The sequence below is a fragment of the Scyliorhinus torazame genome, chromosome 27, assembly GCF_047496885.1.
Source record: "Scyliorhinus torazame isolate Kashiwa2021f chromosome 27, sScyTor2.1, whole genome shotgun sequence".
Classification (NCBI taxonomy): domain Eukaryota; kingdom Metazoa; phylum Chordata; class Chondrichthyes; order Carcharhiniformes; family Scyliorhinidae; genus Scyliorhinus; species Scyliorhinus torazame.
In genome coordinates this window covers 10,705,976-11,261,829 of record NC_092733.1, presented here as the reverse complement: position 1 = coordinate 11,261,829, position 555,854 = coordinate 10,705,976, and the positions used below count along the sequence as shown (strand labels likewise).

Genomic DNA, 555,854 nt, shown 5'->3' with positions numbered 1-555,854 from the left:
AATGAGTACAGAGCTTTCTGGCTTCACCAGCCTTTCAGGCAGTGAGTTCCAGCCCCCCTCGAACCGTCTGGGTGAAAAGCGTTTTCCTCACCCCCCCCCCTCTCTAATCCTTCCACCAATCATAATGCTCGCGAGCCAGAGAATGTAACTATTCAATCTACTCTGTCAAATAAAATAACCCCAAGCAAAGATTAAACCTGAATATAAATTGCTGAAGAATCTGAAATGATCAACCAACACCCAAAAATAATCACTTACTTTCAACCACAAATGTATCAACTGCTTACTAACTAATTTCTTGGTCGGTAAGAGAGGTGTAACTAAATAATATACAGACGCAGCATAATTCACTTTAATATTCCCAAGGAGCACAGTTTCCTCCAGTGTCTCACTCTGCCCTGGCTCCGTCACCTTCCCAAATGCTTCCCGCAGCCAACCTGCCCCCGCAGTATTTACTCTCTTCTCCTGCACCTTCCCGTTTCGCTCCAATCAAGCATTGGTTTTGTTTATGCTTCACTGTTGTGTCAATGTCCTGGACCTCGCTTTCCAACGGCACTGTGGGTGAGGCTATGGTTCAAGCGGGCAGGAAGAGGGAGGTTGGAAGAGGCGACTGAGACTCGCTGGAGCCGCCTCCCTAACAGCACTGAGGGTGTACCTACAGCACAGGGACTGCAGCGGGTCGAGAAGGCGGCTCACCACCACCTTCCTAACTCCTCGGGATGGGCAATAAATGCTGGCCTAGCCAGCACCGCCAACACCCGGTAAATGAAGAAATGACACCGGCTTTAGACTGCTGACTCACAAAGGCTAAGTGCCTGACTCCTTTTTTCCAATTGTTTTGGCGTCAACGAATCTGTGTTTGCCCACACGCACTGTGGGGTTGCAATCTCTAACCCTCCTAACTATTCCGTTTCAGCTCTCTTTCTCCCGTGTCACAGACACAATGGGTGGTATTTCACGGCCACGCCCGCCGCTGGGATCGTCCAGCCAAAAGTTGGTGGACGTTTGTCCGGCCCTCCCCATCCCCCACAGCGCCGCCCACGACAGTGCGGCGGGAAAACCCAGCCAATGGCACTGATTTGTTCGCGCTCCTGTATTGGCTCAGTGAGGCAGAGATTCAGAATGTCGGAAAGTACTTTCTGGCCAGTGAGGCAATTTCCTGACGTGTTGTCCCTTCCAGTTTGCACACAGCAAGGTCCCACAAACATCAATCAGATGATCGCGCTAGACTGCCAGTTTCGATCACGTGCTCAGATCTCGGAAGTGGCATTCGGACCCACAATCGGAACCAACAGGGCGGCCGGCGGAGGGCTTGATGGGTAACCGGCCCCTCGGTCAGACGGTCAAGGTTCACGCCCAGGGAGCTGAACATACAATCCAGGCTGGTAGCGCTGAGGGAGTTCCACACTGCTGGTGGTATCATCATTCCAACATCATGTGAAACTAAAGCGTGTCCATTCCCTCAGCTGGAGGTACAAACTTCCATGGCACTTTGTGAAGAAAAGCTGTTGAGATCTCCCCTGGTACCCCGCACCCCTACCCCCTCCAGACAATATTTCTCCCTCAACCAACATCACCCAAACAGATTATTTGATTGTTATCACGTGTTTGTGTGTGGGGTCTTGCTGTGCACAAATTGGCTGCTGTGTTTCTTACAGTACAACGGTGACTGCACTCCAAAAGGCACCTCCCTGACTGTGAAGCATTCCGGGATATCCTGAGGCATTGGAAGGCGCCACAGAAATGCAAACCTCTCCCTCCAGTGGGCCTGGAATCTTAGAGCGGTTTCACCAAAGGAGGCCATTCGATCCATCGCGTCCCTGCCGGCTCTCTGTAAGAACTGCTCAGCTCGTCCCCTTTCCTTTACACACCGTCTGCAACACCCCCCCCCCACAGCCCCCCCCCCCCCTCCCCCAGCTCTCCCCCGCCCCCCCCCAGCCCTGTAAACACGTTCGCTTCAGACGATGATGAATTCCGCTTTGGAAAGCCATGGGAAAACATGGCGGAAGAGGTTGGGAGAACTGGCACCAACATTCAGGAACTCTGTGGCAATGGGGCTGGATGCGCCTGTGATCTTGGAACCACAAAATTACCCAACACACCTCAGAGTCCTGACAATTGTTCCGCCGAATGAGAACCGATCTTTAAATTAAAGGCAGCTGCTTCAACTTGCAAATCTTAATTACCAGCGCAATGCTCTTTAATTGAACTGATCGCTGAATAAGATCCTGTGTCACACTGGCTCTCACGTTATGATATCCCTCCTCAATAAAGTTGATGAATTCATACCTGTGCATTGATTTTTCTCATTTTAATTAGTATTTGAATACCGAGAGGCTTAAGGTGACCTTCCACTTCCCAGCTACTAGATGATAACGCGCAGTTCCGGCAAATGTCCTGATGCAGGCTGTGAGCTCTGTGCTCTGAGCTGGCTGCTACTAGAATGAGCGGGAACTCTCCTGTCCCCTGTCTTTATAGTGCGTGTGCTCTCACTGGTGATTGGCTGCGGTGTTGTGTATGCTGATTGGTCCCACTGCATGTCCATCAGTGTGTGTCTGTACCATGATATACTGGTGTATATTATGACCCCCCCCCCACCCCCAAACCAACGCCCCACCTACAAAAAGCACAGATTAACCTCTCCTTTGTCCATTATGGGATCTTGCCGTTCAAAAATGAACCTCATTTTACAAAAATTATATTTGCTCAGAAAATAGTGCTGACTACATTCTAGCGCTCTCCCTCTCCTTCTCTCACTCTCCCTCTCTCTCTCTTGAAGCCTATATTCAACTGGTCACGTGGTTTATCATGGGCAGTATCCATTTTTAACAGAGGAATTAGGGGCGTCATTCTCCGACCCCCCGCCGGGTCGGAGAATGGCCGTTAGCCGCCGTGAATCCCGCCCCCGCCGAAGTCTCCGGTACCGGAGATTGGGCGGGGGCGGGAATCGGGCCGCGCCGGTTGGCGGGACCCCCCGCTGGATTCTCCGGCCCGGATGGGCCGAAGTCCCGCCCAGAAATTGCCTGTCCCGCCGGCGTAAATCAAACCTGGTATTTACCGGCGGGACCAGGCGGCGTGGGCGGGCTCCGGGGTCCTGTGGGGGGCGCGGGGCGATCTGACCCTGGGGGGTGCCCCCACGGTGGCCTGGCCCGCGATCGGGGCCCACCGATCCGCGGGCGGGCCTGTGCCGTGGGGGCACTCTTTCCCTTCCGCCTCCGCCACGGCCTCCACCATGGCGGAGGCGGAAGAGACTCTCCCCACTGCGCATGCGCGGGAAACTGACAGCGGCCGCTGACGCTCCCGCGCATGCGCCGCATTTCCGCGCCAGCTGGCGGGGCACCAAACGCCATTTCCGCCAGCTGGCGGGGCGGAAATCCCTCCGGCGTCGGCCTAGCCCCTCAATGTTGGGGCTCGGCCCCCAAAGATGCGGAGACTTCCGCACCTTTGGGCCGGCGCGATGCCCGTCTGATTGGCGCCGTTTTTGGCACCAGTCGGCAGACATCGCGCCGTTGGGGGAGAATTTCACCCCTGGTAGTTTTGCAGAACCACATCAAGGAGCGACAGTGATGCTCACCAGTCAAACACATCTCAATAATAATAATCTTTATTATTGTCACAAGTAGGCTTACATTAACACTGCAATGAAGTTACTGTGAAAAGCCCCTAGTCGCCACACACCGGCGCCTGTTCGGGTACACAGAGGGAGAATTCAAAATGTCTAATTCACCTAAAAAGCACGTCTTTCGGGACTTGTGGGAGGAAACCGGAGCACCCGGAGGAGACCCACACAGACACGGGGAGAACGTGCAGACTCCGCACAGACAGTGACCCAGCAGGGAATCGAACCTGGGACCCTGGAGCTGTGAAGCAACAATGCTAACATGGACAGAAATATGCTACCAGGCAAGGCTGACAGATGACCATAGAATTCCTGCAGTGCAGAAGGAGGCCATTTGGCCCATCGAGTCTGCACCGACCCTCTGAAAGAGCGCCCTACCTAGGCCCACTCCCACAATCTGTAACCGCACCCTGACCAATCACGGCCAATCCACGTAACGAGCGCATCTTCGGACTGCGGGAGGAAACCGGAGCACCCGGAGGAGACCCACGCAGACACGGGGAGAACGTGCAGACGCCACACAGACAGTCACCCGAGGCCGGAATCGAACCCGGGTCCCTGGCACCGTGGAGCAGCGGTGCTAACCACCGTGCTGCCTTGCCGCCCCGTGTCGAGGTCTTCAGAATTACAACGGAGAGGGACAAGCTGTTTCCAATTGTGGGTGAGACTGGATCCGGGGATAGTCACTAATTAATCCAATAAAGCTCATTAAAAAGGGAATTCAGGAGAAACCCCTTTACCCGGGAGTGGTGAGAGCGTTTCCTGAAAGCATTTCCCAAAATATAATGTCGGAGTGAACCCTTGTGGGGAAGCAGCTTTTTTATTTGCCTTCTTGGAAAAATGTGTTGATTTCTTTAAAAAAAATGAAGCCTCAAAATAAAGCTTTAGGCTATTCATCCTGTTCACAGTCTCGACAACAGTACAGTTTAGTAATGCAATGTCGCCACCAACAGGGGGCCTCGGCTACTGCAGCTTTTGCAAAGCTGCGTCCACTTGTATCCACAGCATTATTGAGCTGTTTGGGCAATACCTCTGGCTCAATTGATGACCCATTTGGCAGCCTCTTTGGTCAGGGCTGTGCAAAGAGGCTTCTTGTTAATGAGGATCGGGTGCTTCAGGGTGAGAAAAGAACATCGGTTTTGAATCTGGCGAGAAATAGGATTACAAAACTCTCGTCGCCTGTTCTCATCGCTCCATTTCACTCACGGAGGCAAATCGAGGGTCTAATACCTGTCGGAGAATCTAAAACTAGCGGCCACGGATAGGAGCAGTTTATTGATAAACCCAGTGAAATATTCAGGCAAAACATTATTAGACAGAGAGTGATGAGAATGTGGAACTTGCTTACTGCAAAGACGGGCGAATAGTGTAGACACAGCAGCAGAATTAGGTGCAGGGATTATGTTCGAGGTACATGAGCCTGGGCAATGTGTTAGACCATAAGACACAGGAGCCACTCGGCCCATCGAGTCTGCTCCGCCATTCGATCATGGCTGATGTTTCTCATCCCCATTCTCCTGCCTTCTCCCCATAACTCCTGATCCCCTTATTAATCCAGAACCTATCTATCTCTGTCTTAAAGACACTCAGTGATTTGGCCTCCACAGCCTTCTGCGGCAAAGAGTTCCACAGATTCACCACACTCTGGCTGAAGAAATTCCTCCTCATCTCTGTTTTAAAGGATCGTCCCTTCAGCCTGAGATGGTGTCCTCTGGTTCTAGTTTTTCCAACAAGTGGAAACATCCTCTCCACGTCCACTCTATTCAGGCCTCGCAGTATCCTGTAAGTTTCAATAAGATTCCCCCCTCATCCTTCTAAACTCCAATGAGTACAGACCCAGGGCGGGATTCTCCCAGCCTGAGGCCGGGCCGGGGAATCCCCGCAACCGGGCCACGCCGCCCCGACGCCGGTACACGATTCCCCGCGTCTGGCGCACTGTCGATTCGCCGGCCCGGAGGAGCCGAGCGGCCACTCTAAAAAGGCAGATTCCCGCCGGCTCCGTCCATGCCTGGCCGCAGCCAGCGGGAACTCTGCGCGCAGGGTCGGGGGGGGGGGCGGCCTGTGGGAGGGGAGGGGGCCTCCGACCCCAGGGGGGGGCCTCTGATGGGGTGGGGCCCACCGATCGGCGGGCCGGCCTCTCGCTCCCCGAGCCTGTTTTCTTCCGCTCCGGCCCCTCAACGCCTGCGCGTGTTGCGTCGGGGCCGGCGCGTTGAGGGAGGCGTGGACACTCTGCCGCCGAACGGGATAATCCCGCCCCCAGAGCTCTTAACTGTTCCTCATACGACAAGCTCTCCATGCCAGGGATCATTCTTCTAAACCTCCTCTGGGCCCCTTCCAAGGCCAGAACATCCTTCCTTAGGTGCAGGGCCCAAAACTGCTCATAAACACCAAATGGAGTTAGTACCTGTTCATTAGCATTATATGCAGTATTGCTAACCAATAATCAGCAATGTTTCACAGATCTAGATGTAGGGCTGACTCCTCTCGGTGCCATCCTAACTGGATATCTGCACGTCATGGGCACTGCCAACTTGCATCATCTTAAACACACTGTGAAGTTTAACTAAAAACTCCATCCAAAAGTGCAGTCAATGATGAAAAAATAGCATTAGAATATATTCAACAAATGTTACGGGAACTTTGGTGACTGGTTTCATCTTTAAGATTGCGCTGACCATTTTTCTGCATGTCGCTGCTCTGTGTAATTAATCAACCCCCAATAAATCTACCTGTCACTTTTAACCTGAGGGTCTGGCATTCCCCCGCCTAATTTGAAGAGCAGAAATGTTGGAACAGGAGGATATAACTCAGTCCTTCAAGTCTGTTCTGCCATTCATATAGATCATGACTGAACTGTATCATAAATCCATTGACACTACTCTGTTCTGTAACCCCTGCCCAACAAAATTATACTATTATAGTTACGATCTGGGTTACTCTGCCTGAATGGACGATAAGGCAAATTCAACAGTACCTTACAGAAACAAAATTCGCAGGGTAAGAGAAGGGAGAGTGGATCTAATTGGATAGCTCAATCAAGTAGCCAGCATGCGATGTGATGAATGGCCTTCTTCTGTGTTGTACGATTCATAGAATCGTAGAATTTACAGTGCAGAAGGAGGCCATTCGGCCCATTGAGTCTGCACCGGCCCTTTCAAAGAGCACCCTACTCAAGCCCACGTCTCTACCCGATCCCCGTAACTCAGTAACCCCCAGTTAACATTTTTTGGACACTAAGGGCAATTTATCATGGCCAGTCCACCTAACCTGCACATCTTTGGACTGTGGGAGTAAACCGGAGTACCCGGAGGAAACCCATGCAGACACGGGGGAGAACGTGCAGGCTCCGCACAGACAGTGACCCAGCAGGGAATGGAACCTGGGACCCTGGAGCTGTGAAGCAATTGTGCTAACCACTGTGCTACCATGCTGCCCAGAAATTCTGTGCATCTGATGGTTTATGCACTTGAGTAAAATTTAGTTTACGATTGAGAACGACACACTTAAATCACTTGGGTTTCCCCTCCAGGAGAACCCTCATTCACCTCATGGCAGAATAAGCTTTTGCATTGGGGATTGTTGACAGTTTCTGATCGAGTTTTTTGTGCCTCGAGTTGAGGTCCCCACCTGTGTCAAAGTGCGGTGTTTCCAAAGCTGGCCACCAGGTGGGGATGTTGCACCAATTAGTGAGAAAGTTCCAATTAACCCCCTTCACCCCTGGAAAACATTCAGATGGATTTGCTTTTAACTGAGAAATGGTTTTATCCCCGATCTACAATTCAGCTTCCTTTAAAAAGGATATTTCAATCATGCCTCATCTCGGACTAAAAAAGGGAGGCGTCTGCAGAATCTGACACCTGGCCGAAACTGGAAGATGAGCAGACGATCTGCGCGTAAACGCTACATATTCTGTGGTGGGCGGGTTCTAGTCATTCACGGGAGGTGGGCATTGCTGGCTGGGCCAGCATTTATTGCCCATCCCTAACTGCCCTGCTACTGAGTGGCAGCAACCCACACATGCAAATCCGCTGCAAAATCTCGGCAGTCACTCGCAGTACCGGACTGATGGAGCTGGTGAAGGTGACATCTTTCAGGCGAGGGATGTTAAACTGAGTCACAGTCTGACCTCTTAGCTGATCGATCCTGTGGCAACGCTTTGAAGCACAGCATTGGAGGTATCCCCGGTGGCCTGGCCAATATTTATCTCCCAATCAACGCGGCAGAAACAAATGATCCAGGGGGTCATTATCGCATCACTATTTGTGGGATCCTGCTGTGCACAAATGGGCAGCACGGTAGCATAGTGGTTAGCACAGTTGCTTCACAGCTCCAGTGTCCCAGGTTGGATTCCCGGCTTGGGTCACTGTCTGTGCGGAGTCTACACATTCTCCCCGTGTCTGCGTGGGTTTCCTCCGGGTGCTCCGGTTTCCTCCCACAGTCTAAAGATGTGCAGGTTAGGTGGATTGGCCACGATAAATTGCCCCTTAGTGTCCAAAAAGATTAAGTGGGGTTACTGGGTTGCGGGATAGGGTGGAGGTATGGGCTTGAGTAGGGTGCTCTTTCCAAAGGCCGGTGCAGACTCGATGGGCCGAATGGCCTCCTTCTGCACTGTAAATTCTATGATTCTATGAAATTGGCTGCTGTGTGTTTCCTGCACTGAAACCGTGACCGCACTTCAGAAAGTGCTAAATTCATTGTGGAGCTCTTTGAGATGTCTCTGTGTCACGAAATGCGTAAATATATATTACCCCACCCCCACCCCCAACCCTGCCACCCACAGAGTGATGGTTGAAAACCTCAGTAAAATACTTGGTTAAAATCAAAGAGGTTCTGTTTGGTTTGTTAAATTTGTTAAAAAGATGATTCTAAGATTGAGACAGGGCGACGACAGTGAGAAGAAGAAAAGGGCCGAGTAAAAACTGGCCTCGATTTCGGGATGTTCTCTGTGATTTAACATTCCGTCTGTCACAAACTTTCCGAGGAAGCCCGAGGCAAACCCATTTTTAAACAGTCATTGGAATGAACGGAGTCTGCGGTATTCCACACAAACCTTGCTGCATTCCATTTGTACACCAGTAGGGGACGCTCCTCCCCAAATCCAGGCAGGCTGCAGGAAGCGAGGGAGCTCAAACCAGCCCCCATCCAGGAGTGGTCAGGGAGCTCCGAACAAATAACTTAAAGGTCCCTTACCAACAGCAAAGTCACTCCGACGCTGGACAATTATTCCATCAGCTGGAAACCTGACTAGAAAATAGACCTACACTGGGCCCATATCGTAGAATTTACAGTGCAGAAGGAGGCCATTCAGCCCATCGAGTCTGCACCGGCTCTTGGAAAGAGCACCCTACCCAATGTCAACACCTCCACCCTATTCCCATAACCCAGTAACCCCACCCAACACTAAGGGCAATTTTGGACACTAAGGGCAATTTTATCATGGCCAATCCACCCAACCTGCACATCTTTGGAATGTGGGAGGAAACCGGAGCACCCGGAGGAAACCCACGCACACACGGGGAGGATGTGCAGACTCTGCACAGACAGTGACCCAAGCCGGAATTGAACCTGGGACCCTGGAGCTGTGAAGCAATTGTGCTATCCACAATGCTACCGTGCTGCCCCTATGGCCAGGTCAACGTTAGCAGCCACTTGGGCTTGGGTAGGGAACAGCGTTACTTATATTACCGGACCTGTAATCCAACTGATAACCTGGAGATCTGGGTCAAAATCGCACCCTGGCAACTGGGGGAATGAAAACCAGTTAATTGAATAAATCTGGAACAATAAATGGTCATGTTGGAAATAGTGGCTGTGAGATTACCGGATTTTTGCAAAAACCCAACCGGTTCAATAATGCCCCATTAGGGAGGGACATCCACTGTCCTTACCTGGTCTGGCCTACATGTGACTGCAGGCCCACACCAACGTCTTTAACCTTTAATTGCCCTCTGCAATGGCCAGTAGGCCAGATCTATCGAAATTAGGGCAAAAAATGCCAGAATAACCACTGATGCCCACAATCCCACGAATGGAATTTGTTAAAAATGTATTTGCCAATCCGATCTCCTGCTCAGTCGGGGGCAACTGCAGGCATCAAAGGGGCGGTGGTGTAAGGTTTGTATTGGGTATTTGTATTGGGTATTTGTATTTTGTATTGGGTATTTTTATTGAGTATTTGTATTGGGTATTTGTATTGAGTATTTGTATTGAGTATTTGTATTGGGTATTTTTATTGAGTATTTGTATTGAGTATTTGTATTGGGTATTTGTATTTTGTATTGGGTACTTTATTGAGTATTTGTATTGAGTATTTGTATTGGGTATTTGTATTGAGTATTTGTATTGGGTATTTGTATTGGGCATTTGTATTGGGTATTTGTATTGGGTATTTGTATTGGGTGTTTGTATTGAGTATTTGTATTGAGTATTTGTATTGGGTATTTTTATTGAGTATTTGTATTGGGTATTTGTATTGGGTATTTGTATTGGGTATTTGTATTGGGTATTTGTATTGGGTATTTGTATTGAGTATTTGTATTGGGTATTTGTATTGGGTGTTTGTATTGGGTATTTGTATTGAGTATTTGTATTGGGTATTTGTATTGGGTGTTTGTATTGAGTATTTGTATTGGGTATTTGTATTGGGTATTTGTATTGGGTATTTGTATTGGGTATTTGTATTGAGTATTTGTATTGGGTATTTGTATTGGGTATTTGTATTGAGTATTTGTATTGGGTATTGGTATTGGGTATTTGTATTGGGTATTTGTATTGGGTGTTTGTATTGAGTATTTGTATTGAGTATTTGTATTGGGTATTTTTATTGAGTATTTGTATTGAGTATTTGTATTGGGTATTTGTATTGGGTATTTGTATTGGGTATTTGTATTGGGTATTTGTATTGAGTATTTGTATTGCGTATTTGTATTGCGTATTTGTGTTGGTATTTGTATTGGGTATTTGTATTGAGTATTTGTATTGGGTATTTGTATTGAGTATTTGTATTGCGTATTTGTATTGGTATTTGTATTGGGTATTTGTATTGAGTATTTGTATTGAGTATTTGTATTGAGTATTTGTATTGAGTATTTGTATTGGGTATTTTTATTGAGTATTTGTATTGAGTATTTGTATTGGGTATTTGTATTGGGTATTTGTATTGGGTATTTGTATTGAGTATTTGTATTGCGTATTTGTATTGGGTATTTGTATTGCGTATTTGTATTGCGTATTTGTATTGGTATTTGTATTGGGTATTTGTATTGAGTATTTGTATTGGTTATTTGTATTGGGTCTTTGTATTGGGTATTTGTATTGAGTATTTGTATTGGGTATTTGTATTGGGTATTTGTATTGGGTATTTGTATTGGGTATTGGTATTGGGTATTTGTATTGGGTATTTGTATTGGGTATTTGTATTGAGCATTTGTATTGGGTATTGGTATTGGGTATTTGTATTGGGTATTTGTATTGGGTGTTTGTATTGAGTATTTGTATTGAGTATTTGTATTGGGTATTTTTATTGAGTATTTGTATTGAGTATTTGTATTGGGTATTTGTATTGGGTATTTGTATTGGGTATTTGTATTGGGTATTTGTATTGAGTATTTGTATTGCGTATTTGTATTGCGTATTTGTGTTGGTATTTGTATTGGATATTTGTATTGAGTATTTGTATTGGGTATTTGTATTGAGTATTTGTATTGAGTATTTGTATTGAGTATTTGTATTGGGTATTTGTATTGGGTATTTGTATTGGGTATTTGTATTGGGTATTTGTATTGAGTATTTGTATTGCGTATATGTATTGGGTATTTGTATTGCGTATTTGTATTGCGTATATGTATTGGGTATTTGTATTGCGTATTTGTATTGCGTATTTGTATTGGTATTTGTATTGGGTATTTGTATTGAGTATTTGTATTGGGTATTTGTATTGGGTATTTGTATTGGGTATTTGTATTGAGTATTTGTATTGGGTATTTGTATTGGGTATTTGTATTGGGTATTTGTATTGGGTATTTGTATTGGGTATTTGTATTGAGTATTTGTATTGCGTATTTGTATTGGTATTTGTATTGGGTATTTGTATTGAGTATTTTTATTGAGTATTTGTATTGAGTATTTGTATTGAGTATTTGTATTGGGTATTTGTATTGAGTATTTGTATTGGGTATTTGTATTGGGTATTTGTATTGGGTATTTGTATTGAGTATTTGTATTGGGTATTTGTATTGGGTATTTGTATTGGGTATTTGTATTGGGTATTCGTATTGGGTATTTGTATTGGGTGTTTGTATTGAGTATTTGTATTGGGTATTTGGGTATTTGTATTGAGTATTTGTATTGGGTATTTGTATTGAGTATTTGTATTGGGTATTTGTATTGGGTATTTGTATTGGGTATTTGTATTGAGTATTTGTATTGGGTATTTGGGTATTTGTATTGAGTATTTGTATTGGGTATTTGTATTGAGTATTTGTATTGGGTATTTGTATTGGGTATTTATATTGGGTATTTGTATTGAGTATTTGTATTGAGTATTTGTATTGAGTATTTGTCTTGGATATTTGTATTGAGTATTTGTATTAGTTATTTGTATTGGGTATTTGTATTGAGTATTTGTATTGGGTATTTGTATTGGGTATTTATATTGGGTATTTGTATTGAGTATTTGTATTGGGTATTTGTATTGGGTATTTATATTGGGTATTTGTATTGAGTATTTGTATTGGGTATTTGTATTGAGTATTTGTATTGGGTATTTGTATTGGGTATTTGTATTGGGTATTTGTATTGGGTATTTGTATTGGGTATTTGTATTGGGTATTTGTATTGGGTATTTGTATTGGGTATTTGTATTGAGTATTTGTATTGCGTATTTGTATTGCGTATTTGTATTGGTATTTGTATTGGGTATTTGTATTGAGTATTTGTATTGGGTATTTGTATTGAGTATTTGTATTGCGTATTTGTATTGGTATTTGTATTGGGTATTTGTATTGAGTATTTTTATTGAGTATTTGTATTGAGTATTTGTATTGAGTATTTGTATTGGGTATTTGTATTGAGTATTTGTATTGGGTATTTGTATTGGGTATTTGTATTGAGTATTTGAATTGGGTATTTGTATTGGGTATTTGTATTGGGTATTTGTATTGGGTATTTGTATTGGGTATTTGTATTGGGTGTTTGTATTGAGTATTTGTATTGGGTATTTGGGTATTTGTATTGAGTATTTGTATTGGGTATTTGTATTGAGTATTTGTATTGGGTATTTGTATTGGGTATTTGTATTGGGTATTTGTATTGAGTATTTGTATTGGGTATTTGGGTATTTGTATTGAGTATTTGTATTGGGTATTTGTATTGAGTATTTGTATTCGGTATTTGTATTGGGTATTTATATTGGGTATTTGTATTGAGTATTTGTATTGAGTATTTGTATTGAGTATTTGTCTTGGGTATTTGTATTGAGTATTTGTATTGGGTATTTGTATTGGGTCTTTGTATTGGGTATTTGTATTGGGTATTTGTATTGGGTGTTTGTATTGAGTATTTGTATTGGGTATTTGGGTATTTGTATTGAGTATTTGTATTGGGTATTTGTATTGAGTATTTGTATTGGGTATTTGTATTGGGTATTTGTATTGGGTATTTGTATTGAGTATTTGTATTGGGTATTTGGGTATTTGTATTGAGTATTTGTATTGGGTATTTGTATTGAGTATTTGTATTGGGTATTTGTATTGGGTATTTATATTGGGTATTTGTATTGAGTATTTGTATTGAGTATTTGTATTGGGTATTTGTATTGGGTATTTGTATTGGGTATTTGTATTGGGTATTTGTATTGGGTATTTGTATTGGGTATTTGTATTGGGTATTTGTATAGAGTATTTGTATTGCGTATTTGTATTGCGTATTTGTATTGGTATTTGTATTGGGTATTTGTATTGAGTATTTGTATTGGGTATTTGTATTGAGTATTTGTATTGCGTATTTGTATTGGTATTTGTATTGGGTATTTGTATTGAGTATTTTTATTGAGTATTTGTATTGAGTATTTGTATTGAGTATTTGTATTGGGTATTTGTATTGAGTATTTGTATTGGGTATTTGTATTGGGTATTTGTATTGGGTATTTGTATTGAGTATTTGTATTGGGTATTTGTATTGGGTATTTGTATTGGGTATTTGTATTGGGTATTTGTATTGGGTGTTTGTATTGAGTATTTGTATTGGGTATTTGGGTATTTGTATTGAGTATTTGTATTGGGTATTTGTATTGAGTATTTGTATTGGGTATTTGTATTGGGTATTTGTATTGGGTATTTGTATTGAGTATTTGTATTGGGTATTTGGGTATTTGTATTGAGTATTTGTATTGGGTATTTGTATTGAGTATTTGTATTGGGTATTTGTATTGGGTATTTATATTGGGTATTTGTATTGAGTATTTGTATTGAGTATTTGTATTGAGTATTTGTCTTGGGTATTTGTATTGAGTATTTGTATTGGGTATTTGTATTGGGTATTTGTATTGGGTATTTGTATTGGGTATTTGTATTGGGTGTTTGTATTGAGTATTTGTATTGGGTATTTGGGTATTTGTATTGAGTATTTGTATTGGGTATTTGTATTGAGTATTTGTATTGGGTATTTGTATTGGGTATTTGTATTGGGTATTTGTATTGAGTATTTGTATTGGGTATTTGGGTATTTGTATTGAGTATTTGTATTGGGTATTTGTATTGAGTATTTGTATTGGGTATTTGTATTGGCTATTTATATTGGGTATTTGTATTGAGTATTTGTATTGAGTATTTGTATTGAGTATTTGTCTTGGGTATTTGTATTGAGTATTTGTATTGTGTATTTGTATTGAGTATTTGTATTGGGTATTTGTATTGGGTATTTGTATTGGGTATTTGTATTGGGTATTTGTATTGGGTGTTTGTATTGAGTATTTGTATTGAGTATTTGTATTGAGTATTTGTATTGAGTATTTGTGTTGAGTATTTGTATTGGGTATTTGAATTGTGTATTTGTATTGGGTATTTGTATTGGGTATTTGTATTGAGTATTTGTATTGGGTATTTGTATTGGGTGTTTGTATTGAGTATTTGTATTGGGTATTTGTATTGGGTATTTGTATTGGGTATTTGTATTGGGTATTTGTATTGGGTATTTGTATTGAGTATTTGTATTGAGTATTTGTATTGAGAATTTGTGTTGAGTATTTGTATTGGGTATTTGTATTGGGTGTTTGTATTGAGTATTTGTATTGGGTATTTGTATTGGGTATTTGTATTGGGTATTTGTATTGGGTATTTGTATTGGGTATTTGTATTGACTATTTGTATTGAGTATTTGTATTGGGTATTTGTATTGAGTATTTGTATTGGGTATTTGTATTGGGTATTTATATTGAGTATTTGTATTGGGAATTTGTATTGAGTATTTGTATTGGGTATTTGTATTGAGTATTTGTATTGGGTATTTGTATTAGGTATTTGTATTGAGTATTTGTATTGGGTATTTGTATTGGGTATTTGTATTGAGTATTTGTATTGGGTATTTGTATTGAGTATTTGTATTGGGTATTTGTATTGAGTATTTGTATTGGGTATTTGTATTGGGTATTTGTATTGAGTATTTGTATTGAGTATTTGTATTGAGTATTTGTATTGGGTATTTGTATTGAGTATTTGTATTGAGTATTTGTATTGGGTATTTGTATTGGGTATTTGTATTGAGTATTTGTATTGGGTATTTGTATTGAGTATTTGTATTGGGTATTTGTATTGGGTATTTGTATTGAGTATTTGTATTGGGTATTTGAATTGAGTATTTGTATTGAGTATTTGTATTGAGTATTTGTATTGGGTGTTTGTATTGAGTATTTGTATTGGGTATTTGTATTGGGTATTTGTATTGGCTATTTGTATTGAGTATTTGTATTGAGTATTTGTATTGGGTATTTGTATTGAGTATTTGTATTGGGTATTTGTATTGGGTATTTGTATTGAGTATTTGTGTTGGATATTTGTATTGAGTATTTGTATTGAGTATTTATATTGGGTATTTGTATTGAGTATTTGTATTGGGTATTTGTATTGGGTACTTTGTATTGGGTATTTGTATTGGGTATTTGTATTGGGTATTTGTATTGGGTATTTGTATTGAGTATTTGTATCGAGTATTTGTATTGGGTACTTGTATTGAGTATTTATATTGGGTATTTGTATTGGGTATTTGTATTGAGTATTTGTATTGGGTATTTGTATTGAGTATTTGTATTGGGTATTTGTATTGGGTATTTGTATTGCGTATTTGTATTGGGGATTTGTATTGGGTATTTGTATTGGGTATTTGTATTGGGTATTTGTATTGGGTATTTGTATTGAGTATTTGTAATGGGTATTTGTATTGGATATTGGTATTGGGTATTTGTATTGAGTATTTGTATTGGGTATTTGTATTGAGTATTTGTAATGGGTATTTGTATTGGGTATTTGTATTGAGTATTTGTATTGGGTATTTGTATTGAGTATTTGTATTGGGTATTTGTATTGGGTGTTTGTATTGAGTATTTGTATTGGGCAGTTGTATTGAGTATTCGTATTGAGTATTTGTATTGGGTATTTGGGTATTTGTATTGAGTATTTGTATTGGGTATTTGAATTGAGTATTTGTATTGGGTATTTGTATTGGGTATTTGTATTGGGTATTTGTATTGAGTATTTGTATTGAGTATTTGTATTGAGTATTTGTATTGGGTATTTGTATAGAGTATTTGTATTGGGTATTTGTATTGGGTATTTGTATTGGGTATTTGGGTATTTGTATTGGGTATTTGTATTGGGTATTTGTCTTGGGTATTTGTATTGGATATTTGTATTGAGTATTTGTATTGGGTATTTGGGTATTTGTATTGAGTATTTGTATTGGGTATTTGTATTGAGTATTTGTATTGGGTATTTGTATTGGGTATTTGTATTGAGTATTTGTATTGAGTATTTGTATTGGGTATTTGTATTGAGTTTTTGTATTGGGTATTTGTATTGGGTATTTGTATTGGGTATTTGTATTGGGTATTTGTATTGGGTATTTGGGTATTTGTATTGGGTATTTGTATTGGGTATTTGTATTGGGTATTTGTATTGGATATTTGTATTGAGTATTTGTATTGGGTATTTGGGTATTTGTATTGAGTATTTGTATTGGGTATTTGTATTGAGTATTTGTATTGGGTATTTGTATTGGGTATTTGTATTGGGTATTTGTATTGAGTATTTGTATTGAGTATTTGTATTGAGTATTTGTCTTGGGTATTTGTATTGAGTATTTGTATTGGGTATTTGTATTGAGTATTTGTATTGGGTATTTGTATTGGGTATTTGTATTGAGTATTTGTATTGGGTATTTGTATTGGGTATTTGTATTGAGTATTTGTATTGGGTATTTGTATTGGGTATTTGTATTGAGTATTTGTATTGGGTATTTGTATTGGGTATTTGTATTGAGTATTTGTATTGCGTATTTGTATTGGGTATTTGTATTGGGTATTTGTATTGGGTATTTGTATTGGGTATTTGTATTGGGTATTTGTATTGAGTATTTGTATTGAGTATTCGTATTGAGTATTTGTCTTGGGTATTTGTATTGAGTATTTGTATTGGGTATTTGTATTGAGTATTTGTATTGGGTATTTGTATTGGGTATTTGTATTGAGTATTTGTATTGGGTATTTGTATTGGGTATTTGTATTGAGTATTTGTATTGGGTATTTGTATTGGGTATTTGTATTGAGTATTTGTATTGGGTATTTGTATTGGGTATTTGTATTGAGTATTTGTATTGCGTATTTGTATTGGGTATTTGTATTGGGTATTTGTATTGGGTATTTGTATTGAGTATTTGTATTGGGTATTTTTATTGAGTATTTGTATTGAGTATTTGTATTGGGTATTTGTATTGGGTATTTGTATTGAGTATTTGTATTGGGTATTTGTATTGGGTATTTGTATTGGGTATTTGTATTGAGTATTTGTATTGGGTATTTGTATTGGGTATTTGTATTGGGTATTTGTATTGGGTATTTGTATTGGGTATTTGTATTGGGTATTTGTATTGGGTATTTGTATTGGGTATTTGTATTGGTATTTGTATTGGGTATTTGTATTGAGTATTTGTATTGGGTATTTGTATTGAGTATTTGTATTGCGTATTTGTATTGGTATTTGTATTGGGTATTTGTATTGAGTATTTTTATTGAGTATTTGTATTGAGTATTTGTATTGAGTATTTGTATTGGGTATTTGTATTGGGGATTTGTATTGGGTATTTGTATTGGGTATTTGTATTGAGTATTTGTATTGGGTATTTGTATTGGGTATTTGTATTGAGTATTTGTATTGCGTATTTGTATTGGGTATTTGTATTGGGTATTTGTATTGGGTATTTGTATTGGGTATTTGTATTGGGTATTTGTATTGAGTATTTGTATTGAGTATTCGTATTGAGTATTTGTCTTGGGTATTTGTATTGAGTATTTGTATTGGGTATTTGTATTGAGTATTTGTATTGGGTATTTGTATTGGGTATTTGTATTGAGTATTTGTATTGGGTATTTGTATTGGGTATTTGTATTGAGTATTTGTATTGGGTATTTGTATTGGGTATTTGTATTGAGTATTTGTATTGGGTATTTGTATTGGGTATTTGTATTGAGTATTTGTATTGCGTATTTGTATTGGGTATTTGTATTGGGTATTTGTATTGGGTATTTGTATTGAGTATTTGTATTGGGTATTTTTATTGAGTATTTGTATTGAGTATTTGTATTGGGTATTTGTATTGGGTATTTGTATTGAGTATTTGTATTGGGTATTTGTATTGGGTATTTGTATTGGGTATTTGTATTGAGTATTTGTATTGGGTATTTGTATTGGGTATTTGTATTGGGTATTTGTATTGGGTATTTGTATTGGGTATTTGTATTGGGTATTTGTATTGGGTATTTGTATTGGGTATTTGTATTGGTATTTGTATTGGGTATTTGTATTGAGTATTTGTATTGGGTATTTGTATTGAGTATTTGTATTGCGTATTTGTATTGGTATTTGTATTGGGTATTTGTATTGAGTATTTTTATTGAGTATTTGTATTGAGTATTTGTATTGAGTATTTGTATTGGGTATTTGTATTGAGTATTTGTATTGGGTATTTGTATTGGGTATTTGTATTGAGTATTTGAATTGGGTATTTGTATTGGGTATTTGTATTGGGTATTTGTATTGGGTATTTGTATTGGGTATTTGTATTGGGTGTTTGTATTGAGTATTTGTATTGGGTATTTGGGTATTTGTATTGAGTATTTGTATTGGGTATTTGTATTGAGTATTTGTATTGGGTATTTGTATTGGGTATTTGTGTTGGGTATTTGTATTGAGTATTTGTATTGGGTATTTGGGTATTTGTATTGAGTATTTGTATTGGGTATTTGTATTGAGTATTTGTATTGAGTATTTGTATTGAGTATTTGTCTTGGGTATTTGTATTGAGTATTTGTATTGGGTATTTGTATTGGGTCTTTGTATTGGGTATTTGTATTGGGTATTTGTATTGGGTGTTTGTATTGAGTATTTGTATTGGGTATTTGGGTATTTGTATTGAGTATTTGTATTGGGTATTTGTATTGAGTATTTGTATTGGGTATTTGTATTGGGTATTTGTATTGGGTATTTGTATTGAGTATTTGTATTGGGTATTTGGGTATTTGTATTGAGTATTTGTATTGGGTATTTGTATTGAGTATTTGTATTGGGTATTTGTATTGGGTATTTATATTGGGTATTTGTATTGAGTATTTGTATTGAGTATTTGTATTGGGTATTTGTATTGGGTATTTGTATTGGGTATTTGTATTGGGTATTTGTATTGGGTATTTGTATTGGGTATTTGTATAGAGTATTTGTATTGCGTATTTGTATTGCGTATTTGTATTGGTATTTGTATTGGGTATTTGTATTGAGTATTTGTATTGGGTATTTGTATTGAGTATTTGTATTGCGTATTTGTATTGGTATTTGTATTGGGTATTTGTATTGAGTATTTTTATTGAGTATTTGTATTGAGTATTTGTATTGAGTATTTGTATTGGGTTTTTGTATTGGGTATTTGTATTGGGTATTTGTATTGGGTATTTGGGTATTTGTATTGAGTATTTGTATTGGGTATTTGTATTGAGTATTTGTATTGGGTATTTGTATTGGGTATTTATATTGGGTATTTGTATTGAGTATTTGTATTGAGTATTTGTATTGGGTATTTGTATTGGGTATTTGTATTGGGTATTTGTATTGGGTATTTGTATTGGGTATTTGTATTGGGTATTTGTATTGGGTATTTGTATAGAGTATTTGTATTGCGTATTTGTATTGCGTATTTGTATTGGGTATTTGTATTGAGTATTTGTATTGGGTATTTGTATTGAGTATTTGTATTGCGTATTTGTATTGGTATTTGTATTGGGTATTTGTATTGAGTATTTTTATTGAGTATTTGTATTGAGTATTTGTATTGAGTATTTGTATTGGGTATTTGTATTGAGTATTTGTATTGGGTATTTGTATTGGGTATTTGTATTGGGTATTTGTATTGAGTATTTGTATTGGGTATTTGTATTGGGTATTTGTATTGGGTATTTGTATTGGGTATTTGTATTGGGTGTTTGTATTGAGTATTTGTATTGGGTATTTGGGTATTTGTATTGAGTATTTGTATTGGGTATTTGTATTGAGTATTTGTATTGGGTATTTGTATTGGGTATTTGTATTGGGTATTTGTATTGAGTATTTGTATTGGGTATTTGGGTATTTGTATTGAGTATTTGTATTGGGTATTTGTATTGAGTATTTGTATTGGGTATTTGTATTGGGTATTTATATTGGGTATTTGTATTGAGTATTTGTATTGAGTATTTGTATTGAGTATTTGTCTTGGGTATTTGTATTGAGTATTTGTATTGGGTATTTGTATTGGGTATTTGTATTGGGTATTTGTATTGGGTATTTGTATTGGGTGTTTGTATTGAGTATTTGTATTGGGTATTTGGGTATTTGTATTGAGTATTTGTATTGGGTATTTGTATTGAGTATTTGTATTGGGTATTTGTATTGGGTATTTGTATTGGGTATTTGTATTGAGTATTTGTATTGGGTATTTGGGTATTTGTATTGAGTATTTGTATTGGGTATTTGTATTGAGTATTTGTATTGGGTATTTGTATTGGGTATTTATATTGGGTATTTGTATTGAGTATTTGTATTGAGTATTTGTATTGAGTATTTGTCTTGGGTATTTGTATTGAGTATTTGTATTGTGTATTTGTATTGAGTATTTGTATTGGGTATTTGTATTGGGTATTTGTATTGGGTATTTGTATTGGGTATTTGTATTGGGTGTTTGTATTGAGTATTTGTATTGAGTATTTGTATTGAGTATTTGTATTGAGTATTTGTGTTGAGTATTTGTATTGGGTATCTGAATTGGGTATTTGTATTGGGTATTTGTATTGGGTATTTGTATTGAGTATTTGTATTGGGTATTTGTATTGGGTGTTTGTATTGAGTATTTGTATTGGGTATTTGTATTGGGTATTTGTATTGGGTATTTGTATTGGGTATTTGTATTGGGTATTTGTATTGGGTATTTGTATTGAGTATTTGTATTGAGTATTTGTATTGAGAATTTGTGTTGAGTATTTGTATTGGGTATTTGTATTGGGTGTTTGTATTGAGTATTTGTATTGGGTATTTGTATTGGGTATTTGTATTGGGTATTTGTATTGGGTATTTGTATTGGGTATTTGTATTGACTATTTGTATTGAGTATTTGTATTGGGTATTTGTATTGAGTATTTGTATTGGGTATTTGTATTGGGTATTTATATTGAGTATTTGTATTGGGAATTTGTATTGAGTATTTGTATTGGGTATTTGTATTGAGTATTTGTATTGGGTATTTGTATTAGGTATTTGTATTGAGTATTTGTATTGGGTATTTGTATTGGGTATTTGTATTGAGTATTTGTATTGGGTATTTGTATTGAGTATTTGTATTGGGTATTTGTATTGAGTATTTGTATTGGGTATTTGTATTGGGTATTTGTATTGAGTATTTGTATTGAGTATTTGTATTGAGTATTTGTATTGGGTATTTGTATTGAGTATTTGTATTGAGTATTTGTATTGGGTATTTGTATTGGGTATTTGTATTGAGTATTTGTATTGGGTATTTGTATTGAGTATTTGTATTGGGTATTTGTATTGGGTATTTGTATTGAGTATTTGTATTGGGTATTTGAATTGAGTATTTGTATTGAGTATTTGTATTGAGTATTTGTATTGGGTGTTTGTATTGAGTATTTGTATTGGGTATTTGTATTGGGTATTTGTATTGGCTATTTGTATTGAGTATTTGTATTGAGTATTTGTATTGGGTATTTGTATTGAGTATTTGTATTGGGTATTTGTATTGGGTATTTGTATTGAGTATTTGTGTTGGATATTTGTATTGAGTATTTGTATTGAGTATTTATATTGGGTATTTGTATTGAGTATTTGTATTGGGTATTTGTATTGGGTACTTTGTATTGGGTATTTGTATTGGGTATTTGTATTGGGTATTTGTATTGGGTATTTGTATTGAGTATTTGTATCGAGTATTTGTATTGGGTATTTGTATTGAGTATTTATATTGGGTATTTGTATTGGGTATTTGTATTGAGTATTTGTATTGGGTATTTGTATTGAGTATTTGTATTGGGTATTTGTATTGGGTATTTGTATTGCGTATTTGTATTGGGGATTTGTATTGGGTATTTGTATTGGGTATTTGTATTGGGTATTTGTATTGGGTATTTGTATTGAGTATTTGTAATGGGTATTTGTATTGGATATTGGTATTGGGTATTTGTATTGAGTATTTGTATTGGGTATTTGTATTGAGTATTTGTAATGGGTATTTGTATTGGGTATTTGTATTGAGTATTTGTATTGGGTATTTGTATTGAGTATTTGTATTGGGTATTTGTATTGGGTGTTTGTATTGAGTATTTGTATTGGGTAATTGTATTGAGTATTCGTATTGAGTATTTGTATTGGGTATTTGGGTATTTGTATTGAGTATTTGTATTGGGTATTTGAATTGAGTATTTGTATTGGGTATTTGTATTGGGTATTTGTATTGGGTATTTGTATTGAGTATTTGTATTGAGTATTTGTATTGAGTATTTGTATTGGGTATTTGTATAGAGTATTTGTATTGGGTATTTGTATTGGGTATTTGTATTGGGTATTTGGGTATTTGTATTGGGTATTTGTATTGGGTATTTGTCTTGGGTATTTGTATTGGATATTTGTATTGAGTATTTGTATTGGGTATTTGGGTATTTGTATTGAGTATTTGTATTGGGTATTTGTATTGAGTATTTGTATTGGGTATTTGTATTGGGTATTTGTATTGAGTATTTGTATTGAGTATTTGTATTGGGTATTTGTATTGAGTTTTTGTATTGGGTATTTGTATTGGGTATTTGTATTGGGTATTTGTATTGGGTATTTGTATTGGGTATTTGGGTATTTGTATTGGGTATTTGTATTGGGTATTTGTATTGGGTATTTGTATTGGATATTTGTATTGAGTATTTGTATTGGGTATTTGGGTATTTGTATTGAGTATTTGTATTGGGTATTTGTATTGAGTATTTGTATTGGGTATTTGTATTGGGTATTTGTATTGGGTATTTGTATTGAGTATTTGTATTGAGTATTTGTATTGAGTATTTGTCTTGGGTATTTGTATTGAGTATTTGTATTGGGTATTTGTATTGAGTATTTGTATTGGGTATTTGTATTGGGTATTTGTATTGAGTATTTGTATTGGGTATTTGTATTGGGTATTTGTATTGAGTATTTGTATTGGGTATTTGTATTGGGTATTTGTATTGAGTATTTGTATTGGGTATTTGTATTGGGTATTTGTATTGAGTATTTGTATTGCGTATTTGTATTGGGTATTTGTATTGGGTATTTGTATTGGGTATTTGTATTGAGTATTTGTATTGGGTATTTTTATTGAGTATTTGTATTGAGTATTTGTATTGGGTATTTGTATTGGGTATTTGTATTGGGTATTTGTATTGGGTATTTGTATTGAGTATTTGTATTGCGTATTTGTATTGCGTATTTGTGTTGGTATTTGTATTGGGTATTTGTATTGAGTATTTGTATTGGGTATTTGTATTGGGTATTTGTATTGGGTATTTGTATTGAGTATTTGTATTGAGTATTTGTATTGAGTATTTGTCTTGGGTATTTGTATTGAGTATTTGTATTGGGTATTTGTATTGAGTATTTGTATTGGGTATTTGTATTGGGTATTTGTATTGAGTATTTGTATTGGGTATTTGTATTGGGTATTTGTATTGAGTATTTGTATTGGGTATTTGTATTGGGTATTTGTATTGAGTATTTGTATTGGGTATTTGTATTGGGTATTTGTATTGAGTATTTGTATTGCGTATTTGTATTGGGTATTTGTATTGGGTATTTGTATTGGGTATTTGTATTGAGTATTTGTATTGGGTATTTTTATTGAGTATTTGTATTGAGTATTTGTATTGGGTATTTGTATTGGGTATTTGTATTGGGTATTTGTATTGGGTATTTGTATTGAGTATTTGTATTGCGTATTTGTATTGCGTATTTGTGTTGGTATTTGTATTGGGTATTTGTATTGAGTATTTGTATTGGGTATTTGTATTGAGTATTTGTATTGAGTATTTGTATTGAGTATTTGTATTGGGTATTTGTATTGGGTATTTGTATTGGGTATTTGTATTGGGTATTTGTATTGAGTATTTGTATTGCGTATATGTATTGGGTATTTGTATTGCGTATTTGTATTGCGTATATGTATTGGGTATTTGTATTGCGTATTTGTATTGCGTATTTGTATTGGTATTTGTATTGGGTATTTGTATTGAGTATTTGTATTGGGTATTTGTATTGGGTATTTGTATTGGGTATTTGTATTGAGTATTTGTATTGGGTATTTGTATTGGGTATTTGTATTGGGTATTTGTATTGGGTATTTGTATTGGGTATTTGTATTGGGTATTTGTATTGGGTATTTGTATTGGGTATTTGTATTGGGTATTTGTATTGAGTATTTGTATCGAGTATTTGTATTGGGTATTTGTATTGAGTATTTATATTGGGTATTTGTATTGGGTATTTGTATTGAGTATTTGTATTGGGTATTTGTATTGAGTATTTGTATTGGGTATTTGTATTGGGTATTTGTATTGCGTATTTGTATTGGGGATTTGTATTGGGTATTTGTATTGGGTATTTGTATTGGGTATTTGTATTGGGTATTTGTATTGAGTATTTGTAATGGGTATTTGTATTGGATATTGGTATTGGGTATTTGTATTGAGTATTTGTATTGGGTATTTGTATTGAGTATTTGTAATGGGTATTTGTATTGGGTATTTGTATTGAGTATTTGTATTGGGTATTTGTATTGAGTATTTGTATTGGGTATTTGTATTGGGTGTTTGTATTGAGTATTTGTATTGGGTAGTTGTATTGAGTATTCGTATTGAGTATTTGTATTGGGTATTTGGGTATTTGTATTGAATATTTGTATTGGGTATTTGAATTGAGTATTTGTATTGGGTATTTGTATTGGGTATTTGTATTGGGTATTTGTATTGAGTATTTGTATTGAGTATTTGTATTGAGTATTTGTATTGGGTATTTGTATAGAGTATTTGTATTGGGTATTTGTATTGGGTATTTGTATTGGGTATTTGGGTATTTGTATTGGGTATTTGTATTGGGTATTTGTCTTGGGTATTTGTATTGGATATTTGTATTGAGTATTTGTATTGGGTATTTGGGTATTTGTATTGAGTATTTGTATTGGGTATTTGTATTGAGTATTTGTATTGGGTATTTGTATTGGGTATTTGTATTGAGTATTTGTATTGAGTATTTGTATTGGGTATTTGTATTGAGTTTTTGTATTGGGTATTTGTATTGGGTATTTGTATTGGGTATTTGTATTGGGTATTTGTATTGGGTATTTGGGTATTTGTATTGGGTATTTGTATTGGGTATTTGTATTGGGTATTTGTATTGGATATTTGTATTGAGTATTTGTATTGGGTATTTGGGTATTTGTATTGAGTATTTGTATTGGGTATTTGTATTGAGTATTTGTATTGGGTATTTGTATTGGGTATTTGTATTGGGTATTTGTATTGAGTATTTGTATTGAGTATTTGTATTGAGTATTTGTCTTGGGTATTTGTATTGAGTATTTGTATTGGGTATTTGTATTGAGTATTTGTATTGGGTATTTGTATTGGGTATTTGTATTGAGTATTTGTATTGGGTATTTGTATTGGGTATTTGTATTGAGTATTTGTATTGGGTATTTGTATTGGGTATTTGTATTGAGTATTTGTATTGGGTATTTGTATTGGGTATTTGTATTGAGTATTTGTATTGCGTATTTGTATTGGGTATTTGTATTGGGTATTTGTATTGGGTATTTGTATTGAGTATTTGTATTGGGTATTTTTATTGAGTATTTGTATTGAGTATTTGTATTGGGTATTTGTATTGGGTATTTGTATTGGGTATTTGTATTGGGTATTTGTATTGAGTATTTGTATTGCGTATTTGTATTGCGTATTTGTGTTGGTATTTGTATTGGGTATTTGTATTGAGTATTTGTATTGGGTATTTGTATTGGGTATTTGTATTGGGTATTTGTATTGAGTATTTGTATTGAGTATTTGTATTGAGTATTTGTCTTGGGTATTTGTATTGAGTATTTGTATTGGGTATTTGTATTGAGTATTTGTATTGGGTATTTGTATTGGGTATTTGTATTGAGTATTTGTATTGGGTATTTGTATTGGGTATTTGTATTGAGTATTTGTATTGGGTATTTGTATTGGGTATTTGTATTGAGTATTTGTATTGGGTATTTGTATTGGGTATTTGTATTGAGTATTTGTATTGCGTATTTGTATTGGGTATTTGTATTGGGTATTTGTATTGGGTATTTGTATTGAGTATTTGTATTGGGTATTTTTATTGAGTATTTGTATTGAGTATTTGTATTGGGTATTTGTATTGGGTATTTGTATTGGGTATTTGTATTGGGTATTTGTATTGAGTATTTGTATTGCGTATTTGTATTGCGTATTTGTGTTGGTATTTGTATTGGGTATTTGTATTGAGTATTTGTATTGGGTATTTGTATTGAGTATTTGTATTGAGTATTTGTATTGAGTATTTGTATTGGGTATTTGTATTGGGTATTTGTATTGGGTATTTGTATTGGGTATTTGTATTGAGTATTTGTATTGCGTATATGTATTGGGTATTTGTATTGCGTATTTGTATTGCGTATATGTATTGGGTATTTGTATTGCGTATTTGTATTGCGTATTTGTATTGGTATTTGTATTGGGTATTTGTATTGAGTATTTGTATTGGGTATTTGTATTGGGTATTTGTATTGGGTATTTGTATTGAGTATTTGTATTGGGTATTTGTATTGGGTATTTGTATTGGGTATTTGTATTGGGTATTTGTATTGGGTATTTGTATTGAGTATTTGTATTGCGTATTTGTATTGGTATTTGTATTGGGTATTTGTATTGAGTATTTTTATTGAGTATTTGTATTGAGTATTTGTATTGAGTATTTGTATTGGGTATTTGTATTGAGTATTTGTATTGGGTATTTGTATTGGGTATTTGTATTGGGTATTTGTATTGAGTATTTGTATTGGGTATTTGTATTGGGTATTTGTATTGGGTATTTGTATTGGGTATTTGTATTGGGTGTTTGTATTGAGTATTTGTATTGGGTATTTGGGTATTTGTATTGAGTATTTGTATTGGGTATTTGTATTGAGTATTTGTATTGGGTATTTGTATTGGGTATTTGTATTGGGTATTTGTATTGAGTATTTGTATTGGGTATTTGGGTATTTGTATTGAGTATTTGTATTGGGTATTTGTATTGAGTATTTGTATTGGGTATTTGTATTGGGTATTTATATTGGGTATTTGTATTGAGTATTTGTATTGAGTATTTGTATTGAGTATTTGTCTTGGATATTTGTATTGAGTATTTGTATTGGGTATTTGTATTGGGTATTTGTATTGAGTATTTGTATTGGGTATTTGTATTGGGTATTTATATTGGGTATTTGTATTGAGTATTTGTATTGGGTATTTGTATTGGGTATTTATATTGGGTATTTGTATTGAGTATTTGTATTGGGTATTTGTATTGAGTATTTGTATTGGGTATTTGTATTGGGTATTTGTATTGGGTATTTGTATTGCGTATTTGTATTGGTATTTGTATTGGGTATTTGTATTGAGTATTTGTATTGGGTATTTGTATTGGGTATTTGTATTGGGTATTTGTATTGAGTATTTGTATTGGGTATTTGTATTGGGTATTTGTATTGGGTATTTGTATTGGGTATTTGTATTGGGTATTTGTATTGGGTATTTGTATTGGGTATTTGTATTGGGTATTTGTATTGAGTATTTGTATTGCGTATTTGTATTGCGTATTTGTATTGGTATTTGTATTGGGTATTTGTATTGAGTATTTGTATTGGGTATTTGTATTGAGTATTTGTATTGCGTATTTGTATTGGTATTTGTATTGGTTATTTGTATTGAGTATTTTTATTGAGTATTTGTATTGAGTATTTGTATTGAGTATTTGTATTGGGTATTTGTATTGAGTATTTGTATTGGGTATTTGTATTGGGTATTTGTATTGAGTATTTGAATTGGGTATTTGTATTGGGTATTTGTATTGGGTATTTGTATTGGGTATTTGTATTGGGTATTTGTATTGGGTGTTTGTATTGAGTATTTGTATTGGGTATTTGGGTATTTGTATTGAGTATTTGTATTGGGTATTTGTATTGAGTATTTGTATTGGGTATTTGTATTGGGTATTTGTATTGGGTATTTGTATTGAGTATTTGTATTGGGTATTTGGGTATTTGTATTGAGTATTTGTATTGGGTATTTGTATTGAGTATTTGTATTCGGTATTTGTATTGGGTATTTATATTGGGTATTTGTATTGAGTATTTGTATTGAGTATTTGTATTGAGTATTTGTCTTGGGTATTTGTATTGAGTATTTGTATTGGGTATTTGTATTGGGTATTTGTATTGGGTATTTGTATTGGGTATTTGTATTGGGTGTTTGTATTGAGTATTTGTATTGGGTATTTGGGTATTTGTATTGAGTATTTGTATTGGGTATTTGTATTGAGTATTTGTATTGGGTATTTGTATTGGGTATTTGTATTGGGTATTTGTATTGAGTATTTGTATTGGGTATTTGGGTATTTGTATTGAGTATTTGTATTGGGTATTTGTATTGAGTGTTTGTATTGGGTATTTGTATTGGGTATTTATATTGGGTATTTGTATTGAGTATTTGTATTGAGTATTTGTATTGGGTATTTGTATTGGGTATTTGTATTGGGTATTTGTATTGGGTATTTGTATTGGGTATTTGTATTGAGTATTTGTATTGGGTATTTGTATTGAGTATTTGTATTGGGTATTTGTATTGGGTATTTGTATTGGGTATTTGTATTGCGTATTTGTATTGGTATTTGTATTGGGTATTTGTATTGAGTATTTGTATTGGGTATTTGTATTGGGTATTTGTATTGGGTATTTGTATTGAGTATTTGTATTGGGTATTTGTATTGGGTATTTGTATTGGGTATTTGTATTGGGTATTTGTATTGGGTATTTGTATTGGGTATTTGTATTGGGTATTTGTATTGAGTATTTGTATTGCGTATTTGTATTGCGTATTTGTATTGGTATTTGTATTGGGTATTTGTATTGAGTATTTGTATTGGGTATTTGTATTGAGTATTTCTATTGCGTATTTGTATTGGTATTTGTATTGGGTATTTGTATTGAGTATTTTTATTGAGTATTTGTATTGAGTATTTGTATTGAGTATTTGTATTGGGTATTTGTATTGGGTATTTGTATTGAGTATTTGTATTGGGTATTTGTATTGAGTATTTGAATTGGGTATTTGTATTGGGTATTTGTATTGGGTATTTGTATTGGGTATTTGTATTGGGTATTTGTATTGGGTGTTTGTATTGAGTATTTGTATTGGGTATTTGGGTATTTGTATTGAGTATTTGTATTGGGTATTTGTATTGAGTATTTGTATTGGGTATTTGTATTGGGTATTTGTATTGGGTATTTGTATTGAGTATTTGTATTGGGTATTTGGGTATTTGTATTGAGTATTTGTATTGGGTATTTGTATTGAGTATTTGTATTCGGTATTTGTATTGGGTATTTATATTGGGTATTTGTATTGAGTATTTGTATTGAGTATTTGTATTGAGTATTTGTCTTGGGTATTTGTATTGAGTATTTGTATTGGGTATTTGTATTGGGTATTTGTATTGGGTATTTGTATTGGGTATTTGTATTGGGTGTTTGTATTGAGTATTTGTATTGGGTATTTGGGTATTTGTATTGAGTATTTGTATTGGGTATTTGTATTGAGTATTTGTATTGGGTATTTGTATTGGGTATTTGTATTGGGTATTTGTATTGAGTATTTATATTGGGTATTTGGGTATTTGTATTGAGTATTTGTATTGGGTATTTGTATTGAGTATTTGTATTGGGTATTTGTATTGGGTATTTATATTGGGTATTTGTATTGAGTATTTGTATTGAGTATTTGTATTGGGTATTTGTATTGGGTATTTGTATTGGGTATTTGTATTGGGTATTTGTATTGGGTATTTGTATTGGGTATTTGTATTGGGTATTTGTATTGAGTATTTGTATTGCGTATTTGTATTGCGTATTTGTATTGGTATTTGTATTGGGTATTTGTATTAAGTATTTGTATTGGGTATTTGTATTGAGTATTTGTATTGCGTATTTGTATTGGTATTTGTATTGGGTATTTGTATTGAGTATTTTTATTGAGTATTTGTATTGAGTATTTGTATTGAGTATTTGTATTGGGTATTTGTATTGAGTATTTGTATTGGGTATTTGTATTGGGTATTTGTATTGGGTATTTGTATTGAGTATTTGTATTGGGTATTTGTATTGGGTATTTGTATTGGGTATTTGTATTGGGTATTTGTATTGGCTATTTGTATTGGGTGTTTGTATTGAGTATTTGTATTGGGTATTTGGGTATTTGTATTGCGTATTTGTATTGGGTATTTGTATTGAGTATTTGTATTGGGTATTTGTATTGGGTATTTGTATTGGGTATTTGTATTGAGTATTTGTATTGGGTATTTGGGTATTTGTATTGAGTATTTGTATTGGGTATTTGTATTGAGTATTTGTATTGGGTATTTGTATTGGGTATTTATATTGGGTATTTGTATTGAGTATTTGTATTGAGTATTTGTATTGAGTATTTGTCTTGGGTATTTGTATTGGGTATTTGTATTGGGTATTTGTATTGAGTATTTGTATTGGGTATTTGGGTATTTGTATTGAGTATTTGTATTGGGTATTTGTATTGAGTATTTGTATTGGGTATTTGTATTGAGTATTTGTATTGGGTATTTGTATTGGGTATTTATATTGGGTATTTGTATTGAGTATTTGTATTGAGTATTTGTATTGGGTATTTGTATTGGGTATTTGTATTGGGTATTTGTATTGGGTATTTGTATTGGGTATTTGTATTGGGTATTTGTATTGGGTATTTGTATTGAGTATTTGTATTGCGTATTTGTATTGCGTATTTGTGTTGGTATTTGTATTGGGTATTTGTATTGAGTATTTGTATTGGGTATTTGTATTGAGTATTTGTATTGAGTATTTGTATTGAGTATTTGTATTGGATATTTGTATTGGGTATTTGTATTGGGTATTTGTATTGGGTATTTGTATTGAGTATTTGTATTGCGTATATGTATTGGGTATTTGTATTGCGTATTTGTATTGCGTATATGTATTGGGTATTTGTATTGCGTATTTGTATTGCGTATTTGTATTGGTATTTGTATTGGGTATTTGTATTGAGTATTTGTATTGGGTATTTGTATTGGGTATTTGTATTGGGTATTTGTATTGAGTATTTGTATTGGGTATTTGTATTGGGTATTTGTATTGGGTATTTGTATTGGGTATTTGTATTGGGTATTTGTATTGGGTATTTGTATTGGGTATTCGTATTGGGTATTTGTATTGGGTATTTGTATTGAGTATTTGTATCGAGTATTTGTATTGGGTATTTGTATTGAGTATTTATATTGGGTATTTGTATTGGGTATTTGTATTGAGTATTTGTATTGGGTATTTGTATTGAGTATTTGTATTGGGTATTTGTATTGGGTATTTGTATTGCGTATTTGTATTGGGGATTTGTATTGGGTATTTGTATTGGGTATTTGTATTGGGTATTTGTATTGGGTATTTGTATTGAGTATTTGTAATGGGTATTTGTATTGGATATTGGTATTGGGTATTTGTATTGAGTATTTGTATTGGGTATTTGTATTGAGTATTTGTAATGGGTATTTGTATTGGGTATTTGTATTGAGTATTTGTATTGGGTATTTGTATTGAGTATTTGTATTGGGTATTTGTATTGGGTGTTTGTATTGAGTATTTGTATTGGGTAGTTGTATTGAGTATTCGTATTGAGTATTTGTATTGGGTATTTGGGTATTTGTATTGAATATTTGTATTGGGTATTTGAATTGAGTATTTGTATTGGGTATTTGTATTGGGTATTTGTATTGGGTATTTGTATTGAGTATTTGTATTGAGTATTTGTATTGAGTATTTGTATTGGGTATTTGTATAGAGTATTTGTATTGGGTATTTGTATTGGGTATTTGTATTGGGTATTTGGGTATTTGTATTGGGTATTTGTATTGGGTATTTGTCTTGGGTATTTGTATTGGATATTTGTATTGAGTATTTGTATTGGGTATTTGGGTATTTGTATTGAGTATTTGTATTGGGTATTTGTATTGAGTATTTGTATTGGGTATTTGTATTGGGTATTTGTATTGAGTATTTGTATTGAGTATTTGTATTGGGTATTTGTATTGAGTTTTTGTATTGGGTATTTGTATTGGGTATTTGTATTGGGTATTTGTATTGGGTATTTGTATTGGGTATTTGGGTATTTGTATTGGGTATTTGTATTGGGTATTTGTATTGGGTATTTGTATTGGATATTTGTATTGAGTATTTGTATTGGGTATTTGGGTATTTGTATTGAGTATTTGTATTGGGTATTTGTATTGAGTATTTGTATTGGGTATTTGTATTGGGTATTTGTATTGGGTATTTGTATTGAGTATTTGTATTGAGTATTTGTATTGAGTATTTGTCTTGGGTATTTGTATTGAGTATTTGTATTGGGTATTTGTATTGAGTATTTGTATTGGGTATTTGTATTGGGTATTTGTATTGAGTATTTGTATTGGGTATTTGTATTGGGTATTTGTATTGAGTATTTGTATTGGGTATTTGTATTGGGTATTTGTATTGAGTATTTGTATTGGGTATTTGTATTGGGTATTTGTATTGAGTATTTGTATTGCGTATTTGTATTGGGTATTTGTATTGGGTATTTGTATTGGGTATTTGTATTGAGTATTTGTATTGGGTATTTTTATTGAGTATTTGTATTGAGTATTTGTATTGGGTATTTGTATTGGGTATTTGTATTGGGTATTTGTATTGGGTATTTGTATTGAGTATTTGTATTGCGTATTTGTATTGCGTATTTGTGTTGGTATTTGTATTGGGTATTTGTATTGAGTATTTGTATTGGGTATTTGTATTGGGTATTTGTATTGGGTATTTGTATTGAGTATTTGTATTGAGTATTTGTATTGAGTATTTGTCTTGGGTATTTGTATTGAGTATTTGTATTGGGTATTTGTATTGAGTATTTGTATTGGGTATTTGTATTGGGTATTTGTATTGAGTATTTGTATTGGGTATTTGTATTGGGTATTTGTATTGAGTATTTGTATTGGGTATTTGTATTGGGTATTTGTATTGAGTATTTGTATTGGGTATTTGTATTGGGTATTTGTATTGAGTATTTGTATTGCGTATTTGTATTGGGTATTTGTATTGGGTATTTGTATTGGGTATTTGTATTGAGTATTTGTATTGGGTATTTTTATTGAGTATTTGTATTGAGTATTTGTATTGGGTATTTGTATTGGGTATTTGTATTGGGTATTTGTATTGGGTATTTGTATTGAGTATTTGTATTGCGTATTTGTATTGCGTATTTGTGTTGGTATTTGTATTGGGTATTTGTATTGAGTATTTGTATTGGGTATTTGTATTGAGTATTTGTATTGAGTATTTGTATTGAGTATTTGTATTGGGTATTTGTATTGGGTATTTGTATTGGGTATTTGTATTGGGTATTTGTATTGAGTATTTGTATTGCGTATATGTATTGGGTATTTGTATTGCGTATTTGTATTGCGTATATGTATTGGGTATTTGTATTGCGTATTTGTATTGCGTATTTGTATTGGTATTTGTATTGGGTATTTGTATTGAGTATTTGTATTGGGTATTTGTATTGGGTATTTGTATTGGGTATTTGTATTGAGTATTTGTATTGGGTATTTGTATTGGGTATTTGTATTGGGTATTTGTATTGGGTATTTGTATTGGGTATTTGTATTGAGTATTTGTATTGCGTATTTGTATTGGTATTTGTATTGGGTATTTGTATTGAGTATTTTTATTGAGTATTTGTATTGAGTATTTGTATTGAGTATTTGTATTGGGTATTTGTATTGAGTATTTGTATTGGGTATTTGTATTGGGTATTTGTATTGGGTATTTGTATTGAGTATTTGTATTGGGTATTTGTATTGGGTATTTGTATTGGGTATTTGTATTGGGTATTTGTATTGGGTGTTTGTATTGAGTATTTGTATTGGGTATTTGGGTATTTGTATTGAGTATTTGTATTGGGTATTTGTATTGAGTATTTGTATTGGGTATTTGTATTGGGTATTTGTATTGGGTATTTGTATTGAGTATTTGTATTGGGTATTTGGGTATTTGTATTGAGTATTTGTATTGGGTATTTGTATTGAGTATTTGTATTGGGTATTTGTATTGGGTATTTATATTGGGTATTTGTATTGAGTATTTGTATTGAGTATTTGTATTGAGTATTTGTCTTGGATATTTGTATTGAGTATTTGTATTGGGTATTTGTATTGGGTATTTGTATTGAGTATTTGTATTGGGTATTTGTATTGGGTATTTATATTGGGTATTTGTATTGAGTATTTGTATTGGGTATTTGTATTGGTTATTTATATTGGGTATTTGTATTGAGTATTTGTATTGGGTATTTGTATTGAGTATTTGTATTGGGTATTTGTATTGGGTATTTGTATTGGGTATTTGTATTGCGTATTTGTATTGGTATTTGTATTGGGTATTTGTATTGAGTATTTGTATTGGGTATTTGTATTGGGTATTTGTATTGGGTATTTGTATTGAGTATTTGTATTGGGTATTTGTATTGGGTATTTGTATTGGGTATTTGTATTGGGTATTTGTATTGGGTATTTGTATTGGGTATTTGTATTGGGTATTTGTATTGGGTATTTGTATTGAGTATTTGTATTGCGTATTTGTATTGCGTATTTGTATTGGTATTTGTATTGGGTATTTGTATTGAGTATTTGTATTGGGTATTTGTATTGAGTATTTGTATTGCGTATTTGTATTGGTATTTGTATTGGGTATTTGTATTGAGTATTTTTATTGAGTATTTGTATTGAGTATTTGTATTGAGTATTTGTATTGGGTATTTGTATTGAGTATTAGTATTGGGTATTTGTATTGGGTATTTGTATTGAGTATTTGAATTGGGTATTTGTATTGGGTATTTGTATTGGGTATTTGTATTGGGTATTTGTATTGGGTATTTGTATTGGGTGTTTGTATTGAGTATTTGTATTGGGTATTTGGGTATTTGTATTGAGTATTTGTATTGGGTATTTGTATTGAGTATTTGTATTGGGTATTTGTATTGGGTATTTGTATTGGGTATTTGTATTGAGTATTTGTATTGGGTATTTGGGTATTTGTATTGAGTATTTGTATTGGGTATTTGTATTGAGTATTTGTATTCGGTATTTGTATTGGGTATTTATATTGGGTATTTGTATTGAGTATTTGTATTGAGTATTTGTATTGAGTATTTGTCTTGGGTATTTGTATTGAGTATTTGTATTGGGTATTTGTATTGGGTATTTGTATTGGGTATTTGTATTGGGTATTTGTATTGGGTGTTTGTATTGAGTATTTGTATTGGGTATTTGGGTATTTGTATTGAGTATTTGTATTGGGTATTTGTATTGAGTATTTGTATTGGGTATTTGTATTGGGTATTTGTATTGGGTATTTGTATTGAGTATTTGTATTGGGTATTTGGGTATTTGTATTGAGTATTTGTATTGGGTATTTGTATTGAGTATTTGTATTGGGTATTTGTATTGGGTATTTATATTGGGTATTTGTATTGAGTATTTGTATTGAGTATTTGTATTGGGTATTTGTATTGGGTATTTGTATTGGGTATTTGTATTGGGTATTTGTATTGGGTATTTGTATTGAGTATTTGTATTGGGTATTTGTATTGAGTATTTGTATTGGGTATTTGTATTGGGTATTTGTATTGGGTATTTGTATTGCGTATTTGTATTGGTATTTGTATTGGGTATTTGTATTGAGTATTTGTATTGGGTATTTGTATTGGGTATTTGTATTGGGTATTTGTATTGAGTATTTGTATTGGGTATTTGTATTGGGTATTTGCATTGGGTATTTGTATTGGGTATTTGTATTGGGTATTTGTATTGGGTATTTGTATTGGGTATTTGTATTGAGTATTTGTATTGCGTATTTGTATTGCGTATTTGTATTGGTATTTGTATTGGGTATTTGTATTGAGTATTTGTATTGGGTATTTGTATTGAGTATTTCTATTGCGTATTTGTATTGGTATTTGTATTGGGTATTTGTATTGAGTATTTTTATTGAGTATTTGTATTGAGTATTTGTATTGAGTATTTGTATTGGGTATTTGTATTGGGTATTTGTATTGAGTATTTGTATTGGGTATTTGTATTGAGTATTTGAATTGGGTATTTGTATTGGGTATTTGTATTGGGTATTTGTATTGGGTATTTGTATTGGGTATTTGTATTGGGTGTTTGTATTGAGTATTTGTATTGGGTATTTGGGTATTTGTATTGAGTATTTGTATTGGGTATTTGTATTGAGTATTTGTATTGGGTATTTGTATTGGGTATTTGTATTGGGTATTTGTATTGAGTATTTGTATTGGGTATTTGGGTATTTGTATTGAGTATTTGTATTGGGTATTTGTATTGAGTATTTGTATTCGGTATTTGTATTGGGTATTTATATTGGGTATTTGTATTGAGTATTTGTATTGAGTATTTGTATTGAGTATTTGTCTTGGGTATTTGTATTGAGTATTTGTATTGGGTATTTGTATTGGGCATTTGTATTGGGTATTTGTATTGGGTATTTGTATTGGGTGTTTGTATTGAGTATTTGTATTGGGTATTTGGGTATTTGTATTGAGTATTTGTATTGGGTATTTGTATTGAGTATTTGTATTGGGTATTTGTATTGGGTATTTGTATTGGGTATTTGTATTGAGTATTTATATTGGGTATTTGGGTATTTGTATTGAGTATTTGTATTGGGTATTTGTATTGAGTATTTGTATTGGGTATTTGTATTGGGTATTTATATTGGGTATTTGTATTGAGTATTTGTATTGAGTATTTGTATTGGGTATTTGTATTGGGTATTTGTATTGGGTATTTGTATTGGGTATTTGTATTGGGTATTTGTATTGGGTATTTGTATTGGGTATTTGTATTGAGTATTTGTATTGCGTATTTGTATTGCGTATTTGTATTGGTATTTGTATTGGGTATTTGTATTAAGTATTTGTATTGGGTATTTGTATTGAGTATTTGTATTGCGTATTTGTATTGGTATTTGTATTGGGTATTTGTATTGAGTATTTTTATTGAGTATTTGTATTGAGTATTTGTATTGAGTATTTGTATTGGGTATTTGTATTGAGTATTTGTATTGGGTATTTGTATTGGGTATTTGTATTGGGTATTTGTATTGAGTATTTGTATTGGGTATTTGTATTGGGTATTTGTATTGGGTATTTGTATTGGCTATTTGTATTGGCTATTTGTATTGGGTGTTTGTATTGAGTATTTGTATTGGGTATTTGGGTATTTGTATTGAGTATTTGTATTGGGTATTTGTATTGAGTATTTGTATTGGGTATTTGTATTGGGTATTTGTATTGGGTATTTGTATTGAGTATTTGTATTGGGTATTTGGGTATTTGTATTGAGTATTTGTATTGGGTATTTGTATTGAGTATTTGTATTGGGTATTTGTATTGGGTATTTATATTGGGTATTTGTATTGAGTATTTGTATTGAGTATTTGTATTGAGTATTTGTCTTGGGTATTTGTATTGGGTATTTGTATTGGGTATTTGTATTGAGTATTTGTATTGGGTATTTGGGTATTTGTATTGAGTATTTGTATTGGGTATTTGTATTGAGTATTTGTATTGGGTATTTGTATTGGGTATTTATATTGGGTATTTGTATTGAGTATTTGTATTGAGTATTTGTATTGAGTATTTGTCTTGGGTATTTGTATTGAGTATTTGTATTGTGTATTTGTATTGAGTATTTGTATTGGGTATTTGTATTGGGTATTTGTATTGGGTATTTGTATTGGGTATTTGTATTGGGTGTTTGTATTGAGTATTTGTATTGAGTATTTGTATTGAGTATTTGTATTGAGTATTTGTGTTGAGTATTTGTATTGGGTATTTGAATTGGGTATTTGTATTGGGTATTTGTATTGAGTATTTGTATTGAGTATTTGTCTTGGGTATTTGTATTGAGTATTTGTATTGGGTATTTGTATTGGCTATTTGTATTGGGTATTTGTATTGGGTATTTGTATTGGGTGTTTGTATTGAGTATTTGTATTGGGTATTTGGGTATTTGTATTGAGTATTTGTATTGGGTATTTGAATTGAGTATTTGTATTGGGTATTTGTATTGGGTATTTGTATTGGGTATTTGTATTGAGTATTTGTATTGGGTATTTGGGTATTTGTATTGAGTATTTGTATTGGGTATTTGTATTGAGTATTTGTATTGGGTATTTGTATTGGGTATTTATATTGGGTATTTGTATTGAGTATTTGTATTGAGTATTTGTATTGAGTATTTGTCTTGGGTATTTGTATTGAGTATTTGTATTGTGTATTTGTATTGAGTATTTGTATTGGGTATTTGTATTGGGTATTTGTATTGGGTATTTGTATTGGGTATTTGTATTGGGTGTTTGTATTGAGTATTTGTATTGAGTATTTGTATTGAGTATTTGTATTGAGTATTTGTGTTGAGTATTTGTATTGGGTATTTGAATTGGGTATTTGTATTGGGTATTTGTATTGGGTATTTGTATTGAGTATTTGTATTGCGTATTTGTATTGCGTATTTGTATTGGTATTTGTATTGGGTATTTGTATTGAGTATTTGTATTGGGTATTTGTATTGAGTATTTGTATTGCGTATTTGTATTGGTATTTGTATTGGGTATTTGTATTGAGTATTTTTATTGAGTATTTGTATTGAGTATTTGTATTGAGTATTTGTATTGGGTATTTGTATTGAGTATTTGTATTGGGTATTTGTATTGGGTATTTGTATTGGGTATTTGTATTGAGTATTTGTATTGGGTATTTGTATTGGGTATTTGTATTGGGTATTTGTATTGGGTATTTGTATTGGCTATTTGTATTGGGTGTTTGTATTGAGTATTTGTATTGGGTATTTGGGTATTTGTATTGAGTATTTGTATTGGGTATTTGTATTGAGTATTTGTATTGGGTATTTGTATTGGGTATTTGTATTGGGTATTTGTATTGAGTATTTGTATTGGGTATTTGGGTATTTGTATTGAGTATTTGTATTGGGTATTTGTATTGAGTATTTGTATTGGGTATTTGTATTGGGTATTTATATTGGGTATTTGTATTGAGTATTTGTATTGAGTATTTGTATTGAGTATTTGTCTTGGGTATTTGTATTGAGTATTTGTATTGGGTATTTGTATTGGCAATTTGTATTGGGTATTTGTATTGGGTATTTGTATTGGGTGTTTGTATTGAGTATTTGTATTGGGTATTTGGGTATTTGTATTGAGTATTTGTATTGGGTATTTGTATTGAGTATTTGTATTGGGTATTTGTATTGGGTATTTGTATTGGGTATTTGTATTGAGTATTTGTATTGGGTATTTGGGTACTTGTATTGAGTATTTGTATTGGGTATTTGTATTGAGTATTTGTATTGGGTATTTGTATTGGGTATTTATATTGGGTATTTGTATTGAGTATTTGTATTGAGTATTTGTATTGAGTATTTGTCTTGGGTATTTGTATTGAGTATTTGTATTGTGTATTTGTATTGAGTATTTGTATTGGGTATTTGTATTGGGTATTTGTATTGGGTATTTGTATTGGGTATTTGTATTGGGTGTTTGTATTGAGTATTTGTATTGAGTATTTGTATTGAGTATTTGTATTGAGTATTTGTGTTGAGTATTTGTATTGGGTATTTGAATTGGGTATTTGTATTGGGTATTTGTATTGGGTATTTGTATTGAGTATTTGTATTGGGTATTTGTATTGGGTGTTTGTATTGAGTATTTGTATTGGGTATTTGTATTGGGTATTTGTATTGGGTATTTGTATTGGGTATTTGTATTGGGTATTTGTATTGGGTATTTGTATTGAGTATTTGTATTGAGTATTTGTATTGAGAATTTGTGTTGAGTATTTGTATTGGGTATTTGTATTGGGTGTTTGTATTGAGTATTTGTATTGGGTATTTGTATTGGGTATTTGTATTGGGTATTTGTATTGGGTATTTGTATTGGGTATTTGTATTGACTATTTGTATTGAGTATTTGTATTGGGTATTTGTATTGAGTATTTGTATTGGGTATTTGTATTGGGTATTTATATTGAGTATTTGTATTGGGAATTTGTATTGAGTATTTGTATTGGGTATTTGTATTGAGTATTGGTATTGGGTATTTGTATTAGGTATTTGTATTGAGTATTTGTATTGGGTATTTGTATTGGGTATTTGTATTGAGTATTTGTATTGGGTATTTGTATTGAGTATTTGTATTGGGTATTTGTATTGAGTATTTGTATTGGGTATTTGTATTGGGTATTTGTATTGAGTATTTGTATTGAGTATTTGTATTGAGTATTTGTATTGGGTATTTGTATTGAGTATTTGTATTGAGTATTTGTATTGGGTATTTGTATTGGGTATTTGTATTGAGTATTTGTATTGGGTATTTGTATTGAGTATTTGTATTGGGTATTTGTATTGAGTATTTGTATTGAGTATTTGTATTGGGTATTTGTATTGGGTATTTGTATTGAGTATTTGTATTGGGTATTTGTATTGAGTATTTGAATTGGGTATTTGTATTGGGTATTTGTATTGGGTATTTGTATTGGGTATTTGTATTGGGTATTTGTATTGGGTGTTTGTATTGAGTATTTGTATTGGGTATTTGGGTATTTGTATTGAGTATTTGTATTGGGTATTTGTATTGGGTATTTGTATTGGGTATTTGTATTGGGTATTTGTATTGAGTATTTGTATTGGGTATTTGGGTATTTGTATTGAGTATTTGTATTGGGTATTTGTATTGAGTATTTGTATTCGGTATTTGTATTGGGTATTTATATTGGGTATTTGTATTGAGTATTTGTATTGAGTATTTGTATTGAGTATTTGTATTGGGTATTTGTATTGGGTATTTGTATTGGGTATTTGTATTGGGTATTTGTATTGGGTGTTTGTATTGAGTATTTGTATTGGGTATTTGGGTATTTGTATTGAGTATTTGTATTGGGTATTTGTATTGAGTATTTGTATTGGGTATTTGTATTGGGTATTTGTATTGGGTATTTGTATTGAGTATTTGTATTGGGTATTTGGGTATTTGTATTGAGTATTTCTATTGGGTATTTGTATTGAGTATTTGTATTGGGTATTTGTATTGGGTATTTATATTGGGTATTTGTATTGAGTATTTGTATTGAGTATTTGTATTGGGTATTTGTATTGGGTATTTGTATTGGGTATTTGTATTGGGTATTTGTATTGGGTATTTGTATTGGGTATTTGTATTGAGTATTTGTATTGCGTATTTGTATTGCGTATTTGTATTGGTATTTGTATTGGGTATTTGTATTGAGTATTTGTATTGGGTATTTGTATTGAGTATTTGTATTGCGTATCTGTATTGGTATTTGTATTGGGTATTTGTATTGAGTATTTTTATTGAGTATTTGTATTGAGTATTTGTATTGAGTATTTGTATTGGGTATTTGTATTGAGTATTTGTATTGGGTATTTGTATTGGGTATTTGTATTGGGTATTTGTATTGAGTATTTGTATTGGGTATTTGTATTGGGTATTTGTATTGGGTATTTGTATTGGGTATTTGTATTGGCTATTTGTATTGGGTGTTTGTATTGAGTATTTGTATTGGGTATTTGGGTATTTGTATTGAGTATTTGTATTGGGTATTTGTATTGAGTATTTGTATTGGGTATTTGTATTGGGTATTTGTATTGGGTATTTGTATTGAGTATTTGTATTGGGTATTTGGGTATTTGTATTGAGTATTTGTATTGGGTATTTGTATTGAGTATTTGTATTGGGTATTTGTATTGGGTATTTATATTGGGTATTTGTATTGAGTATTTGTATTGAGTATTTGTATTGAGTATTTGTCTTGGGTATTTGTATTGGGTATTTGTATTGGGTATTTGTATTGAGTATTTGTATTGGGTATTTGGGTATTTGTATTGAGTATTTGTATTGGGTATTTGTATTGAGTATTTGTATTGGGTATTTGTATTGGGTATTTATATTGGGTATTTGTATTGAGTATTTGTATTGAGTATTTGTATTGAGTATTTGTCTTGGGTATTTGTATTGAGTATTTGTATTGTGTATTTGTATTGAGTATTTGTATTGGGTATTTGTATTGGGTATTTGTATTGGGTATTTGTATTGGGTATTTGTATTGGGTGTTTGTATTGAGTATTTGTATTGAGTATTTGTATTGAGTATTTGTATTGAGTATTTGTGTTGAGTATTTGTATTGGGTATTTGAATTGGGTATTTGTATTGGGTATTTGTATTGAGTATTTGTATTGAGTATTTGTCTTGGGTATTTGTATTGAGTATTTGTATTGGGTATTTGTATTGGCTATTTGTATTGGGTATTTGTATTGGGTATTTGTATTGGGTGTTTGTATTGAGTATTTGTATTGGGTATTTGGGTATTTGTATTGAGTATTTGTATTGGGTATTTGTATTGAGTATTTGTATTGGGTATTTGTATTGGGTATTTGTATTGGGTATTTGTATTGAGTATTTGTATTGGGTATTTGGGTATTTGTATTGAGTATTTGTATTGGGTATTTGTATTGAGTATTTGTATTGGGTATTTGTATTGGGTATTTATATTGGGTATTTGTATTGAGTATTTGTATTGAGTATTTGTATTGAGTATTTGTCTTGGGTATTTGTATTGAGTATTTGTATTGTGTATTTGTATTGAGTATTTGTATTGGGTATTTGTATTGGGTATTTGTATTGGGTATTTGTATTGGGTATTTGTATTGGGTGTTTGTATTGAGTATTTGTATTGAGTATTTGTATTGAGTATTTGTATTGAGTATTTGTGTTGAGTATTTGTATTGGGTATTTGAATTGGGTATTTGTATTGGGTATTTGTATTGGGTATTTGTATTGAGTATTTGTATTGCGTATTTGTATTGCATATTTGTATTGGTATTTGTATTGGGTATTTGTATTGAGTATTTGTATTGGGTATTTGTATTGAGTATTTGTATTGCGTATTTGTATTGGTATTTGTATTGGGTATTTGTATTGAGTATTTTTATTGAGTATTTGTATTGAGTATTTGTATTGAGTATTTGTATTGGGTATTTGTATTGAGTATTTGTATTGGGTATTTGTATTGGGTATTTGTATTGGGTATTTGTATTGAGTATTTGTATTGGGTATTTGTATTGGGTATTTGTATTGGGTATTTGTATTGGGTATTTGTATTGGCTATTTGTATTGGGTGTTTGTATTGAGTATTTGTATTGGGTATTTGGGTATTTGTATTGAGTATTTGTATTGGGTATTTGTATTGAGTATTTGTATTGGGTATTTGTATTGGGTATTTGTATTGGGTATTTGTATTGAGTATTTGTATTGGGTATTTGGGTATTTGTATTGAGTATTTGTATTGGGTATTTGTATTGAGTATTTGTATTGGGTATTTGTATTGGGTATTTATATTGGGTATTTGTATTGAGTATTTGTATTGAGTATTTGTATTGAGTATTTGTCTTGGGTATTTGTATTGAGTATTTGTCTTGGGTATTTGTATTGGCTATTTGTATTGGGTATTTGTATTGGGTATTTGTATTGGGTGTTTGTATTGAGTATTTGTATTGGGTATTTGGGTATTTGTATTGAGTATTTGTATTGGGTATTTGTATTGAGTATTTGTATTGGGTATTTGTATTGGGTATTTGTATTGGGTATTTGTATTGAGTATTTGTATTGGGTATTTGGGTATTTGTATTGAGTATTTGTATTGGGTATTTGTATTGAGTATTTGTATTGGGTATTTGTATTGGGTATTTATATTGGGTATTTGTATTGAGTATTTGTATTGAGTATTTGTATTGAGTATTTGTCTTGGGTATTTGTATTGAGTATTTGTATTGTGTATTTGTATTGAGTATTTGTATTGGGTATTTGTATTGGGTATTTGTATTGGGTATTTGAATTGGGTATTTGTATTGGGTGTTTGTATTGAGTATTTGTATTGAGTATTTGTATTGAGTATTTGTATTGAGTATTTGTGTTGAGTATTTGTATTGGGTATTTGAATTGGGTATTTGTATTGGGTATTTGTATTGGGTATTTGTATTGAGTATTTGTATTGGGTATTTGTATTGGGTGTTTGTATTGAGTATTTGTATTGGGTATTTGTATTGGGTATTTGTATTGGGTATTTGTATTGGGTATTTGTATTGGGTATTTGTATTGAGTATTTGTATTGAGTATTTGTATTGAGAATTTGTGTTGAGTATTTGTATTGGGTATTTGTATTGGGTGTTTGTATTGAGTATTTGTATTGGGTATTTGTATTGGGTATTTGTATTGGGTATTTGTATTGGGTATTTGTATTGGGTATTTGTATTGACTATTTGTATTGAGTATTTGTATTGGGTATTTGTATTGAGTATTTGTATTGGGTATTTGTATTGGGTATTTATATTGAGTATTTGTATTGGGAATTTGTATTGAGTATTTGTATTGGGTATTTGTATTGAGTATTGGTATTGGGTATTTGTATTAGGTATTTGTATTGAGTATTTGTATTGGGTATTTGTATTGGGTATTTGTATTGAGTATTTGTATTGGGTATTTGTATTGAGTATTTGTATTGGGTATTTGTATTGAGTATTTGTATTGGGTATTTGTATTGGGTATTTGTATTGAGTATTTGTATTGAGTATTTGTATTGAGTATTTGTATTGGGTATTTGTATTGAGTATTTGTATTGAGTATTTGTATTGGGTATTTGTATTGGGTATTTGTATTGAGTATTTGTATTGGGTATTTGTATTGAGTATTTGTATTGGGTATTTGTATTGGGTATTTGTATTGAGTATTTGTATTGGGTATTTGAATTGAGTATTTGTATTGAGTATTTGTATTGAGTATTTGTATTGGGTATTTGTATTGAGTATTTGTATTGGGTATTTGTATTGGGTATTTGTACTGGGTATTTGTATTGGGTATTTGTATTGAGTATTTGTTTTGAGTATTTGTATTGGGTATTTGTATTGAGTATTTGTATTGGGTATTTGTATTGGGTATTTGTATTGAGTATTTGTGTTGGATATTTGTATTGAGTATTTGTATTGAGTATTTATATTGGGTATTTGTATTGAGTATTTGTATTGGGTATTTGTATTGGGTACTTTGTATTGGGTATTTGTATTGGGTATGTGTATTGGGTATTTGTATTGGGTATTTGTATTGAGTATTTGTATTGAGTATTTGTATTGGGTATTTGTATTGAGTATTTGTATTGGGTATTTGTATTGGGTATTTGTATTGCGTATTTGTATTGGGGATTTGTATTGGGTATTTGTATTGGGTATTTGTATTGGGTATTTGTATTGGGTATTTGTAATGGGTATTTGTATTGGATATTGGTATTGGGTATTTGTATTGAGTATTTGTATTGCGTATTTGTATTGGGGATTTGTATTGGGTATTTGTATTGGGTATTTGTATTGGGTATTTGTATTGGGTATTTGTATTGAGTATTTGTAATGGGTATTTGTATTGGATATTGGTATTGGGTATTTGTATTGAGTATTTGTATTGGGTATTTGTATTCGGTATTTGTATTGGGTATTTGTATTGGGTATTTGTATTGGGTATTTGTATTGGGTATTTGTATTGAGTATTTGTATTGAGTATTTGTATTGAGAATTTGTGTTGAGTATTTGTATTGGGTATTTGTATTGGGTGTTTGTATTGAGTATTTGTATTGGGTATTTGTATTGGGTATTTGTATTGGGTATTTGTATTGGGTATTTGTATTGGGTATTTGTATTGACTATTTGTATTGAGTATTTGTATTGGGTATTTGTATTGAGTATTTGTATTGGGTATTTGTATTGGGTATTTATATTGAGTATTTGTATTGGGAATTTGTATTGAGTATTTGTATTGGGTATTTGTATTGAGTATTGGTATTGGGTATTTGTATTAGGTATTTGTATTGAGTATTTGTATTGGGTATTTTATTGGGTATTTGTATTGAGTATTTGTATTGGGTATTTGTATTGAGTATTTGTATTGGGTATTTGTATTGAGTATTTGTATTGGGTATTTGTATTGGGTATTTGTATTGAGTATTTGTATTGAGTATTTGTATTGAGTATTTGTATTGGGTATTTGTATTGAGTATTTGTATTGAGTATTTGTATTGGGTATTTGTATTGGGTATTTGTATTGAGTATTTGTATTGGGTATTTGTATTGAGTATTTGTATTGGGTATTTGTATTGGGTATTTGTATTGAGTATTTGTATTGGGTATTTGAATTGAGTATTTGTATTGAGTATTTGTATTGAGTATTTGTATTGGGTATTTGTATTGAGTATTTGTATTGGGTATTTGTATTGGGTATTTGTATTGGGTATTTGTATTGGGTATTTGTATTGAGTATTTGTATTGAGTATTTGTATTGGGTATTTGTATTGAGTATTTGTATTGGGTATTTGTATTGGGTATTTGTATTGAGTATTTGTGTTGGATATTTGTATTGAGTATTTGTATTGAGTATTTATATTGGGTATTTGTATTGAGTATTTGTATTGGGTATTTGTATTGGGTACTTTGTATTGGGTATTTGTATTGGGTATGTGTATTGGGTATTTGTATTGGGTATTTGTATTGAGTATTTGTATTGAGTATTTGTATTGGGTATTTGTATTGAGTATTTGTATTGGGTATTTGTATTGGGTATTTGTATTGCGTATTTGTATTGGGGATTTGTATTGGGTATTTGTATTGGGTATTTGTATTGGGTATTTGTATTGGGTATTTGTATTGAGTATTTGTAATGGGTATTTGTATTGGATATTGGTATTGGGTATTTGTATTGAGTATTTGTATTGGGTATTTGTATTGAGTATTTGTATTGGGTATTTGTATTGGGTATTTGTATTGAGTATTTGTATTGGGTATTTGTATTGAGTATTTGTATTGGGTATTTGTATTGGGTGTTTGTATTGAGTATTTGTATTGGGTAGTTGTATTGAGTATTCGTATTGAGTATTTGTATTGGGTATTTGGGTATTTGTATTGAGTATTTGTATTGGGTATTTGAATTGAGTATTTGTATTGGGTATTTGTATTGGGTATTTGTATTGGGTATTTGTATTGAGTATTTGTATTGAGTATTTGTATTGAGTATTTGTATTGGGTATTTGTATAGAGTATTTGTATTGGGTATGTGTATTGGGTATTTGTATTGGGTATTTGGGTATTTGTATTGGGTATATGTATTGGGTATTTGTCTTGGGTATTTGTATTGGATATTTGTATTGAGTATTTGTATTGGGTATTTGGGTATTTGTATTGAGTATTTGTATTGGGTATTTGTATTGAGTATTTGTATTGGGTATTTGTATTGGGTATTTGTATTGAGTATTTGTATTGAGTATTTGTATTGGGTATTTGTATTGAGTTTTTGTATTGGGTATTTGTATTGGGTATTTGTATTGGGTATTTGTATTGGGTATTTGTATTGGGTATTTGTATTGGGTATTTGGGTATTTGTATTGGTTATTTGTATTGGGTATTTGTATTGGGTATTTGTATTGGATATTTGTATTGAGTATTTGTATTGGGTATTTGGGTATTTGTATTGAGTATTTGTATTGGGTATTTGTATTGAGTATTTGTATTGGGTATTTGTATTGGGTATTTGTATTGGGTATTTGTATTGAGTATTTGTATTGAGTATTTGTATTGAGTATTTGTCTTGGGTATTTGTATTGAGTATTTGTATTGGGTATTTGTATTGAGTATTTGTATTGGGTATTTGTATTGGGTATTTGTATTGAGTATTTGTAATGGGTATTTGTATTGGGTATTTGTATTGGGTATTTGTATTGAGTATTTGTATTGGGTATTTGTATTGAGTATTTGTATTGGGTATTTGTATTGGGTATTTGTATTGAGTATTTTTATTGGGTATTTGTATTGGGTATTTGTATTGGGTATTTGTATTGGGTGTTTGTATTGAGTATTTGTATTGGGTAGTTGTATTGAGTATTCGTATTGAGTATTTGTATTGGGTATTTGGGTATTTGTATTGAGTATTTGTATTGGGTAATTGTATTGAGTATTTGTATTGAGTATTTGTATTGAGTATTTGTATTGGGTATTTGTATTGAGTATTTGTATTGGGTATTTGTATTGGGTATTTGTATTGGGTATTTGTATTGGGTATTTGTATTGAGTATTTGTATTGAGTATTTGTATTGGGTATTTGTATTGAGTATTTGTATTGGGTATTTGTATTGGGTATTTGTATTGAGTATTTGTGTTGGATATTTGTATTGAGTATTTGTATTGAGTATTTATATTGGGTATTTGTATTGAGTATTTGTATTGGGAATTTGTATTGGGTATTTGGGTATTTGTATTGGGTATTTGTATTGGGTATTTGTATTGGGTATTTGTATTGGATATTTGTATTGAGTATTTGTATTGGGTATTTGGGTATTTGTATTGAGTATTTGTATTGGGTATTTGTATTGAGTATTTGTATTGGGTATTTGTATTGGGTATTTGTATTGGGTATTTGTATTGAGTATTTGTATTGAGTATTTGTATTGAGTATTTGACTTGATATTTGTATTGAGTATTTGTATTGGGTCTTTGTATTGAGTATTTGTATTGGGTATTTGTATTGGGTATTTGTATTGGGTATTTGTATTGGGTATTTGTATTGGGTGTTTGTATTGAGTATTTGTATTGAGTATTTGTATTGAGTATTTGTATTGAGTATTTGTGTTGAGTATTTGTATTGGGTATTTGAATTGGGTATTTGTATTGGGTATTTGTATTGGGTATTTGTATTGAGTATTTGTATTGGGTATTTGTATTTGGTGTTTGTATTGAGTATTTGTATTGGGTATTTGTATTGGGTATTTGTATTGGGTATTTGTATTGGGTATTTGTATTGGGTATTTGTATTGGGTATTTGTATTGAGTATTTGTATTGAGTATTTGTATTGAGTATTTGTGTTGAGTATTTGTATTGGGTATTTGTATTGGGTGTTTGCATTGAGTATTTGTATTGGGTATTTGTATTGGGTATTTGCATTGGGTATTTGTATTGAGTATTTGTATTGGGTATTTGTATTGGGTATTTGTATTGAGTATTTGTATTGGGTATTTGTATTGAGTATTTGTATTGAGTATTTGTATTGAGTATTTGTATTGGGTATTTGTATTGAGTATTTGTATTGGGTATTTGTATTGGGTATTTGTATTGGGTATTTGTATTGGTTTTTGTATTGAGTATTTGTATTGAGTATTTGTATTGGGTATTTGTATTGCGTATTTGTATTGAGTTTTTGTATTGGGTATTTGTATTGAGTATTTGTATTGAGTATTTGTATTGGGTATTTGTATTGAGTATTTGTATTGGGTATTTGTATTGGGTACTTTGTATTGGGTATTTGTATTGGGTATTTGTATTGGGTATTTGTATTGTGTATTTGTATTGAGTATTTGTATTGAGTATTTGTATTGAGTATTTGTATTGGGTATTTGTATTGGGTATTTGTAATGAGTATTTCTAGTGGGTGTTTGTATTGGGTATTTGTATTGGGTATTTGTATTGGGTATTTGTATTGAATATTTGCATTGGGTATTTGTATTGGGCATTTGTATTGGGTGTTTGTATTGGGTGTTTGTATTGGGTATTTAAATTGCGTATTTGTATTAGGTATTTGTATTGGGTATTTGTATTGAGTATTTGTCTTCGGTATTTGTATTGCGTATTTGTATTGGGTATTTGTATTGGGTATTTGTATTGCGTATTTGTATTGGGTATTTGTATTGGGTATTTGTATTGGGTATTTGTATTGAGTATTTGTATTCGGTATTTGTATTGCGTATTTGTATTGAGTATTTGTATTGGGTGTTTGTATTGAGTATTTGTATTGGGAATTTGTATTGGGTATTTGTATTGAGTATTTGTATTGGGTATTTGTATTGAGTATTTGTATTCGGTATTTGTATTGGGTGTTTGTATTGAGTATTTGTATTGGGTATGTGTATTGGGTATTTGTATTGGGTATTTGTATTGAGTATTTGTATTGAGTATTTGTATTGGGTATTTGTATTGAGTATTTGTATTGGGTATTTGTATTGGGTATTTGTATTGCGTATTTGTATTGGGGATTTGTATTGGGTATTTGTATTGGGTATTTGTATTGGGTATTTGTATTGGGTATTTGTATTGAGTATTTGTAATGGGTATTTGTATTGGATATTGGTATTGGGTATTTGTATTGAGTATTTGTATTGGGTATTTGTATTGAGTATTTGTATTGGGTATTTGTATTGGGTATTTGTATTGAGTATTTGTATTGGGTATTTGTATTGAGTATTTGTATTGGGTATTTGTATTGGGTGTTTGTATTGAGTATTTGTATTGGGTAGTTGTATTGAGTATTCGTATGGAGTATTTGTATTGGGTATTTGGGTATTTGTATTGAGTATTTGTATTGGGTATTTGAATTGAGTATTTGTATTGGGTATTTGTATTGGGTATTTGTATTGGGTATTTGTATTGAGTATTTGTATTGAGTATTTGTATTGAGTATTTGTATTGGGTATTTGTATAGAGTATTTGTATTGGGTATGTGTATTGGGTATTTGTATTGGGTATTTGGGTATTTGTATTGGGTATTTGTATTGGGTATTTGTCTTGGGTATTTGTATTGGATATTTGTATTGAGTATTTGTATTGGGTATTTGGGTATTTGTATTGAGTATTTGTATTGGGTATTTGTATTGAGTATTTGTATTGGGTATTTGTATTGGGTATTTGTATTGAGTATTTGTATTGAGTATTTGTATTGGGTATTTGTATTGAGTTTTTGTATTGGGTATTTGTATTGGGTATTTGTATTGGGTATTTGTATTGGGTATTTGTATTGGGTATTTGGGTATTTGTATTGGTTATTTGTATTGGGTATTTGTATTGGGTATTTGTATTGGTTATTTGTATTGAGTATTTGTATTGGGTATTTGGGTATTTGTATTGAGTATTTGTATTGGGTATTTGTATTGAGTATTTGTATTGGGTATTTGTATTGGGTATTTGTATTGGGTATTTGTATTGAGTATTTGTATTGAGTATTTGTATTGAGTATTTGTCTTGGGTATTTGTATTGAGTATTTGTATTGGGTATTTGTATTGAGTATTTGTATTGGGTATTTGTATTGGGTATTTGTATTGAGTATTTGTAATGGGTATTTGTATTGGGTATTTGTATTGGGTATTTGTATTGAGTGTTTGTATTGGGTATTTGTATTGAGTATTTGTATTGGGTATTTGTATTGGGTATTTGTATTGAGTATTTTTATTGGGTATTTGTATTGGGTATTTGTATTGGGTATTTGTATTGGGTGTTTGTATTGAGTATTTGTATTGGGTAGTTGTATTGAGTATTCGTATTGAGTATTTGTATTGGGTATTTGGGTATTTGTATTGAGTATTTGTATTGGGTAATTGTATTGAGTATTTGTATTGAGTATTTGTATTGAGTATTTGTATTGGGTATTTGTATTGAGTATTTGTATTGGGTATTTGTATTGGGTATTTGTATTGGGTATTTGTATTGGGTATTTGTATTGAGTATTTGTATTGAGTATTTGTATTGGGTATTTGTATTGAGTATTTGTATTGGGTATTTGTATTGGGTATTTGTATTGAGTATTTGTGTTGGATATTTGTATTGAGTATTTGTATTGAGTATTTATATTGGGTATTTGTATTGAGTATTTGTATTGGGTATTTGTATTGGGTATTTGGGTATTTGTATTGGGTATTTGTATTGGGTATTTGTATTGGGTATTTGTATTGGATATTTGTATTGAGTATTTGTATTGGGTATTTGGGTATTTGTATTGAGTATTTGTATTGGGTATTTGTATTGAGTATTTGTATTGGGTATTTGTATTGGGTATTTGTATTGGGTATTTGTATTGAGTATTTGTATTGAGTATTTGTATTGAGTATTTGTCTTGGGTATTTGTATTGAGTATTTGTATTGGGTATTTGTATTGAGTATTTGTATTGGGTATTTGTATTGGGTATTTGTATTGGGTATTTGTATTGGGTATTTTTATTGGGTATTTGTATTGGGTATTTGTGTTGGGTGTTTGTATTGAGTATTTGTATTGGGTATTTGGGTATTTGTATTGAGTATTTGTATTGGGTATTTGTATTGAGTATTTGTATTGGGTATTTGTATTGGGTATTTGTATTGGGTATTTGTATTGAGTATTTGTATTGGGTATTTGGGTATTTGTATTGAGTATTTGTACTGGGTATTTGTATTGAGTATTTGAATTGGGTGTTTGTATTGGGTATTTATATTGGGTATTTGTATTGAGTATTTGTATTGAGTATTTGTATTGAGTATTTGACTTGAGTATTTGTATTGAGTATTTGTATTGGGTATTTGTATTGAGTATTTGTATTGGGTATTTGTATTGGGTATTTGTATTGGGTATTTGTATTGGGTATTTGTATTGGGTGTTTGTATTGAGTATTTGTATTGAGTATTTGTATTGAGTATTTGTATTGAGTATTTGTGTTGAGTATTTGTATTGGGTATTTGAATTGGGTATTTGTATTGGGTATTTGTATTGGGTATTTGTATTGAGTATTTGTATTGGGTATTTGTATTTGGTGTTTGTATTGAGTATTTGTATTGGGTATTTGTATTGGGTATTTGTATTGGGTATTTGTATTGGGTATTTGTATTGGGTATTTGTATTGGGTATTTGTATTGAGTATTTGTATTGAGTATTTGTATTGAGTATTTGTGTTGAGTATTTGTATTGGGTATTTGTATTGGGTGTTTGTATTGAGTATTTGTATTGGGTATTTGTATTGGGTATTTGCATTGGGTATTTGTATTGAGTATTTGTATTGGGTATTTGTATTGGGTATTTGTATTGAGTATTTGTATTGGGTATTTGTATTGAGTATTTGTATTGAGTATTTGTATTGAGTATTTGTATTGGGTATTTGTATTGAGTATTTGTATTGGGTATTTGTATTGGGTATTTGTATTGGGTATTTGTATTGGTTTTTGTATTGAGTATTTGTATTGAGTATTTGTATTGGGTATTTGTATTGCGTATTTGTATTGAGTTTTTGTATTGGGTATTTGTATTGAGTATTTGTATTGAGTATTTGTATTGGGTATTTGTATTGAGTATTTGTATTGGGTATTTGTATTGGGTACTTTGTATTGGGTATTTGTATTGGGTATTTGTATTGGGTATTTGTATTGTGTATTTGTATTGAGTATTTGTATTGAGTATTTGTATTGAGTATTTGTATTGGGTATTTGTATTGGGTATTTGTAATGAGTATTTCTAGTGGGTGTTTGTATTGGGTATTTGTATTGGGTATTTGTATTGGGTATTTGTATTGAATATTTGCATTGGGTATTTCTATTGGGCATTTGTATTGGGTGTTTGTATTGGGTGTTTGTATTGGGTATTTAAATTGCGTATTTGTATTGGGTATTTGTATTGGGTATTTGTATTGAGTATTTGTCTTCGGTATTTGTATTGCGTATTTGTATTGGGTATTTGTATTGGGTATTTGTATTGCGTATTTGTATTGGGTATTTGTATTGGGTATTTGTATTGGGTATTTGTATTGAGTATTTGTATTCGGTATTTGTATTGCGTATTTGTATTGAGTATTTGTATTGGGTGTTTGTATTGAGTATTTGTATTGGGAATTCGTATTGGGTATTTGTATTGAGTATTTGTATTGGGTATTTGTATTGAGTATTTGTATTCGGTATTTGTATTGGGTGTTTGTATTGAGTATTTGTATTGGGTATTTGTATTGAGTATTTGTATTCGGTATTTGTATTGCGTATTTATATTGGGTATTTGTATTGGGTATTTGTATTGCGTATTTGTATTGGGTATTTGTATTGGGTATTTGTATTGGGCATTTGTATTGAGTATTTGTATTGGGTATTTGTATTGCATATTTGTATTGAGTATTTGTATTGGGAATTTGTATTGAGTATTTGTATTGGGTATTTGTATTGGGTATTTGTATTGGGCATTTGTATTGCGTATTTGTATTGAGTATTTGTATTTGGTATTTGTATTGAGTATTTGTATTGAGTATTTGCATTTGGTATTTGTATTGGGTATTTGTATTGCGTATTTGTATTGGGTATTTGTATTGGGTATTTGTATTGGGTATTTGTATTGGCTTTTTGTATTGAATATTTGTATTGGGTATTTGTATTGAGTATTTGTATTGAGTATTTGTATTGGGTATTTGTATTGGGTATTTGTATTGAGTATTTGTGTTGAGTATTTGTATTGAGTATGTGCATTGGGTATTTGTATTGGGTATTTGTATTGGGTATTTGTATTGGGTATTTGTATTGGGTATTTGTATTGAGTATTTGTATTGAGTATTTGTATTGGTATTTGTATTGGGTATTTGTATTGGGTATTTGTTTTGAGTATTTGTATTGGGTATTTGTGTTGAGTATTTGTATTGAGTATTTGTATTGGCTTTTTGTATTGAGTATTTGTATTGGTATTTGTATTGGGTATTTGTATTGGGTATTTGTATTGAGTATTTGTATTGGGTATTTGTATTGGGTATTTGTATTGAGTATTTGTATTGGGTATTTGTATTGAGTATTTGTATTGAGTATTTGTATTGGGTATTTGTATTGGGCATTTGTATCGAGTATTTGTATTGGGTATTTGTATTGAGTATTTGTATTGAGTATTTGTATTGGGTATTTGTATTGAGTATTTGTATTGGGTATTTGTATTGGGTATTTGTATTGAGTATTTGCATTGGGTATTTGTATTGGGTATTTGTATTGGGTATTTGTATTGGGTATTTGTATTAGCTTTTTGTATTGAGTATTTGTATTGGGTATTTGTATTGGGTATTTGTATTGGGTATTTGTATTGAGTATTTGTATTGGGTATTTGTATTGGGTATTTGTATTGAGTATTTGTATTGGGTATTTGTATTGAGTATTTGTATTGAGTATTTGTATTGGGTATTTGTATTGGGCATTTGTATTGAGTATTTGTATTGGGTATTTGTATTGAGTATTTGTATTGGGTATTTGTATTGAGTATTTGTATTGGGTATTTGTATTGGGTATTTGTATTGAGTATTTGTATTGAGTATTTGTATTGGGTATTTGTATTGAGTTTTTGTATTGGGTATTTGTATTGGGTATTTGTATTGGGTATTTGTATTGGGTATTTGTATTGGGTATTTGGGTATTTGTATTGGGTATTTGTATTGGGTATTTGTATTGGGTATTTGTATTGGATATTTGTATTGAGTATTTGTATTGGGTATTTGGGTATTTGTATTGAGTATTTGTATTGGGTATTTGTATTGAGTATTTGTATTGGGTATTTGGGTATTTGTATTGGGTATTTGTATTGAGTATTTGTATTGAATATTTGTATTGACTATTTGTCTTGGGTATTTGTATTGAGTATTTGTATTGGGTATTTGTATTGAGTATTTGTATTGGGTATTTGTATTGGGTATTTGTATTGGGTATTTGTATTGGGTATTTTTATTGGGTATTTGTATTGGGTATTTGTGTTGGGTGTTTGTATTGAGTATTTGTATTGGGTATTTGGGTTTTTGTATTGAGTATTTTTATTGGGTATTTGTATTGAGTATTTGTATTGGGTATTTGTATTGGGTATTTGTATTGGGTATTTGTATTGAGTATTTGTATTGGGTATTTGGGTATTTGTATTGAGTTTTTGTACTGGGTATTTGTATTGAGTATTTGTATTGGGTATTTGTATTGGGTATTTATATTGGGTATTTGTATTGAGTATTTGTATTGAGTATTTGTATTGAGTATTTGACTTGAGTATTTGTATTGAGTATTTGTATTGGGTATTTGTATTGAGTATTTGTATTGGGTATTTGTATTGGGTATTTGTATTGGGTATTTGTATTGGGTATTTGTATTGCGTATTTGTATTGGATATTTGTATTGGGTATTTGTATTGGGTATTTGTATTGGCTTTTTGTATTGAATATTTGTATTGGGTATTTGTATTGAGTATTTGTATTGAGTATTTGTATTGGGTATTTGTATTGGGTATTTGTATTGAGTATTTGTGTTGAGTATTTGTATTGAGTATGTGCATTGGGTATTTGTATTGGGTATTTGTATTGGGTATTTGTATTGGGTATTTGTATTGGGTATTTGTATTGAGTATTTGTATTGAGTATTTGTATTGGTATTTGTATTGGGTATTTGTATTGGGTATTTGTTTTGAGTATTTGTATTGGGTATTTGTGTTGAGTATTTGTATTGAGTATTTGTATTGGCTTTTTGTATTGAGTATTTGTATTGGTATTTGTATTGGGTATTTGTATTGGGTATTTGTATTGAGTATTTGTATTGGGTATTTGTATTGGGTATTTGTATTGAGTATTTGTATTGGGTATTTGTATTGAGTATTTGTATTGAGTATTTGTATTGGGTATTTGTATTGGGCATTTGTATCGAGTATTTGTATTGGGTATTTGTATTGAGTATTTGTATTGAGTATTTGTATTGGGTATTTGTATTGAGTATTTGTATTGGGTATTTGTATTGGGTATTTGTATTGAGTATTTGCATTGGGTATTTGTATTGGGTATTTGTATTGGGTATTTGTATTGGGTATTTGTATTGGCTTTTTGTATTGAGTATTTGTATTGGGTATTTGTATTGGGTATTTGTATTGGGTATTTGTATTGAGTATTTGTATTGGGTATTTGTATTGGGTATTTGTATTGAGTATTTGTATTGGGTATTTGTATTGAGTATTTGTATTGAGTATTTGTATTGGGTATTTGTATTGGGCATTTGTATTGAGTATTTGTATTGGGTATTTGTATTGAGTATTTGTATTGGGTATTTGTATTGAGTATTTGTATTGGGTATTTGTATTGGGTATTTGTATTGAGTATTTGTATTGAGTATTTGTATTGGGTATTTGTATTGAGTTTTTGTATTGGGTATTTGTATTGGGTATTTGTATTGGGTATTTGTATTGGGTATTTGTATTGGGTATTTGGGTATTTGTATTGGGTATTTGTATTGGGTATTTGTATTGGGTATTTGTATTGGATATTTGTATTGAGTATTTGTATTGGGTATTTGGGTATTTGTATTGAGTATTTGTATTGGGTATTTGTATTGAGTATTTGTATTGGGTATTTGGGTATTTGTATTGGGTATTTGTATTGAGTATTTGTATTGAGTATATGTATTGAGTATTTGTCTTGGGTATTTGTATTGAGTATTTGTATTGGGTATTTGTATTGAGTATTTGTATTGGGTATTTGTATTGGGTATTTGTATTGGGTATTTTTATTGTGTATTTGTATTGGGTATTTGTGTTGGGTGTTTGTATTGAGTATTTGTATTGGGTATTTGGGTATTTGTATTGAGTATTTTTATTGGGTATTTGTATTGAGTATTTGTATTGGGTATTTGTATTGGGTATTTGTATTGGGTATTTGTATTGAGTATTTGTATTGGGTATTTGGGTATTTGTATTGAGTATTTGTACTGGGTATTTGTATTGAGTATTTGTATTGGGTATTTGTATTGGGTATTTATATTGGGTATTTGTATTGAGTATTTGTATTGAGTATTTGTATTGAGTATTTGACTTGAGTATTTGTATTGAGTATTTGTATTGGGTATTTGTATTGAGTATTTGTATTGGGTATTTGTATTGGGTATTTGTATTGGGTATTTGTATTGGGTGTTTGTATTGAGTATTTGTATTGAGTATTTGTATTGAGTATTTGTATTGAGTATTTGTGTTGAGTATTTGTATTGGGTATTTGAATTGGGTATTTGTATTGGGTATTTGTATTGGGTATTTGTATTGAGTATTTGTATTGGGTATTTGTATTTGGTGTTTGTATTGAGTATTTGTATTGGGTATTTGTATTGGGTATTTGTATTGGGTATTTGTATTGGGTATTTGTATTGGGTATTTGTATTGGGTATTTGTATTGGGTATTTGTATTGAGTATTTGTATTGAGTATTTGTGTTGAGTATTTGTATTGGGTATTTGTATTGGGTGTTTGTATTGAGTATTTGTATTGGGTATTTGTATTGGGTATTTGTATTGGGTATTTGTATTGGGTATTTGTATTGGGTATTTGTACTGACTATTTGTATTGAGTATTTGTATTGGGTATTTGTATTGAGTATTTGTATTGGGTATTTGTATTGGGTATTTGTATTGAGTATTTGTATTGGAATTTGTATTGAGTATTTATATTGGGTATTTGTATTGAGTATTTGTAATGGGTATTTGTATTGGGTATTTGTATTGGGTATTTGTATTGAGTATTTGTATTGAGTATTTGTATTGGGTATTTGTATTGGGCATTTGTATTGAGTATTTGTATTGGGTATTTGTATTGAGTATTTGTATTGGGTATTTGTATTGAGTATTTGTATTGGGTATTTGTATTGGGTATTTGTATTGAGTATTTGTATTGAGTATTTGTATTGGGTATTTGTATTGAGTTTTTGTATTGGGTATTTGTATTGGGTATTTGTATTGGGTATTTGTATTGGGTATTTGTATTGGGTATTTGGGTATTTGTATTGGGTATTTGTATTGGGTATTTGTATTGGGTATTTGTATTGGATATTTGTATTGAGTATTTGTATTGGGTATTTGGGTATTTGTATTGAGTATTTGTATTGGGTATTTGTATTGAGTATTTGTATTGGTTATTTGGGTATTTGTATTGGGTATTTGTATTGAGTATTTGTATTGAGTATATGTATTGAGTATTTGTCTTGGGTATTTGTATTGAGTATTTGTATTGGGTATTTGTATTGAGTATTTGTATTGGGTATTTGTATTGGGTATTTGTATTGGGTATTTTTATTGTGTATTTGTATTGGGTATTTGTGTTGGGTGTTTGTATTGAGTATTTGTATTGGGTATTTGGGTATTTGTATTGAGTATTTTTATTGGGTATTTGTATTGAGTATTTGTATTGGGTATTTGTATTGGGTATTTGTATTGGGTATTTGTATTGAGTATTTGTATTGGGTATTTGGGTATTTGTATTGAGTATTTGTACTGGGTATTTGTATTGAGTATTTGTATTGGGTATTTGTATTGGGTATTTATATTGGGTATTTGTATTGAGTATTTGTATTGAGTATTTGTATTGAGTATTTGACTTGAGTATTTGTATTGAGTATTTGTATTGGGTATTTGTATTGAGTATTTGTATTGGGTATTTGTATTGGGTATTTGTATTGGGTATTTGTATTGGGTGTTTGTATTGAGTATTTGTATTGAGTATTTGTATTGAGTATTTGTATTGAGTATTTGTGTTGAGTATTTGTATTGGGTATTTGAATTGGGTATTTGTATTGGGTATTTGTATTGGGTATTTGTATTGAGTATTTGTATTGGGTATTTGTATTTGGTGTTTGTATTGAGTATTTGTATTGGGTATTTGTATTGGGTATTTGTATTGGGTATTTGTATTGGGTATTTGTATTGGGTATTTGTATTGGGTATTTGTATTGGGTATTTGTATTGAGTATTTGTATTGAGTATTTGTGTTGAGTATTTGTATTGGGTATTTGTATTGGGTGTTTGTATTGAGTATTTGTATTGGGTATTTGTATTGGGTATTTGTATTGGGTATTTGTATTGGGTATTTGTATTGGGTATTTGTACTGACTATTTGTATTGAGTATTTGTATTGGGTATTTGTATTGAGTATTTGTATTGGGTATTTGTATTGGGTATTTGTATTGAGTATTTGTATTGGGAATTTGTATTGAGTATTTATATTGGGTATTTGTATTGAGTATTTGTATTGGGTATTTGTATTGGGTATTTGTATTGAGTATTTGTATTGGGTATTTGTATTGGGTATTTGTATTGAGTATTTGTATTGGGTATTTGTATTGCGTATTTGTATTGGGTATTTGTATTGGGTATTTGTATTGCGTATTTGTATTGGGTATTTGTATTGGGTATTTGTATTGGGTATTTGTATTGAGTATTTGTATTCGGTATTTGTATTGCGTATTTGTATTGAGTATTTGTATTGGGTGTTTGTATTGAGTATTTGTATTGGGTATTTGTATTGAGTATTTGTATTCGGTATTTGTATTGTGTATTTATATTGGGTATTTGTATTGTGTATTTGTATTGCGTATTTGTATTGGGTATTTGTATTGGGTATTTGTAATGAGTATTTCTAGTGGGTGTTTGTATTGGGTATTTGTATTGGGTATTTGTATTGGGTATTTGTATTGGGTATTTGTATTGGGTGTTTGTATTGAGTATTTGTATTGAGTATTTGTATTGAGTATTTGTATTGAGTATTTGTGTTGAGTATTTGTATTGGGTATTTGAATTGGGTATTTGTATTGGGTATTTGTATTGGGTATTTGTATTGAGTATTTGTATTGGGTATTTGTATTTGGTGTTTGTATTGAGTATTTGTATTGGGTATTTGTATTGGGTATTTGTATTGGGTATTTGTATTGGGTATTTGTATTGGGTATTTGTATTGGGTATTTGTATTGGGTATTTGTATTGAGTATTTGTATTGGGAATTTGTATTGAGTATTTATATTGGGTATTTGTATTGAGTATTTGTATTGGGTATTTGTATTGGGTATTTGTATTGAGTATTTGTATTCGGTATTTGTATTGTGTATTTATATTGGGTATTTGTATTGGGTATTTGTATTGCGTATTTGTATTGGGTATTTGTATTGGGTATTTGTAATGAGTATTTCTAGTGGGTGTTTGTATTGGGTATTTGTATTGGGTATTTGTATTGGGTATTTGTATTGGGTATTTGTATTGGGTGTTTGTATTGAGTATTTGTATTGAGTATTTGTATTGAGTATTTGTATTGAGTATTTGTGTTGAGTATTTGTATTGGGTATTTGAATTGGGTATTTGTATTGGGTATTTGTATTGGGTATTTGTATTGAGTATTTGTATTGGGTATTTGTATTTGGTGTTTGTATTGAGTATTTGTATTGGGTATTTGTATTGGGTATTTGTATTGGGTATTTGTATTGGGTATTTGTATTGGGTATTTGTATTGGGTTTTTGTATTGGGTATTTGTATTGAGTATTTGTATTGAGTATTTGTATTGAGTATTTGTGTTGAGTATTTGTATTGGGTATTTGTATTGGGTGTTTGTATTGAGTATTTGTATTGGGTATTTGTATTGGGTATTTGTATTGGGTATTTGTATTGGGTATTTGTATTGGGTATTTGTACTGACTATTTGTATTGAGTATTTGTATTGGGTATTTGTATTGAGTATTTGTATTGGGTATTTGTATTGGGTATTTGTATTGAGTATTTGTATTGGGAATTTGTATTGAGTATTTATATTGGGTATTTGTATTGAGTATTTGTATTGGGTATTTGTATGGGTATTTGTATTGAGTATTTGTATTGGGTATTTGTATTGGGTATTTGTATTGAGTATTTGTATTGGGTATTTGTATTGAGTATTTGTATTGGGTATTTGTATTGAGTATTTGTATTGAGTATTTGTATTGGGTATTTGTATTGAGTATTTGTATTGAGTATTTGTATTGAGTATTTGTATTGGGTATTTGTATTGAGTATTTGTATTGAGTATTTGTATTGGGTATTTGTATTGGGTATTTGTATTGAGTATTTGTATTGGGTATTTGTATTGGGTATTTGTATTGAGTATTTGTATTGGGTATTTGTATTGAGTATTTGTATTGAGTATTTGTATTGAGTATTTGTATTGGGTATTTGTATTGAGTATTTGTATTGGGTATTTGTATTGGGTATTTGTATTGGGTATTTGTATTGAGTATTTGTATTGAGTATTTGTATTGGGTATTTGTATTGGTTTTTGTATTGAGTATTTGTATTGAGTATTTGTATTGGGTATTTGTATTGAGTATTTGTATTGGGTATTTGTATTGGGTATTTGTATTGAGTTTTTGTATTGGGTATTTGTATTGAGTATTTGTATTGAGTATTTGTATTGGGTATTTGTATTGAGTATTTGTATTGGGTATTTGTATTGGGTACTTTGTATTGGGTATTTGTATTGGGAATTTGTATTGGGTATTTGTATTGGGTATTTGTATTGAGTATTTGTATTGAGTATTTGTATTGAGTATTTGTATTGGGTATTTGTATTGGGTATTTGTAATGAGTATTTCTAGTGGGTGTTTGTATTGGGTATTTGTATTGGGTATTTGTATTGAATATTTGCATTGGGTATTTGTATTGGGCATTTGTATTGGGTGTTTGTATTGGGTGTTTGTATTGGGTATTTAAATTGCGTATTTGTATTGGGTATTTGTATTGGGTATTTGTATTGAGTATTTTTATTCGGTATTTGTATTGCGTATTTGTATTGGGTATTTGTATTGGGTATTTGTATTGCGTATTTGTATTGGGTATTTGTATTGGGTATTTGTATTGGGTATTTGTATTGAGTATTTGTATTCGGTATTTGTATTGCGTATTTGTATTGAGTATTTGTATTGGGTGTTTGTATTGAGTATTTGTATTGGGTATTTGTATTGAGTATTTGTATTCGGTATTTGTATTGTGTATTTATATTGGGTATTTGTATTGTGTATTTGTATTGCGTATTTGTATTGGGTATTTGTATTGGGTATTTGTAATGAGTATTTCTAGTGGGTGTTTGTATTGGGTATTTGTATTGGGTATTTGTATTGGGTATTTGTATTGGGTATTTGTATTGGGTGTTTGTATTGAGTATTTGTATTGAGTATTTGTATTGAGTATTTGTATTGAGTATTTGTGTTGAGTATTTGTATTGGGTATTTGAATTGTGTATTTGTATTGGGTATTTGTATTGGGTATTTGTATTGAGTATTTGTATTGGGTATTTGTATTTGGTGTTTGTATTGAGTATTTGTATTGGGTATTTGTATTGGGTATTTGTATTGGGTATTTGTATTGGGTATTTGTATTGGGTATTTGTATTGGGTATTTGTATTGGGTATTTGTATTGAGTATTTGTATTGGGAATTTGTATTGAGTATTTATATTGGGTATTTGTATTGAGTATTTGTATTGGGTATTTGTATTGGGTATTTGTATTGAGTATTTGTATTCGGTATTTGTATTGTGTATTTATATTGGGTATTTGTATTGGGTATTTGTATTGCGTATTTGTGTTGGGTATTTGTAATGAGTATTTCTAGTGGGTGTTTGTATTGGGTATTTGTATTGGGTATTTGTATTGGGTATTTGTATTGGGTATTTGTATTGGGTGTTTGTATTGAGTATTTGTATTGAGTATTTGTATTGAGTATTTGTATTGAGTATTTGTGTTGAGTATTTGTATTGGGTATTTGAATTGGGTATTTGTATTGGGTATTTGTATTGGGTATTTGTATTGAGTATTTGTATTGGGTATTTGTATTTGGTGTTTGTATTGAGTATTTGTATTGGGTATTTGTATTGGGTATTTGTATTGGGTATTTGTATTGGGTATTTGTATTGGGTATTTGTATTGGGTTTTTGTATTGGGTATTTGTATTGAGTATTTGTATTGAGTATTTGTATTGAGTATTTGTGTTGAGTATTTGTATTGGGTATTTGTATTGGGTGTTTGTATTGAGTATTTGTATTGGGTATTTGTATTGGGTATTTGTATTGGGTATTTGTATTGGGTATTTGTATTGGGTATTTGTACTGACTATTTGTATTGAGTATTTGTATTGGGTATTTGTATTGAGTATTTGTATTGGGTATTTGTATTGGGTATTTGTATTGAGTATTTGTATTGGGAATTTGTATTGAGTATTTATATTGGGTATTTGTATTGAGTATTTGTATTGGGTATTTGTATGGGTATTTGTATTGAGTATTTGTATTGGGTATTTGTATTGGGTATTTGTATTGAGTATTTGTATTGGGTATTTGTATTGAGTATTTGTATTGGGTATTTGTATTGAGTATTTGTATTGGGTATTTGTATTGGGTATTTGTATTGAGTATTTGTATTGAGTATTTGTATTGAGTATTTGTATTGGGTATTTGTATTGAGTATTTGTATTGAGTATTTGTATTGGGTATTTGTATTGGGTATTTGTATTGAGTATTTGTATTGGGTATTTGTATTGGGTATTTGTATTGAGTATTTGTATTGGGTATTTGTATTGAGTATTTGTATTGAGTATTTGTATTGAGTATTTGTATTGGGTATTTGTATTGAGTATTTGTATTGGGTATTTGTATTGGGTATTTGTATTGGGTATTTGTATTGAGTATTTGTATTGAGTATTTGTATTGGGTATTTGTATTGAGTATTTGTATTGGGTATTTGTATTGAGTATTTGTATTGGGTATTTGTATTGAGTATTTGTATTGAGTATTTGTATTGAGTATTTGTATTGGGTATTTGTATTGAGTATTTGTATTGGGTATTTGTATTGGGTATTTGTATTGGGTATTTGTATTGAGTATTTGTATTGAGTATTTGTATTGGGTATTTGTATTGGTTTTTGTATTGAGTATTTGTATTGAGTATTTGTATTGGGTATTTGTATTGAGTATTTGTATTGGGTATTTGTATTGGGTATTTGTATTGAGTTTTTGTATTGGGTATTTGTATTGAGTATTTGTATTGAGTATTTGTATTGGGTATTTGTATTGAGTATTTGTATTGGGTATTTGTATTGGGTACTTTGTATTGGGTATTTGTATTGGGAATTTGTATTGGGTATTTGTATTGGGTATTTGTATTGAGTATTTGTATTGAGTATTTGTATTGAGTATTTGTATTGGGTATTTGTATTGGGTATTTGTAATGAGTATTTCTAGTGGGTGTTTGTATTGGGTATTTGTATTGGGTATTTGTATTGGGTATTTGTATTGAATATTTGCATTGGGTATTTGTATTGGGCATTTGTATTGGGTGTTTGTATTGGGTGTTTGTATTGGGTATTTAAATTGCGTATTTGTATTGGGTATTTGTATTGGGTATTTGTATTGAGTATTTATATTCGGTATTTGTATTGCGTATTTGTATTGGGTATTTGTATTGGGTATTTGTATTGCGTATTTGTATTGGGTATTTGTATTGGGTATTTGTATTGGGTATTTGTATTGAGTATTTGTATTCGGTATTTGTATTGCGTATTTGTATTGAGTATTTGTATTGGGTGTTTGTATTGAGTATTTGTATTGGGAATTTGTATTGGGTATTTGTATTGAGTATTTGTATTGGGTATTTGTATTGAGTATTTGTATTCGGTATTTGTATTGGGTGTTTGTATTGAATATTTGTATTGGGTATTTGTATTGAGTATTTGTATTCGGTATTTGTATTGTGTATTTATATTGGGTATTTGTATTGGGTATTTGTATTGCGTATTTGTATTGGGTATTTGTATTGGGTATTTGTATTGGGCATTTGTATTGAGTATTTGTATTGGGTATTTGTATTGCATATTTGTATTGAGTATTTGTATTGGGAATTTGTATTGAGTATTTGTATTGGGTATTTGTATTGGGTATTTGTATTGGGCATTTGTATTGCGTATTTGTATTGAGTATTTGTATTTGGTATTTGTATTGAGTATTTGTATTGAGTATTTGCATTTGGTATTTGTATTGGGTATTTGTATTGCGTATTTGTATTGGGTATTTGTATTGGGTATTTGTATTGGGTATTTGTATTGGCTTTTTGTATTGAGTATTTGTATTGGGTATTTGTATTGAATATTTGTATTGAGTATTTGTATTGGGTATTTGTATTGGGTATTTGTATTGAGTATTTGTGTTGAGTATTTGTATTGAGTATGTGCATTGGGTATTTGTATTGGGTATTTGTATTGGGTATTTGTATTGGGTATTTGTATTGGGTATTTGTATTGGGTATTTGTATTGAGTATTTGTATTGAGTATTTGTATTGGTATTTGTATTGGGTATTTGTATTGGGTATTTGTATTGAGTATTTGTATTGGGTATTTGTGTTGAGTATTTGTATTGAGTATTTGTATTGGCTTTTTGTATTGAGTATTTGTATTGGTATTTGTATTGGGTATTTGTATTGGGTATTTGTATTGAGTATTTGTATTGGGTATTTGTATTGGGTATTTGTATTGAGTATTTGTATTGGGTATTTGTATTGAGTATTTGTATTGAGTATTTGTATTGGGTATTTGTATTGGGCATTTGTATCGAGTATTTGTATTGGATATTTGTATTGAGTATTTGTATTGAGTATTTGTATTGGGTATTTGTATTGAGTATTTGTATTGGGTATTTGTATTGGGTATTTGTATTGAGTATTTGCATTGGGTATTTGTATTGGGTATTTGTATTGGGTATTTGTATTGGGTATTTGTATTGGCTTTTTGTATTGAGTATTTGTATTGGGTATTTGTATTGGGTATTTGTATTGGGTATTTGTATTGAGTATTTGTATTGGGTATTTGTATTGGGTATTTGTATTGAGTATTTGTATTGGGTATTTGTATTGAGTATTTGTATTGAGTATTTGTATTGGGTATTTGTATTGGGCATTTGTATTGAGTATTTGTATTGGGTATTTGTATTGAGTATTTGTATTGGGTATTTGTATTGAGTATTTGTATTGGGTATTTGTATTGCGTATTTGTATTGGGTATTTTTATTTTGTATTGTGTATTTGTATTGGGTATTTGTATTGAGTATTTGTATTGGGTATTTGTATTTTGTATTGGGTATTTTTATTGGGTATTTGTATTGGGTATTTGTATTGGGCGTACAATCACAATTTCCTCACATCCTCTTTAAATACAGGAGGGCATAATTGAGGGGAGTTGGGTGGAAGGATGTCAGCTCCTACCTACTAATTTTCATTCTCCTTGCTTTCTAGAAGGGTTACGCTGTGCCCTGCTGCAGTGAGTCATCAACCGGCATCGGACAGGTGGAGAAGTAGGCCATTCGCCACATCGAGTCTGTTCTGGCCCACTGAAAGAGCACCCCACCTCACCCTTGGAAACTAAGGGCAATTTAGCGTGGCCAATCCACCTAACCTGCACATCTTCGGACTGTGGGAGGAATCCGGAGCACCCAGAGGAAACCCACGCAGACATGGGGGGAACGTGCAGACTCCACACAGACAGTCACCTGAGGCCGGAATCGAACCTGGGACTCTGGAGCTGTAAGGCAGCAGTGCTAACCACTGTGCTACCCTTAAAATTCTTTTAACACCCACCGAATGTTTTAGGATTATGGGGATCCACTGTAATAGGAGATGTAAGGTAGGACCTGCACTACAGGTTCGCCGGTAGCTCCTGCCGGCTGGCTCCGCCCAGGGAGAACTGTATAAATATGCATGACGTCCAGTGCCCTGCCATTTCGCCAGCTGCAGCAGGAGGCCTCGCATCTGACTGTAATAAAGCCACATTTGTACCCAACTTTAGTCTTTGTGAAACCGATCGTGCATCAATTTATTACAGTCAGATTTTCCACAGAATGGATATCCGAATTAAGCCCGATCGCCAGCAGCTGGATCCTCACTCGCCCGACGCCAGGAAAGACTTTACTCACTGGCTGGCATGTTTCGAGGTTTACATCAACGCGGCGGAACCCGCGCCAACGGAGGCTCAGAAGGTAAACATCCTGTACTCCAGACTGAGCTCCAGCGTGTTCCCATTGATCCAAGACGCCACGACTTCCACAAAAGCGACGGAACTCCTCAAAGAACATTACGCGCAGAAGACGAACACGCTCTTCACCAGGCATGTACTCGCCACCCGCTCGCAACTACCTGGTGAGTCCATCGAAGACTTCTGGCGGGCCCTAATTCCACTCCTCCGGGACTGTGACTGTCAGGCCGTCACGGCCGCTGAACACGCGAATCTCCTCAAGCGCGATGCCTTCGTGACGGGGATTGTGTCGGACCGCATCCGAGAACGATTGCTGGAAGGGGCCACGCTCGAACTGGCGGAGATGAAAACCTTGGTGCTCTCCATGACGGTCGCATCCCGTAACGTACAATCGTACCTCTCCCGCCGCGCTGCCCACCCTTCTACCCTTTCCTACCCCTCCCGGACCCCGGCGACGACATCCTCAGCTGGGGCCCTGCCTTCGCAATACGCCTGCGCTGCACGCCAATCCGCGCACCCCGGGGGTCCCCGCTGCTACTTCTGCGGTCAGCAGAAGCACCCCCGCCAACACTGCCCGGCCCACACTGCAGTTTGTAAAGCCTGCAATAAAAAGGGCCACTTCGCGGCTGTGTGCCAGGCCCGCGCAGTCGCTGCGATCGCGCCCGCTATCGCCCTCTCCCCCACACCGGACGCACGATGGGAGCCGCCATCTCCTCCTCCAGGGTCCATGTGCGACCAATGGGCGCCGCCATCTTGTCCTGACCCCGCAATGTGCGCACCATGGGCACCGCCATCTTGTTCCGACCCCGCAATGTGCGCACCATGGGCGCCGCCATCTTGTCCCCCACAGGGTCTCCGGACATCCCGACATCGGAACCGCACACACTCGCCACCCGAAGCAGACGATGGCTACCCGCAGCTCGCTTCGATGACGCTGGGCCAATCTCGCCCGCACAGCCGGGCCACCGCGTCGATGACGGTTAAAATCAACGGCCACGCGACCTCGTGCCTGCTGGACTCCCGGAGCACCGAAAGCTTCGTTCACCCAGATACGGTAAGGCGCTGCTCCCTCGCGGTCCACCCAGCCAATCAAAGGATGTCCCTAGCCTCCGGATCCCACTCCGTCCGATCCGAGGCTTTTGTACAGTCACCCTCACAGTCCAGGGCATAGAATTGAGTAACTTCCGCCTCTATGTCCTTCCTAATCTCTGCGCTGCACTCCTGTTGGGCCTGGACTTCCAATGCAACCTCCAGAGCCTCACCCTCAAATTCAGCGGGCCCCTACCCCCCTTTACCGTTTGCAGCCTCGAGACCCTCAAGGTCGATCCCCCCTCCCTTTTTGCCAATCTAACTGCGGATTGCAAGCCCATTGCCACGAGGGGCAGACGGTACAGCACCCAGGACAAGACCTTCATCAGGTCCGAAGTCCAGCGGCTGCTTAAGGAGGGTATTATCGAGGCCAGCAACAGCCCCTGGAGAGCCCAAGTGGTAGTGGTTAAAACTGGGGAGCAACACAGGATGGTCGTGGACTACAGCCAGACCATCAATCAGTACACGCAGCTCGACGCGTACCCCCTCCCACGCATATCTGATATGGTCAATCAGATTGCACAGTACCGGGTCTTCTCAACAATTGACCTGAAATCCGCCTACCACCAGCTCCCCATCCGAAAGTGGGACCGGCCATAGAGGCGGACGGTTGCCTCTACCACTTCCTTAGGGTCCCTTTCGGTGTCACAAATGGTGTCTCGGTCTTCCAAAGAGAGATGGACCGAATGGTCGACCAGTACGGTTTGCGGGCCACCTTTCCGTACTTAGATAATGTCACCATCTGCGGCCATGACCAGCAGGACCACGATGCCAACCTCGATAAATTCCTCCGCACTGCCACTCTTCTCAACCTGACCTACAACAAAGAGAAGTGTGTGTTTAGCACGACCCGGTTAGCCATTCTCGGCTATATAGTCCAAAAGGGACTTCTCGGGCCCGACCCCGACCGCATGCGCCTCCTCATGGAACTTCCCCTCCCCCACTTCCCCAAGGCCCTCAAACGCTGCCTGAGGTTCTTTTCCTACTGCGCTCAGTGGGTCCCAAACTATGCGGACAAGGCCTGCCCACTCATTCAGTCCACCCAATTCCCCCTTGCGGCCGAGGCACAACATGTTTTCGCCCGCATCAGAGCAGACATCGCCAAGGCCGGGATGCGCGCAGTGGATGAATCACTGCCTTTCCAAGTAGAAAGTGACGCTTCTGACGTCGCCCTTGCCGCCACTCTAAACCAGGCAGGCAGACCCGTGGCATTCTTTTCCCGCACCCTTCATGCCTCTGAAATTCGACACTCATCCGTCGAGAAAGAGGCCCAAGCTATCGTTGAAACTGTGCGGCATTGGAGGCATTACCTGGTCGGTAAGAAATTCACTCCCCTTATGGACCAACGGTCGGTAGCCTTCATGTTCAATAACACACAGCGGGGCAAGATCAAAAATGATAAAATCTTGCGGTGGAGAATCGAGCTCTCCACCTATAATTACGAGATCTTGTATCGCCCCGGTAAACTCAACGAGCCCCCAGACGCCCTCTCCTGAGGTACATGTGCCAGCGCACAAGTGGACCAACTCCGGGCCCTACACGACAGCCTTTGTCACCCGGGGGTCACTCGATTGTACCATCTCCGTCGAGGAAGTAAGGACAGTCACCAGGGACTGCCAGGTCTGTGCGGGGTGCAAGCCGCACTTCTACCGGCCGGACCGTACGTGCCTGGTGAAGGCTTCCCACCCCTTTGAACGCCTCTGCGTGGATTTCAAAGGGCCCCTCCCCTCCACCGACCGTAACACGTACATTCTCAGTGTGGTCGATGAGTACTCCAGATTCTCCTTCGCCATCCCATGCCCCGATATGACATCTGCCACCATCATCAAGGCCCTCAGCACCATCTTCGCTCTGTTCGGTTTCCCCGCCTACATCCACAGTGACAGGGGATCCTCATTCATGAGCGATGAGCTGCGTCAGTTCCTGCTCAGCAGGGGTATAGCCTCCAGCAGGACGACCAGCTACAACCCCCGGGGAAACGGGCAAGTAGAACGGGAGAATGGGACGGTTTGGAGGGCCAGGAACCTCCCAGTCTCTCGCTGGCAGGAGGTCCTCCCTGACGCTCTGCGCCCCATCCGGTCACTGTTGTGCACCGCCACTAATAACACACCCCATGAACGTGTTTTTACCTTCCCCAGGATGTCCACATCCGGCGTGTCGCTCCCGACTTGGCTCGCTGCTCCTGGACCGGTCCTTCTCCGTAGGCACGTCCGACTCCACAAGGCGGACCCCTTGGTGGACAGGGTTCACCTGCTCCGCGCCAACCCTCAATATGCCTACGTTGAGTTCCCCGACGGCCGCCGAAATACTGTCTCACTCAGGGACCTGGCACCGTCAGGTTCCACCCCAACACACACCCCCACCAATGCGCCCCTCCCCCCCACCTCCCATTGCGCCGCCAATATTGACCCCACCAGACCACCCCCTCCCTCTCCCCTTTTTCGCACAAGATGACGAAGAGGACTTCTGCACGCTCCCGGTGTTCCCCGATGACTGGCCAGCATCAGCACCGCAACCACCGCCATCGGGGCCACCTCCACCACCGCCAGCACTGACTTCGCCGCCACCGTTACGCCGATCCCAACAAAGCACCAAAGCACCGGACCGGCTGAACCTTTGATGGACTCCGGACCGTCAACATGGACTTTTCTTTCCCTACCACTGTACATAATTGCACTAATTGTATATCGTTTTCACGTCACCCCCGCCGGACTCATTTTTAACGGGGTGAATGTGGTGAACCACTGTAATAGGAGATGTAAGGTAGGACCTGCACTACAGGTTCACCGGTAGCTCCTGCCGGCTGGCTCCGCCCAGGGAGAACTGTATAAATATGCATGACCTCCAGTGCCCTGCCATTTCGCCAGCTGCAGCAGGAGGCCTCGCATCTGACTGTAATAAAGTCACAGTTGTACCCAACTTTAGTCTTTGTACAATTGATCGTGCATCAAGGATCTGTCAGCAATGCTAGAAAAAAAGCTTTAATTGATACAGCATCGTTAGCACAGTAAAACTTTCCAATCTTCTCCAGAGGAGCATTATTGACGTTTAGGTTGGTACATCAGGACTGCCACTCCCAAATTGTGAGGAATTATTCCAAGTGCATAAAAAACAGTTCATACCAGGCGTAGGGGGCGATCCGGAGGAATCTGTGCCTGTTGTCTGTAACACTGTGAATAAACCTGGACTAAGGAAGAGACTGGATCGAGGTTAATCCTTTCCTCAGGTGCCTTCCATGGTGCCTTTAACACTCATTCAATATTTCAGGATCTGTCAGCTGCAATAAAACCTTGCATTTATAGAGCACCTTCAATGTAACAAAACTGTCCAGTGTTCTCCGGAGGAGCATCATCATGCATAATTGGACACCTAGTCACACGAGCAGATGTTGTGATAGGTGACCACAAACGTGGCTTCAGAGACACATTGCAAAGAGCATCCTCATGGAGAGCAGAGAGGTGGAGAGATCAAGGGTAGTTGAGCGATAACAAGTCAGAGCTTGGGGACCAGGCAACAGAAGGCACAGCCGACAATAGTGGAGCGATCAAAATTGGGGATGGGCAATTGGAGGAGCGCGGAGATCTCAGAGGGTTACTGGGGCTAGAGAAGGTCGCAGAGAGGGGGAAGGGACAAACAGCACAGCATCACTAGGTCCTTGAGACAGAGGCAATGTTGAAATAATCAGCGTGTTGGTTGCCAGCAAAGCTCTCAAATTCTCCACAGGATAATTAAACAGGGCAGTTGTCAGAGACAAAGGCAGGCTTTACAGGCACAGTAAATGTCAGGCTGGAGGACATTTATAAAGTGAGCAAAATCTCTTTCAGTGATTAACTTGTGCGGAGGCCCCGCGATTACGCACTGGACAAGGATCAAGCTGACACCATGGAAACAGAGAGTGTTTGTAGAAAGGTTACAGAGCAAACAGAATTATTTTCCATCTGGTTCACACCAGTGTGAGAAGGCTTGTTCTACTGTCTGATTGTCTTCAGACCGTAAGACATAGGAGCTGAGTTAAGCCACTCGGCCCATCGAGTTTGCTCCGCTATTCAATCATGGCTGATATTTTTCTCAATCCCATTCTCCTGCCTTCTCTCCATAACCCCCGATCCCCTTATTAATCAAGAACCTATCTATCTCTGTCTTCAAGACGCTCAGTGATTTGGCCTCCACAGCCTTCTGCGGCGAAGAGTTCCACAGATTCACCACCCTCTGGCTGAAGAAATTCCTCCTCATCTCTGTTTTAAAGGATAGTCCCTTCAGTCTGAGGCTGTGCCCTCGGGTTCTAGTTTCTCCTGCTAGTGGAAAAATCCTCTCCAGGTCCACTCTATCTAAGCCCCTTGGATAATTCGAGGTCCACTGAGTCCTTGAAGGTTTTATTTCCTCCTGTCACTATGGCTAACAGAAACACAAATGGCAAAAGCTTTGGTTAATAACTTTCCTTCCCCCTCAATTCTCTTCCCTATACCCACACTTGTTGTTTTATTAGAATGATGTAAACCTTTATTACTTATTTACAGTTCAAGGCACCAATCGCTCAGAAGGTAAACATGTTGTGGGTTCATTTATTAAGACTAGGCACATGAGGCCAGTTATACACGGGTATAAAGCTTAAAAACATCAGAGCTGTGCATACGTGCTCTGCTCAAAGCAAAAGTGAAACTAAGACTCGGCATCCAGGACAAAGCAGCCCCACTTGATTGACACCCCACCCACAAACATTCACTCCCTCCACCACCGACACACAATGACAGCCGTGTGTACCATCGAGAGGAATGAATGAAATGAAATTCGCTTACCGTCACAAGTAGGCTTCAAATGAAGTTACTGTGAAAAGTCCCTAGTCGCCACATTCCGGCACCTGTTTGGGGAGGCTGGTACAGAAATTGAACAGTGCTGCTGGCCTGCCTTGGTCTGCTTTAAAAGCCAGCGATTTAACCCAGTGTGCTAAATGCACTGCAGGAACTCGCCAAGGCTCCACATAACCATAGAAAGAGGGTATTCAGTGCCTGCACTGGCAGCACCTTCCAAACTCACAACCAGTACCATCTCGAAGGACACGGGACGCAGATGCATTGGAACTCCACCACCTGGAGGTTCCCCTCCAAGTCATTCACCACCCTGACTTGGAAATATATCGACTGTTTCTTCACTGTCACTGGGTCAAAATCCTGGAACCCTCCCTAATAGCACAGTTGGTGGACCTACACCACATGGACTGCAGCGGATCAAAAAGGCAGCTCACCACCACCTTCTCAAGGGCTAATTAGGGATGGGCGATAAATGTCGGTCTAACCAGCGATGCTCACAAAAGAAAACGCATGACAGATTTCCCTGCTAGTGATGTTATGCTTATATCACAGTGATCTGTGGGATTGTCATTCCTGGATGTTGTTCCTGGTTGCATTTGGGATCTACTCCTTGATGCAATAGGTGGTTGAAGAGCTGGAATGAATCTGATTTGTCCTCGGTTAGGACATGTATAGTAACTTCAAAGGGCCATGGTTCGGAATAAATCTTTGTCACCTCAGCAAGTTGCCACGTACCCTGTGGGATCCTGGATGCAAACCCGTTGTCCTAACTGTAAATTTGGCAATTCTGTATCTGCATTTGTAAAGTGCATGTTGACCACCTTCTCTCACAGTTTTAGAAGTTGCTCTCTAGTTTCTGAGAGAGTAGAATGGATGACAGCAGTTAATCTGGGTCACACTGCCTGCCAAACATGAACTCTTCCAGTGATAGAATGGTAGCGCTTCACAGTATTGCTCTCAGATGTAACATTGCAATTTGGAGATCTTGCTTGGCCTGTCTACATTTGAAAATCAGGAATTTCCCCGTGTGAATCATTCATTCAGAGCACCCGGAGGAAACCCACGCAGACACGGGGAGAACGTGCAGACTCCGCACAGACAGTGACCCAAGCCGGGAATCGAACCCGGGTCCCTGGCGCTGTGAAGCAACAGTGCTAACCACTGTGCTGCTGACGTCCTGCCCAACCTCCGTAACCCTTTAACCCATTACCAATTAAAAATATGTCTAACTACTCCTTAAATTTCCTCACTGTCCCAGTATCCACTGCACTCTGGGGTAGCAAGTTCCACAGATTCACAAAAAAGGACCTCTATTTGCCAGTGGAATCACTCCTGAAGTGAAGCAGCCCTTCTTGTCCACCTTCACTTGTCCACCTTCAGTTCCCCAGCTCACCGAGAGTCCCGAGCAGAGTAATTTCCTGGTACATTATAATTTCTAGCGAGTTGGTTACGGAGGTCAAAGGTTGACACAATAACGTTCCCTGTAACCTAAGACCGAGAGGCATGAAGTTGCAAATCGTGGGGTCGAGGCACCTAAATATTTACTTTGCGAATGGCGTCTGTTGCTAATTCATCCTTTAAGAGGGTGAAGTTGACATACACCTCACACCTGTTGCCGTGGAGAGGTGGAAGTACAGGGCCAGCCTTGCCGCCGTTTAAGACCCATCGCAGCAGTCAAAGGATCATGTTTGCACAGGTCGTCCATTCGCTGGGAAGATTGTATAAATGCTCCAGGTTATAAATCAGACTCAAGGCCAAAGGTCAGGTCAGAAAGTTTGCTTCTGGACTCCAGCCACACAAAGGCGGCGTTACAAAAGCAAATCCCTGGGTAACCATCAGATGGAGGGCCGTTTAATTGGAATTGCTGCACCGGGCAGCTATCGCTCTTGTGCATTGATGCACTGCAATGCATTGACAGCTAGAAAGTGCCCTGCTCCCCATTGCAACCCTTCCTTGGTGGGGAGGTATCGAGTAGAGGCAAAGAGTGAGGAGGAAAACCAAATTATCAATGGCCTAAAGTCTCCATAGTCCCAGATGACCATAGGCTGCTTTCCCCTTTGAGGGGGGGAGCTGACTGGTGGAGGTGTAATCTGAGATCACCACACCTCAGGTGGGGGGCAAGGTTGAGTAGGTGTGGCCTTCATGAATAACCTCAGCCGGTACGGGGATTGAACCCACGCTGCGGGTCTGCGCTCCGCATCACGAACCAGCTGTCAGGCCAGCTGAGCTAAACTGGCCCCCAATCAATGGCATATGAGTCGGGTAAATAACCATCTGGTATATTGCAGAAAACCAAGGGAGAGAAAATATGGAAGATATGGGTGAAAGAAAGGTGCCTCCGCAGACCCAAATTTTACTCAAAACCCATTCACTTAGAACTGAAATCAAGCTCCAGCTAGGCCTCGTCCAACTCACTGTGATCCTCTATCACCGCCAATGCCTCATCCCCTTGCTGTGCAACCACAGGGCTTACACCGCCCTCCTCACTGTCCAAGACTCGAGTTCCCCTTTCAGGTGAAGCCGTGATTTACTGGCACTTCTTCCAACTTCACCGAGGCCATTCGCTATTGCCAGTGCCATGCCCTGAGCATCGGGGAGACCACAGTCAGGCTGGCTGACCGCTTTGCCGGAAACACTTCGGCCAAGCTGCAAGCCCAACCCGGATCTTCCTGGCATTTGCCAGTTGGATTCACCGCTATGCTCTGGGCTGTTGCAGTGTTGCAGTCGGACTCCAGGCAACCTTGAGGAACATCACCCTGCCTCCCGATGAGGCACTTTACAGCCTTCAGGACACAACATCCAATTGAATAACGTCAGACCGTGAATCTCGCCCTCCACTTTGATTTGTTGATTTTGTTTCCCCGAGTGCCGGTCAGCTTCTTGTTTTGAAGGTTTTTTAAAATTTTGGATGGAGCTGTTCATTAATCTCACTCTTGACAAACGCTTTATTTCTTCACTACAACTATTGTCACTCCCTTCACCTCGTTCCACGACATCTCCCTCCCTCTACCCTATCCCATTTTGTTCTTCCTCCCCCTTTCAACGGCATCTATCCAAATCACATTCCTTCCTCAAAACATTGGCTGGGAGTTCCGGGCCGCCCCGTGGTGGCTTTTCTGACGGAAGAGGCGTGCCGGCATTGACCGGCATTGACCAGCATTGACCGGCATTGACCAGCATTGACCAGCATTGACCAGCATTGACCAGCATTGACCGGCATTGACCGGCATTGACCGGCATTGACCGGCATTGATCAGCTTGACCGGCATTGACCAGCATTGACCGGCATTGACCAGCATTGACCGGCATTGACCGGCATTGACCAGCTTGACCGGCATTGACCAGCATTGACCAGCTTGACCGGCATTGACCGGCATTGACCAGCATTGACCAACATTGACCGGCATTGACCAGCTTGACCGGCATTGACCGGCATTGACCGGCATTAACCAGCATTGACCGGCATTGACTAGCATTGACCGGCATTGACCGGCATTGACCGGCATTGACTAGCATTGACCGGCATTGACCAACATTGAACGGCATTGACCGGCATTGACAAGCATTGACCGGCATTAACCAGCTTGACCGGCATTGACCAACATTGACCAACATTGACCGGCATTGACCGGCATTGACCAGCATTGACCAGCATTGACCGGCATTGACCAACATTGACCGGCATTGACCAGCATTGACCAGCATTGACCGGCATTGACCAGCTTGACCGGCATTGACCAACATTGACCAACATTGACCGGCATTGACCAGCATTGACCGGCATTAACCGGCATTGACCAGCATTGACCGGCATTGACCGGCATTGACCAGCATTGACCGGCATTGACCGGCATTAACCGGCATTGACCGGCATTGACCGGCATTGACCAGCTTGACCGGCATTGACCGGCATTAACCGGCATTGACCAGCTTGACCAGCATTGACCGGCATTGACCAGCATTGACCGACATTGACCAGCATTGACCAACATTGACCGGCATTGACCAGCATTGACCAGCATTGACCAGCTTGACCGGCATTGACCGGCATTAACCGGCAGCCAGATATTCCGGTCCATGCTCGCCAGCTGCCGGGAACCTGTTGCCCGGGCTTGGAGACGGTAAATCGCGGTCGGTAACTCCCGCTTCTCTCTCCACAGATGCTGCCAGATGTGACAAGCTTACTGTTTCAGTCTTCCACGGGGCGACGCTGAGGACAGATTATTTTGGGTGGGTTTGTTGTAACTGCAAAACCTCGGGTACTCTCGCCCAGTTTACCCTGGTGCCCTTATTTGCGAGATGAACAAAGGGCAAAACAGGTTCACGGTTTAACACTCAATAAAGTGTGACTCAGACTAAAGCTGAGCTCTTGGTATTACCCGCACTTAGTGAAGGAGGCTGGCAGGCTACACTCACTCGATGTTGATGTCGTCTCTGAGTTCGAAACCCAGGGTCCTTTCTTCTTGCGATGGTTGTGCCTGGGAGACTCTCAGGTTATCGCTCAAGATCTGTTTGAAGTTCTTTTCTTTATACTGATCAGCTAGCACCGGGTCGCAGGTATACACCCACCACTGGCCATTGCCCCATCCAGACCCCAACTCAGTAATGGGAAAGACAGAATCCTCCTGTTTATCCAGGGTGATTCGATGAAGACCCATTGTCATCGGGCAGCACGGTACCATTGTGGATAGCACAATTGCTTCACAGCTCCAGGGTCCCAGGTTCGATTCCGGCTTGGGTCACTGTCTGTGCGGAGTCTGCACATCCTCCCCGTGTGTGCGTGGGTTTCCTCCGGGTGCTCCGGTTTCCTCCCACAGTCCAAAGATGTGCAGGTTAAGTGGATTGGCCATGATAAATCGCCCTCCGTGTCCAAAATTACCCTTAGAGTTGGGTGGGGTTACTGGGTTATGGGGATAGGGTGGATATGTGAGCTTGGGTAGGGTGCTCTTTCAAAGAGCCGGTGCAGACTCGATGGGCCGAATGGCCTCCTTCTGCACTGTAAATTCTATGATTCTATGATCTGAAGCACTGACCAGCCATCAGCTCATTCTGGAGTCTTTTGTCTGTTCTTCGTCCTGTTGCAAAGTTGATCACCTGTGTCTGGAAGGTTGTTACACATCACAGCCTTGTTCCTTGTGTCAACGGGAGCGGGTAATCACCAAGTCCATATCACAATCACAAGTTAATGCGTTGACTTGAGTGCAGTTGGCCAGTATTGATTCCAGCCAGGGCGTCATGTGGCAGTTTGTGTTCCTGGCCTATGTGCTTTGTCAGCCTGACCACATTGGCTGATAACAGATTAGTTTGGGTGGGGCTAAATTCGGTACCGGTCCAACACCAAACTTTCCCTAAATCAAAAATCAGTGGCGTGATTCAGGGGGCTCATCGAATGAAAATGAAAAGCATCAGCGCGGACATTTTAACTAAAGTTAGTGAGCCAACAAAAGTGGACCTCAAAATAGCACATTTTAAAACTGCGCTCCTTCGATTTTAATTAGCCTTTAATTAGCTGCGAGCCTTGAAGGGAATATAGAAGATTTTATGAGCACGTGGGAAGGCAGAGCTGAAATAAACATTTTTTTAAAATTTCAGGACCTAATGGGAAATAGCGTAGAATTAAGACAAATTATGGGGGTCTTGTGGTAGAGTGGGAGGTGCCCCGGTCTCTGAACCACAAGCTCAGGGTTTGAGGCTCACCCCAGGACTTAATACCCGAGGAACGTGCGTCAGTAACACAGCCAAACAGGTCGAGTGGGTCAACCTGTAAATGTTTCCAATGGCTAGCGGCAAGAGTGGGAGAAACTCTTAGTCATCCAGGCTCAATGTGGGGTGGTGCCCCCCCCCCCCCCCCCAGCTATAAGCCCCTAACGACAGACTAGCGACCTGTTCTGGGAATTACTAGCTATGGGAACAGATGAAAGTCTGCCTTTAGTGCATCACTGCATGTGGACCGAGAATTGGAATATCAAATCTGAAACCAGCATCAAGAGTTTGGTCAGGATTCTTTCGGCCATTGCGATTCTCTGTTGCCGCCGGCAGCGCAGCCCTGTCCAAGGGTTTTCCGGCAGAGTGGGGTCTCTCCCCACTTTAGCACAGGGCTAAATCGCTGGCTTTGAAAGCAGACCAAGGCAGGCCAGCAGCACGGTTCAATTCCCGTAACAGCCTCCCCGAGCAGGCGCCGGAATGTGGCGACTAGGGGCTTTTCACAGTAACTTCATTGAAGCCTACTTGTGACAATAAGCGATTTTCATTTCATTTCATTTCCAATGGGAAATCCCATTGACAAGCAGCGGGAAGGGTGATTCCCACCACCAGCGAGCGGCGGCCCCTGAGAAAGACACGGCTGGGGGAACGCATATCCCCCACTTTTTTATTTGAATCTCGGGAAGTGATTAAAGATAATAGTAAAAATAACCTTTGGTAAATTATTTAACGGAGAGCAAGGGGTGGTAGGCTCACACCAGGGACGCGAGCACAAAATTCAGGTTGCAGTACCAAGGGAGTGCCGCACTGTTGGAGGAGTAATCTTTCAGGTGACTGTCAAGTGTATGTTAAAGAAAAACAGATCCCACTGCACTATGCTGAAAAAGGGGCAGGGAGGTTCTCCCCTGTGTCCTGGCCGATAATTATCCCTCCATCAACATTCGTAAACAGGTTATCTGGCCATTAAACCCATTGATGTTTATGGGACCTTGCAGTGCACATCAATGTTTCCTACATTACAACAGTGGGCTACAGATCAACTACCTCTTTGTCTGTCCAGCACATTGGGGTGCACCGAGCTCGCAAATGCAAGTCTTTCTTCTTAATTGCTCAAGTCGGTGTCGAAGGGAAATAAACCAATCGACTATAAACCAGCCTCTTGTTGACCTGCACACTGGTCTCATGGAGAGGGAGATGCTCGAGGCGTGAGCAATGATCAGCTGCTGTTCTGGCACTGAGACGATTTGATCTCACATTTCTTGAGACTCGAGTCCAAAGCATTTGACTCGGGAGATAAGTACACTGCCAACTGCGTTACATCTGGCATCTAGACATCGATACAACAAAGCTCCCTTGCAATCCTGTTTTACCACAGCTGAATTAGCGATACAATCGAGAATAGCTTGTATCCTTTACGTCCTTTGTTAGTTTACTGCTGTTTCCCTCAGTGTAACCTCAAGTTTCTTTCCACCATTGAGCCGATGATGCGTATAAATCCAGGAAGAGTTTATCTAAGTGTCTAAACCACCTGTCGCCAACAAAGCCCAGAAGAAAATTATAAAAAGTGTCAGCCTGGCCTCTGTTGACTTGTCAGGAACACCATAAAAAACGCAATGTCACTCAGACGGTCCTTTGTCATCGAAGGAAAAGGGCAGCAGCGAGGAAATCCAACGACAAAACCTCCCTCACCACGTGGAATGAGCTTGCCTCGGGCATTCAATATTCTCCCCCTTGGTTTAGAGTTGGGGAGCGAGGACCCCCTCCCGGGCATGATTGCATTATTTGGCCAACAGTTCCGGACAATACTCAAGGAATGCCATGCCGCTGGGCTCCCTGGGGAATTGGAAGACCAATTCAGCAGTAATTCAACTTATTGTTTTACCCGACGCGTTTGTGACACAAAACAGCTGCTCATGTTTCTCAAATTAATCCTCATTGTGCTTCAAGGAATAACCAAATATTGTGTAGCTCTTTAAAGAATGCAATAATGCTGCAAGTTTTTCTCCTCCACTCTCGTGCGAGGGGCTGCTCCCTCCCTGTCACTGCTCTATCGAGTACCCCAGTCCAATGTATTCAGGAGCAGATCTGCAATGTTCCTCAGAGCATAGGAATATAGGAATTAGGGCAGAAGTCGGCCATTCAGCCCTTCGAGCCTGCTCCACCATTTCAAACCGATCACGGCTGATCTCTTCCTGGTCTTAAATCCACCTCCCCACCTGTTCCCCATATCCCTCTAACCCGTGTTTTAAAATCAGAAATATATCGATCTCTTTTTTGAAACCATTTAATGACTCAGATTCCACAGCCCTATGGGGCAGCGAGTTCCACAAATTCACCACCCTCTACGAGAAGTAGTTCCTCCTCATCTCAGGTCTAAATCTCCCGCCTCTCAACCTATATTTGTGACATCTCGGGCGGGATTCTCTCAGCCCGGGGCCGGGCCGGAGAATCCCCGCGACTGGCGGGTATCGTGCCACGCCCCCCCGACGCCGGCACGCGATTCTGGTGTGGTTGGCGCGGCTCTGGGCGGGGGCCGCTCTCTGCGGTCGGCCTGCCGATTCCCAGCCCGGGATGGGCCGAGCAGCCGTCGTAAAAGCGCTGAGCCCCGCCGGTGCCGTCCACACCTGCTCTCAGCCGGTGGGTCGATCGGGGCCCACCAATCGGCGGGCCGGCATCTCTGGCTGGGGGCCTTGTTTCTTCCGCGCCGGCCCATTATTGGATAGGCACATGGAGCACACCAGAATGACAGGGAGTGGGATAGCTTCATCTTGGTTTCGGACAATGCTCGGCACAACATCGAGGGCCGAAGGGCCTGTTATGTGCTGTACTGTTCTATGTTCTATGTAGTCCTGCGCCATGTTGCGTCGGGGCCGACGCGTTGAAGGAAGTCACTGCGCACGCGCGGACCCCGCGGCGCCCAGTCGCGCTGGGATCAGCAGCTGGAGCAGCGTAAACCGCTCCAGTTCCGTGCTGGCCCCTTTTGCGAGCCAGAATTAATCGCCGGGTCGGCCCGTTTACGCCATCGTAAAACGCGACGGCGTTTACGACGGCGTGGACACTCTGTTGCGGAGAGAATCCCGCCCACCGTTCTAGATTTCTCCACAAGGGGGAGCATTTGGTCTACGTTTACTTTATCAATCCCATTTATTATTTTGTACACCTCGATTAGATTCCCTCTCATCCTTATAAACTCCAGCGAGAATAAGCCCAAGTTGTCTGACCTCTCCCCATACGTTAACTACTGGCTTGTTGGATTTTCCGATGAACCTCCTCCCCCCCCCGACCCACCCCGATATCAATTCACAAGGGCTTCCTGTGAATCACTGGGTTCAATTTGGTCAAACATTTACTCCTGGCGAATGACTGCTGTGCCGCCCCCTGCAGGCTGACTGATGCAGGTGGAGGCAGAAGAGGAGGCCGTGCAGAGGGTCCAAAAAGAGACGATTGACAAGGGCCACACCTGAGCTGGGAGAGGCCACCAGAGCTTGGCCGCTTGTCTCTTGACAAGAGTTGAGTGAAAGGTGTTCGAGTTCTATAAAACTATGAACGCGTTTGATCGGGTAGGCACAGAGAACTAATAGCAGGGAAACTCTCGATAAACTCAGCAAGTCTGGCGGCACCTGTGAAGGAGAAACAGGGATAACGTGCTGAGTCTGTATGATTCTTCTTCAGTGTTCGAGAGAGAGAGAAACGTGATGGTGTCGCAAGAGGGGGTGGAGCAGGTGGATCCAGACAGGTCAGAAATAGGTGGGAGCTACGGAGAGACTTGACAAAGGTGTCATGGGACACAAGACAAAGGGAGTGTTAATGGTCGTGTTAAAGACTAAAGAAGGTACTGATAGCAGCATAAAGATAAGATAACTGAATGTGTTAATAGCAGAACAAGGGTCAGCATTCTTGAAAGCAAAACTTAAGAAAAATTGACAGATGGTCCTATGGGAGGGGGCAGGGAGAAGATAGTCATTGGGGCAAAAAAGTTGAATTTAAAAATGGGGTCAAGGGGGAGGAGAGGGTTCATGATCTGAAGCTGTTGTACTCAAGGGGCTGGTTTAGCACAGGGCTAAATAGCTGGCTTTTAAAACAGACCAGGGCAGGCCGGCAGCATGGTTCAATTCCCACACCAGCCTCCCCGAACAGGCGCCGGAATGTGGCGACTAGGGGCTTTTCACAGTAACTTCATTTGACAATAAGCAATTTTCATTTCATTTCATTTTTCAATGTTAAGTCAAGAAGGTCGTAATGTGCCTGATCGGAAGAGCTTCACTAGAGCCTTGCCACAGGCCAAGGACGGATATATGGGCAAGATCATAGATTATCATAGATTATCATAGAATTTACAGTGCAGAAGGAGGCCATTCGGCCCATCGAGTCTGCACCGGCTCTCGGAAAGAGCACCCTACCCAAGGTCAACACCTCCACCCTATCCCCACAACCCAGTAACCCCACCCAACACTAAGGGACAATTGATCATGGCCAATCCACCTAACCTGCACATCTTTGGACTGTGGGAGGAAACCGGATGGCGGTGGGGGGGAGACCAAAACTAGCGGGGTCAGAAATATATTCTCTGATAAATCCAATCACAAGTTCAGTGGGAACGCGGCGCAGGGGGTGTGGTGAGAATGTGGAACTCGCTGCCCCAGGCAATGGCTGAGGTGGACGGCACAGATAGATTGAAGTGAAAACGAGAGAGAGAGACACACGAAGAAGAAAAGGAAGGGCATTTTGATGGGATGAAAAAAGAGGGGTGGAGGTGGGGGTTGGGAAGAGGTTGCTGTTGACCATAAATACCAACACTCACCAGATGAAGGAGCTGCGCTCCGAAAGCTAGTGATTCAAAACAAACCTGTTGGACTTTAACCTGGTGTTGGAAGACTTCGTACCATAAATACCAACGCAGAACAGTTGGGCCGAATGGCCTGGGCTTGGTGCTGTAAATTCTATGTAACAATAGCCCAGTTTGTACCGTGCTAGAGCAATCTAAATATTTGCATAAACACTTTACAAATATGGTTCTGTGATTCCGCCACAGGTTGAACACTGACTTATCTCCAGACAGAGCTGATGGATGACCTTGACATCAAACAATGTAGACGAGAGATTCAGGAGCCATAATAGACCTAACATCCAGCACGCCCGTGGCAGAGAAGTAATTGAATGGTGAATTAGAACCGAGAGACTTCCAGTTGTTAATTCACCCAGTACAGGTCCTCATCTGCATGTCATTAAAAGGAAAATCTGTGCCTGGCAATTCAGGAGAGAAGTTTGGAAATATCTCTTCACCCATAGGCTGGTCAAAGTGTGGAATTTCCTCCCACAAAATGCAGCAGGTGAGGGCGGAGCTCGATTAACAATGTTAGGTTTGAGCTAGACAGGTTTGGGTATTAAGGGGTGTAGATGGAGTCAAGGCAAATTAATGGAGTTAAGATACAGATCAGCCATGATCTCACTGAATGACGGAACAGGTTCAAGGGGCTGAATGGCCTACTCCTGATCCTATGCTCCTACGTGGCTGATCTCTATCATGTCAAAGTTCAGCGGCAAGTACAAAGGCAAGATGTGCGATAGAGAGCATCCTGTCCGGCTGCATCACAGGTTGGTATGGCAACTGCTCGGTCCAAAATCGCAGGAAACTGCAGGGTGGTGAATTCAGCCGAACTCATCACACAAGCTTGCCACCCCCACATTGATTCTGTATACACCTCCCGCTGCCTCAGGAAGGCGGACAGCATTATCAGAAACCCATCCCACCCAAGCATTGTCTTCTTCCAGACCCTTCCATCAGGCAGAAGGTGGAGAAGTCTGAAGACCCGCACATCCAGACAGAGGAACAGCTTTTTCCCCACAGCTACAAGACTCCTCAACGTCTCCCCTTCGGACTGATCTGTTCCCTGTAAGAACACTATTCACTACGCCCTATGTTGCTCTTGCTCATGTATCTGCTTTGTTTGGCCCCTTGTTCCGCACTGTAACCAATCATCGTTTGTCGATGTACCATTTGTCAATGTTCTCTGTTGATTATTCTTGTGTCTACTGTGTACGTAATGTGTACGTTCCCTCGGCCGCAGAAAAATATTTTTCACTGCACTTCGGTACATGTGACAATAAATCAAATCAAACCAAATCAAGAAAAACTCAATAAGCAGGAGAGGAGGCAAGTACAAAGGAACCATGCAGATATAAATTTCAACGTGTGAACAAATAGTTAATCTGAAGCATCATTTCAAGAAAAGCCATGAAAGGGAGAGAGACTAGCCTTTAGCGAGCCTCAAAGCTTGCACAAGGTGGCAACTGAGGTATTTGAGGACAATGGGCATCAGAACAGCTACAGCTAAGCGTGACTTGACACCTTCTGGCTGGGGAAGGGCAGAAAGAGACTGCCAAAGAATCCTGACCTTGTAGTCATCGCGTAACGCAGCATAACTGAGATTCCACTGGATGCTACCCGGGGGGGAGCTGGGAACAGGTGTGCAAGTTAATAAAACTAATCTGCTCATCAGAGATGATGAATGAGAGTCTCCACAGATGGACGGAGGAGCAGATTTCCCCCTCGAACCACACTGGCAGGTTCGTTCGCAAACAGCACAGGCCCAAACATGTCACGTCAGCAGAAGCAGTGAGGCAGTCAATCTTTATTCCGAGAGGGGGAATGATTGAAAAGCAGCCTGCATGGGAAAGCAGATAAAGGACACGTTTAATTCTGTGTTCATCAAGGTTGTTAAGACACTGAGGAGTGGAACTGTTGGCCTTGTGACTTAGCACCGAGTGCTTGAACTGACAGCTGACAGCACTGTCTGCGTTTCCAGCCCCCACTTCAGAAACAGCCCCCCCCCCACCACTTTCACACCGCCCCTTCTCCCCTACCCACCCTCGCTACCTCCAATGGCATTGCTCCTTCAAGATTCCAAGGGGCTCGACAGGATGGGCACTGAAAGGTTGCTTTCCCCCGGGCGGGGGAATGTAGAGCACGGGGTCAGAGGGTGCTCATTTAGGACAGAGATGAGGAGATGTTTCTGCCCTCAGAATTGTCTTCCCAGAGGGCTGTGGGCACTCTGTCATTGAGGACATCTGAGGCTGAGATGGGCAGAGTTTTGTTCTCTCAGGGGAAGGGGATGGGGAATGGGTGGGAAAATGGAGGTGAACCGAATGATCAACGATCATCATATTGAATGGTGACCCAACCCATATATCTCCACTGACCATCCAACCACCCCACTGACCTCCACATGCCCCTCCCACTGACCACCTGGCCCTCCTCCACTGACCATCCGACCTCCCCACCCCCCACCCCCACTGACCACCTGGCCCTCCTCCACTGACCATCCGACCTCCCCACCCTTCCACTGACCACCTGGCCCTCCTCCACTGACCATCCGACCTCCCCACCCTCCCACTGACCACCTGGCCCTCCTCCACTGACCATCCGACCTCCCCACCCTCCCACTGATCACCTGGCCCTCCTCCACTGACCATCCGACCTCCCCACCCTCCCACTGACCACCTGGCCCTCCTCCACTGACCTTCCGACCTCCCCACCCTCCCACTGACCACCTGGCCCTCCTCCACTGACCATCCGACCTCCCCACCCCCTAATGACCACCTGGCCCTCCTCCACTGACCATCTGACCTCCCCACCCTCCCAGTGACCACCTGGCCGTCCTCCACTGACCATCTGACCTCCCCACCCTCCCAGTGACCACCTGGCCCTCCTCCACTGACCATCCGACCTCCCCACCCTCCCAGTGACCACCTGGCCCTCCTCCACTGACCATCTGACCTCCGCATGTCCCGCCACGGACCTCCTGGCCCTCTCGCACTGACCATCCGACCTCCCCACCCCCTAATGACCACCTGGCCCTCCTCCACTGACCATCCCACCTCCCCACCTCCCCACTGACCATCTGGCCCTCCTCCACTGACCATCTGACCTCCCTACCCTCCCAGTGACCACCTGGCCCTCCTCCACTGTCCATTGGCCCTGCCCCCACACTGACCACTTGACCTACTCGCCCCCCCCCCCCACTGACCACCTGCCCTTCTCCATTGGCCATCCGACCCCCATTCCCACACTTACCACCTGACCCTCCCCCACAATCAACCCCTACCCCCACCAATCAACCCCAGCCGAACACCCCTGACACCCTCCCCCGCCGCGTTCTTCACCCCCCCCACCTCCTATCCCCCCCCACCCTAATCCTAATGACTTAATTTACAAACCTGGCTTGTCAAAGTGGTTTGACGTTTAAACATACCTGTTGTATTGCAGCTCGTGTTGCTAAAGCAAGAGGGAGGTGGCTTCCTGATCCCTGACTCTCCAGTCTGTCCTCCCCCCCCCCCCCCCCCCCCCCCCCCCCCACCGCCCCCCCACAAGGCCTCGGTAACCCGCTGCACGATACCGTTCTCACCCAGACTGAGGCCCAAGCTCGGGGGAGACAGGAGCAGCTTCCTCATCAGGTGAGGAACTAGAAGTGGAGCGATAGGCCAAAGAAACGCACCGTCGTAACTCTCTAATACGCGGCTTAACATTGAACAAAACTGTGTTTCTTTGATTGTATCGCCTCCAATAAGCCGTGTGGCTCCCTGGACCAGGCGCAGATCAATAACCAGTACTTCACCCTGGTGTGTGATTTAAATCCTTTCAGGCACAAATGAAGCCTGGCATGAGCCAACCCATCGTTATCCTGCGGAGAATATTGGCGTGGTTTATTGAATGCTCACACAATCACCATCACACATCACTGAGACCCTCATAACTACACGGCCAATCAGCACTTTGTGGAAAAAAACATTTGATTTGAATATTTGTATCGTTCATCCCTCTGTTTTTTTTAATGGGATGCGGAGCTGGTCATAACCATCAAGCTGTGGCTGAATGCTACAATCCCTTCCTTAACTCGTAGGCAGTGTGTTCAGCACTCCCCGCGCGCAGTCCTTTATTTCCCTCTCTCTCTCTGATTAAACTAACTTAGCATCTTATTCCAAAACTGCATCTGGACATGATTGCCGTAGAGTGCATGAACAGATGGATGGCAGTCTATTCGCTGTCAAAACAGTGACACCCTGCATATCAATAGCACCTTTAACAAACTAAAACCTCCCGGGCTACTCCACACAAGCATTATTGGACGGAATAGGACGTAAGAAAAGATCAGGGGCAGGATTTTCCAGGACCCCCATGATGCACCATCAATTACACACGAGGCAAGTTGTAGAAAACAAAGTCATGGTTTTACTACTCTAAGATGGAGCCTGTCTGCTGCTGAACCCAGACTGGAGACAGGGCTATAGATCAGTCAGCTATATACAACCCCCAGTGGGCGGAGCCACGGAAGAACAACAATATAACACAGTGAGTAACAAAGGAACAAACAGTAACAGAGAATATATACCGCACTGTAAGTAACAGTGGAACTACAATAACAGTGGTTCACCACACTCCACCCCCTCCCCGCCACCCACCCCCGCCCTGTGGCGTATAATTGTGCGGCCACGGATGGAATCCTGCTGTTGGCCGATTACGGGATTTACCGGTCACGCCGAAGGCCGAGGGGTTTCACATTTCGCTCCCATCCTCCGCCGCCTCGGAATGCATCCGATGGTGTTTGCCATTGGCGGGAATGAAAATTCCCGAGGACAAAGAGGCCACGGATGAGCAAGTGAAAGAAGCGAATGGGTAACAGTCACAGCTGAGAAGCTATAGCTGGCGAGTGAGATATTTATCTGCTCTTCTGGGATACCCCAAAAATGGAATAAGAAAATTCTGTTTTCACCACTTTTTGTAGTATTAAGCGTCTCATAATATTTTAAGCTGGCAATGTTCTCCTAGGGAAGGGAATTGGGGGATATTTGATAAAGGTGTACAAGATTATGACAGCTTTGGATAGGATAGAGAAAGAAAAGCTGTTGACATATCTGATGGTGCGAGGACAGAGGGGATGTGGGGAGCAGCCTTGTTACGCAACGAGTGGTAATGATCTGCAACTTGCTGCCGATGAGGGAGCTGGAAGCGAAGATAACGAATAACTCAACAGTAATGGATGGGCACTCGAGGGAAATAGGGCTACAGGGGGATAGGCAAGGGAATGAGATTGACTGGATTGCTCCGCGGAGATCCAGCATGGATTTGATGGGCGAAATGGTCTCCTTGTGTGCTGCAACAACTCTAAGTCAAATTTACTGAGCTGCCATTGTAATGTGTAGAACATTGGTGGATTGGTCATGCTAAATTGCTCCTCAGTGTCCATGTGCAGGTTAGATTATGCGGGGCTAGGGAGGGATGGATGGGGGAATGGACATGGGAAGAGTGGTGTCTCGAAGGGTCGGTACAGACTCGATGGACTGAATTGCTCCTCCTGAAATGCAAGGACTCTATGATTCAATGGAAAGGGAACATTATCTTGGATATATCGCCTGACTGGCAACCAATCACTTTCAAGAATGGCTGTCAATTCGCTAACCAAACTGCAGAAGCCTGCTTTTCCATGTTTTTGTCCATCTTTGAAGTGTTTTATGATATTGTTTATTGTCTGGTATTTAGAATTTGCAGTGAAACATTAAAACAAGAGCCAGTTTGACATTTCCCAGAGCTACATAACCACCAACATCAATTAAATGAAGTTCAACATTACTAACAAAGGAGAGAAACAGCTGGTCCTGACTATAAAAATATGCAGATGAGAAAGTAAACATGCACCATAAATGAGACGCTGGCTATGGCTTCAAATTTAATACAGAAATAACAATTGTTCCCAAACCCGCCAGCTCTTATTGCCGAGAAGGTGAAGGGCAGCAGCGACATGAGAGCACCATCCCTCCAAGTTCCGCCACCGTCCTGACTTGGAAACATATCTTCGTTCCTCCCCTGCCGCCTGGTCAAAATCCTGGAATTCCCACCCTAACAGCACTGTGGGTGCACCTACACCCCTCGGACTGCAGCGGTTCAAGAAGTCAGCCCACCGACACCTACTCAAGGGCAATTAGCGATGGGTAACAAATGCTGCCTTAGCCAGCGACACCCACATCCCATGACCAAGAGTAAGCCATATCTAGGGCAGGCGTTATGAAGGTACTGTTATGACCCCCTGGGCTTGTGGGGGGGGGGGGGGGTGCAATTCCATCCCCACTTGACCAGGAGCTGCAACACCGGCAAAATTAGATTTATTTAAATACCCGAGGTCTTTGGTTGAGCCAAATAATAATAATCTTTATTATTGTCACAAGTAAGCTTACATTAACACTGCAATGAAGCTACTGTGAAAAACCCCTCGTCGCCACATTCCGGCGCCTATCCGGGTACACCGAGGGAGAATTCAGAATGTCCAATTCATCGAACAAGCACGTCTTTCGGGACTTGTGGGAGGAAACTGGAGCACCCGGAGGAAACCCACGCAGACACGGGGAGACAGTGACCAAGCCGGGAATCGAACCCGGAACCCTGGTGCTGTGAAGCAACAGTGCTAACCACTGTGCTACCACGCTGAACTAAACTACAGTCACCAGGTTTGTAACACTACGACACGATTAACCTTTTATCATGAAAGCACCTCTAATTAAATAGTCAAAAAATGTAGCTGGCTATCTACTCCTCCGCCGTGGATTCATCAATGGCGGCTCAGGCGACATTGACTTTGACTTTGGTGGGATCTGAGGGTCTCGCTGGCGCCCGATGGCGAGCAACCCCCTCTGCAAGAAAACCTGCCACGGGGGGAGAGTCGGTGCGGGGGGCAGACTGTGGAACTCCCCCGTAATAAAATACCCCACGATGCTTCACAGGAGCATTATCAAAAAACTTCTGAGTCCCAGCCACGTGAAGAGTTATTGGGATAGGTGAACAAAAGGCTGATCAAAGAAATAGGTTTCGGGGGTGACGTGATGTGAGCCCGGGATCGGCGGCGTTCCCGGGAACTCCGGGCTCTGCCTGTCCTTTAACCCGTTTTTTTATCCGGTTGCACATTTCTTTTATGTTGTTTGGGGGGTACATAGTTTTTACTATGTCCCGATATTTGTTGGTCAATATTTCAGCACTATACAGTCAAGCCAAAATGCTTAAATGACTTGAGCGGCTGTCCGGAGGTGGAGTGGGGCCTTCCCATTAGTGGCACCGCTTTTTTTAGGAGGGTTCCCGCTCTGACGGTGTGTTCCGACGGATGACGGTCGTTAGCGATGATGTTGATCCGTCCGAATGCCTCAGTCCTGCCAAGCAGGTCGTCAGCACCCAACTTCAAGAGATCCGAGGCATTTTTACGGAGGCGTTGGAGACGCACGAGGAGGTTCCTGTAACAGAGGGAGCACTGTCCCTGGTGGGCCGAGGGAGCATGTTTAATCCTGTGTCCGAGGCCTGGGGTCGGGTTGGCCTTCCGACCCCTGGTCCTGTGTTGTCCTGTTCTTGAGCTGGAGAGGGGTTAGGGATGGGTGAGTCAGGTGGGGCCCTCCTCCCCTGCTGGAGCCTGGGTTGTCAGTTCGCCTGGGTTCAGGTCAGACAATGAGGTTGCGTACTTCAATCGGTGGGATCCTTGGAAGACCCCGACGAATGCTCGCTGTCTTTGATCCTGCTATATCCTTAATGCCTACTTTCTTCATGCACCAGTGGTGAAGCCTTTAGCTTGATATCTGCCTCATATCTCAGTTGTTATCCTGGACCTCCCCCCTGATCAGTATGTTGTTGTCTGTTAATGTCGCCAACTTATTTACATAGTTGAATAACATATTACAAGTGAATAATTTGGGTGTGACGTCCTGCACCACTGGTCATCCTGATGAAATACCATTATATCATGTTAAGCTGAATGTTGAATTCATGATTTGTGAATGGAGGGGGGATGGAGACGGGCAGAGTTGTAGAGGGTGGAGGGATGGAGAGTTTGGTTGGTAAGATTAGTTCTGTCCTCGCATTGTTCGAGGAAGATTCCCCCCCCCCCAAGTGACAGTTAATGTTTTCTTTGTTGAGCGCCCTTTCCGTTTCCACGCCCGGGTGGCCTGTGTGTTATCCTGTCGAGGACTGGGATTGTTTGGCTAGAATTGGTGTTAGAGTCGCTCCCGGTCCTGTCCTTGTCATTCTGTGGTTACATTACGGTGTGGTGACCCTCGGGTTAAACCACCACCAGTCAGCTCCCCCCCAATAAAAGGGGAAAGCAGCCTCTGGTCACCTGGGACTGTGACGACTTTACGACTACCTGTCCTAGGCCTGCAGGAGAGTTTAATTTGTGACTTGGGTGTCAGTCGATTTCCCTTCGCTCAAAAGCTCGATGCCTGCAAGTCAGCAGTTCTCACGCTTCCCACACTGGCACCTTCCTTTAAAACAATGGATTTGAAGATAATAGTCGGAATTTAAACTGTATATAACTCACAGCTGGAAGTACTATCAGTTACTTACATTGAAAATTTCAATGCAGGTTTGTAGACGCGGCTGGCCAAATACATTTTAAACCAAGTGTTGGTTTTTTGATTACTCGAGGGAGCCTGAAGACATCTCCAGTGGGCTGCTTGCCAAATTCAGCAACAGGCAATACCCGAGAGCAAGCAACACGACCTCTCTCCAACTCCTAGTGTTCGATAATGTGTGCGATCGTAGACTGCAGCATCAAACAAGTCTGCAATCCTTCACGTTTATCTGACAAGGTGGACGTAACACTCGCAGAGTAGCAGTGAGATAGTCCCGGGAGGGAGAGAGAGATGAGGATAGTCACCGGAGCTCTGGGCCACCACACCCAACGTCCCCGTGGCTGTATTTAGATGTCGTGACAATCTGAACTAGACTCTCGCACTAACATTGACTACCTTCAGGTAAGGTAATAGAGAGGACTTTGGTTGCTAAAAGTTATTACCGCTTATGAAAGGGCTAAACTGTGAGGACAGATTGAGTAGACTAGGTTTGTAACTATTCTCTTGAGCGTAGCAGATTAAAGGGCAATTTCTTTCCTCTCTTTATTCTTTAATAGGATTAGCAGGTCCGGCATTTGTTGCTCATCCCTAGTTGGCCTTGAGCTGAGTGACTCGCTCGGCCATTTCCGAGGGGCAGCTAAGAGTCAACCACATTGCTGTGGGTCTGGAGTCACATGTAGGCCAGACCGGGTAAAGACGGCAGATTTCCTTCCCAAAAGGACATTAGTGAACCAGATTGTTTTTTACAACAATCGATGGTGGACGGCATTGTTACTAGTTTTATATTTCAGATTTTATTAATTGAATTTTGTCGGGGCTCTTCTTATTTATTCCCTTAGTCCTATTTCTTTTATTTTGCCTTTATCGTTTTTGGTCCATGAATCGTCAATGGAGATCACCTTTAAGTCGAGCAGAAGAAATAAGGGAGTCAAAGTGTCAAAATGTGTTTGGGGGCAGAAGAATCCAGACTTCATGGCACCCAAGTGATTGAAAGGGTTCATTTCGATTGGTTTGCAGGTGGCCAATGGATTGGCCTGGGACAGTATTCTGCCCGGCAATCCACAATGATTGTCTGCTGTCAGGTGGGGGTTTTCGGACAGAACCCAGGAGAAGCGACTGGACTCTCAAGGTGGAAGTAGCTGTCTCTCTCTCTCTCTCTCTCTCTCTCTCTGCTCGTCTGCCAACTGCCTGGAGGCAGAAGTTTCTGGGCCCTGAAAGAAGAAACTGTCTCACTCTCTGTAGAATGCTGCCTTCTGTTTCAGAGAAAACTGTTACAAGATGACATCCACCTGAAAACTCAGATTGAAGAAGAAACTAACTAGATGACGACCATCTGAAGCAAAGGTTCATCTTTTTGCTTTCATTATTATTTTTACACTCCTCTTTCCCCTTTCTGTGTTTGTTTGTCTGGGTGTATTTGTACAAGTTAAAAGGGAAGAAGAGGTTAGAAATAAGATAGTAATTAACCAGTTGTATTTGTTGGATATTCAATTATATTAATGTAAGGCCCTTCCTGTCAATTCCTTTATTTCCCCTTCATTCTTGCTGTTATTATTTTCATCCATGGATGCTTTAACATAGAACATACAGTGCAGAAGGAGGCCATTCGGCCCATCGAGTCTGCACCGACCCACTTAAGCCCTCACTTCCACCCCATCCCTGTAACCTAATAACCCCTCTGAAACATTTTGGTTCTGAGGGCAATTTAGCGCGGCCAATCCACCTAACCCGCACATGGAGTGGAGTGTGGGAGGAAACCGGAGCACCCGGAGGAAACCCACGCATACACGGGGAGAATGTGCAGACTCCGCACAGACCCAGCGGGGAATCGAACTTGGGACCCTGGTGCTGTGACGCCACAGTGCTAGCCACTGTGCTATCGTGCTGCCCAGTGGGCACAATGCTTAATGGGCACATATTCATTAAGTTGAGCAGGGAAAGTGAGGGATTCAAAGGTTATAAGAGAGCTAGCTTTGAACTGCACAACTCAGACTTTCTGGCACCCGAGGGATTGGTGGGACTCTGTTCGATTGGTTGACTGATAGTTAATGAATTGCCCAACAGGCTGTACTCTTCCCGGTAACAGGTGATGATTGGGTCCCACCTGAGTGGGATGATTTACAGAGAACCAGGGGAAGATCAGCTGTAGACTTGGACTCTTGAATAAAAGGACCTGCTCTCTGTCCCCCTCATATCCTTTTCCAGAAAGGCTGCTGTATGTTTTAAACTGCGGGAACCTGAGTGAAAACCATTACAGACTGGAAGCCGGAATCTCGAACTGACAGCCTTGAAGGAAGGTATGCTGGAAACAGCCATCTGAAATAACGACTCAGCTTTTTACTTTACTTATTATTTTACACCCCTCTTCTCCCCTTTGTGTTTGTCTGCCTGGTGTATGTGTGTGCAGAGGGTGGGGTGAGTTTAAGTTGGGGGGAGGGGGTGGTTAGGAATTAAATAGTTAACCTGTTGTAGTTAGCACAGCTGCTTCACGGCGCCGAGGTCCCATGTTCGATCCCGGCCCCGGGTCACTGTCCATGTGGAGTTTGCACATTCTCCCCGTGTCTGCATGGGTCTTACCCCCATGACCCAAAGATGTGCAGGTTAGGTGAATTGGCCGCGCTAAATTGCTCCTTAATTGGAAAAAATGAATTGGGTACTCTAAAAAAAAAATGTTTAAGTTAATTTTAAAAAGCTACATATATGATTATAGTTATTGTTATTAATAAGCTTAATTGTGTTTAAATTTACAAACCTGGTGACTGTAGCTATAATAATAATCTTTATGTCACAAGTAGGCAATGAGGTTACCGTGAAAATCCCCTATTCGCTACATTCCGGCACCTGTTCGGGTACACTGAGAGAGAATTCAGAATGTTCATATTACCTAACAGGGGCTGGGTTCTCCGTTTGGAAGTTCCCACGCCGGCGTGAAAACGGTGGTGTTTTACGCCAAGAAAACTGGGGCAAAACGACCACCGATTCCCTGCTCCGGGGGGGGGGGGGGGCTAGCAGCAAGGCAGTGTAGAACAGACAGCTCGAGCTGCCGATACGGCCCGGAGCATTACCACCACGCTGAGTTCCCGACGGGTGAGACCACTCGTGTCCCACGCCGTCGGGAACCCGGCCGATCGGGGAAGAAGCATCGCGGGCAGGCCTGAGGCAATGGCCTGAGGCCGTGGATACAGCGTGCGGCATACTCCGAGAGTACGCTGTTTTTCAGTGGGCGGAACATCACAAAAGCGGCACCGCCCCGAATCTGTCGTCATCTGGGATTCTCCGCCCGAACGCAGTTTCGGTGTCGAGAATTGGACAATCCAGCCCCACGTATTTTGGGACTTTCTAAGGGTCAAAGACTTTGGGTGTTTTACTAAGAAATATTTATTAATTTATTAATTTAAATTTTGTTGCATTCTGGGCTGGAATTGACCGCACACTAGCCCAGGGGGTCGTAACAACATAAATTCCACCAGCTGCCGTGGTGGGATTCGAACACATGCCCCCCCCCCCCCCCAGATATTTAGCCTAGGCCTCTGAATTACCCATTCCAGTGACATTATTCTTGTTTTGAATAAGTCAAGTAACCAATTGAACTAAATCAAAATAAATTGAGGGCCAAATTAAAGGGACAACCCCTTAAAGGGACACTGACTAACAAAAAAAACAATTCGCCAATGAAACCTCAAACAACAAACCAAAATGTGAAGTGTTTAAGATGATTGAAGGATTCAATAATTTAGAACAAGTGGATATCATTTTAAAATTGGAGTGAGGTGACGTCGGGAAGCTCACATCAAGGGGAATGAAAATTTATGCTGAGGCCGAGGAACGATTGGAAATTCCAAGGCTGGGATTGACGGAATCCTGATCGACGGGGTGTATTGGCTATGGGACCAAGGTAGGTGGTGGAGTTCAGTCACAACCTAATTGTTTGGAGGAACAGGCTTGGTGGGCTGAATGGTCGCCTCCTGTTGGGATATACTGTTCTTTGCTTGTCTTGGCAACTGCCTCATCACTGAAACCCCTAGACAGGGAGCAGGAGTAGGCCATTTGAGCCTACTCCACCATTCAGTAAGGTCATGGCCGATCACATCTTCCTGTTCTAGGAACCTCTCGATTACCTTAGCATCCAAATAGCTCTGACTTGAATGTACTGGTCAACTAAGCGTCCACTGGGGTCGAGATTTCTGAACGTTTTCAACGCTTTGAGTGAAGAATTTTCTCCTCATCTTAATCCTAAATGGTCGACCTGTTATTCTGACACTATGACCACCCCACTCCCCCACCATGTTCGACATTTCTCAGCACCTATCCTTGTCAAATCATTTGGGAAATATGCTTCAATGAGATTACCTCTCATTCTTCCAATTCCGGGATTTATGGGCCGAGTTTACTCTTCTTCTGAACAGTCCATGGGTAGCACAGTGGTTAGCTCTGTTGCTTCATAGCCCCAGGGTCCCGGGTTCGATTCCCGGCTTGGGCCACTGTCTGTGCGGAGTCTGCACGTTCTCCCCGTGTTTGCGTGGGTTTCCTCCGGGTGCTCCGGTTTCCTCCCACAAGCACCGAAAGACGTGCTTGTTAGGTGAATTGGACATTCTGAATTCTCCCTCCGTGTACACGAACAGGCGCCGGAGTGTGGCGACTAGGGGCTTTTCACAGTAACCTCATTGTGGCGTTAATGTAAGCCTACTTGTGACAATAAAGATGATTAAATTATTATGAGGGAAGCCTTTCAAAGGAAGTAGTCTTCATGGAACCACAGAAAATGCAGTGTAGAAGAAGCCATGGGCCCATCGAATCTGCACTGACACATGAAAAACACTTGGCCTACCTCGCTAATCCCATTTGTTGGGAGTGGTCTTGACGCTGTAGTAGTCCCATGAACGAATAATAAAAAAATTAGCAGCACAATTAGGGTTAGGATCAGTCTTGCCCCTGATGAGGCGATTATTATAAGTGTTGGTGGTGCTCCCGATAATCCATTTCGAGTTGTAATAGTGTGAAACCAACTTTTTAAACTTGAAAGCCACGTTGTGCTCAGTAACATTCGAGCTTGAAAATCATTCTAACTTGTTAATTATTTGAAATGAAACGAGAACGCATAAAGATAACCATATGCGCTGAGACAGTAGCAGACTGATATTAGGAAACATCTATAGCCTCTCACACTTGAACTGACCCTGGAGAATCCTCTTTAACAGGGCTCCATATGGTGACAGCCCTTCTTCAAAGAGGCATCTGTACCATCGGGACCAATCTTAAATTGTCCTAAACAGTCTGGAGCACCTTTAATTTACTTTCCATTTGTTTCAGGCTCATCGCTGCTCACCTTTTAAAAAATGATATTTATGTGAACCATCGGAAATGATGAAAAATCAAGGGGGGCAAACAAGAGGTTTATTGCCCGACAGCACCAGATGCATCAATAGATTTAGGCAATTTAGGATTTTGCAGCCCTGCCCCCACCCCTCCAGATTTTCCACTCCTGCTGAAAGTCAGTGGATGGTTTGCCGGCCCGTGCCCTCTTCCATGGTGTGTACAGTCACAGGAAGTCTGGAAAATCCTGGCCTCTGTGTTAGCCCAGCAGCTTCCAGATCCGGGGAAATGTTCTGAATTTCCCACTTTCCTCTCCTCCTTTTCTGCACATTGCATCTCTCCAATTTCCACCGCTCCACCAATGGTGGCCATGCATTCAGGTGTGAGGCCACACCTGGAGTATTGTGTTCAGTTTTTGTCTCCTTACCTGAGAAAGGACGTACTGGCGCTGGAGGGTGTGCAGAGGAAATTCACTAGGTTAATCCCAGAGCTGAAGGGGTTGGATTACGAGGAGAGGTTAAGTAGACTGGGACTGTACTCGTTGGAATTGAGAAGGATGCGGGAGGGATCTTATAGAAACATATAAAATTATGAAGGGAATAGATAGGATAGATACAGGCAGGTTGTTTCCACTGGCGGGTGAAGGCATAGCCTCAAAATAAGGGGAAGTAGATTTAGGACTGAGTTTAGCAGGAACCTCTTCACCCAAAGGGTTGTGACTCTATGGAATTCCCTGCCCAGTGAAGCAGTTGAGGATCCCTCATTAAATGTTTTCAAGGTAAAGATAGATAGTTTTTTGAAGAATAAAGGAATAAAGGGTTATGGTGTTCGGGCCGGAAAGTGGAGCTGAGACCACAAAAGATCAGCCATGATCTCATTGAATGGCGGAGCAGGCTCGAGGGGCCAGATGGCCCACTCCTGCTCCTAGTTCTTAAGTTCTTATGTTCAGCCGCCTGGGTGCTCAGCTCGGGAATTCCCTCGCTAAATCTCGTCCTCTCTCCGCCATTTGAAATATTCCTCAAAACGTACTTTCCTTCAGCAAGCTTTTGGTCACCTGTGCTAATGTTACCTTCTTTGGGTCATGGCGGTTTTTGTTGCCTCACTTCGCTCCTGTGAGATGCGTTGAGTGGTTTTACTATGTTGAAAGTGCAACACTCACCCGATGAAGGAGCAGCGCTCCGAAAGCTAGTGACTCCAAACAAACCTGTTGGACTTTAACCTGGTGTGGTAAGACTTCTTACTGTACCCGCCCCAGTCCAACGCCGGCATCTCCACATCAGGAGCCATGCCCAGTGATTGGCGTGGCCCAGCTGCATCCTCGGCCTGCTGTTCTCACCAATAATCCAGGGACACAGCCCCGGCAACAGCTATAATCGGCTCGCCTAGGGGGGGGGGGGGGGGGGGGGGGGGGGGGGCGTCCGCAAGTTACCCAAAGTCTGATAAAAAAACTCTGCATGAAGAAATCTTTGGCACTATTTTGGCTTTTCAGGAAGCATCAGTTTAAAGGAATTTATTCAAGTGTTCACAAAATGGAGGAATTCCAGTTGGCAAGGCCCGACTTGGTAGCAATGTGACCTCGTGAAATTTGCACCTGGCTCCGATCCATCTTGGAATCGCCTCCCTCCAGCCTTTCCACTCCTGCCTGATGTGAAGTACTTTGTGAAGTATCCCGAGCACTGATTGCTGGACAACCCAAGTCTCATTGACATTCCGTCTAACCTCTCGAAAGCTGTCGGCTGGGGGGGGGGGGGGGGGTCCACGCCGGGAAGGCGACGAAACGATTCGGCCCTCCGCTAACGTCATGGCAACGGAGCATCCCTTCCCCAGGAACCCAAAACTGCAAACGAGAAAAAGGGGCAGTCAAAATTGGCGTTGATTGGTGGACAATCTGTGGAGATTTACAGCGTGGTTTAAATCGCTGCTTTGTGTTTCCCAGCTTGCTGAAGGGTATTTAAAAAGGCAACAAAAGGCTTCTTGATTTGAGAAAGTGCGCTGTGTGAGAAGGCGGGGGGAGGGGAGGGAAGATGAGAAGGTGGGGGAGGTGCCTGGAAGATTATGATTTGGCAACAGCTGAAGTATTAAGGGCCAAGGATTCAGCTTTAACATTAATGTGGTGTGCTGGTTACCCATTAGTGACCACATCCAAATAGGAGAAGAGAACACTCTGGAGCCACAGATATAGGCCCCTTTTCCAAGCAGAGAAATCATGAGGCAATTGAAATCTCTCCGGGCTCCATATTCATTCTTTTTTTTTTGTCCGGTGAACGGCCCTTTCGAGAGTATTATTTGGCCTCGCACGGAGCAACCCTTCTCTACTCGGCGACAAGCCCCACTCGGCCAACAGCTGCTTTGCGCGATCATGCAATAACCTCTCCTTCTCCTGAGAGGATGCCAAGGAGCAGTTTGACTGTGTAAGGCATCATCGCCAAATGCCGCTTTATCTTCAAGCAGCAGTTGGGAACCCTGGCTGACTGTCTCTCTCCCTAGACAGAGGGTAGCACAAGTGGATAGCACTGTGGCTTCACAGCGCCAGGGTCCCAGGTTTGATTCCCCGCTGGGTCACTGTCTGTGCGGAGTCTGCACGTTCTCCCCGTGTCTGCGTGGGTTTCCTCCGGGTGCTCCGGTTTCCTCCCACAGTCCAAAGACGTGCAAGCTAGATGGATTGGCCGTGCTAAATTGCCCCAAATGACCAAAAAGGTGAGGAGGGGTTATTGGGTTATGGGGATTGGGTGGAAGTGAGGGCTTAAGTGGGTCGGTGCAGACTCGATGGGCCGAATGGCCTCCTTGTGCACTGTACGTTCTATGTTCTAGACACGAGGTCAATCTGAAATGCCCATCCACCTTTGACCTACCTTGGGTTTCTTGTTCCAGTATCTTCTTATCTGGCCCAGCATCTCATTCCGTCTGCTAACACCTCTATGATAGGGGCCTTCTTGTATTTAAAACCCCCCCTCCCCCATTTCCCTTTTCTCCCTGAAGCACAATTATGCCCAATCGCCATGGAATGTTAATGTCCGCTCTCTGCCCTGACACTCTGCTCCCAGACCTCACCGACAGGAGGCAGTCGAGAGTTACTGAGTAGATCTATCCTGAAATTTCACCCTCCTACCCCGCCTTTCAGAGGCTGAGAGGCTTAACCGCAGCACTCCCCACCACGTGGAAATTGCAACCACGGGTCGTTGTTCTCGAAGAACTCCGCCAGTGACCCTCCTTGACACCTCCTCCCTACAGCATGCGAGACAGGAAGCAAACCTTCCTGCCACCTGAGCTCCCGACCAAATTTAGTCCGCGCAACTCAGAGGTGCAAAGGGTTACAGATTCCGTGTTGCCCGTATCTATAGCAACGGGTTTCCTCAGGAATGTCATCTTCCTCCCAACCTCCCCCACCCCACCCAACCCCTCACCCCCGATAAGGAAAGGATGTAGCTGACAGTGAAGGATTAGCTCTCTGCTTTACCTGAATGGATTTTTTTTTTTAAAGAGTAATTTAGATTCCAGTCAGGGGGGAATCTCCACAATAAACAAAGCAAACCTGAAATCTCATCGAGAAATCTGTGCAGGTTTGGAATTGGAAGGAATACATTTGGTCACCACGCATGTCATGCATTTTGAACAACATGCCTTTGGGAGAGGGATTCAGCAACTTGACAACTGGGGTTTAGGTATTACACGTGTTGGATGTTTAATGCGCAGTCTGCTCTCTTTTAACGCTTGTTAATCAGGAATAGTGGAGTTGGATTTACTGGAAACATGTTGAGTAGAACACGGATGGGCGGCACGGTAGCACAGTGGCTAGCACTGTTGCTTCGCAGCGCCAGGCTCTCGGGTTCGATTCCCGGCTTGGGTCACGTGGCTAGTCGCCACATTCCGGCGCCTGTCCGGGTACACAGAGGGAGAATTCAGAATGTCCAATTCACCTCACAAGCACGTCTTTCGGGACTTGTGGGAGGAAACCGGAGCACCCGGAGGAAACCCACGTAGGCGCGGGGAGAACGTGCAGACTCCACACAGTGACCCAAGCCGGGAATCGAACCTGAGACCCTGGAGCTGTGAAGCAACAGTGCCAACCATTGTGCTACCGTGCCGCCAATGGGAGCTGCTTTTATTTCCGGACCCTCCGCAACATTCCTGTCGAAGGAAAAAACGCAACGCAAGAGGGACCTTGGGATGTAATTGCTACAAGGTGGTGCTGACTCCCACAACGGGGCTGAGCGTCTTGCCTTTACACCATACATAATCATTGTGCTCACTCCAACCGGAGCAGGGGTCACGTAAGCCGAAACAGAAGTCTAGACTCGATCGATCTCCTCCTCCCCTCAGGTACCAACAGATTAATACCGCACATTAGCCTCTGATCCCCAAACCATAAATGGCAGAACCATCCACACAGTCTTCAAGCGAGCCTCTGCTATTTGTGAGCCTGTCTTTATAGAAAATAAAGAAGGGAAAGTTATAAAAAATATTTTTGCTGCAGGATTGAATTCAGCAGCAGAAGCAAGTGCTGAATTTGGCCAAACATTTTACATCCGAGTTGAGCTCAGTGATTTTTTGATAGGGGTATTGATTGTGGAGGCTTCAGGTTTTCCGCCAATCCCCAGTTGCCTTGCTGCTACCGATACCCCGTTTTGCTGGGGGTTAGCAGGACTGCAACGTAGAGCACCCAACTCCAGCTGCCGATACACCCCGAAGAATTGTCGGGTCTGTGGCCGCGCATGCACATGGCGCCGGCCAGCAGCGGCCGCGCCGTGCTTTATGACGGGGGCCACTCGCGAACGAGAAATAGTCGCCCCCCCTTCGGCTGGCTTGCGCGCCCCGGACCACTCTCCCCACAGTGCCCCCAGCCCTGAATAATGTCACCCCTGCCTGCGGATTGGCCCTCCCCCGAGGGACTGAGTCCGCAGCCGCCACACCGAGTTCCCGGCGGGTGAGAGACACACGCCGTCGGGAACTCGGCCAGTCGGGGGCGGGGCTTCGGGGGGGCCCGAGCCTCAGGCAATGCTCTGTAATGTACTCGGAGGGTGCGCTGCTTTGGAGGGGCGGAGCATCGCAAAAGCGGTGCCGTCCCAATTTGGTCGTAAACCTGGATTCTCCGGCCGATCGCTGAACATGATTTCGCCGTCTGCAACAGGAGAGTCCAGCCCCGTATCGAGATGCTTTCATCTAATTATACGTGATCAGCTTGTAACAAGGGTGTTGGCCACTTGAACGCTCCAAGCCCTGACAAGGTAGCTCTCAAAACCTTGGCAACCTGGTCCTTTTCAAAAATGCACTGTTTCATCCTCTTTGAATCCTATAGGTCCTCCATTGGATCATAAAGCCCCAACAGTAACTTTCTACGGTCTGCAGTCTGACGTTCTCAAGAAGGAGCATCTGCAGGAGGCTGCCATACAGAGGTTGCAGCCTCTCGAACCTTCACTCCCTGGATGCTTCTTGCCCTCGATAAAATGTCTCCCTATAATCACCGGATCGTGTCCTCATGGTACTCATCAACATGGTCGGCAATCGAAGGCTTGGTCGGCCACAGCAAGGCTGTGCTGGAACGGAAAGCATCCAGCAGTCTGTTACACAACACTGATAAAAGTGGGTCTCCTTGCACAAATCAAACAGGCAGCCACAACCACCCACAATTCCTCAATCAAACGGTTAGCTTTATGATGACCAAGAGGCATCAGTTATCCATTGAGGACTCCACATTATCCTTATTTTCTTTTCATATTTATTCAACATTTTAGCTTCAGGCCTAGCAGCTTTGGGTTTTGTTTTCACACAAAGGGAACCCGATTAACTGCGCCATTTATGTGGTGCGATCTTCTGTCAGAGTCTCTGTGTGACATTATTAATGACGACGGCAGCAGCCCCTTGACATAAATAATCCAGCAAGCTGAATGTCAGTTTGGCTTTCAATGCGTGCCAAGCTGAGGGATAAGTGCTCTTGTAAGTTTTATAAAGTTCATTCACGGGATATGGGCGATGCCGTCTCGTCCCCGTTGGCCCATCCCTAATTGGCCCCGACACGCTGTCATTGAGCCGCTTTCCTGGCTGCAGCTGAGGGGTTTACTGGACAGTTTCGGGGGGCAGATAAGTGACGCCCACGTTGCTGTGGGTCTGGAGTCACATGTAGGCCAGACCGGGTAACGACAGCAGGGGCGGGATTCTCCGGTCCCGAGCAGAGTGCTTCACGGCGGCGCCCCATTCGTTGATGGGGGGGGTTCTGTCTTCCACCACTAGCCAAACCCACATCGGTGGGAGACCCAGAAAGGTGGGGGAGGGGCGGTGTGCTGCTGGCGAGAAAAATGAATCCTAACGACCAGAGACTTCCGGCAAGATTTCCTTCCCTAAACGTGAGAGAACTAGTCGGGTTTTTTTCAACAACAATCCAATAATTTCATCCTTAATTGTCACGTTTCAATTCCAGCTTTATTAAATGTAAATGCTCCCCAAATCTGCCATGGTGGGATTTTAACACATCCCCCTGGACCACTGGTCCAGGCCATAGGGTTATAACCACTAGGCTACTGCATGCCATATTGTCACGGGATCTTTTGTGTCAAACTGAACTCTTGAAACAGGCAAAACCGGCCTCGATTTAATACCCCCTCTGATTTTGGCACTCTGGTACTCAAAGGGTCTGTCGCAGGTTTTTTTAGTGTGTGCAGTAACCACCAAGCCCCCGCAGTGACTAAATGCAGCTCTCTGAGCCCTCCGCTGAATTCTGTCAGGGGGCAGCCTTCACTGACGTGAGGCACTGATTGGGGGGAACGCTAGCTGATGGTACGAGCATAGCAATTAGGAGCAGGTATCGGCCATTATGTTGTTGAAGTGTAACTCGTGCAGCACCTTCAGGAGAGGGGCACATGTGTGGTCAAACTCAGAGATCCAGAGGTTGTTGTCAGAGTAGCATCTGGCTGTCTTTGCCGCACTGTTGAAATGTGCTAATTGGTGTAAAGTCATTGTGTTTAAACTAAACTCACCACCGGGAGTATTGTCTTGTCCATTCCAGTCTAAATGTCATTTCACAGCATAATAAGTGTTCATTATTGTGTGCCATCCTCGAATCAGAATCCGCACCGGGCTGATCGCGAATCACGTGACTCACTCCGCCCGGCGCAATCTAGATCTCGTCCTTGCTGGGCGAGATTCAGAGCTGCATATTTAAATAAGCCGAAAAGGCTCAGGTGGCACCCTCGCTCTCCCCCTGGCATGTGGACACCGTAACACTGCCAGAGTGGCTGGGTGGCATTGCCATGGTGTCTGGGGCACTGCAAGGGTGCCTGGGTGGCACTGCCAGGGTGCCTGGGTGCCAGCTTGGTACTGTCAGGGGCTAGCTCCGGGAGGGGCATTGCCAAGTAGAGGTGGGGTTCGCGGAGGCCACCCCATGGTTGGGGGGATAAGGAGGGGTCAAAAAAGTAGGAGGGGCCTGAAAGGGAGGGGGGGGGGGAAGATCGGGACTGTCAGACAGAAAACTGCCCCAATCTGCAAGGAGCCTTTCCTGCTGGTGAGCTGAATCCGTTTAAGTGCGGCCTCGGAGGGGAGAATCTCCCCTCGGCCCAAAATAACGGAAAAGTGCCTTTGAATAGCGGGGTGCTTCTTGGCACTGCAACTGCCAAGCAACTTTACCTTCAGTCCACTGAATCGCGGCAAATGCCTATCAACCTCACTGGCTCTAAAAATTAATTACTTTCAAAGTGTGGAGTCTCACTCCTTCAGACTTCATTGTTATTGATTTGACAAGTATAAAGTTTGTCTCTTTTTTTCTCTCAACCCATTTCCTTTCCCTCTCTTTATTTCTCTTTCTCTGCTGGTTTGGCACTGAATTTGTCCATTCTGTTTACTTCCCATTCAGTCTTCATACCGTTAATTTCACCATCCTTCAATCTCTTTGGTTAAGGAGTTACCCGGATGTTCGCCCTTTTCACTCGTGTTCCAGAAACCCCGGTCCTCTCGCCGTGAGATGACCCTTGACAGCAAATTGTGCCCTATTTAGTCCTTTACCTGAACTTGTACTGTTGGCGGCGTATGAAGCTTACTTTAGTCCGCATCTAGCCCACAGTATTTTAACCTGGCAGCACACCATCATTACACTGGGACAGAAAGGTCCAAGTAGGTCCAATTTCCTCAATGTGTGATGCCAATCATTGATGGATTAGAAATTGGACAGAAATAACGACATTCAAGCCATTGTACACATAGTTGTGAGATGTCCTTCGCCCATTTCCTCGAGCACGTCTCAGCGGGGCTGAACTCTCTGAACTGAGCGATCACATGGCTCCAGGTAAAATTAGTAACGCCATACTTAGCTGGCTGAATATTAAAGGGAACGTGCTCCTTAATTAGATGCCAGGTCATCAAGATCCACCAAAATAAATTCACCAACGATTACTAAAATAATCAAATAGTGTTGTGATACGTTGCTCCACCGATGTAAAAATGTAAGAAGTGGAAAATACTTTGACTACACCCATCTCTAACCCCATTCCTTTGACACGCAGTGGGTTGGCCACATTTAGCAAGGTTAAAAGGAGAAAAGACTACATTGTGGCCACTGATCACAGGGAGAAAGATTGCTCACATCTTGGTCCTGGTTGTAAAATATTCCACTTCCATCAATACTGAAAGTAGAATTTCAAATACATGTTTAAAACAGTCTTTCCTAATGATAAGCAGATTCCTCGTGGCAAAATGACTCTCAGATGACTAAAATGGACTGGCTTCATGGGAATTGAAAAAACTGAAAGGAATTACCAGGGATGGATTGGACACTCACATGAAGCAGGAGATGTGGAAGACTGCACGGACCATTGACCGGAAATTGAACTGGTCAATGTGGCTACAAGAGCAGGTTAGAGGTTGGGGATTTTGAGCTGAGTAATTATCTCCTGATTCCCCAAATCCAGGACAAAGCAGTCTGCTTGATTGGCGTAAACATTTGCTTGCTCCACCGCCGACGCACAGTGGCAGCCGTGTGCAACATCCACGATGCGCTGCAGCAACTTGCCAAGGCTCCTTCGACAGCACCTCCCAAACCCGCAACCTCTGCCACCTCCAAGGACATGGAATCGGCACACCACCTGGAGGTTCTCTCCCAAGTCACCCACCATCCTGACTTGGAAACATATCGTCGTTCCTTCACTATCGCTGGGTCAAAATTGTGGAACTCCCCCCTAACAGCACTGTGGCAGCAGGGGTTCGAGAAGGCAGCTCGGTAGCACAGTGGTTAGCACAGTTGCTTCACAGCTCCAGGGTCCAGGTTCGATTCCCGGCTGGATCACTGTCTGTGCGGAGTCTGCACATCCTCCCCGTGTGTGCGTGGGTTTCCTCCGGGTGCTCCGGTTTCCTCCCACATTTCAAAGGTGTACGGGTTAGGTGGATTAGCCATGTTAAGTTGCCCTTAGTGTCCGAAAAATGTTACGTGGGGGTTACTGGGTTACGGGGATAGGGTAGATACATGGGCTTCAGTAGGGTGCTCTTTGTAAGGGCCGGTGCAGACTCGATGGGCCGAATGGCCTCCTTCTGCACTGTAAATTCTATGATTCTAAGGCAGCTCACCACCAGCTTCTCAAATGGGCAACTAGAGATGGGCAGCAAACGCTGGTCTCGACAGCGACGCGCACAATCGGATGACAGAATGTGATTGAGGGGGAACAGTGGACAGTTGTAAATACAGACTGGGCAGGTGACAGAAATTAGATCGCCGTGCGCAGCCCAAACAAGCTGAGCACCCATCATCAACAGCCAAGGTTGAGTAAGCGATGGTATTCATTGCTGAGCTCACAAATTCTGGGGAATTTTGTAATATCGCCGTTCCCCTCTGAACGCTCCGTACAAAGTATCTCCAGTCCAGGTTGTGACAGAGGATTTAACCAGGATTAGCCAACTTTGATGGCCCGCAACCTCTGTATTTACAGAAAGGCTCCTCCAGTCACAGTAGTGAAGAATCCTGAAAGAATTCATATCAGTGGGAGCAGGCCAATCAACCTTTCCATTCAGTTATATCATCTGTATCTGAACTCAATTTACGCTCCTTGACTCCATATCCCTTCATAACCTTACCCAGCACAAAACAAAAATCAATAAATCTCAGTTTCGAAATTTTCCATTGACCTAGATTTTCTGGGCAAAGCGGTTTCAAGATTCAATCTGCCAGGTTCTTACTTAAAACTTGTTTTTTTTTCCAAAGAAGTAAGAGTTTCATTGGAATCCAAAGTTGGATGAAAGAGTTATAACATGTTTATGGTTTAAAATGCCTGGATATCTGGATGAATATCAGCTGACTTTCTGGACAAACGTGCACTCCACACCAAACCGATGCCAATCCTGTTTTGCCTGGTGCTGCGTTAGGGACCGTCCCTAAATTAGGAGAAATGTTTCTTGAAGCAAAGGAACATCAATAACTCCTTGCATTTTCACACGGTCCAGGTACATATTTAAGGACCCTTATGGGGGGAATAACACATTTCCTATTTTAAGAAAACACTTGGTTGAAAAAAAGTTAGAAGGAATGTAAGATGGAGACAGAATAAAAATGCCACCCATCGGCCAGGATTATTGGGTCCCCCTCCCCCTGTGGTGGGCTTTCCGGAAGCGGAGGTGGCTTGCCAGCCACGCCGCCAAAGAACCCGTTGCAGGAGCGAACTGGAAGATCCTGCTGACAGGAAGGACCAGAATGTCCCGGCCATGGTTGGGCAAGTGAAACGTTAACCTGATTTGTATCTACAGGCGGCATTCTCTCATGACCCCGCAGTTTGATGGCAGGTTTTACGCCAGCATGAATTTCCCTCCGGATCTTCCACTGCTGCCCTCCATGGCAAATCGGGAAACCCGCTGGAGACCAGTGTGAAATTGATCTGCTTCCCATTATTGGAATGCAAATGAAGGCCTGAACACCCAATTCTCCGCGACAACAGTGGGGAAAACAAGCGGGTGCGAAACACACCTGGGACAGCGTAGAGTGCAGATGTCAGGCCACCCCTGAACAATGCCTCCTGAATTCAGGATGGGGGCCGCAGGTAACCCTGGACCTTGCAACACCACAGCAGGGGGTGGGAGGGGAGCTTCTGTAAGGTGGATCTTCCAGATTCAGTGTCCTTCCAGGGGTTCGACCTTCCAGCTTTAGAATGTTCCTGGATATCCATCTCCTTTCTCAGTAGTTCCATCTTATGGTCTCAGAGTGCTCTCGGAGATCCAGCTTCAATTTCAGGGGTCATATAATTCCTACAGTGCAGTAAGAGGCCATTTGGCCCATCAAGTCTGCACCGACCCTATGAAAGAGCACCCTTCTTAGGCCCACACCATCCCTATCTCCACAACCCCATCTAACTTTCATATTCCTGGAGATTGAGGGGCAATTTATCATGGCCAATCCACCTAACCTGCACATTTTTGGACTGTGGGTGGAAGCCGGAGCACCCGGAGGAAACCCACGCAGACACGGGGAGGATGTGCAGACTCCACACAGACAGTGACCCAAGGCCAGGTCTTTGGCGTTGTGAGACAGCCGTGATAACCATGGTGCCACCGCACCACTCGAAGAAAATGGAGGTCCAGCCTCTTTCTTTAATAGTGGGTGATTGAATTTGGGCGCACTTTCTTTATTTTTTAATATAAATTTAGAGGGCCTAATTCATTTCTCCCAATTAAGGGGCAATTTAGCGTGGCCAATCCACCTACCCTGCACATCTTTGGGTTGTGGGGGCGAAACCCACGCAAACACGGGGAGAATGTGCAAACTCCGCACGGACAGTGACCCAGAGCCGGGATCGAACCTGGGACCTCGGCGCCGTGAGGCAGCAGGGCTAACCCACTGCGCCACCGTGCTGCCCCCAGGGCGCATTTTCAATATGATGCCCTGATAGGACGTCAGACTATGCACCACCATGCGTGAACGTCACAGAACACGGCGCAAAACCCCCGGTTGCATATTTAATAAGGTCGGGGCGGTAAGATTTGGCGTGTTATCCCGGGGGCCCCCGCAGTGAAAAGCACTTCACGCTCCTGCTCGCGGATGAGGGAGTTCCGCTCAATGTCTTCCTCACAGGATGTTCATTGTAAAATGGAGTCAAAGCTCTGTTTAAGACAAAGGCTGCCTTTGAGAGAGAATAATGAAAATCCCCAATCTAGAGTCGGGTCAGGGCAGGTTTGTCTGCCCCGATCAGGGAAAACAGAAAAAAAGAGCCAGATTTTTGCAGTAGGAAGGGTCTGCCTTATGATAACCCTAACCCCAGAAATAAAACTACACATCGGCACACCGATGTCTCGGACAATCCAGGATTGAATAAGGAGGAAAAGGGAGTCCAAAGGGACAAATTCAACTGTGGACCTGGAGGAATGTGGGAAGCGTGAGAGGGAATTCAGAAAGCGATTAGAAGAGCAAAATTGGGCATGAGAAAATATTTGCGAATCAGATTAGGGAGAACCCTAAGTTATGCCATCAATACATTAAAGGGAAGAGGTTAACCCAGGAAAGTGTAGGCCCATTCGAGACCACGGGGGCAATGTGTGTGTGAAGCTGCAGAACTTTGGGTGGGTGTAAAATAAATACTTCTCATCGGTCTTCACTCAGGAGAAGGAGGACGTCGGTACATAATTCAGGAAATGGGACCGTGAGGACCTTGAGCCATTTGACATAGGAAGTGAGGAGGTATTGGAGGCTTTGACAGGCTTAAAAAGAGACAAATCCCTAGGCCCGGATGAATTGTATCCCAGGTGGCTGTGGGAGACTGGGCAGGAAATTGCAGGGCCTCTGACGCAGGTTTTTAATTCCTCTCTGACCACAGGGAAAATGCCAGAGGACTGGGAACAGCTTATGTTGATCCATTTTTGAAGAAGGGTGGTGGAGATAAACCAGAGAATTACAGACCGGTGAGTCTCGCGTCTGTGGTAGGGAAACCTTGGGCGAAAAGGAGAGAATTAATATCCACTTGGAAAGACTGGGTTGATTAGGGACATTCAACGTGGCTTTGTCAGAGGGAGGTTATGGCTAACAAATTTGATAGAATTTTTAGATAAAGTAGCCAAGTGTGTGGATGAAGGAAGTGCAGTTGATGTAGTTTATATGGATTTTAGCAAAGCCTCTGGCAAGGTTCCGCATGGGAGACTGATTGAGAAGTACACGGAATTCAAGGAAACTTGTCAAGATGGATTCGAAACTGGTTTAGTTATAGGACACAATAGAAGGCTGTTTGAGTAACTGGTGGCCCGTGTCCAGCCGCGTACCACAGGGATCAGTGCTGGCTCTCTTACTGTTCGTTAGATATATAAATAATATAGACAAGAATGTGGGGGAATGAAAGTAAGTTTCCAGACGACACCAAGATTGGTAGGAGGTTAACAGTGAAGAAGAGCGTCATAGGTAACAGCATGAAATAAACAGGTTGATCAGATGGGCAGAACAGTGGCAGATGTCGTTTAACCCTGATAAGTGCGGGGTGATGCACTTTGGAAGAAGAAACAGGACAAGGGAGTATGTAATGAATGGCAGGACACTAGCAAGCTCAGAGGAACAGATGGATCTTGGGTGAACTTGTTCACAGGTCCCTGAAGGCGACAGAGCAGGTGAATAGGGTTGTTAAGAAGGCATATGGGACATTTGCCTTTACCAGTTGTGGCATTGAATATAAGAGCAAGGAGGTTATGTTGGAGCTATAGAGAACGTTGGTTAAGCCACAGCTGGAGTACTCTGGTCACCTCACTGTTGGAAGGAGGTAATTGCACTGGAGGGGATACAGAGGAGATTGACCATGATGTTGCCTGGGAGCGAGTATCTGAGCTATAAGAAGAGACTGGATAGGCGGGATTGTTTTCTATAGAGCAGAGAAGGCTGAGGGGGGATGTGATTGTGGTGTAAGATTATGAGGGGCATGGACAGGGTAAATAGGAAGCAGCTGTTCCCCTTGGTTGAGGGGTCAATCACAAGGGGGCTTTGTTAGGGTGAGGGGCAGGAGATTCCGAGGGAGGGATTTGAGAAAAGTAAATTTCACTCAGAGGGTGGTGAGAATCAGGAAGGCACGGTCTGGGACTGTAGTGGAGGCCGGAAACCTCACAACCTTTAAAAAGGTTGCAAACTACCCAGCCTTCAGAACAGCGACCACGACACCACACAACCCTGCCATGGCAATCTCTGCAAGACGTGCCAGATCATCGACATGGATACCACCATTACACGTGAGAACACCGCCCACCAGGTACGCGGTACATACTCGTGCGACTCGGCCAACGTTGTCTACCTCATACGTTGCAGGAAAGGATGTCCCAAAGCGTGGTACATTGGCGAGACCATGCAGACGCTGCGACAACGAATGAACAGACATCGCGCGACAATCACCAGGCAGGAATGTTCCCTTCCAGTCGGGGAACACTTCAGCAGTCAAGGGCATTCAGCCTCTGATCTCTGGGTAAGCGTTCTCCAAGGCGGCCTTCAGGACACGCAACAACGCAGAATTGCCGAGCAGAAGCTTATAGCCAAGTTCCGCACACATGAGTGCGGCCTCAACCGGGACCTGGGATTCATGTCGCATTACATTCATCCCCCACCATCTGGCCTGCAAAATCCTACCAACTGTCCTGGCTTGACACAATTCACACCTCTTTAACCTGGGGTTACCCCATCTCTGGATCTGTAAAGAGTTAATCACCTGCTAATGCTCGCATTCCAAGCATTGTCTGGCATCTTTGAATTTGTCTATATATATGTGTTTCTGGAACATACCTCTTCATTCACCTGAGGAAGGAGCAGCGCTCCGAAAGCTAGTGACATCGAAACAAACCTGTTTGACTTTAACCTGGTGTTGTAAGACTTCTTACTGTACTAACCATTAAAAAGTCCTTGGATGAGCATTTGCAACACCATCACATCCAAGTATATGGGACAAGAGCTGGTAAGTGGGATTAGTGTAAGATTAGGGGGTAGTTATTGTTGGTGCAGACTCGATGGGCAGAAAGGCCCTTTCTGCGCTGTACAACTCTATGACTCTATTTAACATACAAACTAGGAATAGTGGGTTATTTGACCCCCTCGATCCTGTTCCAACATTCAACAAGATCATGGCAGATCAGTTTGTGTTTCAAGTTCCACATTCCCATCAACCGCCGAAAGTCTTTGACCCCCTTAACTGACAAGAATCTATCCACCTCTGCCTTAAGAATATTCAGTGACGAACCCCCCCTCACCATCCCACCACCATCCCACCACGCCTCCACCATCCCACCACGCCTCCACCATCTCACCACGCCTCCACTATCCCACCACGCCTCCACCATCCCACCATGCCTCCACCGCCTTCTGAGACCGAGAGTTCCAGTCGCACAACCCTCCGACGGATAAGATTTCTCCCCCTTTCTGTCCGAAAAGGACGCATCCTAATTTTAAAACACTGCCCCCTGGTTCTGGACTCGCTCACAAGAGGAAACATCCTTCCCATGTCCACCTTGTCGAGACCGTCCAGGATCTTCTAGACTTCAATCACGTCACCCTCTCACGCTTCTAAACTCCAGTGGAAACAATCCCAGTCTCTCCAACCTTTCCTCATAAGACAACCCGTCAATTCCAGGTATCAATCTCGTAAACGTCCTCTGAACCACCTCCAACTGTGCGCGTGTTGGGATGTGGGAAGATGAACAGCGTGGGGTCCTCCACAGTGTATAAACCGCTTCTCTAATATTAATTGCAAGAGGAACTGCCATTTTCGCCCGAACTTTAAGATGGTAAAATATTCAGACATTGGGCAGGAAAAAGCTAGCTGCTCCAACAATCCCAATGGACACAATATCGTGACTGAACATTTCTTCTCCATGACACTCAGTGTCTAAAAATGCACAGTGAGGAGGCGAGCTAAACAATCTTGCCCACTGTCAGAGGTCACCGATAATTGAGGCTGTTTGAGTCATAATGTGATACAGCACAGAGCCTTATTGTGTCGGCTGTTTGAAGGGGCTCTCCCCAATTAAATCCCACCCATCCCTCCCTTTCTCTTTCCCCTCAAACCCTGCGAATGTTTTCCCTTTGAGTATTACCCCAAACCCATTTCAAAGGTTACTAAAGAATCGGCTCTGACTGCCCTTTAGGGCAGTGCGTTTCCACACCACAACTCCCTGCGTTAAACGATTATCTTCTGCCTCACTTGTCACCAGGATTGTCCCGTCTTGCCCGAAAGTCAATGGACATTTGGATTGGCTACAACGGGGCAGAAAGTCCTGCCCAATGTCTCCTTGTTCCTCTCTTGTTGGGAGCCGGGGAGAGTGGGGTGGGTGAATGGTGTAGATGTTCTCCCCCTTTCTAAAGTTACAATTGCGCCTCTCTCAATACATAACATAACCTTTCTTAAAATCGTTGGAATGTCTTTAAAAAAAGTCCACGGGGAGATCAATTTTCCTGAATCCCAGCCATGGGCAGAATCTTGACCTTTCGGATTGAGGGGTGCGTGGTCTGGGTTGTGGGTGGGAATATGCTGCAAACAAATTAAACCTTGAGGAAAAAAAGAGGAGATCCCGAACGCATATGGAAAAATTCCCAGTTTTTTTCGCGGCTCAGCCAATCCTGCCCAGATTGTGCTAAAATAGCTAACCTGAGCAACCCCAAAAGATTGGAATTACCTTCGACCCAACGATGGTGTGAGGGCCCAGTGGGATTTTCAGTGCTCTAAATGGTGATCTTTTCTCAAATCATGTTGATTTGATGCCGAGACGTTCTGATCCTTAAGGAACTAAAATCCTTGTTAAATCCGGGACTTAATTCCCTCTCTGGATGGAGTCACTGTCGCAGAGCATTGTGGGATATCCCTCACCCTGGCTCTTGATGTGTGAACATAAGACGAAAAGCTGAGAAAATAAACCGTGACCTGCCTATGGCTCCCGCAGCGTTTGAGGTTTCTCCGAGGTCTAGTGTACTGTCCAAACACGACCAAGTCTGGAAATGCCATTCGAGACAACCACCAAGTGTTGTATACATGTTCTGTGGTTTCGCATTCTGACTTGCCTTTGAGAACCCTAATTCCCACGGCAAGCTTTCAATATCTGGATTCAATCCCACTGGAAATTAGTTCTGGTGACGGGGCAAACAAACCTCTGCTGATTCATCCCTGATTTCAGTCTTTTCACTCCCACCGGTTTCAACAAGGCTTCAGATGTGGGGCCTGGTTGAAGGTTGGAAATGCCGAAGTGCCAATGAATCCCCAGAATTCACCTTAAAGACAAACTGGATGTAAGGCCCCTGTTGTGTCCCTTGTTAATCGCCCGTCATTACAATTCAAGCAAAATCAATGGTTGTCTCTGACGTCCAATTTTTCGTTGAATCCCTACAGCGCAGTAGGAGGCCATTCGGCCCATCGGGTCTGCACCAGCCCTTGGAAGGAGCACCCTACTTTAAGCCCACGCCTCCACCCCATCTCCGAAACCCAGTAACCCCACCTAACCTTTGGAAACTGAGGGCCAATCCACCTAACCTGCACATCTTTGGACTGTGGGAGGAAACCGGAGCACCCGGAGGAAACCCACGCAGACATGGCGGGGGGGGGGGGGGGGGGGAGGGTGGAGAACGTGCAAATTCCACACAGGCAGTCAACCAAGGTCGGAATTGAACCCGGGTTCCTGCCACTGTGAGGCAGCAGTGCTAACCACCGCGCCACCATTTGTTTGTCAGTAAATGATAATAATGCTTCATCCGTGGTAAAATAGAATTTGGGGAAGGGGTTGGGGGAGTCAGGGATTGTCGACTCAGAGGAAAAGATCAATCAGCTGGGGGCCTGCCCCAAACCACTTCCTGCGTCTGGTTGGGAGGCAAGATTCGCGTTTCCTCAAATTCCCCAGGGAATGGAAACAATGCAAATGGGGATTGATCGATTTATGGACACGTGGGGATAGTTCAGGAAGATGGGAGTTGAGGAAGAAGTTCATTAATGATTTTAATGAGTTGTAGAATGGACTCAAAGGGCTCCATGAGCGCTTAAACAGGCCAAGCTGTGTACACACTTTGACTCCAGCCAATCGCTGACCCATGAGGGTTTAACACCAATGATGTCATGTGAATGGTTGCTGTCCGCAGTTGATGTGGTTCCCATGGTTGCAAGCAAATAAATGTTGGCGATCGATCTGTTTTCAGGTCAGTTCCTTCACTCGATTACTTTCAAATATCAAATGATGAATTAAACACCACTTATGGACGTTGAGTTTGACAAGCGAGTGCAAGTTAGCAATGCTGCGCACAGAATTCTGTCAACGTTTTCAGGCAGCGAATGGCCTCCTCCTGCTCTTATTTTCTTCTTCGTTCCAAACTACTGCCAGGCAACCTCTCTCTCCAGCAGACAGAGGAATGGGAACGCCATCACGGGAACGTTCCGCTTCAAACCACATACCATCCTGACTTGGAACAATGGCCGGGATTTACCGATTGATTGCGTTGCATCGGAAAAGCAGCGCGGCGCGTCCACCACAACCGGTAGATGCCGGGAGATTCCAATTCCTGGGATCCACCCGGCTCGCCGCGTATCGTGAGATCTAACGCAATCTCGCAAGACGTCACAATGTGAATCCTGCCCATTGTGGGCGGGATCATATTCTGCAAATCTGCATATTATAGTGAGACAGCTAGTCCGACTCAAATATGCATTCTCGAGATCTAACCAAGGTGTGGGATCTAACTCCATCGCCATGGAGACCTTGGACCAGTGCAGTTGAGTTCTGGTCGCCACAAAGCGGCAACCAGGTGGACGGCACTCGTCGGGGTCTCCCAGGGAACGGAGGCCCCAGGTGCATGCCCTCTGGGCAGGGTGGTACCCGGGCATCTCCAGCCTGGCAGTGACCCTGGTGGCTCAGTGCAGAACACGGTGCTAAGTGTGGCCTCGTCGGGGAGTTCCCTGACGAGGCCCCCAATCTACCCGGATGGGCGTTAGATAGCGGGGTGTTTCTTAATGCTCCGGGTGCCGGAAACACCTAGTTAATCTTGCGTGCTACGGGGCTCTCTCCCCATTTGGGTAGCTTGCGCCCGATAGCTCTGTTCCTGTTCGCTGTCGCTGGTTCAAAAACCAGGAACTCCCTCCTTAACAGCGCTATGGGAGTACCTACACCACATGGATCAACACCATTCGGAATGGGCAACAAATGTTAGCCTTGATTTCTTTTGAAAAAGATGACAATGAGATGTAATTGTTACTGTTCCTTTCTGGTCTCTGCAGGTGAACTATTTGAACAGTACAACGTGACGCACTGCAATGTCTTTCAAATCATTTGCTTAGATGTGTAAGGCAGTCTGAAGTTAGGATAGTCGGTCCTGCTTGAGTCTATTACACTCACAGACCAAACTGTGCGGAAGATGTTGCAGCAGAGAGTTAACCTGACACGTAATTTCCTTCTTAATCTCCCCAAAATTATCCAGCCTGTAGACTTCCAGCCGACCACAGAATCAGTTCCTCACAATTTTTACATTCCATCTTGATGGCTTGTCTATTCTTCCCATCTAAATGTTGATGCCTGAGTCCTTTCGGTGTGGCCAATCATCCCTGAAGTCATTTGTAATAAATGATTCAAGTTTTCTATTGTTTTTTGGCCTTGATCCATATCGTCCTAACTCAATTTCAGTTTGGAGCTTCTTATCTTACCCATTGGAGCAGGTAACTGCAATGTTTCATACTCAGGGAGACACCATTCGCATTCAACTCGTATCTGATTGATTCACACCACTGGCTGTTCCAGCAAGGGTCAAACAAGGGAGTTAATAGTTTGTAAAATTTGTAAAATTGCTCCGTTTGAGCATTTGCGTGTGAATGACAACAGGGAATCCATTGGTCAATGGACAACTACTTCAGGTGGAAATCAAACCATCATCAATGATGATTTGTCTCTGGCTGAGGAGTGAGAGATGAGGAAGTTGAGGAAGTTGAATTTTCAGCGTGGAGGTACATTTAACCTGTTACCCCTGTTGTAACTTGTCTTGAAGGGATAGTGGCATTACATCACTAGATGGGAAGTGTGTCAAGTGATCCAGTCTTAATTTCACTTTTCCTCTGAGCAGAGCACACACGCACAGCTCTGGTCTTTTCAAGTTTTATACCTGTGCATAATTAGGCATCATTGCCGAGGTGACTGTGTGGAGTTTGCACGTGTCTGCGTGGGTTTCCTCCGGGTGCTCCGGTTTCCTCCCACAGTCCAAAGAGGCACAGGTTAGGTGGATTGGCCATGATAAATTGTCCAAAGGTTAGGTGGGTTTTTTATGACAATCAGTAATGTTTCATGGTCCCGAGTGCTGTGAGCGGTGCTGAGCACTATTCACACTCACCACTGCCATTTTCACATTGATATATTATGTATAATTCGGGCATCCCCAAGTTCACGATGGTGTGACCAATATTGTGTTGATCGCGACAAGAAAATCCACCCCAAGAATCAAAATCATCAAACCGGTTAGAAAAAATACAAATAATACTTAGTAACGCCAAAAGAGGACAAGTCTAATTACCTTCAGGCAGACTTTGCAGCTCACAGATGACTTCAGTTCATCACTCTCCAAAGTGTTGCCCTTTGACAAGAACAACATTGCGAGTGGCTGATGTTTTAATCCCTTGCCAATTATTTTCTCCTGATGCATGTCTGAGGACCGGGAGCAGCTGTAGGCTCCTGGCACATGTTTGCACACTCCAAGCCGTATCCAAAATCCCCCCTTCAAATCATACAGCGCGCTGACTTGGAAATGTAACATTGCCCCTTCAGCATCACTGGCCCGAATTCCTGGGACTCCCTCCCGAACAGCACTGCAGGTGTACCTACAGCATGCGGACTGCAGCGGTTCAAGAAGGCGGCTCGCCCCCATCCTCGCGAGGGCAATGAGGCTCGGGCAATAAATATTGGCCCAGCCAGCGGCACTCCCATCCCAAGAATGAATAAAGCAAACTCTGACACATTTGTGGGGCACGGTAGCACGAGTGGCTAGCACTGTGGCTTCACAGCGGCAGGATCCCAGGTTCAATTCCCCGCTGGGTCACTGTCTGTGTGGACTCTGCACGTTCTCCCCATGTCTGTGTGGGTTTCCTCCGGGTGCTCCGGTTTCCTCCCACAGTCCAAAGACGTGGATTGGCCATGCTAAATTGCCCTTAGTGTCCAAAAAGGTTAGGAGGGGTTATTGGGTTACGGGGATAGGGTGGAGGTGAGGGCTTAAGTGAGTTGGTGCAGACTCGATGGGCCGAATGGCCTCCTTCTGCACTGTATGTTCGATGTTCATTTCCGGAGGGTGCCTTTGCTGCCTTGTTTATGAGGTTTGTACGGAATCAAAGTCCTCACTCTATTTGGGAGGGGATATCCATTTTTTCTTTCAATACTAAACCCCAACAGGTTATTTGTTTTTGAAAATGTTTTGAAGGCATTCTACACCTGGCAAGGCTGGAGACAGGAAATTGCGGTTCTTAACTGAAGTGGAGAAGGGTGATGAGAAACATCAAGGCTTGTCGCAGACAATTCCCATTCGGCAGTGAGGCATAAATTAATGATCAGGCAAAGAATGAGAGAGAATTTATCTTTATCTTTACACTGAGGATGATTGGAATGTACAAGTCTATGAAGAATTGTAGCAACAGAATAGGATAAATTCAGAGGCTGCTTACCCCTGTGAGGGGGGAGAGCTGACTGCTGGTGATTTAACCTGAGGGTCCCCACACCTCAGGCGAGGGGCGAGGTTGAGAAGGCGGGGCCCTCATGGATAACCTCAGCCGGTACGGGGATTGAACCCACGCAGCGAGTCTCGCTCCGCATCACGGGCCAGCTGTCCATATGTTTGCACCCCATTCTCAGAAGTTATGGGGCGGGTTTCTCCGTTCCCCCCCCCCCCCCCCCGCGCCGGATTCCTGGTGCGGCACGCTGTCGGGGATTCTCCGTTTCGCCGGCTGCTCGATGGGGTTTCCCATTGTGGGGCAGCCCCACGCCGTCGGGGAACCCCCCGGGCTGCCGGCAAAACGGAGCATCCCACCGGCGGAGAATCCAGCCCCGCGGGATCTGCCTTCCCATTCCCACAACAAGATCTGGCTCGTGTACCGGAGCAAAGTTGCCACATTGTAACATGTTAGACACAGTTGTAAGGCACGGGGACTGGGAAATGTGTCCAGGCTTAAGTCCCACTGCAGCCAGAGACTGAAACTACCTTCATCCCTACTGTCACACTGGAAATGTGGAATCAATTTACACATAGTAAGCTCCCACAAACAGCCATGAGATCGAACAAAGAACAAAGAACAAAGAAAAGTACAGCACAGGAACAGGCCCTTCGGCCCGCCAAGCCTGCGCCGACCATGCTGCCCGTCTAACCTAAAACATTCTACACTTCCGGGGTCCGAATCCCTCCATTCCCATCCTATTCATGTATTTGTCAAGACAGCCCTTAAACGTCACTCTCGTCCCTGCTTCCACCACCTCCCCCGGCAGCGAGTTCCAGGCACCCGCCACCCTCTGGGTAAAAACCTTCCCTCGCACCTTAAACTGATGTCCCCCAGTACTTGACTCTTCCACCCTGGGAAAAAGCTTCTGACTATCCACTCTGTCTATGCCCCTCATAATTTTGTAGACTTCTAACAGGTCGCCCCTCAACCTCCGTCGTTCTAGTGAGAACAAACCAAATCTATCCAAATGCCCTCCATTCCAGGCAACATCCTGGTAAACCTCTTCTGCACCCTATCTAAAGCCTCCACATCCTTCTGGTAGTGTGGCGTCCAGAATTGAACACTATATTCCAGGTGTGGCCTAACTAAGGTTCTGTACAGCTGCAACATGACTTGCCAAATTTTTATACTCAATGCCCCGGCCGATGAAGGCAAGCATGCGTTATGCCTTCTCGACCACCTTCTTCACCTGCGTTGCCACTTTCAGTGACCTGTGGACCTGTACGACCAGATCCCTCTGCCTGTCAATAATGACTAGATCATCAGTTTTTTTGTGAGTTTAACTGAGGAATAAATACTGCTTAGACGCCAGGAATAACTCTATTTTGCTGTTCAACTTTGAAATGGTGCTTTGGGATTTTTCAGGTCTATCTGAGAGAGCAGACAGGGTCTTGATTTAATCGCTCCTCTAAAAGGCAGTATGTGCAGCAGCACTGCAGTCCCTCAGTGCTCCAACTTAGCTTGGACGTTACCCCTCCTTGAAATCCTGCAAGTGACACCAATTCAACCGACCCCCCCACCCCCTTACATTGCTGACTGGATCTTCTGGTCAGGAGACGGTTACAAACGGTTGACAGCTGAACAGCGAAGCTGGGTTGAACCCTTGCTAACTTCAAAATATGTTCTGGGAGTCTTGGAAAAATCCCTAAAAGAGCTCTAAAGCACCAATATCAAGCCCATGACTGTGGACTGCATTATAAGTCCATTAGCCGGATGAACTGGGATTATATTGGAGTTCATTGAAACAAATGAAATCTGGGCTGGGTGACCAGGAGGATTCCAAAGCCAGGAAAATGTGTTGTTGGCCCAGGACATCTGCAGTATTTTCCATGACTTCAGAAGCACGCTGGAAGAAGAAGACATTATCGCAGGAGCTCTCTCTCCCTCCCTCTCCACACAAACGCTTCTTTAAGTGGCCAGATCTATGGTGATTTTAATGAACTCGGCATTGAGCAAAGACACTGAGGAGAGGGAGTGAGTGATCAGATTGTTCCTACTCACACCCACTATCCACTCTGGAAGCTCCGAGGAGATTTCTATTAGAACCACAGTGGGAAAGAAGTAGGAGGCCGATTGGAAATATTTAGATTCTTTTCCCCCCACCCCCGTTTGTCATGTTTCCCATGACTCTCAGAAGAGCCCAATTCCTCCTACATCTTGAAATAAATAACTGATCATTAGCTGGTGAGTCAGGAAGCTCAGCTCTATAACACGGAGAGCAATGATGAAGCAGACTTACAGAATGAGTACATTGTGGGATATCTGTGGTGATTGTCCCTTTAAGGCAGGCGTTTTCAAACTCAGGGTCGTGACCCGGGGGTGGGTTGTGGGCGGGTCCAGGGAGGGTCGTGGGGCTATCAGCCGCGGCGTCCCTGATCGGGGGGGGGGGGGGGGGGGGGAGTGCCCAATGATGCGACCGGTGTTTAATGCGCAGGCCACGGCGGGTGTTCAGAATGCCAGCCGCCCCACGCATGTGTGCCCCCCTCAGCAGTGCGCAGGCCTCCCGGAGCCCAGCGAGGCAGAACACCTCCTCCTGATCTCTAGTTGACCCAAGAGCAGATTCTGAAAAAAAAAAATCGATGGACGCTTCCAGTGAGCAGGACACTGACATTACGTGTTCTGGGCACGAGAGAGCGTCCTCCATTTTGCAGCTATCGGCAATGCTGGTATGAGCTCCAGGCCTCTGGTGAACAACCCATGAAGAAGAAGCTGAAAACAGGAACAAAGCAGAACAAAATACATTTCTTGAGGTGTGGGTCTATTAAATGTGTCACTGCAAATCAGGATGCAAATGTGTATTCTCTGCAAGGGAATTCTGGCAAATTAAAGATTAAAACCCTCAAGACTTCAAAGACGTTTGAAGACTAACCTCTTGAATTTTTCAACGGATGCAGTGAGATCTTAAATCATCAGCTGAAGTCATTCGCAAAAACGTAACATTAAATGACAAAGCAGGTGAGGTCGTGAGGGCCGAGCAGGCTCACCTGTCACATTAAAGGTAAGCGAAAATGGTGCGCTGTGATGTTCGGGTGGAGTGGGTGGTGAAGGTCGGCTGGCGTGGGTTGCGAATGTCGGCCGGCGTGAGTCCCGGAGGATAGCCAGTTGGTAAATATGGGACCCGGCAAAAAAGTTTGAAAAACACTGGTTTCAGGGCAACACAGCAGAGTAAGGGTCACCTGACCTGATGAAGCATCTCATCATCCAAGCCCCTATCCCAGCCCCCAAAATGGCCCCTAAATCTGCCTTCAGTCAGCTCTGCGAGTTGCTCTTCTATTTGGCGCCCGCAGGTCACTCCAGTGGCAGTTGTCGAAATTACATTTGCAGAAATGTTTCAAGTGTTATTCTGAGAACGTTTACATTAACACCTTGTCAAAATGCCAGCTACAGCTTCCCTTCTATGAATATCTATTATATTATTTTACCTTGTCAAGAGCAAGCTTGCCAGTGGAGTGGACGTCGTCTACAGGGCAGATGGACGGGCGGACGGGGTCCCCTATTAGGGGGTCCTGAGGGATGGGGGGGGCGGTGCGCTGTCGGCGGAGTGGAGGATCGCAGCGATGGAGAATCCCGCTAACTATTTATAATGATGGTTTATACAATTTACTGTGGCCGGCATTGCTCCCCATGGTTTATCCAGAAACACCGCAGCAACTCAGCCGAGGGGAAAAGACAATTAACTGTAGACATCAAAACAAGGTTGCTGTCTGGTGTGAACCCTCCTCAAAAGCAGGTTGCTGCCTGGTTCACAACGGATATGAATGGCATGGACCTGTCATTCTCCTGTAGTGGATACACCTCGCCACAGAAAGTTATGCCGTGTCACTACAAGTCGAAGAGCCCTTTTGACAGTTTATTTTTATTCCCTAGTTGCCCTGGAGAACTCGAGCAGCGGAAAACCGGGAGCATTGTGACGAGGGTGCGAGGGTGTCACTTTGTATTATCGCAAAAAAATACTTCATTTGTAAGATGTCTGAAAGAACGTGACAGACGTTTCAAAATGCCCATCACACAAAGTGCAATAATATTTAGGTTCTCTACATACATCATGTCGAATCTTGAGATGCTTCAATTGGCAGCGCTGACTGACTCTGCCAGCACTTTCCAGGCAGTGTTCAGGAGGGCAGGCTCGAGCCTGCGGCCCACGCTGGGGAAGAGGGCATCCTTCCGCTGCTCACTGCGGTGGAGCTGTGGGTCCACCTCGGACTCCCCAACTCGGGGGGGGGGGGGGGGCAGGTCTTCCCTGAGCCGCCTTGGTTGACTTGGGGCAGCACGGTAGCATTGTGGTTCGCACAATTGCTTCACAGCTCCAGGGTCCCAGGTTCGATTCCCCGCTGGGTCACTGTCTGTGCGGAGTCTGCACGTTCTCCCCGTGTGTGCGTGGGTTTCCTCCGGGCGCTCCGGTTTCCTCCCACAGTCCAAAGATGTGCAGGTTAGGTGGATTGGCCATGCTAAATTGCCCTTAGTGTCCAAAATTGCCCTTAGTGTTGGGTGGGGTTACTGGGTTATGGGGATAGGGTGGAAGTGTGGACCTTAGGTAGGGTGCTCTTTCCAAGAGCCGGTGCAGACTCGATGGGCCGAATGGCCTCCGTTTGCACTGTAAATGATTCTATGACTGCAGTAAGTGTGCGGTACGTGGCGCGCTTAAAACAGCTCCAGCTGCCAAGGCTCTTTGGTACTAACTCTGGCTCCAGCGTTTCGAAAGTCCACTGGGTTGCGATTTGCTTGGAATTCGCGCCAGCAAAGTGCTGGCCCTTTAGCATGTCCTGAACTGCTCTAGAAATAGCGCCAGCAATGGGAACGCAAACCACACGCATTTCAGTCACGGTGGCGCAGTGGTTAGTACTGCTGCCTCACAGCGCCAGGGATCCGGGTTAAATTCCGGCCTTGGATCACAGTCTGTATGGGGTTTGCATGTTCCCGCCCGTGACTGCGTGGGTTTCCTCCGGGTGCTCCGGTTTCCTCCCACAGTCCAAAGATGTGCAGCTTGGGTGGATCGGCCATGATAAATTGCTCCTTAGCATCCAAAAATGTGCGGGTTAGGTGGGGTTATGGGGATAGGGTGGGGAGTGGGCCTACATAGGGTGCTCTTTCAGAGGGTGGGTGCAGACTCGATGGGCTGAATGGCCTCCTTCTGCACTGCAGGAATTCTATGGCTCTATGGTTCCAATACAGTCAAAGAAACATTGTAGACATTTCAAAATGGTCATCATAAATGGTGCAATGGCATTTAAATTGTCTTCACAGATTAACTTACTCAAGGTGCTTCAATGATACATGTAATATTCACCGTATATGTTCAATGTGAGTCATGTAGCCCACGAGGGTTCTATATAATTCCTCTCCCCTTGGCTCTCTATGGTTGAAATGTCTGAGACAGCGACCTTCCCCCATCATGCCTCTGCAGTGGCTGCCCCAAGCTTTAGTGCGTCCCTCAGCACGTAGTCCTGGACTTTGGAAGGTTCCAATCTGCAACATTCAGCTGGGAACAGCTCCTGGCTCTGGGAGACCAACCGATTTCGGGCAGATCAAAGAGCATCTTTCACCGAGTTGATGATCCTCCAGCAGCAACTGATGTTCGTCTCGGTGTGCTTCCCTGGGAACAGCCTTTAGAGCATAAAGTCCTGCGTCACAGAGCTGCTCGGGATGAACTGCGACAAAAACATCTCCAAAGGCAGGTTTCTTTGCAAAGGCACATTCCACAAGGAGGTAAACAACGGACTTTTCCCCACCACAGTCACCTCGAGAGCAACTTGGGGATGGGCGTGTAGAAAGGATCTGAGGGAGAGGGCCTCTCTCACCACCATCCAAGCTAGGCCTTGGTGCTTGTTTGAAAGTTCTGATGATGAGCCGTTCTGCCAAATGACCTTGACAGTCTGCACAGTGAACCAGCTGACAGGACCCACCATCTCCTTTTTCCTGAAAGGCTTCTGGACGTATGTGCAGACCACTGTCTGATGGACTTGTGGTATAAAGTGTTTCTCTGCGTAGATGTGTCTATGAGGGACATGTGGTACAGCACGGTCCAACTACTTTGAATGTTCTGTGGCAGCGTTGCCAGACCCATCCTTCTCAACGCTGGGGGCAGGTAGAACCCCAGCACATAGTGACACTGGGTGTTTGCGCAATGAGGATCTAAGCACAGCTTGCTGCAGCCATGCACAAAGGTGGCCATCAGGATCAGGGCGAAGTTGGGCATGTTTTTATTCCCCCTCTGTCTGGACGTTTGTACATCATGTCCCTTCGAACGCGGACCGTTTTTGACCCCCAGATGAAGTGGAAAATGGCTCTGGAAACCGCCACAGCTCAGGCGTGAGGAATGGGACAGATCTGCAGCAACGCTGAGCGTGTCTTGCACCTGATGACTAGGTTCGTACCGACAATGGAGAGGGAGCATCACTCTCATGTGCCCAGTTTTTGGTTCGTTACACCTACTTGCTCCTTCCAGTTTCGAGAGCAGCCCTGGTCCCTCTGAACCATATTCCTAGCACCTTCAGGCCATCTGACCTGATGGTAAAGGCGACAAAGGTTCGGTCAGCCCAGTTCTCAAAGAACATGGCCTTGCTCTTGCCATGACTTACCTTCGCGCCAGAGGTCGGTTCAAACTGGCCGCTGTTGTTAATAAGTCTGTGCTCCGACTGCGGATCCGAGCAGAAAACGTGCCGTTGTCCGTGTACATGGAGGCTTTGACTGAGTGCCGCCAATGCCTGGGATTGTCACTCCTCTCATGTCCACATCCTTCCTGATGAACTCAGCAAAGGATTCTATACAACACACGAACAGGACGGGAGTGACAGAGCCCTTCCTGACTCCAGGTTTGATTTTAGGCTGTCAGATTCCCACCCGTTGAGTGAAACGGCTCAGCTGATGTTTATGTGATGATGTGGAGATGCCGGCGTTGGAATGGGGTGAGCACAGTAAGAAGTCTGACAACACCAGGTTAAAGTCCAACAGGTATGTTTCAAATCACTAGCTGTCGGAGCGCAGCTCCTTCATCAGCTGAGGAAGGAGCTGCACTCCGAAAGCTAGTGATTTGAAACAAACCTGTTGGACTTTAACCGGGTGTTGTAAGGCTTCTTACGATGTTGATGTGGAGCAATTGGATCCAATTGTGGATTCCCTCCCCCAAACCCCGTTTTGGAGAGCACATCCATCATGGAGGTGTGCAATATTCTGTCAAACTGGAAGGGTTTAAATCCACTGGTGAGGCGGGTTCAGCGAAAGCCAGTCTTATTCAAGTGAGAATTCAGGGTGCTGGGCATTAAAAAGGGGGTTTTGGTTCATGGGATTTTGTTTTAGAATTGGAACAGTTAAGGGGGAATTCATTAAGGGTTATACACAGATTACTGTAGCTGTGGGGTCTTTATGTTTGTAATTGATAAACATTCTTGCTGTGTGTGTTTATATAAATGTCAACTAAGTTCTTAGAATAAACTTTATTTTGATGAAGTCGCCTCGGAAGTTTGATGAATCACACCTCAAGTGAAGGCTCTTGTGCCCATCCTCGCCAAATTCAACATATAGGTTGTAGGTCAGGTGGACTTCAAAATATACTTTGGAGTTTCTAAACCCTGGCCCATAACAAATGTAACACTCGATCCATGGCTGCACGATGGTATAGTGGGTGGCACATATCGCCAGAGACCCGAGTTCGATTCCCGGCTTGGATCACTGGCTCTGTGGAGTCTGCACGTTCTCCCCATATCTTCGTGGGTTTCCTCCGAGTGCTCCAGTTTCCTCCCATAGTCCAAATATGTGCAGGCTAGGCGGGTTGGCCATGATAAATTGCCCCTAGGTGGGATTACGGGGATAGGGTGAGGGATTGGGCCTAGCTAAAATGTTCTTTCGGAGGGTCACCGCAGACTCGATGGGCTGAATGGCCTCCTTCTGCAGTGCAGGATTTCTATGATTTCTATTTGATCTGATTGCCTGGACTGCTTGAAGGGGTCAGAGAGGAAATCGCCGAAGCGTACTGTCCCTTATTGGCCCTGTGGTTTCTCAGCCTTGCTTTCCTGCCTCTCCCAGGAAATAGGGATGAGTAGGAGGTTGAGAGGGAGTCTTCATCCATGATGCTCCGACCATCATGAGAGTGGATCCTTTCCTGTTAATTTTGCTTAAATGTAGGCTCCAAAGACAGCCAAGACAATCAACAAGCATCAATAATCAGGGTACTTTTCCAAAGTATAACTCGCTTTCCTCTGACCGGTCGCAAGCGGGAATCAAACTCTGAAATCTTGAGGCTTCTTTCTCCTGCGATGTTGTTCCTGGAGGTTCTGCTGATGAAACCTCTTTGTCTCTCCTTCTTATACGGATCTCGCTGACACTGATCTCGTGCTTCCAGTCACGTGCTCACAGGACAGCACTAATCAAGCAATGTCTTATCTGGTCGCAAAGAGTCGCAACTCACTCGGGGGCTGCATTTATTCTCAGCGGCTCGGCATACAGGGGTCTGTCTTCAATCACTAACCATCCAAGGCATGGCAAGAGCCATTGTCCAATCATCTCCTGTGCTCACTCCCTGACCGCACATCCTGTCCTTCACTGCAGAGCCCGGCTGTTTATGCCATTTATGCTGATACAGAGATAGCCTTTTTAACCATCAGGCTTTGCTAGTGATTTCACTTTGTCGGTGCCTTTACGAATACTCATCAGTCTAGAATGTTCCTTTTAACTTGGCCATATTCCCCAGCAGGCTCAGGGCCAGGACTACAGAACAGGTAACCGAGAAATGCAACATTCTTCAATAATTGTAAACTCAACACGCTAACTGAAGCCTTCAACAATGAGTCTAACTGACTAAAAAAATAATAGCTCTAAGTCCAAAAAAAGTGAAAAGGATCCTTTTACTTAATCCCTGCTATCATTCATTCTCGAGTGCTCTGCTGCCTGAAGGCAGTTCCTTGACAGTTGGCAACTCCTTGGCAGTTCCTGCAGATGCTGGTCTGTTTCCTTGACAGCATTGGTAATGGTAGATTGCCATTAGCTTAATCTCTCAGGGATAGTGCGAGGAGACAGGTGCCAAGTCTATATCAACCGGAATAGGAATCAAACCCATGCTGTTGGCATCATTCTGAAATGCATGCTTGCCAGCCGAGCTAACCGGCTCCCACGTTCCCTGGAAAGCAATTAATTTTCTGCAGGGGATTTAGACCGCTGCACATTGAATAGGAACAACTCGTAGAGGAAGACAACCAATTAATCACTTTTGATGAAGTCATCACTCATTAAGTCCTTAGACTTCCCCTGTTAACTCCTTTACCTTACCCTAAGTACAGAAGCGAAATCTACTATTCCCAGTAAAATAAATGTTCGACTAGTCTGCGGAGACAAATTGCTTTTCTTCGATGAAACCACTCTGACCGTCAAATGATTTATTGCTCAGTCACTGGAAACATTAAAAGTTGTTTCCTTCCTCTCCCATGGCCATTGCCTCATTTCTGTTTGTGGGGTCTTACTGTGCACAAGAATTGGATGCTATGTTTCCGAAATCGCAACAGCGACTGCCCTTCGAAAGTACTTGATTGGCTGTTAGGCACTTTCGAAAGTCTGGAGGTCCTGAGAAGCACTATGGAAAATGTAAGTTCTATGCCGGGATACAGTGTGGAAAAACCTTTGTGGTAATTGTCACTTTTTCATAGAATTATAGAATCCCTGCATACAGAGGGAGGCTATCCGACCCATCACATCTGCACCCTGTGGTGTTGGGCTTTCTGACACACAGATGAGCCAACACAGTTGTATATGGTACAACGCTATTTTATTTAAACTTTCTATGTACAGTTTTGTCTTGATACTCTGCACGTGGGGATTCCCTGTTTGTGATGTTAAAACCGGTCGTGTCCGTGTCCTTGTCCCCAGACCTACTGTCCACTAGGTGTCGTGTTCGTGCTTTTATATGGTTCCTGTCTTTGTGTGTGATTGGTTGTGGTGTTGTGTGCTCTGATTTGTCTGTTGGTGTGTCCATCATGATGTGTGTGTTTGAATATCATGACATCCCCCTTTTTACAAAGTCATCGAAGTCATCCTCGGAAGACTGTTGAGGATCTGGCGTGAGTGTACTGTGTGGCTGCGAGCGTGGAAGTCGGCGAAGGGCGCGCCGATTGCGGCGACGCACTGAACCATCCGGCATGCGAACCAGGAACGAGCGGGGAGCCACACGTCGGAGGACTTCGGCCGGTGCTGACCAGCCACCATACGGTTGATGGACGCGTACTTTGTCTCCGGAGGACAGGGGGGGCAGGTCCGTCGCTCGTGTGTCGTACTGACTTTTCTGGCGATCACGCTGCATTTGCATGTTACAAAGAACCGTCTCATGGTCCGTTGTTGGTGCCAGGATGGATGGTACCGTCGTCCTGAGGGAGCGACCCATTAGGAGCTGCGCTGGTGAGAGACCCGTGGAAAGCGGGGCCGATCGATAGGCCAGCAAGGCGAGGTTAAAGTGCGATCCGGCAGCAGCCACTTTGCACAGGAGCCGCTTGGCAATGTGGACGCCCTTTTCAGCCTTCCCGTTCGACTGTGGATGTAGAGGGCTGGATGTCACATGAGTGAAACCATATGCTGCGGCAAAGGACGACCATTCACGGCTGGCGAAGCAGGGTCCATTGTCTGACATGACAGTCCTTGGAATGCCATGGCGAGCAAATGTTTCCTTGCAGGCCCCAATGACTGCGGACGACGTCAGATCATGTAGAGGCATGACTTCCGGGTAGTTTGAGAAGTAATCTATAATAATGATGTAATCTCTGCCGAGCGCGTGAAATAGGTCAACACCCACCTTCGCCCAGGGGGACGTCACCAACTCGTGTGGTAGAAGCATCTCCGGAGGTTGCGCCGGCTGAAACCTCTGACAGGTTGTGCAATTGAGCACCATGTTGGCTATGTCTTCATTAATACCCGGCCAATATACCGCCTCTCGGGCCCTTCGACTGCATTTTTTGATGCCCAAGTGGCCTTCATGTAGTTGATTAAGAATCATCTGGCGCATGCTGTGCGGAATAACAATCCTGTGTGATTTCATAAGGACTCCGTCTATGTTGGTAAGGTCATCTCGCACATTATAAAACTGGGGCACTGCCCTTTGAGCCATCCTTCCGTCATGTGGCGCATCACTCGCTGTAGAAGGGGGTCAGTCGCCGTCTCTGCACGTATGTGGGCCAGACTTGGGTCGTCAGCTGGCAGATTTGCTGCTGTCAGAGTCACGTGTGCCTCAATTTGACGCACGAACCCCTCCGCATCTGGTGGTGTGCTCACTGCTCGGGAGAGCGTGTCCGCCACGATGAGATCCTTCCCCGGAGTGTAGATCAGTTCAAAATCATACCTCCTGAGTTTAAGTACGATGCGCTGAAGGCGAGGGGTCATGTCGTTCAGGTCTTTGTTAATGATGTTGACCAGGGGGCGGTGGTCAGTTTCAACCGTAAATCGTGGCAGGCCATACACATAGTCGTGGAACTTGTCCAGTCCAGTTAACAAGCCCAGGCATTCTTTTTCTATTTGCGCGTAGAGCTGTTCGGTAGGGGTCATGGCTCGTGAGGCATATGCAACCGGGGCCCGTGACAACGTGCTGTCTTTTTGCAGGAGTACCGCTCCAATACCAGATTGGCTGGCATCCGTTGAGATCTTTGTAGGGCGAGCCGTGTCAAAGAACGCCAACACTGGTGCCGTGACCAGTTTGTGCTTGAGCTCCTCCCATTCCAGCTGATGCGATTGCTGCCAGTGGAATTCTGTTGATTTTTTTCACGAGATGGCGCATATTCGTTGTATGAGAAGCCAGGTTGGGAATGAACTTCCCAAGGAAGTTGACCATGCCCAAGAATCTTAGGACAGCCTTCTTGTCAGCCGGCCGTGGCATGGCTGTGATGGCGGTAACTTTGTCTGCATCGGGACGGACCCCGGATCGTGAGATGTGGTCCCCGAGGAATTTCAGCTCCATCTGGCCGAAGGCACACTTCGCATGGTTGAGACGCAGGCCATTTTGTCGTATGCGGGTGAAGACACGTCGTAGACGATGCATGTGTTCCTGCGGAGTGGTGGACCAAATGATGATATCGTCCACATATACACGTACCCCTATGATGCCTTCCATCATCTGCTCCATAAAGCGGTGGAAAACTTCAGATGCTGAAATGATGCCGAATGGCATCCGGTTGTAGCAGAATCTGCCAAAAGGGGTGTTGAACATGCATAGCCTTCGGCTGGCCGGGTCCAATTGGATCTGCCAAAATCCTTTGGACGCATTCAATTTGGTAAATATTTTGGCTTGCGCCATCTCGCTGGTGAGTTCCTCTCGTTTCGGGATGGGCTAGTGTTCCCGCATGATGTTGTTATTCAGATCTTTAGGATCTATACATATGCGGAGCTCGCCAGAGGGCTTCTTTACACAGACCATGGAGCTGGCCCATGGCGTGGGCTCCGTGACCCTGGATAGGACCCCTTGGTCCTGAAGAGCCTGCAGCTGCAACTTGAGGCGGTCTTTGAGTGGCGCAGGAACCCTGCGAGGTGCGTGAACGACAGGGATGGCGTCCGGTTTGAGTCGAATTTTGTATGCGTATGGCAATGTCCCCATGCCTTCAAAAACCTCCTGGTTGTGAGCAAGGAGGGAATGGAGATTTGCGTGGAACTCAGCATCCGGGAAGTCGGATATCTCATCTGGAGAGAGAGACATAATGCGCTGTACCAGGTGAAGGACCTTACACGCCTGTGCGCCCTGTAACGAGTCTTTTGATGAGCCGACAACTTCGAAGGGGAGTGTGGCCGTGTGCGTCTTGTGAGTTATCTGTAGCTGGCAAGATCATATGGACGGGATGACGTTCCCGTTATAATCAACCATCTTGAGCCGGGATGGCGTGATGGGTGGTTTGACCTTCATGGCCTGGAATTCAGAATATGCAATCAGGTTGGCGGATGCGCTGGTGTCCAGATGGAAGGTGACGCGCGATCGGTTGACCGTCAGGGTGGCACACCACTCATCGGCTGGATTGATGGCATTGACCTTGTTGACATCGATGACGGAAACGCGGAAGGCATCCTGGTCACCTGCATCACTTAACTGGAAGTCTTGATGCGTGGGCTGGACGGTCCTGACTTGTCTGCGAGATTGTCGGGGATGTGCCGGATCCATGGGTTGAGCAGCACGACAGTGGGCAGCATAGTGGCCCATCTTGCCACATCTGAGGCACTGTCGGTTTTTTGCAGGACATTGCCCTTTTAAGTGTACAGCTCCACAATTGTCACACGTCATGACGTCACGGCGTTCGTTGCGCCACTGCGCCTGCGCAGTGCGTCCCTCGATGTGGCCGTTATTTTTGGCGCGCACCAGCGCGGGAGACCGTGAAAAGCGCGGGAAGCGGCCGCTGTCGTCGGGGCCGCGGGTCGGGAAGTAATCGACGGCCTGGATGCGTTCGGCGTCGTGGGCGGCCTGGCTTGCCGATTCGACGGCTGGGGACCCCCTCCGTGCCAACTCGGACGTCTGAAATCGGGCAAAACGGCAGGTTGCATTCTCGTGGAGGACACAAGCTTCCACAGCAGACGCTAAGGTGAGGCTTTTTATTTTAAGAAGCTGCTGGCGTAGGCCACTAGAGGCAACGCCAAAAACAATCTGGTCTCTGATCATGGACTCTGTGGTGCTGCCGTAACCGCAGGACTGCGCTAGAATTCGGAGGTGCGTCAAAAAGGGTTGAAAAAGCTCCTCCTTACCTTGCAGGCGTTGCTGAAAGAGGTATCTTTCAAAACTTTCATTCACTTCAACCTTAAAGTGCTGGTCCAGTTTGAGGATGACCGTGTCATACTTGGATTGGTTTTCCCCTTCTTCGAACACCAGTGAGTTGAAGACGTCGAGGGCGTGCTGCCCTGCGGAGAAGAGGAGCAGTGCAATCTTCGTTTCATCCGAGGTACTCTGTTTCTCGTTGGCTCGGATGTACAGGTCAAATCGCTGCCTGAAGAGCTTCCAATTGGTACCAAGGTTCCCCGCGACTTGCAACAGCTGCGGTTTGTCGGTGCGGTCCATGTCCAGAATGGCAGGTTAGTTGGCAGGTATCGATCCACTCCTGTACCATGTGATGTTGGGCGTTCTGACACACAGATGAGCCAACACGGTTGTATATGGTACAACGCTATTTTATTTAAACTTTCTATGTACAGTTTTGTCTTGATACTCTGCACGTGGGGATTCCCTGTTTGTGATGTTAAAACCGGTCGTGTCCGTGTCCTTGTCCCCAGACCTACTGTCCACTTGGTGTTGTGTTCGTGCTTTTATATGGTTCCTGTCTTTGTGTGTGATTGGTTGTGGTGTTGTGTGTTCTGATTTGTCTGTTGGTGTGTCCATCATGATGTGTGTGTTTGAATATCATGACACACCCTACCTAGGCCCTCTCCTCCACCCGTCCCCCCCTATCCTCGTAACCTAACCTGCACATCCCTGGACACTAAGGGGCAAATTAGTATGGCCAATCCACCTAACCTGTCACATCTAAACCTTGGAATCAAACGTAATAAAAATGGTGTTTTCAGCCAGTACAATGGGCTCAATTCTGAGTGATAAAAATGGCAGGCTGCCATCCCATAATACTGGTCAACGGCTTGGAACGTTATGAAATTAAGACAGGATATGTATCGCATATGTATGCTTATTAACTGCTACTGATCCCCACTGCTGGATAGCAATTAAACTCACTGAATCACAGAATCCCCACAATGTACAAGGAGGCCATTCGTCCCATCGAGTCTGCACCAACCCTCTGAAAGAGTACCCTACCCAGGCTTAGCATGGCCAATCCACCTAACCTGCACATCTTTGGACTGTGGGAGGAAACCGGAGCACCCGGAGGAAATCCACGCAGACACGGGGACTCCACACAGGCAGTCGCCCGAGGTCCCTGGGGCTTACTTAACAACAACTTACATTTATATAGTAACCTTTAGCATAGCGCATCCCGAGATGCTTCAACATCAATTATATTTTGTTGTACTAGATTTATGTGCATTTATGTTGCAGCAACAGCGTAACTCATGCTTTGCAAAGTCTGTCTTTCCCATTCTCATAAATCAGCACACTCCCTGAGACACTCTGTGATTAGCCCTGGAAGATAGCCGGTCCAGGGCAGCACGGTGGCGCAGTGGGTTAGCCCTGCTGTCTGATGGTGCCGAGGTCCCAGGTTCGATCCCGGCTCTGGGTCACTGTCCGGGTGGAGTTTGCACATTCTCCCCGTGTTTTTGTGGGTTTCACCCCCATAATACAAAATATGTGCAGGGTAGGTGGATTGGCCACGCTAAATTGCCCCTTAATTGGAAAAGAAATAAATTGGGTACTCTAAATTTATTTTAAATAAAAACAATAGTCGGTCCCGTATGAACAGAAAAAAAACTCCTTGCATTTATGTGGCACCTTTTCATGACTTTGCGAAATCCACAAATTGCTTTACAGCCAATGAAATACATTTGAATCATATGCTGCAATTGTGATGTTCTCTGTTGTGTCTATCAGGATGTCTTGAGTACGTGGTGTTGAACAAAGAACATCAAGCTCAGTAAATGAACAAAGCTGATTTATTTACATTACTTAAATAAGATTTGAACAAGTTCCAAGGTAAAAGTTATTAAATTAAACTGTACAATATCTCTAACTACAGATCTCTCAACTATGCAACTAATTTCTCTCACACCTAAACACCTTCTCCCAGAATCCCAGGTGTCATATGATATTTATATGATTGCTCCTTACCTCCATCTGGTGGCGAGAAGCATTAACATCAAATTGTTAACCCTTTGTCTTCTTTACAAGATACATATTGTTACAGCAATGCGTGGCAGCCAGTTCACGCAAAGCAAGTTCCAGGAATTAGCAACTTCCGACAATGCAGCACGCCCCTCAGTACTGCCTCGGACCATCGGCCTCGTTGGGGCCCTGAGGTATCTATAGAGGGAGCTTTACCACCACCTTCTGACTCAGGGCGAGAGGCCCAGTGAGTGACTAATCCGCCTGCACCAACGTCATGTTAGAGGTCCGAAAGAATTTTTAAACCGGCTGACATCCCGGGGACATAAAGTTCAGACGTTACACACCCCAAGCATGGAAAAATAGAGAAAGGCAACCATTTCACACTGGTTGTTTCTCATTTTGGAGGCCGACGTTTACAAGCATCCGTCAACTCGCCTTGTTCGCAGCAATTAATCTCTAATTGACCTCTTTTGACTGCAATTAAACTACCTGGCACTGAAGCCAGAAAAAACCCAGGACAAATCACACCAAACAACCTGACGTTTTCTTGTTCCGTTATTGATAGCGATGCGAGCTTTGATAAATGATGAGCACTTTCAAACTGTTAAACAGTTCGACTTGAAAGCATGTTTTTAATTTTCAGATGAAATTAAAATGTTATCAGTCTGACACTTCATAATCAAACGGATATGATCTTTAGACCTTTGCAAATGTTTCCAATTAGAGATTTTATAACACGTTTATGAGAGAATACCAGGCGTAAAAATTCCACTTAACAATGTTGGCTGCACCTTGCTGGGATTAAGCCATCAGATTTGGTTTGAAGAGAATTAAATTTGACTGGCAAACAGCTTCCATTGTAACTCCTCGCTCTCTCTCCGGTTACTGCTAGTTGTTTTTTCCCAGTGCCGTTTCTTAATTCCCCAGCCAGACCACTTTATATATGCTTTGGTATAATCTTCATTGACTCTTACATTTTTCTTTATATTTGCTTTTGGTTAGTTTTTCTTTAACCTTCATGGGATCTGTCAATTCGTCAACATTTATCCTTCATTTCCCTTGAGAAGGTGGTGGGTGAGCTGCCTTCTTGAGCCGCTGCAGTCCCTGAGGTGTAGGTACGCCCACAGTGCTGTTAGGGAGGGAGCTCCAGGATTTTGACCCAGCGACAGTGAAGGAACGGCCGATATATTTCCAAGTTAGTCCATCACACAAATCCGCCTCCCATCCATTGACTCTATCTACACCTCCCGCTGCCTGGGGAAAGCGGGCAGCATAATCAAAGACCCCTTCCACCCGGCTTACTCACTCTCCCAACCTCTTCCATTGGGCAGGAGATACAGAAGTCTGAGAACACGCACGAACAGACTCAAAAACAGCTTCTTCCCCGCTGTTACCAGACTCCTAAACAACCCTCTTATGGACTGATGGACTTACGGATTGGTCTGATCTCTTCACACATCTTCTCCACTGAACAGTACTATTGTATGCTTCACGCGATGCCTGTGTCTATGTATTTACATTGTGTATTTTATGTTTGCCCTATTATGGTTTTTTTTTCATGTACGGAATGATCTGTCTAAGCTGCACGCAGAACAATACTTTTCCCTGGACCTCGGTACACGTGACAATAAACCCAATCCAAACCAAGTTCTGTGAGGGCCACGAAGAATCCAGCACGGGTTTGTAGAGTCACACAGAAAGTAACTTTATTTGCAACAATATGTACACAGGGCCAGTAGTTCACTACTGATTCCCTCTAGCTGTTACCACATTGGCATGCTCCATTTATACAGCTGCACTGCTAATGATTGCCCCCCCCCCCTGCCCACACCATCATTGGAAGAGCTCATATTCCTCAAGGATCATGGACCAATTGTCCCCAGCCAATGGGATCTGGGCAGGTTATAACACCAGGACGGTGAGTGGCTTGGAGGGGAACCTCCAGGTGGTGGTGTTTCCAGGTATCTGCTGCCCTTGTCTTCCCAGGTGGTAGAGGTTATGGGTTTGGAAGGTGCTGCCTCAGGAGCCTTGGTGAGTTGCTGCAGTGCATCTTGTAGATGGTGCACACGGCTGCCGCTGTGCGTCGGTGGTGGAGGGAGTGAACGTTTAAGGTGGTTAGGGTGAGTATGGGATGTCACTCAAGTGGGCTGCATTGTCCTGATTGGCTTGATTGACAGCCCAGCCATCACCTTAAACATACTGCTCCACCCCCCCCTCCCCCCATAATAACAGTACAAATCTGACCCGATTTCCAGTTCTCTCCAACTTTGACAATGAGCCATCCAGACTAGAAACGTCCGCTCTCTTCTCTCTCCGCAGATACTGTCAGATCTGCTGAGATTGTCCAGTATTTTCTGTTTTTGTTAAACAATCACTGCTGCTTTGTCCTGATATATCTTCTTGAGATGTCATTAGCTTGGTGCGACCAAAATGGCTCGCTAAGCTACATGGAGAATGTCAGCCATGTTGGTGTGAGATTGGAGTCACTTATAGGCCAGTCTGGGCAAGGACTGCAAGGTTTCTTCCCTGACGGATAATGGGGAATATATGGTGGGAGGGGGGGATGATGATGGGGCCGCAGAGCTAGACCGACGCCTAATTCAACGAGTAACAGATTCCCCATCCCTAATGGGACCTGGCCTAACCCTGAGTTGCAGATTTGAGGTTGATGATCACCGGCCTCCAGATGTGTGTCGTTGAGCTGGAAGAAAGGTTGTATTTCTTTGTGAAAAGGTTCTTGTTCGGCATTCTCTCGAGGGGGGGGGGGGGGGGTCAAAGGGGATGTGATGGGGCCATGGCTTTGCAGTTGTCCTTGGCATTGTCCCCACCCAGTGTTGGGCAGGCACTTTGATACTTGCCACAACGGGGGCAGGTGGGGATTGGAGATACACCTAACGAGGTGCTTGAGGCCCCTCGCTCCTGAAGAGGCTGAATTGTGCTGCTATGGATGGCCAGAGCATGCAGGGGCAGAGACGCAAAAGGTTGACTGAAATGGCTGAAGTTCTGTGACAGAAATCCTCCAACTTGAATGTTTTTAACCAACGCCCCACGATATAATATTCACACTATGGGTCAAAGGTTAATGACAGCCTGCGAGCAAATAGCTCTTCGTTTTAGTAGCGCTGCCTGTCCCATTGCTTCTATTTACTCAACAGAAGCAGGTCATCAGGCTGTGACAGCCAGGGGCCCGTGCGTCCTGTAATCATGTTAAGAAGATGTCATGGGGTCAAGGAGAGGGCGGCATAGTGGATTTCAAGCTGTCAATGGCGTCCTGTAATCATGATAAGAAGTTGTCAGTTTCTATCTGGAGTTGTACCAGGGAGCTTCGGATCCCCTTGTCCATCTCAAGCAACCCTGCCTTGTCCCCGTTTCTCCCCCCACCACCCCCCCCCCCCCCCGCCCCGCTCCTCCGCGGCACATCCCGAGCCAGGTACGCTCCTGCCCAATCACAACCCAAAGCTGTGAAAGATGCAATAACGTTTTTGATATTGCACCTTTAAAGCAGCTTCAGCCACAGCGTTTCATAGAATCATAGAATTTACAGTGCGGAAGGAGGCCATTCGGCCCATCGAGTCTGCACCGGCCCTCGAAAAGAGCGCCCCACTTAAGCCCACACCTGCACCCTATCCCGTAACCCAGTAACCTTCGATTCTCAAATGAAATTCGTCACAAATTACTCAAGGGGATAGGCCCGGTGGCCAAAAGCTTCACCACTGGGGTAGGCCTTAAAGAGCTGGAAAGAAAGAGAGTGAGGTGGTTTGGGGGGGGGGGGGGGGGGGTATTTCAGAGCATCTATACGAGCCAGAGCTGATGTAACAAGATGGATTTTCCACCTGTTAGACATTGCGCTCCCTTCCTCTGTACAGTCGTTCCTGAATCCTGGGATGGCAAAAACTAAATGCACACAGCAAACAGAGTTTGTCTCAACCTTAGGTTCTTTCATTTATTGAACCCACAAAAACTTCACCGCAAGTCCATTTTCAATTTCACTGAAATATACAAACCCCTTCGTGATTTGCCCTAAACTTACAACCACCCACCTAGCTGATCATTACCACTTTGATTGTAGGATTTGATCTGGCGATTATTGTGGTGAACGTATTATGGTAACCATTCACCACTGTACTACATTGTATCACGCTGTTGCCATGTGGACTCCACCTATGGACCATTGTACTGTACTACACTGATTGTATCATGTTGGAGCCCTTGTGGGCTCCGCCCCCTTGAGGGGAGGTATAAGACCAGCTGCCCTGTAGACGGCTCTCAGGGCAGAGCAGTCGCAGGCAGGCACTGTTCTAGTTGATTACAGCCAGTGTTCACTTCAACTCTCTTGTCTTGTGTGAATTGATGGTCGCATCAATTATTGAAGCCCCATCCTCTCTCTCCTGACTGTAATGTCCACTCTTCTACGATGTCCCTTTTTTAGTGTGTTTCAGTCACGCTATCACACACCCTGGGCCTCAGGCGGGAATCCCATTAACATTCCATTGGATAGGCCAGCTTTTCACATCTATTCATCCCGGTCCTTTCTGGGTCCTGAACTCTGCCGAACAGCAAGGCCAGAAGGATCATCCGGTTTCCCTCTCGCGGTGACGGTCGCTGAGCTCAAAGCTTATTCATGTGCAAATGATCCGTTCATTCCCAAACGTGCTAGGCTCCTCCATCATTGAGGACGGTGATACTTATGGAGCCTCCTCCCCCAGTGAGTTGTTTAATTGTCCACCCCCATTCCCAACTGCAGATCTAATCCATTGGGTGAGGGATCGCTTAGCTCTGCCTATTACTTGCTGCTTATGCTGTGTGACACACAAGTAGTCCTGTGTTATAGCTTCACCAGGTTGACACCTCCATTTTTCGGTATGCCTGGTCCTGCTCCTGACATGCTCTCCTGCACTCTTCATTGAACCAGGATTGATCCCCTGGCTTGGTGGGGATGATAGAGTGGGGGAATATGAGGTTGCAGATTGTGGCTGAGTACAATTCTGCTGCTGCTGATGGCCCCCAGCGCCTCATGGATGCCCAATTTTAAGCTGCTGGATCTATTTGAAATCTATTCCCTGTAGCATCACGCAACACAATGGAGTCTAACCTCAATATGCAGACATCTATCTACACAAGGACTATATGGTTGTCACTCCGACCAATACAGATGCACCAGCTTTAGGTAGGTCAATGAGGACAATGTCAGACAGGTTTGTTTCCTCTTGTTGGTTCCCTCACCACCTATAGCAGGCCCAGTCTATCCTTTAGGACCCAGCCAGCTCGGTCTGCGGTGGTGCTACTGAGCCACTCTTGGTGATGGACGATGATGTCCCACACCCAGAGTACATTCTGCACCCTCGCCACCTCGGTGCTTTCTCCAAGTGGTATTCAGTGTGGAGGGGCTGGGGGACAGTATGTGGTAATCAGCAGGAGCTTTCCTTTCCCATGGTTAACCTTATACCATGGAACCTCATGGGGTCTGGAGTGGACGTAGTGGACTCCCAGGGCAACTCCCTCCTGGCTGTATTCCCTTTTGCTGCCACCTCTTGTGGATCTGTCCTGACGGTGGGTCAGGACATCCCCAGGGAGGGTGATGGTGACATCTGGCACATGGCCAGGAATTCTCCGCCCGTTGGGGTTCAATGGCCCGGCCGGCAGCACATCCCCGTCCGCGGGTTTCCCAGCTCCGTGGGGTGACTTCAATGAGTCGATATTCCCGTTGCCAGCGAACAGCGCACCGCCAAGAACACGCGGCTGGCGGTCCGGAGAATCCATCCCATTGTCCGTAGGTTGGGATTCAGTGAGGTTGGACAATATCAGGCTGTTGCTTGACTAAGTTCGGGGCTGTCGATTCCGGATCCGAGGTTGATGGCGGGTGTCTGTATGGTTCCACTCCTTTTTGACTTTGTAGAAGGCTTAGCAGTGTCTCGCTCGGATATTTCGGAGGGCATTTAAGACGCAGCCACATTGCTGTGGGTCTGGATTCACATGCAGGCCAGACCGGGTAAGGACGGCAGATTTCCTTCCCTGAAGGATGTTAGTGAACCAGGTGGGTTTTTACAACAATCGATGGTAGTTTCATGAACAGCATTACTGAGACTAGATTGTAAGTCCAGCTTTATTGATTAATCTTTTCCATTTATTTTGAACACTTCCGACTATTAGTTACAAAAATATGGTCGGCACGGTAGCACAGTGGTCAGCACTGTTGCTTCACAGCTCCAGGGTCCCAGGTTCGATTCCCGGCTTGGGTCACTGTCTGTGCGGAGTCTGCACGTTCTCCCCGTGTGTGCGTGGGTTTCCTCCGGGCGCTCCGGTTTCCTCCCACAGTCTAAAGATGTGCAGGTTAGGTGGATTGGCCGTGATAAATTGTCCCTTCGTGTCCAGAAAAGGTTAGGTGGGGATACGGGATTACAGGGATAGGTTGGAGGTGTGGGCTTCAGTAAGGTGCTCTTTCCAAGGGCCGGTGCAGATTCGATGGGCCGAATGGCCTCCTTCTGCACTGGAAATTCTATGATCTATGATTGCAGTGATCTATACAGAAGGGGAAAGGTAGCCGTTTGATTGGCTGTCAAATCGGGGGGAAAAGGAATCATCCAATCAGATGAGGAGGAGGCTGTTCCCTTTTCCAATTGGCTGTAGGAAGGTGGAACATCAGAACGATGGACCAGTGACCACCTTCCTCCAGAGTTGCCAACCAAAGTGGAGTAAGCCTCACATGCACATTAGTCCGAACCTTGGAACCCTGTCATGCATCAAGTAGTGTCAAAAACACTGATGCAATATTCGAGGAGTGGAAAGTTCAGTAAAATAAAGCATCTTTCTACTCTTCAGTCAATGTTTACCCTGACAACGGCTAACGTTTGCAAAGATCTCCAGGCTCTCAGCAAAGGCGGGTACATCGCGCCGGAAGCAACTCTATCTAAAGATCGGTCCGGGGAGTTGGGTTCGTGATGGACATTTGAAGAGGTCGCAAGGCTTTGGATGCGAGTGTCAGAGGGCGGGCCTCAGGAGCTGGACGAACTGTGGGTGGGGGGTGGGGTGGGGGGGAGGGGGGCCGGGGACGGTGGGGGGGGGCGGGGGGGTTGGGGGGGGGCGCGTTGGGGAAGGGAGGAATCCAGATTCGAGTGGAAGCCTCGGCTAGGACAGAATGTACTACTGCGAGAGGCTGGGCGGGGAGAATCCAAACTGTACTGTATCCCACACAGAGTACAGATTGCATCCAGAACTGCACCACTGCGTCTTGCTTAGTTTACACTAACTCATTTAGGAATGTCTGATAGTTCCCATGGAGACACATCTGGAAAGCCATGCAAGCAAGCAAAGCATTTTCATAGTGGCTCACAATGAGGAAAGTGAATCCCTGAGCAAACAGCGTAATTCGTGAAACCTGAGAGACAATGCACTCTTGATTGAAACCTGATGTGCAAGAGTTTGAGACACTCAAACGAATAGTAAAATATCTATTCTTCCCTGACAAATATGGGAAATATAACAGCCAGTCATGCATAGGTCATGATTCCTCACAGCGGAAATAATGGGTGAGACTTTAACTCACGCAACACCCCCAGTTGTTCACAGTTAAAATCGGGCCCCAATGTCTTCCTCAGGCCCGCTTGTCTTTAGTTATAGGCTCGTCACACTGACTGTGCTCTTTCTGAAATCCCCGCCTGGCCTCCCCTCCCCCCCCCCCCCACCACCCAGGCCCCCCAGGCCCCCCCCCCCTCCTCCCGCCGCTCTAACGCTGACGTATTGCAATGGTAATGGATTCACTTCTCCCTCTCTGCTCTCTGCTGCTTGTTCTCCTGATGGACGCACACCTCTCAGTCCTATCCCAGGCGCGCATTTCCATAGGGCGGCATGGTAGCACAGGGGTTAGCACTGTTGCTTCACAGCACCAGGGACCCGGGTTCAATTCCCGGCTTGGGTCACAAGGGGTGGTCGGAGTGAATCGTACAGGTGCAGTTAAGGGGAAAAACAGACAAGGGTATGAGGGTGAGGGGAAACTGAGGATTAGAAGGTAGATCGAGATGAGGAAAAGTGGTAGGAGGTTCGGGTGGAGTGGCGTTTGAGTGGTTAGCACTGTTGCCTCACATGGCCAGGATCCCAGGTTCGATTCCCCGCTGGGTCACTGTCTGTGTTGAGTTTGCACGTTCTCCCCGTGTCTGTGTGGGTTTCCTCCGGGTGCTCCGGTTTCCCCCACAGTCCAGACATGTGCAGGTTAGGTGGATTGACCGCGCTAAATTGCCCCTTCGTGTCCAGGGACATGCAGGTTAACATAGAACATAGAAAATACAGCACAGAACAGGCCCTTCAGCCCAAGATGTTGTGCCGAACCTTTGTCCTAGATTAATCATAGATTATCATTGAATTTACAGTGCAGAAGGAGGCCATTTGGCCCTTTGAGTCTGCACCGGCTCCTGGAAAGAGCACCCCACCCAAACTCAACACCTCCACCCAACACCAAGGGCAATTTTGGACATTAAGGGTAATTTATCATTGGCCAATTCACCTAACCTGCACATCTTTGGACTGTGGGAGGAAACCGGAGCACCCGGAGGAAACCCACGCAGACACGGGGAGGACGTGCAGACTCCGCACAGACAGTGACCCAAGCCGGAATCGAACCTGGGACCCTGGAGCTGTGAAGCAATTGTGCTATCCACAATGCTACCGTGCTGCCCTTAAGAACAAATATGCGATTACAGGGATAGGGCGGAGTGGACATGGGTGGAGCACTCATTCAACGAGTCGATGGGCCGAATGGCCTCCTTCTGCACTACAGGGATTCTATGATTCTATAACCACCAACATGGAATGGATGGGCCGAGTGGCCTGTTTCTGTGCTGTATAGTCCCGTGTAATCTTTTCTCAACGGAATATACAAACGTGTTTAAAATGCAGACAGCGTGATCCTGCCCCAGACTCACAATGTCTGCAGCATCAACAACAGACACCTCCTGGCCCTACCCTGCACTCCACCTCCCCCCACACCCCCGCTCCCTCCACCCCCAACCACCACCACTCCCTCTCCCAATACAGCCACGTGGCCTCTGCGAGAGGTATTGGTCAGGGAGAGAAAGCTTCAGGGCTTTCAAAGAATGTTTATCTTTAGATAATTCCTCGCCGAGCCTCCCAGCTGCTCAAAACACTTTCAAGTGATCACATTGTCCTTGAGAAACGGGCTTTAAACACCACCCTCCCTCCACCCCGGTCAGTTCCCTCTTGGGAGATATGGCCCAAAAATTAAACAGTCCTGCTGAATCTCTCAACTGATGAATTTCAGGAACATTCTCCATTTCTGTGTGTGTGTGTGTGTGTGCTGGTTTGAAATCATTTAAAAGGAGTTAAGAGAAGCACAATAAAGGTATATAATTACATTATAATCCATTGAGGGCTGAGATGTGGTGAGTGATATGTTAAATAAAAGATGGCGTCCAGTGTCACATGGACCGGCACAGTGGTCACCTGTTTGCCAATGGGCCAATGGCCGGAGCGAGGTAATAGTACTCAGTCAAAGCTTCCTGTGAAGATGCCGGTCATACTTAGAAATTTTCCCAGTCCGCCCCACGAAAAGGCGCGCTTGTCAGATGATCCAGGACCTTTGGAAACGGCAATGTCCTGCTTGTGTCGGCTGTCTCTTGGTCACCCGGCAGTCATTGTGATCGCTCAGGAAGCTCCCACTCTTCTCGAAGGGCGCAGGCAGACACCTCTGCTCTGCAAACCAGTGTGATGAGCCAGTCAACATTTACTGGAGCGAGTAGGTGCGACTTCATTTAACGTCTGATCCAAAGGCCTGCATCTTCTCAGTATTACAGGGAGTGTCAGGGTAGGGTAAGTACTTGCGTTCGTGGGTGCGATCTTGAACCAATGACTTTTGGACCCAGGAGTGGGGGTAGTACCCACTAAGATTTCCAATGGATGGGAAGTTGAGAGAAACCGTGATTGGCTTTGACCTTTTACGATGATGAATGGGTTGGACGGGTTCTTTTTTCCTCTTTATTCTTTCATGAGAAATGGGCGTCACTTGGAGGGCCAGCATTCGCTGCCCCTCCCTAATTACTCTTCAATTGATTGGCTTGCCAGGCCATTTCAGAGGGGCAGTTAAGGGTCAAACACATTGCTATGGACCTGGAGTCACGTGTAGGCCAGACCGGGTAAGGACGGCAGATTTCCTTCCCTGAAGGACATGAGTGAACCAGATGGGTTTTTACAACAATCGATGATAGTTTCATGCTCACAATTACTGAGACCAGCGTTATATTCCAGGGGCGCAATTCAGCGGGGGAATCGGACACGAGCCCCTAATCCGGCTCCTGGCTGGGCGCGAAACCTCACGCGAGTCACCCGACTCACCCCGCCCAGCGAGATCTCGTCCTCACTGGGCGAGATTCAGATCTGAATATTTAAATAAGCCTGATTCACCCAGACACTGTGACTCAATGGCCGCGCCAGAACGACCTCGCCGAGGGGTTGTTTAGTATTGGTCTACACAAATGTGGACCAGTTGTAATGGCATCTTGGGGGGGGGTGGTGGGGGGTCCCAGGCTTTGGGAGACCCCAGGGTGGTCAGGGGCAGGGTGGCAAATGAGCGGGGGTTTCGATCAGGTCTGGTTACCTGTGTTTTAGATACGCATAGGCTGTGTATCTGTCTGAGTCCTGGGTTGGCCATAATTCCCATGATCCTTTGCAGGTGACCATCTTAGATGGCTACAATGGTTAGAATTTGGAAAACGCCACCACGGGAAGGCTGAGGCGGGTCACTGAAGCGGATTCCAAAAGGAGACCAGATGAGCACAAGCGAGGAAAGGGGATAGATAGGTATTCTCGAAAGGCTGAGGTGAGGTAGATGAATGGACGGAGGCGTGTGTGGACCATAAACAGCAGCATGGCCGAGTTGTGATGAATGGAACCTTCCTGCACTGTGCATCTCCCATGGTTCTCAGGGATATATATTTTTTTTAAATATTTTTTATTCTCCTCCTTTTTCACATTTTCTCCCAAATTTACACCCACCAACAATAAACAATAATCAGTTACAAATATGTCAATCCCCATATCAATAACAACGATCCCATCCTCCCACCAAACCCCAAACATTAGCCCGCATGTTCACATAAACAAATGACAAAAAGGAATCAGGAATCACCCATAGCCACCATTAACACCCATCACCCCCCTCCCCCAACCCTCCCACCCACCCACCCCCAACTAATGTTCGCTGTTATCCAGTTCTTGAAAGTGCACAATGAATAATGCCCATGACTTGTAGAACCCCTCCATCCTTCCCCTCAGCTCAGAGTTAACCTTCTCAAGAGTCAGAAATTCCAACAGGTCCCCCCGCCACGCCAGGGCACAGGGTGGAGAGGCTGCTCTCCAATCTATCAGGATCCGCCTTCGGGCGATCAACGAGGCGAAGGCTACAACATCTGCCTCCACACCCGTTTCCAACCCTGGCTGGTCCGACACCCCGAATATGGTCTCCCGGGGGCCCGGGTCCAGTTTCACGTGTACCACTTTAGAAATTACCCTAAAAACCTTCTTCCAGTAATCCTCTAGCTTTGGACAGGACCAAAACATATGAACGTGATTAGCAACCCCGGTGCAGACTCGATGGGCCGAATGGCCTCCTTCTGCACTGTAAATTCTAAACATTTCCCCCTGCTCCAGCCCATGCTTCGCTTCCAGCTCCTTCAATCCTGCAAACCGACCCCTAAGAAACAAATCATTTTGTGTCTTAATCCCCTCTCCTCCCCTTTCCGAAAATTTCCATCCCACTTCCCTGGCTCAAATCTGTGGTTCCCCCGAATCGGCGTTTCCCTTGACCCTGCCCCCAACCCGAACTGTTGGCGAAACTGCCTCCAAATTCTCAATGAAACTATTATTACCGGACTCCCTGAGTATTTCCCCGGAGCTATCGGGAGCGGCGCTGTTGCTAGTGCTTTCAATTCCGACCCCCTGCACAAACTCTTCTCCATTCTGGCCCACTGGGAATCAACCCCTCTTACCCAGCTCCGCACCTTCTCCACATTCGCCGCCCAGTAATAATACATCAGGTTCGGAAGACCCAGACCCCCTGCCTGCCTTCCCCTCTGTAGCAGCACCTTTCTAACTCTGGCCACCTTCCCTCCCCATATGAACGAGGTAATCCTTCCCTCAAACCCTCTGAAAAAAGCCTTTGGCAGGAAAATCGGCAGGCATTGGGAAATAAACAGAAATCGCGGCAACACGTTCATTTTAACCGCCTGTACCCGACCCGCCAGTGACAGAGGAAGGCCATCCCACCTTGCCAGGTCGGCTTTCACTCTCCCCACCAAACTAGTGATGTTGTACCTGCGAAGCCTCCCCCACTCCCGGGCAACCTGCACCCCCAAATACCTAAAGTGAGTCCCTGCCCTATGGAATGGCAGCCCCCCCACACCTGCCCCCACCCCCGGCCGAGGCAACACAAAATACTCACTCTTGTCCAGGTTCAGCTTTCACTTTCCCCACCAAACTTGAAATGTTGTACCTTCGGAGAACACTCTCGGGTGGCTGCACCGCTTTCATAAGAGTATCCTGCGGTTCTTCAAAGTGAGATTTAACGGCCTCACGGCAGAGACAGTTTCCTCAGCCAGGACGGCATCTTCAATGGTGGGCAGCATCATCGATGGCGGGCAGCATCTTCGATGGCGGGCAGCATCTTCGATGGCGGGCAGCATCTTCGATAGCGAGCAGCATCTTCGATAGTGGGCAGCATCTTCGATAGCGGGCAGCATCTTCAATGGCGGGCAGCATCTTCAATGGCGGGCAGCATCTTCAATGGCGGGCAGCATCTTCAATGGCGGGCAGCATCTTCAATGGTGGGCAGCATCTTCAATGGCGGGCAGCATCTTCGATAGTGGGCAGCATCTTCAATGGCGGGCAGCATCTTCAATGGTGGGCAGCATCTTCAATGGCGGACAGCATCTTCGATGGCGGGCAGCATCTTCGATGGTGGGCAGCATCTTCAATGGCGGGCAGCATCTTCAATGGCGGGCAGCATCTTCGATAGTGGGCAGCATCGTCAATGGCGGCAGCATCTTCAATGGCGGGCAGCATCTTCGATGGTGGGCAGCATCTTCAATGGTGGGCAGCATCTTCGATGGCGGGCAGCATCTTCAATGGCGGGCAGCATCTTCGATAGTGGGCAGCATCGTCAATGGCGGCAGCATCTTCGATGGCGGGCAGCATCTTCGATGGCGGGCAGCATCTTCAATGGTGGGCAGCATCTTCAATGGTGGGCAGCATCTTCAATGGCGGGCAGCATCTTCAATGGCGGGCAGCATCTTCAATGGCGGGCAGCATCTTCGATGGCGGGCAGCATCTTCAATGGCGGGCAGCATCTTCAATGGTGGGCAGCATCTTCAATGGCGGCAGCATCGTCAATGGCGGCAGCATCTTCGATGGCGGGCAGCATCTTCGATGGCGGGCAGCATCTTCGATGGCGGGCAGCATCTTCAATGGCGAGCAGCATCTTCAATGGCGGGCAGCATCTTCGATGGCGGGCAGCATCTTCGATGGCGGGCAGCATCTTCAATGGCGAGCAGCATCTTCAATGGCGGCAGCATCTTCGATAGCGGGCAGCATCTTCGATGGTGGGCAGCATCTTCGATGGCGGCAGCATCTTCGATAGCGGGCAGCATCTTCAATGGCGGGCAGCATCGTCAATGGCGGGCAGCATCTTCAATGGTGGGCAGCATCTTCAATGGTGGGCAGCATCTTCAATGGCGGGCAGCATCTTCAATGGCGGGCAGCATCGTCAATGGCGGGCAGCATCTTCAATGGCGGGCAGCATCGTCAATGGCGGGCAGCATCTTCGATGGCGGGCAGCATCTTCGATGGCGGCAGCATCTTCAATGGCGGGCAGCATCTTCAATGGCGGCAGCATCTTCGATAGCGGGCAGCATCTTCAATGGCGGGCAGCATCGTCAATGGCGGGCAGCATCTTCAATGGTGGGCAGCATCTTCAATGGTGGGCAGCATCTTCAATGGCGGGCAGCATCTTCGATAGCGGGCAGCATCTTCGATGGTGGGCAGCATCTTCAATGGCGGGCAGCATCGTCAATGGCGGGCAGCATCTTCGATGGCGGGCAGCATCTTCGATGGCGGCAGCATCTTCAATGGCGGGCAGCATCTTCAATGGCGGCAGCATCGTCAATGGCGGGCAGCATCTTCGATAGTGGGCAGCATCGTCAATGGCGGCAGCATCTTCGATGGCGGGCAGCATCTTCGATGGTGGGCAGCATCTTCGATGGCGGGCAGCATCTTCGATGGCGGGCAGCATCTTCGATGGCGGGCAGCATCTTCGATAGCGGGCAGCATCTTCAATGGTGGCAGCATCGTCAATGGCGGCAGCATCTTCGATGGCGGGCAGCATCTTCGATGGCGGGCAGCATCTTCAATGGCGGGCAGCATCTTCAATGGCGGGCAGCATCTTCGATGGCGGGCAGCATCTTCAATGGCGGGCAGCATCTTCGATAGTGGGCAGCATCTTCAATGGCGGGCAGCATCTTCAATGGCGGGCAGCATCTTCGATAGTGGGCAGCATCTTCAATGGCGGGCAGCATCTTCGATAGTGGGCAGCATCTTCAATGGCGGGCAGCATCTTCGATAGTGGGCAGCATCTTCAATGGCGGGCAGCATCTTCGATAGTGGGCAGCATCTTCAATGGCGGGCAGCATCTTCGATAGTGGGCAGCATCTTCAATGGCGGGCAGCATCTTCGATAGTGGGCAGCATCTTCAATGGCGGGCAGCATCTTCGATAGTGGGCAGCATCTTCAATGGCGGGCAGCATCTTCAATGGCGGGCAGCATCTTCGATAGTGGGCAGCATCGTCAATGGCGGGCAGCATCTTCGATAGTGGGCAGCATCTTCAATGGCGGGCAGCATCTTCAATGGCGGGCAGCATCTTCGATGGCGGGCAGCATTGTCAATGGCGGCAGCATCTTCGATGGCGGGCAGCATCGTCAATGGCGGCAGCATCTTCGATGGCGGGCAGCATCTTCGATGGCGGGCAGCATCTTCAATGGTGGGCAGCATCTTCAATGGCGGGCAGCATCTTCGATGGTGGGCAGCATCTTCAATGGCGGGCAGCATCTTCGATGGTGGGCAGCATCGTCAATGGCGGCAGCATCTTCAATGGCGGGCAGCATCTTCGATAGTGGGCAGCATCTTCGATGGTGGGCAGCATCTTCAATGGCGGGCAGCATCTTCGATGGTGGGCAGCATCTTCGATGGCGGGCAGCATCATCGATGGCGGGCAGCATCTTCGATGGCGGGCAGCATCGTCAATGGCGGGCTGCATCTTCAATGGTGGGCAGCATCGTCAATGGCGGGCAGCATCGTCAATGGCGGGCAGCATCTTCGATGGCGGGCAGCATCTTCGATGGCGGGCAGCATCTTCGATGGCGGGCAGCATCTTCGATGGCGGGCAGCATCTTCGATGGCGGGCAGCATCTTCGATGGTCGGCAGCATCCAGATGCAGGCAGCACCGCCTTGGCGAGAACCCGCTCAGCGGTAACTGCGCCACAGCAAGATAAGCCTCACTCCCGTCCACTCCGACCGCCACGGACACATATGGATTTTACATTTGATCTCAGCTCTTCCTCACTGAAACACCAGGCAGGAACTTCCAGAGACATAGCACATGACACGTAACCCAGAAAAAGAGAAAAGTTAAGTGTGCGGCAGGATAGACTGACGGATTGTAGGATGAGACGAGCCAGAGCTCGCGGAAACACGCCTGCTCCCGCGCTCACATCACGTGACCCCCCCCTCCCCCCCCCTGAGTTATTCCATGGTTGAAGAGGATGTACTGGAAAACAAGAGAAATAGATCAAATGAGGCCTCTCTGAGGTGGGTGTAAAATATCGCATGGCACAATATTGAAGAAAGCTAATCCCTTGCACCCTGGCCAATATTTATCTCTCAACGTATATCACAAAAACAGATTATTAGCTGGCAATTATTGATGTTTTGTGGGAGCTTGCTGTGCTCAAAATTGGTTGCTGCATTTCCTCAAAATTACAACCGTGACTATACTCCAAAGAATGATTCTGTAAAGTGTGTTTGACCCATTCTAAAGTTATGAAAGGTGCCATATAGATACAAGCCTGTCCTTCCTAAATCTGACCATGTTCACTGAGCGACAAGTTGGTTTATAAACCTTATGCTGACAGAGTGTTTAACAATACTGAAGTATGATGGCACGGCGGTTAGCGAGGCTCCCTCACAGCGCCAGGGACCCCGGTTCGATTCCCGACTTGGGTCACTATCTGTGCGGAGTTTGCACGTTCTCCCCGTTGATGTGTTGGGTGCTCTGCTACACAGACGAACCAACGCGGTTGCGAATGGTACAACCCAGTTTTATTACTCACATTTATTTACACTGGTAAACTGGTCACTGAGGTTCGATCACAACCCTAGAATCTGTGGACCTATTCTTAATACTATCTTGGAGTGACACTCAGCACATGGTGGATGTCTGAGTGGCTTGCTGTGAGCTCTGTGCCCTGAGCTGTCTCCTGCAAAGGAATACCCAGGAAGTGTCGCGTTCCCTGTTTTGTAGTGTGTATGCTCTTGCCTGTGATTGGCTGTGGTGTTGTGTGTGCGTTGATTGGTCCGTTGATCTGTCCATCAGTATGTATGTATGTTTGTACCATGATGTTTACCTGAATATCATGACACCCGTGTCTGCGTGGGTTTCCTCCGGGTGCTCCGGGTTCCTCCCACAGCCTGTAGATGTGCAGGTTTGGTGAATTGGCCACACTAAATTGCCCTTTAGTGTGTCCAAAATGGTTAGGTTACGTAGGGTTGCAGGGATGGGGCGGGGGAGTGGGCCTCTGCGGGCTGTACTTTCAGAGGGCGAGTGCAGACCCGACGGGCCGAATGGCCTCCTGCTGCATTGTAGGGATTCTCTGATTCTTATGATATGTGCATCCCATCTGCATCCCATCCCATCTGGGGGTCTGCTCATGTATCCCTGTGGAAACTGACAGGATTGTGCGCATTGTTGATTTAACAGCACCCTGTCCATGTTTACTCCACAGTCAGGAGATGGTAAAATTGGGCATAAGAGTGTGCTCCCTCCCCCCCATCCCATAATATCACCGCCCGGTGAGTTCAGCTGAGTTGGTTTGTCATTTAGGCTGGGATTCATCAAGAAACACTAGAATGCAGCAACTCCCGTACCCTCCCTCTTCAACATCAGCCTTGCGAGGATGCGGCGGGGTGAATTGCTTACATTGCAAACAGACGCTGCAAAATGTCTCCTGCTGGTCCCAGAACCTGCCAACCCACTTGCATTTGATCAGCCGGGCCTCTTGGTGAAGGATCACTCGCAGCAGGCCCTTGCTGGGTTAAGAGTGACCAATTAAGGCCTGCAGAAGGATCTGTCAGAGCCCCGGGGAGATTCTAATGAGGCAAAGCTGCAAGGCTGTACCAGTCAGAGGCAGACATTGCTCCGAGTGCACACTGGCTATTGTTGGAGCAGTGGAATAAGACCGGCAGCAGCTAGCGCCAGTCAAACCCTGCCAGTAAACACTCTAAATATTGTGGAAGGGCAACAAACAGATACTGTTCTCTTAATTGGCAATCGGTAAACTCCACAGACAGATTCTATTTGCTTCTTGTTTCTGTATTAATGTCTGGACAGGACTTCAAGGTAAAGTGTCATTGAACTATTTTCTGCTGTCAAGTGGGTCCCTCAGCATAGTTTCTATTGTCCGGCACTGTTCACCCGGCTGAAACCAGCCAGTCAGCCTGTGTTTACCACTGTTGTCTATCCTCCTCTTTCTCGCGCTTGCGAGTTTTTGCAAATGATGGGTGTTTGTGTTGGGGCAAACAGCCCCCCCCCCCCCACAAAAAACCATTGCGGGTATTAAACACTCTCAAGTGAGTAACCACAAACGCTAAAGAGGCCCCATTGATTAGCCCTGCCCCCTGCAGCCTTCGAATCATTTACCCCACGTCCTCTCTCTCCAAGTTGGCGACCACAATTTAATGTCAATTAATTCCAGTCCAGTGCTGGGCCTGTGAGGATTGGGCTATCGCTGCCCTCGCTTCTTTTCTCCACCCCCCCCTTCCCCCACCCCCCCCCCTTCCCCCACCCCCACCCCCCCCCCCCCCACCCCCACCCCGGCCACCACTCACAAAGTGCCTCACGGGCAACTGATGCTGATTACTTGCAAGCTCGCCCCGGGTTCAGGAGGTTGACAGTTTAAGCCCCACTCCAGAGAATATGAGCCTGGAATCTAGGCCCAATGTTCAGGTGCAGGAGGGGAATTGTCGGAAGCGCATGGCTGAAAAGTTAAATCGAGGCCTCGCCTGCTCTTTCCGATGGATGTGAAAGACCCCAAGGCATTGTTTGGAAGAAAATGGGGGGGGGGGTTGTCCCTACTGGAGATTTTGGCCTGAATCAAGAGCACAGACAGATTTTCGTGCTATTTGTGGGATTCTTGATGCACTATCAATTACGACGAGACGAGAGTAGAGAGTAATCGAGGCTTTATTAAGCAGAGCTGCTGCCGAAAATGGCCGCAGCTCGGTGAGCACACACATTTGTACTCCACCTACTGGGTGGAGCCAGCAGGCAGGGATCTACCCCCGTATCTGTAGTACAGGAGCCTGACCATATTACATCTCGTATGTGATATATACAACAGTGGTGACTACGTGGACAGCACGGTGGCACAGTGGGTTAGCCCTGCAGCCTCACGGCGCCGAGGTCCCAGGTTCGATCCCGGCTCTGGGTCACTGTCCGTGTGGGGTTTGCACATTCTCCCCGTGTTTGCGGGGGTTTTGTCCCCACAAACCAAAGATGTGCAGGCTGGGTGGATTGGCCACGCTAAATTGCCCCTTAATTGGAAAAAATTAATTGGGTACTCTAAATTTATTTTTTTAAAAACAGTGGTGACTACCACAATTCTGCCATGCACAAAATGGCTGCTACTTTACCTAGTGACTATAATTGCCTGTGAAGCATTGTGGGATATCGTCTGGTTGCGCAAGCTGCTGTGCAAATGCAAAACTTTTAGTTTCTATCCCATTTGGACTTGACGTGAATCCAAGGCTGGAGCGTTGAACACCCTCGACGGTGTCACCTCCATAGGTTTAGTGGGTGTCTCCCTGCTGGGCCGCACTGCTGTAAGCTTGCTTCACTAACGCAGCTGTAAGTGACACAGCTGTCAAACACATCTCACAGACAATGGCCTGAAAATCAATCTCCACTGAGCGTGCAGACGCGATTGAGGGAGCGATCGGATCAGGCACCTTTTAGTTTGGTGGGCTTGTTTTGATAAGAGCCCAGAAACAGGAAGGCCCAGAAGGCTCTCTTTAATTAACCCCACCCTCGACTGCCCACTCTCTCTCTCTCTCTCTCTCTCTCTCTCCGTGGCACCTCCACTCTAACGGGCTCTTGCACACAGTTCGAGTTTGCTCCCAGGGCCAGATCATTTATTTTTAACTTCTTGTCATTGTAATAACTTGGCTAAGGCCAGCCTTCTGACAGTAACTCCCTTTGTTAAAGTAAGAAAAAGCGCCGTCACCATGGACTGCAACGCTTGTGTCCCAGTTTGGGGCCCTACAGAGACGTTGTTACAGGCTGGAACTGCGGGGTTTAAGCTCCTGCCATACCCTTCTAATTGAAAGAGCCTCCCAGAGGGAACTGATATTGCTCGAAGCCCGTAGGGAGATCTAGTGACGATTCCCCGGGTCCTTCATGGTCATCCTAATAGTTATCTAGAGCTTGAACTACCCCCCCACCCCTCCCCCACCACCACCAACACCCCCACCCCACCTTTGAATAATCTTTAGCCCAAATTCAAGTTATCTTGAAAGTTTCCCATTTTAGCTTTCTCCATGAACACTGTCAAGGGTTATACTACTGACCGTCGAACCATAGAATTCCTACAGTGCCGAAGGAGGCCATTCGGCCCATCGAGTCTGCACCGACCCTCTGAAAGAGCACACCCTAACTCGGCCCAATCCCCAGCCCTATCAATGTAGCCCCACCTGACCTGCATCTTTGGACTGTGGGAGGAAACCTGAGCACCCGGGGGAAACCCACGCAGACACGAGGAGAACGTGCAAACTCCACACAGACAGTCACCCGAGGTCGGAATTGAACCCGGTTCCCTGACGCTGCGAGGCAGCTGTGCTAACCAAATGTGCCGCCGTACCGTATCCTACAGCATTGTTGTGAGGATCTGGCCAATGTCTCTTCCAGCAATAATATAACCTCAAAGGGAATGTGCTTCAGAAATAACAAATGATCAGCAGTGGCTGTGAATCGATATAAACAGAGATAACGCTCAGTAACAGCCTCAGGCTGGTCTGCACCTCAATTCTATCCAACTGTCTCTGGCCCACATCCCTCAGTACTACAAAAACCTATTAATCCCAATCTTGAAAGTTCCAATTATCACAGCATGCACAGTCTTCACTAACAATATAACCTTTTTTAACAACTTTAGAGCTAGGAACAGGATTAGGCAATTTAACTTCTCGAGCCCACGCTGGCACTCAATACAATCATGGCTGACCTTATCTCGGCTTCAAACCCATTTCCTGCCCGTTCTCCACAACCCTTCAACCCATTACTGATTAAAAATCTGTCCATCCCCTCCTTAAATTTACCCACTGTCCCAGCATCCACCTCACGCTGCAGTAGCGAATTCCACAGACTCGCCATCCTTTGAGGGAAGTAATTGCCCCTCATCTCTGTTCGAAATCTGTTACCCCTTATCCTAAAACTATGACCTCTCGCCTCTCGTTCTGGATTGCCCGACAAGAGGAAACAACTGCTCCACGTCTACTTTATCAATACCTTTTATCATCTTATATACCTCAATTAGATCTCCGGTCACTCTTCCGAACTCCAGCGAGTATAGGCCTAAACTAATCAATCTCTCTTCTTAAGACATTTGAACATATTCTGTTTCTCCATCACTGACATTAGGCAGTAATTTGTTTACTTAGAAGCATCTGTGAGCAACTGTTACGATGGGAGCTCATCGACCCAGAGTCCCAATTGAAACGTTTCATTGTTATGGCAACCAGACATAACAATCGCTGGTTTGCAAGATAATTAAGGATGAGGGAGGCTGCTTGACTCATTTTTCCAAGATAGAGTAGACAGGAATAAACCTTTCCCCTTGGTGGGGGGGGGGGGGGTCAATGACCAGGGGGCATAGATTTAAGGTAAGGGGCAGGAGGCTTAGACGGGATGCGAGGAAACCTTTTTCACCCAGAGGGTGGTGGGAGTCTGGAACTCGCTGCCTGAAAGGGTGGTGGAGGCAGAGACGCTGTTGCTAACTTTTGCCTTAGTTTAATTGCTCTGTTTTATCACCTTTGTTCTTGAGTCGCCAGGTATCTTTCTGATACCGCTACGTGGTTCAAGTCCGAGTAATGATCAATAATCCAACACACCGCTTAGTAAGAGTTAAATCAAAGCACATTTATTATACACAGTAATCACTACTCATGCATAAATTCTACGTCTAAGCTACTTCTACGACTAACAGGCCAATACTTAACTTGGAACTGGCCCACCTGGTCAGGGAAACGAATGGCCTTTCTTTCGGGTTCTGAGCCTGCGGGATTCGAAGTTGGTACAGATTGGTAGCTAGAAGCACCTATCTCGTAGCGAGCGTTGAAGTAAGACTTACTCGATTTCAGCGATGGCTGGACCGGTCACTGTCAAGGGTTGGTTCGCGTTGTAAGGTTTTCGGGCAATTCGGCCCTTTTTGGACTGCCCAAGAATAAAACCCAGAGACTGTAAACTGACTTTTCAGCCAAGAGAACGTAACCAGATTTCCCAGCAGGCTTGGTCCGCTGAGCTGAGTAAGGGCATAGGTATTTACAAACCCCCCCCTAGGAGCTACAAGGAAGAAGGAGCCAGACAACGAGATAAGATTAAAACACAGACAAAGGGGCACGGGAATACACAGGGGGCCTGCCTGCAAGCAGGACAATGGGATGGTCATAGCCCCATGCAGATGTAAATGACTTTGCCTCCACCAGAGCAGAATCCAATCAACACCCCATCAACATAGCAGCTATCTCCGGAGCGGATGGAAGACTTTGAAAATCTTCACAAGGGAGCTCAACCTCGTTATCTCGAAAAGCAGACTGGAGGCGGACCTAGGGGAGGTACTCCCATCTTGACAGGTCTGACCGGCTCAAAGGGGGCAGGACCAGCGGGAACTTTAAACCTTATGGATTCAATGCAAAAGGGGCTGGCCGAACACAGGAAAAAGCCAGGTAAAACAATATAAAAGGGGCTGTGTTTCGATTGAGGGTCTCTTGGCTCGACCTCTCCACCTTTGACTTGACCTCTGCAGCCTGTGACTGTAAGTACCCTGCAGCAGCTTGCGAAACTCCCTTGACCTTGATAGTGGTTGAGGCTTTGGGGAAGGGGACTTGATTTGTGTTCTGTGTCATTGCTAAAACTGTGTAACAAAAGATTTTTCGTTGTGTCCGTTATAGTACTTTCTGAATAGACTTAGTTTGTGTTAGAGTTTAAGATTTTATTATAATTTCTTCTGTTTGATGATTTTGACCTGGGTTTTGCAATAAACCTTGATTTGCTGATAATTGGAGTCGTTTAAATTCTTCAATCTCTCACCAGCGATCTCTGACCAAGTCATTGTTAAAATATTCCTCACCTTAATTCCGGGTTCAAGAATCTAGGGTCATCTTGAGCGATTCACTCAGGACAGGCTGTTGGTTAGGTAATAAACAGCAGTGTCCTATTCTCTCTCTTGGGAAAGCTACTCCAGCGAAGTAGGAACCGGGTGGGTGTTGCACCACCGGCAAGAGAGAGAATCACCTGGGCATTGGTAGGGGTCTGGAGATCTGTGTGATATAAGCCTCAGGCTTCCGGTTAGGGATAAACGGCAGGCTTGATTCAGTGCTCTCTTCCGTGGAGGTGTCCCAGTGCGGCATCCCCTGGCCTCTGAAGTTTCAGTGCCAGCTGGAGAGAGACACACACAGATACTCAAACCCCAGATATCGGCCCAGTAGTGGAGTAGCAGAGATGGCACCCTCTAGTGACCCGGTCAAGAAGAACGATTTGAACTTGGACTCTATTCTTATAGTCCCCAGGGGCTTCCCGCCTTTCGGGGCGGACCCTGTACCTGGTTCCAAGTGATTGGACTTTGTCCCAATCACTTGGTTCAATTTTCTCCAATGCTGGAGCGATTCCTTGATTGATGGGCGATCTTGAGGTGGTCGTTCACCTCCCATTGTGTAGGCTTCTGCTGGCGCCGACGAGTCTGGGTTGGCTTTATGTATCTAAATGTTACTCATTGTTCCCGGGGATTGCTCATTAATATGCAGATGGCTGGTGTTTTGGTGTTATGCTGATGGTTGCCGGTATCGATCTTGTCTGGCCTTTCCAGAGGTAAATACACACTCAACCCGCAGCTGCTGGTTTGTGTCCTGTTGGTTGACTTTCCCTTCAGCCATTGCCGTTCACCATTTTAAATCGGGACTTAGCCATTCTAAATCGGGAGCTAGCCATTTTAACTGGCTACAACGCTCATAACATTTAAGAAGTATTTAGATGTGCACTTGAAATATCATAGCAGACAAGACTACAGACCAAGAGCTGGAAAATGGGATTAGAATAGTTAGGTGGTTGATTTTGACCAGCGCAGACGGGATGGCCGACGGGCCTTTTCTGTGCTGTAGATCTCTACGACTCTGTGATACTCCCAATACTCCCTTTCCAGTTTATATCAAATCATTTCTCAAATGATCCCAGAATTCTTGTCCGCACTATTCCGTCATATTTCAGATGGCGGGTCATTGACGGCGGACGTTAGGGTCGCTGGTAGTGGGGTAATGGAGGGTGACGGTGGCTTTATGGTAATGTCTCTGTGGTAACGTGGCCCCTTTAAGGGGCAAGTCCTAGTGGTCCATGTGACCAGCTCGGAGGTCTACCGCAGGAGAGCACGCGAACCCTGACCAATGGGGAAAAAGCGTGGGGCCCTGGGAGGGGGTCCTGGCCAGAATGAAGACCTGTTTACTGACCCTGTGCCTGTGTATAGTTTTCCTTTTATTTTTTACCAATAAACCCTTTTTCCGTTATACTGGAAGCCTCCCTAATATTGCCTTGAGCCTCCACAACTAGTAATCCAGAGACTCTGGGTGATTCCCTGGTGACACGGGTTCAAATATCGCCCTGGCAGCTGCTGCAAGCTCAATTCAATTCATAAATCTGGAATTACAAAGCTCGTCTCAGTAACAGTGACCACGGCAACCATTGTTAATTATCGTTAAAAAACCATCTGGTTCACTAATGCCCCTTGAGGGAATGAAATCTGCCGGCCTTACCCGGTCTGGCCTACACGTGACTCCAGACCCCATGGCAACGTGGTTGACTCTGAGCTGCCCCTCTGAAATGGCCGAGCGAGACACTCCGTTCAAGGGACAATTAGGGATGGGCAAAGAATGTTGGGCCCAGCCCAGCGACACCCACATCGAATGAAGGGATTGGAAAAAACACACACACCAGAGATCAGAATTAAAGTAACCAAAATTGGGAAGGGTAGAGTTAGGGAGGGGTGACCATGAAGGAACTTAAACATGAGGAAAATAATGTTCAGTTTGAGGCTTTGGGATGCCGAGGTGTTAATGTGTGGCAGCAGTGATGGGGGTGGTAGTTCATTAGCATGAGTAGGCCATTCATCCATACCCAGCATGGTTGTAGGTATTCCTGCCCCCCTCCCCGAAATGGATTCAATGGCATTAACATACAGAACACTGGCTAGTTGTGCTTGTTAAGGTTTGTTGAAGGCCAATCATGAGAAACAGATGCAGAATTACGTTGGGGACGGAGCTAATGGAAAACAGAGCAACTCAAGGTCAAACCTTACGTTAATGAGCTGAATGGAGGACTAGCATTTGGAATATCGGTGACTAGTTAATGGATTAAACAAAAGCATTTTCTGCCCAAACATTTACAATTTGTTTTGCGTTACCAGCTTCAAGCAAGGCAGAAGAGGGGAGCTCAGAAGTACAATGATTACGTTAAGTATACAACTCGTAGGATGGAATGCTCCTGGGCCACACCAACCATGATGTTGAGCTTCAACTGGTTTGTCATGAATGAGGTCTTTCACCTGGTCTACAAAGACTTGAAAAAACATATCTCACCGAGGGCCGAAGGGCCTGTACTGCGCTGTAATGTTCTTGTGTACTTCAATGCAAATCACCAGTGCTCCCTGTAAGGTGGCATCTGCTGCCCAGTGTGGCGCACTCTCTGAGTCAGTGGCTTCAAACCCACTGAAGAGAATGGAGTGCAAATCTTTTCTCTAGTGCTGGGGTATTGAGGGAGTGCTGCGCTGTCAGAGGCACCACCTTCCGGATGAGTTGTTAAGCTGAGGTCTCCATCTGCCTTCTCAGGTGGCGCTAATTCCATTTTTCATCTACATACCTACTCCTCCGTGACACCAACTGAAAACGCAGCATCAGTTTCCACCCGCATGCTGATGGGATCCAACTTTACCTCTCTTGACTCCTTCATCAGATTGCATGTCTGACATCCAATACTGCAGGATGTTGCAATGTCTGTACAGGCCGACAACATTTCATAAAGATAAATTGGCCCAATGGAAAGAACTGAAGGAAAATATTTCATTTTTTTAAGACTTTTACTGTAGCAAACAAAAATCAATCAGGTCAAACTTTAATTAACAGGCAACTAAAACATCAAGACCTTTTTTCTTTATTCAGTCCCGGCATTTGGACATCGTTGGCTGGGCCAGTATTTATTGCCCATCCCTGAGGGCATTGACGAGTCAACTGCACTGCTGTGGGTCTGGAGTCACATAGAACATAGAACATACAGTGCAGAAGGAGGCCATTTGCCCCATCGAGTCTGCACCGACCCACTTAAGCCCTCACTTCCACACTATCCCCGTAACCCAATAACCCCTCATAACATTTATGGTCAATAAAGGGCAATTTATCATGGCCAATCCACCTAACCTGCACGTCTTTGGACTGTGGGAGGAAACCGGAGCACCCGGAGGAAACCCACCCACACACGGGGAGAACGTGCAGACTCCGCACAGACAGTGACCCAAGCCGGGAATCGAACCCGGGACCCTGGAGCTGTGAAACCACAGTGCTATCCACTTATGCTACCGTGCTGCCCACATGTAGGCCAGACCAGGGAAGGACGGCAGATTTCCTTCCCTAAAAAGACATTAGTGAACCAGATGGGTTTTTATGACAATCGACAGTGATTTCATGGTCATCATTAGACCTTTCATTCCAGATTTCTTTTATTTAAATCAGATTTTGCCACCTGCCCTGGTGGGACCCCGGGTCCCCAGATCATTATCCTGGGTCTCTGGATCATTAGTCCATTGACAATACCACTACGCCTCAACTTGTACAAGGTAAAGAAAAGGTACTTTCCATTAACTAATGAATGGATTCAATGCCATTAAAATGCTGAACACTGGCTAGTTGTGCTTGTTAAGGTTTGTTGAAGGCCAATCATGAGAAACAGATGCTGAATTACATTTGGAATGGTGCTAATGGAAAGGTCATGAAATATGTGTAGCAATACCATTTTATTTTATGCCACAGTTCTGGCAGATATGTAGCATCAAAGGAACAGCCCGAAGGTCTCCCAGTTCTCCAGCATCACCAGGCAAAACCTCCATTGTCCTCCGTCAATCGTCCCACTCACCCAGGTTTCTCCAGGTATGACTATCACTAGCAAGGTGCACTTTGATGATTCACTGTTTGTACATCTTCAAGGATCCTGTGTCTACTGTTCCTTCCTTTTGAACAGAAACCCAATTCTAAAAAGTATCCCACTAGCTCATTAACATAAACCACTTCTCCCTGCTTTGTCACACAGTTTCTTCCTGCGTCTCTGCCGCAGCTCACCTTCTTATGTGAGGTCTTGTGAAAGATTTAAAAACCACACCAGTGCATTTCAATTTGAACTTCTCTCTTCATGGCTACCAGATCACATTGTCATTTCTCTGAACTGAGGTGTTTATCAAGAACTCTTTCTCCGCCACCCGCTTTGCCAAATGTTCCGTCTTACTTTATGTTAAAGGGGGACGTTTGTAAAGTTCAGCATTCACGACAATATGCTGAAATTTCCTCAAACTGAATGACCAAAGCCATTGCCTTCTGTCCACACTGCAAGCTCTATTCCCCAGCCACCCACTCAGTCCTTTCTTTGGAAACAGTCTGAGGCTGCGTCAGACTCTTCTCCACTTCAGTGTCATAGTTGACTGGGGGATTAATGTTCATGGGGGGACATGATGGAAGTGTCCCAAGCGATCAAAAGGGGAGCTAGAAACAGCGGAGAGTTCCTCAGGCCATCAAGTTCCAGCTCTGTAACATCGCCTGAGTCTGCCCCTGTCTCAGAGCGTCCACTGCTCAAATTCCTCTCCTGCCTTTATTACTTTTAAACAGCCATTTCGGTGCAGTCTCGTGTGTCCTCCCATGGACAAGCCAAAAAGAACTGATGCCTCTTCCCCCACCGCCACTGACTGATCACAAAGCAGGGACCTAGCTGAGTCAGGGCACTGAATAGACATTGAGCGACTGTGTATATAACTGTTGAAGTACCTTTTGTAAGGGCCACGAAGAATCCAGCACGAGTTTAAGGATATAAAGAAATAACATTTATTTACAATAACATATATATATATATAACAGCAGCAGCAACTTCCCTTGCTGCATAATTCTTCCTGCTGGTTCCAAACTGGCCAGCTTTATTTCTACATGGAGTTTACTAATGGTTTCTCCGCCCCCCCCCCCCCCTCATTGGGGAAGCTGATACTCCCACAGGATTGTGGGATTGTCATTAGTCCCCAGCCAATGGTAAGCAGGCAGGTTATAACAGTACCAAAGAGGTTACATTTGGCCATGTCAGTCCATCGGGTGCTAACATTCTGTGCGAGCAAAATAATACTAATTACATTTACCTGCCCTTTAATCTAAGTCCTCGCACAGTCCTCTTTAAATTAATATTGACACCAGAATTTGAGAGATTGTACCCATCGGACAAATTGAACAAGCGAGTACTCCATTCTCCAGAGAAAGGAGTTGCTAAGGGGTCTTGTGATTCATGAAAGAAATTGGTAGGATTTTCTACTTGGGGAAGAGGCAAAATCTCTGGATGATTAATTTAAGACAGTCATAAATACATCCAATAGGGAACTCAGGGGGAACCTCTTCACCCAGAGAATGGTTAGAAGGTCGAACTCACATCCACAACGAGTAGTTGAGTCAAATAGCTTCAATACATAGACACCACGAGAGGGAAAGGAACAGAAGGAGCATAAATGCTAGCATGGGCTAGTTGGGCCAAATGGCCTGCTTCTTTGCTGTGTGTTCTACGTTGGCACAGGGAATCATTTTCAACATTTTTAAACATAAATTTAGAGTAGCCAATTCATTTGTTCCAATGAAGGGGCAATTTAGCGTGGCCAATCCACCTACCCTGCACATCTTTGCGTTGTGGGGGTGAAACCCACGCAAACACGGGGAGAATGTGCAAACTCCACACGGACAGTGACCCAGAGCCAGGATCGAACCTGGGACCTCGGCGCCGTGAGGCCACAGTGCTAACCACTGTGCCACCGTGCTGCCCTCTCATTTTCAACATTGCCAGGAGTGGAAAATACTTTGCAACGGACCAGCTGCCTGCTAAACTTTGAGCCCAATGGTTAGCTGATCATACCCACCATCACAGTTTACGGTGGTTAAATCATCTTACCCACCATCAGAGTTTATAGTGGTGAAGTGATCTTACCCACCATCAGACTTTATAGTGGTGAAGTGATCTTACCCACCATCAGAGTTTATAGTGGTGAAGTGATCTTACCCACCATCAGAGTTTATAGTGGTGAAGTGATCTTACCCACCATCAGAGTTTATAGTGGTGAAGTGATCTTACCCACCATCAGAGTTTATAGTGGTGAAGTGATCTTACCCACCATCAGAGTTTATAGTAGTTAAGTGATCTTACCTACCATCAGACTTTATAGTGGTGAAGTGATCTTACCCACCATCAGAGTTTATAGTGGTGAAGTGATCTTACACACCATCAGACTTTATAGTGGTGAAGTGATCTTACCCACCATCAGAGTTTATAGTGGTGAAGTGATCTTACCCACCATCAGAGTTTATAGTGGTGAAGTGATCTTACCCACCATCAGAGTTTATAATAGTTAAGTGATCTTACCCACCATCAGAGTTTATAGTGGTGAAGTGATCTTACCCACCATCAGAGTTTATAGTGGTGAAGTGATCTTACCCACCATCAGAGTTTATAGTGGTGAAGTGATCTTACCCACCATCAGAGTTTATAGTGGTGAAGTGATCTTACCCACCATCAGAGTTTATAGTGGTGAAGTGATCTTACCCACCATCAGAGTTTATAGTGGTGAAGTGATCTTACCCACCATCAGAGTTTATAGTAGTTAAGTGATCTTACCTATCATCAGACTTTATAGTGGTGAAGTGATCTTACCCACCATCAGGGTTTATAGTAGTTAAGTGATCTTACCTACCATCAGACTTTATAGTGGTGAAGTGATCTTACCCACCATCAGAGTTTATAGTGGTGAAGTGATCTTACCCACCATCAGAGTTTATAGTGGTGAAGTGATCTTACCCACCATCAGAGTTTATAGTAGTTAAGTGATCTTACCTATCATCAGACTTTATAGTAGTTAAGTGATCTTACCCACCATCAGAGTTTATAGTAGTTAAGTGATCTTACCTATCATCAGAGTTTATAGTAGTTAAGTGATCTTACCCACCATCAGGGTTTATAGTAGTTAAGTGATCTTACCCACCATCAGAGTTTATAGTAGTTAAGTGATCTTACCTATCATCAGACTTTATAGTGGTGAAGTGATCTTACCCACCATCAGAGTTTATAGTGGTGAAGTGATCTTACCCACCATCAGACTTTATAGTGGTGAAGTGATCTTACCCACCATCAGAGTTTATAGTGGTGAAGTGATCTTACCCACCATCAGAGTTTATAGTGGTGAAGTGATCTTACCCACCATCAGAGTTTATAGTGGTGAAGTGATCTTACCCACCATCAGAGTTTATAGTGGTGAAGTGATCTTACCCACCATCAGAGTTTATAGTGGTGAAGTGATCTTACCCACCATCAGAGTTTATAGTAGTTAAGTGATCTTACCTATCATCAGACTTTATAGTGGTGAAGTGATCTTACCCACCATCAGACTTTATAGTGGTGAAGTGATCTTACCCACCATCAGAGTTTATAGTGGTGAAGTGATCTTACCCACCATCAGAGTTTATAGTGGTGAAGTGATCTTACCCACCATCAGAGTTTATAGTGGTGAAGTGATCTTACCCACCATCAGAGTTTATAGTAGTTAAGTGATCTTACCCACCATCAGAGTTTATAGTAGTTAAGTGATCTTACCCACCATCAGGGTTTATAGTAGTTAAGTGATCTTACACACCATCAGAGTTTATGGTGGTGAAGTGATCTTACCCACCATCAGAGTTTATAGTAGTTAAGTGATCTTACCTATCATCAGACTTTATAGTGGTGAAGTGATCTTACCCACCATCAGGGTTTATAGTAGTTAAGTGATCTTACACACCATCAGACTTTATAGTGGTGAAGTGATCTTACCCACCATCAGAGTTTATAGTGGTGAAGTGATCTTACCTACCATCAGAGTTTATAGTGGTGAAGTGATCTTACCTACCATCAGAGTTTATAGTGGTGAAGTGATCTTACCCACCATCAGACTTTATAGTGGTGAAGTGATCTTACCCACCATCAGAGTTTATAGTGGTGAAGTGATCTTACCCACCATCAGGGTTTATAGTGGTGAAGTGATCTTACCCACCATCAGAGTTTATAGTGGTGAAGTGATCTTACCCACCATCAGACTTTGTAGTGGTGAAGTGATCTTACCCACCATCAGAGTTTATAGTAGTTAAGTGATCTTACCCACCATCAGAGTTTATAGTGGTGAAGTGATCTTACCCACCATCAGAGTTTATAGTAGTTAAGTGATCTTACCCACCATCAGAGTTTATAGTAGTTAAGTCATCTTACCCACCATCAGAGTTTATAGTGGTGAAGTGATCTTACCCACCATCAGAGTTTATAGTGGTGAAGTGATCTTACCCACCATCAGACTTTATAGTAGTTAAGTGATCTTACCCACCATCAGACTTTGTAGTGGTGAAGTGATCTTACCCACCATCAGAGTTTATAGTAGTTAAGTGATCTTACCCACCATCAGAGTTTATAGTGGTGAAGTGATCTTACCCACCATCAGAGTTTATAGTAGTTAAGTGATCTTACCCACCATCAGAGTTTATAGTAGTTAAGTCATCTTACCCACCTTCAGAGTTTATAGTGGTGAAGTGATCTTACCCACCATCAGAGTTTATAGTAGTTAAGTGATCTTACCCACCATCAGAGTTTATAGTAGTTAAGTCATCTTACCCACCTTCAGAGTTTATAGTGGTGAAGTGATCTTACCCACCATCAGAGTTTATAGTAGTTAAGTGATCTTACCCACCATCAGACTTTATAGTAGTTAAGTGATCTTACCCACCATCAGACTTTGTAGTGGTAAAGTGATCTTACCCACCATCAGAGTTTATAGTGGTGAAGTGATCTTACCCACCATCAGAGTTTATAGTGGTGAAGTGATCTTACCCACCATCAGAGTTTATAGTAGTTAAGTGATCTTACCCACCATCAGAGTTTATAGTGGTGAAGTGATCTTACCCACCATCAGAGTTTATAGTAGTTAAGTGATCTTACCCACCATCAGAGTTTATAGTGGTGAAGTGATCTTACCCACCATCAGACTTTATAGTGGTGAAGTGATCTTACCCACCATCAGAGTTTATAGTGGTGAAGTGATCTTACCCACCATCAGAGTTTATAGTAGTTAAGTGATCTTACCCACCATCAGACTTTATAGTAGTTAAGTGATCTTACCCACCATCAGACTTTGTAGTGGTGAAGTGATCTTACCCACCATCAGAGTTTATAGTGGTGAAGTGATCTTACCCACCATCAGAGTTTATAGTGGTGAAGTGATCTTACCCACCATCAGAGTTTATAGTGGTGAAGTGATCTTACCCACCATCAGAGTTTATAGTGGTGAAGTGATCTTACCCACCATCAGAGTTTATAGTGGTGAAGTGATCGTACCCACCATCAGAGTTTATAGTGGTGAAGTGATCTTACCCACCATCAGAGTTTATAGTGGTGAAGTGATCTTACCTACCATCAGAGTTTATAGTGGTGAAGTGATCTTACCCACCATCAGACTTTATAGTGGTGAAGTGATCTTACCTACCATCAGAGTTTATAGTGGTGAAGTGATCTTACCCACCATCAGAGTTTATAGTGGTGAAGTGATCTTACCCACCATCAGAGTTTATAGTAGCGGTTTTCACCGCTGCCACAGTTTAAAATTACCCCCACAGTTTCTTCCTCGACCATTGACCCTGGGAGTAACTCTTCAGAACTCTGGATTTCTAAATAAATTCCCCTCCCTGTCATATCTCTTGCATTTCATCTGTATCTAAGTGTCCCTTAGTTCTGGACTCGCTCAATGTTTGGAAAACAGTCAGCTGTTTATAGATACCTGCCTTTCGATAGCTCGAGACACTTCCATCATGGATCCTCAACAACGTTCTATCACAGATATGCCCCAGTAACAGTCTGGGACATGAGTTGGGATTTTCACCCGCAACATTTTGAGTTAGAGGTGATTAGATCGGGCTTACACTGGACTTGGAGACTCTGTCCTATTTTAGATCCTTCTCTTGATCCATTGCAATTCACACATACTATTTTTCTCTTGGGGAAATGCATGTTTCCGCTTGCTGCTTCTCCAGATATTCTAAGTACTTCCCCTGACTTGGCAGTTGATCTTTCTGGATCAGGAAGCTTCCTCTGTAACGTATTGAGGTTGGCAGGCGATGCTTCGTATACTCAAGTAGACGGCTGCCAACTGAGGGATGGACGGGGCTCCTTCCTGAATCAGCTCCATGGTGGATGAGGCACTCCTTGGCTGCTTTTTGACATGCGATTTGACAAGGTAATCGAACACTGGAGTAACTTGTCTGGGAATCTTGCCCTGTGACTCACTTGCTCCAAGGAATTGCTTCGTTCTGCTGAATTGTGAACATTCCCTCAACCCCCCCACTCCCTCCCCCACACTGATTCTCAAGGCTACTTCGGTCACTTCATGAGAATTCTAATCACTCACATTAAATGAGTATGAGGCATTCGATGTGTTCGCCCTGGTTTCATAACCACAGATATCATGTTCAAGTTATTTGTGGTCACTACATTAACCCCTGGTCTGGCAATGCCTCAGTTTTAAACCCATCATCTGTTTCCAAACCCTCCCCGTCTCAGTAATCTCCTCTAGCCCCTCAACCCTCCCGGATCTCTGCACTCCACTTTTACTGCCCTCTTACGCATCCCCAATCTTATTCGTTCTACTGAAGCCTTGGCCCTAAACTCTGACATTTGCTCCCTGAACCGATCCACCTCTCTCCCCTCTAATAAGACCCTCCTTAAAACCTATCTCTTTGACTACTTGCTCACCTGCCCGGCCATTGCCTCATGTGAATGCACAAAAAAGGAACAGGAGCTGTCATACCATTTAGCAAGATCATGGCTGATCTGATAGTAACCTTGGGCGGGATTCTCCAACCACTCCGCCGGCTCGGAGAATCGCCGGGGGGCGGCGTGAATCCCGCCCCGCCGGCTGCCGAATTCTCAGGCACCGGATATTCAGCGGGGGCGGGAATCGCGCCGTGTCGGTCGGCGCCCCCCACCCCCCTCGGCGATTCTCCGGCCCGCGATGGGCCGAAGTCCCGCTGCTTCTCTGCCAGTCCCGCCGGCGGATATTGAACCAGGTCCCTTACCGGCGGGCGGGCTCCAGGGTCCTGGGGGGGCGCGGGGCAATCTGGCCCTGGGGGGTGCCCCCATGGTGGCCTGGCCCGCGATCGGGGCCCACCGATCCGCGGGCAGGCCTGTGCCATGGTGGCACTCTTTTCCTACGCATCGACCATCAGCCTTCGCCATGGGCGACGCGGAGGTGACCCCCCCCCCATGCATGCACGGGGATGACATCAGCAGCCGCTGACGCTCCCGCGCATGCGCAGACTCGCGCCGGCCAGCGGAGTCCCTTCGGCCCCGGCTGGCGTGGCGCCAAAGGCCTTCCACGCCAGCCAGCGGGGCGCCAACCACTCCGGGGCGGGCCTAGCTCCTCAAGGTGCGGGCCTAGCCCCTAAAGGTGTGGAGGAAACCGCACTTTTGGGGCGGCCTGACGCCGGAGTACTTCACGCCACTCCGTCCCGCCTGGACCCCCCGCCCCGCCGGGTAGCGGAGAATCCCGCCCAAGATGTCTGAAACCTGCCAACCCTCCGATAACCTATCACCCCCCCCCCCCCTCCCCTCCTCACCTTGCTTACCAGGAATCTATCCAGCTCTGCCTTAAAAATATTCAAAGGTTCTGCTTCCACTGCCTTTTGAGGAAGAGAGGGTGGGATTCTCCCAGCCCTGGGCCAGGCCGGAGAATCCCCGAAAATGGGCCTCGCCGCCCCGGCGCCGGCACGCAATTCTCCGAGAGCGGAGAATCGGCGCCATTGGGGCTGGCGTGGTCGGCCCGGCGCCGATCGCGGGCAGCCCGACGCGGCCGTCCGGCCGATTCTCCGGCCCGAATGGGCCGAGCGGCCGTAAGAAAAGAGCCGAGTCCTGCCGGCGCCGTTCTAACTTGCTCTGGGCCGGCGGGACGTCAGCGTGGAAGGGTCGGGTGGCGGCCTGTGGGGGGGAGGGGGGTTCCGACCCCGGACGGGGGCCTCCGATGCGGCCTGGCCCGCGGTCGGGGCCCACCGACCTGCTTTCTGTAGAGAATTCAAACCTGCTGTCTTTGTTAAAAAGGGTATTTGACTTATGGATGTAGCTAGGAAAGTTATTAAGGGTTACCTATAGAGTATCGTATCTGTGTGCATTATCAGTGTTGGTAATTGATAAGATGTTTACGGTGTGTTTATAAAATGTTAACTAGATTCATAGAATAAACATTGTTTTTGTTTAAAAATACTTTAGATCTCTGTTGCATCACACCTGTAAAGTGGGCCCATGTGCTCCCCATAACCACAATCTATTAAAAGTTGTGGGTCAGGTGAACTCCATGATATACTTTGGTGTTCTCTGAACCAAGGCTCATAATACTGTGCTGTAGGTGCCAAGAGATTCTCTGTAAAGCAAACACAACCGTATCCCTCCCTAGCCTCTCCACACATGTACTTTACAGTAAGGGCCAGCAGCTAGCAATCAGGAGCCAGAACCTGGGGCTGTTTTCACTTAAAATAGGGCAGATTAGAAGGACACCTCATGGAGCTATTCATATAATGTGAGGAGGTTAGATCAATGCCGTGAAAAACTATCTCCAGTGGGCAGTGAGTCAGTAATTACGAGAAATATGTCAAATCATCAGCAAAACAATTCGCGATTTGGGAGTTATTTTCTGTGGAAGGGGCTGTTTGAATAATTGTGAAACAGTGACGGAACAGTTCTTTGTTCAAAAAAGCAATTGGATAAATAATTGAAAGATTTATTTTAAAGGTTAAGGAGAAGGGGTGAGGGAAATTCAGCAGGCGGACACAGGCTTGATGGCCAAGTGGCCTTTGTCCATGCTATTAAACTGTGGGAGGAAACTGGAGCACCCGGTGAAACCCCACGCAGACACGGGGAGAACGTGCAGACTCCGCACAGCAACCCAAGCCGGAATCGAACCCGTGTCCCTGGTGCTGTGAGACTGTGGTGCTAACCACTGTGCCACTGGGCTGGTCATGGAAGCAAATTAAGTGCAGCTTTCCGGAGGTATTTGGATTTGTCCTTCTCAAGGGAAATAAGTGGTGAGCCTAACCAGAGGTGCCAACACCTTGCGTAAGAATAATAAAAAATAAATTCTGGGCTCAGAACACTGATATCAGATAACAGAGACAGTAGTGCATTGCAGTGGGGGTCTGAATCCATTGGGGGAAGTTAAAATTCCCTCAATTCCTGCGCCTTCAGAAATAACTGTGTGATCTTATTGACCTGGACGTCGGGGCCTCTCATTGTGAGAATTGGACCAGGATGTCGGGTCTGGGCCTGACCAGGTTTGGGTTGAATGGAGGATCTGCCCATGTGCTGCGTGGAGAGCAGTCACCCAGCAGTGTTTTAGCTGAATTGGTCAATCAGTGGCCAGAGGAGGCACTTGCTTATCGGAGGAGCGGCATCACCTATCGTTGCAGGTAAAGAGAGAGAGAGAGAGAGCGAGGAAATGCTCGTTTTGAGGCACATTCTTAGCAACTTAAAAGAAATTGTAGTAAAGAAAATGGCCATCTTAATAGAGAGGGAAATCTCTGCACAGGACAGCTCAGGGACTGTCGATGGGGCTAATTAGGCCGGGTGGGAGTCAGCCTTAATTAGCCCTTTACTTACCTCAATTGGCTACCCACCACTTACGGATGGCTAGCCCTTGTACGCCTGATTTCCCCCCACCACCCCGCTCCACTTTATGACCAGTTATCCACCTACAGCCTCCATTCCTGCCCCTATATTGGGGGGGAAATTCAGCCCTTGCCGTCTCACCTCACCCCGGAGACGTGCTGAGCACCCACTCGTGAGTCGGAAGAGGACCCAGGAGGGAAGGGACAAAAATAGGGGTTGTGTATTTTGTAACGAAGCACGCAAAACAAAGAAGACGAACAATTTGGAGACAGCGGCGCGACGGGAGAAAAACGAGCGAGGACTGGAATTTATTCTGTTATATTCTCAGCTGCACTCAATTCCAGCACAGATCACTTAACCAAGCCCTACAATCTCCTGCGAGGAGATTGATTTAAAAGCTCAGCATTTTATGTGATAAAAGTATGTGAAATACTCGCTGCCTCCTCCTCAGTGCACTTAGCTCTTCTCAGGTTCTGATTTCGAGAGTTAGCAGCAGAAAAACTTACACCAGCGCTCGGAGAGAAAGGTGAGCAACCAGAGGCGGGGGCGGGGGGAAGGGGAGGGCAGGGGGGAGCGGGGGGGGGGAGGGGGCCTCGCTCAATGATATTTCTTCCACATCAGCCATGTTATGGCTGATAAGATGCAGACTGGTTGCTGGTCTGAGATCGTTGATGTTTCTCTTCAGAGGGCAGTAGGGTCATTGACGGACCTCAATATGGACTCCTATCAGCCAGCTGTCTAATGTAGACCTGCACCTTTGCTAGGAGCGGTAATGGTTTATGTCAACCAGACGTGAGCAGGGTTTATAGCAGGGTTTATAGCAGGTCCAACTTTTCAGATAATTCAGTCCTTAAATAATCGTTCCAATGTCTGCTCCATTGTCTTGTTACTGTACTGAGAGACAGTTGTCTTGTTACCGTACTGAGAGACAGTTGTCTTGTTACCGTACTAAGAGACAGTTGTAGAAAGCTTTAGTTTGCGTGACCACTGAGAGTTAAGAGCGTCGAGGGGAAGAGGAGATAAATCATGAAGCTGTGATTAGTTTCTCAGGATTTTGGCAACATCAGTAAGTCCACTGTATCAAGAGGTGGGAATAGACATATGAACATAGGAATTAGGAGCAGAAGTCGGCAATTTAGCCCTTCGAGCCTGCTCCGCCATCCAATCAGACCATAGCTGATCTCTTCCTGGTCTCAAATCCACCTCCCACCGTTCCCCATAAACCTTTAATCCCTTTTCGAATCAGAAATCTATCTATCTCCTTCTTGAAACCATTTAATGGCTCCACTGTCCTATGGGGCAGCGAGTCCCACAAATTCGCCACCCTCTGCAAGAAGTAGTTCCTCCTCATCTCAGTTCTAAATCTACCGCCTCTCAACCTATATCCGTGACCTCTCGTTCTAGACCCTTGGGAGCAAGACTCAAGGTAGAGCTGAGTGATTCCTCATCCTGAATGACATGAATGCGCCCGTTGGGATTTTAGAGCAACCCTGTCACATACTCATTTCTACCAGCTGATTACTGGGTGGATTGGGATAACTTTTCCTTGTTGGATTTGGACTCATAACCTCGGAATTGCTGGTCCGGTTTAGACCAGAGGTTGTGGGTTGACAGAAGGCCATATTCCCTAAATGTGGAACACTCCTGCTGCTCCCAACTCCCTCCATATTCTGGGATACAAATTGTTAGTAACTAGGCTTGGCTTGACTGAGTGCAGTCAGTTCTGGCTATGGATCCGGTGTCAGATATAGATGTTTAGTGTCCTTTCGTCACCAAAGTAGTGGTGGCTGCAATCTGATCAGGAATGTGCACATTATACCCTGTCCGCCATATTGGGAGCTCATTAGGCCTGTTGGTGCCCACATAATGGGCAGCGCATGGCCGAATTTATAGACTCAAAGAATCCCGACAGTGCCGAAGGAGGCCATTCAGTCCATTGAGTCTGTACTGACCCTCTGAAAGAGTACCATTAGCCAGGCTCCTGCCCTATCCCGGTAACATCACTTAACCCGCACATCCCTGGACACTTAGGAGCAATTTAGCGTGGCCAGTCCATCTAACCTGCGCATCTTTGGACTGTGGGAGGAAACCGGAACTCCCAGGGAAACCCACGCAGTCACGGGGAGAACGTGAAGACTCCGCAAAGACAGTCACCCGAAGCCGGAATCGTACCCGGGTCCCTGGCTCTGTGAGGCAGCAGTGCTAACCACCGTGCCGCCCGTGAGACACCACGCAGAAGTAGTGCTGGTGTCAATGGGAACTGGGATGTCAGACCCCATGGCGGGGGGGGGGGGGGGTGGTATCTGAATTCCTCAAGCCCCTGTGCCCGGGGACATTGAAGCGTTTTGTTTACAAGGAGCATCGCTCTGAATCTCACTTCAAAAAATTGTTTCTTGAATTGTGTAGGTGAGATTGAAATGTTTTCACCCTTCCATCTGAAAAAAGCGGAACCTGACCCATTAGCTGGGGAAGGTTGAAATGAATATAACTGCATTCTGGCAAAGAATTACCCCAATGCATGATGGATAATTGAACAATATCATACCCCTCTGATATTGGATATTGAAATGAGTTGCACAGTAATCTCTTGCTTGCAACCCTCAAATTATCTACAACTTCCTAACGTGATCTATATGAACTTGAGGTCACCCTCAACACTGCTCCCTGCATCTGAGCTCTCTCACAATTCCATTTCCCTATCACCCTGGTGTTTGCTGAACTGCCTTGGATCATCGTTGGGCAACACCACTATTTTAAAATTCTCTCCGTGGTCTTGCCCCATCGCTACTGCTATCACTGACTCCAGCCCTCCACTCCATTCTCCAGAATGAGAGCTCCCCACTCCCATTCTGGCCTCTTGCGTGGCGCCAATCACTCTCCCCCCCCCCCACCCCAATTAGATTTTCCGCCAAACCGAGAATGTTGGAAAACTGCAGCGGGTCCGGGAGCACCTGTAGGGAGAGAGAACGGAGTTAAGGTTTTGAATCCCTTTCGCTCTTTATGAGGACGAAAGGGGGGAAAAGTCTGTTAGACGAAAGGACATTAGTGAATCACATGGGTCTTTACGACAATTCATTCATAATCAACATTAGATATTTAATTCCAGATTTTTAGTTTTCATTGAATTCAAATTTCACCATCTGCTGTGGTGGGATTTGAACCCTCATCTCTGGATTACTAGTCCAACGACAATACCACTACATCCTCTCTTCACCTCTATGTTGAGTGCTGAGGGTTCAGGAATCATAGAATCATAGAATTTACAGTGCAGAAGGAGGCCATTCAGCCCAGCGAGTCTGCACCAGCCCTTGGAAAGAGCACCCCACCTAAACCCACACCTCCACCCTCTCCCCGTAATCCAGTAACCCAACCTAATCTTTTTGGACACTGAGGGCAATTTAGCACGGTCAATCCACCTAACTTGCACAGCTTTGGACTGTGGGAGGCACCCGGAGGAACCCCACGCAGACACGGGGAGGACGTGCAGACTCCCGCACAGACAGTGAGCCGAGGTTGGAATTGAAACCGGGTCCCTGGATCTGTGGGGCAGTAGTGCTAACCACCGCGCCCCCGTGCAGCCAGAACTGTAACATGAAGAATCGGAAGATGAGATGCGGCTGCTCCAGTTTCTCGTCAGCTGTGCTAATATCTCCCTGTGCGGCTCCAAGTCTGACTACCCAACTGTGAAACACTTGAGATGTTTTACAACATTGACGCGTTGTGTAAGCGTTCATCCTTCCAAATTCTTAAAATAAAGCAGACATCTAATCATTAATGCTACTTTAAAAAATAAGAATTACGTTTACACATGCTAATATATCATTTTGTCTAGTCTGGGTTTTTTTTTTAAGGAATATTTCACTTTATCAGTGAGGCTGATTTCAAGGGGTTTTTCATTCCAGTAGAATGAAGGACTTGATTTAAAGGACACAGTTAAAATACATACTTCGATTAATCATCTGTACCTTTGCTGATATTAATTCAGCTGCTTTCTCCGGCCCGAATTGAGCGGCCCGCTCGGCCATTTCAGAGGCGCAGTTAAGATTCAACCGCATTGCTGTGGTTCTGGAGTCACATGTAGGCCAGACCGGGTAAGGACGGCAGATTTCCTTCCCTGAAGGACTTGAGTGGACCAGACGGGTTTTTACAACAATTGACGATAGTTTCCTGGTCACCATCACTGAAGCTAGTTTCCAGTTCCAGATTGTATTCACTGAATTTTAATTCCACCAGTTGCCGTGGTGGGGTTTGAACCCATGTCCCCGGGGCATAAGAACATAAGAACTAGGAGCAGGAGTAGGCCATCCAGCCCCTCGAGCCTGCTCCACCATTCAATGAGATCATGGCTGATCTTTTGTGGACTCAGCTCCACTTTCCGGCCCGAACACCATAACCCTTAATCCCTTTATTCTTCAAAAAACTATCTATCTTTATCTCAAAAACATTTAATGAAGGAGTCTCTACTGCTTCACTGGGCAAGGAATTCCATAGATTCACAACCCTTTGGGTGAAGAAGTTCCTCCTAAACTCAGTCCTAAATCTACTTCCTCTTATTTTGAGGCTATGCCCCCTAGTTCTTTCTGCTTTCACCCGCCAGTGGAAACAACCTGCCCGCATCTATCCTATCTATTCCCTTCATAATCTTATATGTTTCTATAAGATCCCCCCTCAGCCTTCTAAATTCCAACGAGTACAGTCCCAGTCTACTCAACCTCTCCTCATAATCCAACCCCTTCAGCTCTGGGATTAACCTAGTGAATCTCCTCTGCACACCCTCCAGTGCCAGTACGTCCTTTCTCAAGTAAGGAGGCCAAAACTGAACACAATACTCCAGGTGTGGCCTCACTAACACCTTATACAATTGCAGCAGAACCTCCCTAGTCTTAAACTCCATCCCTCTAGCAATGAAGGACAAAATTCCATTTGCCTTCTTAATCACCTGTTGCACCTGTAAACCAACTCTTTGCGACTCATGCACTAGCACACCCAGGTCTCTCTGCACAGCAGTATGTTTTAATATTTTATCATTTAAATAATAATCCCTTTTGCTGTTATTCCTACCAAAATGGATAACCTCACATTTATCAACGTTGTATTCCATCTGCCAGACCCTAGCCCATTCACTTAGCCTATCCAAATCCCTCTGCAGACTTCCAGTATCCTCTGCACTTTTTGCTTTACCACTTATCTTAGTGTCGTCTGCAAACTTGGACACATTGCACTTGGTCCCCAACTCCAAATCATCTATGTAAATTGTGAACAATTGTGGGCCCAACACTGATCCCTGAGGGACACCACTAGCTACTGATTGCCAACCTGAGAAACACCCATTAATCCCCACTCTGCTTTCTATTAATTAACCAATCCTCTATCCATGCTACTACTTTCCCCTTAATGCCATGCATTTTTATCTTATGCAACAACCTTTTGTGTGGCACCTTGTCAAAGGCTTTCTGGAAATCCAGATATACCACATCCATTGGCTCCCCGTTATCTACCGCACTGTTAATGTCCTCAAAAAATGCCACTAAATTAGTTAGGCACGACCTGCCCTTTATGAACCCATGCTGCGTCTGCCCAATGAGACAATTTCCATCCAGATGCCTCGCTATTTCTTCCTTCCGGCATTAGCCGGGGCCTCTGGATTATCCGTCCAGTGACATAACTACTGCACCACCATTTCCACAAGATCGCAAGGTTTCCAAGAACAATTATGTGCCATCACTGACAGTTTTGCGTTTTAAGAGTCTTTCGTCACTAAGATACTGTTCCGTATTCTGAGAACAACTCGTACTCTATTCATACTTTGAAACATACATAGAAAATAGAAGCAGGAGGAGGCCATTCGGCCCTTCGAGCCTTCTCCACCATTCATTATGGTCATGGCTGATCATCAATACCCTGATCCCGCCTTCCCCCATATCCCTTGATCCCTTTAGCCCCAAGAGCTGTATCTAATTCCTTCTTGAAATTACACAAAGTTTTGGCCTCAACTATTTTCTGTGGGAGCGAATTCCACAGATTCACCGCTCTCTGGGTGAAGAGATTTCTCCTCACCTCAGTCCTAAAGGTTTACCCCTTATCCTCAAACTGTGACCCCTAGTCCTGGACTCCCCCACAATCGGGGTTTTCTGAATCCACCCTGTCTAATCCTGTTAGTATTTTGTAAGTTTCTATGAGATCCCCTCACTCTTCTAAACGCCAATGAATATAATCCTAACTGACTTAGTCTCTCCTTATATGACAGTCCCGCGATCCCAGGAATCAGCCTGGTAAACCTTCGCTGCCCTCCCTCCACAGCAAGAACATCCTTCCTCAGATAAGGACACCAAAACTACACACAATACTCCAGATGTGGCCTCTCCAACGCCCTGTACAATTGCAGTACGTGTCGGCTGAGTTTGTCTGTGTTGCAAAGGTTCATTGTCATCTATTACATTATTTGTCCATGAGAATAAATAGAATAATCACCATTAAAATAGGCAACAAGAACATTAAGTATAAGAGGATAATACTGCAAAGGGTATTTTCTATTTTCGTATCTAAGCATCGGATGGATTTGAACTGCTGGCCTTTTCAGCGTGTTCATTATAATTCATCTCTTCTATGGGTTGGGTGTTCAATAGGTCTGACGAGCTTTCATTTCTGAGGATGCACAGCACTGATTTAATGTACATTTGAGCCTCGGAGCTGTACATTAGAGGTCTGGTATTTCCAAACTTTGCCTGTGTCTGACCCCCATTATTCTTCCAGACTGCAAGCCAGCAGATTGGGTGTGGCTGGCCTGTCAGATTAATGCTTGGTTAAGCAGTTAAACGTACAGTAAATGTGAAGCCTTTCAGACATGTACCAATGGAATGTCATGGAAGATGTGCAGCCAACCAGGCCCCGTGACTCAGCTAGCCTGAGTTAGGCTCAGACAAGCATTCGGAAAGGTGAAAGTCATGGGGGTGAAGAATGATTTCTCTGCTGAGGGGTGCTGGAGAACGTCCCAACAATTGACTCTAAACCCACGCACACGCACACACGTGACATTCACTCTGTCTGGGTCCTCCCTCGAGTTGATATCACTCACTGGACATTGTAAATACTACAATTTTCTCCATCAGTACATGGCTACTAAACCTCCAATTCACTGCCCCCAGATTCTCTGAAACAGGGGGCGGGATTCTCCTTTTGACGGCAGAGTGTTGACGCCGTCGTAAAAACTGGAGAGTTTAATGATGGCGTCATCAGACCACGAAGTGTAGTGATCCTCTGCCCTACAGGGGGCCGGCACGGCATTGGAGTGACCCACGCCGCTCCAGCTGCCGAGACTGGCATCAAATGGGTGCCGCGGGTCTGCGCGGTAGCCTCCTTCACCACGCCGGCCCCGATGCAACATGGTGTAGGGCTACAGCGGCCGGCACGGAGCAAAAGAGGCCCCCACCAGGAGAGGCCGGCCCGCCGATCAGTAGGTCCCGATCGCGGGCCAGGCCACGATGGAGGCCCCCGCCCCCCTGAATCGGACTCCCCCCTCCACATCCCCCCCTCACCAGGCTGCCCCCGACAGGATGGACACCGAGGTCCCGCCGGGTAAGACCAGATGTGAACGGCGCCGGCGAGACTCGGGCTTTTTTGGCGGCCACTCGGCCCACCCCAGGCAGAGAATCGCCGGGAGGGGGGTGGCGCGTAGAGCGGCCCCCGACCGGCGCCGCGCAAACTGTACCGGCGACAATTTGCCGGTCGCCGGAGAATCAGCGTACCGGCGTCGGGGCGGCATCGCGCGAACCGCGCCCGGCCTGGCAATTCTCCAAATCGGCGTGGGCTGAGAGAATCCCGCCCAGGATTCCTTCCCTTGCACCTTTGGCAGGGAAGAAAGTGCAATTCAATTACAAGTCAGAACGTTGTGGGTTCAAATCCCACTCAAGAGACGAGAGCCCAAAATCGAGGCGACATTCCAGCGCAGAACCGAGGGGGTGCCGCATTGTCAGAGGTGCCAGCTTTAAGGTGAGACATTAACTTGATGCCCTGCTGTCCCCCCAGATTGGCGTAGCAGCTCCCACTGAAAGTATTCCAAAGAACAGGGGAGGTCATCCCTGTATCCTGACCAACATTCATCCCTCAACCTACATCACGAGAAACAGATTCTGTTCATGGGCCAGGGCTTAGAAACTCCAAAGCGTATTATGAAGTTCACCTGATGAGCACAAAAGCCTTTGCTTCAGGTGTGATTCATCAGACTTCCCAGACACGACAAATCAAAGCAAGGTTTATTCTGAGAATGTAGTTAACATATCTATATATAAACACAGCAAGAATCTTTATCAATTACAAACATAAAGACAACACAATAGCTACAGTAATCTCTGTATGTAACACTTAATGAATTTCTCCTTAGCTGTTCCAATTCAATAACAAAATCCAACAAACCAAAACCCCTTTCAAGGGCGTGGCCCAGCACACTGTATTCTCACTTGAATGGGACTGGTCCTTTCCCTGAGATTCTAATCCATTTCTAACCAGCAGTTTCAAACTCGTTCCGGGAAGCAACTCTATCTTTAAAATTCCCAAGGCAGTTTGCCACGCCCAATGTGCTTTTCACTGGAACAGCTTTTGAAATGGAAACAAGAGAAAAACAGAGAAAGCACTTCTTTTTCCTTCTGCAGTCCAAAGCAACAAAACGGAAACTGAAACCCACAAAAAAAGCCCTCTTATCTGACAGCCACAGCCCAGCTCCACCCACAAAATGACATCACTGAAGCTGTGCTCCAAGTCACATGGTAAGAGACCAAACTTTCTGAAAGGGACACTCACATGGCAATTCATTGGTCATTGTCTCATGTGGTTTCTGTGGGAACTTTATGCAAGTTGGCTACCGGATTTCCAGCATTATCACAGTGACCACAACCCAAAAAGAGCTTGATTAGCTGGAAAGTGCTTTTTGATGTCCTGGGGTCATGAAGGCACAATTTCAATGCAAATTCTTTCTCAAAATTGGAAGAGGAAGGCAGGAATGGGTGTGAGCTCATGTGCAGGGGAGATTTACCAGGATGTTGCCTAGACTGGAGCATTTCTGCTCTGAGGAGAGGCTGGTTAGGCTGGGGTTGTTCTCCTTTGAACAAAGAAGGCTGAGAAGAAAATCCTTCCTCAGATAAGGAGACCAAAACTGCACACAATATCTCAGGTGGCACGGTAGCACAGTGGTTAGCACTGCTGCTTCACAGCTCCAGAGTTCCAGGTTCGATTCCCGGCTTGGTTCACTGTCTGTGTGGAGTTTGCACGTTCTCCCCGTGTCTGCGTCCGAAAGACGTGCTTGTTAGGTAATTTGGACATTCTGAATTCTCCCTCCGTGTATCCGAACAGGCGCCGGCGTGTGGCGACTAGGGGATTTTCACAGTAACTTCATTGCAGTGTTAATGTAAGCCTACTTGTGACAATTAAGATTATTGTTATAGGTGATAAAAATTGCAAGAAAAACATTTAACCCACAACAAAAATGGGGAATAGAAGAACATGAAAATTTCCCAAATGAAACATTCTCTTTTATCGAATAAACGAGACTGATCCCCTATTCTCCATTGCAGGAGGGTTGTGTCTTTGTTGTGTTCTGCTTCTTCATGTAGCATAAGCTGCTTCCTAGATGTATTCTCTGACAAAGGAAGGTTCAGACTTGGAGATCGGTTTAACACGTTTATTAACAATTCTCCTACTTGAGTTCGACTCTCCTGCTAATCTTACTATAGTAACTCAATCTAACTAACCAGTCTGCTCTAAGCCATGCGGTGGGTGTGATGCTTCTGATCTGCCCCTGTGTCGCCCGTGGAAAGAGAAAGAGCATGTGTGCCCTGTCCTTTTATATGGGTAGCCCCCTTGTGGTAGTGTCACCTCTGGGTGTGTTTTGACTGCCCATTGGTCGTGTCCTATCTTACTGACCTATTGGTTGAATGTCTGTGTGTCATGGTGTCTCTGGTGCTCCCTCTAGTGTTTATTTAGTTGTAGTGTAAGTACATTAACCCCTTGTGAATTTACAGTGATGCATATCACCACAGTCTTGGGTTGTTTTTATTTACACCATACCTGGGTGTCACTCATTTTATTTTCCCCTCTAAACTCTCAATCCGACACTTGCACCCAAACTCCTTGCCTTCTCTACCACTTCTCAATCCTTTCTTTCCAGAAGCTTTCTCCACCTGTCTGTCTGGGAGTCTGGCCGTTCCCTCAGTACCGTATTTTGTGTGTTTCACTTTCTGCGCCCCCCCCCGCAATCATTCATGCTTCCTCCCTGTGATGGAGGGAACGTGTTTACACAGCTAGGCGCCGTTAGAATTATCATTGGCAAACGTGAGACTGAATAAAATCTTTGAACTGCAAAAAGCCCCCTTCCTTCTCCTCAGTACGAAGTGCGCTGCACAAAAATACAAATAACTTTTACAAGGTTGGGCTCGTGGAATGATACAACGCAGAAGTAGACCATTCAGGCCATCGGCTATTCAGCCCATTGTACTTTTGTTGGCTCTTTGAAAGAAGTATCCTATCAGTCGTCGTCCCCTGCCCTTCCCCCACCCAATGCCCTGCATTTCCGTTCTTCCTTTCCCAGTGATTCCTCAATTTCCCTTTGAAAAGTTGCTACTGAATCTTCTCCCAGCAGAATTGGACACCAATGGATTTGGAGGGAGCACAGATATCTCCGAGGGTATTCTGGAGAGGGCAGGGGGCGTGTAATGAGATTGCAGAGGTAGAAAGGGGCATTGAAGGATTTGAAAGCAAGGCTTAGAATTTTAGATGCTGCTGGACCAGGAGCCAATGTGGGCCAGAGAGCACCGTGGGGGGGGGGTGGAGGAGAGCGGGGTGATTAGAACTGAGAGTAAGACAGGGGACACGCAGCAGAGTTTTGAAGAAACTCAATTTTATGTAGGAGGCGTGGCTCGGGCCACTGGAGGACTCAAACCCCGAGTAACAGAACCATGTGTCCTGCTTGAAGAGACGGATACTGTCTTTCAGATTTCAGATGCAGAGGGTTCCTGGGGGTGTGTTCATTTTGCTGGACTGCTGACATGCTGCTTGTTCCATCCTCAATGTTGGAAGAATGACATTTCGAAGTGAAAGACAAAGTGGCCGAGAGCTGTGGGAGCTGAATTCAAACAGGGGATGGTGAGATTCAATTCTCCGTTTACAGTAAGGACCCAAGAGTGAAATAAGTCGCAGCAGTCTTAACGGGTCAAAAGAGAACTCTCCCTGGGTTGGTGCAAACCCACTATCTTCAGACAAATAGCGCAAAAGGACATGTACAGATTTCATCGACCCGCTTTATTGGCACCCCATCCATAAACACTCACTCCCTCCACCACCAACGCACAGTGGCAGCCATGTGTACCATCTACAAGATGCATTGCAGTAACTCACCAAGGTTCCTTAGACAGCACCGTCCAAACCCACGGACACTACCATCTAGAAGGACAAGAGCATAGCATACCTGGGAACCCCACCACCAGGAGGTTACCCTCCAAACCACTCACCGTCCTGACTTGGAAACATATCAGCCGTTCCTTCACTGTCGCTGGGTCAAAATCCTGGAACTCCCTCCCTAACAGCACAGTGGGTGTACCTACACCACAGGGACTGCAGAGGCTCAAGAAGGCAGCTCACCACCACCTTCTGAAGGGGCAATCGAGGATGGGCAATAAATGCTGGCCTGAAGCCAGTAACGCCCACATCCCGTAAAATAAATTAAAGAAACTGCCGAAAGGTATTTTGAGAAACAGGAACGTCAGGTTGATCGATGGGATGGGGGTGCAGGGGGGGGTGCAGGGGGGGGGGTAATCTGAGGGTGCATCAGTGGGGCAATACAGAGGAGCCTTCAAACAATATCCCTCAACTGATTTGAGAGTCTAATCCTGCATTCTCCCCGTCACTAAGCTTAATCGGGTTGATATGGAAACGAGAACTAGTCCTTCTGGTGCTCAAGGAAGATCATTGAGGGCAAGGTACAACATTCAACCAGCGTTGGGGAAAAGCTGCCCTGTGGTCCCTGCGCTCACTGACCTGCACTGGCTCCTGCTCAGGCAACATCTTGATTTAAGAATTCTCATCCATGCTTTCAAACCCCTCCATGGCCTTGCCCCCTTCCTATTTCTGTCATTTGCAACTCCACGTCCATCCGCAATATCTGTGCTCCTCTATCCATGAAGGGATGCCGGGTAGGTTGGGGCTCTTTTCCCGAGAGCAGAGAAGGCTGAGGGGTACATAATTACGTGGGGCATAGATAAGGTGGATAGGGGTCAATAACAAGGGGGCATAGATTTAAGGTCAGGGCAGAGGGGATTTGAGGTAAAACCTTTCACCCGGAGGGAGATGAGAGCCTGGAACTCGCTGCCTGAAAGGCTGGTGGAGGGGGGAACCCTCACAACATTTGCGAAACATTCAGATGAGCTCTTGATACGCCACAGCATACAAGGCTACGGACCGAGTGCTGTAAAGTAGGATAAGATTAGATAGATGCCTGATAGCCAGCACAGACTGGATGGGCAGAAGGACCTCTATCTGTGCTGTAAAGCTCTAGGACTCTAGCATCTTGCGCACTCCCAATTTTAGTCCACCATTTCTGGCTTCATCTTCAGTTGCCTCAGGCACAAGCTCTAGAAAACCTCCCCTTCATCTCTCCCCCTCACGTTCCTCCTTGCAGCCACTTCTCCAAATCTATCCCTTTGGCTAATCCTTGAGTCCTCTGAGCTAATAACTCCTTCTGGGGCTGGGTGTGTCATAAAGCCCCTGTGCAGGGTCTTGGGTTGATTCGCTACTTTAAAGGTGCTGTATAAATAGAGCAGAAAGACAAAATGGATTCCCGAGGGACGTGCGCAGAGTGGAATGTGTAAATGGCTGAGGTGTGACAGATGCCTCACATCATTGTCCAATCGTTCTCTTTCAGATGCCGATTGGAACCATCTGGTAATGTTTCCAAGTTAATTTTGGCACAGTTCTCATCTGAGTGGGACATTGAATGATCGTTCAGAGGTTAGGCCTCCGACCAGAGAGAGCGGCCATAAAAATCAAAGACGGTTCCAACTTCTTCAATCAGATCCCAACTGCTGTCGCCCATTGCTCACTGCTTCCCATACACACAGATCGAAACCTGATGCTCCTCAAGCGTTAAGCCCCAGCAATTAGCAAACAGGAAACTCCCACTTAATTAAAACCTATTCCAAAAAAGGTCTTCCAATCTGGAAGTTTGACTTTTATAGTATTTGAAGTACCCTGGCCAATGGCAGCAGGAAGCCCAAATGGTTCTGTGGGTAGCACTCCTCTTAATCAGGAGGTCATGAGATTAAGCTTGGGGTTTTAACTCCATAACCGAGGCTGACACACCCGATACTGGATGGATATGTGCTGCTGTGCTGTGAGGACAGTCTTTCAGATGAATCCTGACTGCTCTCTCAGCTGGGCGCACGTCGCAAGGCTTCAGAATCGTAGGGTAGTTACAGAAGCCACAGCAAGTGACTGTTCAGTCTATCGATTCTCGGACAGCCCTCTGCACTTGCTTCAATTCCCCCCCCCCCCCCCCCCGCCCCCCGCAACCCCCACCCCCTAGCCCTGACTTTTCTTTTTTTGCCCCCTCTTTAGATAATTTCCCCCCCCCCCCCACCAGTGTCCTGGTCAATATTTATCCCTCAAATCAGCAGCTCAAAGCCAGGCGGTCTGGCCGTTACCCACATTGCCGTGAGTGGGATCTTGCTGTGCTCATTTTGACTGCCGTGTCACAACCAGATTTGAGAAGAAGCTTCGTCGCTTGGGGTGGCCTGAGATTGTAAAAAAAAGTGCTTTGGAAATGCAAATTCTTTCTTTTGTCTTTCAGTTTTGACATTGGTGCTGGAGCTCCGGTTTTGGCAATGAGGGCATCCAACCGGCGATGGGCACCTGCCTCGGCTCTTGTAGCCTTTGTGCCCAGACGATCTCGGCACCAATTCCTTCTCAAGCCAGCTGAGATCCGTGTGGAATGTGCTCGATGATACAGCTTTCCCGTCGATGCTGAGAAAGATGGAGCTGTCACTGTGACGCTCGTCACGGTGATGTGTCATGGCGCAATGTGAAAGGCTCATCGCTACTTTCATCGGCTGGAGTAATGTCTCGGATTGGTTCTGAAGCGGAACAGAAACAGTTCGAACTTCAAAGACACGGGCGGGTTCAGCGACGGGAGTGGAAAACATCGCGAGATCTGCAAAGTCACGTTTTACGCTGACGTAAACGCGTCACGCACTTGTCCCTTCCTCTCACCACTGACGGGGTGCGTTTCCCAACATCCAACTTTGGAAACATCATTATAATAAATTAACGTGTGATTTTCAACCGCCTGGGCCCCAAGCTCTGGGATTCGCTCCCGACCCCTCTCCTGCCCCTACCCCTTTCTCCCCCTCTAAGATTTATTGAAAGTGATTTGCAAAAGGAGCAAATGTGAGGAAGGAGAAAACATTTTCACACGGAGTGGGTGGGGTCTGGGATGCGTTGCTGGGAAGTGTGGGGGAGGCGGGTTCAATCGATGGGGGCTTTCGAAGATTGTTTCTATTCAAAATATGTGCAGGGGGTGCTGGGAAGACAGGCAGAGGAACGGCAATAAGTCAAAACGTCGGTTTGGAGAGGCGGCGTTGTCGCGATGGGCCGAATGTCCTCCCTCTGCGCCGTGCCAAGTCTGCGGCTCGGCGACGCTCCTTCAATCCGACTAACCTGCGGGAAGAAGCGCTTTGGCCACGCGTTCTCACATCTCCCTCTGCGGGTCAGCGCCAGATTTGTTTGATAATTCCTCCTGTCAAGCCTTGACGTGCTTTTCGATCAGGGCCTTACGTAGGTACAAGTTGCTGCAGTGATTTGCTAGGGAGCGGACTCGTTGAAAAGCCAATTGATGCAGGAAGCAGGGGGAGACCTGATGGGAATGAATATGAGGGAACTCTCCAAGGCCCGTCAGTCCCAGTTTGGAAACTTGCGTGTTTAAAAGCCAGCTGTTTCTGGGTGAGCCTCCGACGGGCCACTCACTGAAAGAATCGACTGTACTTTATAAATTGCAGATTACGTAATCCTTCATAATTGATCGCAATGTGGCAGGAGCAATTGGTGTACGCAGGGTGTGGTGTGAGCAATTTTTGCGTCAATGGGTAATTGGGGAATACTCTACTCACAGAATTACACATGTGGCCCGATTTCAGACTGAGAAACACTTCATAATGCAATTCATTCAGAATGATTTGGGGGATTGGAATTTAATCCCTCATGGAGGACTGCATGCAAAGTGTGGAATGAGGAACTTTCATCAGCGTAGAAACTCGCGTCTGTCATGTCAACGTAACATTGGTCAGCAACAACAACTTGCATTTATTTAGCGCCTTTCAATGTGGTAAAATGTCCCAAAGTGTTTTTTTTGAAGGGGGGCAGCATTTTCAAGCAAAACGTGACCCGGGGCCACAACTGGAGTTCAAACGAGGCGGTGAGTAGGTGAGTAGGGAGCGGATTCTCAGCCTCCGGAAGCAGGGGTTCCGGATCCGGCAGAGAATCGAGCACCGGGCAAAAAACAGGATCGGTGCTCATTCCGATGCTCAGGTCCCCTGCCGTTGGCAGCAGCGAGCTACACACCGTACGCTGGCGGGAGCATCTAAATGGGTCATTTAAAACCATTTGCATATAATTAAGGGACTAGACTCCCGATTCTCCGCGCTCCCATGATGAACCAGGCATCTTGTCTTGGATTCAAGCGTGTGTGGATTGGTGCAAGTATTTTCAAGAGTGGCCCTGATGCAGTGGACCCCGTGGTGGGTCAAGGGGGGTAAACATTTAATATTGGTGCCCCAAAGTCCATCAGAGGGCCCCCCAAAATGCAAATCCTCTAGCTATGATTGACAGGTCCTCACCTCATCAAATAAAGTTAAGTGCTTTCTGCTGAGAAAAAGAAGAGGTGAAGCACTTATCTCCTCGATGTTTATAAACATTGCTGTTAGGTTCAAAGCAGGGTACTTGAGATGCATTCAAGTGTAAAGGGAATTGAAAATAAACAATCCAGGCACCTGGCTGCCAGGAAGCTATTACCCTCACAATTACAGCCTTCTAAAAGCTATTTCTCTTTGAAAACGAATAGAAGCCTCGCAGATCAAAGAATCTGGGTGAATTTAAAGTCTTGTGATGTGTTTTGGCTTTCGATGAAATAACAGCTGCTGCTTTCAACACTTCTGTCTGAGGCAGCAGGTGAAAAGGACTGGTGAATGAAAAAGCAGTGACTTTTCATTGTTTCTGTCGGGACTGCTCTTTAGCTCCCAGGGAAGGTATGACTGATGGGTGGAAAGGTGGGGAGGTTTTTTTTCTTCTGATATGGGATCTCTGATATGGGGGTCTCTGATATAGGGGGTCTCTGATATAGGGGGTCTCTGATATGGGGGACTCTGATATGTGGGTCTCTGATATGGGGGTTTTAATATGCGGGTCTCTGATATGGGGGTTTTAATATGCGGGTCTCTGATATGGGGGTCTCTGATGGGGGGGACATATAGGGGACTGATATGGGGGTCTCTGATATGGGGGTCTCTGATGGGGGTGTCCCTAATATGGGTGTCTCTGATAAGGGTCTATGATATGGGGGTCTCTGATGGGGGGTCTCTGATGGGTGGTCTCTGTTGGTGGGGTCTGATTGGGGGGTCTCTGATGGAGGTCTGTGGTGGGGGTATCTGATGGGGGGTCTGATGGGGTCTCTGATGGGGGTCTCTGTTGGGGGGGTCTCTGTTGGGGATAGTCTCTGTTGGGGGGTCTCTGTTGGGGGGTCTCTGTCGGTGGGTCTCTGTTGGGGGTCTCTGATGGGGGCGTCTGATGGGGTCTCTGATGGGGGTCTCTGTTGGGGGGGGTCTCTGTTGGGGATAGTCTCTGTTGGGGGGTCTCTGTTAGGGGGTCTCCGACCGGGGGTCTCTGTTGGGGGGTCTCCGATCGGGGGTCTCTGTTGGGGGGTCTCTGATGGGGGGTCTCCGTTGGGGGATCCCTGTTGGGGGTTCGCTGTTGTGGGTTCGCTGTTGGGGGTTCTCTGTTGGGGGGTCTCTGTTGGGGGGTCTCCATTGGGGGGTCCCTGTTGGGGGGTCCCTGTTGGGGGGTCCCTGTTGGGGGGTCTCTGACAGGGGTTATCTGTTGGGGGGTCTCTGTTGGGGGGGGTCTCTGTTGGGGGTCCCTGCTGGGGGGTCTCTGTTAGGGGGACTGATGGGGGGGTCTCTGTTGGGGGGTCTTTGATGGGGGGTCTCTGTTGGGGGGGTCTCTGTTGGGCGGTCTTTGTTTGGGGTCCCTGCTGGGGGGTCTCTGTTGGGGGGGTCTCTGTTGGGGGGGTCTCTGATGGGGGTCTCTGTTGGGGGGTCTCTGTTGGGGGGTCTCTGACGGGGGTTATCTGTTGGGGGGTCTCTGTTGGGGGGTCTCTGTTGGGGGTCCCTGCTGGGGGGTCTCTGTTGGGGGATCTCTGTTAGGGGGTCTCTGATGGGGGGGGGATCTCTGTTGGGGGGTCTCTGATGGGGGGTCTCTGTTTGGGGCATCTCTGATGGGAGGTTATCTGCTGGGGGGTCTCTGTTGGGGGGTCTCTGTTGGGGAGTCTCTGATGGGGGGTTCCCTGTTCGGGGGTCTCTGTTGGGGGGTCCCTGTTGGGGGTTCTCTGTTGGGGGTTATCTGTTGTGGGGTCTCTGTTGGGGGGTCTCTGATGGGGGTTCTCTGTTGGGAGGGGTCTCTGTTGGGGGGGTCTCTGTTGGGGTGTCTCTGTTGGGGTGTCTCTGTTGGGGGGTCTCTGATGGGGGTTCTCTGTTGGGGGGGTCTCTGTTGGGGGGGGTCTCTGTTGGGGGGGGGTCTCTGTTGGGGTGTCTCTGTTGGGGGGTTCTCTGTTGGGGTGTCTCTGTTGGGGGGGGTCTCTGTTGGGGGGGGTCTCTGTTGGGGTGTCTCTGTTGGGGGGTTCTCTGTTGGGGTGTCTCTGTTGGGGGGGGTCTCTGTTGGGGGGGGGTCTCTGTTGGGGTGTCTCTGTTGGGGGGTTCTCTGTTGGGGTGTCTCTGTTGGGGGGGGTCTCTGTTGGGGGGGGGTCTCTGTTGGGGTGTCTCTGTTGGGGGGTTCTCTGTTGGGGTGTCTCTGTTGGGGGGGGTCTCTGTTGGGGGGTCTCTGTTGTGGGGTCTCTGTTGGGGTGTCTCTGTTGGGGGTTCTCTGTTGGGAGGGGTCTCTGTTGGGGTGTCTCTGTTGGGGGGTCCCTGTTGGGGGTTCTCTGTTGGGGGTTATCTGTTGGGAGGGGTCTCTGTTGGGGGGGTCTCTGTTGGGGTGTCTCTGTTGGGGGGTTCTCTGTTGAGGGGTCTCTGATGGGGGTCTCTGTTGGGGGGTTCTCTGTTGGGGGATCTCTGTTGGGGGGGTCTCTGTTGGGGGGGTCTCTGTTGGGGGATCTCTGTTGGGGGATCTCTATTGGGGGGTCTCTGTTGGGGGGTCTCTGTTGGGGGGTCTCTGTTGGGAGGGTCTCTGTTGGGGGATCTCTGTTGAGGGGTCCCTGTTAGGGGGTCTCTGTTGTGGGGTTTCTGTTGGGGGGTCCATGTTGGGAGGTCTCTGTTGGGGGATCTCTGTTGGGGGGGGGTCTCTGATGGAGTTTTCTTATGGGTGGTCTCTGATGAGTTGGTCTCTGATGGGGGGTCGATAAGGTGGTCTCTGATTGGGGGGTCTGATGAGGTGGTCTGTGATGGGGGTTGGTGGGTGTGGTTCAGGTCACCCTCGTGTGTGCATACTTGGAATGGGGAGGTGACCTGTAATTACTATGGCGCAGTGGGTGGGGGGGGCAGGATTCGCGTTGTGGGGGGTTGGAGAGGAGCCAGCCACCGCCCTCACTATTGGGTCGCCAGCTCAAATGCCGACCCGACAGCTGAATTTCGCCCTGCGAGCTCCCAGCCATGAATAAATGTGCATAGTGTTATGGGCCAGGGTTTAGAGAACCCCAAAGTGTATCATGGAGTTCACCTGACCTACAACTTTTAATAGATTGTGGTATGGGGAGCACACGGCCCACTCTACAGGTGTGGGACAGCAGAAATGGAAAAGTATTTTTTAAAGCAAAACAATGTTTATTCTATTAACTCAAGTGAACCTTTTTAAAAAATAGTTAACATCTTAGCAACCATCAATTCAAATACAACCCCCAAAGAATACAACACTAAGTAATCCTTAAGCTATCCTTTTAACATCCATAAGACTTTAAAAAAAACTTTTAACAGAAACACATCAGGTTAAAGTCACTACTGAGAGCAATTATTAGTTTTAAATCACCACAGGATCGATTTACAGTCTTTAGATTACAGAGAGAGAGACTAATACACCTTGTGGCTGTGACTGCAGCTATCCAGCTCTGAAAACGAAACTATAAAACACACACTGCAGCAAACAGCCTAAAACGAAAGTAAAAAGCTGACAAACAGCCCAGCTCCACCCACAGTCTGACATCACTGATAAACACCCATTTCTTAAAGGTACATTTCTTAAACACCCATTTCTTAAAGGTACTCTCACATGACAATAGCAAGGGAGAGTGAATATTCCTAAGCACTATTGCTATCGCCAATGCAGACCAGAAACAATTCTACTCCCACAGGAGAACTTAGTCTCCCAAACGGAGAATCCAGCTCTAACTGTGTAGATGAGGGTAGTGCAGTTGATGGAATCTGCATGGATGTCATTAAGGCTTTTGACAAGGTCCCTCATGGGAGACTGATCAAGAAGGTAAGAGCCTGTGGGATTCTGGTCAAATTGGCAAATTGGATCCAAGATTGGCTCAGTGGCAGGAGACAGAGGGTGATGGTCAAAGGTTGTTTTTGGAACTGGAAGCCCGTGTCCAGTGGCGGACCACAGGGGTCGGTGCTGGGCCCCTGGCTGTTTGTCGTGTACATGAATGATCTGGATGTGAATGTGGGAGGTATGATCAGTAAGTTCACAGGTGACACAAAAATTGGTGGGGTGTGGCAAATAGCGAGGAGGAAAGCCTTAGGTTACAGGGCGATATCGACGGGCTGGTCAGATCAGAGGCAAATGGAATTTAACCCAGAAAAGTGTGAGGTGATGCATTTTGCGAGGACTGACAAGGCAAGTGAATACACAATGAACAATAGCACCCCAGGAGGACCAGAGGCCCCTTGTGGCGCATGTCCATATGGCACTGAAAGCTGCAGGACAGGGAGATAGCGTGGTTAAGAAAGCACATGGGATATGTGCCTTTATTAGGTGAGACATGGAATGTAAAATGTTCGTTAGACCACAGCTAGAGTAGTGTGTGTAGTACTGGTCACCACTCCACAGGAACAATGTCATGAGGAGGTGTGGCAGAGTGGTATTATCGCTGGATTAGTATTCCAGTGACCCAGGTTAATAATCCTCTGAGGACCAGCGCTCAAATCCCACAACGGCAGATGGTAAAATTCGAATTTGATTAAAAATCTGGAATTAAAAGTCTGATGACTATGAAACAATTGTCATAAAAGCCCACCTGGTTCAATACTGTCAGTGCTACTCTCATCCCATGAACAATTTTTTTATAAACTAGAAAAGGTGCAGAGAGTCGTGAACACCGCCCAGTCCATCACACGAACCTGCCTCCCATCCATTCACTCTGTCTACACCTCCCGCTGCCTGGGGAAAGCGGGCAGCATAATCAAAGACCCCTCCCACCCACGAACAGACTCAAAAACAGCTTCTTCCCCGCTGTTACCAGACTCCTAAATGACCCGCTTATGGACTGACCTGATTAATACTACACCCTGTATGCTTCACCCGATGCCGGTGTTTATGTATTTACATTGTGTACCTTGTGCTGCCCTATTATGTATTTTCTTTACTTTTCATGGACTATATTATCTGTTTGGGCTACTCGCAGAAAAATATTTTTCATTGTACCTTGGAACATGTGACAATAAACAAATCCAATCCAATCCAATCCTGGAGATTCACCAGGATGTTGCCTGAAAGGTTGGTGGAGGCGGGAACCCTGACCACATTTAAGAAGTATTTAGGTGAGCACTTGAAACGCTACAGCGCACAGGGCTACGGGCCAAGTGCTGGAAAATAGGATTAGGATAGGTACTTGATGGCCAGCACAGACAGGGTGGGCCGAAGGGCCTCTTTTTGCCCTGCAAAACTCTGTGATTCGGCCCATCGTGTGTGCGAGTCCAAGAACCCCCCAGTCTAATCCCGCTTCCCCGCTCTTGCTCCCTACCCTGCACTTCCAAGTGCACGTCGAACAATTGTTTAAATGAACACATTGTAACTCCAGAGCGAATACTCCGTGACTTCCAACACTTAGAGCAAAACGCACTTCAAAAAAAATCCGTTTTTAACATGTGCAGGTAAAGCAAAGGATCTTCCTCCAAATATGTTAAATGTGATTCGTTTTGCATTTGCGATAAACCAGGCGTTTCCGATGCTGTTTGAGGCAGGATTACAATTTGAAACTCCTGACGCATTGAGTTAAAATAGGCCCCTACAAGTGCAGGCACAATATATACATACACCCCCAAAAATATAAAACCGGCCTGTTGATTCTCATCTTTGACAAAGTGTCCCTCGTCCTAACACGCTACTTTTCCCGGGGTCGAGAGAAATTGACCAGGAGATGTGACCAATTGGAAGTTTCTGCTACAAACTTTGGACCAATTGGACGTTTTTGCTACAAACGTTGGACAAATTGGAAGTTTCTGCTACAAACTTAGGACCAATGGGAGAGCAGGCACTGCTGGCAGACTCAGAGTTAGGTTGTGAGCTGGAGCCAGCTATGATTCTGCTGAACCTTCCGTTTTTGCTTTCCTCAGTGTCAATTAATAAATGTCTCTCTCTCTTTCTCTCTCTCTCCTTCACTCACTCTCTCCCAGATTCCTTGGGGGGGGGGGGGGGATTATCAGCTGTAACTTTCTCAGACTTTTTTTCTAAACTACTCTCTCTCTCTCTCTCTCTCCCCCACCCCCCTCCTCCGCCACTTAAAAATGTGGAGAGAAACACTAATGTAATCAGTGACCAGAGAGAACGAGAGAGAGAGAGGAGGGGGGGAAGAGAGGGTTTAAGGATTAACTTTGCTTGCAAGAAGTTAATGGCTCCATCGGACCTGGCCAACTGATACATGCATTGACCAGGAGTTAAGAAACTTGACCTTCCAACCAAGCTGGCTTAAGGGGGGCGGGGGGGAACAAGTCCACATTTGGGCCATTTTCATGTCATTTGCACATGGGGCGGTGGAAGATGGGAAGGTGGCCGGTGGAAGCGATTATATTTGTTATAACCCTGCATCACTTGTCAAGTGTCAAAGCGGGTAAGTGACTTTTGTAGAATGCAGCTTCTGAGCCCCAGTATCCGCTCAGCCTGAATGTTACAGCACTGATCTTGAGGAAGACATTAATCCTGTGGCTGGGAGGAAGGAGCTCTGGAAATTTTTGCGGATTATCGAGGATGAAACCCGGACTGAGATCTCTCGCCCCGTTGTTTTAAATTGGGTTAACTTTTAAGGAGTCTCTGCTTTGCTAAGAGTATGTGTGTGCCAATTCTACCCAAACCTCTTGTTTACACTTGGCGTTCTGCATCTATTGATTGTCAAGTCCATTTGTCCTGTTTTGGATTTTACCTTGTTTTGGAGTCAGTTTATTTATGATGAAGCTGCCTCACTTTGATTGTTGCAATTATGATGTGATAGCACTGGATTAGCGTGTAACCTGGACTGTGTATCAATTTATCAGAATGGCATTAAAACTGCTTTGATAAGGGGGGGGGGTCCCCGGCATTGAACTTACATGAGCAACATAATAATAATCTTTATTAGTGTCATCATTTGTCAAACTCTGTTAATTATTTTAACAATTCTGCATCCCAGTTGCATGTGAATTGGACAGTGACATTTGAGACAGTGTGTTGTATTGTAAACCCTTGGACTAAAGTCTCTGTAGTTATTCATTCTTAAAAGGGCAATTTGTTCTTAAAGCGGAACGACGTGCTTGGCATAAAATAAACCCCTGGTTACGCCACGACTAGGGTAGCAATTTGCTAACATTGTGCCTGAATGGTTTTCTGTTTTGAAGGGTCCAACTCTGGTTTGGATTGCAACGCTTGAGTCCCATGCTGAGGCTGATAGTCAATTGTGGTGGACCCCACCCACTGGCATTATTCCTAACTGAAGCTGGGAAAGTGGGAAGTACTGCATGTACAGTTTGTACAGCGCACTGAGTTTGGCACCGTGTCAGTTGTCCCTCTGGGCATTACTCATTTCGCGGGATTTCCCATTCGAGTGCATGTTGTCTCGTTCAGGTGGCACGCCAAGCCGGGCAGCAGATGTTGCCACCTCCGACATTCATCTCAAGTGATGGGGTTGGGGAACGGGATTAGAATTGGAGCATTCCCCTGCGGCTCAATGTCCGATTGAATGTTGGAACAGGCTCGAGGGGCTGAATGGCCTCAAAAATCAAAGTGCAACCAGGTTGAGACGAGCGGGATACTACCCCCCCCCCCCCGCCCCCTCCCCACCCCCTAAGTCTGCAAGCTATGAGCTGTACGGTTCTACTGCTTAAACTAAATGCTTTTGTGTTGTATATCACACGTATGTAATCCATCAATGTTCCAGTCCACCACTACAAGTTTAACAGATATCCCCAGTTTAAGAATAATAAGATTTTGTGGAATGTTTGTTCATTTACATGGTCTGTTTCAGTACAGGCTTGCCCTGGCGGCTAACTTAGCTGCCTGGAGTTCGGAGATCGAACAAACTGCTACATGTAGCATGTCTGACATTGAAGAGTGTCTTTTTAAAAAAAAAATCCACTTCCTGGCTGCAGTTTCCCCATTGAGGTCCGGACAAGGGTTACACAGAAAGCACCTCCCACACAGTTTCCATTGGAATGTGGTGAGGTCACCATGTTCATCATGTCCATTGTACAGTACCTACTGATTTCCAGCTAGCCCTGCCAGTGTCGTGCAACTGTCTGCATTGTAAGGGAGTCAATTTACTAGTACAGGCTCGATGGGCTGAATGACCTCGCCCTGTTCCTATGAAGGCCGTACCTCCGTGAGGATTAAACCTTTCCGGGCAGATGGTACCGTTCCCGAGGATCCGTTCAAGCTCATAATAATAATCTTTATTAGTCTCACAAGTAGGCATACATTAACACTGCAATGAAGTTACTGTGAAAAGCCCCTAGTCGCCACATTCCGGCGCCTGTTCGGGTACACAGAGGGAGAATTCAGAAAGTAAAATTCACCTAACAAGCACGTCTTTTAGGACTTGTGAGAGGAAACCGGAGCACCCGGAGGAAACCCACGTAGACACGGGGAGGATGTGCAGACTCCGCACAGACAGTGGCCCAAGCCAGGAATCGAACCTGGGACCCTGGAGCTGTGAAGCAACAGTGCTAACCACAAGGCTCATTTTGGGGTGACTGCATTGATATGACATGATAAAGTATTCCAAAATGTTTCACAGAAAGATTATCAAATAGGGTTGCCAACTGTAATTAACCATAGCCCTGGAGGTTTTATCACATGACTTGCACTACACTCCAACCATTAGTCGGACAACGCATCGTCCCCGTCACATGCTTCCTTCCAACACCAATCAGAAAGCAGAAACACTCCTTACCCAATTGGATCATGTTTCACTGTCAGCCAATCAGCATCCCCACCCCCATTTTTAATGTTTTTATATCTGGTAAAGCGAAATGTTCAAAGAAAATGATCAAATACATTTTTTTTATGCACCGATGATTTTTCTTTAGGGTTGTACACACACAGCAGAGATCCGTCTTCAATTCCTGCAGACTCCAGACTGATCCTGGAGGCTTGGCAGTCCCATAAAACTCAATACCGGGTCAGTTTGGGAGCTATTAGGGAAGGCAGCCAAATTGATCAGAAGAGGTAGGAAATTGGGAGTTAAAGGAGAGTTTTGAAGGAGGCGAGGGAGGTGGGATGATTTGGGGAGGACCTTGCAAGGTCCATTTCGTCATGGCGTGACTTATCATCAATGTTTTGGTTGTTACAATTGACCAAATATTAACTTTCAATCAAAGCCAGAATAAAACCTGGTTTTGAGATGACCTGGGCCGGCGCACCCACCACCCTGCACCCAGCTTTCAGCCGTGGATTGTGTATAACATATATGTGATATGAATCAGAAGGTCCAGAGCCCCGAGTGCAAAATCTAGGCTTCTACTCCAAGGGTACTAATTCGTTCCCGGGCCAAAATTTATTCCCAATCGCTAATTGTCCTTGAGGAGGTCGTGGTTCTTGAACCGCTGCATTCCATGAGATGTAGCGACAGGATTTTGACCCAGCCACCGTGAAGGATCGGCCAAGATATTTCCAAGTCAGGACGGAGCGTGGCTTGGAGGGGAACCTCCAGGTGGTGTGGTTCCCATGTGTCTGCTGCCCTTGTCCTCCTAGGTGGTAGAGGTGACTGGTTTGGAAGGTGCTGGGTTACTGCAGTGCATCTTGTAGATGGGCCACACGGCTGTCACTGTGTGTCGGTGGTGGAGGGAGTGAGAGTCTGTGGATGGGGTCCCAATCAAGCGGGCCTGCTTTGTTCTGGATGGTGTCAAGCCCCTTTGAGTGTTATTGGAGCTGCACTCATCCAGGCAAGTGGAGAGTATTCCATCTCACTCCTGACTTGTGCCTTGTAGATGGTGGACATGCTTTGCGGGGGGGGGGGGGGGGGGGGGGGGGGTCAGGAGGGGAGTTACCCGCCGCAGGATTCCCAGCCTCTGACCTGCTCTTGTAGCCACAGTGTGTGCTGTGACTGTGTGAGGTGCAGCATGGGCAGGTCTGTCTTCTACCCACCTCTCTATGTAAACATGGGCAGCATTGCAGGGGCCAATTGCTCCCTCTGAACAAGATGACACCCCATCCGGGTGTTGGGGAATTCCCATGGAGTTGGAAGTAGTGCGTTGTGGAATCCCGATTGGGAAAATGTGCCAGGTTCACAGTACAGCTATAGGCAAAGCCCTTGACCGTATTGGAGGCCAGCATGGGCAAGGTTGGTGTTCATTCCTGTCTTATCGTTAAGCAGTGTACAACTATTGACACTTTGTACATTAACTGCTCTGCAAGGTGAAGGAATGCGGAAATCCTTCCCGGTGCCCTGGCCAATATTCATCCTGCAATCGCCATCCAATTAAAAAGCAGATCTTCCGCTCGTTTCCAGATTGCTGTTGTGGGGTCTTGCGAACCGGCTGCTGCGTCTCCTGCGTTACAACAGCGACTACACTGATTCATTGGCTGTTATGTGCTTTGCGGGGTCCTGTGGTCGCGAAAGGTGCAATAGAATTATAAGCTTTCTTCTATCTTTTGAATAAAGTGCAGAGTGCCCCCCCCCCCCCCCCCCGGCACAAAAAAACGAAGGGTCGGAAAAGCGTGACGCCCGTCTTAAAAACTTTAATCCTTTACCAGGGAATGCTATTGCTGGACAGCGTCATACTGCTTGAACTAGCATGGCAGCACAATGGCTCAGACACTTAACACAGGCCAGCAGGTCTTAATGACAAATCTCTCTGGTGTTTACACGTCCGCACATGTCAGGTTAGGTCTGCTAAATGAGGCTCCTGCCTTTCAGAGCTTGCCCTCATCGCCAATCATGTATTATTTATTACAGCCACTCGACCAGACAATGAAACCAGCTCACATTGTTCTGTGCCCGGCACAGCAGGGTGGGTGAGGGAGAAAGTCGTAACTGTGGAGTGAACAAAACCACGAGGGGATGAAGGCAACATATTCAGTTGCTGAGGAAGACACATGCTGACTGAGGAAGCAGTTGGTATCTTGGGGGGCTGTGGTTGGGGTAAAATGCGGAGTTGGGGGCCACCCACACTGGGCCACATGGGAATCATCTGCGTTTGTCAGAGTTGATCGGCTACCCTGATTGGTTCTGTTATCAGTGAAGCAATAATTTGAGAAGTTGGCCGTAATGCAAGTGAAATGTCTGACTTCTCCGTGTTGGCGGAGCAGTGGAGCCCCTGCCCTCGGACGTCCTCGAACTCCCCATAAGACAGAGGAGCAGAATTAGGCCACTCGGCCCATCAAGTCTGTTCCGCCATTCAATCGTGGCTGATATTTTCTCATCCCCATTCTCCTGCCTTCTCCCATAACCCCTGATCCCCTTATTAACCAAGAACCTATCTCTCTCTGTCTTAAAGACACTCAGTGACTTGGCCTCCACGGTCTTCTGCGGCAAAGAGTTCCACAGATTCACCACCCTCTGGCTGAAGAAGTTCCTCCTCATCCTTGTTGTCAGGCAATTAATAATGCAGCATAAGAGGTTAATGCCAAATGAACTCAGTTAAAATGAACGGGCTCCCTGTCTCCAATTCTGGAAGATACCTCGGAATTTCATTTGAAATTGCCTTTGCCTGGACTGTTCCTCTCTCCCCTCCTGCTTGTGCTGATTCATTCTGGGGCTTGGTGCCACTAGCTGTCCGGTTCCTCTGCCAAATGGCCATTCCTTGTGTGAAAGTGCGTGGGTAGTGAGTTTGTTGGACTGGAAGAAATCTGTTCTCCTGTCTCTGCTATTTCACCCCTCCCCTGCTGTTGCCCCAGAAACAAACTCTCTTCCTTGTCCTGGCACACAGCTCACGTACTTCTCTAGTTTCTCGACTGAATCTCTACAATCTCTCTCTTTTTGAGCTCATCGTGTCCTTGGTATCGTCATGTCGTGTGCTGCTCCTCAACGCTCCCATTCTAAAACTAAACTGATGACCACCCAACTTCCCTTTCCCTCCTGACAACCTCCTCTAGCTCTGTTCACCCTCGCCTCCTGTGTCCCCCTTCTCCCCCCAACACCCCAAACAATGCCACCTGTCCTTGTAAACAGCCGCCCCCACCGCCAACCTCTTCATCTTCACCTTAACCTCTCACTTCCACCCAAACCTGTGCCCATCTTTCCCACTCCGTATTGAATCTCTCCCAAATCTGCTCCCTGGCTTTCCACACAGCATTGAGGCAAATCACCACTGTGAGTGGCACGTTGTGCCTACTCGACCTCGTTTGGAGCCTTTGGCCGCGCCATCTTCCTCCTCCGACTCCACTTTGTTGACCGCTGTGGTTGGAGTGCTCTTGCTTGACTGAACTCTTGCTGGAGAAGCTCGTACGCAGGTTTGCCAAGAATCTATCATTGGCTTCCTCCTCTCTCTCATCTACAAGCTGCTGAAGACATGGCCTGAGCTGCTACACAGACGTTGAGAGCACCCAGCTGGACCCCTCTCTCAATCCCTTTGCTGTCTCTGGGCTGTCAGACTACCTGCGCCATACCCAGTGTCGGCTAAGTTGCAACTTGCCCCAGTTTAAACAGTGGGAAGGCCATAACCTCAGTCTTTGGTCTCTATTGCAGACTTTATACTCTTGCTATTGATTCCATTACATGTGTGTGCGCATGCATATGTGTGTGTGTACGTGTGTGCGCACGCACACGTTCTGACTTTCTTACTTCTGTCGTACAATTTTGTACAAATTTCATTGGAGGAGAGATTTTTTATTCACCTACGGGATGTGGACATCGCTGGTTAAGCCAGAATTTATTGCCCATCCCTAGTTGCCCTTCAGAAGGGGTGGTGAGCCACCTTCTTGAACCGCTGCAGCCCTTGAGATGTAGGTACTCCAGGTGTGCTGTTAGGGAGAGAGCTCCAGGATGTTGTCCCAGCAGGAGTGAAGGAACGGCGATGTATTTCCAAGGCAGGGTGGTGAGTGACTTGGAAGGGAACCTCCAGGTGGTGGGGATCCCAGGTATCTGCTGCTCTTGTCCTTCTAGGTGGTAGTGGTTGTGGGTTTGGAAGGTGCTGTCTAAGGAACCTTGGTGAGTTCCTGCAGTGCATCTTGTAGATGGTGCACATGGCTGCCACTGTTCATCGGGGGTGGAGGGAGTGAATGTTTGTGGAAGGGGGAGCAATCAAGCGGGGCTGCTTTGTCCTGGATGGTGCTGAGCTCCTTGAGTGTTGTTGGAGCTGCGCTCATCCAGGCAAGTGGGGAGTATTCCATCACACTCCTGACTTGTGCCTTATAGATGGTGGATAGGCTTTGGAGGGTCAGGAGGTGAGTTACTGCTAGCCTTTGAACTGCCCTGGTAGCCACAGTATTATTGTGACTAGTCCAGTTCAGTTTCTGATCAATGGTAACCCCAGGATGTTGATTGTGGGGGATTCAGCGATGCTAATGCCATTGAATGTCAAGGGACAATGGTTAGATCCTCTCTTGCAGGAGATGGTCATTGTTTGGCTCTTGTGTGGTGCGAATGTTACTTGCCCCTTGTCAGCCCAGGCCTGGATATTGTCCAGGTCTTGCTGCATTTGCACGTGGGCTGCTTCAGTTTCTGAGGAGTTGCGAATGGTGCTGAACATTGTGCAGTCATCCGCAAATATCCCCAATTCTGACCTTATGATGGAAGGGAGGACATTGATGAAGCAGCTGAAGATGGTTGGGTCTAGGACACTATCCTGAGGAACTCCTGCAGTGATGTCCTGGAGCTGAGATGATTGACTTCCAACCACCACAACCATCTTCCTTTGTGCCAGCTGACTCCAACCAGCGGAGTGTTTGCCCCTTGATTCCCATTTTTGATTTCCCAGTTTTGCTTGGGCTCCTTGATGCTATACTCGGTCAAATGATGCCTTGATGTCAAACAAAGTGAAGTCAGTATTTTGGAAATAGAGAAATGTTGCAGAATATCTGTGTTCTCGACTGACTTCAAGATGGTAGCCAGTAACTACTGGTGTTCTGAAGAGGTCAGTGTTGGGACCACAACTATTCACAATATACATTAATGATCTGGAAGGAGGAACTGAAGGAACTGTTGCTAAGTTTGCAAATGATACAAAGATCTGTATTGGGACAGGAAGTATTGAGGAAGCAGGGGGGCTGCAGAAGGACTTGGACAGGCTAGGAGAGTGGGCAAAGAAGTGGCAGATGGAATACAATGTGGAAAAGTGTGAGGTTTTGCACTTTGGTAGGAAGAATGGGGGCATGGGCTATTTTCTAAAAGGGAATATGCTTAGGAAATCAGAAGCAAAAAGGGACTTGGGAGTCCTTGTTCAAGATTCTCTTAAGGTTAACGTGCAGATTCAGTCGGCAGTTAGGAAGGCAAATGTAATGTTACCATTCAGGTCGAGAGGGCTAGAATACAAGACCAGGGAAGTACCGCTGAGGCTGTATAAGGCTCTGGTCAGGCCCCAATTGGAGTATTGTGAGCAGTTTTGGGCCCTGTATCGAAGGAAGGATGTGCTGGCCTTGGAAAGGGTCCAGAGGAGGTTCACAAGAATGATCCCTGGAATGAGGGAATTGTCATATGAGGAGAGCTGGTGGACTCTGGGTCTGTGCTTGTTGGAGTTGAGAAGGATGAGGGGGGATCTTATTGAAACTTATAGGATACTGCGAGGCCTGGATAGAGTGGACGTGGAGAGGATGTTTCCACTTGTAGGAAAATCTAGAACCAGAGGACACAATCTCAGACTGAAGGGACGATCCTTTAAAAAAGAGATGAGGAGGAATTTCTTCAGCCAGAGGGTGGGGAATCTGTGGAACTCTTTGCCGCAGAAGGCTGTGGAGGCCAAATCACTGAGTGTCTTTAAGACAGAAATAGATAGGTTCTTGATTAATAAGGGGATCAGGGGTTATGGGGAGAAGACAGGAGAATGGGGATGAGAAAATATCAGCCATGATTGAATGGTGGAGCAGACTCGATGGGCCGAGTGGCCTAATTCTGCTCCTACATCTTGTGGTCTTATGGACGTGAGAAAGAGTTTGATGAGATGCAAGATTTCCTTTTGAAATGTTAAGCAGTTCTAATGTTGCAACTTGACCAAACAGCACAAATTGACAACAGGAAATGCCCTCATTGACCCATTGTTTAAAATTCTTGTCTGTCCATGTGTAGTTACGTCTGAGCACAAGAGGATGCCAGAATTCTCCGGCCATTGGGATTCTCTGTTCCCGCCGGAAGCGCCCCCCCCCCCCCGCCAGCGTGGGAATGCTACAACGGGAAATCCCATCAACAAGCAGTGGGAGCAGAGCACTCGTCCGCCAGCGAACGGCTGGGGGAGTGGAGAATCCCAAACTCAAAACACACGCCTGTTATGGGATGGGGAAGTTGGGAAGAAAGAGTTCTGTGCAGTGTGGTGCAAAGTCGTAACGACCCCTGTTCTTTGTAAATAGGTAACCATTCGATTGATACTTAGGAACAGGAGTAGGCCATTCAGCCCCTCCAGCCTGTCTCCCCCGTCATTCAATGAGTTCATGGCTGATCTGTCGCCTAACTCCACACACCAGCCTTTGCCGCACATCCCTTAATCTCTTTGCTTAACAAAACTCGAATCATCTCAGGTATAAAATTAACAACTGTTCTAACTTCATCTGTTATTTGTGGGAGAGAGTTTCAAACCTCTGCCACCCTTTGAGTGAAGAAGTGCTTCGTAATGTCTCCTGAACGATCTGACCCTAATTTTTCGGCTGTGCCCCCTAGTTTTCGAATCCCCAACCAATGGAAATAGTTGACCTCTATCTCCCCTGTCTTTTCCTGGTAGCACAGAACGCGTTGAGAAAGTCCTGTACTCCAATCTGCACTGCACGACATCCTCGGTACTATCCAATCCTCCTGGTGGCCACCATGTCTCGCTCAGGGAGGGAATGCAACTTGTATCGATCATTGGAGAATTCTGTACTGTCTTTGTTTTAAATTAGCTAATCTCTGCAGGCTGTGGTTTCCTGAATGACAGTCGTTTGTAGGCATTCCAATCTCCGTTAATCCCTCGGGAGTTTCACTGACACCTTTTAATTCATCTGAATTATTCGAAATTAACTACCGCCAGGTAAATATCCGACACCAGATGGAGAGGCGCATTGCGATTCAGAGGACCTTAAATTAAACCGGTTATTACTTTTGCTCCTCCTGGGGGTTTGAGGTTTGTTTTGTGCAGGAGCCAAGTTTACATTAGGTGGGAGATGGCTTTTATTCTGTGCTGTAAATACTTTGTTGGATCAAAATATTTTCTTGTAAAATTACAGGCAAGGTCAAAAGCTTGTTCAATATTTAATTGCTGCACCTTTTTTGAAGTTTGCCTTTTTTTTTGTTTAAAGGAGAGTTCAGCTTCCCACCTTTTGATCATGAGGCACCTGTGCCTTGCTCGCTCTACACAAGTGTGACGCACGAGCGGGGGCGGGGAGGGATACTGAGGTAGCTCGATTGTCCTTTCGAGACCCTTCCCGGGTAACGTTCCTGTTGCAGCTACTCGTGACCTCCTCCCGTTCGCACAGGCGCTCTTGTGGGGCAGTGGGTTAGTGTTCTGGGTTAGTGTTCCAGCGTCTGAGCCGGAAGCTCTGGCTTCGAGTCCCACCCCTGGACCTGACGGCCGAGGAAGGTACGCTGATAACGCGGCCAAACAGGGTGGAGTAGGAACCTGTAAGTCCTTGCAGCATGCACCAATGGCAGGCGGGAGAGATTCCTGGACAGCGGTGTAATGGGCAGCACAATGGTTAGCACTGTTGTTTCAAAGCACCAGGGTCCCAGGTTGGAGTCCCGGCTTGGGTCACTGTCTGCGCGGAGTCTGCACGTTCTCCCCGTGTCTGCGTGGGTTTCCTCCGGGCGCTCCGGTTTCCTCCCACAAGTCCCGAAAGACGTGCTTGTTAGGTGAATTGGACATTCTGAATTCTCCCTCTGCGTACCCGAACAGGCGCCGGAATGTGGCGACGAGGGGATTTTCACAGTAATTTCATTGCCGTGTTAATGTAAGCCGACTTGTGACAACAATAAAGATTATTATTATTATCATTAATGGAAAGAGAAATCGGAGCTTGAAATGAAAAATGAAAATCGCTTATTGTCACAAGTCGGCTTCAAATGAAGTTACTGTCAAAAGCCCCTAGTCGCCACATTCCGGCGCCTGTTCGGGGAGGCTGGCACGGGAATTGAACCCGCGCTGCTGGCCTGTCTCTGCTTTAAAATCCAGCTATTTAGCCCACTGTGCTAAACCAGCCAATAAGATGGTGGAACCAGTTTCCACCATCACTATGGTGGCTACAACACCCGTGCAGAAGTGTATGTTGCCACAACATCTCTGGCTCCCTGGGTGATCTGTAACACCAATGCCACCCCACCTACAGCCCTGCGTGTTTCCCTCAACCTGCTACTTTCTTTTCGTTTTTATTTTTATTCGTTTTTTATATTTTAACATTTTAAAACACACAACATAGCAAAGGAAAACGACACAACCCCCCCCCCCCCAACCAGGAACCTCAACCAAACTCCTCACTTTGCCCCCCCCGCCCCTCCTGAACGCCTGATGGTAACCACCTCCTTCAAATGTAATACAAACAAACCCCATCTCTTGTGGAACCCCTCACTCGCCACCCCCCCTCTCCCCCAAAGCACATTTCACCTTTTCCAGATACAAATACTCCATTAGACCCCCCCCAGCCACATCGAGGCACAGGGTGGAGAGACTGACCTCCATCCCAACAGGACCCGCCTGCGAGCGATCAGCGAGGCGAAGTTTAAAACACCCCGCGCGGCCTCCTATTTATGGAGAGTTCCGCGGGCAGTCATTCAGTGCCAGTTACGCTCTTTTCCTTGATTCCTGCCACGGTGGTGCAGTGGATTAGCACTGCTGCCTCCCGTTCCAGGCATCCAGGTTCAATTCCGGCCTCGGGTGACTGACTGGCTGTGCGGAGTTTGCACGTTCTCCCCGTGGGTGCATGGGTTTCCTCCGGGTGCTCCCGTTTCCTCCCACAGTCCAAAGGTGTGCGGGTTTGGTAGGGTTACGGGGTTAGGGTGGGGGAACGGGCCGAGGCAGGGTGCAGACTCGATGGGCTGAATGGCCTCCTGCACTGTAGGGATAGGTTATTGGGGACCATGTTATCCCGGCTAAGGGACTGACTGAATGAGGAATCATTTCATGGATTTATTGACCGAAAATTATTGCAGAGACGTTTCTCTTGATCCAGTTGGAATTGTGAAAATTACACCTCTCCATTGCTCCCCAGTAGTGTCTGTCATGATATTCAGATAAACATCATGGTGCAAACATACATACACACTGATGGACAGATCAACGGACCAATCAATCTCCACACAACATCACAGCCAATCACAGGCAAGAGCATACACACTATAAAACGGGGAACACGTCACTTCCCGCTCATTCCAGCAGGAGACAGCTCAGGGCACAGAGCTCACAGCAAGCCACTCAGACATTCACCATGTGCTGAGTGCTTCTCCAAGATAGTGTTAGGGCTGGGTCCACAGGTTAGAGGGTAATGAACGAACCACAGTAACCAGTTTACAGATGTTGTTAGTGTTAGTAATAAAACTGAGTTGTACCATCCGCAACCGTGTTGGTTCGTCTGTGTAGCAGAGCACCCAACACGACATTGTACCAGGATTGGAACCCAGTAACTATGAGACCTACCTACACATCCTCAGGAACCCGCCATCCTGCGCCATGGACACCATCAGCCCGCCGCAGCCGCTCCAAATCGCTGGAAACCTCGGCGTCAACTGGAAGCTGTTTAAACAGCACTTCCAGTTCTTCCTGGAAGCCTCAGAAAGGGAGAATGCTTCGGACACCAGGAAAATCGCCCTCCTCCTCTCCACGGCAGGGCAACACGCCATCCACATCTACAACTCCCTGGTGTTCGCGGAAGGTGAGGACAAGACGAAGTACAAGACCGTCCTTCTCAAACTCGAGCAACACTTCAGCGTCGAGGTAAATGAGAGTTTCGAGAGGTACCTCTTCCAGCAGCGCCTGCAGAGTAAGGATGAGCCCTTTCAATCTTTCCTGACACACCTCCGTATCCTCGCGCAGTCCTGCGGCTATGAGGCCACCTCCGATTCCATGATTCGGGACCAGATTGTTTTTGGGGTCACCTCAGGCACCCTACGCCAGCAGCTCCTCAAAATTAAAAGCCTCACCCTAGCCACCGCCATCGAAGCCTGCGTCCTCCATGAAAACGCAACCAGCCGCTACTCCCAATTCCAGGCGGCCGAATCGGCGCGGCAGGGGTCCTACGCGGCCGAATTGGCACGGCAGGGGTCCTACGCGGCCGAATCGGCACGGCAGGGGTCCTACGCGGCCGAATCGGCACGGCAGGGGTCCTACGCGGCCGAATCGGCACGGCAGGGGTCCTACGCGGCCGAATCGGCACGGCAGGGGTCCTACGCGGCCGAATTGGCACGGCAGGGGTCCTACGCAGCCGAATCGGCACGGCAGGGGTCCTACGCGGCCGAATCGGCACGGCAGGGGTCCTACGCGGCCGAATTGGCACGGCAGGGGTCCTACGTGGCCGAATTGGCACGGCAGGGGTCCTACGCGGCCGAATCGGCACGGCAGGGGTCCTACGCGGCCGAATCGGCAAGGCAGGGGTCCTACGTGGCCGAATCGGCAAGGCAGGGGTCCTACGCGGCCGAATCGGCAGGACAGGGGGTCCTACGAGGCCGACCGGGTCCAGGCGATCGAGTTCCTCCCGGCCCGCGGCCCGGACGAGGGTGGCCATTTCGCGTGCTTTCCGCTGCCTCCCGCGCTTGTACGCGCCAAAAGAGATGTTGATGCAGAGGGACGTGACACGCAGGCGCGCTCTATGCAGGACCGAACTGCGCATGCGCGATGGCGCAACGGACGCCATGACGTCACGACGGGCGGCAACTGTGGATCCGCACATTTAAAGCGGCAATGTCCGGCAAAGAACCGACAATGCCTCCGCTGTGGCAAGATGGGCCACTACGCTGCCTGCTGTCGAGCAGCTCAACCTGCTAACGCTCCCCAATTCCGACAGCCTCGCAGGGACGTGCGGACCATTCAGCCTCCGTACTCCGAGTCATACCCGGACGATATACAGACCGGTGATACAGACGGCCGGGAAGCCTTCCGTGTTGCGGTCATTGACAGGAACCGGATGTCCCCAAGCAGGACCCACCAGCCGATGCCATTGAACAGCGTTAATCCGGGTGATGAATGGTGTGCCACCCTAACAGTCAACCGATCACCAATAACATTCCGCTTGGACACTGGTGCCTTCGCCAACCTAATAGCATGGTCAGCCTTCTACGCCTTGAAGGTCAGACCACCAATTCGGCCATGCCGTTGTAAGATGGTCGACTACAACGGAAACGTTATCCCGGCCATGGGATCCTGCCAGCTCGAGGTTACACACAATGCATACACAGCCACACTGTCCTTCGAAATAGTTGGATCATCGAAGGACTCCCTGCTAGGCGCACAGGCGTGCAAGGTTCTCCACCTCGTTCAGCGGGTACACGCTCTGTCTCCAGAAGGCACAGCAGATTTCCCGGATGCAGAATGTAAGGCACAGCTCAACTCGCTCCTCGCCCACAACCAGGAGGCATTCGAGGGCATGGGCACACTGCCCTATACCTACAGAATACGGCTCAAACCGGATGCCACCCCGGTCATTCATGCACCTCGCAGGGTCCCAGCACCACTCAAAGACGGCCTCAAGCAGCAGCTGCAGGATCTCCAGGACCAAGGAGTGCTTTCCCGGGTCACGGAGCCCATGCCATGGGTCAGCTCCATGGTGTGTGTTAAGAAGCCCTCTGGCGAAGTTCAGATCTGCATCGACCCGAAAGACCTGAACAACAACATCATGAGGGAACACTACCCCATACCCAAACGGGAAGAAATCACGAGCGAGATGGCCCGGGCCAAAATTATCACCAAGCTTGATGCCTCGAAGGGTTTTTGGCAGATCCAACTGGATCAGTCCAGCAGGAAGCTGTGCACCTTCAACACTTCTTTCGGCAGATACTGCTACAATAGGATGCCGTTTGGCATCATCTCGGCATCCGAGGTATTTCACAGAATCATGGAACAGATGATGGAGGGCATCGAAGGGGTGCGCATCTATGTTGACGATGTCATCATCTGGTCCACCACACCACCGGAGCACATCAGTCGTCTCCAGCGTGTCTTTGCGCGGATACGCGAACACGGCCTGCGCCTCAACCGAGCCAAGTGTTCTTTCGGCCAAACGGAGCTAAAGTTTCTGGGGGACCACATATCCTGGTCAGGAGTGCGTCCGGATGCAGACAAGGTGAGCGCCATCACAGCCATGCCGCAGCCGTCAGACAAGAAGGCAGTCCTACGCTTTCTAGGCATGGTCAACTTCCTGGGGAAGTTAATTCCCAACCTTGCCTCCCACACAACGGCTCTTCGCCACCTCGTGAAGAAGTCCACGGAGTTCCAGTGGCTGCCCGCACACCAGAAGGAATGGGAGGAGCTCAAAATTAAGCTCACCACAGCCCCGGTATTGGCGTTCTTCGACACCTCTTGTGATACGAAGATCTTGACTGATGCCAGCCAGTCCGGCATTGGTGCGGTACTCCTGCAACGGGACGACACTGCATCATGGGCCCCGGTCGCCTATGCCTCGTGGGCCATGACCCCCACAGAACAGCGCTATGCACAGATCGAGAAGGAGTGCCTGGGTCTGTTAACCGGCATAGACAAGTTCCACGACTACATGTATGGTCTCCCCCAGTTCACCGTGGAAACCGACCATCGCCCCCTGGTCAGCATCATACATAACGACCTGAACGAGATGACCCCTCGCCTCCAGCGCATCCTACTCAAGCTCCGGAGGTACGACTTCCAACTGGTCTACACCCCGGGAAAGGACCTCAACATAGCGGATGCCCTATCCAGAGCCGTGAGCACACCGCCTGACTCGGAGGGGTTCGTCTGTCAGGTCGAAGCGCAGGTGGCCTTCACAGCGGCAAATCTGGCAGCTGGTGATTCAAGTCTGGCCCATATTCGCCGGGAGACTGCGGCTGACCCCCTTCTACAACGTGTGATGTGCCACATGACGGGAGGGTGGCTCTAAGGACAGTGCCCACAATTCTCCAATATCCGGGACGACTTGGCCGTCATTGACGGTGTCCTCCTAAAGCTGGACCGGATTGTGATCCCACACAGCATGCACAAGCTGGTCCTCGACCAACTACACGAAGGCCACCTCGGGGTTGAGAAGTGCAGGCGGAGGGCCCGAGAAGCTGTGTACTGGCCGGGCATCAGCGATGACATTGCCAACATGGTGCTCAACTGCCTCACCTGCCAAAGGTTTCAGCCGGCGCAACCCCCTGAGACGCTTCAGCCCCATGAGTTGGTGACGTCCCCTGGGCGAAGGTGGGTGTGGACCTTTTTCACGCGCTTGGCAGGGACTACGTCATCATCATAGATTACTTTTCAAATTATCCAGAGGTCATACGCCTGCATGACTTGACATCGTCCTCTGTCATAAGGGCATGCAAGGAAACCTTCGCTCGCCATGGCATTCCGCTTACTGTCATGTCGGACAATGGGCCCTGTTTTGCAAGTCAAGAATGGTCGTCCTTTGCTGCTTCGTATGGCTTCACACACGTGATGTCCAGCCTTCTGCATCCCCAGCAAGGTGGAAAAGGGCGTTCATATCTCGCTACACCCAACTATGCTCCAGTACTGCAAAGGATGCAACAGCAGCGTGCTCAGCAGAAGGTGGCACATGACACTCGGGCAACTGATCTTCCTCCCCTGGCGCCTGGAGACAACGTCCGCATCCATCTACCAGAGGGTGGCTGGTCGGCAGCTGCCGAAGTTCTCCGCCGCGTGGCTCCCCGTTCGTTCCTGGTTCGCATGCCTGATGGCTCCATTCGCTGGCGCAATCGCCGGGCTTTTCGCCTACTTCCGCGCTCGCTACGTAATCATACACCGGTGCTACGCCCTCCTGTTGTTCCTGATGTCGACTTTGTGGAGTTTCCTGCCACCATGCCCATTCCTCTGTCGCCAAGCCCGTTCCTCAGCCGGTGAATCCTGACCCACCCTTGAGGCGGTCAACCCGAATTCGTCGCCCACCTACTAGGCTGGACTTATGAGCCTGTTTGAACATTGGACTCACTAAAGTGTTATGCCACAATGTTCATATGTTTCTCTTTTGTCGTTACAGGAGTTTGTTTTGATGCTTAATGTTTACACGTGTTTTGTTTATGGTTCAACCTCGTTGCTATGTTGCACCTGACACCTTCCTATGTATATAGTTTAGCCTCATGTACATATTGTAGATATTGCACATACACATTCAGCTGCACTCAGTACGCATCTATATTTATTACCACATAGGCACATATTCTTGTAAAAAAGGGGGGATGTCATGATATTCAGATAAACATCATGGTGCAAACATTCATACACACTGATGGACAGATCAACGGACCAATCAATATACACACAACATCACAGGCAAGAGCATACACACTAAAAACGGGGAACACAACACTTCCCGCTCATTCCAGCAGGAGACAGCTCAGGGCACAGAGCTCACAGCAAGCCACTCAGACATTCACCATGTGCTGGGTGCTTCTCCAAGATAGTGTATGGGCTAGGTGCACAGGTTAGAGGGTAATGAACGAACCACAGTAACCAGTTTACAGATGTTGTTAGTGTTAGTAATAAAACTGAGTTCTACCATCCGCAACCGTGTTGGTTCGTCTGTGTAGCAGAGCACCCAACACGACAGTGTCTGGACACTAACCCTCTGTGAACAATCCCTAAAAATATCAATAGCAGGACCCTGGGGTGTGATTTGCGTATCTGCCCTCTGGGTTTGGTTTGAGCAGTGACAATGTGGGGGACAGAGTGGACGTCGCTCTGCATTGATCACCGTGCCAAGAATTGAGAGAGTAAATTCTGTGCTGTCGGCCCTTCTGCGCCATTAGTGTGAAGCCTGGTACTGAGATGCCACAATGAACAGAGCTGCAGTTAGATCGATGTCTTCGGAGTGTCCTAACAAGGTTGCGGCCAATTAATTACTCCTGAACTGTGGTCAGCGTGGTTTCGTAGGTGAACGGAACAGCTAATGTGCGCACAGCACAATCTCACAATCGGTGGATTGGGTGAATAACCCTACTGCCAGTGGTCTTGGCTGGGTTGGGTACAACAGGGCCTTTGAATAGGGCTGCGGAGTGGCGAACATCCACCTGAGCAGGTAGACGTGACCTCGGGCTTAATATCTTGTCTCAAAGCTGGGACTTCCAACAGTGCGGCACTCTTGCGACGAGGCCTCATCAGGCACACTCTGGTGGATGTAAAAGATCTATTTGGCCCTATCGGAAGAAGAGCATCAAAGATCCCGACCAATATTTATCCCTCAATCTACATCACAAAATGTAGATTATGTGGTCAGTGCTTTTTTGTGGCATCTTTCTGTGCAGGTTTTGGCTGCTCCGTTACCTAAAAAATTACACTTCCGAAAGTGCTGCATTGACTTGTGGTGTCTGGTGTTTGTGACGAGTGTTACATAGATGCTGCCTTTCTATCTCTCAAGCTGCACTGAAATCTCGGCCGAGGTCACGTGATCAGTTCCTGGGTTGGGACTCAAATCCGTTTCCTTCTGATCAGGGGTGTTTATAAATGTGGGTGCCGCCTGTTATATTTTCTTGAACGCCGTAATAAAGCAGGCAGGGGTGAATGTGCTAAAACCGTGAAGGTAGGTGGTGCTATCGTGAGACCCAGGTTAATGCTCTGGGGGCAAGGGTTTGGGTCCCACTGTGGTTGATGGTGACGTGTGTTCGTCAGTAAAAATCTGGAATTAATAATCCAATGATGTAACCATTGTCGATTGTCAGAAAAAAACACAGGTTCACTAATGCCCTTTAGCGAAGGAAATCTGCCATTCTTACCTGGTCTGGCCTACATGTGACTCCAGACCCACAGCAATGCGGTTGACTCTTGAGTACCCTCTGAGGGCAATTAGGTTGACTAATAAATGCTGGCCCAGCCAGAGACTCATTCATCCCATTGTTAGATCCCAGATTAGAACCCAACTATTTGTAATTTATAAATTTATTTAAAAAACGCAGGAGTGAGTCTGACCAATAGGTATCTTATATGTTGAAACAAACTTAAATTTAAACACAGAATCCGCCACACTGGCAACAAGGAAATAGCTTAACAGTTAACAGTTACACCAGCTCTTAAGTAAAAGAAAAACCCTTAACTTACTTCCTAAACCTGCCACTATATTCCAATTAAGCAAACCAATATATATCAAATGCCACTCATAAATAAAGTTAACAACCACATTTCTACATGCTTTTCTCTGTGCAGAATCTTTGGAAAATGAACCTTTCAGGACCAAACTGAAATACCTCGCTTCAGATGAGAGTTCCAGGACCGACTGACTTTTCACACAGACCTGGCTCCTCTCATTAATGACATCATCTGTACCCAAAGCATTCGGCATTCTTTTGTCGCCTCTTACAAGATGTCCCTTGAATGGTTTAAGCCAGGACCAAACACAATGCCCCTCAAATAATCTATACCCCAGGGGTCCTTCAATCCTAAACCATATTCTATTAACTAGTTATTAGTAAACAAGTGAATGGCCCTGAAGGTCTATTAGCAGAACACTTCACCTGCAAATCAATGATTACCCCATTTTTACGATGCTTTAATCACCACTCCAGCAGTCACACTGTCTATGCATCTTGACCCAGATTTTAATGACATTACTGCAAAAAATATAAACTGTGACAAATTTTAACATTCATCACACTGTAAGGATTCTCATGTTTAACCCTTGCTTTCACTGTTTAAATATTCCTTCCCTTGTGCAATTTCTTTATTTTCTGTTCTGCTGGCTTCTATCGTATCCCAGCCTTTGAAACAAGAAAAAACTCCATTTTAAGGTGCTATTTGGACTGATCCAGGAACATTCTCCCTAAACAATGGGTTATTTGGTCTGGTCCAGTGATGATATTTTGATGGACTTGGCCAGCAGCCAATCGGCTCTATTGAAATTCCGGGACTTGGCAAATCCTCAATGCAAACTGGTCCGGAATGTTCTGGACGGCTCCTTGCTGTGTGGCTGTATTGTTTTCAATTTGATCTAAACTCAGGAGCTGAGCAGAACTATGTTGAATAGGTCTTCTAGAAAGGGTGGAACTCTCTCTCTGATATCTCGGCTAGAGGCCACTGCACGTAGGCAGGGCAGGGCAGCTGGTGTTTTCCCTCTATCCAGCGAGTGAGTATTTAAAGCCTGAAGGCGGGGTGGGGGGGGGGGGGGGGGGGAGGCTCTTTCCGGAACCCTCTCCCTGTAAGGTTACCAGATCTCTCGAAGGCCTTGTGGAAGCTGCTGTTCTAATATTGTCTTTAACTGAGGCAAGTTGTTGATCAGTCTGCTGAAGCTGACAAGAAATAAGCAACTGAACGAACCTGAAGTGCATCTTCCGTGGCAAGGTTGAGGTCAACCCAAGTTAAAGGGTCAACCTCGAGAGGGCCCCACAGCCTGCAAATCCTGCCTGAGGATTACAGCCAGAAGATCCAAACCAGCTGATGGTTTCGGCACACTGCACCCTGCGAAGATAGCCGACGACAAAGACTACAACCTCAGCAGCAAGTATAGTCATCTCACACCCTTTTGATCCTTCCCCTTCCCACTCTGTGCCTTTGTGCATGTGGGTCGAGGGTGAGATGGTGAAGGGGAATAGTTAGATTAGCAGACCATTGTTCTACTATCTCATCCCTTGTTGTAAATAAATAGTCTTTTTGTGTTTTACTCTGGTGCCTGTACGTCATTGACGCAGTCAAGGGACAAAGATCTCAAAAGCTTTCTGTGAATTATTGGTTAATTCACTCAGTTTGGGTCTGTGGGGCCTGTCGGGCTGGATTTGACTGTGCACTAAGCCGGGCTGTCATAACAACACCATGAATTTTTTAAAACAAGGTTGCTAACCGAGGGTAGCGCCAGCAGGAGCTGAGAAGGACAGATGCTAGGAAGAGGTCATCTGGATTTACAGTTTCAAGGAGGTTCTTGAGACAGAGATAGTCTTATCGGAGGCTTTGTTTGCCGCTTAAAAGAACTGGCTCGGAGTCTTATCATATTGCTCTGCAGAAACCTCCGAAGGCAAGCATGTGTTCACTTTGTAAACAACAGTGGCACAATTTGTGCATTCACTTTCAATGTGGAAGTGGTTTTTACTGTCCAACATTTATCCCGAAGTATGTCACTGAAGAGGACAGCAGCCAGAGCTTAGGTTTGTTAAAAATTCATTCATGTCTGTGAGCGTTGCTGGCGGGATCAGCGTTCTTGGCCCATCCAGAAGAATAAGTTGGTGGTGGAGAGCATAGGCTGCTTTCCCCTTTGAGGGAGGGAGAGCTGACTGGTGGTGATTTAACCTGAGGGTCACCTCAGGCGAGGGGGCGAGGTTGAGAAGGCGGGGCCAGCATGAATAACCTCGGCCGGGACGGGAATCGAACCCGGGCTGCTGGTCTCGCTCCGCATCACAAACCAGTTGTCCAGCCCACTGAGAGGCCTGCTGGCTCATTTCAGAGGGAAGTCAGGAGCCAATCTCCTATCGGCCAGATCAGGTAAAAAACCTGACAGATTTTTTTCCCCCCCGGGACATTAGTGAACAAGCAACAATCCGATAGGTCCATGGTCACTGAATGCTGATTGTCAATGTTTTTTCCTTCAATTACAATGTAAACCCTCCACCAGGTGGAACTCCATGTTGCGGTTGTAACCTCCCTCATTAACTCCATTCTCAGGATGGCCCGTGGTGGGGATCCCAGCCTTAGTACTGACCCTCTGACAGTGCAGCACTCTCTCAGTACTGACCCTCTGACAGTGCAGCACTCCCTCAGTACTGACCCTCTGACAGTGCAGCACTCCCTCAGTACTGACCCTCTGACAATGCAGCACTCCCTCAGTACTGACCCTCTGACAGTGCAGCACTCCCTCAGTACTGACCCTCTAACAGTGCAGCACTCCCTCAGCACTGACCCTCTGACAGTGCAGCACTCCCTCAGTACTGACCCTCTGACAGTGCGGCACTCCCTCAGTACTGACCCTCTGACAGTGCGGCACTCCCTCAGTACTGACCCTCTGACAGTGCAGCACTCCCTCAGTACTGACCCTCTGACAGTGCAGCACTCCCTCAGTACTGACCCTCTGACAGTGCAGCACTCCCTCAGTACTGACCCTCTGACAGTGCAGCACTCCCTCAGTACTGACCCTCTGTCAGTGCAGCACTCCCTCAGTACTGGCCCTCTGACAGTGCGGCACTCCCCCAGTACTGACCCTCTGACAGTGCAGCACTCCCTCAGTACTGACCCTCTGACAGTGCAGCACTCCCTCAGTACTGGCCCTCTGACAGTGCGGCACTCCCTCAGTACTGACCCTCTGACAGTGCAGCACTCCCTCAGTACTGACCCTCTGACAGTGCGACACTCCCTCAGTACTGACCCTCTGACAGTGCGGCGCTCCCTCAGTACTGACCCTCTGGCAGTGCAGCACTCCCTCAGTACTGACCCTCTGACAGTGCGGCACTCCCTAAGTACTGACCCTTTTACAGTGCAGCACTCCCTCAGTACTGACCCTTTGACAGTGCAGCACTCCCTCAGTACTGGCCCTCTGACAGTGCCGCACTCCCTCAGTACTGACCCTCTGACAGTGCAGCACTCCCTCAGTACTGACCCTCTGACAGTGCGACACTCCCTCAGTACTGACCCTCTGACAGTGCGGCGCTCCCTCAGTACTGACCCTCTGGCAGTGCAGCACTCCCTCAGTACTGACCCTCTGACAGTGCGGCACTCCCTAAGTACTGACCCTCTTACAGTGCAGCACTCCCTCAGTACTGACCCTCTGACAGTGCAGCACTCCCTCAGTACTGACCCTCTGACAGTGCAGCACTCCCTCAGTACTGACCCTCTGACAGTGCGACACTCCCTCAGTACTAACACACTGACAGTGCAGCACTCCCTCAGTACTGACCCTCTGACAGTGCAGCACTCCCTCAGTAGTGACCCTCTGACAGTGCGACACTCCCTCAGTACTGACCCTCTGACAGTGCGGCACTCCCTAAGTACTGACCCTCTTACAGTGCGGCACTTCCTCAGTACTGACCCTCTGACAGGGCATTCCCTCAGTACTGACCCTCTTACAGTGCGGCACTTCCTCAGTACTGACCCTCTGACAGTGCGGCATTTCCTCAGTACTGACCCTCTGACAGTGCAGCACTCCCTCAGTACTGACCCTCTGACAGTGCCACACTCCCTCAGCCCTGACCCTCTGACAGTGCGGCACTCCCTCAGCCCTGACCCTCTGACAGTACGGCACTCCCTCAGTACTGACCCTCTGGCAGTGCGGCACTCCCTCAGTACTGACCCTCTGACAGTGCGACACTCTCTCAGTACTGACCCTCTGACAGTGCGGCACTCCCTCAGTACTGACCCTCTGACAGTGCGGCACTCACTCAATACTGCCCCTCTGACAGTGCAGCACTCCCTCAGTACTGACCCTCTGACAGTGCAGCACTCCCTCAGTACTGACCCTCTGACAGTGCGGCACTCCCTTAGTACCGACTCTCTGACAGTGCAGCACTCCCTCAGTACTGACCCTCTGACAGTGCGGCACTCCCTTAGTACTGACCCCCTGACAGTGCAGCACTCCCTCAGTACTGACCCTCTGACAGTGCAGCACTCCCTCAGTACTGACCCCCTGACAGTGCAGCACTCCCTCAGCACTGACCCTCTGACAGTGCAGCACTCCCTCAGTACTGACCCTCTGACAGTGCAGCACTCCCTCAGTACTGACCCTCTGACAGTGCAGCACTCCCTCAGTACTGACCCTCTGAAAGTGCAGCACTCCCTCAGTACTGGCCCTCTGACTGTGCAGCACTCCCTCAGTACCGTCCCTCTGACAGTGCAGCACTCCCTCAGTGCTGACTTTCTGACAGTGCAGCACTCCCTCAGTACCGACCCTCTGACAGTGCAGCACTCCCTCAGTGCTGACCCTCTGACAGTGCAGCACTCCCTCAGTACTGACCCTCTGACAGTGCAGCATTCCCTCAGTACTGACCCTCTGACAGTGCGGCATTCCCTCAGTACTGACCCTCTGACAGTGCGACACTCCCTCAATACTGACCCTCTGACAGTGCGACACTCCCTCAGTACTGACCCTCTGACAATGCAGCACTCCCTCAGTACTGACCCTCTGACAGTGCGGCACTCCCTCAGGACTGATCCTCTGTCAGTGCAGCACTCCCTCAGTACTGACCCTCTGACAGTGCAGCACTCCCTCAGTACTAACACACTGACAGTGCAGCACTCCCTCAGTACTGACCCTCTGACAGTGCAGCACTCCCTCAGTACTGACCCTCTGACAGTGCAGCACTCCCTCAGTACTGGCCCTCTGACTGTGCAGCACTCCCTCAGTACCGTCCCTCTGACAGTGCAGCACTCCCTCAGTGCTGACCTTCTGACAGTGCAGCACTCCCTCAGTACCGACCCTCTGACAGTGCAGCACTCCCTCAGTACTGACCCTCTGACAGTGCAGCACTCCCTCAGTACTGACCCTCTGACAGTGCAGCACTCCCTCAGTACTGACTCTCTGACAGTGCGGCACTCCCTCAGTACTGACCCTCTGACAGTGCAGCACTCCCTCAGTACTGACCCTCTGACAGTGCAGCACTCCCTCAGTACTGACCCTCTGACAGTGCAGCACTCCCTCGGTACTGACCCTCTGACAGTGCAGCACTCCCTCAATACTGACCCTCTGACAGTGCAGCATTCCCTCAGTACTGACCCTCTGACAGTGCGACACTCCCTCAATACTGACCCTCTGACAGTGCGACACTCCCTCAGTACTGACCCTCTGACAATGCAGCACTCCCTCAGTACTGACCCTCTGACAGTGCGGCACTCCCTCAGTACTGACCCTCTGACAATGCAGCACTCCCTCAGTACTGACCCTCTGACAGTGCGGCACTCCCTCAGCACTGGCACTGAGTGACAATCTAAACCTGCTGCTCTAGCCCTGAAACCCAAGCCCTCCTGACTCTGAGATGATATTGCGACTCACGGCACCAAGGAAGAGCAATGGAGCATTGTGGGGCAATGGAGCATTGTGGGGCAATGGAGCATTGATTCAATCAGCACTTCAGCACCTGAATGGAAGTAGGAAATGTGCAGAAAATTAGGCGAGAAAAAAAGATCTGGGGTCATTGGAAACACAAGAGCAAACCAAAATAGTTCTGCCAAAACCCGATCTCTGTACATCCTCGGATGCTAAGTTCATGACCATGTTTTCTTTTGGTTGCGGGGGCGGGGGGCGTGGGGGGGCTGAGTGAGGTTTGGTGAAAATGTTTTTGGCCTGAGGAAAAGCACTGTTGAAGATAAGACAAGAGGGCAGCGAGGTCGGGCACTTGATCAGTCGATGGAATGTGGACTGTCTGATCACAGTCACTTCAGGCTGATTGGAGGCTTCTGTGAGTGGGGAATGTGGGCGCCTCTGGAAGCTGAGCCATTCCTAAACAAGATAATGATCGCTCCAGTGCATTAAGCATGTTCGCTGTGCAAAGGCCCAGCCCGCCTGCTGCCTTTGAAAGGGTTCCTTCCTCCCTCCCGACGTCGAGGTTCATTACAGGGCAGCCTGTTGTGAAAGACTAGTTTGTGTCTGGTCACGTTAGCACACGGGAGTTATCCCCGAGTATCTGGTGTCCAGGTCTGCCTTTTCGGGTTCTCTCCTATTGCACTCTGTGATAAGAGGGGTGGGGGAGAAGAGGGGAAGAGGGGGGAGGTGAACAGCTTCGGAAGGTTAAATGGTCCAGTTTGTTTTGTCCTTTTATATTACGAACAGTCTGTGTGGGAATTGCTGAAACAAAAGTTAGACAAAGCCTTGGCTGCATATCTTCTCCCCCCCGCCGCCCCCCGCCCCCCCCTTGACCTCGAGGCGTTGATTTTTGCTGGAAATCGGCATCTTCTGACCACACGCCCAGCTAATCAGCAAATGGCAATGGGCTATTTGACTGCAGGAGGCGTCACCATCAGCGCCCCCCCCCCCTTTCTGCTGCGACGGCGGCTGACCAGGGTCTCGAACCCCAAATCTTCAGCTCGACGCTCCCTTTTTCAGCCTGTTTTGCCTCCCCTTTTCCTGGGTCTGGGGTGGTCCAATTGGACTCCGAAGGGCTGAATGGCCATCTTGTGCTGTAAAAGTTCTTAGCATTTCTCCCCCTTGAGGCCAGCTAACTGAGCAAAGTCTGAAGCATCAACCCTTGGATTTCTGGTCCACCTACTCGCCATTCAACTGGGCTGCTGAAAGGCCTTGTTTTCCAATTTAGATTCCGCCTCACCCGATCTGGAGATATTGGTTTTTTAAAGGTTACTAAACTGTAGCAACTTCAAAAACCGAGGCCATGACTTGCTCTCCTCTTTACTCTGCTATAGTCCGATCTGAGTTTGAACTTAGCAAATTCTCGACAAAGTCTCTTACAGCAATCCTGTGAGCTCCTGCTTTAGAATCCAGATCTGGATTTCTTCAGAGACTTGCCCAGACTGCCTGGCTCCGATCACAGCGTTAAGACAGGCCCTTTCCAAAAGAACAAGATTGCAGAGTAGGAGTATAAGTGCAAATAGGGGCTGATTCCCCGGATTTGGATTCTGAGGAGTGTTACGATCACAGCATTAATCTGCCTGGATGAGTGCAGCTCCAACACTGGAGAAGCTCGTCACCATCCAGGACAAAGCACCCACTTGACTGGCACCCCAGCACTGTTGCTTCACCGCGCCAGGGACCCGGGTTCGATTCCCGGCTTGGGTCACTGTCTGTGTGGAGTCTGCACGTTCTCCCCGTGTCTGCGTGGGTTTCCTCCGGGTGCTCCGGTTTTCTCCCACAAGTCCCGAAAGACGTGCTGTTAGGTGAATTGGACATTCTGAATTCTCCCTCTGTGTACCCGAACAGGCGCCGGAGTGTGGCGACCAGGGGATTTTCACAGTATCTTCATTGCAGTGTTAATGTAAGCCTACTTGTGACACTGATAAAGATTATAAACATCCAGGAGATGGGTGCTTTCACCTCCACTGTTTCTCCGCCGAAAGCACTTAACTTTATTTGATGAGGTGATAACTGTCAATCATAGCTAGAGGATTTGCATTGTGTGTGTGGGGGGGGTCTCTGATTATTACCACCTCAAGCATTCGCTCCCTCCACTACCGACGCACAGTGGCAGCCGTGTGTACCATCTACAAGATACACGGCAGCAACTCACCAAGGTTCCTTCCATAGCACCTCCTAAACCCATGGCCTCTACCATCGAGAAGGACAAGAGCAGCAGATACCTGGGAACCCCACTACCTGGAGGTTCCCCTCCAACTCACTCACCATCGTGACTTGGAAATATATCGCCGTTCCTTCACTGTCGCTGGGTCAAAATCCCGGAACTCCCTCCCTAACAGCACTGTGGGTGTACCTACACCACACGGACTGCGGCGGGTTCAGGAAGGCAGCTCACCACCACCTTCTCAAGGGCAACTAGGGATGGGCAACAAATACCGGCCTAACCAGCGACACCCCCGTCGTATTGATGAATAAAGAAAAAAGCAGATTTGGCCATTAGCAGAAAATAATTCTCAACGTGTTTCAGGTGAAGTATTTTTTATTTAATGACCCAGGTGGTGTCTGAAGTGGAAACCTGGAAAATGTCACCAGGGAGAAACTGCTCCCGTTGGAGGAAGGATTGAGAACTAGGGGCTCCAGATTTAAAGTACGGAGGTTGGTTAACTCAGTTGGCTGGACGGCTGGCTTGCGATGCAGAGCAATGCCAACAGCGCGGGTTCAGATCCCGTACCGGCTGAGGCTCATAGAATCGTAGAACCCCCACAGTGCAGAAGGAGGCCACTCGGCCCATCGAGCCTGATTGCGACAGGCCTTCTGACATTCAGGTTTAACCTGGCGGTTAAAAATATCCACCTTCACCCTGAAAAAAAATTGCCTTTTTAATAAAACAAAATGTGCAGATAAAACTCCCCCATCTCTGTAAAGTTTGAGCCTAGATCCTGTGGGTACAGGAAGGCTGAAGCCTCCACAACACTTGAAGTAGTCAGCCCGTATGGGTAGCAAGCGAAAGAAAGCGTGTGGGGGTGGGGGGAGCATTAAGAAGCGGGTGCTTCTGGTTCGGAGGCAGGGGCTCTACCCGCTGCACCACGAGACCTCTGTGAAGCCTTGTGTGCCGGCATGTTAGGCCGCAGTGGCCGCCTGCCAGGCGGTTTTGAGAACAATTGCCGAAGGAAATGTTTTCTTTCTTGTTTCAAAAAAAAAGGACACCATCACCATTTGCCACTCTTTCTCCGCCCAGTCGGAAACTGTCCTGCTGCGCGATGGGTTGGCAAGCGAGCTTCACTCCCGCCGGTGCCCAGCATTCTGGCACGTGACCCTCACATGGCCCAGTCGGCCTGGCAGGATCTGGTGCCCGGACAACACCGTGCCATGTGAAAGCCGTATCATTGATCCCATAGTGATCTGTTAACCAATCGGTGAGCAGGATCTGACCTGATCACATAGAACATACAGTGCAGAAGGAGGCCATTTGGCCCATCGAGTCTGCACCGACCAACTTAAGCCCTCACTTCCACCCTATCCCCGTAACCCAATCACCCCTCCTAACCTTTTTGGTCACTAAGAGCAATTTAGCGTGGTCAATCCACCTAACCTGCACGTCTTTGGACTGTGGGAGGAAACTGGAGCACCCGGAGGAAACCCACGCAGACACGGGGAGAACGTGCAGACTCCGCACAGTCAGTGGCCCAGCGGGGAATCGAACCTGGGACCCTGGCGCTGTGAAGCCACAGTGCTAGCCACTTGTGCTACCGTGTGCCCATCACTGGCCTGACTACATAAAAAATAAGAATACTCCCATTTGAATGGCTCAGCTGCTCAATAGGATCAAGGCTGAACGAGCTGGAGCTTCTAAACTAACTGGCTGGAGAGGAATTTTCCAAGAATTGTTTTCCCAAATTTGGTGTTTTTGTCTAGGGAGCAGAGGCCATTCAGTCACTAGAGACTGTTCCACAATTCGACCAAATTTTTTCTGTTTTGCATCTGAACTCAGTCTAATTCTCTTGGTCGCTTTTATCCGTGAATAAACCTGCCTAACGTCACTCGCCCAATCTCACTTTCAACATTTTCAGTGGACCCCCCTCCCTCTTTTGGGGTGGTGGGCGCTCTCCTCTTGTTAGTGTTTTTGCTCATCAGCGGGCGAGGTGTGTGAATTCCACTGCAACGCCTCTCCATGTCGCCAATGGGATTTGGCTATTTCAGAATGTCCTATCAGTCCTTGGTCCCTGTTCAATCAGTGGCACTGACAGTAGCGGCGAGCGATGTACATTTGGGAGCGCATTGGCTGTTTGCATCTCAGCATGGTGTGACATTGCCAAGAGCTTTCAGGAGAGTGTCATGTTGTCTATGAGCTGCCAATTGGCATTGTCTCGCACTGGGACGCATTGACTCCAGTATTCATTCATCAATTCAATCCACACAGGAAGATGGATACTTTGCATTTTTACACAATATCGGCGTCTGCAAGATGCTTGTTGGGCTGAATAATGAAGCTTTAACTCCGTTCCTCTCTTCTTTCCACTCACAATCTTGTCCTGTTTGAAATAAGACTCCCATCTCGCGTGGCCAGTCATTGAACCCGTGTGGGCTTCACTGCGAGCGACAGTTTGATCTAAACTCCATCTCCATCTCCAGCCCTGTCTCTACAATCTCCTCCAGCCCCGACAACCCCCTACCCCCAGCCATGATGTTGGTGCTCCTTCTGATTCTAGCCTCAAGAACACCCTTGATTTTTCATTGCGCCATCATAGAACATAGAAAGATACAGCACAGAACAGGCCCTTCGGCCACGATGTTGTGCCAAACCTTTGTCCTAGATAGATTATCATAGGATTTACAGTGCAGAAGGAGGCCATTCGGCCCATCGAGTCTGCACCGGCTCTTGGAAAGAGCGCCCTACCCAAGGTCAACACCTCCACCCTATCCCCATAACCCAGTAACCCCACCCAACACTAAGGGCAATTGTGGACATTTATCATGGCCAATCCAGCTAACCTGGGAGTGGAGCCTCCAGCTGCCTCGGTCCGAAGCTCTGGCATTCCATCCATTAATCACTCTGCATCTCTACCCCTCCCTCGTATTTGAAGGAACTTCTCAAAATCTATTTCTGGACCAGGTTTTTGTTTAGCTGTCCTGACACCTTCCCCCGTGGTAGAGTTTGTTCGATAACCCTGCTCTGAAACCCCCCCCCGGGAACATCTTACTAGGATAAGGGCGCTATAGGAATGCAGATTGATGCTGTAGTAGATATCACTTGCTCGTGATTGGAGGCAGGATTCTCACCTGATTCGCCATCTTCAGCCCATGGGTCCTGAGGCCAGTATTGGCTGGGCTGAGATCAACTAAGCTGCACCAACTGGGCATTGAATGGTGTCAACATCCGGTCTAAATGTCTGATTGTTTCTATTCTTTCAGACAACGTGGGCGTCGCTGGCTAGGCCAGAATTTGTTGCCCATCCCTAATTGCTCTCGAGCAGGTGGTGAGCTGCCTCCTTGGTCCGCTGCAGTCCCTGTGGGTGTAGGTACACCCACCGTGCTGTTAGGGAGGGAGTTCCAGGATTTTGACCCAGCGACAGTGAAGGAACGGCCAATATATGTCGAAGTCAGGGTGGTGAGTAGCTTGGAGGGGAACCTCCAGGGGAACTTTCCATATACCTGAAGTCTTGGTCCTCCTAGGTGGTGGAAGTCGCAGGTTTGGGAAATGCTGTTGAAGGAGCCTTGGCCAGTTGCTGCAGTGCCTCGTGTAGATGGGACACACGGCTGCCACTGTGCGTCGGTGGGGGAGGGAGTGAATGTTTGTGGAAGGGGTGCCAATCAAGTGGGGCTGCTTTGTCCTGGATGGTGTTGACCTTCTTGAGTGTTGCTGGAGCTGCACTCACCCAGGCAAGTGGGGAGCATTCCAATACACTCCTGACCTTGTGCCTTGTAGATGGCCACACTTGGGAGGCAGGAAGTGAGGTACTTGCCACAGAATTCCCTGCCTCTGACTTGTTCTGATATGAACCGATCCTCTAACCTATCCTCACCTTGTGCGCTGAGTTCACGCTTAACCGCTCAATGCCAACGGCCCCGGGAATCTCTCTGAATGCTGACTTCGGCCGTTCGGGTATCGCTGTCTGAAATCGTCTGTCATACTCAGTTCCAGATCGTTTCTCAAGGAGCTGGGGCTTTAGCGAGGTGCCTGTCACTGAACTATTCTTTGGAGTAATGGCTTTCTGCTCCGGCTGAACCTCTGCATCTTGGAAAAGAAAGAACTTGCTTCTTTTCATCCGGCAAAGCAAGCAGCTGCCATTGAATGATTTGGAAGTGTAGTTACTGTAGCTGTGCAGATCGCCGTGCGTACAGCGCAAGATCCCAAATGAAGGATGAACTCAATTGGTTGATGGATGAATGTTGGCCAGGACAAGGGGGAGAAATCTCCCTTTTCCTCGCCGAAGTGAAGCATTGGATTTTTTGGGGAGGTATCTATCTAGTTGACTCGGCAGACTGGTTCTGGGAGGTGTCACCTTGAAGAGACATCAGCTCCCTCAGTACGGCAGTGAATCCTTCATCTCATGTCCTGAATCTCAAACCTTCCAGCTCCGAGACAAGGCTGCCAGCCATTGAGGCAAGCTGACAGTTTATCGTAAAACAAACCCCTCGTTGTGTCAGCTGGACATTCTTCAAACTGGAAGGTGGAAATAAATCAGAACGGAATTAAATTGTCAGCTTTAGAAGGAGTAATGCCGGAGCACTTTCTCTGTCACCCCCTGCCCCTGTGCGATGCCCTGCTCTGGCACCTCACCAATGGGTGGTTTATGTCTAGGAGGAGCCATGAGATTGAATAAACTGGGATTGTTCTCCCTCGAGAGATGGAGGCTGAGGGGAAGCTGATAGAAGTTTATAAAATTTTTAGGGGTATCGATAGGGTGAACAGTTGGAGGCTTTTGCATAACATTTACAGTGCAGAAGGAGGCCATTCAGCCCATCAGGTCTGCACCGGCCTTTGGAAAGAGCACCCTACCCAAGCCCACACCTCCACCCTATCCCCGTAACCCAGTAACCCCACCCAACCTTTTGGGACACTAAGGGCAATTTAGCACAGCCAATTCACCTAACCCGCACATCTTTGAACCGTGGGAGGAAACCGGAGCGCCCGGAGGAAACCCACGCCCACACGGGGAGAACGTGCAGACTCCGCACAGACAGTGACCCAAGCCGGGAATCGAACCTGGGGCCCTGGAGCTGTGAAGCAACTGTGCTAACCACTGTGCCACTGTCTGCTCAGGGCGGGAAATGACAATTACAAGGGGGCACAATTTCAAGTGGGGGGGGAGGAAGGTTCAGTGGAGATGTGCGGGGGACGTTTGTTACACAGAGGGTGGTGGTGGCCTGGAATGTACTGCCAAGTGAGGTGGCTGAGGCAAATATGTTAGCGACCTTTAAGACTTATCTGGATAGGCACATGACCAGACGGGGTATCAAAGGATATCGGCGATTGGTCTAAATAGGACACGTGATCGGCGCAGCCTTGGAGGGCCGAAGGACCTGTTCCTGTGCTCTATTGTTCTTTGTTCTTTGTTTGTTTTTTAACTCAGACACGGGTTTTTGGAAAGGATATTTAACCGTTGTAGAAATGGCTGTGAAATCTGGTCTTTGCTCGAATCTGGCAACTTCCCTGTTTCCCCCACCCCGTATCCTCCACCGCTGATGAGAAGGTCCAGTGGGGTGTCCGTTGTAAACGTGCGTCCCAGAAGGTTGCCCCATCAGTCTAACAGAAGTCAGAGTGATGGTGACTGGGAATGATTAGCGGCTGATTTTACACAAAGGGCAACAGTGGCATTCTGAATTGCTGGGACCAATTGGGAGTCGGCTGGAGACGGAATGGACGGTGGAAAGATCGTCAATGCGAGTCTAATTCTCTTCCCCGCTCTGGCCAGGACTTTCCAATCGAATCACCGAGGCAGGCAGGGTGGGGAGGTGAGGGGAGTCTCAAATATTCTGCCTGGCAATTGTCTGTCCGCTTCAATTAGTTCCCTTGCGCCTGCTGCGTTCCTTAGTGAGAGCTTCAGGAATCACAGTCGCATATATATTGCATCTGAGGATCACCCTGTAACATTCAGATTTATTATAAATCCCCTATCTCGCTCCAGGGATGCAGGTGGTGGATCTGTCTAGTCCCAGCTCTGAATGCAAACATCACTTCAGTGCCCCTCTGCTCAGTAAATTCCCGTCACTCCAGAGCTCCGTGTGAACACTTTAATTTATTGCTCACATCCAATCCACACCAAGTGACTTTGGCGAATGCTCCGGTTTGTACTCCCCCCTGACTTGGGGACGTGTGTCACCCACCGCTCACTGGGTCAAGATCCTCAAACTCGCTTCATCATCAGCAGGCGGAACTGCAGAGGTTCAGGACAGAAGGAAGACCTGCATTGATATAGCGCCCTTCCATGCCCTGAGGCTGAACGAAAGCACTTTATAGCCAATGAAATGTCGTTTAGGAATCCCTGCAGCCAGTATCGACACATCAAGCTGCCAGAAATTAGATTGTGATAATCGCCAGCTGATGTTGATTGAGAAATCCATTGAATCCCATCAGTGCAGAAGGAGGCCATTCAGCCCATCGAGTCTGCACCCACCCTCTGAAAGAGCAACCTGCCCAGACCCACACCCCTGCCCTGTCCCCGTAAACCCCACCTAATCTTTGCACATATTTGGACTGTGGGAGGAAACCGCAGCACCCGGAGGAAACCCATGCACACACTGGGAGAACGTGCAAACACACACAGTGACCCGAGGCTGGACATGAACCCGGATCCCTGGTGCTGTGAAGCAGCAGTGCTAACCACTGTGCACCACAGCCCTATGGGCAGCTCAACAGGGGCATTACCCCTCTTTTTTCAAATAGTGCGATGGAATTCTTTTATATCCACTTGAGCAGGGCAGATGGGATCTCAATTTGACGTTATCATGCAAAGGACGAGATCTCCGATAGTGCAGCACTCCCTCAGACCTCCGACAGTGCAGCACTCCCTCAGACTCCCGACAGTGCTGCACTCCCTCAGACTCCCGACAGTGCTGCACTCCCTCGACCTCCGATAGTGCAGCACTCCCTCAGACCTCCGATAGTGCAGCACTCCCTCAGACCTCCGATAGTGCAGCACTCCCTCAGACTCCCGACAGTGCTGCACTCCCTCAGACTCCCGACAGTGCTGCACTCCCTCAGACCTCCGATAGTGCAGCACTCCCTCAGACATCCGACAGTGCTGCACTCCCTCAGACTCCCGACAGTGCTGCACTCCCTCAGACCTCCGATAGTGCAGCACTCCCTCAGACCTCCGACTGTGCAGCACTCCCTCAGACTGCCGACAGTGCTGCACTCCCTCAGACCTCCGATAGTGCAGCACTCCCTCAGACCTCCGACTGTGCAGCACTCCCTCAGACTCCCGACAGTGCTGCACTCCCTCAGACCTCCGATACTGCAGCACTCGCTCAGACCTCTAACAGTGCAGCACTCCCACAGACCTCCGATACTGCAGCACTGCCTCAGACCTCCGATAATGCAGCACTGCCTCAGACCTCCGACAGTGCAGCACTCCCTCGACCTCCGATAGTGCTGCACTACCTCAGACCTCCGACAGTGCAGCACTCCCTCGACCTCCGATAGTGCTGCACTACCTCAGACCTCCGACAGTGCAGCACTCCCTCGACCTCCAATAGTGCTGCACTACCTCAGACCTCCGACAGTGCAGCACTCCCTCAGAGCTCCGATAGTGCAGCACTCCCTCGACCTCCGACTGTGCACACTCCCTCAGACCTCCGATAGTGCAGCACTCCCTCAGACCTCCGACAGTGCACACTCCCTCAGACCTCCGATAGTGCAGCACTCCCTCAGACCCCCGACTGTGCAGCACTCCCTCAGACCTCCGATAGTGCACACTCCCTCAGACCTCCGATAGTGCAGCACTCCCTCAGACCCCCGACTGTGCAGCACTCCCTCAGACCTCCGATAGTGCAGCACTCCCTCAGAGCTCCGATAGTGCAGCACTACCTCAGACCTCCGATAGTGCAGCACTCCCTCGACCTCCCATAGTGCAGCACTCCCTCAGACCCCCGACTGTGCAGCACTACCTCAGAGCTCCGATAGTGCAGCACTACCTCAGACCTCCGATAGTGCAGCACTCCCTCAGACCTCCGATAGTGCAGCACTACCTCAGACCTCCGATAGTGCAGCACTCCCTCAGACCCCCGACTGTGCAGCACTCCCTCAGACCTACGATAGTGCAGCACTACCTCCGACCTCCAATAGTGCAGCACTCCCTCAGACCCCCGACTGTGCAGCACTCCCTCAGACCTCCGATAGTGCAGCACTACCTCAGACCTCCGATAGTGCAGCACTACCTCAGACCTCCAATAGTGCAGCACTCCCTCAGACCCCCGACAGTGCAGCACTCCCTCAGACCTCCGATAGTGCAGCACTCCCTCAGACCCCCGACAGTGCAGCACTCCCTCAGACCCCCGACAGTGCAGCACTACCTCAGACCTCTGACAGTGCAGCACTCCCTCAGACATCCGACAGTGCAGCACTCCCTCAGACCTCCGACTGTGCAGCACTACCTCAGACCTCTGATAGTGCAGCACTCCCTCAGACCACCGACAGTGCTGCACTACCTCAGACCTCCGACAGTGCTGCACTACCTCAGACCTCTGACAGTGCTGCACTCCCTCAGACATCCGACAGTGCACACTCCCTCAGAGCTCCGATAGTGCAGCACTCCGTCAGACCTCCGACTGTGCAGCAGTACCTCAGACCTCTGATAGTGCAGCACTCCCTCAGACCACCGACAGTGCAGCACTACCTCGACCTCCGATAGTGCAGCACTCCCTCAGACCTCCGATAGTGCAGCACTGCCTCAGACCTCCGATAGTGCAGCACTCCCTCAGACCTCCGATAGTGCAGCACTCCCTCGACCTCCGACAGTGCAGCACTCCCTCAGACAACCGATAGTGCAGCACTACCTCAGACCTCCGACTGTGCAGCACTCCCTCAGACCTCCGATAGTGCAGCACTCCCTCCGACCTCCGATAGTGCAGCACTGCCTCAGACCTCCGATAGTGCAGCACTGCCTCAGACCTCCGACTGTGCAGCACTCCCTCAGACCTCCGATAGTGCAGCACTCCCTCAGACCACCGACTGTGCAGCACTGCCTCAGACCTCCGACTGTGCGGCACTCCCTCAGAGCTCCGATAATGCAGCACTCCCTCAGAGCTCCGATAGTGCAGCACTCCCTCAGACCTCCGATAGTGCAGCACTACCTCGACCTCCGATAGTGCAGCACTCCCTCAGACCTCCGATAGTGCTGCACTCCCTCAGACCTCCGATAGTGCAGCACTCCCTCAGATCTCCGACTGTGCAGCACTCCCTCAGACCTCCGATAGTGCTGCACTCCCTCAGACCTCCGACAGTGCAGCACTCCCTCAGACCTCCGACAGTGCAGCACTCCCTCGACCTCCGGTAGTGCAGCACTCCCTCAGACCTCCGATAGTGCTGCACTCCCTCAGACCTCCGACAGTGCAGCAGTCCCTCAGACCTCCGACAGTGCAGCACTACCTCAGATCTCCGACTGTGCAGCACTCCCTCAGACCTCCGACTGTGCAGCACTCCCTCAGACCCCCGACTGTGCAGCACTCCCTCGACCTCCGATAGTGCAGCACTCCCTCGACCTCCGATAGTGCAGCACTCCCTCAGACCTCCGATAGTGGAGCACTCCCTCAGACCTCCGATAGTGCAGCACTCCCTCGACCTCCGACTGTGCAGCACTACCTCAGATCTCCGACTGTGCAGCACTCCCTCAGACCTCCGACAGTGCAGCACTCGCTCAGACCTCCGACAGTGCAGCACTCCCTCAGACCTCCGACTGTGCAGCACTCCCTCAGACCTCCGATAGTGCACACTCCCTCAGACCTCCGATAGTGCACACTCCCTCAGAGCTCCGACTGTGCAGCACTCCCTCAGACCTCCGATAGTGCACACTCCCTCAGACCTCCGATAGTGCTGCACTCCCTCAGACCTCCGACTGTGCAGCACTCCCTCAGACCTCCGACAGTGTTGCACTACCTCAGATCTCCGACTGTGCAGCACTCCCTCAGACCTCCGACTGTGCAGCACTCCCTCAGACCTCCGATAGTGCACACTCCCTCAGATCTCCGATAGTGCAGCCCTCCCTCAGACCTCCCGACAGTGCAGCACTCCCTCAGACCTCCGGTAGTGCACACTCCCTCAGACCTCCGACAGTGCAGCACTCCCTCAGACCTCCGATAGTGCAGCACTCCCTCAGAGCTCCGACAGTGCAGCACTCCCTCAGACCTCCGACAGTGCAGCACTCCCTCAGAGCTCCGACAGTGCAGCACTCCCTCGACCTCCGATAGTGCAGCACTCCCTCAGAGCTCCGATAGTGCAGCACTCCCTCAGACCTCCGATAGTGCAGCACTCCCTCGACCTCCGATAGGGCAGCACTCCCTCAGACCTCCGACAGTGCTGCACTACCTCAGACCTCCGATAGTGCAGCACTCCCTCAGAGCTCCGATAGTGCAGCACTCCCTCGACCTCCGATAGTGCAGCACTCCCTCGACCTCCGAGAGTGCAGCACTCCCTCAGACCTCCGACTGTGCAGCACTCCCTCAGACCTCCGATAGTGCAGCACTCCCTCAGACCTCCGAGAGTGCAGCACTCCCTCAGACCTCCGACTGTGCAGCACTCCCTCAGACCTCCGATAGTGCAGCACTACCTCAGACCTCCGATAGTGCTGCACTACCTCAGACCTCCGATAGTGCTGCACTACCTCAGACCTCCGACAGTGCAGCACTACCTCGACCTCCGTCTGTGCAGCACTCCCTCAGACCTCCGATAGTGCAGCACTCCCTCAGAGCTCCGACTGTGCAGCACTCCCTCAGACCTCCGATAGTGCTGCACTACCTCAGACCTCCGACAGTGCTGCACTACCTCAGACCTCCGATAGTGCTGCACTACCTCAGACCTCCGACAGTGCAGCACTCCCTCGACCTCCGACAGTGCAGCACTACCTCAGACCTCCGATAGTGCAGCACTCCCTCAGACCTCCGACAGTGCAGCACTCCCTCAGACCTCCGATAGTGCTGCACTACCTCAGACCTCCGACAGTGCAGCACTCCCTCAGACAACCGATAGTGCAGCACTACCTCGACCTCCGTCTGTGCAGCACTCCCTCAGACCTCCGATAGTGCTGCACTACCTCAGACCTCCGATAGTGCTGCACTCCCTCAGACCTCCGACAGTGCAGCACTCCCTCAGACCTCCGATAGTGCACACTCCCTCAGACCTCCGATAGTGCTGCACTCCCTCAGACCTCCGATAGTGCACACTCCCTCAGACCTCCGATAGTGCAGTACTCCCTCAGACCCCCGACTGTGCAGCACTCCCTCAGACCTCCGATAGTGCACACTCCCTCAGACCTCCGATAGTGCAGCACTCCCTCAGACCTCCGACAGTGCTGCACTACCTCAGACCTCCGACAGTGTTGCACTACCTCAGACCTCCGATAGTGCACACTCCCTCAGACCTCCGATAGTGCTGCACTACCTCAGACCCCCTACTGTGCAGCACTCCCTCAGACCTCCGATAGTGCACACTCCCTCAGACCTCCGATAGTGCTGCACTCCCTCAGACCTCCGATAGTGCACACTCCCTCAGACCTCCGATAGTGCAGTACTCCCTCAGACCCCCGACTGTGCAGCACTCCCTCAGACCTCCGATAGTGCACACTCCCTCAGACCTCCGATAGTGCAGCACTCCCTCAGACCTCCGACAGTGCTGCACTACCTCAGACCTCCGACAGTGTTGCACTACCTCAGACCTCCGATAGTGCACACTCCCTCAGACCTCCGATAGTGCTGCACTACCTCAGACCCCCTACTGTGCAGCCCTCCCTCGACCTCCGACTGTGCAGCACTCCCTCAGACCTCCGATAGTGCAGCACTCCCTCAGACCTCCGATAGTACACACTCCCTCAGACCTCCGATAGTGCAGCACTCCCTCAGACCTCCGATAGTGCTGCACTACCTCAGACCCCCTACTGTGCAGCACTCCCTCAGACCTCCGATAGTGCAGCACTCCCTCAGACCTCCGACAGTGCTGCACTACCTCAGACCTCCGACAGTGTTGCACTACCTCAGACCTCCGATAGTGCACACTCCCTCAGACCTCCGATAGTGCAGCACTCCCTCAGACCTCCGACAGTGCTGCACTACCTCCGACCCCCTACTGTGCAGCACTCCCTCAGACCTCCGATAGTGCAGCACTACCTCAGACCTCCGATAGTGCAGCACTCCCTCAGACCTCCGACAGTGCAGCACTACCTCAGACCTCCGACTGTGCAGCACTCCCTCAGACCTCCGACAGTGCAGCACTCCCTCGACCTCCGATAGTGCTGCACTCCCTCAGACCTCCGACAGTGCAGCACTCCCTCAGAGCTCCGACAGTGCAGCACTCCCTCAGACCTCCGACAGTGCAGCACTCCCTCAGAGCTCCGATAGTGCAGCACTCCCTCAGACCTTCGACAGTGCAGCACTCCCTCAGACCTCCGACAGTGCAGCACTCCCTCAGACCTCCGACTGTGCAGCACTCCCTCAGACCTCCGATAGTGCACACTCCCTCAGACCTCCGATAGTGCACACTCCCTCAGAGCTCCGACTGTGCAGCACTCCCTCAGACCTCGGATAGTGCACACTCCCTCAGACCTCCGATAGTGCTGCACTCCCTCAGACCTCCGACTGTGCAGCACTCCCTCAGACCTCCGACAGTGTTGCACTACCTCAGATCTCCGACTGTGCAGCACTCCCTCAGACCTCCGACTGTGCAGCACTCCCTCAGACCTCCGATAGTGCACACTCCCTCAGATCTCCGACTGTGCAGCACTCCCTCAGACCTCCGACAGTGCAGCACTCCCTCAGAGCTCCGATAGTGCAGCCCTCCCTCAGACCTCCGACAGTGCAACACTCCCTCAGACCTCCGGTAGTGCACACTCCCTCAGACCTCCGACAGTGCAGCACTCCCTCAGACCTCCGATAGTGCAGCACTCCCTCAGAGCTCCGACAGTGCAGCACTCCCTCGACCTCCGATAGTGCAGCACTCCCTCAGAGCTCCGATAGTGCAGCACTCCCTCAGACCTCCGATAGTGCAGCACTCCCTCGACCTCCGACAGTGCAGCACTCCCTCAGACCTCCGATAGTGCAGCACTCCCTCAGACCTCCGATAGGGCAGCACTCCCTCAGACCTCCGACAGTGCTGCACTACCTCAGACCTCCGATAGTGCAGCACTCCCTCAGAGCTCCGATAGTGCAGCACTCCCTCGACCTCCGATAGTGCAGCACTCCCTCGACCTCCGAGAGTGCAGCACTCCCTCAGACCTCCGACTGTGCAGCACTCCCTCAGACCTCCGATAGTGCAGCACTCCCTCAGACCTCCGAGAGTGCAGCACTCCCTCAGACCTCCGACTGTGCAGCACTCCCTCAGACCTCCGATAGTGCAGCACTACCTCAGACCTCCGATAGTGCTGCACTACCTCAGACCTCCGATAGTGCTGCACTACCTCAGACCTCCGACAGTGCAGCACTCCCTCGACCTCCGACAGTGCAGCACTCCCTCAGACCTCCGACAGTGCAGCACTCCCTCAGACCTCCGATAGTGCACACTCCCTCAGACCTCCGATAGTGCAGCACTCCCTCAGACTTCCGACTGTGCAGCACTCCCTCAGACCTCCGATAGTGCAGCACTCCCTCAGACCTCCGACTGTGCAGCAATCCCTCAGACCTCCGATAGTGCAGCACTCCCTCAGACCTCCGACAGTGCAGCACTCCCTCAGACCTCCGATAGTGCAGCACTCCCTCAGACCCCCGACTGTGCAGCACTCCCTCAGACCTCCGATAGTGCACACTCCCTCAGACCTCCGATAGTGCAGTACTCCCTCAGACCCCCGACTGTGCAGCACTCCCTCAGACCTCCGATAGTGCACACTCCCTCAGACCTCCGACAGTGCTGCACTACCTCAGACCTCCGACAGTGTTGCACTACCTCAGACCTCCGATAGTGCACACTCCCTCAGACCTCCGATAGTGCTGCACTACCTCAGACCCCCGACTGTGCAGCACTCCCTCAGACCTCCGATAGTGCAGCACTCCCTCAGACCTCCGACAGTGCTGCACTACCTCAGACCTCCGACAGTGTTGCACTACCTCAGACCTCCGATAGTGCACACTCCCTCAGACCTCCGATAGTGCTGCACTACCTCAGACCCCCTACTGTGCAGCACTCCCTCAGACCTCCGATAGTGCAGCACTCCCTCAGACCTCCGATAGTGCACACTCCCTCAGACCTCCGATAGTGCAGCACTCCCTCAGACCTCCGATAGTGCTGCACTACCTCAGACCCCCTACTGTGCAGCACTCCCTCAGACCTCCGATAGTGCAGCACTCCCTCAGACCTCCGACAGTGCTGCACTACCTCAGACCTCCGACAGTGTTGCACTACCTCAGACCTCCGACTGTGCAGCAATCCCTCAGACCTCCGATAGTGCACACTCCCTCAGACCTCCGATAGTGCAGCACTCCCTCAGACTTCCGACTGTGCAGCACTCCCTCAGACCTCCGATAGTGCAGCACTCCCTCAGACCTCCGACTGTGCAGCAATCCCTCAGACCTCCGATAGTGCAGCACTCCCTCAGACCTCCGACAGTGCAGCACTCCCTCAGACCTCCGATAGTGCAGCACTCCCTCAGACCTCCGACAGTGCAGCACTCCCTCGACCTCCCATAGTGCTGCACTCCCTCAGACCTCCGACAGTGCAGCACTCCCTCAGAGCTCCGACAGTTCAGCACTCCCTCAGACCTCCGACAGTGCAGCACTCCCTCAGAGCTCCGATAGTGCAGCACTCCCTCAGACCTTCGACAGTGCAGCACTCCCTCGACCTCCGATAGTGCTGCACTCCCTCAGACCTCCGACAGTGCAGCACTCCCTCAGACCTCCGACAGTGCAGCACTCCCTCAGACCTCCGACAGTGCAGCACTCCCTCAGACCTCCGATAGTGCAGCACTACCTCAGACCTCCGACAATGTTGCACTACCTCAGTCCCCCGACTGTGCAGCACTCCCTCAGACCTCCGATAGTGCAGCACTCCCTCAGACCTCCGACAGTGCTGCACTACCTCAGACCTCCGACAGTGTTGCACTACCTCAGACCTCCGATAGTGCACACTCCCTCAGACCTCCGATAGTGCTGCACTACCTCAGACCCCCTACTGTGCAGCACTCCCTCAGACCTCCGATAGTGCAGCACTCCCTCAGACCTCCGATAGTGCACACTCCCTCAGACCTCCGATAGTGCAGCACTCCCTCAGACCTCCGATAGTGCTGCACTACCTCAGACCCCCTACTGTGCAGCACTCCCTCAGACCTCCGATAGTGCAGCACTCCCTCAGACCTCCGACAGTGCTGCACTACCTCAGACCTCCGACAGTGTTGCACTACCTCAGACCTCCGACTGTGCAGCAATCCCTCAGACCTCCGATAGTGCACACTCCCTCAGACCTCCGATAGTGCAGCACTCCCTCAGACTTCCGACTGTGCAGCACTCCCTCAGACCTCCGATAGTGCAGCACTCCCTCAGACCTCCGACTGTGCAGCAATCCCTCAGACCTCCGATAGTGCAGCACTCCCTCAGACCTCCGACAGTGCAGCACTCCCTCAGACCTCCGATAGTGCAGCACTCCCTCAGACCTCCGACAGTGCAGCACTCCCTCGACCTCCCATAGTGCTGCACTCCCTCAGACCTCCGACAGTGCAGCACTCCCTCAGAGCTCCGACAGTTCAGCACTCCCTCAGACCTCCGACAGTGCAGCACTCCCTCAGAGCTCCGATAGTGCAGCACTCCCTCAGACCTTCGACAGTGCAGCACTCCCTCGACCTCCGATAGTGCTGCACTCCCTCAGACCTCCGACAGTGCAGCACTCCCTCAGACCTCCGACAGTGCAGCACTCCCTCAGACCTCCGACAGTGCAGCACTCCCTCAGACCTCCGATAGTGCAGCACTACCTCAGACCTCCGACAATGTTGCACTACCTCAGACCCCCGACTGTGCAGCACTCCCTCAGAGCTCCGATAGTGCAGCACTCCCTCGACCTCCGACAGTGCAGCACTCCCTCAGACCTCCGACTGTGCAGCACTACCTCAGACCTCCGATAGTGCAGCACTCCCTCAGACCTCCGACTGTGCAGCACTCCCTCAGACCTCCGACTGTGCAGAACTCCCTCAGACCTCCGACTATGCAGCACTACCTCAGACCTCCGATAGTGCTGCACTCCCTCGACCTCCGACAGTGCAGCACTCCCTCGACCTCCGATAGTGCAGCACTCCCTCAGACCTCCGACTGTGCAGAACTCCCTCAGACCTCCGACTGTGCAGCACTACCTCAGACCTCCGACAGTGCTGCACTACCTCAGACCTCCGATAGTGCAGCACTATCTCAGACCTCCGATAGTGCAGCACTCCCTCAGACCTCCGATAGTGCAGCACTCCCTCAGACCTCCGATAGTGCAGCACTCCCTCGACCTCCGACAGTGCAGCACTCCCTCAGACCTCCGATAGTGCAGCACTCCCTCAGACCTCCGATAGGGCAGCACTCCCTCAGACCTCCGACAGTGCTGCACTACCTCAGACCTCCGATAGTGCAGCACTCCCTCAGAGCTCCGATAGTGCAGCACTCCCTCGACCTCCGATAGTGCAGCACTCCCTCGACCTCCGAGAGTGCAGCACTCCCTCAGACCTCCGACTGTGCAGCACTCCCTCAGACCTCCGATAGTGCAGCACTCCCTCAGACCTCCGAGAGTGCAGCACTCCCTCAGACCTCCGACTGTGCAGCACTCCCTCAGACCTCCGATAGTGCAGCACTACCTCAGACCTCCGATAGTGCTGCACTACCTCAGACCTCCGATAGTGCTGCACTACCTCAGACCTCCGACAGTGCAGCACTCCCTCGACCTCCGACAGTGCAGCACTCCCTCAGACCTCCGACAGTGCAGCACTCCCTCAGACCTCCGATAGTGCACACTCCCTCAGACCTCCGATAGTGCAGCACTCCCTCAGACTTCCGACTGTGCAGCACTCCCTCAGACCTCCGATAGTGCAGCACTCCCTCAGACCTCCGACTGTGCAGCAATCCCTCAGACCTCCGATAGTGCAGCACTCCCTCAGACCTCCGACAGTGCAGCACTCCCTCAGACCTCCGATAGTGCAGCACTCCCTCAGACCCCCGACTGTGCAGCACTCCCTCAGACCTCCGATAGTGCACACTCCCTCAGACCTCCGATAGTGCAGTACTCCCTCAGACCCCCGACTGTGCAGCACTCCCTCAGACCTCCGATAGTGCACACTCCCTCAGACCTCCGACAGTGCTGCACTACCTCAGACCTCCGACAGTGTTGCACTACCTCAGACCTCCGATAGTGCACACTCCCTCAGACCTCCGATAGTGCTGCACTACCTCAGACCCCCGACTGTGCAGCACTCCCTCAGACCTCCGATAGTGCAGCACTCCCTCAGACCTCCGACAGTGCTGCACTACCTCAGACCTCCGACAGTGTTGCACTACCTCAGACCTCCGATAGTGCACACTCCCTCAGACCTCCGATAGTGCTGCACTACCTCAGACCCCCTACTGTGCAGCACTCCCTCAGACCTCCGATAGTGCAGCACTCCCTCAGACCTCCGATAGTGCACACTCCCTCAGACCTCCGATAGTGCAGCACTCCCTCAGACCTCCGATAGTGCTGCACTACCTCAGACCCCCTACTGTGCAGCACTCCCTCAGACCTCCGATAGTGCAGCACTCCCTCAGACCTCCGACAGTGCTGCACTACCTCAGACCTCCGACAGTGTTGCACTACCTCAGACCTCCGACTGTGCAGCAATCCCTCAGACCTCCGATAGTGCACACTCCCTCAGACCTCCGATAGTGCAGCACTCCCTCAGACTTCCGACTGTGCAGCACTCCCTCAGACCTCCGATAGTGCAGCACTCCCTCAGACCTCCGACTGTGCAGCAATCCCTCAGACCTCCGATAGTGCAGCACTCCCTCAGACCTCCGACAGTGCAGCACTCCCTCAGACCTCCGATAGTGCAGCACTCCCTCAGACCTCCGACAGTGCAGCACTCCCTCGACCTCCCATAGTGCTGCACTCCCTCAGACCTCCGACAGTGCAGCACTCCCTCAGAGCTCCGACAGTTCAGCACTCCCTCAGACCTCCGACAGTGCAGCACTCCCTCAGAGCTCCGATAGTGCAGCACTCCCTCAGACCTTCGACAGTGCAGCACTCCCTCGACCTCCGATAGTGCTGCACTCCCTCAGACCTCCGACAGTGCAGCACTCCCTCAGACCTCCGACAGTGCAGCACTCCCTCAGACCTCCGACAGTGCAGCACTCCCTCAGACCTCCGATAGTGCAGCACTACCTCAGACCTCCGACAATGTTGCACTACCTCAGTCCCCCGACTGTGCAGCACTCCCTCAGACCTCCGATAGTGCAGCACTCCCTCAGACCTCCGACAGTGCTGCACTACCTCAGACCTCCGACAGTGTTGCACTACCTCAGACCTCCGATAGTGCACACTCCCTCAGACCTCCGATAGTGCTGCACTACCTCAGACCCCCTACTGTGCAGCACTCCCTCAGACCTCCGATAGTGCAGCACTCCCTCAGACCTCCGATAGTGCACACTCCCTCAGACCTCCGATAGTGCAGCACTCCCTCAGACCTCCGATAGTGCTGCACTACCTCAGACCCCCTACTGTGCAGCACTCCCTCAGACCTCCGATAGTGCAGCACTCCCTCAGACCTCCGACAGTGCTGCACTACCTCAGACCTCCGACAGTGTTGCACTACCTCAGACCTCCGACTGTGCAGCAATCCCTCAGACCTCCGATAGTGCACACTCCCTCAGACCTCCGATAGTGCAGCACTCCCTCAGACTTCCGACTGTGCAGCACTCCCTCAGACCTCCGATAGTGCAGCACTCCCTCAGACCTCCGACTGTGCAGCAATCCCTCAGACCTCCGATAGTGCAGCACTCCCTCAGACCTCCGACAGTGCAGCACTCCCTCAGACCTCCGATAGTGCAGCACTCCCTCAGACCTCCGACAGTGCAGCACTCCCTCGACCTCCCATAGTGCTGCACTCCCTCAGACCTCCGACAGTGCAGCACTCCCTCAGAGCTCCGACAGTTCAGCACTCCCTCAGACCTCCGACAGTGCAGCACTCCCTCAGAGCTCCGATAGTGCAGCACTCCCTCAGACCTTCGACAGTGCAGCACTCCCTCGACCTCCGATAGTGCTGCACTCCCTCAGACCTCCGACAGTGCAGCACTCCCTCAGACCTCCGACAGTGCAGCACTCCCTCAGACCTCCGACAGTGCAGCACTCCCTCAGACCTCCGATAGTGCAGCACTACCTCAGACCTCCGACAATGTTGCACTACCTCAGACCCCCGACTGTGCAGCACTCCCTCAGAGCTCCGATAGTGCAGCACTCCCTCGACCTCCGACAGTGCAGCACTCCCTCAGACCTCCGACTGTGCAGCACTACCTCAGACCTCCGATAGTGCAGCACTCCCTCAGACCTCCGACTGTGCAGCACTCCCTCAGACCTCCGACTGTGCAGAACTCCCTCAGACCTCCGACTATGCAGCACTACCTCAGACCTCCGATAGTGCTGCACTCCCTCGACCTCCGACAGTGCAGCACTCCCTCGACCTCCGATAGTGCAGCACTCCCTCAGACCTCCGACTGTGCAGAACTCCCTCAGACCTCCGACTGTGCAGCACTACCTCAGACCTCCGACAGTGCTGCACTACCTCAGACCTCCGATAGTGCAGCACTATCTCAGACCTCCGATAGTGCAGCACTCCCTCAGACCTCCGACTGTGCAGCACTCCCTCGACCTCCGATAGTGCAGCACTCCCTCAGACCTCCGATAGTGCTGCACTACCTCAGACCTCCGATAGTGCAGCACTCCCTCAGACCTCCAATAGTGCAGCACTCCCTCAGACCTCCGATAGTGCAGCACTCACTCAGACCTCTGACCGTGCTGCACTACCTCAGACCTCCGATAGTGCAGCACTCCCTCAGACCTCCGATAGTGCAGCACTCCCTCAGACCTCCGATAGTGCAGCACTCCCTCAGACCTCCGACCGTGCTGCACTACCTCAGACCTCCACCAGTGCAGCACTCCCTCAGACCTCCGATAGTGCAGCACTCCCTCGACCTCCACCAGTGCAGCACTCCTTCAGATCTCTGACAGTGCTGCACTACCTCAAACCTCCGATAGTGCAGCACTCCCTCAGACCTCCACCAGTGCAGCACTCCCTCAGACCTCCGATAGTGCAGCACTCCCTCGACCTCCGATAGTGCAGCACTCCCTCAGAGCTCCGATATTGCAGCACTCCCTCGACCTCCGACAGTGCAGCACTCCCTCAGACCTCCGACAGTGCAGCACTCCCTCAGACCTCCGACAGTGCTGCACTACCTCAGACCTCCGACAGTGCTGCGCTACCTCAGACCTCCGATAGTGCAGCGCTCGCTCAGACCTCCGATAGTGCAGCACTCCCTCAGACCTCCACCAGTGCAGGACTACCTCAGAGCTCCGATAGTGCAGCACTCCCTCGACCTCCGATAGTGCTGCACTACCTCAGACCTCCAACAGTGCAGCACTCCCTCAGACCTCCGACAGTGCAGCACTCCCTCAGACTTCCGATAGTGCTGCACTCCCTCAGAGCTCCGATAGTGCAGCACTACCTCAGAGCTCCGACTGTGCTGCAGTGGGAACGTCAGCTGAGATTCCTGTGTGCTCAGGTTTCTGGATCAGGATTTCAACATAAAGCCCGCTCACAGGGTAATCCGGGATGGGAAATAAATGTAGGCCTTGCCAGCGAAAGCCTACATACAGTCAATGAATAAACTAAAACCAGATAATGTTGGTGGCTGTTGGTTCCGAACACTGGCTGTTTACGTGTCTATTCTATGTTGTATTTTGCAATTCAGAACTGCTGCATAAACAAAGCTTTTTTCCTGCTCTCCCTGTTTATCTGATGAGCACATAACAGTAGCGCGATGATAAACGCTGGAGAAGAAACGGTTTAATAGGGTTAAGGCATGTATCCTGTCTCTCGTAAGTCCATAAAAGGAAGATTCTTTCAAATATGTGAGTCCTGCTATTGATCTTAGTCATGTGGGTGTGCTGTTCAGATTCCCCATCGCCATGTAGTTCTCACTATAAGGTAGGGGGAGGCCGTGGTGTAGTTGTGACATCACCGGACAAGTGACCCAGACACTCAGGGTTCAAACCTTACCGTGGCAGCGGATGGAACTTAAATTCAATTAATCCTCACCCGGTCTGGCCTACACGTGACTCCAGGCCCCCAGCAATGGCCTTGCCCATGATGCATACATCCCAGAAAAGGGAGACGTGTTTTTTAAAAAGGGTGCTTTTATTAGCGTCAGGTGACAGTTTGTCCCAGAAGAGTACAGGTTGGCCGACTTGGATCCAGTCCTTCACCTCTCGGATGGCTGGTTTCAATGAGGTCTGACACCCCCAAGCCTTTGACTGGAGTCGTTGTCGGAATTTTGACCAGGACCCTGTCACTGTGCAGTTGGCACTGGAATTGAATCTGATCATTGCACTGAGAGCTGTGTCAGACTTGTTAAGGTGGATGCTGAAGGCCCCCGCCATTGATTACATAAATGACCTCCGTTTCTCCATGAGATGAAATTTTAAAAGGTAATGAGTTATTGCGAAGGGACCGCGGTCAGTTTGTTGACCCATCCTTTGGCCGGGATTTTCTGCTCCAATTTTCGTTGGGCCGGCTTGTTGACGGGAGAGGAAATTCCCATCAGGAGTCCCCCAAATCGCACATCACGCTGACGTGAACAAACGTGTGAGTCGATTGTCTGTCCCCCGTGGGTGCTGCGACACGTATCATGCTCAATCAGAGCACCCCTCCAACCCCAGTTACGTCGTCCGGCCCACCCCATAGGTTTTTCACACTCAAATCCAGGACGATACGACGGAGAAAGCGGCCGTTACTGTTGTTGGTTTCAAAGCCGCTTTTCCTAACCACTAACGGCCTTTGCCGAATTCCAGGAAAATCCCACCCTCTGCCTTTCCAGGTGCTGACTGGCCAACCTTTCCCCTCCCTCTCCTTCCCCCAGTAAATGAATATTGCCAGGTTGGTTTGCCTCTCTCTCTCTCTGGCGAGGTGTAACGAAACCAGCGGCAGAAATTTGGGGGAGCTCTTGCAAAGCTTTTTGGTCCCGTGTTTGCGACAATGAGCTCGCCGCAGGATCAGGGCGAAATCCAGGTCAAACGTAAAGAAGGTGAGCTGAATTTCGATTTCCTTGGACCACGGCGGACAGCGGGCGAATGTGAATTCCTCACGCCGAGGTTAACCGGAGCACCCGGAGGAAATACCCGAGGCGGCACAGCGGTCAGCACCGTTGCCTCTCAGAACCAGGGACCCGGCTTCGATTCCGTCCTTGGGTCACTGTCTGTGTGGAGTTTGTACGTTCTCCCCGTGTCTCCGCGGGTTTCCTCTGGGTGCTCCAGTTTCCTCCCACAGTCCACATTCCGCATGCATGGTCACAGCCTCAACCGGGATCTTGGTGTCATGAATCACTTTAACCCCCCACCATCTGGGCCTGGGCTTGCAAAATCCTACCACCTTTCCTGGCTTGAGACAATGCAAGCCTCTTTAATCTGTGATTATCCCTCTCTCCAGTCGCATTCAAGGTATCATCTTGCATCATTGACTTTGTCTATATACACTGTGTCTGTGTAACCTACCTCTTCACTCACCCGAGGAAGGAGCAGTGCTCCGAAAGCTAGTGATTCCAAATAAACCTGTTGGACTTTAGCCTGGTGTTGTAAGACTTCTTACTGTGCTCACCCCAGTACAACGCCGACAATTGCTTCACAGCTCCAGGGTCCCGGGTTCGATTCCGGCTTGGGCCACTGTCTGTGTGGAGTCTGCGCGTTCTCCCCGTGTGTGCGTGGGTTTCCTCCGGGTGCTCCGGTTTCCTCCCACAGCCCAAAGATGTGCAGGTTAGGTGGATTGGCCATGATAAATTGCCCTCAGTGTCCAAAATTGCCCTTAGTGTTGGGTGGGGTTACTGGGTTATGGGGATAGGGTGGAGGCATTGACCTTGGGTAGGGTGCTCTTTAAGAGCCGGTGCAGACTCGATGGGCCGAATGGCCTCCTCCTGCACTGTAAATTCTTTGATATTCTATGATATCTCCACATCAGTCCAAAGATGTGCAGGTTAGGTGGATTGGCCGTGATCAACTGCCCCTTAGTGTCCAGTAGATGAGAAGAGATGTTGGAAGGGGTGGGGGGAGATGGGACAGATGAACGTAGGTTGCTGAGGTTCTGCAGCACCAAACTCGCAATGGATGCTCGATGAAGTTGGAGTTTGTGCGCAATCCAAAATTCCCGAGACAATCGGAGTATGTATGAATTGTCACTTTATTTCCCTGTGAAGATACAGCCTGTCTATCTTAAAATATAACTGTGCTAGCGCCGCCACGTACATCTCACAGACGTATGTTTTAGAAAATAAATATTTCTTGCTGCTCGAGGCTAGATTTGAACCTCTCCACCATGTTGGGGTGTCCTGGATGGAAGCATTCGGACGGGATGCAGGATTTGAAAGCTACAGTGAACAGCACGGAGGAGCTGAGGGAGGGAGACCAAAACTGAAGTGGTTTGAAGAATATTATTTTCCTGTTGTTGATCCGTTCCAGCCCCTCGGTGCTGCTTGACACAGGCAGAAGATTCCATTGTCTTACACCTCCCATATCCTTCCTTCCTTCCGAACATCCTGGTGGGAAGCGTCCTTGATTTATATCCACACGTGCTAGGTTCAGGCCCACTGAGCTTCTGCTGCCAACACTCCAGAATTGGCTTGGACACCTACAACAAGGCAAGGCGATAAATCCTCTTCGTGAAAAAAGGAAGTGTTTCTTTTCCTCGTTTCTGTTGCAACTAATAAATGAAAGTGTTCTCAAATAAATATTGGGAGGTCGGGCGGGGAAGTGGAAACTGCTTCACCGACAGTCAAGGTTAATCCGATTGGCTAACAGACCCTTGTCAATCGGCTGTGGGACGACAGGGCGCCTGGACTATTTTTTAAAAATAAAATTCACGGGGATGTGGGCTTCCTTGCCGAGACCAGCATTTGTTGCCCATCCCGAATTACCCTTTGCGGAGGTGATGGTGAGCCACCTTCTTGAACCGCTGCAGTCCACCAAGGAAAAGGTGCTGGGGAAGTTAAAGGTCTGAAGGTGGATAAATCACCTGGTCCAGATGGACTACACCCCAAGGTTCTGAAAGAGATAGCGGAGGAGATTGTGCAGACCTTGGTGATGATCTTTCAGGAATCACTGGAGGCAGGATGGGTTCCAGATGATTGGAAAATGGCTAATGTAGCATCGTGTTGAAGAAGGGAGGGAGGCAGAAGACGGGAAATTATAGGCCGGTTAGTCTGACTTCAGCCATTGGTAAAATTTTAGAGTCCATTATTAAGGATGAGATTGCGGAGTACTTGGAAGTGTATGGTAAAATAGGACTGGGTCAGCACGGCTTCGTCAAGGGCAGGTCATGTCTGACAAATCTGTTCGAAAATCTGTTAAGAGTTCTTTGATGTGGCGACAAGGAAGTTAGACAAAGGAGAACCAGTGGGCATGATTTATTTAGATTTCCAGAAGGTCATTGACAAGGTGGCTGCTAAATAAGATATGAGCCCCTGGTGTTAAGGGTAAGATCCTGGCATGGATAGAGGATTGGCTGACTGGCAGAAGGCAGAGAGTGGGGATAAAGGGGTCTTTTTCAGGATGGCAGCCGGTGACTAGTGGTGTGCCTCAGGGGTCGGTGCTGGGACCACAACTTTTCACAATATAAATTAATGATCTGGAAGAAGGAATTGAAGGCACTGTTGCTAAGTTTGCAGATGATACAAAGATATGCAGGGGGACAGATAGTATTGAGGAAGCAGGGGGGCTGCAGAAGGTGAACAGGCTAGGAGAGTGGGCAATGAAGTGGCAGATGGAATACAATGTAGAAAAGTGTGAGGTTTTGCACTTTGGAAGGAGGAATGGAGGCATCGATTATTTTCTAAATGGGAAAAGGCTTCGGGAGCACAAAGGGACTTGGGAGTCTATGTTCACGATTCTCTCAAGGTTAACGTGCAAGTTCAGTTGGCAGTTAGGTAGGCAAATGCAATGTTAGCATTCATGTCGAAAGGGTCAGAATATAAGAGCAGGATGTACTGTTAAGCCTGTATAAGGTCAGGTTCCACTTGGTAAATTTTGAGCAGTTTTGGGCCCCGTATCTAAGGAAGGGTGTGCTGGCCTTGGAAAGGGTCCAGAGGAGGTTCACAAGAATGATCCCTGGAATGAAGGACTTGTCATATGAGGAGCGGTTGAGGACTCTGTGTCTGTGCTTGTTGGAGTTTAGTAGGACGAGGGGGGATCTAATTATAGCTTACTGAATACTGAGAGGCCTGGATAGAGTGGACGTGGAGAGGATGTTTCCACTAGTAGGAGAAACTCGAACCTGAAGCCACAGCCTCAGACTGAAAGGACGATCCTTTAAAACAGAGATGAGGAGGAATTTCTTGAATCTGCGGAACTCTTTGCCGCAGAAGGCTGTGGAGGCCAAATGACTGAGTGTCTTTAAGACAGGGAGAGATAGGTTCTTGATTAATAAGGGGATCAGGGGTTATGGGGAGAAGGCAGGAGAATGGGGATGAGAAAATATCAGCCATGATTGATTGGCGGAACAGACTCGACGAGCCAAATGGTCTAATTCTGCTCCGATATCTTATGGTCTTATGCTGTAGGTTCATCCACTGTGCTGTTAGGGAGGGAGATCCATGGGTTTGACCCAGCGACAGTGAAGGAACAGCGATATATTTCGAAGTCAAAGTGTTGAATGACATGGAGGGGAACCTCCAGGTGGTGGGGTTCCCATGTGTCTACTGCCCTTGTCCTTCTAGATGGTAGAGGTCATGAGTTTGGAAGGTGCAGTCGAAGGAGCCTTGGGGAGGTCCTGCAGTGCATCCTGAAGATGGTACACACGGCTGCCACTGTGCGTCGGTGGTGGAGAGTTTGAATATTTGTGGAAGGCGTAGCAATGAAGTGGGCTGCTTTGTCCTGGGTGGTGCTGAGCTTCTTGAGTATTGTTGGAGCTGCGCTCATCCAGGCAAGTGGGGAGTATTCCACCACACTCCTGACTTGTGCCCTGTTTATGGTGGATGGGTTACGGGGAGTCAGGGGGTGAGTTACTCACCGCTGGATACCTAATCTTTGACCCGCTCTTGAATCCACAGTCCAGTTCAGTTTGTACGGCATTGCCATGCAACACCATTGGACGGCAGGAGGTTTAATCTTGAGTGGCGGCTCCGAAATCCCCAAAACTCAGTCAGCGAGGACAAGTCCTGTCAGGCGAGGAAAGTCTGACTTTAATACTCTTTCTACCTGCATCTCCAGTTTGAAGGACAGTCGGACAGGCGAGCAGAATAAAACCTGCCAGAAAGATCGAGCTGAAGGCAATCAAACTGTTCAGGCTCATTGATCAGAAGCATGAAGGGGGAAACCGAGTTAACATGTCCTTCAGCGTGAGGAAGAGACTCGAAACGTGGCCTCTGTTTCTCTGTCCGCAGACCCTGCCCGACCTGCTGGGTTGTTGCAGCATTTTCTGTTTTTTGTTACAGATTTCCAGCAGCCACTGTATTTTGCTTTTGTACAAATTGAAAGGCTGGCCGGGGGGGTGGGGGGTGGGGGGGATATAAAGTTTGATTTTCTGTCGCTGGTTTCTCCTTCCTCGTTCCAGCTTTGCGAATACCTCACCTGTTTGGGCTTGCTCTGTGGTTCATTCTCCCCCGCTGACACACTGTCTTTCTAACACCCAGGCTGTTTCATTACTCTCTCTCCCTCGCGCTCTCTCTTGCTCTCTTTGTGTCTCTCTCCTTCCCGCTGTCTCTGTCTCCCTTCGTGTCTCTCCCCCTGTGCATGTTTCTCTCTATCTCTCCCCCCCCATGTGTAGTGTGCGCCTCTTTCTCTCCCCCCCCCCCCCCCCCCCCGTGTGTGTGTGCGCCTCTCTCTTCCCCCCCCCCCCCGCCCCCGTGTGTGTGTGTCTCCCTCAGAATAATTGTGTTTTGACCTCGGTGACTCCCTGTGGGACTTGCTGCCTTGTTCTTTGCTTGTTGCTGATGGGTTTATTTTGCCTGGTGGGGATCAGGTCCAAGGGAAGACCCCGTTTCGCACCAGCTCCCTGGCTTCACCCTTCTGCTGGGAGCTGGGATGAAGATTGGGAATGGGTATGTGCTGCCATGTTGCTGTACCCTCAATAACGACGCTGGAGGCCCAGGGTTCCAAACCCGGTCTTAAAGGGACATCACCTTACATGATGATAAGGGTACAGAATACAGTAACCGTTCATCACACATGTGTACCCACGTGGTTCCTCACGGCCGGAGGATCGGGCAGCTCTCCGACTCCTTTGAACCTGCATTCCGAACCTGGACAAAATCCCTCTTCCGTGTGATTGGTCAACTGCCCGGCATACAGACTAAAAATGGCCACGAGAGTAAAAAAAAAACTCTTGAAGAAAAAATCAGTGTCGGAGTTTGGATAAAACTAAATGGGGTAATCTTGTGACAATAAGTAACCACCCGGGAACTTCCCTTCCCCTTTACCCCATAACAATCCTGCCAGGAAATGCCACAGCACAGCAGCAATCGTACACATGTGACTGATTGGCCTAGTTTCAGTGGTTGGAGATTGTGTTGGCTGCTTTCCAGGAAGCCTTTGACAGGCTGCAATTACAAGGGTTTCAGTGACTGAATTTGCCTCTCTGAGACATCAGTCTGGTTGTCAATTAAAGTTACTCAGAAAACCGCCTTTTGTTTCTCTGACCTGATTGCGAGGGAGGTGCGCTTCTCCATGGCTGGAGGAACGGTGCACTTTGGGAATAGGTTAGACGCGATCGGTAGAAGGCCCCCTGATTCATTCCCAGAGTAGGAGTTCTTCCACTTCAAGCAACTTCAAGCCTGTTCCTGGAGCCTGAGGAGGGTGGGTGGGAGGGTGGCAGAGTGGTTAGCACTGCTGCCTCACAGCGCCAGAGAGCCGGGTTCAATCCCGACCTCGGGTGACTGTGCGGAGTCTGCACGTTCTCCCCCGTGTGTGCGTGGGCTTCCTCCAGGTGCTCCGGTTTCCTCCCACAGTCCAAAGATGTGCAGGTCAGGTGCCTAGGTAGGGCGCTCTGTCATAGGTTCAATGCAGACTCGATGGGCCTCCTTCTGCACTGTAGGGATTCTATGAATGTCAGACAGAGCAAAGTTGGTGAGCGTAGATAAATTAATGAACTGCAAGGGAGGAGCATTGCATCTGGGGATACTTTGAAATAGAAATACCTTTTGAGGTATAATGGCTGGGATTTAGTGTGGGCAACAGGAGGTCTCTCTCACTGTTTAGTGAACTAGTGGAAGACCCGCGTGACTTGCGCCCAACGTGCCTGTTTTAGGCACTAAATGGGCCAGTTGTTGGACGACCTTCGGGATTTCAGATTGTGGGGGGAGGGAGGGGGGGGGGGGAGTGGTGGTAAGAGCTACTGGCCAATCAGAATCTGGCTGCTCTCCATTGCTCCCAGTGTCACTGGGAACAGTGCCGGCCGCCAATATTTCACTGATGACTGATTCTGGATCCCTGGACACAGATGAGCGAGGGTACGATGGGGCTCTCACAGGGACGGGGTCATGGGAAAGGAGATGCCTCCCCCCCCCCCCCCCCCCGGGCAACTGGGTAGCGAGTGCCTGACGGTGAGACTGCTGAAAAGGAGTTTGCTGGGAGCCTTCAGGGGCCACAGAAAACCCTTACATCTCTCATTGAGAGTCACTGAATCACCTTTAACTTCTGGTGGCGAAGTTCAGGGATATCGGCGCCAGTTCGCCCATCAATGATCCGAACTGACATCCCGATGTGAGTGGGACAGCTTCTCTTGGCCCCCTTCTGCCTTCAATATCAGGATGGTTTTTCCACAGTTGGCCTCTCCTGTGATGGGGGGGGGGGGGGGGGGACGGGGGGAGCAGCCACCACCTTGCCGTGACGATGGGATAGGTTAAATTCCGCCCAGTGTCCCGACTGTCACAGGAGGTTTGCTCTGTCTGTCAGCCTGTGTGTGTGTGTGTCTGTCTGTCTGTCTTCCTCGCTCTCTTCCTCGCTCTGTCTGACTTCCCCTCCTTCTGCTCTCTCTCTTTCTCCCCCAACTCTCTCTCTCTCTTCCCCCCCCCCTCACACACACTCTCTCTCTCTCTCCCCACTCTCATTCTCCCCCTCCGTAATGTTCTTGTCGGATGGCCTGATTTATATTACAAGAACACTTGGAGTAAAGCTATGAACATTAACATAGGTCAAATAGATACAAACAACAGATGAATAACAGTATGAACTTGCACAAGCCAGTTGCCTAGTCAGTCTGAGGTCACCTGACTCTAACATTCATTTATATACTATTGACACTCCTAGTGGTCAGTTGGTGAATTACAACACAACCATGATATCACTACATCCCCTTTCCTTTGAAGAAATAAATTAATACATTATCATCAGTATGTTTACATGTGACATCATTAACCCGTGAGTCAACAGTATTAATTTTTTTTCTTAAATATTTTAAAAACTGGTCCAACAAATCTATATATATAGATTTATTCTTAAAACCATCCCTTCCTTTGTCTGTACATTGTCAGAACGAGCTGCTCCTTCTTCAAGTACAACGGCTTTTCTGAACCAATCGCCTGAATCTTCTGTCTCACAATGTCATCACTACTCAGACGTGGTGAGGTTCGAGACACTCTATCATAGAACTGCTTTTGTTTTGCTTTAATGTTTTGCATTTCCTGCAGTACCCCTGCATTCTCCTCCTTTTCCAAGTACGGAAGCGTGGTTCGCAACCTTCTATTCATGAGTAACTCTGCTGGTAATCAACCACGTGACAATGGTAACACTTTGTAACATGATTTCATGAGATATGGATCTGATTGGCTGTCCATTGAGAGTCCCACTCTCCCCCCCCCACTCTCCCCCCCCCCACTCTCCCCCCCCACTCACCCCCCCCACTCTCCCCCCCCCACTCTCTCCCCCCCACTCTCTCCCCCCCCACTCTCTTTCCCCCACTCTCTCCCCCCCCACTCTCTTTCCCCCACTCTCTCCCCCCCCACTCTCTTTCCCCCACTCTCTCCCTCCCACTCTTTCCCCCACTCTCTCCCCCCCCACTCTCTTTCCCCCACTCTCTCCCCCCAACTCTCTTTCCCCCACTCTCTCCCCCCCCACTCTTTCCCCCACTCTCTTCCCTCCCACTCTCTTCCCTCCCACTCGCCTCCCCCACTCTCTTCCCCCACTCTCTTCCCCCCACTCTATTCCCCCCCACTCTCTTTCCCCCCACTCTCTTTCCCCCCACTCTCTTTCCCCCACTCTCTCCCCCCCCCACTCTCTTCCCCCCCCACTCTCTTCCCCCCCACTCTCTTCCCCCCCACTCTCATGCCCCCACTCTCATTCCCCCCACTCTCTTTTCCCCCACTCTCTTTTCCCCCACTCTCTTTCCCCCCACTCTCTTTCCCCCCACTCTCTTTCCCCCCACTCTCTTTCCCCCCCACTCTCTTTCCCCCCCACTCTCTTTCCCCCCCCACTCTCTTTCCCCCCCACTCTCTTTCCCCCCCCCCACTCTCTTTCCTCCCCACTCTCTTTCCTCCCCACTCTCTTTCCTCCCCACTCTCTTCCCCCCTACTATACCCCCATTCTCTTCCCCCCTACTATCCCCCCATTCTCTTCCCCCACTCTCTTTCCCCCCACTCTCTTTCCCCCCTCTCTTTCCCCCCCTCTTTCCCCCCTCTCTTTCCCCCCCTCTTTCCCCCCTCTCTTTCCCCCCTCTCTTTCCCCCCTCTCTTTCCCCCACTCTCTTCCCCCTCCACTCTCTTCCCCCTCCACTCTCTTTCCCCCCCACTCTCTTTCCCCCCCACTCTCTTTCCCCCCCACTCTTTCCCCCCCACTCTTTCCCCCCCACTCTTTCCCCCCCACTCTCTCCCCCCCACTCTCTTTCCCCCCCACTCTCTTTCCCCCCCACTCTCTTTCCCCCCACTCTCTTTCCCCCCCACTCTCTTTCCCCCCCCACTCTCTTTCCCCCCACTCTCTTTCCCCCCCCCACTCTCTTTCCCCCCCCACTCTCTTTCCCCCCCCACTCTCTTTCCCCCCCACTCTCTTTCCCCCCCACTCTCTTCCCCCCCCCACTCTCTTTCCCCCCCACTCTCTTTCCCCCCCACTCTCTTTCCCCCCCCACTCTCTTTCCCCCCCCACTCTCTTTCCCCCCCCACTCTCTTTCCCCCCACTCTCTTTCCCCCCCACTCTCTTCCCCCCCCACTCTCTTTCCCCCCCACTCTCTTCCCCCCCCACTCTCTTCCCCTACTATCCCCCCATTCTCTTCCCCCCATTCTCTTCCCCCCATTCTCTTCCCCCCATTCTCTTCCCCCCATTCTCTTCCCCCCCCTCTTTCCCCCCCTCTCTTTCCCCCCCTCTCTTTCCCCCCCTCTCTTTCCCCCCACTCTCTTTCCCCCCACTCTCTTCCCCCCCACTCTCTTCCCCCCCCACTCTCTTCCCCCCCCACTCTCTTCCCCCCCACTCTCTTCCCCCCACTCTCTTCCCCCCCACTCTTTCCCCCCCACTCTCTTTTCCCCCCACTCTTTTCCCCCCCCACTCTTTTCCCCCCGCCACTCTTTTCCCCCCCACTCTTTTTCCCCCCACTCTCTTCCCCCCCCACTCTTTCCTCCCCCTCCACTCTCTTCCCCCTTCACTCTCTTCCTGCCCCCCCCCACTCTCTTCCCCCATTCTCTTTCCCCCCACTCTCTTCCCCCCCCACTCCCTTTCCCTTCCCCCACTCCCTTTCCCTTCCCCCACTCTCTTCCCCCCCCCCACTCTCTTTCCCCCCCACTCTCTTTCCCCCCCACTCTCTTTCCCCCCCCACTCTCTTTCCCCCCCCACTCTCTTTCCCCCCCACTCTCTTTCCCCCCACTCTCTTTCCCCCCCACTCTCTTCCCCCCCCACTCTCTTTCCCCCCCACTCTCTTCCCCCCCCACTCTCTTCCCCTACTATCCCCCCATTCTCTTCCCCCCATTCTCTTCCCCCCATTCTCTTCCCCCCATTCTCTTCCCCCCATTCTCTTCCCCCCCCTCTTTCCCCCCCTCTCTTTCCCCCCCTCTCTTTCCCCCCCTCTCTTTCCCCCCACTCTCTTTCCCCCCACTCTCTTCCCCCCCACTCTCTTCCCCCCCCACTCTCTTCCCCCCCCACTCTCTTCCCCCCCACTCTCTTCCCCCCACTCTCTTCCCCCCCACTCTTTCCCCCCCACTCTCTTTTCCCCCCACTCTTTTCCCCCCCCACTCTTTTCCCCCCGCCACTCTTTTCCCCCCCACTCTTTTTCCCCCCACTCTCTTCCCCCCCCACTCTTTCCTCCCCCTCCACTCTCTTCCCCCTTCACTCTCTTCCTGCCCCCCCCCCACTCTCTTCCCCCATTCTCTTTCCCCCCACTCTCTTCCCCCCCCACTCCCTTTCCCTTCCCCCACTCCCTTTCCCTTCCCCCACTCCCTTTCCCTTCCCCCACTCTCTCTCACCCACCCCCCACACTCTCTCACCCACCCCCCACTCTCCTTCCTCCCAGGATGTGGGAACCTCTACCCAGGAGTTGGCACAGAAGCTGCAGGCTAAATGGCCTCACTCTGCGTCGTACCATTGTTCAAGCTGGTATGGACAAAGGAAGAGGAAAGGTGGAGCGGTATTAATACCTGGCGAGGCCGTACTGCAGCAGTCAAAGTAATGTACAACTGATTGTCGAACACGCCCCGGTTGACACCGATATGAAGGCCAGCCTGAGATGGGCCTAGTTAAATTTGGCAGCGGCTCAGTGGGACAATATGAATGATTGATTGCTTATTATGGTTCATCAGAGATCAGGTTTCAGGCAGCCTGTGACCTGACAGAGGAAGTGAGTAATGTTTGCGTGGCTGGCAGCTCGCAGGCCCCGCGCAAAATACACTGGTGCTTGGGGAAGGCAGGATGACATGTGAGCTGTGAGCCTCCATTATTCCTGATAGCACATTCTCTCAGTAGCACCAGCCAAGACCCACCCATGTGCTCTGGATTAATCTCCCATCACTGCTCGGAAAATCCCTGCGGTGACAAAGCTGGAGAAAGTTAAGATCCAGAATTCGAATACTTGGCCCCAGCCCAACATCTTGCGAATTAACAGACAATCAGCGTCCGGCTCCTGGTGACTGAATGAATTATCTTCTGCTGTTGAGAGGTTTTGTTGGGGCTTTGCGGGTGCGTTCTGCAAACCTGTCCATTTCTTTTTCTGTGCGTCTACCTCTCTCTCGCTCACTTTCTGAAAACGAAGATCCTGTCTAACCCCCCCGCCCCCCCTGTAGAATACTTGGTGATTATCACATTGCTGTTGGTGGCAGCTTGCTGTGCTTAAATTGGCTGTCAGAGTGGCTGCACGCGAAGGACAAATGCCTCATTAACGGTCAAGCGCTGTGGGGCACTCCGATGTTGTGAATTGCAGAATTGTTACAGCGCCAAAGGAGGCCATTCAGCCCATTGTACCTGTGCTGGCCCTCCGCACGAATAGTTTACCCAGTGCCACTTCCCAAAGTCGGGGGGGGGGTTGCCTCGTCTTTACTCGGGTCAGTGATAGTCCTGGTATGCTGTAAATAATTGAGTATGCACTGAACAATTGTTGACATTAGTGTTGCCTGCACACCATAAAGAGGTCCGGTGGAGCAGTGGGTTAGCGTCCTGGCCTCTGAGATAGAAGCCGGGGTTCGGGTCCCGATGGTGCGTTCGCAATGCGGCTAAACAGGTCGAGTCTGTCAACCTACAAAATACTTCTCCAAGCGCCCAATGGCTGGCGGTCAGTGCAGGAGAGACTCCTGACCAGCAATGCTTGATGCAAAAGTGGTGATGCAAAGTGGTGCCTCTCGAGTTGTAAGCATCTGGCGACAGGCTGGCGACCTGCTCCAGGAATAACATCTCTACGGGAACAGATGAGAGACTTGCATGTGGGGAGAGATAAATAAGCTGCCTTATGTTTGAAGCTATTACATTCTAACCACTTTCCTGTCCGCCTCAGAAACCGGAATAAAGATCTGTGGAAGAAAATGGAGAGTGTTGAAATGTGGGCCTGTAGTTTTAATTTTCTGGCACATATAGGGTTAATATGGGACTGAGTACAGTGATGTCGGGGAACAGTGAATGGCCAATCGAGAGTTACGCAGGTCCGTGTGCATGGAGACATGCTTGAGCTCTTGGATTGAGCCCTTTATTGTGTAGAGGTACTCAGTAAATAAATACATAGTTAACCAACTTCAAACTATGAACTATTATTAAGACCTACCGAACAGTACCCAACACCCGATAACAGAATCTAAGGCAGCTGTTTACAATTCCATATGCAGACCACAAGACATATCATCCCCAAAAAGATGCATTACATTGTAAGATCATAGAATGGCCATTCGGACCATTCGTGTCTGCACCGGCCCTTGGAAAGAGCACCCTACTTAAACTCACGCCTCCACCCTATCCCCGTAACCCAGTAACCCAACCTAACCTTTTGGATACTAAGGGTCAATTTATCACGGCCAATACACCTAATCTGCACATCTTTGGACTGTGGGAGGAAACCGGAGCACCCGGAGGAAACCCACGCACACACGGGGAGAACGGGCAGACTCCGCACAGAGAGTCACCCGAGGCCGGAATCAAACCCCAGTCCCTGGAGCTGTGAGGCAGCAGTGCTAGCCACTGTGCCATCGTGCCGTTTGAAATTGCACACGTAAAAAGAACTCTTGAAAAGTGATGTCTAGAAAAGAACGTGTCAGTACGCTCGCCATTTGACCAGAGCTGAAAATGACTCCAATCTCACCATGTGGGCCGAATGGACTCCTTCTGCACTGTAAATTCTATGATCTTACAAGTGGAGGACAGCGAGGTCGGCCGATGGGTGTGGTTGGGTGATGGACCCCACAGAGCGTTTTCAGACCAGCTACAGGGGGGTCATGTGAGGATGGAACAAGACGGACAACCATGAGAACCCATCTCCTGGTGAAGAGTAGCTGCCTGCAGGACAGGGCAGCAGGATATTGTCAGAGTTACAGCAAGTCCACGATTTCAAAGTACGGAGGCGGGGAGGTGTGGGGAGTAAACCTAGCCTTTGAACGTTCTCCTGCGGGAAGCAGCAGGATTCGAGTGCACTGCACCCATTTCAATTCACGCTACTATGGATGCCATGGACCCGAGTTCGATTCCGGCCTCGGGTGACTGTCTGTGCGGAGTCTGCACGTTCTCCCCGTGTCTGTGGGGGTTTCCTCCGGGTGCTCGGGTTCCCTCCCACAGCCCAAAGATGTGCAGCTTAGGTGGATTGGCCATGCTCAATTGTCCCTCAGTGTCCAAAGGTTTGGTGGGGTGAAGGGATTGCATAGGGAGTGGCCCTGATGAGGATGATCTTTCGGAGGATCGGTGCAGACCCGATGGGCTGAATGGCCTCCTTCTGCACTGTCGGGATTCTATATGCTTATGCATTTCAGGGTGTGATTCAACTTTCATTCACCTCTGGAATATTTATGATCTCGGTTTGACCGGTCTGAAAGGTGGATTAATATTCCAGCTGTTTTGGAGACGTGTTAACACACGTTCCTTTCCGTCAGCTTCTTTGGAAGTTTGTTTCCCTTGGTTCTTTTTTTTTTGTTGCAAACCTTGAAGAAATTGGATTCATCAGGCTCCCAGTCGCAGGTTTTGGTGGACATCCCGGGGCCAAAGTTGAAGTCACCTTTGGCTTGCTGCCTGCCTGCCCGCCAGTGGGGGGCGACGTTGAGCAAATCGACCCGGACGTAACCCTATGGGATCTGTCCAGATTTGAAGAAAACAAGAAGTTCAATTGCGCGCATGCCGCCATATTTAATGACTTCTGGCCTTCTGAATATTGGCACTGCTTGCTGGGCTCTGCTGCATTCCCAAGCTTCTGCCTTTCGGTCTTAAGGAATGAACTTGCATTTACACAGCGCCTTTCGCAGCCTGAAGGTCGTTTCATAGCGCTTTACGCCCAGTGAGGTAAATCTCAAAAACAACATGCCTTTACACAGAATGAGAACAACGGAAAGTGCTGGATAAACACAGCAGGTCTGATAGCATCTGCGGAGAGAGAGAGTCCGTATGGTGCTTCTTCAGTACTGGAGAGTAATGGACTATATAGTTGGGTGGAGGAGGCGGGTGGAGGAGGCGGGGCAGAATAGAAGATCAGGGATAGGTCGGAGCTAAGGAGAGATTGCGAAGGTGTCATAGACATAAGAGCATTAATGGTAGCATTAAGGACTAAAGCAGGTGCTGATAGTGGCATAAAGGTAAGATAGCGGAATGTGTTAATAGACAAACAAAGGTCAATGCTTTGTGGAAGCAGAACCTACAAACAAGTGCCAGATGTTTTATGCCTCTATACAGTCCAATTATTGCAGTAAATCAACCTTGGGCACGTCACAGGAGTGTAAAGAATGACCTATGTTGCCACTGTTACATTGTTTTATTCACAGGGTTATGTCGCTGTGTGAATCGGGGTGTATTTTTTTTCCACAAAAGCACAGATTGAACATAGAAGATAGAACATTACAGCGCAGTACAGGCCCTTCGGCCCTCGATGTTGCGACGACCTGTAAAACCACCCGAAAGCCCATCGACACTATTCCCTTATCGTCCATATGTCTATCCAATGACCATTTGAATGCCCTTAGTGTTGGCGAGTCCACTACTGTTGCAGGCAGGGCATTCCACGCCCTTACTACTCTCTGAGTAAAGAACCTACCTCTGACATCTGTCTTATATCTATCTCCCCTCAATTTAAAGGTATGTCCGCTCGTGCTAGACATCACCATCCAAGGAAAAAGGCTCTCACTGTCCACCCTATCCAATCCTCTGATCATCTTGTATGCCTCAATTAAGTCACCTCTTAACCTTCTTCTCTCTAACGAAAACAGTCTCAAGTCCCTCAGCCTTCCCTTATAAGATCTTCCCTCCATACCAGGCAACATTCTGGTAAATCTCCTCTGCACCCTTTCCAATGCTTCCACATCCTTCCTATAATGCAGCGACCAGAATTGCACGCAATACTCCAAATGCGGCCGCACCAGAATTTTGTACAGCTGCAACATGACCTCATGGCTCCGAAACTCAATCCCTCTACCAATAAAAGCTAACACACCGTACGCCTTCTTAACAACCCTCTCCTGGGTGGCAACTTTCAAGGATCTATGCACATGGACACCGAGATCTCTCTGCTCATCCACACTGCCAAGAATCTTACCATTAGCCCAGTACTCTGTCTTCCTGTTATTCCTTCCAAAATGAATCACCTCACACTTTTCTGCATTAAACTCCATTTGCCACCTCTCAGCCCAGGGCTGCAGCTTATCTATGTCCCTCTGTAACTTGTAACATCCTTCCGCACTGTCCACAACTCCACCGACTTTAGTGTCATCTGCAAATTTACTCACCCATCCTTCTACGCCTTCCTCCAGGTCATTTATAAAAATGACAAACAGCAGTGGCCCCAAAACAGATCCTTGTGGTACACCACTAGTAACTGGACTCCAGTCTGAACATTTCCCATCAACCACCACCCTTTGTCTTCTTCCAGCCAGCCAATTTCTGATCCAAACTGCTAAATCACCCTGAATCCAATGCCTCCGTATTTTCTGCAGTAGCCTACCGTGGGGAACCTTATCAAACGCTTTACTGAAATCCATATACACCAGATCAACTGCTTTACCCTCATCCACTTGTTTGGTCACCTTCTCAAAGAACTCTATAAGGTTTGTGAGGCACGACCTACCCTTCACAAAACCGTGTTGACTATCTCTACTCAAATTATTCCTTTCCAGATGATTATACATCCTATCTCTTATAAACCTTTCCAAGATTTTGCCCACAACAGAAGTAAGGCTCACTGGTCTATAGTTATCGGGGTTGTCTCTACTCCCCGTCTTGAACAAGGGGACAACATTTGCTATCCTCCAGCTTCTGGCACTATTCCTGTAGTCAAAGATGACTTAAAGGCTCAGCAATCTCCTCCCTAGCTTCCCAGAGAATCCTAGGATAAATCCCATTCAGCCCAGGGGACTTATCTATTTTCATACTTTCCAGAATTGCTAACACCTCCTCCTTATGAACCTCAAGCTCTTCTAGTCTAGTAGCCTGAATCTCAGTATTCTCCTCGACAACATTGTCTTTTTCCTGTGTGAATACTGACGAAAAATGTTCATTTATCACCTCTCCTATCTCCTCGGACTCCAAGCACAACTTCCCACTACAGTCCTTGATGGCCCTACTCTTACCCTAGTCATTCTTTTATTCCTGACATATCTATAGAAAGCTTTCGGGTTATCCTTGATCCTACCTGCCAAAGACTTCTCATATCCCCTCCTGGCTCTTCTTAGCTCTCTTTTTAGGTCCTTCCTAGCTAACTTGTAACTCTCGAGCGCCTTAACTGAACCTTCATGTCTCATCTTTACATAAGCCTCCTTCTTCCTCTTGACAAGTGTTTTAGTAAACCATGGTTCCCTTGCTCGACCACTTCCTCCCTGCCTGACAGGTACACACTTATCAAGGACACGCAGTAGCTGTTCCTTGAACAAGCTCCACATTTCCATTGTGCCCATCCCCTGCAGTTTTCCTCTCCATCCGATGCATCCTAAGTCTTGCCTCATCGCACCATCATTGCCTTTCCCTCAGATACAATTCTTGCCCTGCGGTATATACCTATACCTTTCCATCACTAAAGTAAACGTAATCGAATTGTGTTCACTATCACCAAAGTGCTCACCTACCTCCAAATCGGACACCTGTCCTGGTTCATTACCCAGTACCAAATCCAATATGGCCTTGCCTCTCATTGGCCTATCTACATACTGTGTCAGGAAACCCTCCTGCACACATTGGACAAAAACGGACCCATCTAAAGTATTCGAACTATAGCGTTTCCAGTCAATATTTGGAAAGTTAAAGTCCTCCATAACAACGACCCTGTTGCTTTCGCTCCTATCCAGAATCATCTTTGCAATCCTTCCCGCTACATCTCTGGAACTTTTCGGAGGCCTATAGAAAACCCCTAACAGGGTGACCTCTCCTTTCCTGTTTCTAACCTCAGCCCATACTACCTCAGTAGACAAGAACTCATCAAACGTCCTTTCTGCCACCGTAATACTGTCCTTGACTAACAATGCCGCCCCTCCCCCTCTTTTACCACCTTCCCTGAGCTTACTGAAATATCTAAACCCCGGCACCTGCAACAATCATTCCTGTCCCTGCTCTATCCATGTCTCCGAAATGGCCACAACATCAAAGTCCCAGGTACCAACCCATGCCGCAAGTTCACCCACCTTATTACGGATGCTCCTGGCATTGAAGAAGATACACTTTAAACCACCTTCCTGCCTGCCGGTACACTCCTGCAACTTTGAAACCTTACTCATGACCTCACTACTCTCGAGCTCCTGTATTCTGGAGCTACAATTCAGGTTCCCAATCCCCTGCTGAACTAGTTTAAACCCTCCCGAAGAGCATTAGCAAATTTCCCCCCAGGATATTGGTACCCCTCTGGTCCAGGTGTAGACCATCCTGTTTGTAGATGTCCCACCGACCCCAGAATGAGCCCCAATTATCCAGAAATCTGAAACCCTCCCTCCTGCACCATCCCTGTAGCCATGTGTTCAACTCCTCTCTCTCCCAATTCCTCGTCTCGCTATCACGTGGCATGGGTAACAAACCAAAGATAATAACTCTGTTGTCCTAGATCTAAGTTTCCACCCTAGCTCCCTGAATTCCTGCCTTACATCCCTGTCCCTTTTCCTACCTATGTCGTTGGTACCTATGTGGACCTCGACTTGGGGCTGCTCCCCCTCCCCCTTAAGGATTCCGAAAACACGATCCGAGACATCACGCACCCTGGCACCTGGGAGGCAACATACCAACCGCGAGTCTCTCTCGTTCCCACAGAATCTCCTATCTATCCCCCTAACTATGGGGTCTCCAATGACTAATGCACTACTCCTCTCCCCCCTTCCCTTCTGAGCAACAGGGACAGACTCTGTGCCAGAGTCCTGCACCTGGTAAGTCCCCCCACCCCCCCAACAGTATCCAAAGCGGTATACTTGTTACTAAGGGGAACGACCACAGGGGATCCCTGTACTGACTGCTTCCTCCCAGCCCCTCTCACCGTCACCCATCTATCTTTATTCTTCAGAGTAACTGCATCCCTGAAGCTTCTATCTATGACCACCTCTGTCTCCCGAATGATCCGAAGTTCATCCAGCTCCAGCTCCAGTTCCCTAACGCGGTTTCTGAGGAGTTGGAGATGGGTGCACTTCCCACAGATGTGCTGATGGAGGCCCTGGGCCCCATCCTGCCCAACACAGGTTCTCCAAGTGAACAAATCATTTATTGATTTGATTAGATTTATTGTCACGTGTACCGAGGTACAGTGAAAAGTATTGTTCTGCGTACAGTCCAGGCAAATGGTTCCATACATGACAAACATAGGACATATGATAAATACACAATGTAAATACATAGACACAGGCATCGGGTGAAGGAGACGGAGTGTAGTACTGCTCAGTGGAGAAGATGTGTGGAGAGGTCAGTTTGATCTATAAGAGGGTTGTTTAGGAGTCTGGTAACAGCGGGGAAGAAGCTGTTTTTGAACCTATTGTACTCAGAATTTTGTATCTCCTGCCTGATGGAAGAGGTTGGAAGAGGGAATGACCCGGGTGGGAGGGGTCTTTGATTATGCTGCCCGCTTTCCCCAGGCAGCAGGAGGTGTAGACAGAGTCAATAGATGGGAGGCAGGTTCAGGCGATGGACTGGGCTGTGTTCACAACTCTCTGCAGTTTCTTACAGTTTTGGGGAGTGCTTGTGGTGATATGCCCATGTGCAGTTGTCTATCAATGTATATAGTTATCAATACGACCTACGACCAGCAGGAACCGATAGAGATATACCATGTGACTCAAGAGATTCGGCAGTTGGTAGTAAGTTGTACTCGTGGATAGTCGCACTAGAAGTAGCTCGAGGGGAATTCACTGAATTCATTTATTTTGTTACCATTTGTATTATCGTTCGTTAGTTATTTTTCTACCTGTTCATCTTGCCAGCTTACTAGTCAAAGAACTAACAGGTGTTTGCTGTGCATCTGTACTACGGCCACGGCACAGAACATAACAGTGCCTTAGTGTTTCACTCCTACCTTCTCTCCGTAACTTGGCACATTCTTCCTATTCCGCTGACAGTCACATTCACTTTTAGAAGGTTCTGTTGAACCTGATCCCCCACCCCCGTACTTGACCCTTTCACCAATGGGAGCAGTTTCTCCCCCTCTACCCTGTCCAGCCCACTCATGGTTTTGAACATCTTTATCACATGTCCTCGCAGCCTCCTTCTGTCCAAGAGGAACAGCCGCAACCTCTCCAATCTATGCTCAGAGTAAAGTTTATCACCAATTCTCGGGAATCTTTACTGCAAAATGTTTGATTGCTTTGTGCTGTTGCCAACGGTTAACTATTCCTATCACCCGATGTGGAGCTGGATAATTCATAGAATCTCTACAGTTCGGAAAGGGACCCTCTGAAAGAGCCCCCTACCCAGGCCCACTGTCCCACCCTATCCATGTAACCCCGCACATTGATCGTGGCCAATCCACCTAGCTTACACATCTTTGGACTGTGTGAGGAAACCGGAGCCCCCGGGGGAACCGGACGCAGACACGGGGAGAACGTGGAGACTCCACACAGACAGTCACCCAAGGCTGGAATTGAACCTGGGACCCTGGCACTGTGAGGCAGCCGTGCTAACCACTGTGCCACCGTGCCGCCCATACAGTTGGTTGCCCATGACCACGGTCAACGAGCTCCACCGTTAATGGGCCCAGTTAAGTAGGCCTGACACACTGGACGATTCACCAGCTGACTCAACCTGACCATATTCCCTCTGCCTTGACCTCTTTCCCCCAGCTGCTTCTACCCTCATTGAGGCTTCACTGTGCCAGTGCCTCAGCCCTCCAGCACTCCCTTCAAAGGAAGGTAGATTTCCATTCCCTGTTCTGAAGCCTCCTTCCTTTCTATTTGCATCAAAGGTTAATTACACCCCTTAAAACAGTTATTAGATCGACAACAAAGCAGCATTCCAGTGATCAAGATGTACAGTCGACATCAGTAGGATTAACGAGCCAATTAATATCCTGTTGTCAGATATGGAGTTATCTCCTACACCACATGCCTTCCCTCTGCCAATCTCCCTGTTTGATCTGTGACCTCCCAATACTGTGTTAGTGCTCGGTGTGCCGGGATGGTATTCTAACTGACTGCACGCAGATTAATGAGTCCCCCTCATCTAGACAAGGATTTTACCCCTGCTTCTACTCTGGCTGCTCCATTTATCAAAGATTAAACGGGTCATGTTTAAAATTCTGGTTCTTGGTTTGATCCATTTAAAACCGTAAAAGCAGCATTTTGTAAAGTTGACTTGCAGCTGTTAATGTATATGATGGACTGTTGGTGTTTGGGTGTGTCGTTATGTACCTACTATCGTGCGTCGTTGACCAACAATCAATTGCAGGCTATGTGGAATCTAAAGATAATCCTTGAATGAAAGACTTGAAATGAAATGAAAATTGCTCAGTGTCACAAGTAGGCTTCAATTAAGTTACTGTGAAAAGCCCCTAGTCGCCACACTCCGGTGCCTATTTGGGGAGGCTGGTACGGGAATTGAACCGTCCTGCTGGCTTGCCTTGGTCTGCTTTAAAAGCCAGCTATTTAGCCCAGTGTGCTAAACCAGCCCCTAGAGCCTTTTGCAACTTTTAGTCATCATAAAGCACTTTATAGCCATTCAGCAGTTCCTGGAATACAGTCACTTGTAATGTAGAAAATCATAGAATCAATCATAGAATTCCTGCAGTTCAGAAAGAGGCCATTCCACCCAGGGAGTCTGCACCGACACTCTGAAAGAGCACCCTACCCAGACCTGCTCCCCCGTCCTATCCCTGTAAGCCCACCTAACCTTTTGGCCACTGAGGGGCAATCCACCTACCCGGCACATCTTTGACCTGCGGGAGGAAACCGGAGCACCCGGATGAAACCCACGCAGACACAGAGAGAACGTGCAAACTCCACACACACTCACCCAAGGCCGGAATCGAACCCTCCTCCTCCAGTGAGTTGTTTAATTGTCCACCACCATTCGCAACTTTGCAGAGCTTAGATCTGAGCCGTTGGTTCTGCAGTCACTGAGTTCAATCAGTTGCTTGCTGTTTGGCACGCGTGTAGTCCTGTGTTGTAACTCCACCAGGCTGACATCTTATTTTTAGGTATTCCCGGTGCTGTTCTTGGTATGTCCATAGGATTCCTACAGTGCAGAAGAATGCCATTCGGCCCATCGAGTCTGCACCGACCCTCCCAAAGAGCACTCTACCTAGGCCTACTCCATCGCCCTAACCCCGTAACCTTGCCCATTAACCATGGCCAATCCACCTAAGCTGCACGTCTTTGGACTGCGGGAGGAAACCGGAGCACCCGGAGGAAACCCACGCAGACACGGGGAGAACGTGCAGACTCCACACAGACAGTCATCCAAGGCCAGAATCAAACCCGGGTCCCTGGCGCAGCGAGGCAGAAGTGCTAACCACTGCTCCACCCTGCCGACCTTCCTACAAACTTGGTTGAACCTCCTTTCCGTTGGAAATATAGTTAGCTCAGAATGGCCCTGACATTGTTCCTCACTGTGGCCTATTGGTGCAGAACCATTTTTAACAAATTTTCTCTCCTCTTTGCTCTTGCGCCCGAGTCTGACCCACTAACTTTCCATCAGCATGGATTCTCTCTGCCTCACGGGATCTGTTATCCTTGCCTGTGTTGGCAAGTTGTTAGCTGCGCCTTAGCTGGGCTTGAACCTGTTCTCAAAAAACCACCTCCACTCTGTTCTCCTGCATTCCAGTTTTAGAGTTGGGGAGCTTTTTCAGTGGCACGTCTGCCACTTGCTGCCCAACGCTGCCTATTTTACTTCTTTGTCTGTGGGAATCCGTGGTTGCCAAGCAATTCCAACTCTGGTCACTGAGCAAGGCTCCGCGAATCTTTATTGTATTTATTCTCTCGGGGGGGAACAAGCTTCATATTGTGTCTTGTCCATGAGGTGTGTGTCTTGTCCATGAGGTGTGTGTCTTGTCCAGGAGACGTGTGTCTTGTCCATGAGGTGTGTGTCTTGTCCATGAGGTGTGTGTCTTGTCCAGGAGACGTGTGTCTTGTCCAGGAGACGTGTGCCTTGTCCAGGAGACGTGTGCCTTGTCCAGGAGACGTGTGCCTTGTCCAGGAGACGTGTGTCTTGTCCAGGAGACGTGTGTCTTGTCCAGGAGGTGTGTGTCTTGTCCATGAGGTGTGCGTCTTGTCCATGAGGTGTGTGTCTTGTCCAGGAGACGTGTGTCTTGTCCATGAGGTGTGTGTCTTGTCCATGAGGTGTGTGCCTTGTCCATGAGGTGTGTGTCTTGTCCAGGAGACGTGTGTCTTGTCCATGAGGTGTGTGTCTTCTCCATGAGGTGTGTGTCTTGTCCAGGAGACGTGTGTGTTGTCCAGGAGACGTGTGCCTTGTCCAGGAGACGTGTGCCTTGTCCAGGAGACGTGTGCCTTGTCCAGGAGACGTGTGCCTTGTCCAGGAGACGTGTGCCTTGTCCAGGAGATGTGTGTCTTGTCCAGGAGATGTGTGTCTTGTCCAGGAGATGTGTGTCTTGTCCAGGAGACGTGTGTCTTGTCCATGAGGTGTGTGTCTTCTCCATGAGGTGTGTGTCTTGTCCAGGAGATGTGTGTGTTGTCCAGGAGACGTGTGCCTTGTCCAGGAGACGTGTGCCTTGTCCAGGAGACGTGTGCCTTGTCCAGGAGACGTGTGCCTTGTCCAGGAGACGTGTGCCTTGTCCAGGAGACGTGTGCCTTGTCCAGGAGACGTGTGCCTTGTCCAGGAGACGTGTGTCTTGTCCAGGAGACGTGTGTCTTGTCCAGGAGGTGTGTGTCTTGTCCATGAGGTGTGCGTCTTGTCCATGAGGTGTGTGTCTTGTCCAGGAGACGTGTGTCTTGTCCATGAGGTGTGTGTCTTGTCCATGAGGTGTGTGCCTTGTCCAGGAGGTGTGTGTCTTGTCCATGAGGTGTGTGTCTTGTCCATGAGGTGTGTGTCTTGTCCAGGAGACGTGTGTCTTGTCCATGAGGTGTGTGTCTTCTCCATGAGGTGTGTGTCTTGTCCAGGAGACGTGTGTGTTGTCCAGGAGACGTGTGCCTTGTCCAGGAGACGTGTGCCTTGTCCAGGAGACGTGTGCCTTGTCCAGGAGACGTGGGCCTTGTCCAGGAGATGTGTGTCTTGTCCAGGAGATGTGTGTCTTGTCCAGGAGATGTGTGTCTTGTCCAGGAGACGTGTGTCTTGTCCATGAGGTGTGTGTCTTCTCCATGAGGTGTGTGTCTTGTCCAGGAGACGTGTGTCTTGTCCATGAGACGTGTGTCTTGTCCATGAGATGTGTGTCTTGTCCATGAGGTGTGAGTCTTGTCCATGAGGTGTGTGTCTTGTCCATGAGGTGAGTGTCTTGTCCATGAGGTGTGTGTCTTGTCCAGGAGACGTGTGCCTTGTCCAGGAGACGTGTGCCTTGTCCATGAGGTGTGTGTCTTGTCCATGAGATGTGTGTCTTGTCCATGAGGTGTGTGTCTTGTCCATGAGGTGAGTGTCTTGTCCATGAGGTGTGTGTCTTGTCCAGGAGACGTGTGCCTTGTCCAGGAGACGTGTGCCTTGTCCATGAGGTGTGTGTCTTGTCCATGAGATGTGTGTCTTGTCCATGAGATGTGTGTCTTGTCCATGAGTTGTGTGCCTTGTCCAGGAGACGTGTGCCTTGTCCAGGAGATTTGTGTCCTGTCCATGAGGTGTGTGTCTTGTCCATGAGGTGTGTGCCTTGTCCATGAGGTGTGTGTCTTGTCCATGAGGTGTGTGTCTTGTCCATGAGGTGTGTGTCTTGTCCATGAGGTGTGTGTCTTGTCCATGAGGTGTGTGTCTTGTCCAGGAGACGTGTGTCTTGTCCATGAGGCGTGTGTCTTGTCCAGGAGACGTGTGTCTTGTCCATGAGGTGTGTGTCTTGTCCATGAGGTGTGTGTCTTGTCCAGGAGACGTGTGCCTTGTCCAGGAGATGTGTGTCTTGTCCAGGAGATGTGTGTCTTGTCCATGAGGTGTGTGTCTTGTCCATGAGGTGTGTGTCTTGTCCAGGAGACGTGTGCCTTGTCCATGAGGTGTGTGTCTTGTCCAGGAGACGTGTGCCTTGTCTAGGAGACGTGTGTCTTGTCCAGGAGGTGTGTGTCTTGTCCAGGAGACGTGTGCCTTGTCCATGAGGTGTGCGCCTTGTCCAGGAGACGTGTGCCTTGTCCAGGAGACGTGTGTCTTGTCCAGGAGGTGTGTGTCTTGTCCATGAGGTGTGCGTCTTGTCCATGAGGTGTGTGTCTTGTCCAGGAGACGTGTGTCTTGTCCATGAGGTGTGTGTCTTGTCCATGAGGTGTGTGCCTTGTCCAGGAGGTGTGTGTCTTGTCCATGAGGTGTGTGTCTTGTCCATGAGGTGTGTGTCTTGTCCAGGAGACGTGTGTCTTGTCCATGAGGTGTGTGTCTTCTCCATGAGGTGTGTGTCTTGTCCAGGAGACGTGTGTGTTGTCCAGGAGACGTGTGCCTTGTCCAGGAGACGTGTGCCTTGTCCATGAGGTGTGTGTCTTGTCCATGAGGTGTGTGTCTTGTCCAGGAGACGTGTGTCGTGTCCATGAGGTGTGTGTCTTGTCCATGAGGTGTGTGCCTTGTCCATGAGGTGTGTGGCTTGTCCATGAGGTATGTGTCTTGTCCATGAGGTGTGTGTCTTGTCCAGGAGATGTGTGTCTTGTCCATGAGGTATGTGTCTTGTCCATGAGGTGTGTGTCTTGTCCATGAGGTATGTGTCTTGTCCATGAGGTATGTGTCTTGTCCATGAGGTGTGTGCCTTGTCCATGAGGTGTGTGCCTTGTCCATGAGGTGTGTGTCTTGTCCATGAGGTATGTGTCTTGTCCATGAGGTGTGTGTCTTGTCCATGAGGTGTGTGTCTTGTCCAGGAGACGTGTGTCTTGTCCAGGAGACGTGTGCCTTGTCCAGGCGACGTGTGCCTTGTCCAGGAGACGTGTGCCTTGTCCAGGAGACGTGTGCCTTGTCCAGGAGTTGTGTGTCTTGTCCATGAGGTATGTGTCTTGTCCATGAGGTGTGTGTCTTGTCCAGGAGACGTGCGTCTTGTCCATGAGGTGTGTGTCTTGTCCAGGAGACGTGTGTCTTGTCCAGGAGACGTGTGCCTTGTCCAGGAGACGTGTGTCTTGTCCATGAGGTGTGTGTCTTCTCCATGAGGTGTGTGCCTTGTCCATGAGGTGTGTGCCTTGTCCATGAGGTGTGTGTCTTCTCCATGAGGTGTGTGCCTTGTCCAGGAGACGTGTGTCTTGTCCATGAGGTGTGTGCCTTGTCCATGAGGTGTGTGTCTTGTCCAGGAGACGTGTGTCTTGTCCATGAGTTGTGTGTCTTGTCCATGAGGTGTGTATCTTGTCCAGGAGACGTGTGTCTTGTCCATGAGACGTGTGTCTTGTCCATGAGGTGTGTGCCTTGTCCAGGAGACGTGTGTCTTGTCCATGAGACGTGTGTCTTGTCCATGAGACGTGTGTCTTGTCCATGAGGTGTGTGTCTTGTCCAGGAGACGTGTGTCTTGTCCAGGAGATGTGTGTCTTGTCCAGGTGATGTGTGTCTTGTCCAGGAGATGTGTGTCTTGTCAGGGAGACGTGTGTCTTGTCCATGAGACGTGTGTCTTGTCCATGAGGTGTGTGCCTTGTCCAGGAGACGTGTGTCTTGTCCATGAGGTGTGTGCCTTGTCCATGAGGTGTGTGCCTTGTCCAGGAGACGTGTGTCTTGTCCATGAGGTGTGTGTCTTGTCCATGAGGTGTATGTCTTGTCCATGAGGTGTGTGCCTTGTCCATGAGGTGTGTGCCTTGTCCAGGAGATGTGTGTCTTGTCCATGAGGTGTGTGCCTTGTCCATGAGGTGTGTGCCTTGTCCAGGAGATGTGTGTCTTGTCCATGAGGTGTGTGCCTTGTCCATGAGGTGTGTGCCTTGTCCAGGAGACATGTGTCTTGTCCAGGAGACGTGTGTCTTGTCCAGGAGATGTGTGTCTTGTCCAGGTGATGTGTGTCTTGTCCAGGAGATGTGTGTCTTGTCCAGGAGATGTGTGTCTTGTCCAGGAGACGTGTGTCTTGTCCAGGAGACGTGTGTCTTGTCCAGGAGACGTGTGTCTTGTCCAGGAGACGTGTGCCTTGTCCAGGAGACGTGTGTCTTGTCCAGGAGATGTGTGTCTTGTCCAGGAGGTGTGTGCCTTGTCCAGGAGGTGTGTGCCTTGTCCAGGAGGTGTGTGTCTTGACCAGGAGACGTGTGTCTTGTCCATGAGGTGTGTGTCTTGTCCATGAGGTGTGTGTCTTGTCCATGAGGTGTGTGTCTTGTCCATGAGGTGTGTGTCTTGTCCAGGAGACGTGTGTCTTGTCCATGAGATGTGTGTCTTGTCCATGAGATGTGTGCCTTGTCCAGGAGACGTGTGTCTTGTCCAGGAGACATGTGTGTTGTCCAGGAGACGTGTGTCTTGTCCAGGAGATGTGTGTCTTGTCCATGAGGTGTGTGTCGTGTCCAGGAGACATGTGTCTTGTCCATGAGATGTGTGTCTTGTCCATGAGGTGTGTGTCTTGTCCATGAGATGTGTGTCTTATCCATGAGATGTGTGTCTTGTCCATGAGTTGTGTGCCTTGTCCAGGAGACGTTTGCCTTGTCCATGAGGTATGTGTCTTGTCCATGAGGTGTGTGTCTTGTCCATGAGGTGTGTGTCTTGTCCAGGAGATGTGTGTCTTGTCCATGAGGTGTGTGCCTTGTCCAGGAGACATGTGCCTTGTCGAGGAGACGTGTGTCTTGTCCGGGAGACGTGTGTCTTGTCCAGGAGACGTGTGCCTTGTCCAGGAGACACGTGTCTTGTCCGGGAGACACGTGTCTTGTCCGGGAGACGTGTGTCTTGTCTGGTAGACGTGTGTCTTGTCTGGGAGATGTGCGTCTTGTTCAGGAGACGTGTGTCTTGTCTGGGAGACGTGTGTCTTGTCTGGGAGATGTGCGTCTTGTTCAGGAGTTACGTGTCTTGTCCAGGAGTTACGTGTCTTGTCCAGAAGTTACGTGTCTTGTCCGGGAGACGTGTGTCTTGTCCGGGAGATGTGTGTCTTGTCCGGGAGATGTGCGTCTTGTTCAGAAGTTACGTGTCTTGTCCAGGAGTTACGTGTCTTGTCCGGGAGACGTGTGTCTTGTCCGGGAGACGTGTGTCTTGTCCGGGAGACGTGTGTCTTGTCCAGGAGATGTGCGTCTTGTTCAGGAGTTACGTGTCTTGTCCAGGAGTTACGTGTCTTGTCCGGGAGACGTGTGTCTTGTCCGGGAGGCGTGTGTCTTGTCCGGGAGACGTGTGTCTTTTCCGGGAGATGTGCGTCTTGTTCAGGAGTTACGTGTCTTGTCCAGGAGTTACGTGTCTTGTCCGGGAGACGTGTGTCTTGTCCGGGAGACGTGTGTCTTGTCCGGGAGATGTGTGTCTTGTCCGTGAGATGTGCGTCTTGTTCAGGAGTTACGTGTCTTGTCGAGGAGTTACGTGTCTTGTCCGGGAGACGTGTGTATTGTCCGGGAGATGTGCATCTTGTCCAGGAGTTACGTGTCTTGTCCGGGAGACGTGTGTCTTGTCCGGGAGACGTGTGTCTTGTCCGGGAGACGTGTGTCTTGTCCGGGAGATGTGCATCTTGTCCAGGAGTTACGTGTCTTGTCCAGGAGTTGTACTGCAGGTCTAGAAATGCTTCCAAGACAGCAAGAGATTTTGAGGACTAGTCGCCGCTTCGCCTTCGGGTCAAGTGCAGTTTTGGTTTGGCCACAAGCGGAAAAGTGTCTAAAACTGTGCTGGCGGTGAGTCTGGTCTCCGCTACAAAGGAATCAATTGTAAAAGGGGGGAAATCTCAACCCATTGTAAAGGGAGAATCCTGCAAAACGACCTTGTAAAGTAAACTTTGGGTCATCCCGAACTGTCTCGCTTGCCAAGGAAATATTTGATTTTGATTCTTTCAGTAGCCTTAGTACAGGAGTTAGATTCTGCTTCGATTCGGAGTCAGTCCAAATCCTGATTCAATAAGAAAACGTTACTTGAATTACAGCAGAAAGGCTGGGTGTGATTCATGGCTGTCCCAACAGTAAAAACAAATAGTTACTTCCTGAATAAAGCAATATGAATTGTCCTGCTCTCTGCTCTGGAAAGCTGGGACTATTGAGTCTTACAGACACACAATCCAGATGTATTCTTGTCGACTGGAACACGCAGCAGAGATTTATAAACGTGAACCAGCAGTCAGGACATTTATTTGCAGTGATATCTTGGCAGATGAAGAGTAAAACGAGCCTGAACATGGGAATACTGCAGATAAAAGCAAATTACTGTGGATGCTGGAATCTGAAACGAAAGAGAAAATGCTGGAAAATCTCAGCAGGTCTGGCAGCATCTGTAGGGAGAGAAAAGAGCTAACGTTTCGATTCCGACGACTCTTTGTCAAAGCGAACAGACAGAGAAAGTGGGAAATATTTATACTGTGGAGCGAGAATGAAAGATGAGTCATAGCCACAGAAACCGGGTGCTAATGGCCACAGTACCAAGGGGAAAGAGTGCAGTCCCCATTATTGCAGATGTTGGGAATCTGAAATAAAAACAGGACATCCTGAAAACACTCGGCGGGTTTGGCAACGTCTGTGGAGAGGGAATCCAAACGAATGCACCGGTTCACTGATCCTCCTCCCGAATGGCCTGTTTCTGTCCTGTGCGCTCTGTGTAACATTTCCTGCCACACCTTTTATGTTCTGGACGCAGAGATATTCGAAGAAAGAGCCAGACGGTCAAATGTTGGAAAAAGCTACAGGCGGAGACATTAAGAAAAAAAAATCCAAGATTGACATTGGTCGATGATAGCTGTTAATGTATGATGGAGAAACAATACAGCGGCTTGTCTTTTACCTTCAGCAAGTTTATTCTACATCCAACAGGGTAGAGATACAAACTCCACGTGGTTTCCCGCAATTACACTCTTTCGGAGGTTGAGCCACTAACCATGAATTCCGTCAGGAAAACTGGTGATAATTCCCTTGCTCTTTAATTTTTGAAATAGTGTTGGGTATTATTGGACATCAGACTGGGAGTGCAGATGGGGGCCTCCATTTAACATTGCAACTTGGACAGTGCAGCCCTCCCTCAGTACTCCACTGGAAGTGTCAGCCTAGATTTGTTTTTGCTGGTGTCAAAGATGATACCGCCTAGATGTTGGGGGTGGGTTTGGGAAATGATTAGAATCAAACAGGATTCAAGGCTACAATCGAAAGCGACCTTGAGCAATTTTCTAACCTTGGGAGTAAAGCAGAATCCTATTGGTTGTGAACCCTTCGCATTTGAAAGAATCACCTAATCGCGTGTTGTGAACTTTGAGAAAACCTGGGTCTTTTTCTTCCCGCCCTGTTGTTTTTCGACCGGAAATGTCTTTAGAAAGTAGCTGATAACCTTGCCATGTGACTGAGTAACTGGAAATCCATTTGGAATGGCCGATTCTCATAAATGTGACCTTTGGCTCTTACAGAGGATCCAGTTGACATCCTCCAGATACTGAAGCTTCAGGACACCATGGATGGTGTTGTGACCGTTGCAGGACTTTGCACACAACGTAAAGGCACTGAAGACCCAGACCTTGCACTCCGAATAGAAAATAAAACGCATTTTAGTGCTCTCACAACGCAGTTATTCCCAGGTATGTTTATGTGGAGAATTGGGAGTAGAATCCATGGTGGTGGGGACGGGGTGGAGGGGGGGATTTCACACCAGCGTTAAAAGCTAGCTGCTTGGTCAAAGTTGCTTGGGATGCATTGACATAAACCTTTAGCCAAGCCACTAGATGGAACAGCAATGCGATGTGAGGGAACCTAGGATATTATCCTGGTCGGATTGTACTCGTTGAATCATACAGCACAGGAAGTGGTCAACTTTGTTATAATCAAGATAGCCAGTGGGTGAGGCGGTCTTTGCGCCGTCTTCGATTTATTCACCACGTGAAACATTACAAGCGTACACCTCCTAACCCAACCCCATAACAGTGTCAGGAAGCGTCTCTTGATATATGCCCAAGTAAAACTCGAATCAGTTGCCTCCACATGCACATAATTAAACCCGATTTAAAAAGTAATTAACAATTTTACTTGTGCTCGCATGTTGGTAATAGTTCTAGTTCCCTGCTTTTTTCCCCCATAATCTTTTCCTTTTATATCCCAGCATATCAATTCTTTATCCAGTTCCCTTTTGACAGTTGGTATAGGAACTGCTTCCAACTTTCAGGTCATAACATTTTGGTGTGTTTACAAAGAGCTATTTTCCAAAACCCCCCCCTTGATTATTTTACCTTAAATCTGAGTCCTCTAGTCACCAACTCTCTCCAACCATTTCTTCCTGTACACTCTAATGAAACACGGCGTGAATTTGAACACCTCTATTATATCTCCCTGAGCCTTCACTGCTCTTAAGGAGAACAAACCAAGCTTCTCAGTTTCTCCACATAACAAGTTAGGTGCAGGTGAGGGCCATTTGGCCCTCGGGCCTGTTCCATCGAGCGATAAAAACTTGGCTGACCTGATTGTAGCCTCCACCGTACTTGACTCCCTCGTGGAATGAGAATCTGAGACTTGACCCTTGAATATGTCCAATGATCCAATCTCCACAGCTCTTTGCAGAAGGGAATCCCAAAAGCGTAACGTCCCTCCGAGAGAGAAGATATTCCTCCTCATCTCCTCAAATTAGAGAGCCAGACAATGGGTGAAGTTTTATCAAAAGTGGGCACCTTTGGCATTTTCTCGAGATATCAACAGCTCAAACCATGGCCTCCTGACCCTGTAAAGTTACATTAGGGGCGGGAGAGAGAGAGAGAGCGATGGGGAAGAATGATTTAGTACATTGAATAGACCAGGCTGGAGCATGTGCGAGATGCAGAAGATGTAGAAGCCCTGTCCCTTCAGATATTGCAATGGGGCTGTATTTTGTTGTCGAATATATTGTTAAATCCGGCCTCTTTTCAAACTGTAGATGGAAATTTTCCAGAGAATTTCTCCATCCTAACCACATTGAAGGCCAAGAAAATGTCTCAGTTCTTCCTGCTGTCCATCTACAATAACCAAGGGATACAACAGCTTGGGGTGGAGATCGGACGATCTCCGGTCTTCCTCTATGAGGATCAAACCGGCAAACCAACCCCCGAGGATTACCCCATCTTCAAAAAGATTAACCTATCTGATGGCAAGTAAGTGCGACGCCGTAACCTCCTCCCTCGCGATCTGCCCTTTGGTCACGCGGAAACAGTCAATTCAGCGACGGGATGTGGGCGTCGCTGGTTAGGCCGGCATTTAATGCCCATTCCTAGTTGCCCTTCAGAAGGTGGTGGTGAGTTGCCTTCTTGAGGTATAGGTACACCCACTGCGCTGTTAGGGAGGGAGTTTCCTCGAATAAAGCTTTGCGTGAGTCATCGGCCCGGTCGATTAGATTTGACGATGGTTTGTCTAAACCCCCCAATTCCCCCGGCCATGACCCTTGACTCTCTTGTAGATCAAAAATCCTTCTCACTCCACCTTGAATAATTTCTATCAGACCCAGCCTCCAGTACTTCCTGGGGAAGATAGTTCCACACCAACGCCTCTTTGGGAGAAAAGGTTTCTCCTCATCTCTGTCGTTAAAGGGAGATATCTTATTTTTAAACAGCGTCCTTTAATTTTTGACTTCCCCACAAAGGGAACCGGCCCCCAGATATCCACCCGTTCAAAGTCCCCTCAGGATCTTGTATGTTCCATCGCCTCTCATCCCAAAGGAGCTCGACAGCAGGGTTACCAAGCCAAACCTGACACAACGAGCCAGGCAAAGACATATTTGGTCAAAAGCTTGGTCACAGGGGGAGGTTGGAGAGGTGAGGGGGGGGGTTTCTGTCACTACGCTGCAAGAGCTTCAGGCAACGAGAGCAAAGCTCCAGGTCATTCTGTTCCCTTCAACTGAGGTATACGGCGACTTTGATTGTAGCTGACACAGTAGGTTGCCCGACAGTCGCATTTTCCATGTACCTTGGCAGCAGCGCAGTCGAGAGGATTGCAGTGAAATCTAACGGTGGGACGTTCCATTCCCACCCATTCTCCCTGTGGACTGAGGCGCACTCAGCAGAACGTGGAGAAATTTGGGGATAGATAAAAGCCAAATACCTCAGATACTGGAAATAGGACCACTGTGGAATTATAGTACAGGATGAGCCCTCTCAGCCCATCATGTCTGTGCTGAGCACAAAGGTTTTAAAAAGTATCCCCATTTTCCTGCAGGTTCCAGCACCTCAGATACTGATCCCGATACCTTTCGAATAAGTTGAGCATTTTGGCCTCAACCACCAACTTCAGGGTGAAAAGGTTTTCCCTCATGTCCTCTCTAATCCTTCCGGAATCTATGCCCCTGGCTCCTCAGCTAGGGCGAAATAAGCCTTTCCTGTCTACCCTGTTTCTAATCACTACAGAGCAGAAGGAGGCCATTTGGGCCTTCGAGCGATCCTAGCAACCCAACCTCGGCCCACGCCCACACCCTATCCTCGCCACCCAGTAATACCACCTAACCCAAGGGCATTAAGGGGCAAGTAGCACGGCCAATCCACCTAACCCGCACATCTTTGGACTGTGGGAGGAAACCGGAGCACCCGGAGGAAACCCACGCACACACGGGGAGAACATGCAAACTCCACGCAGACAGTCACCCGAGGCCGGAATTGAACCCGGGTCCCTGGCGCTGTGAGGCAGCAGTGCTACCCACTGTGCCACCCCACCTAGCTTAAGTTGCTGGGAAATTGTTGGGAACGGTGTTGGCTGGAGTGAGTATATTGAGTGAAGTGCTGACGGTTAAAAAGGATTGTCTCTGACGATGGTAATAGTGGAGTGAGTAAAACATCAGCACTCGGGTAACAAACCTTTCCCTCACTCGTGTCGCTTTAAAACACCCTCCTCAGTCAACCCCTTCGCCCAAACTCTGGTCACTTTTTCTGATGTTTCATGATGTGCGTTTGTTTTGACTGTTAACTGTCCTATGAAGCCCGTTGGGACATTTTACAATGTTATGGGTGCTATATAAATGCAAGCTGTTGTGGCGAAGTGCGTGAACTGAGCAAAGTATCGCTGCTCGTCACAGAATTGTCACGGCGCAGGAGGAGGCCATTCAACCCATCGAGTCTTTGCCAGTTCTCCAGGCGAGCATCGTGACTCAGTGTCCGTTCCCCTGCCTTTTCCCCGCACATTGTTTCCATTCAAATAATCGTCTAACGCCCTCTCGAATACCCCGCTTGAAGCTGCCTTCCAGGCCCAGCACACCACTGCCCAACCACTCGCTGTGTGAAAAAGGTTTCCCTCACATCGCAGCTGCTGCTTTTGCAAATCACTTCAAATCTCTGCCCTTTCATTGATCCCGTTACGAGCGGGAACAGTTTCCCCCCGTCCACTCTGTCCAGACCTCCCTTATGATTTTGGACCTTTCTATCCAATCTCCTCTCAGCCTTCTCCTCTCCAAGGAGAACAGAACCAACATCATATCCTCGTAACTGAAGTTCTGTTTAGAGGGGGTCAGCACTGCCGTTTGAATCTGCACAACATCAGCTCCAGAAACCCTTCAATTCACGTATTTCAATGTGGTGAATAATCCCCGAGCCGACAATGCGGAGGGATCCGATGGCAGGAGGGATCCGATGGCAGGATTGGCAGGATTGACTGACTGTCTGCCTTTACTGACGGGGCCGCTCAGTGCCTGCTGGTTGTGTTTTGCAGGTGGCACAGGGTGGCGCTCAGTGTTGAAGGGAACACTGTGACGATGATTGTCGACTGCAACAAACCGATGTCTGAACATTTGGCTCGAAGTGACAACCCAGTGGTCAGCACAAACGGAGTCACGGTCGTTGGCACTAGGATATTGGATGAGGAGGTGTTTGAGGTCAGTGAGAAAGTCTGTCAGTCCAGGGTGTTTAAGCTTCTGGGTTGCTGTAGAGTAAAGGAGACAAGAGTTCTGCTTCTCCACAAACCACCTTTATTTATTAGATCCAACATCGCAGACAAGTCCCCACCAACAAATACTGCCACCTATAACCCCTTTATATATCAGTGATTTCTATTGGATAATTAGTATTTGGTTGGAAGGTCTGTTAACCCATTCCTAACATAGTGTCCTGCTTCTTTCTGGCTCCTTCGATGCCCAATCCTGGCTCCTCCCCATTGATCGGTTTCTAAAGACACTGGCCAGAGCTGAACTGCTTCAGACTGAGAAGGAAAGGCCCCACGGACTAAACACATTATGCTGTTCTGACCCCGCGCACTTACTGATCTCGTCTCGGCCTGTGGTAGAAGTACTTTAAATTATCTTTCCTCTGGTTGTGAGGGGGAAATATCTGCCTTGGCTTCCTGATCACTGTGTATTGGACAAGTTGATTGAGTGGGCAAGTTAATGGCAGATGCAGTATAAATGTGAGTTTTTGCATTTTGGTTGCAAAAATGGGAAGGCAGATTATTATCTGAATGGCCATAAATTAGGAGAGGGGAATGTTCAACGAGACCTGGGTGTCCTTGTGCACCTGTCGCTGAAGGTAAGCATGCAGGTGCAGCAGGCGGTAAAGAAGGCTAATGGTATGTTGGCCTTCATTGCAAGAGGATTAGAGTACAGGAGCAGGGATGTCTTGCTGCAATTAGACAGCATACTCTTGGTGAGGTCACACCTGGAGTATTGTGTGCAGTTTTGGTCTCCTTCTCTGAGGGAGGATGTTCTTGCTCTTGAGGGAGTGCAGAGAAGGTTTACCAGACTGATTCCTGGGAGGGAGGGACTGAGGTACAAGGGGAGATTGAATCAGTTAGGATTGTATTCGCTGGAGTTTAGATGAAGGAGGGGGAATCTCACAGAAACCTATAGAATTCCAATGGGACTGGACGGGGGAGATGCAGGAAGGATGTTCCCGATGGTGGGTGTGTCCAGAACCAGGGGTCACAGTTTGAGGATACGGATGAGACCATTTAGGACAGAGATGAGGAGAAATCTCTTTACCCAGAGAGTGGTCGGCCTGTGGAATTCATCACCACAGGAAGTAGTTGAGGCCAAAACATTGCATGTTTTCAAGAAGCAGTTAGATTTAGCACTTAGGGCTAAAGGGTTCAAAGGATATGGGGGAAGGCGGGACCAGGCTATTGAGCTGGGTGATCAGCCATGATCCTGATGAATGGCGGAGCAGGCTCGAAGGGCCGAATGGCCTCCTCCTGCTCCTTTGGGGATGCAGGCTACAAAGGCCATTCGGCCCTTACTATCTATCCATCAAGAGGGAACCTCCTCTTCAGCCGAGCCCTCTGTGCTTTCCGAAACAACCCGCTGACTTTTCTCGTTTGCTGCTCCGGGTGGAAGTCGATGACAATTGGTCTGTGTGACCCGGCTCACGCCCGTCCCAAATCTGCCAGTTTGAGTCTTGTAATGATTTGTATATATGTACACCAGTAAAGGGTTACTTATTCCATCTCAGTGTGCTACAAACACTAGAGGGCACCACCATTTCCCAGTATAAATATAAGAACTTGGGATATTGGGTTGTCAGTTAAGTGTTAGCAAGAGAGAGATATAGACACCATAAGACCATTCTGGATAACGAAGCAAAGAGTAATGATATATTGCCACAAAGAGTAATATAACATGGTACCAGGAGTAGGTGTAATAATATGTATATACGTAACTGTAAAGGGTTAAATATTACATCTCAGTGTAATACAAACACTAGAGGGCACCACTCATTCCCAGTATAAATATAAGAACTTGGGATCTTGGGTAGTCAGTTAAGTGTTAGCAAGAGAGAGAGATAGATCACAGCATACTTAAGACTAGATAGAAGTATCACGTGTAGTTCATTAGTTATTACTTAATCATAGATTACTTTATTAATAGTTACAGTTCTGTGGAGTGTGCAAACTCAATATATTTTACTCGTTATTAAATAAATCAGTTTTGCTTTAAGTTAGAGATTGGTGGTTTCTTTATAATCACACCATCAGACCATTCTGCATTACGAAGCAAAGAGTAACGATATCTAACCACAAAGATTAATGTAACAAGTCTGATACCCCAAAGTCGCAGCTTCATTTGACGGACTGTCCTAGATCAAGCTCGTTCTGGCCCTTTTGTTTTTGTTGCTTAGCGCAAGCCTCAGTGAAATTCTGGAAAAAAATTCTTTGAGTTGGAAAGTCTTAAACTTCGTTTTAGTCCTCTCGTGTGAGGCTGAAGCTGTGGGTGACTTACTCGCCTCTACGTCACCGCTGGCGACTGATTGCGGGCAGATTTCTACCTCAGCAACTGTCCGTGCCTGGTGCCAAAGTAAAGCCTCGTCACATTAGTGTGACAGTGTGACAGGATGGGCCAGTAAATTAGAGGAGAAAGGCTTCTGTTGCAGATACCGGTGCCAAGAACAGGTTGTCGAAAGGCGCGCATTGCTGAACAGAATTCTAGATGTCCTCCAGTTGTTTTCCACACCTGGCTCACATGTCCTTGATGCGATGTTTATCAACTGTGCAGCTATTTTCTTTTTCTGATGCGCTGAGCAGGTGAATCCAATTGTTATCATATCCGGTGTGCTAGAACCTGTTTGAGTCTCGCAAGTCTGCAGGAATTACCGCACACATCAAAGCCAGGTAGCTGGGAGCCTGCGCGGTGCCCCTCGGTTATAGCCAGCTTGCTCTTTTCTAGTTTGCCGCCTTGCTGAAGTCGCAAGTTCAAACAAGCTCGTGATCGACTTGGCAATCTCCGATCCAGTCAGGGGCCATTAAAGGCATAACTACTTTGGAAACGAAATATGCATCAATTAGGACCACGCTTGGATTAATTTGAGATAAACTGCAGATGGAAAGAGCTTGTTGGTAATTCTGTGCCACCATACTTGTTCTTTCATTCAAACAGCAACTGGAATGATGAAGTCAGAATGTATTTCAAAGAGAATCAACTTCGAAAGAGTGTTGGTCTTTCTCAGTATCGACTCTTTCCATCTTACTCTCTCTTGTTCTCTCTCTCTCTCTCTCAGCTCTCTCTCTCTCGCTCTCTGTTCACTCTCTCTCTCTCATTCTCTCTATTCTCACTTTCTCTCTCTGCTCACTCTTTCGCTCTGCTCACTCTCTCTCTCTCTTTCTGTCTCTCTCTGCTCTCATTCTCTCTCTCGCTGCTCTCACTCTCTCTCTCTGCTCTTGCTGTCTCGCTCTCTGCTCTCTCTGCCCTCTCTCTCTCTCTGCCCTCACTCTCTCTCTCTCTTTCTCTCTCTCTCTGCTCTCATTCTCTCTCTCGCTGCTCTCACTCTCTCTCTCTGCTCTTGCTGTCTCGCTCTCTGCTCTCTCTGTCCTCTCTCTCTCTGCTCTCACTCTCTCTGCTCTTACTGTCTTGCTCTCTCTGCTCACTCTGCCCTCTCTCTCTCTGCTCTCATTCTCTCTCACTCGCTCTCTGGCTCTCCCTTGCTCTCTTCTCTCTCTCTCATGCTCTCTCTCGCTCTGCCCTTGCTCTCTGCCCGTTGTCTCGTTCTCTCTCTGCTTGGCTCTCTACTCATGCTCTGGCTCTCTCTTGCTCTCTGCTCTCGCCCTCATGCTCTCTCTCTCTCTCTGCTCTTGCTCTCTGCTCGCTGTCTCGTTCTCTCTCTCTCTTGCTCTCTGCTCGCTGCTCGATCTCCCGTTTTCTCTCTCTCTGCTCATGCTCTCTACTCGCTGTCTTGTTCTCTCGCTCTCTGCTCGCACCCTCTCTTGCTCTCTGCTCGCTGTCTCGTTCTCTCGCTCTCTGCTCGTGCTCTCTCTCGCTCTCTGCTCGCTGTCTCATTCTCTCACTTTCTGCTCGCTCTCTCTCTCGCTCTCTGCTCGCTGTGTCGTTCTCTCGCTCTCTGCTCGTGCTCTCTCTCGCTCTCTGCTCGCTGTGTCATTCTCTCGCTCTCTGCTCGTGCTCTCTCTCGCTCTCTGCTCGCTGTCTCGTTCTCTCGCTTTCTGCTCGTGTTCTCTCTTGCTCTCTGCTCACTGTCTCGTTCTCTCGCTCTCTGTTCGTGCTCTCCCTCACTCTCTGCTCGCTGTCTCGTTCTCTCTCTCTCTGCTTGCGATCTCTGCTCGTGCTCTCTCTCGCTCTCTGCTCGCGCTCTCTTTCGCTGCTTGCGCTCTCTCTCGCTGCTCGCTCTCCCATTTTCTCTCTCTCTGCTCGTGCTCTCTGTTCGCTGTCTCATTCTCTCGCTCTCTGCTCAGACTCTCTCTCGCTCTCTGCCTCGTTCTCTCGCTCTCTGCTCGTGCTCTCACTCGCTCTCTGCTCGCTGTCTCGTTCTCTCGCTTTCTGCTCTCGCTCTCTGCTCGCTGTCTCGTTCTCTCGCTTTCTGCTCGTGCTCTCTCTCGCTCTCTGCTCGCTGTCTCGTTCTCTCGCTCACTGCCCGCGCTCTCTCTCGCTCTCTGCTCGCTGGCTCGTTCTCTCGCTCTCTGCTCGCTGTCTCGCTCTCTGCTCGCGCTCTCTCTCGCTCTCTGCTCGCACTCTCTGCTCGCTCTCGCATTCTCTCTCTCTCTGCTCTCACTCTCTTGCTCTGCTCTCACTCTCTGCTCGCTGGCTCGTTCTCTCGCTCTCTGCTTGCGCTCTCTCTCGCTCTCGGCTCGCTGTCTCGCTCTCTGCTCGCGCTCTCTCTCGCTCTCTGCTCGCACTCTCTGCTCGCTCTCGCGTTCCCTCTCTCTCTGCTCTCACTCTCTCGCTCTGCTCTCGCTCTCTTTCCTGCTCCCTCGCTCTCAGTGACACCTTCTCAAGGGTAATTAGGGATGGGCAATAAATGCTGGCTTATCCGGTGACCTCACGTCCCGTTGGTTAAATAAAAAGTACTTTTGAAGTGAAATTCACGAATTCATCTCCTTGTAAATCCAAAAATCCACCTTTCTAAAAATAAATGCGATATATTTATGATTGTTAGAAACTTCAGAGGGAAAAATTGTTGACATGATGTCTATACGTTGCCTTAAATAATTTTGAACAGAAAGATTCCCGTTGTCGCTGCAGTTGGAGTTTGCGTATTTGAGGAACAATGACTATTCTCTGTATTGGCAGTATCCTGTCCCTCAGGTGTTGGTGTCTTCGCAGGTCCGATTGAGGGGTGCACAGACTCCCCAGCTGGGCTGAGTGCTGGTCTTCCTGTTGGAAATATGGCAGGTCCTGTAACCAAACCACTCGGCGTTTGGGGCAAGCCGTGACCAGGGTGGTCGGCCGTTTCCTGTGGCTTTGTCGACCCCCCCCTGGTCTGGTGCGTTCGGAGTTTAGTCAGAGCAGGGGCGGGGGAGAGATGGGCAAGGGGGGGAGGATTGGTGACTGGTTTACGTGGGAAAGAAATCAGATAATTCTCGAACCCTGACACTGTGAAGACATTTGTTTTGACTTGCGGCCAAGGCCTGGCTCACACCCAGGGTCAAACCAGTATCTGGGACGGTCGGGAGGTTTGCACATTCCAACCATATGTTCACTTTAGAATGTTTTTGGCACTGAATGCCAATTAGTGTTGGGTATCTTCAGGCTTTGGTGTATGTTGAGCATAATGGAATAGTGTGACTATGGTGTGGGGGGTGGGGGAGGTAAGGGTGGGGGGGGGGGGGTGGGGTGGGGGGGGGAGAATTGATATGTGGGCCCAGGATTTAGTTGTGGGTTTCGACGATTACGTTCAGCCCAGGCTAGGTGAACCAAGAATTTTCTGATGTTGTTAGCAAACCTACCCCGAGTGCTATCAGAGTTAGGCAAACGTGACGTCCGTGACGATTTTGAAGTTTGAACATCTAGATTGTTGGGGACACTCAGCAGGTTTGGCAGCACTGGCAATGAGAGAAACAGAGTTAACACGTCTGGACGATGATCTTTAATCCAAACTGGAAGATGAATGGCTTTTAAGCAAATCGCAGAAGTGTTACAGCACAGAGGGAGGTCATTTGGTGCAATGTGTCTGTGTCGGCCCTCTGAATGTGCGATGCTCCCAGTGCGATTCATAGAATCATACAGTACAGAAGGAGGCTATCTGGCCCATCGAGTCCGCACCAGCCCCTGGAAAGAGCACCCTACCTAAGCCCACACCCCCACCCTATCCCCGTAACCCAGTAATCCGACCTAACCTTTTTGGACACGAAGGGGCAATTTAGCGTGGCCAATCCACCTGACCTGCACATCTTTGGACTGTGGGAGGAAACTGGAGCACCCGGAGGAAACCCACGCAGACACGGGGAGAACGTGCAGACTCCGCACAGACGGTCACCCGGGTCCCTGGAGCTGATAGGCAGCAGTGCTAACCAGTATGCCACCGTGCCACCCCTCCGCCTTCTCCCCATGACCCTGCACATTCTCCCTTTCCAAATAATGATCTAATTCTCCCTTCAAAGTCTCGATTGAGCCTTTTTCAGAGTACAGACTAATTCCCTTCTGAGTGCCTCGATTGAACTGGGCCTCCACCGTACTCTCAGACAGTGCATTCCAATCCTAACCAGCCGCTGCACAGCAAATCTTCTCCTCTGGTCTCCATTGCTTCTTCTGCCAGTTAGTTTAAATCTGTGTCCTCTTGTTCTCCAACTTTCCACCCGTGGGAATAGTTCCTCCCTGTGTGCTCTGTCCAGTGCCGACCTGAGTTTGAACACCTCTAATCAGATCCCCTCCAAACCTTCTCATCTCCAAGGAAGACAGTCCCAACTTCTCCAATCTATCTCTGTAACTGCCTGTAACCGTGCTTATGGATCTGTTTGTAGAGTCAGGGGATGGTTGGGTGGGCGTGCGGGGGGTGGGGGGGCGGGCAGGAAAGATATAAAATGAATGGAGACATGGAACATACAGTGCAGAAGGAGGCCATTCGGCCCTTCGAGTCTGCACCAACCCATTTAAGCCCTCACTTCCACCCTATCCTCGTAACCCAATCATCCCTCCTAACCTTTTTTGATCACTAAGGGCAATTTATCATGGCCAATCCACCTAACCTGCACGCTTTTGGACTGTGGGAGGAAACCGGAGCACCCGGAGGAAACCCACGCAGACACGGGGAGAACGTGCAGACTCCGCACAGACAGTGCCCCAGAGGGGAATCGAACCTGGGACCCTGGCGCTATGAAGCCACAGTGCTATCCACTTGTGCTACCGTGCTGCCCATAGACGGCTATGATCGGGTGCAAGTGTGCTCTTTCCCGATCGCGGTGCCACTTGCCGGAACTCGATTGTCGCGGCTAGGGATCTCGTAACGTTCCCGCTGGTGAGCCAGGTCCACTAGAGGTTGGAAACCGTGGCAGACAAGACCATGAGAAAAGGTGTGATTCAGCTTTTGAGGCTGGTTGGACACCTCCGGTCTGGCTCAAGGTTCCTGACAGGAATCCTGCTGCGTTGGCTGGGGTTATGTGGGAGACTTTAACAAAAACAGATGTCTGCATAACACAGAATCTTTTAATCAGCATTTGTCTAGATACCATCCGATGGACGTCTAGCGTAACAAATCTTTAGAGCTTTCTGAGAACAATATCATTACATAGTAGGAACCAGTAAATGTTCAGTGAGCACACAGCGATAAAGGGATTTCTTTCCAATAAGAGTTGAGACTTGTTAGACAGTCCGATAGGATTTAAATCTCACGTTTGAGGGTCAATAACTTGAAATACCCTTAAAAGAAAGGACTCAATTCAGCAACCCACTCCAAAACTACATGCAATAGGAAGGATCTGCCTTTAACTAGGGTAGCATAGTGGTCAGCACTGCTGCCTCACCGCGCGAGTGACCCGGGTTGAATTCCGGCCTTGGGTCACTGTCTGTGTGGGGTTTACACCTTCTCCCCGTGTCTCCATGGGTTTCTTCCGGGTGCTCCGGTTTCCTCCTACAGTCCAAAAATGGGCGGGTTAAGGGGATTGGCCATGATAAATTGCCCCTTTGTGTCCAAACATTGGGTGGGGTTACAGGGATAGGGCATGGGGAGTGGGCCGGAGTGGGGTGCTCTTTCGAGGATCAGTGCAGGCTCGATGGGCTGAATGGCCTCCTTCTGCACGGTAGAGATTCTATAATCAGCTTTCCCATCCTAAACCCGTTGAATAGGTCCATAGGACCTTGAACATTGGCGAGAGAGGACAGATGTGGCCTATGTTATCTGGACATTAGCACCTCTTACAGCACTCCTTGAAATGTCAACCTCGAGGTGAGACGCGGACTTATAATCTTCCCAATTTGGAGGCAAGAGCGCCATCCGTTGAACCCAAGAATCAAAGTAATTGAAGAAGAACTGGATAGTTCTTCTCAAACCCTCCGACATTTATCAATCAAGATAAGCAGCTCCCCCCCCCCCCCCCTCACCTCACCCAATTGAAAGTTTACAATGGAGGTCCATCACCAAGAACAGGTTATTTGGTCATGAATCCCTTTGCTGTGTTTGGCCCCATGCTGTTTGAAAACTGGCAGCAGTGAGTCCTTCACCAGCTGCTCAAATACTCTGGGGGAAAATACCGAGCTTGTGAAAGGCGCTATGCAAATGCAGGCTCTTCTTTCTTAATTCTTTCCCACATGGGTTTCCAAGGCGAGGACTGGAACTTGGCACCTCACCATCAGGAACAGCTGCCGTGAAGAAAAACATGAAAAACATCTGGCTTTGGTGGATTAATGGGAGCTAGGAGAGATTAGACGATCCGGAGTTATTTTCTTTCCATAGATGGAATACGGAACAAAGGCGGTGCCCGGTACAAAGTTCCCAAAGCAGGAGGAAGCTCCTGGCCACCGCTCGGAGTTCCCAGAATTAATCCTTTATCTTTTTCGTAGCGCTGCAACGCCTGGGTGAGATCCCTCGATTCGAGTGGGATATTCCAGGGGGAGTGGGAGGAAAAGGAGGGAGGGAACGAGAGGGAGATGTAGCTGGTCTTTGACAGTGAGATTGTCGGGTTTTGAGCTTCATTGTAAACTCCTTCAATCGGATGGATGGGCTGCTAGCTTCATAACCTCCAATAGACTTGGATAAATCACAAACAGATACACAAGTGATCAGGGTTTAACCATGCTATAATACAATATTATACAATGACAGGAAATCTTGTTGACTTGATTCTTGAATTAGCATTTTAATATGATTGGTCTGCTGAATTTCCATTACCTGTATAATTCTGTGTGACACATGCCTCAATGTCTCACTTTTCCGTCTGAGTAACTCCAGAGACTCCAGTACGATTTGAGGCTTGCTTTGCCATCATTGTCCGCTGTGACTCCTCCGAGGAATCTTTGGTCTGGGGTGTTATCTTTTCTATGTTCTGTATTCAAGACCAAAGGTGAAGGAACCTCTTACCAGGAGAATCCTATTTTGCCAGCAGCGGTTGAGGAATTTCCCCAAAGCAATGGATTGGATTTGGGATTTGATTTGGGATCAAGGCTGCCCTTTTCCAGATGTGAGAACAGCCCAACCATCCAGGGACAATCCCAACCGTTTCTAGTCAGGAAAATGAGGATTATACCCTGGTCACTGGTGTATCTGCTAATGGCTTATTCATCACTTTCGTGGGTTTTTGAAGCTTGCCATCTAGCACCCCCCCCCCCCTCCCCCACCTCGCCCAATTGAAAGTTTACAATGGAGGTCAACAGTCAAAGGTTTACAATGGAGGTCAACAGAGGAGCTCCCCCTTCACACTCTGCTCCTCCCCTTTCTCACTCTGCTCCTCCCCTTTCTCACTCTGATCCTCCCCCTTTCTCACTCTGCTCCTCCCCCTTTCTCCCTCTGCTCCTCCCCTTTCTCCCTCTGCTCCTCCCCCTTTCTCACTCTCATCCTCCCTCTTTCTCACTCTGCTCCTCCCCTTTCTCACTCTCGCCCTCCCCCTTTCTCACTCTCGTCCTGTTGCCAGGTTAACCAGTTGACCACGCCAAGCATTGCAAGCTCTGCGGATAGTGAGCAGTGAAGTAATCGCGGCGGGTCCTGTGGACATACCTAGTGATGGGGGGGGGGGGGATCAAACATTTCCCTTGGCTCTTCTGTTTGCTGGAGGCAGGAGTTTAATTTGGGATGCTTATTGCCTTGAGCACCAATATCGTCCAGCAAAGAAAGGTAATCAACATCTTACTGCTGGCGTAATAGCAGTTGGGACCGGGTTTTAGTTCCCAGGTGTGTGTGTGTGTGATGGTCCTCGAGCGTGCCACTGTGTGGGCACAAGCTCATTGCAAATACTTAATGAATTCCAAACCCTGATTTTCAGATAGGCTTTGTTAATAGATGGGCAGTGTCTGACTTTTTTCTGCTGCTGGTTCTCGCCCGATAGTCAGGCCCTCCAGATTGATGAGGATCTTAAGGCAGCCAAGAACAACTTTCACTCCAAATTCTCCATGGAGTCCACCTGGTTTGCCATCAGCACCTCCTGCTGTGGAAATCCTTTTTTTTTTGACAGCATGTTTATTTATCCTCGCTTCCTCTCATTTCATTTTTCTTTCAGTCTTCCCTGCCTTGACTCATGCGGATTGCAACTCTGGTCATACTCCACCTGATGCCTCACCTCCAATTCCCTTTCCGGAGTTAAACTGAATTTTCCCTGTTGTCAATAAGTTTATAATTGCCAAACGACTGTTCAAAAGGACTTCAACAGAATTAATCCCTTTTTCCCGAACTGCCCCACAATTTGTTTGTGCTCTGGGTTTGCAGCAGTCTCCTAGGGATTAATCTCCCATTTCTATGGACTCCAGCCCTGGAGGGCTGCCAACCTTTCAGAAGGTCCTCCAAGTATCTTAGAATCCCCACAATGCAGAAGGAGGCCAATCGGAGAACATTCCCGGCCTCTCCGACCTATCCTCATAACTGAAGTTTATTATCCTTGGAACCGCTCTTGTACACCTCTCCTGCGTTCTCTCCAAAGTGTTGACGACTTGGATGTTGGGCGAGGAAGCCACATGTTCAGCTCTGCTGAAATATAGAGAGGGCATTGTAAACAGTGCGGATTGGAGCATAAAATAATATTCTGGGGATAGGTTGGGGATAGGTTAAGTGAGTGAGCAAGTCTCAAAGAATGGCTATCCACTTTGGAGCAACAAAGGATATTACAGAGTAGCTGCTGAATGGTGGAACTTGCCGACCAGTGAAGATCCAAAGAGAATTTGGGAGATTGGGTCTGGATACGAAGGTCACTCAAATGTCTGAGGTCATTTTTCCTTCTTTATTCGTTCTTGGGATGTGGGAGTTGCAGGCAAGGCCAGCCGTTGTTGCCCATCCCTAATTGTCCCCGAACTGAGTGACATTTTAAGAGCCAACCGCATTGCTGTGGGCCCGAAGTCACATGTAGGCCAGACCAGGTGAGGGCGGCAGATTTCCTTCCCAAAAGGACAATAGTGAACTCGATGGGCTTTTACGAAAATCGACAAAGGTTTCATGGCCATCTCTACACTTTAGATCTTTTATTGAATCCAAATTCCACCATCTGCTGCAGTGGGATTTGAACCCAGGACCCCAGATCATTACTCTGGATCTCTGGATTACTAATTCGACTATTGTTGGCCTCAGTACCCGAGCCAATAGTCACACTTGAGTGCCATCGAAACATGGGCCGGGGAGCAAATTGGATTGTTTCTGTGCTGTAGCACAGTTGAGGAATAGGGGGGGGTGGGGTTGCATATTATCTAAATATTATTTTAAAAGGTTTCACTGTGGGTGAGGTAAGATGTCTGGAACAGATTACGTCATTGTAAAATACTCCCAAACGCAGTCAGCCCTGCTCCGAGAATGAAGACCGAGGTGTAATTCGATGCTGATTAAAGTTCCTTACCTCCTCCATTGGTTCTGGGTTTATTTGTATCCATATTAACCTCTGCGCTCCAGAGAATTTCAGGAATTTTCAATGAGGTTGGTCCGGGTGTTTTTTCCTGAGCGAGGGTTCAAACTCATTCCAGTTGAAAGGAAAACAAAATACGGCAGCTGTTTAGCAGGGCCAGAGGCCCACACCAGCAGGCCAGTTGGGTAGGCAACACCAAAGGGTGGGGGGGGGGGGGGGGGGGGTGATATCTGCAGCTCCGTCGAGGTACACCACCCTCGATCCCACCGGGAGTGATCAAACCAGATTAAAACAGGACGGAATTCGTCACCGATGAGCTAATAATGGTTACTGTGTAACATTAGATTTACTCTGTTTAAAAAAGGGAAAGCAATTCCTGGCCAAACGCTTGAGTAATAACCTGTCTGAATTGATTTCCTTGCAATATGCGAGTGCTTTTTGTTCCTCGAGTAACCAGGAATCCTCCACAATCTCTTTCATTTCATTCCACAGTGTAAATACGTGTGTAGCGATAGAAGATAAGATTCTCCGACGTTATCAGGGGGCAACTTGTAGACTGTAAGATCTCCATTGCCAATTGAAGTCATATCCTGAAGCATGTTTTTTTTTTGTGAGTAAGTGAATTAATTTACAGTTTGTTTTGACTGGGGCGAAAGAACGTTTGTTTCTCTTTCTGCGATTGCCTGCGTTGGGATCTTCTCTGCGGCTTTTTCTTTCTTTGTTAATAAAGCTTCAGGGCCCCAGGTGGTACCCTCACAGATGTTGCGCTGTTCAAACAAAGGCCCGTTGCTACAGGTACTGCAGCAAACCTGGCATTGAGACGGAAAATTCTCAACAGGTGTTGGCAGCATCTGTGGGGAGGGAAGCAGAGTTAGCATTTCAGAAGATCGTAGCTTTCCATGTTTGCTTGACCAATCTCCCCCAGGACTGGGAAATGAAACGTGAGTTTGGTTCACTTGAAGGCGCAGCACAGGATTACCCTGCAGACCGATTTTACTACAAGGTTTCAACAGCTATTGTTAACAGGAAAATGCGGCTGCAATTCCTTCACTCCACGTGCTGCAAGCTAAACTGAAAGCTTCCCTGGACAGTGTCCACTTGTCACATGGTTTACATCTTAGCTGTTTCGTCATTGACCTATTCTCTTTTAAAGCAATATCACAACATTCTCCTTTTCCCCCCCATGGTAACAGTCCATACACCAAGATGAAAATACATATATGTTACGATTGTTGTGAAAACTATTTACGCAAACAATAAATCTCTGTTCAAAATGATTTACAGATTGAAGAGTTTTGTGTCTGTATAACGTCTCGGTGGTTTAACAGTACTCCCGGATCTTGTAATGGTACCTTGCTGAGGTCTAGATTTACCACTTGACTTTTAGATGATTTGGTGACTTGTGTATTGTTGGAGTACTGATTGTAAATGATCGGCATGAAAATGGCTTCATTCATCCAGCCATCATTGGATGCTTTCTCGACATGTTTGGACTGCGAAGTGTTAGAAGTTTGTACAGGTCCCATATGTGACTCCTGTTCCTTCTTAATGTTGCTCCATTCGGTGTTGTGACTTGTAGGATCTAGGCTCCCTGGATACTTCTGCGGCTAACCCAGTTCCCTGGGAACAGCAGGTGCAACTCAAATCTTTTCTCCTATGTGCAGATTGGGCAGTTCTCCCGCGTGGCAGTCACACATTGTCATCATTCTCCCTCGTTCTTCAAGAAGTTCCTCCTGTACATAGAACATAAAACATACAGTGCAGAAGGAGGCCATTCGGCCCATTGAGTCTGCACTGACCCACTTAAACCCTCACTTCCACCCTATCCCCGTAACCCAATAACCTCTCCTTACCTTTTTGGACACTAAGGGCAATTTTAGCATGGCCAATCCATCTGACCTGCACGTCTTTGGACTGTGGGAGGGAACCGGAGCACCCGGAGGAAACCCACGCAGACACGGGGAGAACATTCAGACTCCGCACAGATAGTGACCCAGCGGGAAATCAAACCTGGGACCCTGGCGCTGTGAAGCCACAGTGCTAGCCGCTTGTGTTACCATGCTGCCCATACTTCTGAGAAATAGTGATGGCTCAGCAAAGTTGGCCTGGCCTGCCTTATAAACATGGTTTCTGCTGGTGATGGTCAGCTTGTGTCTAAAGGTGGGATGTAACATGACAAGATGGAGATCTTGTTTTGTTTCCCTGCACTTTATGATTACTGATGTAACCGTGTGAACTATTTGCTCGGTGAGGCTATTGGATCTGGGATTGGGTAGCAAGTCTGTCACACATGGTTAGGGTGGCACGGTGGCACTAGCGGCTGGCACTGCTGCCTCACAGCGCCAGGGGCCCGGGTTCAATTCCAGCCTTGGGTCACTGTTTGTGGTGGAGTTTGCACTTTCTCCCCGTGTCTGCGTGGGTTTCCTTTGTGAGCTCCAGTTTCCTTCCACAATCCATGGGTGGGCAGGTTAGGTGAATTGGTGGGGATAAATTGTCCTTTCGTGTCCAAAAGGTTAGGTGGGGTTAATATAATAATAATAATCGCTTATTGTCACAAGTAAGCTTCAATGAAGTTACTATGAAAAGCCCCTAGTCGCCACATTTCGGCGCCTGTTCGGGGAGGTCGGTATGGGAATTGAACCCGCACTGCTGGCATTGTTCTGCATTGCAAGCCAGCTGTTTAACCCACTGTGCTAAACCAGCCCCAGGTTACGGGGATAGGGTGGGGGAAGTAGGCCTCAATAGGGTGCTCTTTCGGAGGATCGGTGTAGACTCGATGGGCTGAATGGACTCCTTCTGCACTGGAGGGATTCTCTATGCCCCATTGTACACACACGTCCTTGAAAGGCCTCCCAGTGTACTGTGGCCTCATTCTCTGATATGATATACGAAACAAGTGGAAAATTGAACTTATGATGTCCACCGCAGATGCATTTGTGGTATCCTTCAATTGGCTGATAATTGAAAACTTGGAAAAATAGTCAGTGATGAGGAAAAAGTTGTTGCCATGGATAGGGATTAAATACTTTGCAATTTTAGGCCGAGGGTACAATGGAATTTAGTGAAGGTGTGAAGATGTTTGTATTGATGTAGCTGGTGTCTCTGGCAAGCTTCAAACATTGTCACTGCCTTCTCAATAATGTTGTTGGATCCCTGACCAAAGCACAGTATACCTTGCCAGGCATCTGGTTAGCTCGGTTCCAGAAGCCCTGGTGTAACAGTGACCACGTTAGAGAGCTTCGGTTACAAATAACTGTTTTCCCTTGAAAGGCTCGCCTCTTAATGCCTATTTCATCCCAGTGCAACCAAAATATATCTTACGTTATCTGGCACTGCGTGTATCGTATCAGACCAACTATCCTCAATGACTCTCCACCTTGCCTTCCGCCGAGGATGTGCCCTCCTAAAGTTGGTCGCACATGCGTTGACCAAAATTCATGACCCACATTACCAGATTGGGTGACCTGCTCAGCATGTCGCGTAACCATTTTGCGACCAGGTTTGTAATGGGTTTTGAAGTCGTATCCAAGTATTTCTATCAGAAGGCATCAGGATCTGGCAGGTACACCTCTCAGCGGCTTGTGTCGAATTATTGCCAAAGGTTTGTGGTCAATTTCCACGATTAGTCGTTTATCAAACAGGCACACGTGGAACCCTCTGTTGGCGAATAGCAGAGCGAGTGTCTCACGCTCTGTCAAAAAGAGTTGGATTGAATCATCGGAAGATAGAAAATAGGAGCAGGAGGAGGCCATTCGGCCCTTCGAGCCTGCTTCGCCATTCATTATAATCGTGGCTGATCATCCGACTCAATAGCCTAATCCCGCTTTCTCCCCATATCCTTTGATTCCTTTCAACCTAACTGCTATATCTAACTGTTTCTTGAAAATGTACAATATTTTGGCCTCAATTGGTAACGGATTCCACAGGCCGACCACTCTCTGGGTGAAGAGATTTCTCCTCATCTCTTTCCTAAATGGTCCACCCCGTATCCTCAGACTGTAACCCCTGGTTCTGGACACAGCCACCATCGGGAACATCCTTCCTGCATCGACCCTGTCCAGTCCTGTTAGAATTTTATAGGTTTCAGTGAGATCCCCCCTCATTCTTCTAAACTCCAGCGAATACAACCCTAACCGACTCAATCTCTCCTCGTACGTCAGTCTTCAGGAATCAGCCTGGTAAACCTTCTCTGCACTCCTTCTTGTGCAAGAACATCCTTCCTCAGATAAGGAGATCAAAACTGCACACAATACTCCAGGTGTGGTCTCACCAAGGCCCTGTATAATTGCAGCAACACATCCCTGCTCCTGTACTCGAATAACATAGCCTCATGGGCCTATCTGTACCATTGGCTCATTTATCATATTCCTCGGGCTTCTTGCATTAAAATATTTTTCCATTTAGCCTTGTTACACTCACTTCTTTCTCATCTAGCCGATGTTGTCTCTGTATTCCAGATTGTGCTGGTGATAGATCTATGGAATTAAATGCAATTGGTTTCCCCATCTCCCGTAAGACACACTTTAAATTCTTTTTGAATGCAGCGACCTCTCAGATCATGTCCTTTCTTATATTGTAGAACACGCAAACTTATAAAATAGGAACAGAAGAGGCCATTTGGCCCCTCAAGCCAGTTCCGTCATTCAGTGGGATCATGTTGGATCTGTGTTTGAGTTCCACATTCCCCGTCTACCCCGATAATCTTTGAATATGTGCCTCTCCCGACGATGCCTGTTTAAGTGACTCACACACGCGTTGATGGCCCTCCTGCCGGATATAAGGAACAACGTTCTTCCGTGCCTCTCAAAGTGAAGATGTTCCCTTGGCAAAGTTGGGTATGTATGACACTGAGAAGTGTAGAAATTCGAGGCATCTCTTCTGGGGAGCAGGCATGTCTCATACGTCGTGGAGTTTGCCTGGGCCTGGATCGACCCTGGAACTTGAATAGATAGCAACGAGGAAGCTAAACTGACCCACATTCCCCTGGCATTTCTTGCTTCCTTCACGATGTGCCAGTCGCGAGTGCAGAGTTTGGTCAGGTTGTTCTTTGGTTTTGCCCATCACCGCAATATCCTTGGCAATGCATACGCACCCAGGGATATTTTCTGGGATTCTGTCCATGTGTTGCTGCAACAGACCCTGACTGATTGGTAATCCAAAGATTAATCTCTGCCAGCTCTATCGTCTGAATGGTGTCCTGACAGTAGTGACTTCTTCAGATCCCTCTGGCAAATGTACCAACCAATGTTGGTGCTTGGCGTCCAGCTTGAAGAAAATTGGGATTCAATTTAACATTGGAACCATGTGTGTGCTAGAATGAAATTTAGATGCCTTGGATCCAAGCTGTTACAACCAGCCCAAGGTGAGATTCCCCAGAGGTTGTTGACCAAGACGAGACCCCTCGATCTGTATCCAACTGGCTGGGGTACGGCCCTAAATGAGGAGGGATGACTGACTCTGTCCTGATTCAACTCACCCTCTGCTGGTAGCTTCAGGTTTAATATAACAAGAATCCCTTTCCCTTGGAAACCTTTTCCACATTCAATCATTATGTTTAAAAAGGAGCCACGTTAACCAGGTTTTCTTGAATTAAGATAGAATTAGCTTATGAACTGCTAAAAAGGTAACGAGAAATGGTGAAACACACGAGTCCACTAGGAAGTAAATATAAATAAAAAGTTATACGGAACAGTTCCTGAGTTGCAAGGAGTAGATGACGGTGTGTGGCGGCCGTTACGAATTGATTCTAGTGTAGTTGACTTCTGCAGGCGAATAGCTGATTCTTCGGTTCAGGTGTCCTGTGGTTTGATGGAGAGATTTCAGTTCCGTTTTCAGCTGCGACCCATTTTGCGGGCTAGTTGACTTTTACAGTCAGAGAGAGAGCTTTTCCAGTTGCTTTTCCTCTCAGTATAGCCATGCAGACAGACCGGCAGGGCAGGCACAGGCAGGTAGGCAAGCAATGGGCATGTCACTCAGCTAGCCACCCCACCCTCCCTCTTTATATGTTCCAACGGGAAACCTGTAATACACTAGTCCGTCTGGGCAATTACACCCAGGGTCTTTGAGATGAAGATAGCCATTATGTCCCTTGTCTTTACTGGGGATGGGAATCAGTCTTTTGGATTATTTTAGAAGTATCCTGTCTGAAAACACAGAGATGTTCCGTTGTCCCTTCGCGAAAGACCCCACAGCTACTACTGTCAGTGTCTAACTACATTCCCAGCCATCTTGAGGTTTGTGTCCATTTTAAATTATAAACCTCCTGGTCCTTTTAAAGTCCAATATTTCTGTGTATAATTCCATGTTTTTCCCCCCATCACCATAATAAAGCACAGCTGGATTGGACCATTTCTTTCAGCACGCATGTGATGGAACTGCGCCCATCAGTGTGCTGACGCAGACAACAGATAATTATGTTTCATTCAATGTCGTCTAACTCACTATTTAGCTGCTCCTGCACGCACACTCTGATCTTTCTCGGAAGGTTGATCGGTGGGTGACATGTTGGCACAGTGGTTAGCACCGCTGCCTCACAGCTCCAATGTTCAATTCCGGTGATTGAATGTGTGGGGTTTGCACGTTCGCCCCGTGTCTGCGTGGGTTTCCTCCCACAGCCCAAAGATGTGCAGGTTAAGTGGATTGACCGTGAACAATGCGGCGGGTTATGGGGATGGGGTGGGGAGTGGACCTAGGTAGGATGCTTTTTAGGAGGGCCGGCCTCGGTAGGATGCTCTTTAGGAGGGCCGGTTCAGACTCGATGGGCTGAATGTCCTCCTTCTGCACTGCAGGGATTCTATGGATGGAATTGCATCTTTTCTGAGGTGCCTGCAGCACAGCGTCACGTCTGAAATCCCTAATCGTGTCAAATCTGTCTAGATATACCCGCCGTGGGTCATGGACTGATTCAATGCAATTAGTCTTGGCCATTTCATGGTGTATGTGCCTGTAGCCTGTCACTGCTGGTCTACCTGTGTCCACTAGGTAGAACGCTTCTGGCTCCCACGCAGCTACATTTTAATGTCAATGCACTTGTGCAATAAATGGGTGACCCATTGTAGACAGTTAGACTGTTGTAGGTTACATCATTGACTTCCAATGATCCAGATGTATATCCCTCAGGGTTCTGATTTGTCAATAGGAAGGTACGGCAGCAATTCACACCTCATGTTGTTGCTAAAATGAGAGATCACCTGAAAAGTGTCTACTCATCACACAACAATCTTTATCAATGTCACAAATAGGCTTACATTAACACTGCAATGAAATTACTGTGAAAATCCCCTAGTCGCCACACTCCGGCGCCTGTTCAAGTACATAGAGGGAGAATTCAGAATGTCCAATTCACCTAACAAGCACGTCTTTCGGGAGGAAACCGGAGCAGCCGGAGGAAACCCACGCAGATACGGGAAGAACGTGCAGACTCCGCACAGACAGCGACCCAAGCCGGGAATCGAACCGGGACCCTGGCGCTGTGAAGCAACAGTGCTAACCACTGTGCTACTGTGCCACCTTGCATGGTTTACAACCTGGCTCTTTACTCATCAGCATATTCTCTCTCAAAGCGATATCATAGCAAAGATCACCTTTCATCAGAACTGGAAAACATTCGCGATTTAAGGGATGTTAAACGAGTACAGAGGCAAGGGGAGGAGCGGCAAACACGCGAGGGGGGAATAGGGCTGATTGGATTGTTCTGCGGTGAGGAGGAATGGATAGCTGAATGCCGTCTCCTGTTTCATGACGACCCTCTGACTCTAAAAGAGAAGGTCTATGATTGGGAGCCGTAGTTGTAATATTGCTTGAAGAGAGAAATGCTAATGAGTAAGTAGTAAGGATGTAAACCATGTGCCTATTAGACATTTGTTCAGAGGAGCTTTCAGTTTAGCTAGCAGCATGTGGCGTGAAGGAATTCCAGTTGTGCTTCTCTTTTAACAATAGTTGTTGAATCTTTATAGTAAACCTGTCTACTGGGCAATCTTGTACTCTGTCAGATCTATGTTTAATTTACCAGTTCTGTGTGAGATTGGTAAGTTTGTATCAATCAATCGAAGATAGAAATGCAACAACGGCCGATGCAGTTGAATAATGATGGTGCAAGGTTACAGGCAATGGTCCAGGAAGAAACCAGAGATGGGTCCAGAGGGATGTTTAAATGGTTATAGCAGGGGTGGAGAGACAAGCGATAATCTAGTCGAGAGAAGCAGTATCCCGTCGGCTGGGAATGTGAGATTGCAAGCTGGGTAGACCCACAGGGTGCAGACTAACCTGCTGGGACTTCCCCATCAGTACATTTACCGAGCCCACATCTTTCTTCATTGGGAGAATGAGACCAGGCTAATCCTTGATGAGTGTTCATGGGGTTTGACAACTCCTCCGACTAGTTCGCAAAAGGGCGCTGCATTGCCAACCATGTGATCTGCTCCATTGCTAACGTTACAGCAGTGGTCAATATGGAGGGGGGGCAAAGTGGAATTTTCCAGCTAACTTTCCCAAAAGTCCTGAAGATTTCTTGATACTACTGTTCCGCAGTGGCTGGGCACGCACTAAGACATCACCCAGTTGCCAGTTATCTGATGGTGATTCTCTTTCTGCATCTGTATTATAGAATCATAGAGTCACTGCAATGCAGAAGGAGGCCATTCAGCCCATCGAGTCTGCACCGACCCTCCGAAAGATCATCCTACCGAGACCCACGCCCCCACCCCACCTCTGAAACCCACTAAATCCACCTAATCTTTTGGATACTAAGGGGCGATTTAGTGAGGCCAATCCGACTAACCTGCACATCTTTGGAATGTGGGAGCACCCGGAGGAAACCCACGCAGGCACGGGGAGAAAGTGCAAACTCTACACAGACAGTCACCCAAGGCCGGAATCGAACTCGGATCCCTGGCGCTGTGAGGCAGCAGTGCTAACCACTGTGGAACCGTGCTGTCCTTTACTGTCAACATTTTGAGAATGGGCCAACAATGTAATAATGGCCCAGATACTACATTTGCTATTGTGATGTTGCTTGGCCAGGACACTGGGACCTCTGCCAATGCTGTGGGATGTTTAACATCCACCCAAATGGGTTGTATTGGATATGTTTATTGTCATGTGTACCGAGGTAAAGTGAAAAGTATTTTTCTACGAGCAGCTCAAACAGATCATTCAGTCCATGAAAAGAAAATAATATAAAAAGAAAATACATAATAGGGCAACACAAGGTACACAATGTAAATACATAGACACCGGCATCGGGTGAAGCATACAGGGGTGTAGTGTTAATGAGGTCAGTCCACAAGAGGGTCATTTAGGAGTCTGGTGACAGTGGGGAAGAAGCTGTTTTTGAGTCTGTTCGTGCGTGTTCTCAGACTTCTGTATCTCCTGCCCGATGGAAGAAGTTGGAAGAGTGAGTAAGCCGGGTGGGAGGGATCTTTGATTATGCTGCCCGCTTTCCCCAGGCAGCGGGAGGTGTAGATGGAGTCAATGGATGGGAGGCAGGTTTGTGTGATGGACTGGGCGATGTTCATGACTCTCTGAAGTTTCTTGCGGTCCTGGGCCGAGCAGTTGCCATACCAGGCTGTGATGCAGCCCGATAGGATGCTTTCTGTAGTGCATCTGTGAAGGTTGGCAAGGGTCAGTGTGGACATGCCGAATTTGCTTAGTTTCCTGAGAAAGTAAAGGTGTTGTTGTGCTTTCCTGGTGGTAGCATAATGAGGCAGATGGGACCTTGGTTTAATGTCCTAGCTGAAAGATGACCTCCTTCGACAGTGCAGTTGAGTGTCAGCCTTGATTTCTGTACTCTGAGCCTCTGGAGTAGGCCTTGAACCCAGAGCCTTGTGGTTGGGATGGGAGTGTGCTACCAACTGAGGCATAGCTGACGTCTGCTCAAACCTTTAAGTTTACACACAACAGCAATGTAGCAGTTGTATATTTTCAGCACTTAGGAAGGAATACAGTGTCTTTAATTCTCTTTCTCTGCCAATCTTACCACCATTCATACTCCCTCCCCCCTCCCCACATCGCTGGCTCTTTGCAGTCAGGAAGGTCAATGATACCCTCACTGCCAACATCCATCTCTCCGAATGGGAATTTAATCGCCCTGGCTTCACTACTGCAGTTTGCACGTTGACACTGCCAGAAGTTTCACGGGGCAAACGGCCATTTAACTTTTACTCTTTGACAGGAAGTGCACCATTTCCATTTTTTCGTCAGCTTCACCGGTCCAAAAAACACCTTTCCCCGTTTCCAAAACTTTCTCCTGTTCCTGAAATTTATAAATCACGTAAAATGCCCTTTTCACTGCTGGATGGCTTTGTAAATGCTATTTCTGTGTTTGATTCAGTTAGCCTGCATTTGGTTGCGGTCACACAGAGTTCAACATGTGGAACAAATATTTTGGAGCAACGACTAACATACGCTTAGTAGGAAAAGTTCAATTTGGCATTCGGCTTACGCAGGGAGTGCTGAATTATTCAAAAGCCGTACCTCTTGGTGAAGCGTCATTGGATGTTCTGCTGCCTTGGCGGTGTGGTCACCTGACCTGCCTGCTGCTTGTTGGGACTGGGGAGATAAATTCAGTCACGACTTGCAAAAGGGAGTTGGATAAACATTTGACGGGGAGGCACTTTCCGGGGCTTCTGAGTCAAGGATAGGGTGGAAGTGAGGGCTTAAATGGGTCGATGCAGACTCGATGGGCCGAATGGCCTCCTTCTGCACTGTGTGTTCTATGTTTTTTTGTTCTAAGGCCCAGAGAGCGAGCTCAATTGAATAGCTCCACCAAAGGGCCGGCAGGGGTACAATTGGGCCAAATGGCCTTTGCTACACTGCACCATTCTGTGATTCCTGTATCAGCGATTGGGTGGGGGGGGGTAGGGGTACAATGGACTACACTGTTCCTCGGTGGTCACATCCCATGGCCTGATGACCTGTCACCCGAAAGGAGATTAAAAGAAAACGTTTGGAATCTTACAATCCCAGAGTTCGTGAGCCAAATGCTGGAATGTTGTTTATGGAACAATGCGTTCTTCTCATGTCTTTCCTAAGCTCCTTGACCCATTTTGGCGTGGCCGGGGTTGGACTCAAATGTGTGCAAGTTCCCGATGTGCGACTGAAAGACTGGGTCAGCTCTCGGCAGCGCTACGCCTTTTACAATCGACCGTGAAGACTTTCACAGCCTTCAATGCAGAGTGTTTCCAATCGGGTGCTGCTGTGATATGCAGTTGTCAGGAGCTGGCCGTGCTTCCCCTCCTCGGATGCGAGCAGCCTGGTTCGGCATCCAGCCATCTGGAGCAAGCCATTCTGGTTTGCGCGGGGTTAACTCGTTTCAGCTTGAGGCCCCCCCCCCCCCCCCCCAGATCTCTGCGCTCCTCCACTCCTGGCTTTGTGAACATCCCCGATTTTCATCACTGGACCATGGGGGTGCGGTGTGGTGTACCTTCAGGTGCAGAGGCCTTAAGCTCTGGGATCCTCTGAAACTCTCTGCTTCTCATTTCCTTTCCGACGCTCCGTAAAGCCGACCTCTGTGATGTCTCGGCGGTTGATTTTGATTGATCACGCTCCTGTGAAGCAACTCGCGACTTTTCACTTTAATGCAAGGTTTTATTGTTACTACAGTAATGGTGGAATGCTACAAGGGTTGCCACATCTGCAATGAATCACCAACCATTGTGTAAGGTTCTTTAGCACAGCGAGTGTTAATGTGGGACAGGGAAACAGTATCGCCCACAGTGCGATGTTAAAAAAGACCATGATCTGGGACCAGATTCAGTTGTGAACTGGACTGAGACCTGTGTAGAAGCAAGCACGGGGTTATCATAGAATCATAGAATTTACAGTGCGGAAGGAGGCCATTCGGCCTATCGAGTCTGCACCGGCCCTTCGAAAGAGCACCCCACTTAAGCCCACACCTCCACCTGTAACCCAGTAACCGTTTTGGACACTAAGGGCAATTTCGCATGGCCAATCCACCTACCCTGCACATCTTTGGACAGTGGGAGGAAACCGGAGCACCCGGAGGAAACCCACGCAGACACGGGGAGAACGTGCAGACTCCGCACAGGCAGTGACCCAAGCCGGGAATCGAACCTGGGACCCTGGAGCTGTGAAGCAACTGTGCTAACCACTGTGCTACTGTGCCTAGCTTGGGCTATACCCTGTATCTATGCACATAGCTATGTGTTATCAGTTTGGGGAGATGGTGGTGTAGTCGCAACATCGTTGAACCAGTAATCGGGGGCCCAGGCCTAATGTTCTGGGGGAGACCACCACGGCAGCTGAGTGAATTTGAATGCAATTAATAGCATCTGGAATTGAAAGCTAGCCTCAGTAATGGCGGCCAACATGAACCTACATTTGATTGTTGTAAAAATCCACCTGGTTCATGACTGCTGTAAAGGAAGGAAATCTACCATCCTTCAGGGTGTGAAGGAGATTTACCAGGATGCTGCCTGGTTTGGAGGGTAGGTCTTATGAGGAAAGGTTGAGGGAGCTCGGGCTTTTCTCTTTGGAGCGGAGGAGAATGAGAGGCGACTTAATAGAGGTTTATAAGATGATGAGGGGGATAGATAGAGTGGACATTCAGAGACTATTTCCTTGGGTGGATGTAGCTGTTACAAGGGGGGCATAACTATAAGATTCAGGGTGGGAGATATAGGAGGGATGTCTGAAGTAGGTTCTTTACTCAGAGAGTGGTTAGAATGTGGAATGGACTGCCTGCTGTGATAGTGGAGTCGGACACTTTAGGAACCTTCAAGCGGTTATTGGATAGGCACATGGAGCACACCATAATGACAGGGAGTGGGATAGCTTGATCTTGGTTTCGGTCAATGCTCGGCACAACATTGAGGGCCGAAGGGCCTGTCCTGTGCTGTACTGTTCTATGTTACCCTCTCTGGCCTATCTGTTGTTAGGGAGAGTTAATGTTCCCCAGTGCTTAAGTTACATTTGGAGTGTTAATTGTTCAATAGACCATATTTATTGCTTGCGAGACTGCACACATGATATATAAAGGGGATACAGGTGGCACTGGTGTTGGAGGAGAAGTGATTGTAGAGCAAATTGGAGTTGAAGAAGTCAAGACGTGCTTTCCAGTTTCTTATTCCAGAGACACCATCGGAGTTTAACACATGTGACTCCAGACCCACAGCAATGTGGTTCCCTCTTAGCTGCCCTCTCAAATGGCCTAGCAAGTCACTCCCAGTTCAAGGGCAATTAGGGATGGCAGCAAATTCTGGCTTTGCCAGCGATGCCCCTAGTCCCAGGAAGGAATTCTAAAAAAGCACTATTTCATCATGAAAGACTCGGAATTCCTTTGTGAGACGTACTGAACAGATAACAGAAACACCCACCAGCCATTGGAATTGGATACACGCTTAAAAGGGCTGAGCAATGGGGAAAGAGCAAGGGGGCTTGCAGAATTGCCACCAGCACGATGGGCTGAATGGCTTCCTGCTGTTCTAAGCGAGTCGGATGGGCTTGCGGATCAGTTGGGGTTGGGAGGGGGGGGGCGGTGGGAAAGCTGAGCGGAATTGAATGGCACAATGATGACCGGGAAACTATCACAATCGTTGTTTAAAAAACCCATCTGCTTCACTAATCTCCTGAGGGAAGGAAATCTGCCGTCCTTATCCGGTCTGGCCTACATGTGACTCCCGGCCCACAGCAACGTGGGTGATTCCTAAAAAGACCCCGGAAATGGCCCAGCGAGACACTCAGTTGGCAATTAGGGATGGGCAATAAATGCTGGACCTGCCCAGTGACACCCACATCCCAAGAACGAATCGAAAAAAATGAGCCTGCTTTGAATATTTCCCCCAATGTTCTTTTCATTCTTGAAACAGATTATCTTGTCGTTATTGCAGTTTGTGGGAGCTTGTTGTACATAAATCGGCTGCATTTCCTACTGAAACACTTGGAGCCGTGCTGAGGTTGTGAAAGATGCAGTAGAAATGCAGGACTCCCTTCCGTTTTAAGCACATGATTGTGGCGATTACGCTGCTTTGGATGTCACTTCGACTTGGAGCCTAGATCTGGATCAACTCCCGGTGCATAATGGCCTCCATTGGTCGAACTGCTCCAGTTAACAATGGTCTTGTCAAGGTCCCAGCTTCCGAATTCTAAATCATGACACATCAGAAAGAAGTGATCGACTGACGGACGCTGAGCGACAGACAAACCCTGAGATATTTTCTCACAAACTGTAAGCACCTCATCTAATAAATCGCATTAATGGTGCTGCCTGTTCACTTCCACGCCCATCTCGGTTTGCAGGCAATCTCCAAAGTGAAAAGCAATAGTTAGTTAATAAGCATTGGTGCATGAGTTAATATTCTCTCTCTCTCTCTCTCGCTCTGTCTCTCTCTGTCTCTGTCTCTCTCTCTCTGTGTCTCTCTCTCCGCTCTCGCCTTTTCCTTTCCCTCCCTCCCTCTCTTCTGACGGACACGCGGGTAAGGAGCAGGAGTAGGCCACTAAGCCCCTTGAGCCTGCTGTAAGATAGGGCCGCTCAGTCCCAATCTGGGGTCTCATTGCCACTTTCCTTCCGACAGCCGTTACCCTTTGACTCCCTCATCGCTCCCGAATCTACCTGCGAACATACGACTTGGGGCGTATGCCTTATTCTCTGGTCTCTCTGGTCTCACGCATCACCGAAAAGGGAGGTTCGCATTTATGTAACGTCTTTCGTGACCTCTGGATGGCGCAAAATGTTTTGCAACCACGGAAGCACTTTCTGATGTATGGTCACTTGCTGGACTGCAGGAAAGGGAGCAGCCAATTTGCGCACAGCAAGATCCCTCAAGCAACAAAGCGCTGCTCCAAGATGGCGGTCCTGCGTTGGGTTTAGTCCGGGGAAGTCTCCCCTGCCCTTCTCTGCAATAATGGTGGTGGGATCTTTCATATCCAGTGTTCAACACCTCGCCTGAAAGACGGCACCTCTGCTGGTGTGGCACTCTCTCAGCGCTGCTCTGGAGTATCAGTTGAGGTTTTAACTGGCTGCAGTGTGAAGGCATGATGGTCTCTCCTGCAGGGTACAAAAAGGAGGGCTGCGACTTTGAGTTCTCCCTGTGCCTCTTTCCCTCTCCTTCTGACTCGGGATGAAGCGTGGGACCAAGCTCTACCCTGGCCAAGCTCTCGCCGATGCAGTGAAGAGTTCAGACTGTGAGTTGGCAGATTCATAGATCATGTGGGCGTCCATGTTGAGTCTAATCGCATTCTACCACGGACCACTGGGTACAAATTAAAAAACATTTTTTTTTTAAAGTACACAATTCATTTTTCCAATTAAGGGGTAATTAAGCGTGGCCAATCCACCTAGCCTGCACATCTTTGGGTTGTGGGGGCGAGACCCACGCAGACACGGGGAGAATGTGCAAACTCCACACGGACAGTGACCCAGAGCCAGGATCGAACCTGGGACCTCGGCGCCGTGAGGCAGCAGTGCTAACCCACTGCGCCACCGTGCTGCCCTCACTGGGTACAAATTCCACGTGTGGGCTGTGAGTGGGGAAAGGAATGTTCCTGATTTCCTCCCAGCCCCCAGCCCAGAGAGAGCAGAAAAAGACTAACATTCCCTTCAATGTAGGAATGTAGGCAGATTGTGAGCCTCTCTCTCTCTCTCTCTCGGTCTCTTGGCCTATGTTTGAGCTGTGTCCTGCCAGACCAGCATTGGCTGTGACTGACAGGCCCTGTCGGAGTGTTCGCCTAAGTGCCTGCTCCATGCCTATAGCTCACTCCAACCATGGACACTGTCAATGGAGACCAGCTGAGTATGAAAGTGGTCGAGGCAAGATCTGAATGTGTGTGTGGTCTAATCAGCAGAACAGCTCAACTGGGAATATGCTGTAGAGTTCACCATGACACACCCTGAACCTCTTCACCAATTCAAGGACAGTATGTCTTTCTCTCCCACAAGCGTGCGTCTCTCTTTTTCTGTTCTCTCACCCTCTCGTTCTCTCTGTCCCAGTGATTATCTCGTTCTGCATCTTCACCTATCTCAGATTCTACCTATTTTTCTTTCATTTTCTCATTTATTTTCTCTCTCTTTTTCTCTTTTTTTTCATTGTCTCTCTCTCTCTCTCTCTCTCTTCGTATCTAGTACCCTTCTCAACTGGTGCATCTTTTGTGTTCAAACCTTCGCTGGGGAGTTTGACACATCTGTCTTTGTTTCTCTGTGTGATTCTGTGTGTCTCTCTCTTTCACTGGGATTGTCTCCATCCCACTCTGATTTTCTCTCTCTCTCTCTCTCTCTCTCTTCTGTCTCTCGCTCTCTCTGATTCTCCCTCTCTCATTGTCTTTTTCTGTCTTTGTTTCTCTCTCTCCCTTTCTCTGAGATTCTCTCTTTCTCTTTCTCCCCCTTTCTCTCTGATGCTCTCCTTTTTCTTTCTTTCCCTTTTTCTGTGATTCGCTCTTTCTCTCTCTCTCTCCCTCTCCCTTTCTCTGTGATTCTCTCCTTTTTCCCTCTCTTCCTTTCTCTGTGATTCTCTCTCTCTCTCTCCCTTTCTCTGTGATTCTCTCTTTCTCTCTCTTTCCCTTTCACTCTGCTCATCTCCTTTTTCTTTCTTTCCCTTTCTCTGTGATTCTTCTTTCTCTCTCTTCGCCCTTTGTCGGTGATTCTCTCCTTTTTCTCTCTCTCCCCCTTTCCCTGCAATTCTCTCTCCTCTCTGTTTCATGTTTAAAGACAGCAGTCTTCATCAGTGCCTTTCTTCAGTGAGTGGCTTTATTGAACTGATCTTAAGATGGCTGTCTCCAGAGGCAGCCTCATGGCATAGTCACATGACTTACGTGTCTACCAAATGTGTCAATCAGCCGGGTTACATTTCAAATCCAAACATTCCCCTTTTCATATCGAACAAAAGATACGAACAAAAGACATATATGTGTGCATGATTCTGCATGGTTCTGAGTTTCACAAGTTACCCACCGTACACTCCGTGAATCTCGCAGGTGGTTGGGCCTATTTGTCTGGTTGAGGGTATTTCAACTCCTGTTTTTGAGTTGCCAACTGTGGAATTATGGGTCATTATTTCCTCCTGAAACTTCTGTCTCTCTGCAATGTGCTTGTTCTGATCTTGCACAGCCTGGCACATTGGCAATTTCTGTTAATCATGGAGTTGTCACCGGTACACTCTCTGCTAGAAATCTTCCAGTTCAGCTCTGATGTGAACCTGGTCCTGTAGAACTGAGGCAATTACCTACAGCTCGTGCATTTCACTTGCACTGACATAATCTGAAAAATCTTCTGGTTTACTCGAATATTGTTTCTCTCTCTCTCGGGGGATCTTGTGGTTGTTGGAAATCAGTCGTCTCAGTTCCAGGAATCACTGCAGGAGTTCCTCAGAATAGTGTCCTTGGCCCAGTCATCTTAGCTACTTCATCAATGACCTTCCTTCCATTGTAAGATCAGAGGTTTGCTGATGACTGCACAAAGTTCAGCTCCGTTCCTGGCTCCTCAGATACTGAAGCAGCCTTTGTCCAAATGCAGCAAGACCTGGACAATATCCAGGCTCGGGCTGACAAGCGGCAGGTTACATTTGTGCCACACAAGTGCCAGGCAATGACCATCTCCAAGGAGAGGGAATCAAACCATCACCCCTTGACATTCAGTGGCTTTATTGTAGATGAATCCTCTACTATAACATTGACTAGAAACTAAACTGGCCGAGCCATATAAACACTGTGGTTACCAGAGCAGGTCAGAGGCTAGGAACCATGTGGAGATGAACTCACCTCCTGTCTCACCAAAGTCTCTCCACCATCTACAAGGCACAAGTCAGGAGTGTGTTATGGGCCAGGGTTTAGAGAACCCCAAAGTGTATCATGGAGTTCCCCTGACCCACAACCTTTAATAGATTGTGGTCTGGGGAGCACACGGCCCACTCTACAGGTGTGGGACAGCAGAAATGAAAAGTATTTTTTTAAAGCAAAACAATGTTTATTCTATGAACTCAAGTTAACCTTTTTAAAACAAACAGTGAATATCTTAGCAACCATTAATTCCAATACATCCCCCAAAGAATACAACATTAAGTAATCTGTATGCTGTTCTTTTAACATCCAAAAGACTTAACAAACCTTCAAACAGGAGCACATTAGGTTTTACATTCAATACTGAGAACATTTATAATTCTGAATTCACCAAATGATCCATAGATAGTCTTTGGATGGCAGACTTCAGATGCAGCTCACTGAAAAACACAGACACACCCAAGCTTTTTTTCAAACTGAAACTAAAAAGCAGAACCAGAGCTCAGCTCCATCCACACTCTGACACCACTGCAGTAACATGAGCAGCTCCATTTCTTAAAGGTACATTTCTTAAACACCCATTTCTTAAAGGTACTCCCCCATGACATGTGTGATGGAATACTCTCCACTTGCCTGGATGAGCGCAGCTCCAACAACACCCCCCAGGGCAAAGCTGCAAATATTCACGCCCTTCACCACTGATGCACAGTGGCAGCCGTGTGCACCATCTATAAGATGCACTGCAGGAACTCACCAAGGCTCCTTGGGCAGCACCTTCGATACCCACAACCACTGCCATCCAGAAGGACAAGAGCAGCAGATACCTGGGAACCCCACCACCTGGAGGTTCCCCTCCAAGTCACTCGCCACCCTGACTTGGAAATATATCGGCCGTTCCATCACTGTCGCTGAGGCAAAATCCTGGACCACCCTCCCTAACAGCACTGTGGGTGTACCTAAAACACACATGGACTGCAGCGGTTCAAGAAGGAAGCTCACCACCTCTTTTTCGAGGGGCAATTAGGGAGGGGCAATAAATGTCGGCCGAGTCAGCAACACTCCCATTCCAGTTCCCCTGCTACTTATCGGTGCACTCAACATCACCCACATGTGTTGTGTCCATCTTAGTGTCGCAAAGAAAGGAATTTATCCTGAATTCCGAATTCTGCCCCTTACTGTTCTGGGTTGGCTCATGATGTTTATCTGACAGCATTTTGGTTTGTTCACTGACTCTTCCTGAGCTGCAAAAAGCCATTTTCTCCCTCCCCCTCTCTCTCTCTCTCTCTCTCTCTCACCCCCCCCCCCCCAACCCCCCTCGAGAGTTGGACTTTATTTATGGCTCCTGCTTGATCCGGGAGGTGGAATTCCTCTCAGCTGGGCCTGCCCTTCCCTGGATACGCAAAGATCGGAATTTTCTGGCAAATATTTGAACACTCTGGGGTCCTGTCACAGTGAGTGGTGCAGGTGCAGGCTCATAATGAAGTCTCGATCCCAGGGAGTTTCCAGCATCCCCACCCCCCCTTCCCATTGCCCCCCCCCCCCTCCCGCCCCACCCCCACCCCCACCCCCACCCCGACGTTCTGTTGTTGCTGGGACTGAAGTGCGGGGGTCAGGGAGCGGGGTGGGGACGAGTTGTACACTTTGGAGATTGAATACCCTTCAGTTCTTCGAATAAACGGTGTAACTTGATCATGAGTGGGCCGAGTGGGAACAAAGGGGGCTCTCTTGGTTCTGATCTTTCGGCACTAATTGAGTCAGAGAATCCAAATGAAAACATTTGCTCGTGGCCCTAATTCCTTCTCAGAATTGTTAAAGACAAGGTTCAGGATCCTTTATTTTCTGATTCTTCGCTCTTCCTCTGTTCCTGATTTGCTGACCCCCCTCTCTCTCTCTCTCTCCACCCCCACCACCCCCCCCCCCCCCACCCCTACCGCCCACCCCGCCTGAGGCAAGTCCCCCTGATTCCCTTGCATTGTGATTTAAGGTTCCTGAGCCCAGAGATGAAATGAAAAGGCTGTGTTTCCCTGCACTAACTCTCCTTTTCTTCTTGTACTTAAGTAAAGATCAACTTCAATAAAGAGAATTATTCTGGAGATCCCTCTCCAGTGACATCTGTGTGCTTCTCACTGTCTGTGTCCTACTGTGTGTGTGTGTGTGTGTGTGCATGTCTGTCCTCGTGCCTCTGTATGCTTCTCTCTGTCACTGTCTCTCTTTGCGTGTCTGTGTGTGTGTCCCTCTGTTCATGTTTGTTTGTTCATTTTTGTGTGTGTCTCTCTGTCTGCATCTGTTTTTGTGTGTCTCTATGTCTGGCTGTGCTGTGTGTGTGTGTGTCTCTGTGTGCGTCTCTGTGTGTGTGTGTGTGTGTGTGTCTTTGTGCATCCTTGTCTATTTGTCTTTGTGTATGTGTGTGTCTGTCTGCATCTATGTGCCTGTGCCTGATCATATGTGTTTGTATCTGTGCATCTGTGTTTGTTCACCTTTGTGCGTGCGTCTTTGTGTGTGGGTGTTTTGTATGTCTGTGTGCGTCTCTGCCCACATTTTGCGAGTGTGTGCTTGTATGTGTGCCTGTCTGTGTACGTGTGTGTACGAGCCTTTGTCTGTGTCTGACTGTGTGCACCTCTGTGGAGGATTGGATTGTTCATTGATGCCACCTCTAGCTAAATAGCCTGTCAACCGATGACAAGCGATCACTGCTGACGCCTGTAGATCGTTTTCCCTTGAGTGAGCTCAACACCTTCAGGAGAGGAAGCAGGCAGCACGGTTGCACAAGTGGATAGCACTGTGGCTTCACAGCGCCAGGGTATAGGGTTCGATTCCGGCTTGGGTCACTGTCTGTGTGGAGTCTGCACATTCCCCCCGTGTGTGCGTGGGTTTCCTCCGGGCGCTCCGGTTTCCTCCCACAGTCCAAAGACATGCAGGTTAGGTGGATTGGCCATGATAAATTGCCCTTAGGAGGGGTTATTGGGTTACGGGGATAGGGTGGAAGTGAGGGCTTAAGTGGGTCGGTGCAGACTCGATGGGCCGAATGGCCTCCTTCTGCACTGTCTGTTCTATGTTCTAAAGGGAAAATATTCCCTGTTGCCTTCATTGCGTACCTCGATGATGGTTCGTTTTTGTAGCTTTCGTTTCTGGCTCCTTAAAACTCAGTGGAATTCAGTCTGACAATCATTCAAAACCAGGCCACTCCATTCAGTGAAAAGCCAAATCCAGGAATTGATCCCGGGGGTTTGCTCAGTGATGGACTCCAGCAGGGATATTGGTGGGGGAATGTGGGCAATGAGAGCAGGTGAAATATTTATTGCATTAAAGAGAAATATTCATTCTGGAAAGGATTGATTCAGTTGCAAGGTGTAAATAAATACAGGCGCAGAATGGGTAGGAAGGTTGACTTGTATTTGTGAAGCACCTCCCCAAGGGTGATGGACATTGCAGAGGATCACACAATGCACTGTTTTCCAGTACTGTCACTAGGGCAGCCATTTCATTTGCAACAAGTTCTCACGAGCACTTGCTCAGATTTTTGGCAGGACACAAGGGCGAGCTCCTGTACGCATCAGCCATGTTGTCATTGGATTTCGAACTGGCACGAGGGGCCGAATGGCCCAATGTCCTTGGTCTGACAATGCCGCACGCCCTCAGCCCTGTACTGGAGTGTTGCCCTCTGGTGGGACTTGAACTTGCAGTGACCAGAAGGCAGGTTCTTGGGTCAAATAGAAATTGTAGCCAAATAGCACCAAGTGCATTCCCCACTGTCAGGCTTTTGGATTTCAGGGAGATCTGAAGTAGTTCTAAAGGGTTAACAGTGCAGTAAAGCTGCAGTGAGGTTCAAGTCACCGCTTGTAGTTGCCTCTTTCAGTTGTTTGTCAGCCTTGACTGTCATATTCACGGTTCTGCCAGCAGCCTAAGGGTTAAATTAAAGGGAAAGGCCGTCCTAGTTCAAGAGACTCCGCTGAGTCTTATTGCTTTGCGATTGGCGTAGGAAGGCCGTGCGCCACAAGGATGGATGCGTTGGCCGACTCACGGGCTGGAACGTGAGGGCAGATCGTGCACCTCCGGGAACACACTCGATCACAGTTGGCAACCCTAGTTGAGAGCTGAACCTGATTCCAGATTTCCTCCTCCCCACTTGGCGTCATCTCCGCTGGGAACGACCCTGGGATCCACTGGGACCCTCGGCAGCCTTTTCGCAAAAGCCCCTTGTCTAATTGGCGCGAGGGGATGGCTTTTCCAGAGGCGGGGGAGGGGAGCGTTTGGTGGGGGAGGGGAGGAGGAGGTGGCGGAGTGGCGAGATAGATGAAGGAAATTCATGGGAACTGATTCATAAGCAATGTGAGCGGATTCATCCCAGAAAACATGTTCTGTTTCCTAATTCAGAGGAGAATGGAATGATTCAGAAAGGCGGGGGGAGGCGGGGGGGAATCCCAACAGACTCTAATTACTTCCCCATGTTATATAATGTAAAAACCAAAGCTTTATTTCCTGACAGAAAATTTATGATAAAATGTCGCCTCGTTCGAGCCAGGAATCTCCTTCACTCGTGAAAGTCTTTTTAAAAATTTGTCAATGGGGTGTGGGCGTGGCCGGCTAGGCCCAGCGTTTACTGCCCATCGTTAATTACCCCATGAGGAGGTGGTGGGGAGCCGCCTTCCCGAACCGCTGAAGTCCCTGTAGGTACACCCACCGCGCTCTTAGGGAGGGAGTTCCAGGATTTTGTCCCAGCGACAGCGAAGGAGCGTCCGATATATTTCCCAGTCAGGGTGGTGAGCGGCTTGGAGGGGAGCCTCCAGGGAGGGAGGGGGGGGGGGGGTCCCCAGGCATCTGCTGCCCATCTGCTGCCCTCGTCCTTCCCGATGGCAGAGATTGCAGGTGTGGAAGGCGCTTTTGAAGCGGTCTTGGCTACCAATCAAAATATTGAAGAGATTTGATCAGGAATTCTGCCCTTTTGACATTGGCGAATATAAATGCACATCTACTCCCTTTAGGCGAATAATTCGGACCTGATTTTTAAAATTTGCCCAAATACTCTTATTAAAATCAACAGCTTAATATCGCCATTAAAATATCAAAGCGAAAGATCCCATCACGGTAACTGTTATAGCGCAGATCGAGGCTATCCGGCCCATCCTGTCAGCATCCGACTGAGTAATTCACTTTGTGCCACTCGCTGCCTTCTCCTGCAATTGTTAATTTTCAAACAGTGCTCCAATTCCCATTTAAATGGGGATTGAATCGGCCTCCACCACACTCTGAGGCAGCGCATTCCAGACTCCAACCACTCGCTGCGTGAAAAACATTCCCCTCCTGACACATATTGCTTCTTTTGCCAATTACTTTAAATCTGTGCCCTCGCGTTCTTGACCCTTCCACCAACGGGAGCAGTTTCTCCCTGTCTGCCCCCTCATGATTGTGACCACCTCTATCAAATCTCCTCTGATCCTTCTTCTCTGCAAGGAGACCAGCCGCAACCTCTCCAATCTATTCTCTCAACTCAAGTTTCTCATCCCTGGAACCACAGGATAGAATCCCTGCAGAGCAGAAGGAGGCCATTTGGCCCATCGGGTCTGCACCGACCCTTGGAAAGAGGACCCTACCCAGGCCCACTCCTGTTCCCGCAATCCTGCCTAACCTTTGAACACTGAGGAGCAATTTATCGTGGCCAATCCACCTATCGTGCGCATCTTTGGACTGTGGGAGGAAACCGGAGCACCCGGAGGAAACCCACGCACACACGGGGAGAACGTGCAAACTCCTCACGGGCTGTCACCCGAGGCCCGAATTGAACCCGGGACCCTGGTGCTGTGAGGCAGCTGTGCTAACCACTGGGCCAATGTGCTGCCCTTGTAAATTTCATTCTTGTAAACCTTTTCTGCGCTCTCTCCAATGCGCTCAACATCCTCCCTCTAATGTGATGCCCAGACCTGGACCCAATACCAGCGTCTTATACAAGTTCAACGTAACCTCCTTGCACTTATCTCCTGTTTCATAGATTTTACAGCGCAGAAGGAGGCCATTCGGCCCATTGAGTCTGCACCGGCTCTTTGAAAGAGCACCCAACCCAAGCCCACATCTCCACCCTATCCCCATAACCCAGTAACCCCACCCAACCCAATACTAAGGGCAATTTTGAACACTAAGGACAATTTACCATGGCCAATCCACCTAACCTGCACATCTTTGGACTGTGGGAGGAAACCGGAGCACCCGGGGGAAACCCACGCAGACACGGGGAGGATGTGCAGACTCCGCACAGACAGTGACCCAAGCCGGGAATCGAACCTGGGACCCTGGAACTGTGAAGCAATTGTGCTATCCACAATGCTGCCGTGCTGCCCGTTAAAGCCCGTGATGCTGCATGTTGTGTGAACTGCTCTCTCTGGCACCTTAAACGACTTATGAGCAAAACTTATCCGTTCCATGGCCACAATGATATTACAGCACAGCATAAATTGTGTATGTTGCGAAAATGTTTTCCCGTTCTGTAGTTGCCGGCATGGTAGCACAGTGGTTAGCCAGGGTCGCAGGTTCGATTCCCCGCTGGGTCACTGTCTGTGCAGAGTCTGCACGTTCTCCCCGTGTCTGCGTGGGTTTCCTCCGGGTGCTCCGGTTTCCTCCCACAAGTCCCGAAAGACGTGCTGTTAGGTGAATTGGACATTCTGAATTCTCCCTCCGTGTACCCGAACAGGCGCCAGAATGTGGCGACGAGGGGATTTTCACAGTAACTTCATTGCAGTGTTAATGTAAGCCTACTTGTGTCAATGAAGATTATTATTATGTGGTTACTGGAGCAAGACTCTTCTTCAACACATTCCTCCCGTTAACATATATGAGGACTTGAGATTGGACACACTGAGAGGCAACGTATCTTGCTTCGAGAGTCTAGAAAGGAGGCGTTGTGTGGATAAGGGGCGGCTCATTGTGGACGGAGATGACATGAGTTGACCAGGAGGCCAGTGAGGACTCCCCAGCTCTCCTCTCAATATGGTGCTGTGGATCTTTAAACTCCCCTGGGAGAGTAGGCAGAGTTTCGGTGTAACGCCCCCTCCAAAGGCAGCACTTAATCACCTCAGTCGTGCATCAGACTGTCAGCTCTGACTTCGCACAGGAACCCTCAACCTCCTGCCTCGGAGGCACAAGAGCCACTCGTTGAGACGCAGCTTTCACCATCTCTTCCAAAAGTTGGACGGAACTGTGCTCTTGCGTCCTGCAGTAACGCACGTAGAATGTTGGTTATTCCTGCTGCTCGAGTGGCAGCACTGTCACCTCAGCCCGGCTCCTGTTTTTAGACATCCCAGGCCTACATTCAAATCTGCTGAAGGGATTGCATCCTGCATCTGAAGATGTCAGTCAGCATTTCCAGGTTGACATGTGCCAATTGCAATGGGAACCCACGGTTGCTGAATCATGTCACACTCCTGGCTAATATTGTGCAGTAATTGCTGAGAAGTACGTTACATTTTAATCAGTAATATTAAAAATGGGGAATGTGATTGAGCAATGGCCATAGTGCAGGGCCCAGCGAAATTGTAAAGAGCAGTGGAGGGAGGTGAGGTATATGAATCGTGAGTTGGATGACGTTGAGTCTGCATTCTTGAAGGCCGCTTTGACAAGGTAGGGGACATTGACGAGGAGTCCCATTTGCGTTGAAGGTCCAGTGAAAGATTAGAGTAGGAAAGGTGCCACACGCCTTGAGATCGACACAACGATGAAAGGTAGTGTATGATGGAGGGTTAGTGTGACCATGTTGTAATGTGCCTTCAAGGGAATGCAGCGTTGCATCCCTAGACAAGACGTGTGATCCAGCCTATATTCCGCCTTTGCTTGCTATTGATCCACAGGCGACATTAAGTATTGCATTGACCACCCTAGCTGAAACATGCAGGACGTGAGTAACTGTGTGTGTTTTGTGACACCTTGGCCGTTGGCCTCTGCCGTGACCTTGCTTGTTCTGCTCCCCCACTCTCTCTTTCTCTCTCTCAGGGTGATATCCAGCAGTTGTTGATGTCTCCGGACCCAAAGGCAGCCTACACCTACTGCGAGCGCTACATTCCTGACTGCGACAGCCTTCTGCCGTACCCACTGAAGTTTCCGGAACCCGTTTATGATGAAGAGGTGGGTGCACTCCATATTTATTCCCCGACTTGTGGCGCTCTTTGGGCTAATTCCCCCAGTCCCGCCCAAACCCTGGGGGAAAAGTGGCGTCGGAGAATGAACTCCGCGTCCGCGCACTGGCTTTGCGGTGTTATCGGTATAACTGCTCGACCTTCGGCCGGTGGGCGATGTAGTCGAGGGGAGTCTGTGCAGTTCACTCAGTTGCTTGCTCCCAGCTGGGAAGCCGCCCTTTAGTGAGTGCCCGTCCTTCCCGGCCTCCGATGGTGGTTCTTCATCTGCCAATAAGCCCTCTGTCTCGAGTGCTGTCCCAGTTGTCCGTCAGTAATAATGACCCAAGGCTATGGGCCCAGTGCTGGCAAATGGGATGAGGTGGGCAGGTGAGGTGTTTTTCCCGTGTCGGTGCAGACCCAATGGGCAGAAGGACCTCTTCTGCGCTGTATTTTCTGTGACCCGCTAACAGCTCCCAATAAGTTGGGCAGTGGCACTTGGGGGAACGTTGAAAGTTGAATTAGAATCTGTTGGGAAAACCCTCAATCTGTTACCTGGGTACCATAGGGACCTCGCGACCCTTGACCCAGCTGAGGAAACCATGCGTCACATGTTCTGCTTTGTGACTTCCTAGTGAATAATCTCTCTCTCTCCAGGGTGTGGCGATGTGAGGGAAGGGAGGAAAGAGTGCAGTCTTTAGGCTTTTATTTAGGAAAGAGGACTCGGGGAAAGGCCTTGGCACTGCATTGTCGTTAAGTTGCTCTTTTTGTTTGCGCTGTCATTTTCCTTTGTGAAGTATTTCCTTGTTGGAGGGTTAGTGATGCTGAGCTGGAAAGGTCTCGGATGTACCCAGACTGTTTCACTCCTGCTGTTCGTCACCGATCGGCAATCCCTGTTGGAACCATATTTCTGGGGGGTTTTCCAGAGCAGTGCCCTGGATGTCAATCGCTCCATTCCTGGACGTAACGGTCAAATTATAGTGGGTGGAGGGAGTAGGAGGAATCCATACAATCCCTACATTGCAGAAGGCGGCCATACGGCCCATCGAGTCTGCAACGACCCCCCGAAACAGCACTCCACCTAGGCCCTATCTCCGCAACCCTGCGCATTGTTCATGACCAATCCACCTAACACGCACATCTTTGGACTGTGGGAGGAAACCGGAGCACCCGGAGGAAACCCACGCAGACACGGGGGAGAACGTGCAGACTCCACACAAACAGTCGCCCGAGGTGGGAATCGAACCCGGGTCTCTCGGCTGGAGTAGTCTCTTTTTGTTGGTCTTTGATGTTGCTCACTCCACAAGTTCAGTGTTCTTGACGAGCTGCTAATAATAATAATCGCTTATTGTCACAAGTAGGCTTCAATGAAGTTGCTGTGAACAGCCCCTAGTCGCCACATTCCGGCGCCTGTTCGGGGAGGCCGGTACGGGAATTGAACCCGCGCTGCTGGCATTGTTCTGCATTACAAGCCAGCTGTTTAGCCCACTGTGCTAAACCAGCCCCTGACGTGATATTACCTCACGTCAATCCAGTGGCAGTCCAAAAATGTGAGGCTTAGGTGCATTGGCCAAGCTAAAATTACTCCCTAATATCCAAAGGTTAGTTGGGGTTGTAAGGGATGGGGACTGGGTCGGATGCTTTTTCAGAGGGTTGGTGCAGAGTATCGGACCAGGTCAATCAGGCAGTTGGTTAGACCCTGACTATAAGGTGGGTGGGGGGGGGGGGGGGGGGGGGGGGGAATTGGCTGGTGGTGGAGGAGCAGTTAGAAATGCCCCCGGGCAACTTGAACCCACTCTGATCCCGCAGAGTATTAACCATTTGAGCAGAGACTAAAACCCTTCCAGAAATCAGAGGGGTCTTTCCTTAAGTGTCATCATCGGGGCCTAGTGGGCCCATCGTAACATGAAGCCTGCCCTGGGTTGGCCATCGTAGCCGCACCACCTTCAGGTTCGTGTGTGGTTATACTCAGCGATTTTGCCGTGGCGTGGGGATGCCTTCATATTGCTGGCAGTTTCCTGGAGAGCTGGTGCGGGCGCGGTTTCCTGGTGAACTGTGCCAACCCATATGCTGGCCTGCAGGGATTGGGAGTGGAGTTTTGTTTCTGGGAATATCTCCGGCCCGTTTACCCCCCGACTCGGGTCTAATTGTTATTCCGTGCCTGACATGCTTTTTACCTACAGGGAGACGCATTAGAAGTGAAGCTCCAATGCACCAACATAGCAGCAGCAAAGAAGTCAGAGTGTCAAAGAGGAAACATAACCGGCCTACCCTTTCACTCGCCAACTATCTTCACTCGATTCTTTCCCTGGTTTACTCATCAGTTCTCTCAGTAGGGCACTCTGTGCTCGTTTTATTTGGGCTACTTCGCTTCCCGTGACAACTCTTCCTTTTCCTGTTGAGAACTAGTACACGACCTCCCTCGATCCCACTTCTTGTCCGCTGTGTCCCCGTTGGTTGGGGGGTGGGAGGTGGGAGCCATTATTGAGCGCCTCTGAAACTCTTGGGGTTGACCTTTCACCTCACGCACTCCTCCGGCCCCCACCCCACCCACCTCCCACCCCTGGAACATCAGCTCATCGGCAACACCCTCCCTCTGTCCGTTCTGGTTCGTGCTAAATCCCACTCATCGAGTTATACAGTACAGAAGAGGCCTTTCGGCCCATTGAATCTCCACTGACAAACCTACACTAATCCCACTTTCCAGTACTTGGCCATAGCCTTGAACGTTAGGACATTTCAAGTGTTCATCCACTTATCTTTTAAAGGATGCGAGGTTTACCGTGTCTACCCCCTTTCCTGGCAGCGTCCCCCGGACCCCCACCACCCTGTGGGTGAAAATACATTGACTCAAATCCCCTCTAAACCTCCTGTCCCTCACCTTAAAATTATGCCCCCTCACTAATGACCCTTCATCATATAAGGGGAACAGCTGCTTCCGATCCACCCTGTCCAAACTCTTCAATCTTACACACCTCAATCAGGTCCCCCCCTCAGCCTTCTCTGTTCTAAAGAAAACAGCCTGAGCCTGCCCAGCCTCTCCTCACAGCTCACATGCTCCATTGCAGGCAACATCCTGGTGAATCTCCTCTGCACCCTCTCCAGTCCAATCACATCCTTCCTGTAGTGAGCAGAACTGAACGCAGTGCTCCAGCTGTGGTCTAACCAAAGTTTTGTACAACTCCGACACCTCCCCGCTCTTATAATCTATGCCACGACTGGTAAAGGAAGGTGTCCGGTGTGCCTTCTTAACCACCCTATTAACCTGCGCTGCCACCTTCAGGGACCCGTGGACAGCACCCCAAGATCCCTCTGTTGCTCAGAGCTTCCTCGAGCCCTGCCATTCATTGTGGACCCCCTTATCTTGTCACCTCGCACTTTTTGGGGTTAAATTCCATCTACCACTGATCTGCCAATTTGACCAACATCATCCTGCAACCTAAGACCTTCTACCTCACTATTTCTTCACTCGCCCAGCCCCTCCTGTCTGTTAACTATCCTTTTCGAGTTTGAGTTCCCGGTTCGGGTTTAACGCGAACATTCTTATGTGTTTTCAAATTGCTCTGTGACCTCATTCCTCCCCATCTCTGTAACCTTCTTCAACCTTGCTGCCCTGCGAGATCTCAGCCACCCTCCAAGGTCTCAATCCTCCTCCGAGGTCTCAATCCTCCTCCGAGGTCTCAATCCTCCTCCGAGGTCTCAATCCTCCTCCGAGGTCTCAGCCCTCCTCCGAGACCTCTGTTGTATCAAGCTGGTATCACAGTCACCCTTTGTTATTTTGTTCTCTGCATAATATTATTCATTGGAGGCACTTGGAAGTGATATGAGTGGAAACCATGGGGTGCATGCCTCATTCATGATGTCATTCAAACACCTGATGTGGATTACAAATTCCAGGTTGGCTGTAACATGTTTTAATCGATGAAATAATAGTGAGAAGTCTTTTAGTGGTAAAACTGGGCGGCATGGACAAGTTGGGCCAAAGGGCCTGTTTTCATGCTGTAAATCTCTATCTCTATCTCTGCAACCCTCCGAGATCTCTGCAACCCTCCGCGGTCTCAGCCACCCTCCGAGACCTCAGCCCTCCTCCGAGATCTCAGCCACCCTCCGAGACCTCAGCCCTCCTCCGAGATCTCTGCAACCCTCCGAGGTCTCAGCCCTCCTCCGAGATCTCTGCCACCCTCCGAGACCTCAGCCCTCCTCCGAGATCTCTGCAACCCTCCGAGACCTCAGCCCTCCTCCGAGATCTCTGCAACCCTCCGAGGTCTCAGCCCTCCTCCGAGATCTCTGCAACCCTCCGAGGTCTCAGCCCTCCTCCGAGATCTCTGCAACCCTCCGAGGTCTCAGCCCTCCTCCGAGATCTCTGCAACCCTCCGAGATCTCAGCCATCCTCCGATTCTGGTCTCTTCCACATTCCCAGTTTGAATCGCTCCATCCCTGGTGACTGTGTTGCTTGGGTCCTGAGCTCTTCGATTCCCTCCCAAAACATCTCTCCTTTTATCTTTTCAAGATTCTTCTTTAAAAACCCATCTGGCATGTCAACTCCCTCATTTCCCTTGCTCGGCGATATGGACGCCGTACCTTTACTGCCACGCCCCGGGGATTTCCTCCTTCAATTTCCCAATTCCCGATCTTCCTTTCCTCCTCCAAACTTTTGAGCGATTGGCCTCAGCAGCTGATTGGCTCCGGGCGAGAGTGATTACACCCTCACTGCCCCACCCACCGGGCGAGAGTGATTACACCCTCACCCCCCCCCACCCACCGGGCGAGCGTGATTACACCCTCACTGCCCCACCCACCGGGCGAGCGTGATTACACCCTCACCGCCCCACCCACCGGGCGAGCGCCATTACTCCCTCACTGCCCCACCCACCGGGCGAGCGTGATTACACCCTCACCCTCCCACCCACCGGGCGAGAGTGATTACACCCTCACTGCCCCACCCACCGGGCGAGCGTGATTACACCCTCACCCCCCCACCCACCGGGCGAGAGTGATTACACCCTCACCCCCCCACCCACCGGGCGAGCGTGATTACACCCTCACCGCCCCACCCACCGGGCGAGCGCCATTACACCCTCACTGCCCCACCCACCGTGCGAGAGTGATTACCCACTCACCGCCCCATCCACCGGGTGAGTGTGATTACACCCTCACTGCCCCACCCACCGGGCGAGAGTGATTACACCATCACTGCCCCACCCACCGGGCGAGAGTGATTACACCCTCACCCCCCCATCCACCGGGCGAGTGTGATTAGACCCTCACCCCCCCACCCACCGGGCGAGTGTGATTAGACCCTCACCCCCCCACACACCGGGCGAGAGTGATTACACCCTCACTGCCCCACCCACCGGGCGAGTGTGATTAGACCCTCACCCCCCCACCCACCGGGCGAGAGTGATTACACCCTCACCCCCCCACCCACCGGGCGAGCGTGATTACACCCTCACCGCCCCACCCACCGGGCGAGAGTGATTACACCCTCACTGCCCCACCCACCGGCGAGTGTGATTAGACCCTCACCCCCCCACCCACCGGGCGAGAGTGATTACACCCTCACTGCCCCACCCACCGTGCGAGAGTGATTACCCACTCACCGCCCCATCCACCGGGTGAGTGGGATTAGACCCTCACCCCCCCACCCACCGGGCGAGAGTGATTCCACCCTCACCCTCCCACCCACCGGGCGAGCGTGATTACACCCTCACCGCCCCACCCACCGGGCGAGAGTGATTACACCCTCACCCCCCCATCCACCGGGCGAGTGTGATTAGACCCTCACCCCCCCACCCACCGGGCGAGTGTGATTAGACCCTCACCCCCCCACCCACCGGGCGAGAGTGATTACACCCTCACTGCCCCCACCCACCGGGCGAGTGTGATTAGACCCTCACCCCCCCACCCACCGGGCGAGAGTGATTACACCCTCACCCCCCCACCCACCGGGCGAGCGTGATTACACCCTCACCGCCCCACCCACCGGGCGAGAGTGATTACACCCTCACTGCCCCACCCACCGGGCGAGTGTGATTAGACCCTCACCCCCCCACCCACCGGGCGAGAGTGATTACACCCTCACTGCCCCACCCACCGGGCGAGTGTGATTAGACCCTCACCCCCCCACCCACCGGGCGAGAGTGATTACACCCTCACCCCCCCACCCACCGGGCGAGTGTGATTAGACCCTCACCCCCCCACCCACCGGGCGAGAGTGATTACACCCTCACCCCCCCACCCACCGAGCGAGCGTGATTACACCCTCACCGCCCCACCCACCGGGCGAGAGTGATTACACCCTCACTGCCCCACCCACCGGGCGAGTGTGATTAGACCCTCACCCCCCCACCCGCCGGGCGAGTGTGATTAGACCCTCACTGGCCCACCCACCGGGCGAGCGCGATTACACCCTCACCGAGGGGGGGGTGGGTGCCTGGGTAAGGATTGGGAGGGGTCTGGGTAAGGTGGGGTAGGGGCCTGGGTATGGTGGTGGGGAGGGGCCTGGGTAAGGCGGGGAGGGGTGCTTGGGTAAGGCAGCCTCATTACTGGTCCTGATTATTCCAGTGTAAGTCTCTGAATAGACCGCATGGCCTCCTATTGCTGTACCATCAGGACCCCCCCCCCCCCAACCCACCCTCCAGCTCCCTATCGTTCTATAACTTGGGGGTGACAATATTCACACTCCTTCTGATTTTCTCTTGGGAAGGGGGGGGGGTTTGTTCTCAAGTCCTAATTCCTGAAGACCCCCCCCCCCCCCACACCACCAACGATCACCTCTTGCCCTTTTCGATCTTGAACCCCGAGTCTCCAAAATGGCAATCTCCAAGCAGGTGCACGATGGTGTTCACATTCCCCCCCCCCCCCCTCCATGAAAGATCTGGGGCGGGATTCCCCGTCCCGCCAGCCATGTTTCCGAGAGGGGCGCGCGCCCCTCCGTCAGCCGGATTCTCCGTATCCGCAGCCGGCCAATGGGGCTCCCCATTGTGGGCCACCCCACGCCGTCGGCAAACGGGCGAGCGTGGGCGTGCTGTCGGCGTGGCGGAGGATCTTGTCCGTCGTTTGCACGCCCCCCCCCCCAACCACTCTTTCCCCACCCTCCCCCTTCCCCTTTTGTACGTCTCCTCCGCCTTCAGTTTCATTTTCTCGCTGCTTTTTACAGACGACAACTGCTCGCCCCCGCCACAAAAAACGGAGGAAGGGTCGCAAGCGAAATAAAAAGAAGGGCAAGGGCAGATCAAAGAAATCGAAAAAAAATCGCAAAAAGAAGAAGAAGGATCGGGCGGCCCGGCAAAAGATAGAAACATTTGGGGTTGGGGAACAGGTAGACAAAGAAAATCCCAGGAAACCCATCGAGCTCCTTCTTAGAGCAATGTAGGAGGAGCTTCGATGACTGACATGTTATGATTCCGCTAACACAGACTTAACACAGGCTTGCTGAACTCCACCGAGCCCTATTCATATTCCATCCCGAAAGTCCTCGCCACCCCGCATACCTACTAATCTCTTCACTGAATGTGAAAGGAAGGGGGGGGAGGAAAAGGAAAAAAAAACACACTTCCACTTGTGCAGTCGACGGTTTGTTAACAATTAGTGCGCTAGTTATTATGTTCGCATTAATCGGAACCCGCGACTGAAAACAGTCAGCTAGTTGGTTTCTGATTAATAACCCCCTTCGTGTTTTTTAAAATTCCCTAAAGAGTCCGGTGCTTGTCCAAGTCATGTTGAGGATTATGCAACCCTTCCAGATTTTCGAATGCTAAATTTTCAATCACTTAAAGAGTTTGTGTGAAACGGACTTGGCACTTGGACTGCTTTAAGGCCCAGAGAGTTTTGTTGAGCAAAAGATTTATGATGTAAGTCAAGCACGGGGCTGAATGAAAAATGTACAGTTCCGTCTCTCGTGTGTTGAGGCAATCGCTGGGACTCGGTATCCTAAATGTCTCCAGAAACATGGCAGACACCAAAAAGAACATAGGAGCACGGGAGGCCATTCAGCCCCTCGAGCCGGTTCCGCCACTCATTGAGAGCGTGACGGATCTCTATCTTGATTCCCTTTACTCTGCGTCCAATCACTTAATACCCTGAGCAAAAGAAAATCTATTGATTTTTGAATTGGCTCAATAGTGTTTCGGGTGCGATTTCCAGATTTTCTAAGAACAAGTATAGGGTTAGCAGGGGGAAACGTTGAGGATGTTTTTTTTAAATATTCGTTCAAGGGACATGGGCCAGCATTTATTGCCCATCCCTAATTGCCCTTGAGGGGGGCAGTTAAGAGTCAACCGGATCGCTGTGTGGGTCTGGAGTCACATGTAGGCCAGACCCAGTAAGGACAGCAGATTTCTTTCCTTAAAGGACATTGGTGAACCAGGTGGGTTTTTAACGACAATGGACTATGGTTTCATCACTAGACTTTTAATTCCAGATTTTAAAAATTGAATTTGAAATGTCGCCATCTGCAGCGACGGGATTTGAACCCGGATCCTCTCTGAGTCTCTGGTTTACTAGTCCAGTGACAATCCCACCACGCCACAGTCTCCCCTCAGGCTGCTGAAATAGTTGGGAGCAAATGGGTGGACACAAAGATTAGCGATGTATGAACAGAGATCCGATAGTGTTGGAAAACGCGGTTTGGATTTCATACAATAGCCCCCTAGTCGGAATGCGAAGGCATTCCCTGCATGGGGAGTGTCTGGCAAGATTACGGCAACTCTCCCCTCGCCCACTCCCCTCCTCCCCTCCCCTCCTCCCCTCCCCTCCCACTGATCTTGATGCAATTTGAATGGGGCTTGAGGAGCTTAATTGTCGCAGATGAATTAACGGGTCACCGAGATTGCTGATAATCGGAATGTGCGCTTCACAGCTGTAACCAAAGGCAATAATCCAGCTTTTTACTGTCGAGTTGCTCGACTTTAACATCACGCATTGTTTGGAGTCTCTCTTCGCACGGTGCCACGAGCTTATTTTAATTTCCGAGAGGTTTGTTTCATCGTTGAATGATCGGTTTTGTTCAAAGGTAATGTGACCAGGTATGGACAAATGTGGATCGACCTCGAATTATCTCTGCAGCCTGGAGCAGGCGAGATGTGGGGTAGCCGGGTGGGGGGCGACGGGGGGGGGGGGACGACGACAGAACCTTCCACAACCCTTCAAATGTTCTACTGGAGCCTCCCTCAGGGAGGGTCTTAAACACAAACCCCATTGGGAGGTAGGAGAAACCCGGGAGATGAACGACTCCAGGATTCAATGGATGACCCTTTCGGAGTCTGGCTCAGGAAGTATCATTCTCCGAAGCCCGAGGAGTTGCCTACTCACTCGGTGGGGTGGGAGGACTCTGCACGGTGAAGCGAGAGAATAAAGAAGGGGTGAGCAACACAGAACTCCACTGTGCCGGGCAACAGGAAAGAAAAAATAATATTTTACCACAAATTAAAAGCGAATGAAGCTCCCATTGCTTCAAATACTTGGGTCATTGCACTGCAGGCCACGTCCCAGTCAGTAAGCAGCTAACTCGACAATCGGTGCAAGTAAGCATTAACGTCCTGCAACTCTCTGGGAGGTGGCCCCTCAAAGGCTTCCCAATTTTTCTTTCTCCTCTCGAGGCTGAGTGCTTGACTCCTGTCTGAGGCCTTCCTACTCGAGTGGATCCCTAGCACATCCCCCTGTTGTGCGGCAAATTTCATTCACGCTCTTCTTTAAAAAATAAAATGTATAATCATCTCCCATGGTGGGATTCCAGCCAGGGACTCCAGAGAGCCGATTTACTCCAGGTTTGTGGTTTGCCGGTTCGGTGAACCTAGACCACTGGGCCGCAGGAGGAATACCTGTATTGACACCCTGACCCATTGCCGTTACGGATTGGTCAATGAGGTATCAAGTCAGGTGCGGCAGGTGACCAGCGTTCTGACTGGATCATCTGAAGTCACAACCAGGGCCCTGGCCCAGTTGGGCGGGTTCCTCCGATCTGCTGAGGCCTAACACCCTTGCATTTTTCCATCTCTCGCGCAGGATAAGGAACTGACTCCACCAGAAGGCGCGGAGAATGTTTACGATTATTTCCTCGGTGCGGAGTACTACACTGATTTGGAGTCTGCCATCCACAACGCCTCTACGAATACTGAAGCTGTCGAGGAAAACGTGACGCACCACGAGGTAACCCCCTGTTGCTATGGGCTACCTATCGGTGCCCCCCCCCCCCCCCCCCCCAAGCAGCCAAGGAGCACGGCGGCCTTTAAGCTTCGTGAGCTATGAGCTTGTTCCTGCCTGGTGCACAGATCGAAGCTGAGCGGAGTGAAAACGCGTGAACTGAGCTTCTGAGAGATTAATGTTCAGGCGCAGAGGTTGACACAAGTTGTACTTTTGTTTGAAGTTAGTAATAACTCCAAGATCCTTCCCTCCCCCCAACCAGAAGGAAAAGGCAGTTTGGACCAGCATTCTTCCTGTTTTGCCGGTGTTCCAGTTTAAAGTACACAAGACCAGTTCAGACCAGTATTCTTCTTTCCCCCCCATTTTACTTTTTGTTTTCCTTCTGGGAATGTACGAAACATGTTGCAATAATGTTTAAATGTCTGCCTTCCCGGAACTTGCTTCCCATTTCCTCCAAATCACTCCTCTCCTTTTAGATTCATAGAATCATAGTCCCGAAAGCGCAGAAGGAGGCTGATGTGTTGGGTGTTCTGGATCACATACAGGTCACCAACACTTGAAGTAGTGCAACACTATTTTATTAAAAGGTTAACTATTTAAACATACTTGAACTGTGGGTAAATACGATACTAGCTTTAACTAAAGACCTTTGCCTTGTCCTAACCAGTCGATGCACTCAGCACATGGTGAATGTCTGTGTTGCAGGCTGTGAGCTCTGTGCTCCTGGCTAGCTGCTACTCGAATGAGCGGGAACTCTGATGCCCCCTGTCTTTATAGTGCGTGTGCACTCACTGGTGATTGGCTGCGTATGTTGTGTGTGTTGATTGGTCCCACTGTGTGTCCATCAGTGTGTGTCTGCACCATGATATACTGGTGTATATTATGACAGAGGCCATGCAGCCCATCCAGCCTGCACCGACCCTCTGAAAGAGCTCTCTATCCAGGTCCGCTCTGCCTTGCACATCCCTGGACACTAAGGGGCAATTTTAACATGGCCAATCCACCTAACCCGCACATCTTTGGACTGTGGGAGGAAACCGGAGCACCCGGAGGAAACCCACGGAGAAACCCGGGGAGAACGTGCAGACTCCACACAGTCACCCAAGGCCGGAATTCAACCCGGGTCTCTGGCGCCATGAGGCAGCAGTGCTAACCACTGGGCCACCATGGCGCCCTTTATGTTTTTTTTTAAACCATGTGGCTACAGAGGGAAAATACCACAAATGGGCTTCTGTATAAAATGGCGTTGAGGTTTGTCATTGAAACACAAGTGTCACCTGGCCCAGTCCCGTGTCCGGATATCGGGCCCCATCCCGATGGGGAATTCACATCACTAAGCCTGTTGCTGTTCTAAACGCCCGGTTGATGGACTCTCACACATGGGGGAGTAGCGAGTTGAGATTGACATCCCGTGGGCTAGTCTGAGGCTGGGTGAGAAGGCCATCGTTGTTTCACCTGGGAATAGGGGGGGGTGCGGAGGGACGGGGGGTCAGCCAGTTCACTGCTGGCTGACTGCAGCGACACTGCTCTCTCTTGTCAAATTGGCTTCCACTCCCGACTATATGGCCCCTATTGTGCTGCAATGCTTTCAGTCTCCGGAGACCCTCCGCCGTCGAGTTATGGGATGCAGCGACTCCTCGCCGGCTCCTTGCAGATTACCTTCCCCCTTCACGGGTTCGGGTTCCCTGCCTAATATTGTTCCCTCCACCAGCGGAAAAAATAGTCTGGGCCCCTCATCCCAGTTGTGACCTTGTGGGATCTTCCTGTGCGCACGCCGGTTGCCAGTTTTGCCTGAATACCAGCGGCTGAAGGCAGTTTGTTGGCTGTGAAACACTTTGGGACGTCCAAGGTGCTTTACATAAACATAGCATCATAGGCTGTTCCAGCAAGGAGGCCATTCAGCCCATCGTGCCCGCCGTTTGGTGCGGTTGTCCAGGGAAATGCAGGTTCTCAACTTGAATCGAGATTTGAATCTTGTTTTCAGTCAGATGCCAGCAAAGCTCAGAATAGATCCCGATCTGTGCCCCGGGGACCAGCTGGGTGACGTTTATTTGCAAATTTTCAGGTTGGCATTAACTTGACAATTGAGAGCCAGATCTAATTTTCTGTACAACCCGATGATTCCTGTTATATGAATCATCACTTCTCCCTGGGATATTATTCCCTTCTCAGGAACGTCCCTCCTTCAGGAATTTGCAGTCAGCATTGGTGTCCGGTTGCCGTGGGCGATTTCTCGTGTTCGAGGCTGGTAGATGTGCCAGAGAATGTGCCATGGGGTCCTGGGTGCTTTTAAAGAGGAATTGTCCTCCACACGGCTGCAGATTTTACCCATTTGAAAACGGGAGAGAAAGCACTCAGTCCCCTAGAGCATTTCTATCACATTAGAGGCCAGGCCTTGATGTTAAATTGCCATCAGTGCTATTAATCCCTGGCAATGAATGAATCGGTTGTTTGAAATAGTGAAACAGTCTGTACCCGTGCTAAACAATTGGAGGATTAATTGGGGCCAGGGCACTGGAAGTATTGACAGAAACAGCTCCAGGGATAAAGACAATCCTCTGATAATTTGTAACAGGGTGACCGGGGGGGGGGGTCGGACGTGTCGCCACCTAAGGACCTCCTTTGCTGTCTTTCAGACCATGAAGGAGGAGCTCATTGAAGAATCAGAGGGCCCCTTCACCAATGAGTACGAAATTCGAGAGTACGAAGAAAACATGTACGACTACCTCGACAGAGACTACGAGGATCGATGGAACCAGAGGTTTGGGCCAGTTGAACGAGGCGAGTCAGAGACGCACGATACGAGGGTAAGGGCACCTTCCACAACTCTTCGTCCGAGCTATTTATTTCAAACGTAGATATGCCACAATGAGACTGCTGTCAACCGAGGGATGGCGGACGGTGCAGCACGCATTTACAGCAGGATCTAAAACTGGGATTGCCAACTCTGGCCGCGCACATTCCTCACAAGATGTCCGCCTCCCTGGCCACCGCGCAGGCCCCTCCCACGCCCTCGTCTTTGGTGGTACAACATGTCAATCCTCAGAGCGTCCCACTTCCTCACAGCCAATTAGAATCCAGGCAGCCCTTTATCACCTGATTGGATGATTCTTGACTGTCAGGTTTCCATGCTAACATATCTGAAACTTGTATAAGTGTGCGCTGGAGATTAATGTTTAATCCTGACATGTTGACAAATGTAATTAACAGATTTGCTGTTGTTCTGATTCACTGCACAATTATTGTTCCTTTTCTGTGAATTACACTACAGCATTCAGACTTCTTAATGGAAGCATTTCCATTGAATGAAGATTTCCTTCTCCCTCCTCCAGTGGCCTCACACTCAGGAAGACTTCATCTAAAACCCTCCGAATCTCTACCCTCCACCACACCCTCGGCAGCGTATTCCAGACCTTGACCACTCGGGGTGTGAAGAAGTTTTTCCCCATCATCCCATTTTTTGCTTCCTTTTCCAATGACTTGACATTTGTGCCGCCCTCGTTGTCAATCCTTTCGCCAGTGGGAGCAGGTTTTCCACACCTACTCTGACCTACTCAAGACACTAAGGGGGGTCAGACACCCTCAGCTTCCCGCTGCCAGGACTTGTTGATGGTCACCTTGACCAAGAGCAGGTTTATCAGGAGGTCCTCCTCGCGCTCGCCCCCTACTTCATAAATCATAGAATCTCTAAACTGCAGTAGGAGGTCATTCAGTCCATCGAGTCTGCTCCGGCCCTCTGAAAGAGAACCGTACCGAGGCCCAATCCCCCACCCGATCCCCGTAACCCATTCAGGGGAAATAAAGCATGGACGATCCGCCTAAGCTGCACATCTTTGGACTTGTGGGAGGAAACTGGAGCACCCGGAGGAAACCCACGCACACACGGGGAGGACATGCAGACTCCGCACAGACAGTGACCCGAGGTCGGAATTGAACCCGGGTCCCTGGCGCTGTGAGGCAGCAGTGCTAACCACTGTGCCATCGTGCTGCTCCGAAACCTGATTGGTGCTCTCCACCGTTTTATCCTCAACAATACAATTAGCGTAATATTTACAGGAAACAACTGGGGTTTTTTGTACTGTGGTGAATAACTGCAACACGTTGCAACGGTGGCACATTTGCAAAGTGTTATTTTTACTGTGAGCAGTTGTGTTCGCTGACCCTCATTCTGGTGTGTTCTTCTTCTTCTAGATGCAGAACCTGAAGGGCGACAAGGGGGAGAAAGGAGAGCCTGCGATCGTCGAGCCTGTGAGTATGGATGGCTCGATCTCCAAGCCCACCACCCTCCCCTCCACTCCCTGGTATTCCACCCGTTCTTACACTTGTTAACAGGATCACGAGTTGGTCGGCGAAGCTGAAACCAAGACACGGAGCTTTCCTTTGTTTCCTTTCTTCTTTTAAAAACTTTTACTGTCCCAAATAAACTAAAACAAACCCTGGGGCAGCACGGTAGCACATGTGGTTAGCACTGTGGCTTCACAGCGGCAGGGTCCCAGGTTCGATTCCCCGCTGGGTCACTGTCTGTGCGGAGTCTGCACGTTCTCCCCGCGTCTGCGTGGGTTTCCTCCGGGTGCTCCGGTTTCCTCCCACAGTCCAAAGACGTGCAGGTTAGGTGGATTGGCCATGTTAAATTGCCCTTAGTGTCCAAAAAGGTTAGGTGGGGTTATTGGGTTACAGGGATAGGGTGGAAGTGAGGGCATAAGTGGGTCGGTACAGACTCAATTGGCCGAATGGCCTCCTTCTGCTCTGTATGTTCTATGTATGTATCTATATATGTAAAGTCAACGCAGATCAAACATAAGTGACTTCAAACAGAAAAGTAGATTTTACTTTAAAAGCAAAACCACAAATGCTACCGGGTGCACAGATGTTGCACCAGCAGCAGTCTCTCGGCTTCCGGGCAGATGTTTACCACACTTCACTGTACAGTATTGAATCTTCCAAGGCCTGCGGCCCCACTCCCGTCAATCCGGGTCTTCCGGATCTCACCAACAAGGCACATTTTGATGAACTCTCTGTCCCTCCAGTCGCCTCAGTCCTGACAGCACAGATTCCCAGAGACTCTTCTTTCCTGATCCTTTATTTAGCTGACAGATTTAAGCTAACTGGGGACTCCAACCCATGCCGTGCATGCTGATTTCAGGATGCATGAGATGCCCAGAACAGCACCAACTCCCACCTGATTGATCGGGGGCTTCATTATTGACAGTTCATTGACTTGCTCAGTGTCACAGCTCTCCTCGCACCCACCCCAGCACTCCAGCTATCTCCTGTTTCTATGTGCTCAGAGATTATCAATACAGACCACCTGTTTCTCTGAACCTTGACACCACTGACATGACCATGCTAGCCCCTCCTGCCCCAACAACGGCACGGTGGCACAGTGGTCAGCACCGCTGCCTCTCAGCGTCAGAGACCCAGGTTCGATTCCCGGCTTGGGTCACTGTCTGTGCGGAGTCTGCACGTTCTCCCCGTGTCTGCGTGGGTTTCCTCCGGATGCTCCGGTTTCCTCCCACAGTCCAAAAATATGCAGGTTCGGTGGATTGGCCATGATAAATTCCCCTTAATTTCCAAAGATGTGTAGGTTAGGTGGGGTTCTGGAGTTAAGGGGATAGGTCTTAAAGAGGGTCGATGGGCCGAATGGCCTCCGTCTGCACTGTAGGGATTCTATGAACACTTCGCCTGGGCACAGTCCCAGCATCACTCATCCTCGGGTGATTGGCACTGCTGCCTCACAGCGCCAGGGATCAAGCTTAATCCTGGCCTGAGGTGATTGTGTGGAGTTTGCACGTTCTCCCCGTGTGTGTGTGGGTTTCCTCCGGGTGCTCCGGTTTCCTCCCACAGTCCAAAGGTGTGCAGGTTAGGTGGATTGGCCGTGATCACTTTATGGAGTTACGGGGCTCGGGCCGGGGAGTGGCCCTAGGTAGGGTGCTCTTTCGAAGGGTCGGTGCAGACCCGAAGGGCTGCACAGCCGCCCTCTGCACTGTAGGGATGCTATGATTCTAATCTTTAATTCCTGTGGCACCTTGCCCATGTTGCCACTCTCCTTGTGAGGCCCAAGGTGATGGGCATTAGCTGCCTATTCTACCACATTGGGCCACCCCCTACCCTGGCCTCACTTTATGCCTGCACATGGACTGAGTGAGTAAGAGTTACTAGACTGAAGCCAGGCGTGTGAGCTTCAGCTGACCTCGTCCTCTTCCCATTCACTGTCCAAGTCAGTTTAAAGGAATCGTCACATGTGGAGGCGAAGGTTGGCTCATTTGGACTGCCATGGTGCAGAAGCTGGTGCCTTTACTCGACTTCGAGGTGGCAGGGTCGGCAAGGCGGCACAGTGGTTAGCAGCACTGCCTCACGACGCCGAGGGCCCGGGTTCGAATCCCGGACCTGGGTCACTGTCCGTGTGGAGTTTGCACATTCTCCCCGTGTCTGTGTGGGTTTCGCCCCCAGAACCCAAAGATGTGCAGGCTAGGTGGATTGGCCACGCTAAATTGCCCGAACATGCGCCGGAGTGTGGCGACTAGGGGCTTTTCACAGTAACTTCATTGCATGTTAATGTCAGCCTACTTGTGACAATAAAGATTATTATTATTTATTATTTTCTTTCCCCCAATTAAGGGGCAATTTAGCGTGGCCAATTCACCTATCCTGCACATAGACATAGAATTTGCAGTGCAGAAGGGGCCCATTCGGCCCATCCAGTCTGCACCGACCCTTGGAAAGAACACTCACGCCTCCACCCCATCCCCGTAACCCAGTAACCCCATCTAACCTTTTGGGACATTAAGGGGCAATTTAGCGTGGCCAATCCACCTAACCTGCACATCTTTGGCCTGTGGAAGGAAATCGGAGCCCCCGGAGGAAACCCACGCAGACACGGGGAGAACGTACAGAGGCTGCACAGACAAGGCCGGAATCGAACCCGGGTCCCTGGCGCTGTGATGCAGCGGTTTTAACCACTGAGCCACCGTGCCGCCATATTACACGCATTCGAGGGGCGTACTTCTCTTTGGAGACTGTCGGCAATGTTGGACAGCGGAGAACAACAAATTACTTGTGTGGCCACTGATAATATCATTGGAGACCTCCATGGACAAAGGATGTTCCAGCGGTTTATACAGTTCAGCTCTTGCTTAGGCGCTAATCCCACCTTCTCCCTCGCCAGATTGCTTCATCGTCCCTGTTAGAAAACTCTAATAATAGTCATCAACCAACAGCAGGGAAATCCTTCAACAGGGAGACAGTCACATGAAACTTTGACATGATTTCTTTTTGTTTTCTTTAAAGGGAATGTTGCTGCCTGGACCTTCCGGACCTCAAGGACCGCAGGTAAGTGTTCGTACGTAAATCAAGCTTCTTTCTATTTGTTCAATATATCTTAAATTAAAATCGCATTTCCTGCGGGTCCTTCACCTCCAGACTGGGTTCCCCGCGGCGACACAGACTCCCCCTCATTCCAGGATGCGGAAATGTTTCGATTCACTTGATCCATCGAGTTCATTATTGTTACGGATCCCTGGGTTACTGCTCGGTTCATGGGGGACCAATGGAGCTCCACGCTTGGTCAAGTGAACCGGCCTGTGTTGGTATCACTCCACTGGCTTCAATGGACCGTTGACCTGAGCGATACCTGCTGTGCAAGCGTGGATGTGAAGATCGTCTTTGTCCTCCGAGATTTGGACTTGGGGCCCAATGGAGACAGATGGGATGGAAGCCTCTCAGCTCAGCAATGGTCTTCCTGCTTGAAATGGTCTTCAAACCCGTCTGGACGTCAGCAATCCCCCTCTGGCCCTGAAGCCCCTCTCTGCGCCCCTCTTATTTCAGCCTCGTTCGCACCTGCAATTTCCCCCCACTTGCAAATTGGAAAGGCATTGATCACGGAAGCTACCAGCTTTCTGTGAAAATCTAACTGCTCCAATAATGTCCCTCAAGGCAGTGACCTTCCTCTTGCCGACCCAGCCCACATGTGTCTCCAGTCAGTATTAATGAGGACGACTGCTGACGCTTTGTGGCCGGAGTTCTCTGGCCCCTCCTGATGCCGGGTCTTCCGTTCCGGACGAAGTCGATGGACATTTGAATGGCTCATCCTGTCTGTCGTGGGAGAACCTGCTGTGGCCTGGCCAGAAAATCCCAGCCTCTGAACAGACTTAGTTATTCAAGGATGCTGAATAAATATGGACTTGCCAAATTTGCTGACATCCCAAATAAGAGAACCCAAGCCAAACTCGGGTGGAGCTGCCCGGAGCTAGAAAATAAACAGGCTGGATTATCGGAACTGTATAGAGGCCACAGGAAAGGTGGTTTTCAAATTCAAAATGCGCTGGTGCATTCAGAGCACATTTGACTCTGCCACCAACATTAATTTCTCCGCCTGTGTAGCAGCGTCGATACCAGTGTTCTGCTGCCAGTGAAAGACTCGTCTCCCGCTGTCATTACTTCATGGGCTAGATTCTCCGGCCTCCCAGAAGCGTGATCTCATGCTAGCTCTGATTTCATTCATGATCTCCTATCTCGTGTACCCGGTCATACTATTTGCTTCACTAATGCCGGGGTTTTTTTTTCCTCCTCGCTTCATCCGCCGGGCTCTTTTACTCTCTGTTATTCTTTCCGTAGTTTCCTCTGCCCTGTATCACGATTCCGGTCCAGACCCAACAGCAGCTAGGATGCTGGACAGTAACCCCAATGTTTAATTTTAATTTTGTAAGACTGTGAGGAAAGGATTCGTCGCTCCAGCAGCGATTTCACACAAAATAGGGATGTGGAATATTAAAAGAAACTTTATTACTAACACAGTCTTAAAATATCTTTAACATCACGCAAGAAAATAGGTTACAATTGCCCCTTAAACAATGATAATCAGTACAGGGACACAATCACCCTTAACTGCCATCTGTATTCCCAGTCAAACAACAAAACCATCTCAACTCTCAATCCACTTTCAAATCCAGGGTGCCAGCCTGGTACAGCCAAGCTGCCCACGTGGCACTGCCAGGATGCCAGGCTGGCATTTTTCCCGGGCTGCGGATGGGGCCCGGGGGTACACTACGTGGGTGCGGGGGAGAGTGAGAGGACACCCTCATAGGTGAGTTGGGGCTTTGGGGGGGTCCGGGGATCGCGTCGAGGGGGTCGAGAGATCGGGACGCCATTCAAAAATGGCTTCCCGATCGCCTTATGCACCGAGGAGTTAAGGCATCCCTGAGTGCAGAGAACGGGACAAAGTGTGGCCTCTTCGGGGCATTCCCCACTGAGGCCCCATATCTACCCATGTTCAATAGCGTGGTGTTTGCCGGCGCTCCGAGCGCTGGGAAACACCCGGCTAAACGGGCTCGCTACGGGACTCTGTTCCCATTCGGGTGGATCGCGCCTGTAGCATCCAATTAACTCCACCGGTTAAATTTGTTTTTAAATTGAATATTTTTTTAACTCCACCCTCTTAATGCGAACAAAACTCTATCAGCCCAGCTTTTATGGTGCCTTAATTGCACCCCTGGCCCCCAAAATCTTTCAAACCAGGACCCTTTTAAAAACACTGGTGCAGCAGTCAAACATACTTTAACCCAGGTTTTTAACTCTTACTGGACCCAATACCAATAAAAACTGAAAGGCGCTTATTGGCCAGGGCAGAGAGATGTAACAACGCTCTGTATTTATATAGCATTAACAAAACTCCCCCGAGGTACTTCACAAGATGATTATTAACCCAACATTGAGCCACGTAAGGAGAAATTAGAGTTGGAACAGTTGATCAAAAAACTTGGGTCAAAGAGGTAGGCTTTAACCAGCAAATTATAGATAGAGAGAGGAATATTTTTAAGTCCGAGGTGGATTGATTATTGATTAAGTAAAGTGGCCAGAGTCCCAGATGACCACAGGCTGCTTTCCCCTTTGAGGGGGGAGAGTTGACTGGTGGTGATTTAACCTGAGGGTCACCACACCTCAGGCGAGGGGCAAAGTTGAGAAGGCGGGGCTTTCATGGATAACCTCAGCCGGTACCGGGAATTGAACCCGCGCTGCTGGCCCTCGCTCCGCACCGCGAACCAGCCACCCGGCCAAGCGAGCTAAACCAGCCCTCCAAATTCTTGATTGACAAGGGGGTGAAAGGTCATTGGAGGCCGGCAGGAAAGTGGGATTGAGGTTACAACCAGATCAACCACGATCTTGTTGAGTTGCGGTGTGGTCTCGATGGGGCCGAATGGCCGAGTTTCTGCTGCTTGCTGAATGCCCGTGTGTAACACTGGTAAATGCCAGTCCCTCACAGGACAATCGGCGGATAACCATTCTTTCCATGGCCAGTCTTTGACACTTCAACCGGAGCAATCCAGGGATGGCGTCTCGGTTTAAGAAAGTAGATTTGACCGCACCCAGAATACTTGCTTTTCCCACAATGTCTTGCTCACGTCCTCGTTTTGGGGACGGAGATATCGATCAGTGTGCTGCAACGCCAGAATGAGAACTGGGACAATCACGTCCGAGTGGGTGTTCAAATATGATGTCAGCAAGGACCAGAGGGAAATTAAAAATAAATTGCAGCTTGTTCTCTGCGGCGAAACGCAACATTGTTCTTGGCTTAACTACGGGCCCCAATGTTTGTTTTGTTGTTGCTGGGAAGAGGCACAAGTTTCCCACTGACATCAAAAAATATCTTGTTGTGGCTCTTGTTGAATGCCTCGGAAAATTGTAGCCCTTCTGGGCATCAAACCTTTGGTTTTCCTTTCCAAGAGCCCCAGCTTCGCTTGGCTGTTAACTCTCTGGATTCCGAATCAAGAAGGCAAAGAAAATCTTGCATTTGTGTAATGGGCGGGCTTCTCCGGTCGGCAACGCCGAAATTGCGTTTGGCGATGGGCCGGAGAATCAATGTTTCCGACGAAATCAGGGGGCGGCGCCGCTTTCACGATGCTCCGCCCCCTCCAAAGGGGCGTACTCGAGGAGTATGCTGCATGCCGCATCGACAGCCTCAGGCAACGTCCCCCCCCACCCCCGATGCTCCCCCCACCCCCGGTCCCCCCACCCCCGATGCTCCCCCCACCATGCCCCCGACCAGCCAAGTTCCCGACGGCGTCGGTCACGTGTGCTATCACCTGTCGGGAACTCGGCCTGGCGGCTGCGGACTCAGTCCAGAGTTGCCAAAGTCGGGGGAGGGCCGATCCACGGGCAAGGGGGACTTTGCCAGGGGCTGGGGGTCGCGAGCCGGCCAAAGAGGCTATTTTGCAGGCTGGGTCCGCGCGCGGCGGGCGCCATGTTGCAGGCTGCCACCATGCGTATGCGTGGCCACAGACACGGCAATTCTCCGGGCCGTATCGGCAGTTAGTGCCGGGTGCTGTACGCTGCGTGCCTACTAGCCCCCCAAAAGGTGGCCGTTTTGCGTCTAATCTTCAGTCGTAAGACGCCACCGTTCCCACACCGGCATCAGGATATGAAAACCGGAGAATCCAGCCCAATGCCTTTCACATCCTGAGGAGCTTTGCAGCCCATGAGGTACTTTCTGAAGGGTCGTCACTGTTGGAGTGTGATCATGGCCAGTTTTAGCGATACCGAGTTCAGTGAGGGATGAACATTGACGGAGAACTCTCTTGCTCTTCTTCAAAGTAGTGCCACACGGTCCTCTAACTCCATACAATGTAATGCGGAGAGCTCTCCCTTATTCTCTGGCCAGCATTATTCCCTAACTCAACACCACAAAAAGAAAACAAATTAACCACTCCTTTATCCCGTGCGGTATTTTTAGCACAGACGGGTTGCTGTGTATATTATCGTAGCAACAGCCAAACTGTAGTGTTTGAAGTGCTTTGGGACACTTTCATTACCTATCTGATCTTTCATAAGGGCAAATCTTTCTTTCAAGTTGGATTGTTTATTATTGAAAGATATTATGCAGTGATTATCAAGCGGCATTTTGAAGGTTTAATATTGACAGGAATACAAACTTGCAGACCTGAAACTGCTTCATATCTGGGAGTATGACAAAAAGAGTGTTTGAAAAATCCAACAGGTCTGGCACCATCTGTGGGGAAGAGGGAATAGAGTTAATGGTCAGAGACCAATAGGACTCTTCTTCCAAGCTGGGAATACCAGTTGGAAAAGATCAGTGATCCGTTAATGTTCTGGGATTTGGGAAGTGATGGATTACTGCTGTTCTGATGCTTTGTTGTAGATTGTCCAGGTCCGAGTTGCCTCTTAGATCCCTTGCATCATAGAGCCCCTCATAAAGGTTCGACATGGCGGAGTGGAGAGAGAGAGAGAGACAGCTATTGCTCTCTTGTGAAAGAGTGGGCACCATTCGAAGGGATCTTTTATTCCACCAGGGCCTCACAGAGGGAGTGCTGTCGACAATTTCCATCTGGTACCCGGTGTCGTTAACCCTTCGCATCGGTGGGCATTTAGGACGGTATTCGCCCTTTGAGTGAAGTTAATTTCTCCGCATCTCAGTCCTAAACGATCGACGCCTTATCCTGAGCCTGACCCTATCGAACCCCCTTCAGAATCTTGTATGTCTCAACGAGGTCGCCTCTCATTCTCCTAAGCTCGAGACAATATTGGGCCCATTCACTCATCTCCCACAAAGGACAAGCCACTCATCCCAGGGGCTAATCGAGCCCCCAGTGCAAGTGCAGCCTTCCTTAAATTTGGAGGCCAAAGCTGTCCGCGGGATTCCAGATGTGGTCTGAACGAAATGCGATGATGCCACCCCTGTCCAACCTGCTCTTGTGATGGGCGGACGTCCCAGGAGGTGTGCACCGAGGAACTCTCGGCACTGCGCCAATATATTTTTACCCAACGCAAGTATTTTTATTTGCTGGATCCTTCAGAGCGATCTTGTGCCCGCTGCTGAGGGAGGAGCGACGAAGTGGAGAGGCTTTCCCCTCAGAATCTTGACAAACTAGACTTTTGCTTTGCATTTTCCTGTGAAAATTCTGGTTCGCACCAACTATCCCTGAAGAATAATCCCTGCAGTCCCCGCTAGCAACCAGGTGATGCCCAATGCCTTGCAAGGTCTTGAATTTTCTCTCAACTCTTACTTCCAGGGCCCTCCAGGTTCCCCAGGTTTGATGGGGATGCGCGGACAGACCGGAGACCCAGGAACATTGGTAAGCATCGCTATTTAACAGTTAACCTACCAACACGTGGGTGTGAATGCCCTGGGGGAGGGAGGGATGACGAGTTGAGGCATGTTATTTTTAAGCTCTGATTGTCAAGCTTGTCTCCATGGTGACGGTGGGATCCCCCCCCCCCATGGTACCATGGGTAGGATGTCGGAGGTCAGCGGATTTAAAGCACGTATTCTGAACTGGCTGTTGAGGGCAGTAGGGTTCATTGAGAACTCTTCCTTAAGAGCCCCCTGGGAAGGGGGGGGGGGGAGAAGATTACACATGATCGGTAGGCAGGACGGTCCCCTAGGACCAAGGAACTTCCATGTGTTCTGAGGCTCAGTGCTATCCATGTGATGTTCTCCCGCCCTTGCACTGTAAGTACAACAATATGCTGGACAGATCTCTGCTATTGTTCCTCGGTGTTGGGAGGGGAGGCGATTGAAAACAGATGAATTTGAGCCAACAACTGATTTGAAACACAGACAAACACCCTGCCCTCCACAGTGCAGTACGAAATGCCACGTATTTCAATGACATAGGCACCAGGCCACAGATTTAAAGCGTTGGCCTTTTGAGGTGATTATTAGAGGTCAACGCAGTCACCATTTTGACCAGAAGCTGAACATATTCTCCGGGCCTTGTGTAACCCTCCAGTGAGGCCACTCAGTTCCGTGAGGGTATTGTTATGTCTGAGTTAGTCCGCACCAAGGTCGGTGTGAGACAATGTGTCTGATTTCATTCATTCACTTTCTTCGTGCACAAATCTTGACGATTAAAGCAGTTTCTCTCTGTCCGTCTCCGTCACTCTGGTTCTTCCTCTTTGCATTGGATTCTCTCTTTTGTCATTCCCTCCATCTCCCGCCCTCCCTTTTCCTGTTTCCTCAACCTATTCTCCTTCTCTCCCATTCCTTTTGATTTCTCTCCCTCCCTCTCTCGTGTCTCGTCATTTCTTGTCTTGTTCTTCATCGCCTGTGCTCCCCGCTTCTTTCTCGTGTTTTCCCTTTCCGTGTGGTGCGTCTGTGTGTGTGTCGGTGTGACAGTCTGTGTGTGTGTGTGTGTGTGTCGGTGTGACAGTCTGTGTGTGTGTCGGTGTGACAGTGTGTGTGCGTGTCAGTGTGACAGTCTGTGTCGGTGTGACAGTCTGTGTGTGTGTTGGTGTGACAGTCTGTGTGCGTCTGTGTGTGTGTCGGTGTGACAGTCTGTGTGTGTGTGTGTGTTGGTGTGACAGTCTGTGTGTGTGTGTGTGTGTCGGTGTGACAGTGTGTGTGTGTGTGTCGGTGTGACAGTCTGTGTGTGTGTGTGTGTCGGTGTGACAGTCTGTATGTGTGTCGGTGTGACAGTCTGTGTGTGTGTGTCGGTGTGACAGTCTGTGTGTGTGTCGGTGTGACAGTCTGTGTGTGTGTGTCGGTGTGACAGTCTGTGTGTGTGTGTCGGTGTGTGAGTCTGTGCGTGTCGGTGTGTGTGTGTGTGTGTCGGTGTATGTGTGTGTCGGTGTGACAGTGTGTGTGTGTGTGTGTGTGTCGGTGTGACAGTCTGTGTGTGTGTGTGTCGGTGTGTGTGTTGGTGTGACAGTGCGTGTTGGTGTGACAGTCTGTGTGTGTGTCGGTGTGACAGTCTGTGTTTGTGTGTGTCTGTTGGTGTGACAGTGTGTGCTGGTGTGAAAGTCTGTGTGTCAGTGTGTGTCGGTGTGACAGTCTGTGCGTGTGTCGGTGTGACAGTCTGTGCGTGTGTCGGTGTGACAGTCTGTGTGTGTCGGTGTGACAGTCTGTGTGTGTCGGTGTGACAGTCTGTGTGTGTGTGTGTGTGTCGGTGTGACAGTCTGTGTGTGTGTCGGTGTGTGTGTCGGTGTGAGTCTGTGCGTGTGGGTGTGTGTGTCAGTGTATGTGTGTGTCGGTGTGACAGTCTGTGCGTGTGTGTCGCTGTGACAGTCTGTGTGTGTGTCTGTGTGTGTGTTGGTGTGACAGTGTGTGTTGGTGTGACAGTCTGTGTGTGTGTCGGTGTGACAGTCTGCATGTGTGTGTGTGTCGGTGTGACAGTCTGTGTGTCTGTTGGTGTGACAGTGTGTTGGTGTGACAGTCTGTGTGTCAGTCTGTGTGTGTGTGTGTCAGTGTGACAGTCTGTGTGTGTGTGTCGGTGTGACAGTCTGTGTGCGTGTGTGTTGGTGTGACAGTGTGTGTTGGTGTGACAGTCTGTGTGTGTGTCGGTGTGTGTGTGTATGTCGGTGTGACAGTCTGTGTGTGTGTGTCGGTGTGACAGGCTGTGTGTGTGTGTCGGTGTGACAGTCTGTGTGTGTGTATCGGTGTGACAGTCTGTGTGTGTGTGTCGGTGCGGCAGTCTGTGTGACAGTCTGTGTGTGTGTGTGTTGGTGTGACAGTGTTTATTGGTGTGACAGTCTGTGTGTTTGTCGGTGTGTGCATGTCGGTGTGACAGTCTGTGTGACAGTCTGTGTGCGTGTGTGTTGGTGTGACAGTGTGTGTTGGTGTGACAGTCGGTGTGTGTGTATGTCGGTGTGACAGTCTGTGTATGTGTGTCGGTGTGGCAGTCTGTGTGTGTGTGTCGGTGTGACAGTCTGTGTGACAGTCTGTGTGTGTGTGTGTGTCGGTGTGTGTATGTCGGTGTGACAGTCTGTGTGACAGTCTGTGTGCGTGTGTGTTGGTGTGACAGTGTGTTGGTGTGACAGTGTGTGTTGGTGTAACAGTCTGTGTGTCAGTCTGTGTGTGTGTGTCGGTGTGACAGTCTGTGTGTGTTGGTGTGACAGTCTGTGTGTCAGTCTGTGTGTGTGTGTCGGTGTGACAGTCTGTGTGTGTGTGTCGGTGTGACAGCCTGTGTGTGTTGGTGTGACAGTCTGTGTGTCAGTCTGTGTGTGTGTGTCGGTGTGACAGTCTGTGTGTGTGTATGTCGGTGATCCACGGAGCTATCTCCCTGACAGCTGCCTGCTGAAGAGGGGGATTCATTCCAAGGGTTGATGTAAGCTCCTCCCCGCACCAGGGGGAATAATTGCAACTCCCTGCGCAGGATCTCTGCAGCTGCAAGCTTTCATTGTTCAACTCATTATTTGGAGTTTAATCTAGACGTAAATATCTCCCGGCCTGTTCCGTTTACCTCAACAATCCTTGCTTGCTCCTTCCACATGCCAACACTTGACGTGTGTTGCACCAAAAGGCATAACTAAATATAGAAGCGTGACAAGCCTGTCCTGCCCTCCCATTCGAGGGCCGATCTGCAGAGTCCAGTCGCTCCCTCAGTCTTTGTTTATTCTTGCATTCTGTTACCCGTACAAAGATCCAGGAATCACAGCTCAGAAACAGACCACTCGGCCCAACTGAGCCATACCCGCTCCCCATGAGTTTCCTGCCGCCTTACATCATCCTACCCGACCAGCGTGGCCTTTTGTCCCTTTCTCTCTCACGCCTAACTGTCCCTTAAATGTATCTTCTCCCATTTGTATCGACCACTCCTCGTGGGACCGAGCTGCACTTTCTCACCAATCTCCTGAATTCCCTGAATTGCCCTGCCTATATAGTCACTACATAGTCACTGTCCTTTCCGGGTGGCCCCTGGTTTTGGATTGGGAACTTTCCCACTGAAATGGCCCCAGCATTCCCTTGTGTTATAAGTACCTCAGCATGTTGAAAACCCTCGGGCTATAATCCGAGAGTCATGTTTGGATCATACTGGGCCAATTCCTGGTACATTCACAGTTGGGACATAAGTCATTTGCGAGTTATTCCCACATCTGATTGGCTTTCGCACCTCTTTGTTCTGTAAGAGTGCCCTCGGATTGTTCACTAGACTAGCCCCTAAGTCACCGTAGAATCCCCACACTGCTGAAGGAGGCCATTCGGCCCATCGGGTCTTCATCAACCCTGTGAAAGAGCATCCTACCTAGGCCCACTCCTCCACCCTCCCCTGCCCCGCCCTATTCCGGTAACCCAGTAACCCCACCTAACCGTTGGACACTAAGGGCAATTTATCACGGCCGAGGCACCTAACTCGCACATCTTTGGGCTGTGGGAGGGAACCGGAGCACCCGGAGGAAACCCACGCATACACAGGGAGAACGTGCAGACTCCACACAGACAGTGACCTGAGGCGGGAATTGAACCTGTGTCCCTGAGGCAGCAGTGCTAACCACTGTCCACCATGCTGCCATCTGCCTCCTCAGAAAGCCCCCCCACCCCCCCTAATCCTGCTTCAGGTGAAATAACCCGCCCTTTAACTCCTTCCTGGCCTCTGAATGGTACCCCTTAGCATCGTCCCAACCACCAGAGCAAAGGATTTCCAGTTGTGTTTAGCCCTGATCTGGTTGGCTGGGACTGGATAGGTGCGTCTGTAGTGAAGGATCCGCAGATAAAGGATGGCATTTCGGGACAAGTGCTCAGGGGGGCCCTGTACGGGGAGACATGCCTGCCCCGTACAAACTAAATTACACACTGCAAGTTGCTCAATGTGTCCACTGCTCCCCACACCCACGCACCGTGTGAATGATCCATCACTCTTTGTTCCTTTCAGTCATTAAATGAAAGGTCTCAGAAGTTCGGCAGCTTTCAAATCAGAGACAGCTTGCCTCCAGGGCTCTTCACTCTTAATTGAAAAAGGAAATCTTGGCTATTGTTAGCCATCGGTGGAAGCTCAAACACACATGAACTGTCCCGCCAGCAGTCTGCTCCCCCTCCCCATTCCTTCCCTGGGTATGTTTTCGTTTGGCCTACGCGTCCCAGGCACAATAATCTCGAGTTCTTTTTTTCCCTTGGTTGAAACCTTCAGGACACCTCGCAGGAAATCGAAGCCTGCCTTGATTGGATTGTCCCACCTAGACTTTCAAGGGAAGAGGAGGGAGCGAGCGGGAAAGAGAGAGCGGGAAAGAGAGAGCAGGAAAAAGAGAGCGGGAAAGTGAGAGCGGGAAAATGAGAGCAAGAAAGAGTGAGCGGGAAAGAGAGAGCGGGAAAGAGAGAGCGGGAACGAGAGAGTGGGAACGAGAGAGCGGGAACGAGAGAGCGGGAACGAGAGAGCGGGAACGAGAGAGTGGGAAAGAGAGCGGGAATGAGAGAGCGGGAACGAAAGAGCGGGAAAGAGAGAGCGGGAACGAGAGAGCGGGAAAGAGAGAGCGGGAACGAGAGAGCGGGAACGAGAGAGCGGGAACGAGAGAGCGGGAAAGAGAGAGCGGGAACGAGAGAGCGGGAACGAGAGAGCGGGAACGAGAGAGCGGGAAAGAGAGAGTGGGAATGAGAGCACGCTGAAGGGCAGATGATTTTTGTCAGGGTTGCTGATTTCCTCTGAGAGAAGATTTGGAAAATTGCCGTGGCATTTGAAGGGAGAGGTCCTCGCTTCCAGACTCCACTGGCAGTACTTCCTGAAGTTTCAGACATGTGGTTTGCATTGTCCTGACCTCTGGGCCATGGACATCGAGCTGCCAATTTCAGTGGAGGGGGAAGGAAGGAAAATGTATCTTTTTGCAGCGGGACCTTTGGGAACAGCTCCTGATAGCTACATTAAATGGTGCTTCCCACAAAACAGCCACTCTCTGTACAGGTACAACCACAAACAGGTTAGCTCAGTTTGTGCGACGTACAATATTCCTTCACTTTTTATCATCGCTGCTGATTCACCTGGAACATCACTGACTGTTCATTCTGAGAATCATTTCCCATTTGGTACTGGGTTCCTCCGTGTTCCAGAACCTGGGGTATTTACACTCTGACCCTCATCAACCCCTGACCCTGGGGTATTTACACTCTGACCCTCATCAACCCCTGACCCTGGGGTATTTACACTCTGACCCTCATCAACCCCTGACCCTGGGGTATTTACATCCTGACCCATCAACCCCTGACCCTGGGGTATTTATACCCAGACCCAGTAACCCCTGACCCTGGGGAATTTACATTCTGACCCATTAACCCCTGACCCTGGGGTATTTACACACTGACCCTCATCAACCCCTGACCCTGGGGTATTTACACTCTGACCCTCATCAACTCCTGACCCTGGGGTATTTACACTCTGACCCTCATCAACCCCTGACCCTGGGGTATTTACATCCTGACCCTCATCAACCCCTGACCCTGGGGTATTTACATCCTGACCCATTAACCCCTGACCCTGGGGAATTTACATTCTGACCCATTAACACCTGACCCTGGGGTATTTACGTCCAGACCCATTAACCCCTGACCCTGGGGAATTTACATTCTGACCCATCAACACCTGACCCTGGGATATTTACACACTGACCCCTGACCCTGGGGTATTTACAAACTGACCCTCATCAACCCCTGACCCTGGGGAATTTACATTCTGACCCATTAACACCTGACCCTGGGGAATTTACATTCTGACCCATCAACCCCTGACCCTGGGGTATTTACAAACTGACCCCTGACCCGGGGGTATTTACACACTGACCCCTGACCCTGGGGTATTTACACACTGCCCCATCAATCCCTGACCCTGGGGTATTTACACACTGACCCTCATCAACCCCTGACCCTGGGGTATTTACACTCTGACCCATCACCCCTGACCCTGGGATATTTACACTCTGACCCATCAACCCCTGACCCTGGGGTATTTACAAACTGACCCCTGACCCTGGGGTATTTACACACTGACCCTCATCAACCACTAACCCTGGGGTATTTACACACTGCCCCATCAACCCCTGACCCTGGGGTATTTACACACTGACCCTCATCAACCCCTGACCCTGGGGAATTTACATTCTGATCCATCAACCCCTGACCCTGGGATATTTACACACTGACCCCTAACCCTGGGGTATTTACACACTGACCCCTGACCCTGGGGTATTTACATACTGCCCCATCAACCCCTGACCCTGGGATATTTACACACTTCACCCATCAACCCCTGACCCTGGGATATTTACACTCTGACCCATCAACCCCTGACCCTGGGGTATTTACACACTGACCCTCATCAACCCCTGACCCTGGGGTATTTACACACTGCCCCATCAACCCCTGACACTGGGGTACTTACACACTTCACCCATCAACCCCTGACCCTGGGGTATTTTCACTCTGACCCATCAACCCCTGACCCTGGGGTATTTACACACTTCACCCATCAACCCCTGACCCTGGGATATTTACACACTGACCCATCAACCCCTGACCCTGGGATATTTACACACTTCACCCATCCACCCCTGACCCTGGGGTATTTACACACTGACCCCTGACCCTACGGTATTTACACACTGACCCTCATCAACCCCTGACCCTGGGGTATTTACACACTGACCCTCATCAACCCCTGACCATGGGGTATTTACACACTTACCCATTAACCTCTGACCCTGGGGAATTTATACACTGACCCATTAACCCCTGACCCTGGGGTATTTACATACTGACCTTCATCAACCCCTGACCCTGGGGAATTTACACACTGACCCATTAACCCCTGACCCTGGGGTATTTACACACTGACCTTCATCAACCTCTGACCCTGGGGTATTTGCACTCTGACCCATCAACCCCTGACCCTGGGGAATTTACACACTGACCCATTAACCCCTGACCCTGGGGTATTTACACACTGACCTTCATCAACCTCTGACCCTGGGGTATTTGCACTCTGACCCATCAACCCCTGACCCTGGGGAATTTACACACTGACCCATTAACCCCTGACCCTGGTGTATTTGCACTCTGACCCTTCAAACCCTGACCCTGGGATATTTACACAGTGACCCTCATCAACTCCTGACTCTGGGTTAATTACACACTGACCCCTGACCCTGGGTTATTTGCACTCTGACCCATCAACCCCTGACCCTGGGGTATTTGCACTCTGACCCATCAACCCCTGACCCTGGGATATTTAAACTCTGTCCCATCAACTCCTGACCCAGGGATATTTACACAGTGACTCTCATCAACTCCTGACCCTGGGTATTTACACACTGACCCCTGACCCTGGGGTATTTACACAATGACCCGTGACCCTGGGGTATTTACACACTGGCCCCTGACCCTGGGGTATTTACACCCTGACCCTCATCATCCCCTGACCCTGGGGTATTTACGCACTGACCCTCATCAACTCCTGACCCTGGTATATTTACACACTGACCCCTGACCCTGGGGTATTTACGCACTGACCCTCATCAACTCCTGACCCTTGGTATTTACACACTGACCCATTAACCCCTGACCCTGGGGTATTTAGACACTGACCCTCATCAACCCCTGACCCTGGGGTATTTGCACTCTGACCCATCAACCCCTGACCCTGGGGAATTTACATCCTGACCCATCAACCCCTGACCCTGGGGTATTTATACCCAGACCCAGTAACCCCTGACCCTGGGGAATTTACATTCTGACCCATTAACCCCTGACCCTGGGGTATTTACACACTGACCCTCATCAACCCCTGACCCTGGGGTATTTACACACTGCCCCATCAACCCCTGACCCTGGGGTATTTACACACTGACCCTCATCAACCCCTGACCCTGGGGAATTTACATTCTGATCCATCAACCCCTGACCCTGGGATATTTACACACTGACCCCTAACCCTGGGGTATTTACACACTGACCCCTGACCCTGGGGTATTTACATACTGCCCCATCAACCCCTGACCCTGGGATATTTACACACTTCACCCATCAACCCCTGACCCTGGGATATTTACACTCTGACCCATCAACCCCTGACCCTGGGGTATTTACACACTGACCCTCATCAACCCCTGACCCTGGGGTATTTACACACTGCCCCATCAACCCCTGACACTGGGGTACTTACACACTTCACCCATCAACCCCTGACCCTGGGGTATTTTCACTCTGACCCATCAACCCCTGACCCTGGGGTATTTACACACTTCACCCATCAACCCCTGACCCTGGGATATTTACACACTGACCCATCAACCCCTGACCCTGGGATATTTACACACTTCACCCATCCACCCCTGACCCTGGGGTATTTACACACTGACCCCTGACCCTACGGTATTTACACACTGACCCTCATCAACCCCTGACCCTGGGGTATTTACACACTGACCCTCATCAACCCCTGACCATGGGGTATTTACACACTTACCCATTAACCTCTGACCCTGGGGAATTTATACACTGACCCATTAACCCCTGACCCTGGGGTATTTACATACTGACCTTCATCAACCCCTGACCCTGGGGTATTTGCACTCTGACCCATCAACCCCTGACCCTGGGGAATTTACACACTGACCCATTAACCCCTGACCCTGGGGTATTTACACACTGACCTTCATCAACCTCTGACCCTGGGGTATTTGCACTCTGACCCATCAACCCCTGACCCTGGGGAATTTACACACTGACCCATTAACCCCTGACCCTGGGGTATTTACACACTGACCTTCATCAACCCCTGACCCTGGTGTATTTGCACTCTGACACATCAAACCCTGACCCTGGGATATTTACACAGTGACCCTCATCAACTCCTGACTCTGGGTTAATTACACACTGACCCCTGACCCTGGGGTATTTGCACTCTGACCCATCAACCCCTGACCCTGGGGTATTTGCACTCTGACCCATCAACCCCTGACCCTGGGATATTTAAACTCTGTCCCATCAACTCCTGACCCAGGGATATTTACACAGTGACTCTCATCAACTCCTGACCCTGGGTATTTACACACTGACCCCCGACCCTGGGGTATTTACACAATGACCCGTGACCCTGGGGTATTTACACACTGGCCCCTGACCCTGGGGTATTTACACCCTGACCCTCATCATCTCCTGACCCTGGGGTATTTACGCACTGACCCTCATCAACTCCTGACCCTGGTATATTTACACACTGACCCCTGACCCTGGGGTATTTACGCACTGACCCTCATCAACTTCTGACCCTGGTATATTTACACACTGACCCCTGACCCTGGGGTATTTACACACTGACCCTTGACCCTGGGGTATTTACACACTGACCCTCATCAACCCCTGACCCTGGGGTATTTACACACTGACCCTCATCAACCCCTGACCCTGGGGTATTTACACACTGACCCTCATCAACCCCTGGCCCTGGGGTATTTATGCACTGACCCTCATCAACCCCTGACCCTGGGGTATTTACACACTGACCCTCATCAACCCCTGACCCTGGGGTATTTACACACTGACCCTCATCAACCCCTGGCCCTGGTGTATTTACACACTGACCCTCATCAACCCCTGGCCCTGGGGTATTTACTCACTGACCCTCATCAACCCCTGACCCTGGGGTATTTACACGCTGACCCCATCAACCCCTGACCCTGGGGTATTTACACACTGACCCTCATCAACCCCTGGCCCTGGGGTATTTACTCACTGACCCTCATCAACTCCTGACCATGGGGTATTTACATGCTGACCCATCAACCCCTGACCCTGGGGTATTTACACGCTGACCCCATCAACCCCTGACCCTGGGGTATTTACACGCTGACCCATCAACCCCTGACCCTGGGGTATTTACACGCTGACCCCACCAATTCCTGACCCTGGGGTATTTACGCACTGACCCTCATCAACTTCTGACCCTGGGGTATTTACACACTGACCCCTGACCCTGGGGTATTTACACACTGACCCTCATCAACTCCTGACCCTGGGGTATTTACACGCTAACCCCCATCAACCCCTGACCCTGGGGTATTTGCGCACTGACCCCATCAACTCCTGACCCTGGGGTATTAGTTGATTGCCCCCATGGTTTGGTACTGTTTTACCGAGGTGCGTTTCCCTGTTATGGGGTCAATGTCCTATCTACGCAGTCATGCTGTTTCGTAAATCAGCCCATGCGATCTTGTGTGCCTCGCTGGTGAGCCGCCCTCATCGCTGCCTGTGCTGAATCATGGCTTGTGGCCTGACACAGGTCTCCTTCCCAATGGACAGGCCCGTGTTCGACATAATGATACACACGCCTCAGCTCCATTTTCTGACTTCAGACATCATCGACTCTCGGGGGAAACACACCAACGCTAATTTGTTTCTCTCAATCGCTGGGATTGGCTTTTCAGTTGAAATGTTACCGTACAGCTGTGATACGTGTAGAATGCGAAGCTGCTTACTGTCCCTGATTGACGCGCGGTAAGATCTGAATCATTCCGCTGACAGATTGCGGCTTGTCCTCCAGCCAAACACATTTCTTGTGCTGTTAGCGTGCCTGAACCTGACCTCGGACACCTTGAACACGGCTTCTCACTGTGAAAATGAATGACTCACTGATTTTTGAACATTCTCTTCCCCCTCTTTAAACACAGGGTCCCCCAGGACGTCCCGGTCTCCCCGGTGTTGATGGTATACGGGGCCCCCCTGGGACCATGCTGATGTTACCGGTGAGTTTTCTGCGCTCCTGCGCTGTTGCGGCCGAAAGAAAGTAAGTTGCTGTTCTGCTGAGACATTAAAGGGAGCATAAAACGGAGGCCCATCGGTCCATTGAAACTGTGCTGGCTATGTGAAAGAGCTATCCAATTAGCCGCACTCTCTTTTCCCCCCCCATTGCCCCGCAATTCTTTACTTTATAGAGCTCTCCAAATGTTTATCCAACTCCCTTTTGAAAGTCCCAATAAATCTGCTTCTACCGCCCTTTCAGAATGCAGGTTCCACATCATTATCGCTTGCTGTTTAAAACCCATCTGATTGACTACTGTCCCTTCAGGGAAGGAAATCTGTTGTCCTGACCCGGTCTGGCCTACATGTGACTCCATACCCACAGCAATGTGGTTGACTCTTAACTTCCCTCCGAAATGGCCAAGCGAGACACTCGGCTCAAGGGTAGTTAGGGATAGGCAATAAAGCCTGCGACGCCCACGTCCCACAAAAGAATAAATAATAAACAAAATAAAGCCTTGCCAAGCTTTTTAAAAAATCGCTCCTCACCTTCCTCCAATAATTTTAAATCTGTGCCCTCACCTTGCAGATCCTCCTGCCTCTGGGAGCAGTTTTACCCTGTCTACCATATCAAAACAAAGCCCTTGTAATGTCCAGGATTTCAATTCCCCTTGCCCCTCTCTGCTCCAAGGAGAACAAGCCCACCTTCTCCAGCCTCAGCATGGAACTGAACCCCTCATCAATTGTAGCAAATCGAGCCAATCGCCACATGACCCTTACCTGCTATCCTTTTGAATGTGTGGTACCAGAATTAGATGCATTTCTGCAGTTGAGTCCTGTCCAATGTTTCTTTTTAAATCAGGAATCTCTTTACCTGAATGAGACCAGTGAGTGTTTCTGTATTTCCTGAAACCTGCTATCATCGTCGGCGGGGAGTGATCCTCACGCGTTCGGTCCACTTGCACCGATTTGATTCTTGGTTCCCCTTGGTGAAAATGTTGCTGAAGCCAGATTCGCTGTCTTACGGCGTAAGGAACCCGGGTTCGAATCCGGCCTTGGGTGACTGTCTGTGTGGAGTTTGCACGTTCTCCCCGTGTCTGCGTGGGTTTCCTCTGGGTGCTCCGGTTTCTCACCCACAGTCCAAGGATCTGCAGGTTAGGTGGGGTTACGGGGCTAGGACGGGAGAGTTGGGTGCTCTTTTGGTGAGTTGGTGCAGACTTGATGGGCCAAATGGCCTCCTTCTGCACTGTAGGGATTGTATGATTCTATGGGACACAGACAAACCCGGCGCAGGACCCGTAGGGCAGACGGGTTGAGGTGTAAGAATAAGGAAGGCCTGCTGCAATTGCATTGGTGCTTGGTGAGACCACACCTGTAGAACGCTGTGCTGTTTTGCTGTGCCTTCCCGGTCAGCTGTCCCAGCCATGCTTCAGAGGGTAGCTCCCTCGCCTCTTGAGACAGAAGGCTGTGGGAGGCTTTGAGCGCAGAAATCTGGGCTGACATTCGTGAGGTATTGAGGGAGTGCTGCAGTGTTGAGGGAGGCGATTTTCAGATGAGGTGCTACACCGAGGTCCCGACTGACCTTACAGGCAGGTGTGAAAGATGTCACAGTGCCACTTTGAACAACAGGGGCCTTCTCCCCAGTGTCATGGCCAATATTTATTTTTTAACGAATCTGTTTATTACCCCAGTGCTGTTAGTGCCATCAGAAAACTGTCTGCCTGCATCCCAACCGTACGACACTTCAAAGATACGTCATTGGCTGTGAAGGTGTGCTTTGGAATGTCCAACGATGTCCAAGTCTCGATGCAAAATCATTTCATTTTCTCCTCAGGAAGGACACGCTGCTTTAGAGGGTGAAAATGAGGAGATATTGAGTGGAAAGGGCCTGTACCCTATCGGGCCTGTAGGAGTGAAAGATTTTGGGCAGGATTTACCGAGCTTCCCCTGATGTGTTTCACGCGGCTGGGAGTCTTGGGGCGGAGGGATCTCTATCCCACAGGGCTGTTGGGTATATTGTTTGGGCTTTCAGATGGACATTGGGTAGAATGGGGAAGTGGAGTTCATGGAGAGGAATAGATCATCGGGCAGGCTTGAAGGGCCGCACAGGCCTCGCTAAATGCGTTGTGGACTGCAGCAGTTTAAGGCAGCGGGTGGGCCCCCTTCCCGCCTCAAGGGCAATTAGGGATGGGCAATAAATGCTCGCCTTGCGAGCGGCATCCACATCCCGTGAATGAATCAATAAAGAAGGCCGACCCCAATCCCCATCTCTTGCCTTTCAAGGGATGAGTCACCATTCATCCCTCGGCCGCTATCTCGTGATGGTGAATAAATGGGGATGTGCTGACATGACGTCCCCCCCCTCCCCATTTCCATAATAATCAAGATGGCATTAACTTTTCCCCTGCAATTTCCACCTTCCATTTCTGTCTCCGAGATAAGTAGAATGTAACTCAGATGGAATAGTGAGAGATCACTTTTTGACAGCTGAAAATTGAATTTAGACCGCCCAGCTTATCGAGCCCAGAATTATCCTTCCTGCTGACTTCAAAATGAATTACCTTCGAGAGGCACTGACACTTCTCTTAAGCTCAGAACACATCACAAAATCGGCCACAGACATCGTAGATCAATTCTTGACAGGGAGATTTTTTTTTTCTTTCCCTATGCTCCTGCAAAAGTGCACCTTGATTGACAGCGAGGAAAATTGGTTCCAGATCTTCGGGAGTCAGGCGTATCCTGAGGCTGTGAGATTTGGGATGCTTGTGATAGTCGGTGACTGTTTTGAAGGTGGGTTTGTTGGGGGAGGGTGGGGGGGGGGGGGGGGGGGGGGGCGGTGTTCAGGTTACTGTGGATTGGAGGGCACTGTCCTTGATTGAGCTATGCCTGTGATATCCGGTCGCCAAGAAAGCAGGAGAGTTATTTCACCTCCTGAGAGACGGAGAGGGTTGTGACCCTCTTTGCTTCTCAGAGCGAAAGACTGACAGCTTGTTATCGGGGACTGTGTGGCGGAGTGCTATTACCCACGGCAGAATCTCAAAGAGTTGAGAGACGTTGCAGTTTAATCACAGGCATCTCTGGAGGCTCTGTCCAATAAAAGACCCCCAGTTTAGTAATTTTCTTTTTTCCATTTTCCATTTCGGTTTGCTTATTGAGGTGAGCGATGTGGCTGACAGGCAGCAGAGAATCTTCAACCCGTCAGATGAAGCAGGACCAAGCGCGGAGTGAATCTCTGATCCAACAACTTAAACAAACCTCAAAACATTCCTGACAGACCCTGATGCGACACTTACATTCCCTTCATGCACAGCCTTTTGAATGTGATTAGGGTCTCAATTAGGGTCTTGAGATTCCGAGGTGTCCTATTGGATGCGAAACGTTGGCCGTGATTTAACCAAAACATTTCAGGGCACGATTTAACAAATTGAGAACAAGTCCCATAGTGAGCACATTTAACCGCGTGCTTCCTGGCGCTCACAGCGCCATTTTAAAATTGCCAGCGCCCCCAACGCCACTCCGGACCCCCCCGATGCCCCAACTCACCGATATGGGGGCCCTCGGACTGCCTGCACTCACCTCACATGGGCAGGGCAGCCCCTGGCCCGATCCCTGGCACGGGCAAAATGCCAGCTTGGCCTCCTGGCAGTGCCAAGGTGCCCGGGTGGCTTCAGCTGTGCCAGAGTACCAGCCTGGCCAGAGACCGACCATCCGGGGGCCCTCCAATCGCCTGGGAGAACTCCCCCCCCCCCCCCCCCCCAAAAGTGCGGTGCTGCCAGATCCTCGATTGAAGGGCCCAGTGATAAACTGCGTCTGGCTGGGGTCTCTTCGGCGAGGCCGTTCGATCTGGTGTCGGCATGGTTAAGTGGGCAGGGTCCGGATGGCGACCTCTCGCGAGATCCTGATTCCGGTCGGTAAATTGGGCTCTCAAGTCATTTCTTGGGGCCTAGGGGAATGTCCGCCTGGTCCAGCCCACACTTAGAAATGTTTACACCAGTGGGGAGCTGAACCCGCCGACGAGACCGGCTGCTCATAGTCCAGGCTGCCATTTTGAAAGGGTGCCCCGATCTCTAAGTGCGCTTGAGGGTCCCCTACCTACGGGCAATGTCACCCCCCCGCACACATGTGCATTACCCCCCCCCCCCCCCCAACCCTCCAAGTGAGGACACCTTGCTATCGGCTAACTGAGGGCCCCCACCACACTTTTTAGGCCTTCCCACCAACCTTTTTTTATGCAGAGGGTAGTGGGTGCCTGGAACGCGCTGCCGGAGGAGGTGGTGGAAGCAGGGACGATAGTGACATTTAAGGGGCATCTTGACAAATACATGAATAGGATGGGAATAGAGGGATACGGACCCAGGAAGTGTAGAATATTGTAGTTTAGTCGGGCAGCATGGTCGGCACAGGCTTGGAGGGCCGAAGGGCCTGTTCCTGTGCTGTACCTTTCTTTGTTCTTTGTTTGTTCTTTTGCCCCCCCCCCTCCCCTTTTCAGGACCCTTCACCCTTCACCCCTTCCAACCTTTGAGGCCCTTTCATATCTGCCCTTCATCCCCCCCCTTTCAAAGATATGCCCGCCCCTCAGTCCATGGCCCTTCGCAGTGCAACCTGTCCACCCTGACTGTGCCCACCCTGGCAGTGTGAAGGTGTCAGAGAGAGAGAGTCTGGTGCCCGCCCAGCCTGCCCTGTCCCCGACCACCAATGTTCTGGGAAACCCTCCAGGTACCATGACGCCTGGTCCACGATTGTCTCGGCCAGTACTAACGGTGCCCTGGTGAGGTCTCGCTGGGGAGGCCGTTATTTCCTTGGCACCAGGAAATGGGCCGATCGGCTCATTTAAATATTCCCACCTGGGCGAGATCCAGATTGTGGCGTCTCCCGAGGTTCGGTAGAATCTGCCGAGGCACCTCGGGCATCACCAATCTCTCGAGAGGCCTCTGGCGAGATTCGGCAGCCTTGTCGTGACGCCAATTCGGACGCGATTAGGCCAGTAAATGACGCCCGTTAACTCTTTCTCTGTCCCCAGATGCTTCCGGACCAGCTGAGCCTTTCCAACACCTTTCTTCTTTTTATTTAGGGTCTTTGTTGCGTCAGGGCCGTTTCTGTGCATTAACCCCGTGTTGACCATTTTGAGACTCTCCCTTTGCTAGTTAGAGGGTTGAGCACACAATTCACTCACTGAACCCAGAGGTGAAAGGTCAAGTGATCTGTTCTCAGCCATAAGAACTAGGAGCAGGATGGAATGAAATGAAAATCGCTTATTGTCACAAGTCGGCTTCAAATGAAGTTACTGTGAAAATCCCCTCGTCGCCACATTCCGGCGCCTGTTCGGGGAGGCTGGCACGGGAATTGAACCCGCGCTGCTGGCCTGTCTCTGTCTGCTTTAAAATCCAGCTATTTAGCCCTGTGCTAAACCAGCCAATAAGATGGTGGAACCAGTTTCCACCACCACTATGGTGGCTACAACACCCGTGCAGAAGTGTATGTTGCCACGACATCTCTGGCTCCCTGGGTGATCTGTAACACCAATGCCACCCCACCTACAGCCCTGCATGTTTCCCTCAACCTGCTACTTTCTTTTCGTTTTTATTTTTATTCGTTTTTTATATTTTAACATTTTAAAACACACAACATAGCAAAGGAAAACGACACAACCCCCCCCCCCCCCCGCACCCCACTGTGTGCTAACCACTGTGTTGCCTGCCGCCCAATTGAACCCGGGTCCCTGGCGCAGTGAGGTAGCAGTGCTGATGGATGATGCCACCGTGCCGCCCCGTACGTACAATATGGAAGACGGACGTCACTGTGCGATAAGGCTCCATTTCAGAAATCATTTCTCGACAACCCAATAAGCTATCGCACAAATGTAAGCTTTTCCTCAGAATTCCTCATGGCGGTCCCCCCCCACAACTGACTAATACCTGCCCAGTTACAGTAAACCTCCAACTTAATTGTAGAATATTCAACTTCTCATGAAGTTAAGTAGCTGATGTTATGATGTGACGGTTATTCTGATAAATGGTCAACAGAGACCCTGGCTCTAGGCTGTTCAAACACACAAGAGTCCCCGATAGCAATAGGCCGTGTTCACAGGGAGGTGAGATTGATGGAGGTTGAGGAAGGCAAGAATGCGGGAAACCTGAAATAAAGAAAGGCAGGTAGAGTATTCGAACAAAGGAGAGACTGGTTGGCGTTTACTGCAGAGATCTCATCATCAGAATCAACGCTAAAGGACCCTAACAAAAGACGCGTTTATATAAAGTCCTTCTTGACGTTTAGACATCCCGGAGGGCTTTACATGCAATTATCTTCAGTCACTGTCATAATGCCAGAAACACTGGAGCCAATTCATACACAGGGACACAGTGTAAGAGGCACTGGGGGGAATGGAACAAGGGGATAATCGATCCCTGAATTAGGACGTTCTAGAGAAGTAGACAATGAGCGTGATGTAGATATCCAAACAGCAATCTGCATGGATTTACAGTGAGAGATGTATGGATATCGAAGATGTTGGGGAGAAAGCTGAACTTTCTCTACACACTCCTTCTGAAGATGGAATAGAAGCCATACTGGGAGGGCAGGTCAAAGACAAGCAAGAGGTAACACAAGCTGGGCAGCAGTGTGATTGACATGCCAAATTCGAGCCAGTGTCATTGGGTTTGAGAAAAGAGGAGAATGACATTGAGTGAACGGCTCAATTGGAGAGCTGGTGCTGACACGATGGCCGAATGGCAATTCTGTAACAATTCTGTGATGGAGTGGCTGCATGGGGATCTTGAGTTCAGCTTTGCCTTTCATATTCACAGTTCCAGTTTGGTGGAGACGGTGCTAAGGGACCCGTTGTCTCAGCGCAAGAATATCAAGCTCAGTCCATCCTCCAACAAGCAAGGGTGAGTGATTGTCTATCAGTCCCACACCTCAATTCAAGGCTTTCAGTAACCTTGCAACTTTTGATATTGGAGAGTTTGGGTAAGCAAATATTTTAAAGGGTTCTGGAGCTAATGCTGGTCAGCCAAGATCGAATTGAATGATTCAAGGGGCTGAATGGCCTCCTGTTCTGAATGTTCCCATAAAGGAGGGATCGATATACAGATTGATTTATCGATTTATACGTTTAAGGTACGTGGGGCAAGGTTTAGAGTAGATGTACGAAGCAAGTTTTTTATGCAGAGGGTAGTGGGTGCCTGGAACTCGCTACCGGAGGAGGTGGTGGAAGCAGGGACGATAGTGATGTTTAAGGGGCATCTTGACAAATACATGAATAGGATGGGAATAGAGGGATACGGACCCAGGAGGTGCAGCATGGTCGGACCAGACTTGAGGACCGAAGGGCCTGTTCCTGTGCTGTACCTTTCTTGGTTCTTTGTTTAATAAACTCAAATCCGTAATAATATCCTCAAGATTAGGACTAGACATTCACTCGGGTTATCAAAAGGCTCCAACAAGTATGTCACGTGTTTCTCACGCCCAGAGCTTCATGGAGAGACACATCCAAGGACACAAACAGGACATTCAGCCCAACTGATCAATGCTTGCGCCGTCTCACCCAGTCTGTATACCTGTCTCGCCCGTGTTTATCTTCAATGCATCCCACACTTCTCATTTCAACCACTCGATTGTGATCGAGAGCGGTGAGAATGTGAATTCATTGGGTTAAAAAAAAATGTTTCTCCTGAACTTCCTGTTGAATTTGTGGGTGGCTTCCTTCGATTTTATGATGACTAAGTTTTGGCCTCCTCACGGGTCGAAGCTTCTCTGCATCTGCCCTAACCAACCCTTTTGTTACCATAAAACCCCCCAGGCTGACCGCCCCCAAGCGCCTGGCTTTCCTAGACTGACTTGCCTGTGACTCACCGTTTCTCTTGTGTTTACTTTCCAGCTTGCTATGAAAGGCCCTCCTGGTTCGATAGGCCTCACAGGAAGACCAGGCCCGATGGTGAGCACGAGGTTCGACCAGTGACCGAGTAGCTGGGAGATCCAACATCATTGCATCGAATTGTGGTGTTTCCCTTGAGCCTTTGAGTTGGAGGCACTGTTGATCCCTTTTTGTCCTTCGATTGGGACCAGTAATAAGTTGTGAATGTGCTGCGGGCTTGCTCAATAATGTAGCTGCCTTCCAATAGCTGTGTGTGATGGGTCTTGCTGCAGTCCCGTGTTCCTTACACCGGAGAAACTCCCAAGGGGGCATTCTTCAGATGTGGCCTGTGGGGGAAAATGCCAGACAATTGAATGACCATTGGGAGAGGACAATGGATTGTCCTGACCTCTTTATTCACTCCTTTCCCACTCACATTCGTCCTGGTGGTCGACTGAGGGGAAAATATACAACTGCTAATCCGCTTAGAATCGTACAGTACAGAAAAGTCCCTTTGGTTCATCAAGCCTGTATCGACCAAAAAAAACAACTTTAATCTACACTAATCCCACTTCCCAGCCCTTGGCTCATAGCCTTGAACGTTAGGACATGTCAATGCTCATCCAAGTACTTTTGAAAGATTCTGAGGTTTTCCTGCCTCCACTACCCTCCAAGGCAGTGTGTCCCAGACTCCCAACATGCTAAATTGCCCTTAGTGTCCAAAATTGCCCTTACTGTTGGGTGGGGTTACTGGGTTATGGGGATAGGGTGGAGGTGTTGACCTTGGGTAGGGTGCTCTTTCCAAGAGCCGGTGCAGACTCGATGGGCCGAATGGCCTCCTTCTGCACTGTAAATTCTATGATAATCTATGATAAACCTACCCTGCCCGATTCAGGGGTCTGTGACAAGCACCCCATGTTCCCTCTGAGCTTCTTGCCATTCGTTGAGTACTCCCTTGTCTTGATACCCCTTCCAAAGTGCTCGCACGTTACTGGATTATATTCCATCTGCCACTGACTAATCCGTTCTCCCCAACCACCCCCACAATTCAACTCCGAATACACCCTTGGATCTGTCTGTAACTTGATATTATGAGGAATTGGAGTTAAAGTTTTGGTCATTTTTGGCTGTAGTAGACACAGTAGCGTCTCGCTTGGCGACTGACAGAGTGTGAGTTTGTCTTCACCTTTCCCGACGGGCCAAGTAGATGTGAAGAGAGGGTGGGTGTTTGGTATAGTCACAGAGGTCCCTTCCCCTGAAGGACTATGGGTAAGAGCTGAAGAATCCCCAGTCTACTCCTGGGCATGGCCTAGGGCTCAGATTTAACGCGGAGGAGTGAATGATCTACTGGAAGGTGGAGAACATTAGTCGCCATCAATTAGCAACTGAGAAGGAGGGTGGGTAATGGGCTCCTAGATCTCTACCAACTGTCTGTCTTTAGTTGGATGCTGGGAGTTCCCGCCTGAATTAATGCTCTTGTTGCAGTCTATTTCTGGTCAACTCCTACTGCCTCCCTACTCTTGAGATGGGAACAGAGGCCTGGAACAGTTTCCTGCTCTTTCTGTGTCAGAGGTTACTAGCAAGAAGAGACATTGGGGGAAAGGTCACCTTTAGTAAATCATCTTTTTTCCAAAGTAAATTTTCTTTTGAAAATCGTTGTTGGATTTCATCAAGTGTGTGTGTTAGTGTGTGTGTGTGTGTGTGTAACACGGAGAGAGGCGGACCCATAGAGCCGGCCAAAGGTGAACAAAATGGCCGACAGCCGGACTTATTTTCACGTTTCTTTTCTCGCCCCCTTCCCCCTACAGGGTCTCCCTGGCAACGAAGGGCAGAAAGGAGATTGTGGCGAAATGGGCCCGCAGGTAAGCGCAGAAACTGTGCCTGACCAGCCACGATGAGGCGTGATCCGATACGCAACCAGGGACTGTCCACGTACAATCCGGGGCTGTGTCGGGGGGACAGACTGAAAGACATTGTGTCTCAGTGAAAAGTAATCTCCCCCCCCCCAAACCTCCTTCCCCCACAATGACCGAGCTTACTGAAACATATCGACAAAGTGGAGATAGAACTGAGCCAGAACCCAAAGGACTGTCTTTTCTTTTAATTTTTCCCAATTAAGGGGGGATTTAGCGCGGCCAATCCACCGACCCTCCACAACTTTGGGTTGTGGGGTTGAGACCCACGCAGGCACGGGGAGAATGTGCAAACTCCACACGGCCAGTGACCCTGGGCCAGGATCGAATCCGGGCCCTCGGCGCCGTGAGGCAGCAGTGCTAACCACTGCGCCACCGTGCCGCCCCAGGACTGTCTTAAATAGTCTCTGGAAAAGTTCGGCGAGAGTGTTAAAGTTTCCACACACTTGGTCGCACACCTGCGGAGCGTGTGCTGCACCAGTTGGCGGGTACTATCTGGTGGATGAGACTTTTAAGCCAGGTCTTCCCTCTCAGGCGGACATCTCGGCACTTTATTCAGAGAATTTCCCCCTGCTCCATTCCCCTCAATTAACGTCAGTAAAACAGATGATCCCGTTGTCATCACATTGCTGTTTGCGGGAGCTTTCTGTGCATAAATTGGTTTTGGTGCCTCCTTCATTACAACACTTCAAAATGGACTGACAATGAGGGACACCTTCAGGTTGTTAAAGGTTCTATGCGAATGCAAATCTCCTTTTTTGTTCTCTGTTCTAGGGTCCAGCAGGTATTCCCGGACTTTTGGGGCTGACAGGAAAACATGGAAGAAGGGTAGGACGCTCCTTTTTCAAATTACCGGGGGGTCGTTTTCAGGGAAGGAGGGTTTAACCGAGTTTATGACCGGACGCGGTTCCACAAACACCAGATTGATGCCTGGCCCAACTGGAAATGTGCCCCGGTGTGTGTGTGTGTGTGTGAAACACCTAATCTAACGGGAGAAACCTCTTCATCGGGAGAGTGGTGAGGATGTGGAACACGCCACCATAAGGAGGCCATTCGCATCGCTGCATTTACAGGGACAGAACTGAACGGCTATTTGCCGGAGGAATGTCTCCTAATTTCACTGCTGGAAGGTTTGACATTAATCTTTATACTCCGCTGTCTGCCTCTAGGCTTCCCCAAGCAGCAGAATTTGGTTCCTCTCCACCAAGCCTGTCCAGTAAACCTCAATCAGACCTTCCCGTAAGCTCCTAAACTCAAGGTGATAATAGTTTGCTTATCTCTGCTCATTAGCGCAATTCATATCCCGCATAAGTTGGCACTGGACAACTACTCTCAGGTAGATTCACACAACAACTGCGCATTCAAGCTTTCTCGACCCTGCCTTTCTCAATGATATTCTGGTGTCCGTGACCGTGAAAGGGTTAAAGTGTGTTGGGGGATTGTTATTGCCGGCAGCACAGCCAGATCACTTGCCGCCTTGGTCAGTCGCGTCTCTATCGAGGGGTGCGAGCTCAGCGCCCCTCCATCATCGACACTTTAAATCTCGCAAACGCCATGTCGGCAAATATCATCGCCAACTTTTCAAACCGCTGTCACAAGTCTCCTCCTGTGCTCAGTAGAAGTGATTTCAAGGTTGCGAGTGTTGTGACACTGTTCACTCAATGGCCTGCCGCGAAGGAGTCTGGCTTCCTGGATATCCTCGCTGAGTGCTATGTAATAGGACATTCTTGGCTCAGTGGTTTCAGTGAGCTGGCAATGGGCCCAAGCTTCTGCTCGCTAATCGCGAATCTTGGCTGAGATCGCTTGTTGCAGCCTTGGATTGTGTACAAGGAACATTTGCATTCCTGTGTAAAGCCACCAGGCATTGCCTGGGACTGTCTCCCAGCGATACACAAATCAGGAATTCAGCAAAGAATTGGCTTCACATCACTCTTGCGATGTTATAGATGCACCTGTTTACAATCCTCCTTATGCCTCGTTATCTATTTCATGCATGCTCTCCATTTCTCTTCATCTCTCCTCTCACTCTCTCTCTTTCCTCACTCTAACTCAGTTCCATTTTCCAACCCACCCCTGTGACCCCCTCTTACACTCCCTCCCTCATCCCTCACTTCTCCCTCCTGCTCCCTCCCACACTCCCTCCCTCATCCCTCACATCTCCCTCCTGCTCCCTCCCACACTCCCTCCCTCATCCCTCACATCTCTCTCGTGCTCCCTCCCACACTCCCTCCCTCATCCCTCACATCTCCCTCCTGCTCCCTCCCACACTCCCTCCCTCATCCCTCACATCTCCCTCCTGCTCCCTCTCACACTCCCTCTCTCATCCCTTACATCCCTGAGGCCACACTTGGAGTATAGTGTTCAATTCTGGTCGCCACACTACCAGAAGGATGTGGAGGCTTTAGAGGGGGTGCAGAAGAGATTTACCAGAATGTTGCCTGGTATGGAGGGCATTAGCTATGAGGAGCGGTTGAATAAACTCGGTTTGTTCTCACTGGAACGACGGAGGTTGAGGGGCGACCTGATAGAGGTCTACAAAATTATGAGGGGCATAGACAGAGTGGATAGTCAGAGGCTTTTCCCCAGGGTAGAGGGGTCAATTACTAGGGGGCATAGGTTTAAGGTGCGAGGGGCAAGGTTTAGAGTAGATGTACGAGGCAAGTTTTCTACACAGAGAGTAGTGGGTGCCTGGAACTCGCTGCCGGAGGAGGTGGTGGAAGCAGGGATGATCGTGACGTTTAAGGGGCATCTTGACAAATACATGAATAGGATGGGAATAGAGGGATACGGACCCAGGAAGTGTAGAATATTGTAGTTTAGTCGGGCAGCATGGTCGGCACGGGCTTGGCGGGCCGAAGGGCCTGTTCCTGTGCTGTACTTTTCTTTGTTCTTTGTTGTTCTATCTCCCTCCTGCTCCCTCCCACTCTCTCACTGATCTTTATCCTACTTTTCCTTTAGCCTTCCCACCTTGCAACTGCACCCCCCCCCCCCCCCCCCCCCACCACACTACTGCCTTTGCCCTCTCTGGCCTTGTCCCCTTCACCCTGTCAACCCCTTTTTTCCTCTCTTTTATTCTTTTATTTTCACAGATACTTCTACCTCGTTCTCTCGCTCTCCGCCCCTCTACACAGTCTCCATGCTTTCTCGGTCCACCCCCTCTTGCCCCCTCTCCAACCCCTCTCCCCCTCTCTCTCTCTCTCTCCCCCCTCTCTCCCCCCCTTCACCCCCTCTTACCTCTCCTCCTTCTCTCCCTCCTCTCTCTTCCTCTCCCTCTCCCTCTCTCTTCCCCCTTCCCTTTCTTCCCCTCCCTTCCTCTCTCTCTGCCCCCCACCCCTTCAGTCTCCTCTCTCCAGTCCGACTCTCTGTGGTAGTATGTATTGGGGGTCATGTGGGACTGGAAGCCCTAATGTCATTGGCTGACAGATCCCGGGTCCTGGTTGGCCGTTGACCTCAAGCTCCGCCCTGAAGGCGAAGTATAAGAAGCCGGTGTCTTCCCCCGCAGGCCAGCTTACTATCGGGCTGCTGGGGAACAGACACGCTTAATAAAGCCTCATCGACTTCACTCTATTCGTCTCACGGAGTCTTTGTGCGCTACACTCTCTTTAACCCTCCCTTTTCCTGCACTCTCCTTGCCCCTTCTCCCGCCTGCCTCTCTTCCTCCCCCACTGCCTCTCGCTCCCTTCTGTCTCACATGCGCACACACACGCACACATTGTCCACATGGCCCATCTTCATGATATGAACCTGGACAACTCAACTGACTGCTGCTAATTTACAATGTGAAAATCTCCGAGTCTATGAGGAGCCCTGTGGTTGAGGACAGCTAGCTTTGCTTGAATATTAATCATTGCCACTTACAATAATTCCCTTGCAGTTTTATTTTAAGCTCCATAAAGCAACCCTTTCTATCTGAGACATTTAGTAGATTAATATAAATGAGCTGTCCTGCTGTTTGTTAATACATAGAAGAGGGAGTTCGTAATGAACGCTTGACCAAACTTAATTATTTCATTAGGAACAAAGTAATCAGTTAATTACTTGTATCGGGACACAAGGAAATTGGAAGCGGGAGAGTAGGCCATTTGGCCCATCGAAGCCTATCCTTCCAGTCCTTAACTCATCCAACTGTGCTTTAAACATTACCTTGTGCAGTTTTACCTCCCATGTCCAGCCAGGGAAACTGTCCCAATCATTGAGCATCTATTCAATGAAAAGATATTTCCTCGTATTTCTGAAGTCGCTGTTGAACCAATTTAAAATATGTGAGTCAATTAAGATTGTCTCCACCTCGTGACAACAAAATGGCCGCCCTGCACAGTCTGTTAGTGAGGGAGCTACTGAGGATGGGGAAACAACCTATTTTATGTTTAATGTGTTGGCCAATGTTCAAATCGGAGTCAGTCTGGGAAGTAAAAAAAAAAAACCTTCAGATATTTTCCTCAAGTTTCCCTTGAAAAATCTGTCCTTTGGGTCAGGCATTAAATTAAGATTCCTCCCTGTAGTTCAGTGTTGCCATGGGGTCTGGCCAATATTCTTCCTTCAACCAGTATCAACAAAAACTGGTCAAGGGAAAAACTGGTCAAGGTTCTTGAGACAGCACCTTCCAAACCCACGTCCTCCACCATCTGGAAGGACAAGAGCAGTGGACACGTGGGATTTGGATTTGTTTATTATCAAGCGTACCGAGGTGCAGTGAAAAGTATTTTTCTGCGTGCAGCTCAAACAGATCATTTAGTGCATGAAAATTTAAAAATAGAAAATACATAATAGGGCAACACAAGGTACACAATGTAAATAGATAGACATCGGCATCGGATGAAGCATACAGGGTGTAGTATTAATCAGCTCAGTCCATAAGAGGGTCATTTAGGAGTTTGGTGACAGTGGGGAAGAATGTGTTTTTGAGTCTGTTCGTGCGTGTTCTCAGACTTCTGTGTCTCCTGTCCAATGGAAGAAGTTGGAAGAGTGCGTAAGCCGGGTGGGAGGGATCTTTGATTATGCTGCCCACTTTCCCCAGGCAGCGGGAGGTGTAGATGGAGTCAATGGATGGGAGGCAGGTTCGTGTGATGGACTGGGCTGTATTCACGACTCCCTGAAGTTTCTTGCGGTCCTGGGCCGAGCAGTTGCCATACCAGGCTGTGATGCAGCCCGATAGGATGCTTTCTATGGTGCATCTGTAAAAGTTGGTAAGAGTCAGTGTGGTCATGCTGAATTTCCTTAGTTTCCTGAGGAAGTACAGGGAACCCCACCACCTGGAGGTTCCCAGCCACACACCACCCCGACTTGGAAATACATCGGCCGTTCCTTCACTGTCGCTGGGTCAAAATCCTGGAGCCCCCTCCCTAACAGCACTGTGGGTGTACCTACACCACACGGACCTCAGCGGTTCCGACCACCATCACTTGGAGGAAAATTAGGGATGGCCAATAAATGCTGGCCTAACCAGCGACGCCCACATCGCTGAATGAATATATTTTTAAAAATCACCTCATTGCTGTCTGAGGGACACTGCTGACTCAGATTGGCGGCTGGAGTTCCTGATGCTGCAGGGTGGGTAAAATGATCCATTTGTGTGTGGGGGTGTTGTTCGATGAGGATTGAGCTACGAAGGTGAAAATGTTCTTTGTTTAATGGATGTAAACCTTGGTGAAAACCGACCCTGATGGCGAATGTTCACAAAGTGTGAATTCATTCAACTTTTGTTTTATTTTATTGAACAGGGTCGTGCTGGAGTCAATGGAATCAGGGGGTTACCGGGGGAACCAGGAATAAAGGTTAGTGTTTTACGCAGGGGAGGCCATGGCTCCCATCCAGGCAAGGCTGGATCAGTCCCGTTAATGTCCTGTAAAACTGTTGGAGGAAGAGCAGCGGAGTTGTGCACGGTATCCCGGAAAATATTTTACCTCACAACCAGGAACGCAGAGGAAGATTGTCTGGCCATTATCGGATTGCCTTTCGTGAGAGCGGTGCGTCGGTTGCCCACTGCATTTCCTCCGTCAAGGCAGCAAAGGTGATTCAAAAAGCTCCTCGTTCAACATCGCGCACGGCAGGGGGTGTTGAGGTTGGGAAAGACTTTGTACAAACGCGAGCCTTCCTTCAGGATTGAAGAGGCCTCCTCACGAAACGCGACCTGGCCTTCCCGTGTGTCGGATGCTGGAGGCCTGTCCTGCCTTCTTCAGCATTCCTGGTTTCCTCAACCTCCATTAATCTCTCCTCCCTGTGTACGCAGCCCATCGGGGATGCTGCATGTATGAACAGCCTAGAGCCACGGCCTCTGTTGACCATCTCTCTGAATGACCGTCACATCACAACATCAGCTACTTGAATTTTAGGAAGGCCGGAAGGCCTCACGGTGGACAATTAAGATGGAAGTTTGGTGTAACCGGGTGGGTACTAGCCAGTAGAAGGGCCGGCAAGGAACTCCCATGCAATAGGAACAACCGAACAGAAGAATTCTGAGGAATAGCTTACACTGTCACAGCCGCTCATTCATTACATTGTTGGAACATAGTGCAGAGAATGGTGAAGGGGGGGACACTAAAATAGAGGCAGGTTCCCAGAGCAGTCACGGCGGAGCGACCCTCCCTCGAAGCCAGTTTGTGATTTTAAAACAACTGTTTTGGACCCTGAAAGGCTCGGAGAGGTTCGGCATTGAAAATGTTTGCGTTTCAAGGGGTGCCAAAATGGGGGGGTGCAAATGCACGATCGTCACTCTGTATAAATCCACGAGGGAATTCAGGAGAAATCTCTTGAGCCAGGGAGCGGTGGGAATGTGGGACTCGCTCCCCCGATGGGGGGGTGGGGGGGGGGGGGTTTGTGGCGATTGGCATAGGTGCACTTCAGGGGGAAGCTGGGTAAAGACGTGGGGGGAGAAAGGAACCGAAGGACAAGCTGACTGAATGGGAGGAGGCTCTCTGGTGGAGTAGTACCAACGTGGGGCCAACTGGGACTAGCTTGTGGGCACTCCTTTCAATCCATGAATCCAGACGGTAAACAGGAAATTTCATATTCCGGCCCCTCAGGCTGCTGGGGGGAGGGGAGGGGGTGGCAGCAGAATATTATAAAGACTGTGCAATTATATGCTGCGATTAAAGATCTGAATTGCTGGGAGCACGCCCTGGAGACATCCCTCAACACTGAATGTTAAACCGTGATTGATTTTTATCTTGCTCTAATTGAAAGTCCTTATTCCGAATGGTCTAATTCTGCTGCTTATTCCCTTCTGCACCACGTTAGAATTTTAAAAACCTGTTCAAATGACACCAGGGCGCAATTGGCAAAAATGTACTTTCGTGGTTACGATCACTCGGCAATATCCTGGCCGTAGGGCGGTTCATCTCTCTGCGTCGGAAAGAGCTGTCGGCAGGGACGGTGTCGGGCGAAGAGGGGTGGGAGGAGGTTCCGATGGAGAGCGCCCTGTTTCTCTGCCGTACATTGTACCGAGTTGTAAACGTGCCTCACCGGGTTTTTTACGCTACTGGCTAATCAGTTGCCATTTTCTTTCTTGTAACAGGGAAACCGGGGGTTCGATGGTTTTCCAGGATTGCCTGGAAATAAAGGCGACAGGGTAAGGAAACCGCTGGTGATTGACTCTCTTGGTCGAGTGGAGAAATGTGTGCCATTCTGCTGACTGCCTACCATACCATTTTTCTTTGTGATGATCTCCTCCTCCTTTCTCCCCCTGCAAGCCATCCTGGCCACCTCCCTGGGGTAACGGTTGCCAGGGCCACCTGCTGGTGCCCTTTATCTGGCCCAAGCGGCCGCCATTGACATGTGAGAGAGTCCAGGACCAGTTGGGCATCACAGTCAAACGGAGAACTGCCTGCACCTCACGTTTGCACGGTATGTTCTCCGCTTCCAGCAAGGCCCGTGTTGGTTAGGAATCCGGAGCAGCGACCAATCCAATCTTAGGTCTGCTTTAATTTGGAAATGCCACTCCTCCTGTTAACCATAAGTGAGATCAGGCTATTCAGCACAGAGTGAGGATCAAACGGGAGGGGACAGTTATCTTCTTCATAGCTTGGCTGACGATTGATAACTTTGTGTCATTGCCCATTTGGACGTTGAGCATCAACAGAAATATGCCACACCAGAGCCATTGCGTCGCTTGTGCTTATGCCAATGATCTAAGGGTTTACCTTGGTACCTTAGTCAGTGACTTCCTGATTATACGCACCAGGCACCAAAAACAAAGACTATTCCTGTCTTGACAAAAAAATCTCTGTGCCTTTATTGGATTTGTCCTCCTGTGTTGGTCTTGGACCGCGCCCCATTGTCTAACAAGGTTCTGACTGGGGCATTTGGCATTCAAAAGGTGTGTTCCCCATCCTGCTCCCTTGTTGCCAATTCCCAACGCAAGGGGAGTCTCGGAGCTCTGGAAGTTGAGGAGAGCGGTCAATAGAAATTTAGCTTGCATGGCACCACGATGCGTACCTCCGAGCCCTCGGCCTCTTCCGCTACAGAGAGCAAAGACCCAGGATTGGCCCCTCGCATTCCTGACTCTCGCTGAGGAGACTCTAACTTGGCGGATTTCTGAAACTACATTAACACAATTCAGCCAGTTCTCGGACCCGAAGGGAATCCTTCTGCGTTGAGGTTTTCGACCATTTTGTGAGGGTCCCGAAGAATCCAGCACGGGTTTGTAGAGTCAAACAGAAAATAACTTTATTGACAACAATATGTCCAGCAGCAGTAGCCACTGGTTCCCAATCCAGACGGCACCACACTGGGCAGCTCTATTATACAACAGCACTGCTAATGATTGCGCCCCCCCCCCCCCTCCAGCTCATAGTCCCCAAGTAACATGGGGTAACCAATTGTCCCCAGCCAATAGGATCGGGTTACAACAGACCATCAACCTGGTTCAACCCTCAAGAAGGTGAAAATGTGAGGAAAAGGGGAGCAGCGAGGGAAATAGGGGGAGTGAGGGATGAGGAAGGAGAGATGGAGCGGGGAGCGGAGAGAGTGAATGGAGTGTTCAAGACATTTTATAAAAAATTATATGAAGCTCAACCCCCGGATGGGAGGGAGAGAATGATGGGCTTCTTGGATCGGCTGGAATTTCCCAAGGTGGAAGAGCAGGAAAGGGTGGGACTGGGAGCACAGATCAAGGTAGAAGAAGTGGTGAAAGGAATTAGGAGCATGCAGGCGGGAAAGGCCCCGGGACCGGATGGATTCCCAGTCGAATTCTATAGAAAATATGTGGACTTGCTCGCCCCGGTATTGACGAGGACCTTTAATGAGGCAAAGGAAAGGGGACAACTGCCCCCGACTATGTCTGAAGCAACGATATCACTTCTCTTAAAGAAGGAAAAGGACCCGCTACAATGCGGGTCCTATAGACCTATTTCCCTCCTAAATGTAGATGCCAAGATCCTGGCCAAGGTAATGGCAATGAGAATAGAGGAATGTGTCCCGGGGGTGGTCCACGAGGACCAAACTGGGTTTGTGAAGGGGAGACAGCTGAACACGAATATACGGAGGCTGTTAGGGGTAATGATGATGGCCCCACCAGAGGGGGAAACGGAGATAGTAGTGGCGATGGATGCCGAGAAAGCATTTGATAGAGTGGAGTGGGATTATTTGTGGGAGGTGTTGAGGAGATTTGGTTTTGGAGAGGCAATGTTAGATGGGTGCAGCTGTTGTATAGGGCCCCGATGGCGAGCGTGGTCACGAATGGACGGGGATCTGCATATTTTCGGCTCCATAGAGGGACAAGGCAGGGATGCCCTCTGTCCCCATTATTGTTTGAACTGGCGATTGAGCCCTTGGCGATAGCGTTGAGGAGTTCCAAGAAGTGGAGGGGAGTACTTAGAGGAGGAGAAGAACACCGGGTATCTTTGTATGCGGACGATTTGCTACTATACGTGGCAGACCCGGCGGAGAGGATGCCAGAAATAATGCGGATACTTGGGGAGTTTGGGGATTTTTCAGGGTATAAATTGAACATGGGGAAAAGTGAGTTGTTTGTGGTGCATCCAGGGGAGCAGGGTAGAGAAATAGAGGACCTACCGTTGAGGAAGGTAACAAGGGACTTTCGTTACCTGGGGATCCAGATAGCCAAGAATTGGGGCACATTGCATAGGTTAAATTTAACGCGGTTGGTGGAACAAATGGAGGAGGATTTCAAGAGATGGGATATGGTATCCCTGTCACTGGCAGGGAGGGTGCAGGCGGTTAAGATGGTGGTCCTCCCGAGATTCCTCTTTGTGTTTCAGTGCCTCCCGGTGGTGATCACAAAGGCTTTTTTTAAAAGGATTGAAAAGAGCATCATGGGTTTTGTGTGGGCCGGGAAGACCCCGAGAGTGAGGAAGGGATTCTTACAGCATAGCAGGGATAGGGGGGGGGCTGGCACTACCGAGCCTAAGTGAGTATTATTGGGCCGCTAATATTTCAATGGTGAGTAAGTGGATGGGAGAGGAGGAGGGAGCGGCATGGAAGAGATTAGAGAGGGCGTCCTGTAGGGGGACTAGCCTACAGGCTATGGTGACAGCCCCATTGCCGTTCTCACCGAGGAACTACACCACAAGCCCGGTGGTGGTGGCTACACTGAAGATTTGGGGACAGTGGAGATGGCATAGGGGAAAGACTGGAGCCTTGGGGGGTCCCCGATAAGAAACAACCATAGGTTTGCCCCGGGGGGAATGGATGGGGGATATGGAATGTGGCAAAGAGCAGGAATAACGCAACTGAAAGATCTGTTTGTGGATGGGAAGTTCGCGAGTCTGGGAGCGCTGACCGAGAAATATGGGTTGCCCCAAGGGAATGCATTCAGGTATATGCAACTGAGGGCTTTTGCGAGGCAACAGGTGAGGGAATTCTCGCAGCTCCTGACACAAGAGGCGCAGGACAGAGTGATCTCAAAGACATGGGTGGGGGGTGGTAAGGTGTCAGATATATATAGGGAAATGAGGGACGAAGGGGAGACTATGGTAGATGAACTAAAAGGGAAATGGGAAGAAGAGCTGGGGGAGGAGATTGAGGAGGGGCTGTGGGCAGATGCCCTAAGCAGGGTAAACTCGTCGTCCTCGTGTGCCAGGCTAAGCCTGATTCAGTTTAAGGTATTACACAGGGCGCATATGACTGGAGCACGGCTCAGTAAATTTTTTGGGGTGGAGGATAGGTGTGCGAGGTGCTCGAGAAGCCCAGCGAATCACACCCATATGTTTTGGTCATGCCCGGCACTACAGGGGTTTTGGATAGGGGTGACAAAGGTGCTTTCAAAAGTAGTGGGGGTCCGGGTCGAACCAAGCTGGGGGTTGGCTATATTTGGGGTTGCACAAGAGCCGGGAGTGCAGGAGGCGAGAGAGGCCGATGTTTTGGCCTTTGCGTCCCTAGTAGCCCGGCGCAGGATATTGTTAATGTGGAAAGAAGCCAAGCCCCGGGGGTGGAGACCTGGATAAATGACATGGCGGGGTTTATAAAGCTAGAGCGGATTAAGTTCGTTCTAAGGGGGTCGGCTCAAGGGTTCACCAGGCGGTGGCAACCGTTCGTCGAATACCTCGCAGAAAGATAGACGGAATGGAAAAAGAAGGCAGCAGCAGCAGCCCAGGATCGGGGGGTGGGAGGGGGGGGGGGCAGGGGGGGGGGGGGGGGGGGGGGGGGGGGGAGGAGGAACCAGAAGGACTCTCAGGGTTGTTAATATATACTGTATAATATGTATAGGTCGTTGCGACAGATAATTATATATTGGACTGTTAAATTATATTTTTGGAGAGTGTTACTTGTGACAAGGCAGTTGCCAATTAGGGTTAGTTTTCATTTTTGTTATTTATTATTTATTCATTTTCTGTTTATAAAATAGGTCATTGTTATTTGTGTTGTTATAATATTGTGTAAAGGATGCACGATGTACTGTGTTGGTTGACCAAAAATTTTCAATAAAATATTTATATAAAAAAAAAGAAGGTGAAAATGGAAAATCCCGCAGCCTCGTCTGAAATCCCGTCATCTCTGCTGGAGCAGACCGCCCCCACACTGGACACACGTGATGGCAGCTCCGCCCCTCCATCGCGCATCTCCTGGGTGTTGGGGCGCTGAAGGCTCCGGTTTCAAATTTCCGTGGGAAACTTAAACGTCACCCCTACCCTCCCAACTGCTATCACCCCCTCTGAGTGAGGAATAGCTCAAACTGTGGCCATCCATATCGGACCATCGCCCGGATCCTTGAATACCTGCCCCGAGAGCGCCACCCCCTGGGCGACGTCGCAACCATTCTCACTGCGCCGGCTGGGTTATCGACCTCGACATGAAACTATGACAGCTTCTCCGTCACTGGTGCACCGTTTCCTTGACGGCGGGATTCTCTCCTTTCCCCTCAATGGAATTTCCCACTGAAGCCAGCGGGAAACCCGTGGGTGGGGATGCGCTGCCAGCGGGAAAAGAGAATCCCAACGGCCGGAGAATTCCGGCCGAAACCTTTTATTTCTTCCCGTCCGTCAGGGCGAAGAATTCGCAGAAAACGTTCCTGGGCAGCTGCAAATAAAGTTGCTTTAATTGGATGTGATGAATTATTGAACGAGGCTGTTCAGCTCCAATTCTTCCTCCTCAGCTTTTATTTCCAATTAGATTTTTTTTTGAACGCCCTTGCCGCCCCCCCCCCCCCCCCCAAAGGCACGGTTAAATATTAGTTTTCCATCGAGGTGATTCCTCAACCCCAGCTACCAGCCCAAGTAAGGACGTTAATGGCGAGGTGGGTGGGGGGAGGGGGGAATCCTCCGACGCCTTGCTGCTGTTTTGCGCGGGGCGCGGCCGCGATGGCTGGGTGATGCGGTGGATGGGAGAGTGTTCGCGGTTCGCACTGGACAGGAAGTGCTGGAAATGCACGGCAGGTCAGGTAGCCGCTGTGGAGGTGGAAGCAGATTTAATGGGAGGGGGTATTTTACCAGACCCTTGGAGATGGGGCGGGGGTGAGTAAAATTAGAATGTCGCTCATGCCTTTCGTCCTCCTTCTGGTTACACCCCCCACCCCCACCCCCAGCACTGGCTGCCTGGTGACTGCTTGAGGTGGGTCATTGGCCATCTTCCACCCGCACCTTGCAAGCACAGGCCCCGCGCTGTATCAGCACCTGGGCACCTCCGAGGAGGCAGCCCCCACAGCAGGAGGATGGGGCAGCCTGTGAGAGTTCAAGGCTCCCTGATCTTTCAGTGGCAAGGCCGATGTCTCCCCTCACCCCGCACAGAGGCGAACCATTGCACAAGGAGGTGATGGAGACCGACGAGTGTAAGAGAGTGACGGACCAGCGGCTCCTGCTGTCTCCATCCCCTGGTCACTCCTGGGGTGTGCTGAATCAATCTCCCACCTCCTCAGGCCACCCCTGACTGGAAGGCGATTCGGGGAGCGGGTCGCTGGCCGGCAGATTGAATTGGAAGGCGCGCTCTGACGGGGAGAGTAAATCCCACATCATTTTTTCAGGTTGAGGTGGGGCCATAATGTGAGCGCGACTCTTGTGAGCTGGAGCTCTTGAATAAGATAGACCTCAAAGACCATGAATAATAATAATAACAGTGCTGGCGTTCCCATATCACATTCAGCCTTCTCTTTTCCAGGGTAACTATGGTCCAAAAGGGCCCCTTGGCCCCTCCGGAGAGAATGGTGTTCGGGTGAGTGTGGCATTCAAACTCAGTCATTCTGTCAAGGCATGATCCACTCGAATGGTCAACCTGGCCCGAGTGGCTGATTGACCGCCTCCTGTTCCTGTGTTCATGTGTAAGTGTGTATCATTTTATTCAATAATCTAACCTGCCGCCTATCTCAGTGTTGGTGATATGGGTCCTTTTAAGCACATTCAGATCGGCATGCTGAAGCCATTAGCATTCGCCTGCTGGATGAGGGAGTATTCTCCCCTTGGGCCTCTTTAACATGGAGCGTGTATTAAGAGCGTCCTGTACTCTGGGTGAGGTCACGCCCTATGTCCTGTCCTGTTTCGGGTTCAGAGTCCCTCTGTTGGAAACAATTCTGAAATGGCCCATTCCTGTACGCAAACTGCAGAGGAATTGGCAGCTGGATATCCTGTGTGTTTGAGCTGGAATATAACTGATACCTTCACCCTTTCGCTCTCTCTCTTGACTTTGCAGGGAGGGGATGGGACAGTCGGACCCAGAGGACTACCTGGTGAACCAGTGAGTAAGGCTCTTTATCATTGGCTGGATAACTGTACTTGCTCAGAACTAGATGTGAATTTTGTGTCTTTCCTCTTTCTCAGGGGTCGCGAGGGTTGCCAGGTCCTCGAGGGCATATCGGTCCCCCCGGACAGCAGGTATGTGCCTAGGCTCCATGGATCGTTGTTTGTTCACCCCAACCCCATTTACCGCTGGCAGGGAATCCTCAAAAGACCCCTCAGGAATCAAGAGCGACCCATGGTTAGCGATCTTTCTTCGAATCCGTGCAGTCCCAGGGATGAGTATCAGTCCCGTGGTTTTCCCACAGGTTCCTTGATCTCGACGTCGAGAGAAGGTCAAGTTAATAGAAGACAAAGGGCACCCCCTTTTTCCACCATCCCAGGTGTGAGGGGAGCTACTAGCTCTGGTCACCTTCATTTTTCCGACAACCTTGTACAGCAAACCCAAACAAGTGTGCCGGGGAAATATACAACCAAATTTGCCACCAATAAGAGAATGTATATGAAATGGTGGAGTGATGGGATAATACGGCCAGGTTGAGGTGTGTTGAGAGTGGCAGCACAGATTTAGACTCTTTCAGACCCACCCCCTCTGTTTCCCTCGCCTTTACCACACTCTGCAGAGTGTGGCGAACTCAGCCCAGCGCATCGCACAAGCTTGCCGCTCCCACATTGATTCTGTCTACACCTCCCGCTGCCTCAGGAAGGCAGTCAGCATTATTAGAGACCCTTCCCACCCAGGCATTGCCTTCTTCCAGACCCTTCCATCAGGCAGCAGGTACTGAAGTCTGAAGTCCCGCACATCCAGGCATAGGAACAGCTTTTTCTGCAAATGTTAACCGTTCTCAGGGTCTGACCAGAGGATTAGCTGACCTGGATGTTGAATGCGTGGGCTTGTTTCGCAGTGTTGGACCGGATGCCTGACTCTCATGGAGTAATCCAACGGTGCATTCCAGCCAATTCCGGAGCCAAGATTGGAGCCTTGTCCCTTTCTCACACACACACACACACACATGTACGTTGCAACACGTGTGACTCTGGTAACAGCCCGTGCCCCTTGGAGGAAATCCATTTGCTTGGCCGGCACTCTGCTCCTTCAGATTAAGCGTGGAATATTGAACCGACGCCAGGTTTTCCTCGTCGCTGTACAGCTGCTGAATGGTCTCAGAGGCTCAGGTTCAACGATGATTCACCCCTATTAATCAATCGAGTGTGTCCCAGACACACATGCCAGTCCACGGGATCCCAGTGAAGGGAGCAAGCTCCTTTCCTTTGTTCCTGTTTTGGGGAATCCCGCGGGATGGACTCCTTCCTTTTCCCTGATGGGGGCAGGTTCTGTCAGTTCCACCACACAGATCCGCCAGCAATCGAAGCCATTGTAGAGATTGGATTCCCTCCCCCCTTCATCCTTGCTTCATCCGAATGGATCACGTCCACCCATGGCCCTTGATTCCCCCGCTGGATAAGGATGTCTGTCTCAGCCTCGAATACGCTGGGCCACACAGTTTCCACGAACCGCTGAGGCGGAGAGTCGCACAGATTCACTACCGTCTGAGAGAGAGGGGGGTCCCTTCTCGCCTCTGTCTTCCGTGAAGGGTGGGGGGACCCCTTTTTCTGAAATTATGCCCTCTGGTCCTGGACTCTCCCAAGGTGGGAGTGGGGGTCAGCCTCGGGCGTCTGCCCTGTCAAGCCCCCTGGGGGTCCTTTTGTATCTCGATGGGGCCGCCTCTCAATCTTCTGAACTCCAACGAGTGCAGTCCCAACCTGTGGTTAGCACTGTTGCCTCACAGCTTCAGGGTCCCGGGTTCGATTCTGACCTCGGGTGACTGTCTGTGCGGAGTCTGCACTTTCTCTCCGTGTCTGCGTGGGTTTCCTCCCACAGTCCAAAGATGTGCAGGTTAGGTGGATTGTCGGTGGATAAATTGCCCCTTAGTGTCCAAAGATGTGCAGTCACGGGGAAAGGGTGGGGGAGTGGGCCTAGGTGGGATGCTCTTTCAGAGGGTGGGTGCAAACTCGATGGGCCGAATGGCCTCCATCTGCACTGTTGGGATTCGATGATTGTGGGCAGCACGGTAGCACAGTGGTTAGCACAATTGCTTCACAGCTCCAGGGTCCCAGGTTCGATTCCGGCTTGGATCACTGTCTGTGCCGCACATCTCCCTGTGTGTGCGTGGGTTTCCTCCGGGTGCTCCGGTTTCCTCCCACAGTCCAAAGATGTGCAGGTTAGGTGGATTGGCCATGTTAAATTGCCCTTAGTGTCTAAAATTGCCCTTAGTGTTGGGTGGGGTTACTGGGTTATGGGGATAGGGTGGAGGTGTTGACCTTGGGTAGGGTGCTCTTTCCAAGAGCTGGTGCACTCGATGGGCCGAATGTCCCCCCCCCCCCCCCCCCCCCCCAGTACAAATCTGACCCTATTCCCAGTTCTCTGCAGCCTTGACTTGCAGTCATCCGCACTGGAAAAGTTTGCTCCCTTCTCTCTCCACAGATGCTGTCAGACCTGCTGAGATTGTCCAGCATTTCCTGTTTTGGTTTCAGATTCCAGCACCACAGTAATTTGCTTTTATCTTGGATTGACTTGTCGCCCTGAGGACTTGTGCTTTTTCTCCCATTTTGACTATCGTATCACCTCAGCGGCAGTCATTCAGACTTACCAGACTCTGGGGGAGGAAGTTCCTCCTCACCTCAGTACTAAATAGCCTGCCACACATTCTGAGACTGTGTCCCCTGGATATAGAGCATGCCCTCCACATCCAGGGGAAATATCCTTCCTACTTCTATCCTGTCGAGCCCTGTAAGAATGTTGCTTTCTTGAATGCGGTCACCTCTCATTCTTCTACATTCGGGAGAATAAAAGCTTCTTTCATCTTATGACAACCCTTCCATTCCTGGAATTAACTTGGTGAATCTTGGTTCCCTCTAAGACAAGTATATCTTCCCTTAGTTAAGCAAACCCAATATGTACACAATTCTCCAGGTGTGATCCCACCAAGGCTCCATGTAATTGCAGTAAGACGTAATTCCTCCTGTACTTAATCCTCTTGTAATGAAGGCCAATACACTATTTTACATTCTTAATTCCTTGATGACCATCTCCCAACAAGAGAGAATCTAAATATCTTCCCCATGACGTTCAATGGCATTACCATCACTGAATCCCCCACTACCAACATCCTGGGGGTTACCATTGACCAGAAACTGAACTAGACCCAGCCATTTCAATACTGTGGCTACAAGAGCTGGGAATTCTGGGGTGTGTAACTCGCCTCCTGACCCCCCAAAGCCTGTCCAACATCTACAAGCCACAAGTCAGGAATGTGATGGAATACTCTCCACTTGCCTGGATGAGCGCAGCTCCAACAACACTCAAGAAGCTCGACACCATCCAGGATAAAGCAGCCCATTTGATTGGTGCCCCATCTACCACCTTCAATATCCAATCCCTCCACATAGTAAGTAGCAGCCGTGTGTACCATCTACAAGGTGCACTGCAGCAACTCACCAAGGCTCCTTAGACAGCACCTTGCAAACCCACGACCGGCACTACCTAGCAGGACGAGGGAAGCAGATACCTGGGAACCCCACTATTTGCAAGTTCCCCTCCAAGTCACTCATCATCGTGACTTGGAAATATATCGGCCGTTCCTTCACTGCCGCTAGGTCAAAGTTCTGGAACTCCCTCCCTAACAGCACTGTGTGTGTACCTACGCCACATGGACTGCAGCGGTTCAAGGAGACAGCTCATCACCACCTTCTCGAGGGCAATTAGGGATGGGCAATGAATGCTCGGCACAACCAGCGACGGCCAAGGATATTGAAGAATGAAAAAGCAAGGTCCCCTGGCTTGCACCAGTCTGCAGACATTCCAATCTCCGACATCAGCCGTCCTGAGCAGCTGTGTCGGGAATGATAGTCCAGCAACAAATTCTGGGCACTGCTGCTCTCGCAGACTCAAATTCACTTGACCTTGTTGGAAACCTTCCCCCGTGCTACCAATCAGAAGTCCCGAACCATCAGTCACGGCTGAATTCCAGCTCCCGGCTCTCGATCGGGGCGGCGACAGGTTGTGTCGAGAGGTTACCTTCTGTACCCCTGAGCTGGGAGCTGGCCCTATCCATTGAGAGTAGCTATGGAATAAGCTGATTGGTTGGAATATTGGCAGCAGCTTAGGGTGGGCTTCGTGGCAGTTCATGCAGTGCAGTGGTTAACTTGACAATCAAAGTCTTTAACCGAGATAGACGTGAAGCGGAGACTTTATTCTGCAGCTAATTAAAGTTGCAGTTTCTAAGCCATTCTGGCAGAAGGCCTTCGCGCAGCAATCCCCTCTTTATTAAAGCACATCCGGTTTCTTTCCCAGACACAAAGACCTTGAAATCTGTGCCATTTTCCCTCCGAGTGTTACAATCTGGGATAATTGGGTAACGTTATATCCTTGGGGGGCTCAGACATTCTGCAATTAAGTTGGGATCATGAACTTTACTTGACATGGGTTTGAGGGCTGAAGGTTTGGCATGGTGACTCTGTGCTTGGATTGTGTTTACGTTCATTGAAGTCAACTGGACCAAATTCACGGAGAAATCGGAGTAATTGTTGACTCAGGATTCAGCCTTTGTGCGAGCTCAGCCAAGATGAGGGACATTTCAATTGATGTGGTTTATCCTTGATGACTAAACATCCATCAAATACTTGATGGCTTGTAGCGTTCCCTGCAGCCTCCTTCAACTGGAAGAGCAAGTCAACCGCGGAGACCTTTGAGTCAACAAGTAATAAAAACCCAACCAAGCTCTTCAAAATGAATCCCGCTTGTACCCTAAATCTCCCTGACACAATTTCCAGGTGTCCCACCGATCTTTCCATCCAGTGATAGACGATAATCACGGCAGCATGGTGGTTAGCACAATTGCTTCACAGCTCCAGGGTCCTGGGTTCGATTCCCGGCTTGGGTCGCGGAGTCTGCACGTTCTCCCCGTGTGTGCGTGGGTTTCCTCCGGGTGCTCCGGTTTCCTCCCACAGTCCAAAGATGTGCAGGTTAGGTGGATTGGCCATGACAAATTGCCCTTAGTGTTCAAAATTGCCCGAAGTGTTGGGTGGGGTTACTGGGTTACGGGGATAGGGTGGAGGTGTTGACCTTGGGTAGGGTGCTCTTTCAAAGAGCCGGTGCAGACTCGATGGGCCGAATGGCCTCCTTCTGCACTGTAAATTCTATCTATCTATCTATAAGCCACAGCCTCTTGCCAGATTTAACTCTTGCGTGGCAATATCTATTTTGACAATTGCGTAACCAAGGGATGTTTACAATGATGTGAACTAGGAATCTTAACATCTGAACGACCTGCATGTTTCTTCCATGTTTCCGAAGGTGGGTCGAATTAACACAAGGTGGCTCAAGGTTGTAATCACCAAACTGCTTTATTAATAATAATAATCTTTATTATTGTCACAAGTAGGCTTACGTTAACACCGCATTGAAGTTACTGTGACAATCCCCTAGTCGCCACATTCCGCCGCCTGTTCGGAAACACGGAGGGAGAATTCAGAACGTCCAGTTCGCCTAACAAGCACATCTTTGGGGACTTGTGGGAGGAAACCGGAGCACCCGGAGGAAACCCACGCAGACACGGGGAGAACGTGTAGACTCCACACAGACAGTGACCCAAGCCGGGAATTGAACCCGTGACTCTGGCGCTGCGAAGCAACAGTGTTAACCACTGTGCCACCCTGCCAGTACCGAGCACGAGTTATGATCGAATTCATTTAGTCCAATCAATGCAGCTTATCTTTATGTACTGACAAAATAAAGGGCAAGATTTATTCCTCCTCAAAGATGGGTTGTCCCACTTGACAATCCACAGGTAGATTTTTAACGCTGGGCGAGATTCCCCGGTCCCCTAGCCGCGTGGTCTTAGGCCGAGCGCCATTCGCTGGCAGCGGGATTCCATCCTCCCGCAGCTTGGCAATGGGACTTCCCATTGAAACCACCCTGCAATGCGGTGAAACCCGCTGGCGGGGGTGCGATTCCAGCGGGAGAAGTAAATCCCGAAGGTCGGAGAATTCCCCCCTCTCTCTGCCTATCGGCGGTTAGTCACGGCGTTCCCTGTAACAAACCCTCTCCCTCCCAGCCTGGGCTACAATCTTTATCGAGCACCTTTTTCACAGACCCAGCAGGCCATTCCAAACCAATGCGCCTCGCTTAGACGGATAGGTTAACAACCTTAGATCGACATACCTCGCCTTTTAAAACTCCTGCGTGTGGCCAATGTTTTTAAGAGAAATACCCTCATTTCCCAAATCATAAATCCGTGGAAAATTCATCCAAAACATCCTTTTAAAATGACGCGGCAGAGAAAGCGATTGGAACCAGGAAGTTGATGAAATACTCGGTGGGTTGGACAGGCGCTGTGGAGAGTGAAAGGAAGAGCTGACTGCGACCCTCCTCCAGAATTTCTAGTTTCCTTTAAGTTTTCTTCCGACTGGAGTATCCATCTTCATTTTAGAATATTCCCCACATGATACCTTTCTTATTGCAGTTGTTCATCGCTTCTTGATTAAAAGAAAGCTCTTCCTAACATATCTTAGAATCGCAGAATCCCTGTACCAACCTTCCGGACGACCATCCTACCCACTCCCCCGCCCTATCCCCGTAATCCCACCTCACGTTTGCACACTAAGGGGAAATTTATCATGGCCAATCCACCTAACCTGCACATCTTCAGACTGGGAGGAAACCAGAGGACCCGGAGGAAACCCACGCAGACACGGGGAGAAAGTGCCAACTGCACATAGACAGTGACCCGAGGCGGGAATCGAACCCGGGTATCTGGAGCTGTGAGGCAGCAGTGCTAAACACTGTGCCACCGTGCCGCACCTCTGTCCTGGACACGTGGAACTATAGTCAACATGAAGGGGAATGGGCCGATCTAGTCCTCTCAGTCTGTGAGGAAGGTAGAAGATGAAGACTGGGATGGGAATACCCTGGAGGAAGAAAGGTTTGCACTTGTATCGTTCCTGTCACACCCTCAATGTCCCAGTAAAGTAGTATTGAAGTGTTAGTCACTGTTGTAATGTAGGTCAGTCATGAACCTCTGTGCCTTGTGTATGTGACCAATCTGGAATGTGACCCAAAGGCTCTTTGAAGAAACCACCTGTACCAGAACACTGTTCGGATCCGATGGATGCGGAGGGTTTTTTCTTCCCTCTCGCAGTCACCGCCGAATTGTAGGTTGACAGTTTGCGATAATCAGCCAGCGCGACCAACGCAAAACCTCAAACATCAAACCTGGCGGGGAGTAAGATGTGGAAGTTGCATTAATTTATTCTGTGTTGTTTCAGGGAATGACAGGCGTGGATGGGCACGGTGGTCACAAGGGAAACTTGGTAAGGAGACATTTTAAATCTGACTTGGATCCTGTGGCCTGGCGGGGGAGAGGCCGTACAGCAGTGGTGGGCAAACTGTGGCCCAGGGGCCACAGGAGGCGGCCCACTGGATTCTGAGTGTGGTCAATAAGATAATTTGTTGACCGTTACCTGGGCGCAGGGTCGCCACAGTCCACTGATTTCTGTCCGTGTAGATTTTTTTCCTGCCGGTATGGCTGAAGTGATTGCCCTGTGAAGCGAGGGTGAGTGAAGCCTGAAGTGAGGAGCGAGCTGATTGCTCACAACATTGACCGTGAGAGCCGTGCGCTCCCTCTGTGTCCAAAGTGTAAATATCCCTTTTTTTACCATTTGAATTTGACGATCGTTCTATTAATATATCGATGATTAAGCATTTTCCATAACTCGTTATGAAATATTCGGCATGTATTTAATCTTATTCATGGGGTCATGGTCAGTGAACAAGAACGATTTCAATTTTGTGGCCCAGTCTTATTGACCACACTCAGAATCCAGTGGGCCGCAGTTTGCCCACCACTGCTGTACGGCCTCTCCCCCATCAAGAACGATTTCAATTGACCGAATTGGGTGGCCATTAAAATTATCCGAGGGCTTGATGTAGCCGAGTTAGAGAAAGTAGTTCCCCGTTTAGGGAAGGTTCATACTTATAACATGTTCATACATGGAACATACATGGAACATACAGTGCAGAAGGAGGCCATTCGGCCCATCGAGTCTGCACCGACCCACAGACAAGGGGAGAACGTGCAGACTCCGCACAGACAGTGACCCAGCAGGGAATCGAACCTGGGATCCTGGCGCTGTGAAGCCACAGTGCTATCCACTGTGCTACCGGGCTGCCCCTGTTCACTTAACCTAACCGCAACAATTTACATTTAGACGATACGTAACACAGTAAAACATCCCAGAGAAGTGTTGCAAGCTGAGTTTGACACCAAGTGAGGAGATAATCGGCCAGGAGTCACAGGTTTAGCCAAAGAGGTAGGTTTTTAGGGACAGGGATTTGGGGGATTACGGTCCAGGTGGTTGAAGGCACAAGCAGCCCCTGGTGGTGCAACAATAACATTTGTGAATGTGCAAGAAGCCCCAGTTAGAGGAGCAAGTTGTGATGACGTCATCAGACATGTCCAGAGAACCAGACCAACACTTCGGGGACGTGAGTTCAAATCCCAATTCAGTTAAATAAGATCCAGTAAAAGCCAGTCTCAGCCATGGTGACCATTGTCGATTGTTGTAAAAACCCATCTGGTTCACTAATGTCCTTGAGGGAAGGAAATCTGCCGTCCTTACCCGGTCTGGCCTACATGTGACTCCAGACCCGCGTAGTGATGCAGTTGATTCTTCACCGCCCCCTCTGAAAATGGCCGAGAGTGACACTCAGTTCAACAAAATGTTGGCCTTTCTAGTGACGTCCATATCCAGATCTGGGAGAGTTTGCAGGAGGTTATGGGGATGGGTGAACCCCTGGAGAGGTTTGAAAACCAACCCACAAATTCAGTAGAAAATCCCGGAGAAACCTCTTTAAACAGTGGTGAGTGCGTGAATGTGGTTATCAGATGGTGTGGTTGAGGTGAGTGCGTGTAGGTGCGGTTAAGGGGCAGAGGATAAACAAAGGAGAGAGGTAGGAATAGAAGGTTATCTTGATAGGATTCAGCAAGGGCGATAGGAGGAGACTCAAATAGAGCATAAAGGCTGGCACAGACAATTTGGCCATCAGACCAGCGAACCTCATTCCTGCATCCTGACTCTGCTTGGGTGGCATGGAATTCTACCAATCCCCATCACATCACCCCCATTGAGTCAAGGAATAAAATTCCATTGAATATAAATAACGCAACCCAGCAAGCTCAATGGCTTTCCTAATACATCATTTACAGTGATATACTTTCATTGGAAATGTTTCAGTTGGGAACCAGGGGCGGGATTCTCCGCACCTTGAGGGGCCGAGCCCTCACCTTGAGGGGCTAGGACCGCGCCGGAGTGATTTCCGCCCCGCCGGCTGGCGGGAAAGGCCTTTGGCGCCCCGCCAGCTGGCGCGGAAATGACTTTGCCGTGCGACGCATGCGCAGTGGAGGGGGTCTCTTCCGCCTCCGCCATAGTGAAGACCATGGCGAAGGCGGAAGGAAAAGAGTGCCCCCACGGCACAGGCCCGCCCGCGGATCGGTGGGCCCCGATCGCGGGCCAGGCCACCGTGGGAGCACCCCCCGGGGCCAAATCGCCCCGCGCTCCCCCTAGGACCCCAGAGCCCGCCCGCGCCGCCTTGTCCCGCCATTCGAAAGGTGGTTCAATCCGCGCCGGCTGGCGTGGGTTGACAGCGGCGGGACTTCGGCCCATCGCGGACCGGAGAATCGCCGGGGGTGGGCCCACCGACTGGCGCGATTTCCGCCGACCGGCGCGGCGCGATTCCCAACTCCGCCGTATCTCCGGTGGCGGAGAATTCGGGACACGGCGGGGGCGGGATTCACGCCGGCCCCCGGCGATTCTCCGACCCGGTGGGGGGTCGGAGAATCGCGCCTCAGAAGTTCAACTCTGTCCAACGTCTAAATACAATGGTTCAGAGGCGAGGGCTCGGGGAAAAGTTGGAGTTGAGTTTTAAACCCATTGTACAAAGGTTCTAGGGTGGGTTTACTAATTGACTTCTTGACATTAATGGCTCCTCTGGCTCAGACTAGGTGTCACTGGGCCACAATCCTTCAAGGATTAGTGCAGGAATTTCTCAAATTCCCTGTCAATGGATCAGGTGATCTCCAAAACTAGAAGAATGTTTCCCTGAGCTTCGTGGTGACATTAAACAGCACAATAATGCCGTAACATTGAAGTGACTTCTGAATGTTGTCCATGGGTCCTGTCGTGTTTTAAGGGCAGCACCAGCCAGGACAAAGCAGCTTGTTTGATTGGTGCCCCATCCACAATCATTCATTCCCTCCACCGACGCACAGTGGCAGCCGTGTGTACCATCTACAAGGTGCACTGCAGTAACTCACCGAGGCTCCTTAGGCAGCATCCTCCAAGCTCTCAACCACTACCATCTAGAAGGACAAGGGCAGCAGATACATGGGAACACCACCACCAAGAGGTTCCGCTCTGAGCCACAGGTCATCCTGACTTGGAAATATATCGGCCATTCTTTCACTGTCGCTGGGTCAAAATCCTGGAACACCTTCCCTAACAGCACAGTGGGTGTACCTACACCACATGGAGTTCAAGAAGGCAGCTCACCACCAGCTTCTCAAGGGCAATTAGGGATGGCAATAAATGCTGCCCTAGCCAGCAACACTCATCCATGACTGGATTTTGAAAATAATCGATATTGCAATGTGCGGGAGCACACTTTTTGTGTTCTAGTTTTGCAACTGCGCATTCTCCATCTTTTTAAAAATAAATTTAAGTGGCCAATTATTTGTTTTTCCAATTAAGGGGCAATTTAGCGTGGCCAATCCACCTACCCTGCACATTATTTTGGGTTGTGGGGGTGAGACCCAAGCAGACTCGGGGAGAAAGTGCAAACTCCACACGGACAGTGACCCGGGGCCGGGATCGAACCCGGGTCCTCGGCGCCGTGAGGCAGCAGTGCTAACCACTGCGCGACCGTGCCGCCCACGCACTCACCATCTTTTGTCGGTAGCCCCCATTTATACGATGAAGCTGAAAGACCTGACAGGGATTTGCTATGGCGGTGATAACACTTTGGTTCCCTCGGGAACAATCGTTCCTTTGAGGGCAGGGGGAAGTTTGTTTAAAATTATTATGAAATTCCCCAGCGCGGTGATTTTGACAGATAGTCGAGTCATCCGTTAACACGTTGATAGATCTCTTGTTTATCAACAAACCCTGGTAAGGGGCTGCCCTCGTATCGCCTTTCATATCTCGGCAGTATCTGTCTGTACGTACCACAGGGAGTAAAGTACTTGCGAAATTCAGTGAACTGTTTCACAGCCAAACGTGGTGGTCAGTAATGCACACAGCAAGATCCCATTAACAGCAGTGCAACAGAGGACCGATGATCTGAATTGGTGGTGTCAGCTGAGGAATAAATATTACTCAGCGCACCGAGAGGTGTGGATGAAAGGGTTTAAAATTGATGATGAGGAGGCATTAGATCGCCTTTCTATACTCACAGTTGTTAAAGCAGTGGGACGGGATGAGATGCATCCAGAATACCGGGAGAAATGAGAGTGGAATTTGCAGAGACATTGGTAATAATCTTCCAGTCTTCCTTAGACACAGGGATAGTGCCTGGGGTCAGAAGATTTGTGAATGTTACAGCTCTGTTCAAACATAAGCCCACCAACTACAGGCCAGTCCGGGTGGTGTCGGAAACTTCTAGAAGCAGGACAAAATTAATATTCACATGGCAAGTTAGTGAAAGAAAACCAGTGTGGCTCTGTTCAGCCCAACGTTTACTTCAAAGACCTTTGATCCCAACTGGAAGGAGTTGGAGATTTAACCCATTTTAAGCATACGCCGAGCCTGCGATTGGGGAACAAGAGCAAAAGTGGAAGGCCTGCGATACTCTGGGAGGGAGGAGAGGCTAAATAAACAGCAGAGTCGTTGCTCGTCATCGCTGCCTGACAACTGGGAGCGGTGGTTACAACCTAATATTGTCGAATTCAATGGTAAACGGCCATCGAGCTCAATTGGAACAGCAAAGCAGACCGAGGACAGAGAGGTCAGACGAGGAGTGAGGCAGGGAATTAAAACGAAAGGCGACGGAAGCTTAGAGTCATGTCTGTGGGCTGACGGGAGGTGTCCAGCAAGGCGGTCACTCAATCTCCTCATTATAAAGTAGAGCAGTGATGTGGAATGTATCTGTATATTCTGCAGGGTAAATCGACCCGCTCTATTTAAGTCTGAGTAACGAAGGTGAGCATATCGAACAGTATAATGGAATAATAAATACTCTTTGTGTATCTGCCTCCCTCAGGGCCTTCAAGGTGACCCTGGGTCTCCAGGTCAGCAAGGCAACCCAGGGCCTCAGGTGAGAACGCACTGAAAGTGTACGAAAATGATTAAGGTGTGTCTTGATAAAAGAGAATCGGACCCTGTCACTTGAATTGTTACCCTTTCATGTTTGATCTCTCTGTATAATTCCCTGTGGCATCCTGCAGTGGGATTTTCCACACCACCCCCGCAGGTGACCCGGCATTTTTCCGGCGGCTGGGTCTTCCGGTCTTGCTGATGGTCTACGCGTTTATCCTCTGAAGCTTGGCGGGGGGGGGGGGGGGGGGGGGGTAATAAAGCTGTCATTTAATCACTCTTGTGGACGTTGATAATTACTATTCATTGGAAATTGCTTGTGGAATGCATGCGGGACTGGCGAAGTCCACCGTGCCAATTAGTGCCAGGATCCAGGAAATCGTTTACCTCACAGTAACGTCAGAGCAATCACTCCCCAGGTACTGAGCCATTCACTTTTGGACGTACTGATCCAATTAGACTCCAGTTGGTCCCTCAGCAGTCTGATCTCCATCCATCAAACGCTGGGTAATCTAGTTAAATATTAAAAACGTCTGGTTACTCTGTCAGAGTGAGTGATGCCGCATTAATGGCCAAATCATATTGTACCCGGGCTGAGGAAGAAGCGCCTTGCTTCTTAAACGGGTAATCGCACCATTGTCACTCTGTTTCACAAGTGCAGGTTCCCAATAAGGTTTTTTGCCACCATCCTTTAAACATAAAAACAAAACGCAGATCATTCCGAACCTCCGATCCCACGCCACTCGCGCAGGATCAGCCGGTGGATGCATAACTGGAGCAGTGAATTGTCTGTGCGTCACATTATCAGCTTCTCTGAGGTGGGAGATGCCCCTTCAGGCCTCCTGCGTTGAGCTACTTGAACGTCATGGGGACCGGCTTAGCTCCAGTTGGTTCGTGATGCGGAGCGGGGCCAGCAGCGCGGGTCCAGTTCCCGTCCCAACTGAGGTTACTCATGAAGGCCCCCCGCCCGCCTTCCCAACCTCGCCCCACGCCTGAGGTGTGGTGATCCTCCAGTTAAATCACCACTCCCTCAAAGGGGAAAGCAGCCTGTGGTCATCTGGGACCACGCAACTTTACCGTTACCTTTTTGCTCGAAGAAACTGTCCTGATTTATGTATTGTTTCTTGACAGGGTTTTCCTGGACCCCAAGGCCCAATTGGACTTCCCGGTGATAAAGTAAGTTCTCGAAAGGTTCCTCTTGCCGTGCCTTGTGCGATCTGAGCGCAGTTGCGAACTGAACTTGGAGATGAGAGAGACGGGAGAAAAGTTAGATCTTGTGCGAGCAGGACAGGGACTGGCCGACATTCATCCCTCAATTATTATCCCCAATAAGAAAGATTATCTGATCATGACTTAATTGCCGTGTGTGGGATCCTGCTGTGCACACGTTGGCGTCCATGCCTCTTTACCTGATCAGTTTTACTTAATGCCACACGTTGACACGTTGTTACGGCACAGTTGGGCCCAAGTTCCGCATTTACAGTTTATTAAAACCATTCCAGTATTCAGATGGGAAGAGAAATTGTTCAATGCTCCACTGATAATATGCGCTTTTAATCCTCATTAGCATGCTGCCCTGGACTATGCTGTGACATGTTTCAGTTGTAGCTGAAGGAACGGGGTGGGGATAGTTCAGTCTTGTCTCGGAGTATTTGTCTAGATTTATTTGTTAATGGTGTGACTCTACCTGTCTGGAGTACAGCCTCTGCACGTGTGGAAACCACGTTCTGTGCCGTGCGATAGTTGCAGACTGTGTTGGTATGCAGGAAGGAAAGCCGGCGGTTGAATGTTCACGGTGTACAGTTCAGGAGCTGGGCTCAACTTGGTATCTCGCTATTTGAATTGGTTTGACTAACATGTTGCCTCTCTTCTCCAATCGATCCAGGGACCTCCAGGCAAGCAGGGGACTGCTGGGGCTACTGGGAATAGATGGTCCTCCGGTGAGCATTATCAATGGTGTAGTGTCAACTCTGTGACCCTGAGCATGACATCTCTCCCTAATCTTCAGGTTGCTGTCTTGCGAGTATTGATGTTGTAGCGACAGCACTTCTGAGTCTCATTTTTGCTCCTCCTTTTTTTCTCACCCGAAGCTCTTTGGTTTTCTATTAAGGTAAAGACTTGGTCACTGTGCCCATACCTGGGAAGCCTCCTCTTGCGTCTCTGCCGCACTCAAGTGCACCATGTTGTTAGCTGGATGGCTCCCTCACCTGGGGCTTGTTAACTCCCAATTTCTCTCCCTCACCATCTCTCTTGTGTCTGTCTATTTCGGTGATCGCAACCCCCACCCCCCCTCACAGCCCGCCAGTCTGTGTGGCTCTGACCATCGTGCCAGGGGATAACAGTAGCGGGAATGGAACTAACACGTCTCCACTTAAAAAACCACTTCCTCAGCCCAGGTCTCACAGCCCGCCCGGCTGCCCTCAGCCTGCCCCACCAGCATTGGGCGCTCCTCAACCCTTTCCATATTGGCCAAGACCTTTGTGCAGCGAATTAGCAGGGATGGGGCCTTGCAGGGAACCCAGACTGCCTCACGTCAGTGAAGGCTGCCCCCTGACAGAATTCAGCGGAGGGCTCAGAGAGCTCCATTTAGCCGCTGCGGGAGCCGTTGCCCAGCTTGGCGATTGCTGCACAGGCTAAAACAAAATAGCCACCATGGCAGCTTCTCCGGGGTTTCACCCAAGTCTTCATTCTCTTCCTCTGTCGCATTCATCCTCGCCCTGCGGAAATGAAGAGTGTGGTGGTATGTATTAGGGGTAATGTGGTACCTGTGAAGCCGAGAGGCTATTGGCTGACAGGTCCCGGGTCCTGGTTGGATCTGCCGACTTCTGGCTCCGCCCTGAAGGCGGAGTATAAGAGCCCGAGTTTCTCCCCGCAGCCTCATTCTGTTGCTGAGCTGCTGGGGACAAGTCTCGCTTAATAAAGCCTAGATCGACTTCATCGCTTCTCGCCTCGCGTAAGTCATTGTGCGCTACAAAGAGCTGGGCTGGAATTCTCCGGCCCTTGGGATTCCCTTTCCCCGCTGGCAGCTGCCCCCCCCCCCCCCCCGGCCTGCTGGTTTCCTGGCGGCATGGGGTGGCTTTCCCATCGACAAGCGACGGGAAGAGAGAATCCCGTCGCCAGCGGGCGCCGCGCCCCCGAGGAACGCCCGGCTGGGGGAACTGGAGAATCCCCCCCCCCCCCCCCCCCCCCGCCCCCCCGCCCTGCCGGTTTTTGAAAACTCTTGACTCATTCTTTTTGGGGCACCACAGGAAAGGGTCTGAGGCAAAGCGAAGGTAGAGGGCCGCTTCTCAGAACCCCGTCTGCTGTGAGCTAGTCCAGATCTGTACAAAGACTTGGAAAACAACTACTTTAGAAAGGACTAGATTCAGAGTGGCTGGGCGGAGGCTTTCAAAGCTGAATCTGGGTGGAACATTACCAATCGAGTCGGGCTCTTCCCAGTGATTGGGGGGGCCTTGAATGAAAGGTCCGAGGTAAAAGATTCAATCAAAGACTTTAGGATAGTGGATTATTGAGAGTAAACTTTTACGTTGCGCACTTGTTGACCATCCCTAATTGCCCTTCAACTGAGCGGTTTGCTCGGCCATTTCAAAGGACATTCAGGTGTCCAACACTTTGCTGTGGGTCTGGAGTCACGTGTAGGCCAGACCAGGGTAAGGACGGCAGATTTCCTTCCCTAAGGGGAGTTAGCGAACCGCAACTGATAGTTGTCACGGTCACCATTACTGAGACTTGTATCGCAGATTTATTCATTGAACTTGAATTCCCCTCGCTGTGGTTTGAATCCACACCTTCAGAGTGTTAGACGGGGCCTCTGGATCGCTAGACCAGCGACGTTACCAATATACGACCATCTCCTGAGCCTGTGGTGTGAAGGGGTTGATAGGCACGGGGTGGCACAGTGTTTAGCACTGCTGCCTCACAGCACCAGGGGACCAGGGTTCGATTGCGGCCTTGGGTGACTGTGTGTGGAGTTTGCCCGTTCTCCCCATGTGTGCGTGGGTTTCCTCCGGGTGCTCCGGTTTCCTCCCACAGTCCAAAGATTGCAGGTTAGGTGGATTATCCCTTAGTGTCCAGGGATGTACAGGTTAGGTCACGGGGATAGGGGCATGTTGGATAGGGGAGTGGACCTGGATAGGGTGTTCTTTTGGAGGGTTGGTGCAGCCTCGATGGGCCGAATGGCCCTCCTGCACCACAGTGACTCTATGAAAATGGAATGAAGTCCACAGTCCGATCAAGCAGAAGTATTGAATGGTGCAGCAGGCTTGATGGGCCAAAAGGCCCAAATCCTGCTCCCACTTCCTAAGGTCATATCAGCACCCCCCCCCCTCGACAGCTGGTCAAATTTAAATTCAATTCATTAAATCTGGAATGCAAAATTAATCTCCGTAATGGTGACGAGGAAACTCTCACCGATTGTTGGAAAAAACCCATCTGGTTCACTAATGCCCCTTCAGGGAAGGAAATCTGCCCGTCCTTACCCGGTCTGGCCTACATGTCACTCCAGACCCACACAGAGATGTGGTTGACTCTTAACTTGCACGGGGGAAGCTATTGGGTTGAAGGGGCAATTAGGGGTAGGCAAAAAAATGCTGACCTTGCCGGCGACGCCAATCCCACGAATGAACGCCTTTTGTGAGGAAGGATTGGCTGGAAGAGGAAGCGAACAAACAATGAAAGAAGCCATGAGGTCTGAGGTTCAGCTCAAACGTGACCAATTGGTCAACCGGCAATGTCCATTTAATACTCAGGAACGCGAGACGGGCAGGAGAGACGCATTCACGGTCAAAATGGCGCCTCCACTGCCGTGGCTAACGCGAGATATCAGGACTTTAGAAACCTAGTGCGCAGAAGGGGCTAACGGAACATTGCACGGTTAAGTGAGGAACATTAGGAGTGGAGGAAATCTTGCGTGCAGATGTTTGATATTATTGGGGTGCATTGGCAGCTGTATTATGGCTAGCAGCTGTGTCTCAGGCAGGCACAGACAGATCGCAGAGGCCCCCCCCCGCCCCCCCCAGTAAATTAGGTTTTCGTGCGGATCCAAGCATTTGAAGTAAGGTCTTCAAAAAAATTTTTTTTTGATCTTGTCCTTGGGTTTTGAAAAGATGGAATTTAGTTTTTGAAGTTTGTGTTTTGTGTTTTTCATCAACGGATGATGTAAACAATCATCCACCTGCCCGACGTTGTAAAGGGGGAGGCGTTGCTTCCCTCGTTTCGCCGGAAGGTTCTTCACCCTCACTCAATCAACGTGACCAATTTAAACTCCCGATATCCACTGGGTGACTGGGGGGAGGGTGACAGTATTATTTTAAAAATTCTTTCATGGGATGTTGGCCGTTTCCTGGTCGGGCCAACACTTGTTGCCAACCCTAATTGCCCTTGAACTGAATGTCGTGCTACGACCATTCCAGAGGGTGGTTGGGAGGTCACCCGCATTTGCTGTGGGTCTGGAGTCACGCGGAGGTCAGCAGATTTTCTTCCCTAAAGGACGTGGGTTTTTACGACGATCGACGTTTGTTCCGTGGTCACCATTACTGAGACGAGCTTCCAATTCCAGATTTTATTAATTGAATCCAACTTGTCCTGTGGGTGGGATTTGAACCCATGTCCCCAGAGCACGAGCCACTCTGGATTATTAGCCCCAGCGATGCCATGAATGGGCTAATTGAGGGGAACTGATCCAGTAACTGGTCCAGTTTCTCTTGGGGTTCCAGAACGTGCGCACCTTCTAATCCTGAAGGTTTTCCGACAAGGTAGAGGTGGGAAAAAAAGAGTTTCCACTTTTAGTATCCCTACAGAGCAGAAGGAGGCCATTCGGGCCATCGAGGTCTGCACCGATCCTCCTAAAGAGCATTCTAGCTAGGCGAACTCCCTCGTCCTAACCCTATGAAGGTGTCGCTGATAAACTCAATAGCGTATTCAGGGGTTGCCTTTACCCGGAGGGTGTGAGAATGTGGAGCTCTCGCTTGCCACAGAGTATTGAGGTGAATAGTATCAATGCGATAAGGGGAACCTAGACTAGCACGGGGGAGAAAAGAATGGATGGATACGGTGGGAAAGGGGCAAGAGTCGTATTTTCATAGAATTTACAGTGCAGAAGGAGGCCATTCGGCCCATCGATGTCTGCACCGGCTCTTGGAAAGAGCGCCCTACCCAAGGTCAACACCTCCACCCTATCCCCATAACCCAGCATCCCACCCAACACTAAGGGCAATTTTGGACACTAAGGGCAATTTAGCATGGCCAATCCACCTAACCTGCACATCTTTTGGACTGTGGGAGGAAACCGGAGCACCCGGAGGAAACCCACGCACACACGGGGAGGATGTGCAGTCTCTCCGCACAGTGGCATTACCAATGGTGTGGACCAGTTGGACCGAGGGGTACATTCTATTTTTATATGTACAGTTGTTTTGTGAGTTCACTTTTTTTCTGAAATAAACTGCACCGAGATCTGCGCCCTTCAATATTCCCATTCCCACACTCCCTGTACGGCTTTTGTTTGGACTTGCGCTGTCCCATGGAGAGAGTCTAGATTGGACAATGCCAGAACCTCTCAACAGTAACAATCGACCAAAGGATTAGCTGTTACCTCCTCGGACACGGAGGTGAATATCATTAGAATGGAGACGTGCATGGGCCCGCTGTCGTCGCCCCGATTTAATTGAAAGATACTAAATCGAAGGCCTGGCTGCTCATCCGGTCTTCTGCGGAGTGTTTGCCAACCCCTCCAGGATTGTCCTGGAGCCTCCAGGAATTGGAGATTGAAACTCCTGGCTGACAAAAGCTAGAAGGAATACCATTAAAAATAAAACCCTGAAGAATTTGATTAATCAATTAATTAGAAAAAAATCATTGGAGTTGTGGCTGGAAAAGGTTATTTTGAGAGGAAGGTGTCATTTGATGGAACTTCCTGGAAATGGCCCACTGGGGATTGGGAACCCTGGAACGGAATGTACAGGACATTATCAAGGAAGGAAAGTATTGGTGCACACACAAAGTAATTTTCAAAGTATTTGGAAACATCGTTTTAAAAGTACCATTAATACTTTTGGAAAGGCCATGGTGCCCACGTGAAGTGTATTGATTGCTCGCAAGCTGTTCAGTGCAACTTTATTTGTGTTTCAGGGTCACCCTGGTCGAGAAGGTCCAGCAGGCGATAAGGGGAATGCGGTAGGTCATTTACTGACTGGTTGGCGCGATCATGACCAGGCTTAATGGGTATCAACTGCAGTCATCAGTTGTTCTCTGTTTGGTGATGTGAGTCTGTTTACTGTTGGTGCTCACTGTGCTTGATCGGCAAAGCCTGGGCGTAGACTCGTCGGGGGGGGGGGGGGGGGGGGGGGGGAATAGGCTTCAATTTTAAATCCCAGCCTATCGAAAAGAATTTTGCCCCCCATAAATACCTTGCCTTGAACCCCTCCCATGTAACAGGATTTGCACTTGTGTACAGGTATCACTGCAATCGTGTCATCCCTGGACACACTTGGTTAAAGGAAGACTTTGGATTTGGGGACAGTGTTGTGACCTTCCCAGAGTCCCTTTAACTCGCTCTAACTTGGGCAGGACTTGCTCCTTTTCCGCGGTGGAGGTATCCCAATTATTTCTCTCTCTCGCTGTCTCCCTTCCTGGCAAAACGGCAATAATTCTCTCAGGGTTTCCAAATAGGAGGAAGTAACGGCGTTCAACCCTTAGTCAGTCGGTCGTTCCTCCAGCCCCACCACCACTTTTCTGCCGCCACTTGCTTTCCTGTTTAAATAGTGTCGTTTCAGTGAGATCCCAATCACAGTTGATTGCTGGACTCCTTTTTGCCGGATGCAGTTGGATGGCGTCTTCCTCGACATCAAGCCCTTTACCCTCAATGAAGTACTTTCTGAAGCCTGGTTGCTGTTGTAGGGAATGCGGTTCCCAGTTTTGTGCACAGCAAGCTCCCACAAATAGCAATGAGGTCATGACCCCGAGGCCGGAATTCTCCGGCCCGTTCACTGGCGGCGGGATTCTCTTTCCCCGCCGTCTCCTCAGCCCTCCCCGTGGGATTCCCAGCCAACAGCGCACCGAGAGAAATAATTCTCCTAATTTCTGTTTTAAATGAGGGGCCCTTATATATGTAGATGTTTTTTAATAAATTTACCGTTCCCAATTAAGGGGCAATTTAGCGCGCCCAGTCCCACCTACCCTGCTCATCTTTGGGTTTGTGGGGGCGAAACCCACGCAGACACGGGGAGAACGTGCAAACTCCACACTGACCCAGAGCTGGGATCGAACCCGGGACCTCGGTGCCGTGAGGCAGCAGTGCTAAACCACTGCGCCACCGTGCTGCCCCTTGGTCCTCATATTTCAATAGTGACCCCCTTGTTCTAGAATCCCAACAGTGCAGAAGGAGGACATTTGGTCCATCAGGTTTACACCGACCCTCTGAAAGAGCAACCCTACCCAGGCCCACTCCCTTGCTCTATTCCCGTAACCGCACCTCATTGGTTTTTCTTTTAGACACTAAGGGGCAGTTTATCACGGCCAATCTACCTAACCCAGCACCTCTTTGGACTGTGGGAGGAAACCCACGCAGACACGGGGAGAAAGTGCGAACTCCACACAGACAGTCACCCCGAGATTGGAATTGAACCCGGGACCCGAGTTTCCGGAGGAATTCGGAATGCCTAGTGAGCAAAGATGTTTGACCCCCCCACCTCATCCAAAAATGAGCAGAGAGGCAGCAGCCACCTTCGCGTCCGTGCTGCCCCTGGAGTGGTGGGGCTTGAACCCACGGCACTCGGACTCGAGAGGCAAGGGCAACAGACCCACGGAACCACGTCGGGCAGCAGTCAGTGAGTGGGGCTTGGATTATTTCTCTTGTCCTGGCACTGCCGCAGGCTCCGTTCTGCTGGCTGCGACGTTGCTGCAGCTGCCAATCTCGCCCCACCTCGCACTCTCCCCGCCCCCCTCACTCTCTTCGCATCCACTCTTTTTTTCCACGCTGTGAACTCTCTACTCTCGCTCCCAGCTGCTGGGGCAGGTGGGGAAGCCACCCGTTCCGTCTCAGAGGGGACAGCAGGAGGAACGGACAGAAAGAAAATCTCCTTCCCAGCGCAGGCTAGCACGGTGTCTTGGTGCCGCCCATGGTTTAGCTGTCTTGCCTCTCGCCAACTCCCCCCCCCACCCTCCTCCCCCCCCCCCCTGTCCTCACGGCAGCATTGGCCAGAAACTCCCACACCCAGAAGCTGTCCAGCGGCCCCTGCTGGCAAAAACAGGCAAACTTCAGGTGAGGACAGAATGTGAGCCTGGCGGTTACCCCCATCACAGTCAGAGAACACGCTGTCCTCGCGACGTTGATAAGCTTGCACGCGAAGTTACACCTCGGATGAGGAACCGCAGACACCCGGTAGGTGTTAGAACCCAGCCTCCGATCTGGGGAAGCCATGGGTTGCAGGAGGTTAAAGGTTGTGCCACAGAACTAAATCACCCTGATCAGAGACCGAGATTGGCCGATTATCCCATCAGTATAAAGATACAAACCTTTATCTCCCGAGTTTTTCCCTTAACCATTTTCAATCTTAGTATTCAGCGTTTTACTGTAGGGTGTTATGGGCCAGGGTTTAGAGAACCCCAAAGTGTATCATGGAGTTCACCTGACCCACAACTTTTAGATTGTGGTATGGGGAGCACACGGCCCCACTCTACAGGTGTGGGACAGCAGAATGGAAAAGTATTATTCAAAGCAAAACAATGTTTATTCTATGAACTCAAGTTAACCCTTTTTAAAACAGACAGTGAACATCTTAGCAACCATTAATTCAAATACAACCCCCAAAGACTACAACCCCACACACAAACCTTTAACTTTCCTTTTGACATCCATACGACTTAAAAAACACCTTTTTACCAGAAGCACATCAGGTTAAAGTCACGACTGAAAGCATTTTTATAATTCTGAATTCACCAAATGATCAAGAGATAGTGTTTTCATGGCAGAGACATCAACAGTACACCTGCTCTGTCTGGCTTCAGCTCCAACACTGAAAACGAAACTAAAACACACCCTGCAGCAAACAACCTAAAACAAAAATAAAAAGCTGACAGACAGCCCAACTCCACCCACTCTCTGACATCACTGCAGTAGTAAACACCCATTTCTTAAAGGTACTCTCACTGCAGATATTTATATACACCCCCATTTATAAACACCCATTTCTTAAAGGTCCCTCACATGACAAGGGAAAGAAGCTTCATATTTTCTGTTACTACAAAGTGCCATTAGAAATATAACCCAGGCCATTCTTTTGCAGGGGTCCTCCAGGTGCACAGGGACCAGTAGGATACCCTGGAGTTCGAGGTGTCAAGGTAAGAACGCGTCGTGTGTGAGTGTGGAGGTTGGGGGGGGGGGTTCTGGTGTATGTGTGAGTGTGAGTGAGGTTGTGGTGTATGTGGGGGTTGTGGTGTGTGGGTGGGTGTGGTTTGTGTGGGTTGTGGGGTTGTCGTGTGTGTGGGGTTGTGGTGTGTGTGTGGGGGGGGTTGTGTGTGTGTGGGGTTTGTGGTGTGTGTGTGTGTGGGGGTTTGTGGTGTGTGTGTGTGTGTGTGGGGGTTTGTGGTGTGTGGGTGGGTGTGTGGGTTTGTGGTGTGTGTGTGTGGGGGTTTTGTTGGTGTGTGTGTTGCGTGTGGGTTTGTGGTGTGTATGTGTGTGTGCGGGGGGTTATGTGTGTGTGTGTGTGTGGTTTGTGGTGTGTGGGTGGGTGTGTGGGGGTTTGTGGTGTGTGTGGGTTGTGGTGTGTGGTGTGTGTGTGTGTGTGTGGGTGTGTGTGGGTTTGTGGTGTGTGGGTGTGTGTGTGTGGGTGTGTGTGGGTTTGTGGTGTGTGGGTGTGTGTGTGTGGGTTTTGTGGTGTGTGGGTTTGTGGTGTGTGGGAGTGTGTGTGTGTGGGTTTGTGGTGTGTGTGTGTGTGGGGGGGGTTTGTGGTGTGTGTGTGTGGGGGGGGTTATGGTGTGTGTGTGTGTGGGTTTGTGGTGTGTGTGTGTGGGGGTTTGTGGTGTGTGTGTGTGTGGGTTTGTGGTGTGTATGTGTGTGTTGGGGGGGGTTATGGTGTGTGTGTGTGTGTGTGTCCCGTGCATCTGTGTGTGTCTGTGCCGCGTCTGTCCGTGACTGTGTTTGACTGCGCACGTGTCCTGTGTTTGTCCGTGTGTGCGTCTGTGTGTCCCGTTGCGCGCATCTGTGTGTGACTGCATACGTGCCTGTGTCTGTCCGTGTGTGCGTCTGTGTGTCCGTGCCGCGCATCTGTGTGTGACTGCATACGTGTCTGTGTCTGTCCGTGTGTGCGTCTGTGGGTCCGTGCGCGCATCTGTGTGTGACTGCATACGTGTCTGTGTTTGTCCATGTGTGCGTCCTGTGTGTCCTGTGCGTGCATCTGTGTGTGACTGCGTACGTGTCTGTGTTTGTCCGTCTGTCCGCATGTCTGTGCACGTCTGTGTGTATGTGTGTATGCATCCATACATGTGTGTGTGAGCGCATGTCCATGTGTGTGTGAGCACGTGTCCGTGAGAGAGAGAGTGGGGTCAGTGTGCAAAGGGTTCGCAGATTCGTAATGAAGGAAAAAGGACAAACTCTTTGTTTGTACATGATGTGTCTGTCAAGAAAAAACTGTTTCTGAAAACATTCATTGTCCTTCTTCGGCGTCGAATGTTCATTAACTCACCATGGAGGGTTTCGATCTGGAAAGTCATTTCTGGAATCTTCTAAAGTGCCCTCTTGATTTACTTGACCCTTGACTCCCAGCCTGTGACGGCATCTGGTGAAGTGACACAACTGCCGATGTTTCCGGCTGGAACACTTCAAGGACATTGTCTGCAGTGGGTGTGTGAGGGGTCATTGGGGGTAAAGCCCTCCCTGGTTTTGACTTGTTCCGTTAAACCCCCCCCCCCTCCGACACGCAGTCTGGTTTTGCACTGGGTTAATCCGCCCTCTGGCAGCCCCGCCCTAAGAACAAGCAGAAACCGGGGCCAAGAAAGTGCTAACCTGGCCCCACACACCACGATCGCTGGAGCTTCGTGGCTGGATACATCTTGTTGACCTGCCTATTCCTAGCCCTCCAGGACCCCCCCTTCCCCCCCCAAGCCCTCCAAGACCCCCCCCCCCCCTCCACCCCCCAGAATACTCCCCCCATTCCCTCCAACGATTGAAATCACATCGGTCATGATCTCACTTGAATGGCGGAGCAGGTGGGCCGAATGGCCTACTTCTGCTTGTCCGCCTCATGGTTGAATCAGTCCAGGAGTGACGCACTCAGCCGCCCAACAATGATTCACCGTTTTCATCACGTGATCACGTGCCCGAGACGGGCACCTCTTGAGAGCCGAGATCCGGTCAGTGTTCACTACGGCGGTCACCAGCACGTTCCAGAGACTCGCTCCTCTCCGGGAAGCGGAGAACCATCGGATTTTTAAAACTGCAGCATCTCTGTCGCTGGCTTGACGACCCTCTAATCGCCCCGTTAACCTCTCTCCCCGCAGGGCGCTGACGGAAACAGGGGGCTGAAGGGGCACAAAGGAGAGAAGGTGAGAGGTCAAATGCACACTGGGTATGTGGCAGCCAGAGGCTTGCCAACCCCTCCAGGGCTGGTCCTGGAGTCTCCGGGGTGCTGCGGTGAGAGAAGACAAGAGGGGGGAGGGGTGGTGGTGGCGGGAATCGGGGGAGGGGGGGGGGGGGGATCATTGGGGTTTTTTGAAGCTTTTGTTTTCAAGTTCTTATCACACTTTAGAGTTGCTTACTTATAAAACTGTATTGGAGATTGGGGGGAGTTGGCTGTTTAACCAGAGTGATGGGCTCCATCCAACCTGTTGGCAACTAGGATGATGCATGGGGTGATCCAATCCACAGTAAGAGGGGGGAATCTACCGTGTCGTTGTGCTAAACCCCCCTCCCCTATGAATAACCCGTTGTGGAGAAGCGAGGGAGGCCATTGGCTGACCCCGTGCTGCTGATGTATAAATACGTTCTCTGCTGTTTTTGTTGAGCTTTGTGTGTGTGTGTGTGACCCAAAGACATTGCTCACTCAAACTAATCCATGATTTCTGACCTTCCTGTTGATCCAGGGGGAGGATGGATTCCCCGGTTATAAGGGAGACATGGGACCCAAAGGAGACAGGGTGAGTTTTGTGTGTGTGACCTTGTGTTAACAAGCTGAGTATAATAGAATTGCCGACTCAATAGGTGTTCCGGTGTCTCTGGCTTGTTCTTGCTTTCTTTTGGATACTTTCTTTATCTCCCCCTTTGCCTGTGCCCCCCCCCCTCACACACACACACACACACCGTCTCTCTCTGACTAACCCTGCAGCCGCCTATTCTGGTAAACTTTCACTTTGTCTCTCCACAGATCCTCCCTTTGCCCAGAAATACCCATTCGAATCGGGTGTCATCTCTCTCTCTCTTTCTCTCTCCCTGTCTCTTTTTCTCTCTCTTTCTCTCTCTCTTTTTCTCTCTGGTTCTTTCTCTCTCTGTCTTTCCCTAGATTGTTCTATCTCTTTCATTCCCTTGCTTTCTCTTTCTCTCCCCCATTCTCTCTCTCTCTCTCCCTCGGTCTTTATCTCTCCTCAACCTTTCCTCTTCCCAGGTTTGCTTATTCCATAAGACAGGTGCTAGAATGGCACAGGGCTAAATCGCTGGCTTTGAAAGCAGACCAGGGCAGGCCAGCAGCACGGTTCGATTCCCGTACCAGCCTCCCCGAACAGGCGCCAGAATGTGGCGACTAGGGGCTTTTCACAGTAACTTCATTGAAGCCTACTTGTGACAATAAGCAATTTTCATTTCATTCATTTCACAGCACGGTAGCATTGTGGATAGCACAATTGCTTCACAGCTCCAGGGTCCCAGGTTCGATTCCGGCTTGGGTCACTGTCTGTGTGGAGTCTGCACGTCCTCCCTGTGTGTGCGTGGGTTTCCTCCGGGTGCTCCGGTTTCCTCACACAGTGTGCAGGTTAGGTGGATTGGCCATGCTAAATTCCCCTTAGTGTCCAAAATTGCTCTTAGTGTTGGGTGGGGTTACTGGGTTATGGGGATAGGGTGGGGGCTTGGGTGGGGTGCTCTTTCCAGGAGCCGGTGCAGACTTGATGGGCCAAATGGCCTCCTTCTGCACTGTAAATTCTATGACAACATAGGAGCAGGCCACTCGGCCCATCGAGTCTGCTCCGCCATTCAATCATGGCTGATATTTTTCTCGTCCCCATTCTCCTGCCTTCTCCCCATGACCTCTGACCCCCTCTTAATCAAGAACCTATCTATCTCTGTCTTAAAGACACTCAGTGATTTGGCCTCCACAGCCTTCTGCGGCAAAGAGTTCCACAGATTCACCAGCCTCTGGCAGAAGAAATTCCTCCTCACCTCAGTTTCAAAGGATCGTCCCTTCAGTCTGAGATGGTGTCCTCAGGTTCTAGATTTTCCTACAAGTGGAAACATCCTCTCCACGTCCACTCTATCCAGGCCTCGCAGTATCCTGTAAGTTTCAATAAGGTCCCCCCTCATCCTTCTAAACTCCAACGGGTACAGACTCAGAATCCTCAACCATTCCTCATACGACAAGTTCTTCATTCCAGGGATCATTCTTGGGAACCTCCTCTGGACCCTTTCCAAGGCCAGCACACCCTTCCTTAGATACGAGGCCCAAAACTGCTCACAATACTCCAAATGGGGTCTGACCAGAGCCTTATACAGCCTCAGAAGTAGATCCCTGGTCTTGTATTGTAGCCCTCTCGACATGAATGGTAACATTGCAATTGCCTTCCTAACTGCCGACTGAACCTGCACGTTAACCTTAAGAGAATCTTGAACAAGGACTCCCAAGTCCCTTTGTGCTTCTGATTTCCTAAGCATCTCCCCATTTAGAAAATAGTCCATGCCTCCATTTCTCCTTCCAAAGTGCAGAACCTCACACTTTCCCACATTGTCCTCTCCCCCTTTCTCGCTTCAACCCCCACTCTCCTAATTGGCGGTGCCCGGCGCCATCAGAATTTCCCAGCCTCTGTGCGGCTGAATAGTGTCAGCCCCTGCTATCGGATCATACAGAAGGAGCCATTCGGCCCATCATGTGTGTGTCACCTCTGTCAAACGGGCCCCAGTTTCCCTGCCCTTTTCCACATCACCCACACGAACCCTGGACTATGCCGAGGTCCTTGATTGGGAGAATCATTTTATAATCATTAATTATTAATCTTCCTCTTCTCAACAACAGATAAAGCTTGGCATCAAATCCTCGCGAGATTCTGATGAAGGGACATGGTTTGTTATTCAATCCCTTACACATTCTCCCATTGTGTCAAAGTGTTTTGTTCGGAGGAGCGTCACGTGGGCTATGTTTCCTGATGTTTTATCATTTCATCACATTACCCGACCTTGGGCTTCACCTCTGACCGGCAACACTTCCAGTCACTGACCCTGCTCACGAATTCTGGGGCTGGGTGGCCACAATACGTCCTTCTATCCATTGTAATCCATCTTCACACTGCCTCCTATTCTTGGTGACAGTCCCTCGTCATTCATTCCTGACTACTTCATTTTCAGGGCCTACGGATCGGCACCTGAGGCGGGGCGACCTTGCAAGGGTACCGACCAGGTGCTGGAAGGTGGGATTGGAAAGGGGTGGCTAGTTTGTCTTCACCTGGCACAAACCCGATGGGCTAATTGGCTTCTTTCTGTGTCTTAACCTTCCTGTCGTTCTGTGGTTGACTCGGCTGCCTGCGAGGGGAATGCTGGGTCCAGACCTGTGGCAAATAATCTCATTGAAAGGTGCATTTCTGAGGGGGGGTGGGGGGTTGGACAGGGTAGATGCTGAGAGGATGTTACCCCTCCGGGTAGGATTCGAGAGCTTCTTTTCCTTTTTATTCTTTTGTGGGAGGTGGGCGCTCCTGGTTGGGCCCAGCATTTGTTACCCCTCCGTAATTGCCCCTTGATCTGAGTGGCTCATTCGGCCCTTCCCGAGGGAGCAGTGGCTCTGGCGCCAGCTGCAGGCCGGACTGGGTAAGGACGGCAGTTTTCTTTCCCGAAAGGCTCATGCCGGAATTTAATTTATTTTTTTCAATGCATTTAAGTTCTATCCGCTTCCGCGGTGGGATTAGACCCCGTGTGTCCCCAGGGCATTCACCTGGGCCTCCAGATTATTAGTCTGCCGATCAAATATACCCTTCAACCTAAGGGGCACGGTTTCAGAATAAGGTCCTCCGATTTAAGACAGAGTTTGTGTGTGTGTGTGTGTGTGTGGGGTGGGGGGGAGGGGGTCGTTCCCCGGCCTGGCAGCACCTGTGGAGAGAGGGAGCGCGGAGAGCTACAGTCTCGAGTCTGGGTGACGATTCAGAACGTTGGCGGCCGTTCTCCCTCCACGGAAGGTCGTAGCGCCTTCCGGTTCCAGCATCCGCAGTCACTCGCTTCGATTCGTTCCTTCCGTGGGTCACTAGTCTTCAGTGGGTCAGGACGGAGCGAGGCAAGGGAGCTGAGGGCCACGGGGAACTGGTGGGGGAGTGGAGTTGGAGGCCACATCAGGTTAGCCCAGCTTTTACAGAACAATGCAGTAGGCCCACGCGGCTGAATGAGCCTGCTCCTATTTCATGTGGTGCCCAGGCTGAGGAACAAACATTTTAATCAGTGCTCCAGTCGCGTATATCTAAACACAGAATTCCTCTGCTTGCGGTCAACATACAGAACACCCATATGTGTACTGTGCACACATGGGGATTTGGTTCTACGAAGCTGAGAAGCAAAGAGGTTTATTTTTTTGAGCGTGCTGGAATTCCAGTCCTCCGGGATGAAACCTTACTGACCGTTTAATCCTTCCAAGCTTAATCTGAACTTTTCAGTTTACTGAACAAGATGCTAAGGATGGGACGTTTTACTGGTTTCACAGGACATTCTGCTCGGACGCAGCAACAAGCTGGGGTGATGGAGTTTGCATTACGCAAAACACCCCTGGGGGCATTGGAGTGGGAAAGCGAATGTTCGGCATTGTGAGGAGGGGAAAGTGTTTTATGTTGTGTTCTTCAGCGGGGAGTAGAAGGCTTCGGTACTTGTTCGAATGATTTAACTTGAGCAATTAGGAGAGTGGGTCTGGCGATGGACAATCAGCCTTGCCAACCCTTTATCGTCAACATTCATTTCTCGTTCATTTGTCAGTGAGCGGTGAGTCAGTGGGCGGCACTCTCTTGAGTCAAGAAGTCGGGGATTCGAATCCCACTCCAACGTAATGCAGGGCGGCACGGTGGGACACTGCTGCCTCACAGCGCCAGGGACCCAGGTTCGATTCCGGCCTCGGGTGACTGTGCGGAGTCTGCACGTCCTCCCCGTGTCTGCGTGGGTTTCTTCCGGGGGCTCCGGTTTCCTCCCACAGTCCAAAGATGTGCGGGTTAGGTAGATTGGCCGTGATAAATTGCCCTTAGGTCCAAAGGTTGGGTAGGGAGATAAGGATAGTGCGGGGGACTTGGCCTGGGGTGGTCTTTGGAAGGGTCGGTGCAGACTCGCTGTGCCGAATGGCCTCCTTCTATACTGTAGAGATTCTATTCTATTCTAGTAACTGTCCGGCTGGCACTCCCAGTGCAGTACTGAGGGAGTGCGGCACTGTCAGCAGTGAAACCTTCCAGGCGAGATGTTGATCTCTAACCTCGTACGACCCCTCAGAATGGGAGTATTTTGGAAAACCAGCAGGCCAGATCACTGAACAAGCATGATCCGGCCATCGCCCCATTGCTGTGTATGGGATCTTGCCATGCACAGATTGGCTGCTGTGTTTCGTCCATTGCAATGCTGCCCAGCCTTCAAAAGCACTCCACTGGCTGGCAAGCACTTTGGTAGCACCCTGTGGGCGCGGAAGGCGCTATAGAAATGCAAGTCTGCCTATTATCCGGCAGCCGTCCGACCAAATGGCGACGGAAGGGACACACCGCCCCCTTGTGGGGAGTGCGCAGAGCTGCAGTCGGTGCGAGAAGTCTTTGCGAACGTGATGCTATGAACTGATTGCTCTCTTTCTTTGGCCACAGGGTGAAGCTGGTTTATTGGGCCTGCGAGGGGAGGATGGCCCGGAAGGAATCAAGGGCCAGTTGGGTCTGATTGGCGAGTCCGGGCCGAATGGTCAGCCTGGTGACAAGGTCAGTTTGTGCTTCCCGCCTTTGGGTGTTCTGGTACCTTGCGAGTTAAACAGACCCCCCCCCCCCCCCCCCCCCCCCCGCCCCCCCCCCCGGGCTCTCAGTCCAGGTTTGTCACAGCTGCGCCCATCTGCTGGTCATATTTCAGCCCAGCAGAAGCTAACAGGCTTCACTCACACGACCGAGGCAGAATTCACGAGGAGAAGGAGGTCATTGATGACAATTTCCACCTTTTCAACAGAAGCATCGCTCATTTCAGGAACGGAAACATTGCTATGATGCCCATGGTTTGGATCACAAACTGCAGCCGGAGCCCTCCGTCCTCGCTCTCGGCTGGAATCACCCAGTGCCCCTGGCAGCGAAGGGGGTGTAGGCCAGATTTGGCCAAATTTTCCGCTCTCGCTCGCCACGTACAGGACCAGCCAACCCCCCCCCCCCCCTGCCACAATGAAACCGTTATTCCTTCACCTCCTGCGGACGTTTTCAGATCTTTGGGCAGTCGCCCAGTCTACACGGGGAGAGACGCGGCCTCTGTTCCAAATTTAGCCCGAAACGTTGGGGCAGATCCTTTGCTGGAGCTGCCCGACTTGGTGCCAGAGGGTGTGGGGAGATGAGGGAGAATTGTTTTGTGTGGAGCATGAACACTAACTTGTGATCCGCTGGTCTGTGAATGGTTTGTTTCTGTGTTTTAAATACCGTGCCATCGCGATCATGGATCATTAGACTGGCTGCGTCCGACCCACGGTTTCATGGACGATCCTATGGGAAAACAACCTCTGGTACGGTGATGCACTATCACTTAACGACGAGACGAGAGTAGAGAGTAATCGAGGCTTTATTACACAGAGACGTGTGGCCTCCTACAGCTGCTGCCGAAATGGGTGCAGTTCGGAGAGCACACACATTAATACTCCACCTACTGGGCGGAGCCAGCAGGCAGGGATCTACCCCCGTACCTGTAGTACAGCGGCCTTACCGTAATACCCTCGTATGCAGTGCAGTATATACACTATAATACAACAGTGGTGACTGCCACATACGGTAACATGACCTCATTACACTGGGGTCACGCGCAGGGGTATGTCTTCATATAAATAACTGTTTTGGCGCAGTTATTTATTTATTTTTATGTGGTTGTCGCTGGCTAGGCCCAAGATTTGTTGCCCATCCCTAATTGCCCTTGAGAAGGTGGTGGTGAGCTGTCAAATGTGAAGGTGGCTTTTGGAAAGGGAAGGCAGTGGCCAGGTTATCAGTGCAGAGCAAGACCAGGCGGGTGATTGGAAAGTAATGTTCAGGAAGATAGTCTGACCAAGCCTCGATGTTGTATGTTCCTGTGAGAGAGCCCCTGGATAATTTAGGCCAAGGGTTGGGTGAAAGGTTGAACGTAGCGGCGGCAACTTGAATTTTAAGCATCCTGAGTTGTCTCGCAAGAGGCTTATTGGTCAGAATTTGACGCTGGGCCATGAAGCATAGGACGGACGGGCAGAAGCTCGGTCACGGAGGTTGGTTATGAGGTGCGACTTAAAGAAGAGCAGAGAGATGGAAGAGTGGTGGTGGGTGGGGGGTTTCAGGGAGGGAATTTTAGAACACTGGGCTCAGGTAGCTGGAGGAACATCTGGCAATAATGGTACGATCAAACCCGGAGGTGTGCAGTCGAGCAAACTTAGAGGAGCGGAGAGATTGCAAATGAAAGAGGTTACAGAGATGGGGAGGAGATGAAGCGATGGAATTTAAAAACAAGGGGACCAATTTTTTTTATAGTGTTATGGGCCAGGGTTTAGAGAACCCCAAAGTGTATCATGGAGTTCCCCTGACATACAACTTTTACTAGATTGTGGTGTGGGGAGCACACGGCCCACTCTACAGGTGTGGGGCGGCAGAAATGGAAAAGTATTTTTTAAAAGCAAAACATGAACTCAAGTTAACCTTTTTAAAACATACAGTGAACATCTTAGCAACCATTAATTCAAATACAACCCCCAAAGAATACATCCATAAGACTTAAAACACCTTTTAACAGAAGCACATTAGGTTTACATTCACTACTGAGAACATTTATAATTTTGAATTCACCAAATGATCAGGAGATAGTCTTTTCATGGCAGAGAGAACAACAGTACACCTGCTCTGTCTGGCTTCAGCTCCAACACTGAAAACAAAGCTAAAACACACCCTGCAGCAAACAGCCTAAAACAAAAGTAAAAAGCTGACAGACAGACAGCTCCACCCACTCTCTGACATCACTGCAGTAGTAAACACCCATTTCCTAAAGGTGCTCTCACTACAGATATTTATATACACACCCATTTATAAACACCCATTTCTTAAAGGTACTCTCACATGACAATAGGGCAGGTAACTCAATGCTCTCACCGTCAAAGGGACACCTTGGGCAGGTGGAACGGGGCAATGGCAGGTGTTGAATGGAGTGGTGTGTGTTGGGCCGTTTCCCAACATTCATAGCCCTGCCAACACCACACTGCTTTACCTTCACGGGATGGAGTCATCGCTTTTCAGCTGTGATATTCCAGGGCTGGCCAATAGAAAATTGAAAGAATTTGGCTTGTTACAGCAACGCTGCTGATTGGTGCTCGGAGCCTGGACCATGGACATTAACCACATTGAGTCACAAAACCAGCCATGTTTTTATTTGAAGATGGAGGTTGCAAACTGTGATGTAAATGTCATCCGGCGAAGTGGGAGACAAACGCTGTGGAGTATTTCGCCTTCCGAGCCTTTACTTTTGTACCAAGGGCTCAAGTTTTATGCAGGGGCTTTCTCAATTACACTCGGGGGGAGGGGGGGGGGACACGATGAATGCAGGTGGGGGATTTCACACCGTTGCCCAGTGCGCCGCTTCCCAGGCTGTTTTCCCGCCCCGGACCATTTCCCCCAGAGGCGGGCAGCTTGGTCACCCACTCGTGCGCGGCAGGTAACCAGTCCAACTGGTTCATGGCAACCTCAGGCCCATCGTTGGAAGGCAGCTGGGATTTTCCATTTGTGCCTCGTGATGGGGTCCAGAGATCCGCGGGGAAACTCCTGCCCCCAAGTGTAGGTAAAACCTGGGATTTGTCAGCCACTGGGCTCCTTCTTCCCGATGCTTGAGTCACCTCATTAGGTGAACGAATACTTCCTTCGCCACCCCCACTGCTGGGAGCACAGTGTTTTTGCCGGCATCAGTTCAGTAATCAGTGCAACAATAACAAGGGTGTGTGCAATTCCCCTCCCCCAGCGAGGGACGTGTCCAACTAGGACGATCCCTGGTGGGGTGGGATTGCCTGAGGAGCAAAGGGTAAACAGGTTGGGACTCTACTCATTGGAATTTAGAAGAATGAGGTGCGATCTTAGTGGAACATATGGGATTCTAAAGAGGGCTGACAGGGTAAATGCTGAGAGGGTGCTTTCCCTCATGGGACAGTCTAGGACCAGAGGGCAGAGTCTCAGAATAAAGGGGGGGGGGGGGGGCAATTTAAGACTGAGATGAGGAGGAATTTCTTCTCCCAGAAGGTTGTGAGTCTTTGGGACACCTGACCACAGAGAGCTGTGGGGGCAGAGTCCTTGTGTATATTTAAGGCTGAGATAGATTCTTGATCAGTCAGGGAATCAAGGGTGATGGGGAAAGGACAGGAGAATGGACATGAGGAATGTCGGATCAGCCATGATCCTATTGAATGACGGACCAGGCTCGAGGGGCCGAATGGCCTACTCCCGTCCCTATTTCTTCTGGTCTTCTTAGCTCCCAGGATCCAAACTCTCAGCACGGGGATGTGCCAACAGCAATCACAGTCCATCCATCCAGACGACTGTTCTCTAGGATGGGTTTTTGGAGTCCCCCAGACCGGCCGATCCATCAGACACTCTCTCTCCTTTCCCCAGCCAGTGTCGCACCAAGAACCAGCCACCTTGCCCCTCCCCTCTGGCGTTACCCTGGCGACGGATTGGAGAACTTCCTGTAGTGCCTGGAATTGTGGGTACTGCAACGGCCATTGTTGACTGACTGACCCATTGGTCACCAGCTGGCAGGAACACGGGGAAGCGGGCAGGTGGGGGGGGGGGGGGGGTGCAGGAGGTGCTGCGATCTCCCGTTCAGATCAAAGAGCTTGGTTTGAAGGAGCACTTTAGAAATAAAGAATAGTTACTGCCCAGACAGAAAGAGGCCATTCAGCCCGTCGTTTTAGTGCCGGCTGAAAGTGTGGTGGCACAGTGATTAGCACTGTTGCCTCACAGGGCCAGGGACCCAGGTTCAATTCTAGCCTCAGGTGACTGTCATGCTAAAACTGCCCCTTAGTGTCCAAAGGTGTGTAGGTTAGGTGCGGTTATGGGGATAGGGTGGGGGGAGTGGGCCTGGGTAGGGCGCTCTTTCAGAGGCTCAGCCCAGACTCGATGGGCTGAATGGCCTCCTGCTGCACTGTAAACATTCTACGGCTTCCACAGAAAAAAGGGAGCAGCCAATTCTAATCCGCAAGCCTGCCTGTCGCAGCGCTTTAGCTGCAGGTCTGCCTCCTCCGCCAGGCCAGGCGGTGACAGGGGAGAGGGAGTTGACGAGGCCTCGTGAGGGAGCTCCAGAGCTTTTCGGGCCGCGGCAGCAGGAGACCCGGCTGCTAAATGACGGGAGCGCTGGAAAATTGACCGTTGCGCAAGAGGTCAGAACTGGAAGAGCACAAAAATTCCCCAGGGGTGGGACGGCCGGAGATAGGAAGGGTTGGCCATGGAGGGATTCGAAAGCGAGGGCGAGAGTTTGAAAGGCAGGAACCAATGGAGGTCAGTGATAAAGGGCCCTGGCAACGGCGTTGATAATCAGCAATTGTCCCGGAGATTCCATGCCATTTTGACAGATGAAGTGGAAGTGTTTTCATTGCGGATCTTGTACGCACCTTGATGTAACGTTGATTTTCCCTTTTCCTTCCTTCTGAACAACAGGGAAATCTAGGTGTCCCTGGCCTGCCGGGGTATCCAGGAAGAAAGGGCCCAAAGGTGAGTGGGAGTGAAAGTTCAAAGTGGAGACGTCTGCCATGTCAACGCCTTGAGTCAGCCGTGGAGAATGAAATGCAGGAAGACAGTGTTCATTCCTTTTCCTCGTTTCCTGGGAGATTAAGAGAAAAGTTAGATCATGTTGATCCCAAATTTGAAAAGACAGCTGGGTGAACTCGCCTCCAGTTTTTATTGGGATTCCTTCTGGAGATTTGGGTATCACCAGCAAGTAGCCAATTGGAATAAACGGCCAGTCCCTGCGACGGTGACCATGAAACTACTGGATTGTTGTCAAAAGCAGGTCCAATCAGCATATGGGACTGAGGGGCAGGAGTGGGCCATTCGGCCCCTCGAGATTACTCCTGGCTGAGTTGCTTGTGGTCTCAACTCCAGTCTCCTGATTGTGACCCCCCCCCCCCCCCCCCCATAACCCTTGACCCCTTTGCCCGACGGAAATCTGTCCACGTCAGTCTTGAATAAATTTAAGGACCCAGCCTACCGACCCGCTGAGAGAGAAAAAAATCTCTCCTCATCTCTGTCCTTAAACAAAGACCTCGTTCTCAAACATTGTCTTAAATATTTTCAACCAAGCCAGATGCAGAGCTGTGAGGAGCTGATCAACGAGAATCGCTTTGAATTATTCCAGCAAAGGGCCAGCACAGAGATGGTGGCTGAATGGCCTCCCCTCGTGGTTCATTGTCTTGATGCTAGAGTTACACGCATTGTTGCTGATCACGTAGCCCCTCCTCTCTTTCTGCTTTACTCACCGTGTAGCAGAATGAGGTGACAGAGGGAGGGGGGGGTGGGGGGGGGGGGGAAGGTTTACTGGCGATGTTGCTGGTCTAACATCCACTGAACCCTCGCCCCTTCATGATCAGTTATATGCCATTAAACATTTTATTCTCTCCTTTGCAGGGTTCAACCAGTTCCGCAGGGCCTCTGGGTGCGAGTGGCGAGAAGGGCAGAAGGGTATGTGTGTCTCTGTCCATCACCGTCCGTCTGTTCCTCTCAAAAGGCATCGGGCCCGTGAACATTATTCCAATCCCAGGCCAGACCCCCAACAGTGGCTAGGCTACTGAACCAAAAAACCCCAATATTTTAGTTTATTTGTAATACTGTGCGGGAGAATGATTCCCTCCAGGAGCGATTGCATGAAAAATTGTGCATTTGGTATTTCTAAAACAAAACTTTATTAGAAATACAACATTAAACTTTTTTACTTCACATCTGAAAAAAGCAGCTTACCATTATTACTCAAGTTCCCATTCAACATAAATCTCTCAACCCAGCTTAAAAATCAGCAGAGTATACAATAATACTTGCTTCACACACCAGATTCTGGCTCTGGTTAGAACCCTTTCAGACTCTGGCTGAACGTCTTCAAATAGCTGCTTCAACTGGGTTGTTCCAGCCTTTTCCTTGTCTTCATAATAATAATAATCGCTTATTGTCACAAGTAGGCTTCAATGAAGTTATTGTGAAAAGCCCCTCATCGCCACATTCCGGCGCCTGTTCGGGGAGGCCGGTACGGGAATTGAACCCGTGCTGCTGGCATTGTTCTGCATTACAAGCCAGCTGTTTAGCCCACTGTGCTAAACCAGCTGTCAGACCAAACAGCTCTGCTTTAAAATATTATTACTTTTTAAAAAAAATGTAACTATCCTACTGGGAAGGAAAACTGCCTTTACCTGTGGTCTGAAACACAACAAGGGTTGCCAGCTCAGACTTCACCTCCAGAAACCTTTCTCCAAAACTCTGGCTCTCTCTTAGCTCTACTCAGCACTGACATCACACCCCGCAGCTCAAAAAAACATATTAACTTTCCAGGGACTGAAAGCACATTAACTCCCCAGGGACTTCCCCCAGAACAATCACTATCTATTAGCCTAGACTGAATAACACATTCCTCGGCCAATTTTCTCTGCTGGCTGCTAAAACGACCCAGTCCCTGCAGAACAGAACTCAAGTCAAACACATTCTAACCCCAGGCTTTTAAACCTTAAATTGCCCAGGAAATCCGCCTTCCTTGCCCGGCCTGGCCTATGTTCACAGGATGTAAGCCACTTGGAAAAGCTGATGCCCGGACACAGAGCTTTTCTTTACTGAAGGAGTTATTGATCTGTTTAGTCTTGCAGCTTTCCTCCCACTCAACCCAGTGCCCCGGTCATCCCCCATTTATACTTTTATAAGCAAATTAAATCAATACATTTACCTGGGGTGGAGGGGGGAGGGGTTTGACAGCAGCTGGTGGGGCAATGTAACTAAGACAAAGGAAACTTATCTAATAAAATCAAATTGTTGATCCTCAGGGGGAGGGGGGTGTGATGATGCACCTCAGCACCACGGCGCTCACCAGTCGCAGGAGGCCTGAAGTATACCGGCACCCGCTGCATGCTCCCTCTCCAGCGCTACCCGGCCACGAACGTAGCCGCAATCCCTCCTATTTCTATAGCCTCGGTGACCATTAACAGGTGTTCTCTTGACCGTCAGAATGTAATTAGCAGCAGCAAATGTTCAACAATGTAATTGAGACGAACTAACCTTAACCATGTGTAATTGATGAGACGTCAGCGTGGCCGCTTTCTGGCGCCAGACCCACAGCAAGTGTGGTTAGCTCCAACCGAGCAAGCTACCCTCGTAACAAGAAGGCAGTCCAAGACCATCCCCCACCCCCACCCCCGGGATAGTAGTGGAATTGGGGAGTGCCGTTGTGTAGAGATGAGGACTGAGTGACGGTAGGTTGCTGGCAATGTCCGAGGGCCACCTTGTTTGGCCATAAAATGGAAATAACATCATCTTAACATTAACCCTGTCAGCAATGGGCTAAGGAAGGTGTGGCGGACGTCACTCTACCTGTGTAGTACCTGGTGTGACAATGCCTGATGCTGACAATGGTGTTCCAACAGCACAGAGCACAGCAATAACACCTTTAGCACGAAGGGAGAATGGTGGAAAATCTCAGCAGGTGAGCAACAGGTGAAGGGAGAGAAAACAGAAAGCCAGGGTAGATAAAGATAACTATTTGCAATAGAGTCTAAAACTATGGGACATAATCTAAAAGTTAGGGCTAAATCATTCAGGAGAGATGGTGGGAAGAACCTCTTCACTCGAAGGGTGGTAGAGATTTGAAACTCCCACAAACAGTAGGTGGAGTTAGATCAGTGGTTAATTATAAATCGGAGATGGATAGATTTTTGTTAAAGATATTAAGGGATATGGGCCAGAGGCAGGTATGTGGAGTTAGGGCACTACGATCTCACTAAATTGTGGGACAGGCTCGAGGGGCTGAATGGCCTACTCCCGCTCCTATGTTTTGAGTCTGTTTGACCCGGCAACAGAACTCACCGAGAGGGAAAATGTGTTGGATATGTGGTGGAGGAGAAAGGTGACAGTCTGAAGTTGTGGAGCTCAATGTTGAGCCCTGAGGGCAGTAACGTGCCCAATCGGAAGGGGAGATGCTGCCTCTCCCGTTTGCGCTGGGGTTCACTGGGACACTACAGTAGGCCAAGGACGGACACGTGGGCATGAGAGCGAGGTGCTGAGTTCAAATGGCACCTTTAGGGGCCATTTAGGGGCTAGTTTAGCACACTGGGCTAAATCGCTGGCTTTTAAAGCAGACTAAGGCAGGCCAGCAGCACGGTTCGATTCCCGTACCGGCCTCCCTGAACAGGCGCCGGAATGTGGCGACTAGGGGCTTTTCACAGTAACTTCATTGAAGCCTACTTGTGACAATAAGCGATTTGCATTTATTTCATTTCATTTTCATTTAACTGGACCTGTGCACACAAAACGAAGAAGGGAACGAAAAACACTGCCCAAATATTAATGCAGAAGCCCATCCCTCAAACCTCCAATTGATCAAAAGCTCCACACATGTGAGGCGGTGGGCAATTGTGGCTTCCGAAGCGGGAACGATACAGAGGACTCGGTGCATGAATTATCCATTTTCAGTATTCCAAGCGGGGGGGGCGGGGAGAGCTATAATACAACAATTTCCAATCGTGGGGGACATATGTTTTCTGGAAATTATCTGGGAGGAACTCAGTTTGATACATTGGATGAGAGAGAGGGCCATTTTCCAGGCAGAGGTTCCGGATATACAGGCGGTTCCTGCTGGCTGGGAATAACCAGGACATGCCCTGGCTGAGGGATGTGGACACACTGCACGCAGACAGTTTACACAGTGGAGTGTCGTCGGGGGCAGAGATGGGAAGGTGCCAACGCCTGCACATTTAAGAATTGTTTCTGTTGTAACGCTAGGTGCTCTGGATTGGTGGAGCAAATTGACTCCGATTGATTGGCTGGTCTCAATGTGATAAAGCTTTTTTTTTCAATCCGCTAACAGGGGAGAGCAGGACCCCCGGGGGTCCGTGGACAGCGGGGACCCACAGTAAGTATCTCCTGGTACTTCAGAAATTGAACTGTTTTTATAAATGAGTGGATTTTGAAAGACTGCTCAATTCAGAATAATGGTCCAATGGATATTCTGTCTATTTCTCTTCACTTTCTCTTTTTTTCTGCCTCCTTTATTCTCACTCCCTCATTCCCTTTCTCTCCCTTTGTCTCGCTTTCTCTCTCACACACTCACTCATTTCCTTTCTCTCTCTGTCTCTCTCTTTCACTTCACCTGTCTGTCTCTCTCTCTCTCTCTCACACTCTCTCACTTCCTTTCTCTCTCTCGCTCTCTGTCTCTCTCTCTCACTTCTGCTGTCTGTCTCGCTCTCTCCCTCTTTCTCACTCACTTCCTTTCTCTCTGTCTCTCTGTCTCACATCTACTGTCTGTCTCGCTCTCTCCCTCTTTCTCACTCACTTCCTTTCTCTCTCTCTCTTTCCCTTTCTCTCTCCTTTTCTCTCCCTCTCTCGATTCCTTTCTCTCTCCATCCCTTTCTCTCGCCCTCCATCTCTCTCACTCTCTCTCACTCACTCACTCACTCACTCACTTCCTTTCTCTCTCTCTCTCTCTCTCTCGATTCCTTTCTCTCTCTCTTTCTCTCCATCCCTTTCTCTCTCTTTCTCTCCATCCCTTTCTTGCCATCCCTTCCTCTCTCTCTCGATCCCTATCTCTCTCTCGCACTATCCCTTTCTCTCTCTCTCTCTCTCTCCAGTTCTCTCTCGCTCGATCCCTTTCCCTCTCTCTCTCTCGATCTTTCTCTCTCTCTCAATTCCTTACTATCTCTCTCTCGATCCCTTTCTCTCTCTTTCGATCCCTTTCACTCTCTACTTTCTCTCACACTTTATCACTCCCTCATCCCTTTCTCTTGCCCTCCCTCGCTCTACTTTTTGAACTAACTCTCTCCTTCTGTTTCTCTAATGCCCTATCTATATAATCCTATATTATGCGCATCAAATTCACTTTGATATTTGACCATTGTAGTACCCTCAATAACGAGGCAAAAGAGTAGAGCGTTAAAGAAGGCTTTAATAAGCTGAGAACGAGCCTGATGCCGAGACGGGTGTCTACTGGCTGCCGCCTACAGAGCGGCCCCTTATATACGGCTCCCTGGTGGGCGGAGGCGGAGTCCCCCAGGGTTCCAAGCCCGGTCTTAAAGGGAACATCACCTTACATGATGATAAGGGAACAGTAACACAGTAACCGTTCATCACAACCATATTGTCCATCGCTGTCCAGTATCTGTTGCCCACAATTCTGTGAAATCCTTGGTATAGGGCGGCACGGTGGCGTAGTGGTTAGCACTGCTGCCTCACGGCGCCGAGGTCCCAGGTTTGATCCCGGCCCCGGATCACTGTCCGTGTGGACTTTGCACATTCTCCCCGTGTTTGCGTGGGTTTCGCCCCCACAACCCAAAGATGTGCAGGGTAGGTGGATTGGCCACGCTAAATTGCCCCTTAATTGGGAAAAAACAAATTGGGCACTTTAAATTTAAAACAAAATAAAATCCTTGGTATGTTTCAATGTTAAAACTGTGATAAATCCGAGTTGATGGGCACCTTACAACCAATCAAAGAAGAGCGGTCACAGTTGTGAAGTAGGAAACGATGCGGCCAGTTTTGTGCACAGCGCAATCCCACAAACAGCAACGTGATCCTGACCAGATCATCTGCTTAGGTTGTGCTTGTGATGTGAGGACGGGCCAAGACGTTGGGGAGATCTCCCCTGATCATTTTAGAAATAGTGTCACGAGATTCTTTCTGAGAGAGTTAGTCTAACATCTCACCTGAGAGATGCAACTTGGGCAGTGGAGCACTGAGCCCCAGTACCGGGGCGGTGGTGAGCTTGACCTTCAGCTCCTCCCATTCACTCTGGTGTGCGGGCAGCCACTGGAATTCCGTTGTCTTTTTGACCAGGTGGCGAAGAGCCGTTGTGTGCGAGGCAAGGTTAGGAATGAACTTCCCCAGGAAGTTGACCATCCCGAGAAAGCGCAGCACTGCCTTCTTGTCTGACGGCTGCGGCATGGCTGCGATGGCTGCCACTTTGTCGGCATCCGGCCGCACCCCTGACCGGGATATGTGGCCCCCCAATAACTTTAGCTCAGTCTGGCCAAAAGAGCGCTTGGCTCGGTTGAGGCGCAGGCCCTGATCTGTATCCGTGCAAAGACACGCTGGAGACAACTGATGTGCTCCTGTGGTGTGGTGGACCAGATGATAACGTCGTCTACGTAGACGCGTACCCCTTCGATGCCCTCCATCATCTGTTCCATGATGATCGGAGGCCGAGATGATGCCGAATGGCATCCTATTGTAGCAGTATCTGCCAAAGGGAGTGTTGAAAGTGCACAGCTTCCTGCTGGACTGGTCCAATTGAATCTGCCAAATACCCTTTGAGGCATCAAGCTTGGTGAATATTTTCGCCCGGGCCATTTCACTCGTGATTTCTTCTCGTTTGGGTATGGGGTAGTGTTCCCTCATGATGTTGTTGTTCAGGTCTTTTGGGTCGATGCAGATCCGGAGCTCGCCGGAGGGCTTTTTTACGCACACCATGGAGCTGACCCATGGCGTTGGCTCCATGACCCGGGAAAGCACTCCTTGGTGCTGCAGGTCCTGCAGCTGCTGCTTGAGGTGTTCCTTGAGTGGTGCTGGGACTCTACGAGGTGCGTGAATGACCGGGGTGGCGTCCGGTTTGAGCCGTATTCTGTACGTGTAGGGCAGTGTACCCATGCCCTCGAAAACCTCCTGGTTGTGGGCGAGGAGTGAGTGGAGCTGCGCCCTAAAGTCTGCATCCGGGAAATCGAACGTGCCTTCTGGAGACAGAGTGTGTACCCGCTGAACGAGGTGGAGGATCTTGTACGCCTGTGCGCCTAACAGAGAGTCCTTCGAGGATCCAACTATTTCAAACGACAATGTGGCTTTGTGTGAGTTGTGTGTAACATCGAGCTGACAGGACCGTGGCCGGGATGACGTTTCCATTGTAGTCAACCAGCTGACAGTGGGATGGCAGAATCGGTGGTTTAACCTTCAAGGTCTGGAAGGCTGACCATGCAAGGAGATTGGCGGAGGCACCAGTGTCCAAGCGGAATGTGATTGGTGATCGGTTGACCGTTAGGGTGGCACACCACTCATCGCCCGGATCAACGCTGTGCACTGGCATCGGCTGGTGGTTCTGACTTGGGGACATCCGGTTCTTGTGGATTACTGCAACGCGGAAGGTTTCCCTGTCTTCGGTATCGCTGGTCTGCATACTGTCAGGATCTGACTCAGTGTAGGGGGGGCTGAATCGCCCCCACGTCCCTGCGAGGCTGGTGGAATTGTTGGGTGTTGGCTGCTCGACAGCAGGCAGCGTAGTGGCCCATCCTGCCACAGCGGAGGCATTGTCGCGCTTTGGCCGGACATTGCCGCTTTAAATGGCCGGTGCCGCAGTTGCCGCACGTTGTAAGGTCATGGCGTTCGTTGCGCCACCGCGCATGCGCGGTGCGGCCCTGCATAGAGCGCGCCTGCGCATCACGTCCCTCTGCGTCAACGTCCCCTCTTTTGGCGCGTACAAGCGCGGGAGGCCTTGGAAAGCGCGCAAAATGGCTGCCCTCGTCCGGGCCGCGGGCCGGGAGGAACTCGATCGACTGGACCCGCTCCGCCTTGTGGGGCCATTGCTGTGCCGTTTCGGCCGCCTGGATTTGGGAGTACCGGCTGGTTGCGTTCTCATGGAGGGCGCAGGTCTCGATGGCAGTCGCTAGGGTGAGGCGCTTTATTTTGAGGAGCTGCTGGCGTAGGGTGTCCGAGATGACCACAAAAACTATCTGATCCCGTATCATGGAGTCGGAGGTGGCCTCATAGCCGCAGGACTGCGCGAGTATACGGAGGTGTGTCAAGTAAGATTGGAAAGGCTCATCCTTACCCTGCAGGCGCTGCTGGAAGAGGTCCCTCTCGAAGCTCTCAGTGACTTCCACGCTGAAGTGTTCCTCGAACTTCAGAAGCACCGTCTTATATTTTGTCTTGTCCTCGTCTTCCGCGAATGCCAGGGAATTATAGATGTGGATGGCGTGTTGCCCCACCGTGGAGAGGAGGAGGGCGATCTTCCTGGTGTCCGATGCATTCTCCCTGTCTGTGGCTTCTAGGAAGAGCTGGAAGCGCTGTTTAAACAGCTTCCAGTTTACGCCGAGATTTCCAGCGATTCGGAGCGGCTGAGGCGGGCTGATGTTTTCCATGGAGCAGGGTGGCGGATTTTTGAAAGGGTGCAAGTAGGTCTCACAGTCGCTGGTTAGCGTCCACTACTGGTATCATGTCGTGTTGGGTGTTCTGATGCACAAATGATCCGACACGGCTGTAGATGGTACAACTCTGTTTTATTGTCTAAACAACGGTAATAACTAACTATTGGCTTGGGTACGTGCCTCACCAGCTAACCTGTGGACCCAGCCCTATCACTATCTTAGTGAGGCACTCAGCACATAGTCTATGTCTGAGTGCCGCACTGTGAGCTCTGAGCTATCTCCTGGTAGAATGAGCGGGAACTGTGGTGTTCCCTGTTTTATAGTGCGTGTGCTCTCACTGGTGATTGGCTGCGATGTTGTGTGTGTGTTGGTTGGTCCAACTACCTGTCCATCAGTGTGTGTGTGATTGCACCATGATATGCTAATGTGGACATCATGACAGGTACCTTAGTCTAACATCTCACCTGAGAGATGCAACTTGGGCAGTGGAGCACTCCCTCAGTGAGAGGGCCGGGTTCGTGGAGCACTCCCTCAGTACTGGACTGAGAGGGCCGGCTTCGTGGAGCACTCCCTCGGTGAGAGGGCCAGCTTTATGGAGCACTCCCTCAGTACTGGACTGAGAGGGCCGGCTTCGATTATTGTCCTCAAGTCTCTTTCACGGGATGTGGGCTTCACTGGACAGAAATTATTACCCATCCCTAATTGCCCTTGAGAAGGTGGTGGTGAGCTGCCTTCTTGAACCCGCTGCAGTCGCTGTGGTGTAGGTACACCCACAGTGCTGTTAGGGAGGGTGTTCCAGGATTTTGACCCAGTGACAGTGAAGGAACGGCCGATATATTTCCCAGTCAAGGTGGGGAGTGGTTTGGAGAGGACCTTACAAGTGGTGATGTTCCCATGTATCTGCTGCCCTTGTCCTTCTGGGTGGGTTTGGAAGGTGTTGTCGAAGGAGCCTGGTGAGTTCCTGTAGTGCATCCTGTAGATGCTACATAGTGCTGTCACTGTGTGTTGGTGGCGGAGGGAGGGAATGTTTAAGCTGTTGGATAGGGTGGCAGTCAAGTGGGCTACCTGGATGGTGTTGAGCTCCTTGAGTGTTGTTGGAGATGCACTCATCCAGGCAAGTGGGGAGCGTTCCATCACACTCCTGACTTGGGCCTTGGAGGTGGTGAACAGGCTTTGGAGAGCCAGAAGGTGAGTTAATCGCCAGAGGATTCCTAGCCAACCTGCTCTTGTTGCCACAGTATTTATACAGCTAGTCCTGTTACGTTTCTGGTCATTGGGAGCCCATCAGGACTCGGGGCAGAAGTGTCACCGGGCGAGTTGCAGCTCCGCATTATCCCACCCTTCTCCGCTGAGTTAATGGAGGGGAATGTATGGGATCAGAGTGAGCTGCAATGTTAAAATCAGCACCTAAAGTGAGTAATTTACCAGGGAGTAACCGAAACCTCGGTACCCCTCGGTCAGGAGGCGGAAGACCAGGATTCAGCAAGAGGGAAAGAGCAAAAACCCGGCACGGGTAGAATTCACAATCCTCCGTCTTGTATTCTCAGGGGGACCGGGGTGAACGAGGACACAGAGGAGCCACAGGCAAGCCAGGCCCAAAGGTAAGAACATTCATCAATGAAAGATGGGGGAGCAGAATGTATCTTTCCTTCTGTTTATGTGGAAATGGTGGGCGGTAACTGTTAGTACATCTGTGGTTGGCGTTCACCCCTCTTCCCTCACAGGTGGAAGGCATTTTGCGATGTGATTGGAGCGGCCAAGCGCGTCGCTAATTTGCCCAGATGCAACTAGACAACCTGCAATTGGACGCAGCAGAAAACTGCCCAATTGTTCAATTCTACTATTTCAGCCCCTCCCCCTTTCAGAAGGATAGTTTCAAAATTAATTCTTGGCATGTGTGTGAGTCGCCGGAAAGGCCCAGCGTTTATTGCCCATCCCTAATTGCCCCTCGAGATGGTGGTGGTGAACTGCTTTCTTGAACTCGCTGCAGTCCCTGTGGTGTAGGTACACCCACCGTGCTGTTTGGGAGGGAGTTGCAGGATTTTGACCCAGCGACAGTGAAGGAACGGCCGATATATTTCCAAGTCAGGGTGGGGAGCGACGCGGAGGAGAACCACCAGGTGGTGGTGTCCCCATGTGCCTGCTGCCTCTCGTCCTTCTAGATGGTAGAGGAAGGTGGTAGTAAATGGGAATTCAATGCTAACTGAATAACGGTTGCCTCGGGCGCAATGCTCTTTGTGATATACTAGTCTGAGAATTCCGACAGGGCACTGATTAAACCCCCAGTGATGCCCCCTCGGTGACGCTGACCTGCGCTCGTCAATCAGCTGACTGTTGAGAAGGGCTGAGGCAGCGATCCCTGTTCCCCCAGCCCCTTGTAACCCCGAACACAAGATGGCCACCGGCCCTCCTGCGTGCGCGCAGCGAAGCCATAATTTCCGGAGACGCAAACCGACCCTCGTAAACGGCGACCACTTCTATTTGGGAGCCTCCCAAACTTTGAGTAGCCAATCACATCTCACCATCCGTGTATCCCCAGAATGACCTGTACCGCAAAAACGGATATCAAAAACAAACGGAACCCACTCTCTAAATGAACGAAATGGCTGGTCTTAAACCTGAGGAGATTCCGCGCTCCCTGAGCCCCGAGACTGGCGGGAACTTCGGTGTGTGGCCATTCCCGGTCTCTGGCTGGAGTTTTCCAGCCCTTTCAGATCTTCCGGACCCACCTAGTGACAATCCTTTTCTATCTTTTTGCTCCTCTGCAGGGGAATGCTGGAAGTGACGGTCCACAAGGCATACCGGGGGAAAAGGTAAACCTTTGACTTTTTTTGGGGGGAAAAAACACACGTTCTGACCCGGGAAGTAGCGGGAACACAGTGCAGTGAACGGGCAAGCGCTCTATCCTCTAGAAATGAGATGAGGGAACCATAGAGAAATTCTGAAAGAATGTAGTAGTGTAGGCGTAACGGTGGCGATTCCTGCTGGGAGTGGAGACGGGAGCTAGGGGCCATCAGTGTAAGATAATAAGTACAATGCAAATTGGGGAGAATCCTCTTTCCCCAGAGAAGAGTGAGAGTGTGGAACCCGTGCCCACAGGGAATAGTTGAAGGGAATAACATTGCTGAATTTGAGGAGGATCTGGACGAAGACATGCGGGAGGAAGGTATAGAAGATAGGGGTGAGAGGAGGGGTGGGGAGGGACCTTGTGTGAAGTGTAAACATCCGCATGGACTGGTTGGGCTGTTCCCGTTGGTAAAATCTGTGCCACTCCCAACGGCGCTACCTCAAGGCGGGAATTGTACATGTGGAGAAGTCCTTGTGACTAAACTCCAGTGTTAAGATCTAAGTTGTTGCATACAATAAATGCTCTCTCCCCAGTGGTAGCCAGTAAGTTGGCAAGCAGGCACTGGTAACTTTGGAATTATTTACTGTACTTTTTCCCTCATGCAGTCCAGCCAACAGGATGCGATTGATCATTTACGAACAAATGTTCTGTTCTGGGAAGCCAGTTGGCGCCAATCTTTACTCAGACTAACATTTATTTGCATATTAAAACATGACAAGCATACACCTCCTAACTCAACCACAGCGCAGATATATTTTAAATGTATTTTTTTAATCAGATGTGGCCATCATTCATTTCCCATCTCTAATTGTCTGCGGGTACGTTGCTGTGGGTCATTTTTCTTATTCGTTCATGAGACGCTGGCTGTGCCAGCATTTATTGCCCATCCCTAATTGCCCCTTGAGGGGACAGTTAAAAGTCAACCACATCGCTGAGGGTCTGGAGTCACATGTAGGCCAGACCGGGTAAGGACGGCAGATTTCCTTCCCTCAAGGACATTAATGAACCAGTTGGGTTTTTGCGATAATCGACAAAGGTTTCATGGTCATCATTAGACTTTTAATTCCAGGTTTTTATTGAATTCAAATTTCACAATGTGCAGTGGTGGGATTTGAAGCTGGGATCCCAGAGCGTTACTCTGGGTCTCTGGTTTACTAGACCAGTGACAATCCCACTACACCACCACCTCCCCTTGTTTGGAGTCACATGTGGGCCAGATAGAGTATTTCCTTCCACGAAGAGCATTAATGAACCTGAAGGGTTTTGCAAAAGTCAATGATAGTTTCATGATCACCATTACTGAGGCTGACTTTATATTCCAGATTTATTAATTGAATTTAAATTCCACCAGTTGCCGTGGTGGGATTTGAACCCATGTCCCCCAGACGCTCTGGATTACTAGCCCAGTGACATTACCAATATAACCCCTCCACGGCCGAGGCCCTGTGCTCAAATGAAACCCCATTTAATGCCTGCAACCTGCATATGATTAAACCCAATTGATATGTAATTAACACCAAATGTGTGATAGATTAACAAAAACGGAGCATGCTGCAAAAACTCAACAGGCCTCACAGCGTCTGCAGGAAGAGGAAACCGAGTTAACGTTTCCAGTCCATTCTTCAGCAGAATTAAAAGGGAGGAAAAATGTGTTGGATATTAAACTGTAGCTGAGATAGATTGCAACAAGGTGTAGCAAATTTAGGAATGAGAGACAGGTGGCTTGGTGTGGGACGGGGGTGAGGAGGGGTGAGGTAGGGAGGGTTATTGCATTGGAGACAATAAATGTATGAGGTGGGCGAGAAAGATCACGGTATGAAAATGTTGATCTCCGTGCTGGGGGGAGCTGTAATGTGCCCAATCGGAAGATGAGGTGCTGCTCTTCCAGTTTGCATTGGGCTTCACTGGAGCATTGACTGGCCAAGGACGGGCGTGTGGGCGTTAGAGCGAGGCGCTGAGTTGAATTGGCGAGCGTCAGGAAGGTTGGGGCCATGCTTGCGGGCTGAGTGAGGCTGTTCCGCAAAGCGGTCTCCCAGTCCGCGTTTAGTCTCCCCAATGTGAAAAAATACTTCACGCGAGAGTTGCTTGGTCAGAAGGCACCCGACATTCCCTCATTCGCAATCCCGAAAGTCAGTTTGCCGCTTTAAAAAAAACATCATGGGATGGATTCTCCAATAATAGGGGCTATGTCCCCACCCCAGCGTCAAAATGCGGGCGTTTCACTCTGCTTTCCTTAAGAAAGTCCAGAGTGATTCTCCAACTTGCAGGGGGCTGGCAGGGCCCCGGAGTGCTCCTCGCAGCTCTGGCTGACGTAACGGCGCCCTGCTCTTCCGGTCGGGACTTTGCGCATGCGCATGGCCGGCGACCTTCAGCGTGGCCCCGCGTGAAATGGCGAACCCACAACACAGAGCAGCCCCGACAATGTAGGCACCCCCGAGATCGCGCGGGCCCGCGGATCGGTGGCCCCTGATCGCTAGCCTGGCCGTCCCTGAGGCCCCCCCCCCCACCGGTGAAGGAACCCCCCGCCCCCCACCTGGGCTGCCGCGGACTGACTCCGCAGCCGCCGCGGACTGTTCCCGACAGGAAAAACGTGGTTAGAACCAGGCCGCCGGGAACTCGGCCAGTTGTCCTCGGAGAATCGGCATGGGGGGGCCTCTGTCAACGGCCCCCTACCCGCGCCGCATAGGTCGCGGGCGATTTGCGGCGATTCTCCAGGGACGGGAGCAGTGTCAAGGGCCATTCTCCGCCCTCGCGCCGATCGCAATTTCGGCGCGGACGCTCGGAGAATCCCGCCCCGTATTGTCAAATCTATCCTCCCGAGCACAATGTCCCGTGTAATGCACAGTCAAAAATAGGAGAATTTATAATAAGGAATAAAGAAATAACTGACCAACTAAATTCATATTTTGGTTCTGTCTTCACAAAGGACAACACAAATAACACACCAGAAATGCTGGGGAACAAAGGGTTTAGTGAGCGGAGGAACCGAAGGAGATCTGTATCAGTTGAGAAATGGTGTTGGGGAAATTGATGGGACTGAAGGCTGATAAATCCCCCGGGCCTGAGAATCTACATCCCAGAGTACTTAAGAAAGTCCTAGAGATAGTGGCTGTGGTGCCCATCTGCCAGATTGGAGGGTAGCTAATGTAATCCCATTTAAAAAGGGAAGTAGAGAGAAAACAGGGAATTATAGACCAGTCAGCCTGACATCAGTGGGGAAAATGTTAGAGTCCATTATCAAAGATTTTATAGCAGAGCATTTAGGAAACAGTGGCAGAATCGGACCGAGTCAGCGTGGATATATGAAGGGGAAATCATGCTTGACAAATCTACTGGAATTCTTCGAGGATGTCAGTAGTAGAGTTGATGAAGGGGAGCCAGTGGATGTGGTATATTTAGACTTCCAGAAGGTTTCGCCAAAGACCCACAAAAGAGATTAGTGTGTAAAATTAAAGCACATGGGATTAGGGGTAGTGTATTGAGATGGATAGAAAACTGGTTGGTGGACAGGACACAAAGAGTTGGAATAAACGGGTTGTTTTCCCAATTGGCAGGCAGTGACTAATGGGGTACTTCAAGGGTCAATGCCGGGATCCCGGCTATTCATGACGGAACAAAATGTAATATCTGCAGTATGGTCGGCACGGGCTTGGAGGGCCGAAGGGCCTGTTCCTGTGCTGTACATTTCTTTGTTCTTTGTTTGTTGTTATCTCCACATTTGAAGGTGACACTAAGTTGGGTGGGAGGGCGAGCTGTGAGGAGGATGCAGAGATCCTCAAGTTGAGTGAGTGGGCAATGAATGGCAGATGCAATATAATGTGGATAAAGGTACGGCCTTCTGAATGGCCATAAATTAGGAGAGGGGAATGTGCACCGAGACCTGGGTGTCCTCGTACACCAGTCGCTGAAGGTAAGCATGCAGGTGGAACAGGCGGTAAAGAAGGCAAATGGTATGTTGGCCTTCATAGTGAGAGGATTTGAGTACAGGAGCAGGGATGTCTTGCTACAATTATGCAGGGCCTTGGTGAGACCGTACCTCCAATCTGGTGTGCATTTTTGAACAAAGAACGATACAGCACAGAAACAGGCCCTTCAGCTGTGGGAAATGTGAGCTTTGAGAAATGTTCCTTCAATACCTCCTACAAATTAGACGGACTGTGCCTGTAAGTTAACTGAACTGTGTGGTAGTAGAGGTATTACGGTACCTGGTATGCTGGAGCACCATTGGTGGAAACTGTATGCTTTCTATTGGTCAAGATGTATGGTAGCTCCGCCCTGCTAGGCGGGGTATAAGAGCCCGTGCCGCCCCAGCAGCCTTCATTCTGTACCTGAGCTGCTGGGGGAAACATCGAGCTTATTAAAGCCTTCAGTTGGACTACAACCTCGCTTTAGTGGTCATTGATCGTGCATCAATTTAATAAGCTAGATTTAAATGGATGGAGCTCCGCAATCAAGCTGGAGTGTCTGCAACTCAGCCCCCACGCGGCGAACTCAACGGCAATCGTCAAGCACTGGCTGGCGTGTTTTAAAGGGTATCTCGGGACGGCCGAAAACACACCCACGGGAGAACAGAAAATCCACGTCCTGCACTCAAGGGTGAACCCGGAGATTTGCGCCCTCATCGAGGAAGCGGAAGACTTCGATGCAGCAATAGAGCTGCTAAAAGGACACTATATTCGCCCGGTAAACCAGGTCTACACCCGGCACCTGCTTGCAACAAGGCGACAAACCCCTGGGGAATCGCTGGAAGAATTCTACCGTGCACTCCTGGTGTTGGGGAGAAACTGCAGCTGCCCGCAAGTTTCGGCGAGTGAACACACTGACCTCTTGGTCCGGGACGCTTTCGTGGCAGGTATGCTATCCTCATAAATCCGCCAGCGACTGCTAGAAAGAGACACTCTAGGTCTCAAGGAGGTGCGGGCATTTGCAGGCTCCCTGGAGGTGGCCTCCAGAAACGCCCGCGCTTACGTTCCCGACCGCGCGGCAGCCCCTTGGGCAGCGTGGAACCCCTCCGCAGCCGACCCCGAGAAATCCCCCATCCCCCCTTCAAGCCTGTGCTGCATGGCAGCCCCGGGGGGCCCCGCTGCTACTTTTGAGGGCAGGCCAAGTGCTGCCCGGCCCGCGCATCCACCTGCAAGGGATGCGGCAAAAAGGGCCACTTCGTGGGGGTATGTCAGGCCCGTGCAGTCGCCGCGGTCTCCGGCGGTGAATGCGGACCGCCTCCACAAACCTCTCCACGGTCCCCGTGCGGCCAGCGGTCGCTGCCATCTTCCTACTCCAGGGCCACGTGCGGACCCCGGGCGCTGCCATCTTGTTCCGCGGACGCCACGTTGGAGGGATGGGCACCGCCATTTTGTGCATCCCCAGCCATGTGCGACCAATGGGAGCCGCCATCTTGGATGAACCCCCAGGACCCCAGCTCGGCTGACCACGCACTGCCTGAAGAGAACACTCAACTGCTGCGATTAACCTCGGTGACCCTGGATCAGTCTCGGCCTCGAACACTCTCAACTGCTACAACGACTGTACTCATCAACGGGCACGAGACGTCCTGCCTAATCGGCTCTGGGAGCACGGAGAGCTTCATACACCCCGACACGGTAAGGCGCTGTTCTCTCCTCGGCCACCTCGTTAATCAAAAAATCTCCCAGGCCTCCGGTTCCCACTCAGCGGAGATAAAGGGGTTTTATGTAGCAAACCTCACAGTCCAGGGAAGGGAGTTCAAAAGTTTCCGTCTCTACGTCCTTCCCCACCTCTGCACGGCCACACTCCTAGGTTTAGACTTCCAGTGTAACCTCCAAAGCCTAACCTTCAAATTCGGCGGCCCTATACCCCCCCTTACTGTCTGCGGCCTCGCGACCCTTAAGGTCGATCCGCCTTCCCTGTTTGCGAACCTCACCCCGGATTGCAAACCTGTCGCCACCAGGAGCAGACGGTACAGTGCCCAGGATCGGGTCTTTATTAGGTCAGAGGTCCAAAGGCTACTGAGGGAAGGAGTCATTGAAGCCAGTAACAGCCCCTGGAGAGCTCAAGTAGTGGTGGTAAAGACCGGGTCAGACCATCAACAGGTTTACGCAGCTGGGCGCGTACCCTCTCCCCCGCATATCCGACCTGGTGAACAGGATCGCGCATTTCAAGGTCTTCTCCACGGTGGATCTTAAGTCCGCCTACCACCAGCTCCCCATCCACACTAGTGACCGCAAATACACTGCCTTCGAGGCAGAGGGGCGGCTCTATCACATCTTAAGGGTTCTCTTCGGTGTCACCAACTGGGTCTCGGTCTTCCAGCACGAGATGGACCGAATGGTTGACCGGTACGATTTACGGGCAACTTTCCCGTATCTCGATAATGTCACCATCTGCGGCCAGGACCAGCAGGACCACGACACCAACCTCCGCAAATTCCTCCAGACCGCAATAATCCTTAACCTTACATACAACAAGGATAAATGCGTGTTTAGCACCGACCGCCTCGCCATCCTCGGCTACGTAGTGCGAAATGGAGTTATAGGCCCCGACCCTGAACACATGCGCCCCCTTATGAAGTTCCCCCTCCCTCACTGCTCCAAGGCCCTGAAGCATTGCCTAGGGTTTTTCTGTTACAACGCCCAGTGGGTCCCCAAATATGCAGACAAGGCCCGTCCCCGATCCAATCCACAGCTTTTCCCCTGTTGATAGAGGCCTGCCAGGCCTTCAGCCGCATCAAAGCAGACATTGCAAAGGCCACGATGCGCGCCATCGATGAGTCCCTCCCCTTACAGGTCGAGAGCGATGGATCCGACGTAGCTCTGGCGGCCACCCTCAACCAAGCGGGCAGACCCGTGGCCTTCTTCTCACGTACCCTCCATGTTTCCAAAATCCGCCACTCCTCAGTCGAAAAGGAGGCCCAGGCCATAGTGGAAGCTGTGCGACACTGGAGGCATTACCTGGCCGGCAGGAGATTCACTCTCCTCACTGACCAGCGGTCGGTAGCCTTCATGTTCGATAATGCGCAGCGGGGCAAGATAAAAAAACGATAAGATCTTGCAGTGGAGGATCGAACTCTCCACCTACAACTACGAGATCTTGTATCATCCCGGGAAGCTAAACGAGCCTCCTGACGCCCTGTCCCGCAGCACATGTGCCAACGCACAAGTGGACCGCCTCCGAGCCCTCCATGAGGACCTCTGCCAGCCGGGGGTCACTCGCTTTTTCCACTTTATCAAGACCCGCAACCTGCCCTAGTCCATCGAGGAGGTCAGGACAGCCACCAGGGACTGCCAAATCTGTGCGGAGTTCAAACCGCACTTCTACAGGCCAGAGAAAGCGCACCTGATAAGGGCTTCCTGTCCCTTTGAACGCCTCAGCATGGACTTCAAAGGCCCCCTCCTCTCCACCGACCGCAACACGTACTTCCTGAACGTGATTGACGAGTACTCCCGGTTCCCATTCGCCATCCCCTGCCCTGACATGACCGCAACCACTGTCATCAAGGCCCTCCACAGCATCTTTGCACTGTTCGGGTTCCTCTTACATACATAGCGATAGGGGATCCTCTTTTATGAGCGACGAACTGCGTCAATTCCTGCTCAGCAAGGGCATCGCCTCGAGCAGGACGACCAGTTACAACCCCCGGGGTAACGGAGAGGTAGAGAGGGAGAACGGAACGGTCTGGAAGACCGTCCTACTGGCCCTACGGTCCAGGAATTTCTCAGTCTCCCGCTGGCAGGAAGTCCTCCCGGATGCTCTCCACTCCATCCGGTCACTGCTCTGTACCACCACCAACCAGACACCTCACGAACGTTTCCTTGTCTTCCCCAGAAAGTCCCCCTCTGGGACCTCGCTCCCGACCTGGCTGGCAGTACCCGGATCCATCCTGATCCGAAAACACGTGCGGGCGCACAAGTCGGGCCCGTTGGTCGAGAGGGTCCATCTTCTCCATGCTAACCCCCAGTACGCCTACGTGGCGTACCCCGACGGCCGACAAGATACGGTCTCCCTACGAGACCTGGCGCCCGCCGGAGCCCCACGCACAACCCAGCCACCAGTCCCACCCTCCCCTCCACCAGGGCACCTTATAGGAGGATCGGTCCTTCCGCCGGCCCCGTCTAGGCCCCCCCACCCACCGACACACCCCGCAGACGCTCCCTTCCCAGGTCAACCGTTTTCCCCACCAGCGCAGTCTAGGGGTGTCGAAGCTGCCACAGAGACCGAGGCCACGCCCCGGAGTCACAGACGCCCGAGCCCCCACCGCAGTCACCACCGAAGCTCCGACGATCACAGAAGACGACCAGGGCCCCCGATCGACTGATTGCTTCATTTTAAATTGTAAACTGTAAATTTAAATCACCAATTGTAAATAGTTACAAAACGCTGTACGGAGGAATTACGGTACCTCCATAACTAATTCTACCACATTGCCATGGTTGCAGTATCAGGCCACCACCCCCGCCGGACTCTTTTTTAACAGGGGGTGAATGTGGTAGTAGAGGTATTACTGGTATGCTGGAGCACCGTTGGTGGAAACTGTATGCTTTCTATTGGTCAAGATGTATGGTAGCTCCGCCCTGCGAGGCGGGGTATAAGAGCCCGTGCCGCCCCAGCAGCCTTCATTCTGTACCTGAGTTGCTGGGGGAAACATCTAGCTTATTAAAGCCTTCAGTTGGACTGCAACCTCGCTTTAGTGGACATTGATCGTGCGTCAAACTGCTAATGTGAAGTTGCTTTTAAATATTAACAAAACACTGCCATTTAGTTTGAGTTATCTTTGGAGGGCTGGCACTGGTACAAGGGGCTGAACGATCTCAACTTTAAGAGACGTGAATGATGTACAGTTATATGTACAAAGCATCAGAAATACAGGAAAATAAATGATGCTAAACTTTACTCGACAGTTTCCTTTTAACAAGGGGGTAATGATATTTCTCTGTTCTCTGGTGACCTGCTGAACACCCAGCTTATTTCTCAGGATCACTTTTTCCTTTGTTTAACTTGGCAGAAACTCTGAGAGCATGCTGGGACTATGAAAGCCAAGGATATCCCCTCTCAAATGTTTGAGGAAGCCTTCTGCTGTGGACTTTGGCAGTTTATTCCCCACCCTGCTGTTATTCTGGACCCAGTTTGCAGGAGGAATCTACGGACTCTTCCTGAGCCTTTGCGCTCAGAGTGAGGTCGAGCAAATTGTGGTGGAGTTCGAGGCCAGCGATCGCGGAGAGGAGCCTGGGGCAGGCGAAGGGGGGATCGAGGAACACCATGAGTTGGGATATCCCAGAAGTCAAAACAGTGGGCAAGGGTGAAGCTGGTTGTGTGTAGTACTAGGAGGGGGGGGGACCTATCTGATAGCTTCAGAGAAATAATTCAGGACCAGTTGCCGGCTTTTATACCCCTGTTGAATTGGCTGCCCAGTTAGCGAACAAGAATCATAGAATTTACAGAGCAGAAGGAGGCCATCTGGCCCATCGAGTCTACACCAGCCCCTGAAAGAGCACCCCACTTAAGCCCACACCTCCACCCTATCCACGTAACCCGGCAACCCCACCTACCTTTTGACCAATCCACCTATCCTGCACATCTATGGACTGTGGGAGGAAGCTGGAGCACCCAGAGGAAACCCACGCAGACACGGGGGAGAACGTGCAGACTCCGCACAGACAATGACCCAAGCCGGGGATCGAACCTGGGACTCTGGAGCTGTGAAGCAACTGTGCTAACCACTGTTCTACTGCGCCACCCCTGCCAATGCAATCATCTGGAAGAAAAGGTTTTCACAATTAGTTAATACAGTAGCATTGAACCAATGATAGCAAAACTGAGGCACAAGCTATGTCCCTGGAAATGGAACCTGCGAAATATTTGTTACTGAATGTGGGAAGTCCCACAAGAATCAGGAAACGCGATTTCTTTTCCAGAGAGATCAAGTTTCCCGATTTTCCCCACCCCTTGCCAGTGATGCCACGACATGAATCACATGGATTTCAGGGTGGCGCAGTGGTTAATACTGCTGCCTCACGGCCCCGAGGACCCGGCCCCGGGTCACTGTCCGTTTGGAGTTTGCACATTTTCCCGTGTTTGCGTGGATCTCACCCCCACAACCCAAAAAGATGTGCAGGGTAGGTGGATTGGCCACGCTAAATTGCCCCTTAATTGGGGAAAAGTATGAATTAGGCCCTCTAAATTGTTAAAAAAAGTTGGCAGAGACTTACTTCCACTTAATTAAATATCATTAATGCCCCTCCCCCTCCACACAATTCCCCCCCCCCCCCCCCCCCCCATACCAAATATTCACATGTCGCGAAGCTGGGTTGGCACGGTGCCAACCTGTGGCAGGGAAGTGCTGGGGCGGGTCCAAATGGAAGCCCCATGGAGGGGGAGTGGGAAACGTGCATTTATGTGCGGTGGGTTGGGGGGGGGGGGTGCGGACACTGGGGAGTGCTGGCGATACTGCCATGGTGCTGGTGGGTGGGTGGAACGCTAGCGAGGATTGTTGGGCAGGGGGTGGGGGTAATGCCAGTGATGATTGTCAGTGGGGGGGGGGGGGGGGGCGGGGTGAGATAACCCCCGATACCTCCATGCTGGGGGCTGTGAGGCTGCAATGCTGATCGAGGCACCCATCGAAGATGCAGCCCCCATCGAATGTGCAGGCGGGGGCCCTGTCCTGTCAGAATGTGCAGGCGGGGGCCCTGTCCTGTCAGAATGTGCAGGCGGGGGCCCTGTCCTGTCAGAATGTGCAGGCGGGGGCCTTGTCCTGTCAGAATGTGCAGGCGGGGGCCCTGTCCTGTCAGAATGTGCAGGCGGGGGCCCTGTCCTGTCAGAATGTGGAGGCGGGGGCCGGCTGTAGCGGGCCCTGTCCTGTCAGAATGTGGAGGCGGGGGCCCTGTCCTGTCAGAATGTGGAGGCGGGGGCCGGCTGTAGCGGGCCCTGTCCTGTCAGAATGTGGAGGCGGGGGCCCTGTCCTGTCAGAATGTGGAGGCGGGGGCCCTGTCATGTCAGAATGTGGAGGCGGGGGCCCTGTCATGTCAGAATGTGCAGGCGGGGGCCCTGTCCTATCAGAATGTGGAGGCGGGGGCCCTGTCCTGTCAGAATGTGCAGGCGGGGGCCCTGTCATGTCAGAATGTGGAGGCGGGGGCCCTGTCATGTCAGAATGTGGAGGCGGGGGCCCTGTCCTGTCAGAATGTGGAGGCGGGGGCCCTGTCCTGTCAGAATGTGGAGGCGGGGGCCGGCTGTAGCGGGCCCTGTCCTGTCAGAATGTGGAGGCGGGGGCCGGCTGTAGCAGGCCCTGTCCTGTCAGAATGTGGAGGCGGGGGCCCTGTCCTGTCAGAATGTGGAGGCGGGGGCCGGCTGTAGCGGGCCCTGTCCTGTCAGAATGTGGAGGCGGGGGCCCTGTCCTGTCAGAATATGGAGGCGGGGGCCCTGTCATGTCAGAATGTGGAGGCGGGGGCCCTGTCATGTCAGAATGTGCAGGCGGGGGCCCTGTCATGTCAGAATGTGGAGGCGGGGGCCCTGTCATGTCAGAATGTGGAGGCGGGGGCCCTGTCCTGTCAGAATGTGGAGGCGGGGGCCCTGTCCTGTCAGAATGTGCAGGCGGGGGCCCTGTCATGTCAGAATGTGGAGGCGGGGGCCCTGTCATGTCAGAATGTGGAGGCGGGGGCCCTGTCCTGTCAGAATGTGGAGGCGGGGGCCCTGTCCTGTCAGAATGTGGAGGCGGGGGCCGGCTGTAGCAGGCCCTGTCCTGTCAGAATGTGGAGGCGGGGCCCTGTCCTGTCAGAATGTGGAGGCGGGGGCCGGCTGTAGCAGGCCCTGTCCTGTCAGAATGTGGAGGCGGGGCCCTGTCCTGTCAGAATGTGGAGGCGGGGGCCGGCTGTAGCAGGCCCTGTCCTGTCAGAATGTGGAGGCGGGGGCCCTGTCCTGTCAGAATGTGCAGGCGGGGGCCCTGTCCTGTCAGAATGTGGAGGCGGGGGCCCTGTCCTGTCAGAATGGTGGCGTAAACCACATCCACTCATTTCTTTTTCTCCAAGTGGCGAAATATTTGGGGAGGAAACTGGTCTGTGCAACTGGAGAGTTACACATCGGCTTTCAGCCTGGGGAGGACAGTTTGCCACATCCTGGTAAGGTTCCGCCCGCTATGTCTGACGTGTGAACTGTGCACTGGTACCATCGTGTGAAACAATATCGGAAGATAAATTAGAATCTTGTCTGTCCCTTCCCTGCTGTGTATAAATTGTATGTTTCCCGGAGCTGGAGAACCAGTGAATTTGGTTCATTTTCTTTTCACGTGGGGGGATTGTCTCAGCCCACGCAGGGCCGGAGAATCGCCGGGACGGGCGCTGGGGACGGGACGCTGCCCCAACGCAGGTCCGCCGATTCTCCAGAGAGCGGAGAATCGGCGCCAGCACGGTCAGCGCAGCGCTGGTTGGGGGCCGCTCAATGTGACCCCCCCACCCCCCCCGGCGATTCCCCGCCCGGAATGGGCCAAGCAGCCATGCCAAAAAAAACGAGTCCCGCCGGCACCATTGACACCTGCTCTTACCCGGTGGGATCTCGGCGTGGATGCATCCGGGGGCGGCCTGGTGGAGTGGGGGGGGAGGGGAGGGTTGTCCGACCCCGGGGGGGGGTGGGGGCTCCGCTGTGGCCTGGCCCGCGATCGGGGCCTACCAATCGGTGGGCCGGCCTCTCGGGCTGGGGGCCTCTATTGTTCCACGCCGGTCCCTGTAGCCCTACACCATGTTGCGTCGGGGCCAGCGCAGCGAAGGGAGCCACTGCGCATGCACGGGTTGGCGCCGGTTCCACTGCGCGTCCGCGACTTGCCGCCGGTTTCATTGCGCGTGCACGGGTTGGCGCTGGTTCCACTGCGCATGCGCGAGTTGCCGCCGGATTCACTGCGCGTGCACGGGTTGGCGCCGGTTCCACTGCGCATGCATGAGTTGCCGCGGTTTCACTGCGCATGCATGAGTTGCCGCGGTTCCACTGCGCGTGCGTGAGTTGCCGCGGGTTTCACTGCACATGCGTGAGTTGCCGCCGGTTCCACTGGGCATGCGCGAGTTGCCGCCGGTTTCATTGCGCGTTCGCGAGTTGCCGCCGGATTCATTGCGCATGCACGGGTTGGCGCCGGTTTCATTGCGCGAGCGCGAGTTGCCGCCGGATTCAGTGCGCATGCACGGGTTGGCACCAGTTTCACTGCGCATGCGCGAGTTGGCACCAGTTCCGCTGCGTATGCGTGAGTTGCCGCCAGTTTTACTGCGCATGCAAGGGTTGGCACCGGTTTCACTGCGCATGCGGGAGTTGGCGCTGGTTCCACTGCGCGTGCGTGAGTTGCCGCCGGTTTCATTGCGCGTGCACGGGTTGGCACGAGTTCCACTGCGCATGCGTGAGTTGGAACCAGTTCTACTGCGCGTGCGCGAGTTGGCACCAGTTCCAAAGCGCGTGTGCGAGTTGGCACCAGTTCCACTGCGCGTGTGCGAGTTGGCACCAGTTCCACTGCGCATGCGCGAGTTGGCACCAGTTCCAAAACGCGTGTGCGAGTTGGCACCAGTTCCAAAACGCGTGTGCGAGTTGGCACCAGTTCCACTGCGCGTGCGCGAGTTGGCACCTGTTCCACTGCGCGTGCGCGAGTTGGCACCAGTTCCACTGCACGTGCGCGAGTTAGCACCAGTTCCACTGCACGTGCGCGAGTTGGCACCTGTTCCACTGCGCGTGCGCGAGTTGACACCAGTTCCACTGCGCGTGCGCGAGTTGGCACCTGTTCCACTGCGCGTGCGCGAGTTGGCACCTGTTCCACTGCGCGTGCGCGAGTTGACACCAGTTCCACTGCGCGTGCGCGAGTTGGCACCAGTTCCACTGCGCGTGCGTGAGTTGGCACCAGTTCCACTGCGCGTGCGTGAGTTGCCGCCGGATTCATTGCGCATGCGCGAGTTGCCGCCGGTTTCACTGCGCATGCACGGGTTGCCGCCGGTTCAACTGCGCGTGTGCGAGTTGCCGCCGGATTCATTGCGCATGCGCGAGTTGCCGCCGGTTTCACTGCGCATGCACGGGTTGCCGCCGGTTCAACTGCGCGTGCGCGAGTTGCCGCCGGATTCATTGCGCATGCGCGAGTTGCCGCCGGTTTCACTGCGCATGCACGGGTTGGCGCCGGTTCCTCTGCGCGTGCGCGAGTTGCCACCGGATACATTGCGCATGCACGGGTTGGCGCCGGTTCCACTGTGCATGCGCGTGTTGCCGCCGGTTTCATTGCGCGTGCACAGTTTGCCGCTGGTTCCACTGCGCATGCGTGAGTTGCCGCCGGTTGCACTGCGCATGTGCGAGTTGCCGCCGGTTCATTGCGCATGCACGGGTTGGCACCAGTTCCACTGCGCATGCGCGAGTTGCCGCCGGTTTCACTGCGCATGCGCGAGTTGCCGCCGGTTTCACTGCGCATGCGCGGGTTGCCGCCGGTTTCACTGCGCATATGCGAGTTGACACCAGTTCCACTGCACATGCACGAGTTGGCACCAGTTCCACTGCGCGTGCGCGAGTTGGCACCTGTTCCACTGCGCATGCACGAGTTGGCACCAGTTCCACTGCGCGTGTGTGAGTTGCCGCCGGTTCCACTGCGTGTGCGTGCGTTGGCACCTGTTCCACTGCACATGCACGAGTTGGCACCAGTTCCACTGCGCGTGTGTGAGTTGCCGCCGGTTCCACTACGTGTGCGTGAGTTGGCACCAGTTTCACTGCGCATGCGCGAGTTGGCACCTGTTCCACTGCGCGTGCGCGAGTTGGCACCAGTTCCACTGCGCGTGCGCGAGTTGGCACCTGTTCCACTGCGCGTGCGTGAGTTGGCACCAGTTCCACTGCGCGTGCGCGAGGTGGCACCAGTTCCACTGCGCATGCGCGAGTTGACACCAGTTCCACTGCGTGTGCATGAGTTGGCACCAGTTCCACTGCGTGTGCATGAGTTGACACCATTTCCACTGCGCGTGCGTGAGTTGGCACCAGTTCCACTGCGCATGCGCGAGTTGGCACCAGTTTCACTGCGCATGCACGAGTTGGCACCAGTTTCACTGCGCGTGCGCGAGTTGGCACCAGTTTCACTGCGCATGCGCGAGTTGGCACCAGTTTCACTGCGCATGCGCGAGTTGGCACCAGTTTCACTGCGCATGCGCGAGTTGGCACCAGTTTCACTGTGCATGCGCGAGTTGGCGCCGGTTTCACTGCGCATGCGCGCGTTGGCACCAGTTTCACTGCGCATGCGCGAGTTGGCACCAGTTTCACAGCGCATGCGCGAGTTGGCACCAGTTCCACTGCACGTGCGTGAGTTGGCACCAGTTTCACTGCGCGTGCGCGAGTTGGCACCAGTTCCACTGCGCGTGCGTGAGTTGGCACCAGTTCCACTGCGCGTGCGCGAGTTGCCGCCGGATTCATTGCGCATGCGCGAGTTGCCGCCGGTTTCATTGCGCATGCACGGGTTGCCGCCGGTTCCACTGCGCGTGCGCGAGTTGCCGCCGGATTCACTGCGCATGCGCGAGTTGCCGCCGGTTTCATTGCGCATGCACGGGTTGGCACCAGTTCCACCGCGCATGCGCGAGTTTGGCACCAGTTCCACTGCGCATGCGCGAGTTGCCGCTGGTTTCACTGCGCATGTGCGAGTTGCCGCCGGTTTCACTGCGCATGCGCGAGTTGCCGCCAGTTTCACTGCGCATGCGCGAGTTGCCACCAGTTTCACTGCGCATGCGCGAGTTGGCACCAGTTCCACTGCGCGTGCGCGAGTTGGCACCTGTTCCACTGCGCGTGCGCGAGTTGGCACCAGTTCCACTGCGCGTGCGCGAGTTGGCACCAGTTCCACTGCGCGTGCGCGAGTTGGCACCAGTTCCACTGCGCGTGCGCGTGTTGGCACCTGTTCCACTGCGCGTGCGCGAGTTGGCACCAGTTCCACTGCGCGTGCGCGAGTTGGCACCTGTTCCACTGCGCGTGCGCGAGTTGGCACCAGTTCCACTGCGCGTGCGCGAGTTGACACCAGTTTCACTGCGCATGCGCGAGTTGGCGCCGGTTTCACTGCGCGTGCGCGAGTTGGCACCAGTTTCACTGCGCGTGCGCGAGTTGGCACCTGTTCCACTGCGCGTGCGTGAGTTGGCACCAGTTCCACTGCGCGTGCGCGAGTTGACACCAGTTTCACTGCGCATGCGCGAGTTGGCGCCGGTTTCACTGCTCGTGCGCGAGTTGGCACCAGTTTCACTGCGCGTGCACGAGTTGGCACCAGTTTCACTGCGCATGCGCGAGTTGGCACCAGTTTCACTGCGCATGCGCAGGTTGGCGCCGGTTTCACTGCGCATGCGCGAGTTGGCGCCGGTTCCACTGCGCGTGCGCGAGTTGGCGCCAGTTCCACTGCGCGTGCGCGAGTTGGCACCAGTTCCACTGCGCGTGCGCGAGTTGGCACCAGTTCCACTGCATGTGCGCGAGTTGACACCAGTTCCACCGCGCGTGCGCGAGTTGGCACCAGTTTCACTGCGCATGCGCGAGTTGGCACCAGTTTCACTGCGCATGCGCGAGTTGGCACCAGTTTCACTGCGCGTGCGCGAGTTGGCACCAGTTTCACTGCGCGTGCGCGAGTTGGCACCAGTTTCACTGCGCATGCGCGAGTTGGCGCCGGTTTCACAGCGCATGCGCGAGTTGGCGCCGGTTTCACTGTGCGTGCGCGAGTTGGCACCAGTTCCACTGCGCATGCGCGAGTTGGCGCCGGTTTCACTGCGCATGCGCGAGTTGGCGCCGGTTTCACTGCGCGTGTGCGAGTTGGCGCCGGTTTCACTGCACGTGCGCGAGTTGGCACCAGTTCCACTGCGCATGCGCGAGTTGGCGCCGGTTTCACTGCGCATGCGCGAGTTGGCGCCGGTTTCACTGCGCGTGTGCGAGTTGGCGCCGGTTTCACTGCACGTGCGTGAGTTGGCACCGGTTTCACTGCGCGTGCGTGAGTTGGCACCAGTTTCACTGCGCGTGCGCGAGTTGGCGCCGGTTTCACAGCGCATGCGCGAGTTGGCGCCGGTTTCACTGTGCGTGCGCGAGTTGGCACCAGTTCCACTGCGCATGCGCGAGTTGGCGCCGGTTTCACTGCGCATGCGCGAGTTGGCGCCGGTTTCACTGCGCGTGTGCGAGTTGGCGCTGGTTTCACTGCACGTGCGCGAGTTGGCACCAGTTCCACTGCGCATGCGCGAGTTGGCGCCGGTTTCACTGCATGTGCACAGACCCGCAGTCCCCATCTGACGCCGGAATCGGCAGCTGGAGTGGCGTGGGTCGCTCCAGTGCCGTGCGAAACACGACGGCATTTACGACGCGTCAACACCTAGCCTCAGGATCAGAGAATCCCGCCCTCGGAATGTGGACTTCATTGGCTGGGCTCCGCATTTATTGTCCATCCCTAATTGCCCTCAAGAAGGTGGTGGTGAGCCGCTGCCTTGAGCCACTGCAGTCGATGAGGTGGAGGTACATCCACAGTGCTGTTAGGGAGGGAATTACAAGATTTTGACCCAATGACGGTGAAAGAATGGTGATATGTTTCCAAGTCACGATGGTGAGTGACTTAGAGGGGAACTTCCAAGAGATGGTGTTCCCACGCGTCTGCTGCCCTTGTCCTCCTAGATGGTGATGTTTGTGGGTTTGGAAGGTGCTGCCTCAGGAGCCTTGGTGAGTTGCTGAAGTCCATCTTGTAAATGGTACACACGGCTGCTACTGTGGTGGAGGGTGTGGATGTTGGAGGTGGTAGACGGGGCACCAATCAAACGGACTGCTTTATCCTGGATGGTGTCGAGCTCCATGAGTGTTGTTGGAGCTGCGCTCATCCAGGCAAGTGGAGAGTGTTCCATCACACTCCTGACTTGGGCCTTGTAGGTGAGTGAATTACTCACCACCAGATCTTTAGCCTCTGAAATGCTCTTGTATCCACAATATTTATATGACTGGGTTCAGTTCAGTTTCTGGTCAATGGTAACTGCCAAGATGTTGATAGTGGGGCATTCAGTAATGGTAATGCCACTGAATGTCAAGAGGAGATGGTTAGACTCTTGTCCGAGGTGCCCATTGCCTGGCACTTTCCTGGAGCGAATGTTACTTGTTACTTGTCAGCTCATCTGAACGTTGTCCAGGTCTTGCTGCTTAAGGGCAGGGACTGCTTCAGCGGCGTTGCGAATGTTGCTGAACATTGTGCGATCATCAGCGAACATTCCACTTCTGCCTCCCAATCGCTGGATAAGGGTTCGGCCATTTTGGGCTGAGATGAAGAGAAATGTCTTCACTCAGAAACTTCTGTGGTCTTGGGGATTTTCTACCTCAGGGAGCTGTGGACACCCAGTCATTGACAGGGGAGGCAGTGGTCCAGTGGTATTGTCGGCAGGCTAGTAATCCAGAGACCCAGAGCAAGACCTGGGGACCAGGGTTCGAATCCTGCCACAGCAAATGATAAAATTTGAATTCAATAAAAATCTGGAATTAAAAGTCTAATGATGACCATGCAACCATTGTTGATTGTCGTAAAAACCCATCTGGTTCACTAATGTCCTTCTGGGAAGGAAATCTGCCGTCATTCCCTGGTCTGGCCTATATGTGACTCCACAGCAATGCAGTTGACTCTTATATTGAGGTCTTGAGTACAAAGGGATGGGTTGAGAAAATGGAGTTTAGATCGACCATGATCGTATCAAATGGGAAAGTAGGCCCAAAAAGGCTGCTGCTCCTATTCTTTATCTTATATACACTGGGAAGTCTCCACCATGATGCTCATTTGTATAAGTGTAAAAAGTAGTTTATAAACTGCAGACTCAATGTATATTAAAGGTGATCAAACTGGCTTTGGTTATATTCAACCCTCTTCCCGGAGGGGTCCAAAGTTTGAGGTGCTAGTGCATCCGCTCAATCTGCATTCACGGCTTTTGGACAACGAGCCCACAATTGGTAATCTTGCGTTCCAGATTCAGTAAAGTCAGTGTTGAATGACCACCCTCTGGTGCTGATCAATCGATGGCTCGCGATGCAGACCGCCCAGTTGTGAGAAACCTGACCAGCCTCGGACGCGGGCGGGCTTCCTCCGAGTCGAGGCCCGGGAGAGTAGAATCGGAGTCAACGCTTTGCTTTGCGAAGGCTGATGATGTCATTTGTGCTTTTTCAGGGACCTCAAGGACCTCAGGGGCCGAACGGGTTTCCAGGACCTAAGGGACCTCCGGTGAGTGGTGTTTCCTCATTTCCTTTTATTCGGGAGGAGGAGGTTTTCAAGTCTGTTGAGTTCTTGGTCTGGAGGCTCACCTTTGAGCCTTCATAATCTCACTGGAGCACCAGTGAAGGGTGGGTTTGGTGATCAACACCTGGATCGTGACATTTATCCCCGTGGTCTTGCCGATCCTGGGGATGGGCGGCACAGTAGCACAGTGGCTAGCACAGTTGCTTCACAGCACTAGGGACCCCGGTTCGATTCCCGGCTTGGGTCTGTGTGGAGTCTGCACGTTCTCCCCGTGTCTGCGTGGGTTTCCTCCGGATGCTCCGTTTTCCTCCCACAAATCCCGAAAGATGTGCTTGTTAAATGAATTGGACATTCTGAATTCTCCCTCCGTGTACCCAGACAGGCGCCGGAATGTGGCGACGAGGGGATTTTCACAGTAACTTCACTGCAGTGTTAATGTAAGCCTACTTGTGACAATAATAGAGATTATTATTATCTCGCCTTCTTTATCGGGGATGATACATAGAATTAATTCATATAGCAGGGAGAGAGCAGGAAATACTCTTCCATTTCTGTGTTGCATGTGTCGGTTCTGTTGTGGGAGGCTGATGTACAGCATGGGGTGGAAAGTAAGAGAAGGGTGTGTGTATGTGGGGAGAGCGGATTTACCCAGCGATTCTCCGGAATATTCCCCAGCACCAGTCCCGGGAGAACTTTGATGAAAATCCAACAAGGAGCTGGGAATGCTATCTCTGGGGTTAGGTGGGAGACGTGCAATAGACCAAGTAATGTTGGCTAAGTGGTTAGCACCGCTGCCTCATAGCTCCAGGGGCCTGGGTTCGATTCCAGCCTTGGGTGGCTAAGTGAAGTTTACACATTCACACATGTCTGCGTGTGTTTCCTCCGGGTGCTCCGGTTTCCTCCCACTCTCCAAAGATGTGCAGGTTAGGTGGATTGGCCACACTAAATTGCCCTTAGTGTCCAAGGATGTGCGGATTTTGTTCTGGGTTACGGGGATAGGACTGGGTAGACAGGGGAGTGTAAATGGGTAGAGAGGTTATTTGAAGGGTTGGTGCAGACTCGATGGGCAGAATGACCTCCTTCTGCACTGGAACAGAAACAAAGGGGTTCTGTTCCGGCCTGCCATGGGAATCGCCGCGAGCAGGAATTTCCGATATCCGGATGGGTGTGATCGGAAAAATCCCACCCAAAGTTTGAGAAGAGAGTCACACCACTAACGTTTTTTTTTTGCAAGCGTGACCAAGCGTGTCCACTGTTCAAAAAGCCAAGACAATGAAAAATCACAAACCAATTGGAACAGCTCGTGGGAAACCTGATAGAACCAAAAAAAGGCCTTAGGAATGTTATGGGCCAGGGTTTAGAGAACCCCAAAGTGTATCATGAAGTTCACCTGACCCACAAGTTTTAATAGATTGTGGTATGGGGAGCACACGGCCCACTCTACAGGTGTGGGACAGCAGAAATGGAAAAGTTTTTTTTAAAGCAAAACAATGTTTATTCTATGAACTCAAGTTTACCTATTTAAAACATACAGTGAACATTTTTGCAACCATTTTTTCAATTCAATTAATTTTCAATTAATTCAAATACATCCCCCAAAGAATACAACACTAAGTAATAACTTCCCAAACAACATCCAGAAGACAGAAGAAACACCTTTCAACAGAAGCACATCAGGTTAAAGTCACTACTGTTCTTAGTTTTAAATCACCAGGATCGATTTACAGTCTTTAGATTACAGAGAGAGATTCATACACCTTCTGGCTGTGACTGCAGCTATCCAGCTCTGAAAACGAAACTAATACACATCCTGCAGCCTGCTCAAAAACAAAAGTAAAAAGCTGACAGACAGCCCAGCTCCGCCCACTCTCTGACATCACTGCAGTAATAAACACCCATTTCGTAAAGGTACTCTCACATGACAGGAATAAAACTTGGAAATGTAATGCGCACAAAGACTGACAAACTTTGAGAGACTTTGAAATTGTTCAATAAAAGAATGAGGCTTTGCGGCCCAATTAAATCAGCTTAATCCAGGAGGTTACATTAGAATAGATTTCAAATCAATGTATAATCAGACATTGTCTTCAATAATTACATGGTTGAAAGGTTGTAAATTATTTCATGTCCCAACTTCACCTCAATCAAAATGGGATGAGCAATGGATTAAAGATAGCTATCAGGAATGGGTGGGTTGTCTTATAAGGAAGGGATGAACAGTCTAGGTTTGTATCCACTGGAGTTTAGAAGAGTAAAAGGCGACTGGATTGAAACCTTTAAGATCCTGAGGGTTGTTGACAGGGTGGATGTGGAGAGGATGTTTCCTCTTGTGGGAGAATCTAGAATGAGGGGTCAATGTTAAAAAAATGCAGGGGTCTCTCATGTAAGACAGCGATGAGGAGAATTTATTTCTCCTGAGGTTCGGGAGTCTCGGGAACTCTCTTCCTCACAAGGCAGTCGAAGGAGAAACTTTGAATATTTTTAAGGCAGAGACAGATGGATCCTTGATTGGCAAGGGGGTTATCGGGGGGTCGGCAGCAACGAGGGGTGAGGTTACAATCAGAACAGTCACGATCTTACTGAGTGGGCTCGAGGGGCCGAGTGGCCTGCTCCTGCTCCGCTCGGTACGTTCTCAGCAGAGGTTGAGTGGAATAGTCCAGTGACGCTCCTGAACGCCAGAGGGTGGTGGGAATGTGGAACTCGCTACCACAGGGAGTGGTTGAGCAGAGATGCGTTAGAGGATAAACTGGATAAACACACGAGGGAGAAAGGAGCTGAACATTGTCCAGACTGGCGGGACAAAGAGGGAGGAGTCTCGATTGGCACGCTCGGACCAAATACCATCGACCCATTTTATCAATTTAAAATCTGGAATTATTTCAGGTTTGTTCCCAAAGAGCTGGGAGATTTGGTTCTGTTGTCCCTCGCTCCGATAACATGTTTCTTCTTCACAAGGACCTGTTCCTCGGGCAAGTTGGGGGCGTTAATGTGCTGGAAATGTCAGACACTTTGGCCTCAAAGAATCTTTTTACCCCCCCCCCCCCCCTCCCCCCCCCCCCCCCCCCGACTCCCCAAATACACCTTGGGGTAGATGTTGGCACCCTCACGAATAATCTGGAGGATACTGATCGTGCTAATGACTCTTGTCATCCTTCAGGGACCTGCAGGAAAGGACGGAATACCGGGGCACCCAGGTCAGCGAGGCGAGCCTGTAAGTTTCACCTTTGTTATGTACTGTTTCTAAGCAGCGACTCCAGACGCCCTTGCGGAATAGTCCCGCCCACTGATGCTCACAGTGCAGAGGACAGATCTTGGAGTTTGGTGATTGAGGAAGCTCATCACTGCTTGCACCCGCGCCTGAGTATCTTCTGCTCATGTCTTGTGAAGATTCATTTCTCCAGGAAACAGGGGGGGGGGGGGGGGGGGGGTGGTAATTCTCTTTGCCAGTTTCCCATGGAATTCCTCTACAGAACAACCTGTCATCGGAAATAGGAGCAGGAGTAGGCCATTCGGCCCCTCAGCTCTGGTCCTCCATTCAGTTAGATCATGGCTGACCATGCAGCTGAATGCCATCTTCCCCCTCTCCCCATATCCCTTCATTTCTTTTACTGTCTAACTGTCGACTTCCGTCTTGAACATTCTCAATGAAGGAGCCTCCACAGACATCTGGGGTAGAGAACGCCAAAGATCTGCCTCCCTCTCTGAGTGAGGAAATTCTTCCTCCTCCCAGTGGGGGGCGCCGTTCGCTGGCGGCAGGATTCTCTCTTCCCACCGCATGTCATTGGGATTCTCCATTGAAGCCACCCCACGCCGCTGGGAAACCCACGAGAGTAGGAAGAAGGAATCCCAGCAGTTGGAGAATTGCGGCCTGTGTTCCCCTGGTTTTTGAACCCTGCCCCTCCTCGACAGGGGAAACATCCTTCCTGCATGTACCCTGTCGAGCTCTGTCAGAGTATGTCCCAATGAGATCACCTCTCATTCTTCTAAGCCCTGACCAATACAGGCCCAGCCTGCTCAAGCTCTCCTCTCAGACAACCGCGCGCCATACCACAAATCATTCTCAGTCTGTACCTGTGCTTACAATCCTTTCATATCAGCTCATTGGTTTTTCATTTTATTTCAATCCAATTCTGCAGGGTTTCCAAGGCAAAACTGGACCCATCGGGCCACCAGGTGTCGTTGGTCCTCAGGTAAGCTCCGAAGAGCTGGGGCACTCTTGATGCACGCGGATAGTTCCAGCAGAGTTTGATTTATTGTCACATGTACCGAAGTACAGTGAAAAGTATTTTTTTTCTGCGGCCAAGGGAACGTACTCAGGACGTACACAGTAGACAAAAAGAATAATCGACAGAGTACATTGACAAACGGTACATCGATAAACAGTGATTGGTTACAGTGCGGAACAAGGGGCCAAACAAAGCAAATACATGAGTAAGAGCAGCATAGGGCGTGGCGAATAGTGTTCTTACAGGGAACAGATCAGTCCGAGGGGGAGTCGTTGAGGAGCCTTGTAGCTGTGGGGAAGAAGCTGTTCCTATGTCTGGATGTGCGGGTCTTCAGACTTCTGTACCTTCTGCCTGATGGAAGGGTCTGGAAGAGGGCAAAGCCTGGGTGGGAGGGGTCTCTGACAACGCTGTCTGCATTCCTGAGGCAGCGGGAGGGGTAGACAGAATCAGTGGGATGATGGCAAGCTTGTGTGATGCGTTGGGCTGAGTTCACCACACTCTGCAATTTCTTGCGATCAGTTGCCATACAGATAATCTGAACCACAGTGATGCCACTTTTTGGGGTTTTTTTGGGGGGGGGGGAAATGGACAAGTTTATTCTGCTGGGATGAGGTTTCAGTGAGATAGACACCCACCCACCATCTCTGGGTAACACACATGAACCTAGATGATGCAGAAGCAACAGATTTGAACAATCCTCTGCCAGCGCTACGTTCTGTATTTGGAGGAGCAGATCGTCACAGTCAGGAGAAATGGTTTGCAGTTACTGACCACCATCTACAGAATTCTCGTTCGAAAATGGGTGACTAACGCTGGAGAGCTGCTTGGGCAGATTGGAGCAGGGCATCGGTGATTGGGTGCAGTAGAGTGCCCCACATTCTAATTTTGAATAAATAGCTGGATCTCCTGTGGGGATACCACAAAAATCCAACGCAAAGTGGTCTATCCTCGGAAAGCACTGGTCAAGGGAAGACGGGGATGGGCGACAAATGCTGGCCTTGACAACCGTGCTCACATCCCATGGACGGGGACCTGAAGCTCCATTTCTAGGAACGCATTGGACGGTTGTGCCTGTGAGGCCTGTAGGCGACGATGGGGAAAGCCTATCAAACAGGCCCCTGCAATTGAGACTCTCAGACGGAAAGTGCGACACATGTAACAAATAGACTATCGATTTAAACAAAGGGCACTTGGGGATGGGTAATAATTGCAGGCCTAGCCATCCCCAGAAACAATAGTGACGGAGTAGATACACTTTTTAAATTGGTAACACTGGTGAAGTTCCTGCAACAAAACATGTACACCCCTCAAGACTGTTTAATGAATATTGTTCGATTACATCTCCAGCAGGAAATCCCGACAGGTAGAGCTGTTTAATACAACCAGCATCTCCTCTATTATTAATGATGAGTGTAGATTGTAAGGAAGCTCTCGGAAATGAGCTGAGATTTGAAATGAGTGTTAACCGTGGCTCCGTTGGTTGCAATCTTGCCTCGAGAATTGGAAGACCGTGGGCCCGGGGCCTACACTGAATCAAAGCTGACACTCCAGCCCAGTACCGAGTGAGTGCTGTACTGTCAGAGACGCTGTCCTTTCTGTGGGACATAAAGGCCGGAATTGTCCGACCCTCCGCCGGGTCGGAGAATCCCCGGGGGGAGGCGCGAATCCCGCCCTGCCGCTCCGACGCCGGCTGCCTTATTCTCCGGCGCCGCTTTTCGGGCGGCAGCGGGATTCCCGCCTCGCCAGTCGGGGGCTGTTGACAGCGCCCCCCCCCCCGCCGCCGGCGATTCTCTGGGCCCTGATGGGCTGAGCGGCCGTCCATTTTTGGCCAGTCCCGCCGGCGTGAATTACTCACCTCACGCACGGCGGGACCTGGCAGGTGAGTATGCGGGTGCGGTCCTCGAGGGGACACGGGGGGGGGGGAATCCGACCCCGGGGGGGCCCCCATGGTGGCCTGGCCCACGATCGGGGCTCACCAATCTGCGGGCGGGCTTGTTCCGTGGGGGCACCTCTTTGTTCCGCGCTGGGCTCCTGTAGGGCTCCACCATATTGCCCGGGGGCCGGCGCGGAGAAGAGAACCCCCCCCCCGTGAGAAAACAGATTAGCCAGTCATTATTCTGAGGATTTGCCTTGCGGGAATTTTCTGTGCGCAAATTAGCTGCCGTCTTTCCGACATCACAACCGTAACTGCGCTTGCTTCGTTGGCCGTACAGAGCATTGCAATGTGAAAAGCACTATATAAATGTGAGGTTTTTTCTTCCCTTTGTCCATTAGGGTTCTGCGGGTGACAGTGGACTGATGGGAGAGCGTGGACATCCTGGAGCACCAGGTCCTCCAGGTGAACAAGGAATCCCAGGTACCGCTGGAAAGGAAGGGGCTAAGGTACGTTTGCTGATTGTTCTCGGCGATTCCCAGGAGTTTCCGATTCTTGAGGATGTTTTCTCAGCTTGGCCGGAGTTAGTGTGCTGAGCACATCGTCTCTCGTTCCACAGAGCTGGATTCTGTTTTGCCCCCACTACCACCACCACCACTACAGCCCCATCGCCTGCCCCCACTCCTCAGAGTCCACATACACTCCCCGTCTCCCTGAGTTCAGGTCAACTGAAGCTACTTAACGCAGTGAAAACGGTAGCCTGGCTAAAACGTGTCGGTCACAGCCTCGGATCTTTTCAGTCTGTGTTTCTCCAGGCCAAAGCAGTCGGTGTGTTTTGCCGGAGAGAGCCATCATATAATAATAATCTTTATTAGTGTTACAAGTGGGCTTACATTAACACTGCAATGACGTTACTGTGAAAATCCCCTAGTCATCACATTCCGGCGCCTGTTCGGGTACACAGAGGGAGAATTCAGAATGTCCAATTCACCTAACAGTGAATTCGCGACTTGTGGGAGGAAACCGGAGCACCCGGAGGAAACCCACGCAGACACAGGGAGAATGTGCAGACTCCGCACAGTCACCCAAACCGGGAATCGAACCTGGGACCCTGGAGCTGTGAGGCAACAGTGCTAGCCACTGTGTTACAGTGCCATTGCACATTACACATCTCACGCCCCCCCCCCCCCCCTTGATATATCCCCGTAACGCTGCAGGTTTACTTCCCTCCTTTTGAGATCTGTCATCGCTTCTCCTTCAACCGCCCTCATGGTCTCAGCTCGACGCCACACGCTGCGTAAAATAGCTCTTCCCCCCCCCCCCACTCATCACCACCTTCTCTCTTGCCCAAAGCTGCTCCCCAACCCCAACCCCCACCCCGAACAATTGAAACCGGTCATGGGGATCTCCCAGTCCGTTAACCTGTAAAGACACCATTCGATGCACCCAGGGAGAGTTTGCGATAACCCAAGGAAATTGAAATTTACTCCAGAAATATTTCTGGGAATTTGGCTGGGATTTGTTTGCAAGTTTTAATGGGAATTATTTGGGAATTTGGGGGCAATTTTTGTGGCGGTTTAATGGGAATTCCTAAAAGAGTTTTTATGGAAATCTTTGGGAATTTTGATGGGAATTATTTTGGCAATTTTAATGGGAAATTTGGGAGAATTTTTAAGGAATTTTCATGGGATGAATTTTAGAACAATTTTAATGGCAATTGTTTTGGAAATTTTCATGGGAATCTTGGGAATTCTGATGGGGTTTATTTGGAGATTTTAAAGGGAATCTTTTGGGAAAATTTCATGGGGATTTTTAAAGAATTTTGGGAATTGTTTTGAAAATTTTTAATGGAATTCTTTTGGGAAATTTAACGGGCATTTTGAACTAATTGTAACAGGCATTTTTAAAGCATTTGAATGGGAATTGTTTTGAAAATTTTAATGGGAATCCTTTGGGAATTTTTGTGAAGTTTTAATCAGGAATTTTCACGGGAACTTTTAAAGAATTTTAATGAGAATTTATTTTGGAAATATGTTTGGAAATTCTAATGCCCTTCCTTCCTTCCAGGGAGACCCCGGTCCCTTTGGTTCAGCTGGAAAACCTGGTCCTGCTGGATTACGGGGATTCGCAGGAGTGCGAGGACTGCCGGGAGCTTTGGTAAGGCCCCCTAGCAGCTGCAGGAAATGTGGCAAGAGCAGAGAAATTGCACCCTCAGGTTTTGCTGCAGCTTGTAATCTGGGAAGGATGCTTGCGCCAGATTATTACTGACATCGGAGGCAGTTCAGAGAAGGTCCACCCGGCAGGTTCATGGGGTGAGGGCCTTGTCTTGTGAGGAATGGTTGGCTCCTATACTTGGGGTTGAGAAGAATGTAGGATTTTGAGGTGGCTCATCAGGGTGCACCATGGGAGGATGTTTTTACCTCAGGGCGGGGGGGTGGGGTGGGGTGGGGGGTGGGAGGGGGTAGGAATCGAGAACCAGGAGCAGCGTTTTCAAATAAGGGGTCACACAAGGACCGAGTCACGTTCCACAAATTCTGATTGACTTCAACACAGGTTCTTTGACTCCGTTACGGTGAGGGAAGATTGGGAATAATTTCAGCGTCAAACCGACCTTTTTAATGACCACGTGAGCACGTTTCATCCCGGATCTGACTGACCGCCCGCCATCTGGGAGTTTTTAAATATTATTTGATGTGTTGTGGGCGTCGCTGGCCGGGCCGAGCATTTAGTGCCCCTCCCTGATTGCCCTCGGACTGAGTGAGTGACCCGGCCATCTCGGAGGAGCAGTCAAGAGTTGGCCGCATTGCTGTGTGGGTCAGAGGTCACAGGTAGGCCAGACCGGGTAAGGTTGGCAGATTTTCCTCCCTGAAGGGCGTGAGTGAACCAGAGGGGATTTTTAACGACAATCGGCGGTATTTTCCTGGTCGTCATTACTGAGACTCGATTTTATTATCTGCCCGAATTTAAATTCCGTCAGATGCTGCAGTGGTTTATGTTGTAAGTGGACGATCTTGTGAGGTCGGAGTGACATTGGTTCAATGGATTTCCTTGTCAAATGTTGGTGAATGCATGGGCTTGGATAGAGAAAGGCCTTCTACTCAGCATCGTGACAGGAAGGTAGCAAGATTGAATAGACGTGTTGACCTGATCGTTGATCATGGCCAACACTGGCAGGGAAAGGGGGCCAAAACTTACAACAACAGGAAGTATATTTTTGAACAGGAAGTGGGAGGCCCATGCTAGGTGGCCCTGTTTTTAATGGCTTACCTCGGGGATGAGGTAACCGGCCTTCTTCCGGTGCTTGGCACTGGGTGGATTGAACTGCTGCGCGGAGAAGTTTCCTTCAGCGTTTCCAAACTGGTTGCCAGCCGGAGAATCCAATGGGATACAAGGAAGCCATTCAGCCCATCATGTCTTGTGGAGGTTTGAGAGAGCTATACAATTGGCTCCACTACCCCCATGGCTTGACATTATTTTTCCCCTCCTTCAAGGATTTATCCCGTTTGGAAGTTATTTACCCAATCTGCATCCAGCGCCCTTTCATCACCACTCGCAGAGTTAAAATAAAATCCTTCTCCTATCATTTCTTTTCACCTAAAACAATAAGTCCACCTTCTGCTAGAAAAATGTTTCTCCTTATTTTTTATATCAAAAGTTCTCATGAGTTTTTATTTCACATTTTAGAGTGCCCAATCTTTTTTTTTCCAATGAAGGGGCAATTTAGCGTGGCCAATCCACCTACCCTGCACATCTTTTGGGTTGTGGGGGTGAGACCCACGCAGACACGGGGGGAAAGTGCAAACTCCACACGGACAGTGACCCGGGGCCGGGATTGAACCCGGGTCCTCGGCGACGTGAGGCGTCAGTGCTAACCACTGAGTCACCGTGATGCCCTAAAAGCCCCCATGAATTTCCATATCTTTATTACTGATCGAATCGTACAATCCTTACAGTGCAGGAGGAGGCCATTCGGCCCAACGAGTCTGCACCGGACCTCTGAAAGACCACCCTACCCACACCCACTCCCCCTGCCCTTTGCCACGTAACTGAATTCCCTCATTGCCGGTGCCAATCACCTCTGTAACCCAGACTTTGACATCCTTCCTGGGATGTCATGTCCAGATTGGAAGGTGCTAATCCAGGTGAGGCTGAGCCAATATTGCGCCGAGCTTTAAACATTACTTCCTCACTCTTGAATTACTTTGTACCCTTAATAAAGTCAAGAACCACACTTTTTATTTTAACGGCTTCTCATTTTGCCTTGTCACTTTCAAACATTTTTGTCTCTGAGACCCCACCCTTTAATGTTGTACTTCATGATTTTTAATTGTATTGTGTTTGTTGCTGATTTGTTGCCTAGCTGCAATGTTCACCGTTTTGTTCTTCCTGGCCCGCAGGGTCCCCCTGGATTGAAAGGATCAGAGGGGCAGATGGGTCCAGCAGGCCCGACGGTGAGTGAGGATCCTCGTCCGCGCTGTACTGCGTCGCGTTCTCCTCCTCAGGCACCGAATGCCGCCAATCTCTGGCGCCCGGAACTCGGGGCAATGTTTCCGAGCCGACCGGCGTTTCCCTCTCCCTGAGTGACTGCAGCTCAGGATAAACTGCCCCTGGGGAGCGCAGCGCACATTCACCAGAGCGCTACCATGGTTCCAAGGCTTAGATCATGACGATGGATGACGTAAACGAGCCGTCGATTTCACGAGCTGTCTGCTTCTCGAATGTAGATGGTTGGTGGGGTGGGCTGGAGGGTTTTAGGTCTTTGAGATGAATCAATAGCGAGAGATCGTTTCTGCTGGCTGTGGGGACGCCTCGGACCAGCGGGCTTAACCTTAAAACCAGAGCCAGATCATCAGGAGAGAAGGTTACAGAACTCTTCTGCGCACCAAGTGTGGAATTCAATCCCAGAACGATTTCAAACCTGAATATGATAGATTTTGTCTCGTCCAAGGTACGAAGCGTAATGGGGTCACCGGGGATAAATGGAATTGAGAGAAGTTGTCATGTCACAGTAGCATTATGGGATGGAATTACCTCCACCTGCCCCTAATTCTGATGTCCTCTAGCCCGGTGTGTTTCTCAACATGGACTCAAAACCCCTCGCTGGCAAACTTATCCGGTCACCAACAGAAATTACATCTCAAGCTTCGACCACTGACACGATTGTTTGGGGAGAAAGTGGATTCCGCTCCTGGGAGCCCCCGGCTGCACTGGATAACCTAACCCTCCAATGTCTTTACGCAGGGGTCAACAGGAGAACGAGGGCCGAATGGTCGAGCCGGAGCCATAGGCCTGCCAGGGCGACCTGGGGGTCCAGGGCCCCCTGGCCCTCTTGGGGAGAAAGGCGCCGTGGTAAGTCTTGCCATCTGCTTCTTACCCCAAACCAATCCCGGTGGATACTTAACATGTTCCTTCTTATTAGCTGTCAGGGGAGTGGGGGGGGCGGGGGGGGATAGGCACATTCTTGTTTCTCACTTTATCTTATTCTTTCCATTCCTAAAGTGACCCTCGCTGAATAAGCTCGGGACGCGAGCTTGTTATTAAGACATTTCCCATTCCTTTCATTGTCTTGTTCACATCGCCCAATAGTAAGCAGGGTTTTCACAAATTACTTGAGCGCTGCAGGAGGAGGTTCTCAAGAATGATCGGCGAACTGAAGAGCTTGTCATACGAGGAGCGGTTGAGGACTCTGGGTTTTACTCGATGGAGTTTAGAAGGATGAGGGGGGATCTCATTTACTGTGAGGCCTGGATAGAGTGGATGTGGAGAGGGTGTTTCCACTAGCAGGAGAAACTAGAAGCCAAGGACACAGCCTCAGACTGAAGGGACGATCCTTTAAGACTTTATTTTATTTGTTCGTGGGACATGGGCATCGCAGGCTGTGCCAGCATTTATTGCCCATCACGAGGGAGCAATCGCATTGCTGTGCGTTTGAAGACACATGTCGGCCAGACTGGGTAAGGACGGCAGATTTCCTTCCCTAAAAAACATTAGTGAACCCGATGGGATTTGACAACAATCGACAATGGGTTTATGGTGATCTTTTTAATTCCAGATTTTTATTGAATTCAAATTTCACCACCTGCAGTGGTGGGATTCGAACCTGGGTCCCAGAGCGTAACTAGACCAGTGACAATCCCATTACAGCACCACCCCCCACTGAGATGAGGAGGAATTTCTTCAGCCAGAGGGTCTCGAATCTGTGCAATTCTTTGCTGCAGAAGGCTGTGGAGACCAATTCAATGAGTGTCTTTAAGAGATAGATAGGTTCTTGATTAATAAGGGGATCAGGGGTTACGGGGAGAAGGCAGGAGAATAATAATCTTTATTATTGTCACAAGTAGGCTTACATTAACACTGCAATGAAGTTACTGTGAAAATCCCCTCGTCGCCACATTCCGGCGCCTGTTCGGGTACACCGAGGGAGAATTCAGAATGTCCAATTCACCTAACAAGCACGTCTTTCGGGATTTGTGGGAGGAAGCCGGAGCACCCGGAGGAAACCCACGCAGACACGGGGAGAACGTGCAGACTCCGCACAGACAGTGACCCAAGCCGGGAATCGACCCCGGGTCCCTGGCGCTGTGAAGCAACAGTGCTAACCCCTGTGCAGTGAATGGGGATGAAAATCATATCAGCCATAATTTAATGGCAGAACAGACCCGATGGGCCGAATGGCCTAATTCTGCTCCTATGTCTTATTTTCTAAACAAATCTCTGATGTCCCGCTGCTCTTCTTTCACCTCCAGGGTGACAAGGGGCTCCTAGGCCCTGCAGGTGATGATGGGATCCAGGGTCCCATGGGTTTACCGGGACCAACGGGGTCTTCGGGCCCTCCGGGAGATGATGGGGACAAGGTAGGTGGAATTTTCTCTTCTACGTTGTCAAGTCACGGTGCCCTCATGTACCCCGGGGTGCAGCCTTGCTCACTCCAGCAGTCCCAAGTTGGCGTTGTGAAGGTTTGAACCCTTGCTGAAGGGATTGTATAGAGTGCCTCCCCCCCCCCTCCCCCCCCCCGCCTCCTCCAGGTGCCTCGAAGAAGCTGGGAAACCACCTTGGCCTAAAGCCTACTGAGGTACGTCCTGCATGGTCACGCCCCCTTTGGCGGGATTCTGATTTTGCTGCCTCGCGGGGCTCGGGTATATCCTGCAAGGCGTAAAGGCTGCTGGGAAGCTGAGGGGAGCCCACTCCTGGGATCTACCCGCAGTGTTGCGCTCTCGCTCGGGATCACGCCCCTGATGGTCGGTATGTTCAGGCCCTGTTGGGGTGCAATCCACAGCGGGAGATTCGGAGGCCCCGTCAAACGTAGAATGACTTACAGCCGGAGTGGACAATGCCAGCAGCAGGCAGGGCAGGAAAACCCCGGCTGATGTTTTAGGAATGTAAGCCCCTCTCTATCTCTGTCTCTCTCTCTCCCTCCCACCCTTTCCTCTCTCCATCCGTCCTTCCTCTCTCTCCAACGTTTAATTCACCATGAGAACTCGCCTTAAAGTAGGACCTTTGGTCCAGCCTCAGTCTGGGAGCAGTTTCCTTTTGGCCTTGATCCATCGTTAAAAAGCCAAACCAAAGATTCTCCCGTGTAACGTCTGAATGTTGTGATGCGGGCTAACCTCGCAGCTTGCTTTACTGGTGCCAGTTGTTGCCGAGAGACGGGGAAGGTGACTGTGAACTATATCATGTCTATATTTGTACTTCTGGGAGTTCGACCTGTTTGCTTTGTAAGAACGTTCAGGATTGCTGTCTATCTTTGGTGCCGACCGTGTAGTGTGTAGGTCTTTACTGCCGACTGCAAGTGTGTTACTAGCCCTTCCCCGATCGCACAGACAAATACCAGGATGAACTTGGTTTAGTTTCCCCACACCCTTTTATGCGAAGTCTCCTTCAACTTTACTTTCTGACCCGAGCGACTCTTTCAAGATCAAATGAAAAGCGACAACTTCGTTGAAAGTTTGAATGAGTGTTTCCTGGTTCAACTTGCTCGGTAACCCCACCAGCTATTGCCCAACCGCCCTATGTTGACTCACATGGATCTGTGCGTTGCAGCTTTTGGCCTGATGTTCTGTAACTGCAAACATCGCCAACAGAGGGAGCCCAGCCCCGGAGCCAAGCTCTCTGCTCGGAAGATCAACACCTTGTGGTCATGTTACTGAATAAACCTAACCACACCTGGTCGATCTGTGTGAATCTTAATCAACAGCGCATTGTAACTTTGAGGAAAGTCTGCAGCCGGAAGGGGAGTGCTGAGTCAATTAGCCGATGCAGAACTCAGAAGAAAATTACATACTAATTGTCCCTCCTGAAGGAGGATTTTGGGGAAGGAGCAAGCTCGGTTTCCCGCATCCCATGATAGGTTAAAAGAAAAAGAAGGGTCAGTGTAGACTTGACCTGATTGCTTCGTATTTTACTTCCATCGATCTGTGCACCATCATTGTCCGCAGAGTCATTTCCCCATCGGTCGCCTTCGCATCTTTTCCCACCTCGGGATTCGACGATTCCCAGGCTCTTTTCCATGAAAGTCCTTTTGCCCCCGAGTGGTTCTGCCGTGGGGCAGCTGTCCGCTGCCCGGACTGGCTCGCGTTTCCCGGCCCCGACTGACCATTCTGTCAGAAAGATCTTGATTGGCCAGCCGGGGACTTCAGCGGGCGCGCTTTGGCGTGTGTGCCCGTGGTGTAATGGAGTTGCTGCTTGGTGGAAGGAATGTGACCCTCGGGAAAGCAAACCTCCAGATAAGCGTGTCCATGGCAGAACCCAATGAGCCAATCGGAGTGTCCTGATGGAATGGCCAAGCAGGACATTGAAACACAAAGCAATCAGGGCAGTGAGAAGCTGGCCTATTTCTTTGAGGAAAATCAATTGAATCTGAGGCCTCCCATCGACCATAAACCTGACCATTAACCGGGCATGAACTCACCCTCCCCAAACATCCTGCAAAGTGCTTGTTGTTTGATGACATTATCGGAGATTGTCCTCCCACTGGCTCGTTTGGCTCAGTTTCTGCATTTACCTGCTTTGTGAACTGGATGTCAGCTTCATCACAATCCATGTCCCTGATGGACTCTGCTGATGAGATCTGACCAAAGCCCCTTTAATTAAACATTAGAGTTCCAGCTTGTGCAGAGTTTTTCTTCAACTAATTCCAAGTTGCTTGGCCACGTGACCCTACCAGGATGGGCGGTGTTGGATTTATTACTCAAGAGCTTGTGGTGCAGAAACAGGCCATTCGGCCCAGCCGGTCCATGCTGGTCTTCAAGCCCCACACAAGCCTTCTCCCACCCCCCTCTTCCCCTTGCCAAATCAGCATATCTTCGATTCCTTTCTCCCTGATGTGCTTACCTAGCTTCCCCTTAACGGTATCCATACCATTCACCTCAATCGCTCCCTGTGGCAGCGAGTCGCTCATCCGCGCCGCGGGGCAAAGAGTATTTCTCCGGAATTTCATGCTGGGTTTATTCGTGACTAGTTTATGTTTATTCGTTCCTGTGTGTTTATCGGATCTATGCCGGTTGGTAAATCAAAACTAACACACGGCGCCTTTCCTTGCTCAGGCGGCTGATTTAATGTCTTTGTTTAATGTCAACACTCCACATCCCACCCAGTGTCCCAGCTTCCCCCTAATTATGTGTTTAAACACCCATTCCCTTAACAATGCATTTTACATTAACAAACCTTAATAAGAGCATCGATAAGACATTGACGTAGGGCGCGATTTAACAGGAAAAAAACATTTCCTGTTTTGGGCGCGTTCAGCAGAGTGTTTGAAGGACCCCGCTAACAAACAGGACTTTTTGGCCTTTGCGAGGATCGCTCCTCCGAGGCTGCACTTACCTTAATTTCCTGACCTAGCGAGCTGAGCTGAGCTCGTCAGTGCAGGAAGAGATAGGGGCGCAATTTTTAAATGCCGCCCTGATCTCTCAACCCTACCCCCCACCCCCCCCCCCCCCCAGATCCCATTATGCCTGGTGCACATCTGGGCGGTCTCCCATGCTGAGGTCTCCCAGATGGGGGTGTTCAGTCCCGGGAGAATCCGGCACTGACATATTTAAGTGACTCATTTAAATATGCAAATCTGGATCTCATTAGATCTTGCAAAGCGTTCCGAGCATCGCAAATCTCGAGGGATTTAACGGCCTCACCGTGTCACCGAATCGGGGCCATAATGTTTGGTGCCCCCTCCCAAACATCGGACAAGATTTTAACTCCCAAACAAAATCCATCGGCCTGCACGGAGTTAAGATCCGGCCCCTTTATTTTCTTTACAAAGTCTTCAGACTCCTGTCAAAACCCCTTTCCTGATGTTTCAAAGCACCATCAGGTCAAAGCAGCCTGCCTGCTTCCTTGAAGAGATGTTACTGGGATCAACCTCCGTTTTATATAGATCAGAATGTCTTGGTTTGAAATGCTTTGTCAAAGTTAAATTTGATGATTCACCTGAGGAAGGAGCAGCGCTCCGAAAGCTAGTGACATCGAAACAAACCTGTTGGACTTTAACCTGGTGTTGTAAGACTTCGTAAAGTTAAATTTAGTTACGTAGAATGACATTGAGTAAACAGTACGAAAATAGACCACTTGGCCGGCCAGATGATCAATGCCTCTGTTTACACTCCGCCCGAGTGAATTGGGCCTGACTCAGTGAAGCGAAGCATTTCTCACACAACGGGAATCTGGCAGAGCAGAGTCCCTCATGAATTAACTGCCCAAGTAGCCAGTGATCAACAGCAATCCAATCAGTGCCTGGCCATTGCTGTCTCTGATGGAGATTTGCGGCAGACTGAACATTAAAATGGCTTCCTCACCAATGTCGAGCTGGAATACTGGGGTGGGTAAAATTGTTGGTAAGACCTGGGAAATATATATAGCCAGTTGGAAAACCGCAGATTAATTTGCAATGTATCATAGAATTTACAGTGCAGAAGGAGGCCATTCGGCCCATCGAGTCTGCACCGGCTCTTGGAAAGAGCACCCTACCCAAGGTCAACACCTCCGCCCTATCCCCATAACCCAGTAACCCCACCCAACACTAAGGGCAATTTTGGACACTCAGGGCAATTTATCATGGCCAATCCACCTAACCCGCACATCTTTGGACTGTGGGAGGAAACCGGAGCACCAGGAGGAAACCCACGCACACACGGGGAGAACGTGCAGACTCCGCACAGACAGTGACCCAAGCCGGGAATCGAACCTGGGACCCTGGAGCTGTGAAGCAATTGTGCTAACCACAAGGCTACCGTGCTGCCCGTAGGTTAGGTTCAGGCAAGGTGAGGATCACAGCAGTTCGCTGTTGGCACCAGTGGACAGACACCCACTGAGACAGAGGTAGCGGAAGGTTCCCCTTGCTCCGTTTTGTCACCCCCCCTCCTTTTCTGTCCTAGTTCCAAGTGAAGTTGATGGTTGTTATCCATCCCACTTCTACACTTGCATCATTATATATTGGTTGCAAGAGACACCGTGGGCCAGAATGTGTATCGCCACCATTGCCTCAGCAACGTTCCCGCCCAAGTTGCCAAAAAGTGCCTCTAATGTCGAACATGTTCTCCGTTTTTATGTCACTCAGATGACAGCCTGCACATGAAATAAGAGGTTTGAATCCTTTTTAAGATAAATTTGGAGTACCCAATTATTTTTTATTACAATTAAGGGGCAATTTAGCCCCGCCACATTTCTGCCCCGACCGGCCAGCGGGATTCTCCGTTACGCTGGCCGGTCAATGGGGTTTCCCATTGTGGGACAGCCCCACGCCGTCGGGGAACGCCCGGGCGCCAACATAACGGAGAATCCCGCCGGTGGAAAACCCCGGCCCTTGTCCGTGGTGTAGGTGCATCCTGCCCAGTTACATCCATCACTGCCGAGCGCTTTGAAAATGTTGACGGCCTCAGTCCTCTGTGTTGTGCAATGCAGGCTACCTACTGTTCATCATTCATTTCCACACTGCCTCACCCTCTCCCCCAGCATGAAGGCATGTTGCTCTGGAAAATGGTAGGTTGCAGACAGAAGAAATTGTCCCCAAAGTGTTGAGGCCAACCTGCTTGATTGTAAAGTTTTGGCAGTGCTTGAGTCAGTAGTCCTCTTGCCCGAGGGCTGCGGGTTCAGGTTTAAGCACGGACACTTGGGTAGATGTGAAAGATTCCGTGGCATTATTCCCAGAAGACCAAGGAAGCTCTCTCCTTACACTCTGGTCTATATTTATCCCACAACCCTACATCAACAAAAGAAACCAGATTATCCAGTCATTACCAGTTCGTGGGAATATTGCAATGTGAAAATTGGTTTCTTGCACTACTACAGAGACAATAATTCAGAAAGTACTTTGTCCATCGCCTGGAGAGGCCCAGGGGCCCGTTTCTGGTATGGCAGCCTCCGCAGAGGAAGAGAGTGGGCTGAGAAAAATATCAGGTGATGCCTAACATAGGGTGAGATTTTCCACTCCTCCCTGCCATGGTGGAACTGCCATTGGCTGAGCATGAATACCTCCCGAAGGTATAAAGAATACCTGGCGAAGGTATAATGAATACCTGGCGAAGAATAACTTCTTCACCCAAAGTGTTTTGAATCTATGGAATTCCCTGCCCAGTGAAGCAGTTGAAGCTCCTTCATTAAATGTTTTCAAGATAAAGATAGATAGTCTTTTGAAGAATAAAGGAATAAAGGGTTATGGTGTTCAGGCGGGAAGGTGGAGCTGAGTCCACAAAAGATTATTGAATGGCGGAGCAGGCTCGAAGGGCCAGATGGCCTACTCCTTTCTCCCTGTTCTTATGTTCTTATGAGATCTTCCAGTCTCGCCGCTGTCAATGGGGGTTTCCCGTTATTCGCACCCTCCAGCACTGGGGAAGCCAAGTCGGGGATGTGGGGGAGGGGGGTTGCCGTCGGATCCCGAGTATCCCACTGGCGGGAACCACAGGAAAATTGCGGCCATAAAGCTGACCACTATGCGCAAATCACCATCTTGCGCAGTGAAGGCTACCACCGTTTCATTGGCTACAAAACACTTAGGATGTCCAAAGCTTGTGACAATGCAAATGCTTTATTTAATTTGTGATTATTAATACATCAACCAGACTGCATAGTGCAGCGAGAGTTTGTTCAGGGCCTGAACACGCCCCTGATGAGATTCCAGAAGTATTTTTCTACAAAGAGGATGGTGGCCACCGGAAGCCAGCTGCCTGGAATGGCGATTGAGGCAAGGAGGCTGGGCTCAAGGGTTGGTCAAAAAAGTGGACGGCTGAAGAGCTCCCACCCTCCGATCCAATCCAGCCAAGAGTTGAAATTCCAAGTAGCCATTGGCCACTGGCTGAATGGTCAATGACATTTCAATGTGGCACCTACCTAAATTCTCCAGCTTTTGAGCAACATCGAAGAGCTTCCCCTCAGCTGGGCTACTGCTTTAACCTCCCAGCTGTATCTGGCGCTGGGTAGAACTGGGGCCCATCAGATATAACGGAGCAGTGAATTCTAAGTGAGGAGTTGGGAACGGGCGCATGCTCTGGAGTAGGAGGGTCTCGGTGGGGGGTTGCGGGGTGAGTAAGTGCCTCGATTGTTTGCATTTGCTTTTCCCATTTCTTTGACTGTTTCTGCTTTCCAGGGGGATCTGGGCAAACCGGGACAGAAAGGCAGCAAAGGCGACAAGGGGGAGTCGGTGAGTACAGATTCTGTCCCACTCTGACACACTCTCCGAGAAGGCAGTGTCAGTCACACTGCACTCAGAATCAGATACAGTCCGTTACCGAAGATCTCATCCGCTGATTCCAATGGATCACCTCCATGTTAACGATCCCATGTTACGTTTTGAAGAAAAGTGGTCAAATCCCCCTCAATCCTGTCCCGCCGTCCTCACTGAATACCGAATGGTTGATCACTAATTTCAATTCTGCCTGTAATTTGCATAAGGGTACAATGGCTGATTTGTGCCTCCATCTGGATCAATGGGCAGAATGACTAATATATAGTGTGTATATTTATTATGTATTAGATTTTAGGTATTTAGATATGGACATTTGAATGTATACTTATTTACATATATTTTATATATATTTAATAATAGTAATAATCTTCATTGTCACAAGTAGGCTTACATTAACACTGCAATGACGTTATTGTGAAAATACCCTCGTCGCCACACTCCGGCACCTGTTTGGGTACGCAGAGGGAGAATTCAGAATGTCCAATTCCCCCAACAGCACGTCTTTCGGGACTTGTGGGAGGAAACCGGAGCGCCCGGAGGAAACCCACGCGGACACGGGGAGAACGTGCAGACGCCGCACAGACAGTGACCCAAGCCGGGAATCGAACCCGGGACCCTGGCGCTGTGAAGCAACAGTGCTAACCACTGTGCTACCATTATATATTTTATATAAAGACACTCAAGTAGAGATATATATCAGAGGAATTAAGGTGGGAGGTATTCTGTAGAAATTTGTCGATCACGTGAGTTTTTCAATGAATGTGCATCGTCATCAACAGCCCTGAAATTGCCCAGGGCCTTTCTGTTAAACGTGTAGCTGAGGTCATTCGGTTCTCCCTCCACGATGAGGTCAGTCCTCAAGCCACTCTCTGTGGGCAATAGCCAACCCTCTCCTCCACCAGTTAGATTCCTTGCGTTGAGTTGAATCCGGCTGTAGTCACAGTTTGATTGATTCGAGGGGGAGCGAGGTCTGAAGGATCGATTCCAGTTTAACATGAGTTCGTCGTCTTGTAAATGTAACATCCTTTCTCTCTTCCATTACAGGGACCCCCAGGGCCCATAGGAATACAAGGTCCAATCGGACACCCTGGTCCTGTTGTAAGTATCAATTGTGTTTGGGTCGATGATATGACTGCACATTCATTTATGCGCTCCACATAATGGGCCAGAGGAATTGTATTAAGGTCAAGGTGAAAGGTCAGAAAAACAAATCCGACTTCTGTCACAAGTTGACACGGCCCAATCAAGCTGGAGTCGTGACAGGAGCTGACGCTATAGGTCAGGTTTCAGCTCAATATTTTCCTGGGGAATGTGAAATAGGTCAAATTTCAAACCATATTGATTCGATTTCCAGTCACATGTGATGGCTTGATGGACTGGAGCAGATCGTGGTGCAGACAATGTTGTTCAAAGTTTCACAGTTTGACCAGGGCAGTCCTGATGACTGAATTACTTTGACTCTGAGTCGGGAAACTGCACAGGACCTTTGCCACTCGCATGCGAGAGTTTAGAAACCCGTGTGTACGTCATCTGTGCCCCATGGAGACTGGGCAGATAGGGCACACCCTGTGCCACAGGGGGTACAATGCTTCTGAGGCACAGCACCTAATGGAGCTGGGAGGTTGGTGTATGATAATAATAATCTTTGTTAGTGTCACAAGTAGGCTTACATTAACGCTGCGATGAAGTTACTGTGAAAATCCCCTCGTCGCCACATTCCGGCGCCTGTTCGGGTACACTGAGGGAGAATTCAGGATGTCCAATTCACCTAACAAGCACGTCTTTTGGGATTTGTGGGAGGAAACCTGAGCACCCGGAGGAAACCCACGCAGACACGGGGAGAACGTGCAGACTCCAGACAGATAGTGACCCAAGCCGGGAATCGAACCTGGGTCCTTGGTGCTGTGAAACCATAGTGCTAACCATTGTGCCACCGTGCAGCCCTTGGGTGTACAGTGCGGGATGGAGAGAGCAGAAGAGAGAGATGGAGAGAGGCTTACAGTCTTGGGAGAGTGCGAGCGAGAAAAAGCAAGAGAGTGAAAGAGAGAGATAGAGAGAGGCGTGCGGTCTTGGGAGAGAGAGAAGGCAAGAGAGTGAAGGAAGGAGAGATAGAGAGATGTGTACAGTCTTGGGGGAGCACGAGAGAGAAAAAGCAAGAAGGGGGGTGAGGAAGAGAGCGATAGAGAGAGGCGTACAGTGTTGGGGGAGGACGGGAGAGAAAACGCAAGAGAGCGTGGGAGAGAGTGAAAGAGAGAAAGAGATGGAGAGAAGCGTACAATCTTGGGGAGAACGAGAGAAAAAGCAAGAGTGAGAGCGAGGGAGAGAATAAAAGAGAGAGAGAGGTGTGTTCACAGTCTTGGCTGTACAACAGGAGAGTGAGATTGAAGGATAACAGTCATCCTTTTATGCCATTGCTTGTTCAGTTGCGACTTGCGGTTTTAAGGGAACGATTTGGACCAATCAGATTCCAATGTCAAAGTCACACTGCAGACATGTGTTTTGTAATGATATCGATCTAGCTATCCAGCCATTAGGGTTGTAATGAAATGCATTTTGGGAGTCAGTGACATTCAGAGGTGTGATATTATATTATCCGAAGAGTTAGGAAGTATATTGGCATACAGATGTCCAGAATGTCACACCACTCACTACTCCACAATAGTTAGGGTTACCAAGCAACAATGTCAGTCCGCAGCACATGGTAAGATCTAAGAAACACCTTCGGAAGAAAGCTCACGCACTTGCGCCTGGAGACGCGGTTGTTCAAAATTTCTGGGGGACCGCAAAACACGGCGAGACACGGATCTCTCGATTCACCCGCTGTCCATTAAGAATGTTGAGTCCACCAGTTCGCCAACCTTTGTGTTTTGTGTGGGTTCTGCGTAGGGTTCTGACGGACTGCCGGGGCCCAGAGGTTATCAGGGAATGCGAGGCCCGAAGGGCGACGACGGAATCCGTGGGCTCCCAGGATCCTCTGGTCCTTCTGGACTTCAGGTAATTGAACGGGAAGGTGGGGGGGGTGGGGGAGGTGCGTGTTGTGTTGGGTGTTCTGGTTCACAAACAAGCCAACAATGCTGGTTGTGGTGTAACGCTATTTTATTAACTGTTCAACTATGTTAACATACTGTAAACGTGGGTACAAGCAATACCAGCTTAACTGTGGACCCTTTCCCATCACTAGCTATGGTGAGGCACCCAGCACATGGTGAATGGCTGTGATGCAGGCTGTGAGCTCTGTGCTCTGAGCTGGCTGCTGCTAGAATGAGCGGGAACTCTCCTAAACCCCTGTCTTTATAGTGCGTGTGCTCTCACTGGTGATTGGCTGCGGTGTTATGTATGCTGGTTGGTCCTACTGCATGTCCATCAGTGTGTGTATGTGATTGCACCATAATATACTGATGTATATTATGAGAGTGCGGGGACCCCATTTAGAGTGACTGGGTTCAGATCTGGACCCCACACTCGGGGTTTAATGAAACCCAGCGATAGCAGGAATAAAGATTTATTTTAATTCACAATAAATCTGCCCATGGCAGTAACTATGTGTAAATCGCAGTCCCCCGCTGGGATGACCAACGTGCCCTGTCCTGCTCAGGCCAGCTTTTATGTATGCTCGGTTTTCCCAGCCCCAGCCTTCGCTCACTACCGGGGAGACTCGGAGTCCACGGGCCCCACGAGGAGATCGATTGTGGTTCCCCCGTTAACCTCCTGGGGGTTATGACATGGGGTTAAGGTACAGATCAGCCGTGATCTCATTGAATGGTGGAACCATCTTGGGAAAGGGAATGACCTCTTCCTGCTCCAATGTTCTCACGTTTAAACATTTGGGAACAGTACCATCTGCAAGTTCCCTTCCATATCACTCACCCTCCTGACTTGGAACTATGACCACGATCTGTTCCTCTCTCTCCATCTCTGCCTCCATTTCTCTCTCTCCCTCCCTTTCTCCATTTCTCTCTCTCCCTCCCTTTCTCCGTTCCTCTCTCTCCCTCTCTATCTCCGTTTCTCTCTCTCCTTCCTTTTCTCTGTTTCTCTCTCTCCCTCCCTTTCTCCGTTCCTCTCTCTCCCTCTCTATCTCCGTTTCTCTCTCTCCGTCTCTGCCTCCGTTTCCCTCGCTCCCTCTATCTCCGTTTCTCTCTCTCCCTCCCTTTCTCCGTTCCTCTCTCTCCCTCTCTATCTCCGTTTCTCTCTCTCCCTCTCAGTCTCCGTTTCCCTTGCTCCCTCTATCTCCGTTTCTCTCTCTCCCTCCCTTTCTCCGTTCCTCTCTCTCCCTCTCTATCTCCGTTTCTCTCTCTCCGTCTCTGCCTCCGTTTCCCTCGCTCCCTCTATCTCCGTTTCTCTCTCTCCCTCCCTTTCTCCGTTCCTCTCTCTCCCTCTCTATCTCCGTTTCTCTCTCTCCCTCTCAGTCTCCGTTTCCCTCGCTCCCTCTATCTCCGTTTCTCTCTCTCCCTCCCTTTCTCTGTTCCTCTCTCTCCCTCTCTGTCTCCGTTTCTCTCTCTCCGTCTCTGCCTCCGTTTCTCTCGCTCCCTCTATCTCCGTTTCTCTCTCTCCCTCCCTTTCTCCGTTTCTCTCTCTCCCTCTCTGTCTCCGTTTCTCTCTCTCCCTCTCTGCCTTCATTTCCCTCGCTCTCTCTCTGCCTCCGTTTCTCTCTCTCCCTCTCTGTCTCCGTTTCTCTCTCTCCCTCTCTGTCTCCGTTTCTCTCTCTCCCTCTCTGCCTTCATTTCCCTCGCTCTCTCTCTGCCTCCGTTTCTCTCTCTCCCTCTCTGCCCCCATTCACCACGCTCCCTCCCTCCCTCTCTCTCTCCCTCTCCGACTCTGCCTCCATCTCTCTGTCCCTCTCTGCCCCCATTTCCCTTGCTCCCTCTCTGCCTCTGTTCCTCTCTCTCTCCCTCTCTGTCTGTGTTTCTTCCTCTCCCTCTCTCTCTGCCTCCGTTTTTCTCTCTCCCTCTCTGCCTCTGTTTCCCTCTCTCTCTCTGCCTCCGTTTCTCGCTCTGCCTCCATTTCCCTCGCTCCCTCTCTCTCTCTGCCTCTGTTTCTCCCTCTCCCTCCGTTTCTCTCTTCACTGTCGGATTCTGGGACAGTCATGTTTAGGCCCAACAGAGGGCGATTTCAGCCAATGGATGAGGGCAAGACTGAATAGGCTAACCTCCTGTGCTTTTTTAGACATGAGAAAACTTTGGAAAGATTGATGTGACCCAATAAATAATGAAGCTGAGGTCCCTGCCTCCGATCTCCAGATTGATGGTTATCAGTCAGCCGACAAGGATTCCTGTCTGTGAACCCACATTCTGTGATCCCCAGCCTCGCGGCGGGCGGATTTCCATCGATCATCCGCCTGCAGCAGAGAAACTAAATGGAAGGAACAAAGGACTTCAATTAATAATTTGGGAAGAGATACCATCCTTCATTGCAGAAAGGCGAAAGGTCCTTGTGTCACCTCTGACCCCCTCCTCAGAGGTGTTATCTGTCATCGAGCAGAGAGCAAAGTGACTCTGTTCATGAAAGCAGCTTGACAGCCAGGTGGTATCAGCAGGCGGAATCTCAAGCCACCCTTAACTGGGTTTGTTTTGTATGTCCGTTCCAGTTAGAGGCAGCCAGTAACTCAATTTGTCGGGCAGTTTTTTTGATGCATCCTCAAGTTCTATAGCACTTGACAGCGAATTCGAGCAAATTAAAGTTTCCAGCACTGCATGCGGAACAAGGCCCTCGAAGGCCCAGTTCACAGGACAAAGTCGTTGTTTGAATGCGATGTCGGTTATCTAGGAGTCGGTACTTATTTATCTAGGATTTGATGAATATAGAGCCCACGCAGAGGGTTCCACGTACTGCTGGAGTGCTCCTGCGTCAGATATTTATACGCGCTTAACTTTGCGAGAAGGATCTTGGCTGATTTGGTCGCATTCTTGCCTCTGAATCGGAAGGCTATGGGTTCAGCTCTCCCTCCAGGCTGGAGTGCAATGCCCAGGGAATAATGCACTATCCGTGACATCTTATGGTTGCAATGTTAAGTGGAGGCTCAACTGGATATTGAAGGTCGTATAGAATTATTAGGAGGACAGTAGCGTGTCCTCCTGATCTGGCCAAAGTTCCTCTCTCAAACTAGCAATTAACAGGTCATTGATCTCATTATCGGGTCACTGGTGAGTAAATTGTCTGTTGCCTCAGGTGAGATGACAGCTCTGCCCCCCCTCCCCACCCCCACTCCCCTCCATTCAGGCTCTGCCCCACTAGGTGAGACTCACAATTTCTGTCCTTTCATCTATGACAAGCTCGCAATTAAACTATTTGAATGGATAAATGAAGCGGAACCGACGGCCTTTCACTCCCGATGGCGCTGACCCAGCTTTTGTGTTTTTGCAGGGACTGCCTGGGCCCCCTGGCGATAAAGGTGAAAGTGGAGACGTTGGACCAATGGTAGGTGGAGTTTAACGTCACGCGGAAGCCATGGGGAGAGAGTGGCGTGGCGGTAATACCGCTGGACGGTGAATCCAGAGGACCAGGCTGACATCCCTCCAGGGCAGTTGGTGGGAACTTAAATTCAACAATTAAATTTGGAGTTGATAGATGGCGGCCATCTTTGATGGTCGTAAAACTCCATTTGATTCACAAATGCCCATTCAGGGAAGTCAATCTGTTGTCCCTGCTCGGATTCCCGTACCCTGGTCTGCCAGCTCTTAAATAGCTGCGCAAGCCACTGGGGGTTTTTCTTTCTTCGTTTCTGGGATTTGGCCGTTTGCCAGCTGGGCCAACATTTATTGCCCATCCCTGAGGGCGTTTAAGGTGAGACAGTGGCCGAGTGGTATTGTCGCTGGACGAGTAAGTCAGAGACCCGGAGTCATGCTCTGGGGACCCGGGTTAGAAACCCGCCATGGCAGAAATTGAATTCAATAAAATAATCTGGAATTAAAAATCTAAAGATGACCATGAAAACATTGTCGATTCTCGTAAAAACCCAGCTGGTTCACTCATGTTCTTGAGGGAAGGAAATCTGCCGTCCTTACCCGGTCTGGCCTACAGATCTACAGCCATGTGGTTGACGCTTAAATGCCCTCAGGGGTGGGCATTGACCCAGCCAGCGATGCCCACGTTCCATGAACAAATATATTTCAACAAAACTAAGAGTCAACCTCATTGCTGTGGGTCTGGAGTCACGTGTAGGCCAGACCGGGTAAGGAGGGCAGATTTCCTTCCCTAAAGGGGCATTAGTGAACCAGATGGGTTTTTACAACAATCGACAATGGTTTCATGATCATCTGTAGATTTTTAATTCCAGATTTCTTTTATTGAATCAAATTTCATCATCTGCCCTGGTGGGATTGGAACCCAGGTCGCCAGAGCGTTGCTCTGGGTCTCTTGATTACTAATACCGCTACGCCACTGCCTCCCTGACGGAAACCACTCCGGACAAGTCCCACCCATGTGGACTGCAGCGCTCAAAAGCAGCGGCTCACCACCAGCTTCCCGAGGGAAATTAGGGATGGGCAACAAATGCTGGCCTTGCCCTTGATGCTCACGTTCCGTGACAGAATGAGCTAAAACTCCGAGCAACCTTCCTCAACGAATGGAAGTACCTTGCGGCAAAGTAGCATAACGTCGCCAAGGTCGGCGGAAAATTCCAAATCAGAACCCACCCTTTCTACACACACAACAGATCGGGAAGTCTCATTGCAATGTCAAAGCAGATTGTATCGATTTGGGAAGTGTCTGACTTTGATATTAACATAAGAGATTTGGAGCTTGGTTGAAACTAATGGGCCACAAGAAAGACCCAGTTAGTTTCTGCACTTGTTCCGACTGAGGACCAATTCGCAGAATATGTCTCCAAACACCCCACCCTTCATACCTGGGTCAAAAGTCAAGGCTACCCACCAACTACAAAACAGTTACTTGAGCTACGGAATTTGTAAATGCTTACTCTGGATGTTGCTTATTCTTGACTGTAAGGATACCGATGATCGGGGGTTTTAGAACATAACGAAAACCCGTGTGTCACGGAGCACCAGTTAACGCTTCTCTCATCCTCGTCTGCAGGGTCCGCCCGGCCCCCCAGGGGCAAGAGGTCCTCCAGGTGCCAACGGTGCCACTGTAAGTTATCACATTCTCCTTCTTTCCCTTCTCACTGAACTTGGGGTCAGACACGTTGGCCAGCTTGGCGAGAGAAAGGAGCATTCAATACAATCTGAGCTTTACTTGGATCAAGCGTGGCACAGTTGGAGAGAGACATCTGGAACCTTCTAGAAGTGTCCGATGGAGTCTCTGCCCGCTACCTCGGGAGGTGGTTTCCCACGCTGGGAATTCTGGGTAATAGGGGGTGGGGGTGCTGGACATCACCACGTTTGACAAAAAAGGAGATGGGTCTTTTTCGGTCAGAAGGTAGCACAGTGATCTGGAACTCTTCCCCGCTGGCCCCCAACATGAGGATGTCTGAGGTTGGGGGGAGTTCAGAACAGAGATTGAGAGTGTTATTGATGTTCATGGAATCAAGGCAGGTACATTGCGTTGAGATGGCATGGTGGTCAACACCGCTGCCTCACAGCGCCAAGGACCCTCTCCCACCCACGTCCATCATTGGAAGAAGAGAAAGGATGTTTTCTCCAGAGTGCGGGCCAATATTTGTCCTTCTGCCAACTTTCACTAAAGGGATCTGTTCATCGTCACATTGGCTGTTTGTGGGATCTTACTGTGTACAGATTGGCTGTCGTGCTTCCGGCATTACAGTGACACTTAGGAACTTAGGGGATAGGAGCAGGAGTAGGCCATTCGGCCCCTCGAACCCACTGCGCCATTCAACAAAATCATGGCTGCTCTTCCAGCTCAATACAATTTTCCCGCACGATCCCCACGTTCTTCAGATGTCTTAAATATCGGGAATTCTGTCGAGTGCTGTCATGAACACGCTCCATGACTGAACTTCCACAGCCCTCTGGGCGAGAGGGCTTCAAAGATTCACCACTCTCTGAGTGGAGAAATCCCTCTGCGTCCCAGCCTGAATGTAGATAAGTAAAGTCGCCCCCGCACCCCTCCACCCCTTCCACAAAGCAAATTGGGATGTCCTCAGGTGGCGAGAGGCGCTACAAAAATGTACCCCTACCTTTCCTCTACAATCAAACCCAAGTAACTGAGGGAATAAATCCAGCCTCCTGTGTGTGTGAGTCCTCAGTGTGTTTGGGTAGAGCCTCCACTCTGCTGGGAGACAAGTGACAGATGGAGACGGGCTCTTTAGGAATCTCTTATTTGCATAATTATTTACTTTGTTTAGTCAACATATTTTTGCAGGTCTTTGGTGCATGGGGGAGTGTAACAGCAAACAACAGATGCTTCAGCAGTGTGTGTGTGTTGTGCGGGCGTCACGTGTGTGTGTGTGAGTTCAGGCAAAATTAACTGCGTGTATATATTTCTGGTGCATGGTAGGGAGGTGACAGGGAACTCGGCAATCCTCCACATCCACGTCCTGACCTCAAGACTCGCCTGGCAACCATTTAGCCTCGATTGGCCAATCAGTGGCCAGGCGGCGCACTTGCTGACCAATTAAGGATGGTGGGTGGTCTCGTGAAGTGAAGGGCCAATAGGAGTGGGTGGGGGGCGGTGTAGGAGATGGAAGTCTTCCTGGACCCCCCCCCCCCCCACCATCTGACACACAAGGTGGCGACCTCTCTGCAGCTGTCAATGCCGTGAGGGCCCCACGGGAGGTCAATACATGTCAGCCCCTAATCCATTGATTTAATTGACCTCATAGTGACCACTGTGGACAAGGGGTTCAGCCCCCAACCCAGCCTTCCCCACAGTGCTTCGGGGGCAGGATGGTAAACTGGCATGCCAAGCGGTTTCCCGCTTCCCGCCCAGGTTCCGTCCCTCCATCAGGGTGAAAATCCTGCACCTCCACCCCCCCCCCCCCCCCCCCCCCCCCCCCACCCCCAGCCCATTTCACGGTGGTTGAGTCTTGTTCAAACCGTTCTTCATGTATCTCAAACAACAATTTCCCCTTCCCCCAAAGCTCGACCTTCAATTCCAATGCGGTTTACCCGGCAATACCAGCACTCGGGAACAAGAATGGGCCATTCATCGCCTCGGGTCTGCTCCATCGTTGTGACACTGTCCACCTGTGTCTCTGCTTCAATAACACGCCTTTCTCCGTGTGGCTCCGTCCCCCCTTACCCATTGCAGATCCGTCAATCGCCGTTTCGAAAGCTTCGAGCGCCTCAGCATCCACGTCTTCTTAGCGGAGCCCGTTCCAAATTTCTTCTGTACTTTGTGTGAAGTGCTCCTTGGATTTCACACTCCCATTGTTCTCCCTTTTTCCAGATTCCTACGTTGGAATGAACTTCTCCTTTTTCATCAGCTTAAACGCGGAATCACAGACTGGCTACACTGCAGGAGCAGGGCTTTCTGTCCTTCGTGTCTGCGCTAGCCCTCCCAATGAGGAACTCACCAAGTGCCACTCCCCCACCTTCACCCGCTAACCCCCTGCACATTCTCCCTTTTCGGGAAATAATCCATTCCCTCTCGAATGTCTCGATGGAACCGGCCTCCTCCACACGCTCTCGGGCGGCGAATCCCAGGCGTTAACGTTCTCTGCGCGAAAAGGTTTCTCCCTGTGTCCCTTTTTGCGTCTCTTGCCAACTCCCCGTTCTTGATCCTGCTCCCAGTGGGAGTAGATTCTCCCTCCCGAACCTTTGTGAATACCTCCATCAGATCTCCTCTCGACCTTCTCCGGGGAATACAGGCCGAACTTCTCCAATCCTCGAGGTCACTGAATGTTCCTCATCCCGGGAACTATTCTCGTGAACCTTTTGACCGTTCTTCAAGTTTTCAACAACACGCTTATACAATCTGCCGTCTCTCTAGCGGAGAATCTTATCCTGACCCAATATTCCGCGTCAATGCAAATCCCAGTGGGCAGCGGAAATCCTGCCATTTTCATTCGCCCTTCCCCGGCCCAGAGATGGAGGCCAGTTGTAGATACCGTGTTGGGAATGAATGTCCAGGACTACTTTCTCCTGGTGTCACTGGGTCAAATCCCTGGAACTCACCACCTTTACAGCACCGTGTATCAATGTCTTATTAGTTGCATTGTTAAGATCCAATGACAGCTACTTTGCTAAATGACAATTGCATTGTAAAGGTTTCATGCAATTACTTTGTTAGAAACATAGAAAACATAGAACAAATAGGAGCAGGAGGAGGCAATTTGGCCCTTCGAACCCGCTCCACCATTCATTATGATCATGGCTGATCACCCAACTCAATAGCCTAATCCCGCTTTCCCCCCATGTCCTTTAATCCCCTTCACCCTAAGTGCTATATCTAACTGCTTCTTTAAAACATGCAATGTTTTGGACTCAACTATTTCCCGTGGTAACGAATTCCACAGGCTGACCACTCTGTGGGTAAAGAGGTTTCTCCTCATCTCTGTCCGAAATGGTCTCCCCCGTATCCTCAGACTGTGACCCCTGGTTCTGTACACACCCACCATCGGGAACATCCTTCCTGCATCTACCCTGTCCAGTCCTGTTAGAATTTTATAGGTTTCAGTGAGATCGCCCCTCATTCTTCTGAAGTCCAGCGAATATATTCCGAACCGATTTAATCTCTCCTCGTACTTCAGTCCCACCATCCCTGGAATCAGTCTGATAAACCTTTGCTGCACTCCCTCTGGAACAAGAACATCCTTCCTCAGAAAAGGAGACAAAACTGCACACAATACTCCAGGTGTGGCCTCACCAAGTCCCTGTACAATTGCAGCAACACATCCCTGCTTCTATACTCGAATCCTCTCACAATGAAGGCCAACATACCATTCGCCTTCTTTACCGCCTGCTGCACCTGCATGCTTACCTTCAGTGACTGGTGCACAAGGACACCCAGGTCTCGTTGCACATTCCTCTCTCCTAATTTATGGCCATTCAGTTAATAGTCTGCCTTCCTGTTTTTGCAACCAAAGTGGATAACCTCGCATTTATCCAAATTATGCTGCATCTGCCATTAATTTACCACTCATTCAACTTGTCCAAATCACACTGAAGTATCTCTGCATCCTCCTCACAGCTCACCCTCCCACCCAACTTGATGCCATCTGCAAATCTGGAGATATGACATTTTTGGTCCCTCATCTAAATCATTAATATTGTGAATAGCTGGGGTCCCAGCACCGATCCCTGCGGTACCCCACTAGTCACTGCCTGCTAATTTGAAAAATACCAGTTAATTCCTACTCTTTGTTTCCTGTCTGCCGACCAGTTTTCTATCCATCTCAATACACTTCCCCCAATCCCATGCACTTTAATTTTACACCCAAATCTTTTATGTGGGACTTTAGCAATTGCACTGTTCAACAGGTGATGGGTATTCATCCACCTAAAATGGCGACAGTCTTCTGTGTCTAGAGGCACCGGAGGGGCTGGGAGTGTTTATTGACCCCTTTAATCACATTTTGGTTTGATTTTGGTGTAGGTTTCCTTCGAGATGGTCTTTATTTTGATGCAGTACCCCTTTTAAAGGGTGCTGCCTTTTTAATTTGTCCCTCAATTTGTTAATTTGTTTTAATTGGTTTACTCACAAGAATACCAGCGGGGTCCGCTGGGACACGGAGGGGGAGGAGGAACTGGGGGAGTCTGGGACTTTGCTGCTTTTGGAAATAAAACCTGTTTGAGGCACAGGCCACAGGACTTGCTCCTCCACGACATAAAATTTGGGGTTGAAAGTTGCGGGGGCACCATCACCTCGCAGACTGCACCACCTCCCGGGCAAGCAGTGTTGGGCAATATATGCCCAAACTTGCCAGCAGGCGCCAGCCCCGCAGGAGAACTGACAGGCAAAGTATTCCCCCGTGTCCGGTGCAAAATTGTCTCGTTTGCAGTTGGAAATGGTGCAGTCGAATCTCTAATGGAAAGGTCTGAAAGAACACTCAACCTGCAATCGGATTTACAGGAAACAGAATATCAAAGGAGCTGCGTTTCCAGTCACATCACCAGGAACACTCCGATTTTACGGCACACCAATGGTGTGATGTGACTGGCATTTCATAAACCGACCCGAGGTGTGGCAGAGTGGTATTATCGCTGGATTAGTATTCCAGTGACCCAGGTTAATAATCCTCTGAGGACCAGGGCTCGAATCCCACAACGGCAGATGGTAAAAATTTGAATTTGATTAAAAATCTGGAATTAAAAGTCTGATGACTATGAAACGATTGTCATAAAAAAAAGCCCACCTGGTTCAATACTGTCAGTGCTACTCTCATCCCATGAACAATTTTGGGCAGCACGGTAGCCTTGTGGATAGCACAATTGCTTCACAGCTCCAGGGTCCCAGGTTCGATTCCAGCTTGGGTCACTGTCTGTGTGGAGTTTGCACTCTCTCCCCGTGTGTGCGTGGGTTTCCTCCGGGTGCTCCGGTTTCCTCCCACAGTCCAAAGATGTGCAGGTTAGGTGGATTGGCCGTGGTAAATTGTCCTTTGTGTCCAAAATTGCCCTTAGTGTTGGGTGGGGTTACTGGGTTATGGGGATAGGGTGTAGGTGTTGACCTTGGGTTGGGTGCTCTTTCCAAGAGCCGGTGCAGACTCGATGGGCCGAATGGCCTCCTTCTGCACTGTAAATTCTATGACCCACTGTAAATGACTGCCTCAATAAAAATTGATTTAGTCGTTGGGTTTCTCACTGTGTGAGAACCCACGTTAACGATCTACTGGTGCCCACGATGACCAAGCCCGCTGGCTCACACATTTGGCCCGGGGTGGACCTCGTGGCTGGCGCAGAGTCCAGCCAATGATATTTTTTAAGTGTCGTTGCTCTTGAAATGTGGGAGACACAGCGGCCAATTTGCGCACAGCAAGACCCCGCACGCAGCAGCCTGAGAACGGTTGTATGATCTGTTTGGGTGATGTTGGTCGGTGGATTAATACTGTCACGTCACTGGGAGAATTTCCCTCCTCTTCTTTCAAATGGTGGGGGGGGGCGGAATTCTCCGGCCGTTGACATTCTCTGTTCCTGGCGATGCGGGGTGGGTTCGATGGGAATTCCCGTTGGCAAGCGGCGGGAGTAGAGAATCCCGCCACCAGCGAATGGCGCGCCGGCGAGAAACACACAGCTGGGGGAGGGAAGAACCCTGCTCAGGAACATCTTGTGTTTCCCTGAGAGCGGCCAACATCTATCCTTCACCTGGCAGGTTTACCAGGCATTCTTTTGATTGCCCTCTGTGGGAGCTTCCTGTGCGCAAACTGAGCTGTTACATTTCCTACATCGCCACAGTGACTACACTGCAGAAGTACTTAATTTGCTGTAAAGTGCATTTTGGGTTAACAAAGGTATTCTGGAGAAGTAGGTTCCTTACTCATCTCGATTGTAGACTGGTAATATTAAAGATAAAAAAATAAAGATCAAAGATAAAATCGCTTATTGTCACAAGTAGGCTTCAAATGAAGTTACTGTGGAAAGCCCCTAGTCGCCACATTCCAGAGCCTGTTCGGGGCTGGTACTGGAATTGAACCGTGCTGCTGGCCTGCCTAGGTCTGCTTTCAAAGCCAGCAATTTAGCCCTGTGCTAAACAGCCCCTGCCTTGGGGGAAAAAAAATATTAGCCTGCCTTGGGGGAAAAAAACAGAAACAGCAGCCTGGGTACACGGTGTAGTCACCCCCTCGTATTCCTGCCCCAAGAATTGACCTTTCAGATGTGTTGAGTTGTGTGGTTAGCACAGTTGCTTCACAGCTCCAGGGTCCCAGGTTTGTTTCCGGCTTGGGTCACTGCCTGTGCGGAGTCTGCACATCCTCCCCGTGTGTGCGTGGGTTTCCTCCGGGTGCTCCGGTTTCCTCCCACAGTCCAAAGATGTGCAGGTTAGGTGGATTGGCCGTGATAAATTGCCCTTTGTGTCCAAAATTGCCCTTAGTGTTGGGTGGGGTTACTGGGTTAGGGGGATAGGGTGGAGGTGTTGACCTTGGGTTGGGTGCTCTTTCCAAGAGCCGGTGCAGACTCGGTGGGCCGAATGGCCTCCTTCTGCACTGTAAATTCTATAATTCTATAATGGACGGCAGTTGGAAAAAGTTTAGCTTTGGCCCCAATGAAATGCTCTTCCTCAACACATACTGACCCGTGGACCAGTCTCCTCCTTGAAACCTAACTCCACCTTGCATTCAAACCCTTTGCTGGCCGAAAACTCCCCCTCATGGCGGCAGTAAGCGGTTAGTACCTGGAACTGGCTGCCGCAGGGAGCTCATTGATGTGATTGGAATGCGTACGGTTAAGGGATCCCTGTTATACCTGAGAGAGAGAACAAAACCCAAGATTAGAATGAAAGAGTGAGGTGACGAGGAGTGGGAGGGGCCACCTGCGAGCTTAAATTCTAGGATGGACCAGTTGGACAGAGTGGCCAGTTTCTGTGATATTAATTCTGTGTAATATTTGGGGAGCCTCGGAAAATGGTGGTTCCTGAGATCCTCTTCGTGAAAGGACGTATGCTTCCTGGGTGACTGCTGGCCGAAGGATATGTACTCATGTTTTCTCTTCATGTCTTCATAGGGCCCTCCAGGCCTCACAGGAGGCATTGGCTCCCCAGGATCAGTGGGCGAAAAGGTGAGTGAGTCGGTTTTGCTTTTGTTGTTTATGCCCGAGCGCGGGCCCAGGGCCCGTCACAAATCCTGCCCCATCTTTGACACCAGGCGGTTGTGGAGCAGAGTCAGGCGGTTGTGGGGAATAGCAGGACGCGGTTTCCACAGAGCAGTATGTTTCCTTCGCTCACCTGGTGGAGTGGGGGGTTGGGGTGGGGGCAGGGGGAAGGGGTAGGGGTGGAGAAAATCATTTGAGGCCTACTCATAGGCCTCCTGGCAAAAGAAAGGCCTTGGTCCTCTTTGAGAGGCCATTTGGGAGTCCTCGCTAAAAGTGATGCCCTTACATCTCCCAATTTATTTTCAAACTTCCGAGGTGTTTCGTTGGGGAAATTGGGACAAGCTTCGCTGGGGATATCGGGAGAAGCTGTTTCCAATGGCAGGAGGGGTCGGTAACCAGAGAAATCCGATTTAAGACAATCGGTGATGAAGCTTTGGTGGGGGGTGGTGGGTCGTTACGATCGGGAATGCGCTGTCTGGCAGGGCGGTGGAAACCAACTTCCAAAGGGGAATTGAATGGCTATGTGCCTAAAGGCGAGGGGGTCGATTCTCCGCGGTGCGGACCAAGTGGCCGCGCCATCATGAACGCCGTGGTGTTTCACGACGGCGCGAACAGGGCCCGGGCACGACCTATTCTGGGCCCCACAGGGGGCCAGCACGGCGCTGGAGCGGTTCACGCCGCTCCAGCGTCCTTACGCGGCGCCAAATGGGCGCGGCGCCAACCCGCGCATGCGCGGGGAAAACTTCTTACACGTGCCGGCCCCTCACCAACATGGCACCGGTGTTCTGGGGCCGGGGGGGGGGAACAGGCCAGTCCGCCGATTGGTGGGCCCCGATCGCGGGCCAGACCGCATTGGAGGCCCCCCCCCCGGTGAAGGAGCCCCCATCCCCTTCCCACAGGCCGCCCGATCAGCGTTCCCGCCGGCAGCGACCAGGGGTGGACGGCGCCGGCGGGAACCTGTCGTGTCGTAGCGGCCGCTCGGCCCATCCGGGCCGGAGAATCGCCGCTCGCCGTTTGGGGCGATTCTCCGAGCGGCCCCGCGCGAATCGCGCGGCGCTGTTTTCGGGGTGGGGGGAGAATCACGGGCGGGGCGGTGTGGCGCAATTTGCGCGGCGCCCCAGCGATTCTCCCCCCCGGTGTGGGGGGGAGAATCGCGCCCGAGGCAAATTACAGAGCTATGAGGAAAAGGGGCGGCGAAAGTAATTGTATAGATCCTCTCAGAGCCAGCAGAGTAAGCTGGGCCAGATGGCCCCCAGGTCTAGCATTCTAAGATCAGCGAATAGGAATCTTAACCTGTTTCTAGTCCTTCACAATTTTCCTGCAAATACTTCCTGCTATAGTTAAGTACTAGTGATTTATTAATATTCGTATCTGCTCCGAAACTGATAAATGGCGATGGATGATGTCAGGGATGTAGGAGGAACGGTCGCCAATAAGCACACTGGGGAGGTTCAGTGAAGCAGTGAGGCGCGATGCTGTGAGAGGGTGACTGGTAGATTATTCGCACTGGAGAACCAGTAACAGAAGGTTATCAAATCAGGACTTGTGCTGGAAGCAGGGAGGACGAGACGAAAATCAGGAGAAAGAACATCGCGGCGTTAAGGCCGTACCGATCGGGAAGCTGAGCAGGAAGATCGAGGAACACGCAAGGAGATGTAGCAAAAGGTTCAGAGCAGGAGTAGGATGGCCAAGCCAGTTACAAATGCGAAAGGTGCATGGGGACAGGATCGGGATGGGCCGTGATCCCTTTCAGCGTCGGAACAGCCCCACCTACCACACAGCAAATCGAGTAAGAGTCAAGCTGCTTACAGAACCGCAGAGCTTTACCGAAGAGAGATTAAGCACTTTGAAGCGGAGAGATTCCCAAAGCCCTGGTTTGACCACACCTGAAGAACTCTAATCCATTCTGGCATCACACCTCTTACTGTCTGTGGTGATATGCATGCACACATCAATGTATGTAGTTATCAGTACGACCTCTGACCAGCAGGTGGTGGTAGAGATCCACCATGTGACTCGAGAGATCCGTCAGTTGGTAGTAAGTCGTACTAGAGGACAGTCGCACTAGAGGTAGCTGCAGGAGAATTCACTGATTTCATATATTTGTTACTGTATGTATCCTAAATTCCTAAAGTGCAGTACAATACGGGGATAGAAATCCACGGCTTTGAAGTTCAGGAAACACTGGGAAGGAGGAAAAGGGGTTGGCTTCGAGTTCCACAATATCTCATTTACGGATGACAGCCTCGTGGCATGGCTTGGGGAGAGGTCCTTTGGTCTTGGCCTGACGCCAGTCCCGGAGAGACACCTCGTGCCTCATGTTCAGCAGTTCAGTGGCGTCAGTTCTGTAGTTACGCCCGTTTAGAGTCAGCTGCAGCTTTGGTCGAGAGACTCGATTCTGTGTGACCATTGTGTTTGATCTTCCCGACAGGGAGAGCGGGGAGAAGCCGGAGATCCGGGCTCACCCGGAGAGCCGGGAGTCACCGTGAGTATCCCGCACCGCGACAACCACACAGAGCACGGAACAACACATTCCGAACTGGGAAAACCCTCATTGTCCCAGGCGAAACCTGACTGCAGGGCCGTTCGCTGGGGCCGGGATTCTCTGCTCCTGCTGCAGGGCACCCCCACCCCTGGATTCCCCAGGGGTGTGGCGAGGTTTAAGTGGGAGTTGCCATTCACTGCGGCGGGAGCTGGGAATCTGGCGGCGCCGAAAAACACGCGGCCAGGAGGCCGGAGAGTCCTGCCCCAGGTCAAAAAACCCCATAGCATAAATAGCCTAAAGAAACCATTAAAAGAATTGCCTGTCTTTCTCGTGTCTTCAGTTGAAGCCCCCCTGAAGATCTATGCGCTCTCTCGCTTCCGAGTTGTCCCCCTCAGCCATATCACTCATTGCCTGATGATCTAGGGGAAAGTGTCGGTGACTCCTCGAAGGAGAGAGTCCACAAAATTGTCCATCAACTTGTGCCAGAGCACTCGCCCCGCCCATGTGGCCACCCGGAGAGAGCGAGGCCGCCTGAACTCCGCAGAAGGTATTTGACTGAGGCTGGAGTGGAGATCCAGCGCTCAGACTGAACAAGGGACCTGGCCTCTCCCTGATCTGCACCGCCATGAGGTCATTCAGCCCATCTAATCAGAGACCTGATTCAGGGTCTGCATGGTACCATCAAGCAGCTGCCGGTGCGGGAGCATCAAAGATACAAAGTACATTAGAACATAGAACAGTACACAACAGGCCCTTCGGCCCTCGATGTTGTGCCGAGCATTGTCCGAAACCAAGATCAAGCTATCCCATTCCCTGTCATTCTGGTGTGCTCCATGTGCCTATCCAATAACCGCTTGAAAGTTCCTAAAGTGTCCGACTCCACTATCACAGCAGGCAGTCCATTCCACACCCTAATCACTCTCTGAGTAAAGGACCTACCTCGGACATCCCTCCTATATCTCCCACCCTGGATCTTATAGTTATACCCCCTTGTAACAGCTACATCCACCCAAGGAAATAGTCTCTGAACGTCCACTCTATCTATCCCCCTCATCATCTTATACACCTCTATTAAGTCGCCTCTCATCCTCCTCCGCTCCAAAGAGAAAAGCCCCAGCTCCCTCAACCTTTCCTCATAAGACCTACCCTCCAAACCAGGCAGCATCCTGGTAAATCTCCTTTGCACCCTTTCCAATGCTTCCACATCCTTCCCATAGTGAGGTGACCAGAACTGCACACAATACTCCAAATGTGGTCTCACCAGGGTCATGTACAGTTACAGCATAACCTCGCGGCTCTTAAACTCAAGCCCCTGTTAATAAACGCTAACACACTATAGGCCTTCTTCACGGCTCTATCCACTTGAGTGGCAACCTTCAGAGATCTGTGGACATGAACATTGTTTCCTATTTTCTGGTGCACTGTCTTTCCCATGAAGTTCCTGTCCTTGACACTTTGATCAAAGGCGATTTAATGAGAAAAAGGTTTGGAAATTTATGCTGAACTTGAAACCGATCTTTTTTTTTTTAAACATCTTTCCTTCCCTAAGGGTGTAAAAGGTGAATTTGGTGAGAAAGGTGACTCGGGCCCCCCAGGTGCAGCAGGGCCAGCGGGGGTCAAAGGTCCTCCAGGTGAAGATGGAGGCAAAGGCAGTGTGGTGAGTTGATCAGCTGTCATCTGTATGTGTGTACGCGTGGCTGGTACATGTTCTGCCAACCAGGCCCTGGGTCCATTGCTGAGGCCCAGAGGGGGTGCAGCGAGGGTTCATGAGACACTCCACAGCCATCTGGGCTCAACATCGGGCCTGGCAACTGCAGGCCGTGAACCCTGCCCTCCATTTTGATTTGGGTTTTTGTTTTTGTACCAAATGTAAGTCGATATCTTGTTTCGTGTTTCGTGCTTTCAAACAGGGCTGTCCTTTATGCTGCTATTGACACCTTCTCTGGACCAATCACTTATTTCTTTACTACAACCATCACGACTCTCTTTGCCTTTTATTCCATGACCTCTTTGTCATTTAATCTCTCCCAACCCCCAGCCTATCTCACACCTCCCCTTGTTGTACTATCTGACCATTCCCTCCCCTCCATTTTTCAACAGTATAAAATATTCCTCTTGTCATTTCTGTACAAAAAGCAGAAACGTTAACTCTGTTCCTCTCTCCACAGATTCAGTGAGATCCGCTGAGCTTTCCCAGCGTTTTTCTCTTTATCTCACTAGAATGGTTTCAGGGAGAAAGGGATTATCCCGTGAGGAGACAAGGCTTATATTCCTTGGAAAAATGGGAGATGGTGGCCTGGAAACAAAGAGCATTCTGAAGGGACTGGACCGTGTAGATGCTGGGAGGGTGATTCACCTGACCAGGGTGGGGATCGAGAACACAAAGTCAGAGGCTCAGGATTAAGTGTCGTTAAGGACTGAGATGACTTCGCTCAGAAGATTATGACTCTTTGGAACTATCTGTCCCAGCGAGTTAGAATCAGAGAATATCTAGAGTGCAGAAGGAGGCCACTCGGCCCATCAAATCTGCACCAACCCTCTGGAAGAGCACCCTACACAGGGCCCCCCCTATCCCAATATACCCTGAACCTAACCTGCACATCATTGGACAGTGGGAGGAATCCGGAGCACCCGGAGGAAACCCACGCAGGCACGGGGAGAACGTGCAGACTCCGCACAGAGGCCGGTATGGAACGTGGGTCTCTGGTGCTGTGAAGCAGCAGTGTATACTCCATTGTTGATGATATTAAAGACTGAGATGGCTGGAGATTTGGACACTGAGAGAGTAAAGGGATATGAGGATAGAGGTTACACATGACCTTGTTCAATGGAGGAGCAGGTCCCAAGAGCCGAATCGCCTATTTCAGCTCGTATCTCTTATGTTCGTGTTTTTCTTGCATTTATAATGAAGTGAACCATCCAAAGTGTCTCATAGGAGGGCTATCAACAAAGATGATACCTGGTCACATAAGAACGGTCCAGTGGTAGCACTGCTGCCTCACAGCGCCAGGGTCCCAGGTTCGATTCCCGGCTTGGGTCACTGTCTGTGTGGAGTTTTCACTTTCTCCCCGTGTCTGCGTGGGTTTCCTCCGGGTGCTCCAGTTTACTCCCACAGTCCAAAGATGTGCTGGGTAGGTGGATTGGACATGCTAAATTGCCTTTTGTGTCCAAAGATGTGCAAGTTAGGTGGATTGGCCAGGCTAAATTGCCCCTTCGTGTACGATGGTTAGATGGGGTTATAGGGATAGGGTGGGAGGTTGAACCTTGCTAGGATGCTCTTTCGAAGGGTCAGTGCGGATCCGATAGGCTGAATGGCCACCTTTTGCAGTGAGATGTTCAGACAGGTGGAAAAAAGTTAGTCAAGGAGGATGGCAATAAGGGACGACAAAGGAGACGAGAGAAAGAGGGGTTTAGGGTGGAAATTACAGAGCACGGGGCCCTGACAGCTGACGGCAGGCCCTCCAATTGTGAATTGGCTAAAGTCAGGGCCGCTTGAGAGGCTGGAATTGGAGGAGCTCAGAGATCTCGGAGGGTTGTGGAGCTGTGGAGGAGCGGGGAGCGGGGGGTTACAGGGAGGGGAAAGTTGAGGCCATGGGGTGCATTAAAAACAAAGGTGAGAATTTTATAATCAGGTTAGTTCCAGATTGTCAACAGCAGCTTGGGATGATGGGTGACTAGGACTTGGTGTGAATTAAATGTGACTGGAGAAGGGTTTACTGAGAAATAAATAGACATTTAAGTTAAAAATATCACTGTGCAGAGTACTGTAATAGTCTTTGATTTTATACACGGACATTGTAAATAGTAAATCATTGTATTAATGCAGGCGATATGAAAATATAACACTCTGAATCTCCATTCTGAGGTATCACAGCTAGGCTCATTTCTTGCTTTATTTTAGGTCCAATTGTCTAATACTCGCTGTCATCCTCTATCTCTCTTTTGGTCCTCAGGGTCCCGCTGGTTTTCCTGGTGATCCCGGTCCTTCAGGCGAGCCAGGCATTCCGGTAAGAAACTAAACCTCAACAAGGTCTCCTGGAACTCTAATGACAAGGCCTCTGGTGACAAGGTGACATGGGCCTCTAGTCACAGGGCCTTTGGTTACAAGGCCTCCTGGAACTCTAGTCACAAGGCCTCTGTTACAAGGCCTCCTGGAACTCTAGTCACAAGGGCTCTGGTTACAAGGCCCCCTGGAACTCTAGGCACAAGGGCTCTGGTTACAAGGCTTCCTGGAACTCTAGTCACAGGGCCTTTGGTCACAAGGCCTCCTTGAACTCTGATCACAAGTCAGTGATACATTGGAAAGTGCCATTGGCACGGCTGACTATATTGTGAGCTGGCGTATTCAGTCACTTTTCTTTCCCACCCCACCCTGAACCGGCTTTTGGTGTTCTTTGTTGCTCATTGAGTAACGAGATGGCGAAAGAACTAAGGTTCATGCTGTGAGGGAGCAGCTTTGGGAAGAGAGCAAATCTGAAAGGGGTGAAAGAGATGCTGACAGTACAGCACTTAATGTCACAGTTACATTTCTCAACTCTCAACTTCCAACAACACCATTCGTTTCAGATAGTGGGCAATGTTGGCCTTCTTCCCTCTCTTCGCTCCTCTCCCACTAAACACACCAAGCCTTACTCAGAATATAGAACAGAAGGAGGGCCATTCAGCCCATCGTGACTGTATGCTGATTCGTTGGTAGATCTCCCGAATTAGATCCACTCCTCTGCTCGTTCCCTAAATCCCTGCAACTTCTCAAGTTTTTATTCAAAGGTGAAGGTGACGAATGAACCTGATTCACCACCCTCTTAGCAGACGAACACTGTTTTAAAAAAAAAAACCTCCTCACTATCTCTGTTTGTCTTCCCATGCACCTTAATTTATCGTTGCCATGTCTGATTTTTATCTTAGGGCACAGACGGTGGAGTTGGTGAGAAAGGCAGTCTTGGAGATCCTGGCCAGACGGTAGGTGTCCCAGCGAAACCATGCATGCATCGAACGTTGGGAGGAATTTGTCTTGTAACCATGGCCGCGATTCCCCTGCCTCCCAGCCGCGTGTTTCTTGCCGACGCGGGAGTCTGTATCCGCTCCGCTCGTCAGCAGGATTTCCCATTGAAGCCACCCCACGCCATCGGGAAACCCGTGGGCGGAGGTGGCCTGCCGGCGGGAAAAGTCAATCCCGGAGGTCGCACAATTCCGGCCTAATTTGATGGTTTAAATTTCCTTCTGTTTCGTCTCGGGTTCGGGATCCAGATGGGGTTTCTTCAGGACATAGAACATTCCAGCGCAGTACAGGCCCTTCGGCCCTCGATGTTGCGCCAACCTGTGAAACCACTCTAAAGCCCATCTACACTATTCCCTTATCGTCCATATGTCTATCCAATGACCATTTGAATGCCCTTAGTGTTGGCGAGTCCACTACTGTTGCAGGCTGGGCATTCCACGCATCTGTCTTATATCTATCTGCCCTCAATTTAAAACTATGTCCCCTCGTGCTAGACATCACCATCCGAGGAAAAAGGCTCTCACTGTCCAGCCTATCCAACCCTCTGATCATCATAGATTTTTTTTATCATAGAATTTACAGTGCAGGAGGCCATTCTGCCCATCGAGTCTGCACCGGCTCTTGGAAAGAGCACCCAACCCAAGGTCAACACCTCCACCCTATCCCCATAACCCAGTAACCCCACCCAACACTAAGGGCAATTTTGGACACTAAGGGCAATTTATCATGTCCAATCCACCTAACCTGCACATCTTTGGACTGTGGGAGGAAACCGGAGCACCCGGAGGAAACCCGCACACACGGGGAGGATGTGCAGACTCCGCACAATCAGTGACCCAAGCCGGAATCGAACCTGGGACCCTGGAGCTGTGAAGCAATTGTGCTACCCACAATGCTACCGTGCTGCATCTTGTATGCCTCAATTAAGTCACCTCTTAACCTTCTTCTCTCTTAACGAAAACAGCCTCAAGTCCCTCAGCCTTTCCTCATAAGATCTTCCCTCCATACCAGGCAACATTCTGGTAAACCTCCTCTGCACCCTTTCCAATGCTTCCACATCCTTCCTATAATGCAGCGACCAGAATTGCACGCAATACTCCAAATGCAGCCGCACCAGAGTGTTGTATAGCTGCAACATGACATCATGGCTACGAAACTCAATCCCTCTACCAATAAAAGCTAACACACTGTACGCCTTCTTAACAACACTCTCAACCTGGGTGGCAACTTTCGGGGATCTATGTACATGGACACCGAGATCTCTCTGCTCATCCACACTGCCAAGAATCTTACCATTACTCTGTCTTCCTGTTATTCCTTCCAAAATGAATCACCTCACACTTTTCTGCATTAAACTCCATTTGCCACCGATCAGCCCAGTGCTGCAGCTTATCTATGTCCCTCTGTAACTTGTAACATCCTTCCGCACTGTCCACAACTCCACCGACTTTCGTGTCATCTGCAAATTTACTCACCCATCCTTCTACGCCCTCCTCCAGGTCATTTATAAAAATGACAAACAGCAGTGGCCCCAAAACAGGAACTACAGACCGGTGAGCCTAACGTCTGTAGTAGGTAAGTTGCTAGAAGGTATTCTGAGAGACAGGATCTACAAGCATTTAGAGAGGCAAGGACTGATTCGGGGCAGTCAGCATGGCTTTGTGCGTGGAAAATCATGTCTCACAAATTTGATTGAGTTTTTTGAGGGGGTGACCAAGAAGGTAGATGAGGGCAGTGCAGTAGACGTTGTCTACATGGACTTTAGCAAAGCCTTTGACAAGGTACCGCATGGTAGGTTGTTGCAGAAGGTTAAAGCTCACGGGATCCAGGGTGAGGTTGCCAATTGGATTCAAAATTGGCTGGACGACAGAAGGCAGAGGGTGGTTGTAGAGGGTTGTTTTTCAAACTGGAGGCCTGTGACCAGTGGTGTGCCTCAGGGATCAGTGCTGGGTCCACTGTTATTTGTGATTTATATTAATGATTTGGATGAGAATTTAGGAGGCATGGTTAGTAAGTTTTCAGATGACACCAAGATTGGTGGCACAGTGGATAGTGAAGAAGGTTATCTAGGATTGCAACGGGATCTTGATCAATTAGGCCAGGGGGCCGACGAATGGCAGATGGAGTTTAATTTAGATAAATGTGAGGTGATGCATTTTGGCAGATCGAATCAGGCCAGGACCTACTCAGTTAATGGTATGGCGTTGGGGAGAGTTATAGAACAAAGAGATCTAGGAGTACAGGTTCATAGCTCCTTGAAGGTGGAGTCGCAGGTGGACAGCGTGGTGAAGAAGGCATTCGGCATGCTTGGTTTCATTGGTCAGAACATTGAATACAGGAGTTGGGACGTCTTGTTGAAGTTGTACAAGACATTGGTACGGCCACACTTGGAATACTGTGTGCAGTTCTGGTCACCCTATTATAGAAAGGATATTATTAAACTGGAAAGAGTGCAGAAAAGATTTACTAGGATGTTGCCGGGACTTGATGGTTTGAGTTATAAGGAGAGGCTGGATAGACTGGGACTTTTTTCCTTGGAGCGTAGGAGGCTTAGGGGTGATCTTATAGAGGTCTATAAAATAATGAGGGGCATAGATAAGGTAGATAGTCAACATCTTTTCCCAAAGGTAGGGGAGTCTAAAACTAGAGGACATAGGTTTAAGGGGAGAGATTCAGAAGGGCCCAGAGGGGCAATTTCTTCACTCAGAGGGTAGTGAGTGTCTGGAATGGGCTGCCAGAGGTAGTAGTAGAGGCGGGTACAATTGTGTCTTTTAAAAAACATTTAGATAGTTACATGGGTAAGATGGGTATAGAGGGTTATGGGCCAAATGCGGGCAACTGGGACTAGCTTAATGGTAAAAACTGGGCGGCATGGACTGGTTGGGCCGAAGGGCCTGTTTCCATGCTGTAAACTTCTATGATTCTATGAGATCCTTGTGGTACACCACTAGTAACTGGACTCCAGTCTGAACATTTCCCATCAACCACCAACCTTTGTCTTCTTCCAGCTAGCCAATTTCTGATCCAAACTGCTAAATCACCCTGAATCCCATGCCTCCGTATTTTCTGTAGTAGCCTACCATGGGGAACCTTATCAAACGCTTTACCGAAATCCATATACACCACATCAACTGCTTTACCCTCATCCACCTGTTTGGTCACCTTCTCAAAGAACTCAATAAGGTTTGTGAGGCACGACCTACCCTTCACAAAACCGTGTTCACTATCTCTAATCAAATTATTCCTTTCCAGGTGATTATACATCCTATCTCTTACAAACCTTTCCACGATTTTGCCCGCAACAGAAGTAAGGCTCACTGGTCTATAGTTACCTGGGTTGTCTCTACTCCCCTTCTTGAACAAGGGGACAACATTTGCTATCCTCCAGTCTTCTGGCACTATTCCTGTAGACAAAGATGACTTAAAGATCAAAGCCAAAGGCTCAGCAATCTCCTCCCTAGCTTCCCAGAGAATCCTAGGATAAATCCCATACAGCCCAGGGGACTTATCTATTTTCATACTTTCCAGAATTGCTAACACCTCCTCCTTATGAACCTCAGCCCTTCTAGTCTAGTTGCCTGAATCTCAGTATTCTCCTCGACAACATTGTCTTTTTCCTGTGTGAATACTGACGAAAAATATTCATTTAGCACCTCTCCTATCTCCTCGGACTCCAAGCACAACTTCCCATCCCTGTCCTTGACTGGCCCTACTCTTACCCTAGTCATTCTTTTATTCCTGACATATCTATAGAAAGCTTTAGGGTTATCCTTGATCCTACCTGCCAAAGACTTCTCATGTCCCCTCCTGGCTCTTCTTAGCTCTCTCTTCAGGTCCTTCCTAGCTAACTTGTAACTCTTGAGCGCCCTAACTGAACCTTCATGTCTCATCTTTACATAAGTCTCCTTCTTCCTCTTGACAAGTGTTTTGACTGCTTTAGTAAACCACGGTTCTCTTGCTCGACCACTTCCTCCCTGCCTGACAGGTACATACTTATCAAGGACACGCAGTAGCTGTTCCTTGAACAAGCTCCACATTTCCATTGTGCCCATCCCCTGCAGTCTTCCTCTCCATCCGATGCATCCTAAGTCTTGCCTCATCGCATCATAATTGCCTTTCTCCCAGAGATAACTCTTGCCCTGCGGTATATACCTATCCCTTTCCATCACTAAAGTAAACGTAATCGAATTGTGGTCACTATCACCAAAGTGCTCATCTACCTCCAAATCTAACACCTGTCCTGGTTCATTACCCGGTACCAAATCCAAAATGGCCTCGCCTCTCGCTGGCCTATCTACATACTGTGTCAGGAAACCCTCCTGCACACATTGGACAAAAACGGACCCATCTAATGTACTCGAACTATAGCGTTTCCAGTCAATATTTGGAAAGTTAAAGTCCCCCATAACAACTACCCTGTTGCTTTCGCTCCTACCCAGAATCATCTTTGCAATCCTTTCCTCTCCATCTCTGGAACTTTTCGGAGGCCTATAGAAAACCCCTAACAGGGTGACCTTTCCTTTCCCGTTTCTAACCTCAGCCCATACTACCTCAGTAGACGAGTCCTCATCAAACGTCCTTTCTGCCACCGTAATACTGTCCTTGACTAACAATGCCACCCCTCCCCCTCTTTTACCACCTTCCCTGAGCTTACTGAAATATCTAAACCCCGGCACCTGCAACAACCATTCCTGTCCCTGCTCTATCCATGTCTCCGAAATGGCCACAATACCGAAGTCCCAGGTACCAACCTATGCCGCAAGTTCACCCACCTTAATCCGGATGCTCCTGGCATTGAAGAAGACACACACTTTAAACCACCTTCCTGCCTGCCGGTACACTCCTGCAACTTTGAAACCTTATTCACGACCTCACTACTCTCAACCCCCTGTATACTGGAGCTACAATTCAGGTTCCCAAGCCCCTGCTGAAGTAGCTTAAACCCTCCCGAAGAGCATTAGCAAATTTCCCCCCCAGGATATTGGTACCCCTCTGGTCCAGGTTCAGACCATCCCATTTGTAGAGGTCCCGCCGACCCCAGAATGAGCCCCAATTGTTCAGAAATCTGAAACCCTCCCTCCTGCACCATCCCTCTAGCCACGTGTTCAACTCCTCTCTCTACGTATTCCTCGTCTCGCTATCACGTGGCACGGGTAACAACCCAGAGATAATAACTCTTGTTTGTCCTAGATCTACGTTTCCACCCTAGCTCCCTGAATTCCTGCCTTACATCCCTATCCCTTTTCCTACCTATGTCGTTGGTACCTATGTGGACCACGACTTGGGGCTGCTCCCCTTCTCCCCTAAGGATCCCGAAAACACGATCCGAGACATCACGCACCCTGGCACCTGGAAGGCAACACACCAACCGCGAGTCTCTCTCGTTCCCACAGAATCTCCTATCTATCCCCCTAACTATGGAGTCTCCAATGACTCATGCTCTACTCCTGTCCCCCCTTCCCTTCTGAGCAGCAGAGACAGACTCTGTGCCAGAGTCCTGTACCCCATGGCTTACCCCTGGTAAGTCCCCCCCCCCCCCAACAGTATCAAAAGCGGTATACTTGTTACTAAGGGGAACGACCACAGGGGATCCCTGTACTGACTGCTTCCTCCCAGCCCCTCTCACCGTCACCCATCTATCTTTATTCTTCGGTTTGCCTGTCACCCAGAGAATCCTACTTCAGGGGATGTTAATCGTAAAACGAAAATTCTTGTTTATTTACAGATCTATATGTATATATATATCAATAGCCTATGCCAGATCTCTGGCCTAGCCATTGCATCACAGTTACATCAATATCAGGTTTTCCTACTGTTAACTTTAATCTACACCTCCCCCCCCGCCCCCTTCTCCCCACTCCCCACAAGTTAATTATCTCAGTGTGTGTATATATATAAAATACTCCGACATTCACTCCCCCAACTAGCAGAGGAGTTGTGTGCAGCTTTCAGCATGATGATAAGCAGCTACCAATCACCACGGCTTCCTTTCCCTGTGTCAGGCAGAGGGTGGGGAGGTGTGACAGGGTTATGGGCCTGTCTGGCTGCAAGGTTTTTTTAAGCTTAAATTAGCCACTGGCGAAGCACTTTTTTTCCTTCAAACTGTTAGGTGACAGGGCCAGAGAAAAGTCTAGGCCCGGAATTTCTAATGGTCCATTTCTATCTGGGCTAAAAGTTAATCACTCACTCTCTAGCTGCCCTGACTCGCTATCTGCACCTACCCCCACCACGCCCCTCAAATAGTCACCCACCATCCTTGTGAATATCTGACATGTCCCGAGCGCTACCCCTTTGTAATTCTCCCCGACTTAACCTCCTAGTTGTTGTTTTGCAAACCCGTATGCAGCATGCTATAATGAATTCCTTCATCAATGTGTGTTGGGCAGCATGGTAGCACAGTGGTTAGCACTGTGGCTTCACAGCGCCAGGGTCCCAGGTTCGAATCCCCGCTGGGTCACCGTCTGTGCAGAGTCTGCACGTTCTCCCCGTGTCTGCGTGGGTTTCCTCCGGGTGCTCCGGTTTCCTCCCACAGTCCAAAAACGTGCTGGTTAGGTGGATTGGTCATGATCAATTGCCCTTAGTGACCCCCCAAAAAAAGGTTCGGAGGGTTTATTGGGTTATGGGGATAGGGTGGAAGCGAGGGCTTAAGTGGGTCGGTGCAGACTCGATGGGCCGATTGGTCTCCTGTACTGTGTGCCCTCTGTGCCCTGTCTCCTGACCCATCGGTAACCATTAGCTCGACACCCCTGGAAGCGGCAGGGACCACCTTATCTGCCCCAATCCAGATAATTGCGTGTTCTCGGAGCTGGAAGAGAGACGGAATGTGTGTGATGTTCCTTTGTTGGGTTTGCAGGGCCCACGTGGTGCGTCTGGCGAACCAGGACCCCCCGGACCCCCTGGAAAGAGAGTAAGTACCGGTGAACAGGAAAGAAGGACTTGCATTTGTATATCCGCCTTCCGTGAAGTTGGTAAGGCCCAGAGGGAGCAGGGGTAGGCCATTCAGCCCCTCGGGCCTGCTCCGCACATTCAACTACAATGAATCACGGCTGATCTCTTACGTCAACATCATGTTCCCGCACTGTCCCTGTATGACGTGATATCTTCAATATATCGACCTCACCTTGAGCCTCCGCAGGCCCTTGGGTTAGAGAATTTCAAAATTCATCACCCTCTGAGCGAAGACATCCCTCCCCATCTCAGACCCAAAGTGCTTTGCTGATGATGAGCTTTTTAAGGTGTTGGAATGAGGGGTCACCGATCCCAAAATCAGTAATAATGTGGCAATGACCAGATATTCTGTTGGGGTGATGTCAGCAAGGCCCAAACGGAACCCCCCAGCTCTTCAAAAATAACCTTTACACCCGTCCTCACAGGGCTGACGAACCTCGCTGATGTGAGAGACAGCATCTCTGACAGTGCAGCACTCCCTCAGTATTGACCCTCTGACAGTGCGGCACTCCCTCAGCACTGACCCTCTGACAGTGCAGCACTCCCTCAGTACTGACTCTCTGACAGTGCGGCACTCCCTCAGCACTGACCCTCTGACAGTGCAGCACTCCCTCAGTACTGACCCTCTGACAGTGCGGCACTCCCTCAGTACTGACCCTCTGACAGTACAGCACTCCCTCAGTACTGACCCTCTGACAGTGCAGCACTCCCTCAGTACTGACTCTTTGACAGTGCGGCACTCCCTCAGCACTGACCCTCTGACAGTGCAGCACTCCCTCAGTACTGACCCTCTGATAGTGCAGCGCTCCCTCAGTACTGACTCTTTGACAGTGCGGCACTCCCTCAGCACTGACCCTCTGACAGTGCAGCACTCCCTCAGTACTGACCCTCTGACAGTGCAGCACTCCCTCAGTACTGACTCTTTGACAGTGCGGCACTCCCTCAGCACTGACCCTCTGATAGTGCAGCGCTCCCTCAGTACAACAGAGGACGTGTCATCCTGGGTTTCCTGCTCCTTGATGTCTGATCACTGATTGGGAGCAGCTTTCGAGTCCCGTTTGCCCCTTCGCGGTGGGTTCTTTCCTACAAACCAATTTTGTTGATGTTGTTGCCGATCATGCCTCATTGAGGCCATGGGTTAGATTTGGCAGCAACAGACAGAATTGCATGGCCGAGACGTGTTTCTGTGAGGTTGCACTGAACTTGTAATCATGGCTTTGTGCAAATTCATGTTTACAAATTTAATAATCTGTGAACGGACCTTCAGGTGTCAGGTGACACGAGGGTGAGTAGAAACATATTGCTTGACCTGCAAGGAGAGGCTAAGGGATTTCATAACTCGGGGTTGGGTGGGGGGGGGGGTGTTCAGTAAGTCCTGCGGAGAGTTACCCTCTAGGAACATCTTCCTAGCAACGTTTGGTGACCCTCGTGACTTTGTCACCAAATATAAGCTCTTCCCTGTGTCTGAAACCCTCCAGTAATATTAATCAGGGCACGTGCCTATTATTCATGTCCATTTGCGCCTGGTACAACATCATTACATATACAGAGAGTGTGGCTTGTGTTGTATGTGTCCACTCTTAGTGTCCTGCCCCAACATTCTTCTCCAAAATATCGCCAACAAAATACATTTAGTCAAGGTTCCTTGCCATTTGTTCAAACAAAATGTAATTTTCAGGTAGATTCCTTGGCAAACGAGACAAAGTGGAGATTTTCACATCACCTTCTCAAAGTGGCATCACTGCCAACGAATCACTTTTGAAGTGTTGACGCATGGCGTGGTGTACAGAATGGCGGTGACCTAACGCTGCAAGTAATATGCTGGGTAGAACTCTTTGGTGGGTGTTTCGGTGATGCTGCAAAGGCATCGTACAGCACCGAGAATTTCGCCACGGTCAATTATCTTAGGCCGCAGACCCTGGCAGGAAGATGAACAAGTGCAAGCCCTGATAACAATCCCAAGAAATAACACGGAAGGAGTATGTTTCATCCAGTCCCCATAGCTCTTGTGAGCCTGTCAGTATTCTTCCGAGTTGTTTGAAATCCTACTTCCTTTGCTGGTAATTAAACGGCCTATATGTTTGTCACTTGCAGTGGCGGTTGTAATGTTGATATCCAAGGGCAGGTTTTGTGGGACACACTGCGTCATTTTTATTTATCACCAACTGTGCCACATAAAGGGGAGAGTTTTTGCAAATGCTACCGTCACCGTGACTGAAGTTTCGATGAATTTAATCAACTGTTTAGTTCTCAGTGCAGTTCACAGGGTCCGCCTTCAACAAAAAGTCTGCAAATTGGAGCATTTTCTTGAAAGGGGTTTGGATGGGACATCAATGCAAATACATCACAGTGACAGTCTATTATAGAAGGTTCCTGCCCTTTTGAATGCAAGGCTGGTGAAACATTGGAATTTGTTTCTGCATGTAATTAATTGCACTCTGTTCGTCGGCGTGCAAGCTCGAGGTGACGCCGCTGTCACACCGTGTGACCACAAGCCCCACACGGTGACTCGGCCTGTCACCTTCTGAATGGTTTGATCGTTTTGCCAGCTCCCTGGTTTGAAGCTAGCGTTCTGTCTTTCAGGGACCGCATGGGCCTGCAGGCCCAGAGGGTCGAGAGGGCCTCAAAGGCTCGAAGGTATGACTTTTCCTTTTGCTGTTGTTGAAGAAACTAATGATTATTTAACGAGAAAATGTTTTTACAGCCGTTTGTTGTCTCCCACGCTGTGAGTGCTGGCAGGTATGCTCTGTGCCAGGCGCAGTTTCCCAGCGTCGTCGCGCGCGAATTGGCGACGCGATGAAGCCATTGAATCTGGCAAGAGGCCTCCCACAAGATGCTCAACACTCGAAACGTCCCGCGAGACTTCATGGAATCTCGCAAAACGTTGCGATCTCGTCCTCACTGGGCGAGATCCAGATTAGCATATTTAAATGAGACATTTGGCTCATTTAAATATGTCTATGCTGGATCGTCCTGGCACCCAGAATCTAACGGCCAAGCCTGGGAGACAGCACTTTGGGGAGGGGTCTCCCAGGCCATTGGAGACCACCCCCCCCCCCCCCCCCCCCCAGGTGGCCAGACTCTGGGCAGGGTGGTACCTTGGCACTTCCGCTGGCACCCGGGCTCCTTGGCACTGCCAGAGTGCCCAAGTGGCACTGCCAGGGTGCCAGAGGTGCTTTCCCCTAAAGACGTGCAGTGAGGAAGGTGGGGGTTGGGCTCATGGACACCGGAAGAGGTCATTTGGGTGCAGTGGGGATCCAGCGAACACGACGGGAACCCTGAGGAGGCGAAAGATCGGGGCGGCCTTTAAAGAGGACGCCCCGATCCACGAGTCATCTTCCTCTGGTGGCCTGGAAGGGCCGTTCTCCAGCAAAGCCAAAATAAACGGCAAAGTACCGACACCGAGAAGCAGACCGCTCAACGCATCCGCAACGGGACTCTGTCCCATTAAACCGCACCCAATATTTCTAACTTGGATTCAGTGGAAGGTTTGTTCCGATAGTTAGAAACCTCTCTCAAGATCACCCTGCCAGAACTCCCATTTAGTCTCCCATTTGGCAGAAGTTGATTGTTAAAACATTTGCATTTCCCCTCTTAACATTCCCCGCATGCTTGCGAGCACTCAAAATAAAATTCTAATGTGGCTCGCGGTGAATCGCAAGCACTGACAAAAGCTGCTGAAACCAATTTTGGATTTTCCACTCAGCTGGCTCTCTGGGGGGATGTGACAGATTGTCTGTAATTCTGCATTTAAAATGTCGTTTATTTTAAGAGACGTTTTCACAATGCTTGACTTTTTTGAAAAAAGAATTATCCTCGGGGTATGAACATCGCTGGCTAGACCAGTATTTATTGCCCATCCCTAATTGCCCTGTGGTGTAGGTACACCCACAGTGCTGTGAGGGGGGGAGTGCTGGGATTTTGACCCAGCGGCAGCGAAGGAACGGCCAATATATTTCCAACTCGGGGTGGTGTGTGGCTCGGAGGGGAGTCTCCAGTTGGTGGGGTTACCAGGTATCTGCTGCCCTTGTCCTTCTAGGTAATAGAGATCGTGGGTTTGGAAGGCGCTGTCCTGATTGGCTGATGGCAAAAGGTTCATAACTGAATCATGCAATGTTATTTTAAAAATTGTCTCTTTACAACCGCAACGTTTACCGCATAACTCCACGAGGCCTTGCTTTTTGTCACCCAGGGCTCACCTGGGCGAGAAGGCCCCACAGGCAGGACTGGGCCTGTGGGCCCTCAAGGATCACCAGGCAATTCTGGACCTGAAGGCCTCAGAGGGATACCCGGCCCCGCAGTGAGTAAACAGTGCAAAGAGAATGCTGTAATTATTAATCAGTTACAAACTGCATCGATGAATAACACCTCGCAATATCTTTCCCTCTGAAACAGGGAGAACAAGGGCTTCCAGGACCACCTGGCCAGTCTGGGCCCCCAGGCCCGATGGTAAGATAGGAACCACGCCTATAACCTATTGTACCATTCCACTTCACCATGGCTGATCTGTAACTTGACTCTATCCCTATGCTTTTGCCCTTTTTCCTTCTATTGCCTGGGCGAGCAAATATCCATCAATCTCGAAATTAACAGTCTGAATTGACGTGCTTCCATACATCCTGCTTTTTGTAGGCGAGTGTTTTAATCCTCCACCTTTGTGCAAAGAAGTATTTCCTAACCCCTCCCCTGATTTTATGCGTGCGTTACGACCACAGCTGAATGACCCGGATCCCAGAGTGAAGTCTGGCCCGCTGATCGTAAACCTTCTTATTTTTCACGTGACAGCGAGGGGGCAGAGCTGCTGACATCAGAAGCGACATCTTTAGAATTTCAGAGGCGAAGGAAGTTAAGGAGACCAGACAACAAGTTGCACGGTTAAAACTGTCTTGCAGAACAAGCCCCAAATATGCATGGTTGGGCAAAAGTGTACCGTTAAACCATCTTTGCAGCAACGATCCCCTTATAGATCCCTGACCATAAAATTCCAATAAATATTACCCGAGTCAAGGAATTGTTATTATGTCATAAAGGCGCATCTCCCGAGCTCTCCAACACTTTCACTCTGATGTGGAATTTGAAAAGGAGGTTCAGAAATAAACTGATCCAAAACCAAGTCTCTTCTGTCTTAAGGCTGCCTCCAGTTCTAAACCTTCGCAGCTCCTCAGCAGTTCACACACAAAGGTGCTCATCATCCGGGCTATCCCCCAGAGCCACTCAACTCAGTTAAACGTCCCTTGGGCTTAAATATCTTCCGCTGCTTTCATCTCACATTCCATGGTCCTTAAACGCCTCTTTGAACTCAACGTCTCCGTATATGCAAAGCTTTCATGTTTTCTATTTCAACGCTACTTTAGAATCAATAAAATTTAATATGCCTTCCCCGGTTTGCACACGGAACTCCTGTAAGATGCAAATGCGCCTTGTCACCTTTGAACTCCCTTTTGAAATTCAATAGCTGAAAAATCAATTTCCTAATGTATCTTTAAATGCAAATTTCACATCCAACCTTTTTACATGTAATTCAAACTCAACACAGCCTCTCATTATGAACACACAAACCTAACACCATTAATCTCTTAGCCCTCACAGGCAACCGAACTCTAGTAACCTTGGCCCTTTCATGGGCGGCGTGGGTAGCACAGTGGTTAGCACAGTTGCTTCACAGCGCCAGGGACCCAGGTTCGATTCACTGTCTGTGCTGAGTCTGCACGTTCTCCCTGTGTCTGTGTGGGTTTCCTCCGGGTGCTCCAGTTTCCTGCCACAAGTTCCGAAGGACGTGCTTGTTAGGTGAATTGGACATTCTGAATTCTCCCTCTGTGTACCTGAACAGGTGCCAGAGTGTGGCGACTAGGGGACTTTCACAGTAATTTCATTGCAGTGTTAATCTAGGCCTACTTGTGATACTATTAAAGATTGTCATTTTAATTAACCCTGGTCTCACTCTCTCACACATGCACACGTATAGTTTTGCTTCAATATGCAGAAAACATATTCACAAAATATAAGAATATGCATCTCTCATCCAAGTTACGTGCCCTTGTCCTAGTCTCGGGAAAAGTTGGTGGTGTAGTCATATTGTCACTGGACTAGTAACCCAGAGGCTAATGCTGTGGGAGCACACGTTCAAATCCCACCAGTGCAATTAGGGAAATTTTAATTCAATGAATAAAATCTGGAACTTACACCCCGTCTCGGTAATGGGTGAGCATGAGAACAATGGTGGATTTCTCGAAAAACCCATCTGCTTCACTAATTCTGCTGTCCTTACCCGGGCTGACCTACACGTGACTCCAAACCCACAGCAATGTGGTTGAATCTTAACGGCCCCCCTCTGAAATGACCGAGCAAGACACCCAGTTCAAGGGTAATTAGGGATGGGCAACAATGATTGGGCCCAACCAGTGACACCCACATCCCACAAAAACACAAAATGTTTCTCAATCCTAAAACATAATCAGATTACGATTAAAAGACAAATTATGACGAAAGATGTGCAGGTTGGTTGGATTGGGCCTGGCTAAAATTGACCCTTGGTGCCCTTAGATTAGGTGGGGTTACGGGGATAGGGCGGGGGAATGGGCCTGGGTAAGGTGCTCTTTCAGAGGGGCGGTGCGGATTCGATGGGGCAGAATGGCCTCCTTCTGCACTGTAGGGCTTCTATGATTATCCCTTAAACTTCAATATTCCATGGAATGCAGACCCAGTTAGCTATCTCTCCCCACACTCTTGAGTGAGGAGATTGGACGGACCTTCCGGAGCCAGTGTCCACCTTTTCCTTTTAAGTGGCCGTCAAATGTTGGCCAGACCGGGTAAGGGCGGCAGATTTCCATCCCCAAAGGATATTCGCGAGCCAGGTGGATTTTTACCACAAGCTGGTGGTACTTGAATCCCGCTTTATATTCCAGATTTTATTCATTGAATTTAAACCCCGCCCGCTGTCGAGGTGGGATTTGAACCCATATCCTCCCAGTCTCTGGATTACCAATGCAGGAAAATTACCCCTGCGCTACTGTCTCTCACAAATCTCCAGATCTATGCGCAGTTACCCCTGGTGTGGTCTACCAGAGCTTGAAAATGAAAAATGAAAATGAAAATCGCTTATTGTCACAAGTAGGCTTCAATGAAGTTACTGTGAAAAGCCCCTAGTCGCCACCTTCCGGCGCCTGTTCGGGGAGGCTGGTACGGGAATTGAACCGTGCTGCTGGCCTGCCTTGGTCTGCTTTCAAAGCCAGCGATTTAGCCCTGTGCTAAACAGCAAAGCCGCCGACATTTCATGTTCTCGCTGTCTTTATGAAGGCCGACATGGAGAGGCGGTGGTGTAGTGGCATTGCCACTAGAGGCTAGTAATCCAGAGACCCAGGGTAATGCTCTGAGGGCCCCGGGTTCAAATCCCACCGCGGCAGATGGTGAAATTCGGATTCAATAAAAGAATATCTGGAATTAAAAGTCTTAACGATGACCACGGAACCATTGCCGATTGTCGTAAAAACCCATCTGGTTCACTAATGTCCTTTAGGGACGGAAATCTGCCGTCCTTACCCGGTCTGGCCTACCTGTGACTCCAGACCATACGCAGCAATGCGGTTGACACTTCACTGCCCCCCCATTGAAATGGCCGAGCGAGCCACTCACTTCAAAGGCAATCAAGAATGGGAACAAATGCGGGCCCAGCCAGCAACGCCCACACCCCAAGAACTATTAAAAAATAACATTCCATTTGTCTTTTTGATTACTTCTTGAACCAGGCTGCTGCACCTCAGTGATGCAGTAGCTTAAACCTGAGAGCGATGACTTGGCCCGCTGATTACGTCGGGTGTTTGAGAATCTCCTGCCTCGCTGGGCGAACGGCTTTATTTATTTTCAGTTCACGGGTTGTGACTATGCGCCAAGCCGCAGTATTACAGCAAAAAGAATCCACTCGAGCACTGGATATCTCCCTTGGGAGGATTAACCCCCGCGGCCTCGAATTAAATTACTTGAATAATTATCGACCAAAAGTCATTTTCGCCTGCCGCTCAGCAGCCAGCTGTTCCTCCCTCACAGTCATCACGGAATCCGAAAGAACACGCGGATGCCATTCAGTCCATCGTGCCTCTTCCAGCTCCAGTCCCAATTCCAAACTCTTCCCTCGATGCTCCCTCTGTCAATCACTTCTGAATCTGCTTCCGCCACTCTTTCAGATTTCTAACGTTCGCTTCTTCCTCTTGCCAGTCTTTCCGCCTGCTGCTGTTTTTTCCCTCACGTTTGCAATGTCTCCTTCCTGTGTTTTCCGCCCCTCCCCCCGCTCTCCTCCGTTCTGAGGACGGAAGACGTTGGAATGCGGGAGCGCGTTCCCATACTTTCCTCCCTTGCAGGGGTTTTCGCCAATCGGCCTGGTGGTTCTGCAACCCGGTTGATGGGTCTCTGTACACACAGCGGACCCCGGGGGGGGGGAAATGCCTCCCTCTCCCTGGAGAGATTCACGGACGCTATCGGATGCCCCTAGGAGAGGCTTATTACAGAGGGCGAGCTCAGCCACGCCGCTCATCGCCATGGCCAAAGGATTCATACCTTCCGGGGAGGGGAACCCTCAGTATCGAAATGAAATCCAACCCCTCTCGCTCTTGCCCCTCCCCTAATTAAAGAGCATCATCTGACCAGTTACTGGGATTAGATGGCAGGACAGCTGTCTGAGAGGAGGTTATCTGTGTGAGAAACGTGCCCGCTTGTCTTTAATGTATTTAACCATCTGTTTTATGGTCTTGTGTAGGGCCCTCCTGGCATGCCTGGACTGAAGGGCATTCAAGGGTTAAAAGGTGACAAGGTAGGTAATTCAGGCCTGTTGATGGATACTTGACTCTGATAACTATTTTGTTCCAATCACTTTCCATAAACCCACTAGAATTTAGAACCAAATTCCAATATTCTCCCAACTCGATTGAATTATCCCCATAGAGGTGATATCGACTCGCAGACCCAGGTACTCATGCACACGCAGGCTGAGGCAAGTACACATACACACTCCACACAGGCAAGTACACAAACATATGCAGACATGGACATGCATGAGGAAATATACAGGCACACGCAGACCGATATGCATGAGGGAATACACAGGCACACGCAGACAGATACACATGAGGAAATATACAGGCACACACAGACAGATACACATGAGGGAATACACAGGCACACGCAGACAGATACATATGAGGAAATATACAGGCACACGCAGACAGATATGCATGAGGAAATATACAGGCACACGCAGACAGATACACATGAGAAAATATACAGGCACACGCAGACAGATACACATGAGGGAATACACAGGCACACACAGACAGATACACATGAGGAAATATACAGGCACACGCAGACAGATACGCATGAGGAAATATACAGGCACACGCAGACAGATATGCATGAGGGAATACACAGGCACATGCAGACCGATACGCATGAGGAAATATACAGGCACACGCAGACAGATACACATGAGGAACTATACAGGCACACGCAGACAGATACGCATGAGGAAATATACATGCACACGCAGACAGATAGACATGAGGGAATACACAGGCACACGCAAACAGATACACATGAGGAAATACACAAGCACATGCAGACAGATACACATGAGGAAATACACAGGCACGCACAGACAGATACGCATGGGGAAATACAAGCAAACCAACAGACACACATACATGCTGCGGACATACACAAGCACACACATGCAGACATAGACATACTACGGATATACACAGGCATATGCGCTCATGCATGGGAAAAGACACAGGCACGCGCACACTCACACTTGGACCTAGACATCCATGTGGAAATACACAGGTACATGCAGACATGGACACGTGTGGGGAAATACATGGGCACGCACACACGCAGACATAGACACGCATGGGGAAATACACAGGCCCACGCTCATGCAGACACAGGCGTGTGTTTGGAAATACACCAGCAAACACCCACAATTAAATGCTCAAGCTTTTGAAAAGTAACTGAAATAACTTGTGAGACATGTTAGCAATGTGGCAGGAAGCTATTTATGTGCTTTGCTATCTGTTAATCTGCGTGTTCTTTCTATCTGGAGTTGTTAACTTGAGATAAAGCAAATACCCTGGATAAATACCCAGTGGTGACGACAAACGGAATAATTACAGCAAATCGGCACTTTGCTAACCTCACAAATGTCAGAGCGTTGAACTAACACATGAAACCTTTCCTGTGTTCCTGAATTACTCCAAGGTGCCCCGCCCTTTTTCCCTTCACAGTTTTCCACACGGACCTGGGTTAGAACTCCCAAATTCTGCAGCTCAGAGAGAAAAGAGTGGAAGTCTGTGCTTCCCCAGACTAGATTAGATGGTCAGCCCCATGGAGAATCCATGTGACCGAATGCGATTACCTGACCTCCCCATGGGAATGCCGTCGAGCTCCCAAATGTTTTGGATGACTGGTGTGAGTGGCAGCGGCAATGTTATCATTCTCCTGTGGTTCTTCCCTATTTCTCCCTAGGGGCACGTTGGTATAATTGGCTTGATTGGGCCTCCCGGTGAGATGGGCGAGAAGGGAGATCGAGGTCTTCCAGGAATCCAAGGAACGCAGGGTCCCAAGGGGGACATTGTGAGTCACCCGCTTGATTACAAGTTACGATTCTGATTTTATTAATTGAATTTAAATTCCAGCAGGTGCCGTGGTGGGGTTTGAACCTGTGTCTCCAGAGTGTCAATCTGGGCCTCTGAATTACTAGCCCAGTGACATTACCACTCCGCCACTGTCTCCCCATCCCCCTGGCATGTCTTACAGGCTTGTTGCAACCTGCACAGATCCTATTGGATAGGTGCAGTTGGTTACCCCATGGTTTATTTTAGGGTCCAATTGAAAACAATATAATAAAGGAAATTCATTCAGGGACAAATTAAAAGGGGCCACTCCTGGTCAGGACACTGACCAAAAATAACAAAGAGAAACAGAAACTTAACACCATTAAATCATAATGTCAAAAGGGTGTGTTATGGGCCAGGTTTAGAGAACCCCAAAGTGTTTCATGGAGTTTCATAGAATTTACAGTGCAGAAGGAGGCCATTCGGCCCATCGAGTCTGCACCGGCTCTTGGAAAGAGCACCTCACCCAAGCCCACACCTCCACCCTATCCCCGTAACCATGTAACCCCACCCAACACGATGGGCAATTTTGGACACTAAGGGCCATTTATCATGGCCAATCCACCTGACCTGCACATCTTTGGACTGTGGGAGGAAACCGGAGCATCCGGAGGAAACCCACGCACACACGGAGAGGATGTGCAGACTCCGCACAGACAGTGACCCAAGCTGGGATCGAACCTAGGACCCTGGAGCTGTGAAGCAATTGTGCTATCTACAATGCTACCGTGCTGACCCACAACTTTTAATAGATTGTGGTATGGGGAGCACACGGCCCACTCTACAGGTGTGGTACAGCAGAAATGGAAAAGTATTTTTTTAAGCAAAACAATGTTTATTCTATGAACGCAAGTGAACCTATTTGAAAGAAACAGTGAACATCTTAGCAACCATTAATTCAAATACAACCCCCAAAGAATACAACACTCAGTAATCCGTAAGCTGTCCTTTTAATATCCAGAAGACTTTAAAGGAAAACCTTTAAACAGAAGCACATCAGGTTAAAGTCACTACTGCGAGCAGTTATTAGTTTTAAATGACCAAAGGATCGATTTACATTCTGTAGATTACAGAGGAAGACTCTAATACACCTTCTGGCTGTGACTGCAACTATCAAGCTCTGAAAACGGAACTAAAACACACCCTGTAGCAAACAGTCTAAAACGAAAGTAAAAAGCTGAGAGACAGCCCAGCTCCACCCACTCTCTGACATCACTGCAGTAATAAACACCCATTTCTTAAAGGTACTCTCACTACAGATATTTATATACACACCCATTTATAAACACCTATTTCTTAAAGGTACTCTCACATGCCAGGTGGATAAAGCAATCCAACCCCTGTAGTGCACACCGGGTATGGAAAGCCTCGAGAGTGCCCGTGGACACAGCCTGCTGCCTCCCCAGGAGCCACGAATGAAGCCACGGAGGAAGTGCAGGCAGTCTGGCCGGACGCCCCCCTCGGTCGCCCGCTTCCCGGACCTGTTAATGGCGGGTTTCGCCAGGCCCAGGAGCAGGTTCACGAGGAGGTCCTCCGCCTTCCCCACCTTTCTCCGCACCGGGTGCCCGTCGATCAGGGGCGTGCAAACAAAACTTCCAACAACAACGTTGTCAAGAAACCAAAAAGGGAGTGCAGGTTACACCAAGGACCTTGGGGAATATGAGCTCCCCTCGATAAGGGGAGGGGGGCAATCGTTAACCTTTGCTGTTGTATAAATAGAGCCGGCCAGTTAGGTGAGATCAGTAGCGAAGCGTTGGTGCTGTATAAAGATTAGTGTAAATAATAAATTTTGTTCGCCTCACAAACTCGTGTTGGACACTTCATGACCCTCACAAAGATGCTCATTGAGAATGCGCTGTGGTTTCGAAAGATGTTGGCTAACCTGTTCTATTCACACACAACATCCCCTGTGCAGTTGAAGAGAATTAGAGAGCTGAGCCGTTCAGCTTTCCAACAAGTGATGTGTGCCACATCTTACCAAAATGTCTGTTTGTTTCACTGTAAATATACAGTCCCATAACACCTCCACAGGTATTAGTATCTCCTCTTGAGGTATGATTCAGAATTTAATGTCCTCTTATTTTCTCTCCATTTTAGGGTCTTCCAGGTTTCGCTGGTCCCACAGGCCCACCTGGATCTCCCGGTTTAGCAGTAAGTGCGGGTACTTTGTCCTCATGGGGATGGCTCCAATTTCTGGGGGTTTTTGGCCTTTGATAAGCTTTCCACCTTCCCTTTGGAATTCGGGTCGGAAGCAAGTGATTAAGCAGTTGTCTGGATGCTGCCTTCATCTCTGCCCAGACTCCGGAAATTCCTGATTAATCGTTGACTAAAATCCGCCGTCTCATCTCCCCTTTCCTTCTGTTTTAGGGTCAACAGGGTTCGAAAGGTTCCAAGGGATCCGATGTAAGTATCTTCAGTGATTGTACAACTTCATCCCTCATGGAGGCTAATTGAGCCAAGTCTTTCAACTGAGCACCGTATGGTCTCTCCCTTACAGGGGCCGAGTGGTTTCAAAGGAGATGATGGGCCACCTGGTCCTCCTGGTCCACCGGTAAGTGTTCATTCTTATCTTCATTTCCCGTTGTTGGGGGTGACGGCTGTGGGAAGTAACTGGGCTTCCTCCGACCCCCCCCCCCCCCCCCCCCCGACCCAGGTTCGAGGAAACTTTGGTCGCCACCCAAAATGTTTACTTGTGACCAAGGTGGCAACTGCCCCTTCGCGGTTTGAGGCCTGTGTGCTCTCGCCCAGTTGGATATGAGGAGACGCTCAAAGGTTGACCCAATTCATTCATTCATGAAGAATTTCTTTGTAACTTAATGAAAGGGTCAAAAGATTCTCACTGCTATTGGGAAGAGGGGGGGGTCTTGTGACTTAGTTGCGTAGCATCCCGACCTCCGAGCCAAAGCTCTGGGGTTGAGCCTTGATCCAGGGCCTGGTGGCCATAAGGTAGCTCGTCAACCTGCACATCCTCCTCGTACACGCCAAGGCAAGCGATAAAGGTGGGAAGGTTCTTGGCCAGCTGTACGATGGAAAGAATACTGAGGCCTCTGCCACCACTGCCCATAGCTGAGGACTACAACGTGCAAGTATAGTATGGGTTGCCTCGGCAACCCGGCCTCCCCGAGTGAACTATTAAAACGTCACCAACCACTATCGGGGGATGTAGTTTCTGTGGCCTCTCCTCTAGTTTCTCGTCTCGGAATTCCACCACGCTGTTATTTTTCAGAAGGTTAACATAAGTCATCCACAATTCTGTGGCTGTGTCCAGCTTGTTAACCTGCCCTCGGGCCGAGTTCAAACTATGGAAATGTTTTAGGGTGCATCAGACCGTCACTGACCTGCACCATTATTTCTGTTTTTCCTTCGGCACTCCCACCCACATCCCCGGTATTTTAATTTTGTTCCCCGTTTTTAAACGGTGATGTTCACTGTGTGGCAACGTGAATCAGATCACAGCCTTTCCTTTCAGCCCCGTGGAAGCTCACTTCCTTGGGGGTAAAGGACGTCCTTCCTCCTGGGATTTCTCCCAGCTTTCCGCCGGGTTATTTCTGTGGGTTAAGGGGTGGGCACTGTGATCGTTCAACGGAATGGGTTTGCTCTGTACTGTCTGCCCATAGACGAGCCTGATACAAACAAGTCCACAGACTCATAGAATGGATAGAGCACAGAAGGAGGCCACTACCCGGTCCATCTGTGCTGGCACTTTGCAAGGGCCACTCACCTTGACCCGTTCACCTGCCTTCTCCCGGTAACCCTCCAGAGGCTCCCTCCTCAAGTCGCAATCCGATTCCCTCTCGGCAAGCTCTGATTGACTGGGCCTCCACCACGCTGTCGGGCAGTGCACTCCACCACTCGCTTTGTGTGAAAACATCTTTTTCTGGCGTTGCCTTTTTGGTGCCTTTGCCGGTCACCTCCCGGCCGTGTCATCTGGTTGTCGACGCTTCGGCCAATGGGGAACGGTCTGCTCCATCCAGGCCCCTCCAGGATTTCAAACACCCCTGTCGAACCCATCCTCGCCCGTCTCTTCTCCAAGGCGGACAGCCCCACCTTCTCAAATCTATAAATGTCTCCCAAGGCCGTAATCCCTGGAATCATTCGCGAGACTAGTTTCTGCAGCCTCTCCAATGCCTTCCCAAAGTGCGTTGCCCAGATTGAGGTCTAACCTGTGTTCTGTAAGGTTCATTATAACTTCCTTGTTCTCTGCCCCTATGAATAAAGCCGAGGATGCTGTATACCTTCTTAACTGGTTTGTCAAAGTCTCCTGCCGCCCCCCCCCCAATTATTTGTACACAAATAACCCCGGGTCCTTCTGCTCCTGAACCCCTTTTAGAATCATACCCTTTATTTTATATTGACCCTCCAAAATATCCCTACAAAATGTATGAGGTCGCGCTCTTCTCTGCATTAACTTTCTCCTGCCGTGTGTCCCTGTCGTGCCCAGGGCCCCCCCGCTGAAATGGTCCAGCCGTTGCCAATGTACAGGACGAAGACCAGGAGGCACACTGACACCGAGCAAGCCGACGACGCCGGTGGCAATCTCTTCGACTACGCCGAAGGGATGGAAGAGATCTTCGGGGCCCTGTCTTCACTGAAAGACGAGGTGGAACAGATGAGGCGTCCGGTGGGGACGCAGAACAGCCCCGGGCGGACCTGCAAGGAGCTGAAGATCTGCCATCCACACTTCAAAGACGGTAAAGTTGGAAGAATGTCTGGGAGCAACGTTCCCCGCTCGAGGGTTGTGGGGGGGACTGACTGAATATCAGTGATGGTACTGTGGCGCACAAAGACTCCGTGAGACAAATAGAGTGAAGTCGATGAGGCTTTATTAAGCGTGTCTGTTCCCCAGCAGCCCGATAGTAAACTGGCCTGCGGGGGAAGGCACCGGCTTCTTATACTTCGCCTTCAGGGCGGAGTATGAGGTCAACGGCCAACCAGGACCCGGGATCTGTCAGCCAATGACACTAGGGCTTCCAGTCCCACATGACCCCCAATACATACTACCACATTCACCCCTTGTCAAAAATGAACCAGGCGGGGTTATGCTTCGTATGGTGGTAAGGGTTTACAGTACTGGTCCTGGGAGGAGAGAACAGTTACATGGTAGTACCGTATTGGACAGTATCGTCCTGTTACAACTATTTACAGAGGATATAGGAAAAACAAAATGTTCATTGGACAGTCCATCTTTGTTTTACATCGACGCCACGAGTCAGTCGGGCGGTCTGGTCGTCCGTGTCGATCGCCTCGGCCCCGGCGGTGGTGGTAGTGCTTGTACCAGCGTTGTCGCCTCCGGGAGCCGCACGGTTTCAGCTGTCGGTGCAAAGGGGAGGGGGACTGATCCTCCTGGGAAGGGGGCGGTCGCGGGGTGCGGCGGTGGCAGGAAGGGGGGCGGTTGGGTTGATGGTGTCGGGGGGGTGTGCGTGGTGCCGGCGGGCGCCAGATCCCGCAGGGAGACCGTGTCCTGTCGGCCGTCGGGGTACTCCACGTAGGCGTACTGGGGGTTTGCGTGGAGGAGGCGAACCCTTTCGACCAACGGGTCCGCCTTATGTGCCCGCACGTGCTTTCGGAGCAGGATGGGTCCTGGGGCCGCCAGCCAGGTCGGCAGCGACGTTCCAGAGGAGGACCTCCTAGGGAAGACAAGGAGACGCTCGTGGGGCGTTTGATTAGTGCTCGTACATAATAACGACCGGATGGAATGGAGAGCGTCCGGGAGGACCTCCTGCCACCGTGAAACTGGGAGATCCCTGGACCGTAGGGCCAGTAGGACGGCCTTCCAGACCGTGCCGTTCTCCCTTTCTACTTGCCCGTTCCCCCGGGGGTTGTAGCTGGTCGTCCTGCTTGAAGCTATACCCTTGCTGAGCAGGAACTGGCGCAGCTCGTCACTCATGAAAGAGGACCCCCTGTCGCTGTGGACGTATGCGGGGTAACCGAACAGTGTGAATATGCTGTTCAGGGCTTTAATGACTGTGGCCGCGGTCATGTCGGAGCAGGGAATGGCAAAAGGGAAGCGGGAGTATTCGTCCACTACATTAAGGAAATACGCGTTGGGGTCGGTGGAGGGGAGGGGCCCTTTGAAATCGAGACTGAGGCGTTCAAAGGGACGGGAAGCCTTAATCAGGTGCGCTCCATCTGGCCTGAAAAAATGCGGTTTGCATTCTGCGCAGATGTGGCAGTCTCTTGTGACTGTACGGACCTCCTCTAAGGAGTATGGGAGATTGCGGGACTTGATGAAGTGGTAAAACCGAGTGACCCCCGGGTGGCAGAGGTCCTCGTGGAGGGCTTGGAGGCGGTCAATTTGTGCGTTGGCACATGTCCCGCGGGATAGGGCATCAGACGGCTCGTTCAGCTTTCCGGGCCGGTACAAGATCTCATAGTTGAAGGTGGAGAGTTCGATCCTCCACCGCAAGATCTTGTCGTTCTTGATCTTGCCCCGCTGTGCATTATCGAACATGAAGGCTACCGACCGTTGGTCAGTGAGGAGAGTGAATCTCCTGCCGGCCAGGTAATGCCTCCAATGTCGCACAGCTTCCACTATGGCTTGGGCTTCCTTTTCCACTGAGGAGTGGCGGATTTCTGAGGCGTGGAGGGTTCGGGAGAAGAAGGCCACGGGTCTGCCCGCTTGGTTAAGGGTAGCCGCGAGAGCTACGTCAGAGGCGTCGCTCTCGACCTGGAAGGGGAGGGACTCGTCGATGGCGCGCATCGTGGCCTTTGCGATGTCCGCTTTGATGCGGCTGAAAGCCTGGCAAGCCTCTGTCGACAGCGGGAAAGTCGTGGTCTGTATTAGGGGGCGGGCCTTGTCTGCGTACTGGGGGACCCACTGGGCGTAGTATGAAAAGAACCCCAGGCAGCGTTTCAGGGCTTTTGGGCAGTGCGGGAGGGGAAATTCCATGAGTGCGCGCATACGTTCGGGGTCGGGGCCTATTATCCCATTGCGCACTATGTAGCCCAGAATGGCTAGCCGGTCGGTGCTAAAAACGCACTTCTCCTCGTTGTACGTGAGGTTCAAGGCTTTGGCAGTCTGGAGGAATTTTTGGAGGTTGGCGTCGTGGTCCTGCTGATCGTAGCCGCAGATGGTTACATTGTCGAGGTACGGGAACGTGGCCCGTAACCCATGTTGATCAACCATTCGGTCCATTTCCCGTTGGAAGACCGAGACGCCGTTTGTGACGCCAAAAGGGACCCTTAGGAAGTGGTATAATCGCCCGTCTGCCTCGAAGGCTGTGTACTTGCGGTCACTTGGGCGGATGGGGAGCTGATGGTAGGCGGACTTGAGGTCCACGGTGGAGAAGACTTTATACTGGACAATCCGATTGACCATGTCGGATATGCGGGGGAGAGGGTACGCGTCTAGTTGTGTGTACCTGTTGATGGTCTGGCTATAGTCAATGACCATCCTTTGTTTCTCCCCTGTCTTCACTACTACCACCTGCGCTCTCCAGGGACTATTGCTGGCCTGGATTATGCCCTCCTTTAGTAGCCGCTGGACTTCGGACCGAATGAAGGTCCGGTCCTGGGCGCTGTACCGTCTGCTCCTAGTGGCGACGGGTTTGCAATCCGGGGTGAGGTTCGCAAACAAGGACGGGGGTTGCACCTTGAGGGTGGCGAGGCCGCAGATAGTGAGTGGGGGTATGGGGCCGCCGAATTTAAACGTAAGGCTCTGTAGGTTACATTGAAAATCTAAGCCCAGCAAGGTGGGGGCACAGAGTTGGGGAAGGACGTTAAGTTTGTAGTTTTTGAATTCCCTCCCCTGTACCGTTAGGGTAACTATGCAGAATCCCTGGATCTGTACGGAGTGGGATCCTGCAGCTAGGCAAATCTTTTGTGCGCTGGGGTAGGTAGTTAAGGAACAGCGTCTTACCGTGTCGGGATGTATAAAACTTTCCGTGCTCCCGGAGTCGACTAGGCAAGGCGTCTCGTGGCCGTTAATTAGGACCGTTGTCGTCGTCGTCTGGAGAGTCCGGGGCCGAGCCTGATCGAGTGTAACCGAAGCGAGCCGTGGTTGTAGTAGTGGGGTGGGGTCCGTTGTTGCCGTCCAAGATGGCGTCGGGGATGGATAAAATGACCACCCCCATACCTCGCCCGTAGCTGAGGGGTCACAAGATGGCGTCGGGGGTGGACAAAATGGCCGCCCCCATGCGTCGTACAGGTCGGGGGCGGTCCAAGATGGCGGGGCCCCTCCTCCCCTCGTGGTGGTCGGGACCCAAAATGGCGGCGTCTGCGGGTCGCACATTGAGTGCTGGGGGGTCTGGGGGGCGCTAGGACCGCGCGGAGTTCCTGCATTGCGAGCGCCCGGGCCGCGGGCGCTAGGACCGCGCGGAGTTCCTTGGCTGCGAGCGCCAGGGCCGCGGGCGCTAGGACCGCGCGGAGCTCCCTCGCTGGGGACCGCGGTGTTCGGGGCCAAGGCCGGCGGGTCAGCACTGCGAGCGCTGGGACCGTGAGGAGGTCCCTCGCCGGGGACGGAGATCGGGTCCAGGTAAGCTGTATTGCCGGTGGGTCAGGCGTGGGGCGCGGGACGGGGGTGAGGGCCCAGGTCGGCGGCGCTGGCGGGTCAGGCGTGGGGCGCGGGACGGGGGCGAGGGCCCAGGTCGGCGGCTCCGGCGGGTCAGGCGTGGGTCGCGGGACGGGGGCGAGGGCCCAGGTCGGCGGGTCAGGCGTGGGGCGCGGGACGGGGGCGAGGGCCCAGGTCGGCGGCGCTGGCGGGTCAGGCGTGGGGCGCGGGACGGGGGTGAGGGCGCAGGTCGGCGGCTCCGGCGGGTCAGTCGTGGGGCCGCGAGCGCTGGCACCGCGCGCAGCTCCCTCGCCGGTGGTCGGGGTCAAGGTAGGTGGCGCCGGCGGGTCAGGCGTGGGGCGCGGGACGGGGGTGTGGGTGGCGTTCGGGATGCGAAAAACCCCTTCCTCTCCGTGGAGAGTGTTGGCCGGCACCCAAATCGGGAGCGCCGGCGGCGGGTCGTACATGGGCTGCGGGGAGGGGGGTTGGGGGGCGTAGGCGGCGTGCAGGGCTCCCAGTTCTCCCGGGGCCGCGGTGGTCGGGACCCAAAATGGCGGCGCCTGGGGGTCGCACATGGCGTGCTGGGGGGGTTGGGAGGCATAGACTGCCTGTAGGGCTCCCTGTTCTCCCGGGACGGCGGCGACCTCGCGGGACCGGCACACCACCGCATAGTGGCCCTTTTTCCCGCAGCTTTTGCAGATGGCTGCGCGGGCCGGACAGCGTTGTCGGGGGTGCTTCGCCTGGCCGCAGAAATAACAGCGGGCGCCCCCGGTGCGACTCGGCGTTTGGACTGCGCAAGCCTGTGGGGTGTCCGGGGGGGGGGGGGGTAGGGGGTTTGCCGCGGCGGGTACGTACGGGGCCCAATGGCCTGCCGCGCGGTCGGGGCCGTAGGCGCGGGTATTACGCGCGGCTACGTCCAGCGAGGCTGCCAGGGCCCGTGCCTCTGAGAGTCCTAGTGACTCTTTTTCTAGAAGTCTTTGGCGGATTTGGGAGGATTGTATACCTGCAACAAAAGCATCGCGCATTAACATGTCCGTGTGTTCGTTTGCGTTCACCGACGGGCAGCTGCAGGCTCGTCCCAAAATCAGCAGCGCGGCGTAGAACTCGTCCATCGATTCTCCGGGAGCTTGCCGTCTCGTCGCGAGCTGGTAGCGAGCATAGATTTGGTTAACTGGGCGAACGTAGAGACTTCTCAGTGCTGTGAACGCCGTCTGGAAATCGTCGGTGTCTTCAATGAGGGTGAAAATCTCCGTGCTCACCCTCGAGTGCAGGACCTGCAGTTTTTGTTCGTCTGAGACTCGGCCGGTGGTCGTTCTGAGGTAGGCCTCGAAGCAAGTCTGCCAGTGTTTGAAGGCTGCTGCCGCATTCACTGCGTGGGGGCTGATCCTCAGGCATTCTGGAATGATCCTGAGCTCCATAGTCCTTTTTAGGCACGCTTAATAAATTGTAGCGCACAAAGACTCCGTGAGACGAATAGAGTGAAGTCGATGAGGCTTTATTAAGCGTGTCTGTTCCCCAGCAGCCCGATAGTAAACTGGCCTGCGGGGGAAGACACCGGCTTCTTATACTTCGCCTTCAGGGCGGAGCTTGAGGTCAACGGCCAACCAGGACCCGGGATCTGTCAGCCAATGACATTAGGGCTTCCAGTCCCACATGACCCCCAATACATACTACCACATTCAGTACCTGAGAAAAGGGGGTAAAACCTCAGCAGGTCTGCCAGCCTCCATGAGGAGAAAAACCGAGTTAGCATTTCGAGTCACGGACCTTTTGTCGGATGCAGAAACTGTGTTCCTCTCCTGCCAGATGTCCGCAGAGCTGCTGAGTTTTCCCAGCTTCCTCTGTTCTTGGTTCAGATTCCAGCATCTGCAATATTTAGTTTATTTAATATCAGGGGAGTCGCGAATGGTGCTGAGCATTGTGCAGTTATCAGCGAACATCCCCACGTCTGACCTTACGATGGAAGGAAGGTCATTGATGAAGCAGCTGAAGATGGTTGGGCCTAGGACACTTCCCTGAGGAACTCCTGCAGTGGCCGAGGTTGTAATTATAGTGTGACAGGTTTACATAGGTAGAACTTGGTACAGATTTTTAATCTGTAGCTTTGTATATTACCAATATTAGCACGTGTATGCTTAAAACCTTTCAATATATCTGTAACTGTGATGTGAACAGAGAACGACTTGATACAAACAAATAATCATCAGAAGAAAACACAGCACAGTGGCTAGCACTGCTGTATCACAGCTCCAGGGACCCGGGTTCGATTCCTACCTTGGGTGACTATCTGTGTGGAGTTTGCACGTTCTCCCCGTGTGTGCGTGGGTTTCGCCCCCACAACCCAAAGATGTGCAGGGTAGGTGGACTGGCCACGCTAATTTGCCCCTTATTTGGAAAAAATGATTTGGGTACTCTAAATTTTTATTCTGTGCTATACTGTTCTATGTTCTACAAGTGCCTCACGATAGCAGTGTGGACAACACCTTCCATCACCTTGCTGGTGATCGAGAGTAGACTGATAATTGGCTGGGTTGGATTTGTCCTGCTTTCTGTGGACAGGAGATGAGTCATGTTGTCATAAAAAACAGAAAGTGCTGGAAAAACCCAGCCGGCCTGACAGCATCTGCGGATCTGGAACCCGGGGTTACCATTTCGAGTCCGATATCACTGTCCTTCCGAACATTTCCCACGTTGTCAGGTAGGTGCCAGTGTTGTAGCCGTACCAAAAACAGCTTGGTTCGGAGCGCTGTTCTGGAGCCTCGATCTTTTCCCGACTGCTTTGCAAATGTTTCCCTTTTGAGTATTTATCGAATCCCCTTTCGGAACTCACTCCTGAATCTGCTCCCGCCGCCCTTTCAGGCAGCGCATTCCAGATGGGAGCAAATTAATTCTCCACACCTTGTTTTTTTGCTGCTGATCTTTCTTCTGCACCCTCTCTTCACCATCTCTCCAGCCAGCAGACAAAGGGCTTACCGACTCGACCAAAACACCTCGGGATTTTGAACACCTCCAACAAAGTCCCCTTAATTCGCGGCTCCGGGGAGAACAATCTGAGCTTCCCCAGCCTCTCCATATTAACCCCCCCCCCCATCGCTGTTACAATCCTGGCAAGGATCCTCGACACCCTCGAAAAGGCTGAGATAGCCTTCCCGAAGTGTGCTGCTGGGAATTGGAAACAATACTCCCTTCGGAACCTGTGTTTACACCCATTCCGGCCGCCGCAAGTGGTTGATTTCGGCATGGCTGGACGTTCCCAGCAGTGGGACGGACTGGAAAACCCTGCCCCCGCCACCTTTATTAATTTAAGAAACCCGTGCGTTTATTTCTTTTCAACGCTTCTTGTCAGCTTGTCCGGTCCACTGAGATTTTGTTCTTTGCGAACGCTCGGAGGCCACGAATCACATTGTAACATTTACTCTCTTTACAGTTGCACGGCTGAGATATTCTAAATTAAAACCTCTTGATCTCTCCCAAGGTGATTATTGGATTGACCCCAATCAAGGTTGTGCCAAGGATTCCTTCAAGGTTTTCTGTAACTTCACTGCCGGCGGGGAAACCTGCATCTTCCCCGATAAGAAAACCGAAGGGGTAAGTTGAGCAGAGACATTACATGGTCCAGTGATAACGGAAATAGATCTTTTAATGGAGCACTGTGCACAATTTAATATCAGCCGCACTGCTTACAGGCTCATTATTCACTCCGCTCGGCTCGCTAATGCAAGTCACGCCCTCTCTCTTTTTTTTCTCCTCCCTCATTGGTCCTTGCCTTGCTGCCTCGATCATTTTCACACACTAGGAAAGGAAATGCTCACATTTAGATGAGATGCTTAATCTTGTGCTTGAAGGGCTGTACCACAGCGATTTATTTTGAAGGGCAGCGTTTGCCACTGCGTTGAATTTAGACTTTTAAAATTTGCAGCACAGAAAGCAAACACCTAACTGGTCTCTTGTCAGCGTTTCGGCTCCGCGAGAGCATCTTTCAACCCTACTTCACCTCACCCTACCGACATATCCTGCTATTCCTCGCTCCCTCGTGCCTTCATCAGCTTTTCCGTAAACATATCTACCGTACCCAGCAGTAGGCGGTGGCACGGTGGTCAGCACTGCTGCCTCACAGCGCCAGGGACACGGGTTCGATTCCAGCCTCGGGTCACTGTCTGTGCGGAGTCTGCACCTTCTCCCCGTGTCTGCGTGGGTTTCCTCCGGGGGCTCCGGTTTCCTCCCACGACCCAAAGATGCACTGGTTCGGTGGATTGGCCAAGCTAAATTGCCCCTGAGTGTCCAAGGCTATGCAGGTTAGGTGGGGTTACTGGGTTGGGCTGGGGAGTTGCCCTCGGTAGGGGGCGCTTTCAGAGGGTGGGTGCAGACTCAATGGGCTGTGGGCCTCCTTCTGCACTGTGGGCATTCAATGTTCTCTGCTCACTTCAGGCACTCCTGTGGTAGCGAGTTCCACATTCTCAGCACTCTGGGGAGTGATTTTTCCTAAATTCCCCAGTGGATTCATTGGTAACTTTATTCCTGACCTTGAGCCGTGTTTCCCCTGCACTAGCTTAATTTCCTCGATCACACCCCCTCTTTAGTCGAGCTCACTGTTCCACAGGTACAATGTTCCCATTGCGGAGTCGGGGTTATTCCAGAAGATTTGCACGGGGGCACAGTGATAGGGCAGAATAAGGGAAGAAAAGGGTGGGGTCTTCCTCTGTACCTACTCCTGCCCTCGGAGTGTCTGACGCCAACTTAGAGTAGCGGAATCTCCGTTCCCGAGCACTTGGCGCCCGCCTGGCACTCTGAGCAACTTCAGCTTTACTGCTGAAAGCCTGTGTGTGTTTTTTTTTAAATGTCAATTGTCCTTGTGGTGCGGTTTTGCCCCGACGTAGCTGTGATCATTGTCTGCCCGGCTCACTCGGTGATGCACCCTGTAAGTCTGGGCCTGTGGCTTGGGCCTGTGCGAGGCCGATCCGGTGGGATGCTGTGTCTGATGTTTGGTGTCTGTTTTTTGACTGTATTCCAGGTGAAAGTTTCTTCGTGGCAAAGGGATAAACCTGGAACTTGGTACAGCAAGTTTAAGCGAGGCAAGCAGGTAAGATCTCCTGAACAAAACCTTCCCTGGCATGAGCAAACAGCCATGCCGGGGATGGAGAACGATAAGGATGAAACGGGGGCAGAGAACGCATGACAAACTTTTTTTGGGGGGCACTGTTCAAAAGAAGGCCAAAGAGATTCTCCCCAATGTCCTGGTAACGATTTACCCCTCCGCCAACGGCTGATGGGCAATTTGGCTGCCACATTGCCGTGACCACTAAAGTACTTCAAACACAAACAACTCTTTTTTTTTTTTCCCCCCAATATTCAAACCGGAGTAGTTCATTTCCGCAGAGGGCCCACACACAGCATACGAACCATTGCCCTCCATGACGGGTTCAGTAATCTCTGGCTCTGTTGAGTCCCCGGCCTTCACCTTCACTCCTGATCAATTATTTACCTGTTCCCTTTTTTGTTTTGTGAAAGAACTGGCCTGAGAAGCAATGGAGCTCATATCGGTTGTGATTCGCCTCCGGATCGGGGGAGAGACTGCGGACAACTCCGTGATCGGCCTCACTGCCCCAACCCTGGATTTCTCTCCCTCTCGCGCCGGCCATGCCTGCTCCTGACCAATGCTACCCATTCCCGCCCCCCCTCTCGTGCAAATGGAGATGAGTTTTCCACCCATTCCTACTCCCCGGATCCAACGGGCAGAAGGTGGCAACGGGTCAAAGGAAGCAGTGGCTCGGAATTCCCCCGTAGAAGCGGAAACCGTTGTTACAACCAACCCGATCGAGGTCTTTAAGTTTAGGAAGAACTTTTGACAGGTTGGACATGGGGAAGATGTTCCCGGTCAAAGGAAACGTCCGTGTTGTACATTCCGTGTTGTTCCAAGGCACTTCTATTCCTCCCAGCCCGGATCTGCTGAAGATCTCAATGTTGGACCTCAGTTGATGTGGGCCCGGAATTTTCCGGACGTTGGGATTCTCTGTTCCTGTCGACATAGCGCCCATGCCCACGGGATTCCCGGCTTCAATGGTAAATCCCATTGACCAGCGAACATCGCGCTTATGAGAAATACACGGCTAGCAGCCCAGTGAATCCTGTGCCTGATGCCATCTTCAGGAAACCTCTGCGCCTTCACTGACTCTTCTTGTGCTATTTTCCCATCACCATCGGGACTTGGTCCCCTCTCGCTGCCGGGTTAATATGTGACTGCTACCAGCTGGCCCTGGGACATTGCAATTAGATTAGAGTTGGGGTGGATTTGGAGAAGAATCCAGGCCACCAGGCTTCGGAACCACTTGTAATTTAACGAGTTGCACGATTAAATGCTTTTCAGTGAAGTACAGTGCACAATATAGAACTAAACAGCCCCGATAAGCAACATATAAGAATTTCCTCCATTTTACGCAGATCGCGTGGAAAAGCCCATGCTCCACACTGGGGTTGCACGCATTAGCATGTAGAATCCCTACAATGCTGAAGGAGGCAATTCAGCCCATCCAGTCTGTACCGGCCCACTTGAGGGTGGCATGGTGCCACAGCAGTCAGCACCGCTGCCTCGCAGCTCCAGGGTCCCGGGTTCAATTCCGACCTCGGGTGACTGTGTGGAGTTTGCACGTTCTCCCCGTGTGTGCGTGGGTTTCCTCCGGGTGATCCGGTTTCCTCCCGCAGTCCAAAGATATGCAGGTGAGGTGGATTGGCCATGCTAAATTGCCCCTTAGTGTCCAAAAGATTGGGTGGGGTAACTGTATTACTGGGTTAGGGTGAAGGTGTGGGTTTAAGTAGGAGGACCTTTCCAGGGGCTGGTGCTGACTCGATGGGCCGAATGGCCTCCTTCTGCCCTGTAAATTCTAAGAACACTACCCAGGCCCACTCCCCCGCCCTAACCTCACCGAATGTTTTACGTGTCCAATCCACCTAATGTGCACATCTTTGGATTGTGGGACGAAACCGGAGCACCCGGAGGAAACCCACCCACACACGGGGAGAGAACTCCACACAGACAGTGACCCAAGGCCGAAATTGAACCCGGGTCCCTAGCGCTGTGAGGCAGCAGTGCTAACCACTGTGCCACCCTACAATTAGTGATTACCTGGGATATCATTATATATTCGCAACAATTCAGCTAATTACTCAAAGAACTACATTGAATTCACAGACCAGAAGCAGGCCATTCGGCCCAACAAGTCAATGCTGGTGTTTTTGCTCCAATCATGAGCCTCCTCCCAGCCTATTTCATCTCGCCAATCAGCAAAACCCCCTATCCCTTCCTCCTACACACTCTTGTTTTGCTTTCCCCTTGACTATGTACTGAACGCTCCCATTCCCTAAAGCTAATCGATAGACCCCCTGCTTCGCCACTTTTGTCTTCACGCACTCGGCCTCGACCTTGTATTTCCCCAGCTGATGTACACAGACTCCGATGGCAATCCTGTCCACGTGGTTCAGATGACCTTCCTGCGCCTCCTGAGTGCCGCAGCCCGCCAGAGGTTCGTTTACAACTGCCAGCAGTCCATTGCCTGGTACGACTCCGTCACGAAAAGCTACCAGAAGGCCGTGCGATTCCTGGGGGCCAACAATGAGGAGCTGACCTACACCAAGACACCGTACATCAGCGCCATCTATGACGGCTGCAAGGTGAAGAATGATTCTTTCTGTTGGGGGGGGTGATGCACTATCAATTACCACAAACACGAGAGTAGTGGAATAATCGAGGCTTTATTGAGCAAAGATGTTGTGCCTCCTGTAGCTGGAACCAGAATGGCTGCAGCACGGGTGAGCACACACATCTATACACCACCTACTGGGCGGAGCCAGCAGGCAGGGATTTACCCATGTACCTCTAGTATACAAGTCTTACCATAATACATATAATACTGCTACTGGTGACTGCCACAGGGGGGGTTACAGGACCCATATGTTGAGGGCTAAAGTGCCTCCAGTGGCCATGTTCAGCATTTAACCTGCACACTGAGTTTGTGCGACACTTAATACCTTCCTCGGCTGGCACTCCCCGTGGACAAAGTGCTGCACAGTTGGAGATGCCGTCATTCAGATGAGGTGTTCAGTCAGGCCCCTCTCTCCACTCGGGTGCTGAAAGATCACAACGACATTCTTGGATGGGAGTTCTCGCTCGTGTCCTCCGTCTACATCGCTAAAGCAGAGTCACAGGCCGCGATCTACCATCCGTGTCCCACTCTGATTCCGGCTGGTAAGTGCTGGGAGAGGCCTCCCAGGGATCCTCGACTGCCGCAACGTCCCACTGCGATTCCGGAGGGACACGGCCGGTAGATCGCGCCCTACGACTCTCTTGTCAGCAGAAACGCTCCACCCCAGGCAGCATCCTGATGAATCTCCTCTGCACCCTTCCCAGTGCCAATATTTATCTGATTGCTACCACGTTGCTCTTTGTGGTGCCTGGTTGTAGAATCATAGAACCCCTACAGTGCAGAAGGAGGCCATTCGGCCTGTCGAGTCTGCACCGGCCCTCTGAAAGAGCGCCCTCCCTAGGCCCACTCCCCCCCCCCCCCCCCCCCGCTCCCCCCCCCCCGCACCCCCCCCCCCGCCCTATAACCGCAACCCCACCTAACCTGCACATCTTTGGACTGGGGGAGGAAACCCACGCAGACACGGGGGAGACCTGGAATTGAACCCGGGTCCGTGGCGCCGTGAGGCAGCAGTGCTAAGCACCGCGCCACCATGTCTGCCCTGTGTTACCGTATTTCCGATATCAGAACGGCGACCACACTTCAAAAGCATTTCATTGGCTGTAAAGGGCTCTGCCACATCCCCAAATTTGTAGAAGGTGGCATGGAGATGCAAGAATCTCGCTGACGTTGTTTCCAGTGGAATCCCTTCGATTGTCACTAAAACCCGTCGGGTTCACTGATTTCCCCCCTTCGGGAAGGAAATCTGCCGTCCTTACCCGGTCCGGCCTCCATGTGACTCCAGACCCACAGCAATGTCAGTGACACTTCACTGCTCCTCTCGGAAGTGGCCTCGCAAGCCACTCAGTTCAGGGGTCATTCGGGGTGGCCAGCAGATGCCTGCATCCCATCAAAGGCTAAAGAAAGAGAAACTCCGAGAGAACGTAGCTTGCTAATTTGGAAGAGAAGAGATGGGTGCAGATTGGCTCACGGAAGAAGATATATAAAATTGGGTTTAGGTCCGAACAAAGTTCATTTGACGGCAATGGGCAGATTAGGCCCTCCTGTATCTCACACCCTGTTGGGTCCAAATTGACATTGTGCCGGCCACTGGATCTCAGCAGGAACTCGCACGGACCTCTTGGTCACGAAGAGAGAGGCAAGTGCGCGGGAGAGCTGCTGCATCAGTGTATCTTGGTGTTCTGGTTAAATTCCCTCTTCTTTACATTGCTTTCCATTTCTCACTTGCAGCTGAGGAAGGGTTCCGATCGGACTGTGTTGGAGATTGACTCGCCCCGAGTCGTTGACCTGCCCATCAAAGACATAGCCGTGACTGATTTCGGCGAACACCAGCAAAAGTTTGGCTTCGAGGTTGGCCCCGTCTGTTTCAGCAGCTAAGACCTCACAAAAGAGAACTGCATGTCCGACTATCCTCTCCCCTACCCTTTTTTTAAAAAAATGCACATTTTCTTTTGTATTTCATTTTGTCTCTTATTAACCATGCTGCAGTTGGGTGTTCTGTTTTTTTATTGTGTGTTAATGACAATAAATAATTCCTGCCCTTGTGGGGCCAAAATCTTATGACCTTTTGAAGAGGCCAAGTCTATGGTGATTGTCCCTGTGTCATCCCAAATTCCACTGTAATGGTACATGGCTGAAGTGTCCTCTACCAATATCTCTTCATTTCCGTAGAGGACTTGTACACCAAACTTTCTCCCTTTCAACAAGTGCCCTTTCTCTAGTAAGAGCCAACATGTGGCCTGATTCCTTAATCTCTTGGCACGCGGACATCCACAAGAAAGGTGTCAGGCCAAGAGGTTGCATTGTGGTTCAGAGCAGGTCACGGGACACTAATGGGCTCACACTATTGAAATGGAGAAAGCTAGCCATTCCGCTCCCTGTCAGCCACTTTTGCAAGGAAACGAAAACCAGAAGCTACGTATTGACTTCAAGAAAAGTGACTGCCCCTTCCCCTCAACCTGTCCAGGTCTACGATATTTAACTGCACTGTGATCGGACCTGTCTGGCAGAGAGTGTAAGATTCAGACCTGAATCATGGACATTGAGATTGTTCTGTTGCAATGGGAGTGGTGGCGTCCATTTTCATGGAATTACATTGGGTTTGCAGCTTACAATCAGGCCATTTGGCCCGTCTGGTCCAGGCTGACCTTTATGCTCCACTCGAACCTCCCTCCTTCCAGTGCCCTTCATTCCAAATCTCGACTTTTGTTTTATATCAAAGATCTGTTGGATCTGTCCTTCAGGTCAACGCAACGTGGCAAGAGGGTAATTGTTCTGGAGATTAAATCGGGTGCAATGTTCAACCGCCCCATCCCGCCCACAGGAGACCTGAGTCAATCCAAATCTCTATTTGGCCTTTTCCTACATTCCCTCCTATTGGTCCCAATTAATTGGCACGGCTGCCCTCTGCCCACTAATTGACCAAACTGGAGGAAGGTTCCAGGTGAGTGACTGGCTTCTGCACGCTGTGGGCCTCTGATTCCCGTTTGTGTCTGAAGGTTGGGTCCTGAGGCACACAGGCAAATCTTGCGACTTTGTCTCAGTTTCATTCCAACTGGTTACACCTGCTGGGTCTTGCCACCAATGCCAAGAAGGTTATTAGGTCTCCGAACTGGACGCCTGTCTAAAATTTGTGTTTTGATATCCTCCAACAATCCTGAACCCAACAAGTACCCCAAAGATTGGGAATATTTCATTTCCTTCAGACTGCCTTGAGGCACACCACAGCTTTCCGTTCAATGTTCAGCTGATTGGATTTGCTAAATCCAGTCACAATACTCCCACCCAGGAGCAAGGTTGTCCATAGTCCAGTGACCACAGGTCAGATCTGAATAGTGAGCGATGGAGCAATTCTTTGCCAGATCCCAGCTCCAAACAATCCACCGCAATCCGTTCTTTAATGTAACTCAGTGAAGAGTTTGCCGCAATTTGGAATTCCAACAAACATTTGGCTACACTTTCTGCCTTCAGCAGTGGTCTGGGTCTCCACTTTGGGCAAAATACTTCTTGGTTAGAGTAACCAGGGGAGAGATGAGGAGAATCGTGTTTTTGTGGTGCATGGTGATGATCTGGAATGTACTGAATGAGCGAATTGAATAAAGACAGGGTGGGGGAGGGAGGAGGCATCTGCTGGACTCTAAAAAGGGTGAGGGGGAGTGGGATTAATTGGATAGTTCTTTCAGAGGTCCAGCACAGATCTGATGGGCCGAACGGCCTCATTCTGTGCTGTATCATTCTAGGAGATCGGGAGGAAAAAGCAAATGGTGCAAAATCCCAGGGCAAAGAGTCCCTCCATTGTACAGAGCTTGGATGTTACACCAGTGTGACAGACAATAGCGGCACCTTCCTAGGCGTGTACAGTAATGAGCCTCCCGGGCTAGCCCAATTGGTAAGCAGTTGAAAAGTGACCACCGATAATTTAAGTTAGTAAATTTATATAAGCAAGTAAATAAAATGCCCCTTTTCAAAATATTCATTGGTTGTTCCTGGTCTGTGGCCTGCCTAATGTTTGGACAATCACTGACCATTTTCTCTTTGGATTAACCCCATTTCCCTTGGCTTCATTCAGAAAGCGACCCAAAGTGGCCATAACAAATGAGTTGGGCCCGATCATGACCCAGTTGCTTTTGGGGCATTGCTCACCATGCTAATTGGGCAGCTCCTTCAAAGAGCTAAATGGGTTGGAAGGCCTCGTTCTGTGCTGTCAGGTTCTGTGAGGGTGGAAGGAAAGTGCAAATGGTGTAAGGACCCCGGGGTAAAGGATGCCCCTATTGGACAGAGCTCCTGTGCAGCATCAGAAAAGTAAGAAGGTCAGACTTGTGCCCTGGGTAAACTCGGAGGTCGAAGCTGTCGAGTTACAGGCGGGTGAGTTCCACCATCTTTGCAGCTCTCCTTCCAAGATTGGGGGCACCCCAGTCGAAGGCACGTCATTTTGTCCCTTCCGCCGTACCATACATGACATGGCGGCATTCGACACTGGTTGGGTGCTTGAAATGAAAATCTTTCCATTCCCCAGCACAGACACCTTAGCATGCAGAACTAGAAGAAGTAAATCGTCAATGTGTGGGCCTAGCGATAGACCGGAGCAGGTGACAATATACAAACCATCAATGGCCTTCCTACAGGGGCAAAATGTTACCTTTTCCCAATAGGGTTTTCTCATTGTCAGAAAAGTACAAATTTAATGTATATACTGAGATAAAAGAACTATGGGGTAGATCCATTTTAACAAAATTGCTACGGACCGCTTCAATTTTGGGGGTTGGAGGGGAAGTGGGATTAGTTCAAATCACTTCCCCATGGCCCCCAAACCCCCGCAATTCTTCCTAGTCTGACTGTGACAGATATGACTCTTCTCCAACCAAACCTTTAAATGGTGCTGATCTCAATATCCCAAAACTGTATTAAACTGTGTTGCTTGATCTATTTTTTTGTTTGCAAAAAAAATAATTTATGGAGTTGTGTTATTTTTAGACACTTCTTGAACTGACTGTTGTCATAATTTATTTCAGTTTAAGGTGTCTTTGTGTATATAAATATTTTTTTTTTTTTAAAAGAGGAAAACATTTGGATTAGATCTATTGAGCCTTTGGGCTGGGGTTAAGAAATTCACGTTGACGTTAAGGGTCAGTAGCCTCAGGCAACCAAAATATTGGGCACTTGGAAGCCATTTTTAGTCCACCTCCTTGACTACTTATCTGGGCCGCCATTAAAAGAGAGTTTCCGCGATGGAGCACTGCTTCTCGGGTTACTGAGGTGGAAAACATTGGCTGGTCCTGGATTCGATTCAGCTTAGGTGCCAACGAATGTGCCTAGGGAGAGGAGGAAAATGATCCAGGGTGCCCACTCCGGATGGTTATCCGGTGATGCCCATGAGCATTGGGTCACCCTCAGCGGGCATTGGGCGAGTGGGAGAGTCGTTAGTGCCAAGTGGCCAGTTGGCATTCGCCACCTTGGCTCACAAAATGGAGTGTGAACACTTGGGCCCGTGGCATCTTGCAGCAAGGGTTTGCCATCTTGGAGGAGGAGGGGAAAGATGAGAAACCCCATGATTGACACCCAATGTGTCTCTTGTAACTTTTCAAAAAAGCAATGAATTAAATTTGTTTTATTATTTTTTGTTTAAAATAAATTTTGAGTACCCAATTCATTTTTTCCAATTAAGGGGTAATTTAGTGTGACCAATCCACCGATCCTGCACATCTTTGGGTTGTGGGGGCGAGTTAACCTCAGATCCCCCCCTGTGTAATTATGCAGGATGTGAGGCACACAAACAGGCCATTCAGTCCATCCAAATTATGGTGGTGTTTATGCTCTCGACCCTCCTCCAATCTTCCCTTATCTAAATCTAGCGTCATAACTTTCTATTTCCTTGTCCCTCGTACACTTGTCCAGCTTCCTCCCAAATCTATCCAGGCTAATTGCTTCGACCACTCCCTGTAGTAAAAGGTTCCACGCTCCCGCCACTCTCTGGGTGAAGATATTTTTCCTGAATCCCCATTGGATATTTCGGTGCACATCTTATATTGACAACCTCTAGTCATGGTGGCAAAAGTGGTTAGCACTGCTGCCTCACGGCACCAGGGCCCAGGGTTCGATTCCGACCTCGGGTGACTGTGTGGAGTTTACACGTTCTCCCCGTGTCTACATGGGTTTCCTCCGGGTGCTCCGGTTTCCTCCCACCATCCGAAGATGTGCAGGTTTGGAGGATTGGCCACGATCAATGTGCGGGATTAAGGGGATAGGGCGAGTGAGCCAAGGTAGGGGGCTCTTTCAAAGGATCGATGGGCCAAATGAGCTCTTTCTGCACTGTAGTGATTCTATGCTGCTCCCCCACAAGAGGAAATACTCCCATCAAAATATACCAAAATCAATGTCACATTCTTCCCAGGGTTAGCCTAGATATGAGTGAGGGGAAATGGAACTTCCCAGTTACAAAAGCTCCTCACCTGCCATACTTGACTATTTTACTGCTGCCCTGGCTGGCCACTCACTCTTCAGCTCATCTGAAACTCTGCTGTCCGAATCCTATCCCCCTCATCCTGACTTACATTTCACTCCTGGTCCGCCAAGGTCTGAGAAACTATAATTCCAATCCCAATGTTTAAATCCCTTCGTGCTCTTTCATATCCATAATCTTCTCCAGCCCTACAACCCTCCTCTTCCTCTGTCTCTAGTTTCCTGTGCATTTCCCCCCCCCCCCCCTCTCCCATCCCCCTTCTCCCTGGAGCCATTGGCTGATGTGCCCTTCAGCTGCATGGGGTCCTAATCTCTGGAGTGCCCTCCTTAAACTTCTGCGCCTCTCTGTCGCTCCTTCCTTCTTTCGGAGTGGCCCTAAAATGCACCTGTTTGATCAGGTTCCTCCTCCGCTCGCTTGGCACCTCTGTGAAGTGCCTTTTTGTGCTATCTCCTTCCCTCCACCCCGCCCCCAGTCAGCCTGTTCAACCGGAAACATGAACACGCATTGTATAAAGTTGAAGTTGTTAAACTATGGGGCTACTGATCTTTAAGGAGAATCTGTGTTCGATGGAATTTCAACCGCTTCCTAAGTGCTACTGTATATGTACTGCCACTATATCCTATACCACTGCTCCACATGCTCAGTTGTATTGGGGAGGAATAACATATGTAGGGGTGTCCCTGCAGAATTCGATTTGCTGCCTAATTCCTAGTTAGCGCACTTATAGGGTGTCGGCATATTCTTCCTGTATCGATAAACGTGCAAGTATTCATATATCCTTTCTTCAGAAGCTTCACCTTGACACTTGTATCGATTATTCAAGGGCCAAGCAAAATTAAAACAATCAAGGTTGATTTGCTAACACATGCACTGGAGCTAGGAACGCACAGGCATTACGGGGGGGGTGGTGGTGGGGGGGTGGAAATCTGATTGACAGGGTGTATGCATTTGAGGTGTGCAGCTCAAATCAATAAGGACGGATAGATGTCAGCTGATTGATGGGGGGGGACAGTTCATTACCAAAAATGTTTTCTTGTGTGTTGGAGAGGTTGGGCCAGAAGGCCGGTGACCATGATGGGATTTGAAGGAAGGGTCTCACACGGGGTGTGAGATGGGGGTGGTGGGGGGAGGATATGACCAGCTTTCTCCTGGGTTAAACGGTGCCTCCTGTTGGACATCGGGCATGGGCGGGTTTAGGCTTTATGGCCGATTTTGTCCTGGGTGACCATACCCTCTTGAGCTCTGTGTGGAACCGTCATTCCCTTCTAGAACGGTGACAATGAGATAGGAAACGTAAATTAAACACATTTTCTCGTTCAGATTGACCAATAGAAAACCTGTGGCTCCTTTTGTTTTTATGTTGCGAATTTCCACCTCTCTCCCAACTCCGCCTCCCTGTTTCTTGCCTGCAATGACCTGGTGCTAACTTCATGTGGTGCTTTTTTAATGGGTTAACTTCGCTGTATTATGACATGTGATATATGTTTGTACATTGGGATGTCAAGCACTGAACAAATACAGGTTGTTTTGTTATAAGGTCTGTAGCATATTAATGCAGTAAAAATTAATATTCAGGAAGAAAATATGTAAATTTAGTTACAAAATTAAAAAAAATGCAACTGACTTTGTCTCCGAATTCTACTTCTTAAGCTAATGGAACTTAAATTCAGTGAATAAAATCTGGAACATAAAGCCAGTCTCAGTAACGGTGACCATGACAACCATGGTCAGTTATCGCGAACACCCACGAAGAGCTCTCGGTTCATTTCTCACCCTCTATCTTATCAAGCGAATGGAGCCGCAAGCTATTCGATCCTTCCTGGTGGGTCTGCTCCCTCCCTCCTCCTGCATGATGCTGACTGCAGACCCACACGCAAGCCACAAACACCCTCCATGTGGCCAGCCCTCGATGTGAGCTGGTGTCAATGCCACTGGTGGAAAGGGAGAGGAGGTTATGTTGAACCAGAGATGAAGAGGAAAGGGGCATTCTTCCCCCATTCGGGCGATGAAGAAACACCAGCTATGGCTGATTGAACAGACTGCTTCTGTGAGGTAAATGTCATGATATCCACATCAGCATATCATGATGCAATCACACACACACTGATGGACAGGCAGTTGGACCAACCAGCACACACATAACATCGCAGCCAATCACCAGTGAGAGCACACGCACGATAAAACAGGGAACACCACGGTTCCCGCTCATTCTACCAGGAGATAGCTCAGAGCACAGAGCTCACAGCGCGCCACTCAGACATAGACCATGTGCTGAGTGCCTCACTAAGATAGTGATAGGGCTGGGTCCACACGTTAGCTGGTGAAGCACGTACCCAAGCCAGCAGTTAGTTATTACTGTTGGTTAGACAAAACTGAGTTGTACCATCTACAGCCGTGTCGGATCATTTGTGCATCAGAACACCCAACACACATTTATAGTGCGTGTGCTCTCACTGGTGATTGGCTGTGATGTTGTGTGTGTGTTGGTTGGTCCAACTGCCTGTCCATCAGCGTGTGTGTGATTGCACCATGATATGCTGATGTGGATATCATGACAGTAAATTGTACTGAATTTGCTTGAATCAAATTTTCCAACCAGCTTTCATCATGTTGAAAGCTTCAGGCAACATCCCTGCGAGTTAATCTGACAGTAAACAGGTGAATTTGTTCATTTACAAAGCTCTATGTTCTCTGAGCGCTTCAACTACATTCCTCAAATATTAGCTGATAACAAAACTCTCTCAAGACAGCTGACACAACGCCAAAGTAGGGGTGAGCCACAACCTCGGGGTATATTAAACTGTTTAGAGATGAACTGTGTGTGTGCGTTTTTTTAAAAAAAAGAAATTCAAGACGGCCGACGCTGTAAAAGGGATCCCTTTTGGAAAATTCCTGTGTGGATTAAACTGACAGATCCTCCTGGGTGGACGTGGATTTTGCACCTGAGGAGGTGTCAAAGTCCACTTCCGACAGAAGCACTTGAAAGGGATGGAAAGTGTAAAAAGCTCGACTGATTCCCTGGACTCATGAGGACAATGGAGACTGTTTCATCCAAACACATCGGACATCCGAAAAAAGAACTCCATCTCCTGCTGATTTGCCTCACAGAATGTGTCAAAGGTTCTGAGATGACTGGAAGGCATGACTATTACCCCCTCCTGCGAACACATTGGGGAAATGGCTTAAAAACTGGCTGACAGCGTGTGACAGAAGCAATAAAACACGTCTGTCTCTCCCCTCTCTCTCTGGAGGCCAGTGTGTTTGAAGAGAGACAGTCAGCACACAGGAAGAAACAGGACAGCTTCTTCCGTTAACCCTGCAGGGAAAACCAGATTATCTCTCCCTCTGGGACCACCCAACAAGTGTCTCCATTGGACTGTGAATCTTCCAAAGACAATTCTACCGAAATCCCCCAGCTTAATGGCCGCAACGTAACACCGTCTACACCTCATGGACAAGCCAAGGACAGATTGTATTTTTTTAAACGTATATTTCTGTGTATATGTGCATGTGTGTTATTTTAGTAACTAATAAACTTCCTCTTTCTTTGACACAAGAAAGTCTGATTATATTGGCTCCTTCCAAAGGTAAATACATTTGGATTGGGAAAAGGTATCCACAGGGAAAAGATTTTAAACACACCTTTGTTGTGACAAACCGAGAGGGTGACCAGCTCATCCCCCCCCCCCCCCGCCTTACCCCTTTATAACAGCTTAGATGCTAAAATTCTCAATCACATTTTAAAATTCCTCTATGGCCTCACACACTTCCTATCTCTGTAACCTCCCCCAGCCCTACAAACCTCTGAGATCTCTGTCTTCCTCCGGTTCTGGCCTATTGTGCATTCTGGATTTTCTTCGCTCCCAATTACTGGTGGCCGCACCTTCAGCTGCTTGAGACTTAAGCGTTAAGAAATCCCTCCTAAACCCCTCCAGTTCTCTTTCACTCCCCCCCACTCCCCCACCTCTCGCACTCCTTAACGCACTGCTTAAAATCTACCTCCTTGACCACACTTTTTTACCAGCTCTGCCAATACCCCACCCCCCTGTGACCCGGTGTCAAAGCTTGTTTGATAATATTGCTATTACTTGCCACTTGGGACGTTTTACAAATGTTGCTATATAGATGAAAGTTGTTGTTGCTGTTCTTACATCGAAAAATAGCATCACCAGCCCTTTGGAACCTATTTCAGCGCAGGTTTGACAGTGAGTACAGCTGGCTGGTAAATGTCCTACCGAATCAAATGCAACTATTGTTTATTGGATGATCGTCACTCCCCTTCAGCAGGAACTGCTACTCAAGTCCTGCTTTATCAGGTTTTAACTGGAGCTCTCTGTGCAGGAAGAGAGAGAATCTGTCCCCTGGGAGCGAACTCTGCAAAATGTGACAGCTTTAATGCCAGGTTTGTGTATCTATCTTGACCCACAGGGGGGAATACAGAGCCTCTCTCCAGTTGATGTACGTGAGCGTAATGCTGTGTTAAGGTGAGTAACTGTGATTCACTGTATCGCATTTAAGCAATATGGCCCCTGCCGCATCAATGAAGGAATTAACAATTTCACTTTAAAAATGTCAGGGAGATAATAATCTTTATTAGTGTCACAAGTGTAATGATATGTCGAATATCATTTGTGTACGATTTAATAACCAAACTGTAAGTAGGAGAGGTGCTGTATGCATAGACTGAGATTCTAGCATCCAACCACAGGTGGCATAGTGACAGGAGTAGGTCACTAGAAGACAGGCCTCATGGAGATGGGATGTAATCTCTTGGACAACACGGACAAAGAATCTGGACACTAAGCACAGGTGCATATCGAGCAGCTCCTGAGTCGATAGGGATTAATAAGAGTTAACCATAGTTATTTGTATTTAGCCGTAAAATCCAACTGCGATCTTACATCACAGAAACCCATTAGTGATTTAGTAAATTAATAAACAATTTTGTTCATTTACAAAGCTTTATGTTCTCTGAGCGCTTCAACTACAAACACCTGGCCATACGTCTGTGCAGAGAACATTACAACAAGTAGGTTTACATTAACACCGCGATGAAGTTACTGTGAAAATCCCCGAGTCACCACATTCCGGCGCCTGTTCGGGTACACGGAGGGAGAATTCAGAACGTCCAATTCATCTAACGGGCACGTCTTTCGGGACCTGTGGGAGGAAACCAGAGCACCCGGAGGAAACCCACGCAGACACGGGGAGAACGTGCAGACTCCGTACAGACAGTGGCACAAGCTGGGAATCGAACCTGGGTCCCTGGTGCTGTGAATAAACAGTGCTAACCACTGTGCTACCATGCCACCCTACAACTGAACTACATGCATTTAATTACAATTACTGGGTTTGAGGCCGGATGTTCCGGCCTCCCGGTGTGTTTCCGCCACCCCCCCACCACGGGTGCCAATCTCTCCTGGTGCTGACAAGTGGGGGCCGGGTGCCATAGACTCCAAGGGAGGGCAAGAGGGTGGGTACCCTCTCTTCATTTACCCTCAAGGTGTCAAGGTGGGTCCTTCAGGGGAGGTGGGGATTGGGCTGGACATGCTTGGAGAGACATCAAACGGTTCCAACACATCAGAGGGAAGACTTCTGACTACAACGTGACACGCTGACAGACAGTTCAATAATGTTTAACGTTACCGAGGAAAGACCTGCCAGACGGCCCCCATCCCAGGAAAGACCTCCAAACTGAGCCCATCCTAAGGCCCCCCCCCTCGGCTCCCCCTCGGCCCCTCCACAGTGCCAGGTTGACACTGCCAAGGGCCGGTGTCTAAAAGGAGTACTGAGGGAGTGGGACCTGAAGGGGACTGGGGGGGTAGTGCATTTGGCGATCCCATAATGGGGTGCTGCTCAGTTGTTGGGGGGGGGGGACCTTGCCAATGATCTGGGGGAGCTCGCCAGTGATTGGGGGGGGGGGGACCTTGCCAGTGATTGGGGGAGAGTGGACTTGTGGTTGAACTGTGGCCGTTATGCCTATCTCTACCTTTGCTGCCTCTATTGCCATGGTTACTGTGAAAGTGCTGGGCTAGTAGGATGCGCTGGCCTTGGAAGGGGTCCAGTGAATGTTCACCAGTGATGTGAGAATGCTGTGTCAGGAGGAGAGATTAAATAAAATTGGCCTGCTTTCTCCAGAGCCACGAAGAATGAGAAGTGAGCTCATTGAAAAGCATTACATTCCGAAGAGGGTTTTGTTCTTAACTCTTGTAGCTGTTTACATATACACAGTAGCAGTGCAGGCAAGCAGCTCGCTCCAACTCGAGGTCTGAGCATGTCTCCCACCAACACCGCACTGACTCACGGTCTGGGTCAAGTGTTCTTTTTACACCTGTGTGTGGGCGGTACTGTGCCCCATCCCACATTAACCCTGCGGGTGCCAGACCCTTCAATGACAGGCTTGTCAAGATAGATGCTGGGAGGTTGCTGCCCCCACTGACAGCAGCGTTGAGAACTAGGAAACAGAGTCTTAAAATGAGGCGTTGGTCATTTAAGATTGAGATAAGGAAAAGTTTTTTTTTAATTCTTTAACAGAATGTGGTTGCGCTGACTGTGCCATGAATTTATTGCCCATCTTTAATTGCCCCTTGAGAAGGTGGTGGTGAGCCGCCCTATTGAACCGCTGCAGTCCATGTGGTGTAGGTACACCCACAGTGCTGATAGAGAGTGTTCCAGGATTTTGACCCAGCGACAGTGAAGGAACGGCCGATATATTTCCAAGTGGTGGTGGGGCCCCCAGGTATCTGCTGCCCTTGTCCTTCCAGATGATAGAGAACGTGGGATTGGAAGGTGCTGCCTTCGGAGCTTTGGCAAGTTCCTGCAGTGCATCTTGTAGATGGTGCACACAGCTGCCAGTGGTCGTCGATGGTGGAGGGAGTGATTGTTTGTGGAAGGAGGAGTAATCGAGCAGGGCTGCTTTGTCCTGGATGGTGTCGAGCTTCTTGAGTGTTGTTGGAGCTGCACTCATCCAGGCAAGTGGAGAGTATTCCACCACATTCCTGACTTGTGCCTTGTAGATGATGGACAGGGTTTGGGGAGTCAGGAGGTGAGTTACTCGCCACAGGATTCCCAGCCTCTGACCGGCTCTGGTAGCCACAGTATTTATATGGCTCGTCCAGTTCAGTTTCTGGCCAATGGTAACCCCCAGGATGTTGATAGTGGGGATTGATGGCGAATTCTGAAGACTCTGGATACTTAGTCATTGATGGAAGTCCTGAATTTGGATATATTTTGGACACTGTAGAATAGGGTGAAAAGGTGCAGATGATCGGCTATGATCTTATTGAAAGTCACAGCATGCTCCAGAACCTGTCGTGTTTCCTCCTGTTTCTTATATTCTTATCATTATTCGACAGCAAAATAAATCCTAACTTTTATTCTCATTGACATTTGGAGTGGCAGAAGGTGCCAAGTGTGATCTTATTCTTAATTTAAGTAAATGTACTTTTATCCCCGAGTGGTTTAATTTAATGGAATACTTTACATTTCCCTGGGTGCTAATGGCTCTAACGATACTCTCAAGATGTTGGACGTCATCCAGGACAAAGCAGCCCTGCTTGATTTGCATCCCATCCACCACCTTAAACGTTCACTCCCTTCATCACCGACGCACAGTGGCAGCCGTGTGTACCATCTGCAAGATGCACTGTGGCAACTCACCTTCGACAGCACCTTCTAGACATGTGGCCTCTACCATCTAGAAGGACACGAGCAGCAGACACCTGGGAACCCCACCACCTGGAGGTTCCCCTCCGAGCCACTCACCGCCCTGACTTGGAAATATATCGGCCGTTCCTTCACTGTCGTCTGGTCAAAATCCTGGAACTGCCTCTCTAACAGCACTGTGGATGTACCTACACCACACAGACCTATAACTGTTTATTGATTTTGGTTACGATGAGCACAAGAGCCTGCCTTTCAGGTGTATTGCAACAGAGTTCTTCGGCACTTTTAATCAAAAAACAAGCTTTATTCTAAGAATTTAGTTAACATTTGTATAAACATACACAGTAGGAATTATTATCAACCACAACCATAAAGACCCCACAGCTACAGTAATCTACGTATAACCCTTAATGAATTCCCCCTTAACTGTTCCAATTCAATAACAAAATCCAAGTAAAACAAGAAACCCTTTTTCAAAGGTGATGGCCAGCTCACAGCATTCTTACTGGTGTAAGACTTGTTACTGATGCTCTTGTTTTCTTTCCAAACAACAGGTTCAAATTCCTTCCAGAGAGCAATTATCCCTTTTAAGTTACCAAGTAGTCTGGAAACAGCTTTTAAAATGAAGATAGAGAAACACTTATTTCAACCTGTGCAGTTCAAAACCAGTCCAAACCCAAAGCGAAAGTATAAACTCACAGAGCCACACAATGACATCACCGAAGCCATGTGATAAGACAAAAACATTTCTTAAAGGACCACTCCCATGACACCAGGGTATTAAAAGGGGTAGCTCATGAGGCAGCAGATGCGTTGGTCTTAATTTTCCAAACTTTCCGAGATTCTGCAAAGTAGCAAATAATAACCCTACTGTTCATATGAGAGGGAGGCAGAAAACAGGAAACTATAGGCCCGTTAGCTGGACGTCTGTCGTAGGGAAGGTGCTGGAATCGACCAAAAGGAGGTTACAGCTGGGCACTTAGAGAGACTTAAGGTAGATGGGACGAGTCAGCATGGCTTTGTGAAAGGGAAATCATGTTTAACCAATGTATTAGAGCTCTTTGAAGGAGTAACTTGCAGTTAGAGGGGAGCCTGAAGAAGTACTGTACTTGAATTTCCAGGAAGCATTTGATAAGCTACCACATCAAATTTGTTATAGAAAATAGTGTCGGGGCTGACAAATTAGCCTGGATTGTGGCTAGCTGGCAGAAAACAGAGAGCATACATAAATGGGTATTTGTCTGATTGGCAGGATGTGACGAGTGAAGTCCCTCAGGGTCTCTGCTGGGCCATCAAACATTTTACAATTTATATCAATGACTTAGATGAAGGGCTGGAAGCTACATTTGGAGATGACACAAGGATAGGTAGGAAAGTATGTTGCGAAGAAGACATAAGGAGATTGCAGACAAATAGAGATAGGTTGGGTGAGTGAGTATAAATCCAGCAGATAGAGTATAATGTGGGAGAACATGAAGTTGATGATAAGAATGAAACGGAGAATGACTGCGGAATTCGGAGGTGCAGAGGGATCTCGTGCATGAGCCACAAAAGGTCAGTTAGCAGGTACAGCACGTAATCGGGAAGGCCAATGGAACACTATCCTTTATTATGAGAGGGATTGAGCAGAAGAGTAAGGATGTTATGCTTCAGTCGTACAGGGCAGTGGTGAGACTGGATCTCCAACATTGTATGAGGCTGAATGTAAATGTGTTGGAGGCAGGTTCAGAGGAGGTTTACGAGGTTGACACCTGGAATGAGTAGGTTATCTTACGAGGAAAGGTCAGTCAGACTGGGCTCATTCCATTAGAGTGTAGAAGATTCAGGGGTGACTTGATTGAAATATACAAGACCCTCCACTGGTGATTCATGAAGGCCCCGCCTTCTCAACCTCACCCCCTTGCCTGAGGTGTGGCGACCCTCAGGTTGAATCATCACCAGTCAGCTCCTCCTCTCAATGGGGAAAGCAACCTCTGGTCATCTGGGACTATGGCGACTTGACCCTTATAAGACCCTGGACGGTCTCAGTAAGGTGGATGTTGAAAGGATGTTTCCTCTTGTGGGTGATTCTAGAACTAGAGGGCAGGGGTTTCAAATTAGGGGTCACCCTTACAGGATAGAGATGAGGAGAATTCATTATCTCAGGGGGGTGGTGCGACTTTGGAACTCTCGGCCTTAGGTGGAGGGTGGAGCGCTGAATAACTTGAAGGTGGAGGCAGATAGATTCTTTTAGTTTAGGGAATCAAAGGGGGGGAGGGGGGGAGATGGAAATGTGGAATTCGAAACACTAAACGATCAGCTGTGATTTTATTGAATGGTGGAGCAGGCTCGAAGGGCCTACTTGTGCTCCCATGTTGTATGTTGTATGTTCCCATGTTTGTATGGTGGTAATTAGGGATGTTGTATGTTCGTATGGTGTATGCTCCCATGTTGTATGTTCGTATGTTGTATGTTCCCATGTTGTATGTTTGTATGTTGGTAATTAGGGAAGTTGACCGAGCCAACGATGCTCACACCCTTTGATAGAGTGTTTTCAAAATGGGCTCTTTGGCCAAAAGAAACTTCATGGATAAGCTTCAGCTCTGTAAGGAAAACAATTGTGATACACTAAAAATTACTGGGACTACGGCGCTGAAGACCCGGGTTCGAATCCCGGCCCTGGGTCACTGTCCGTATGGAGTTTCACATTCTCCCCATGTCTGCGAGCATTCTCATAGAATTGACAGTGCAGAAGGAGGCCATTCGGCCCACCGAGTCTGCACTGGCTCTTGGAATGAGCACCCTACTTCCAAAGATGTGCAGGTTAAGTGGATTGGCCACACTAAATTGCCCCTTAATTGAAAAAAATATATATAACTGGGTACTCTAAATTTTTAAAAATGATACACTAAAAATTCGGCAATGAATTAAATAGCAACTGTCATGCACAATGTACCATTGCTTTGACAATGACTTAGACATCTTTTGGTTCTCAAAATCACAACTTTTTTTGGGGTGAGGAAAATGGGCAATCTTCGACTAAACCCTTAAACCTTCACGTTTTTCCTCAGGCCCCCGGAATAACTTGATAGCACAAACGATGTTGTGCTTTTTTTTCTTCGAAGTCACTAGTGTTACCAACCCTGGAGTGTCCTGTAATTGAAGATTAACCTCTGGTACACCACTGAGGGAAACGCTTGAGAGAACAATCTTCAGAGTTTTAAATAAATGTGCTTTTCTTTCACTTCCGTCGAATATTTCCATCTTTTAGTTGTAAAACAAATATTGGAAATGGTGGGGTGGAGGAGAGGGGATTCTTGACTGGGGGAGGTAATTGAACCAGTTTTCTATCCACCTCAATACATTTCCCCCAATCCCATGCACTTGAATTTTGCACAATAATCTCTTATGCGGGACTTTGACAAACACCTTCTGAAAGTCCAAATATATCACATCGACTGGCTCCCCCTTGTCAACTGTACTGGTTACATCTTCAAAGAATTCCAACTGATTTGTCAAGCATGATTTTCCCTTCATAAATCCATGCTGACTGACTGATCCTGCCACTGCTTTCTAAATGTTCCGCTGTAAAGTCCTTGATAATGGATTCAAGAATTTTCCCCACTCCGATGTTAGGCTCACTGGTCTATAATTCCCTGCTTTCCCTCTACCTCCCTTTTTGAATATCGGAGTGACGTGAGCTACCCTCCAATCGACAGGGACAGTTCCAGGGTCTATAGAATCCCGGAAGATGACCACCAATGCATCCACTATTTCCAGAGCCACCTCCTTAAACACTCTGGGATGCAGATCGTCAGTCCCTGGCGATTTATCCGCCTTCAATCCCGTCAATTTTCCCAGCACCATTTCTCTCCTAATGTTGATCCCCCTCAGTTCATCCCCCTCACTAAACCTTTCGATATCCAACATTTCTGGCATCTGAATTAAGTTGAATCTGGAGCCGATCTGGTTGCTATGGCGATCTGTTCTTCACTGTGTGGTCTTTCTGAACTATAATTCAACAACATGTGTTAGTCTGCTGGGTAAGTAACTTATTTTTTGTCCTGTGTAATTCAACTGCACATTGTGGGGCGGCGGGGAATGGGCAGAATCTGTGAACGGACAATCTATTTTCAAATGTAAATAATTTACACTTGCAATCACAATTAGTGGCCTGGGAGCGAGTGTGAAGTGAACGATATCCCTCGAGCGGCCAACCTACACCTTTCACAATTTTAATCTCCTTTGTGGAAATTATCCCTCTCGCCATCGCGTTGTCCTCTCATAACACAGATGACAAAAAAAGCACAATGGGCTGGATTCTCTGTTTCACCGGCTAAGTGTCGGCGGAAATGGAGAATTCTGGGACTGGTGAGGGGCTAGCAGCGGCGCCAGGTGGAACTCCCGGCTCCCTCACCAAAAACGGCTGGTGAATGGCCGGGTCAGTGGCCGCGCATGTTGGCGACCTGCAGCGGTCACGCCATACAGCATGGCGCTGGCCTTGCACGGATCCGACCCGCCAAATGCGACCCTACAGGCCACCCCCAGCCGCTCCTCCACCAGTCCCCCAGCCCTTGCGGTAGCCCTCCCTCCCGGTCAGCGGCACGGATCCTGGCCGAGTGTGACGGTGCTGGACACAGTCCTCAGCCGCCAGGCCGGGTTCCCGACCGCTGAGACCACACCTCTTCCACGCGGTCGGGAACTTGGCCCATCGGGGCGGAGCATCGAGGGAGGACCTCCCGATGACGTGCCAACACTGTTCCAATGGCGTGCGGCACGTGGCGGGAAGGTGCCACTTTGGAGGGGGCGGAGACTCGAAAACAGGTGTCAAACCGGCGCTGCCCCCGATCTGGGCAACGGAAGGAATTCTCTGCCCGATCGCTGATTACCATATCGGCATCGGGCAAAAGAGAATCCCGCCCCTTGTCTTTTTTCAGGGATTAAGATTTATTCAATTGGGGTAACTCCTTTGGTGACTGTCTCTCCGTTGGTTGTTCTTCGAAGAAGGTGTTCAGACAGAATTTTTGAAAAAGAACACAAGAATTTCTTTGATCATGCGGTTGGGTGCTCGAGGCAATTGGAAGGGGTTGTGGCCGCAACTCAAGAAAATGATAACTCTTTTAAATTTGGAAGCGGAAAGACAACTGACTGGGAATTGGGAACGCACAGAACCGATAGGAACTGAAGCAATGAGAAACCTGCAGAGCAGATGTATGCGGAGGCAAAAAACGATAGATATTTGGGCTGGATTCCCCGGTTCCCCAGCTCGTGTTTCTCGGCGATGAACCGTTCCCTGGCAACGGGATTCTCTGCTCCCTCCGCCGCTTGTCAACGGGATTTCCCGTTGAAGTTCCCCCCACCCCGCTCGCCGCCAGGAAACCCGTGCGTAGGGGTAGGCTGCAGGCAGGAACAGGGGATCCCAATGCCCAGAGAATTCTGAACAATTGAATGACTGAATTTTTAAAACATTGTTCATTTCACGATAAATGTATCACTGACATTAGTCAGTTTTATTGTGGATATGTTTTGGTTTGAGTCATTGGTAACTCTTTCCTTAAGGCAATAGCTGTAGATTGGTGGACAGCATGCTTCCTGCAAAGTCGGAAGGTAGCAGGTTCAAATCCCGCTCCAGAGTTCTATGTGTGTGATCCTGCTGACACTTCAGTACAGTACTGAGGGAGTGCAGTGCTGTCGGTGCTGTGCATTCACTTTGGATGCTCTGTTAAGATCCTGTCTGTCCTCTTGGGCGAAAGTCAAAGATCTCACGGCCACTGTTTCAGAGAAGGGCAGGGAAGAAGCCCCCCCCCCCCGCCCCCTCCCTTGCCATGTCTTGACCGATATTTATCCCTCAACCAATTTCACACAAACGGATTATCTGGTCATTATCACGCTGTTGCTTGTGGGAGCTTGCTGTGCGCAAATTGGCTGCCGTTTTTCCGACATTACAACAGCGGCAAGACAGCATTTGGTTAGCTGTAATTTGTGGCATGCTGAGATTGTGAAAGGTGTTCTGTAAGTGTAACATTTCTCTCTCATCACGTTTGATTACCCTGTGCATAGCTTTCCTATAGAACTCTACACGACTAGTTGCTCAACGTTAAGGTAGGCATGTTGGAAGACTAGATAAGTGCCTTGCATCAAGGAGACATTCAGTAACACTGCTACTCAATACTTTATCACAAATAGAAAACTACTTCATGAGCCTCCCTGTCATGTCGGACCCCTCCTGTTCATCCTCTGGTTTCCCCTTTCTTTTATTTTTGCCCGTACATTTTTGATCCACGGATGATTAATGGACATGTGTCTTTAAGGCAAGTGGCCTGTGGTCTTTAATTCAAGGGGATTACAGAAGCAGGAAAGATCACTCTGCTGGTTCGTACTGGAGTTGTCGACTGACCTCAGCACCAATGACAGAGTTTGGATGGATCTCGGTTTGATTGGTTTAGCTGGCTGACAATGAATTGGTCCAAAAGGCTGAGCTCTGTCCCGTAACTGGTGGTGATTGTATCCGATCCCACTGGAATGTTTTTTTCAGAGTCCCAAGGCTTGTGTTTGATTCAGGTTTTGGTCTTGGCAGTCCCGAGGGGAGGACCTGCTACTAAAAAGTTTTTCTCCAAAAAGGCTGTGTTTCGGAAATGGTGGAGAGCCTGGGTGAACAAGTGTACAGGCAGAGTCCAGAACCAACCCACTCTCTCTCCAGAAAGATAGAGGGCTGAAGGCAAACCTTTTGATGAGAAATTAAGTGTTTCCCTAGAAAGCCTGCTGCCTGTGACTACTGCATTTTCTGAGCTACAGGAACCTTCAATGAATGACTCCACAAAGAAGGCCATTAACGGTGTAAACCAGAGACTTTACAAACAAAGAACAAAGAAAAGTACAGCACAGGAACAGGCCCTTCAAGCCCGTGCCGACCATGCTGCCCGTCTAAACTAAATCTTCCTGGGTCCATATCCCTCTATTCCCATCCTATTCATGTATTTGTCAAGATGCCCCTTAAACTATCGTCCCTGCTTCCACCACCTCCTCCGGCAGCGAGTTCCAGGCACCCACTACCCTCTGTGTAAAAAACTTGCCTCGTACATCTCCTCTAAACCTTGCCCCTTGCACCTTAAACCTATGCCCCTAGTAATTTACCCCTCTACCCTGGGGAAAAGCCTCTGACTATCCACTCTGTCTATGCCCCTCATAATTTTGTAGACCTCTCTCAGGTCCAGTGAGAACAAACCAAGCTTATTCAACCGCTCCTCATAGCTAATGCCCTCCATACCAGGCAACATCCTGGTAAATCTCTTCTGCACCCTCTCTAAAGCCTCCACATCCTTCTGGTAGTGTGGCGACCAGAATTGAACACTGTACTCCAAGTGTGGCCTAACTAAGGTTCTATACAGCTGCAACATGACTTGCCAATTCTTATACTCAATGCCCCGGCCAATGAAGGCAAGCATGCCGTATGCGTTCTTGACTACCTTCTCCACCTGTGTTGCCCCTTTCAGTGACCTGTGGACCTGTACTACTAGATCTCTCTGGCTGTCAATACTCTTGAGGGTTCTACCAGCAAGCTTGCTGTGAAGCAAGTGTGCTAAAGAGCCATCATCTGAGGCAAAGACTCTTACCTTTTGACTTTCATCCTTATTATTTCTTTCACCACTTCCCCCCCCCCACCCCCCCTCGATGTTTGCCTGCCTTGTGAGTGTGTGGATGGAGGGTGGGGCAGTTAAAGTGGGAGTCAGGGGTCAGGTGATATTTAACCAGTGCATTTTTCCATGATAATTCCTGTTGTAAAGAGACAGTTGTTGTGTTGAAACTTACAACCCTGGTGACTGAAATAATTGGGCAGCCAAGGGTCAAAGACGTTGGGTGTTTTTATAAGATTGAGCGGTTAATTCACCTGAGTTGTGACTTCGGGACGGGTTGGGCTGGAAATGACCGTGCTCAGGTCCAGGGTTTTGTAACAGAGATTACACCCAGCATCCAATTCCATAGCTCTTAATCATACTGATGTTTCTCTTTGGAAATATTCATAACAGGCCACATATTAGGTGATTGCAGCAGCGTGAAATTGTTTGAAAGAGTCAAATTATGGTGAATGAGCCATCATCCGCAATATATATTTGTCAAGAGGGAATGCCCGAGAATGATCCGTTTCACTTATTTGTATCAGAGCCCCCGATACTTTCATGGCTAAGTTTGCTGTCCCTGTAATCTGTCTCATCATTGTCTATCCATGCAAGGCGCACCTTATTAAGGGCCATGCTTCAAGTGTTAGCCAAGACAGTGAGTGTTGGCAACTATTAGTACCCATCAGCCATTTGCACCTTTCGTCAGGATCGCTGAATAGCAAATCGAAACGTGAACCTGGCTGACTTACTCCTACCCCACGCCCCCCTCTCCCCCCACGCCCCCCTCTCCCCCCACATCCCCCTCTCCCCCCACGCCCCCCTCTCCCCCCACATCCCCCTCTCCCCCCATGCCCCCCTCTCCCCCCACACCCCCCTCTCCCCCCACACCCCCCTCTCCCCCCACGCCCCCCTCTCCCCCAAACCCCCCTCTCCCCCCACGCCCCCCTCTCCCCCCACGCCCCCCTCTCCCCCAAACCCCCCTCTCCCCCACGTCCCCCTCTCCCCCCACACCCCCCTCTCCCCCCACACCCCCCTCTCCCCCCACGCCCCCCTCTCCCCCCAAACCCCCCTCTCCCCCACACCCCCCTCTCCCCCCACACCCCCCTCTCCCCCCACACCCCCCTCTCCCCCCACGCCCCCCTCTCCCCCCACATCCCCCTCTCCCCCCACGCCCCCCTCTCCCCCCACACCCCCCTCTCCCCCCACACCCCCTCACTATTTCAGATGGTTAAAGACCTACAGTCAGCTCTCTCATCATTTCCCTCATCAGATCACCCAGGAGGGGCCAGAGTCTGTGCAAGTCTTGTTGATTAATGGATATATTTTCAATATTCGCCAATTGGAATTGAAGAGCAAATATGGATAGTGGCGTGATAATATATTAGAATATGATTAGAGTACATAAGCGTGTTTCGAAACTCTTTTGATTCAGCGTTCGATATTTTAATAATAATCTTTATCAGTGTTACAAGTAGGCTTACATTAACACTGCAATGAAGTTACTGTGAAAACCCCCTAGTCGCCACACTCCAGCGCCTGTTCGGGTACACAGAGGGAGAATTCAGAATGTCCAATTCACCTAACAGCACGTCTTTCGGGACATGTGGGAGGAAACCCACGCAGACACGGGGAGAACAAACAAAGAAGAAAGAACAGTACAGCACAGGAACAGGCCATTCGGCCCTCCAAGCCCGTGCCGACCATGCTGCCCGACTAAACTACAATCTTCTACACTTCCTGGGTCCGTATCCCTCTATTCCCATCCTATTCATGTATTTGTCAAGATGCCCTTTAAATGTCACTATCGTCCCTGCTTCCACCACCTCCTCCGGTAGCGAGTTCCAGGCACCCACTACCCTCTGTGTAAAAAACTTGCCTCGTACATCTCCTCTAAACCTTGCCCCTCGCACCTTAAACCTATGCCCCCCAGTAATTGACCCCTCTACCCTGGGGAAAAGCCTCTGACTATCCACTCTGTCTATGCCCCTCATAATTTTGTAGACCTCTATCAGGTCGCCCCTCAACCTCCTTCGTTCCAGTGAGAACAAACCGAGTTTATTCAACCGCTCCTCATAGCTAATGCCCTCCATACCAGGCAACATTCTGGTAAATCTCTTCTGCACCCTCTCTAAAGCCTCCACATCCTTCTGGTAGTGTGGTGACCAGTGTGTGTGCGGGGAGTGGAGCTGGGATGAGTGTGTGCGGGGAGTGGAGCTGGGATGAGTGTGTGCGGGGAGTAGAGCTGGGATGAGTGTGTGCGGGGAGTGGAGCTGGGATGAGTGTGTGCGGGGTGTGGAGCTGGGATGAGTGTGTGCGGGGGGTGGAGCTGGGATGAGTGTGTGCGGGGGGTGGAGCTGGGATGAGTGTGTGCGGGGGGTGGAGCTGGGATGAGTGTGTGCGGGGAGTGGAGCTGGGATGAGTGTGTGCGGGGCGTGGAGCTGGGATGAGTGTGTGCGGGGAGTGGAGCTGGGATGAGTGTGTGCGGGGGGTGGAGCTGGGATGAGTGTGAGCGGGGAGTGGAGCTGGGATGAGTGTGTGCGGGGGGTGGTGCTGGGATGAGTGTGTGCGGGGGGTGGAGCTGGGATGAGAGTGTGCGGGGAGTGGAGCTGGGATGAGTGTGTGCGGGGGTGGAGCTGGGATGAGTGTGTGGGGAGTGTCTGGGATGAGTGTGTGCGGGGAGTGAAGCTGGGATGAGTGTGTGCGGGGAGTGGAGCTGGGATGAGTGTGTGCGAGGGTGGAGCTGGGATGAGTGTGTGGGGAGTGTCTGGGATGAGAGTGTGCGGGGAGTGGAGCTGGGATGAGTGTGTGCGGGGAGTGGAGCTGGGATGAGTGTGTGCGGGGAGTGAAGCTGGGATGAGTGTGTGCGGGGAGTGGAGCTGGGATGAGTGTGTGCGGGGAGTGGAGCTGGGATGAGTGTGTGCGAGGGTGGAGCTGGGATGAGTGTGTGGGGAGTGTCTGGGATGAGTGTGTGCGGGGAGTGGAGCTGGGATGAGTGTGAGCGGGGAGTGGAGCTGGGATGAGTGTGTGTGGGGAGCGGAGCTGGGATGAGTGTGTGCGGGGAGTGGAGCTGGAATGAGTGTGTGCGGGGAGTGGAGCTGGAATGAGTGTGTGTGGGGAGTGGAGCTGGAATGAGTGTGTGAGGGGAGTGGAGCTGGGATGAGTGTGTGCGGGGAGGGAGCTGGGATGAGTGTGTGCGGGGGGTGGAGCTGGGATGAGTGTGTGCGGGGAGTGGAGCTGGGATGAGTGTGTGCGGGGAGGGAGCTGGGATGAGTGTGTGCGGGGAGTGGAGCTGGGATGAGTGTGTGCGGGGAGTGGAGCTGGGATGAGTGTGTGCGGGGAGTGGAGCTGGGATGAGTGTGTGCAGGGGGTGGAGCTGGGATGAGTGTGTGCGGGGAGTGGAGTCGCTAATATGCGGCTGCAGCTTGTCAGCCTCTCGAGTGTCAATGCCGACCCCGGAGAATCCAACCCGGTTTTTAATTGGAATCGATCGTGTTCCGCTTGGTGCCGGTGGTAGCCCATTAACGGTTGATGAGTTACTCCGGTACTGCCACCAATTTTGCTGTTGTAGGAGTCCATCGATTCTGTCCCAGCGTCTCTGAAATGGAGAAACCCGCCAGATATTTTTCAAGCTTTCTGTCACCTGGAGATTCTGAAACTGTGGCCCCTATACCCAATTCAAGTCATTGATAGATATCAAAGAGTACTGGTCCAGTATCAATTCCGAGTAGGCATTCATTCAGTCTGAGGAACGGCAATTCGATACTGCTCACAGTGGTAATATGCCTTTAAGGGATAGCAGCAAGCTGTCACTTTAAGGGAAGTGGGTCACATGATCCAGGTGGCATGGCAGCACAATGGTTAGCACAGTTGCTTCACAGCTCCAGGGTCCCAGGTTCAATTCCCAGCTTGGGTCACTGTCTGTGCGGAGTCTGCACGTTCTCCCCGTGTGTGCGTGGGTTTCCTCCGGGTGCTCCGGTTCCCTCCCACAGTCCAAAGACGTGCAGGTTAGGTGGATTGGCTGTGATAAATTGCTGTTAGCGTCCAAAAAGGTTAGGTGGGGTTGCTGGGTTATGGGGATAGGGTTGAGGTGTGGGCTTGGGTAGGGTGCTCTTTCCAAGGCCGGTGCAGACTCGATGGGCCGAATGGCCTCCTTCTGCACTGTAAATTCTAAGACTCGATGATTCAGGCCGAAGTGACATCACGTTTCGCATGTTACAACACTTACTGCTTTCTGTCTCTTAACCAATTTCATATCCATGCTATTACTGTCGCTCTAGTCCCATGGGCCTCCGCTCTGCTGAAAAGCCCTTCATGTGTCTTTGTTAAGCACCTTCCTTCCACCATAACGGGGGTTTTTGCGGAGACTGCACAATGTTCAGCACCTTTCACGACTCCTCAGATAGTGAAGCAGTCCATGTCCGAATGCAGGAAGACCTGGACAATATCCAGGCCTGGGCTGACAAGTGGCAAGTTACATTTACACCACACAAGTGCCAGGCAATGACCATCTTCACATAAATACTTTGGGTACCAGAGCAGGAAGAACCATAGGACCATCAATTTCCGACAGTGCAAACGGAGGCGAACCTTAAGGAATGTCCATACGCACAATGTCCATTTGATTACCTTCATAAGTTCTCCCCCGTTATTTGATTTAACAACCTGATGATGTTTGTTCAACTCAATTTTCCTTCCAAAATTCTATCCAAGAGCAGTTCTTTTCCCAAGTGAAAATAAATTTTTGTTCTGGTTTCTCCAGCATCAAGGTTAGGTCAATTATCCCACAGCTTATCCCTTTTTTTAAACACATGGGTGTAACATTTGTCCATCTCTAGTCCCTCCATGTCGATGATGGATCGAAAGGTTGTGACCAGAGCCTCTGCAATTTCCACCCAGACTTCCTTCAGCAACCTAGGACACAGCCCGTCCAAACTCACTGGCCCGTCCGCTTTGAACGCTGCCAATCGTTTTAACAAGTTATCACTAATGCCTCGGATGCTTTCGCGAGAAGTGGGCATCACTGGCTAGACCAGCATTGGTCGGCCCATCCCTAATTTCCGCTTGACCCGAGTGTCTCACTCGTCCATTCCCGAGGGGGTAGTTAAGAGTCAACCATGTTGCCATGGGGTCTGGAGTCACGTGTCGGCCAGACCGGGTAAGGACGGCAGATTTCCTCCCCTAAAGGACATTATAATGAAGGAAGCAGGTGGGATTTTATAACAATCGATGATAGTTGTCAGGGTCGCCACACCTGAGACCAGCTTTTATATTCTACATTTTATTAATTGAACTTAAATACCACCAGCTGCCATGATGGGATTTGAACCTGTGACCCCCACAGCGATAGCCTGGGCCTCTGGATTACTAGACCGGTGACATTACCATTACACCACTGCCTCCCCCGCCACCACCCCCCCAAATGTTGATTCGATTGACTTCATTTAAAAAGGTAGATTATTTCTGAAGTAGATATTCCTTGCAGCGGCTGTGGGCTCTGTTATTAGATCCTGTACGTTAGTGAGAAAGCTGACTGGCACATCAACTCAATAAGTCCAATTACTTCACTCAATAATCATCAGACTTGTCTCAGTGCAATAGCAATATTAATGAGAAGTCAACGCAGCAAGTTTGTGCCTGTCACAAAGCACAGCACCACAGAGCCCTGACTATATCCGAGAGAGGGGCCAGATCGGGCATTATTCTGAATCGTACAAAGGCCGGGCCTTAAGCTGCAAAACAATTGGCTTCATTATGTAGCCTGTAACAATTTCACTCCAATTATTGATAATTGCACCAATTATTAATGATTTGGAAACCTCCTGATGTGCAATGCAATGCGGCAAAAGGAGATACGCTATCTGTTTTCTGCGCTGTGTTAATCACCCACCATTCAGAGTTTCGAGGGCCGCCTGCAAGAAATTTGCAGCAACAAACTGGAGATGGGAGGATCGGGATTTCGGGCAGCGGAAATCTGGTATAATTGGAGGCAGCCATCCTGGGCTCGTTTCGAAGCACTTGCCATCTCGGTGCGCCAGAACGCCGCCGGTTCAAGTCGTCTTCAGAACGCGTAATCCAGCCTGACGTACTGAGGGGGTGCCGATCGGCCAGAGGTGTCGTTTTCTTTAGGCCCAGCTGTTAAACAGAGGACCCCCGTTTGGCCGGTCAGGTAGGTGTCGAAGATCCCTCGGCACTTTTTGAAGAAGGGCAGGGTTGTCACCCCTGGTGTTCTGGGCGATACCTCTCCCTCAACCAACGTTGCTGGAAAGCAGGTTAACTGGTCACCCAGATGGCGTGGGATCTTGCTGTGCACAGAATTGGCTGCCAGGTTTCTTGCATGTAAAACAGAGACCACAATTCAAAAATATTTTATTGGTTGTGAAGCCAATGGAGATCAGAATCAATTAATAAAACGCTTCCTTAAATAGGCATTTGGATATGAACTCGGTGATTAACACACAGGGCAGAATTCTCCCATCACTCTGCCAATGGGTTCAGTGGTGGTGGCGGGGGGGGGGTATTTGGAGGGAGACACAAAAATCAGTTTCATGCCAGTGTCAATTTCCCGCGGGATCTTCTCCTGGTGCCCGCCACGTCTGCTTCAATGTGCAGAAGTCAGGATTCACCTGGACAATGCCTGGGGCTGACTCCAGAGTTTGGAATGGAGGCCGGGAGCTACCCTGGACTCCGGGAACCCCCCCCCCCCAGTCGCGGCCCCGGACGCTCCAGATGACAACGACAAAGGTGCTGGTGAACGGGCACGAGATGCCGTGTTTGATCGACCCGGGGAGCACGGAGAGTTTTATTCATCCGGACACGGTAAGGCGCTGTTCCCTTGTAATTCGGCCAAGCAACCAAAAAGTTTTCCTGGCGGCGGGGTCCCACTCCGTTGCAATCAAAGGGTTCTGCATCGCAAACCTAACGGTGCAGGGGAGAGAGTTCAAAAATTACCGGCTGTATGTCCTCCCCCATCTCTGCGCTCCCACTCGCCTGGGTTTGGACTTCCAATGCAACCTCCAGAGCTTAACATTTAAATTTGGCGGCCCTATACCCCCACTATCTGCGGCCTCGCGACACTCAAGGTCGAACCGCCCTCCTTGTTTGTGAACCTCACCCCGGATTGCAAACCCGTCGCCACTAGGAGCAGACGGTACAGCACCCAGGACGTTTATCAGGTCCGAAGTCCAGCGGCTGCTGAAGGAAGGCATAATCCAGGCCAGCAATAGTCCCTGGAGAGATCAGGTGGTAGTAGTGAAGACAGGGGAGAAGCAGAGGATGGTCATAGACTACAGTCAGACCATCAACAGGTACATTCAGCTAGATGCGTACCCTCTTCCCCGCATATCCGACATGGTCAATCGGATTGCACAGTACAAGGTCTTCTCCACCGTGGACCTTAAGTCCGCCTACCACCAGCTCCCCATTCGCCCCGGTGACTGCAAGTACACTGCCTTCGAAGTAGACGGGCGGCTATACCACTTCTTAAGGGTTCCATTCGGCGTCACAAACGGAGTCTCGGTCTTCCAACAGGAGATAGACCGAATGGTTGACCAGCACGGTTTACGGGCCACGTTCCCGTACCTTGACAACGTCACCATTTGCGGCCACGACCAGCAGGACCACGACGCCAACCTCCGCAAATTCCTCCAGACCGCTAATGCCCTCAACCTCACCTACAACGAGGAAAAATGCGTGTTTAGCACCGACCGTCTAGCCATCTTGGGCTACGTAATGCGTAATGGAGTGATAGGCCCCGACCATGAACGCATGCGTCCCCTCATGGAGTTCCCTCTCCCCCACTGTGCCAAAGCCCTGAAACGCTGCGTTCCCCAGTACGCAGACAAGGCCCGCCCACTAATCCAGTCCACTACTTTTCCCCTGTCGACAGAGGCCCGCCAGGCCTTTAGCCGCATCAAAGCGGATATCGCAGAGGCCACGATGCGCGCCATCGACGAGTCTCTCCCCTTCCAGGTCGAGAGCGACGCATCCGACGTAGCTCTGGCGGCCACTCTCAACCAAGCGGGCAGACCCGTGGCCTTTTTCTCCCGGACCCTCCACGCTTCAGAAATTCGCCACTCCTCAGTGGAAAAGGAGGCCCAAGCCATAGTGGAAGCTGTGCGACATTGGAAGCATTACCTGGCCGGTAGGAGATTCACTCTCCTCACTGACCAACGGTCGGTAGCCTTCATGTTCGATAATGCACAGCGGGGCAAGATAGATAGATAAAGAACGACAAGATCCTGCGGTGGAGGATCGAACTCTCCACCTACAATTATGAGATCTTGTACCGTCCCGGAAAGCTGAACGAGCTGTCCAATGCCCTATCTCGTGGCACATGTGCCAACGCACAAGTGGACCGCCTCCAAGCCCTCCACGAGGACCTCTGCCACCCGGGGGTCACTCGCTTCTACCATTTTATAAAGGCCCACAACCTCCCGTACTCCGTCGAGGACGTCCGAAGTCACCAGGAACTGCCAAATCTGCGCAGAATGCAAACCGCATTTTTTCAGGCCAGTTAGAGCGCACCTGATAAAGGCTTCCCGTCCCTTTGAACGCCTCAGTCTTGGTTTCAAAGGCCCCCTCCCCTCCACCGATCGCAACACGTACTTTCTTAACGTCGTTGACAAATACTCCCGTTTCCCCTTCCCCATCCCCTGCCCCGACATGACCGCGGCCACGGTCATTAAAGCCCTCGGCACCATCTTTACCCTGTTCGGTTTCCCTGCCTACATCCAGAGCGAGAGGGGGTCCTCCTTCATGAGTGACGAGCTGCGTCAATTCCTGCTCAGCAAGGGCATAGCCTCGAGCAGGGCGACCAGCTACAACCCCCGGGGGAACGGGGAGGTAGAGAGGGAGAACGGAACGGTCTGGAAGACCGTCCTACTGGCCCTACGGTCTAGGAGTCTCCCAACGTCTCGCTGGCAGGAAGTCCTCCCGGATGCCCTTCATTCTATCCGGTGCCTGCTGTGTACCACCACGAACCAAACGCCTCACGAGCGCCTCCTTGTCCTCCCCAGGAAGTCCGCTTCTGGAACGTCACTTCCGACCTGGCTGGCAGCCCGGGGACCCATCCTGCTCCGGAAACATGTGCGGGCGCACAAATCAGACCCACTGGTGGAAAAGGTACATCTACTCCATGCCAACCCGCAGTACGCCTACGTGGCGTTAACTAGCCAGACGGCCGACAGGACACGGTCTCTCTGCGGGACCTGGCGCCCGCCGGAGCTCCCCACACCCCCCCCAACACCAATCACCACCCCCTCACTCCCGCCGGTGCACCCCACAGCCACCCCCTTCCCGGGGGGGATCGGTTCTCCTCCCAGGCCCGCCCAGGAGTAAGGAAACAGAGAGGGACAGCGCGATGCTCCCAGAGTCGACCGGACCTGAGCCAGCACCACCACCACCCGGGCTGAGACGATCGGAGAGGGCGACCAGAGCACCATCTCGACTCATCGAGTCGACTTAAGATGTATATAGTTCAGTGGCCCAGTAAAGCGGCATTGTTGTAAATAGTTAACGCTGCTGATCATACCACCCACCACCCCGCCGGGTTCCTTTTTAACAAGGGGAGAATGTGGTGGTATGTATTAGGGGTAATACGGTACACCATGAATGCCGAGGAGCTATTGGAGGACAGATGCTGGGTCCCGTTTGGATCCGCCGCCTACTGGGCTCCACCCAGATAGGCGGGGTATAAGAACCCGGGTTAATCCCCGCAGCTGCATTCTGTGACTGAGCTGCTGGGGAACAAGTCTGCTCAATAAAGCCTCGATTGAAGTTCTCTACGTCTCGCCTCGTGTGTGATCGATGGTGCTACACTCTGTGAGGCACGATCAATTGAACAAACAAACACGCATATTTATACTCCGCCTACTGGGCGGAGCCAGCAGGCAGGGACTACCGGCTAACCTGTAGTACAGGTGCAATAGTGGTTTACCACACTCTGGCTCCCAGTGACCACGATATTAGGCGATGTAAGCACAATGTGGCCATGAGGGAGCCTGTGCTCCGTGTGGGGAAAAGGAAAGGGTAGAAATGAAACAAGAAATTTTCTCCAGGCTTGGGAAACATGGCAGCACTGAGCATACCCGACAAAACACCGTAAATTAAATGGTAAAATGCTTCCTAGCCCTAAATATCAAGTATGCTTCAAACTTTCAATTCACAGAGTGCGTTTTAAAGTGAGCCTTCAGCTCCACCACACTTACCATGCCCCGTGTGGGCTCCTCTCTCGTTACATCGGCCAATGCCTATCCAGTCTACGGAGGAATCACTAATTAAATTGAACAAACTACAGCTCCACTGCACTCAGCCGCAAAGAGAAATTGTGCTCTATTGGGTCTGATTGGATTGGGGCTTATTTTATCTGAGTGTTGATTACAGTGGAAAGAACAACATTCCAGCGTCAATTGCTGGATGTCTTAAGAGGCTGAAGGCTGTATTTTGGCTGTCTTACGGTAGGAAAATCATCAGCCAGAATACATTTCATTCGAGCCTCCAGTCACACCTCTCAACGCCAACCCAATCATTCTCTTTACATCAGGAAGACACAAAGAGAGGTGACTAAAGGAATGAGTGAGGGACTAAATGGGTACTTTGTGTCAGTGATCACAGTGGCAATGGAGGATCCTTTGACTTTAACGTAGAGACGTGAGGTTAATCCCTGGTCTGGGAGCATTGTGTCACCTGGAGAAAATGGAGCTGATTCCCCACTGACCCCGTCCTTCCGCAGAGTTGCGGAACAAGGGGCTGGAGTCTCCGTTCTGGACACTAAGTTCCCACGGCGGCGTGAAAACGGTGGCGTTTTACCTCAGGAAAACTGGCGCAAAATGTCCACCGATGCAGCATAGAGCTCCCAGTTCTAGCTGCCGATACGGCCTGGAGCGTTGTCTGTGGCCGCGCATGCGCACGGCGGCCACCTGCAGCGGCTGTGCGTGCTTCACCATGGCGGTTGCTGCTCGCGGACCCGGCCCGCGAAATAGTCCCCCCCCCCCCCATCGGCCAGCTCCGTGCCCAGGACCACCCCACCACAGTGCCCCCAGCCCCAAATATGTCCCCCCCCCCCCCCTGCCAGCGGATCGGCCCTCCCCCGGTTGTGGCGTCGCTGGACTGAGTCCATGAAAGACCCACGCCGTCGGGAGCTCGGCCGGTCGGGGACGGAGCATCGCGGGGCATGTTTGGAGGCTGGAGTACTCCTCGGGTATGCTGCTTTTCGGGAGGCGGCGCATCGCGAAAGCGGCACCGCCCCCGATTTCGGCGACACCGGGGATTCTCCACCCCGACTCCGAACGTGATTTCGCCGCCGGGGATCGGAGACTCTAGCCCAAGCTTTCTCAGCCGTTAAGTAACACAGCCGTTAAGTGGCCAAAACGTCTCTCAGTCAATTAGAAACATAGAAAATGGGAGCAAGAGCAGACCATTCAGCCCTTTGGCCTGTTCTGCCATTTAGCATGATCATGATTGATCCTCTATCTCAACGCCATCCCAGACCCCTCCTCTTCACTCAGTGATGCCAATTGCAGCCATGATGGATTCAAAATCTTACTGTTCATGGTGCATTCACATCATACACCACTCACAATTCCTTATGTACCATTCCATTGTGCACACTCCTGTATTTACTCAGGGTTAAAGTGTACAGGTTTAGCATTGGTTAAGTTTGTCATTCAATGAATCCCCCACTATCAATATCCTGCTGATTACTATTGACCAGGAACTGAACTGGACTAGTCATATAAATACTGTGGCTACAAGAGCAGGTCAGAGGTTAGGAATCCTGCAGCGAGTAACTCAGCTCCTGACCCCCCAAAGCCTGTCCACCATCTACAAGGCACAAGTCAGGAATGTGATGGAACCCTCTCCACTTGCCTAGGTGAGTGCAGCTCCAACAACACTCGAGACGTTTGACACCATCCAGGACAAAGCAGCCCCCTTGATCGCTCCCCCTTCCACCAACATTCACTCCTCCACCACCGACGCACAGTGGCAGCCGTGTGTACCATCTACAAGATGCACCGCAGCAACTCACCAAGGCTCCTTAAGCAGCACCTTCCAAACCCACGACCGCTACCATCTAGAAGGACAAGTCGCCCACCATCCTGATTTGGAAATATATCGGCCGTTCCTTCACTGTCACTGGGTCAAACTTTAAAATAGCACGAATCTTGGGGTGTAAATTGTGCGTAAAGACCTAAAAAAGGAGGATAAACCTTCCTCCAGCGACACTCCGTTTGATTCCAATATCGTGTGAAAACCTGAGAATGAACCGGTGAATCGACACAGGGGTAGGGATTGGAATGCACGGATATACAAAACACAGGCACCTCAGAGACAGCAAGGCCATGCATTGACCCACAGCTGACACCACAGAACATCAGGAGCCAAACCTAAACCAATGAACAAGAAAAGACACTGAAGTTTGTTCTTTTAAATACAAGGCTGGGAATTAATTGCGGCTGCGAAGACATTAACAGAGGTTTGATTGCAACTGAGTCACACCGCCAGGAACAGTCACTAGAAAGGCAGCGAGAAGGGAATACAAACAGAAAACGTTGGGAAAACGCAGCAGGCCTGACAGAGTTAACGGATGGAATTTTATGGAATCTCTCGCCGGCGGGACTGGGAAGGATCTGAACGGCTCGCTGTATTTTGTGGCCACTCGCTGCGACGGGATCGGCGATTTCGCCTCACGTTTCGAGTGTAACTCATTCGGAACGGAGAAGGCGAAAGTGAACTTGAGACTGAACAAGGAATGTCCAATACTGCAATGAGTTTGAACAAGATAAATGTGTTAGATTAACTTAGCCTGGTCTGCCGGTTGGTGCATCAGTAACTCCAGGGCACAAATCCTCAGGTCAGCAAATTGATGGAGGAAAAGTCTTTTTTATGACGTGGCGACTGCCAGAAACAGCAATAGAAGCAGAATCTAGAATAGCTTTTAAAAGGGAAATGGATTTATATATAAAAGAATTTAAAAGGGAGAGGTCGGGGGGGATGGTAATGAGAAGGGGCATAGTGGTTAGCACTGTTGCTTCACAGCTCCAGGGTCCCTGGTTCGATTGCAGTGGGTGACTGTCTGTGCGGAGTCTGCACGTCCTCCCCGTGTTTGCGCGAGTCTCCTCCGGGTGCTCCGGTTTCCTCCCACTGATGTGCAGGTTTGGTGGATTGGCCATGATAAATTGTCCTTCGTGCCCAAAAAAGGTTAGGTGGGGTTACTGGGTTACAGGGATGGGATAGGCTTCAGTGGGCTGCTCTTTCCAAAGGCCAGACTCGATGGGCCTTTGTTTAACATCATTTATTGACTGCGGGAGATCTGGCCATCGCTGGCTGGGTCAATGCCCATCTCTAATTGCCCTCGACTGGCTTGCTTGCTTGCTAGGCCATTTCAGAGTCAACCACATCGCTGTGAATCTGGACAAAGCCAGACCAGAGAAGAATGGCAGATTGCTACCCCCCAAAGGTTTTACGACAATGGTTTTGTGGTGATCATTCGACTCTTAATTCCAGAATTTTTTATTGAATTCAAATTCCGCCATCGACCATGGTGGGATTCGAACCTGGGTCTTCAGAGCATTGGCCTGGGTCTCAGGATTACTAGTCCGGTCCACAGCCTTGAAGGTTTTCACTCGTTCGAGGAAGAGAGGTATTTGAGTTCCGTGGTGTCAGCTATGGGTCAGCGGGTAGGGGGAATGTCCAGGCTGACTCCAATGCAACACTGAGGGAGGGCCGCACTGTTGAAAGTGCCATTTTACAAGTGAGATGTTGAACCCTTCTTTCCGTCCGAAGTGGATGGAACAGATTCCAAGGCATTGTTCCACGGAAACGCAGGGAGCTCACTCTCCGGTTTCCAGGCCAATATTTATCCATCAGTGAACGTTGCGACAAACCGATGATTCTGCCGCTGGCAGATTGAAGCATGTGGGAGCTTGCTGTGTGCAAATCGGTTGGCCTGATATCCTTCATTACAACAGTGACTACAATTTACAAATATTTCATGAGCTGCAAAGTGATTTTACCCTGAGGTCTGAAAGGAGCTATACAAATGCAATGTTTTTTTTCACCTATCATCAGGAAAAAACATCAGCCGATTGTTACGCTGACTTTCTTTCATACAATTAAACTAAGTGACAACTTGGCCAGGATTCTCTGAAATCCTGGGCAAGTTCTGACGCGGCGTTAAAACCAGCGTTAAGGGGTCTCCAGGCCCAGGCATTCACCCCTTCCTAGGGGGCTAGTACGGCACCGGAGTGGTGTCTGCTGCTCCGGCGCTCGAAAGCCAGTGCGCCATGCGCTGGCGTGGGTCCACATATGCACGTGGGATCCCGTGTCCGTGCCGGCCCCAGGCAATATGGCGGAGCCCTACAGGGGCCCGGCGTGGAGGAATTGGTCCACCCCCGGAATTAGCCCGCCTGCCGATCGGTAGGGGGGGGGGGTACCCCCCCCGAGGAGGGGGGTACCTTTGTCCAATGGAGCCCCGCAAGAAACCTGCTCCACTGGCCTTGCTCTGTCGACCCTGCCCCCTCACCCCGCTTCAGGAGGCCTGCCAGCCTGGCCCAGGCGAGACCCCAGACTTCGCATCAACTGAGCTCCATGGGCTCCTCGTCTTTGTGGACTGCCTGCAGTTCCAGCAGCCCACCACTGCCCCCTGTGGCACTAATGATGAGCCAGGGAATCCCGCGAGGAAGTTCCCATGTCAGGGTTTACCTGGAAATTGCCCAGAAGCGCTAACTTCCTCTGGACATTGCGCTGGTCTTGGATCCGCCTGACAGAGGTGATTTAAATCGCTAACTTTGAATGGTTCTGCCAGGTTTCCCCATTCAGTCACTCCAAAGTAAGGAGAGTAAAAGAAAAAAATTGTGGTCGTCAAGGCATGGTGGTCACGGCAACCTTCATCGGCACAAAAGAAGTGTACCAAGAAAAATAGCTACGTCTGATGGTCGAGTTTATCAGTTAAGTGATGGAACTGAAGAATCACTGGGGACAATGTGTCGAGTCAACTTGAAGAATTAAAGCTTGGTGTCTTACCAGTTAAAGGAGATCAGTAACACTTTGGGGTTTATCCCCCCCAATTTTTTAAAATGTTTTTATTGGCGTTTTTCAATTTTACAGAGTGATGCTTTTAACGGACGATGTCTGGTACTCACATGCTGTACAGTTTCATATTTTTGAACATACGTTCTCCCAGTCCACCCTTACCTCCTCCCTCGTTGATAGCCCCCTCTTCCGCCCTGGGTGTCCCGCTGCTGAGCTCCTCTCCTCTTTTCTGCAGCTTTTGTTGTTGACCTTGTGGATTTGAGGGAGGGCGGGCTTCTTGCCCCCTCCCCTCCCACCTTTTTCCCCCATGTTTCTCTCTGTGGCTCCCTTGGGTTCCCTCTCATCTCCTCTCCCCTTCCCCCTTTGTATCTCCTCGTTGTATGCGTTCTTGACTACTCAACCCCCCCCCCCCCCCTTTCCCTCGTCACTATTGGCCTTGAACAGGTTTTGGAGCAGGCCATCGAATGGCATAATGGAGACGTTATCAACAAAGAACAAAGAAATGTACAGCACAGGAACAGGCCCTTCGGCCCTCCAAGTCCGTGCCGACTATGCTGCCCGACTAAACTACAATCTTCTACACTTCCTGGGTCCGTATCCCTCTATTCCCATCCTATTCATGTATTTGTCAAGATGCCCCTTTAATGTCACTATCGTCCCTGCTTCCACCACCTCCTCCGGTAGCGAGTTCCAGGCACCCACTACCCTCTGCATAAAAAACTTGCCTCGTACATCTACTCTAAACCTTGCCCCTCTCACCTTAAACTTATGCCCCCTAGTAATTGACCCCTCTACCCCGGGGAAAAGCCTCTGACTATCCACTCTGTCTATGCCCCTCATAATTTTGTAGACCTCTATCAGGTCGCCCCTCAACCTCCTTCGTTCCAGTGAGAACAAACCGAGTTTATTCAAACGCTCCTCATAGCTAATGCCCTCCATACCAGGCAACATTCTGGTAAATCTCTTCTGCACCCTCTCTAAAGCCTCCACATCCTTCTGGTAGTGTGGTGACCAGAATTGAACACGATACTCCAAGTGTGGCCTAACTAAGGTTCTATACAGCTGCAACATGACTTGCCAATTCTTATACTCAATGCCCCGGCCAATGAAGGCAAGCATGCCGTATGCCTTCTTGACTACCTTCTCCACCTGTGTTGCCCCTTTCAGTGACCTGTGGACCTGTACTCCTAGATCTCTTTGACTTTCAATACTCTTGAGGGTTCTACCATTCACTGTATATTCCCTACCTGCATTAGACCTTCCAAAATGCATTACCTCACATTTGTCCAGATTAAACTCCATCTGCCATCTCTCCGCCCAAGTCTCCAAACAATCTAAATCCTGCTGTATCCTCTGACAGTCCTCATCGCTATCCGCAATTCCACCAACCTTTGTGTCGTCTGCAAACTTACTAATCAGACCAGTTACATTTTCCTCCAAATCATTTATATATACTACAAAGAGGAAAGGTCCCAGCACTGATCCCTGTGGAACACCACTGGTCACAGCCCCCCAATTAGAAAAGCATCCTTCCATTGCTACTCTCTGCCTTCTATGACCTAGCCAGTTCTGTATCCACCTTGCCAGCTCACCCCTGATCCCATGTGACTTCACCTTTTGTACTAGTCTACCATGAGGGACCTAGTCAAAGGCCTTACTGAAGTCCATATAGACAATATCCACTGCCCTACCTGCATCAATCATCTTAGTGACCTCCTCGAAAAACTCTATCAAGTTACTGAGACACGACCTCCCCTTCACAAAACCATGCTGCCTCTCACTAATACGTCCATTTGCTTCCAAATGGGAGTAGATCCTGTCTCGAAGAATTCTCTCCAGTAATTTCCCTACCACTGAAGTAAGGCTCACCGGCCTGTAGTTCCCTGGATTATCCTTGCTACCCTTCTTAAACAGAGGAACAACATTGGCTATTCTCCAGTCCTCCGGGACATCACCTGAAGACAGTGAGGATCCAAAGATTTCTGTCAAGGCCTCAGCAATTTCCTCTCCAGCCTCCTTCAGTATTCTGGGGTAGATCCCATCAGGCCCTGGGGACTTATCTACCTTAATATTTTTTAAGACACCCAACACCTCGTCTTTTTGGATCTCAATGTAACCCAGGCTATCTACACACCCTTCTCCAGACTCAACATCTACCAATTTCTTCTCTTTGGTGAATACTGATGCAAAGTATTCATTTAGTACCTCGCCCATTTCCTCTGGCTCCACACATAGATTCCCTTGCCTATCCTTCAGTGGGCCAACCCTTTCCCTGGCTACCCTCTTGCTTTTTATGTGCGTGTAAAAAGCCTTGGGATTTTCCTTAACCCTATTTGCCAATGACTTTTCGTGACCCCTTCTAGCCCTCCTGACTCCTTGCTTAAGTTCCTT

The 555,854-nt window shown here is 48.5% G+C and overlaps 1 protein-coding gene across 1 annotated transcript; it reads left to right on the top strand.

The window, feature by feature from the left end:
• The first annotated feature begins 194,578 nt into the window (after window positions 1–194,578).
• LOC140403200 (uncharacterized) lies at window positions 194,579–524,793 on the top strand. Its single transcript, XM_072490949.1, is given in 68 exon segments — window positions 194,579–194,981; window positions 273,493–273,660; window positions 274,983–275,196; window positions 277,733–277,895; window positions 315,407–315,538; window positions 322,685–322,846; window positions 325,531–325,674; window positions 328,305–328,475; window positions 329,860–329,916; window positions 332,956–332,997; window positions 338,691–338,753; window positions 350,044–350,118; window positions 356,917–357,000; window positions 357,990–358,046; window positions 359,774–359,827; window positions 360,653–360,706; window positions 365,599–365,652; window positions 367,392–367,445; window positions 373,427–373,480; window positions 373,955–373,999; window positions 374,083–374,136; window positions 381,325–381,369; window positions 386,312–386,365; window positions 387,496–387,540; window positions 388,250–388,267; window positions 388,269–388,304; window positions 393,493–393,538; window positions 396,650–396,702; window positions 398,860–398,904; window positions 399,442–399,495; window positions 404,365–404,472; window positions 409,390–409,443; window positions 410,356–410,409; window positions 413,786–413,830; window positions 419,591–419,644; window positions 420,812–420,856; window positions 439,994–440,047; window positions 443,220–443,273; window positions 444,199–444,252; window positions 446,563–446,670; window positions 448,229–448,318; window positions 450,559–450,612; window positions 451,403–451,510; window positions 452,908–453,015; window positions 459,738–459,791; window positions 460,881–460,934; window positions 462,723–462,830; window positions 466,197–466,250; window positions 467,868–467,921; window positions 475,346–475,399; window positions 477,864–477,917; window positions 479,467–479,574; window positions 481,871–481,924; window positions 482,823–482,876; window positions 489,770–489,823; window positions 492,448–492,501; window positions 494,057–494,164; window positions 494,260–494,313; window positions 498,614–498,667; window positions 500,380–500,487; window positions 502,626–502,679; window positions 502,896–502,931; window positions 503,026–503,079; window positions 504,970–505,219; window positions 512,492–512,604; window positions 514,028–514,096; window positions 516,448–516,681; window positions 518,442–524,793. Coding segments are annotated over 68 exon segments (5,409 nt in total). The 5' UTR covers window positions 194,579–194,896; the 3' UTR covers window positions 518,589–524,793.
• Window positions 524,794–555,854: the final 31,061 nt, after the last annotated feature.